The 576,716-nt window shown below is 41.9% G+C and overlaps 1 protein-coding gene across 5 annotated transcripts; it reads right to left on the bottom strand.

Annotated features, from left to right (window-relative positions):
• Window positions 1-104,373: 104,373 nt before the first annotated feature.
• On the bottom strand, window positions 104,374-504,025 carry LOC126365831 (protein pellino). Of its 5 annotated transcripts, none has more exons than XM_050008461.1 (10): window positions 503,877-504,025; window positions 272,548-272,646; window positions 204,791-204,920; window positions 171,125-171,226; window positions 168,954-169,148; window positions 158,229-158,417; window positions 145,021-145,119; window positions 135,890-136,126; window positions 106,990-107,105; window positions 104,374-105,283 (listed from the first exon to the last, which is right to left on the bottom strand). In XM_050008461.1, exons 1-10 carry the CDS (start codon window positions 503,894-503,896, stop codon window positions 105,157-105,159), a joined length of 1,314 nt encoding a protein of 437 aa, XP_049864418.1. In that variant the 5' UTR covers window positions 503,897-504,025; the 3' UTR covers window positions 104,374-105,156. The 5 variants fall into 5 exon arrangements, with proteins under 5 accessions (XP_049864418.1, XP_049864415.1, XP_049864416.1 ...); XM_050008458.1 differs by having other exon boundaries at window positions 503,722-503,891; XM_050008459.1 differs by lacking the exon at window positions 503,877-504,025 and adding an exon at window positions 459,964-460,176.
• Between the last annotated feature and the right edge of the window lie 72,691 nt (window positions 504,026-576,716).

Genomic DNA, 576,716 nt, shown 5'->3' with positions numbered 1-576,716 from the left:
CCGACTACTGTGGTAAGAAATTATTACGTGTATGAATGTCACTAACCTGATGTGAAAACAATTAATAAGTGGTATAGAAAGTTTCTGGCAACAGGAAGTCTTCTGAAACATTCTGGTGGTGCACATTACAGAGTTTCAGAAGAGACAGTGGAGGACATGAGACAAACGTTTCTCAGATGCCCAGAAGTCAGTTCGTCAAGCACCTAGGCAACTTGATGTACCTCAATCAAAATTGCGTCAAGTAGTTCAACAGCATCTTCATATGTGAGCTTACAAAGCGCAAATTCTGCAGCATCTGACACCGAACAACAAACCATGCTAACAATGATTTGCTCCAGATATGCTGCAGCTTATTGATATGGATGATAGCTTTCTAGAAAGATGTTTATTCTCATATGAGACAACCTTTCAAGTATCAGGAAGGGTTAATAGGCATAATGTTCTGATTTTGGGTTCACAAAATCTGCACGTTTTCATTGAACATGCCCTAAGCTAAACATCTGGTGTGGGCTAATGCACGACAGGACTGTTGGACCGTTCTTCTTTGCAGAAAAACAGTGAATGTGTCAATACGTCTGGAAATGTTGGAGCAGTTTGTGTACCCTCAGAAACAAGACTTGCAACCCAACATGATTTTTCAACAAAATGGAGCTCCACCACATTGGTCAATGGCTGCTCGCAAGTTCCTGGATGTCAAATTTCCCAATTGTTGGATTGGACGTGGAGGACCCATTGCCTTGCCACCACGTTCACCTGACATTACGCTGTGTGATTTCTTCATGTGGGGATTTGTGAAGGACTGCGTGTATGAAACCAAAGTGGATGATATTCCTACATTGCGACATCATATCAACCAAGTGATTGCAACAATAGCAGAGGAAATGTTACAAAAACTTGGTAAGAAATTGAATATAGACTCGATATTCTTCATGCTATAGTGCTTCGCATGTAGAGGTGTATTTATGATAAATAAATTAATTAATTCTTTGAGATACACTACAATGTGGTGCATTTTTCATTGTAATATCTATTGTGTTTTTTTTTCCTGGCCTTTGAAATCAGGGAGGTTTGAGTGTGGCACCCTGTATACTCCTAGATAAATTGAAGTTCTATGGGATTGATGGTATTGCCAACCAATGGATCATCTCATACATAACAAAAGAATGCAGAATGTTGTGCTTAGTAGTAATTCAATCAACAGAATCCAGGGACATAATTCTGACTGTGGAGAAATCACGCATGGTGTTCCCCAAGGCTCAATCTTAGGTCCATTACTGTTTCTCATCTATGTAAATTATCTACTGTCTAACGTACAACAAGCAGAATTATTTCTTTTTTCAGATGACTCCAGTATTCTAATCATTCCCAGTATACATACAGAAATGGAAGAAATGGTGAACAAAGTTCTCAAAAGTATCATTGAATGGTTTTCTGCTAATAGTGTCACCCTGAATATCACAAAGACACATCATATTCAGTTTTGCACCTCCATGGGTACGGCACCAGTGATAAGTGTAACACATGTTGATTTAATAATATATAGCGTGGAAACTTATAAATTCTTAGGTGTCCACTTTGATGAGACTTTAAATTGGAAGAACACATTTTGGAACTGCTAAAACAACTTAGTTCAGCCATATTTGCACTTAGAATCATAGCAAATTTTGGGGAGAGAGTGATCAGTAAGTTGACATATTCTACGAATTTTCTTTCTGTAATGTCATATGGAGCCGGCCGCGGTGGTCTCGCGGTTCTAGGCGCTTCAGTCCAGAACCGCGCAATTGCTACAGTCACAGGTTCGAATCCTGCCTTGTTAGGTTTAAGTAGTTCTACGTTCTAGGGGACTGATGACCACAGATGTTAAGTCCCATAGTGCTCAGAGCCATTTGAACCATTTGTCATATGGAATAATGTTATGGGCTAACTCATCTTTAAGAAAGAAGATCTTCATTGCCCAAAAATGTGCTGTGAGAATAATATGTGTTGCTCACCCATGATCATCTTGAAGACACCTGATTAAGGAGTTGTGCATTCTGACTACTGCTTCATAGTACAATTATTCCCTTATGAAGTTTGTTATAAATAATCAATTACAGTTCAAAAGGAACAATAAGGTACATGATCACAATAACAGAAGAAAAAAGGACATTCATTACTCAACATTAAGGTTGTCTTTAGCACTGAAAGGGGTGCACAACGCTGCAACAAAAATTTTTGACCACTTACCCAGTGATATAAAATGTCTAAGAGACAGCAAGGTAAAATCTGAAAATAAACAGAAAAAGTTTCTCATTGATAATTCCTCCTATTCTGTAGAAGAATTTCTGTGTTTGTAATGTGTAAAAAGTGGTGGGTAGGAATTGCTAACTCAATCTGTATATCTTGTTTTCATTTCGGAGGGGGGGGGGGGGGGGGGGGGGTTGGGGGGTTTGAGGGAATAATATGGTGATGTTTAGAGTAGAAATAAGATGTACAAATTAATTTGCAATATTAATGTGAAATGACTCGTTCCACATCATGATGATTTATTATACAAAATGGTCCATGGAACATGAAAGTAACTAACTAAGTGAACTGTAGTTTCCTCTGAAGTTTTCAGTTACATCAGGAGTTGACTCCCATGGGCAGTAGAATAATCCAGTTATTTTATGTACACCCTTGATCCTGAGACTTGCCCAAGCAATCTCACATGCAGCTTCAATTTGTAACATGATGTATCTTAGTTTCTTGTCTACTGTGACAAATACACCACCTCCAATTCCCGTGGTGCAATCGTGATGTAATCGAGTTTCAAAATCCAAGAGTTTGTCACCACATGGAACACCCTCTCCTTCAGCAAGATAATGCTAGCCACATGAGTGCTGCAACAATCTGAAGCCCTGGGTCATTGATCATCTTCCATACAATCTCAACTTGGCCTCATCTGATTTTCATCTGTTTACAAACCTTAAAGAATACCACCAAGGACTTAACTTCAATAGTGATGAAGCAATGCAACCAAAGGTGAGGCTGTAGCTCCACAAGCAAAGTAAAACATTCTACTGTGACAGTGTCAATAAACTGTCTCTCGATGGGAGAAAAGTATTTCTGACTACGTTCAGGAATAAATATACAGGCCATGTATCACAGAAACAGTCCCCTTGACTCTTCAGAGAAGTGACTAAATCCACCCAAAGATGTAAACAACCATGCATGAGCAGCACCTATTAGATGGAGAGGGTCTGACAACTGATCAATTCCAGACATTTCACTATGAAGGAGGTACATGGCTCATGTTGTCTGTAGTTGAACCATGCCTAGACAGTCAATACCGTGGTTCGAAAGCATCTGCATTGTTCATTTGTACCAGGGAGGGCTCTCAACAATGGAAGTGTCCAGGTGCCACAGAGTGAACCAAATCAATGCTGTTCGGACATGGAGGAGATACAGAGAGGCAACAGGCTGCATGATGCGCACCTTCACTCTCAACAGCAATGGCAAGGTCCATCTTTGCAACCGTGACATATGTGGTGCAGATGGGCCCAACAACATATCAAATGGACTGGTCAGGATTGGCATCACATTCTCTTCATCGATGAGTGTCACATGCCTTCAATCAGGCAACCTTCAGAGACGTGTTTGGAGGCAACCCGGTCAGGCTGAACGCCTTAGATACACTATGCAGCAACCGAGCATGATAATGGCATATGCTAGTCACCAAAGTTTGTTGCTCTGCATTCTAAGGAACAGGACCATGATCTCATCTGAACTATGTAATCTTGCACCATTGTTTGGAGACCAGTGAACTATGGTTTACTCACGCTGCAGTCATCATGTGGTTTGTATCATTCATTACTGTGGGCAGAAAACTAAAGCACATTACTGCAATTTGTATCTGTGATGAACAGCTGTAGGTACATTTCACACTCCTTACAGGATGAAGTGTTTGCTGTGGGCATGTCAACATTTTCACTATAGTGCAGATCAGCATAGGATCATTCTCTTCATGATATGTCCAAGTTTAGTGAGCATAGTGACACTAGATATCTCTTGAATTGCCATAAAGCACAGACCTTTGTCTTCCCAACTGTTACTGCTCAGAGACAATAGAGGACACATCACTGATGCTACTGCATTAAGTGACAATATTCAAGCACAAATGGGCCACCGACTGGGGGGCTTCCGAGGTACTGCCGCTGTGCTGTGGCACCACTTGTATGAAAAAGAAAGGGAATTGCACATAAAACACTGTTTCAGAGTATGTATTTTCTGATTCAAAGACGCACGTTTTGCCACGCGTGCTCGCATGGTAGTTTTCTGAAGCTTGGAGCTAACTGCAGATTGGCACCATCTGCTGCGGGATGTGTGTGTGTGTGTGTGTGTGTGTGTGTGTGTGTGTGTGTGTGTGTGTGTGTGTGAGTGAGTGTGTGTGTGTGTGTGTCTAAGAGAGATTTTCGGACTTAGTGTTACGTTTTATATGTCATGCAGATATGTGAAAAAGATAGCTAAAGCAACCTCTCAGGTGTACACCTTCTTGAAGTAGCACTGTCTGTGCATGTGGGGAGGCTGGTGTGTATGTGTGAAGCTGAGGGCTATGCCAGCTGTGGGAACCTACAGTCAGTAATGTCCTGCCTAAGTGTGTCCACAACAATCCGTCATCCCACATCCATTCCATGTCCTTTAACAACTCCTCAAAATCCAGCCCAAGGTGTGATGCGATCTGTGCTGAGAGGTGTGTGGCACATGGGAAAATGTGTGGTGAAAGGAGCCTCAGGGATACTGGACGACCTCCCTGAGTAATTAGCCTTGCACCATGTGGGGTTTCTGTGGTGTTGACAGATGAGACCACCAACTCTTGTGGAACCAAAATGGACACAAAAGGAAATAGCAATACCGAGGGGCATGCATGTGTGAACATTACGGAAGGCGAACTACTCGCTGTTGAGAGGAATTTCGTTACACGTATTGCCAAATGCATTGAGGTTGGTGGACATCATGTTGAGCATTTATTGCATTAATGTGATATTTACAGGTAATCACGCAGTAACAGCATGCGTTCTCAAAAATGATAAGTTCACAAAGGTACATGTATCATATTGGAACAACCAAAATAAAATGTTCAAACATAATTACGTTCTGTACTTTAATTTAAAAAAACCTACCTGTTACCAACTGTTCGCACAAAATTGTGAGCCATATGTTTGTGACTGTTACAGCGCCATCTACCACAAAGCGAAAAAAGTGGTCCAACTAAAACATACATATTTCTTTACGACTACACAAATATGTAATAAAAAATGAGGGTTCCTATTTTTAAAAATGCAGTTGATATCCGTTTGACCTATGGCAGCACCATCTAGTGGGCCAACCACAGAGCCATCTGGTTTCCCCCTTCAAGCTAGATAAGTTTGGTTCTTTGTAGTTTTTTCGTTTGACGCTTATTTCGTGAGATATTTGGCCCGGTCACAATCAATGGACCACCCTGTATAAAGGAGGTGTATCAGGCCTCGGCGGCAACTGGAGGTAAGCTGGTTTATGCTAGAAAGATAAGAAACTCCAGAACGTGCATTTATGTAAAAATGGAATACCCTTCATGCCGATGGTGGACTTTTGTTCTAGGGGCCACCAGAATGCGGCAATGTGAGAAAGGTATCACGAGGGAGTTTGTAATGGCCTCGGCATACCTTCCTTATGAGGAAAGTGCTCCTCCTTCTCAGGAGGTGAGGAGACTGACAGAATCCTGTCACAACAGGGCAACCAACTATTGGTTGGATGTGATGCTAATGCCCACAACTTAGTGTGGGGAAGCACGACACCAACAGTAGAGGTGAGAACCTTCTAGAATTTCTTGTCAATAGTAACTTAGAGATTCTCAATGGTGGCAAAGAACCTACATAAAGGAATATAAGAAGGGAAGAGGTAATCGATATAACTTTCGGTTTCACTTTGACCGGTATTTATGTCAAACAATGGCATGTGGCTTTAGAGCCATCCTCATCAGATGACTTGTATATTAAGTTCGGGCTTGAAATGGGCATTAGACAGACCATGTCGTATAGGAATCCCAGGAAAACAAACTTGGGAGGCATATAGGAGGGACCTCAACTCAAGCCTATCGGAAGTCAGTAGTTCGATAAGGAATCCAGTAGAGTTTGAGGAGGTAGCAGAGGCAGTGACTTCTGCCATCATGACCTCATACCTTGACAACTGTTCAATCACCAAGAAGTGCACAAATAGGAATGTATCTTGGTGGAACAACAACCTGGAATCACAGACGAAACTGGTAGGAAGACTGTTTAACCTTGTGACAAGGAAAGGGCAATGGGCAGAATATTAGAAGACCCTTGTCAAATACAATCTTGCAATTAAGCAAGCACAGCAGGCGTCCTGGAAGGTATTCTGTGAGGAGGTAGAGGGTACAGCTGTTCAGGCCAGATTTCACAAAATCCTCACTAGGATACTAACTAATCCAAGAGGAACTTCAAGGATAGAGGATGGGGAATGTACAAGGACAGCACATGAAACGATGAAACTACTCCTCAAGACCCTCTTTCCTCAGTGCACTCTGAAAGACAACATACACCAGGACGAGATCCCTGAGAGATTTCGTTTCCAGGTATTCGAAGAAAGAACTGGAATCTGCCAGTGTCGATCATAGTAAAATCCAATGGGCAGTGGAACATTCCAACCATTTAAGTCACCTGGCCCAGATGGAATTTTTCTGGCGCTCCTGCAACAAGCAGCAGTGAAATTAATAAGATTACTACACAGGTTATTTAGGATTAGCCTAACAGGAGGAATCATTCCTAATGTCTGGAGTGCAGTGAAAGTTGTCTTAATTCCAAAGCCAGGGAGAATTGATCATACCAACATGAGACCAATCAGTCTGTCCTCCTTTCTTCTTAAAACATCAGAAAAACAAGAAAGTGCGTGTTAGGGAGAGGAGGCTAACTAGGGCCCCTCTACACATAAACCAACATGCATATCAACCAGTAAAATCATGTCAAACTGCACTACACCAACTTGTTGAAAAGGTGGAAGAAGCACTACACTTTCAGGAAATAGCCATCTCCATCTTCTTGGACACTGAAGGGGCTTTTAGCAACACAACCTTCGAATCCATGGTTAAGGCAGCAGAGGTGCATGGCTTGGAGACCATCATTTGCAGGTGGATTAGAACCACGCTTAGTGATAGAAAGGAAGAATCCACCATGGTGTAACAAAAAATGGTAATAAACACCACCAGATGTTGTCCACAAGGAGGTGTCCTGTCCCTTCTACTGTGGAACCCTGTGGTGAATGAACTCATTGTAGAAACAAACTTTAGACAGTACTTTTGCCAGGGATATGCAGACAATCTTACCATAGTAACACTTGGCAAATTTTCAAGTAAAGACAGAGCTATGGAAAAAGGAGCATTGAACATTGTGCAAAATTGGTGCAGGAAACAGGAGCTAAGAATCTGCCCTAAGAAGACTGTAGTAGTACCATTTACAAGGTAGCAGATCCAACACACATATTGGAATCTCAAGCTTCTCGTTGAAACTCTACCACCAAAGGGGATAGCAAAATATATACGAGTAAAGCTGGATGAGAAACTATCGTGGAGCCCTCACTTAAGGAGCACTTGTTCCAGCGCAAAAGGTACTCTAATGAGTACCAGGAGAGCTTGTAGTAAAAACTGGGGCTAAAAGGGAGTTAGAACGGAAAAAAATTCTCGGATTTTTATCTCATTATAAAATTTATAATTTTCCGAATAAAATGATATATATGTCGCTTGTGGGTTATACATGGCGTAGAACTGTAATAACACACTTTTAGAGTAAGAATTACATTTATTTTGGCACTGAACAGAGCAAATACAGAAATGGATGTCGAACATGGCGCAAGCGAACAAGGACAGAATGCAAAGCTAAAGAACATAAGCAAAGAAGTGTCACTTTGCATCATAGATGGCACAAAGCCGCCCCCTCCCCTCCCCCCCCCCCCCCCCCCCAGTGGCGCACAGTTCAGAGCGTGGTGGGGTGGAGCTAGCACACGTCCACAAACCACAAAAAAATCTTCATGCCAACACAGTGGGTGCACGTGCCATCCAGCGTGCAAAGTGTGCAGCCCAGGCACGTCATCGTCATGGACATGCACGGCAAACAGCTACACAGGTGGTAGTGAGTCAGAGGGGGCCGCAGTGGCAGCGGGCGAGGCGTCAATGGTGGCAGGCCAGCAGGGAGTGGTGGGGAATGGCTCCAGGAGGAACCACACAGGCTTTACTCATTGAACAGAAACCATACTCACTTGTAGCAATTTCGAAGTGTTAAGACGCCGAGCTTTGTAACATAAGAGTGGGGCCATCCATGGTGTGGATTTGGTGGCGAGTGCCATTGCTGATTGCCGAGACCCACGAAGGGAGGAACGCGTGGAGGGGCGAGAGGGGGGCCATGAGCGGCGGCAGTTGACTGACCTTGGTGTGCTGGGATGGCGTGTGCGGAGTGTCAGCAGCAGGCAACGACTGAGGAAGTGGAGCGGTAGCCATGAAATGCGAGGGATCCCGCAAAGCGAAACATGAGCATCCACGAAAAGCCAGAGTGAAGTGGACGAGGTGTCGGTGGCAGACGATGACAGATTGCGTGGTGTGACAGCTGCGTGATGCAAAGTGTCACACTAAGTGAAAACAGGAGCAGCCTGCCTGTCCAATTGCATCAGCGCGGAATCGGCAGCAGGGAAAGTGCAGCTTGACACAGGAGTGAAGCAGAGTGGAGACACAGCAGGAGAAGGAGGCGGCGTCGAAAGAAGCGGCTCTGCTGGGAGGCTGCATAAGGTACTCTGTGCGTGAGCCAACTCAGTGCAGGTGGTAGCAATGCGGGAGCGTAACTCTGCGTTCTGTGTACAGAGCCCAGCGATCTGTATGTGGATGTCTTGTAAATCGGAGAGATGTGCCGTAATACCTTTGAGCAGAGATGCACATGTGGAAAGCATAGCCAAGGAGGCAGAGAGCGGAGATTCACTGAGTTTATTTGCGAATGGAACGGTAGAACCAGATGAGTGGCAGAGAGTAGCAACCTGCAGGTCTGGAAAAAATTCATCATGGTGTAAAAAGTCTAATCCAAGCACAAGTTTGTCCACATCGGTGATATGGAAGGTCCAAGAAAACGTTGCACTCAGTGATGGATGAAGCGACATATCGATGGAGTCGAGGACCGCAATAGGAGAGTGATTTGTAGCGATCAAATTGAGGTTAGCAAAAGAAAGCATGTTGCCCATATGTTTGGCTGGAATAATGCTGATGTTGGCAGCAGTGTCGACAAGAAAGTAAGTGCCCGATGACAAGTCAGTGACTTAGAGGCGTTGCGCCGCCAGAGCAAGTGACTCGGCATCAGATGGTTGGTGTCTACAAGAACCGTGGGGGTGTGGTGTCTAGGCTTGCCCACCAGCCTCAGTTTGGATAGGCACGCAACAGTTGTGGGTGCGTCCCAGTAAGCAGCATGGAACCAGCACAGTGCAGCTGACTGTGTCGGGGCAGGAAGCCAATCAGGTTGTTGTTTGGCTGAGATGGGTGGCTGTCGGGGGGCCGCAGGCACTACCTCCTGTAGGTGGCTAGGTGGCAGCTCCTGACAGGCAGCTAAGGTGCAGAGGCAAGCATGCTCGTCTCTGTCGGCAGAGTGTGGAACTGAAGGCGCAGGCATACCAACTGGTGGCAACAGGGATGTCGTCTGTGGCAGTCAGTGTCGGTGATGAACGACTGCATATGCTCGATCAGCCACACGTAGGCGAACCTCGAGATGGTCGGTTACATGAGTTAACAGGTGAAGTTGCAGGTGCGACGGCAGTTTGACCAACCACAAAGACCAAAGTGCCACGTTTGGTAGTGTTTGATCATCAATTAATGCATGAATGCACCACCAAAGCTGCAAAGGTGTGCAGTTGTCAGGGTGCTTGTCATGGATGATGTGGTGGATAGTCTCTGCTGGAGAGCGAGAAAGGCGTTCAAAAACTAATGTTTTTGCCATTAAATACTTGGGCAAGGCGGGAAGCGAGAGTAGCAGATGACTGATAAAGTCTGGATGGGTGTGGAGGCGGCTCACCAGGCAGACGAAACATGCATCATTGTGGGAAATTCCGTGGATATCCAGTAGATGGTCCACCAGTGTGAACTAAGTCCTAGGGTTGTCCTTTTGCAACACACACAGCTTAGGGTAACACATGTTGACATAGCACTGATAGGGAAAGATCTGTGTCAGTAGTGGAGGGAGCTCCCGACACCAGGATTGCAGTAGCAGTGAATGGTGCTTGCCCGAGGAGGTCTGCGTGGCGGATGAGGGGGGGGGGGGGGGGGACAGCCACAAGCAGTACACAATGTGGGGTGAGCCAGTGTAACAGACGGCACAATGTGCTCCAACTCGAGGCCCGGAGGCGGGGCCCGGAGGCGGGGCCTGGAGGCAGGCACGGTGTGGGTGTAACAGCCGGTGCCGTTGCAACAGCAGGTGGAAGGCGATCGTGAAGCAGCCAAGGGGGGGGGGGAGGGGGGGCTGATGCAGAAGAAACAGCCAGTGCGTTTACAGGGGCAGGCGGAAGGCGATCATGGTGTGGCCATGGAGCAATGGTCGCAGAGAGCGACACGGCTGAGGTGACCGGTGTTGCTGAGACAGCATGCGGATCATTGGAAGTGTAGTTCTTGAACTGCATCTGCACATCAAACCAGCCAGAAGGCACTGCTTAACCGGAGGGTGAACACATGATTATTGTTCACGATGTCGGTGAGCGATGTGCACTATCCTCGTTTTGGCCCTTGCTATGTAGTAGCATTTGACAGTGGCCATATTGGGCCAGCAACGGTTAAGTGGCTGCTGGCATGTCAGGGTCCAGTAAATTGCTCACTTTTAACTGACTTTACATTAGGAAAACTTGTATATACACAAGCACAGTTAAAAGGATGTGTGGCACTAGCACAAAACGACACTGGTAGATCCATTGTTCTGAAGACAATGTGGACCAGCACACAAAGTTCATTAACAATGAAAATAAGCTCAATATAATTCCCGAACACACAACGTTGAAGTCTGGTTCACCACTGTGTGTTATATGTAGCGTACAACTGTAACAACACACTTTTAGCGTAAGAATTAACATTTTTTGCCACTGAACAGAGGGAATACAGAAATGGTTGTCGCACATGGCGCGAGGAAACAAGGAGAGTAGAGATGGCAAAACAATAACGTAACTGATAGAAACAACGAGTTTCTGAGAAGGAATGGTTGCTGTGATAATTGTTCATCTGATACTGCCAGTTATTTCAATAACTGTCAACAGTGCCTCGCGCCATCATACTACACTTTCATGTCAAATCATTGGAGATCGGGCTACGAGGGATAGACCATTTGGAAGGTGTTTTATAGACCATGGTTATAGCTGTGAGACTCTGCGCCATCTATTTCATGCACCTTAGTTACTTTTAGCACAAACAATTAAATAAAGTTAATGTCTGAGCGGTGGATGATAGGAGCTGCAGTACTGGCACTAACGAGTATGGTTGTTCCCTTGAGTCACTGCCTTATATGTCAATTTAGTTTGGATGGGTAGTACAAGGAGAGTTACCATAAGGAATTTGAGCTACTATGGAAATAACTGTCAGAGATTGGTATTTTCCTCTGGCAGTTTTTATTTAAAGTTATCCCAAGAAATTTTACAGAATCAGTTGTGGTCAGTTTTTTACCTGAATATTCTATTTGCGATATACATTGAGTAGTTTGTTTGGTCCTGTATGATTTGGGTTTTTTCAAGATTTAATTTCATAGCATAATTTTTTATCCATTGTTCAAGTTCTTGTAGAGTTTGTTTCGTGATCCATACTAACTCTTCAATGTTTTTGCAGCAGACTACAGCAGTTGTCATCTGCGTAAAGTATTGTATCTGTATTTAGTGTAATAGAACAGAAGTGGTCCTAATATCGAGCCCTGGGGAACGCCATCTTGTATTTCTTTCCAGATAGAACAAGTTTTCTCTCCCTTTTGATGTATCACCACCCTTTGGTGTCTCTTCTTGAGATAAGATGAAAACCATATTATAGATATTCCATGGATGCCATATGTACCCAATTTTGGAGCAGTAGCTTATGGTTTACTGTGTCAAACAACTTTGACAGATCACAAAAAATACCGGATACACTTTGTTTGTTGTTGAGGCATTTACTTACTTTAGAGATTAGTTCATTTACAGCTTGTAAAGTGTTTCGTCCCTTCCTAAACCTGTATTGATTATTGAGAATCATATTACCTTCTGTATTGTACTTTTTTAATTTATTACATGCTATTCGTTCAACTACTTTAGAGAAAACTGGGAGTATAGACACTGGGCGGAAATTTACTAAATCATCTTCTTTTCCCTTTTTTAAGATTGGACAAACTTCAGCATATTTGAGTCTGTCTGGAAAGCAGCCCTCATCAAATGCTTGGTTTATTATTTTACAGAGTTGAGGCGCAATGCTGTCACTTTGAAGCAAAGCAAGCGCTGTATCATGTATAAGATACAGAGGCGAGCGAGTGCACAGGACTTACCCTAGTTCACTGCTAGTAGCGTCACGTCATCGTAACGCGCCTGCATATAGTATTGCACCACATTTAACATAAAAGTAAAAATTAAGATTTGTGTGTAAAACTTTGTTAAAGTATAGTTCTATGTAATAATGTTTCAGGTAACAAATCTTAATGTTATAAAATTAGTAGTTTACGTAAAATTCACGTTTTGAAAGAAAAATAGGAGGCGCTAAATAATGACGCTAGGAAGCCAAAATTTGGTGAGAAGGTGCAGTAAGAAGTCATTAATGAGTGGTGCTGGTTTCCAAAACCATAAAACTAAAATTGACTCCAGAATCCGCGTTTTTCGGAAAAATCAGAGGCGCGAAATAATAGAGCTACAATATTGAAAATTGGTAGGATGCTTCAGTTCACCCTAATAATAATAATGGAAATACCACAATCAGTTACCTCTTCTAGTTTTTTAGTAATTTAGTAAAAACTACTTTTGTGAGTAAAATGTACATAAGCATTATAGATTAAGTACTTTAAATTTTAATGATAAAACAAATTCTTTAAGACCAATGATCAGATAGGACAATTAACAAAGCTACACCAAGTTTTAGTCTTGTAGCATAATTAACAGCTGATACAAGTCTTGATAAAGCTATGGTTCAGAGGTAACAATCTACCGTTAGTTCCATTGTAAAAATTCTAGAGAGTAAAGTTTTAATTTTAGCGGGCTGAGATTTTCTACGTGCTTCTGTACTGCTCAGATGTATGTATACAAAAATTGAGAAGTTTGTAAAGCTATTATTAAATGTGATATTTAAGATTATGTGCCTGAGATAGCGATCATTTGGAGGCTGCAGGCAGCTGCATAGGAACGGAAAGAACAGATGCTCTCTTGGCGGTACGCGCCGGAGCTATATAAAAGGAGCGGCAGAGGCAGTAGTAAGCTTACTCCGCATTAGACCAACGCCTAGTCCACGCGAGCTTAACGTCCAATCGCGCCTCGCCTCGGGTGACGTCATAGCGGGCTGTAACATGCGCGTACTTAGCAATGTAAACGGACATTGAAAATCGCGAGGACTGTACACCGTCCTGGATCGTTTAGACTTCGGTAACAAACTGTTATTGTGCCGTCCGTGTGAAGTATAATTCCGCGTGGCAAGTGGTGACTAACTCCACTTTTAAGGCGAGCATTAATCTTTTTTTTTAACATTATTGCGAACTATTAATAGAGCACCGTTAGTTAGAGTAATGAACTATTCGGGAGGAACTTGCTGTAGAAGTCGCCTCTGAACTATTAAACGATTGGCTGAATTAACAATATTTAATGTCTTTAGCATTTTCAGAAGTTTCGAGTAATTTGTGTGAGCCTTTAAGATAATAAAATCTTGTTTGGAACTTTAAATTTTATTGAAGCAGCCCTAATCCCGTGAAGAACTATGGATATTTTTCGTTTAGCTGGGCTGTACAGGAATGTGGCCGTGCAGACTGGGAACTAAGGTCAGTAAGTTTCCCTTCGCTTTCTGACTGGCCACCAAATTAGTTGCCAGGCTCGCGTGATTTAAGGTGGCAATGTTCAACTTTCATTCAACATTAAACAACGACTTCTTCGCCGTCCCACATATGTTGCATCGGCAATAGTCTGTTACGTGAAATGAACATTCAAACAACTAATTCGACGACTTCTTCGCCGCCCCACATATGGTGCTTATCGGCCGGGAAAACTGAATTAAAAGCAAATAAAAGTGCTCGATGTGTGAAAGCGATTGGTATAAATTAACGAACTCGGTAGGCAATAACAGGACACTGAATTGAACTAGTGTGGGAACAGTGTTACCAGTAAAGGCGGGTGTAGTGTATAAACAATAAGTGTCTACCGCTGTACGTTGGTTAGTGACGATGGTGAGGAAGGCGACGATGCTGGATCGCGGCTGCCGACGGCGCTGAGACTAAAGGAAGACGGTGCGTCATCGCGGAGCTGCGCTGATCTGCGAGACAGCTGCCGGCTGCGCCGAGCGGTCAACGGTGCCTTGCTGCCCCCCCCCCCCCCCCCCCCCCTGGAGCTATTGCAGTAGGCGATTCCTGTGGCGGTACTCGACGCTACAGCTGCTGCTGCTGCCTTCAATATGTCGCGACGCGTCGCATCACGATTGCTGGTACACCGCGACGACATCATTCGTCGAAATCAAGCATTTAAGTTAAGTCAAAGACTTTTAAAATATTTATTAACTGCTGCTAACAAACTAAAAGATATGGAAAGTAGTGTACATTTCAGAAGGGAACCGGTCTCTGACCAAGAATCCTCAGGATCAGGAATTGAGTTTAATGAGGATGGTTCCATTAATCCCTCAAATATTGAACTAGAACGTAATTTGTCACCAGTAAATTATGACTTTAATTTAAATGAGAGTGCAGGGATGCAATCAATAAGTGAAATAGAAGTCAAAAGGGAGCCAGTAGAGTTGCTAACTTTGTCAGGTAGTGAAACTGAGCTCAATATATCTCCAGCTCAGTCAAGTCAAGAGATACAAAGTATCAAGGTAGAAGCTCCGGATTGGATGCAAATACTGTTTGCCAAACTCGAATCAAACCAAAATAAAATTGAGGCTAAAATTGAAAATAGTAATAAAAAGTTGGAGAATAAAATTGAGGTTAGTAATAAAGAACTAAAAGAAGAACTGCAATCAAAATGGAATAGTTTGAATTATAAGATAGATGCTATTCATCATGACATTCAAGTAAAAGTAGGGCAACAGTTAACTAAAATGCATAGTACTTTCAAATGTGAAATAGATCAAATTCAAAAAAATTATCAAGAGGCAGATGAACTTTTGGAAGTGAGGTTGTCCGAAAGATTGAGCAACGAGTCCAAACTTTGCTCTGACAAAGTTAAAGAGGTACAAATTAAAGTAGATACTTGTCAGAAAAACATTGAGAAAGTAAAAGAAACCTGTACCGAAATTCGTGGTGCAGTGGAACAAAGATGTTCTGCCAGGATAGAAGCAGTAGAGTCACAAGTAGAGGAATTAAATACTAACATTGCTAACCTAGAAAATAGAGTAACCTCTGTTAATTCTAGTCATTCTACTGTACAGCATGTGACTTCAGTTGACGCCGCTTTTATAGGGTGTCGACAGTTTTTGCGCTTTGATCCTGATAAGTACATTCACCCTCTTGAATTTTGGAATGACTTTGAGGATGTTCTCCCCAACACTTGGTCAGAAAGAGAAAAAATTTCATTTATAAGAAGTCATTTGTCAGGTGATGCTTTGCGATGGTCAGCGGATGTAATGATCAAATGTAAAACTTTATCTGAATTTAAGTCTGCATTTCTCAACGAATACTGGTCACATAACAAACAAAATGATGTGTTAAGGGAATTCTGGAGTGGTAAGAAGTTTTTCCCAGGGCATGAATCAGTAAAGGATTTCGCTAGGAAGTGGGTTTCAAGACTGTCACATTTGACAGAAAAGATGAAGCCAGATATGATCATTATGGGTTTAGAAGGTAAGCTGCCGTGGTACTGGCAGAAGAGGATCATTTCCGCCCCTAGAGATAATATAGACAAATTTATTGAATATCTGGAAAGAGTAGAAAGAGTAGCTGCTGCTGAGGAGCAGGTGCAGCAGAATAACAAATCTTCTAACAATCACGTACAAAATAATGGAAACGTGAACGTTAGAAATATGGAAGTTAGGCACACCAAAACAAACTATCGAAACCAAAGCCGTGGCAGAGGAAGAGGGGGTAGATACTCACCACGCTTTCGTAACAACTACTATGACGAAAGTGGAGAAGTAAATACTATGCCATTAAGACAAGAAGGGAGTCATGATGCTACTATATCTAGTGGTGTCACAGATGAACACAACAGGCCGCGTGTGGGAAACTAAATCCCGTCTATGAGGAAACTGGCGCTCACCAGGCGGTAACAGTAACACAGCCAGTAACGGAAACACAGACAATCAGCCAACATACACAGACAGACAACATGGATGACGAAATAAATACAGATAATACCAGTGATGTGTTAAGCCACTCTCACAAAATAGTGGATAGTATTTTGGATACACTAGAAAAATGGGTCAAGGAAGAACAGGAACTCAAGGTAGATAATGGGGAAGAAATAGATAATGGGTTTGAGTCTGATGGGAATAATGATGAAGTAAAAGCTTACATCTTCGATGAAAATGGCAATCTAAAAGCTGAAGTAGAAGTAGCAGAAGTAGAATCAGTACTGCAAAACTTTAGAGAGGAGGAAATGATGAATGAAGGGGGTAGAAATAGTAACGAGGTGAAAGAATCTAGTAGCTGTGTAAACGTGCCACAAATGGTTGAAGGTGACGACATTCTTATGAACAGCAATACTGCGCAGGGACGCAGTTGCTCAGAGGTAGAGGATAGTTTGGCTGATGTGCAGCAAACAAAAGTAGAAAAAGTCGTCAGATGCTTCGATTTAAAGTTAGTGGACAGATTAGAGAAAGCAGCTAAGATTATAGAGCATGATGAGCCCCAGGATGTAAATGTAAATGTAATTGCAACTGATCAGAATTACTTTAGCTGGAAGAACATAGAACGAGATTTATTAGACGAGGTGTGTGAGCAACCTGTTCAATGTAAAATAACTCACCCTATTATCAAAGTAAACATATCAGGAGTCACTGTGCATTGTCTGCTTGACAGTGGCAGTGAAGCAAGTGCTTTATCACAAACATTTTTTGACACCATACCCAATAAAGAGAAGTTAACAGTTATGAAAGTAAGTGGCTTAAAGATTATAGGTGCTACTGGAAAAGTCTCTAGACCAGTTCAACACGAAGCTTTGATACCCATTGGTATAAATGACGTAGTAATAGATCATCCTTGTTTGATTGTGCTAGGCTTAAGTGTTGATATGTTGATTGGTACTGATTTCTTATCAAAGTACCAGGGAAAGATCAATTTTGATCAGAACAACTTAATTTTAACTTTACCTGACTCTAAAGTGATAAGAGAGTCTTTCATAGGAAGTCATATAGGCGGTAGTAATGAAACTTGGGAACTGCCTATTAGAGTAATAAAGAATAAAGGATACTTGCAGGAAAATTTGGTTTTCAGTGAGAATGAGGAAAGTGCTAAGGTTGAAGAGAGACACATCCTAAAGGAAATAGAGGAAAAGGTACAATCAACAAAGCAAATTGCTGACGAACAAAAATCAAAGAAAATTTCTGCAGAAACTAAAAAGTTTATGCATGTATATCATGGACCATTTAGAATAGTAAGTAAACCTCATGCAAATGCCTATCGTTTGGAATATCCAAAGAGTAAGAGAGAACTAGGTCTAAGAAATATTGTGGATCTAAAGGAATTTAAAATTAACAGTAATTAATTACTGTAGGGAGTCTGCCACTCTTTGGCGGATACACGGTTTGGCGTACCGTGCAGTCCCAGCTGGGTGAAACTTTATTTCCTTTTCAAGTTTCATTCCCTTCTTCTGGTCTATCATAACAGGTAAGAATCACATATGTCTTCATGTTGTATATATGCTATTAGGTTTTAAGTATTCTTAGTAAGGATCTACCTAGTGAATGGCAAAACAAAAGTCTGAGTACCAATAAGAGGCAAACATGGCTAAAATAAATAAATTAAAATATTTCATGTAATTGTAAAGGGTTAGAAACTACAACTAAGAGAGACACTTTGCAGTATACGAAGTACGGTATGAATATGAATAATCCATGAGATTATGCAGAAGGTAGTATGTTGCTAGAAATAAGGTTGTCTGAAGGAAAACAGCGTAAGAAGGTAATGCTCATAGAGGCAAGCAATGGCGTTTTAGAATTAAATAAATGGAGATGTGTGGAAGTGGTGTGAGGATCGCACCAAATATATATAGAAACAGGACGTCAATAGGCTGACAAAAGGAAAAGGGAGAAAGAAGTGGAGAAATGAAGTATTTTGAATCTGGAAGAAAAGGGAGAAAATGAATAAGGTGAAGAAGTGAAGTAAGTAAATTGAAGTAAATGATGTAGGATTAAAGAATAATTCCCTCACGTCTCGTGAAATGGTGAAAAACGCTAAATCTTGCTTGAGGCAAATAAATAGTTAAACAGACAACAGAAACACACAAATATTGGAAAATGCAGAAATTTGGAATCGGTATACTGAAAATAACTAATTTCTTTAGTAATTCATACAATAAAGCAAAGTGCTGGTCAGCAAATGACTTCTTTGATGAACTAATCCATACGATAATTAAGCCAGAGTACATTAAAACTAAAAGGTTACTCAATTTTCTAAGTTGAAGCAAGATCTTAATATATTAATTTGCTAAAAGAATTTTCACTATTTAGGAACCTAAAAGATTATTTATGAAAGAAGAAAGTAGGAGCTATTGTATCAGATACGACTTAGTGCTAAATGTCTTTCTGACAACTTCACAATTAGTAAAATAGTGCCAGAATATAAACTATAAAATGTACTTTGTCCTACCTTAGATATAAGTTGAAAACAGAAACTTAGACTGTATTGTCTGTTTCTCAGGGACATGCAGGCTGCATGAATGACTGACAACAAGCGGTAGGGAGATTGGAAGTAGAGACGCAAACCACAGTGAATACAATTTCCTCCCACAATTTTGTCAATCAGTGAAATTAAATGAGTGTTACAATAGGACACCCACCACAGTGCCGAGTATTATAGTAAAAGAAAAATGTGAGTGCGTTGCAGTGATAAAAGTCGTGTGTATTTTCTTTTTCAGGAAGAGACTGATTTTAAAGAAAAAAAAATAACTATTTTGTAACCATTGAAAAATTTATATTTCCATGTAAATGTATGTAAATAATTTGTGAATGTCTTCTGTACTAGGTTTTCTATGTGTATATGAGTATGGTTATTTTGTGTATGTAGTAATAAGGAATTTCCTAAGAAGAAGCAACTTAAGTTGAAAGAGGTATACTAAAGTAATCCATCGCTTGTTTGTTCTTTTAGAAATTTAATTTTGTTCAAAAATAGATTTTCACGAAAATTAAAAAGGGGGTGATGAAGCAAAGCAAGCGCTGTATCATGTATAAGATACAGAGGCGAGCGAGTGCACGGGACTTACCCTAGTTCACTGCTAGTAGCGTCACGTCATCGTAACGCGCCTGCATATAGTATTGCACCACATTTAACATAAAAGTAAAAATTAAGATTTGTGTGTAAAACTTTGTTAAAGTATAGTTCTATGTAATAATGTTTCAGGTAACAAATCTTAATGTTATAAAATTAGTAGTTTACGTAAAATTCACGTTTTGAAAGAAAAATAGGAGGCGCTAAATAATGACGCTAGGAAGCCAAAATTTGGTGAGAAGGTGCAGTAAGAAGTCATTAATGAGTGGTGCTGGTTTCCAAAACCATAAAACTAAAATTGACTCCAGAATCCGCGTTTTTCGGAAAAATCAGAGGCGCGAAATAATAGAGCTACAATATTGAAAATTGGTAGGATGCTTCAGTTCACCCTAATAATAATAATGGAAATACCACAATCAGTTACCTCTTCTAGTTTTTTAGTAATTTAGTAAAAACTACTTTTGTGAGTAAAATGTACATAAGCATTATAGATTAAGTACTTTAAATTTTAATGATAAAACAAATTCTTTAAGACCAATGATCAGATAGGACAATTAACAAAGCTACACCAAGTTTTAGTCTTGTAGCATAATTAACAGCTGATACAAGTCTTGATAAAGCTATGGTTCAGAGGTAACAATCTACCGTTAGTTCCATTGTAAAAATTCTAGAGAGTAAAGTTTTAATTTTAGCGGGCTGAGATTTTCTACGTGCTTCTGTACTGCTCAGATGTATGTATACAAAAATTGAGAAGTTTGTAAAGCTATTATTAAATGTGATATTTAAGATTATGTGCCTGAGATAGCGATCATTTGGAGGCTGCAGGCAGCTGCATAGGAACGGAAAGAACAGATGCTCTCTTGGCGGTACGCGCCGGAGCTATATAAAAGGAGCGGCAGAGGCAGTAGTAAGCTTACTCCGCATTAGACCAACGCCTAGTCCACGCGAGCTTAACGTCCGATCGCGCCTCGCCTCGGGTGACGTCATAGCGGGCTGTAACATGCGCGTACTTAGCAATGTAAACGGACATTGAAAATCGCGAGGACTGTACACCGTCCTGGATCGTTTAGACTTCGGTAACAAACTGTTATTGTGCCGTCCGTGTGAAGTATAATTCCGCGTGGCAAGTGGTGACTAACTCCACTTTTAAGGCGAGCATTAATCTTTTTTTTTAACATTATTGCGAACTATTAATAGAGCACCGTTAGTTAGAGTAATGAACTATTCGGGAGGAACTTGCTGTAGAAGTCGCCTCTGAACTATTAAACGATTGGCTGAATTAACAATATTTAATGTCTTTAGCATTTTCAGAAGTTTCGAGTAATTTGTGTGAGCCTTTAAGATAATAAAATCTTGTTTGGAACTTTAAATTTTATTGAAGCAGCCCTAATCCCGTGAAGAACTATGGATATTTTTCGTTTAGCTGGGCTGTACAGGAATGTGGCCGTGCAGACTGGGAACTAAGGTCAGTAAGTTTCCCTTCGCTTTCTGACTGGCCACCAAATTAGTTGCCAGGCTCGCGTGATTTAAGGTGGCAATGTTCAACTTTCATTCAACATTAAACAACGACTTCTTCGCCGTCCCACATATGTTGCATCGGCAATAGTCTGTTACGTGAAATGAACATTCAAACAACTAATTCGACGACTTCTTCGCCGCCCCACATATGGTGCTTATCGGCCGGGAAAACTGAATTAAAAGCAAATAAAAGTGCTCGATGTGTGAAAGCGATTGGTATAAATTAACGAACTCGGTAGGCAATAACAGGACACTGAATTGAACTAGTGTGGGAACAGTGTTACCAGTAAAGGCGGGTGTAGTGTATAAACAATAAGTGTCTACCGCTGTACGTTGGTTAGTGACGATGGTGAGGAAGGCGACGATGCTGGATCGCGGCTGCCGACGGCGCTGAGACTAAAGGAAGACGGTGCGTCATCGCGGAGCTGCGCTGATCTGCGAGACAGCTGCCGGCTGCGCCGAGCGGTCAACGGTGCCTTGCTGCCCCCCCCCCCCCCCACCCCCCCCTGGAGCTATTGCAGTAGGCGATTCCTGTGGCGGTACTCGACGCTACAGCTGCTGCTGCTGCCTTCAATACGTCGCGACGCGTCGCATCACGATTGCTGGTACACCGCGACGACATCATTCGTCGAAATCAAGCATTTAAGTTAAGTCAAAGACTTTTAAAATATTTATTAACTGCTGCTAACAAACTAAAAGATATGGAAAGTAGTGTACATTTCAGAAGGGAACCGGTCTCTGACCAAGAATCCTCAGGATCAGGAATTGAGTTTAATGAGGATGGTTCCATTAATCCCTCAAATATTGAACTAGAACGTAATTTGTCACCAGTAAATTATGACTTTAATTTAAATGAGAGTGCAGGGATGCAATCAATAAGTGAAATAGAAGTCAAAAGGGAGCCAGTAGAGTTGCTAACTTTGTCAGGTAGTGAAACTGAGCTCAATATATCTCCAGCTCAGTCAAGTCAAGAGATACAAAGTATCAAGGTAGAAGCTCCGGATTGGATGCAAATACTGTTTGCCAAACTCGAATCAAACCAAAATAAAATTGAGGCTAAAATTGAAAATAGTAATAAAAAGTTGGAGAATAAAATTGAGGTTAGTAATAAAGAACTAAAAGAAGAACTGCAATCAAAATGGAATAGTTTGAATTATAAGATAGATGCTATTCATCATGACATTCAAGTAAAAGTAGGGCAACAGTTAACTAAAATGCATAGTACTTTCAAATGTGAAATAGATCAAATTCAAAAAAATTATCAAGAGGCAGATGAACTTTTGGAAGTGAGGTTGTCCGAAAGATTGAGCAACGAGTCCAAACTTTGCTCTGACAAAGTTAAAGAGGTACAAATTAAAGTAGATACTTGTCAGAAAAACATTGAGAAAGTAAAAGAAACCTGTACCGAAATTCGTGGTGCAGTGGAACAAAGATGTTCTGCCAGGATAGAAGCAGTAGAGTCACAAGTAGAGGAATTAAATACTAACATTGCTAACCTAGAAAATAGAGTAACCTCTGTTAATTCTAGTCATTCTACTGTACAGCATGTGACTTCAGTTGACGCCGCTTTTATAGGGTGTCGACAGTTTTTGCGCTTTGATCCTGATAAGTACATTCACCCTCTTGAATTTTGGAATGACTTTGAGGATGTTCTCCCCAACACTTGGTCAGAAAGAGAAAAAATTTCATTTATAAGAAGTCATTTGTCAGGTGATGCTTTGCGATGGTCAGCGGATGTAACGATCAAATGTAAAACTTTATCTGAATTTAAGTCTGCATTTCTCAACGAATACTGGTCACATAACAAACAAAATGATGTGTTAAGGGAATTCTGGAGTGGTAAGAAGTTTTTCCCAGGGCATGAATCAGTAAAGGATTTCGCTAGGAAGTGGGTTTCAAGACTGTCACATTTGACAGAAAAGATGAAGCCAGATATGATCATTATGGGTTTAGAAGGTAAGCTGCCGTGGTACTGGCAGAAGAGGATCATTTCCGCCCCTAGAGATAATATAGACAAATTTATTGAATATCTGGAAAGAGTAGAAAGAGTAGCTGCTGCTGAGGAGCAGGTGCAGCAGAATAACAAATCTTCTAACAATCACGTACAAAATAATGGAAACGTGAACGTTAGAAATATGGAAGTTAGGCACACCAAAACAAACTATCGAAACCAAAGCCGTGGCAGAGGAAGAGGGGGTAGATACTCACCACGCTTTCGTAACAACTACTATGACGAAAGTGGAGAAGTAAATACTATGCCATTAAGACAAGAAGGGAGTCATGATGCTACTATATCTAGTGGTGTCACAGATGAACACAACAGGCCGCGTGTGGGAAACTAAATCCCGTCTATGAGGAAACTGGCGCTCACCAGGCGGTAACAGTAACACAGCCAGTAACGGAAACACAGACAATCAGCCAACATACACAGACAGACAACATGGATGACGAAATAAATACAGATAATACCAGTGATGTGTTAAGCCACTCTCACAAAATAGTGGATAGTATTTTGGATACACTAGAAAAATGGGTCAAGGAAGAACAGGAACTCAAGGTAGATAATGGGGAAGAAATAGATAATGGGTTTGAGTCTGATGGGAATAATGATGAAGTAAAAGCTTACATCTTCGATGAAAATGGCAATCTAAAAGCTGAAGTAGAAGTAGCAGAAGTAGAATCAGTACTGCAAAACTTTAGAGAGGAGGAAATGATGAATGAAGGGGGTAGAAATAGTAACGAGGTGAAAGAATCTAGTAGCTGTGTAAACGTGCCACAAATGGTTGAAGGTGACGACATTCTTATGAACAGCAATACTGCGCAGGGACGCAGTTGCTCAGAGGTAGAGGATAGTTTGGCTGATGTGCAGCAAACAAAAGTAGAAAAAGTCGTCAGATGCTTCGATTTAAAGTTAGTGGACAGATTAGAGAAAGCAGCTAAGATTATAGAGCATGATGAGCCCCAGGATGTAAATGTAAATGTAATTGCAACTGATCAGAATTACTTTAGCTGGAAGAACATAGAACGAGATTTATTAGACGAGGTGTGTGAGCAACCTGTTCAATGTAAAATAACTCACCCTATTATCAAAGTAAACATATCAGGAGTCACTGTGCATTGTCTGCTTGACAGTGGCAGTGAAGCAAGTGCTTTATCACAAACATTTTTTGACACCATACCCAATAAAGAGAAGTTAACAGTTATGAAAGTAAGTGGCTTAAAGATTATAGGTGCTACTGGAAAAGTCTCTAGACCAGTTCAACACGAAGCTTTGATACCCATTGGTATAAATGACGTAGTAATAGATCATCCTTGTTTGATTGTGCTAGGCTTAAGTGTTGATATGTTGATTGGTACTGATTTCTTATCAAAGTACCAGGGAAAGATCAATTTTGATCAGAACAACTTAATTTTAACTTTACCTGACTCTAAAGTGATAAGAGAGTCTTTCATAGGAAGTCATATAGGCGGTAGTAATGAAACTTGGGAACTGCCTATTAGAGTAATAAAGAATAAAGGATACTTGCAGGAAAATTTGGTTTTCAGTGAGAATGAGGAAAGTGCTAAGGTTGAAGAGAGACACATCCTAAAGGAAATAGAGGAAAAGGTACAATCAACAAAGCAAATTGCTGACGAACAAAAATCAAAGAAAATTTCTGCAGAAACTAAAAAGTTTATGCATGTATATCATGGACCATTTAGAATAGTAAGTAAACCTCATGCAAATGCCTATCGTTTGGAATATCCAAAGAGTAAGAGAGAACTAGGTCTAAGAAATATTGTGGATCTAAAGGAATTTAAAATTAACAGTAATTAATTACTGTAGGGAGTCTGCCACTCTTTGGCGGATACACGGTTTGGCGTACCGTGCAGTCCCAGCTGGGTGAAACTTTATTTCCTTTTCAAGTTTCATTCCCTTCTTCTGGTCTATCATAACAGGTAAGAATCACATATGTCTTCATGTTGTATATATGCTATTAGGTTTTAAGTATTCTTAGTAAGGATCTACCTAGTGAATGGCAAAACAAAAGTCTGAGTACCAATAAGAGGCAAACATGGCTAAAATAAATAAATTAAAATATTTCATGTAATTGTAAAGGGTTAGAAACTACAACTAAGAGAGACACTTTGCAGTATACGAAGTACGGTATGAATATGAATAATCCATGAGATTATGCAGAAGGTAGTATGTTGCTAGAAATAAGGTTGTCTGAAGGAAAACAGCGTAAGAAGGTAATGCTCATAGAGGCAAGCAATGGCGTTTTAGAATTAAATAAATGGAGATGTGTGGAAGTGGTGTGAGGATCGCACCAAATATATATAGAAACAGGACGTCAATAGGCTGACAAAAGGAAAAGGGAGAAAGAAGTGGAGAAATGAAGTATTTTGAATCTGGAAGAAAAGGGAGAAAATGAATAAGGTGAAGAAGTGAAGTAAGTAAATTGAAGTAAATGATGTAGGATTAAAGAATAATTCCCTCACGTCTCGTGAAATGGTGAAAAACGCTAAATCTTGCTTGAGGCAAATAAATAGTTAAACAGACAACAGAAACACACAAATATTGGAAAATGCAGAAATTTGGAATCGGTATACTGAAAATAACTAATTTCTTTAGTAATTCATACAATAAAGCAAAGTGCTGGTCAGCAAATGACTTCTTTGATGAACTAATCCATACGATAATTAAGCCAGAGTACATTAAAACTAAAAGGTTACTCAATTTTCTAAGTTGAAGCAAGATCTTAATATATTAATTTGCTAAAAGAATTTTCACTATTTAGGAACCTAAAAGATTATTTATGAAAGAAGAAAGTAGGAGCTATTGTATCAGATACGACTTAGTGCTAAATGTCTTTCTGACAACTTCACAATTAGTAAAATAGTGCCAGAATATAAACTATAAAATGTACTTTGTCCTACCTTAGATATAAGTTGAAAACAGAAACTTAGACTGTATTGTCTGTTTCTCAGGGACATGCAGGCTGCATGAATGACTGACAACAAGCGGTAGGGAGATTGGAAGTAGAGACGCAAACCACAGTGAATACAATTTCCTCCCACAATTTTGTCAATCAGTGAAATTAAATGAGTGTTACAATAGGACACCCACCACAGTGCCGAGTATTATAGTAAAAGAAAAATGTGAGTGCGTTGCAGTGATAAAAGTCGTGTGTATTTTCTTTTTCAGGAAGAGACTGATTTTAAAGAAAAAAAAATAACTATTTTGTAACCATTGAAAAATTTATATTTCCATGTAAATGTATGTAAATAATTTGTGAATGTCTTCTGTACTAGGTTTTCTATGTGTATATGAGTATGGTTATTTTGTGTATGTAGTAATAAGGAATTTCCTAAGAAGAAGCAACTTAAGTTGAAAGAGGTATACTAAAGTAATCCATCGCTTGTTTGTTCTTTTAGAAATTTAATTTTGTTCAAAAATAGATTTTCACGAAAATTAAAAAGGGGGTGATGAAGCAAAGCAAGCGCTGTATCATGTATAAGATACAGAGGCGAGCGAGTGCACGGGACTTACCCTAGTTCACTGCTAGTAGCGTCACGTCATTGTAACGCGCCTGCATATAGTATTGCACCACATTTAACATAAAAGTAAAAATTAAGATTTGTGTGTAAAACTTTGTTAAAGTATAGTTCTATGTAATAATGTTTCAGGTAACAAATCTTAATGTTATAAAATTAGTAGTTTACGTAAAATTCACGTTTTGAAAGAAAAATAGGAGGCGCTAAATAATGACGCTAGGAAGCCAAAATTTGGTGAGAAGGTGCAGTAAGAAGTCATTAATGAGTGGTGCTGGTTTCCAAAACCATAAAACTAAAATTGACTCCAGAATCCGCGTTTTTCGGAAAAATCAGAGGCGCGAAATAATAGAACTACAATATTGAAAATTGGTAGGATGCTTCAGTTCACCCTAATAATAATAATGGAAATACCACAATCAGTTACCTCTTCTAGTTTTTTAGTAATTTAGTAAAAACTACTTTTGTGAGTAAAATGTACATAAGCATTATAGATTAAGTACTTTAAATTTTAATGATAAAACAAATTCTTTAAGACCAATGATCAGATAGGACAATTAACAAAGCTACACCAAGTTTTAGTCTTGTAGCATAATTAACAGCTGATACAAGTCTTGATAAAGCTATGGTTCAGAGGTAACAATCTACCGTTAGTTCCATTGTAAAAATTCTAGAGAGTAAAGTTTTAATTTTAGCGGGCTGAGATTTTCTACGTGCTTCTGTACTGCTCAGATGTATGTATACAAAAATTGAGAAGTTTGTAAAGCTATTATTAAATGTGATATTTAAGATTATGTGCCTGAGATAGCGATCATTTGGAGGCTGCAGGCAGCTGCATAGGAACGGAAAGAACAGATGCTCTCTTGGCGGTACGCGCCGGAGCTATATAAAAGGAGCGGCAGAGGCAGTAGTAAGCTTACTCCGCATTAGACCAACGCCTAGTCCACGCGAGCTTAACGTCCGATCGCGCCTCGCCTCGGGTGACGTCATAGCGGGCTGTAACATGCGCGTACTTAGCAATGTAAACGGACATTGAAAATCGCGAGGACTGTACACCGTCCTGGATCATTTAGACTTCGGTAACAAACTGTTATTGTGCCGTCCGTGTGAAGTATAATTCCGCGTGGCAAGTGGTGACTAACTCCACTTTTAAGGCGAGCATTAATCTTTTTTTTTAACATTATTGCGAACTATTAATAGAGCACCGTTAGTTAGAGTAATGAACTATTCGGGAGGAACTTGCTGTAGAAGTCGCCTCTGAACTATTAAACGATTGGCTGAATTAACAATATTTAATGTCTTTAGCATTTTCAGAAGTTTCGAGTAATTTGTGTGAGCCTTTAAGATAATAAAATCTTGTTTGGAACTTTAAATTTTATTGAAGCAGCCCTAATCCCGTGAAGAACTATGGATATTTTTCGTTTAGCTGGGCTGTACAGGAATGTGGCCGTGCAGACTGGGAACTAAGGTCAGTAAGTTTCCCTTCGCTTTCTGACTGGCCACCAAATTAGTTGCCAGGCTCGCGTGATTTAAGGTGGCAATGTTCAACTTTCATTCAACATTAAACAACGACTTCTTCGCCGTCCCACATATGTTGCATCGGCAATAGTCTGTTACGTGAAATGAACATTCAAACAACTAATTCGACGACTTCTTCGCCGCCCCACAACTTCCTGCCTTTATGATATTTGTTGGAATTCATCCCAGCCCACAGATTTAAGATTTTTTAGGGATTGCATGATGTTACCTACTTCCTGACATGATACTGCAGTAAATTTAAACTTTCTTGATTCCTGCAGTACTGCATCAGGTCTTATTTGTGGAAGCAAGAAGTTATGAATTTTGTTTGTGGTTATGAAATACTTATTAAATTCTTCACAGATGTGCCGAGTGTTAGTAACAGTATTCCCACCAGTTTCTAGTTTGTAATTAAAATGTTTTGTTTTTTCAGTACCTGTTTCTTTGTTGACAACCTGCCGAACTGCTTTTGATTTATTTGAGGCATTAGCTATATATTTACTGTTTGCCATTTGTTTTGCTTCAGCAGTTGAGTCATCTGCGTAAAGTATTGTATCTGTGTTTACTTTGCTAGGCATGTCATTTAGTGTAATATAAGAACCCGATCAAATATTTTTTTGTATTTGATTTTGTACCTAATAAATTCGGCATCATGGTTGGTTTTCGCTCCCTTATGCATTTCCCTCTTTCTAATACTAGAGATCCTGATACCTTCCATAATCAATGTCATACTTTTATTGAATTTATCACTTGTTGATACGACAGGAAAGCATTCGTTAAAAATGTTCTTGAATTCAGATATGAAAGTGTTGTAATTATTGTTTACTGAACACTGGTTGCTGAAGTTTCAGTGGGTTTCCTTTAATTTCAAGATAAATGAGTTTATATTTGGCTGGCCGAAATTTCTGACCAATTTTACAGTGGGCCCATTTGTTTTGTGTCTATTGCAATGACATAAAAAGTGCTAAGTGATCAAGTATCCCTAATTCTAATACATGTTTTTCTGTATTCCCATAATTTTTGGTGCTCACTATATTATCAATGCTTGTGGCAGAAGTGAATGTTAGCATGGTGTACTCAGTAAAATTTAGTGTTACGCCATTTGTAGCCAACAAATCCTTCAGGGTGGTAACAAATCTGTTTTCGTCTCTTATATCTATATTAAAATCAGGACAAATTACAATCTTTTTATATGTTTTCCTTACCTGCAACCTACTTAACAGAGTTTCAAATTTATCTACATATGCCCTAGTAGCCCAATATTCCGAGACATGATATATGCGAATGCTTATGATTAGTAAACCGTATTCAGACAGCTCAATGCAACAGCTTTTGAATATCTGTTCCCCGTTTAAACAAACGAATGTCATTTTGGATTTGAAGTTTTGTGTCTGTTCAACTAATATACATGATCCACTATACCCCTTTTTTTTCTGCAAAAATTCGATGCTAACATGTATCCTGAGAGTGAATTTGGTAGCTCGACATTGTCCCATTTAAGTCAATGTTCATTCAAACATATGACTTTTACAGAGTTTATTTGCACTAAGAGTATTTCTAAGTCATATAGTTTGTTCGTCATTTCTCCCAACACACCACCTATATTTAAGTGCAATATGAAGCTATTTTTATTGACTAAAGAACTTCCAGTATCTATTAAACTGTAGGCATAGTTTACACCTACGCTATGTGTGTCTTTACTGCTAATTTACGGTCCCTCGTCTTGTTAGGTCTTTGGACCTAATTTCACAGGAATTTCTATGTGAAGGAGCTTCCATTCATCCACTGCAATAACAGGTGTGTTTTCGTTATAATGAGATATCTGTTTAAGTACATCGTTAATGCTCAGGGCTAATCTTTACGTACCATGTTTGTTGTGATGCATTCCATGGCGTGTAAAGCAGTTTCTTTTGTAAGTATCAATATTTATGAGCTTTACATTTACAAATTTGGCACAAAAACTATTTAACTTATAATTCGGTCGTCAAATTTCTATGTTAATACATGACCAGTCCAGAAGATCATACCTTTGTGGGAGTGTTGTTACAATTACGTTGGTGAAATGCAGGAACCGCTGCACTGTGATCAGCTACTTAACAAAGGCCGTAGCTTCATTTCTGTAAACATTGTTTGCACCTCCTATTATCACCACCTTCTTTTTTTGGGAGTTCTGAGCAATCTTCGTTTACACTTTTAACCACTATGTCAAAACTGGCACCAGGCTTTACAATGCCTGAGATTTGAACATCATTATTTACACTCTTTGTCAAGAGTTCCCGTATGTTGCAGTCATGACTCGCCGAATATTTTCACCCTCCTCTACTGTTGTATCTTTTTTTGTAGAATCGTTTTTACATGACGCTGAGAAGACGTCTTTCGGCGTTTCTTTATGTCCATAACCTCCTTAATCGAGAAATCGTCATACCGAGGAGGAGTCTGGTGTGTTTACATCTGGTGCCTCGTATTGAAGACGTACCTCTGCACCACATATACATTTATTCTTCAGAGTAGCGTATATGTTGTTTAGAGTAAGTAAATCACTTTGAAGTACTTTTTCCTTGATGGTGTTTCTTAATTTGTTTTCCACACCATCACTAACACACGTGAAACAAGTCCATATGTAGTCTTCATTTAAAAATTTTATGCTTCATTTTGCGCTCTTCGTGGAACCAGCGGTGACAGCCTTTACACCGAATACCTTTAACCACTTTTTTTTGTCTCACATCTTACTATCGGTAACACGTTTATAGTTACATTTATCACGTTCTTGTTTTGTTTGTGTTGTTGCTACTATTACCAATAGTTGCCAACATGAAGAGGTTGAGGACAAGCAAAATGTGGCTTACTTCTCAAATCTTGATCAAGATTTTGCGAAATGTCATTTGTGTGGTAAGAAATTATCGTACAAATCGACGATGTCAAATTTTTAAAAAAATCTTCATAAATCATATGTACATGTGAATTTATCTTCACAAAGACCTTCGGAGCTAGATTTGGGTAAGTAATGAAAAATATGTATTTATTGCAATTACGGTTATTACAGTGCATGTATAATATTTATTTATTTTTTAAAATAAGAGCATGCTATACAGTGTGGTGCTTTCTGCATTGTTACACGCAAGTTGATGTTTTTTGTTGGGAATACTTAAGCTGTCACTACCACCTGTTTGCTTTGACATTTTCATTCCTCTTCTCAGTTCTTCCGTTCTACATTTTAAATTAAACATTAAATTGTTTTATTATCCACTGCATTGTGTATGGTGCCAGAATACTTAGTTATTTAATTTGCAGTTATTGCAACAGGTGTAATAACTATAAAGCTAATAAAATGTCACTGTGTGATACACGTCTACCACGAGGGTATTTAATGTTTGGGCGCACTAACTACAAAAAGTCTGTAAAATGCGTGTATTTGGGAGCTTCTGTAACTGTCATCTCGCATTTATTAGTAACTAATCAGATATCAGATTGTATCAGTGTTCATTCCTGTGTATCATTTATTCTTAACACCGGGTGATCAAAAAGTCAGTATAAATTTGAAAACATAATAAACCAAGGAATAATGTAGATAGAGAGGCAAAAATTGACAGACATGCTTGGAATGACATGGGGTTTTATTAGAACCAAAAAAACAAAGTTCACAAAATGTCCGACAGATGGCGCTGGATGGCAAAACGTCACTTACTGCGCATGACAATCGTGTATAAAAGGAGCTGTAATGAGAGAGATAATCAGAAGCGCCAGCAGTCACAGCATGTTGACGTTACCTGAAAAGGCGCTTTTAGTGAAGTTGTGTTATCAGAATGGGGAATGTGGTAGTTCAGCGTTACGATCCTATCGCCGTAGGAAGGTGACAAATGCAGCTGTGGCGATAATGATTTCAAAGTTCGAAGCCATGGGTTGTTTAGACAATAGACCCCGTAGTGGCTGACTGAGCACAAGGTGTAATGGTGCTGAGACAGTTCAGGAAGAAATGGAGACAGTAGCAGATTCGTCTATGCACGGGGAAGTCACCGCTCGTGCATTCGCACGTCGCAACTGCATTCCATACACTACTGTTTGGTTGGCGTTTACGCGTACCCTCCGATGCTATCCGTACAAAATCCATCGGCATCATGAACCTGTCAATTTAGTGAAGTGGAGGGCATTTGCAGTGTGGGCGTTTCAAAAGATGGTGGAAGATGATGATTGGTTGAGTAACGTGTTGTGGACTGACAAAGCTCATTTCACGCTCCGAGGGCATGTCAATGTCCAGAACTGCAGAATTTCGGCTACCGAAAATCCTAGAACTGTCGTGGAAACTCCATTGCACGATGAGAAAGTCACGGTATGGGTTGGATTTACCACATCTACCGTTATCTGGCCTTTTTTCTATGAGGAAATGCACGATTCTGGTTTGGTAACTGCTACCGTGACAGGTGAGAGGTATGCCGATATGTTACAGAATCGCACCATCACAAGCCTGGCTGATAAACACCTGCTGGAATGTACAATGTTTATGCAGGATGGTGCTCTACCCAATATTGCTAGACGCGTGAAAGATCTGTTGCGCTTCATCATGCTTGGCCTCCTAGGTCTCCAGACCTCAGTCAGTGCGATTATTGACTTTGAGGTTACCTGAAGTCGCAACTGTATCGTGATCGACCAACATCTGTAGGGATGCTGAAAGACAACATCCGACGCCAATGCCTCACCACAGCTCCGGACATGCTTTACAGTGCTGTTCACAACATTATTCCCCACTACAGATATTGTTGAGGAATGATGGTGGACATTGAGCATTTCCTGAAAAGAACATCATTTTGCAGTGTCTTACTTTGATATGCTAATTATTGCTATTCTAATCAGATAAAGCGCCATCCCTCAGACATTTTTGAACGTTTCTATTTTTTTGGTTCTAGTAAAACCTCATGTCATTCCAAGCATGTGTATCAATTTGTACCTCTCTGCATTATTCTGTGATTTATTCAGTTTTCACATTTATACTGTCTTTTTGATCACCCGGGTACTTGCAATACCAAGTGGTTTGGCGGTGGCAGCAGTGGGAGGGGGGGGGGGGGGGGGGGAAGAGTTAGATAGAATGTTTTAAAATTTTAAAAAGGATAATTGTTTTTAATGAAGTCTTCAATGTTTTAAATTTTGTGGTTAACCTTAACCCAAAAATATGACACACTAATAGTATAAGTGACTACCCACAATGATAGTCTTACTGAATATTTTACAGTTCAGAGTCCTACTTATACATCAGTATTTGTGTAAAACATGTTAATATGTCAACAACAATTAACAGATTTTTTTTAGAGTGGAAATACAGTACCCTCCCTTCCCCCACCTGATAATACACATTATTGAAAGTGTGTTGGTATTGCTAGGCTTAACGAAGAAACTTGAAGCTATAGTCATTAATAAAACTGAGTCAGTTATCAACTAGTACAAAGTAAGTATCAAAGCTGCAAGTACCATGTAGAATACTGTACATAAACATTGTAATATATACCACCAAAAGTAATATGGCATCATTTCTATTGTACTTATGCTGATATGAAACGCATTTCTCTGTAGGTCAAACCCCTCCTGTAGAGGTGGAGGTGATCCTTGGCACCTGTTGTGTGGAAGAGGAAAGAGATGCTCCAGCCAACTCGATGCAGCAAGCTGTTCAAAGTACAGTTAACATCACACATCCCCAAAGGATCAGAGTGAATCAGAAAAAGAAAATAGATAGGCAACTTCTACAACTGTTCACTAAATACTTCCAACCATTTTCAGTTGTTGAAGTTTTGGGGTTTTGTGCTTTTGTGTGAGCTCTTAATCCTGGTTATGAAATAGCAAGCAGGAAGCATGTTTCAGATGTAATGCTACGAGCAGCATACACAGCAGCAAAGGAAAATGTGGAAGACCAACTGTTAGCTACGAAGACTATCTGACCACAGATTGCTGGACATCAGTAGCAAATGAAGGTTGCATGGCGGCGATAGGGCATTTGGTGTCTGAAGATTTCACCTTGCAGTCTGTGATGTTAGGATGTTCTCATTTCTCCGGTCCACATACTGTTTCAAATCTTCTGGCATCTCTAATAGGCACGATAGATAAGTTCGATCTGACAGACAAATTCTTGCTGGTTGTGACAGATAATGCACCAAATATTAAAAGTGCCGTATACATTTTGCAGTGGAAACACTTTGGGTGTTATGCACCTACATTGAATCTTATAGTGATGAATGCACTAAAACATTTTGTGTCCATTCAGCAGGAGGTCAAAACTATTGTAGCATTCTTCAAAAGAAGCTGCCAGGCAACCTAAAGACTGCTGACATACCAATGAAATAATGGCGTAAGTAATGTTAAAAAACTGGTTTAGGAGGTGCCAACAAGGTGGAACTCTACACTCTGTGTAAGTTAGAGTGAATAGTTGAAGTTAAAGATGCAGTGAAGATTTCACTTGAACTAAGCACTGTTGATTTTGAACAACTGACAGACGAGGAATTCTGGTCTGTGTTGAAGCCATTTTAGCAGGTTTCAACACAGCTTAATGCTGAGTCCTATCCTACTGGCAGCCAAGTAAGTTAAGCAGCTTTTTTCTTGCTAAAATGTTAGCTGTGGTTTTATGGCATTATCATTTCTGAAATATTGTACTGTTTGTGTTATATTGAAGAACTTATTCCAATTTTCAGGTTATTGCTCTGCCAAGGAGCCAGAGGCCATCTAACAGTGTGACAAGGACTATTGTTAAAAAATGAGAGAAACCCAAAGGACTGTTTTCACAACTTAGAGATGAACAAGTCTATAGGAGTAGCTACTCTACTTCAACCACGCTTTAAAACTCTTGTGTTTGAAAACATAGTAGCAGCAGAAAATACGAAGCAGCAGCTTGTTGAACTAAATATTAACAGTACTAGATCCTGAATTTTGTATTATATGGTATGTGTTATTTATTGTGAGATTACTGGCGATTTATTCCCCAAAATATGCTTTTCTTATCTTAGATGTTTCAGTAGTGGATTTGGGAGGCACACCACCACCACCACCAGCAGATGAGTCTCCGTTTAATACTTGGGATATTTTAACAATAAGGTAATTGTAGTTTGGGTACATTTTTAGCAAATTTGGTCTCCCACGTTTGAAGTGTTTAATGTATACTAGCAGTCAGTAACTCACAGCACTTTGTTCCTGTTACAGCTTCAGAAATCAGTCAGCAGCAGCAGATGTCACACAGTTACAAAATGGGAAACTTGAAGAATAAGGTACTAGTGGTTTGGATAGACATTTGGCAAATTTCACCTTTCACTTAAAATTTAGGTACAGTTATAGATCTTAAGAGTATACTGGCAAATGGTAACTCAGAGCTCTTTGTTCCAGTTATGGCTTTGAAAGTCTTCCAGCAGCAGCAGATGTTGCACAGTCTTATAGAGGAAAACTTTAAGTATAAGGTAATAGTGTTTTGCATACAATGGCAAACTTGACCTTTCACTTAAAATGTAGGTGCATTTGCAGTGAGTTTAATGTTGTGACACACTTAAATGGATTGCCAGTGATGTATATGTAAATACTGGAATTTGTAACTTAGAACTTAATTTCAGCATCAGCTCTGAAATTTGGTAATTGGATACAGCTATATTCTCTTTAATGTTGATAGCAGCAATCCTCAGATTGCAATCCAGTTAAGTATCTGTGAGGCACAAGATGTCAAAAATATTTGTGTGTTATTGGTAGGCTGTGCCAAGGCATGTGGCACCTCAAAGTGTGTAAGTACAGTAGCATTTTGTTTTCTGTTTACTTAAAAATTGTTAGCTGTAGCACCTAGTCTGACATTCAATTATTTTGAATTTCAAGTTTCTTAAAATTATACTGACATCTGTTTCATGTGTATTAACACTAATCCTTATATTGTTAATATATGCAGCTATTTTCCTCAGGTATCAACTTAAATTGTATTTTATTGTAACTAAAAGAAAACTTCAGCTTTTGCAAACTTGCAGTATAGGTTACCTGCTGAGAAATATTTCCTGGAAAAAATGAGAAGAAATCGTTGCTTGAATAGGAAAAAAAGGAATACCACTGAAAATGCCAAGCATGATTTGGTGAAACATCTTGTGCTCAATAATAAACTTCATTTGCAAAAGACAGAAGTTTTCCTGTCTTTGTGCTAGAACACAAGAAATTCTCATAAATTTGTTAGTTTGTATTCTAGAAAGGGAAGAGTGTAATCTTTATTAAATCAGGCATTAAATGTAAGAAAGGTTGGAGTACACAGAGGGGGCAACTGGCCTTCCCCACAATAGCATGAGGTGCTCCAGCATGCATTTGTACTGACCTTTTTATGATGTGCAGGTGGTTATAAAACTGGTATCAAACTGCATGGTATCATCTACTAATGTGTCCCACCTTTGCATGATCTGTTGCAGATAGCAATAAATCCACTATTGCTCTTACCACCCGTCCAACAGTTGTGGAGGATTTTTTCCCCTCAGTGCTTGCCATGACACATTTTGATCCCCTGCTCTTAAAATCACCATTCTTCTAACAATTTTTCATCCATTTTCTATCTCCTGATGGACCCGTATTAATGTGTAATTACACCCAGACAAGTGGACATCATCAGTCGTGCATCCTGTGATACCTAGATTAAAAAACTAACCAATTCAGAGGTGATAGTAGAACTTTTGTTATGGTCACTATGCTAGAGGGAGTGTTGAGGGGCTCCACTCTTTAAAAAATAAAATTACCTTGTGGGACATAGAATTATTTATTATTAGAGGCTTTCATGGGCATTTTGTTTACTGAAAAAGTCAGTCATTATCTGTGGTGTTTAAATGTTGACTTCAAATCTAAAACTGCATTAAAAGATAAATTTAAGTAAGTCTTAAACAAGTTTCAGCATCTTGCTTCACATGCTGGGTCCTCTAACAATAAAAACAGTGTCTTGGTTTGGTTTGTGGAGGTTAAAGGGACCAGACTGCTATGGTCATCGGTCCCTTTTTCCAAATACTAAAAACACCCACAGAGAATAAAAACGATCAACAGACGATAAGACAGATGACACAGAACAAGAGAAACGTAGACGAAGACCAGACAAGATGAACTAAAATCACACAGAGTGTGACGGTGGTTAGCCGACCATACAAACAAAAAGGGAAAAGCCAACCACCAAGAAACACATGAAAAAAAAATCAGACAAATTGTAGGCCATAGGCCAAAATCAACACAAAAACACACACACTTACATTAAGCGATAAAATCCCCCTGCCCAAATAAAACGCAGAACTATGTCCGCTATGGAAGAGTCGTCAGATAAAAGCGCAGAGAGCGTATCAGGCAGCACAAAAATCTGCCTGAGCACAGTTAAAAGGGTGCACTCCAACAGAATATGGACCACTGTCAAGGACGCCCCACAACGACAAAGAGGGGGATCCTCACGACACAGTAAATAATTGTGCGTGAGTCGGGTGTGGCCAACGCAGAGCCGACAAAGGACGACTGATTTCCTGCGGTTGGCTCACATGGATGACCGCCACACAGTAGTCGTCTCCTTGATACGGCAGAGTTTGTTTGGCATGGGCAGGTTGCGCCAATCAGTGTCCCATAAATCGAAAACTTTGCGGCGTAATAGTGCCCACAAATCAGTCGCCGGGAGGCCAATCTCCAGAGATGATGCACTAGTGGCTTCTTCCGCCAGGCGGTCAACAGTTTCATTTCCGGGTATCCCAACATGGCCCGGGGTCCAAACAAAGACTACAGATCTGCTGCAACGGGCAAGAGTATGCAGGGACTCCTGGATAGCCATCACCAGACAAGAACGAGGGAAACACTGGTCGAGAGCTCGTAAACTGCTCAGGGAATCGCTACAGATAACGAAGGACTCACCTGAGCAGGAGCGGATATACTATACGGCACGAAAGTTGGCGACCAGCTCAGCAGTGTAAACACTGCAGCCAGTCGGCAACGAACTTTGTTCAGAATGGTCCCCTAGAGTTAGGGCATAACCGACACGACCAGCAACCATCGAACCGTCGGTATAGACAACGCCAGAGCTCTGATACGTGGCCAGGATGGAATAAAAGCGGCGTCGGAAGGCCACCGGAGGAACTGAGTCCTTCGGGCCCTGTGCCAAGTCGAGCCAAAGGCAAGGGCGAGGCACACACCATGGGGGTGTACCCAGAGGGGCCCGGAAAGAAGTTGGTACAGGGAAACACCCAAGCCCGTAGAGAAGCTGTTTGACGCGTACGGCGATCGGACAACCCGACCGGGGTCGACGTTCTGGCAGACGGACGACTGACTGCGGGAACAGGACACGATAATTTGGATGCACGGGCAAGCTAAACACATGGGCAGCATAAGCAGCCAGTAATTGTAGGCGTCGTAACCGCAGTGGAGGGACACCTGCCTCCACAAGTATGCTGTCCACAGGGCTGGTCCGGAAGGCACCAGTGGCAAGGCGTATCCCGCTGTGGAGGATTGGGTCCAGCAGCCGCAATGCAGATGGGGATGCTGAGCCATAAGCCAGACTCCCATAGTCCAGACGGGACTGGATTAACGCCTAGTAAAGCCATAGGAGAGTAGATCAGTTGGCGCCCCACCTGGTGTGACTCAGGCATTGCAGAGCATTTAGATGCCGCCAACACGCCTGTTTAAACTGCCGAATATGAGGCAGCCAAGTCAACCGGGCATCAAAAACCACCCCCAAAAACCTATGTAACTCCACCACTGTAAGAAGCTCACCGTCAAGATAAAGCCACGGCTCCGGGTGAACAGTGCGTCGCCGGCAGAAATGCATAACGCAGGTCTTGGTTGCCGAAAACTGAAAACCATGCGCTACAGCCCAAGACTGCACCTTGCGGATTGTGCCCTGTAGCTGACGTTCAGCAGCTGCAATGCCAACAGAGCTGTAGTAAAGGCAGAAGTCGTCAGCATACAGGGAAGCGGAGACAGAATTTCCCACGGCCGCAGCGAGCCCGTTAATGGCTATTAAAAACAGACAGACACTTACAACAGAACCCTGTGGCTCACCGTTCTGCTGGACTTGGGAGGAACTATATGAGGCCGAGACGTGCACGCGGAAGGTACGATACGACAGAAAATTGCGGATATAGATTGGCAGAGGGCCCCGAAGACCCCATCCATGAAGCGTAGAAAGGATGTGATAACGCCACGTCGTATCATACGCCTTCCGCATGTCAAAAAAGACAGCGACCAGATGCTGACGGCGGGCAAAGGCAGTACGGATGGCCGACTCCAGGCTCACCAGATTGTCGGCGGCGGAGCGGCCTTTTCGGAACCGACCCTGAGATGGAGCCAGAAGGCCCCGAGACTCCAGTACCCAATTCAAGCGCCGGCTCACCATCCGTTCAAGTAACTTGGAAAGAACGTTGGTGAAGCTAATGGGACGGTAGCTGTCCACCTCTAAAGGGTTCTTCCCCGGTTTCAGAATAGGGACAACAAGACTTTCCCGCCATTGCGACGGAAACTCACCATCGACCCAAATGCGGTTGTAAAGGTCGAGGAGGCGTCTCTGGTAGTCCACTGAAAGGTGTTTCAGCATCTGAGGATGGATGCTATCTGGCACAGGAGCGGTATCAGGACAAGCAGCGAGGGCACTGCGAAATTCCCACTCACTGGATGGAACATTGTACAATTCAGGATGGTGGGTGCCAAAAAAAAGACTCCGACGTTATATCCACTCGTTAATGGAGCGGAAGCCCAAGGGGTAGTTGGCAGAAGCGGAATTCAGGGCGAAGTGCTCTGCCAAGTGGTTTGCAATGACGTCGGAGTCAGCACAAACTGCACCATTCAGTGAGAGCGCAGGGATGCTGACAGGGGTCCGATAGCCATAGAGGCGTTTATCTTGGCCCCGACGTGCGATGGAGTGACATGGAGGCCAATGGTGGACACATACCGCTCCCAGCACTCCTGCTTGCGTTGGCAGATAATGCGGCAGGCTCGCGCACGCAGCCGTTTGAAGGTGACAAGGTGTTGATTAAGGGATGTCGCTTATGACGCTGGAGCGCCCGCCGGCGAGCTTTAATCGCTTCAGCGATCTCAGGCGACCACCAAGGCACAGTTCGCCGCCGAGGGGACCCAGAAGAACGGGGAATGGCAGATTCGGCGGCAGTAACGATGCCGGTGGTGACCGATTGAACCACTGCATCAATGGCATCGTTAGAGAGAGGCTCAATAGCGGCAGTGGAGGAGAACAAGTCCCAGTCAGCCTGATTCATAGCCCATCTGCTAGGGCGCCCAGAAGACTGACGCTGTGGCAGTGACAGAAAGATCGGAAAGTGGTCACTACCACACAGGTCGTCATGCACTCTCCATTGGACAGAGAGTAAGAGGCTAGGGCTGCAGATCGAAAGGTCAATGGCGGAGTATGTGCCATGCGCCACACTGAAGTGTGTGAAGGCATCATCATTTAAGATCGAGAGATCGAGCTGCGCCAAAAAATGCTCAATGGTGGTGCCTCGACCTGTTGCCACTGACCCACCCCACAGATGGTTATGGGCGTTAAAGTCGCCCAGTAACAGGAAAGTTAGCGGCAATTGAGCTATCAGAACAGCGAGGACGTGCTGCGCGACATCACCATCCGGTGGAAGGTAAAGACTGCAGACGGTAACAGCCTGTGGCGTCCACACCCGAACAGCGACAGCCTCTAAAGGTCTGTGGAGAGGGACAGACTCGCTGTGAAGAGAGTTCAGGACATATATGCAGACGCCACCAGACACCCTTTCATAAGCTGCCCGGTTCTTATAATAACCCCGGTAGCCACGGAGGGCGGGGGTTCGCATTGCCGGAAACCAAGTTTCCTGCAGAGCAATGCAGAGGAAAGGAATTAAGGCTGATAATTTGGCGGAGCTCAGCTAGATGGTGGAAGAAACTGCTGCAGTTTCACTGGAGGATGGTGTTGTCCATGGCTGAGAAAAGCGTGACGGGACTGGGAAGGGAGATTACGCCGCTGGGTCACCTGCTGCCTCCGATTTAGCACCTGTGCTAGTGCTTTCCATGGCGTCTGATGGACCGGCGAGATTGAGGTCCTCAGCGGACGCCAGAATCTCCACCGCATCCTCAGACGCAGAGCTGGAAGGTTGCAGTGGGATGGCTGCCACCGCGAGTTCCTTGGGCTGAGAGCTCTTTTTGGGTTTCTCACGCCGTCCCTTGGGTCGCACCGGCTGGGAGGGCTTCACCGATTCAGTCTCCGGGACGGAGGAGGATCGTGAAGCCCTACGACCAGCGGATTGCGGGCACTTACGCCACTGTCGGTCGTCAGCCTTCTCGCTGGCGGAAACCTGGAAAGGGAGGGACCCAAGGGACCCCTTGCGAGCGTGAGAAGCCGAAGAAGTTGGACACTTCTCCGGCTTAGAAGTGGGGACAGACATCCCCGATGGGTGGGATGGTGTTGCTTCTGAGGTAGGTGGCGCAGGAGCAACCCGGTGGGTAAAGCCCCCCACTGGCGAGGGGGCTGGAGGAGTTGTACTACTCGTCGATCCGGCCACAATTGGAGAAACAGACGGGGCTAGCACAGGTGTTGTAGCAGCTGCGTAAGAAGATGTCATTCTCACAGGATGGAGTCGGTCGTATTTCCTTTTGGCCTCAGTAAGGTTAGTCGGTCCAGTGTCTTGTATTCCATGATTTTATGCTCTTTCTGGAAAATTCGGCAGTTTGGTGAGCAAGGTGAATGGTGCTCCCCGCAATTGACAGAGATAGGAGGCGGGGCACATGAAGTATTGGGATGTGATGGGCGTCCGCAATCTCAACATGTGAGGCTGGAAGTGCAGCGAGAAGACATATGGCCGAACTTCCAGCACTTAAAGCACCGCATCGGGGGAGGGATATAGGGCTTAACGTCACATCGGTAGACCATCACCTTGACCTTTTCCGGCAATGTATCCCCTTCGAAGGCCAACATGAAGGCACGGGTAGCAATCTGATTTTCCTTCGGACCCCGATGAACGCGCCGGACGAAATGTACACCTCGGCAGTCTAAATTGGCGCGCAGCTCTTTATCAGACTGCAAAAGAAGATCCCTATGGTAAATAACTCCCTGGACCATATTTAAACTCTTATGGGGTGTGATTGTAACGGCAACATCCCCCAACTTTTCACAAGCGAGTAACCGTCATGACTGGGCAGAGGATGCCGTTTGTATCAGGACTGACCCAGAGCGCATTTTTGACAAGCCCTCCACCTCCCCAAACTTGTCCTCTAAATGCTCGACGAAGAACTGAGGCTTTGTGGAGAGAAAAGACTCCCCATCAGCCACCTGTGTTGTCAGGGGGCTACAACCAATAGGGTACATGGTGGCCCCACCACAACGGACTGGCTACCGTGCTGGATGTTAGGTAACATGTGGTCCATGGTCGCCGTCGGTGCAGAAAGAGGCACTGCACAGTGCAAGGTGTAACCTGCATGCAGAAACAGAGTCATGCCCAAGAGATGGAGAGCGGACAGGACTGCAATTCAACGGTGTATAAGCTGGCGAAAGGTCTGATCGCAAGATGGACACAATGCACCAAGTAAGGCGCCCTTCCCCAATCGGCTCGCTCTTCGGAAAATTTTGAGAGATGGTGGTCAAACCCAACAGGGGACCATCATATAAGGTCGAAAAGTTTGAGACTCCTTTTAGTTGCCTCTTACGACAGGCAGAAATACCGCGGGCCTATTCTAACCCCCAACCCCGCAAGGGGAACAGTGTCTTGCAGAGAACAACTATTCAGATGTTAACATCCCAGAATTTGTGTAGAAGATATCCCTTACATTGTTAGTTTCTTTTGAGATGTAAGCCACATTGTGGTCACACTCTACAGTGTAGTGTTATCAGCATACATAAAGAGGTTTGAAGAACATTTTAAATTCATTGCTAGAGACATGCCTTAAGTGAATATGTTTACTACTAATGTGAGTCCGCTAAGCAGTTGTGCAAGCTTTTATGTATTTTCTGAAGTGTCCTTAGACAAGGATATTTATGCTACTTGTTTCCTGTTCTTCTGTTTCAGATAACTAGTCTTATATGCAGCAGCCTCTGAAGCAAGTCTGGCAGTTTATTGAAGTTCCATGAGCGAAGTGTTGTGTGGTGGTGGTGGTGTGTTTGTGTGAAGTGATAAAGAAAAATGTTGCAGTGTAATTGCATATGTAATTGTGTATATATTTCATCATTAATTTTGCTAGGTGTAAGATCTATTTTCATGTAAATCAGAGACCAACGAAACGAGGCAGTGCAGCTGTTAAAAGCACTGACCTCATATTCGGGAGGATGGGGTTCGCTCTGTCCAGCCATCCTGATTGAAGCTTTTCCTGGATCGCTAAGGCAAATGCCGGAACGGTTCCTTCGAGGCCACGGCCAACCACCTGTCCTGTCCCTAAAGAGATTCTTTAAACATTCTGTGTATATATACAGGGTGTTACAAAAAGGTACGGCCAAACTTTCAGGAAACATTACTCACACACAAATAAAGAAAAGATGTTATGTGGACACATGTCTGGAAATGCTTAATTTCCATGTTAGAGCTCATTTTAGTTTCGTCAGTATGTACTGTACTTCCCCGATTCACCACTAGTTGGCCCAATTGAAGGAAGGTAATGTTGACTTCGGTGCTTCTGTTTAAATGCGACTCATTGCTCTACAGTACTAGCATCAAGCACATCAGTATGTAGCATCAACAGGTTAGTGTTCATCACAAACGTGGTTATGCAGTCAGTGCAATGTTTACAAATGCGGAGGTGGCAGATACCCATTTGATGTATGGATTAGCACGGGGCAATAGCCGTGGCGCGGTACATTTGTATCAAGACAGATTTCCAGAACGAAGGTGTCCCGACAGGAAGATGTTCGAAGCAATTGATTGGCGTCTTAGGGAGCACTGAACATTCCAACCTATGACTTGCGACTGGGGAGGACCTAGAATGACATGGACACCTGCAATGGACGAGGCAATTCTTCGTTGACGATAACCCTAATGTCAGTGTCAGAGAAGTTGCTGCTGTACAAGGTAACGTTGACCATGTCACTGTATGGAGAGTGCTACGGGAGAACCAGTTGTTTCCGTACAATGTATAGCGTGTGCAGGCACTATCAGCAGCTGATTGGCCTCCACAGGTACACTTCTGCGAATGGTTCATCCAACAATGTGTCAATCCTCATTTCAGTGAAAATGTTCTCTTTACGGATGAGGCTTCCTTCCAACGTGATCAAATTGTAAATTTTCACAATCAACATGTGAGGGCTGACGATAATCTGCACGCAATTGTGCAATCACGTCAACACAGATTTTCTGTGAACATCTGGGCAGGCACTGTTAGTGATGACTTATTGGGCCCCATGTTCTTCCACCTAAGGTCAATGGAGCACGTTATCATGATTTCATACAGGATACTTTACCTGTGCTGCTAGAACATGTGCCTTTACAAGTATGACACAACATGTGGTTCATGCACGATGGAGCTCCTGCACATTTCAGTCGAAGTGTTCGTACACTTCTCAACAACAGATCTGGTGACCGATGGATTGGTAAAGGCAACTTGAATACAAAGAAACTTGTGTAATTTGGTGAAACAGCTTTGTGGCATTAGTGAGAGAAGAATGAGTTTTCAAAATTTGTAAACATCCATTGCAAAAAGGCTTTCTTTAATTAATTAGTTTTTGGCCATTTGAAACATTTTACACACAGTTTTGAGCACATCAGTTTTATGCAGGCAAATTGTACAATGGAATATTTACACTTCAAACATATGTATTGCAATTGAAGCATTTCATGGGGACAGGAATACAGTATGCTTACAACAATAACCAGTTCAGATACTTTGTCAGTGGTATTCAAATAAAAGTAGAGATTTGTGTTGCTTGAGGCTTTCCCGACAGACATGTTGTATATATGGTTCTCGGGCAAGAGGTCCGATGTCATAGTGAAAACTCCACTATATTTCGTCAACGCAACTGGCCGACATCTTCAGGTGTGACAAACACAATGCTAAGGCAGGACCAGAGCCCCCTATTTATGTCAGTCTTAGGCAGGAAGTGTGCATGTGTGGAGGCGTCAAATTTGATGGCCAATAGCGACAATATCAACCGATAGCTGGAAGGACAGCAACACCACCTACAGGATGAAGAACCAAAGACTTCGGCGCATGCGCAGAGGCTGCCTCTGTTACCCCGCACTGTCATCGGCCACCCCAGCGACGTCTGTCGGAAGCCGCAAGCAAAAATGCGCGTCCACATAGGCGCCTTGATTATCCTCCCGTTGTCAACAGAATATTTATGTTGGTGGCGAATCGTCATCCATCTTATGACCAATAGTACTCCTCTATAATATGGCTCGTGCTCTGTGGACCAACGTCCTCAGTACGCCACTTCGTTGCGAAGGATGGTGACAGCTGGTGGCCTGTAAGTATAAGTCTGTGTGTGATGGTTTTCAGTACACTGCATGACCTAATGGGCCATCTTCTTTTCCCCGTACCAATATGTCCAGTAATGGAAGTTTGCCGTTTTTCTCCATTGTGAACTTGATGTTGGGATGAAGCGGCTTCTCACAGAGGTAGCTGGGGCGGCCGATGGCAGCGCAAAGCAGTGGCAGCAACCTCCGCACGTGCGCCGAAGTCTTTGGTTCTTCGTCCTGTAGGTGGTGTTGGTGTCCTTCCAGCTATCGGTTGATATCGTCGCTATTGGCCATCTAATTTGGCGCCTCCACGCATGCGCACTTCCCGCCTAAGACTGGCATAAGTAGGGGGCTCTGGTCCTGCCTTAGCAGTGTGTTCGTTGCACCTGAAGATGTCGGCCAGTTGCGCTGACGAAATATAGTGGAGTTTTCACTAAGACATCTGACGTCTCACCCGAGAACCATATATACAACATGTCCATCGAGAAAGCCTCAAGCAACACATCCGATACCTGTATGAGGAGAAGATGGTAAAAGAAGTTAATAGTTTTGATAAACTATGGAATAAGAAGAGCAGACTGTTATGTGCCATTACATCTTTATTAAGATGCCGAGATCATCGAGTTATTCCGACACTTGCTAAGGTGACGCACTTCATAACCTCTGCAGCTGCTAAAAGGATAAAAAATAGAGCATGTCACGCATTGGTAAGAGAAAGGATTCACTATACTCTGCGAGAACTGGACTTCGTATCCAGAGAGCCCTTGGCACTTCATTTGAAGGTATCATCAAGACTGTCCGCTGATTCTTGGACATGGGTTGACAGCGCTACTTAGGCATTCTCAGACTGGAAACGACAGCATGTTGAATTGATAAGTTTCATCGCTTCAGACACCGTTTACCACAAGAAGAGAACAACGAAGTTCGTAAGCAAACTGTATACAATCTAGCAGACAAACCTTTGCCTGACGCTGCGGTATCGATCTTGGAGAAAGGATTGAACTTCACACCCACTCTGAGGACACCACCTGTTCTGGAAATCATTAGCTCCGTCGAACAAGGCATCCTAAAACTTCCCAGGGAATCTGCCGAGGAGATCCGGCAGGAGACTTGTCGTGCTCTGACATGGGCTCAAGTACCTAAGAACAATATAACAGCTGCAGAGAGATCAGTGGTTCGATCCCTACGAGAATATCCTGATACTGTGATTTTACCAGTGGATAAGGGAAATGCGACTGTTATCCTCACCACGTCAATCTATCTGAGCAGGATGCACCAGCTTCTAGACGACTCTGCATATCGCACACTAAATAAGGACCCCACAGCCAAAATTCAGCGAAAAACTTTGGAGCTCCTCAAAAACAGCACGATCTCCAATGTGGTTGCTAAGAGACTACGTATACAGGTGCCCGTACCTCCCAGACTATACGGATTGCCCAAAATTCACAAGGATAATGTGCCACTGTGCCCTGTTGTGAGTAATATCGGGGCACCAACGTATAATCTAGCAAAACATCTGGCAGTGCCCCTGAGCCCTTTACTAGGAAAGTGTGAGCATCATATCCGTAACTCACAAGACTTTAATCATCAGCTCAAGAACTTACGACTTGCACCATCAGATATACTCGTGAGTTTTGACATAGTCTCACTTTTTACTTGAGTACCATTGCAGGAATCGTTACTCATTAGCGAGAAGATGGATGGGAAACTTTTAGAATTATTCCAACATGTGCTCACCTCGACGTACTTTTTATTTAATGGACAATACTTTGAACAGACTGACGGCGTCGCAATGGGTAGTCCCGTCACCCATTGTGGCTAATCTTTTCATGGAAGACTTCGAGGAGAGAGCACTCCAGACGTCAGATTTGTGAGCCTACGTGTTTTTGGTGATATGTGGACAGCACCTTTGTTATCTGGCCTGATGGCATTGCATTGCTGAATGTTTTTCTTGAGCATCTTAACTCGCTTCATCCCAACATCAAGTTCATGATGGAGATATAGAAAAACGGCGAACTTCCATTCCTGGATGTGTTGGTACGGAGAAAAGAAGATGGCCCATTAGGTCACGCAGTGTACCGTAAACCAACACACATGGACTTATACTTACAGGCCACCAGCTGTCACCATCCTTCGTAATGAAGTGGCGTACTGAGGACATCGGTCCACAGAGCACGAGCCATATCAGACTCAGACAGCTTATCCAATGAGCTACTCCAGCTGCGTACCACTTTCCAACAAAATGGATACTCCGAATGGGAGATTCGCTGTGCCTTACAACCGAAGCGGGTTACCCAATGTGAGGAAGTGGAAGAAGGTGAAGAACAAAGGGGAATGGTCATCTTGCCATACATCAGCGGTGTCTTTTCAAAAATAGGAAGATTATTGAAGAGGCATAAAGTTAAATGTCTCTTTCGTCCGCCGGCAAAACTCAGAGCTTTCTTGGGCTCATCTAAGGACAACCTTGGCCTAAGAAGACCCAGTGTTTAAGAGATTCCTTGTAGCTGCGGCAAGTCGTACATCGGACAAACTTGTCGCACTGTAGAAGAGAGATGCAATGAACACTAACGCTACACTTGTCTGGAGCAACCAGAAAAGTCTGCAGTGGCCAAATATTGTCTCAGTACAGGCCATTCTATGAATTATCAACATACAAAAATTCTCGCATCGATGAGTTCGTACTGCGACAGTGTTATTGAGGAAGCAGTGGAAATACGTGTCTCGACGAATCTTGTAAACAGACACACCGGCTTTCAGATTAGTGCAGCTTGGGATCCAGCACTGGCTATATTGAAGTCACTTCAAGCAGAGAGGAGTACTATTGATCATAAGATGGATGACGATTTGCCACCAACATAAATATTCTGCTGGCAATGGGAGCATAATCAAGGCGCCTATGTGGACGCGCATTTTTGCTTGCGGCTTCCGACAGACGTCGCTGGGGCGGCCGATGACAGCGCAGAGTAACAGCGGCAGCCTCCCCACTTGCGGCTTCTGACAGAGGTTGCTGGGGCGGCCGATGGCAGTGCAGAGCAGCGGAGGTGGCAGCCTCCGTGCGTGCGCCGAAGTCTTTGGTTCTTTGTCCTGTAGGTGACGTTGCTGTCCTTCCAGCTATCGGTTGATATCATCGCTATTGGCCATCGAATTTGGCGCCTCCGCGCGTGCGCACTTCCTGCCTAAGACTGGCATAAATAGAGGGCTCTGGTCCTGCCTTAGCAGCGTGTTTGTCACACCTGGTCGGCCAGTTGCGCTGACGAAATATAGTGGAGTTTTCACTATGACATCCGACGTCACGCCCGAGAACCATATATACAAATATAGATTTACTTACAACAGATGAAGTGTTTGGAAAGGGTTGGTATTATTACCTCATATGTGAGACAGAAAAAAAGCAGAACATGGAATCCACAGGTAAAGCATTCCCCAGGAAAGGAAATCTTGTATTTCCTAAAGATGAATATCATAACAGGGATTGGTAGAGTAGCTTAAGTAAAAATGTTTTATTTCAGTTTTGACAATACTTGGTCACAACAGTCAAGATCAGATTTCTGAGAACGTATTGCAAATTCGTATTACCTACACAATACTATTAATTCAGACTCTCAAAATCTGGATATCCAAAGAAGAATTGTATAAAGAGAGTAAAAAGGTATTTTAATGATGTCTGAGACATTAAATCTCTTACCTTATGAGATTAACATAATCATACACTGGAATTCTTTGTAGAATAATGCCAAATTTAAGAGATACACAACAAAACTGAAGGCTTGGAGACATGCAATCAGTCATTCTCCCAACACAAAATCAAGACCCTCACTGCAGATTATATTGTTTTTGGTTCAGGGACCCAAAAATGAGATGATTCTCATGGATGTGGAACATGTCAAAGTATAACATAAAATGCTAACAAAGAGATAGAGGGGCTGGCTAGTACTTACCTGAGCTCAGTACAGCCGATAGAAACACAAAAAACAACCGAAAATTTAAGCTCCTAGCTTTCGGAATAAATGTTCCTTCATCAGGGAGGAGAGAGGGGAAAGAAAGGGAAGAAGGGAAAGTGGATTTAGTTACTCACAACCCAGGTTATGAAGCAACAGGGAAAGGAAAACAGGGAAGGTAGCAAGGATGGAGGCATGGTTGTCAGAGGGAAGCCAAAGATATTCTACTGCAGGTACTGTGCCAGCTTCAAACCAAAGAGGATGCATACAGAAGTAAAGAGGTGTATAGTATAAAGATGTAGGATGGAAAGATGCATGAATGGCTAAAGAGGAAAGGGAAAGAGGAGAAGACTGAAAAGTAAATGGGAGTGAGGTTGTTTAACGTAGGTTTAGTCCAGGGGGATGGCGGGATGAAAGGATGTGCTGGAGTGCAAGTTCCCATCTCCGCAGTTCAGAGGGACTGGTGTTGGGTGGGAGAAGCCAAATGGCACATACAGTGTAGCAGGTTCCTAGGTCCCTAGAATTATGCTGGAGGGCATGCTCCGCTACTGGGTATTGGACATCTCCTAGGCAGACAGTTCGTCTGTGTCCGTTCATGCGCTCAGCCAGTTTAGTTGTTGTCATACCGATGTAAAAGGCTGTGCAGTGCAGGCATGTCAGCTGATAAATGACATGTGTAGTCTCACACGTGGCCCTGCCTTGAATTGTGTATGTTTTCCTAGTAGCGGGGCTGGAGTAGGTGGTTGTGGGGGGATGCATGGGGCAGGTTTTGCAGCGGGGTCGGTTACAGGGGTAGGAACCGCTGGGTAGAGAAGGTAGTCTGGGAGTATTGCAGGGTTTAACAAGGATGTTACGGAGGTTAGGGGGACGACGAAAGGCAACTCTGGGTGGTGTGGGGAGAATTTTGTCAAGGGATGATCTCATTTCAGGGGTTGACTTGAGAAAGTCATATCCCTGGCGGAGTAATTTATTGATGTATTCGAGGCCAGGATAATATTGGGTGACAAGGGGGATGCTTCTGTGTGGTCTGAGGGTAGGAATATTGTTGTTGGACGGGGAGGAATGTATTGCTCGGGAGATCTGTTTGTGGACAAGGTCTGCAGGATAGTTGCGGGAGAGGAAAGCACTGGTCAGGTTATTGGTGTAATTGTTGAGGGATTCGTCACTGGAGCAGATACGTTTGCCACGAATACCTAGGCTGTAGGGAAGGGAGCGTTTGATGTGGAATGGATGGCAGCTATCAAAGTGAAGGTACTGTTGTTTGTTGGTGGGTTTGATATGGACAGAGGTGTGGATGTGAGCTTCAACAAGATGAAGGTCAACATCCAGGAAGGTGGCTTTGGTTTTGGAGAAGGACCAGGTGAAATTCAGATTCGAAAAGGAGTTGAGGTTATGGAGAAAATTAAGGAGTGTTTCTTCACCATGAGTCCAGACCACAAAGATGTCATCTATAAACCTATACCAGGCCAGGGGAAGCAGCTGTTGGGTCTTCAGGAAAGCCTCCTCCATGCGGCCCATGAAGAGGTTGGCATAGGATGGAGCCATCCTGGTTCCCATGGCGGTTCCCCTGATTTGTTTGTAGGTCTGGCCTTCAAAAGTGAAGTAATTATGGGTGAGGATGAAGTTGGTAAGTGTGATAAGGAACGAGGTTTTTGAAAGATCTTCGGGTGGGCGTTGGGAGAGGTAGTGCTCAAGGGCAGAGAGACCATGGGTGTGTGGGATGTTTGTGTAAAGGGATGTAGCATCTATGGTGACAAGAAAGGTTTCAGGTGGGAGAGGAGTGGGAATGGATTTGAGGCGTTCTAGGAAGTGGTTTGTGTCCTTGATGTAGGATGGGAGTCTGCAGGTGATAGGTTGGAGGTGTTGGTCTACCAGAGCTGAGATACGTTCTGTTGGGGCTTTGAAGCCTGCTACAATGGGACGGCCAGGATGGTTCTCTTTGTGGATTTTGGGTAATAGGTAGAAGGTAGGGGTACGTGGCTCAGGTGGAGTGAGTAAGTCTATGGAAGCCATTGTGAGGCCTTGTGAGGGACCTTGGATTTTTAGGATTTTCTGCAGTTCAGTCTGAATGGAGGGAATGGGATCCTGGGTAACAGCTTTGTAGGTTGAGGTGTCGGAGAGTTGACGCAGTCCTTCTGCCACATACTCCACACGGTCAAGTACCACAGTTGTGGAGCCTTTATCCGCCGGAAGGATTACAATAGAGCAGTCTGTTTTCAGCTGCTTAATGGCACGGGATTCAGCTGGGGTGATGTTGGGGGTTGTCGGAATGTTCTTCAAGAAGGACTGGGAGGCAACACTGGATGTGAGGAATTCCTGAAACGTCTGCAAGGGATGGTTTTGGGGGTGGGGAGGAGGATCCCTTTGAGAAGGCGGTCGGAACTGTTCTAAACAAGGTTCAACACTGGGTCTAGTATTTGGGGGCTGTGTTTGGGTGGTGAAGTGATATTTCCAGTTGAGGTTCCGGGTGAAAGAGAGGAGATCTTTAACCAGGGCAGTGTGGTTGAATTTAGGTGTGGGGCTAAAGGTTAAGCCTTTTGATAGAACAGATGTCTCTTGAGGAGAGAGGGATCTGGATGAGAGGTTTAGAACTGAATTGGAGTTGGTGATATGTGGCATTTGACTGTGGTTATAGTTGAGATTTGGTCTGTGTGGGGTATGTGCTGGGATGGGGAGATTGAGTAGGGTGGCTAGGCTAGGTTTGTTGGCTATGAGGGGGGTTTGTTGACGGTTCTGTTGTGGTTGGTGTTTGTGAGGGATAGGGAGAGGGACCCCACTTCTTAGGTGTTGCACTAGCACTGTGGATAGTTTTTTCAGGTGGTGTGTGGCATGGGACTCAAGTTTGCGGCTGGCTTCTAGGATGATGTTCCTGAGTGTGTTCTCCAAGCAAGGGTTTGAGAGGTGGAGGACTTTGAAGAGAGATAGGAGCTGTTGGGAGTGGTGGTTACATGAAGTAGTGTAGAGGTTCAGGACAAGTTGGGTAAGGGCTAAGGATTGAAGTTTCTGGAAGTCCAGGAGAGATTGGTGGAAGGAGGAATTGCACCCAGAGATGGGAACTTTTAAGGTAAGTCCTTTAGGGGTAATTCCAAAGGTTAAGCAGGAACGGAGGAAAAGTATGTGGGATTGCAGTTTGGCTACGGTAAATGCATGTTTCCGGAATGAATGTAAATAATGTGGTATAGGATTAGGGTACATAGTGGGTAACTGGTGGGTAGGGAAATTAAATAACTAAAGTTAGAATAGTAATCATAAGAAGGAATAAAACACGGAAGGAAGGGCGAGAAAGAAAGAAATTGTGTTGGTAACGTTAAATACCAAAGAAAGACCACCGAATAAGAAAAATACGGAAAAAGTTGACCAGACCAAGCAAGTATGTCCAGATCAGAGGAAAAAGAACACACGCTGCTCAAAAACAGAGATAGCGAGTAGCGAAAAAAAGATCGCGCGTGACGCAAAAAAGATCGCGCGTGACGCAAAAAAGATCGCGCGTGCCGCAAAAAAGATCGTGCGTGCGCAAAAAAGATCGCGTGTGCCGCAAAAAGGTTCGCGGGTGGCGCAGAAATGTTCCAAAAAATGTTTCCTGTGGCAGAGAAAGATAGACAATGGCACAAAAATATCACCAGCAACACGAAATCGACGGAATTGGATGATACTGATAGGTGTGGAAGAGATTGTTGGCAGTGATTGTTGGCTGGAAAGCAGCGAATAACGAACGTTAAAACTATGGAATGTTAAATAAATAAATCAGTAAATAGAAAAAGAGAAGTGGACTATAAACCGAACAAGACAATAGGAGGCAAATGAAACTAGCACAGTTGGTGACGAAAAAATATATATATATATAAAACACTGAAGAAGAGAAAGTGTTTAGATGATAGATGTAAGTGATAGCTAACAAAAGGGACAAAACAATGAAGAATGTGGACCATATAGGTGATCTAACTAATTAATGGAAAATCTCATATAAAGATGTGAAACAATTACCAACAAAGAGATAGAGGGGCTGGCTAGTACTTACCTCAGCTCAGTACAGCCGATAGAAACACAAAAAGCAACCGAAAATTTAAGCTCCTAGCTTTCGGAATAAATGTTCCTTCATCAGGGAGGAGAGAGGGGAAAGAAAGGGAAGAAGGGAAAGTGGATTTAGTTACTCACAACCCAGGTTATGAAGCAACAGGGAAAGGAAAACAGGGAAGGTAGCAAGGATGGAGGCATGGTTGTCAGAGGGAAGCCAAAGATATTCTACTGCAGGTACTGTGCCAGCTTCAAACCAAAGAGGATGCATACAGAAGTAAAGAGGTGTATAGTATAAAGATGTAGGATGGAAAGATGCATGAATGGCTAAAGAGGAAAGGGAAAGAGGAGAAGACTGAAAAGTAAATGGGAGTGAGGTTGTTTAACGTAGGTTTAGTCCAGGGGGATGGCGGGATGAAAGGATGTGCTGGAGTGCAAGTTCCCATCTCCGCAGTTCAGAGGGACTGGTGTTGGGTGGGAGAAGCCAAATGGCACATACAGTGTAGCAGGTTCCTAGGTCCCTAGAATTATGCTGGAGGGCATGCTCCGCTACTGGGTATTGGACATCTCCTAGGCGGACAGTTCGTCTGTGTCCGTTCATGCGCTCAGCCAGTTTAGTTGTTGTCATACCGATGTAAAAGGCTGTGCAGTGCAGGCATGTCAGCTGATAAATGACATGTGTAGTCTCACACGTGGCCCTGCCTTGAATTGTGTATGTTTTCCTAGTAGCGGGGCTGGAGTAGGTGGTTGTGGGGGGATGCATGGGGCAGGTTTTGCAGCGGGGTCGGTTACAGGGGTAGGAACCGCTGGGTAGAGAAGGTAGTCTGGGAATATTGCAGGGTTTAACAAGGATGTTACGGAGGTTAGGGGGACGACGAAAGGCAACTCTGGGTGGTGTGGGGAGAATTTTGTCAAGGGATGATCTCATTTCAGGGGTTGACTTGAGAAAGTCATATCCCTGGCAGAGTAATTTATTGATGTATTCGAGGCCAGGATAATATTGGGTGACAAGGGGGATGCTTCTGTGTGGTCTGAGGGTAGGAATATTGTTGTTGGACGGGGAGGAATGTATTGCTCGGGAGATCTGTTTGTGGACAAGGTCTGCAGGATAGTTGCGGGAGAGGAAAGCACTGGTCAGGTTATTGGTGTAATTGTTGAGGGATTCGTCACTGGAGCAGATACGTTTGCCACGAATACCTAGGCTGTAGGGAAGGGAGCGTTTGATGTGGAATGGATGGCAGCTATCAAAGTGAAGGTACTGTTGTTTGTTGGTGGGTTTGATATGGACAGAGGTGTGGATGTGAGCTTCAACAAGATGAAGGTCAACATCCAGGAAGGTGGCTTTGGTTTTGGAGAAGGACCAGGTGAAATTCAGATTCGAAAAGGATTTGAGGTTATGGAGAAAATTAAGGAGTGTTTCTTCACCATGAGTCCAGACCACAAAGATGTCATCTATAAACCTATACCAGGCCAGGGGAAGCAGCTGTTGGGTCTTCAGGAAAGCCTCCTCCATGCGGCCCATGAAGAGGTTGGCATAGGATGGAGCCATCCTGGTTCCCATGGAGGTTCCCCTGATTTGTTTGTAGGTCTGGCCTTCAAAAGTGAAGTAATTATGGGTGAGGATGAAGTTGGTAAGTGTGATAAGGAACGAGGTTTTTGGAAGATCTTCGGGTGGGCGTTGGGAGAGGTAGTGCTCAAGGGCAGAGAGACCATGGGTGTGTGGGATGTTTGTGTAAAGGGATGTAGCATCTATGGTGACAAGAAAGGTTTCAGGTGGGAGAGGAGTGGGAATGGATTTGAGGCGTTCTAGGAAGTGGTTTGTGTCCTTGATGTAGGATGGGAGTCTCTCAAACCCTTGCTTGGAGAACACACTCAGGAACATCATCCTAGAAGCCAGCCGCAAACTTGAGTCCCATTGAGTCCCATGCCACACCCCACCTGAAAAAACTATCCACAGTGCTAGTGCAACACCTAAGAAGTGGGGTCCCTCTCCCTATCCCTCACAAACACCAACCACAACAGAACCGTCAACAAACCCCCCTCATAGCCAACAAACCTAGCCTAGCCACCCTACTCAATCTCCCCATCCCAGCACATACCCCACACAGACCAAATCTCAACTATAACCACAGTCAAATGCCACATATCACCAACTCCAATTCAGTTCTAAACCTCTCATCCAGATCCCTCTCTCCTCAAGAGACATCTGTTCTATCAAAAGGCTTAACCTTTAGCCCCACACCTAAATTCAACCACACTGCCCTGGTTAAAGATCTCCTCTCTTTCACCCGGAACCTCAACTGGAAATATCACTTCACCACCCAAACACAGCCCCCAAATACTAGACCCAGTGTTGAACCTTGTTTAGAACAGTTCCGACCGCCTTCTCAAAGGGATCCTCCTCCCCTCCCCCAAAACCATCCCTTGCAGACGTTTCAGGAATTCCTCACATCCAGTGTTGCCTCCCAGTCCTTCTTGAAGAACATTCCGACAACCCCCAACATCACCCCAGCTGAATCCCGTGCCATTAAGCAGCTGAAAACAGACCGCTCTATTGTAATCCTTCCGGCGGATAAAGGCTCCACAACTGTGGTACTTGACCGTGTGGAGTATGTGGCAGAAGGACTGCGTCAACTCTCCGACACCTCAACCTACAAAGCTGTTACCCAGGATCCCATTCCCTCCATTCAGACTGAACTGCAGAAAATCCTAAAAATCCAAGGTCCCTCACAAGGCCTCACAATGGCTTCCATAGACTTACTCACTCCACCTGAGCCACGTACCCCTACCTTCTACCTATTACCCAAAATCCACAAAGAGAACCATCCTGGCCGTCCCATTGTAGCAGGCTTCAAAGCCCCAACAGAACGTATCTCAGCTCTGGTAGACCAACACCTCCAACCTATCACCTGCAGACTCCCATCCTACATCAAGGACACAAACCACTTCCTAGAACGCCTCAAATCCATTCCCACTCCTCGCCCACATGAAACCTTTCTTGTCACCATAGATGCTACATCCCTTTACACAAACATCCCACACACCCATGGTCTCTCTGCCCTTGAGCACTACCTCTCCCAACGCCCACCCGAAGATCTTCCAAAAACCTCGTTCCTTATCACACTTACCAACTTCATCCTCACCCATAATTACTTCACTTTTGAAGGCCAGACCTACAAACAAATCAGGGGAACCGCCATGGGAACCAGGATGGCTCCATCCTATGCCAACCTCTTCATGGGCCGCATGGAGGAGGCTTTCCTGAAGACCCAACAGCTGCTTCCCCTGGCCCGGTATAGGTTTATAGATGACATCTTTGTGGTCTGGACTCATGGTGAAGAAACACTCCTTAATTTTCTCCATAACCTCAAATCCTTTTCGAATCTGAATTTCACCTGGTCCTTCTCCAAAACCAAAGCCACCTTCCTGGATGTTGACCTTCATCTTGTTGAAGCTCACATCCACACCTCTGTCCATATCAAACCCACCAACAAACAACAGTACCTTCACTTTGATAGCTGCCATCCATTCCACATCAAACGCTCCCTTCCCTACAGCCTAGGTATTCGTGGCAAACGTATCTGCTCCAGTGACGAATCCCTCAACAATTACACCAATAACCTGACCAGTGCTTTCCTCTCCCGCAACTATCCTGCAGACCTTGTCCACAAACAGATCTCCCGAGCAATACATTCCTCCCCGTCCAACAACAATATTCCTACCCTCAGACCACACAGAAGCATCCCCCTTGTCACCCAATATTATTCTGGCCTCGAATACATCAATAAATTACTCCGCCAGGGATATGACTTTCTCAAGTCAACCCCTGAAATGAGATCATCCCTTGACAAAATTCTCCCCACACCACCCAGAGTTGCCTTTCGTCGTCCCCCTAACCTCCGTAACATCCTTGTTAAACCCTGCAATATTCCCAGACTACCTTCTCTACCCAGCGGTTCCTACCCCTGTAACCGACCCCGCTGCAAAACCTGCCCCATGCATCCCCCCACAACCACCTACTCCAGCCCCGCTACTAGGAAAACATACACAATTCAAGGCAGGGCCACGTGTGAGACTACACATGTCATTTATCAGCTGACATGCCTGCACTGCACAGCCTTTTACATCGGTATGACAACAACTAAACTGGCTGAGCGCATGAACGGACACAGACGAACTGTCCGCCTAGGAGATGTCCAATACCCAGTAGCGGAGCATGCCCTCCAGCATAATTCTAGGGACCTAGGAACCTGCTACACTGTATGTGCCATTTGGCTTCTCCCACCCAACACCAGTCCCTCTGAACTGCGGAGATGGGAACTTGCACTCCAGCACATCCTTTCATCCCGCCATCCCCCTGGACTAAACCTACGTTAAACAACCTCACTCCCATTTACTTTTCAGTCTTCTCCTCTTTCCCTTTCCTCTTTAGCCATTCATGCATCTTTCCATCCTACATCTTTATACTATACACCTCTTTACTTCTGTATGCATCCTCTTTGGTTTGAAGCTGGCACAGTACCTGCAGTAGAATATCTTTGGCTTCCCTCTGACAACCATGCCTCCATCCTTGCTACCTTCCCTGTTTTCCTTTCCCTGTTGCTTCATAACCTGGGTTGTGAGTAACTAAATCCACTTTCCCTTCTTCCCTTTCTTTCCCCTCTCTCCTCCCTGATGAAGGAACATTTATTCCGAAAGCTAGGAGCTTAAATTTTCGGTTGCTTTTTGTGTTTCTATCGGCTGTACTGAGCTGAGGTAAGTACTAGCCAGCCCCTCTATCTCTTTGTTAGTAATTGTTTCACATCTTTATATGAGATTTTCCATTAATTAGTTATAACATAAAATGTTTGAATATAATACTTATCATCATCATCATTTGTCAGGAGATTGTCAAAATATGTGAATATATTGCAGTAAAGTGGAGCTGCTAATATGCACAGAATTAATACACTGCCAGAATTAAAACCTGTTATGCACTTTTAATAAATTTATCATTCACAGAATACCTGAACTTGAATATTGTGACCAAGAGCTGTCAAAACTGAAATATACTGTTGGCAGAATTTTTACTTAAGCTGGTCTAACAGTCCTTGTTAAGAAATTCATCTATAGAGTAGGAGGAGTTGCCTATCAAAACGTCTTTCAAACTCTCTGTAAACCATGCTTTATCAGAAACCAAGTTTTTAATGGTTGCTGACTTGCAGGCAGTTTATTGAAAATGTGTGTTCCTGAATATTGGACTTCTTTTTGGTTCAAGGTAAGTTATTTTAGGTCTTTATGGAGACTGCTGTTCTTATTCCTAGTATTGATATTGTGTATCATGCTATTGGTTGGAAAGACTTGCAACAAATTTCATTAAGAAATAAATATACTAAAAAGCAGTGGTTATAATATGAAGTTCCAAGAACAGGTTTCTACATGGTGTTCTTAAATTTATACTGCAAACGATTTTTATTACATGCTTTTACATGCTAAAAACTTTTGTTCTGTTTGATGAGTTACCCTAGAGTATGATCCCTTGTGACATAATAGAATGAAAGTATGTAAACTTTTTTATATTTGTGTCTCCTACATCTGACACCATTTTCTCACTGCAAATACAGACTTGTTTAGGAGCTCCAGCAATTCTGTGGTATGCCCATCCCAATTGAATTTATTATCAAGATATAGTCCCAGAAATTTACACTGTCAACCTTTTCGATCTGCATGTCTTCATATGTTATGGGATTACGGAACCTTGCTTCACAGGTCAAAGCAGCTGGAATTGGACCCTGATGTTTCTGTCTTATTATATGTATTTTCATGTTTGTTGCCATGTGTATGTAGTGATATCATAGGTGCCACATTGGAGACGTCCTGGGTCAAAGCAGACAGGTGGAATCTGACACTACATAATTCCCGAAATTTTTGGTCAATCTGTGAATGAAAGGGGAGCATGTTACTCTAAGTTCTTAGGTAATGGAGACTCAAAAGCATGTAGCAGTGTAGTAGCTGCTCAGCCTTATGGTGAGAAGATTATCACAAAACTGGAATGGGTTGGTCATATCCAGAAGAGTATGGACACCAGGTTGAGGAAGCAGAAACAAAGTTTGAGAAACAAGAAACTTTCTGATGGTAAAACCATGAGAAGCAGACTGAAAAACAAAAAAACTTGGAAAAATATCAAGAGGATGATATACATTTTTGGTGCAGGGTGATTCTGAGTGACAAAAAATAAAAAAATAAGCATAGAGTTATAGTCTTTCAAAACTGTAGAAGCCATTTCAGAAAATTTACATTTTCTGTTGCATTTTTCCCTAAATCTCAGAAACCACTTTGAGTAGAGTATGCAAATTTTCAGACAGTAATAGCATACATATTATGAGTCTATTGAAGTAAAAGAAGAACATAATGTTATTTATAATTCAAATTATTGACGACAATGTACAAAAAAGCACACAAAACTTTAACTGTATAGTTAAAAATTGTATTTCCGAAAGCAGTGGCTGAAATGCAATTATTATAGTTCAGTAGATTCAGAACATGTTCAGAACATACAGTTTAATGTCACGTAAAAGTTTCATGTCAATGGCTACAGTGTTTTCTGAAATACAGGGAAGCCAAGTCACTAAATTAACATTGTCGGGATAGGGCATTACAATTCCCCTTTAGCCCCAAGAGTATGTACTGAATATACACCACGCTAGTAAGATCTATGATAACTTGTGGGGCTACAGTGTAGTGGAAAAAGGTAGAACAGCAGGTGGCTGCTAAGGAGCTTGCTAAGCTGCAGAGATTGGCCTGATTAGCCATTATAGGCAGAATTAGCAGCACGCCCACTGCTGGGATTGCACCTGTAGGTAAAGATGGAGGTAGCAGCTGGAGCACACAGGTTAAAGACTGGCAAAAGCTGGAACTCACTGGGGCATCCAGGACCTCACACTAAAATACTGAGTGAGGTAGGCATAGGTATGGTCGGGGAAATGCCAGCCAACTCTATAATAACTCCCAGCTGCTTCAACAAGTCTTTCAATGTATTAATTGGAAGTAGAGAACTCTGGGAGAACAAATTTTGACAATACTGAGGACATAGTCCAGGTCACTGATGGTTTGAAAACAGACCAAGGTGTGGGGGCCGGGGTATACGGAGTGCAATCAAGGCTGGAGAGTGCAATCTCTCTAGGGAAGATGGCCACTGTGTTTCAAGCAGAAATAGCTGTTATCATGGTGTGAGTGGAGAAGAATTTGCGGAGGTGCTACAGAGGTCATAGCATTTTCATTTATTCAGACAGCCAAGCAGCCCTGAAAGCACTGGCAGCTTCTGCAACAAGATCAAAGAGTGTGGCAGAATGTCACAAAGTCCTTGTGGAGCTAGGGGAAAGCAATAGGGTAAACTTATTGTGAGTCTCTGGTCACTCACAGACTAGTGGTAATGAGCTAGCTGATAGTTGTCCATGATAGGGGTGATGACACCATTTATTGGACCAGAACCTGCCCTGACAATCACCAAGAGTACGATTAAAGTAAAACTATGAGACTGGACAAGGAGTCAGAGTGTAGAATATTGAGCTAAGGTCCAAAAGCAAAAACATGGCAAGGTATTGATGACAAAGTCATGTTCTAAGAAAAGTCTCTCAATCCTAGGCTTGAACAAGAGAGAAATGAAACTCATGGCTGGACTATTGACACACCATGCAAATTTCAAAAAACATCTACATACAATGGGGACAATAGAAGAAGACCCCAAATGTAGGACATACGGTGGTACCAGAAGTAACCTAACAAAATAAATGAACTAGTGAATAAACAGTAGTTATGTTATGTTACATTTTCATGAAAGTATTGTTGGACAAATTTAAAACTGAAAACAAGATAACTGACTGAAACTAAAGGAGGAAAAGATAGTAATATTATGAAACAAATTCTATGATTTATAAATTAGATGAGAACATCTGCCAAAGATCCAAATTAAGGACTGACTACAAGAAATGGATGCAGGAAACTCAGCTATCTGGTAGAATTGTCGAACACTAATTCAGTTTATTCTCCATTGACCACTTCAGGTGAAAATATTATAAGGCAATATCTGAGCAAGTATTGGAACTTTATTAAAAGTTTTAAGCATGCTGTTTTGTGTGAGTTTAAAGTCTTTGTAAATCTGTGTCTCAGTTTGCCCCTGGTATTGTGAGGGTGTATCAGCTCTCTGCTGGTGAACTCATTTATGTTGATTTTGACATAAAGGAATGCTGTGTATATGTACATATTAACAACAGTTAATATCTGGAGCTTGATAAAGAGGGGATGGGTATTCCTTAGGTGCAACTTTTCTCATTAATCTGATTACATTTTTTTCTGAATTTCACTGACATAGCTGGAATATCCATGTAACAGAATGTTTAGGATATGTTTCATTGAAATAGGCCAAAATATGCAACCATCAGGTACTCACCAGTGATTACATCTGTCAGTTTAAACATGTAATAGCTTACTCTTGCTATTCTCTTGCAGATATGGCTAATATGTTGCTCCCAATCTAATTTTGAGTCAGAGTGAAAGCTTAACAGCTTTCCTGACTTACTTCCCATAGCTGTAGCTAGATCCAGAATTAGTTCTTGTGTTTTATCAGGATTGCATAGGAGTTCATTAGAAGAAAACCAATTCATTGCTAGTTCTAATTTTTCTTCTATTGTCAAATGCAGTTCTGTCATGTCATGGTGGATACTAAGCGCAGTGCTGTGTCATCTGCATAACACACTATGGATCAACTGCAACATGGCAAGGCAGATCATTAACTGCATCGATGAACAGAAAGGGTTCTAGATTGAGCCTTGTGGCACTCCAGTCCATACTTCCTTCAAAGAAGATCATCTGTTTTTGACTGATACATACTACTTTCTGTTGCTTAGATACATCTAAATATGGATTGTGTATGCAATATGTCAGTTTTTCTAGTAGGGTGTTAAATGCTATACAATCGAAGGCTTTTCTGAGATCACAAAGTACAGCGGATACTAGATCCATATGTTCAAATACAGTTAACACCTTCAGTGACAGCAGTAGTAATATTTTTGCCATGTGGAACCCAAACTGTCTGTTGGAGAGTACATCATGCTTCCCGAAACAGCTGCTTAGCTGGTTGTACATAAGATTCTCAAAAACTTTGGAGAAAATTGGAACAACAGAAATTGAGTGGTGGTTTTGAGGCAGATGCTTATCTCCCTAAAGATTGGTGTCAGTTTAGGAGTTTTGAGTGGATCAGGGAAAACTCCGGATTCTAAATATTTATAGAAGATGACAGAAGGTGGTTGACAGATAAAATTTGTTACTTTTTAGGCGGCCGGAGTGGCCAAGCGGTTCTAGGCTATACAGTCTGGAACCTCGTGATCGCTAAAGTCGCAGGTTTGAATCCTGCCTCGGGCATGGATGCCTGTGATGCCCTTAGGTTAGTTAGGTTTAAGTAGTTCTAAGTTCTAGGGGACTGATGACCTCAAGAAGTTAAGTCCCATAGTGCTCAGAGCCATTTGAACCATTTTTTGTTATTTTTTAATCACATAATAGAAGAACCAATAACAGTCCATACTTGCAGTGGCTGAAGCCTTGAAAACTACCTATATCTAAATACCCAGAGAGATTTGGCTAATGTAATTCTGTATCATCCAGATGAATAATAGGGAGGTAATCACTAAACAACATATTCTCTTGCAATTGCTATGTTAATTAACAGGATGACTGCGAAGCTGCCAGCAGACTCAGCAGAAGTTCACTCTTGATGCTGCGTTTGCTTGCCCGCAGCCACTCTCTCTACTACATTAAATAAAATATGTAATAGAGCCCTGCAATCACGTGGACCTCTTACATCTACAGTGTGTGAGCGAAAGTGCGAATACGCTTTGCAAACGTTGGCGGAAACTGTCGAAGAGTACGTATGCTAATGATAGTCGCGTGAGCGCATGTGCACTGGCAATGTTGCCGGCACAGCCGGATGAAGGCTTGTCTGCAGCCACGCACCTACACTCAGTGCACATAGGTTCTGAATCTGCAAACTGAGCACGCGTGATGCGCTTTGCTTAGCACCAAACTTGGGTGAAATTTATGCGAATGATGAACAATGAATACAGTTATAAAATATTATTTGTTATTTATAAATAAGAAATATTATTGGAAACATTATTCACTTACATGAATATAAACACTTATTCATCTGTGAATAAAAAGTGTTAAAAAACAGATAAATTTGAAATCCAACTGCACTTATTTAATATATGACAAACAATTGGAGCAATAAGTACATTTTTTGTTTGTTTTAAATTAGTTCTCAGAACAACTCTTTTTCTGAAATGTTTCATCAAAATGATTTACAGAGGTTTACTGTTATGACACAAAAGAAAATAAGTTCAACAATATCAATGCACTCCTAAATTTGTCTTTAATCATGACTTCGATTTATGACTTCTAGCTCACAATCCTCTTCAGCAAAAATTGTGAAATCATCAGTTCCGCTGTAGTATTTGGCAAATAATTTTTTGCAATTCCATTTTATCTTCACTTCTCAAATCATATTCCAAGTAAAATCTTCCTTTTCCATCATAATGTCATTCGAATTTCCTGACCCGATTTCTTTGATGTTTCTTTGGCTTTTACATATCCGAAGTTTGATGTAAGCCTTCCCTGGTCATGGACAGCAATAGGGGTCCACTGCAGTTGGCAAACACAGGTGAAAAATGTCTTCCACTCGTCTCTTGACACTTTCACAAAACACCAATATTATGAACACTTTTATATACTTGAACCCTGTGTCTCTTCCGAAATGTTTGAATCTCAAAGCTCTACGTATGAGCTATAACGGATGTTGGATTGTGAGCAGGTTTTTTCATGGAGATTATATGTGGTTGCCTTCAGTCTCCATGCACTTGGAGGAGGAAATTAGTGCTTAACATCTCCGTGCACTTGTCGAAGCAGTCAGATCAAGCTTGCATTCTGAAACAAATTTCATGATGACTTTCGATAGTTTGTAGGACCCGGGGAGATTTATAGTTCTGGAGGGGTGTACAATGTGTCTTCAGATTTACAGCTATCTCTCTCTGGCACATTATTATATACAACACACCATGCATTTATTATGACAATTGCAAATTCTTCTTGAACATCCACTGGGCAATGACAAATGCTCCATTCTCCTTTTATCTGCTCAAGTGCCAACAAAAGCACATTCTGTAAACTGCCTAATTTATGACAGTCAGTTTTTAAAGGTTTCTTTATTGTTTGTTGAACTCCATCCTCCATTGTTGTTGTTGTGGTCTTCAGTCCTGAGACTGGTTTGATGCAGCTCTCCATGCTACTCTGTCCTGTGCAAGCTTCTTCATCTCCCAGTACCTACTGCAACCTACATCCTTCTGAATCTGCTTAGTGTATTCATCTCTTGGTCTCCCTCTACGATTTTTACCCTCCACACTGCCCTCCAATACTAAACTGGTGATCCCTTGATGCCTCAGAACATGTCCCACCAACCGATCCCTTCTTCTAGTCAAGTTGTGCCACAAACTCCTGTTCTCCCCAATCCTATTCAATACGTCTTCATTAGTTATGTGATCTACCCATCTAATCTTCAGCATTCTTCTGTAGCACCACATTTCAAAAGCTTCTATTCTCTTCTTGTCCAAACTATTTATCGTCCATGTTTCACATCCATACATGGCTACACTCCATACAAATACTTTCAGAAATGACTTCCTGATACTTAAATCAATACTCCAATGTTAACAAATGTCTCTTCTTCAGAAATGCTTTCCTTGCCATTGCCAGTCTATATTGTATATCCTCTCTACTTCAGTTATTTTGCTCCCCAAATAGCAAACTCCTTTACTATTTTAAGTGTCTCATTCCCTAGTCTAATTCCCTCAGCATCACCCGAGTTAACTCGACTACATTCCATTATCCTCGTTTTGCTTTTGTTGATGTTCATCTTATATCCTCCTTTCAAGGCACTTTCCTTTCCGTTCAGCTGCTCTTCCAAGTCCTTTGTTGTCTCTGGCAGAATTACAATGTCATCTGCGAACCTCAATTTTTTTTTCTTCTCCATGGATTTTAATTCCTGCTCCAATTTTTTTTTTGTTTCCTTTATTGCTCGCTCAATATACAGATTTAATAACATTGGGGAGAGGCTACAACCCTGTCTCACTCCCTTCCCAACCACAGCTTCCCTTTCATGCCCCTCGACTCTTATAACTGCCATCTGCTTTCTGCACAAATTGTTAATAGCCTTTCGCTCCCTGTATTTTACCCCAGTCAACTTCAGAATTTGAAATAGAGTATTCCAGTCAGCATTGTCAAAAGCTTTCTCTAAGTCTACAAATGCTAGAAACGTAGGTTTGCCTTTTCTTAATCTAGCTTCTAAGATAAGTCGTAGGGTCAGTATTGCCTCACGTGTTCCAATATTTCTACGAAATCCAAGCTGATCTTCCCCGAGGTCAGCATCTACCAATTTTTCCATTCATCTGTAAAGAATTCGCATTAGTATTTTGCAGCCATGACTTATTAAACTGATAGTTCGGTAATTTTCACATCTGTCAACACCTGCTTTCTTTGGGATTGGAATTATTATATTCTTCTTGAAGTCTGAGGGTATTTCGCCTGTCTCATACATTTTACTCAGCAGATGGTAGAGTTTTGTCAGGACTGGCTCTCCCAAGCCTGTCAGTAGTTCTAATGGAATGTTGTCTACTCCCGGGGGCCTTGTTTCGACTCAGGTCTTTCGGTGCTCTATCAAACTCTTCACGCAGTATCGTATCTCCCATTTCATCTTCATCTACATCCTCTTCCATTTCCATAATATTGTCCTCAAGAACATTGCCCTTGTATAGACCCTCTATATACTCCTTCCACTTTTCTGCTTTAGCTTCTTTGCTTAGAACTGGATTTCCATCTGAGCTCTTGATATTCATACAAGTGGTTCTCTTTTCTCCAAAAGTCTCTTTAATTTTCCTGTAGGCAGTATTATCTTACCCCTAGTGAGATAAGCCTCTGCATCCTTACATTTGTCCTACAGCCACGCCTGCTTAGCCATTTTGCACTTCCTGTGGATCTCATTTTTGAGACGTTTGTATTCCTTTTTGCCTGCTTCATTTACTGCATTTTTATATTTTCTACTTTCATCAATTAAATTCAATATTTATTCTGTTACCCAAGGATTTCTACTAGCCCTCATCTTTTTACCTACTTTATCCTCTGCTGCCTTCACTACTTCATCCCTCAAAGCTCCCCATTCTTCTTCTACTGTATTTCTTTCCCCCTTTCTTGTCAATTGTTCCCTTATGCTCTCCCTGAAACTCTGTACAACCTCTGGTTTAGTCAGTTTATCAAGGTCCCATCTCTTTAAATTGCCACATTTTTGCAGTTTCTTCAGTTTTAATCTACAGTTCATAACCAATAGATTGTAGTCAGAGTCCACATCTGCCCCAGGAAATGTCTTGCAATTTAAAACCTGGTTCCTAAATCTCTGTCTTACCGTTATATAATCTATCTGAAACCTGTCAGTATCTCCAGGCTTCCTCCATGTATACAACATTCTTTCATGATTCTTGAACCAAGTGTTAGCTGCGATTAAGTTATGCTCTGTGTAAAATTCTACCAAGCGGCTTCCTCTTTCATTTCTTACCCCCAATCCATATTCACCTACTATGTATCCTTCTCTTCCTTTTCCTATTGTCAAATTCCAGTCACCCATGACTATTAAATTTTCATCTCCCTTCACTATCTGAATAATTTATTTTATCTCATCATACATTTCATCAATTTCTTCATCATCTGCAGAGCTAGTTGCCATATAAACTTGTACTACTGTAGTAGGCGTGGGCTTCGTGTCAATCTTGGCCACAATAATGCGTTCACTATGCTGTTTGTAGTAGCTTACCCATACTCCTATTTTTTATTCATTATTAAACCTACTCCTGCATTACCCCATTTGATTTTGTATTTATAACCCTGTATTCACCTGACCACAAGTCTTGTTCCTCCTGCCACCAAACTTCACTAATTCCGACTACATCTAACTTTAACCTACACATTTCCCTTTTTAAATTTTCTAACCTACCTGCCCGATTAAGGGATCTGACATTACACATTCCGATCCGTAGAACGCCAGTTTTCTTTCTCCTGATAATGACATCCTCTTGAGTAGTCCCTGCCTGGAGATCCAAATGGGGGACTATTTTACCTCTGGAATATTTTACCCAAGAGGACGCCATCATCATTTAACCATACAGTAAAGCTGCATGCCCTCGGGAAAAATTACGGCTGTAGTTTCCCCTTGCTTTCAGCCATTCGCAGTACCAGCACAGCAAGGCCGTTTTGGTTAGTGTTACAAGACCAAATCAGTCAATAATCCAGACTGTTGCCCCTGCAACTACTAAAAAGGCTGTATGCGCCTCTTCAGGAACCACACATTTGTCTGGCCTCTCAACAGATACCCCTCCGTTGTGGTTGCACCTACGGTACAGTTATCTGTATCGCTGAGGCATGCAAGCCTCCCCACCAACGGCAAGGTCTATGGTTCATGGGGGGGGCCTTCCTCCATAAGGACGCATTCAATTTTCACGTGTACCAAATGACACATGGCTTTGGTACTCCCTTGTTTGATATGAGGCTTTCCTCCTATATTCAAAAATTTTTACTAAAGAGATTTTCATGGAAAATTGTTTGCAAAAAATAAATGAATTTTCTTTATACTCCAACATCTATGCAAGTGAACTTATAATCTGCTACACACGAAGCAAGTAAAATGATGGGAAGATAATTTTTGTAATTGTTTGAGCCGGCCAGAGTGGCTGAGCGGTTCTATTCGCTACAATCTGGAACTGCGCAACAGCTACGGTTGCAGGTTCGAATCCTGCCTTGTGCATGGATGTGTGTGATGTCCTTAGGTTAGTTAGGTTAAAATAGGTCTAAGTTATAGGAGACTGATGACCAGAGAAGTTAAGTCCCATAGTGCTCAGAGCCATTTGAACCATTTTTGTAATTATTTGTTACTAGAAAAAAGGCATAACAAATACCACGTCCATCTCATTCTGCTGATTGGTCATGACTGACAGTGAACTGTCCATCCACATTGGCTGCTCAACATTCTACGTTGGCATCTACGCCCTGCAAACCACAGTGAGGTGCATGGCAGAGGGTATATCCTTTTGTGCTAGTTGTTAGGATTTCTTCCCATTCCATTCACCTATGAAGTGTAGATAATATGATTGTTTGAATGCCTCTATGCATCAAATAACTATTCTTATTTTATCCTCATGATCCCTATGAGAGTGATATGCAGGGGATTGTTGCATATTCCTAAGGTCATCATTTAAAGCTGGTTCTTGGAACTTCATTAATAGATTTTCCTGGGACAGTTTACATCTATCTTCAAGAATCTTCCAGTTGAGCTCCTTCAGTATATCTGTAACACTCTCCCTTAGATCAAACCAATCTTTGGCTATTCATATTGCCATTCTCTATATACGTTAAACAGCCCATGTGTGTCCTATTTGGTATGGGTCCCATACACTAGAGCAATATTCTAGAACTGGTTGCATGAATGATTTGTAAGCCGTCTCCTTTGTAGACTGACTGCACTTTCCCAGTTTCTGCCAATACACCGAAGTCTACCACATGCTTTACCCATGACTGGGCCTATACGATCATTCCATTTCATACTGGTATCCCTACAAAGTGTTACACCCAGGTATTTATACAAGTTAGCCATATCCATCAGTGATATTATTGAGCTCTGCACACTGGATTCGTGGCCATAGTAATGCCTCTCTGGTTATCAATGGTCATCCGTGGTTTAATTTTCCAACTGAATACGTTGGTCTGTGTGTCTTTGACTGGAAGGCAATTGACAGGCCCAGATCTATGGGTGGCAAACCAGTGTGTCTGCCCTGGGTGGCAATTTCAGGGGCCCCAACTTCATATTCTTGAAGAAAAAAAAAAAACTAGTTTCAGAAAGCGCCTATCATCCAGCGCACATTGCTCTATCTATTATTCATATGATTTTGGCAAGCATCCCAGTTGGTTTTTGAATGTTTTTGAATACATTTTAAGTTGATTTCTGAACGAATCATAAGTTGATTTTTGAATGCGAGCACAGCATACACAATGTCTGTCAGGGGAATCCCTGTCACATTTACAAATAAAAAACTTTCCCACAGACAGAATGGGATGGAGCTATAAGAGCTAAGCCCAATAAACTCGAACGGGTGAATGCTAATTGCCTTTTGTTTCTGAGTTTAATTAGGTGAGCGAATGATCAGCATTGTCATAATTATTAGCAGAATCCATAGACTTAGATTAAAAGAATGGAAATAAAAGACTAACAGGAATAACAGGTAAGCAAGAGTACGTGTTATCTTCTTGGTGTATCCAAGAAAATCAAATTTTGACAGAAAATTTTTGCCAGATCACTGCACTGATGTTGTACAGTTGCTGATTTGCAGCTGCTTAAAGTTCTATTCTAGGAACAGTGTGGAAAACATGTCGTTACAAACACGTAATAAACGTGAGATAACTGTACCATTGATTCTAGAAGTGTTAATGAAGTTAGCAGAGAATAAGTTTTGACAATGGCAGGAATAGTTACATAAATAGTTATGGCAAGATTGTTTGTTAGGACGAGGAAGGAAAATTATATGAAAGAATAATATATGAATATTCCAAATTTATGTAAAAATTTAGTATTACTACTTTTTGATCTCATGCTTGAGACACTGGAGCATATGAATAAAATGTGAAACTATTTCCTAACATAAAACTTTTTGTTTGTAGTACGGTAGGTCTAATTGGCGTTTTATATTGGTATTGTGTGAATTATGTTCTGTCGTGTTATTTATGTAAATGACGTACATAAAAATGACCGTATGTGCCAAAGCAATTCTCATATTTGGCGTCTGTTAGAATTGCTGCAATATTAGAAAGTCCTATTTCGTCTTATCTAGCAGCCATTGAGAAAGTATACGTAATTAAATCAAGAAATCACAACAGTCTTGGGTACTAATCGTATTAACAGCTTTTTCAGTGTTAGACAACGACATTTTGATTTTTGTGTGTAGCAAAACGTTTGATGATCTTTGAGGTAGGCTAATAGATTCTTTCGCAGAAAGAAAAGCATGATGTGTAAAGCTATAGCAACATTAAAGAGAGAAAAAAAAATGCTGGGACCTAAGGATTGTAGAAATGTGTACTGTCTTGCTTGTCCCTTGTCTTTACTGGTTTTATGTTTCCTATATTTGATTTTGTGTCACATAAAAGAGAAAATGGTTCAAAATTGCTCTGAGCACTATGGGACTTAACATCTGAGGTCATCAGTCCCCTAGAACTGAGAACTACTTAAACCTAACTAACCTAAGAACATCACACACATCCATGCCCGAGGCAGGATTCGAACCTGCGACCGTAGTGGTCGCGCAGTTCCAGACTGACAAAAAAGAGAAAGTTATTAACAAATGTTCAATAAGAGTGCAAATTTTCTGAAGAGTTCTTAATCTCCCTGTCACAAATAATACCACCCAGTATTTATTGTGAGTCTTTTTCTGAAGGGGGGTAGGATGTCAAACTGGCTGATTGGGAGCAGTAGAGGCACCACAGGACATTTTAATTTCCACTGCACTGAATATGGGTTTGATGGCTTCATTACAAAATATAGAAGTTTGAATTCCACAGAGTGAAATACAGTGACATACGACAGAATAATTCTGTGTGACGAGGCGTATCACTGCACTTCAATACTCATAAGACCGAATACCAAGTCATATATTTCCTCAAACATGTATGTTTCATATATCAAACTTTTCAGAAATATATGCACTACAAAATGAACGTATTTTTGAAATCTCTTTTTTTTCTACTTTTTGACTTCTATCTCAAACACTCAAGGGTATGGGGGAGGGAGTGCGTCACTATCAAGTTTTTGTCCGATTCGGAAATTTCATAGATCTGGAGTTGGCTATTGTAGTGTGCATGCTGTGTCACTTGCTCTTGAGTCCTTCAAGTTTGGTTCTATGGTGATGTGAGGATACTCTGTGAGGTGGTGGGTCACGCAGTTGCTGGCAGAGAGAGAAAGCGAATGGGCGGCGTGTTGCTCGCTGTGATTGTGTGGGTCTGATTTGGTTGCTGAGTCCAAATCTGATGAGAGTGCTGTACTCAAGTCTGAGGGGCCAATTTGCACTAGTGTCCATGAACAACAGTGACCATTTGTTCATTTGGTGGCTAAAAGGCTGTTTAAAGCCCTATTGGGTCCCACAGCCTGGTTACAGTAGAAGTACAACTACAGAAATGCACTTAAGTATTATTCTGTGACTGGACTGCACTACTGAGCATATACGGTATGAAACAGATGGCTGGTCTAAGTGATTTGATATTAGTAATTTGCCTGTATTTTACTGTCCAAGTTTATTTCATCCATTAAGAAATGTCTTATACTTCAATTGGCTGTAACTTAGTGTTCATACTTAAAGAACTATCATGTGCTGCTGCTGTTGTTTTACTGTAATTTAGATATTTTCTGCTTTAAAGAGAGTTCCTTTTACTCAACCATTATGTAAAGATTAACTGTGTGGATGATCACTCAACTGTTTGTAATTCTAGTATGGTTAAGTGGGCTGAGCCTGTTGCTTCTCGAAAACTGAGGAAATGTATGAGAACTTGCTGTTGACTTTATAGGTGTGTGTGGAATATGTGTAAGTGGTTTAATCTGTCTGCACTGTTGTTGATTTGGAATTGTTTCATAAAGTCAAGTGCTCTTGCTTGCATTGATGAAATAATTATTTCTTACTTGAGGTGTCTAGAAGCCATTCTAATTGTTAGTTTGTTAAACTGGTAAGACAGGGAGCAATCATCGATTGGCTTAATTCACAGATGGCTAAATAAAAGGTTAAAATTAAATTGGTTTAAACCTCTTGACTCTTGCCTATGCCTGGTGCTAATAGGAATGTTACACAGGTATCATAAATTATTCCACGCAGCAGCGCCAAGAGGCAGATTATCATAAAGAGAAAGGCCAGCAAGTGTGCCAAACGACCTGTCATTTGCAAAAGTAATACCAATATTGTAAGGCATAATCCCTCGCTCTGCCCCCCCCCCCCCCCCCATCCCTCCACACACACACACACACAAGTTAAATAATGTTGTTTATCCCTCAGTTGTCAATGGATTCACAAGGACTGTATCTCTTGTTTAATTGACTGTCTTGAGCAATGTCTCGAGTCAGCTGTTTGTTAAATTGTGAGCTGTAATTATTTGTTTTAAGGAGAAAAAGTCATACTTGAATATTTGTGAAATTCTTTGTATATATTGTTTGTTGTCAATACTATTTTTTGTCAGCAATCAGGAGTTGTAAAGTTTATAATGTTTTTTAATGCTGGTTGTCAGAGTTTGTTTATAGTTTTCCGAACTGACCATCTGTATTGAAGTGTTTAAAAGTTTTGAAGGGACTAACAATAAATCTGTTTTTATGTATGATTGTAAAGTGGCTTGGCACCCTATGCCTCCCCTACCATTCCACCACTCCTACCATTTCAAGTATAGTATAGCATACTACATTTTTTCTTTTTGTGAAGTGCGCAATTTTACATTTCTGAACATTTGAAACAAGTTGCCAGTCTTTGCACCATTTTGAAATCTTATCAAGATCTGACTGAATATCTATGCACCTTCTTTCAGACAGTACTTCATTACAGATAACTGCATCACCTGCAAAAAGTCTGAAGTTACTATTAATACTGTCTGCAAGGTCATTAATATACAACACAAACATCAAAGGTCCAAAAACACTTCCCTGGGCCACACCTGAAGTTACTTCTATATCTGATGATGACTCTCCATCCTAGATAAAATGTTGTTTCATCCCTACCAAAAAGTCCTCAATCCAGTCAAAATTCCACTTGATACCCCATAGGACTGTACTTTTGACATTGCAGCCACCGAGTGCATTATAGCCCAAGCTGCTGAGGCTATTTGCCTATACCCATTTTTATGATTCATTCGTTATGCTGTAAATAAAGAAAAGCTGTGCTTGACTTAAAGGGTGGTTTCAGCACTGCTGTGCTTTACTAGGCATGGTGGTGTGCCCTTGACTTTCTTCCACCCCTCAACAGACATATACAGACAGTCAGAGGGAACTCTGCATTTCAACACATGTTCCAATATGTGGTGAAACTTGACTTGGAATTATTGTCATTGTTACAGGAGAAAGAAGTGATAAGTAACAGAGAAAACTGTAGGATGAAATGGGGATCGAACTTTAAGTCTAAGTTTTGTAGTCCAGAACTTAAGTCACTGAGGCACAAAGGCACATTTCTGGACAAACTAGTAATTAGTTATTTATCAAACAGAAACTACACTGAGCAAAGGGAACAGATATTAATTTTGTACAAGAACTAAACAAAGAAAATGTAGAGGCATTATATGTTACCCATTATTTGATTAACAGATAGTTTACTGGTTAATAAATTTGTTTAAATTATCTACTCGTCCAAATAATTATCCAGATGGAAATCTATTTGAATAATACCTCTCTCTTTTCACCACTACACCTTATGCTTCTTTTTCTGTTCATATTATCAAATGTAATGAGTCTTATTGTTTCATTTGTTCGATTTATTCACAAAAGTCTACAGTGTAGCTGGCTTGGAAGTTTTAATTGCAAACAAAGTTGAAAATTATAGTCTGTTGTCGCATTCCTCAATGTAAATCTTTTTAATTTGTTCTGTTCAAATAGCACTGTATGGAAGTATTTAAGGCTTCTTTCTTTGTGATATCTCCCCTTTTCCCACTCCCCCATATCCTTTTTTAAGGGCAACTTTAGGAGCCAACAAAGTGAGCATTAATTCAGCAGCTGTTAGTTCACAGAAATATACAGCTTCATAACTGAAACAATAACCTTCAACAATAGTCAACACTCGGTTATAACTTTAATTTTTGTAATACTGTAGCAACACTTTGTGAACTTCTGGTATACATGGAAAATTGACAACTAAAAAGAAATTTAAATTCTAAATGTGCTGAGAACACTTTCCAGGTCCATTAATGCTCTACAATGCATCATAGCTGCATAGAGTTTATGATTCTTTATCCTCATGGGAAGGGCATGGGGCTGTTGCACATCACTCTGTGAGTGAGTGCCAAGTAATAGTGAGTGAATGAGTGAGTGAGTGAGTGAGTGAACTGCCAGTCGCATGCTTCGACATGCATTTGCATAACAAGTGATGTAGATTAATGCTACTCCCTCTACTATATAGTGCAGTGCTGAGCATTGATTTGCACTTAACCGAATTGATGTCAGTGGATAGGAAATCATGTACAGTTTGTAGTTCAGTGGTTTGAACTTTGATTTTTGCAAGCTTATAACCCTCCAAAGATACATTGTACTAAATATGGAATGTGTGGCCACCGGCAGGCACACAGAAGCAGGTGTGAACCTCTGCTGCGTCTGCCAGCAGCCTCTTGGGACTCAACATGTTACTGGTATCAGTATCAACTTTACTTTCTCAATTGGAACTTAGTAATTTCTGCTATTTGTATCATATGTTGCAGAGCAATTAATTCAACCATGTTTCACCCTCCAAAATCCAACATGTCATTTTGGAGAAAATACAATATTTAGAACTTATAACTCAATCCGTTTTCACAATCAAACCATTTTCTGTCATTTGTGAAAGTTTGCATTGTTGTGAACTGTTTTGCCCAACTGAAAGAGCACTCCATGTTGACATAACTGAGGAGTCTGAATGACACATTCAAGACAGTTTTGACAATTTTGGGTTAAAATAGATACTCATTACACTTGTCTATAGGTGGTTGAACTGACACACCAACTGGATGATTCAACAGTTCGCTATGGCAACAGTTCTGCTCTTGTTTCTGCTAGAGCCACAAAATAAAGGTAATTGTCACAAATTGAATAAATTTGTACAAACAGGAAATTTAGGTACAAAGATGACTAAATAACAACAAAGTGAAAAATTAATTAGTTTTATTTAGATATAAACTCTTACTTATATTGTGAAATTGTCTGCTTTTGTAGTGAGTGGTCAGTGCACCTGACTGCCATATGGGGGATCTAGGTTCAATTTCTGGTATGTCCAGAGATCTTTCCTCAGTGAGAAGACTGGTATGAGGTGGACTTGGCCTTGTGAGGCAATCTGAAGAGCTTGACTGTTTAGTAGTGGTTCCAATGTCAGGAAATCCGCAAATGACTGGTAGAGCGGAGTGCTGACCACATGCCCCACCACACCACTTACAATGATGCCATTGGCAGGAGATAACACTGTGACTGACTAACTTTAAAAAATAAAAAAAAGTATATGGGGGAGTGGGGAAAGGGGAGAGATCACAAAGAAAGAAGCTTTACACACTCCCATACAATGCTATTTATGTCATCAAGTTTTCGAAAAGCACACAGTCTACAGCAATACGCATTTTCAGTCATTGTTGAGAGGACTTCTAGACAGACTGAAGAAGCATTTAATAATTCACACACTCTGCAATAAGACAATGTTTTAAATCCTCTTAGCTCATCACGATTTATGTATGGACTTCATTTCTGAGCTTATCCTAAAGCAAATATTCCCACGGCATCAAACTGGATAAATTTGCAAGCCTACTGACAGGTAACATCTTCCAACTCATATCCAGTAACCAAGAAAGAACTGGGCAAGTCCATTCCTAGCCACTAGTGAGTAGTGAGCCAGGCATTCATCATGCTTGTACCATGTACATCTACATATTTCAAGTAGTGCTTCATATAGCAGAAATGTTCAATAAGAAAACGAGATTATCTATTATTCCTTCTATGAAGGAAAAACCACTTACATAGTCTCCAATAATCCTCCAACAAATGTTCACACTCCCCTTCATCTACTGCTCAATCTGGTCAGTCGAGAGTGAATTTCCAACGGACAAATAACTGCATATATGCTTCTTACATTCAGTTTTGCATGTCTGTGTAGTTTACTTCATTGGTAAAGACAATTCTTTCAAGAAAGAATCTATTAATCCAGTATTGTGTCAGAAATGAGTGGTAATTCTGTGTGTGTTTTGCAATCCCACTTTGTAACCTACTGATAAAGTGACACAATACTGATGGAAGACGTCTGCCTGCAAAATGCAAACAGTGCTTAGAGATTTGTTACACCGGCATTCACAACTTTCGTGCCACTTAACATGTGATTTATGAGCAGTAGCTACCAGAACATTATTTTACTTGCATTGCTTGTTGTGGGTTTACCCCCTTATAAGTCTAGGCCTCTTTTTATGAATCTGTGAAATAATAAACTAGGATCAGATACCCTATTACTTTCAGTGTTAACTATACTTACCAAGGTGTTATGTTGTACAACACAACTCACTTTTTTTTTCTTTTTTGTGTGTGTGTTCCTTCTGTGTTCTCTGCAAAGATGTGGACTATTTAATTTTTTAGGCTTTTACGAGATGTCCCCTCTAACTCTCTCCCTTTGCCCCTTCCCCCTTTTCAATAACTGGTATGCAATACACCAACTGTACCTAGAGGACAACAAGTTACACATTCTATGTACCACATATATACTTTAACCAAAGTGATGTATTTTTTTATTTGAGTACGAGATCATGAAATTCTTCATAAGACTGCAGTTGGTTTGATGCTTAAAAAATATAAACCAATGGTATAAATATAATCTTTGTTAAATTACTTATTACATTTTGAAGAGTGAATTCTTCTCTTTGAGACATACAATACTAGCACCAAAAACTGCTCGACACACATTTCAAAAAGCAAAGTTTATATCGATAAGGACAGTACGTATGACAAGAAACTGTAAGTTATTTTGAGAGGACTGTCTTACAGCTCACCTGGATGAAAGAATTACAATATTTTATATGGTTCCAAAACTACTTAAACTGAACAACTTAGCTGAATTAACCAACACACTTTAAGCCACTGCCAGTGCACGGTGAATAGTAATTTTCGGTCCTCTTCCATTTGGGTATTGAAGGGCAAAATTATCTGCATGACTCAGTATGCTAACTAATCCGTAAATACTAACAATTCCTTCTCTGTACACCTACAAAATTTTTATTTTCATACATAAAAATCAAAAATTTTTATTTCAAGCACAATTACAGTACTCGTCACAGAGACAGTTTCAGACTTCCCTCAAATAATTTAAAACTTTACGCTCAAAACCATTGTACATGGAATTAAGAATTACAATAAATTAAATAACACAAATCTGTTAAATATGGAGTTTGACCCATTAAAAAGATTGTTATTTAATACACTAGTGGAAAAATGTTATTATTCAATTAAAGAATTCATGCAGGACAGTTTGGCAACTTGAAAAGAAAAGAAACAATAAAGATTATGTATTGTATAATAAATTGTTAATATATTGTATTAATTGTATTGCAAGCTCCAAAATGACCGTAAGTGTTATATATGTTCTTGTTCAGTTGTTCATATCTAAAAATTCAGAAATGACTGTTTAAACGTGTTAATTATTATAACCCTATTTTTTAAAGTAATTTGATGTGTTTCCAGCACAAAAATCTTTGATTTGCAACTGTACATTACGAGACATTAATTTTAATAACAGTCAGGATGTGCCAAGTTACTTGTTGCCATGTTAAAAAATCTGGCAAGTTTTCAGCAAGAAAATAATTAGAAAAACACACACACATGAAGTGACAACTATGTAGGAGTGGGCTGATGTTGAGAGGAAAAGTATTTGTAATGCATGGACAGGGTGGGTAAGTAATGAGCATTGACAGATGGGGCAGGCAGGTGTGTCTTAGTGGAAGTGATACAATACTCACTGAAAATGTGACATTTGCAGAACAGAAAGAGTGTGAGAATGGAGTAGATGCTGAAGGGACAGTGAGTAGTATTTGGTAATCCCCATTTGTGCATGTGGACAGCTGGCGATCTCTTTTCTAAACAAAATGCTGTATAGTACTTGCAGCATAATTAGTATAAAAAATGGCTGCTTTCACACATGGCCAGGCAATTATAACTTGATGCAGCTTACGGAATGTACTGTACACACTTACAATCTAGGCTAGCAGCAGTATGGCTCAACAGAAAGTAATGTCTTAGCAACAGCTACAGTTACACAGTGATATGTAAACTTTTGTTGTGATCACGTGGTGTTTACATCTCTCATTCCATAATGTAGTTTGATCTTCTCATAACTCTAGATCTGATCGTGCCTCTTGGATGTTTAAAAAAGAAGTAATATTAGTTAAGTACTATTAAATATGTATATTGTTGGTTATACTGCATGTCTGTTACTAACCACAGCATGGAAAGCAGTTTACCAAAAACATGAAAAAGATTAGTAGAGTTGTCTAGCAGTATTACAACCCAAACAATTACACTTCATTTGGCACCCTAGTGCAAGAAACAAATTAGAGATGCTAAAATAAGAGAGCCTTCATAATAATAGAAAAAATTTTGAAGAAAATTATGGAAGAAGATACGACTTTGTCCAGAGAAATACAGGTATATAACAGAAAGTATGAGCAGGCACATGTAGTCAGCAGAAATAATTTTAATTTCATTAAGACCAAAGAAGTGTTAATTATTGTAAAGGGTTGGTTAAAGATGTTAGCTGAACAAGCATAGCAGCAAGGTCAACAGTGAAAGATATTCACATACTTAAGGAACCTTCAGCACATAAGAATTTCATCAATGAAATGGAATAGTTCTGCATGGTGCAACAATCGTTCAGCTCATCACTGCATTGCCTGGCCCATGGGTAATGCATAAGAGCACCATGCAGCTAGCTGTATGCCTGATTAGGTGAACTGTTAACACCTCCAATCTGAGATTTTCTTTATTAGTGGTTCATTCTGTAAAGACACATTTCACTGGCTTTGGGTAGTTACGTCAGAATCGAGCAACACTGCTTAGATACAAATGAGGGTATACCTATGGTATGAAGTTAGTCGTATACCAGTTTGGACTAAGAAGATGGACGATTTAGTGGGTCTTATTAAGGCTCGTGGGGAGGAGTTAAAAAGAAACTTAAATACAGATTTAAGTATTGGAATGAAGCAGAGAATTTGGTGAAGTAATAAGTTCCTCAAACACTTGTTTGGAGATAGTTGAACAAAAGTGCTACCGCCAGTTATTCAGGTAATACCATAGAGCACCAGAGGGAGTTTGAAAACTTGCGGGAACAATTAGAATGGAAATCCAAATACCAGAACAATTTTAAGACATTGTGTCCATTCGATGGACCTTTAGGGGAGAATTTATAATTCCTTGTGAATATACTAAAATGTATGTTGGTCGAAAACCTAAGTCTGAAAACATATTGAAGCTGTTATGAATATGTGAATGAAGAATTCAGTTTTGATTTCAGCACATGTCAAGGAAGTAGGCTTACTAGTAGATAGTCACATGTGTAATGGGTTTAAGTTTTATGGTAAAAAAATATGTGAACATTAATAGATATGAAAAATAAGCTTTAATCTGTGAACATGTATTTCTTAATACATTGTGTTAACTACTGTCTATTGGAAGAGAAGTATTCAAGTATAGATTCTGCTGCAGTCTGTAGATGAACAGTATTGTCTAATAAGAAGTGTATTGTTTAACAGGTCAATGGGAGGTGAAGATCTGAGACAAACAGGGTGGTCCAAAAGTCTGGAAACACTTTCATAAAACCCAAACACAGCACCAAACAGTAAAACAAAGTCCCTACACATGGGAGGAGGAGGGGGGCCAGCCAGAAATTCTGCACAAATGCAGAGCTGCTTCACATGTGCAACTTTCTGGTCACAGTATCCACACTTATCAGGCTTGTAAACAGAGAAATGGAACAGTCATGCTCATTTAGTGTATGTCTCTAAGATAGATGTTGCTTCTTTTCTTTTTACCCAGTAGCTGGTGTATACCGTACCTCCTCTTTTCACAATGTACAATGCAGTTATGGAAAGGTATCATGTTATTCCATCACTGTATCAGCAGATATCGTGGTTCTAAAACAAAAAATAAAAATAAATGATGCTTAATATGCCAGATTGGTTTTACGCCCACATTAGGTAACTAAACACTCTTCATGGCATGGGTATTAAACATGTCTCTCAATAATTAAAGAATATTTTTTTTTAATTGTGTAAGTATACCTTGAACAACCAGTTTAATATAACTTTTCATATAACAATCTTCTCCTTTGTAATATGGAGTTGGATGAGGCACAGCTAGTAAATAAAAATTTTAAATTAGAAAGAGAAAGAAATCCAATACCTGCTTATCACTGGTTAAGTTAATGTCAGGCACATTGATAGAAGTATGCACTTGTGAAGATTTTTGTCACTAATATTTAATCGAAACCTTGATTTATTCATTTTCAGTACAGAGAAAAATCCTTCACACTCATAAGTAGATCTGAACATGGAAATAACTGAAGCTTTGTGATGCTGGTATGGAAAATTCTTGCTGTGGAAAGTTTTCATAGGATTCTTTTGTACTTTGTACTGCTAAGAATTTGTCCTTCAGCCATGTATTACACTGCAGGTCAATCAATTCTATCCGTAGATGATTTAGAGTGTCTTTGACTGATGCTGAAAATGGCTGTGCAAAGCAATAAATGATAAGACACACACTTGAAACATCTACAAATTGTGCTCGAAATTGCTCCTTAATTTTTACAATTACTGACACATATTCATTAAATCTAGCACTTTTGTAGACCAAGTCCCGAGTAGGGAAATGTGCAGTGTTTTCAGACAACAGTTGGCTCTCCCAAAGAGCAAGCTTACTTTCAAAAGAATTTAATTTTGCCAACATGACAGAAATTAAACTATTTTCACCTTGTAAATTGATGTTCAGACTATTTATGTGAGATGTAATGATCATGAGAAATGCAAGGTCTGATACCCAGCAAGGATATTCTAATTTTGGTTCAATCTTTATCCTCATGTAAGGAATGTACTACAGCCAAACGTAAATCAAAAAATAGTAAGGTATGTTATCATACTCCTCTCCCAGTTCCTCCAAGAAATGCTGGAACTGGCAATGCATAAGCCCATTTGTTTCCAGATAGTTCATAATATGAACAACAACTTGCATGACATTTTCTAATGTTACTGATTTTGCACAAAGCAACCCTCGATGTAAAATGCAGTGACTTCCATACAACATCTCTTCTGTGCATCCTATCTTTTTATGTATCAGTGCTACGAGTCATCTCAGATGACCTCGCGTTGCTGGTGCTCCATCTGTGGGAACTGAGAACTGAGACTAACCAATCCCATTCCCAATCCATACTGAGACCGTAAGTTGCATACTCTACAGCATGGAGTAAGTCTACACCTGCTGTAATCCCTTTCAAAGGCACTAAGTCCAAAATGTCCTCTGTTACACACAGAGCATTGACACCTTGTATGTACATCACTATCTGATCTGTATCTGTAAGGCTACAGTCACAGTGGCTCTGATATCACTGGATTCTGCCCACATCAATATTGGCCAATCTTTTCAAATCAGTACGCCAGTGTGTGCGCAATCACACTATAGCTGATCTTATCTCCCAAACATAAAGACTTTGGATCACAATTGGTGAGATACAAATCAGTTTGTTTTCTTTGGTTAAATTGGCCAAAGTTCTCACACACAAAATGTGGAGGGTAAGAAACTGATAAGTTTACTCCAGAAAAGAGTAAATTTGTGGCATCCCGAGGCTCAAAATATCATAATCAGGATATAGTTCGGAATCTAGGGACAGAAATTGCAAGCTTATTCAAAACGTTAAACAGACCAGATTTTTATTGGCAATTTTAGGCATAGATTATAACCTCAAGAAACAAGGAAAAGGAAGGTGTATCAGATATGAATATAGCTACTGTACTGAGTCTTTTTTGTGGTAAATTATCATTAGTTGTCCACAAATTACTATTACTGCTTACTCGCATTTTATGCCAGTAGGGTAGTGATTCTGTTAATATGAAGTGGTTTGCAAATGTGGTGAACTGTATGTATTTCCACTTTTAAGTGCTGTATGTTATCAGAATATCTTATGCTACACACCATATTTGCCTTTAACTCACGTGCTAAATGACAGTCATTGAATGTTAATCGACCTACGTCAACACAACTTTTAAAAACATAACAGTGAAATAATGTGTTTATAACTTGCTTTTGAAACACACTATAATTACCTCGAGTATTCAACAGCAAATTTCTTTTATCATCTCATATATTCGTAAAACATGTCTGGTTATTTCAGTAACTGAGGAGAGAGTATATAGTACTTGCCACATTCTTTACGAGAGGGGAAAGCTCATTCACATTCATTCAGCATCTCTTTAATAGCAGAAGCTGCTATGTAGCACTCGTATCCAAGCACAGAGGTGTTGTGGTATCCACCCCATCCTAAGAGGTTAACATCTAACCTACTACATACATATAATAGATTCTAACTGAAACTAACCTCCTTTGACCCTCCCAAAAAATTGATGGAGATTGGATGCATAATGAGCATGTTTTCGGATGACGGTGTCTTACAACTGTTGCCACTGCCACTGTGAACACAGCAGCCTAAGACCTGTTGCTTCATCCAGTGCAACAGAGAAAGCAATGAAGTCCTTAGATTTGTTTATTAACTGCCTGTGAACATTGCTGGCCATAACATTTACACTGGAGGTCTGGGGGACCATGGATATTCACTATTATAAGAAAATGAAACATGTACAGCTGTCCTTATGACCTTCTTTAATGTGTACCTACTAGTTTCAGCACTTCAATGTGTCATCATCAGGCCATAGTTGATGCTAAAGGGGAGTTGATGGTTGGAGTAGTGACATCACTGTTGCAGATAGCCTGCACAATCCAGTTAAGCTGGCCACTGATGCAGCATTTATATGGATTGTGATAAACCCTTTAGCGTCAACTATGGCTGGACGATGTTGAACTGAAGTGCTGAAATGGATAGCTACACAATAAAGAAGATCATAAGGATGACTGTAAGTATTTCATTGTCTTACAATGGTGAATGGCCGTGGTCCCCAAGACCTCCAGTCATTTTCTTGTAATAATGCTCAAATATCATGTAATGTCATTATTTGTTTGGAAAGGCCAATTTTTTGAAACCTGCTAACTTTAGTGGGACACAAAGTTCTGCAGTATCAATGAAACAGTCTTTTACTAACTCCCTTTTGAAAAATGTTTTTCCAGATCTTGTTATTCTTTACTCAGTTTTGAAACTTGATTGCCATTCTGTAAAACTGAAAACAGTACATACAGTAAAATAGATATGAATGTAACACAAGAAACAAAGAGTTCAAGAGAAGAAACTTCCTGGCAGATTAATACTGTGTGCTGGACTGAGACTCGAACTCACGACCTTTACCCTTCGCAGGCAAGTGCTCTACCAGCTGAGCTACCCAAGCGCAACTCACACCCCGTCCTCACTGCTTTACTTCTGCCAGTACCTTGTCTCCTACCTTCCAAACTTTACAAAAGCTCTCCTGCGAACCATGCAGAACTAGCTCTCCTGAAAGAGAGGATATTGCAGAGACATGGCTTAGCCACAGACTGGGAGATGTTTCCAGAAACTTGAACTCGGTCCGGCACACAGTTTTAATCTGCCAGGAAGTTTCATATCAGCGCACACTCCGCTGCAGAGTGAAAATCTCATTCCGAGTTCAAGAGGTATCAGTTATTATGTCTTACATTAAAAACCTGTTGATGTGCCTCAACCACTTTTATAAGTGCTCTTAATTTGGCTTACTGTTCTTCACTGCTCAGTACACTACACTTGTCTTTAGCAAATGAATAATAGTGTCTTTCAATTATGAACTTTGGCTGGCCACCTATTATTTGGCAGCACAGCAAACATTGAGTTTTCACCTGCTGCCATAAAGAAGAGTGGCAATTCCCAGTCATGTTTAAATGACAGAGAATACAGATCCCCTGTTCTTTGCTTTTTTCCAATACTCACCATTTCTCAGTACATCTCACATAAGCCTACTGTCACCAGAAGGAAGCAAACCTGGGTGTACTTCAGTCCTCCTGGTACCAAGTACACAAGGAAGCAGAACTATCGCCGCTCATTTGGTGTACTTGTCTAGTCACAGATGTCACTCTTTGACTTTCTGCTGGCTGAAACGAGCACACCAGCACTGCACTTTCACACAATGTGCAGCATTTGGCCAGCCCCAACTCACAGGCTACGTCACGAACGTGGCAGCCATTCAGCATTGTTAGCCCCAACAGGCAGAAGCCATACTTTGTTGGTGCTGCACCTATTAGCAATTTTCATCAAGAAAAACTTATTCTGTAGTGTTTTTCTTCAGCACACCAGTGTAGAAGTATGCACACAATCAGCTAACTGAACAATCCATGTAATACACACATTTATTTATATATAAAAGCCGACTTTGTAATTTTCATTTGAGTGAGACTGTGTGTACAAGAACCGTGTGCTGATATGAAGTTCTAGATTGGCTTTTTTTTTACTGTTTGCATCGCTTCTGTGTAACCTTTCAGTGATTATATCAATACCCATTCTTATAGTGATAAAATGCGAAATTTCGAAAATTTACAAGTGCCACGATAAACTAGCACAGTTATTGCCAACCGTAGACTTAAGCTAGATTTGTTCTTTTAAAATTCATGAGAACAGTTTGCCTATCCTCATTCAAAACAATACTTCTCTAATTTCATTTTACAGTTACCCGAGAAATTGGTTAGTCTGAAATTTTGGATACTTACAAAACAATATTTTTGTAGGTTACCGGTACAAGTGTTTTGGATACGTAATTTATTTTGTAGGAAATCAGCATTTTTGGTTCACCATTCAGCCAAATAATACATCACCCCTGAATTTCACTTTACATTAATGCAGGTAAACATGTGTTTTTGAGAATTTTCAGAAGCTATCAATGTCCTTTGTATTATTTGTGAGCTATTTGTAGCAAATCGGCATCTGTGGTTTAGTTACTGTAGCAGATTTTCTTACTAACATATTGTGTTACATCTAGTTTTCCCTTTAAGAGGAGCAGCCCTACATATTATCCGCATCTATCACAAACTAACTCTGTTTTCGTGTTTGCTAACAACTATGCCTAATTAGCATCAAAACGTTTTAGGAAACAAGTATTTTTTTACTTTAGATATTTATGTTGCCTTAATAGAAATCTTGTTTTGTGTATCTGCTTCAGTTTTTACAGAGAATTAGCAACTTTTTATCTCACTAGATTAGGGGATAGTCAGTGGGCTTAATTTAAAGCTATTTTTTCACTGTCTTGCAATACACTGCACCATCCAAAAAGCTGCCCCACCGTGAATGGTGTTCACAAACATGGGATGATTTGGTTGACGTTCATTGGCAGCTGGAAATTGCCCTGACTACTGTCGAACAATTGGCAGCTGCCGCGAATCAGTGTGTTGGAAGAGTTCCTGAGAGTCGTGTATGTTCGATACCTGTACCAGAAGTACCTCAAGTACTATCCTCTCCTGTAAATCTTGTCTCCTATGCAGGATATACAGAATCTGTCATTACTCGTCCACTTGACTGCGAGTAGCATGTCAATGGTAGATATAGACGTCCTGCACAGGGACCATGGAGGACTCAGGGTGTTGTACTGATTCTCCTAACCAACAAGTTTAAGGTGCTATCTTTCACTGAAACTGAGATAGTAGGACTCACTCCACCCATTTTGGCAAAAACCAGTTTTGTCTGCTGTCAGGACGCAGAAAATGCAAAAGGGCAGGGTCTATTAACCGTTGGCAATTCAAATGTATGGCAAATGATGGTACCCATTACGGAAATGGCAGCAAGGGACAGGAAAGGACTCCAGTTGCACTCAGTATGTATGCCTGGGGGCATCATTCAACATGTTGAAGAGGCTATTCTGGCAACCACTGAGGGAACAGGGTGCAACCAACTGAAGATTGTGGTGCATGTTGGAACAAATGATGCCTGTCGTTTGGGCTCCGAGGTAATTCTTGGGTCATTCCAGCGACTGGCAGAGAAGACCGGCCTTGTGTGCTGGAGTTCACAATTTTCAGCATTGTTCCCAGAACTTATAGTGGCTCTTTGGTTTGAGTCGAGGACTGAACCAGAGACTTTGATGGTTCTCTGACAAGCTAGGCTGCGGCTTCCTGGACTTGTGCCATAGGGTCTCCCTAAATGCGTTAGGTTTACATTACATATTAGAGGCTGCTACTCAGGTGGCTTACTGTATATGGAGTGCCGTCATGGGTTTTCAGATTAGGTGACACTCTATCCAACACAGATAACGATAGCTGTAGGAAACCCAGAAGTATCAATGTAAGATTGAAAGAAATGCTTCCCACAGGTGAGAGTATTAAAATTTAATGGTAAAGTGCCGATGCATTTGCAAAAAAGTGGCAGAGTTTGAAATGCTCATAAAAAGCCGTGAATCTCACAATACTAGGAACAGAAAGATAGCCGAAATCTGAAATTGACAGTAGTGAGATTTTTGGGGAAAATTTCAGTATATAATGAAAGGGTAGACAAATGGGAAATGGAGGTACCAGTAGTGTATTTGTCACAGCAGACAAGAAACTCGAATCCAATGAGACAGAAAGCATGTGAGATTGTTTGGGCAAGACTGAGTAGCAGGGGTAGGCGCAAAATGATAATTAGAAGCTTCTATCACCCACTAGAATCACCTCCTAATGCATCTGAAAAATTTAGAGAAAACCTCAGTTCACTAGCAAGTAAGTTCCACAATCATACTGTAATAAATAAAACACCCTGTAAAACATTACTAAATGCCTTCTTAAAAACGACCTCTAACAGATAGATAGCAACCCCACTCAAGATGTAAATATGTTGGATCTAAAGGTAACCAATAGACCTGACACATATGAGGATGTCCACATTGAAACTGGCACCAGTGACCAAGATGTGGTTGTGATGACAATGATTTACCAAAGTACAAAGGGCAACTAAAACAAGCAGAAAGATATCTGTGATCAGTAAGTAGATAAAAAAATCAGTAGCGTCATATATCAATCAGGAATTTGAAACTTTCAGCACAGGGTAGGAGCACATAGAGGAGCTCTGGCTCAAGTTTAAAAAAAATAGTTGACCATACAATGGGTAGATGGTACTCAGTATAACAGTTAATAATGGGAGGGAACCTCCATCATTTACAGTCACTATAAAGAAACTTCTAAAGAAGCATAGATTGCTGCAAAATAGGTGTAAAACAAAGCATAGGGCTATAGACAGAGAGATGGACAATGAAACATGTTTGGCTGTCAAGAGAGCAATGCCTGACGCCTTCAATAACTACCGTAGCAGAATATTTTCAAGTGACCCTTTCACAGAGCACAAAGAAATTCTGGTCTTCTGTAAAGGCTATTAGTGGCACCAATGTTAACATCCTGTACCCAGCAAATGAGAAGGGAATTGAAATTTGGCGTATAAAGAAAAAGCTGAAATGCTTGATATTTCCAAATGTTCCTTTACAAAGGAAAACCCAAGAGAACTGCCCAGCTGAGATGATTAAAACTGAACAAAGCTCCAGGGCTCGATGGAATCCCTGTCAGATTCTGTATTGAATTTGCGTCTGAGTTAGCCCATTCTAACTATAATCCATTGTAGATCTCTGTAACAAAAAACCATGCCAAGTTTTTTGAAAAAGGAACAAGTTACACCCATTTACAAGAAGAGTAGTGATTGACTGAGAGGGGTTATGGATCAAACGGTGAGTTCATCAGTTCTGTGCTTCTGAAGTTGGTCACAGAAGAAAATAATAAACATTAAACAGTGAATGACTTAAAAGGTGAAACTAAATAAAAAAACTGGATGAAAGGGGTGGTTATAGAGTCACAGACTGAGAAGACTGGAAAAGAGGTCCAAACTACAACCAACCTGCCCCTGTTCCAAGACTAAAGTAGAACTTCATACCTGGGAATAAAAACCACTTTCACGTTGGAAACTGAGGACCAGTTCAACCATCCATGAATCATCTGCTGATATTAAATTTAAGGAATCAGGAAGACTATACATAGCAAGAAGGGCTGAAAGAAAGGGGAACTCCACCAATATATGCGATACCGTCAGTCTGGCTCCACAACCACATTGTGGGGGTGGGTCGTTACGTAGGAGGAAACAGTGGGTGAGCCTAGAATGACCAATGTGTAGATGGCATAAAACAGTGGACTCCTTCCAAAAGGAGCCAAAGGAAGAGCACAAAACTGCAGTAGACTTTTTGATTGTGATTACTGTGAGGAGTGGCGCACCAGATGTCATTCCATTTTTGGGTAAAGAGAGATTTGACGTAGATCTGCATCTGGAATAACGAAAGGAAATTTGGGGAGGGGGGGAGGGGAGTATAAGTATCTGCTTCTCTAGCCAAATGGTCAACAAGTTCATTCCCTGGGATGCCTACATGACTTGAGCCCAGAGAAATACAACAGAGCAGGTGGCACATCCAAGGGCAGAGAAAGGGTCATAGGTAGCAGACCACCAAAGGGTGACAAGAGTAGCATTGTTTGATAGCCTGCAAGCTGCTCATTGAGTCTGAACAAATTAAAACACTGTGGACGGAGGCCTGAGAAACAAAACTGAGGACTTTCTGAATGGCTAGAAGCTAAACTATGAACAAACTACATGATCCCAGCAGTAAGTGCTGTCTTGAGCCAGTAGGAGATGTGAAAGCATATCCCACCTTATCGATTGTCTTAGAACCATCAGTGTAAAAGATGGTGGCACCCTGGAACTCTGCAAGCATGACACATACAAGACACCAGAAAACCATAGGAGTGACAGAGATCTTAGGATCCTGGAATAGATCAGTCTGAATCTGTGGTCTAGGCACCATCCAAGGGGGAGTATGAGAGGAAAGACACAGGTTGCATTTCAGTGGGTGGAGATGGATATCCCGACGGGGGAAATGAAATACATACGAACTGGCAATCCCACCCATAGGTGGATGTCAGGAGGGAGACATCCCTCGCTGGCAAAGAGGACAGGGTACAGTGGATGGTCAGAGAATCAGCAAATGGTGACTTATAAGAAACTAGGAGATGGCTCCATCGTATTTGTAGAGGGGGAATCCCTGTTTCTGTGTGGAGACTATCAACGGGAATAGTGCCAAAGGCACAAATAGCCAGGTGCACCCGCAATGGTGAACAGTGTCAAGCAGTTTCAAATTAGCTGGAGCTGCTGAGACATAAACCTGACTACCATAGTCTAGTCTGGACAAGGCCACAGCAGAGAAAAGATGGCGAAGAGTGGAATGGTCTGCACCCCAAGACATGTGGAGCATTAAGCTTCCATATACATGTAGTGTTTAGGTGGCAAATGTGGGGCAGCCACATCAGCTTGTTATCAAAAATATGGCCCAAGAAACAGGACTGTGCTACAACATCGAGGAGCTGGTTGCCAAAATAAAGTTCTGGATCTGGGTGTACTGCGGGTCAATGACAACAATGCATAATGTGCACTTTTGAGGGAGAAAACATGAAGCCATGGGCAGTGGCCCACGCGGAGGCCCATTGGATGGTACCTTGGAGCCAGCACTCAGCAGATGCTAATGAGTGGGAGCTGCTCCAGATGCAAAAATTGTCAACGTACATCATTGTGGTAATCAGAGGCCCAACAGAAATCACAAGCAATGAGGAAGAGTGTGACACTTAGCACAGGACCCTGTGTGATAATGTTCTCCTGAATCTGAGGGATGCTGCGTGAAGTGCAAACTTGAGCCGGGAACTGCCGGTGAGATCAAAATCAGAAGGGAACCACGGAAGCCTCAGTCATGGAGGCTAACTGAAATGTGATGGTGCCAAGCCATGTTGTACGCCTTATGTAGGCCAAAGAAGACCACTACAAGGTATCTGTGAGTAAAAGCCCGTCAGATGGCAGATTCCAATCGGAATAAACGGTCAGTTGCGAATCATCCTGCCCCGAAGCCACACTGATACGGAAACAAAAGGCCGCGAGGTTTGAGTACCCAACATAATCTGAAGTTGACCATCCTTTCAAGCAGTTTATAAAGTAAATTTGTCAGGCTAATTGGGCGGTTGCTGTCTAGAGACGTTGGGTTCTTCCCAGGCTTAAGGATGGGGATAACTATACTGTCTCGCCATTGTGAGGGAAAAGCACATGTGAGCCAAATGAAGAAGGGCAGTAGAAGTAATCCACGAAACTACTGTCCAATGTCCTTGATATCAATGTGTTGTAGAATCTTATAACATATCATGAGCTCAAACACAGTGAGCTATCTCAAACAGAATTACCCCCTCAATGTCAACCAACATGGATTTCGGAAACACTGATCATGAGAAACCCAACTCTTAACATTTTTCACATGACGTACTGAAAGATTTGGATCAAGGCAATCAGGTAGATGCAGTATTTCTCAGTTTTGAAAAGCATTCCACTTACTACCACACCTACACTTATTATCAAAAGTCAATTATATAGGGGTATCAGATACAGAGAAGGGTAGCAGGTACAGTCACAGCTTTGTTTCAGCTCTGGGAGTGTGTCACAGAGACACTGAAGGAATTGAACTGGAAGATTCTTGAAGATAGATGTAAACTATTCCAACGAAGTTTCTTAATAAAGTTACAGAAACCGGCTTTAAATGATTACTCTAGGAATATACTATGACCCACTAAATATCGCTCACACAGGTATCATGAAGATGAGATTATAATGTTCTTCCTGAGCTCCATACGAGAATGGAACAGGAAGAAACCCTAATAATTGGTGCAATGGATGTACCCTCCACCATGTACCTAATGGTGGTTTGCAGATTTTGGATGTGGATGTATATATAGATCTTGAAACTGTCATCTTGCAGACAACTTGAAAATTTCCAAAGGGAAGGTGGTCATGGGAAGCATCAGACAACAGAGAATTTCACCAGAAAAATGATGATGTTATTTTGAACATACTTTATTCGTTCTCGAGGTATAATCAACTGTGTGTGGCAGTAGTGATATGCTCAGCAACCTGACTGCTCTGTACCAAAATGACATCAAATAGAGTTGTAAACAGCGCAAAGTACAATTCCCATGCTTGGCATATTACATGATTTTAAATCTAGATATCATTTACTTGTGCTCACGTTTTGATCATTGTTTCCTCTTTTATATGTTACGAAAATGTCATTTACACAACAACACATCGAAATTATCCGGCTGTCAGGAGAATGAAGCATCATTGCTGAGGACTTCAGCAGTCACCACCTGACCAGACAACCCACTTCTCACAGTGCAGTTTTCAAACTTTTGGCCAGATCCAGGCAGCAGGCTCCTTCACAGATAAACTGAAAATTGGGAGACATAAATCCGCCACCAATGAAGCAACAACAGTGAATGTGCTGGCATCATTTAGCAAGAGTCCACTACGGAGCACCCGCCAACTGTTGTGAGAATGTGGAGTCAGCTGTACCTCAATTATGTGAATTTTATTGCAGCACAAATGAAACCCTTACAAAATTCAACTGCTCCAACATCTGAATGAGGATGACCTAGAGTGTCATGTACAATTTGCAGAATGGATGATGCAACAACTGCAGATAAACCATTATTTTCTGAATCTGGTACTGTTCAATGATTAAGCGAATTTCTTTATCAATGTGAGGTGAACAAGCAGAATCACAGATGCTGGTCAGACACAAATTTCCACTGGATTGATGAGTCTGATCGAGACTGGGTTCGGGGGACAGCATTAACACCCGACACAATGGACAGCATATCAAACTGCTCCTGTGACTGTGTTTTCTCTCTCAAGTGTGTAATGTCAGCTTAAAGCCTTTTCAGTAAGTAACACTCATGCTGCTGAGTTTATCACTGCTGTCACATATAATTCAGTATAACTCTAGAAACGAATAAAGCTATGTTCCAAATAAAAATGCTGTTATTTTTCTGGTGAAATTCTGTAACTGTATCTGTCTGATGCATCACATGACCACCTTCCCATTGGAAACTTTCGACTTGAACCATAGATTGTGGCATTCAAGATGACCACCATGTTGGTGACGTAGCCTACAACTTTTTTCTCCTCCCTCACATGTAGACGCTTTGTTTTAATGTTTGGGTTTTATGTAGGTGTTTCCGGACTTAGGGACCACCCTGTATTTACAGTCCAAATCCGGCTGATGGTTATATTACTTCCCACTGAGGGCACATGGAGCCATTGTTGATGTAGTGTGTCTCACTGAACTATTCCCAGAACTGGGAAAAAACATTATTTAACAGTACATCACAAGTTGTTTATTAATATTTATTAAAATCCATTATTTTATTATGCATTTATTTGGTATTAAATGAAGTAAATGAAACTGTAAAAGTTTTGTTAATTGCATTATGACAAATATTCTTAGTCTTGCAGTCATTTTTAATTGGTGCAACAGAATGTAAGATTAACACTAAATTCCTTAGAGGTGCGAAAGCATCACTGCACGATAAATATTGTACTCACTTTATTAGAATTGAATATTAAATGAAAGTCATAACTGAGGAATATTTATTTCAGTGACATATAAGACACCCTATACATGAGCTTACAGCATTACTAGTAATAGAAATAGCAAGAGAATTTATAGGAGGCTAAGGACTATTAATCAAGTTTATGATACTGATGCTAACTTTATTTCATTAAATAGTGGCACAATGCCCTTATTTACAAGTCATTCATTTATTATTAAATGAAAGAACTAGAATTATAAATCTTTAGGTTTACTACATGTTAGCAATGTTACAAAAAGGGGTAAGAGGAATGAAGATGTGTAACGTGCCAGTGTGTAAGTGAAAAAGCAATGGTTTTGAGTTTCAGTTTTTTTGGCCGTCATAGTCGTAAGATATTGCTAAGACCACTGTTCTTTCTCATCAGAGGGTGCTGATGAATAATGGCATAGCAGCTGATGCACAATAATAATAATAATGATAACAACAATAATAATAAAAAGAGTTGAGTTATCTCTGTTGAGAGTGTCTAGTAAATAATGATTTAAGTAAATGGAATAAAAAAGCTGTATTTCTTAATGCACAAGGGCTACTCAGAAAGTAGGGTACATTTTGGCATAAAAGAAATTTAAAAAAATAACGAAATACAAGATAAATATTTTATTATATAGATCTGAAAGAGCTAATGACATACTACATTTCCACATAGTCACCAAACACAATGAGGCACTTATAGCAGCGGACAAGCTTTGAAGGACCTTCGTCATAAAATTCTGCCGCCTGAGACTTGTGGTAGCCTAGCTTTTGAGCGACAATTTCAAACAAAGTCAGTAAAACTTGGGCAAAAGCTCCGTTATTGTGAAGCGATTGTTTACATGAATCGTTTCATCAACTTTAATGACAAGATCGTCAGTCAAAATGCTCAGATGTCCACTCTTATCTTCATCATGAATGTCGGTTCGGCCATTTTTAAACCGAATGCGCCATTTCCGGATGGAACATTCACTCATTACGTTGTTTCCGTACACTTCACACAGTTCATGATAAATTTCTATAGGTTTTAGGTTTTTTGCCAACAAAAACCTTATCACAGACCACACCACACCTCACAACTGGTAGGATTTTCAATTGCAGTGCACATTTCAAATTCGAATACCGAAAAAATCGGATGCACCGAGATGTTCCCGCTGTCACGGATGGATCTGCCGAGCATGCATATACCAAAATATACGTGATCGGCATGTGCCTAGAGGCGTCAGATGGAAACAGTCCCGACTTTCTGAATAGTCCTCATATTATTTTAAGAGACACAAAACTGAAGAGCTAACGAGTTATTAAGTAAACCTATCTTATTTTATAATAACTGGAAAGATTAAACAGTGATTTAGAGAAAAATTAGAATTGTTCTCAACAGAAGTAGAAAAGCTACATTTTAATATATGTAGCGAACATTTGCCTAAAGAAATGAAGGTGGAAAATGTATGTTTCAGGCACTGAAAACTGCATTTTTGTAATTATTTTTGAAGCAAGCTGAATGTGACCACTTTAATAATAAAGAATAAAGATAAACTTTATACTTTAGTAGCAATGAATAGATCCCTGGCAGACAATCACTGACAAATATTTATTGGAAGGTGAACACTTCCTTGAGAAGTTATGGCATTAGGAGAAGTATACATACAAAAGAAGGAACAACCATGTAGAGTCGACACACTATGGAGAAACTGCATCATTGTGACGCATAAAGATAAGGATTGGAGGCAGTAAATGATGTTAAGAATTAAAGATGGGTCATACCTAAATTGGAAAAGTATTTAGACAGTATCCGCCCACAAGAGGAAGTTTAAGTGAAGCTCTTACAAAGGTAGGAAACAGTACAGTGACTGTTAGTAACATTGCAAAACTGTTTTCCAAAAGATAGGTACAAGCTAATAGACTTACCTGGGTAGCGATGATTTTTCAAATTTGCTTTTGACTTACCACAGATCAGAGATTTGAAATTGTGGAAAGTGGTGTAGATGAAAACGTTAGCATGTAGTACCTTATGGTAAAGACGAAGTTGTACATTTTCTATCTTGATAAATTTGAGAAACTTCTGCTGTTGTAATCATGGGGTTGAAAGCAAAGTAAATTCAATTACCTTTGAGCAAAAGTGTTGTAATAATGATATAGCCTGATCAAATGGGGCAAATATATTTTACATCTGCATCTACGAAAATGAAACAATGTATGTGTAAAGTTCTTGTATGAAAGTACAAGGGAAACCCAATACAAACAGCATAATAAAATGCATAATAGGGAAGTCATTTACTAGAATATATCATGTACTGAACAACTGTATGGTTGAACAAACTTACATCAGTACCTTAAAATGATTCTGTCAAGTGTAAAATGAGGGTAGTGGAGAGAGACTACCCGTCATTTCAGCAACCTGAATTATGCGACTACTATTTTGCAACAGTAATACACTACTGGCCATTAAAATTGCTACACCAAGAAGAAATGCAGATGATAAACGGGTATTCATTAGACAAATATATTATACTAGAACTGACATGCGATTACATTTTCACGCAGTTTGGGTGCATAGATCCTAAAAAATCAGTACCTAGAACAACCACCTCTGGCCGTAATAACGGCCTTGATACACCTGGGCATTGAGTCAAACAGAGCTTGGATGGCGTGTTCAGGTACAGCTGCCCATGCAGCTTCAACATGATACCACAGTTCATCAAGAGTAGTGACTGGTGTATTGTGACGAGCCAGTTGCTCGGTCACCATTGACCAGACGTTTTTAATTGGTGAGAGATCTGAAGAATGTGCTGGCCAGGGCAGCAGTCGAACATTTTCCGTATCCACGAAGGCCCGTACAGGACCTGCAACATGCGGTCGTGCATTATCCTGCTGAAATGTAGGGTTTTGCAGCGATCGATTGAAGGGTAGAGTCAAGGGTCGTAACACATCTGAAATGTAGCATCCCCTGTTCAAAGTGCCGTCAAAGCGAACAAGAGGTGACCGAGACGTGTAACCAATGGCATCCCATACCATCACCCCGGGTGATACGCCAGTATGGCGATGACGAATACACGCTTCCAATGTGCAACCACCGCGATGTCGCCAAACACTGATGCGACCATGATGATGCTATAAACAGAACCTGGATTCATCTGAAAAAATGACATTTTGCCATTCATGCACCCAGGTTCGTCATTCAGTACACCATCGCTGACACTCCTGTCTGTGATGCAGCGTCAAGGGTAATCACAGCCATGGTCTCCGAGCTGATAGTCCACGCTGCTGCAAACGTCATCGAACTGCCCGTGCAGATGGTTGTTGTCTTGCAAACGTCCCCATCTGTTGACTCGGGGATTGAGATGTGACTGCATGATCCATTACAGCCATGCAGATAAGATGCCTGTCATCTCGACTGCTAGTGATACGAGGCCATTGGGATCCAGCACTGCGTTCCATATTACCCTCCTGAACCTACCGATTCCATATTCTGCTAACAGCCATTAGATCTCGACCAACATGAGCAGCAATGTTGTGATACGATAAACCGCAATTGCGATAGGCTACAATCCGACCTCTATCACAGTCGGAAATGTGATTGTCCAGATATCTCCTCCTTACACGAGGCATCACAACAACGTTTCACCAGGAAACTCCGGTCAACTGCTGTTTATGTATGAGAAGTCGGTTGGAAAATTTCCTCATGTCAGCGCGCTGTAGGTGTCGCCACTGGTGCCAACGTTGTGTGAATGCTCTGAAAAGCTAATCATTTGCATATCACATCATCATCTTCCTGTCTGTTAAATTTCGCGTCTGTAGCACGTCATCTTCGTGGTGTAGTAATTTTAATGGCCAGTAGTGTAATAAATAGTGATAGGGATAGGGATAGGGATAGGGATAGTGATAGTGATAGTGATAGTGATAGTAATAATAATAATAAACAAATTAAAATTATTGTTATTTTGTTGATATTTCTCAATGTTGTGCGAAGTTCATAATTAGTCAGAGAAGTCAGGTTACATGCATCTCTCATGTCTTAAGACAGGAATTTGTGCTGTAACACGATTCTGTTGAATAACACATTCCACTTCTATTCACTCCGGCTGACGAAATTTCTTCGTGAGAAGTGGAACTGTTGTTTACATAATTACGTATGGAACATTCTGTTGCGAGTGCTCTAGTTTGCCATATGTGCACATGGAATGCAACAGACGTCAGCTCAGAACGTCGACAAGGTGTGATGGCGATTGAGCATATCCACCAGCTGTGTAGTGCTGCTTATGCTTGGGCGTCACAGCTTGGCAGCACACTTAACATCATGGAGCAAACGGCACTGATGATAATGCCAGTGCAAAAAACAATTTAAGAATACATGAGAACTGTCATTCTGTAATGTCAAATCAGTGCAGCAATACATGGTATGATCTACTTTGAGCTACCAGTTAAAAACAGATCTGTTTCAACCATACAGTGGAAAAACTGATTAAAATTCAGAAGAATTATCACAAAACTGATTTACACCATTTTAGGAGCTTTAATAGATTGGAGGTCTCTTTCTGCAGTGGGATGGTGCAAAACGTGAAGCAGTCACATCACAGTCTAGTAGCACTGCATAGCAGGTCCACTACAGCAAATGACTAACGTCAGTGACTGCAAGATATTGGTAAGCCAGAAGTTGGTGTACACACACACGATCAAAAGTGTCAAGACACCTGGCTGAAAATTACTTACAAGTTTGTGGCGCCCTCCATTGGTAATGCCGGGATTCAATATGGTGTTGGCCCTTAGCCCTGATGACAGCTTCAACTCTCTCAGGCATATGTTCAATCAGGTGCTGGAAGGTTTCTCGGGGAATGGCAGCCCATTCTTACGGAGTGCTGCATTGAGGAGAGGTATCAATGTCAGTCGGTGAGACCTGTCAAGAAGTCGGTGTCTCAAAACATTGCAAAGGTGTTCTATAGGATTCAGGCCAAGACTCTCTGCAGGCCAGTACATTACAGGGATGTTATTGTCGAGTAACCACTCTGTCACAGGCCATGCATTATTAACAGGTGCTAAATCATGTTGAAAGATGAAATTGGCATCCCAGAATTGCTCTCCAACAGTGAGAAGCAAGAAGGTGCTTAAAACATCATTGTAGGCCTATGCAGTGATAGTACCATGCAAAACAAGGGGTACAAGCCACCTCCATGAAAAACACAACCAAAACATAACACCACCACCTCCAAATTTTACTGTTGGCACTGTACACGCTGGCAAATGACGTTCACCAGGCTTTTGCCATACCCACACTGCCATCGGATAGTCACATTGTGTAAAGTCATTCATCACTCCACACAACATTTTTCCACTGTTCAATTGTCCCATGTTTACGCCCTGACATCAAGCGAGGTGTCGTTTGGCATTTGCCGGCGTGATGTGTGGCTTATGAGCAGCCACTCTACCACGAAATCCACATTTTCTCACCTCCCACCTAACTGTCATAGTACTTGCAGTGGATCCTGATGCAGTTTAGAATTCTTGTGTGATGGTCTGGATGGATGTTTGCCTATTACACATTACGACCCTCTTCAACTGTCGGCAGTCTCAGCCAGTCAGCAGAAAAGGTCAGCCTGTACTCCTTTGTGCTGTACATGTCCCTTCACGTTTACACTTCATTATCACATTGGAAACAGTGGACCTAGGGATGTTTAGAAGTGTGGAAACTTCATGTAGAGACATATGACACAACTGACACCCAACCACCTGACCACATTTGAAGTCCGAGAGTTCCACAGAGTGCCCCATTCTGCTCTCTCACGATGTCTAATGACTACTTAAGGAAGCTGATGTGGAGTACCAGGCAGTAGGTGGCAGCACAATGCACTTAATATGAAAAACCTATGTTTTTGGGGTTGTCTGGATACTTTTGATCACATAGTGTATCAGGCAGGTGATAGGTCGAGTGAACACATCGTATCAAAATCCCATTCATTCACTTCATAGCGTAAGCTTTGTATGTTAATGATTTTTATCTATTACTGTATTTGAAGAAAATCCAGAATGGATGAGCATTTTAATGAGAATACTAGGATTCTTGTTATCCATCTTTTATTATCTAGTCATGTCATCTCTATTATAAATTCACTTTTGACTGTTTTTGGTGAATGTAATTGAAAAAGTGTGCATTGCCTGAAACACATTCAGCCAGGGTGAAGTACTTTGTTTTACATGCAAGCAGTTGTTCATCCATTAATAATGATGTACAAACAAGCTTCTGAACTAATACTTAAAATCTTGTGTTCTGCATGAGAGACCTGTGACTTGCATTGAGCTATGGCTTCATGCAACATAACAGTAAGTGACTGGGTTTTACACTGCCATGTGTCAACTCACTTACCTACTCAATATAATATAACCAAAAACCATCCTTTATTAATACTTTAGAGTGTAAAAATTTTATTTTACTATTACTCCGTAACATTATTATGTCCCCTTGCTATGTATAGGTAATCAATAATCAGTAATCACACAGAACTTTGTTTTCTACATCAGCACATGACTCACTGAACTGGGACTGAAGCATATGTGGTAAATGAACAGTTTGATGATCTGACGCATCAAGAAACTGCCCAAATTCTAAGCAAATGGTACACTATAAATCACATACATTTTGTTTACACATAGCAGGAAAGGTTTTGTATGTAACTTATTTTGGTTACGTGATAAGTGATGAAGGAAATCTTTTTAAGGAAAGGCATTTGTTGCTATTAGTTCTAATGAATGTGTGTGGTTTTCACTGAGGTAAAGTTTCCATTACAATTCTTTTTGTAATGGACAACCAAGTTCATAAACCGTATTGCTCTGACATCACTGCTTTATCTGAAGCAGTTGGCCAATATGAGAAGGGAGCCAGCAGCTGATTACTTACCTGTATGCTACAGAGATGCAAGTATGGAACATTTGGGTTGATTGGTGTGTGTGTGTGTGTGTGTGTGTGTGTGTGTGTGTGTGTGTGTGTGTGTGCTGGAAGAGTTGTTAGAAAAAATAATGTGTTGTACACTACAAGAACTGACCTGTCCTTCCCCTCTCATCCAATGAGTCACTAGCAACTACCCCACTGAGTCTACGTTAAGCCAAAATTAACTTTATGTGGCAAAGAATCCATCTTTATCTGATATACGCACCACTAATCATTGTTCGGAGAAGTGTATCATCCATGCTGAAATATGATTTAATTTGCCATATTTATGTGAATCTAATGTGCACTTACTTTTACCATATAGGGAATTCAAAATTGGGGTGCACATAAGATTGAGCAGAGCGTTCCAATCGAGTACAAACCTGAATCCACCATTCAACAGCATCATCACTGAAATTTAGGTATTGTTCCTTATGTCACAATACATTCTTTTAATTCTCAACTTTGTTACATTATTGCTGGCCTATTACTACGTAGAGTGTTTGCATTACATAGTCTAACAATGCAAGGCAAGCAGAGCAGAATGACGTACGATGCTACTTTCAAGCACAAAGTAATTCATTATGCTGAAAAATATGGTGGCAGGAGGGTGGGACACGAGTTCAATGTGGCTGAAAGTAACGTTTCCTTGTGGTAGATACAGAAATTGGCATAATTTGCAATTACCACTACTAAAAAGAAATTCACTGGCACTAACAAATGAAGACATCCTGACCAAGTAAAATTTTTGGAATTCCTCAGTGAAAGGAGGAAGAATAGGCAACCTGTGACTAGCGACAACGTAAGAGACAAAGCAAAAGAGGTGGCTGATATTTACTTTGCCGAGACAAGAGTTTAAGGTTAGCCGTGGATGGGTTGATCATTTTGTAAAATCTGAAGACATGTCTCTACGATGCCATACTAAAATAAGCCAAAAGCTTCCACAGAATTTTGAGAATAAACTTCAGCAATATGTCATCACAATTGAGAAAAAGAAGAATTTTCCAATGGGCCAAATGGACAACACTGACGACACACCACTTTGGTTTGATACACCACGTAATCACACAATTGATAAGAAAGGAACAAAAGAAGTTACCTTCTAAACATCAAGGTGTGAAAAACATTACATTCTTGCAATGTTGGCAATCACAGCGGACAGGTTCAAACTTCCCCCTTTTCTGAATCTTTAAACAGAAAACAAGCCCCCAAGACACCTAAAAATGAAAAGATGTTCCTGAGAATGCCATTGTTCAAAAGGATGATAAATTTTAATGCTTGACAGGCTCCAAAATGGAAACTCCATCCTGCTGGACTGTCCGCACTACAATCAGCACTTTGTCTTCATGCATTTCATAGTCATCTCAATGACGACATAAAAATGAAGATCCACAGCCTAGCCAGTGATCTTGTTGTCATTCCTGGACAAATGACTTCTGTGTTATAAACTCAGGACATTAGTATAAATAAACCTTTCAAAAGTTATGTTCAGGAACAGACAAAAATGGTTTTGTGAACCAAACCACGAGCCGACTCCAACAGAAAAAACTAAGTGCACTGCATCTCTCAATATTGCACACTGCATTTTGGCTGCCTTGAGAAGGATCAAAGCACCAATGATCGTAAAGTCATTCAAGAAATGTTGTACTTCAAGTACTCGGGACAGCAGAGAAGATAATGTGTTCTGGAATGATAACAAGGATGATGATGAAAGAAGGAAATGAAATCTGTTTTGGATGTAGACTCCTCCGAGGGTATCAGTAATGACGATTTTAGTGAATAATGATGAGTAATACCCGCAATTTACAGTATGTTTCTCTGGATGTCACATAGGTAATCAAGTAATGGTGTGTTTTTTTTTTTTTTTTTTCAACAATGACTGTCAGTTAAAAATTACTGTCATTTTATAGTTCGTGTAGACATCCACTTTTGTGTAAAATAAATTTAACCAACCAGGGATGTGCCAATGAACTCTTTTTCATGATTTTAATTTTTAAAATTGGGGTGCGCATTACATTTGATCATTTGAAGGTGCATTAGATTCATATAAACATGTTACCTTACACACTACACTGGTTCACTGCATATGTCAAAGAACGAAATTAACATTGTCCGAAGGGGGGGAAAAATCCTCTGCAATAATACAAGGGAATGCTCAAAAGTAATGCTTCCAAGTATTTTTACGTAGAAACTCTAAGCTTTTCAAATAATATTTCTCAAGACAGCCACCACGGCGATGAACACATTTCTCCCAGAGAGAGAGAGAGAGAGAGAGAGAGAGAGAGAGAGAGAGAGAGAGAGAGAGAGAGACTTGTTGATAGAGTCAAAGTAGAATGTTTCACTATGTCGATCGAGCCACAACGCCACCTCTGCTTGCACCGCATCTTCGCTATCATAATGAAGTCTTCAAATGTGTTCTTTAAGTTATGGAAACAGATGAAAATCTGATTGGGTCAACATGGGATGATCCTGACTGTGAACTCAAGATGTCCGATTGTTGTAGATCACAGCACTCATGTGGGTTGGCACTGCTGAAGGAGTGTGCGCCAATTCCATGGGTCATCTTTACAGTGAGTAGGAATCTATCCTTTTCCTAATATGCCAACCTGGAGTTTTCATTGTTTAAACTTAAGTACAAAGCATTTGTATAAGTGCTGACTGCATGTATACAAGATATTTTGTATTGATATGTTCCACTGGTCTGACAAACACACACACTGAAATGGACTATTAGTAGGAAATTTGTTTTGCAATATGACAAAAGCTACAACACAGAATAATTTTATAGAAAGAGGAGACAACCTTTCTATACAACAAAATGCAACCCAGAAAGAAAATTTCATCAAGTTCTTAATAATGGTTGCGTACCTACTAAAAGACACTCACTCTCTGTCGTGTGGTGGCTCGCCACTGGGTAAAAGTCTTTTATGGGATGTGATTAAGGCAACTTGCACATTGGTGGTGATAAAATGATGATGAGGACAACACAACATCCAGTCCCTGAGCAGACAAAATCTCTGATCCAGCTGGGAATCAAACCTGGGACCCTTCAGCTATGATGACCCCAAGACTACAACGGCAAGTTACTAAAAAACTGTATAACATTACAAAAGTTTTCTGCTTCTCAGGCAGTATTTCCTGTCACCTGCAGTTTAATTAGTTTAGTACAAAAATTTGCCTTTTTTTTGCATAGCACCTAAATAACTGAGTAATATTTAATGCTACAGATACAATAAAACTGTTGGAGGTAACTATGAAGTAACCATATGCAGTGAACTGGAGCAACAATAACATCTTAATCGAAGTTATGTTGACAAGTCCTCACATTTTGAAGTATACAGATTTCCAATGATACTCCAAAAGCAGCAAATCATTTAGATTCATCCACCTTTCCAGCAGATGATATAAGTTTATTGAACTAACTTAGAAATGGCAATGATTGTTCTGAAAATTTAATTGACATCTTTCCAGCACGAGTCATTAAGACTTTATCGACTTGTTTAAATGTGAATTGGGTGACCTGTACAATTTTATTGAGAATCAAAACACAACAGCTGAATTCTGTAATCTGTCTACCCAGTATTTTTTCTGCAAACTTAAAAAATTCAGTTCCATTAACACTCACCTAAACAATCAAATTGCAGGAATGTAATTTGTTACCAGTTATTTTCCAGCTTCCTCCCAAAATTTAAAAAAGATAGTTTTATATTTTACACAGATGTTTATTTAAAACTTGTGTTATTGTATGTATTATATTTTAAATAGTGTCCCTAAATTGATTGTGATGTCTTATTTTGGTATTATTAGAAAAAATACTGTTAGTTCTGGAAAGTTGTACCTATCTATATTACTGACAGAATTTAAACAACCAAACAATTTTACAGTATAATTCATCCAATAATACCAAATCTCTACAAGGAGGAATATTATAATGGACCCAGACAATACTCTCTCATACTGCTTCTATTACACTAAATAAAGAATTGCTTTTACCACACTGAATGTTCTCCAACTCTTTAAAATAAATGAGTGTCCAACTTCTTGCCTTGAACTCTTACACTGTTCATGCACCAGTTGTATACAAAAAAAATACTGTAACAATTTGCTTGTGAAACTGCAGGGTCAACTAAGACTAAGTGAATATTGATTATGGAGTGGGGGGAGGCACTTATAAAAAAATATTAAGTAAGGACTGTAGAGAACTTGTGACAAGTTAAACTGATTTGAAAGTGACTGACACACTGTGGAAATCAATAAATAGTTTACATATTGCTTGTTCAAACTTACCATACTTCAACTGAAAATATTCATAGATCCACACACACTTATATAATTACAGCCATTAATTATTTGTATATGTTCAGCCTGCCTGAGACATTCCTTTTTCTTTTTTTTGTTTTTTCTTTTTTTTGTTTTTTGTACAAAATATCACACAAGTGATAACAGTCTACATCATTTTGATTCATGAACGAAGCAAAGCTGGTAATTATAACTGAATATCAATAGATCAATTCTTTCAAAGCAGCATTTTAAAATAATGCTTAACACAATAATGTAACACAGATACAATAAAAATTTACAAGATATAATTGTTCACACACATACAATTTAAAAAAATGAGATTAAGACAAACTAGTTTCACCAAACAGGCCATGTTGGTCTGAACAGCAACTCAAATGTGTGTACAATTTCAGTGACATGATTGAATATATTAGCTGGAACACCACCATTCATTTCAAACAGCAGTTATCAAACTTAACAGCACATTTCAGGATATTTGGAGACACACTGCATAGTTTGTGTTGTAACACAAAATATCTATACACAATCCAATTATCTCTTGGGGAGCATTTCAGTTTCACACACTATTTTGAGACTCACTGATTTAGTTTTTAACTGCTCACCGTATACTGATACTGTACATATTACTTTCAGTCCCATCAGAGCCAAGGCCACTCCAGATTGAGTATTAATGGAGTAATATATGCACAGTTTGCAAGTTAATGCAGTGAGCAGTTGATAACTTACAAGTAATGCAGTAATTATAAATAATCTTTATTTTCACCTAATAATAATTACTGTCAATTTGACTATGCACGAGACACCTGACAACTGTTTTTCAGTTACAATGGTTTGACAGTTTTTAATCCAGTCACTTTCCAGCAGAAAACTCAAGAGTTTAAAAATCACTCATTTGGGGCTAAAACAAATAAAATATAAATAAAAATTCTTTGAAAACCACAGTGTCTTCACATACACTTTTTTTTTAACAATACAGACAAGCCTCTTGGATCCAGAAGGCCACTTTGTTCATTTTGGCAGCTGAAATATTTCTAAGCTGCACTTTTCAATCAACATTGTCCTGAAAAATAAGGCGTACATATCCTGGTTGTCCAGCCAGAAGTGTTGCACAGAAAGGACATACAGCTTCAAAACTGTTTGTCCCATGTGGTATGAGAACTGATGCCCAGTACCTACAGAAAGAAATACAAACTAATTTTCAGTTTAAATCATTACCACAATCAGCTATCAATAAATGTATGTGTATGTGTATGTGTATGTGTGTATGTGTGTAGAGTCTATTTGAACATCTATGGGTTATCAAATGGGAGCAAATAAAAATCAGACTTTTTTTCCAATTGTACTGGAAATTAGTAACAATGGGACATACAGAATAGTTCACATTTTTCTATCCACTGTTTAAGAAACTGGTAATTTACTGAGTGACAGATGAAGTTCCTTTTGAATTACTAAATTCATTAGGAGGAGTATATGTAATGATTTGGTAGTGTTAGAATTCTTAGATGCTTTGACAATGGTCGACACACTGTCTGCAAACTACCACTACAGATCATTTAGACTACTCTCTTCTGGGCTAACAATGCTCTATAAAATCACAGGGTTGCTACAGATATGATAGCACAGAATATAATAGAGTGAAAATGAGCAATATAAACACACTTGTGTGTTTCAGTGTCAGTAATATGGATCTTGTTATACTCTACAAGGTTTTGGGACTGCAGCCATATCATGTTGACTTGCCACAATATTCCTGCTGGCAACTATTCAGCCATTTTCAAGTATCCATCATGAGCAACGGACACGTGAAGATGACTGAATGTCTGCCAGCTGAAGTATTGTGGTAAGAAGTCAACATGATCTGGCTCCAGCACCGAAACCTCATAGAATATTCAGTATGCCTTGTAGACTTCAAGAATCACATCTAGTGAAGACAGTAGCAACCTGTTTCTTCACACCATAAAAGTGAAATTTCCACAAATGGTAAGCTGTAAAACATACCAACCATTAAATTGATGAAATGTTTTGAATATTTTTATTATTCCAAGCCATTTTATTATATGCATTTTCTCCTGATGCCGCTTGGTGAGTAGATTTTTTTATATATTTACTGTTATTTATGGTGCACCGATCTTCCCATGGCATAAAGAAAGACCCAAATATGCAGTGGTTAAGTGGGCATCAGAATAATACTGGGAAGAGGTAGGAAACATTCTGAGAAAGATGTTCGTCAATTCAGTTTGAGATGAAGGTAGTCTAAGCCTTGGTGGTGGGCGAGTTTCACCTGCTCCAATTCAGGAATGTCAAACTGCCGTAACATGTAAGCTGACTGACCTTCGCTCCTTCCCTACATTCCCTTCTGCTTTCCTTTCTAAAGAAAGCACTAACAGTTCTGAAAGCTAGGTAACATCTTTTTCTGTTTTACATTTATTTATAGGCAGTACTGGAATTTCATCTCCTAAAGATAAGTACTGGCCATCCATTCTATCTCACTTTAATCCTATGGTTCTGTCAAGTGCATTTTCCTTTTCACATGTAATAGGAAGTTAGTACCTATCAATTAAGACATACAGACAACATATCCACGAAAAGAAAGTGGTTGAGTGACCACATGTAATATTTTTATGTCACTGGTAAAGGTGCATAACCAGATTTGTAATATTTGGTTATCAAATGTATGTATAGGTTTAAGGAGAATAAATACACCAAAACTGATAGCAAAAGAGCTTTAGAAGTATCTTCTGTTCTTTGGAAATTTACATTCAGAACTTCATAGATGTTAAGAGCATATGTGCACACGAGGTTACAACTCATTAATACTGTTGCTATAATGTGAAGCAATATAATTCAATGGAATCTAATGTAAGACTTAAATACATACTTGACTGTTTTCTCAGTGGCCATATGCCCACAAGGATTGAATGCAAAAGTTGGTGGGCCCGAGTCCACATAAAATGCAGGTTCAATTCCCATGCACAGCTTCACAATAGGACCAGTCTGAAAAACAACAGTACTCATTACTTTTAGGATTGAGGCAAAACTGTTGGGTACACTGAATTTGCATTTCATCTCACATAACTTAATATCATATTAAGGAAGATACAGTAATTCTAATGTGAGGAGCTCTGAGGTTATTACTATTCCATTCAAACAAAGAATGGGGGAGGGAAGCACATTACAATTCCCAATGGATTTCGTTTAATTTTCTATCTACAGGCACTACGCAGTGGTTACTGGAGACTTCCTCACTGAAAAAAGATTAAAATGGATTTCACAGAATAGCAGATACAATGACTAGTAGCTTGCTTTCATTCTGCATCAACATTTACGATTGGAAAAAAAATTATCAACTAAGTGACAATTATTTCAGTTCAATAAAGGAACAGTGCACTCTGATAACCCATCAACAGGTGGATATCCAGATACTCTGCAGGTAATATGGCTTGATGATAAAATCTGAAAGAACGGAAACCTTCAAAATATGCTAACAAGCATCACAATGTTATTTCACACTGTCTCTATCATTCCAAGGTATGTTAAAGAAGTCACCAGCCCCTGTACATGATTAATAATAAACAGTAACTTTCAATTTTAACCTAACTCTCCCTCTCAATTCAAAAAATGGCTCTGAGCACTATGGGACTTAACGTCTATGGTCATCAGTCCCCTAGAACTTAGAACTACTTAAACCTAACTAACCTACACAACACCCAGCCATCACGAGGCAGAGAAAATCCCTGACCCCACCGGGAATCGAACCCGGGAACCAGGGCGCAGGAAGTGAGAACGCTACCGCACGACCAAGAGAAGCGGGCTCTCAATTGAAATCCAGTTATCAATCACTAGAACTGATCACAGTAGTTAAAAATACTGTATTCACTATGAATATTACTTCATCAGACGTAAACACCTAGAATTTTACGATCTATTTTTTGATGATTATGATTAATGGAATGTAGTTTCAGATCAGAGCACTTAAAAAAATCCAATGATTTTGGGGGAAAATTAAATCTTTATCAAATTCAAATAGTTTCTACCCCCATGCAGAATATAGAGTCAATACTACTGCTAAATATTAATGCACTGAAGTAATCTACCAGCTCTGGATTACGTTATTGTGTAATTATGGAATCTGTCCAAAAAAAATTCCATAGCTTTGTCCACAAAATTTTTCTACGCTTACCTTTTACTTATTGTGCATGGTCTCCTTAGAAATACTCTCCTCCACAATTAATACATCACTCCCAATGCCATTTCCACTTGCAGAGGCAGTCTTGGGGTGCCTCTTGCAGGATCACATCTGTGAATTTTTTTTTATCTCACCTAGCATTGCAAATCTTCATCCTTTCAACAGGAATTTCAACTTTGGAAACAAAAGAAGTCCCCAAGGGCCACGTCTGGAGAGTACAGACGATGAGGCAGCACAGTGATTTCGTGTTTTATGCAATCGTCACGCACCAACAGAGATGAATGTGCGGATGCATTCTCGTGATACAAGAGCCATGAATTGCCTCGCCACATTTACGGCCATTTCATTCACACATGTTCTCAGAGGCATTAGAACACGTCCCAATAGTACCATCAATTAACAATTTGTCCCTGTGGCATGGATTCATGATGAAGTAATCCTTCAAACTCAAAGAAAACCATTAGTGTGACTTTGACATATGACCCGACCCGATGATCTTTTTTTTGTCTTGGAGAAACTTTCATGACCCATTGTGAAGACTGAACCTTGGTCTCAACATTATAACCGTTGACTCGCATCTCATTACCATTTATGATTCTCTAAAGGGGGATAGGACGTAAAGAAAATTTCATTTTTCCAAAATATGCCTATTATGTAGCGCACATCTTCCTGAATAGTTTTATGTATAAAACATACATATTTGAGATTATAAGGCATGTTATTTGGTCTTAAGTGTCCCAAGATGCAGCGCCACATGCCTCTGCACAGCGTTATTTTGTCATACATAAGTATTTCGCTCCCTAGAATTCGAATGTTTATATTTGCAACAGAGATTGTCAAACGTAAAACAAAGTACTATTGATATCGGTACTTTCTCTGCTGCTATCGACATGCATTGTTTTGATCGCTGATTTTGTTTAGTGTCTCTTTTTAAAGGCCTGCAGTATGGTGTTATGACTTTCTAAATGATTTTCATTTGGTCTGGCAATAAGAAGGAAGCCAGTGGACTTGAAAAAGTTCGGGCCTTAAGCTTCCACAAAATATCCACGGACAACAGCCCTATACACAACTTGTGCCCAAAAGAAAGTGAATCATGGTGTGGCTACCAAAGGTCAATTGCTGGTGGCGAAGAATATCGTCACAGGAATTCTCTACCATCGACTGCAATGGAATCCATCAAACCTATATTCAGGGACCTCACGAATGACAACTTGCAGAAGAAATTTCTTCATGGCAGTACCGAAAACCCAAAGGAATATTTTAACCAATGTATAAGGGAAAGATCACCAAAAATCATTTTTTGTGGGAAGAAATGGACTAGCTACTAGGGTTTATGATGCAGTTTCATGTTTTAATGATGGTGTGCAAAGCAGGAAATATGTTTTAGAGAAAATGAGAATTAAGCCCGTAGTGAACTGCATCAAAGCTTTGTATGCAATAGGCAGAGAGCAGGTAGTGAAGCAGATATATCATTTTTTGAGATAATAAAAATCAAGAAGGCTGCATCATACAAACATGAAAAGGAAGAAAGCCGATTTAGAAAATGAAAAAGAACCTGCTTATGATGCTGGACAGTTCTAAAAGAATGCCATATACAAGCAGATACTTCGGCCACTTTCTGCAAAACACAAATTTCTGTCCTTAGGTACACATAACATCAAAAATGAATATCCTATTACTTTCAAACTTGGTATGCTTATTAAGCACCAACTCCTCAATGCTAAACTCTAGAATTTTCCAAATCTATTAAAAACTGTGGTAAAAATTGAGATAATTAAATATAAAATTTAGATTTTTTTTCGAAACATGGAGTTTAAAATGTAACAGCTCATTCATTTCCTCATAAATTAAATAAATTCTAGAGTTTCATACACTTGTAAGTATGTTTTGTATGCTGTGCAAAATTCATCTAAGAATCTCTCTAACTTATGAAGAAAAGTGTACCTATAGCAACAAATGCAGCCAATAGTAAGTGAAAAAAAGACAAAATTACACATGTAAAACAAATTTATTTTGTTACATTTTTGAACTTCCATTGCTATGAGTGTGAATCCTGAATCCTTCCTGGTCATGCTGACAGTTTTACGAATTTATTTGTAAAAGTATAGGCAGTGGAAATTAAAAATTCTGTGGTGCCTCTCCTACTCCAGGTCGGCCCATTTAACATTCTACCCCCCCTCCCCCTCTGCACTAACATCTTGTTCTCATTTGTGCAAAAAAGCTCTTCACAGATTGCGAGGCGAAGGTCTCTCTGGTCTCGACTCAGGAGCCATAGGACAGACTTGGTGGTAACACAATGCATTCCAAGATGCTGTGTCAGTTTTTCATGACATGATACAACTGTCAACCTCTCAGTCAATCAGTCTTCAATTGGCATGCACAACTTCATTGATGTTTCTGATGTGAGTGTTGTCGATAGATGTCAAAGGGCGTCCTGAATGAGCATCACCTTTTACTTCCGTCCAGCCATTTTTAAACTGTGTGAGCCATTTGTAAAAGAGTACAGCTTAAGCACTCATCACCGTAGGCTTCCTGCATCATTTGGTATGCCTCTGTAAAGGTGTCTTGGGTTTCCCACGAAATTTAACACAGGCGCATTGGTCCTCTAACTCTGCCGTCTCAAAACTTGCTAAGTGTGCAATGCAACAATCTACTCAAAATAGCACTGAATAATAACTAATAGACATACAAAAATGAAACTCCAGCAGTTAAACATTAAACACAGGCCTGCACAGGGATGCCGATCACATTTTGCTCAAACACATGACTGACATGTAATTATGAGTGTTCTGGAATTTTTTGAACAGATCTCGTATATCAGTACCACTAGCCAATTGTTTCATTCTATGTTATGTACTTTCCACCGAATCTCCATAAAACTTTGTTGATTGTATGGACTTATCACTGTATTTTAAGTTATTTTGTCAAGCACACCTCAGGAACTCTTTGATAACTAAAGTACTTCCAAGTTCTCAATTGATTTGAACCTTCACAGAGCCACATACTACTACTTGATGGCGTAACAGCACACGACTCCATGGGGAAAGTTCATTCTCGAGCCTGGAGGAAAAAATTATTAAGTAGTAGCATTGTGGCTTACACATTTTGCAGTATCTATGTCATATATTGGTGTCTGAACATAATAAGCTAGCTGCACAGTGCGCAAATCAGACTGCTGAGCTACTGTTTTCGCTCTCTGCTGTCAGGGTCATTCCATGTCAAGTCATCCAGGCCATGACAACCATTATCTAGTTGTCAACTGAGATTTTGTGTACTGCTTTTGTATCTAATATCATGAACTTTTGCCAATTTTCAATGCTTTATATACATTCTGTTTTAGCATTTGCTGAAAGATTGATTCAATGCATTACTTCAAAGCAAACTGCAAAAATTTGAAAATTTGCTGCAGTTTTTAAACAAAAAATGGTAGACTGACAGTTTTTTCCTGAATAGCCTTTTGGACATGTAGTTTATAAAAGCATGTCAGAATTGTCCAATTAAATTTTTGTAAATTAATTTTATTGTTAAATTAGAAAAAAAATATTTTTGGCAGGTCTGCCCTCTGGAAAACAATGAAAACATTAGAAAGTGGTCTACAAATAACAAAGTTACATCATACAAAAAATCAGTTTTAAGAAATGAAGGGCACTGGGAAAATTATATATTGCAATTTTTGTTCAATTAAACATATATTTTGTCAAAAGCCAATATTGTTTACACTGCACAAAATGATAGTGCTGCAATCTGCAAGTTGATTCGGAACTACACATGTGATGAGACACTTTGATGCTTAGATAACATTTTTTTCGTATGAGAATCACTTTTCTTCCACCAACTTTGAGGACTCTTTGCTCAGAGAATAAGTATGGCCTGCTGCTGTGGTGATATCAATTTCACACAGAATATGAGAGAACGAAACATCACAAACTTCATTATCAGGCTAATAGAAGGATGGGGATGGCCCATGAGGATGCATGAACCTTACTGTAACATCTCCTCCTTCACAGTTCACCTTCTCAACAATTCCTAAATACCAAGAAGAGACATATGCACATGCAACATAGCAGTTGGGCTGCACAGTGCATTCTGGCATTAGTGGTGGAAGTGCATCTGAGAAATCATCCACAATACTAATATCCTTACCACAGCTCAGCCTTTTTGCTCTAATCTCGGTTGGTAATACTGGTACAATGTGATGCGTAGAGCGTGTTCCAGGAATTGTTTTTGCAGTGAAGTGCTGAGAAAGATAATGTCTGTCTTTTAAAACAAAGAACTGAAATGCCTTGCAGGTTCTCACGGCAGAATTCAAATACCTGCGAAGCTGTAAGTATTTGATCTTTATAAACTCTTTGCAAACTTAACAGTGCCACCAATACCATCACAGGGAGATTTGCCGTGGCTGGTAGCAAAAAAGGACCAGCTGCAATTTATGTTGAAGTCTTGTTCATGGTAGCAGATATTTCTGAAATTCTTACAATTTTTATGTTGTGCAGCAATTGACCTTTGGTAGCCACACCATGATTCACTTTCTTTTGGGCACAAGTTGTGTATAGGGCTGTTGTCCGTGGATATTTTGTGGAAGCTTAAGAAATATTCAACATATGCAAGATGAATTTTGCTTTAAAAAATTTAATACAGTCTTCGGAGTCTGGTACACCAAGGCAACATCATGTTCTACATTATCAGAATCAATACCAATACTTTTTGCATTCAACTGCTTGTCCTTTTTGTAATACATATGGACAGTGTGAAGAGTGCAGCTGCCATTGTTCCAGTGGTATCCTTATACTTCATCTTGAACAACAAAATTGAGATTTTCACTGAAATCCATTAAAATTAACACTGATCCTTCATCAAGTGTTTCCTTCTTCATTTTCAGATTATCAAACCGTAATTAAGAAATAAAAGTCTGTGGAGTTAGTTTTTCAATTTTCTTAATTAGTGTGTCACAAAATTCTGATAGAGAAGTGATTTGAACACTTTAAGTAATTCTCTCAGATGATACCCATTGACTGTACTGAACCATCTCATCAGGATCATAATCTTCTATTGCATTTTCTAAGTGGGATAGAAGCAATGAACTGGTGGGGCATTTATCACACAGACTAAGCATACAGGCTCAGTTATTTATATCACATGTTCTTATTTTAATTAGATCTTGCTATGCTTCTTATATAGAAATGGAATTTAGAAGCAATTTAATGCTTTGGTGGTAAATGCACACACATACGGTATGTGTTCCTGATGATCTTGCAAGTATACACTGTTTTGGTCAAAGAGAAGCAAATTTTGAGAATCCTACTCTGTGTTCAGGAATACTTTTTTTAGAGACAGAATACAGTTCAGTTAAATTACTTAAAACAAGAGCTTTTGTTCATAGGTGTTTTTGCTGGTGCTCACTTTGCCTTTTTTCCCCCGTCATTATTCTTTTGTTTTCATCAAACAAATAAAAACTCCCTACTTTTTGCACTGTATGATGTGGCAATGTCTTTCCTCTTTTCTGCTGAGGCATCGACAAAGTACCCTCCATTAAAAGAGCTCTCGATTGTCATACCAATTTTTGTTCGGTGCTGCATACCGACTATGCCGAGTAACTAAATGGAGCTTTGCAGGAGATACTCCTAAGCTAGTTAAGCTAGTATTTAGCACAGATTTTTCAGGAGTCTGAACCTTCACATTACTGTCATTTATATAGCCTGGTGATGAGTCATCACTTTCTTATTTTTCATTAATTAGTTAGATACAGGTTGGACATATTTTCTCCCCAGGAGTAATGCTGAAGCCTTTAATTTTGAACGTCTTTGCCTTTACTAAACTAATCTCATGCAATTCAGATGAACGATCGTTTATGGCGCTTGAAGGGTTCACAGCAAGTTACGTAGAGAGAATCAGCGCAGGTACTTTTTTTTGTGTGTGTAACACACACACACACACACACACACACACACACACACACACACACACACACACACACACACACACACACGAACACTTAAATCACAGTATGAATGATTGTGCTTCGTCATAATATAAGTTCTTGTTCTTCACTGGTCAATTTGTTCGCCCAAGTCAGGGCATTATCACATATATCTTGCAGATACTGTCCAAGAAAACACTGCCTGCTTGTACTTTCGATACTGCTTCAGTCATAAAACCAATATTTGTCATAAATAATTCTGAAGACGACTGCTGTAACCTAAAAAGTAATTAAAGTATGAAAAATTGTTATATCCCATTGTTTCATTACAAAAGTATATTACATTACTATTGTAACATTAGGGGACTTACTTCTTTAGGAATGAATAGTCGAAACTGCAAAATTTGAATTTTTAACCAGTAATTTACTCTGGGTACATCTCAGTACAAGAACTCAGAACTGCATGCTCGGTGAACACATGACTCAAAACAAAGGAACTGGATGATGCAATGCATATAGTGGCAATAAAACAGTGATCTCATATCTGACTTGTTCCTAGGGAAATCCAGTGTAGCCAACTTCAGCAATTCAGTGGTGACATGGTAGTCATGAATTAGTAACTTCAATATTTCTTCTACAATAACTTTGTTTTTCACACTTCCCATTATTTCTACGAAGTGATTCTTTTTGTGCAATATACAATGGAATACTTATAATAATTGTGTAAATTTTTCAAAGGTGTTTATGAGGGGGCAATACCTTAAGAGAATTATAATGTCCATGCATGGATTTTATTTACAAGAAATTATTTACAATTTTTTGAGATGTAGATGCTGGATACTCACTACATGAAGCATGACTATAAAAATATAAACCACCCTCTTTAACTAAAACGTTCGAACTTCCACTGCAAAAACTGTAGGAACTAGAATTCCTGAGTCAGTACAACTTCTTTTTATCAGAAGTTGTAAAGTAATTGACCTGCAACATTTAAATTTAGAAAATGTGAATACATCTAGGTAAACTTCCACAACTCAAAATTTCAAGGATTTGTGTGGTGATGGGTGTCATTTCCTGAAATTTCTGGATGATTTGATGTGGAATGACCCATCAGCTACTCCTCTGGTAGCTATATAGATACAAACAATTGGGTAATCACTTGAAATCCATGTCTTTTGTCATGTTATTGGACACAAGCAGCTGATGATGGGAGTAGATCAACTGCTGATAATAAATGACCCCACTAAGCTGTCATTTCACCTTTTTTTATGGCGGGTTCAATTAGAAAAATTAATCCTCATAATGACTTTACTTCTGTTGGTGCACATGTAAAGCCTTATCAAACATGACTGCCAGTTAAACATATCCTCGAAACAGTTGTGAAAGACAGGACCATGAAGTAGAAGATAAAGTAAAGAAGCTAAGCCCTTGAATTTCTTTCACTAGAATCTTAATATTAGAATCGGGGAGAAAGGCATGCATCAACTGGTCATTTGCGCTATAACCACCCAAGTGTGAGATGACAAAATTTGATGCCAATTGTAATGTAGTCTTCTATGAATGATTAAATTTAGTTCACTCAGACACACATTCTGAAACTATTCACATTTATGCAGTAAACAAATCACTGTTCAGTTATTGTATTATCTCCACTCTAGATATCGTCACAAGAATGACTGAATGCAATGTTTGGTCCCTTCAATTAAACTTATTTGTATGAGGCAACATAAAGGGACTGTGGATACACTTAACATTTGTCTAATGCTTTTACCTTAACTACAGCAGCTGGCTTAGGATACACATAACACTGTTTATTTTGAATTACGGCTGATGTGTTCACTAGTGGGCTAGAAACGAATGTGGTTGCAGCAGTGGCAGCAATACTAGTTCCGCTGATGTAAAGTGCATTTATTTGCACTTAAAACATTTCGTATTTTGCACTTGTTGGTCCAAGATGAGAAAGATGTAATGACTGGTTAGCAGTGTAATGCTTAACTACAAATGTAATATTTCTGTAATTTTACAACTTTTCTAGATCACTGCCTATTTCAGATGGGGCAGTACTTCAATACTTTGTACAGACTGGCCACTGCAATAAATTTGAAGGTTTGTGGCAAGAGAATTATTACTCAGCTAATACCTGACATTTGTAAGTTGATGTTGCCATTTTTGCAATGTTGCACATGCAAAAAAATTCTCAGTTTTAGGTACTCTAGCTGCAAAATTATATATATATGAAAATGTCTGCTTGTGACAGTGTATGTGCGGATAGATATGTGTGTGTGTGTGTGTGTGTGTGTGTGTGAGAGAGAGAGAGAGAGAGAGAGAGAGAGAGAGAGAGAGAGAGAGAGAGAGAGAGAGAGAGAGGATACCTGTCCTTTTTTCCCCCCCAATGTAAGTCTTTCCGCTTCTGGGACTGGAATGACTCCTTACCCTCTCCCTTAAAACCCACATCCTTTCGTCTTTCCTTCTCCTTCCCTCTTTCCTGATGAAGCAACTGTTGGTTGCGAAAGCTTCAAATTTGTGTGTGTGTTTGTGTGTTTTTTATTGTGTCTCTCTACCAGCACTTTCTCATTTCCCACGTGGAATGTTTCTTGCTACTGTATTCGTGTCATTAATTTGAACCCAACAATTACGTTTGTTATTGTCACTGTTGCATCTGAAAATCTTTTCTGTTATCTTACTTTCTCTTTTTGTTTGTGCAAGTAGTATCACGTTGTATTCACCTTCCCTTTTTACCATAATATACCACACAATTTTATCCTGCCTATATATACTCAATAATACGTAACTTACTTCCAAACCATAACCAAAAAAATTTTACCGCTTTCAACACTACTGCTGCTATAAAATCCACCGCTCGCAGTTTACAAACATTTATCGTGTAACCTCTTGAATACTATTTCACAGCTTCAGTTCCCTTCACCTATTAAACAACCATTACGGCTAGTCCTAACAACTTTCGTTTTATTTCGATTCGCGTTTTTCCCACATAACTGATCATTTTTTAGCAGCTTTCCACAGGTTTTAACTTATTATTGCTAGCCTCATTTTCGTAGTCTGCCACCACATAACCAGTCCGCAGTTTTTTCGGAATTTTCTCGAATTTCTCCACCCTTTAACGTGTTTTGGAGACAACACAACTACCTAACCTTTGTACACATCGTTGTTTACCAACCAAAGTTCACCAAAGGATCAACATAGCTCAGCTTAAACACTTTTTCGACTTTTTTTCACACCAGAACTCCAGTTGCTTTCTAATTCACCTTTATCTCTCCCCATATATTTTTATTTTCACTTTAGCCTCATGTTACACTTTCCACATTCTAATACCATGTCACCCTCACGACATCCCCACAACGACCCCATTAAGTTTTATTTACATTCTCTCCGCAAACATGCCATGGCCCTAGCAGATTACGCCCTCTTATTTTATTAACCCCCCCACCAAAGAACCATGGATCTTGCCGCTGGTGGGGAGGATTGCGTGCCTCAGCAATTCAGATAGTCGTAACATAGGTGCAACCACAGCGGAGGGGTATCTGTTGAGAGGCCAGACAAACATGTTGTTCCTGAAGAGGGGAAACAGCCTTTTCAGTAGTTGCAGGGGCAACAGTCAGGATGATTGACTGATCTGGCCTTGTAACACTAACCAAAACGGCCTTGCTGTGCTGGTACTGTGAACGGCTGAAAGCAAGGGGAAACTACAGCTGTAATTTTTCCCGAGGGCATGCAGCTTTACTCTATGGTTAAATGATGATGGCGACCTCTTGGGTAAAATGTTCCGGAGGTAAAATAGTCCCCCATTCAGATCTCGGGGCGAGGACTACTCAGGAGGAAGTCGTTATCAGGAGAAAGAAAACTGGCATTCTACGGATCGGAGCATGGAATGTCAGATCCCTTAATCGGGCAGGTAGGTTAGAAAATTTAAAAAGGGAAATGGATAGGTTAAAGTTAGATATAGTGAGAATTTGTAAAGTTCGGTGGCAGGAGGAACAAGGCTTCCGGTCAGGTTAATACAGGGTTATAAATACAAAATCAAACAGAGGTAATGCTGGAGTCTGTTTAATAATGAATAAAAAAAATAGGAGTGCAGGTATGCTACTACAAACAACATAGTGAACGCATTATTGTGGCCAAGATAGTCACGAAGCCCACGCCTACTACAGCAGTACAAGTTTATATGCCAACTAGCTCTGCAGATGACGAACAAATTGAAGAAATGTATGATGAAATAAAAGAAATTATTCAGATAGTGAAGGAAGGCAAAAATGTAATAGTCATGGGTGACTGGAATTCGGCATTAGGAAAAGGGAGAGAAGGAAACATAGTAGGTGCATATAAACTGAGGCTAAGAAATGAAAGGTGAATATGGATTGGGGCTAAGGAATGAAAGAGGAAGCCGCCTAATAGAGTTTTGCACAGAGCACAACTTGATCATAGTTGACACTTGGTTCAAGAATCATAAAAGAAGGTTGTATACAAAGAAGCAGCCTGGAGATATTGACAGGTTTCAGATAGATTATCTAATGGTAAGACAGAGATTTAGGAACCAGGTTTTAAAATGTAAGACATTTCCAGGGACAGATGTGGACTCTGACCACAATCTATTGGTTATGAACTGTAGATTAAAATTGAAGAAACTGCAAAAAGGTGGGAATTTAAGGAGATGGGACCTGGATAAACTGACTAAACCAGAGATTGTAGAGTTTCAGGGACAGCGTAAGGGAACAGTTGACAAGGAGGGGGGAAAGAAATACAATAGAAGAAGAATGGGTAGCTTTGAGCAATGAAACAGTGAGGGCAGTACAGGATCTATTAAGTAAAAAGATGAGGGCTAGTAGAAATTCTTCAGTAACAGGAGAAATATTGAATTTATTGATGAAAGGAGATAATACAAAAATGCAGTAAATGAAGCAGGCAAAAAGGAATACAAATGTCTCAAAAATGAGATCGACAAGAAGTGCAAAATGGCTAGTCAGGGATGGCTAGAGGACAAATGTAAGGATGTAGAGGCTTATCTCACTAGGGGTAAGATAGATACTGCCTACAGGAACATTAAGGAGACCTTTTGAGAAAAGAGAACCACTTGTGTGAAGATCAAGAGCTCAGCTGGAAATCCAGTTCCAAGCAAAGAATCTAAAGCAGAAAGGTTGAAGGAGTATATAGAGGGTCTATACAAGGGCGATGTATTTGAGGACAATATTATGGAAATGGAAGATGTGGATGAAGATGAAATGGGAGATATGATACCGCGTGAAGAGTTCGACAGAGCACTGAAAGACCTGAGTCGAAACAAGGCCCCGGGAGTAGACAATATTCCATTAGAACTACTGACGGCCTTGGGATAGGCAGTCCTGACAAAACTCTACCATCTGCTGAGTAAAATGTATGAGACAGGCGAAGTACCCTCAAGACTTCGAGAAGAATATAATAATTCCAATCTCAAAGAAAGCAGGTGCTGAAACATGGGAAAATTACCGAACTATCAGTTTAATAAGTCATTGATGCAAAATACTAACGTGAATTCTTTACAGACGAATGGATAAACTGGTAGAAGCCGACCTCATGGAAGACCAGTTTGGATTCCGTAACAATCTTGGAACACGTGAGGCAATACTGACCCTATGACTTATCTTAGAAGCTAGATTAAGCAAAGGCAAACCTACATTTCTAGCATTTGTAGGCTTAGAGAAAGCTTTCGGCAATGTTGACTGGAATACTCTCTTTCAAATTCTGAAGGTGACTGGGGTAAAATACTGGGAGTGAAAGGCTACATACAATTTGTGCAGAAAGCAGATGGCAGTTATAAGAGTCGAGGGGCATGAAAGGGAAACAGCGGTTGGGAAGGGAGTGAGACAGGGTTGTAGCCTCTCCCCGATGTTATTCAATCTGAATATTGAGCAAGCAGTAAAGGAAACAAAAGAAAAGTTCAGAATAGGTATTAAAATCCAGGGAGAAGAAATAAAAACTTTGAGGTTCGGAGATGACACTGAAATTCTGAAGACAGCAAAGGACTTGGAAGAGCAGTTGAACGGAATGGACAGTGTGATGAAAGGAGGGTATAAGATGAACATCAACAAAAGCAAAATGAGAATAATGGAATGTAGTCGAATTAATTCAGGTGATGCTGAGGGAATTAGATTAGGAAATGAGACATTTAAAGCAGTAAAGGGGTTTTGCTATTTGGGGAGCAAAATAACTGATGATGGTCGAAGTAGAGAGGATATAAAATGCAGACTGGCAATGGCAAGGAAAGCATTTCTGAAGAAGAGAAATTTGTTAACACTGAGTATAGATTTAAGTGTCAGGAAGTCATTTCTGAAAGTATTTGTATGGAGTGTAGCCATGTATGGAAGTGAAACATGGACGATAAGTAGTTTGGACAAGAAGAGAATAGAAGCTTTGGAAATGTGGTGCTACAGAAGAATGCTGAAGATTAGATGCGAAGATAACATAACTAATGAGGAGGTATTGAACAGAATTGGAAAGAAGAGAAATTTGTGACAACTTGACTAAAAGAAGGCATCGGTTAGTATGACACGTTCTGCGGCATCAAGGGATCACAAATTTAGCATTGGAGGGCAGCACTGAGGGTAAAAATTGTAGAGGGAGACCAAGAGATGAATACACTAAACAGATTCAGAAGGATGTAGGCTGCAGTAGGTACTGGGAGATGAAGAAGCTTGCACAGGGTATAGTAGCATGGAGAGCTGTATCAAACCAGTCCCAGGACTGAAGACCACAAAAACATTATTTACTCAAGCTTGTCCGACATTTTTCATTACCTCCAAAGGCCTCACACTTAATGTTCCCATCTCTGGCTGTAACCCTTCTTTCCATCAGTCCCTATACCAGTTCCAAACTTAACAATCCATAGCCCTTACCTGCCTAATTCTTCACCTACACATCAACTAAGCCAATGAACACATCCGTCAACTCCTATCCCTAATCCAAGTCCTCAATCTTTCCTCTCCCACATCCACACTGGCTGTTCAGAGCATCCTCCTACAGGCCAACAGCAAATTAGAACAGCATGCCACCCTCCACCTCAAAAAACTATCCAAATCTCCAGGTTTCCCACCTCCGGAAAGGCAACTCACTTACCCTCCACAACCTTTCCAACAAACCTCAACCTCTTCTCGTTGCACACAGACCCACTCCCTCCCATCTACTCAATCTCCCACTTCCAGCTCCACTCCTCCCAAAACCTCAAAATTCTAGTCAACACAGTCTGGAACTACAACACCCCAATTCAGTAGTTAACCTTTCCTCGAAACCTCTCTCCCAACCCAAAACCTCTGTTCTACCCAAAGGCCTCACCTTCAGCCCTACTACCAGATTCAACCAAACTGTCCTTGTCAAAGATTTACTGTCCTACACTCGTAGTCACTGCTGGAAGTATCACTTTTCCACAAAGAAAAATAGTTCTATTCCTGCTCCTAATGATCCAACTCCCCAAGACACTATCCAAACTGAACCCTGCCTGGAACAGTTCCGTCCCCGTCACAGTGGGACCCACCTCCTCTTCCTCAAAATCAACCTCTCCAAACCTTCCAGGATTTTCTCACTTCCAGCCTTGCCTCTCAATCTTTCTTGAGAAACCTTAATCCTACTCCCAACATCACCACAGTTGAAGCCCAGGCTATCCGTGATCTGAAGGCAGACCGATCCATCGTCATTCTTAAGGCTGACAAGGGTTCCACGACTGTGGTTGATGGTCGGGAGTACGTGGCTGAGGGACTGCGTCAGCATTCAGACAACATTACATACAAAATTTGCCAAGGTAATCCCATTCCTGATGTCCATGCGGAGTTTCAAGGAATTCTCAGAACTTTAGGCCCCCTAAAAAACCTTTCATCTGACTCCATCAAACTCCTGACCCCACCGACACCCCGCACCCCTACTTTCTACCTACTTCCTAAAATTCACAAACCCATACATTCCAGCCACCCCATTGTAGCAGATTACTAAGCCCCCACAGAATGTATCTCTGCCTACATAGATCAACACCTTCAACCCATTACATGCAGTCTCCCATCTTTCACCAAAGACACCAACCACTTTCTCGAACGCCTGGAATCCTTACCCAATCTGTTACCCCTGGAGACCATCCTTGTAACCATTGATGCCACTTCCTTATACACAAATATCCCGCACGTCCAGGGCCTCGATGTGATGGAGTACTTCCTTTCACACCGATCACCTACCACCCTACCTAAAACCTCTTTCCCCAATACCTTAGCCAGCTTCATCCTAAATCACAACTTCTTCACTTTTGAAGGCCAGACATACCAACAATTAAAGGGAACAGCCATGGGTACCAGGATGGCCCCCTCATATGCCAACCTATTTATGGGTCACTTAAAGGAAGCCTTCTTGGTTACCCAGGCCTGCCAACCCAAAGTTTGGTACAGATATATTGGTGACATCTTCATGATCTGGACTCACAGTGAAGAAGAACTCTAGGATTTCCTCTCCAACCTCAACTCCTTTGATTCCATCAGATACACCTTGTCCTACTCCTAATCCCATGCCACTTTCCTCGATGTTGACCTCCATCTGTCCACTGGCCAGCTTCACACATCTGTCCACATCAAACCCACCAACAAGCAACAGTACCACCATTATGACTGCTGCCACCCATTCCATATCAAACGGTCCCTTCCCTACAGCTTAGGTCTTCGTGGCAAATGAATCTGCTCCAGTCCTGAATCCCTAAACCATTACTTCAATAACCTGAAAACAGCTTTCGCATCCCTCAACTATCCTCCCGACCTGGTACAGAAGCAAATAACCAGAGCCACTTCCTCATCCCCTCAAACCCAGAACCTCCCACAGAAGAACCCCAAAAGTGCCCCACTTGCGACAGGATACTTTCCGGGACTGGATCAGACTCTGAATGTGGCTCTCCAGCAGGGATACGACTTCCTCAAATCCTGCCCTGAAATGAGAACCATCCTTCATGAAATCATCCCGACTCCACCAAGAGTGTCTTTCTGCCGTCCACCTAACATTTGTAACCTCTTGGTTCAGCCTTATGACATCCCCAAACCATCTTCACTACCGTCTGGCTCTTACCCTTGTAACTGCCCCCTATGCAAAACCTGTCCCATGCACCCTTCCACCACCACCACCACCACCACCACCACCACCACCACCACCACCTACTCCAGTCCTGTAACCCGGAAGGTGTACACGATCAAAGGCAGAGCCACGTGTGAAAGCACATGGTTTACGAACTGACCTGCCTACACTGTGAAGCTTTCTATGTGGGAATGACCAGCAACAAACTGTCCATTCGCATGAATGGACACAGGCAGACAGTGTTTGTTGGTAATGAGGATCACCCTGTGGCTAAACTTGCCTTGGTACAAGGCCAGCACATCTTGGTACAGTGTTACAACGTCCAGGTTATCTGGATACTTCCCACTGACACCAACCTATCAGAACTCCGGAGATGGGAACTTGCCCTTCAATATATTCTCTCTTAACGTTACCCACCAGGCCTCAACCTCTGCTAATTTCAAGTTGTTGCCCCTCGTACATCACTTGTCATTCAACAACATCTTTGCCTCTATACTTCTGCCTCGACTGACATCGCTGCCCAACCTCTTTGCCTTTACACATGTCTGTCTGTGTGTGTGTGTGTGTGTGTGTGTGTGTGTGTGAGAGAGAGAGAGAGTGTGTGAGAGTGTGTGAGAGTGTGTGAGAGTGTGTGAGAGTGTGTGAGAGTGTGTGAGAGTGTGTGAGAGTGTGTGAGAGTGTGTGAGAGTGTGTGAGAGTGTGTGAGAGTGTGTGAGAGTGTGTGAGAGTGTGTGAGAGTGTGTACACCTGTCCTTTTTTCCTTTTTCCCCCTAAGGTAAGTCTTTCCGCTCCCGGGATTGGAATGACTCCTTACCCTCTTCCTTAAAACCAACATCCTTTCGTCCTTTCCTCTTTCCTAATGAAGCAACCATTGGTTGCAAAAGCTTGGATTTTGTGTGTATGTTTGTGTGTCGATCAACCTGCCAGTGAATACAGGGTTAGACTAAAAGATTCATAGGGTTTCAAAGCAAGATTTATTGACACATATATGATATACACAGAAGGACAATGCATGAAAAGTTACACTCACTAAGTTTAAAAAGCTCACCTAGTAGATCTCGTGCACAGTAGATGGCAAACCTACGACAGTACTCTACAAGATGGTGGCATTGCAAAAGAAGACTTTCGGTGTCAGAATATGTGAAGTATTTGGTGGTTATGAGCATTCAGCAGTCATTCATATACAAATAACGAAAAGCTGCACCTGGTCATCAGGGGATTTTGCATTGCTTTCAGCAATTTCGTGATGCTTGGTTGTGTAAAGGCAAACGCATAGGGTGACCGCTTCTGTCAAGAGAAATTGGGAAGCGTGAGAGAGACAGCTTTGTGCTCAGCGCACAGAAACCAATCATCTGCGAAAGCCCATTGATAGGGCATTCTACAGGAAACAGCCTGGAATATTTTGCGGTGGGAATATTTTGCGGTGGGATTTGTATTTCAAACCCTACTGTATTCAACTGTTGCAACACCAGACTCCAGATGATTATACCAACTGATTGGAATTTTGTGCCAGAATGCAGTAAGCTATGGTAGATGATGATGACATTACGGGGCCACTGATATTCGACAATGAGGTCACTTTCCATCTGTCAGGAAACATGGTTATCATAATAAGTGATTGTGGGATACAGAACTGCCGTATGTTCATGTGGAATTGGAAAGGGATTTACCAAAAATAAATGTCATTTGTGCCATATCCAAAACAAAGATGCATGGCCCCTTTTTCTTTAGCAAGCAAATGGTGACAGATTCTGTGTACCTGGGTATGTTGTGTTTCTTCCCACAACTGACTGCTGACTGCTTGACTTTCATATTTCAATACAGCTGGGCTCCACTTCACTTGAGCACAACCGTCCACTCCTTTCTGAACAGAAAACTGCCACATCACTGGAGAGGGCGTGCTGATCCTGATCATGTTTCTCTGTTGGCACCCAGGTTGTCAAATCCCACACCATGTAATTTCTTCCTGTAGAGTTATGTTAAGTACATGGTTAATGTATCCCCCAATGCCAACAACGCTTCAGGAACACATCACTGCTGCTGTGACAGACACTGATGGAAACATGCTATGAACACATGGATGAAAGTGATTTGCAGTCTGGGTGAATGCCAAGTGACCAAGGGTGCACACACTGAACATAAATAAAATGTATCAGAAATCTTGTGAGTATATTCTTCTGTCTATCACCCATCTTGGTAAACCTTACACTTGTAAATAAGCAGTGCTCTCAAACCTGATGATTCATTTAGGCTAACCCTGTATAAGCTGATGAAAAGTACTCCTGGCCATTACACAGCACTAGTTTCAAATAACTCTTACATACATCAGTATCTCCAAGAGAAAGTTATCATCTTTGGATTGTGTTGATTGCTCCAGAAGGGCATGTCGAAGGTTTATTTGTTAAATAAAGGGTTTCAGCATTTCTGCCTGAGATTCCTGAATACAACTTTGAAAACTGCCAAGATGATTCAAATTAATCAGTGGTGTGTTCATAATTACCACCAGCTTAAAAGCTGCTAATGTAGGGTTACCTATGCTGGAAGTAATACTGCTGTTACTTCCACCTGAGCAATGACAAATATTTACTTTTTAATATTACGAAGTGTCTGCAATTACTATGTTTGACTATAATCACAGATATGCATTTATTTCATTCTTTCATGTGGAGATAACTGGAATCATGACATCAGGGTACTATCTTTTCCACGTGATGTGTATCTTCAAGGAGACAGACGAGTCATCCTCATCTATTAACAGGTGGCCAACAACCATGAGAAAATTGTAGCTGCATTGTGAAGATAGCTCTGTTAGTTATTATAATAAAAACATTTGAAGTATTAACCATTGTAGTCAAACTATGCCACAGATGTAAAAAGAAAGTTTAGTCTTAACCATTTCTCAGGTACTTAGCCATGTGGCATTGCCCAAAAGACGCAATATTTCAGCAAGGTGATTTCTTGCCGTCTTCAGGCATACCTGAATACTGACTGATATCTACTGCTGGGTGCTGTCTTTATATCCTCTCCTCCTCTCCTCCCCTCCTACAGCCTCCAGCCGGTTGCCTCCAGGCGTAGACCTGGTGGGGTGGTGGGTGGAAGCATGTCAGGTATTGATCCAGGGTCTTCACTCAGAACAGCAGCCAGCATTGGACATGGATCTATGCTACTGTGGCAACAATGCATCCTCATCTTTTTCAGTTGTCACAACGAGAGAGGATTTTCACAGAGACTGCCACTGTGCTTTGATCAAGCTCAAAGCCTGGTGCCATGCCTTGCTAAACTGGAAGCTGCTGTCTTTATTAGTCTGTCACTTGTCTGATCTCTACAGTTTCTTTGAGAATACAATCCCAGTATATGTTCAATTGTTGCAACAACTTGGTGTTACCATAATTCACAATAAGTCTTCAATAGATGCAGTGCTCTGCCACAGTGGACTTTGTTGGCTGTATGTTGTCTGTGTGGCATTTATGGTTCAAATGGCTCTGAGCACTATGTGACTTAACTTCTGAGGTCATCAGTTGCCTAGAACTTGGAACTAATTAAACCTAACTAACCTAAGGACATCACACACATCCATGCGCCAGGCAGGATTCGAACCTGCGACCGTAGTGGTCGCTCAGCTCCAGGCTGTAGCACCTAGAACCACACGGCCACTCCGGCTGGTGAGGCATTTATGCTCAGTGCATCTTTCCTATACAGACCAGATAGTCTGGCCTGTATGTATTTTTCCATACTGGCAATGGTTGCAGTAGACACACTGTTTCTGGAGTCTGTATTACCCTTTACTGATCCCAATAAGGCTTTTGTCTTGGCTGATGATCTTGACATTGTACTTCGGAGTATTCTTCAGATTTCTGTTGATGTGCTCCTGATGTATGGAATAATCATCATCACAAACAATTTATCCTCATCCTCAGGAGGGCTGTCATCTCAGCTTCTCGAGCCTTAAGGCTCATATCTGGTAGTAGTTTTAACCATTTGTATGGAACAAGGCTTGTAAGTGCTGTAATCCAGCTGCTGGACTGTCACAGTTCAAGATTTCACGTGCTCTGTGCACTACTGGGCTTGGGAAACCATGTTGTGAAATAGCAAGACAGCAGGAGGCATCCAAGTATAAATCGCGTATGTCAGTTTATGGTATGACACTGTGTCCTAGCATCCTATCTGGTCTTCGCTACATGAGCACATCCTGAAACGGAAGTTTTTCTTTTCTTCTATCTCCAACATGAATTTTGTGTGTGGTACAGTGAATTCAGATGTTGCAGGTAGACTTATAGGTGATGAAGTCCATATGATCATATTTCAAATGTACTGGCTCTGTGGTGAAAAATGCATGAGAGCTTGTAGACTGCAGACTCCAGAGCTGCTTCTTCAAATGCCTCCATAAACCTATTGGCCACCACTCATGATAATGGCTATCCTATCGCTACACTGTTTGTTCATAGAAATTTTTGTAAGACAGAAGGTAGTTTGACGTAAGTATGAATTCAAACAGTTTTGTTAGTGCTAGTCCAAACTTTCCCCTCTGAGGCTCGGGGAGTTTCTTAGAGGTATCCCTGTCAAGAGAGATACCATGTCAAGGTTCACCACGACATCATCTTGGCCCGATGTGAAGTTTTACAGCTGCTGGACAAAATGTACCAAATTTCGTATGTGATGCTGCCATTTGCCACAAATAAGCTGAACATTGCTGTTGGATGTTTTGCTAATTCATCTGTTGGTGTGCCTCAGAACCTTGCAGGGTTTGTCAGCAGGTGGCTGACTTCCATGCTCTGTTGACTTGAGACCAGGTAACTGAATCTGTCAACTCCCACCAGTCGATCAGTAGGAAGTTGAGGTGGAGTGAGACGAATTCTATCAAAGTCTCATCGAGTCTGGATTGAGTCTACTGGATCCTCTCCCTGAACACGGCCAGCCTGGCTCTTCTGGTGATACGGTTGGACACTGGAGTTTTGATGTGATAAACTACATTCTGTTCTGAAGAGTGTCCACATTCTTAATTTTGCTTTGTCTCTCCTCACACAGAGAGAGAGAGAGAGAGAGAGAGAGAGAGAGAGAGAGAGAGAGAAATGCATATGAATTGGGGCTAAGAAATGAAAGAGGAAGCCATCTGGTAGAATTTTGCACAGAGCATAACTTAATCATAGCATAGCATAGTATTTGTACGGAGTGTAGCCATGTATGGAAGTGAAACATGGACGATAACTAGTTTGGACAAGAAGAGACTAGAATAGAAGCTTTCGAAATGTGGTGCTACAGAAGAATGCTGAAGATAAGGTGGATAGATCACGTAACTAATGAGGAGGTGTTGAATAGGATTGGGGAAAAGAGAAATTTGTGGCACAACTTGTCTAGAAGAAGGGATCGGTTGGTTTTGAGGCATCAAGAGATCACAAATTTAGCATTGGAGAGCAGCGTGGAGGGTAAAAATTGTAGAGGGAGGCCAAGAGATGAATACACTAAGCAGATTCAGAATGACATAGGTTGCAGCAGGTACTGGGAGCTGAAGAAGCTTGCACAGGACAGAGTAGCATGGGGAGCTGCATCAAACCAGTCTCAGGACTGAAGAACAAAACAACAACAACAACAACAACAACAACAAGAACAACAACAACATCTTACCACCAAGCTATTTTGTGTGGGATTTTAGGTTTTCCCAATGTAGAAAATCTTTAATAATCAACCAGGTGTCATCATACACTTCTTGCCACCTTCAGGTGCTGCTGTTGAGATCACACCTCTCGGATGTCGTTGACCTGCTGAATACTCAAGAAATAAACAAGACTTTCTTACACCAGGAAAATGTAAAATCATACGAGAAAGTTTAGTGCTTGTCTGACTGTGGCAGCAAGCAGTTCATTGTATATTGTATTAATACCAATGAAGAGAGATTAGTCAGTCACCTATATCAGAGAATTTAATGAAAGAAGATTTACTAAAAAGGACAGAAGTTGGAAATGGCGTTTTTTCATTTAAAATATATTTTACTTATATGCATTTCAATGAAGAAAGTAACTGTGATACTTAAAGTGTTCCCAGTGTACTGAATGTTCAATGAGGTTTCGGTTTTGCAGCCAGATCATGTTGACTTCTTGCCACGATGTTTTGGCTAGCGATCATCCAGCAATCTTCAGGTGAGAGTCCATCACTGGAGACTGCAAGTTCCCGGCGTTGGATTTATAGAAAAAATTGGTGCGCAAATGCACTGGCACCTGACACAGTAGCGTCCTCTATCGAACTCCATGTCCTCCAGAAATACTGTTCTATGTGTGGTGCGCAGGTGCACGCGTAAAGGTGAAAACTACACGTCCGCTCTCTGCCAGAATGTGTCTTCGCGTCACTGAAAACCAGACATCAGATGTCACCAGATGTGTCACTATGAATAAACTGTCTTCTCTCTGAAGAAATTAGAGAAATTGCTGGGTCCCTAGCCTTGTCCAGTTGAAAACTGCTGTCACAATTTATAATATATTGTGCTAGGTGTATTTCCACAGTTTCTTTAATTACTGAATCCCAAAAAGTTCTTGCTGGGGGCCAAAATTTTCATGGCAGTAAAATCCATAGCATTTCCTGTGGTAATATAATGCTCAGCTATGGCTGACCTTTTGGGCTGTGAAAGGTGAGTGTGGTACTCATGTTCAAAGCACCTTTCGTGTACTGTGCGTGTATTCTGAATGATTTAAGCCATGCCACACTGGCAAGAAATTTTGTAGATCCCAGCAACTGAACTCCCAATACTGTTTTTTTTTTTTTTTTTTTTTTTTTTTACTGACAGTTCATCATCCCCCCTCCCCTTCCTCTCCCCAGAAAGACAATTTAGAGTGCCATTTCCAACCTAACTAGACGGTCATTTGTGGGTCATCCCTCCCAGAAACTACTCTGACAGGGGTACAATAGGCCCCTTGATTTGAGAACCAGGCAGAATCGTCAATCTACCATTCTTCCAACCAGTCTGCATGGCTTGTTGAGGCTAATGGGTCAGTAGCTGCAGAATGATGTTGGGTTTATGCCCAACTTACAGACTGAGATAACACTATTTCTCCACTGGAAAAGCAAAACACCTTTCAGTCATATTCAGAAGCTGAATTACCTGATTATGAATCTAACCAGGGCTTAAGGCCCTATAGGTAAGTCAAAAGTCGGAAGGGTTTCCCAGTCACTGAAAGGTCCATTATATAAGTCAGGGTTACAGGAAGTAAATAACAGAGGGATATCTACAACATGTTTTACATCTACATCTAAATCGATACTCTGCAAATCACACTTAAAGTGCCCGGCAGATGGTTCTTCAAACCACCTTCACAATAATTCTCTATTATTCCAGTCTCGAACAGCTCTGATTTTCCTTATTTTATTACGATGATTGTTTCTCCCTATGTGGGCCAGCATCAACAATTATTTATTTATTTATTTTATTTTTTTTTTGCGTTCAGAAAAGATAATTGGTGACTGAAATTTTGTGAGAAGATTCTGCCACAACAAGAGATGTCTGTTTTAATGATGTCCACCTCAAATCCTGTATCATGTTAGAGATACTATCTCCCCTATTTTGTGATAATACAAAACATTTTGTTGTTGTTCTTTGAAGTTTCTTGATGTATTCCATTAAACCTATTTGGTAAGGAACCCAGACTGTGAAGCATTACTCCAAAAGAGGACAGACAAGCATAGTGCAGGCAGTCTCTTTAGTAGACCTTTTATATTTTCTAACTGTTCTGCCAATAAAACGCAATCTTTGGTTTGCCTTCACCACAATGTTTTCTATGTGTTCTTTCCAATTTCAGTTGTTCGTAATTGTAATTCCTAGGTGTTCAGTTGAATTTACGGCCTTTAGATCTGACCAATTTATCATGTAACTGAAGTTTAACAGATTCCTTTTACCACTCATGTGGATGACCTCGCACACTTCATTATTTAGGGACAATTACCAATTTTTGCACCATACAGATATTTTTTTCCTATTGTTCTACAATATGTTTTGATCCTCTGGTGACTTTACTAGACGATAAATGATAGCATCATCCGCAAACAACCTAAGACAGCTGCTCAGATTGTCTCATGAATCTTTTATGTAGATAAGGAACACAGAGGGCCTATAACACTACCTTGGGGAATGCCAGACATCACTTTTGTTTTACTTGGTAACTTTCTGTCAATTACTACGAACTGTGACCTCTCCGACAGGAAATCACAAGTCCAGTCACATAACTGAGACGATATTCCGTAAGCACACAATTTCACTACAAGCCACTTGTGTGGTACAGTGTCAAAAGTCTTCTGGAAATCCAGAAATACGCAATCAACTTGAAATCTCTTGTCGATAGTGCTCAACAGCTTATGTGAGTTACGAGCTACTTGTGTTTCGCAAGAACAATGTTTTCTAAATCCGTGTTGACTGTGTGTCAATAGGCCATTTTCTTTGAGATAATTCATAATGTTCAAACACAATGTATGTTCCAAAATCTGCTGCATATCAATGTTAATGATATGGGCCTGCAATTCAGTGCATTGCTCCAATTACCCTTCATAAATATTGGCATGACCTGTGCAACTTTCCAGTCTTTGGCTACAGATCTTTCGTCCAGTGAGTGGTTGTATATTATTGTTAAGTTTGGAGCTATTGCATCAGCATACTCTGAAAGGACCCTAACTGGTATACAGTCTGAACTGAAAGACTTACTTTTACAAGTGATTTAAGTTGCTTCAATACTCTGAGGATATCTACTTCCAAGTTACTCATGTTGCCAGCTGTTATTGTTTCGAATTCTGGAATATTTACTTCATCTTGTTTAGCAAAGGAATTTTGGAAGGCTGTGTTTAGTAGTTCTGCTTTGGCAGCACTGTCGTCAATAGCATTTCCATTGCTATCGCACAGAGAAGGCACTGATTATGTTTTGCTGCTAGCATACTTTACATAGACCAGAATCTCTCTGGATTTTCTGCCAGGTTTAGAGAGAAAGTTTTGTTGTGGAAACTATTGTAACATCTCCCATTAAAGTCCATGGTAAATTCTGAGCTTCTGTAAAAGATGACCAGTCTTGGAGGTTTTCGTGTTCATTTAAATTTGGCATGCTTGTTCACTGTTTCTGCAACATTCTGACCCATTTTATGTACCAAGAGGGATCAGCTCCGTTGTTTGTTAATTTATTTGGCAATTGCTATCGATACAATTTTTTCTTTAAATTCAATCCACATCTGGTCTATACTTACCTTTATAATTTGAAAGGAGTTACGTGTGTTTGGAAGGTAGTCAAGTAAGAAGAGACCGCCGATACCATCACAAAGTGGGCCGCCAGGTGTTCAGCAAGGATCAATATATCAGTATAAATAAAACCATGAAGGAGGAGACCCAAAACAGCTGTTGACCTTTGGCAGCCCAACAACCTTTTAAGCTTGGTCCAAACCTGGGATGAAGACACTTGCTTCCCAAAGAGGAGACAACACTCCCAGCATGTCTTCTTACTGTTTTATAATTATGTAGCAAAAAATTGCATGGAGATGCTTAAAAATAATGAGGGCACCCTGCAAAGGATGTTGCTTGAGACATTACAGTATCATTTAATGGTCTTGGATTGCTGTTGCAACTTCTTTTTTCCACCATAGCACCACTGACTGATATTGAAATGGCTATTGCTAGAATAGCAGTACAAGTGAGTAAGGTGGAAATGTCTACAACATTCTTATCGATGGAAACTGGATAAAAGTGATGACAGAGGTATCAACAATTGGCTGGCCCTTTAGAGAGGCAAAGTAACAATTGGTCTATAAGGCATTCACAATGAAGTGACAGGATGTAAAGCTATCACTATAATACAGATTGTCGAGCAGCAACTACTACAGTGAATCCACAAGATTTTGGAAGAGATCATAAGCTATATATTCAGAAAGTTGTCATGGATAACAATGAAGCGGGTTAGGGGTACAGTCATTCTGAAGATCACACTGTCTGGAGGTAAACAGGGCTCACAGAGGGTTATTGCTGGAGGTGGTACAGAGGGGAGTCTACTCACTGATGACATCTTTGCAAACCGATGCACAGACTCTCAGGTCTGCCCTGATAGAAGGCACAGTAACGTTGAAGGATTAGAGAATGGTTGCAGTGAAACACATTAACAAAGATCGCAGAAGAGGGCGACATTACTTTTTGCAGTTCTGTGACAGGTGACAATAATATCCACTGCAATTACATTGAATTATCACATTAAGCTCATCCTCTTAGTCATGAAGGGGCCAAGAGGACAGGCCGCATCCCAGAATCCCTGTATCACCAGCTGGGGATGAACAAAATCAATGAACAAAGGTTTCCAGACCAATGACGCAGGGGCAATCTAGTGCTTCCAGGGTCACCTGAATTACCTTCTCCATAACTAGTTTAGAGGATCAGGACTCTTGTGAAGGCTTGTCTGCTATGACAGTAGGAACTGAAGAGGAGCAAATTGGTCAAATGGCTCTGAGCACTATGGGAGTTAACATCTACGGTTATCAGTCCCCTAGAACTTAGAACAACTTAAACCTAACTAACCGAAGGACATCACACAACACCCAGTCATCACAAGGCAGAGAAATGAAGAGGAGCAAGTAGTTCTGTGATCCACAGTCTTGACTCTGTAGGCCACTGTCAAGTGTCTGGGTGCTAATTTGTCAATTATAGGGAGCTCTGTGACAGGTAGATAGTGAGGATGACACTGCTCCTCTAGCTGGGTACAGGGAGTCCAGGTCCAGGAACCACTGGAGCCCCATTGGCTAATTTACATACACGACGACTAAAAGTCAATGTCGAGGGAATGGGATTGGGTTAGGTTAGGTAGTGAAAGCAGCTGCAAAATTTGATTTTTTTTTTTTTTTAAGTGGGAAGGGGGGCAGTGGCAGCAATGGTTTTCACAAAACAAACAGAATGACAGAGTTTTCATGAAACAGCCAAGCATAGTTTTCACAAAGTGAGTTGCTCGTACAATGGGGAAAATGCATGCCCAAAGCGTTGTTGCTCATAAAAAGGTAATAATAAACGCACAAAGTGTTGGCGCTTACAATACCCCATGGGAGTGGGAAAAATAGCTTCACATCACAATGACTGACAATGCTGAAGGCTCCAGTGTCAACCTTGTTGTTGGAGGGCCTCGATATACATGAAGTGGATCCCTTACTTCAAGTTTTCCCGTAGTTTCCATCCATCTACAACATGAAGTCCTGGTAAAAAGTATATCTCTGTACCATTTTAAGAGCTCTTATGGTATTTTATGATTAGAGATGTATCATCAACTTTCTTGCATGACAATGATGCTTGAGGTAAGTAGGAGTGGCTGCTTTAATTAAGACAGAGAACTTCACTTCATAGTTTACTGAGGAAGCGATTTATCCAAACACATTTTTAGTATTATCTACAAAGAACATAAGCTTGGTGGTTACATAGGACCCTCTGTCAGTGTGGGTGCTACACAGGAACTGAGGGGAGGAAGTTTCTGCAGTCCACATTCTTTTGGCCTTTCTCTCATGGCTTGGACCAGGACGGTAAGTTCTTGGATCAATAACTATACATGTTGAAACATTCAGTTTTGTCTGGAGAGACTGCTGACACCTCACAGCTCTTAGCTGATAACTTGGGTTTTCTCACTGTGCAAGACATCTACCATCATGCTGCCTACTCTGGTCAAGGGCTTTCCCCACAGGCACCACCCAGCCATAGCAATGGCCACCTGGCTTCATGGCCATTGGCTGGAGTGCCAGTGTCTGAAAACAACAGACATCTACTCCTTGGTATGCTCTGGGAGGCAACAGCTTGGGCATCAATCATGTGTTTCCTGTCTAGTCAGTGGGTTATATGCATTCAGGTACCTGTCGACCTCTATTTGAACTAGCTACCATCTTGGGTATTGGGCAGCTCTCCTTGTACAGTCCGCATTTCTATTTAAAAAAAAATTGCAAAAGTGGGGGTAAAATCCAGATGTGGGGCCCACATTTGAGTTAAATGAAACAAGTATTGTAAAATAATGTTGGTAAAGTGAGGAGGCACACAAGGAGGAAGGAAGTGGGAACAGCTGTTACTTATATGCTATAGACAAGCCAGGTTTCCAAAACTTAATGTGCCCTATAGATCAAGTAAGTGGAAAGAAATAACAAAACAGTAAGAGTGCAGCACAGGAAGGGAGAAAGTCCTGCAATGGCTCAGCATCTTTGACTACGCATAGTATATACATTTACAAGAAAAGAACAATGTTAAACTAAAACCAATGGAAAACAAGAACTCTAAACATTGAACCTGTCAATGCAGAACCTCCATATTTTAGTTATTTAAGCGACAGCCATTGTTTCAGAGTTTAATCAATCAGACATGAGAAATAATATTTCTCAGAATAATTGTAACACCACACATCAGGGTGCAGCCAATACCATTCAACAATGAAGGCCTCTGTATCAAGTTCAACATAAATTTAACATTAAGATGATTCTGAGACTTGACATGCTGCAATTAACTACAAATTTTTCACACAGATAATAAAGACTACGAAAGCTTTCATTGTTAGACAATGTTTCTATTCTTTCTAAAGTTCTGTCGACATTTTGTTATATATCATAGCTGCTTTCATCTACCTCAAGACATATTGGACAGCGACGAGCTTCAGAATCGTCCTCTTGTCCCCAATCATGATGACCCTGGACATGGCCACAGTTCAGGTACACATATGGTTGCTGGTTTTCATTTACAGCTCCAGATTCATTCATTGTCACAGTCACTCTTCGTGGTATGACAAGTGTATTTAGTCCAACTGGACATTGGGGTCGCCCTGCATTCAAGTCATCAACCATTTTCTCCAAGTGTGATTTTGTCTGAAAAGTTAAATATTTATAAACATCAGTTCCACATTATATAGGAATATGAAAAAAAATATAAAATCATCATATGTACAAAGCATTTGAGATTATGATAAAAGAAAGAAAGAAAGAAAGAAAGAAAGAAAAAATCTATAGCATACAAATAAAATCTTCACAAAATTCATTTATACAATTTTACATGCCATAGTCATTGCATTACTTACAACAAAAAGAAATTTCTCCTGAAGAGGAGATGGGGGTGGGGGAATGGGGTTTTTTGAGGTAGTTATGCAGTAAACAGAATCTTGCATCTTGAAGGTAAACACTGACCAGCTATATTGCTCCCACTGTAATCTGTATAGATTCCTACAAGATGAGATAACTGCCTTATTGTCCAAATTTCCATATGTTTTAAGTAAAAAATTAAAAACATCACATTGTTAAATCACTAACTTAATCTCAATGCCGAAGTACAACAAGGAGACAGCTAACGGAAACATCATCCCATTTATGTATCAACAAAATAAATTTTTTTGAGATTCAAATGAAACATTTTCATTCAGGTGCACTATAACTACTCTATAACAAAGTTTACTGTGTGTTCAAATAGTTTTAAACAATGTAGCCCGAAAATGTCCTCACAGTTGCCAATATTTTAAAATATCAGCAGCTGTCAAGATCATTATCCGGATGCATTCACATACATTGTTTGAACATCTGATATGGAGAATTCTTTCTTATAGCTTTTGAATTTGGAAAGCCTTGTATAATCCTAAGTAGCAGCTGAGTATTTAATGAAACACTTACCAGAAAAGTCAATTAAGCAAAATGATTAGTGAAAGTCAACAGGTGATGAACTGTCAGAAAAGGAAAGTATTTGGAGTTCAGTTTCTGTTCTGTTTCCACATTTCCCCATATTTCCTTGGAGAATGAGTCAGCGAAGAATGCTGATTGGAGACAGAAGACAAATTACTGAAGACTGGTGATTGCCAATGAATCTTTTATTACCATCAGTGCCATGGTTTGTGGAGCTGGCAGACTGAGAAAGCAGTCATAAGTAGTGAACACGAATCCAGAGGGGAAAAAAAGTGAACTTGTTTAGGACTCTTAATTAATTAAAGGTAGCTAAGTGGGTACCTCAGTCCTAAGCTCAACAAAGAAACTCAAAACACTGAGAAGGTGTAAAGGAGAGAAGTGATGGCATTCTCACAGAAACAGGAAGAGCTGTGTAAAAGAAGCAGAAGAAATGATGAAGAAAAAAAAATCATGTAACACACACACACACACACACACAAAAGTATGTTGCACTGACTGAATGCATTACATTCTTCTAGAACAGTAAGTACAACTGTCTCCAACAAGGTCAGTTAATGAACCCATATTAACAGTGACAAAGGAGATTATATGAGGCAAACAAGGCAGCAGTAAACTATGTGCTCCAATGCCATTCTCACACAACTAGTGAGGTCAATTACGATAGGAGGGAACTATTAGTTTTGAAATCTAAATAGTTTGTCACTTTTTATGTGTGTACCTGCTTCCTGAAGCAGTACTGACCAGCCCTTGTGTAATGTAATTTATTATTTTTCTCAAATGAATTTTCCTTTGTACTGCAAAATAATTTTTTCCAAGTTAAATCCACTTAGGGTATACCAAAGAGCCACATAGGAGTGACCTCACTAGTTGTTTGGGAATTGCTTTGGAACACGTAGTTTTGTTTGAGAGCTATCAGCAGCTCCAACATTAGGCATGCTATGGAGGCCCTTTGGGAAGTATAGTTTAAGACTGGAAACAAAGCCGACAACAACTCTGTATGTCTGCCAGGAGGGAGAAGCCTCATCCAAGATGTAGAGGCAGCCTTGCCTGCAGCTATCTAACATGAAGGGTGCAGTCATCTGCAAGTTGTGGCTTACATTGGCACTAAAGATGCCTTGCCATTTGGGTTCTGAGGGAATTACAGGCTCTAGGCACACAGTCCGGAACCGTGGGCCTGCTATGGTCGCAGGTTCGAATCCTGCCTCGGGCATGGATGTGTGTGATGTCCTTAGGTTAGTTAGGTTTAAGTAGTTTAAGTTCTAGGGGACTGATGACCACAGCAGTTGAGTCCCATAGTGCTCAGAGCCATTTGAGCCATTTTTGAGCAATTACAGGCGGCTGGTGGAAACAGTGAAGGCTGTCAGCCTTGCACGCAGGGTGCAAGCTAAGCTAACAATCTGTAGTATCATTCTCACAGTTCGTCAGGGTCTTTCAGCTTAAAGCTCAATGGAATGTTTCAAGCAAAAGGCTTCATTGGCTCTGTGATGGTCTTGGCTACAGATTTTTGGACCTACATTATCAAGAGGGAATTGAAGGGTGCCTCTGTGTGTTAGGTGGTGCACTAACAAAGGAATAAGCTACATGGGTAGCAGAGTTCTTGTGGGATGCACATGGGGCTTTCTAGGCTAGACAGTAATTTGAGGTACTCTGATGAACACTTGCCAGTCAACACACAGATAGCAAAATCGAACTAATTTCAGAGTAAAGATGCTTCAACTGTCAAAATTTTAACAGCAATTTATCCAAGTATTGATAACAAAGTTCCTAAATTTACTGCCCAACAGGAAATTTCTCACACTGCAATTATTCTTGGGACCATGAGCTGGCTGAAGTTCACAGTAGAAAACTAAGATAATTAGCCATTTATGAAACATAGCAAAAAACAGATTAAATTCCATTGGACGGGGAGTGTTCTTTGCAGCTGACAAAAATATTGTCTTTATTGGGGACGAATTTGAGTGTGGCAATGAAGTAATCTGGTCAAGCGTAACAGGTCTAGGTGAAAACAACTCAATTGCAAGAATTTTTTACCATCTACTCAATTCCACTGCAACAGCCTTGATGCAGTGGATACACCGGTTCCATTGAGATCACCAAAGATAAGCACTGTCGGGGATGGCCAGCACTTGGATGGGTGACCATCTAGGCCACCATGTGCTGTTGCCACTTTTCGGGGTGCACTTCGCCTCATGATGCCAATTGAGGATGCTACTGAATAGTAGCAGCTCCAGTCAAAGAAAATCATCGTAACAACCGGAAGAGTGGTGTGCTAACCACACGCCCCTCCTATCCGCATCCTCAGCTGAGGATGACACGGCAGTCGGATGGTCCCGTTGGGCCACTTATGGCCTGAAGACTGAGTGCTTGCTTGCTACTCGATTCCACTGACAGTTTTAGAGTCATTCAGAATATGTCCAAAGTAATTAGTGCAGAAATACCAGATCATACCATATTGTAAACTGGGATGTCTATGAGTTCATTGCAGATGATATAGAGAGTCTTGCAAAGTGCTTTTGAACACATCCTCCAAAAAATGTCTTGAGCAGTTAGCTCAACAGTCCACACTCAGCGGTAAAATTTTAGAAGTTGTAGCTGCAAGCAGGCCTGACTTTGTTGACAATGTCATTATAGATACAGGGATTAGTGACCATGTCATTGTAGCAACTAAGCGTACAAAAGTTAATAAAACTATTAACAAGGCTAGTAGAGTATTACTGCTGGACAGAACATATAAGTAGTCATTAGCATTACACTTTAGACAGTGAATGGACATTACTTAATTCCAATATGATGAATATAAAGGAATTGTGGGCAAAGTTTAAACACGCTGTAAATCATTCTCTGGAAAAGTATCTGTCAAGTAAGTGGGTTAAGGACGGAAAAGACCCACCATGATTTAACAACAGGATTCAGAAAATGCTATGGAAGCAAAGGCTGTTGTGCTCTTTGTTCAAAACAGAATGCGTAAATGATGACATGCTGAAGTCAGTAGAGATTCGTAAATCTAAAAAAAGATCAATGCATGAAGCATACAACCATCACCTTCATACCTTAGCAAAATATCTTGCCCAAGAAAATTCTGATCCTAAATAACATTGCTAAGTAGGTCTAAGGTGTATATCCAGTCAATCATTGACCTGTATGGTGTAGCAGCAGAAGTTTTAAATTTCGCATTTAAGAAATCATTCATCACAATAATTGTACAAACATATCATCTTTTGACCACTGAACAGCCTCCCATATGGAGAATGTATTAATAGGCATCCCTGGCACAGGGAAGCAACTGAAAGAGTTGAAAACAAATATGTCACCACATCCAAATACAATCCCAATCACATTTTACAAAAGAGTATTCTATGGTATTGCCCCCACATTTAGTTTGCATTTTTCGCAACTCTCTCAACCTGCGTGAAGTCCAAAGTGACTGAAAAGAAGCACAGGTGATTCCTGTACGTAAGAAAGGTCAAAGAAAGGACCTGCAAAATTACAGATCAATATTCTTAACATTAGTTTGCTGCAGAATTCTCTAACATATTCTCAGTTTGAATATAATAAATTTTTTTGAGACAGAACAGCTTCTGCCCACAAATCAGCATAATTTCAGAAAGCATTGCTCATGTGAAACTCAGCTCCCCCCCCCCCCCCTTTTGTTTTCTTTCTTTTTTACTTTCACACAATATCCTGTGAACTCTAGCTAAAGGGCAACAGGCAGTTTCCATATTCCTAGATTGCCAAAAAGCTTTCAGCACTGTGCCCCACTGCAAACTTAACGAGGGTGCAAGTATAGGGAGTAGGTTCCCAGGTATGTTAGTGGCTCAAATAATTCTTAAATTACAGAAACAAGCACACTGTTTAAGTGCAAGTGTTTGTCAAAGACACGGGTATTATCAGGAGTGCTCCAGGGAAGTGTGATAGGACTGTTGTTATTTTCTGTATACAAAAAAAGGTTTAATGGACATGATGAGCAGCATTCTGTGGCTGTTTGCAAATTATTCTGTAGTGTACAGGAAGGTTCATCACTGAGTGACTGCAGGAGAATACAAGATGACTTTGACAAAATTTCTAGTTGGTGCGATGAATGGTATCTAGCTCTAAATGTAGAGAAATGCACACGAGTATGAAAAACAAAACCATAATGCTACAAATGTTTGATCAGGTGAACATCCACAATCAAGGAACATGTATATAGAATAAAATTAATTATTCCACAAACCTAATGTTCAAATGCAATATTAGTTTGTGCCACTTTACACAATCATGTAATATCTTGAGAGCAAAGCAATACGAAGTAAAACAAGCATGTAAGAACTGTAGTAAGGGAGGCAAAGGTAAACTCCTGTTTACTTGGAAGATAGCAGGAAAGTGTGGTTCATCTGTAAAGGAAACTGCATACATGGCACTAGTATGACCCATTCTTGAGTACTAATGAAGTGTTTGGGATTAACACCAGGTTCGATTACAAAAAAACATCAGAGGAGTTCAGAGGCAGGCTGCTAAATTTGTTACTGGTACATTTGAACAACACACAAGTATTACGGAGATGCTTCAGGAACTCAAAGGGGAATACCTGGAGGGAAGGGATGTGACATTCTTTTTGAGGAACATTACTGATGAAATTTAGAGAACTTGCATTTGAAGCTGAATGAAACACAATTCTACTGCCACCAATGTACATGTTGTGCAAGTACCAAGCAGTTAAAATAACAGAGATTAGGGCTCATACAGAGGATACACACAGATGCTTTTCACTTGCTGTATTTGCAAGTGGAACACGAAAGGAAATGATTAACAGTGGTAAAGCGTACCCTCTGCCACGCACTGCAGCATACATATGTAGATATAGAAGTAGCTGTAGATTAAAGTGAAATGTGCCTTGGTGTGGTTACTTTAGCCGTAGAAGACAAGTACTGTATGATATCTTTAGTTCTGTGAGACAATGAGGTTACTATTGTCAGCAATAAAAAACTTTAACTAATTAATGTTCATATTTTGTCTGTGAGGCTAAATTTATAATACAATGAAACTGAATACATTGAGCAGAACTGAATGTTATTAAAGTTTCTCTGAAATACACAGCTACAAGGAGGAAGGGGAGAGGGCGGTAGGCGTGTGAGGAGGGGGGGGGGGGGGGGGAGATGGGTTTGAGGACAGTGGGAGTGCCTGCCCCTAATGACAATTCATTTAGTTTAGGAATATGGAAAATCACCTCCTGAAGTACTGATGAATGAGGAAACCTGTTTGAAGTTTGATAAGAATGTGAATACTGTGACATGGGATACCAGAGAAGGAAAATAAGTTGAAGAAGAGTGGACATCGCTAAAAAGGGCATTCACAGATGTTGGGCAGTCAAACATAGGTACAAGGAAGTTAACTCCCAAGTACTTTAACTGACTGACAAAAGAAGTAAATGCAAAAATGTTCAGGGAAAGACAGGAATATGGTAAGACAATCACTTAGGACTGAAATATATATGAAGTGCAGGGCTGCTGAGGTCAAATGGCAGCAGCAGGAAAGAAGTGAAGAAATTGAGAAAGAAATGAATGCTGGAAGGACTGACTCAGCATGCAGAAAATTAAAAACAATCTTCAGTGAAATTAAAAACAAGGGTGGTGGCATTGAGAGTGCAACGGGCCTTCAACAGTTAAATACAAGGGAGAGAGTGGACAGGTAGAAACAATACACTCAAGGCCTCTATGAGGAAGACTGTCAGATGACTCGATAGAAGAAGAAATGAGTCAATATGGAAGAGAGAGGATCCAGTACTGGAGTCAGAATTAAAACACTCACTCATGATCAAATAAGGCAGAAGGAACAGGCAAGAGTCTATTGGAATTTCTAACATTATTGGGTGTAAAAGCAATCAAACACCTATTGAAGTTGGCATGTAGAATCTACGACACTGAGAACTTACCATCAGATTTTCGGGAAAAATGTAATCCACTGAATTCTGAAGATAGCAAGGGCAAATAACCGTGAAAACTACTACACAATCAGTGGAACATCTCACAATCAGAACTGTAGTGTAGATAGAAATGGGGGCTGGGGGGGGGGGGGGGGGGGCACTGTGGTCAGAATACATCCGGCCCCAATAACCAAGGATTTTGGGGTGGTTTTTGTAACACTTAGATAACAAAAGCAAAAAAAGAAATAGTATGTACCGAGTTTTGTTTAGAAAAAGGGGATTTACACGTGCTGTTCAGTTAAGAATTTGGGGTCCACTACGAGATGAGGAAAGCCAAGAATTAGAATCACTTGAGTAGAAGGATTAGGCCATAGTACAAAATGTGATAACATTTTTTTCCGAGGAGTAACAGGTTAAATAAAGATGAGAGGTTGAGACTTGAAAATGAAGTAGATTATCATGGTAGTTTAAGGGAAGAAGAAGAAGAAGAAGAAGAAGAAGAAGAAGTTCCAGATACTGTGAAAAGCTATTGAATGCTATAGGGGTCATCAGAAGATGTGGATTATATTAATTCTATTGCTTTAGAAACACCTAATTCTGCTCACGACAGACAGGAATTAGGTTGAAGATCATTTAAATACTGAATAAAATTCACAATGTGTGAAACAAAATATTGCTATGGGAAGGAATGAGAGTTTTCCTTACAAAATTTGGATTCTTTTGGAAAAAGTATTATGTACCAATTCATTCTGGGAAAAACTGGCAGCAATAGGTAAACAAGTGAATCCAGAGTGATGGAAGAAATATTAAACTGTATTTTATAAATACGTTAAAGAAACACCGAGTAATCTTAACGAAAATTCAATTAATATAGACATTCTGAAAATGCAAAGGGATCACAATTCTGAAGTGAGCATTAAACTAATTGAAAGTGTGACTGATGTCAATAAAAGTAAAGGTCTTGAATTTGTCAACACACACCAATAAGCCAAAACATTATGACCACTGCCCACTGTAACATTGGATGCTGCCTGGTGGCATTGCAAGCATGTGGCGCAGTAACAGAAGTATGTAAACGGAGCAGACAGATGGGGATATGAATTCCCCCTCCCCCTCCCAATACAGTCTCTTGGTTCAAAAATAGAAAAACATTTCGATGATGCACCAGATTGCCCACAAAAGAAGCAACAGAATTTTCACTGTAAGTCAATGAGATCCAATTCTGGTGGAGAACAACACCTCTGAAGTTGAAAACTTAAATTCTGACATAATATATGAGAATTATTCACACAGTTACTTGGTAACTGACTAGAAGTCTTCTGAGGTTCAGGCACACTATTACAATCCTAAGTGCAATGCATGATGATGGATAAAACCAGTAAGAGCATCAATACCATAAGGCGTCAGTTTCGAGCCGAAATATCTCCACGAGTCATCTTCCAGTAGCCAAGTGACTGTGGCACTCTGGGGCTGATTGCCTCACATGATGTACAGTCTATTTGATGCTCCCCAGTACACCATCACCATGAGTAATATTATAGTCCCATCAGTGTGACCACTGCATTCTGAGGAAGTATAGTGTTTCCAGTAGGGCCAGTCTTCTATACACATGTCTGCGTTTGTGCAGCAGTGGTCTGCAGAACCGAATAAGATTTCTTAATTGGCCTTTTCCTGCATCAGGCCTAAATGTATGGGCAGAGAGAAAATAGACAATGAGGGGAAAACTGGCACGACTCTGCACCAAGAACACATCAACCTTTTGGATCTGTCTAGGAGGGATTGGCTGAAAATGAGAGATTTATTACCCACATCATTGATTCAATTCATTGCAGACTACCAACAATCTCTGAAGTTTAAGACCTCTGGACAGGATATTAATTGTTAAAGTAGCCACATGCTGTGCCCTTTTCAAGTTACATGATGTGCCCTTTTGAGAACTGAAAATATCTTAATAACACCAGTGAACTACTTGTTGAATTAATTTTGTGATTTCTACAGATTAAACAAATTAATGGAGTAACACAAAACAGACGGCACTAAGTCAGATACACAACAAATCTTGTCACCAGGCAGTTGCTTATTGCATCGCCAACAATGTCACTAAGTTATGACTGCATTATGCTACAGCTGCCAACATTTTTGTAAAAATAGAAATATTACAACTATTAGTTTCTGGTTATGCAATACTTACAGGCGATTTAGAAAGACCTTCTGCTGAACGCCACAGCAATGTGGCACCACAAAGGTCGATTAATGTACCATCTTGTAGCACATTACTTTCATCTTCAACCTGCAACAGCGCAGGATCAGCTTGTGTAAGGAGAGTCACTGTTTTATAACAAATTATTATTACAGGAGACATCCTTTAGTGGAACTGGCACACAGTCAATCCATGGAATTCAATACAAAATCTTACTACAGCAAGCATGCAACACACACTATGGTATACAATTTCAACTGGAAGACAAAAATATTCTTTAAGAATTACATTTTGCCTAAAGTTATTATTTTTAACACAATCACCACATTTTGTGAGCTGTTTTATTTCTTTCTCCTGTAGGTATTCCATTCCTTTGGCTGGCCATTTTATTGTGGCTCATGACCTTTTTTGTTCGCACTTTCTTTATGTGAATGTTTTCCTACTCCAAAACAACTTTAATTGTAGAAATATTCAAGTCACAACAAATATTGATAAATCTGTCTAAACTACCCACCCAAAGGATTGTAACAATTTCCGTGTGTCCTATGTTTTTATATTTTCAAAACAGCATTTTTCAGTTTTTTTAAACTTACTGCAGCAGATTCACAGTAGAAACTGGCAACAACAGGATCTCTCAAGGTATACACTCAATGAAAAAACACTGCCAATATTCTACATAAAAAGAAGAAATAGGCTTTAACATCCCACTTACATTTAAATTTTAAATGTGTATGGTTTGTTTTTATTTATTGGGATGAGGGAGGGTGGGATGTGTGGTGTGGCATTGTTTCACTGATTACTAAGTTCCAAGGTGTTGTAACATTACAGGACATATTGGGACATATTGAAGTATTCGATACTGTAGACTTTTAGGGGATGTCGATACAGATATGCAAAATGTAAAGGGAAACTTTGGTGATGTTTAAATATTGTACTGTGTCAATATTAGGACACTTTGCACAGAAAGAACAAAAATAGAATTAATGTGAATATATATTAGTGTTAGTAACCTATTTTCATTTAATTTTGTAATTATATTTCATTTTGTAAAAGAAAGACTCACTGTTTGCTGTAGCTCTGATTAATTGTATAAATTATCAGTTTTGAGCTAAATTATTTCGTATAATATGGACAAGATACTTTTAAAAACTCACCAGCTAAAGAGAAAGTCTCTAAATGAACGTTTAATGCACACTTCTGGAGCTTTCTATGGAGAAATTCTATATTATGATCGCAAAAATACGAAAACTTGTGAAAACTGTTTCATAACCTAATTTCGAAAGACGATTTGTATCAAGAAATATTGCTAAAAAGATTTATTTACGTTTTGAAACACGATTTAAATCATTTTACATATAAATAGTTGTTCTGAATCACTCAAGAAATATCCAGAATCAAATGTCAAGATATTTCTGGAAACATCGGTACAAATCTGGTGAAGGTTATCCAGAAGCTGGTAGAAAAATGTTATAAAATCTATTTGGAAATTATGCTTGTAAGAATTTATATGTACTGATCCTTTTACTTACTTTAATCTGTACTAAAATTCTGTAATGTCTAATTTAGTTTTAAGTCGTGAATTGCTATCGTATTGTAAACTAAACATTGTCAAATACTGTCATTGTTTGGAAAGATATTAATACACCTAGGAGTTGTCAGTTGCCAGTTCGGATATGCAGTGCGGTTAGCTCTGAGAGTCAGTTGTTGAGTCTGTGAAGTCTGTCAGTTCTGTTTGTAAATAAACGTCTGTAATGAAGAATTACTTGTTGTCGTCAATATGAACTCAAGACCTTTTGCACGAAGCAGACACCTCCTAATGCAACGTTTTAATTTGGTGTTGAGGAGCTGAAATGTTATAATATGGTGCAGAAAGTCCTGGGACGTTATAATTTGGTTGAGGAAGCTGGGATGTTATAATTTGGTGGAGGAAGCAGAGGATTTGACGACCACCCAGTGATTCTTCAAAATAAAATACGTCTCTTCTGGGATCACAAGAAGGAAATACGTCTGTTTTGGGACCACAAGAAGAGGATATACGACGGACTAGTCATTCTTCAGAAGTAAATACGTCGATTCTGGGATCACAAGAAGAGGAGTGAATCAACCGAGCGAAACCATCCTGGAATTGAAGAAATTTCGCAAAACACGGACACCAACGACCGCCGACGGACACTAAGATAAGTACCTGCTTCCTAAAATAATGGAAAAAGACGCAGATTTCAGTGTTGACAGCGGTGTAGCGAGTACACCTATTAGGGAAAGTGCTTCTGACAGTGTAGGAATGTTGGAAATGTTAAAACAAATGTTTTCAGAGTTAAACTCGAAGATGGACGATTCTTGTGCCGAATTACGTCAACAAATTGAACAGACAACAACAGATGGACAGGTCGATTTCGAAGGCTGTGTGTGATTTAAAATCAGAAATAAATTCAAATACAGAACAGATTGCTCACACTAATCAGGTTCTCTAAGAATGGCGAATTACTTTTGAGTCAAACCAAAAAGAACTTAGTTGTCGTGTGGACACAGTTGAGAGCAAAATTTCTGTCCTTGAAACTGATTTAAGTAACGAAATTTCAAATAACCAGTCAAAACTTGAAAAAGTTGTTGATTTTGTAAATGAGGAAAATTCTCAATTGAGAAATGAATTTGACCAGACAAAACGATTTTTTGAAAGTGAAATTGAATCTTTCAAATCTGATTCTGACAAAAAGGTCACAGAGATTTGTAGTAGAGTAGGTAATGTCGAAAAAACTGTAGACAGAAAATTTGTAGAAATACAAGAAACTATGTTGCAAAAAGGTTTTAGTAATAGTTGTAATGGGGTATGGGGAAATTTTCCCATTAAAACTTAACCCGGTGACAAGAATATACAACCAAAAGACTTCATGCAATTCTGCAAGGAGCAGTTCACGTCCATAATGACAGATAGTGTTAAGATAAAATTTGTAAAGAAATTACTTGATGGTGAGGCGCTTTCGTGGGCCAATCAGAATTGTTCCGCGGAAATGTCCTTTGAAGATTTCGAAAAATTTTTCTAACCAAATTTTGGTCTGAAACTGAGCAAGCTCGAATCAAAAGTGAATTCTTGAATGGTCCTAGTTACAGAGAACCTGATGGGTCAATGAAAGCCTATTGTGAGAAACAGTTGCAAAAATTAGTGCATCTGGATAAGCCATTTGATGAGCTAACTCAAATTGATGCACTAAAATGGAGACTTCCGAAAAGAGTACAATGGGGTTTAGTATATGGTCCAGATGAGTCCATAGAACAATTCTTGAAATATGTGGACAAACTTGATAGAGCCTTTGAACAAAACAACAGATTTAACGACTTTGTAGGTTCATCACACAGAGGATGGGAACCGAACTGTGGAAATAATAACAATAATAGTGAACGAAGAAACTTTAACAACAACAGGGATAATTATAATAGCAATGACAGAAGAAATTTTGGTAGGAATGATCAGCACTTTAATTCAAACAGAGAATGGGAAAACCGAAACAGGTCCTGGGGTAATGACATGAGAGAAGGTAACCCGAGGCAGGGAAACGACAGACATAGGCCTTTAAACGACTAAATGCTCCACTGGAAGTCTGTCAGTTTGGGGCAAGGAATTTTCAAAATCAGGCTAATTTCACCCGGAACAGACAGCACTATAATCAGAGACCTAACCAGTATAGACAGTATGCTTATGATCGATCTGTAGATAGAGGTAATGAAAAAATTAAATTTGACAGGAAATTTTGGAATGTCATCAGAGAAAATACTAGAAACAACTGTAATAGGAACCAGGCTACCTTTGATGAAGTAGGCTTAGAAGATGATATAATTGCAAATTTATATAATCAAGAAGAAGCAGCTAATGCTGAAATGAAAGGTAAGGATAACTTTGATAATTTTGGATTGTACAAACTTATGTGTGGTGATGTTTTAGATGTAAGTTGTCATAATGATGTTCGTACTGAAGTTTCTGGAAAGTCTAATATTCATGTGGATGTGGTTGGTGAAGATGGTGTTGTGAGTAATGTTGGTGATACTAGTAGTGTTTGTAGTGTAAGCTCAGGCAATGATGATGATAATGTTGATGTTAAGGCTAATGGTGATTATGTACTAGAAGATTTTGATGGTGAATTGGATGGAATAGTTTATGTTGAAGTTAAGGAGGATGTTATAAGCAATAGTGTTGAGAATAGTTGTGCCAGGAACTCTAACTACATTCCACATGAGAATCAGATTGTGCCAGTTCAGCTTAGTAATACATCAGGAGACAGGGGGGGTTGATTGTGCTGATGCATCTGAGATTATTTTGAAATCTGTTTGGGACAAATTTAAAGATTACAGTGATGACAATGATGTTAAGATCAAATTAAGGGAAATTTGTGAACCAGTTTCTGCTTTTAAGCCTAATGAAATCATCAAACGGGGTACTAGTCAGGATGTGTGTGAGGTAAATAGTAATCCAGACATTCCAGTAAATTCCAGTAGACCTAGAAGTTTGAAGAAAGTATTGCCTAATAAAGAAAACCTAAATATGGAACAGAGGTATGATGAGATAGCAGAAGATCTTTTGTATGAAGAACAGGAAGAAAGGGAAAACACCACTACTGGTAGTCCATAAAAATTAAAGCCGCAGGTTGGGAAGGGTATTGTTTGATTGACACAGGGAGTCCAATTAGTGCCATTTCAAGCAAATTAAGAGATATAATTAAGCATGATCCTGACTTTGTTGAATTACCAGTTGTTGGAATAAAAATTAGAGGCATTACTGGCAAACTGAGCAAAACTGTTGAGAGACAGGTGTTTTTGTCCTTCAGTATAAATGATGTACAGTTTACTCAAGGATGTCTTGTAATAAGTGACCTAAATGAGAATGTACTGTTGGGTATGGACTGGATATTAAAAGCTAATGCAGCATTTGATTGAGAAAAGAGTTTGTTTACCTTTATTGATCCTAAGACGAGAGTATGTTCCAGTACTGACATGTCGGTTCAAAACTGTGCTGATAAGGGAATTGAAATTAGGGACGTTACATTTTCTAAAGACAGTGGTTATTGTGTAGAGGAAATTACTGAGGATTATGATGATGGAGAATATGGGGATATAGTTCAAGAAAAATTATGGGAATCAGATAATTTGAACCAAGAACAGAAGGTAGAGTTAGAAAGATTATTGTGGAATTACTGTGATGTTTTTGATGATAGACCTGGCAGAGTAAAGAATTATCAATGTAAACTCAGATTAAAACCACATGAGCCATTCTTTATAAAACCTTATAGTGTACCCATTGCAAAGAGAAAAGATGTAGAAAAGGAACTTCAAAAGATGGAAGAGTGGGGCATCATTGAGAGAAGTAAGAGCCAATACAATAATCCTTTGGTAGTGGTTGCAAAACGTGATGGCAGTGTCAGACTTGTACTAGATTCAAGACACCTAAATAAGTATCTGGAAAGAGAGACCGATCATCCCGAGAATATAGACGAATTACTTCATAAATTTGAAAGAATGAAATACATGACCAGTTTAGATCTCACATCAGGATTTCACCAAGTAGAATTAGAAAATGATTCCAGAAAGTATACTGCCTTTTTGTATGGGGGAAGATGTTACCAGTATTGTGTGGTACCATTTGGGCTGAATGTCTCAGTAGCCGAATTCATTAGAGCACTTGACTTTGTTTTGGGAAAAGATCTTTTATCAAAATTAACTGTGTATGTAGATGACATTTTGATCACTGGAGAAACTTGGGAAGAACATGTTAATACTTTGAGGGAGGTTTGCAATAGATTAAGGAAAGGGGGAATGTCACTTAAATTATCTAAATGTAAGTTTGGGATGAAAAAATTGAAGTTTCTGGGGCACAGTATTTCTGAGGAAGGTATTTTGCCAGATCCTGAAAAACTCGAGGCAATTGCAAAATTCCCAATTCCAAAAACCAAGAAACAACTAAAGTCATTTTTCGGGATGTGCGGTTACTACAGAAGTTCATTAGTACCCAAGCTCTAAATGCTCCAAGTCTTAACAGATTGCTGAAGAAAAACGCAATGTGGGTTTGGGATCAGGAATGTGAAGCTGCTTTTGAAGAAATAAAAACACAGTTATGTAACAGTCAAATTTTGTACCGTCCTGATTTAAGTTTACCTTTTTGCATTATGGCAGATAGTAGTGATTATGGCCTAGGTGCTCACCTTTTCCAAGTAGTAAATATAAATGGGAAAATAGAACACAGGTCTATTGCTTTTGCTAGTCGAACCTTGAAAAAACATGAGAGGCAATACACTGTTACCGAGAAAGAGCTTTTGGCCATTTACTGGGCATTTTCTAAATTCAGAAATTATTTATTGGGAAACCAGGTAGTTGTCTACACAGACTATAAGGCATTAATCTATATTCAAGAATGTAGGTTGCATCATGGAAGGATTATCAGGTGGGCACTCTGGTTACAACAATTTAATTACATAATAAAATATCTTAGAGGACCCGATAATGTAGTTGCTGATGCTTTATCTAGACTACCTGTGGGGGGTGACTTCGAAGATGACAGTGGGGAATGTGAAAAAGAATTCAAAATTATGTATTTAAGAGGGGGTGGACAATGAACAAGAAATCAGAGACATCTGTAATGACATCCGACAGAATCAGAACCACGATGAGAACTGTAAACTGGTCAAAAGTTATTTAGGGAAAAAGGGACATGAAAAAGTGGGAGATTATTACAAAATCTACAAGGGGATTCTATTCAAGAGAAACAGTGTAGATAGCGATGTATGGAAATTATGTTGGCCTGAACAGTACATCAATGTACTCATCAAGTACATTCATGAAAGTTTTGGTCATTGTGGGATTCAAAAGTGTATCCAGAAAATCCAAGAAAATGTGTACTTTAACAACATAGCCAGGAGGGTTAGAAAAATTTTGACGGGTTGTGACAGGTGCCAAAGAGTAAAAGTATCCAACCAAACTTGTCGAGGATTGATGCAAAACATCTTACCAAAAGAACAACACGAGTTAGTCACTGTCGACTTATATGGACCATTACCGAAGACCAGAGGAGGCTATTGCTACATTTTTGTTATGGTTGATGTTTTTTCAAAATTCATTAAGTTATACCCTCTTCGCAAGGCAAACAGTAAGAGCATTATTTCAAAAATCAGAGGAGACTATTTTGGCAGGGTTGGAAAACCTCAGAAAATCTTATCAGACAATGGGACTCAATTTTCTTCTGGAGTATGGAAAGCTTTTGTTGAAGATGAAAATATAAGTCACATTCTTATTTCAGCTTATCATCCGTCAGGAAACCCTTCGGAGAGATACATGAGGGAAATTGGGCGATTCTTTAGAACCTACTGCAATACTGATCATGCTAGTTGGATTGACTATGTTGAGAAATTCGAAGATGTTGTGAACAGCCTACAGCATTCCTCAACAGGGTTTTCGCCTTACGAAATACAGTATAATAGCAAACCACCACATCCAATTAGTGATTTCATTGATTTTCCAGTCTGCAAACCATTAAGTACTCGAGAGAGAGAGGAAATAGTGAGAAAGACCATGAAATCTCAAGGTGATAAGAGGAAATGTATACATGACAAAAGATTGAAGCCTACTCAATTTAAAATTGAAGACTTGGTCCTTGTTAAAACACAAGAGAAGTCTAAAGCCATCAGTGGTGAATTAAAAAAGTTTTTTGACATATACATTGGACCTTTCAAGATTCAGGACAATCCTCATCCGAATGCTTACCGTCTAGTCAACCCAAATTCTGGCAGACTGTTTGGCCTACGAAACGTGACCGAACTGAAATTGTATAAAAAAATGTAAAAAAGTATTTTAGATAATAGATGTTTATAGACTTTTATATGTAATCTTACCACGATATTTTTGTATACTTTGTTATGTTGTATTTATCTGATTCCTCAGGGGAGCATACATTTTTTGTGTGCTAAGTGTTTGGCGAGCACTAGGTCCCCTAGCTATGCAATTGTCATATTTCATTTTCGTATTCTGCCATTGCATCTTACACTTATTCTGTGATCCTGTATAATCAATTTTCTCCATCTGTCAGTCTATCCTCTCTTAGCTTTAAGAAATTATTTAGAGTAAATTTTCTTGAGTAATTAGACTTTAGAGAATTCAAATTTCTGTGTCCTTAAAAACCGGTCCACCGACTATTAAATGCTTTTGCTAATGTTTAACTGGGTTTGACCACTGTATGCTGTATATTCATAGCGGACTGTGCTATTGCAGCCTGTGATAGCCTGCAGTGTATATGGAAACCATACGGACTGTGAAGATGAGACTGAAATACAGTGTGTGGCATTGAGGTATACCGACCTTTAAGGAAGAAGATCACCGACCTTCAAGAAAGAAGATCACCGGTCTTCAAGAAAGAAGATCACCGGTCTTCAAGAAAGAAGACACCAAAGATATGTGTAAAACTTTTCTGTTTCGTAATGTAAGGACATCAACCCTTCCGTGTTTCACATGGAAGTGCTGATGGAGGGGGGGGGGGGTTGTGTAACATTACAGGACATATTGGGACATATTGAAGTATTCGATACTGTAGACTTTTAGGGGATGTCGATACAGATATGCAAAATGTAAAGGGAAACTTTGGTGATGTTTAAATATTGTACTGTGTCAATATTAGGACACTTTGCACAGAAAGAACAAAAATAGAATTAATGTGAATATATATTAGTGTTAGTAACCTATTTTCATTTAATTTTGTAATTATATTTCATTTTGTAAAAGAAAGACTCACTGTTTGCTGTAGCTCTGATTAATTGTATAAATTATCAGTTTTGAGCTAAATTATTTCGTATAATATGGACAAGATACTTTTAAAAACTCACCAGCTAAAGAGAAAGTCTCTAAATGAACGTTTAATGCACACTTCTGGAGCTTTCTATGGAGAAATTCTATATTATGATCGCAAAAATACGAAAACTTGTGAAAACTGTTTCATAACCTAATTTCGAAAGACGATTTGTATCAAGAAATATTGCTAAAAAGATTTATTTACGTTTTGAAACACGATTTAAATCATTTTACATATAAATAGTTGTTCTGAATCACTCAAGAAATATCCAGAATCAAATGTCAAGATATTTCTGGAAACATCGGTACAAATCTGGTGAAGGTTATCCAGAAGCTGGTAGAAAAATGTTATAAAATCTATTTGGAAATTATGCTTGTAAGAATTTATATGTACTGATCCTTTTACTTACTTTAATCTGTACTAAAATTCTGTAATGTCTAATTTAGTTTTAAGTCACGAATTGCTATCGTATTGTAAACTAAACATTGTCAAAGACTCTCATTGTTTGGAAAGATATTAATACACCTAGGAGTTGTCAGTTGCCAGTTCGGATATGCAGTGCGGTTAGCTCTGAGAGTCAGTTGTTGAGTCTGTGAAGTCTGTCAGTTCTGTTTGTAAATAAACGGCTGTAATGAAGAATTACTTGTTGTAGTCAATATGAACTCAAGACCTTTTGCACGAAGCAGACACCTCCTAATGCAACGTTTTAATTTGGTGTTGAGGAGCTGAAATGTTATAATATGGTGCAGAAAGTCCTGGGACGTTATAATTTGGTTGAGGAAGCTGGGATGTTATAGTGTGAAGTGGGAAATTTGAGTTAATTGCTCACACCCGAAGGAGACACTACAAAAGTAACCTAGTATAATCAATGGTGTAACAATCTACACAAGTCTACTTCATATTTCATTATTTGAAAATGAGTCTTTACTCTTCTGTGATTTAATAACTGATTTAATTTCCTCCTTTCGTGTTTTCTATAGTTTCATTTGACATCATTGTCACTGAAAACCAGTTTTTAACATCTGTGCATACTTGCCTTTACCATTAAAATTTTAATTTAATTAATTTTTTTCCTGTAAGCAAATTTTTTCATGAGAGCTACTTACTACTCTTAGTTTAATGCTCATTTTACTCAACCAGATGGCATTCTTCAGCTCACTGCAATATGGCCAGAAGTGAAATTCTGTCAATAGGTTATCACTGTGCTTTGTTCTATAATACATCTCCAATGCTTCCTACGTGATATTCTAACATTATTATTTGTCAAAAGTGGTTTCTTACAGTTCAAGTAATGTAACTGTGGGACATTTTAAATCTAAAACGTGATACAAGTGCATATACCACAATGAATAACTGAAGTATTCTCACCAGCATTAAAGAAATAATTCTAGAGAAACCAGGAAATTAAAATGTTCACACAATATGAAATTAATTAAGATGCAACTTCGATGCATAAGGGCATGCTAAAAAATAATGCCTCCATATTCAAACAAAAGCTCTTAAAACTTTTTAAATAAAACAAACTATTAACATTCTGCATCTTGAAACCTCACGGCTACATATTTGTATCGAAACAGTCACCCCGGTAATTTCTCCAAACAAGAGATCAGTTTGTGGATACTGTCATTGTAGAAAGTTTGATTTTGTTCATGGAGCCACAATCTCAACTCTGCTTCCACGGCTTCACTATTATCAAAAAAGTTTTGCAACAAGATGAGACTCATATGGGGCCACATCTGAAGCAGGAAGATGAATGGCAGTGAACCGTGGTATCCAATTTTTGCAGATCTCTCAGTGCTTTGTTTGTTTGTGTGTGTGTGTGTGTGTGTGTGTGTGTGTGAGAGAGAGAGAGAGAGAGAGAGAGAGAGAGAGAGAGAGAGAGAGAGAGAGAGAGAGAGAGAGAGAGAGAGAGAGAGATCTCTGGCATTGTCATACTGAAGGAGAGGGCGGTATATATGGGGATGGGGATGGACTCCTCAAGCTCTTGCTTCTAGTTTCCTGGGGGCCTTGCAGTACATTGCAGAGTTTATGGTGGTGCTTTTAGGCATAAATTCAAAATGCATCACAACCTGAACACCCAAGAACTCTGAGCACGACTCTGCCTGCTGTCACCATGGTCTTGAATTTTTCTGGCCTTGCGGACCCAGCATGATGAAACTCTAGTGGTGCTCTCTTGTTTCCAGGGTCAAAATGGTGAACCCAGCTTTCATCATCCATTACAATGTTGTTAAGGAACCAATAACCCTGGCACTCAACATGCAAAATAAGTGCCGACAGATGTCAAATCTCCTCCGTTTTACATCGGGAGTGAACATTTGAGGCCCCTACTGTGCACACAGTTTTCTATACCACAGTTCTGCAATGACAGCCTGTACACATTATCATATGATATGCCATACTTGTGTGACAACTATATCTGTATCATCTGATGATATTTTCTGATTTGCTTATCAACCTGATTCCGAGTCGTCTGTTGCCATATTCAGTCATCCACTCTGAGCTCTGTCACACTTGTTGAGGTTAGCACGACCAAAGCAAGTAAGTCAACCAAGTAATATGCATAATGTGGAATACCTCAAATTATATTGAGAATAGAATAAATAAATTGGAGGCATTAGTTTCCGGCACACCCTCTTAAGAGGTATTTGTACATGAATACTTCTATGTAAACTGCTTCATCTATTTCATAAGACAATAATGGATTCTGTCATGCTTGACAGATTATTGCACAATATGCTGCAAACTGTCAACTATAATCCACTAAGTATTCAGGTGAAGGTAAATGCAGGAAAAAACATGTGTATATTGACAAATGAAAATACAAAAAAATAGAAACTCTGATACTGACACAAAGTTACACATTGGTCTCTAGCCACTGCTAATAGCCATGTGAGTACAGATAATAAGCAGAAGCATATGAATATGAAGTGTGTATTATGAACTACATGATTAAATTGCAAGTCTAAAACAGACACTAGTAACAATAAAACTTCTATAGTCAGGGACTGACACAATTTTGGAGAATTAACAATTTATTTTATCCTTAATGGTAATTCTTATACAAACAAACATATCTCTCTCTCTCTCTCTCTCTCTCTCTCTCTCTCTCTCTCTCTATCTCTCTCTGTCACACACACACACACACACACACAGTCACACTCACTCACTGCTGCACCTGTGGTGAGACCGCATGTTTCTTGTTGATTAAAGAGAGCAGTTGCCTGGGCAGATGGTAGTGAGGTAAGGGTTGGGGGTAGGGGAGGATTCACAAGGCATGGAGGGGGTAGGTGGGCAGTGTGGACAGACCATATGTACGAGATGAGAGCACCCACACAGGGGAAGAGAAAGAGTCGTGGGAGAAGAAAAGGTAGAGCTGAGTATTGCGAGTTTGGCAACTAGATGGTAAAGTTTGCAGTTTGCCACAGGAAGGTCAGTTGGTTACTTGTCATGCCCAAAAAGAATCCTGTACATTACTGCAGCATATCTGATACATAACATGTTTGCTTTCACACATGGCCCTGCCTTTTATAGGGTAAATGAACTGCATTATGTGATAGTGGGTGGATGCATGGAACCCGTCTTGCACCTGGACAGACCACAAGGGAGTGACCCATGGGGTGCAGCGATTGGGAGCAGGACCAGAGTAGTGATGACCAAGGATATTCTGTAGGTTGGGTAGGCATCAGAGCACTACTTTAGTAATGCGGGTAACATCCCCCAACTCAGGGCATGACGAGAGGTAGTCAAAGCCTTTGTGAAGGAAGTGGTTGAACTTTCCAATGCCATGGCAATGTACCAATAACCTTACTAGAGTATTTATTGGGATACAACCTCCCATCCAGTTGTTGAACATGCTGCACGCCACAACACAAATGACTAACAGCTGCTTCACCAAATGAGCCATTTGGATACACTCCTTCAGTACAAGTGTCTCAAAACTACACACATATCTTCCCTCCCTGTCTCCCTCTTCCCTTTCAACCTCCCCCTCCCCCCCCCCCCCAAACTCATTATCTTCTTGTGCAGCTGTGCACCTCCCTCCCTTGTCTCCTGCAACCTTCCCCTCCCCCATCCCACCATCATCATCTGCCCAGACAATTGCTCTCAACAGTCAACAATTAATAATAAGACTCACTACAATTGTTGGAGTGTACATCTGAGTGTTTTTGCAATTGTGTTTGTGAATGTGTATACTTCTATTAGAAAGTGAGCAAGAGTTTGAAAACAAATGAGATTACTGTTTCATTATGTGTTTCCATGAACCATGCATCATCAGTCCAGTACAGGTGAATGATTGCCTTTCCCTTTTATTTTACATATTTATGACACACACATATTTGTAGCATATTCAGCACCAAATAAACATAAAATTACTAACTGGCTCTCCTTTTTGCTGTGCAGACCGTGAGTGCCTTAGAGAGTAGATGCCACCCCCAACAGACACTTCTCGCCATATGCCCATCTTTGCCTCACCACCACAGAAGGCACCACGTGGGTGCCAGATGAGAATACCATTTGTTGTAAGACCATCAATCTCCCGTCCATCCTGCCATTTGGTGGCCTTTTCCTGTAAAGGGCAAATTGATGTTCTATGAAATTTTATTGATCTACAGTAACTACGGCATATCATCACATTACACAATATGACTACAGTCAGTTCACCAGAATAAGAAAATTCTGAAGGAGATGGGGAGAGAGGGGGGGGGGGGGGGGGGAGAGGGATGGAAGTGGAGGAAGGAAGTTCAGCCCACTGAATGCCACCACATACGATGTCGAGGGGTGGGAGGCAATGTGTGTGTGTTTGGGGGGGGGAGGGGGGGGGGGGGTAACAAGCTGCAGTACTGTCGTGGAGTGCTGACATCACACTTGCGTGTACCTACAGTTTTTGCTGCAAGGAGCAGTGACAGTGCCATCTATTATGTGCTGCCATAACAGCTCCCAACTGCTATATATTGCAGGCACCTATGAAAGTAGAAACTGAAACAGGGATGTAATAAAAGTTTACAGAATTTGTTAAACTGAAATTGGTAGTTTCATGCTAAATGATGGTGTTTGTTGCTGCTAGTTCTATATCAGTCCTCATAGACAATTCAAAATTAAAAAGAACTTGTAGTAAAACTTACATTGTGTCAAATCAAAAGAGAATGAGTAAAATTTTGAACATTTATTCACATATGTGTCTGACTTATGTACACATAAATCACTCTGAATTGGACCACTATATTCCTCATCTGTGTATATGTCATTGTAGTCCGAATCAGTAGTATTAACAATGATTTTGTCCTTTGTCAGTTCAATTGAAACCATCGGAGCTCCAGTTGTTGGACCTTCCCAGTCATCACCAGTTATTGGCAGAAGGGATTCACTTGCAGTCTTACTGTGTTTACCCAAGTACAAGATGACCCAGAATATAAGACATGGCTCCACTCCTCTAAAAAAAGGAAGGGAAAAGGGAGGCTTCTTGAGAAAAATTCATTTTTAACAAATTTTGACTGATCAAAATTACAAACTTTCATGCTATTTACTTATTGTCTACATTTTATAATAAAAGTACAAATACAACAGATAAAAATAAATTGTTTACATCAATTTTTATCTATGCTGCTTTTCTGTTTCCTGAGCCTGTTATCTATGGTATCACTATTTTCAATTGCCAACCACCACCACCCTCCTCAGACAGCTATGTATCTTTTATCTCCATTGCCACTAATATTTGGCTGTTTCTTCCAAATATGTCGTGATTTGTGAGGTTTTGAGTTACTGTGGGACCCAAGAACACAGCTGCTTTTTTTCTGAACACAAGGCAGATTTTGCTCCTATCCAGAAGTGAGAATGTTACAATGACACTTGCTTCCAAACATATCATCTGCCTTCTGCTTTCTCATTGGCTGCGTAGGAGAACCAGCAGCTAACAAACTCCCAATTGTTTCTATCATAGATCACTGTGAGTGTTCTATCATAGATCACTGTGAGTGTCGACAACATTACTGCATGAAACATGTAAACTGGTCCCTGTCTAGACTTTTAGAGTCTCCTTGAAAAATGCAAATTATTTTCCAGTATTTGTTCAATTTTAAAGTCAAATTGATTCGGGCAGACTGCAGCTTAACAAGGTAGATGTTCACGAAATATTAAAGTACACAGAATATGTATCCATAGTTGGCTGCACAATGAAATTTCTGTCTGCCAAACACTCCCCTCCCCACACTCATTGCAGTTCTCAGCCACGCTGGGTACCATTCCTCCTCCAACTTTCCATATAGTTGTACTTGAGCAACAGTGGAACATAGATGAAACATTTCATTCTGGGTTCATTTTTCTTCTTGTTCTTCTATTGTTCTAAACCTGATTAAAAATCTGGCAATGATTTTCTTCGGGAATTTAATGTGTGTATAGAGACCAAATCTCTCCTTTCAACTCTTTGGTAAATCATTACTTTCTCATAACCAAATAAAATATTGACTTTGATTCAAATCAAGTAATGGTTTTTGAAGGACAAGATAATCGCCTTTGAATGTTATCTTTACTTAAAAAGCAGCACAAATGTGTGTATACGGTATCCATACATCTATTAGAACTTTTATTACAGAACTGTTCAAATACAACTGAAGTTTTTAAGTTGGTAGAATCTAATGTTATTTCCCTCTGTGTATTTCACAAAATTGTCAATTTTTAAGCAGAGCACTAGACTTTAGCAGTGGTTGCTTCATAGTTGCTTGTGTATCCCTTGAACTTGCACAGCAAGTCAAATGTCATGGGATTGTTCAAGCAAGGTTAATATCGTTTCAAGTGCTTCGGTGCATAGGCAAATGTCGAGCCTATTCAACCACAAGTATTGTTTGATATGCCCTACCCTTTGGGATAGTTAAAAATAAATTTTTATGAAACCTCAATAGCCATAGTTTCATCTATAAATGTAAGATGGGTCCCGTATATATCTATTTAAAAAAATCACTCCGTCTTCAGGCCACAACTGGCCTACCAGGACCACCCGACCGCTGTGTCATCCTCCGTGGAGGATACGGATAGGAGGGGCGTGGGGTCAGCACACCGCTTTCCCAATTGTTATGATGGTATTCTTGACCGAAGAATCACGAGGCTGAGTGCACCCTGAAAAATGGCAACAGCACATGGTGGCCTGAATGGTCACCCATCCACGACCGACACCGCTTAACTTCGGTGATCTCACGGGAACCGGTGTAACCACTGTGACAAGGCCTTTGCCATATTTTCATTGCCATATTTTTATATTAAACAATGTAAAAATGTTGACCTCAGCAGCAGTAGTTTTATCTGCAAATATATGACAATCCCAAATTTCTTGAATGACGAATTTGGGAAAAACCTCATCTTATAATCGGATAAATGCAGTAGACAGACTGTCTTTGGATATGTCTCCTGAAATACTGAATTCCGTGAACAGCTGCTTTCCTTTTGTCAATGTCACACTGCCAGGGGGAAAAAAGGTGCATATGGAGTACATGAAATTAATGAATTTACAGATCAATAGCACAAGCGGCTCTGGGGTACCAAGTATTGATACAGGCTGAAACACCCATATTAGTACTATGGGTAGCCTCCACGGTCAGTAATGGAGGCACCGACTGACATCCAGTTGATTGTACAGACAGCAAATACTGTCCAAGGCCATATTTTGCCACATCTGCTAGACCTGTTCACATAGTTCTTTAAGAGTTTTTGGTTGAAAAGTCACGCATGTCACTTCTTGTCCCGTCATAGCTCACACATGCTCAATCAGAGACAAGTCTGAATTGTGCTGGGCAGGGAAGTTGTTGCACACCTTGCAGAGAAAGCCGAGTTTCATAGGCAGTGTGTGGGAAAACATTATGCTGTTGGGACAACACTTCACTGTCCTATTGCAAGAATAGCAAAAGAATAGCAAAAGAATGAGTCCAACAACATTCTGCATATACTGACAAGGAAAAGTCCCATAGCACCACCCCCAGATTTAGTGGTAAACCAGTATACGATGTAGAGTGCTCTTATTGGCACGTTGTCATATTTTTGTGCTATACACACATTGTTTACACCTTGTACCAGAGATAACACAATTCTCCCAAAGATTTCTGATTTTATGCACTTATGATCTTTCTGTAATCAGGGATTATGCAACACACACTTACAACCTACACGGTTCATCTCTGACCACCAGTCAGTACATTTTCAGTCCGTGTACACTGCACATGCTCCCTATTGTACTTGGGTTCATTCTGTGGCTCAATTTTTAATGGCTGGAAAACATGTTACTTGTCTGCCACACATTTTGGTGATTTTGTACTTATTCACACACTGGGACACCCAGTTCAAGAGATCTTTACAATGACTTCACTTAAAGCCTAATTATACCAGTCATGTGATCAGTAATATTTTGACAATTTTAATGCAACACTAGAATTGCATATCGATGTTAAATTTTGGTCCTCCTCACTTTCTCTGCATTTTTACAATAATTTTTTCAGTGTTTTACTTGACTGTTCCGTAACTGTTATTACGGTTGTTCATCATATGTAAATGTTTGACATCAAATCCCTTTGAACTACTATTCAGTGTGTCAAGAATTTATAATTGTACAAAGAATCTAATTACAGGTCATTATAGAACTTCTCTTTTGAAAGCACAAGGATGGAAAGATAATGAAAAACATGGTACTTCAGCAATATTTAAGTAGCCCACAGTTTGTTGTTTTTCAAGAAATCATTTTTATCAAAACTGATATCTCCAGTTTCACTGATTATGAAAACAAAATTTCACAGTTAAAGCGTGTTTCTATGTTTGGTGAAGCACATTTAAGTAAGGAAAAACAGTTTTGAAAAACAGTTTTACTTACAGAGTGTGCACTGATATGAAACACTTAATCTGCCGGGAAGTTTCTTATCAGCGCACACACTTGCTGCAGAGTGAAAATCTCATTCTGGAAACATCCCCCAGGCTGTGGCTAAGACATGTCTTCGCAATATCCTTTCTTCCAGGAGTGCTAGTTCTGCAAGTTTTGCAGAAGAGCTTCTGTGAAGTTTGGACGGTAGGAGACAAGGTACTGGCAAAATTGAAGCAGTGAGAACGGGTCGTGAGTTGTGCTTGGGTAGCCAAGTTGGTGGAGCACTTGTCCGAGAAATGCAAAGGTCCCGAGTTCGAGTCTCAGTCCGCACACTGTTTTAATCTGCCAGGAAGTTTCAAGGAAATGTATATTTGCAAAATTTGTGGATTTAGTGGAAGCTTTTGACAATGTTGACTGGGAAACACACTTTCAAATTCTGAAGTGGTAGGGATAAAAGAGGGGGAGCGAAAGGTTATTTCTAATTTTTTAATATAAAACAGACTGCAACTACAAGACCAAAGGACACAAATGGAAAACAGTATATAAGGTGAGTGAGACAGGGTTATAACTTGTCATCACTGTTATTTAATATGTTGACTAGGTAAGCAATAAGGAAAACCAAAGATGGCTTTGAAAAGGTAATAAAAATTCAGAGATAAAACAAAAATTTAATAGGTTGCTGATGAAATTAGTTCTGCCAAACACAGAAGCTGAATGCAAGGGACAGTGTGTTGAAAAGAGGTACAAGATATGAGACCCTAAAAGAAATAGACGAGTTTCATTATTTTGGCAGCTAATGAACTGAGGAGAGGGCCGAGTAGATATTATATAAAATGCAGACTGACAATGGCAAGAACATTAATTCTGGAAGAGAAATTTGCTGTCCAACATATATTTTAGATGTTATGAAGGTTTTTTTTTTTTTTTTTTTTTTTTTTTTTTTTTGAGAGATGATTTTTATTAATGTGTATCCTTGTGTGGACACGATACATGAATGAGGAACAGCTTAGACAAGAGAACATAAAAGCTTTCGAAATGTGGTACAACACAATAATGGTGAAGATTAGATGGATAAATTGAATAACTAATGAGGTCGTACTGATCAACAAAGATAAAAAAAGAAATTTATGGCACCACTTGCCGAAAGGAAGAATTCAGTTATTTGGAAATAACCTTAGATAACAAGTAATCATCAAGTTGAGATGATGGCTTGAATACAGTAAGCTGGTTCAAATGGATGCAAGTTGTTGATGTTATGTAGGGGTAAAGAGACTTGCATGGAACAGACAACCTTGGATAGATGGATCAAAGTAGTCTTTGGACTGAAGACAACAACAACAACAATGTACTCATTACTTTCAAAGACAAATGGACAGGTCTGCAAAATTCAGTATGGTCCATCAGAAGGTGTACCAAATATGGGAAGGGAAGGTCAATCTGAACTTTTGCAAGGAAGGTGTCATTCTTCTTACATAAACTTGTTGGTTCAATTTAGAGAACGAGTATTTGAGGCAAACTGTGTGAAAATTCTGATGCTGCCAACATCCAAAGCTCATCTACACCTACATAGATACTCTGCAAGCCACCCTAAGGTGTGTGTCGGAGGGTACCCTGTACCACTACTAGTCATTTCCTTTCCTGTTCCACTCGCAGATACAGCAAGGGAAAAACAACGCTCTCTATGCCTCCATATGAACCCAAATTTTTCATATCTTATCTTCATGGTCCTTACTCACAATGTATGTTGGGAGAGTAGAATCATTTGGCAGTCAGCTTCAAATGCTGGTTATCTAAATTTTTTTAAATAGTATTTCTTGAAAGGAACACCGCCTTCGCTCCAGTGATTCCCATTTGAGTTCCCGAAGCATCTCCAAGCACTTGTGTGACGTCGGAATCTACCAGTAACAAACCTAGCATCCCAACTCTGAACTGCTTTGATGTCTTCCTTCAATCCGAGCTGGTATGGATCTCAAAGACACTAGCAGTACTCAAGAATACGTCACACCAGTATCCTATATGCAGTCTCCTTTAAAGGTCAGTCACTCTTCCGCAAAAATTCTTCTAATAAACCAGAGTCCACCATTCACCCTCCCTGCCCCAGTCCTCAAATTCTCATTCCATCTCACTTGGCGAGGTTATACGCACATATTTAAACAACTTGACTGTGTCAAGCAGGACAATGATAATGCTGTATCCTAACATTACGAGTTTGACATTCCTATTCACCTGCATTAACTCACATTTTTCCACATTTAGGGCTAGCTGCCATTCATTACACCAACTGGAAATGTTGTCCAAGTTGTCTTGTATCTTCCTACAGGTAATCAGCTTCGACAACCTACCATACATCATGGCATCATCAGCAAACAATCTGAGATTGCTGCCCACTCTCTCCGCCAAATCATTTGTGCATACAGAGAACAACAGTGATCATATCAGACATCCCTGGCATGTCCCTGATGTTACCCTTGTCTCTGGGTTTTATTATTTGAGGAGATTTCAAGCCACTCGCATGTCTGAATCTATTCCATATGCTCGCACCTTCATTAGCAGCCTACAACGGGGCACTGTGTCAAATGTTTTCTGGAAATCTAGAAATATGGAAACTGCCTGTTGCCCTTCATCCATGGTTCTCAACATATCAAGTGAGCAAAGGGCAAGCCAAGTTTCACGGGAGGGATGCTTTCTAAAACCATGCTGATTCGTGGACTTAAGCATCTCGATCCCAAGAAAGTTCATTACATATGAACGCTATCTGCCTATGTGGCTCTGTAAACCATCTAACACTGAAGCTCCTGGTAACTAGTGAACCCCTCCCCTACGTGCTTGCTCGGACCCTGCTGAAGGAGCCACCTGTCCACTCACAGGTGAATGATCAAGACCAGGTGACAAGTCTCCACATGGGCCCTGCACTTCGAGCCATGCAAGTGCTTTACCACCCACCACTTGCCCTGCTCTGAGGTCACATTCACCGTGTCAGGTGCACTTTGAGGTGCCTCGGAAGGAAGAGCCCATGGGCAAAACAAACGTGCCAGATTCTCCGCTACTGCTACGAACTGAGGCAGCGTAGCCAAAAGTGCACTCAGCTGTTTGCTAACTGCAGCCAGCTGCTCCTGCGTCATCCGCAGCTTGTAGTCTAGTGGCTGGTGTTCCTGCCTTTGAATCAAGGAGTCCTGGATTCGGTTCCCGTCAAGGTTTGGCAATTTCTGTGCCTGAGGAATGGGTGTTTGTGTTGACATCATTTCATTATCATTTGTAAAAGTGGTGGGACTGGACGGTGTAAAAATTGGGAATTTGTACGGGAGCTGATAACCACGCAGTTGAGCACCCCACAAACCCAATAATAATAATAATAATAATAATAATAATAATAATAATAATCACAAGACTGAAGTAAATTATAAAAGCAAACTGAATTCTAGATATACAACTTGCTATCCTCCTGATGTGTCACCAATGGACGCTGATGCATTAATGAGCTATGTAATGCTCTCTGAACAACTACTGCGCTCCAGACTAAATGAATTTACACTTCCAAAAACACGATACTAACCCTCTTACACAGAAAAAGATGCACAAAATTTAATATACTACGAGGAAAACAAAGAAACAGATAAACAGTTAACTGAGCATGTTAAGAGAAGTTAGTGTCTTAACTGAGGCATGTAAATGGGCATCTTTCCCCACACTCCAAAAAGTTGAAAATTCATGCCAGACTGGGATTTGAATCCTCTGTCTCCAACTTCCTAGGACATAGTCATTACTGCAACAGCACATCACATGTATATATAATTAAGATGATATCCAATGATCTCTTCGGTTTGGATGCATACCAGACTCTAGTCCTTATGGGAATCGGCAAAATCCCACAAGTAATGAGGAGAAAGGGGAAGGGGCACAACATTAGTAGTGGGTGAATAAGTTGAGAATTCGCACCTGACAGGAGGTGTGCTATGACCAGTCTATGCACTTGTGATGACCACTATGGTTTAGTGAGCAGAGCATTTGGCTAGTAAGCAGGAGACCCGGGATTAAATCCTGCTCTGGCACAAATTTTCAACTTTCCCCGCTGATTTAAATCAGTGCCGGCAAGTGGCCAACATCTACAATTCCTTTGTGTCTGAAAGTAAACACTCTGTCTCTCTCTGAGATATATGTATTTAAAACAAAGATTCCAAGACTTACCAAGGGGGAAAGTGCCAGTAGACAGGCACAATAAATTGTGCCTGTCTACCGGCGCTTTCCCGCTTGGTAAGTCTTGGAATCTTTGTTTTTAATCATGAACTACTAACTTGAGCCACTGGTTAACTGTTCAGTAACTGTAATTTTTTTTTGATGGCATATTTATTGATAAACAGACAAAACATGACTGTACCACAGAGGGACAGGAGAATAATGGAACAGGTTAACAACTCATTGACAGCCAACAGCTTAAACCTTAATCTCACAAAAACTCATATTACAACAAAAGGAAAGATAATAAGTGGAGAGAAAGAAGACAACAGAGAGGCTACCAGTAGAATAATCTGCAATGTGCGAGCTGCTTTCATGAGAAGATCATGTGTTAGGTAATGCCAATCATTCATCATTATATAAGGATGTCTCTCTTCACAAGCTTCCCCAGTCACCTATACAAGTCAGGCATTGGAGATTCTTTTATTTGTTTGTGCAACATCAGGTGGTAATTTAAATAATATATTCTCTTCGTATAGTGTAGTAATCAGCAAGCAAAACTAAGTACACTGAAATCATTAGAATGCCATTGTAATCACTGTATCAGAAAAATGTGTGTACATTCACATGGAGGCTTCTGTACCATCACACAGACTATGCACGATCGTAGTGCCATTTTTATGGCATTGCTTAGCTTTACCTTATGGAAGCCATTGCGTAACCTCGAGATTATGTTACAGTATCTCACCAGAGCAAATTACTGCCTGTTACAATGATTTGTTATGGCTTGTTTTTTTAACTATTTACAGAAACTTGTTTTAGTCACCAGCTGTACCAGTTACACAATACTGTGCTGTCTGTTAGGTACATACATCAAAAATAAATAAAGAAATAACATAGTGGTTGAGATTTCACTATTCATTAGGCTACTTATCTTACTATGCCACATAGATGAGTATATTACAAAAGGCACAGAAAAATTTCATCGCTTCCTCTACTCCTTCAATGAATTGCACATTATGATGGCAGTACAGTCATACAAACACAGGTGATCAGTGTCCAAGGGCACCATATAGCTTCATACAGAGACAAAGCAACATTTGTTCCATCTCAGTTAAGTTCTCCACATCAAAGTGATTATCATGCACATGATCCATGCAGTATTGCCATCATTTATCAAAGTCTAAACAACAATAATGATGACAATGTCGATACCCACAAATTCCCTGAATTGTATTGCAAAGACATGTCCCCATAACATAAAATGCCGAGGGTTTTCAGGATATATGTTTAGACAGTACACTGAAACATCTCTGCGGAAAATCTGCATCCTGAATGCATAATTTTAAGGTTTGGTACAACCCAATAGTGACCACTTCTTGCCAGTCAAGCACAATGTGTTATCACACCACTTTACAGTGGAGGTAAAACTGACTATGCACCTCTGCACTGAAGATCTTACAGCAATGGCGGACTGTCATCTTTAAAACTCAACACTCTATTTGACTGATACATAACAGTAATGAAGCCAGATCTTGAAACAGTAATAATGTAAAACACACACGGTAAGCACATTACATTCAGTTTTTTAAATAATTTTCTTTCTGCTGTGAAACAACATGTGCCATCTGCATTCCATTGAGATATGTCACTTTGATGTGGTCTTACACAATGGTATCTTATGATTCGCGAAGTCTATTCTAACAAAATCTTTTAGCTATAGACGCAAATGTAATGAAATTAGGTGCATGCCTTGTACTTCATTTGTGCTATTATCCCAACTAAGAACTCATTAAAACGATACTCATTAAAACGATGCATTTCACAGGTAATGCTCTTATCAAATGAGAATGCAGGTGTTAACTCCTGATTCAAAAATATAATGCTCTCATAGTTGAAAACATGCATAAGCAACTGCTGCAACTACAGAAACTAGTACTTATTTACGTTGACGAAGGTGTGAAATGTATGCCGACTACATTGTAAAATTCTGCACTCACTGCTCACATGCAACTGGCAACATAAACTGTTAATATTCATTAGGGTTTGTGGAGAGACTGCTTCTACATATCGTCTGCAAGCAGCTATACTCACACCAAGGAAGATGTTACAGGAACCATCAAAGCCAGCAGCATAAATACGTGCAATGCGTGGGTTTGCTCGGTCGGCAAGTATGCGACAAGCAAACCGCGAGATGGTGCTCTGCTCCATCTTGCTGTCACGTGTCTTCTCACCTGCCACAGTATCCATTACAACAAAGTCGATTGGTGACTCGGATGATCGCCCAATCTGCAAGGCATAATAAAGTCTATCAGAATTTAATGGGCAAATGCAATAATTTTGTGAAGGACAATGTTATTACGAGGTTTCACATATTCAGTCTGCAATCAATCAATACAAAATTTCACCATTAATTTTAACCGAATGTACAGTATTGTGGTGCTAAATGTTTCACTCAAAATTTGTATGCTGCTTAAGTACACACTGCTCAAACAGTACTGAGAAATGAACTACTCAGTTAATTGTTTCAGTTATATTCATATCCAGAACCATACTTCTGTTGTGGGTAAGTAATTTATAACCAATGACGTTTCTATTATCTTAAGATGGAACAAATCATTCAGATTCTCCAACACTTTTTCATAATATTACCGCAAGTTTCACGGGCTGCAAATGTACTCAATTATTCACATATCCTATATTTAACAATTATTTATGCACACTGTTCCTGTTTAGGTACATGTTATTGCATTATACTGCACTGGGAATAGAAGTGGAGCCTCTGCCTGTGGAAAATGTTTCCTCTGTTCTGTTAGTATTCAATTTTAGTGATGAGGTATCACTTATCTGCAGTAAATGGTAACAGGAGTAATACTAGCCTAAATGAGACACTTTCATTTCACAGACGTGCTGGAAACTTAAGACAATCCCCAAAGTACATGACAAGGCAAAAATGTTATTTTATCCATGCTAGATGTTCATGAACTGGCTCTTTTTCAATTAATGATCACTGTTGGAGAAAGTAACCAGTTACAAATATCTTTTAAGTATTAAAATTATACCCTTATTTGTTTCAAACTATCATGATCATCTTCAAATGGCTACATCGGTTTCAATACAATATTATATCTGCCAACAGATCATCCCTCACTCCTCTAGTGCATAAGAATACTAGTAGCTGATTCACTTTTAGATGTGTGGATAGCTCAAATAATATAAAGAAAAAAAATACAGGCTAAGGTATGCAACTGATGTCATATAAAGTGAGTGAGTAATATGCTTTTACACTCACTCTAATGAATGGCATTTTGTCTTGTTTGGTCTTTGCGTACTTCTTGGAGGAGGTCCAAAGAATTCCAGTGTAAATGGCAGGCAGGCAGGCAGGCAGGCATGCAGGCATGCATGCATGCATGCATGCATGCATGCCCCCCCCCCCCCCCTTGCACACACACTACATAAACATATGTGGCACACACCACAATACATTCTCAATGAGCAAACAATTTGCAGATTTTCTTTGGGCTATTCATGCAAACTGACTAGGGATGGACAGGGGAGGGAAGGGTATGTGAGGGGGGGGGGGGCAGAATAGGCGAAGGGAGCAGGGGAGGGGAGGGAGTATAGTTAATTTGTACTAACACTTTCATCTGCTTGTGGATTATTTGGCAGTTTCTGTATGGGAAAACTCTCCACAAAAAGAATATTTCATTTGAACTGTCTTCAGCGACATTATTCACTAAAGACAGCGTCCAGCAGGTACTTACCACATGGTAATAACATTCATAATATTTTAAGCACACATCACAGAGCTTGCTTTTACAGATTTGGATTTTTGAGCATGCCTACTTAAAAACCATATAATTAACAAAAGAAAATGGGAAGGAAGAGTAGGACTTTGGTATAATCACTAAACAGTACAGTATTTAGTATTCAAATTTCACTTGTGACTTCATATCCAGTGATTACATTTCTGGCATGCACTCGTCTAGTTTTTAATTGTACAAAACTAGCTCAAGTCTGCGGCAGCATAATTTCATGCAGCATATTTCAAAATCATGTTTCACAATATAAAAACTTCTTGGTACAAATTGTGGGTATTACTTCCTTGCAAGCATTAACCGTTACACCCCACTCCCCCACCCCCTATCTGTAACAACTTCTGTTATAACTCATATGGTCTCACTGTTGCAACTCACCACTTACCCCTCCTACTTACAAGGCAGAGCTCAACTACCACAGATTTAATTATTGTGATGAAAACTCACCTGGAACATGTCTGTTTCTTCATCAGGCATGTATTCTACTATGACTGCTTGGTTTCTCGACAAGGTGTACGAGATTGAGTGCTGCTTTGTATCGAGAATAGCCTGTAACACACACAAAATTTTAGTTTGAGTTCATTACTATCCATATTCATAATACAATTAAGATAAAGGAAAAAAATTGTAAGGGAAACCATAAAATTTCTCAAGCTCAGGTCAAAAGGTTTTGTGGAAGGTTAGATTTACGGGGCACCCAGTGCCAAATATTTATGTACACCATCTAGGTGTTGTGTGCATTAAGACAAACGTGCTGTCATACTGCTTCTCTGAGGAAGGCTTCCTAAGTAAGTGAGCATGCAAACTTGCATATCATTGCACAGAACTTGTCCCACAGACATTACGTGAAATTATTTCCACTCTGCTCATGTCATACACAGTATCTGTAGAAGTCCTCTATGAAATCATTTACTACCTCATAGCCAATCAATGTATCAATGGGGAGCAGAAATAAATTTCTGACATTCTGCCAGATGATATCACAACACTTCTTATTGTGCCAACAACGGTGTGATTCAAGACTGTAAATTTCTTTGAAACTCAAACACTGATGAAACATTTCATTGGTACGAAACCAATTCAACTTTATGTGGAGCATATTGTAGAAATTAAGAGAACCTATACCGTAACACTAAATCGAATATTAATTTTTTTCTTTTATTCAATTCCTAATGGTAAAAAAACAGAGGCAATGGCGAGCAGACAGCTGCCAAGATTCGACGATTTCCAGTTTACTGTCTTTGTATCAGCTACGAAGACACCAACACTGCACAAGCAACTATGGTCGTGAAAGATTACCACCCAAACTACTCAAATAGCCTGCATCGGAAGACAGTAATGAGCGTTATCGTCTTCACTTCATGACAGTATTTTCGTACACATTCTACGAATTGAGTTCTTAGAGTGGCTCCTATTTTCCAATGCATTTGATGAGACAATCTTGATGAAACAAGACAGCGATCTGAAGAAATGATCGAACAGTGATAACTAGCTAAGAAGGTGAGGGTCTGCAAGACAAAAATGCGGGCACTGCAAGCGTAAAGAAAAAGATACTGAGCTCACATTTGCGCGGTAGAAGGCAACTGGATGGCGGCATGATCGACTCCCCACCATCTGAAAGCGAAATATTAAAAATACTTAGGCTGTTAACATAACACAGATAGTACATGCAATTGTACATTGCCTGCGTCGAATCGGTCATGTTTTTCGAAACCATCTGTCCTGAAAAGCATGTAGCATTTTTCTTTCTCGAAATAGCGTCACTAATTTTGATTGGTAGAAGTGCGAAATGTCAAGGTAATGTGCAGATTCTGAATATGCCGTGAACGATCCACTTGAAGCACTAGGACCTAGTGTACGCTTTCGGTACCCAGCAAAACTTAAGAGTTTCCTTCAGTAACTCGTCTGCAAATCTCGCGAGGAGGGAGCCTTACGTAGAAATTTGATACTTCAATAACACTCAAAACATCGAAGAAGGACCGTCATACTGGTTTGACAATATTTTATTATCACACAAACTTCTTACTAGCATATTTTTTTTATTTTTCACTGCATATATTTTATGGTGCAAATACTTGCTTGTCCATATATTGGCACTCAGAGCAACTGCATAAACCAAACAACATGTAACTGACAACCTTTTACCTGCATATGTTTAATTGCTATACGAATGACCTCGTCGTTTCGAAAATCATTACATGTTTTAGAATATGTAACTATTGTACTAGTCTAGCAGAACGGTAATAAATGTAGCGGCGACAGAGGGGTGGGGGGAGGGGGGGGGGGAGGAGGAGGAGGAGGAGGAGGAGGAAGAAGAAGAAGAAGGAAATAGAACCGGCTGAACACTTTAAATCAGTAAGGCTTTAAGCAAAATGAAAATCTTTTATGTTCCGAGGACCGTTTTAGAAATATTTTAATCCCGTTACTGATTTTACTCCGATGAGAAATGTTAACCTACCTCAAGAAGCAAGTATCCCACACAAAAACGGCTATTTTTCAGTTGGAACGGTCGACATTGGGGACGGAGTGATATTTTGCAGAGTGAGAATGTGTGTTTTTGCGTGTCGATATTTTTCTTTCTTAAATGTTAAAAAAGTGTGAAAACCGGATGTGAACAAAAATACCGTAGAATACGAGCAATATCCTTACAATACATTTAAATGGAGAAGTTCACACACGGATTCGTGAGCAGTAACAAAAAAGACGGGAGTCCACAGGATCACTACGTTTACACGAGACACGTCTTCCGGAAGACGAAAACCAAATTTAGGAGATCTTTTTCACTCTTATTTTTAAGATGTTAAGGTCTGAAGCGGATTTGCTAGCCCAGTTAAATACGGCGGCTGGAAAACAACTGATACGGTTTATGATTTAGGCAGCACATTTGCAGGTGTAAATAGCTTCAGTCCAATATTTCTACTTACCCGTCACTGTACAAATGGCAACTCCGTAAATATTAGCCTTTTTTTTAACTAGGTGAAACCTGATAGCACAAGCACATTTCAAAACCGGTTGCGTTTACAAGGAGGCCAAAATCGAATGTGGAATTGGAAAACCAGCATCCAGAAGCTATTTACAGAACCGATTTTGAAGTGTGTACTTCACCACCCGGGTGGTTTTACAAATGAATAATTTTACAGTCAAAAAGCGACCACGATATCACTTACAAAATTCTAAATTACTGTGGACTCCAGCTACGAGAAGTTTATCTTACTATCAGATTACTCTAGAAGGTAACAAAAACGTTTCCAGGACACACTTTATCAGACTACCAGGTCCACTCATAAGGCATAAATGAAAAAGGTCATCTAGATTCTCATTTTGCAAAGCAAGAATACGGATTCCCGTGCCATATTTTCTTGTATTCGAAGTTCCTGCCACATCACTGTGAACGCTATTGTTTGTTCCCGTATCGTAACAACGACCTTGCAGTTCTGATATTTCGGTGTTCTGTGCTCTTTACTACGAAACTAAAACAAATATGGAAGATTTTAAACAGCCCAATTAGATACCGAGGTGATGGACTGATCACTGTACAACGTGCCACGTGGCCCGGCAGTGAAACAAAGCCGTGTTACCGGAAGTCTCTTTAGTTTCACCCTCCAGCCCACTGTTTGTAGATTCGCTCTGCAGATGGCAGAGAGGTATACGCCCTTGAAACTTATACAATATATGTCTTGTAAAACAGTGAGGCAGTGCAAGGTTAAGCCCCATTTTCACAGTGAAGACTACGGGGAAACTTATGTTAGCAGACGAAGCCACATTCGCCCGTTTCTGTGCATGCGTGGTCTGCAGTAGGCCCAATCTCCTAGAACCACAAATTCGACACAGTCAACTGGTCATTGACGGCATCGATCCGCTCGTGTGTACATGAGCGGCCAGCCACGTACCAAGCACGTGAAGCGCATCCACAACGTGTGGTCGATTTTGGTCAGAAAGCTGCTCGGGTTGTCGCATTACTCTGTTTTGTGTTCGTTTCAGTGACAGAATATTACTGGTTTTTTCACTAATGTGACAGTATTTTCACAGAAACAAAGGTAATTGGGGGTAACAAACCAAATACGAAGGGCGCTCAATAAGTAATGCAACACTATTTTTTTTTCTCAAATACATGTTGGTTTTATTCAGAATTCCAGTTGACCACATTATTCTTCGCTCTACTGGCTACCACATTTTTCAATATAATCTCTCTTCAATGCGACGGCCTTATGTCACCTTACTGAGAGCGCCTGTATGCCGTATGGTACCACCCTACTGTTCGACGTTGGCACCAACATCGCGCAGCATCAATAACCTCCCCATCATCCGTGTACTGCTTTTGCGGAGCGCATCCTTCATTGGACCAAAGTCGGAAAGTGCTTAATCCGGGCTGTAAGATGAATTAGGAAGAACAGTCCAACGGACTTTTCTTAGCTCCTCTCGAGTGCTGTCATGGAGAAGCAGAAGTTTGTTTGCATTTAGGTGGAGACTAAGTCGAGTGTAATTAGTTTTTCAGTTTTCTAAAGGTAGCACAACACACTTCAGAGTTGATCGTCGCACCAAGAGGGAGGACCTCAAACAGAACAATCCCTTCAGCGTCCCAGAAGATCATCGCCACGACTTTACGAGCTGAGTGTGTGGCTTTGAACTTTTTGTTCGGAGGAGAGGTGGTGTAACGCCACTCCAAGGACTGCCGTTTTGTTTTCGGTTCAAAGTGATGACTCCATGTTTCATTGTCTGTGTCTACGTTCGACAAAAAGTTGTCACGATCAGCCTCATTGCGCGCGAGCAACTCCAAATAGATGGTCCTTCGTTGCTCTTGATGGTCTTCTGTTAGGCGGCGAGGAACCCAGCCAGCACACAGCTTTGAGTGCCCACAACTGGTCGACGACTGTGTCAGCACTACCAACAGACGCCTGGTTGAGCAGCGGGGTGTTTGCCAATCACCTTGACTGAGAGTGTCCGCACGTTCCAACACTGCAGGAGTCACATCTGTTTGCGGCCGGCCGCCACCGGACAGGTTTGCGCGACCTTGTTGCGATGATGATAGACGCCTCGCCAAACGACTTGCCGTACTTCTGTTCATCGCCAGGTCTCCGCAGACATTCTGTAAGCGCCTATGGATATCTGCGATGCTCTGGCTTTCCGTCAAAAGAAATGGAGTGACAGCTCTCTGCTTGGAACACGCTTCCGTTAGAGAAGCCATTTCGAAGGCTACATATAAAGCCGCCACGGACTGGAACTTCATAAAACTATAGGAACAGAAGCGAGAATATTCCACAATGTCTTACAACAAATTCCGCATTTTTTCAACCGAAATTGGCTGTGGGGGAAAAAAGTGTTTGCATTACTTATTGAACGTCCCTTGTAAACCACCGGGTGGTTATCGTTTAAGTATAGTCATTCATAGGAGTCCAACGAGGCTGCTATTGTATGGCAGTGAAACTTCGTAGACGTTCTAATGCTTTAATGCGGAACCGATTTCTGCCAGAAAAAAAATAATTCTAATTTTGGCCACCAGTTACAATTCAGTCGTTCTGAATACAAGAAAGACGTACAGAATTTTTTCCGTGTGTAATTGATTAGAAACGGAAAGTGGGCATAAGAGGCCAAACAAGTGAGTAAGGTATAATGTTCATTTTATTATAAACCACCGGTTACACAATTTGTTCAATATGAGCACAGGACACGTCGACGAGATGCTGTACAGAGTTAGATTTGCACCTCGCAGCCAAACTTTGAAACTTTTTTTTTTTTTTTCAGCGTGAAACGGTTCTTCGTTAACACATTAGCACAACTACCATGTATCGCTGCCGTATGGTTATTCCAGCCCACGCTGGATCTGCACTTTATAACCACCCAGTATAACTGCGTTATTACTACACAACGAACCGCCGGAAATCAACCGTCCCTCATACCAAAACACTCAGGAAATATCTCCGAACAACTTCCGAAATTTTGTAGGTGGCCTTTAAGTTTAACGTGTACTCCGTCGAAAACATTATACTGTTCCTGTCAGAACTACAACATATAGAGGTCTAATTCGATTTCTCAGACCAAATACCACGCGAAGCTAACATTTTCCACGACCTTGAGTGCGGATGCACGTTTACGTTCTACCTCCAGTGAGAATCTAAAATTAGCGAGCATGAAGACATGGACGGAGACTGCAGATGTGTGTGCTAGATAGGAGTGTGAGTCGGCCCGGGAGCGTGCAGAGATAGTCCGCTTATTTGCGCTGAACAATGTCCGGATGGCGAAGTGGCTGACGCAACTGCTCACTACGCTGGAGATCCCGGGTTCGAGTCGCGGTCTGGTACACATTTTCACTCGTCGCCGCTGATTCCTCAAAGTCCCTATGCAGCTGCTGTCATTAGTTTCTTCCCTTTTCTTTCTCCCCAGCCACCCTTCAATTTACGTAATATGTATCACAAACCAGACTTCCACGTGGTGTCTTTTTTTTTCCGAAATGTCCGTAAGAACAGTCAGCACTCATTCATATAATTTTCCATTGTGTTTATGGTTCTGCTTTGCAGTAGTGGAGACACTGTGCACTTATCCATTGTTTTACTGGAAAATCGAGGTGCGTACGCTTACGACGTACGTGTCGCCTATAATTTTAAGTCCATTCCCACGGGGCGTGTACACGACTGCGCTGCCGTGCTAGCTTTCGTGCATATGCGAGCTTCACTCCTGCCAGTCGTCGGTAGTTCGCTCCAACTAAACTATCTACGAAGATGTGACTCACTTGATCCTGGGAAGCTGCTCGTGAAAGAGCTCTCGCAGATTCTATTACTTTATTAAGGTCAGCTAATTTAGTGCAGAGAATGGAATTGGCGGTGGAACCGAAAGAATAACGGAAGAAAAGTTGATGATGAATTATGAAGTGGATTCTAGATAGAATATCAGTCTCATATAATTTGATTTACATGGAACTCTGTGAAAAGCACCCAGTTGATTTCAAGAACTTATTAAGTGCACGCGTGCGTGGGTGTATTCACGACAATTTGATCATTTATGGGAAGTATCTCACCACTGAGTTCCACATAACGCACTGATATGAGACAGATAATAACGACATAAAACTCCACGTCATTTTACACTATTCAGCCTGGAGAGACTATTTGAAATATGTCTAATTTTTGTTCAGTTTTCAATAAAAAGATACAAATCTGGTTCATCTGCACACAATATCGAAAATAACAGAGTTTCAGTCTCTTCTTACTTTATCATATATCCTATTGTTGACACAGCGGAGGCAAAGTCACGAAGGAAAATCAAACACGCCTGATGCTAAGCCTCAGCCCCCAAACGTTTGCCTTTGAAGTCATAGGATTTGTCAGCACGCTTCTTTCATATTGTGCAGGTTTAAAGCTCTCCAGCCTCGTGCACATTGCTTGCAGTTTTGTCAATACTATCAGTTACAAAACAACAACCAGCGTAGTGTATTGCTCCCACGTAACGATGAATGCTTTCCACGGAAGGCGACAAGTAGTCTGCCTCTTAGTGAAGAACCGGTTCCTGGAAATGTAGGAATACTTCTCACGGCCTTGATAAAGCCCGGCACGCCGTAATCTGACGCTGAAGAATCGATGGTGTGTGTGTGAGTTGGTTCCCACGACGGCGGGGAGAACACGCGCCAAGCCGTGCGGGAGTGCGAAATGTGGCGCGCGCATTGATCGGCCCGCGAGCCCCTGCGCCAGTGACCCACATACCACGCAAAACAAAACTGCCTTTCGTGCGCCAAAAGCAGCTTTGTAGCCTTTTCGTGGCTGATAGAACACACTTGTTCCACTGAAATAATAATCAGTTTCGATCATTGGGACGACTGTCCTGTATGTCTCGTGCTACCATCTTGCGAAACGTTTTCGTCGCGACTTAGAAATATCAGGAACCATAGGGTGGATATATACAAAGCTGTGATACATCAAATAGCGCGCCGTAAGTTTGCAGCTGGTGCGGTGTGTCCTCTTTCTACAAAAGCAGAATGAAATTACCATCTTCTCCGTTCCGATAACGCCTGAAGTTGGTAATTTTGTTCCTTTATACATTTTATACTGTTCTCAGTAACTACTGAACTACTTAGTGGATCTGATGATTTATACGTAATTTATAGTTAGCGGAACCATCAAGTCCCAGACAACTGCACAGAATACAAAAAAGAAAGAAAACATTGATCTGAGATACATCAAAGCTGTCTTTATACTTTAAAATGTAAATCGGTAGGCATTAGTTTATGTTTTTAATTTTCATGAGAATAAATGTGCTTTTGGTATTGATTTTTATCCTTTTTATGTTATTTAGTATCCTGATTACAGTATCTCTACAAACAAAAGTTGCCAAAATACCTAAAAAAATTTTGTTCACGAAGGTGTAATACTGATCCCGAAGGAACACAGTTCTGAAGTATGTGTAAAATCTGGTTTAAACACAGTGGGTTTAAGCCATTGCACAAAATGCGCTATCTTGATGACGCAAATGAAACTTACGTAAAGTCATTCCCACTTCTCAATACACATGGTGAGTCGCATAAGGCGTAGTACCTCTTATTTTGTGAAGGTTTAAAATACCGAAATGAAATCTTCCACAAATAGATAGTGTGCTGAGATGAACGTAAATTTGTTGCATGTTCACTCGTCTTAATCACAGTTTCTCGGGGTGGAAGGTAGAGATCAGGATATATTCCGATTTCTCGCGCAAAACTGTCAATGATGTCTTCTGTGACTTCACGGGGGAGACAGGGCTGCGTATTGAACATTGCTTTCGTGTGCAATTATTATTTCTGTGATTCCTGTTGTACACTTTTCTAGCTAATATTCAATTGCCGGTAACATGAAAAAGGGCAAATGTAACTGTGCTGTCAGTCATTGCAACCAGGTGATGTTATGTTTCGCAGTTTTGCGAGAATGCTGATTCTATTCAGGATTCACACTCATTACTCACAAATAAATAAAAATAATAGTGTCAGGAAACAACTAGTAACAACAAAGTTATGGCTAACCGCAGCGTCACGTTTTGGACGAGTATGAAATGAAACAAGACTGCTCCTAACGACGTGCACGTTATTTTATCATAGCGTTTCACACCAAGGCAGTTTTATGTTCACTTAGAATAGGAAAGTAGGTTATTTGAAGTTCTGCCTTCAGCCTACGTTAAAACTGCAGTGGAAGTAGAAAGAGGCGAGTTGTCTTCTGTCCTCAGCAACGGTAGCACCATCAGAAAAAGGAAAAGCGTTCGCATTTCCTGTGAGCGTTTAAGCAGCATCAGGTTTTTTACTTACCACTTTGTGGTATGCAGCAAGACAGCTAACTCTGAAAAAAATAATTCCTTATTCCGTTTGGTTCAACCAGTAGTCAATATGTAAGGCACCCTCGTATTTCTTATATCGCTTCAGAGATCAATGACTCTTCACGGTTGTCACAAAATTCCTTTCTAAAATGCTTGAGGACTTATCCTAATTCCTGCAGTCATAACCGAACAAAGTTCCAAAAATCTTCAAATATTCTCGCGGTTTTTAACGTTGAGGCAGTATCCGCATTTAAAAACAAATAATCTCATTCTCCGGGAATTTCTAGTTTATGATTCCCAAACCAGGTTCACACCTCCATCTCCTGAATGTCTCAGTACAGTGATAGAGAGGTAGTATATTTTCGCACACATCATTTAAAACATCATCTCTGTTATTTAGTAATAAGCACAACATATCTGATGCCAAACTATACACCAAGTTTTTAACTCCCCACTCACAAGATTTCTTCAATGTTACTCATGCTGATTTGATGACTATAATAAATGGTAGACATATGCAGCTGCAAGAAACTTTAAAGCTAGATCTTCAATTTTCTGCTAATTTGAGCAATCTGTTAATGTACAGAGCTTCCAGCTTGACTAATTAGAACAATAGTTGTTTCGAAATGCACCAGATCTGAAAGGTACAGTCGTCTGTGATTAGTATGAGAAACATACAGAGGAACAGCATCAGAGTTACCGCTTAGTGCCGTGTTCCCCGAACTTAGACCATTGTCCAAGGGGACCATCAGATATTAGCTAGTCCTCTCCCCATCCAACCTCCACCACCATTAAAAAAATTTGTTTGAACACTTACTTTTGAAATGATGAAAGATGAATGGTGAGAGACGAATGATATTTATTTTTTATGTTATATTAAGCCATGAGCTAACGAGTCAACGAGACAATTAATACTGTCTATGTCTAACAACGTTTTTTATATTTGAGTTGGCAGTCAGTGCACCTAATAAATCGTGCCCCAAATCCATTCAGTTTCTCGTTTTTATTTTCACTGCTACCACAGCCAAAAATTTACTTTCACATTCCACAGCAATTCCCGGTGCACTGAGAGAGCAAGGTACAACTCCTCCGCACATAAAAAAGCCAAATACTCATAGTGATGGTAGACACTTGACAAAACTTGCTTCCCCAGCAAAACTACTCTCTCTAGCGGAACTTACTTCCCCTGCACCCTGCACTACCATTTCAAATCAACAAAGTTAAAATGTGTGCACCATACTCACTTTGTTAATCACTTGATTGTTTGACTCCTTACTTCTGGAGTAGCACAAATTGGAGGAATTAAGGCTGTTAATGCTTTATTGCTGAAAGCAATAATAAATAATAGAAAATAAAAATAACAATAATAATAAATAATTAATATGTACAGCACTACAAAGCCCTTACGTAGTTACTTTTATGCTATGCTGCTAATTAGTTCATTTATCTGTTTCTATGTGGTTGATGAAAATTTTGGTCTACTGCAATAACTACCTACTACTTTGAGTACACATTTGCACGAGAGACTTAACGTTTGTTACGTATGTGTCTCACTTTTACCATTATCGATGAATGGTACAAAGCACAAAGTATGTGTGTAGGGGGTGGACCAAGTGAAGAACCGGTAACCTCCACCGCACAGTGTCTTGCACGAAGCTAGTAATCCAGGAAAAAGTAATTACTGGTAACATTATATAATGAATATTAGAGTTTAACGAAATTGTGATAACAGTAATATTCTTTTTAAAAAACTTGTGGCAAACACAACCAAACGTTTTTAGTTTGTACTACTCAGAAAATTTCATTTTAACCCTCGGGGTAGTGGGTATTTACCCCTAGTCTGGGACCACCGGCTTAGCGCAACGGAAAACTGAATGAATTCCGCATCACTGCTGTCTACCCGATGATATAAGCGGGTGTTCGCCACTGGTCGCATACTAGAAGTGAGTGACCTATCTGTTGAAAGTCTACTTACCTTGCTTCCTCTCTATCAAGATATTGAAGCAGGGCCTACGTATGTTTTCTTAAATGGAACAACGTGCTTTAGTGGCAACTGAAAGCACTTGAAAACAGGAATACAATGTTATGACGCTTATTAATGTTGGTGTTTTAACACTTCGTAAAAATTTAAGAAAAGTGTGTATAAATTGGAAAGCAGGGCACTAGTATAAGACAAACACCGTCAACTGCGACTAGTGCCAGAATGTCACTGTATTAAGACTTTCGAATGTTTTTCAACTACAGGAGTAAGTACACACATTAAATTAGCTTTCCATATCTTTTAAGTTAACACACAGTTCAATGTACAGAAATCGTTGCTGACCCCGTATCTATGGTCAAGAGGAAACATGTTTTACCTTAGTAGCGTAAGCCTACATTCTTGTTGCGTATGGCGTCGACGCCTGACATAAGAGCTTTACACCCCAGTCGCCGATTCAGACAGTCATGCTTTTCGATTTTAGCGCACTTCTAGAATATTTATGAAAAAACTTTCAACGCCAGTTATAACAAGTGATTTCGAATGATGATAAAGCAGTTCCGTAAAGAAACATACTTGCTTCAATAGCTCCATCGAAAATTTTACGAGTATCAACTACACAAAAAAAAATCACGTGCCCTACGCGTAATAACATTCGCCGACAACCTTCCTCCGGTATCTTGAACCATTCACAAAATAAATACGATGTTATGCCTTACGCGACTCACCCAGTATAGTTCATGATATACAAATCGCGTTGAATCGAGGATATTTTGCGTCGTTATAGTCAGGTCAGAATTTAATGGTCAGTAGGAGCAGAGGAAATCGGAAAAAAAGACAATCATTGAGAAGTAGAAGAAATGAAAAATTGCGAGAAGTTTAACATGAACGTTGGCGATCATGAAGTAGAGGAAGCTAAGGAATTCTGCTACACTGGATGCAAAATAACCCATGACGGAGGGAGCAACAACAGAAGTTTACTGGTATCAAACATAGGCCTTAACGTGACGAAGTAATTTCTGAGAATGTATATTTGAATCACAGCACTGTGTAGTAGTGAATCGTGGACAGTGTGAAAACTGGGACAGAAGACAACAGAAGCGTTTATAATGCAGTGCAACAGAATAATGATGAGAATTGGGTGGGCTTATAAGGAGTGGGGATATTCTGCGCAGAATGTGCGAATAAAGGAGCACGTGGGAAACTCAAGAAAAAGAGGCAGAATGGTAGGACATGTCTTAAGACATCAGGGAAGAACCTCCTTGGTACTAGACGGAACTGCAGAGTGGAAAATTGTTGGCGAAAACAATAATCAGCTTTGACATCCCTACAGTCACATGGGTTGTTTCTGCCGCTGCCCCGTGTTACCCTCTAGCCAACTACGTACGTTCAACAATTGGCAATCGGCTTGTGGCCGGCAGCGGCCTTGTCCGTTTCGCAATGGCGAGGTGGGGGAGTAGGATACCTCCAGCATAGTAACTTCTGTTTACGTTTCGTCCTTGCGCTAGCCCAACATACACGTCCCGTCCCTTGTTGTGCTTGAAGGTTCGTTTACACACCTTTGCGCCTTGCGCCTGTTTGCCACACGCACCGGAAGAGGCATAGATGTTTGTTCACGCATCTTTCTTGACGTGTGCGCATGCGAGATTTCATTCACGTCTAGATACTACCAGGCACATTATTCCAGTGATCACAACGTCAGTTTGCAAGCAGCCATTGTTGCAACAGCCGGTATCTTTGGAGATAAGAAGAAATCGTAGAAAGAGGCGCAAGTACTGGAATAATTAATACATTATACATAATGAATGCGAGAGCATCGTGGATGAGACAAAGATTACACGGAATATCCTGTTTATTAACTGCGTTAGTGATTTTGAAGTAATATTTCATCGTGCTGGACCACTGCTGGTGAAGGAAAATACAGAATATTGACACGATATACTAGTGACGATAAGCTTAGCTCCGACACTTTGAATTTTTTCCACGCGACACCATTATACCAGTCTAAAGTTCCAGCTCAAGGTACAATACAGGGTGTCCACAATGAGACTCCGACATTTTAATATCCTATAACTTTCTCATTTCAGATGGTGGACCTGTGAATCCTGAAGGGGCAGACAAAGCAACCCAACAAGTTTGTGGTGTGCAAATTTGATACGTCAAGTGGCCGTAGTGGAGCTGCAATCAATTGTTTTAGCAACATGGAGGATATGAAGGAGCGTGCACAAGTGGTCTGGTGGTATGCACAGACAAAATCTGCAAAGAAACTTTCGGCGAGTTTACAACAAAGCGCCCCCGTCGTCAAAGACAATAAAGAAGTGGTGTGATCAGTTTTTGGCTACTGGGAATGTTGCAAAAGGGCATGGTGGTGGTGAGCCTCGGATCAGCGAACATCATGTGGAACAAGTGCGGCGGTCATTCGAACAAAGTCCACAGAAGTCAGTGCGACAGGCAGCACGAGAACCTCGTCTGAAACGTTCAACACAGCACAAAGTGTTTCATCCGGGATTACGTTTGTATGCATATAAAGTGCAGGTTGTGCAAGAAATCAAGCCTGATTATCGACTAAAGCGAAAAGAAATTGCATGTGTCACGTTAGATCGCATTGCAGCGAACGAGACATTTTTATCACGTGTGATGTTTACTGGCGAGGCAACCTTTCACGTGTCAGGGGTTGTCAATCATCACAATGTGCGCATCTGGGGGTCCGAAAATCCACATGCACCTAGGGAACACATGCGCGACAGTCCTAAAATTTGTGTGTGGTGTGATTTGATGATAAATCTCATAGTTGGGCCGTTTTTCTTTCAGGAACCTGGACATGGTGGAACAATTTGCCGTGCCACAGATAACAGACCTGCAGCCTAATGTGACGTTTCAACAGGACGGTGCACCACACCATTGGAGCCTTGATGTCCGAAAATTTTTAAATGACATATTCCCGCAACGATGGATTGGCCGTGGAGGTCCAATTCCTTGGCAGCCACGTTTGCCCGACATAATCCCCCTCGATTTTTTATTCTGGGCTTTTGTGATCGACCGGGTGTACGCTACACCAGTAAAGGACCTGCAAGAGCCGGCCGAAGTGGCCGTGCGGTTCTAGGCGCTACAGTATGGAACCGCGAGACCGCTACCGTTGCAGGTTCGAATCCTGCCTCGGGCATGGAAGTGTGTGATGTCCTGACGTTAGTTAGGTTTAAGTAGTTTTAAGTTCTAGGGGACTGATGACCTCAGAAGTGGAATCCCATAGTGCTCAGAGCCATTGAACCTGCAAGACTTGAAACAGTGCATAAGAAATGTCATCAACTCTGTCACAGAACAGTACCAATTTTAGAGATTTTTTTCTCTGTCCTGTTACATTCGCATATCGAGTGTCGCGTAAATGACATTACGTACTTCTGCACCCATAGTATCCCTCTTACCGTATTCTCATGATTTCTACACGATATATACGACGGTGGCATCGGAGTTTCGGCATCATCTTCATTGATTACAGATTCTCTAAAATTAGGCAACATGCTTTCGCAATAATAATGTCGCCTTGGACAATATTATGGAAATGGAAGAGGATGTAGATGAATATGAAACGGGAGATATAATACTGCGTGAAGAGTTTGACAGGGCACTGAAACACCTGAGTCGAAACAAGGCCCCCGGAGAAGACAATATTCCATTAGAACTACTGACGGCCTTGGGAGAGCCAGTCCTGACAAAACTCTACCATCTGGTGAGCAAGATGTATGAAACAGCCGAAATACCCTCAGACTTCAAGAGGAATATAATAATTCCAATCCCAAAGAAAGCAGGTGTTGATAGATGTGAAAATTACCGAACAATCAGTTTAATAAGCCACAGCTGCAAAATACCAACACGAATTCTTTACAGACGAATGGAACACCTAGCAGAAGCCGACCTCGGGGAAGATCCGTTTGGATTCCGTAGAAATACTGGAACACGTGAGGCAATACTGACCTTACGACTTATCTTAGAAGAAAGATTAAGAAAAGGCAAACCTACGTTTCTAGCATTTGTAGACATAGAGAAAGCTTTTGACAATGTTGACTGGAATACTCTCTTTCAAATTCTAAAGGTGGCAGGGGTAAAATACAGGGAGCGAAAGGCTATTTACAATTTGTACAGAAACCAGATGGCAATTATAGGAGTCGAAGGGCATGAAAGGGAAGTAGTCGTTGGGAAGGGAGTGAGACAGGGTTTTAGCCTTTCCCCGATGTTATTCAATCTGTATATTGAGCAAGCAGTAAAGGAAACAAAAGAAAAATTCGGAGTAGGTATTAAAATCCATGGAGAAGAAATAAAAACTTTGAGGTTCGCCGATGACACTGTAATTCTATCAGAGACAGCAAAGGACTTGGAAGAGCAGTTGAGCGGAATGGACAGTGTGATTAGAGGAGGATATAAGATGAACATCAACAAAAGCAAAACGAGGATAATGGAATGTAGTCGAGTTAAGTCGGTTGATGCTGAGGGAATTAGATTAGGAAATGAGACACTTAAAGTAGTAAAGGAGTTTTTATATTTGGGGAGCAAAATAACTGATGATGGCCGAAGTAGAGAGGATATAAAATGTAGACTGGCAATGGCAAGGAAAGCGTTTCTGAAGAAGAGAAATTTGTTAACATCGAATATAGATTTAAGTGTCAGGAAGTCGTTTCTGAAAGTATTTGTATGGAGTGTAGCCATATATGGAAGTGAATCATGGACGATAAATAGTTTGGACAAGAAGAGTAGAAGCTTTCGAAATGTGATGCTACAGAAGAATGAAGAAGATTAGATGGGTAGATTACAGAACTAATGAGGAAGTTTTAAGTAGGATTGGGGAGAAGAGAAGTTTGTGGCACAACTTGACCAGAAGAAGGGATCGGTTGGTAGGACATGTTCTGAGGCATCAAGGGATCACCAATTTAGTATTGGAGGACAGCGTGGAGGGTAAAAATCGTAGAGGGAGACCAAGAGATGAATACACTAAGCAGATTCAGAAGGATATAGCTTGCAGTAGGTACTGAGAGATGAAGAAGGTTGCACAGGGAAAAGTAGCATGGAGAGCTGCATCAAACCAGTCACAGGACTGAAGACCACAACAACAATATCGCCTTACTCCTACGACTTCATGCAAGTTTCCCCAAGCATCTTTACTGAACTTTTGTATGGGTTACACATCGCTTCTGAACTTATTGGATGTCTGCTGTGACGCTTACGTGATGAGTAATACCAACTCCCTCATCAGCCTTTTTCACAACGGATTTCACGTCGCGGTTCTGTTTCATATGGCTTCTTGCTATTACTAATAAAAAATGAAAATAGGTAACACGCTCCAGGTGTTCGGCAGTAATCTTTTCATCGGATACTACCTTTTTCTCCTTCGTTATATGCACGGTTTTCCATTCATCGCGTTTACAGACAACTGCTATTCATAAAGCCAAGTCTTTCTCCATTTCCTTACGATGTCTACAGAATTTTCTGTTAACAACGTTGTCAGCGGGCAAGCTGGTAGCGCAGATGACGTTTGAGAACCAATCACACCCGATATTGTGGCGAGCTTACTATAGCTAATGTATTGTGCCTTAGAAATCATTTTAGTGGGTCCCAAACCACTTGACTGGCTGCAGTACATGGAGGCGTTAAGTAAGCGATGTAACGTTTTTTTTTCTGAAAGCAGGTAGTTTTATCCAAGATTTCAATACATTGTATCATTCTCCACGCTTTTGGCTACAAAACTCCAGTTTCAACATGATGTCCATTCGATGAGGCGGCATTACGCCACCTTACTGAGAGGACTTGTATGAACGCGTGGTTCCACTCGACCGGTCGACGTAGGAGGCAACGTCTTGCTGCATCAGTAACCTCCCCATAATCTACGGCCTGCTTCCCTCGGAGAGCATCCTTCATTGGACCAAAGAGAAGCAGACGAAGGTGCGAGATTCGGACTGTAGGGTGGATGATCAAGTACTTTTGTGACCTCTCAGCATCGCAGACTTGTGTGAGGCCTTGCGTTGTAAAGCAGGAGAAGAAGTTCGTTTGCATTTTTATGCCGACGAACACGCTGAATTCGTTGCAGGAGTCACAGCTGTGTGCGGCGTCGTGCACGCGAGAGGGGTGATATGTTTCCGCAACATTATTGCAATGACAGACGCCTCGCCAACGATTCACCGTGCTTTTGTTCACTGCCAGGCCTCCGTAGACGCGCTGCAAGCGCCTATGAATATTTGCGATGCTCTGGTCTCCCCCCCCCCCCCCCCCCCAAAAAAAAAGAAACTCAAAGACAGCTCTCTGTTTGTAACGCGCCTCTGTTACAGACTCCATTCTGAAGGCTACGTATAGCGCCGCCAGTTATGGGAACTTCATGGAAATATAGGGGCTGAAGCAGGAATATGCCACGATGTCCCACAACAAGTTCTGCATTTTTTGAATCGAAATTGGTGGAGAACTGTTGCCTTACTTATTTAACATGCCTTGTATTACGAATTTAATTGGCATTAACTAGCACAAACACGATTACGGTGTCACACAGGGCTGCCGCACTTAGTGAACATGCTGTTATCAGTACTCTTAAGTACTATCAGCGAAAAGCTATGACGCGGACACGGTTTCCAAAACCACTGGGCCACGTGCAGTGCCCCTACGTCTCTGAACAATGTATGACGACTATGCTTTGCACACCTCTACTATCTGCGCTGGAGACGAAACAAAATCATACTTCGATTGGAACAATTGTGTTGTTGGCGCTTCTGCGAGCGGACTTGGCGTGGTTAGCCGTCTGTCAATCCTTAGTTCTCTCTCGAGCGCCATGCGCTCGCGTCTTTTGCAGGTACCTGAAGAGTCTTGTTACGCGTGATCGATTGCGCGCCGGCGGCACTCCCCTCGCCACTGTAATTTGTCGTTAGATAAATTTATTTTACTACATCTGTAATTACTGCGATGCGGCTACGTTCCACCTTACGTATATATACAGGGTGATTTTTTCCACCGTGTACAAACTCTAGGGATTGATCAACGAGAGAATACGAAACAAACAACGCCTAATAACTTATATTCGTAAATGCAGAGTTTCCATGCTAGAGACCATTTATTCAATTATACTTTGTTACAGACATTGAACTAACACGCGCTGCACCATGCAGCCACGGTTAGAGTATGCATGGTTTCCTCCTAGAGGGTGGTACTGTTCCTCATACGTCAAGACCGTGCGCTCTTTCCTGCTTTTTTCTTTTGGTAACCAGTCTACTGACTGGTTTGATGCGTCCCGCCACGAATTCCTTTCCTGTGCCAACCTCTTCATCTCAGAGTAGCACTTGCAACCTACGTCCTAAATTATTTGCTTGACGTATTCCAATCTCTGTCTTCCTCTACAGTTTTTGCCCTCTACAGCTCCCTCTAGTACCATGGAAGTCATTTCCTCATGTCTTAGCAGATGTCCTATCATCCTGTCCCTTCTCCTTATCAGTGTTTTCCACATATTCTTTTCCTCTCCGATTCTGCGTAGAATCACCTCATTCCTTACCTTATCAGTCCACCCAATTTTCAACAGTAGTCTATAGCACCACATCTCAAATGCTTCGATTCTCTTCTGTTCCGGTTTTCCCACAGTCCATGTTTCACTACCATACAATGCTGTACTCCAGACGTACATCCTCAGAAATTTCTTTCTCAGATTAAGGCCGGTATTTGATATTCGTAGACTTCTCTTGGCCAGAAATGCCTTTTTTGCCATAGCGAGTCTGCTTTTGATGCCCTCCTTGCTCCGTCCGTCATTGGTTATTTTACTGCCTAGGTAGCAGAATTCCTTAACTTCATTGACTTCGTGACCATCAATCCTGATGTTAAGTTTCTCGCTGTTCTCATTTCTTCTGCTTCTCATTACCTTCGTCTTTCTCCGATTTACTGTCAAACCATACTGTGTACTCATTAGACTGTTCATTCCGTTGAGCAGATCATTTAATTCTTCTTCACTTTCACTCAGGATAGCAATGTCATCAGCGAATCGTATCATTGATATCCTTTCACCTTGTATTTTAATTCCACTCCTGAACCTTCCTTTTATTTCCATCATTGCTTCCTCGATGTACAGATTGAAGAGTAGGGGCGAAAGGCTACAGCCTTGTCTTACACCCTTCTAAATACGACCACTTCGTTCTTGATCGTCCACTCTTATTATTCCCTCTTGGTTGTTGTACATATTGTATATGACCCGTCTCTCCCTATAGCTTACCCCTGCTTTTTTCAGTATCTTGAACAGCTTGCACCATTTTATATTGTCGAACGCTTATCCAGATCGACAAATCCTATGAACGTGTCTTGATTTTTCTTTAGCCTTGCTTCCATAATTAGCCGTAACGTCAGAATTGCCTCTCTCGTGCCTTTACTTTTCCTAAAGCCAAACTGATCGTCACCTAGCGCATTATCAATTTTCTTTCCCATTCTTCTGTATATTATTCTTGTAAGCAGGTTCGATGCATGAGCTGATAAGCTGATTGTGCGATAATTCTCGCACTTGTCAGATCTTGCCGTCTTCGGAATTGTGTGGATGATGCTTTTCCGAAAGTCAGATGGTATGTCGCTAGACTCATATTCTACACACTAACGTGAATAGTCGTTTTGTTGCCACTTCCCCTAATGATTTTAGAAATTCTGATGGAATGTTATCTATCCCTCCTGCCTTATTTGACCGTAAGTCCTCCAAAGCTCTTTTAAATTCCGATTCTAATACTGGATCCCCTATCTCTTCTAAATCGACTCCTGTTTCTTCTTCTATCACAACAGACAAATCTTCACCCTCATAGATGCTTTCAATGTATTCTTTCCACCTATCTGCTCTCTCCTCTGCATTTAACAATGGAATTCCCGTTACACTCTTAATGTTACCACCGTTGCTTTTAATGTCACCAAAGGTTGTTTTGACTTTCCTGTATGCTGAGTCTGTCCTTCCAACAGTCATATCTTTTTCGATGTCTTCACATTTTTCCTGCAGCCGTTACCCATGGTTTCTTCGCAGCTACCTTCTTTGTACCTATGGTTTCCTTCCCAACTTCTGTGATGGTCCTTCTTAGAGATGTCCATTCCTCTTCAACTGTACTGCCTACTGCGCTATTCCTTATTGCTGTATCTATAGAGTTAGAGAACTTCAAACGTATCTCGTCATTCCTTAGAACGTCCGTATCCCACTTCTTTGCGTATTGATTCTTCCTGACTAATGTCTTGAACTTCAGCCATAGTAATTGGTAATGTGTCCGATTCACTTCTCTTGTTGACTCACCTTGGAAGTGATACAACGTTGTACGCAATGATTCCGTATTCGAATCGAGATCTTGCCGACATGTTCTTTACTTCGGAACGGCAAGTTTTTATCTGGAAACATAGCCCTGCCGACAACAACCACAGCATTCAAAGTTTGCAACACTGTTTCGCCGTTTGTCTGAGACAAGAGGTTGGGGTTGGGTTGTTTCGGGGGAGTAGACAAGACAGTGAGGTCAGCCGTCTTATCTGATTTGGGGAGAAGAGGGAAGGAAGTCGGGCGTGCCCTTTCAAAGGAACCATCCCGGCATTTGCCTGGAGCGATTTAAGGAAATCACGGAAAACCTAAAGCAGGATGGCCGGACGCGGGATTGAACCGTCGTCCTCCCGAATGCGAGCCCACTGTGAGACAAGAGGTACTCGAAATGTTCGGACACTAAACTTGGAGGAAAATGTGATCAGGGTGTATATGCGGACAAGGAAAAAAAAGGTCCGGATTTCCCGGTAAAAAACACTTTTCCCCCCGATGAAAATACACTTCTCCCGTGTTAAGTGACAGTATACTTTTCCTCGGAACTGTAAAACTTTCCAATCCTTTAAATGGTTATGGTTTTATACACCGGCGTAGAACTTCTCAGCCCTTTGGAAAATGAAACTAAGAAAAAAAGACCATGTAGGCTGGATATTTTCGTATTACGAAAGTATAAATTCGAATTCCATCAAACACCGCTTACTTTCCGAAACACTGAAATCGAGATTGCGATGCACTTTTGTAAGCCACTCATAGGTTATGTCACGTGATCTCACGAGCCGATACAGCTGATATTCAGGGCTTAGGACACGTGATGTAGTCAGCCAATAGCATTATTACTGTTAGCGCATACACACAAATAGGAAAAGTTAATGGTGTAAATTAATATACAAAGTGATGCAAAAAAAAAAAAAAAAAAAAAAAAAAAAAAGCTCTTACATATAGTATTGGTCTCGACGATTAATAAGCTGCAAGAGAAGCTAAACTCATGTATAATGTTATTTTTTGCGCATGTTACACTTTAAGATATATCATACAAATGTGCCAATAAAATTTTTAATACCGACATAAATGTCTGATCTCCCGGGCTCGAAATTTTTTCTAAAAGGTCTTCCTCAAACAGTTGATTTTTGAATGAGAGTCAAACGCTCTGTGATTTAAGAAATTCATCGCACATTCTCGCACTTAGTTCATCTTGCGTAAAAAGAAATTACTTTGAAAGTAACACTTTTCAATCAATCATTCGCAATATTTTCCCGCGACCTGTCAGAAAGAGATTCGTTTCAGCAGTTGGCAGAGAGCGCCAGATAACAGGCGTCACCGCGCTTGCGCAGCTACGACGACGCAGGAATTCCCTATGTTCGTACGCGTAAAACATTGAAAGATCATACACTATGCCATAAAAGAAACAAGACATCAGAGAAATTTCGAGAACCATACTAAAATGCATAATTCGGCTTAAAGTGCACTGTATTATCTCATGTTTGGTTCTTTATTATGGCATGATGCCATACGTGCTAGAAGATGAAATGCAGCGAACACTTGAAACTAGCCAATAGTGTGGAATTAAACACTTCGTTTCAAATAAATGACTACCTCAGCAGAAAAGATTAATAAAGCCATATTTCTTCAGCAAACCGACAAAAATATCTTCATTGTTCGCCAACACGATTAATGCTTGACAAATTGGCGGCCGGGGCAGATACCCCGGTTTGCTCCCAGTGAATATGGCAGCTTGCGCGCCCCAGTAAAATATTTCCGGGTAGCACCTTCCTGCTTACTTATACAGCTAATAGCCACACTTTTGTAGCCAGAAGCGGGAGAAGGTACATGCGCGACTCAACTGCGCATGCGCATGTGCTCGCTCGCAACTGCTCACACGAATCTAATGTAAACAGTTGTGACGTCATGCAATTTGTTGTTATGAAGCATTGCAGAGTATTCCTAAAGCCTTCGACAGATTTTGCTACCGGCAGACGCTTGTATGAGCACTGTGTTTTGTTGTATACATGGCGCATTTCCTTTGCAACTTAAGTTTTATTTTAGTTTTTTCTCTCGTTTATGTTTTATTGCTGCAGTCCTTTGTTGAAATATTATTTCTTCCCAGTCAAAATTACACAAATTTAACTGAAAACTAAAACAAAAAAGTATCCTGGAATTCCAAAAATATTCCCCGGTTTTTCACGGTTTCCTCCCGGATGAAAAAACTCCCGTGTTTTTCCTGGATCTCCCGGTTGTCCCGAGTCGTGCACACCCTTGTGATTAACACCGTGTCAGTACCAGGCAAATGGCCCGGCAGTACAGGCGGACAGACGTCCATGAGGAACGTTCCCCGTGACAATTGTTACTACTTATAGCTGTGCAGGGCTTACTAGCGGGAGCAGTTTTGGCACTGGTGTCTTCACCAGGCGACCGCGATTCCGGGATTTGTGCCATTTAAAAAAAAAAAAAAAACTCTGAGCACTATGGGACTCAACATCTGAGGTCATCAGTCCCCTAGAACTTAGAACTACTTACACCTAACTAACTTAAGGACATCACACACATCCATGCCCGAGGCAGGATTCGAACCTGCGCCCGCAGCGGTCGAGCGGTTCCAAACTGAAGCGCTTAGAACCGCTCGGCCACACCGGCCGGCTTTTTGTGCCATCCATCCCAGTCACAGATGAGGTCAGCTTTACGCGGAGTAGTATCTTCAACTTTCATAACAGTCATCCGTGGGATAGTATGCAACAAACCCGTGGTGAATCATCTGCATCGGTGAAGCCGGAATGTGTGAGCCGTGATAATTTGCGACCGTATTTTGGGACCAGTCTTCCTTCCACGATGCCTAACAGGCCAGAATTATCGGAGTTTCTTGCGGGTGACGTGGCCTCCCCTGTTGGAAGAAGTGCCATTGATGATTCGGAGGGATATGTGGCTGCTACATGATTGTGGTCCAGCTCGCTTCGCCGCTAACGTCCGGACGCATGTCAATCGTGTCTTCCCCGGTCGATGGATCGGACGAGCGGGTCCAGCTGCGTGGCCTGGACGTTCACCGGATCTCAACCCGTAGGGGTTTCTGGTTATGGGGCGATCTTACAAGGGAACCTCCCCATCGCACCCCCCTCAGATATAGTTATAAGTTGGCACAGTGGGTAGGCCTTGAAAAATTGAACACAGATCAATCGAGGAAACAAGAAGTAGTTGTGTGGAACTATAAAGAAAAATAAGCAAAATATACAAACAGTAGTCTATGCGCAACATAGGTAACATTAAGGAAAATATGAGGACAGGAGCGTCGTGGTCCCGTGGTTAGCGTGCACAACTGCCGAGCGAGAGGTCCTTGGTTCAAGTCTTCCCTCGGGTGAGAATTTTACTTTCTTTGTTTTCGTAAAGTTATGATCTGCCCGTTCGTTCATTGACGTCTCTGTTCACGGTAAGAAGTTAAGTGTCTGTGTTTTGCGACCGCACCGCAAAACCGTGCGATTAGTAGACGAAAGGACGCGCCTCTCCAATGGGAATATTTGATCTCAAGGTCATAGGTCAACCGATTCCTCCACAGGAAAACACGTCTGATATATTCTATACGACACTGGTGACGGCACGTGCGTCTCATGACAGGAATATGTTGTCGACCCACCTAACTTGTACAGTTGGCAAATGGGTAAAAAGATTCTTCTGCCTTGCCCGATTTAGGTTTTCTTGTTTAGATGTAGCGTCCCCATACTACGGCGCATTTTCCTCGCATCGGACGGACGGATAATAATTGTCTGAAAATAAAAAAAATTAAAACCTTTCACTCGAGGAATGACTTGAACCAAGGACCTGTTGATCCGCAGCTGCTCACGCTAACCACGGGACCACGGCGTTCCTGAGCTCATACTTTCCTTAATGTTGCCTATCTTGCTCTTGGACTACTCAGTTTGTATATTTTGCTTTTTTTTTTTTTTCATAGTTGCACATAACTTCTTCCTGTTTTCTCGATTGATCTGTGTTCAGTTTTTCAAGGCCTATCCACTGTGCCAACTTGTAACTATATCTGAGGGGGGTGCGATGGGGAGGTTCCCTTGTTAAAAATATCGTGTATGCAGAGCCCATTCCAGATGTGGGGACACTGGAGCAGCGTATTCGTGCTTCCTCTGGCACTGTTCGGATGCAGCCTGGCCGATGTGAACGTGTGAGACAGAACATACTACGGCGCGTACACGCGTGCGTTGAGGCACATGGAAACTATTTTCAACACATACAGTAACTGCGGCTGCAGGGTGCAGCGCGTATTGGACCGCAGTCTCTGCAGCAACATATGATTGAATAAATGGTCTCTAGCATGGAATTTCCGGACGTAAGTTCATTAGACCTTTTCTGTTCCGTATCCTCTCATCGAGCAATCCATAGAGTCTGTACACGGTGGAACAAATGACCCTGTACACACACACACACACACACACACACACACACACACAAGCGCTTCTACCGACGGCGCTTAGTCGGCGAGAGATGGAACTTGCTTTTGAGCAGTCCAGAAGTCCACATCACCACATTGTCTAAGTATGACACTACGGGGTCAGATCCGGCGATTCTGCTCCGCGGTCAGTGGATAACAGCGGCCACCAGTGCCTACTCCGTGCGCCGTAATTTCTTATAACGCTACACATTCACCTCTTAAACATCATGATCCGTGCACAAGAGAGACCAGTTATTCTGTGAAATGTTAAGACTTTTCCAAACGTTATTCTGGATCACCCCGAAGGTAGAGGGCATCTGTCTGAGTTTTGTTATCTGTAAAACAGGTAGTAATACCACTGGATCCTTTTATCCACGCCAGATATCAGAAACCTTTGGTATTAGGTACACAGCTGGCCACTAAAACTGCAACACAAAGAAGCTCAGCAAATAAAGAAATTTTACCGATTGTGCGTATACATTATATTAGGAAGAAAACACCAATAATTTTTCGGAATAACTTCGCCGAATCGTGAGTTATTTTAGCATCAGCTGTATTAGGTATAGCTGTACTATACATCGGTTGTAGGTGAAAGTTGTGTCGGACCGGGACTCTAACCATGACTTCCCATACCGAGCGAGGTGGCACAGTTGTTAGCACACTGGACTCGCACTCGGGAGGACGATGGTTCAAACCCGTCTCCGACCATCGTGATTTAGGTTTTTCGTGATTTCCCTAAATCGTTTCAGGCAAATGCCGCGATGGTTCCTTTGAAAGGGCACGGCCGGTTTCATTCCCCATCGTTCCCTAATCCGAGCTTGTGCTCCATCTCTAATGACCTCGTTGTCGACGGGACGTTAAACACTAATGTCCTCCTCCTCCGGATTTCCCACTTCTCACGAGCGGTCGCATATCGCTTGCGCGAGAAGTCGCCTTAGCACTTGGGCAATCCGAGCACGCTCTCCACACCGACCCAAACATTCACGTGTCAGTTGTCTATATCCTTTTATCACCGTCTAGTCTGTTCATCCCTTTGTGCTCACAACTTTGAGTTCCCACATGTGTAAGAATGAAATTATGCGGAAACGGAACTATTGTTATTATCGGCGTATGATCCGGCTAAGCCTTGTAATACATATTTTACTCGAAGATACTATAGCCGTCGAAATTTTTTCGAAGTAAATTGGCTGAGTTGCGAATTCTTTTAGAATCAGCTGTATTGGTTATAGATATACTAGGTATCGGTGAAATGTGAAAATCTGAGCTGATGCCAAAAGACTTCACAATTCAGCCAATACATTTCTAAGAATATTTCGATGGTTTAAGGTCTGTCAAAATATGAAGTACATGAGTAAGTTTGTGAGGTTTTTGAGAGTATACAGGATGAAAAGTTTAGTAATCAGATTTGCCACTTCGAGTAGTAACACTGGTTCTAAGCCTGAACAATGGTTCTAAGCCGGCTGGACATCCTAGTCGAACTCAGATAGGATAAAAGATTCGTCATTCCATGCTCCTTCAACCCCATGCCGGAGTTCATCAATTGCAGAGGCGGTTGCCAGGTAACCCGTGACCAGTTTTCAGCAGGTACGAGATTGGGCTAGGACAACACTAACGCCCTATGTTTGGTGGTAGACAACGACAACATGGACAACATGTTGTCCTCTTTATCTGGTTCCAAGGTAGCTTCATAGAGATCTAAGGCAGGGCACAACTACAGCCCTAGCATGTCACAAATGTAGCAGCTGTCTACATCATAACCAGGTGGTCATGATGTATATGCAATGGCATCCTGTACTATTATACCTATGACGAATGCAGTCTGCCAACTTTACGTCGCCTCTGAGCCTCCACACATTGATACGTCCAATGTTACGGCGTATGCAGAACTGGGACATGTCTGAAAAGACTTCGTGAGTGCGCTCTTATATCTAATGCTGTCGGGGACATCAGTCGGCGAGCCCATCTGGTGCCGCATCAGGGAAAGCCCCACCAATGGTCGCCGTGGTGACAGTGCGTGGTACTACAGATGTCGCCGCACTGTCCGTACGTTTATTTGCTGAGCTGCAATCAAGCACAGCATGTCACTCACAGTATGTAACATGGTTGTGCGATCCTGAAAGGGTGGGCGAATCATTAGGATGTTCTCCCGGGCACTAGTCGCATGGGTCCGCTAAGATCCTGCATAGCGCTGATTATGGCGCACATGAACCTACCGATTCTATATTCGCATGACAGTCGTGGGATTCCAATCGACGCATCAGCATCGTGGGACGATATACTTCAGTCTCGACCGGCCACCATCCTGCCGCATCTTCTTACACTATTTGTAAAGGACCACCTGTGTAATCTTTATATATAGAATGTATTATAGACATTAGTGGTGTCTGTTCTGTCGGACAGACACCACTCGCAATAAAGCAGCTGCGAGATATACAGTAATAATTGGGGAGAGGAATGGAAAGGGAACGAGATGGGAAAGAGATAAGAAGGAAACAATGATTTCCAACCGCACAGCGTCCTGCGGCAATGCAACAGCTCGAGTTTAAAATTTATGCCAGACCAAGACTCCAACGCAGATGCTCCGCTTCTCTGGAACGGTTGCCTTAGCGTCCTCGGCCACCTGGACACACTTTCCGTAAGACCCAAATTCCCAATTTCCGGCTCGATCACCTCAACGACTCCCGCCCATTAACCCTACTCGCAGATTTCTGATTACCGTACTAGTTCGGGCGTTTGTTGTGCGTTTTCCTCAAACAAATGTCCTATAGAACAGACACCACTCATATCCATAATTTTATGGGCGCCACGGCTGTCTGATGTAAAAGTTTCAGTGTGGATGCACAATCAACGTCCGAACTCTGACGGGAATCAGAAATCTCCGAGTAGGATGTTAATGGGTGGGGATCGTTGTGGTGCAGCGAGCGGGAGATCAGGAATATGGTTCCGATCGAAAGCGTGTCCAGATGGTCGAGGTGGTTCATTCTTTTTCTTTTAGGAGGGGGCGATTGTATTATGGCGAAAAAACAAAGCAAAAAAAGCAGAGGTCATAAGAGCACATATTATAACCTTAGAACATTAAGAGGTAAAAAGTTAAAAGGACTATAAGTTAAGGCCAACCGACGGAAGTAAAGAGTTAAAAACAAGGACCTCCCACTGGATAAACGTCCACAAAATACGTCGTAGGGACAGTGAAGGTTTGACAATCAAAGAATAAATGTCCTTCGCCATACTGCTAGGTCGGGTAAAAAGTAAAACGCGATCGACAGCCCGCGAGTTGTTCGTTAAAACGGTCGACAACAGACGGCAAACATATACGGCAACATAAGCGGTTAAAAAATGGACTGAGTCAGGAAATGGCGAACTGTCAAAGATTGATGACAATGAGCACAAAGTGGTACGGGATCGTCACGTAACAAATGGCGAAAGCTAAAATGACAGTGCCCAATGCGACTTAGCTTAGCTAAAATGATTTCCTTGCCACGAGAGGGCCAAGAGTACACTGGCTAACCAATTGCGAGAGGTTTAATCCCCCGGAGCTTATTCCCGTGGAGGGAAGACCAGTGGTGATGCCAAAGTCACATCATCTTCCGACAGACGGCAACACGGAGATCATCTGAAGGAATCAAAAAGCTATTAGGTCGAGGTAGGATCGCAGCCTTGGCAACAGCGTCAGCAGCCTCATTTCCAATCAGACCGACGTGACCGCGAATCCACATGAATATCACAGTGGCTCCCTCAACAGCGAGCGAGAGGCGGCTTTCCTGTGCCCGTTGCACTAAGGGATGGACTGTGTACAGCACTCACTCACAGGCACTGAAGGGCACTATGATACTCTGAGCATATGACACAAAAGGCCTGTGTTGCCGGCTGTACTGGGTGACCTGATAGAGGGCAATGACCCTTACTGTAAAAATCAAGCAGTTTTCTGGAAGCTGATACCAAAAATTGTCGGTGTCAACGGCAAAGGCACACCCGATACCACGGTTAGTCTAAAAACTAACAGCGTCCACGAAGGCGCTATCGAGAAGTTGCATACGAAGGCCGAGAAACTTATACAGTCATAGATTGAATCTAGAGTAATGTCCTTGGTAAGCAAATGAAGTCCAAGATGAAGACGGGCTGCCGCAGAAAGCAAGGTGGTGAAGGGTTCGCCCGCTTCGGGAACGTGACCGGTAGCGTGAAGTTAAGCTGCCGGAGCAATAGTGGAAAGCCATTTCCGGGAGGTAACAGAAGAAGGGCGCGCCCCATTCAGGAGGTCAAGGGAGTCATCGAAAAAGGAGGCATAAGCTAGGTGCATGGTGTGGAAGACAAAAGGCACGCGTATCACGTGAGGAAGACATCACGCCGGTATAACAGTGATAGTTGGCAGCTTCTTCTGCCTCACGAAACACGCCAAGTGTAGTTTCGAACGGTCTGGGGATTGATACAAACTGAAGAGGGTGGTCCGATACGCTCCCCAGGAAGTACTGCTTAGGACACTGACGGACTGGGTACAGCGTGCGGCCAGGTAAGACACATGGGAGGACGAGCATGAGTCTCAGGAACTTCGTAATTTCAGCGAACTAAAGAGCAACACGCCCAAGATGTAAAGACGGTGGAAGAAATTCATCGAAACGATTCTATCAGTGAAAGAGCCAAAGCCATTGTCTTTGCTCCATGAGTGAAGACGATGGAGACACCACTGAACACGCCGATAATGGAGTCCGTGGAGAATAACAGATCACGAAGTCGACAACGAAAAGGAAGCCAGAGACCCTCGCAGGAGACAGTCCATAATAGAGTTAACGGCTATAGCAAGAGGACGACACTCAAGAGGAAGCCTTAAGGCACACCATTCTCCTGGATAAAGGTGTCTGGCAAGGCTGAACCCATATTTACCCTGAAAATTCTGTCTCTTAAAAATTCCTGAAGGAAACGGGGCAGGCAATCTTTGAAGTCTCATGTGTAGATAGTACGAAGGATACCATCCCTTCAGCAGATGTCATAGGCTTTCTCCAAATAAAAAAAAAAAAATACGGCCACAGTTGGTACTTCCAAAGAAAATCGTTCATTACAGGGATTAAAAAATATGACGAGATGGTTAACTGCAGAACGGCGTGCACGAAACACTCACTGTGCAGTGGTTAGTAAACTACGAGAGTCAAGCCATCATACCAGCCTGGAGTGAATCATACGTTCCATCACCTTGTAAACACTACTGGTGAGAGAAATTGGGTGGTAGCTACAAAGAAGGTGTTTATCCTTAGCGGACTTAGGTATGGGTATGGCAGTGCCTTCACGCCAGCATCTGCGGAATGTGCTGTCTTCCCAAATGTGACTGTACATACAAAGGATAAAGTGCCTGCCCGGAAGGTGCTGCAAAATCTGAATGTGAACATCATCCGGCCCAGAGCGAAAGGTCAGGATGAGGTAAGAGTATGGTCAAGCTGTTTCACAGTAAAGACGGCATTGAAGCATTCACAATTCTGAAGGAAGGGTGATATCACCCGAGTCGTCTCCACTCGGTTCCTAGGGAGGAATATAGGGTGATAGTGCGTGGAGCTCGGAATCTCCGCAAAATAGCGTCCCAAGGTGTTGAAGATAGCAATAGCGTCCACAATGACATCTGCTACGGTCACGCCAGAAATCGGGGAATGAATCTCAGTCCCAAAGAGTCGATGGAGGTTGCTCCACACTATTGAAGGTGGAATGAAATCGTTAAAAGAAATAGTAAAGGAAATCCAGCTAGATTTTTTGCTATTCCGAAGAATGCGACGACACTGCGCACGCAACTGTTTATAAAAAATACAGTTCGCCATTGTAGGCTGATGGTTAAAAACGTGGAGCTCTCCAAACGAGAATCACATCATTGCACGCCTCAGTCCACAGGGGGACTGTGACATGGCACAGTAAAGTATTAGTGCAAGATACAGATCATTCTGTAGCGAAAGGGTAAAATTCGTAAGGTACTCTACCTGGTCATCACAACTGGGGAAATACTATTCGTCGAACGTCAGCAAGGAAGAGTAAAACCTTCAGTCTGCCTTAGAAAGCTGCCAATTTGGTTTACACGCAGGTGGGGCAGGAGTCAGCAAATGTATAGCACACAGGAAATCTCGCTTGAGTACGTGACAGAGGGAACAGATCACTCGAGATGAGGGGAAAGCTGGACAGTGCAGAACGAGAGGTCCAAATGGGAATACGAGTAGGTGTGTGTGCGATCAGAAAGAAACATGGATGCCTCAGTGTTAAGACAGATGACATTGTATTGACTGTGAAGGCCAGTGAAGAGGGAATCTCTCAGACAGATTCTCTAAGAGCACCAAATGGGGACGGTGGGTGTTAAGCCGCCGAGCAGCAAATATGGGGGAGGTAGCAGACCAATAAGCTGGAGTAAGTTCGTCCCAGTGACAGTGAAGAACGGAGGGATGTAGATGTTACAAAGAAAAATGGTTAAACGAGGAAGGAAAATGCAGACTGCAGCAGCTTGCAGACGGTTGTTCAACGAGATAGTTTGGTTATGTATTTCATCCTGAATGAGCAGCATGACTCCCCCATGAGGTGGAATGCTGTTATTGTGGGAAAGGTCAAAGAGGACTGGAAGTAAACGCGAGAGATCAATTTAGTTTCCTGTAGACCGAATAAACTGGAAGCTGCTAGTCCAAGAGCAGCCGTAATTCCTCCTAGTTACATCTTATGGCGCAAACGTTCCATTGAAAGACAGTCGTAATGGCGAATGGGAAGGAGGGAACAAATAAAGGGCAGTAACCTCGGTGGCTGCCGAGAGCCAGCCTTCAAAGATGCACTGATACAGGTTGCAGAAGCAGGAGGATCCTGTTCGTACGAAATATAGAGGCGTCGGCATTCTCCCTCGGTCAGCCTGCAAACTCCAGCGCAGTAACATGGTAGGGAGTGCGCACCGGTGAAATGGAGGTCGGCCGGGTGAGGGTATCATGCAGCGACACCGTTAAAGAGGGTCTCTGAATCAGTAGAAGACTGACTGCCTTTATTCGATTTCTTAGAGCCTTTATGGTTGGCAGACGAGGACTCAGCCTTTTGTTGGCTGAAAGCATAAATAAAAAGGTCTTCGTGGGAGTGTTACTTTTGTCCTTACTGGCGTGCACATTGTGTAGCAGGTGATTTCGCCGCTTGGGGTGAAGATCAGGTGGCGCGTAGTGTAACTGTAGGAGGAGGGGACGGGGATGCTAACGTGCTACTGGGCCATTTTCCAAATGCGCTACTGAATTGTCGGTCTAAAGTCTATGTGACCACGTCCTTCGTGGAATGAGGCATAGCAAGAGTGGTACTGTTAGTGCTGGATAGTGAAATGCAGGGCTTTCGACTAGCTAACAACTCTCGCACAACAGGGTAGTGTACTTCTTCCTCCCTGGATCTCCTGGATGGCCCACTCATCAAGATACGTAAATGGGACACTCACGAGTAGCGGCGGCATGACTACTATTACACTGATATAGTGAGGGGAGGGGGGGGAGGGGAGGGGGGAGGGGGAGGGGGGAGGAGGAGGGGGGATGCCAATCGGCCTTGTGAGCATCTATAACCACAAGTAACACATTTGGCAGTGTTTTGACACGACACGCGAGTGTGGTTATAACACTGGCAGTGGTATCAACACATCGGGTTTGGAATGTACAATCGAACTGTGATGACTTCTTAGTCTCCCTTAACCTTCGATGGATACACTGCTCTATCAAATGTGAGAAAAAGAGTGCGTATGTGCACTTAGTTTGCAATATTTCCCTCTAGATTAAACCATCAGGCATCCGAGTGTAAATAACACCAGACGAAAAATTCATCGTACGTTAGGTCTCGACACGAACAGGGCAGCGGTGGAGGAGGAGTGAAGCTGTAAGCAGTCGTTGGGCCTGACAATCGCAACTGGTCTCCAGAAACAAAGTTCCATTACATAAGTGAGAGCAGGATTTTACTGGCCCTGCACTTGCAGCAATTCTTTTATGAATAATAAATCGTTAGTAGATGTAGTCTGAGATGATGATGATGATAATGATTGGCTCATTGGAAGAAAATCCTTCACGATTGCCAGCATCTTCGATGGCGCGCTGTTTCCGACTAGTGGCTTCACACCTCAGGTCATACGTTCAGAACAACAGACAGAGGGATCAAATAGCAACTGGGAAGTTAACACCTCAAGCAGTCACCCCTCCCTGGGTCTGGCCTGTACCCGGGGGGTACGTGCGAACTTACCTGATGACCTGCGGCTGTGAATTACACGTTGCCCAGTCACCTGTTACGCGTCAAACGCGTGAACCGGTCTTTACAAACGCACGGCGAAGAAGAAGAAGAAACAAAGAGAGACCTCAAACGCCGAAGCGGAGGAAGGGGAGGAAATGGCGAACGAAAAAAGGAAAAGTCAGACGAGGGACTGCTCCAATGCCGACCTACCGAAACTTCAAAATGCATTCCAGAAAATACTCAAGACACGTTCCCCAATGGAGGGGAGAAAAATGGCAGGATGATAGTCATCCAGCACGGAGAAGGAAGAGGTGTTGCAAATCGTCTCTCATGGTAGCCAAGCACGAATTCACCAGAGTGGTGAGCCCCCCACGGAGCCGACGGGGTTAATACAACTGTTCTAGAGAAGTGGAGCATCGGGGTTCAAGTCCTGGTCTGGCACAAATTTTCAGCTCCCGCCGATGCGTTGCCCCAATGCCATGTGCGGCTGGTGTTTCCTTCCTATCTCCTTCCCCCACCCCGTTTCCTTTACATTACTTTCAGCCCAATTATCCATATGTATAGAACGTAGATGGCTTTATTGCTATCTGCAGTGCGGTTGCACTGAAATGCTATCATTAGCATATCCATGCCTGTAGTAAACTTCATGCCCAGTTGACGTTTGTTGTCTGCCGTCTTCGTGATGCTGCAATTTTAATTTTGACATTTCATCGCCTTAAATAAATAAATGCCATTACCTTTGTTTTCTCTAGCGCGCGCGCGCGCACACACACACACACACACACACACACACACACACACACACACACACACACCCGCACACGCACCCACTAAAGCAGAAATGCGGCTGGAGCGGGTAGTGATACGTAGAGTGAATCCGATGCACAGATGTTGTCACGAGTGATTCTATGTAATGCATCTCTAAAGCGAAGATGACGTGACTTGGACAACTAAGTGGATGCGCGCACATACCTTTGATGAATGAGGCGTCGTGACGACGTAATGTTTGGAGCGCTTGACGCCGCTCGGGGTGGGTCTCTTGTACAACACGAACTTACTGCGTCGGCGCCCGCGATCGCCAGGCGGAAGGAAACCGTTGTACCTGAAAACCAAGAGACGCTATCAATCACAAAATATTGCAGATAGGATCTATGGACTGATGTTACCGTTATTCTAATAAACTAATACGGAATAAATCTGAATTCGGCTACGGTGCTATAAACAGAACGGTGTCGCGAAGTTTTGTTCTGGGTTCTGAAGTAATTTTTACCAACACTTTGTAAATCAAATATGTTTGGAACCACACGCAGTACTGCAGATAACTTCGGGGCACCTAATCTGATTTCAGAGGGCACTGGATCGAGAAATGTTACTAGTTATATTTTACATCAACTAGACCTTGCTGTAGTAAACTACTATGGTACTTTCATCAACTTTGTCTTTCCTTTATTTTGATTCATCTACAAAACAATCCAATAGCAATTCGAAAATAAAAACGGTTTTGGACAAGATCCATTTGCTTTCCAATGATTGATTGGATAAAGAGTAGGGAATAGTAAAAAAGCTAACATTATTTAATAATCAACAACCGCTATTCTGAAGTAAACTGTCGTAGTTCAGTGATTCTTACTGTAAGATATATGCCCAATATCTGTGACGGAAAGTTCTAACCCATTTCTATTTTCCTGGCCCCAATATCTCATTCATGTGGGCAGGTGCCGTGTCAGCTTTTTCAGAAGGTCGAAAGGACACCAATAATTCGATACGAGTACATGCATGAATTAGTTATTACCATGATTGTTATGTTGTTAAAATTTTTCGCAAGTACCTAATGGTTTATACGAGTTCGGGTAACGAACAGTTTCGTCCTCAAACGAAGCTGTACGCTAATAGACGTATGCATCACTCGTGGAAGTTGGAGAATCTGACATCGTCGTCAGTTCTAAGGAGATTGTACATAATAACGTTTTTCGATCGCCACGCGTAAGATGAGGCATGAAAATCATGTAAGTGCGGTAAATTGATGTACTATCTTTCGTGCGTACCAAAGGTCATCCACCTGATATTGAACTGTAATGCTTTCTGACGAGAACAAAACTACCTACACGGCGAACGGTCGCGGCGAACAACTTTGTGAAATCACCCGATTACAAGCTCGATGAACATAAAAAAAGAAACTAAAGCGCTCCTTAGATCGGGTTCGACATGCACGCAGGACTTCTAATTCCAGGCCATTTTCATGTTATATAACCATAAACTTCTGGTGTTCTCAAAGTATGTAGCAACGTTACTTGCTAGTGCAACGTAGATGATCAATTTTCTGCCTGATAAACTTGACTAGTGCCATCAGCAACTTGTCCATCAGTGTCAGTTTAAGGACTCCTCCCCTACTCTCCCCCTCCCTCACACAACGGAATAAATAACAGGAAACAACGAACCCGCATGGAACAAGTTCATCGGGAGTTTAGTTCTTCAGGAAGTAACACCTGGCCAAGACAGAGCTCGGAACTATCTAAAATCGGATGAAGATCATTGGAATATGCGGATATACATAGACTTGTAAGCTTTTGGAACGGATTACAATATGGAAGCACTTTCTGTGGGACTACATGCTGTATATGGTTATAACGTGTGTTTACGTTGTTATTGGATTCATCATGCAACAATGTGATAATGTCCTCGTTAATCTGTTACTGACGAACGCAGGCGTGTTTTCCAAGACAGATGAAAATGACTTAAATGAGTCGAAATGGTTATGCGAATAAACATACAACGTAACTGGCAACTGGATCGTTTGTTTTCAACAAACATACAGCCGATTTTTGGTAATTCGAACCTCGATAAATCTAATTTCTCGACAAATCGAACGACTTGTCCGGTCGCTTGTAAAAACCTCAAGGAATCTAAGAATACTCTGTGTATCGGTAAGTTCGATGCATCTAAGCCAATTTCACGAGAAATCACTCGCAAGTACACGATATTTCGACAATGTAACTCGAAATCAACGGTGATTTTTATTCGTCAACTTTGTCGGCAGCTGTTTCGCCCTTCAACTCATCGCAGCACTTCCTTGTCTACTCAAAAGATCAGAGTTTCGTTGAAAAATAATAATACGGTTCCCTTAAGGTACGCCAAGAAATTTGTGTCTTGGATTTGAAATACTAAATTAAAAATCAATGGGTGGGTAAAAATAAACCTTTAATATGAGTTCTAGTGGTTGATTTATGATAACATTTGTAACAAAATACGAATGTTACTGAATTACAGCAGGCTTAATAGTTTTAACTCTATTTTGAACGGGCAAACCTTATTTGTTTTTTTCCTATATTCCAGCATGATAGGTCAATACTCCGTTATTTCGAACCCTTTCTGAGGTCTTGCGAATTGCAAGTTATCGAGATTCGACTGCATTTTATCGTTGCCAGACAGAAATGGCGAAAAATATTCCGACAAAATTTAGGCAGAGTTAAAAATACAAAAGCAAGAGGACAAATCAAGTAGAATACCACTGTATTATGTCAGATTTTTATACAGGGAGACCTTTCGATGTGTACGATGCATCACCGACTCATAATTAGCACAAAAAGATTAATTTTTACGTGGCCAACGGTTTAATCAATAATTAACGCGAACGATTTTTTATGCACTGCTTGACAAAAAAGTGAAGCACTCAGTAGGCGAACATGTTCCATCGTGGACGTATCTGGGAATCTTCATGGCCACAGGAGTACCTCATCTGATCGTTTACAGAGAGACGTGTCGTGTGTGGACGAGCACTGTCCTGTCGGAAAGTGGCACCACGATACTGTTGCATAAAGGGTAACATGAGTAACGCCGCTGTGAGTTTCCAAAACGACTGGAAGATTGGGACCTCTCCACAGGCCGCCATCATACTCGCCGACGATGGACATCCGGGGTAGTACAGAATCACCATTCACTGTTGCAAACAATACTATGCCGTTCATCAACAGCACATGTATCCCAGTCACGACACCACTGCAAACTCTGCGGTATGTGGCGGTGTGGTAACAGCAACCTACTCATATGATGGTAATTCGCTACTCTGGCTGCTGCTAGTGTCCGACGAATGGTGGAGCATGCGGCAGAATATTGCAGGGAATCAAGTACTTGTCTTTGATGATGATATTCTTAAAGTGGCTAAACTACTGCGACATCAGCCCCTCCATTTCATGAAACACTTAAAAACGCGAAAAGCAAAAAAAAAAAAAAAAAAAAAAAAAAAAAAGTGGGGACTTAGCTGCTCCAACTGTATAAGTAAGTGTAAGAGTTTTAAAAAAGGGCGGAACGGCAGTTGCAACACAACAGGTAAAACAAATTGAGATAACCCAGGCAGCATCGTGCACAAGAGGGTCTAAATGCACAACAAGGTTAGGGGGGACGAAAGAAACCTGCGGATGCAAGGGGGAGGTCACTATCTCTCCAGAGCTACAGAGATCAGCCGGTAGGTCCTTGATGTTTGCGACCAAAAGATTTTTGGGACAACACAACAATATGCCTCTTAAGCAACTCAGTAAATAGCTATAGATCAGAAAGTTCGTCGCAGCCAGGGATTTGCTGTACCTCAAATCCTGAGCGAGGCAACGAGCTCAGCAGCTTATAAACTACTGGCACTCGGCAGTGTGCTCCTCATGTTCCCTTGGATGTGCAAAAGAGTAATCAACCCTGTCGTTGACTTTCGCTCCATCCGTGTAGATGCACACCGAATCGGAATAAACGTGGGGGATCAAACGAAACAGGTTTCTAAGGAAGGTAGGATAGCGACGTCCTTGGTGCCCCAAAAGAGGACCAACGGTTTCGCAGGATAAGGTGTAGATCAACGGGGTGTCGAGAGGGAGCCCTAGGAGCACAGACTAAAAGAAACTCTTTGAGGTTCTTCACTGGAGTGTCGAGTCAGATCACAGCTGGCGTACCCAGTTCTGGGGGATGCTCGAACAGTCTAAGCCTTTAGTTGTGAAACAGAGTTGACCGACATGCGTGAGTGGGCACGAGACAAATTGTGACTGCACAACAAGCCAGAAGGTCCTGTCGTCTAACCCGCAGCTGTGAGACACTAGCCTCCACCAGAGGCTGTCACAACATGGCTCGTACAGAAGGCCCCTGTTGCCAACCACACGTCAGTGTGTTGAACAGAGTCCAACAAACTCCGTGCCCATAGGCAACACATCCATAGTCAGAGCGGGATAAAATCAGCGCTTTGTTTTCAGAAGGACTATGCGGTCCGCGCCCCAAGAGGAGTTACTAAGAACTTGGAGAGCATTTACCATCTTCATGCAAGCTGCCTTGAGCCGGCGGACGCATGGCAGCAAAGTTAGATTGTTGTCAAATAACACACCTAAGAACTGAAAAGTTTCAACGAATTCCAGTAACTGGTCAGCAAGATAAATTCTGGGTGCGGGTGCACAGTCAGGAGTCGGTAAAAATGCACAACTCGTAATTTTGCAAGAGAAAATTGACAGCTGTGGTCCAGGGCCTAATCATGTACTCTCCAGACGCCCCCCTAAAGCTGGCGCTGAGCACTGTGCAATGATGCGGAGGCATAGTACAGGCAAAAATCATCCACATAAAATGACCCAGAGACTGTGGGACCCACTGCATTTTCGATACCACTGATGGCGATAGCGATCAGCGTTATGCTCAGAACCCATCATTTAGGAACTGCAGTTTCCTGTAAGTATTGGTTGCCGAGAGTCCAACCTATATGGGCGGGAAACAGTCGGAGAGATAGGAAATTCTATATAAAAATGAATGAACTGCCCCAGAAATCCCACTGATGTGGAGTAGATAGTAGGTGATGTCGTCAGGTGGTATCATCTGCCTTCTGCAGGTCAAAGAACATAACAATCAGACGTTGGCGACGGGTGAAAGCATTGCGCACTGCAGATTCCAGACGCAGAAGATGATCTGTGGTGGACTAGAAAACCTAAAGGTCACTTTGGAATCGTGATATCTGCCCTCTAGCTTCAAGGCACCAGCAAGGACGGCAATTGAACAGATGTTTGAATAATTTACACAACATTTATCAGAGAGATGGCCAGTAATTACCTAAAATGTGTGTGTCCTTTCCCACTGTCAGGACAGGAAGAATAACACCTTCCTGCCACTGAGAGGGAAATTCTCCTTCCCGTGAAATACTATCAAAAAAGCCCAAGGTATGTTTCATGCTGTCGGCACGAAGATGTTTCAGCATTTGGTCGTTGATTTTGTCGGTCCAGGGGCCGTATCTCGACACACTACCAAAGTTCTGTGAAACTCCCGTTCGTTAAAAGGGACGTTGTATGACAGAGAGCCATGTGCATGGAAGGATAGCACCACGGTGGCGTGTTTCAAGAGTCAGGAAATGAGAATGGTAATTACTGCAAGCTTTCTGGATGGCGAAGTGAGTCACAAAACATTTTGCAAGTACCACTGGATCAGTGCAGATGTTACCGCTGCCAAGGATGCAGGCACCACCGTGGTGGTGGATGGCCGTAAATGAGGTGGAGTTTAGTCCACAGTTGGAACGATGGTGTGTGGTATAGTATAGATAATACATATCGCTCGAAACACTCATGCTTCCTTTCCTTTATTAAAAACCTCGCTTTCACCCAGAGTCTATTCAATGATATTAAATTAACCGTATAAGGATGGCCATTGTGCCGTTGAACCGCCCTGTATGGTTTCCTGATAGCTGTGGCTATATCTTCATACCACTATGACACCGGCGGTTATCCGAATGAATCGGAGGACTAGGGAACCGTTCCTATGGCAGTACGAATGATAGTATCAATAATATCCTGTACCACTTTGTCAATATCTGTAGCATGGCTGGCTACAAAAGTGGCTGTAGAGGAGATAGCCTGCCAGTCAGATTCCGAAGCGACCAACGTGGAGCATGATCCAGAAGTCTGCGAGTAGAGAGGTAGAGAACGACAGGAAAGATGGTCACAAGATCGCCATGGACGCGCCACAGAAACAGGAATATGACATGCGGGCTGCAAACTGTGAGAGCAATAGTTGAATATGTTCCGTGGGCCACAATGAAATCTGTTGCAACTCCAGTGTTGAGTACGCAGATGTCCAATTCAAAAAGAATGTGTTCTAGTACCCAGCCTCTGCGCGACAGTGTGGCCGCCCCACAGACGATTATTGGCACTGAAGTCCCCCATAAATAGGAAGGCGAGAGGTAGCTTTTCGTCTAACTCTTAACAGCTCGTGACAGTAGAAAGTTCTCGTTCTACTTCTATCAGGGGCTATGGAAACATTATATAGTCATCCGAATTGACATGTAAACACTAACGGCCACGGCCTCTACTTCAGTGGTAAAGGGCACCCGCTTACTGAAAATATCATGAGCGTGTAACGGTAAAAGCCCGACGAATGCTCTCGACATCAACGCGATTAGTGCAGTAAGCTTTATTGTTTTTTCAGACGAGGGAGACGTGTTGCTGTAAACCACGTTTCCGGAAGTGCTATGCAAATTACGGAATAAGTAGCCAGTAAACGACGGAGTTCGGACAGATGGCGATAGCAGCCATTACAATTCCACTGAAGGAGCGTTGGGATCACATCTGAGAAATTGGCGAATGGAAAAGATGGGCGTGATTACTTCGCTGCCAGGTCGGAGTTCGCCTGATTGTGTGATACTTCGTCGAAGTGCATAGGCTCGACCTTGGCGGGGGAGGGGGACGGGGGGGGGGGGGGGGAAGCGGAACATCCGGAGCTTCAGAAAGTAGTTTATCTTTCTGCTTATCCTTCTTTCCATGTGAGACTTCAATTTCTGTGAAGATTTCCCATTCCATCTTCCGGGAGCGAAGATGGCTGTAGTTTTCTTGGCACCTTGACACACATTCTCGTTCCTGACGACACCAGACGATCACTAAGCATCACTGGCCGCACCGATGGTGTGGGAACCACCGTGTTACAGGGGTAGGGGGCGTGTGGGCTGACATTCCTTCCCCCAAGTGTGGCGCAGGCCCTGGAATTTGACCAGGGCCAGGAGGTGTCGCGCGAGACCTTGTCATCGCTTGAGGTGTGAAATGTGACAACAGTCGTAAAATTGGAGACCATATCAGTCGGAAGTAGTCTTTCATACTTGTTCTTTGCATCTTGGTAAGGCATGTAGTCAAGTGTTTTATACTCTTAAATTTTCTTTTCCCTCTTAAACATCGAGCGTCGCGGTGAACGAGGAGGGTGTGGTTCTGGGCAAGTGACACATTGAGGGGACTGTCCACACCAGCTGCGTTCATGGGACGCCCGTCCACTTGCCCAACTGACAGCTTCATTAGGGCAGAGGGAGCACATGTTCGAACCTCCGACACCTAAAACATCTCATCAGAGGAGGAAAATAAGGGCTGACATCTCACCTATAAACCATGACGTTAATCTCCGTCAAAATTTTGCTACCTAATGCCGGGATAAAAGCTCCACTGTGCACTGTATTATCTTTAGATCCCTTCTGGAAGATGCAAACAAAATGACTCCACGCTGCGCCATATTAGTACGCAGATTTTCAGTTTCTAGCGTTAAGTTCTGATGGAAGATAACACCTTGAATTTTATTCAGCTTATGTGGAGAAATGATGACCGTATATCTCCTATCTGAAGTGCATGTCCGGGCAGCCAGCAGCGGTGTGAGCTGACCATGTGCGCTGGTTTGAAACGTTCTGGGAGATTAAAACTCTTTGCCAGACCGGCACTCGATCCCGGAATTAAGATGTTTGTTGAAGGGACATGAGTCGTGCCTAGCTAACGGATATGTAAAACGAGAAGTATGCCATATTCTCTCTTTACTTGGTTCACAACTATATACTTTCGTAGTATGCTACAATATTTTGCTCGTTTAGACTAATTAACTCTACGAACAAACTAAAAATATGAATGTTTTACGTTTTAGTTTTTTGTTGTGTTATTCTAACGTCTTGTTCGCGAGCTACAGGAAAGCTGTAATAGTTTCTTCAATGTTAGTTTGAGCGGGAAGTGTTACAGAAGTTTTCGATTCCTTTGAACATCACCTGTACGTTAATCGATTTTCCGTACCCGTCTAAAAGTTACCTTGTGTATGTTTACACAGCAATATTTGGATGGTTTACTTACGCAGTGAAAACAATGTGGCCAGCGTTTTGTAAGAAGTAATGAGGCAATGAAACGCATGGATTTTCATATAAAGCATAGTAGATTGTTTCCTAAGAGGAGAGGACGAGGAATGACAGGGTAACAAGAAATGAGATAGGCAAAAGACCGTATTGTCAACTTATTACAAAAGAACAGTGTAGTTGCTGAGCACTCGGTGCTGTGGTACAAGTGGCTAAAAGCTTTGGAATATCGCTAGTCTGAAATCTGCTCCTTAATACTTGGAGCACAAAATTTCTTGAAAGAACAACCATATAGTACGTCAACTTATTAAGGACTTAGAAGCATGTGCTATGCAGGGTAAGTAAACAAGACAAGGTTTGAAACTTCCAGGCAGATTAAAACTATGTCCCGGACCGTTATTCGAACCAGAAACCTTTAACTTTCGCAGCCAAGCGCTATACCGGCTGAGTTAGCCATGCAGGGCTCACGTCCCTCCACCAAACACCATAATTCCGGATTCGAGTGCCGGTTTGGCAGATAGTTTTAATCTCCCATAACGTTTCAAACCAGCGCACATTCGCTGCAGAGTGGAAATTTATTCTAGAAAGGCAAGATCTGAATAAGAGGGTTTATCACTAGTGTCATCCAGGCTGAGAAAGGTAATTTTTCTGCTGTCTGAAGAAGCGAAGGGTTCACTATACACGAGAAGCCAATTGGAAAAAGGACTGCAATTTACCTAGTGATATGTAGCAATGAGGTACCAACTACGCAGGCACATACTTCAGTAGGAAGCCACTTCTCGTGCAGTTGGTTTTATACAGGCTATGTAGTTAACGAAGTAAATTATTATACGTAGGTGAATTTTCATCTGAAATACGGGTAACTGGGAAACATAAGAACATGAAACGCACAAGAAACCGTATCATTCGATTATAAAGTCTGACTATCCCGTTCGTTTTCGTGTAGGTCAAATATGTTAGCTTGCGTAATACCTCAGTCTTATAACAATTCTCTAAGGGACGAATATTTCAGTACTACAGCATGTGCTGTCTACCTTACAGGCATCAATAATCCCTGAAACGCTCCACTTTTCACTTTATCGACAGCAAACATTTTTAGGATACTACTTCGCTAAGGCAGTGTAGCTTGCCACGCGAAGGCCGATGTGATTCATCCAAATGTTTCTCGCATACCACGCTTCCAACTGCTCGTTTCCACGTTAAGGTTTAATTCTGACCAATCACACACTAGTGTGGTTTTATATACATACAGAGCGTAAAAACTACGTATATAGAATTTTCAAGTGCTTGGAGGCGATAAAACGAAACTTATTTTATGCGATGAAAATGTCATTAGTGCACCGTTTCGCCGCTAGGGGTCCATAAAAGTTTTAACGCTCTTTATGTTCACCGAGATGGATTGTTATTTTAGAGATACTGCAGACCACCTACACTTCTTTTTGTGGGAGGACATTAAGCATTTGATGTACGAGACACCGGTAAGACACCACAGAAGGGCTGGTTGCTCGTTTAGCTGAAGCTGTAGCCATTATTCGTGAAAAGCCTTGTTGTTTGGAACACGTTAAACTATCACTGGTACGCTGACGCCAATTGTGCATTAATGCAGAGGTATAATATATGCCCTTCGCTCTTCTCTCTTCTACCGAATTGACGAATCCTTGATGTCTCAGGGTGTGTCCTAGAGACAGACTATAGTAATGTATTACTGTAATTAAAAGGTTAGCAAACTGAAGACCGTTATGATCGACTGAAACTGGTAATGGCATTAAAATAAAGCTTTCTGAAAGTATTTATGGGTGGTTTTGTTTTTCATCAAATGTTCTTAACGGTCGCGGAGTTCGAGAGTGGATAATGTACGAGGGTCACTCAATAATTAGAGGGAGAAATCCGCCTGGAGAAAGAAAGCTTTTTTTTTACAAAACAATACTTTTTCTACTTTTCAACATAATCCCTTTGAACATTTATGCACTTGTTCCAACGGGCTACAAGTTTTTTTTTTTTATTCCGACTGCACAGAACTCTCTATCCTCATGTTTGAACCAGTTTCCCGAAAACTTTTTCACGTCCTCTTAGTCCTGGAACCTCTTCCCGTGTAATGCCTCATTCAGTGCACCAGACAAATGGAAATCACAAGGTGCTAAATCAGGAGTGTAAGGGGGATGAGGCAGCACGTCCCAGCCCATTTTGTCGATGGTTTAACGGTTTAGTTGAGCAATACGATGATGTGCGTTGTCTTGCTGGAGAATCACCCCTCTCCTCTGACATCAACGACATCTCTCTCTCTCTCTCTCTCTCTCTCTCTCTCTCTCTCTCTCGTGGCTGGCTTCATCTTGTTTAAAAACAAATCTATGGAGTATTGGCCATTTATTGTACGCTGCTCTTTGAGATAATCACAAAAAACTGGACCTTCTGCATCCCAAAACACAGTCAACATGACTTTTCCTGCTGATGCTTGGGTTCTGAATTTTTTCTTGACAGGTGAGTTGGGGTGCTTCCACTCCATGCTTCATCTTTTTGATTCTGGCTCTTAATAGTGAATCCAAGTTTCATCACAAGTTAAAATTTTGTTGAGGAACTGCTCACCTTCTCTTTCATAACGTTCCTTTAGCTCTCTGCACACACTTAACCTTGTTTGAGGTTGTGAACAAAACAATGTTGACATATCAGCTGATCAGGGCTCATCCCAGTGATGCCAACTTAAAGCCATAAAAATACCAAACTTGCCCTACTAACAGTTTTCCCCCCAGATCAATTTGTCTCTCCAATTATTGAATGACCCTCTTACTTTTACACTGAGCGGTCTTGTTTCGTTGAGAAAGACGTGTTGAGTTCTGCCTGCAAGAAAGTCCAGAATCCAACCACAAATCTGGGCAAACACTCGCTTAGCTTGTATTTTGCTCACTAAACGACAGTGTAGAGCCGTATCGAATTATCTCAGTGTGCGGAATCCAACTGATTTTCATAGAGGAGACTAATTGTTCAAACACTTCTTCATGCCTTATCATAGAACATGCTCCATAATTCAACAGAAAGATGGCAGCAATCTATGCCTGTAGTTGTATGAATCTAAAACGGGAATGATCTACGCTTTCTTCCAGACACTATGCTCCAGCAAACCACGATAAACGAAAGCTAGAGGAGCAAGTTTTATCGCTTTACTCCGTCTCGAAACCTCACAGGTATCCCATATAGTACAGTACATAAGCATTTTCGTTATGTGGCAATTCTCACTGATTTTCTACACAGCATTCGCTTATTTCAATACCTGCCATTTCGGCATTCGTGTCATACCAGAAAAGAGGAATCACGTTGCGATGTTGGGTGTTAGTGTGTCAGATGCTCTTTAATATTAAAAGAGCTCCGGAAGGAAGACGACCATGTGTCTAGTGAACTCTCAGCTGTAAATTCTTTAACCTGAAATACTATTTCGAAGGTGTTTCTCCTTCAATGAATCTTACTTGATCTTGTGCCTAAGTTAATTTGCCACGCAAAACAGTACTGTGCAAGCTTTTTATGTTTCACTATACCGGTGTTCCGAAACAGTTTGTTCATTTTAACACAGGAACTAGAGAACATCAAAGCCAATGTATTTAGATAGATGGTCTCTCAAGTCAACTTATAACTTCAGGGAACATACTGCTAGTGGTGCTGGCCTGCACTTTGTGTGTGTCGCCGTCTGGGAATGTGTACGGCTGCTTCGCTGTACTGGTTGGATGTACCTCTTAATTTCAGACCAAGTATGTACTTCCAGTACGACGGGCTGTCAGCCCATTCGAGCATTACTGTGAGGAAACATCTGAGATCCGTCTTCGCGAAACGATGGATCGACTGAGGAGGCCTTGTGGCCTGGCCACCCAGGTCACCTCACATCTTCCGCTGGGCGGCATATGAAACAGCTGGCTTATGAAACTGCTGTGTAAACAGAAGACGACCTCGTCGGTAGAAACGCCGTCGCTGCTGGTACCATTGTGTACATGCTAGGAATCTTCGAAAGGTCACAACAATCAACGGATCGATGGTGTACTGCGTGCGTAAGGTCAATGGTCGCACGTTCGAACAATTCCTAGCATGCATAACTGCCTTCTGTGTAAATAATCCCTAGCATCAGAAATTGCCGCTAGGAACTACACGCACCATAACTAAATATATTTATTCTGATGTTCTCAACCTGCTGCATAACTTGCAAGAGGAACAACCTGTATAAGAAACGATACTATCAGTTTATCCTGCAGCGTTCCGGTACTTGAGGAATGGCACGGGGGAAACAAGCGTTAGAAGAGCCGACAGACTGCATCATAATATCATACAGCGGCATTTCTTAATAAAAGAAACATCTCAATGAACATAATACAGTGTTGGGCCACCTGCACACAGTATTACCGACGCCAGCTACTGTGCTGTGTATGTATACAATTTTTGTACTATTTCCATGTGAATCACGTAATATTTGTCGTGTAAATTGTGGGAATTTCAGATTCGTTGGTCTGGAAGCAACTCATACGAATACCTGGCTGTACCAATTGTAGTGATGTGAAATGAAATTATCGCATATATTTAACCACAGGTAAAGCAGGTAGCAGACTTCGAGTCGAGGATATTAGGAATACACAGTCAGTTTACGGAGGAGCTGCCTACGTATCCCTTGCTCTGCGTACAATCTTAGAATATGCTGAAGCAATGGACTCATTATAAATTGGACTAATAACAAAGGACAACGAAAATATACAAATGATAGGAGCATGAATAGGCAAAGCTATTTTATTTTTTTATTTTTTTTACTGGGTGAGGTTGCGGGCAGCGGCGGTCATAGAAATACAGAGAAAATTTAATTGGCAGACGCTGGAGGACAGTCGATACCCATCTCGGGGGAAGGGGGGGGAGACCCCCATTTCAAAAGTCTGAATAACCTGGGTAAATGAGAATCAAGGAATGTAGGAGGAGGGTAGGATCGGGTAGTATCTGATAGTTGATTGTGTCGGGCAAGTATAATTTCTAAACTATAGTGTTCGTGGCAGCACTTGGCGTGCGGCTTGGTGGATGAACAATACATTCCACCCCCTCCTCCCACCCCCCCACCCCACAAGCGATTTTGAATCGAAACAAAAATGCATTTCGGAGTGTCAGCTAGTTATGTTCTTGTTGAGTTTTCCGGTGCACGTACGTAACTTCGAAGTGTTGTTTTATTTTCAAGTAAGTAATATTAAATTTCTGTTGTACCTTGAGGCATAACTGATATTCTCTATATTGTAGGCGGTGGGAATCTGTAGCCGAAGTAATAACTACAGGAATGTTAGAATACATCAGAACCATATAGAACAGGTAGCTTAAAAACTGAAATTTTTACGGTTTTTCTTTAATACGCAAATGTAGAGAAGTCAGAACATAGCTGGGAAGTAAATAACGCTAATGAAGCCGTTACCTCTAGTGTACATATACGCAGACTGCCTGTAAATAAAACCATTTCAAAAACACATAAATGAAAGCGGGATAAAGACTTACTACGATTTTATGACAAGAAGATTTTACGCAGAGGACTGCTGAACACTCGAGTTTACAATGAGCAGCAGGCTTCAGCAAGAACAAGGTGACAGATTCTTTGACGAACTAGTTGAGCTGACGGGCAAGTTCAAGCTTACAATATTTTCTATCCAATTAAATCTTTTTTTTGCAACAAAAATGACTTTACACATTAGAACATGTCTAATGCCACCCCAAAAATTAAAACGAGCAATATTCAACGGTGGAAAAAGTATTAGGAGGCGACCGCGGTGGCCGAGCGGTTCTAGGCGTACCAGTCCGGAATCACGCTGTTGCTACCGTCGCATGTTCGAATCCTGCCTCGGCATGGATGAGGGTGATGTCCTTAGGTTTTACTAGTTCTAAGTCTAGGGGACTGATCACCTCAGATGTTGACTCCCATAGCGCTCGGAGCCATGTTTGAAAAGTATTATGAAGCCAGCTATCTTCTTATGGCATCGCTACTTGTCATTCTGTTAAGGAACGTATCATGGTATTATTTAGTGTGAAAAACGTCCAATACAACTTTCAGAAAATATTATAATTTGAACAAGTTTACAGGTCCAATAATAGCTGACCCTCCCCTATAACACCCCCTATTTGTAACTCCCTTAGGGACCGAGAATACGAGACCGGAGTAATTACAGAGTGCTCAGAGGCTTTTAAGCAGTCATTCCTGCAACAATCCACACGCGAATGGAAATTGAAATGCCGTGTGGGTAGGGCCTCCCGTCGGGTAGGCCTTTCGCATGGTGCAAGTCTTACGAGTTGACGCTACTTCCGCGACTTGCGTCTCGATGAGTATGAAATGATAAGGGTAACACAACCCCCAGTATCTGAGCGGAGAAAATCTCCGACCCAGCCAACAATCGAACCCGGGCCGTTAGGCATGACATTCCGTCGCGCTGACCACTCAGCTACCAGGAGCGGACCACACACGAATGAAACGAGGAGAAACCGTAATACGCGAATTCAATGGAAACTATTCTTTGTCACGTACTTCAAAGGTTTCACAGTATGATAGGCAGAATTAAAAATTGTATAATTATACCAATAAAAATGACATTAGCAGGCAGTCATGGAGTCCTATCAGAATTCCAGTAATTGTCATTGCACGTATGTGATTGCAAGCTTCTTCGACGTATTCCAATAATGAAATCTTCTCGTGTGATCAGCCGAGTGGTGGCGTCGTCTAGTCGCGGTGTTTCGATGAGTTTCGTACCTATCATCATCGCTTCACTATTCGGTTCATTAATCGAGAAAATATCATCAGTATTGCATATAATCTACTTTTTCTACGGGAACATTTTTAATCTTTGGGGAAGGCTTTCACCCCACGTTGTAATAGAAGCACGGAAACTTTTTTCTCCTGAACCTTGTTCGACACTTGCCGCCAGAATTTTGCGCATACAGGAGTGGTGTACGAACAGACGTTCTAGCTGCTGGTCTTTCGGGTTGTATAATCATGGTCCAAAAAGAGCTCTTCCGTTCCTAACGTTTCGTCCGGACCTACGCTGAATATCTACAGTGATGCTCCTGCTTCAGCTCACGGGGTAAGACTCAGCACAACCAGGAGCACATCTGAAGATGTCCAGCGCAGCTCTGGACTATTCGTTAGGAACGGGAAAGTTTCTTGGTCCACGATCATACAACCCAGAAGACTCATCAGCCGCTAACATAATCGGTCATTAAGGCATTCGTCTTATTCCAGCCTTATTAAAATGACCACATGTCAGAAACCCGAATAACCACTTTTTGCAGCGAGGACCCCTGCGAGACGTGCAGGAAGAGTCACTGAGTGAAGTTCTGGACGGTATCGAAAGGAGTTTGGAGCTATGTGCCCAGCTGCGCTAGGTTCTCGGTTGAGGATCCATGGCGCCTACTGCGTACAGCCAGATTGGGTTTTAATAGGGGTGGTTTGGAGGTCAGGGGATTACGGTAAACTCACCCTACTGCTTTCCGAACCATGCACGAACACAGCAAGCTGTGCGACACGTTGCATTGCCCTGCTGGTGGATGCCATCGTGCCAAGAAACAACAAACTGCATGTAGAGATGCCTTCGAAAATGACATCAGCCAGAGAATGCCACGAAAATCTTGCTCAGACAATATAGCCCCCTCCTTGTTGCATGGTATTTGCGTTTAGGTGCTTCACACCGTACACGCTAGTAGCCATCTGTCCGACAGGGCACAAAATATGATTCGTCTGGATAAGGCCACCCGTCGCCACTCAGTTGACGTCTAGTTGCGATACTGGCGTCCTAATTCCAGCCTTCATCGCCGAACATAAGCCAGCATGGGTTCATGACTCAGGCGCCTACTGCGGAGGTTCATAGGCAGCAACATCTGCTGAACGCTCGTTCAGGGGGCACTGTTGGTAGCCCCTTGGTTCATCTGCATGCTCAGCTACTGAACATCTCTTATTCCGTAGAGATCTCCACATTCGTCGTTCGCATCCGTCGTCTACGGCCCGTGGTGCACCACAAGATGTTTTGACGCCAGTTTTGGAAACTGCCATTTCGCCAAGGACAGTATACTTTAACCACGGCGAATGATCTTGCCTTTTGGGAGTCAGAGAAAGCTCTCCGTTTCCGCATTACAACAATGACACCATTGTTTTCCGCTTCCACATGCTCCATTGCTAGTGCTGCCATCTATAAGTGGTTATTGTACGTTGATGTATAACATACGCGATGGTCACAGTGTGTCTTGACCGTGTATAATCTACGTTGTTGTTGTTTTAGTCGTCTTCAGTCCTGAGACTGGTTTGATGCAGCTCTACATGCTACTCTATCCTGTGCAGGCTTATTCATCTCCCAGTATTTACTGCAACCTACATCCTTCTGAATCTGCTTAGTGTATTCGTCTCTTGGTCTCTCTATACGATTTTTACCCTCCACGCTGCCCTCCAATGCTAAATTTGTGATTCCATTATGCTTCAGAACATGTCCTACCAACCGGTCCAACCAACGTTATGAACCACGAAACAAGGTGGCGCAGTAATTACGTCACTGGGATTACACACACACACACACACACACACACACACACACACACAAAAGCAAATCTCAATTTAACAATTCTCTCAGGTTTTCCGCGTTTTCCCTAACCTGCCTAAGCTGAATGATAGGATGGCTCCTTGGGAAAAGACAAGGCCGATTTCTTTTCCTCCTCTTCTCGAACACTAACTTGTTCATTTCTAATGGAGACGATGCTAATTTTCCCATATCATCGACATGACGCTACATCGTGGTCCTTTACTTCCCCTCCAAACCTGCTCCACTGCGTTGGCAGCTGTCTACTGTCCTATTTTCAAAATGTCTTCCTTCAATTTTGGAAGTCTAATCACATCCTGAAAATCATACTATTCAGTTTCACCGACGTCACGACGCGCTCCATTAACTATAATTCAACAGGAGCACAGAAACTTGTGAGAGTACCACAGTGTGTAACAAGATTCATTCCTCCATAAAACCTCCTTCCACTGCTCGACTAACTAATGGTGGCTGTTCCACCACTGCGAAAAGGCATTGCGAATTCTTTCATGTGGCAACGACTTTGAAACATCAGCAGCACTCCATGTAAACCTAGTCCTACGCGTTACGCACTGGCCCTCTTCCACTTCCTACATACTTATACAATTTGAAGGTCAGTACCCTGATGTCAGTTTCCTAAAACAGTACGAAGCAACTTAAAAATAAAAAATTCTTTAAAGCTCAAAACATTTCCGAGCGCTGTGAAGTTTCACTGGTAGCCAACCGCGTAGTTCGTTAGTTTTATGATTATGAAGTCCGCGGTTCTATTTTCGCTAGTGGCAATGTTTCTTTTAACCTTTATTTAAATTCTGCATTTATCATCATGTAGAAATGTTAAACATTGTTTTTAACTACTTATCAAGTGAAAATTTGATACAGATAGGGAAATGCCTTATTGTTAAATGAGAAAACATATATAGTAATAAGACTGAACAGTCTCCAGAAATAAGGTATTTGTTTTTCACAGTTCCGTAATAAATATGATCTATTCTGAACACTCTTTTTCATGTGATTAGTAACTAAAACTGACATTTTATACAAAAATTATAATTCAGTATTTGCAAATTAACATTTTCATTTCAAAATAGATAGTGAGATTCGAACGGGAGACTTCGCGATTATTTTGTTTAAAATGGTGGAAATGTTTTGTACGGAGCTGCTCTGTGATGTCTTCATATCTTCGAAGCCGATTTTCCGACTATTTCTTTTTAGATATCCGTCATACTGCTTTACAAAACATGTCCTGTCAATGCGTTTCAGATTCTGTAAGTATGAAAAAAAAATAGGACAGCTACGACGGAAGTCCTCTGCTGTACATAAGAAAATTTGGTGATTTGTTTATTCAGTATGCTACAAACTTCGGCATGCCCTGTGAACACCTTAATGCTTACCATACCGACAGCCGAATTTAACGCATTCCTGACCTTTCCAACCGACAACAACACGACTACCACTGGATTAGTGCAAATTTAACTCTTATGAAAACTTTTACGGAGTGATCTGTGTAGCGCTTGAACTAGGGCCCGTTCGCAGCTTTTTTTTCCGTTGACTTATCACACTCGGCTAAATGTGCGAACAAGAGGGGCCATACTGGGTCGTCGCCAGCTGGTAGGGTATGTGGCCTATGAACTTCGAACAGCAAGTATCACGCCCATACTATTCCGAATGGAATCCGCTGGTAGAATAGAACGGAAACCGTTGCTGAAGACGCAGAAGCTGGAGATGATTTAGAGCTGATTGCGCTTCACATGTGAATTTGGGGGGGGGGGGGGGGGGGGGAGAGATCATTCGGTCGACTGTCTAACCAAAGCAACCACGCCGACTGAGACAGTAGAGAAGTCGAGTAGATTGTGTTTGCGGGCCGAAGTGTGTCTCGAACGGCGTAATGAAAACATAACAGGGAGGAGTTTTAGGTTGGTGCATAAGTCCGTAGTGTTTGTTTTTCATGTTAGTAGTCCATTTTCTGTAAGTTTATTTGTAGTTCACTGTAGCTATTTGAGCCTGTATATTGTCATTTGGTCATCTGGAGATAGATTATGAAGCTGTGGACGATAGAATATGGAGTGCCATGTGGAAAACCGAAACATTTTCAACATATTTTTCTGTCTGAGTTCAGTAGAGGGGTGGCAGAGCGGAGGTAGCCAGAAACATTTGCACTGTATAAGAGGTAATGCCACTGTACAGAGCGCGACAAGAAAATGTTTCTCTCTTGTTTTTCTCTTTTTAAGGAGGATCGTTTTGATATTAGTTACTCCTCACTTTCAGGAAGATCTCCGGGGTTTCATGAAGATCGGTTAAACGCATTAATCCATAAAGATCAATGTCAGTGTTCTCGATAACAGGCAACTGTGATGAATTGTGACACTTGTATGCAAAAATCGGGTGTATGGGTACCACATGCATCAAGCCAAAATCACAAAAATCAGCGGGTGGCCATGTGGACATCTCTGCTTGCTCGTCAACAAGTGGCTAACAACACCAACCATTCCTAATCTGAATCGTTGCTGGTCACGTGATATTATGTCTTTATGCTAACCTAAGGAAAAGAATATTCGAGGGGAAAAAACGTAACTACTCTTACAATGAACTGCCCGCATCCACAAAATATGTTCCGTATTACTGTCAACAACTGAGCCATCTTGGAGGTTAAAAAAAAAGGTTCAAATGGCTCTGACAATTATGGGACTTAACATCTGAGGTCATCAGTCCCCTATAACTTAGAACTACTTAAACCTAACTAACCTAAGGACATCACACACAGCCATGACCGAGGCAGGATTCGAACCTGCGATTGTAGCGGTCGCGCGGTTCCAAACTGGAGCGCTTAGAACCGCTCGGCCACACCGGCCGGCCAGACTCAGTCCAAGAGCAACGACCTGGAAGGCAGCGTGAATTGATGCTACTTCACGATAACGCTAGCCCGCGTTCTGCCAGACTGACAAAAAACACTAAGCAGGAGTCGGGTTGGGAAGTCATTCCGTACACATCTCATTCACTTGATCGTGCGCCCTCAGGTTTTTACCTTTTCCGCGCTCTATCGCGGAACCTTCAGGGAACTTCCTTTCCGGATGAAAATGCACTCAGAACATGGCTCGACGAGTTCTTCGCCTCAAAAGCACGCTATTTCTACAGTCGCGAAATCGAAGAGTTACCACAGCGTTGGTAGGCGGTCATAATGAAGGTGAACATATTATTGATGTAAGTCTGCAGGCTTTCGTGTTCGTTGTTACTGAAGTTAAAATCTTCTGGGTTATAACACCGTGTCATGTTTCTTCTAAAATGATCAATGTTTGGACACCTCTGCTGGGATCTTCCTCGGGATCTTCCTCAGGAAGATCCCAGCAGAGGGGTCGAAACGTCAACCATTTTAGAAGAAACATGACGCGGCCTAATAACTCAGAAGATTTTAACTTCATATTATTGATGACTGAAGTCTCTGTTGTGTGTGTGTATGTTGTGTGTGTGTGTGTATGTTGTGTGTGTGTGTGTATGTGTTGTGTGTGTGTATGTGTATGTGTTGTGTGTGTGTGTGTGTATGTGTTGTGTGTGTGTGTGTGTGTGTATGTTGTGTGTGTGTGTGTGTGTATGTTGTGTGTGTGTGTGTGTGTGTGTGTATGTTGTGTGTGTGTGTGTGTGTGTGTGTGTGTATGTTGTGTGTGTGTGTGTGTGTGTGTGTGTGTGTGTGTGTATGTTGTGTGTGTGTGTGTGTGTGTGTGTGTGTGTGTGTGTGTGTTGTGTGTGTGTGTGTGTGTGTGTGTGTGTGTTGTGTGTGTGTGTGTGTGTGTGTGTGTATGTTGTGTGTGTGTGTGTGTGTGTGTGTATGTTGTGTGTGTGTGTGTGTGTATGTGTGTATGTATGTTGTGTGTGTGTGTATGTTGTGTGTGTGTATGTTGTGTGTGTGTGTATGTTGTGTGTGTGTGTATGTTGTGTGTGTGTTGAACTTACTAAATTGAAGGAAAAACGCTACGAACTACCGCACCACCATAATATATGAACAATCTGGTTCGCAGATGATGCGGTTGTCTTGTCGCAGACGATACGGTTGTCTAGAGGAGGTCGCAACGTCAGAAGACTGTAGCAATTTGCAAAAGGACATGCAGAGGATTGACAAATGGTGTATGGACTGGCATTTGAACCTGGACGTTAAGAAATGTAACGTATTGCGCATAACCAGGTAAAGAGATCCTTTGGTGTTCGATTACACTACTGTAGAGAGTAACTGGAAACGGTAAGTACCGTACAATATGTAGGAATAACCATTCGCAGCCAATTAAAGTGGAATGATCACCTAAAACAGATGATACGGTAAGCAGACGCCATGCTGAAATTCACTGGAAGAACCTTATGGAAATGTAATTCATCCACGAAAGAAGTAGCTTAGAAAACACTTGTTCGGCCGATTGTGGAGTACTGTCTATCAGTCTGGGATCTGTGACAAGTAAGGTTAATCGAAGAGCTAGATGTAACGAAGAGCGGCCCGTCTCCTCATGGGGTCGTTTAGTCGGCAAGAGAGCATTACGGCGATGCTCAAGAACTCCAGCGACAGACGCAACAAGAGAGGCGTTGCGCATCACGTAGAGCTTGTACCACTAAAAACTCTTAATAGATTCCGGGGAAAATCTGGCAACATATTGCTCCCTCTTACAAGTGTCTCGCGAAATGACCACAACGAGAAAATCCAAGAAATTAATAGTTAATACGGAGGTTTATCGACAATCATCATTCCCGCGAACCATTTGCAAGACGAGAGGGGGAGGGGGGGGTATACCCTACTGGTTTTCGACATTTGAATTAGTCACTACGGAGCAAGAAGTTTCATCTTGCTTTATCATGCCAGTAGCACAGGATGAGCAGTTTGATTTCTTGTTACGACTTGCTGGTTGACAATAACGTGTAACTACTCTGTACCCTCATGAAAAAGTCGCAACAACTTTAGGCATGAATCGGAAAAGACATGTATGAAATCAAATGGGTCCGACATTGAAGGCGAGTACAATCAACTGAACATAAACCAGGAACATAGTTTTCCAAAAACGATCACCTTCCTTTTATGAGAGTCCTCAAACATTCTTTGACGGAGCGCTAGAACGCGAACGTCTGCAGTAAACTGATCACACGCTACCACTGAATTAATATAGTAAGCTGAAACCTGCGACGAAATAAATAGTTTAAGGTCGAAAAATAGTCGCGCACTAATATGAAGCGACAATTGGACAAGTAGTAATGCGGGCATTATCTTAGTGTCTTAAGTAGCTCTGCAATTTTTCAATGGACTGGAGCACGACGTACTAGTGCAATTTTTTTAACAGCTTCATTGTTGTCACACGGTTATGGACACTGTAAAGAAGACATGTTGACGCAAAATTTATGACGACTCCTGCAGTTATCACTACGAACTAGCATTACAATTTTGTCGGGGAATCTTTGCTCTGACGTGCTACAGTTTTTTTTCTTTTTTCAATATACGTTAATTTTTTAAGGCACACTGGGAATGAGTCACGAATTTACATACTGAAAAGAATGAACGCGAAAATCCTTAAAAACCATTAACATTTCTTTTTGTTTATTTTCGTAACACAGAGCACCTGAAACTTGTTACTAGACGGGGGAAGCGTGGTATGTTAACTTTGTAAAAAAAAAAAAAAAAAAAACCATTTAAGTGAACTTAATTACTGCCACGGCTACAAGAATAGCAGCGATGTATTACGACTTTAGAGATGGATTTTTTTTCTGAAGAATTACTTTTCGTTTCCAACGACAATGTAATATTTTAACGGCGGCTTGTGTGTAAATAATAGTGCAAATGTGAGCTGTGGAACGATTGTTTGTAATGGTGTATTACTAAAACTATAATTTAGATCTAATTCGGTTTTAACTTCCGTCTGTATAACATACGAAAGCATGTAAAGTAGTACATATTACAAAAGGAAGAAAACCACAAAATGATAATATTAAATACTCTAAGTCAGGGCCTTTGTTTGAACATGAACTAAATATTTTCTCTAACTGAGATTTGTTTCTCTGTTCCGTAACGTATGATTAACAGTAGTTAATTGGCTCTATTTAATGAATTTTAATAGACACAGAATAAGCTTTCTGATGGGAAATAACCAAGTCAATTTTGTTACTTAAAGGACAAACTAAACAGAATGCATGCCGGTTGACACTGGGCGGAGGTAACAGCATAATACCCTTTATCCAACGTCATATTACATTATCCAAAGTAATTTGACGTTATCTCTGCCCATCAGCAATCCGCATGCCAAAAATATTATGTTTGAAAATGGCACAATTGCCAAAATTACAATAGTAAAACAAAAACATTAACAATTAAAAGGAAATATGACGCCAGAAAAAAAAAATTACGAGAGCTATCCACAAAGTACATTACGTTTTGGAATTAAAAATAAATAAAGTATTGGATTTTTTTATTATATACAATGAAAGCCACACTTAAATACTACTTTTCTACATAGTTGCCTTTTAAATTAAGGCACTTATCGTAGCGATGGACGAGCTTGGAAATTCCTTCGTCGTAAAATTCGGCCGCTTGCGTCTTCAACCACGTGGTTACCTCTTCTTGAAGCTGTGCGTCGTCATTAAAACGCTGCATAGCCAACAACTTCTCCATTGCTGGGAATAAGTGGAAGTCGCTCGGTGCCAGGTCGGGACTGTACGGCGGATGAGGAAACAACTCCCACTTAAAAGTGGCATTGGCCGTGTGGGCCCGGGCGTTGTCGTGAATCAGTAAGATCTTTGAACCCAATTTTCCCCTGCGCTTTGATTTGTATTGCTCTTCTGAGGTTGTGCAGAGTTTGGCAATACCTTTGAGAGTTTATCGTAATGCCTCTTTCTAGGAAATCCACGAAAGTCACACCTTTTCTGTCCTAAGAGAGATAACCACGTGGTTGAAGGTGCAGGCGGCCGAATTTTACAACGAAGGAATTTCCAAGCTCGTCCCATCGCTACGATAAGTGCCTTAATTTAAATGGCAACTATGTAGAAAAGTAATATTTAAGTGTGGCTTTCATCTGTATATAATAAAAAATCTAATACTTAATTTAATTTTAATTCCAAAACGTAATGTACTTTGTGGACAGCTCCCGTAAAAAATAGAGAGAGAGAGAGAGAGAGAGAGAGAGAGAGAGAGAGAGAGAGAGAGAGAGAAAGAGAGGGAGAAAGAGAGAGAGAGAGAGAGAGAGAGAGAGAGAGAGAGGGGGGGGGGGGGGCGGCAGATAGGTGGTGGCGAACGAATTAGATTAGGAAACAAGAAACTGAAAGTAAATGAGTTTTGCTATTTGGGCAGCAGAACACCCGAAGGCCGAAGTGAAGAGGCTATAAAATGCAAACTGGCTATAGCAAGGAAAGTATTTCTGAAAAAAAGAGACATTTGTTTACACCTGATATAATGTTAAATGTTTGGAACTCTTCTGAAGGTACGTTAAGTCTGGAGTGTTGTATCGCACGAAAGTGGACGGAAAGCAGCTCATGGAAGAAGAATATAGTAGCTTTCGCAATGTGGTACTACAGAAGAATGTTTAATATTAGATGGAACAACTGATAAAGTGGTATTGAATCTAATTTGGGGAAAAAGGAATTTATGACACAAGTAGACTAAAAGGAGGGACCGGTTACTAAGAAACATCCTGAGGCATCGAGGAACTGCCACTTTGAAAATGGAGTTGTGTGTGTGTGTGTGTGTGTGTGTGTGTGTGTGTGTGTGTGTGTGTGTGTGTGTGTGTGTCGGGGCGGGGGGGGGGGGGGGGGTAAAAGCTTTAGAGGGAGATCTAGGCATGAATTCAATAAGCAGGTTCATCAAGTAGATGTAGTTTGCGACAGCTGTGTAGAAAGGAAAAGGCTTCCACAGATAGAACAGCATGGTGAGCTGTGTCAAAGCAGTCTTCGGACCGAAGAACGGAATCCATTGGTGCCGACTACCCAGCGTTTAATCTGCTACGGCCACGGTCACTCACGGAATGGAGCGCGATATCCCCGCGGAGCTCCTCGGCTCTGCAGCTGCTACTGCTACCATTACCGTCGTTTTTACCGCCCGCGCCTAACAGACGGAAGCCGTGTGTCCGGGCAGTACGCGCTGCCAGGGATAAGGATGCACTCAATGAAACCCGACACGGGCAGCTGCGCGCCTCCAGCGACCGCCTGAAGCCTTACGGGCGGCGCGGCAAGGACAGGAGAGGACGGGGAGCAGGCCAGACTTAGGGACGATCGCTCTTCGTGTCGGCTTATGGTATCGAATGGAACAGTAGGAAAGGGAAGGACAGCCGTTTATAGCGTTGCTGCAGTCTGAGGGGACCTTAAGAACTGGCTCACTTCAATTGTTTTCGTACTTTTAGGTCAGTGGCCAGACATCAATAACCTACAGCAGTGCGACAGACCTCTGAAAAAATCTCCAAACAATCGCGTCTGAAGATATTCAGCACGGTTCGGTAAAACATACAGCACCGGCAGTTCAGTGTGTTTTCATGTTACGAAGTCGCCTGTTCGATTCTCGCTAATACCAGTTTCCTTTTATTTAAACTCCGACCTTATTACCAAACAGAAATGTTTATTAATAAAAAATGAATCAATTACTAATGGCATGAAAATTTTCGGTACAAAAATACGAAATAAAAAGCAACTATATTTTTTTTATTTCCAGAGATTTAACAATATTATGACTAACAGTGCGGCCTCTCACATTAAATCTTATTTTCATGCAATTAGCAATTACAAAAGTTATTTCTATTAAAAAATTATACTTTAGATGTAGCAAGAAGTTTCCTCCAGCCACCGCCACCAGTTTACACGTTTTCAGCTTCCTCCCACATCACGTCCATGCACTGCACATAGCTTTCAGAAGTTCATTTTCAGGTATCGCGAGGTCTTTCTCTACTTCTGTATATGTTTCAAGCTTCAGTTTTCTTTTATCAATGATTTTGTGCAAGCTGCTTAGCCTACTACTAGTCAGCACTTCTCCTGAAACTTGTCTGCCAAAAATAATCAAAATCCGTCTCAAACATCGTTTGTAAATAAAAAATAAAAAAGCTGGTTTCTGTAATGATTTTTTTTTACATTCTCCTGATCTCTCATGCGTATTTATTTATTTATTGTTCCGTGGGACCAAATTAAGGAGAAGTCCCCATGATCATGGAACGAGTCAATACATGAAATTATAATACAATAGTAGAAATAGATAAAATGAAATACAAGAAATGTATTCAGGCGACAATTCATAAGTTTAAATACAGAAAATCAACAATGTAACACTGGAATTTGCTTAATTTTTCAGTTCTTCCAGGAGCTCCTCGACAGAATAGGAGTGAGCCATGAGGAAACTCTTCAGTTAGGACTTAAAAGTTTTTGGGCTACTGCTAAGATTTTTAAGTTCTTGTGGTAGCTTATTGAAAATGGATGCAGGAGAATAGTGCACTCGTTTCTGCACAAGAATCAAGGAAGTGCATTCCACATACAGATTTGATTTCTGCCTAGTATTAACTGAGTGAAAGCTGCTAAATCTTGGGAATAGGCTAATATTGCTAACAACAAACGACATTAAGGAAAATATATACTGTGAGGGCAATGGCAGAATTCCCAGACTATTGAATAGGGGTCGCCAAGAGGTTCTCGAACTTACACCACATATAGCTCGAACAGCCCGTTTTTGAGCCAAAAATACGCTTTTTGAATCAGAAGAATTACCCCAAAAAATAATACCATATGACATAAGCGTATCAAATTATGCGAAGTAGACTACTTTTCGTATTTAACTGTCACTTATTTCAGATACTGTTCTAATGGTGAATAAAGCAGCATTTAGTTTCTGAACAAGATCCTGAACATGGGCTTTCCACAACAGCTTACTATCTATCCGAACGCCTAGGAATTTGAACTGTTCCGTCTCGCTTATAATATGCCCAGTCTGTCTGATCAAAATATCAGTTCTTGTTGAATTGTGAGTTAGAAACTGCAAAAAATTGAGTCTTACTGTGATTTAGCATCAAATTATTTTCCACAAGCCACGAACTTATTTCATGAACTACATTATTTGATAATGTTTCAATATTACGCACAAGATCCTTCACTACTAAGCTGGTGTCATCGGCAAACATGGCCACTGGTAACATACAGAGGAATTCCGCTGACGCTATGTGAACAGCATTTTAGAATCTAACTGCGATATGGATCGCATTCGTTGGAACACTGTGGAAGTTCCCGAATTCTGTTGATGTCTGAATCTAAGTCCCAATTATTACAGTTAAGGCTGCCGAGGTGTAGAACTCTACCAGCATCCAAATATTTTTTGTTGCATTAAAATTTCCAATTCTTAGCACAACGTTTTTGTCTTATTACCATTTATTTTTAGCCCTACAGAACTAGCCATTCCATACAACATGGTTGGTACTCATTAGGTATGAACTTTGATGGCTTTCTGCCAGAAAACCTGAATCAGCAAAACCCAGGTCCGTAAGAGTAGACTGATCATTCCAAGTATGCCGATGTTGAAGTTGTCCATAGTTTTACTCATTATGAAATCTGAGACTAATATGAAAAGGAATGACGACAAAATGCATCACTGAAGCCTGTCAAAATGCTGAAGAAAGGGGTTTCCCATATTTTGTTCTTATGCAGTAACTTCACTCTAGATTCAGGTTTCTGAAAATATTAGTGAGATGGTCAGGAATTCTATACAGTCTTACAATATTCGACAATGATTCCGTGTGTATACCGGCAAAAGATTTTTAAAAATCAATGAAGTTTAGGCCCAGTTTCAAACCTCTCTTTATCTAACACTTAATTTTATAACAAACCTCCAAATTATTTCTTTGCATCTGTTTGCTTGATATTTTCTGCCACTGAGAACAAATACGAGTATAGGTAAATTTTTCATAAAATAAAGAAGTGATAATTTAGTAATTTTCATTACTTATTGTCTTCATTCGATGTATTTCGACTTCTTTGTTGGGACAAAGTACTGGAGGCATATTTCTACTTGCAGAACAATATTCAGATTTTTTGTTTACAATATGTACGTTGAAATAACTTGCTGCAGGCACTTTAATTTTTCACATAGAGCGTATGATGCTCTCCATTACGATACATCGCAATTTCAACATTCTAATGTGTCAAACTCAGAATTCGACATGAAAAACAGCATACAACGATTTCCCGCCTACTTCATAGGATAGTAGCTTTGAACTACTGGTCAAAAAGAAAGAAGATTATTATGTATCAAAGAAGTTCTTTTACATAACTAATTACTTATAGACTTATTTTCTTTGAAATAATTTTTTTAAGTTTATAATTACCAATTTTAATTGCGATGACTTCAATGGAAATAAGTGTATTTGAAATAAATCCAATACATGAGAGAGATTTAAGTTTCTTGAAAAATGATGGAACTAATATCACGTATGTATATTTCTGAAAACACATCATGCGTACATAATTATTTTATTGGTGTCTTAGAACTATACAGAATGGGAAATTACAGTTTCGAGCTTGACTGTATCGAATAGCAAATTTAAGGTGTGTATAGAATAATCTATGTCTTTCAATGTGGCAACATGTTCTCTATGTAGTCAAAGATGAGCTATTGTCAACTGCCATTACAAGTGGACAGTTTAATTATATGCGTTGTTCTATTACGTTTCGCAGAACAAATATTATGATTCACATTTGTTACTTGTCGCTTCCATTGTATGATAAATATAAAACCGAAGTAAGCAAAAGATCGTTCCTCGTTGCGAAAATCCAACCAGTGACTTGATGAATACATTACCTACACGCTAAGCATTCAGCTACCGACGTCGGTATTAAATTGCTCGAAATAGTAGGTACTTTAATAGCGCTCATTTCTTTTTGGAAACGTTTTGTACTGCTATAGGAATCATCTACAGGCACTTACCTTTATATCCTGTAAAGCATGAAGAAAATAGAAGAGGGCCAATCCACAACGTCCACCTGTTAGTAACAGGAAAAGAAAACTGCAGAATAATAACTTTTCACTATCCATTGTGGATGACTTACTATCTACTGCAATGGATGCGATTTATTGCACCATCTTCTTGACTTCAGTAGTTTGTGATTTCCTGGTCGGCACAATTTTTCTCAAGACGCCTTAGACCACAGGAAATTTCCACGTACAGTCGCCTCCGTCATGGAGACAAACGTAAACCTGCATTCTCATGGCGGTTCAGCATAGTGCACTGCGTCTCCAATAGTCAACAGGAGAATGCAGCTTGTGTTCGCTGTTCAGTCTGTCAACAATCCTCTAATGGTTTTTAAGCTTAGGACGTGTGTGCATTGTCACTGTACGGCAAGAAGGGTACTCAGCACGAAAAGTCCCCAGCATAATTTGCGTAGACCACAGTGGGGCCATTCGCACACAACTGCTGTCGTTAGGTACAAAACACTGAAGACCAACAATAGCGATTTGTTTCGACTTTCTATTAACCAGAACTCTTACGTCTCTGCCCCACCGGTCCGGTAGTCTTACCCCTGCACTTGTTTGGTCAGCTGGGTTCCAATCCAGTACTACTTCTTACCATTTACCAACCTCTCTTCGAACAGCATTGACAGGCGCACTTCCATTTGAAGATAGTCACTCTTTCCATTATGTCAGTGATCTTTATTGTACGTCTGATATCAACTGCTTTCTTTCTTTCTTTCTTTCTTTCTTTCTTTCTTTCTCTGTGTAACTTAACACTGATCTTTAAATTCCACTTTGGGTTACTCTTAGTTTCGTAACATTGATCTCATTGAATGTCCTTGTCCAACATCCATAAATAAACCATTACTGGCGGTATGCATAGGTCAATAACTTTTCTTCGGCTTAGCCGACATCTCAGACTTAAAAACTGAAGAGTATTTTCCATAAACTTGCCACATCAGTTTATTACGTGGAAATATTTCTGGTTTTATCTGTCGTTTCACATTTTACGTTTAACCCAGGTAGACATATTCTGTGACCATTTGCAGTTGCGACTTCCGACATATTTCCTCCAGTATTCATTCATCATCTTGGTTTTAGCATTGTTCACTTTTAGACCAACTTCAGAACAGACTAATGAAATTGTCTAACCAGCATTTGAAGTTTTTCCTATTTCCTTTGGAAATAGAACAATATCAGCAGCAAACGTCAGGTTATTTGATCTATTTCCCACAACATGGAGTGCCTTTGTTTTCCAATTCTATTTAGACTTTCCGTTTTCTATGACTACTGAAAATAGTTTTGAAGATACGAAGTCACATTGGTTTCCTCAACAACACACATAAAACGCTGTGGACTAGTTTATACGAGAATGTTGTATTCAGACTTCAATATGGCCAATTTTATTTCTTGTTTTGTAAGAGCCTCAAGCACAGCTGGGTGACCATAGGATGAAGATGTGGTCAACTGTACTAAATTCTGTGCGAAACCCCGCCTATTGAGTACGTTAAGCCAGACCAAGTGCAGTGCTTAATCTGGAAGTCCAAATTCTAGTAAAAACTCTGACAGTGTGGACAATAGCTGATAGAACGACAGTTTTTTTATATTGTTAGTGCTACATTATGTATCTGGATTATTTTGGCTTTATTCCAATCTCTTGGTAATTCTCCGCTGTGCAAACAACTTTAAACTATGTTAGCTACAGCCATGTCCATCGGGTTTAAACTATCATCTGCAAGACCTTCAGAACTTTTTTTCATCCTGTCTACGGCACGCGACTTTTGAGGGGCGTTTTTCCAGGGTTTGGGAGACAGCAGCATCCAGTTCGTGCAAGATTAAGGTGTCATCGTCCACTTTACAGGTTACTGTGTCTAACGCTACTATCTTATTCTTTGCAATCGTAAGCTTACGCTTGGCCATCTTTAAACTGGATTTATTTTGAACACCGGCTTTTAGAGAATCATCAAGTATTCTTTCTCAGGGCCTTACTCAGTTCCGTATATTCTGTCTCATCTTTGTGTATTTCTACTATCATTTTACTTATCTTGTCAATCAAACCTTTCATTTTACTTATTACATTATTTGGGAGGTTTTGAGATTTGCACATGACACCCACTTCTTCACCTGATCTGATTGATACTATTGTTACTTCTGCATCGTATTTTTAATTTCCTCTCAATTCTTTCTTAAAATTCCTGTTTCCGGTCTTCGATATTTTTAAAATTGTCCCTTTTTCTTTAATTAGTTTCAAATCTTGCTTTTATCAATTGATTATCACTGTTTATTGAATCTGTTCTGCACAGACATCTTTAACGTTTTGAGGTCTGTTGGTATGAATTAAGTATTTCATTTTTCACTTTTGAAGTTACAATCCCTTCAAGCTAATTTGTGACAAGGATGGTTCTTGAAAAACGTATTCATAATTGGTGTTCTCATGTATACTGCAAACTGAACCAATCTCTCACCTGTAATTTCTTTCGTCTATTCCATATCTATCAATAACTGAATCACCTTCCTTGTACGTTCGAACTTTGGCATTTAAGTCACCTACTATCAATTTATAAAAGGCTTATTTCAGGTAGTCATAGAAGTATTTATCTTCATCCGAGCGACTAGAAGTAGGTGCATATGTTCGAACTATTTGGAGTTTCTACCTTTGATAGCTCGAGGACCAAACGTGCAATTCTGTTTACAGTTCCTTCTAATGCTAATACCTTATCTAATACGGTTTCGTTTATCAAAAATCCGACTCCGTCCACTTTTGCACTTGTTTCACCAAAGCGACAAAGGAAATTTCCCAGTAAACAGATGACATTTTCTGGAGTCTGTCGAAAATAGTTTTCACCCTTACGACATACTTCACTTAAACCAACAATGCACCAGTTATTCCCCCCCCCCCCCCCCAACTCCTATTTATGTCAACCTGTCCAACATAGTCATTACTGGTTACAAAATATATAAACCGATCTAGTGGATACCGTCGGCAGCTCTTTGAGGATGCTGCTGTTGTCTATGAGAAGGCTGCAACGCTAGGAGACTAACGAAAGTCAAAACAAACTGTACAACATATGCGATTAAAACAGGGACTGACAGTTGACCCTAAACGTAAAATATGTAGAATACTGGGCGTAAACAGGCGAACAAAAACATGGTTCAAATGGCTCTGAGCACTATGCGACTTAACTTCTGAGGTCATCAGTCGCCTAGAACTTAGAACTAATTAAACCTAACTAACCTAAGGACATCACACACATCCATGCCAGAGGCAGGATTCGAACCTGCGACCGTAGCGGTCGCTGGGTTCCCGACTGTAGCGCCCAGAACCGCACGGCCACTCCAGTCGGCAAACAGGCGAACAGATTCGTTACTAAACGATTATGCTATTGGTGAAAAACCTACGAGTAACCGTCCGAAGCGACAAAGTGAGAAGACTACCTAAACAAATGGCAGGGAAAGGCGATGTCAGGATGAGATACACTGGAAGAATCTTAAGGAAATGTAATTCACCCACGAAAGACGTGGCTTACAAAATACTTGTTCGACCAATTCTTCAGCTTTCTGGGACCCATACTAACAGCAGCAAAGATTTGACGAAGAGCAGCGCGTTTCATTATAGGATCGTTTGGTCTGTGAGAGAGCATTACGGAAACGCTCAAACAACTCCAGTGGCGGACTCTACGAGACAGGCGGTGTGCATCGCACACAGGTAAAACAGATTCTGAGAGCGCGTGTTGAGGGAACTTAATACTGGTACTTTCTGCAACAGGAAAATTCAAGAAATTAAAGCTAATATAATGGTTTAACGACTATTATTCTTCCCACGCGCCTTTCGCGAGTTGAGCAGGGAAAATTGGAACATACAATATTACCAGAAGTCCCCTCCGCCAGCCATCATATGACGACTTGCGCAGTATATTGTTCGTTCGTTTTGTTTTGTTTTAGTGCGCAAAAAACAATTGGGGTCATACGCGCCCAAGTCAAAACTATAGAAAACAAACACAGAGACGAGGGAAGGACTATATGTCAGTCCCAATGGACAGAATGAGAGGCAGCTAAACAAGGCACGTGGAAAAAGGGCTAAAAACACCATAAAATAATGGAGACCCAAAACTAAAAATTACATGGCCTTCGCCATATTGCTTCGGCGGATGAAAAGTGAAACGTGGTCGACATCCCGCGCGTCATTCGCTAACGCGAAACCCAAGCTGGAACGTAAATTGGTAAAAAAAGGGCATTCCAGCAGGAAGTAGCGGACTGTTAAATTTTGGGCGCAGTGCGTACAAAGTGGTGGGGTAGTGCCACTGAGCAAATGACGATGGCTAAAAACGCAGTGCCCAACTAGCAGCCGAGTTAAAACAATCTCCCAGCGGGAGGGCCGAGAGGATGTCGTCCAAGGCGCCGGGTGAGGCTTAATAAGCCGAAGCTTACTCCCGTGCAGGGAGAGCCATTCAGAATGATAAAGGGACACCACCATCTGACAGACGGCCAGAGGGAATAGAGGTACTCGCGGGCTGAGGTACGAGGACTGCAGCCTTGGCAGCAGCGTCAGCAGCCTCGTTTCCTGGCTGACCGAAAGGCGAACGGCAACAGCTTGAAGATGGGTAGTCAGGGAGATGGGTTGACTATGAAGATCATCCCGCATGAGCTGCATAACGCCCCCATGAGATGGAATGCCTAACTCAGAGGTAAGGTCAAAACGAATTGGTAAGTAATATTAAAGCGCAAAGCGGTCTTGAGAGCGCAATTTTGTTTCCTGAAGGCAGATACTAGAAGCAGCCATAAATCCTCTTTGAGGAACCGAAAGCCACGAACGTTCCATTGCAGGGTAGTCAAGAGGAGGAAGAGATGTAGGGGTAACAACTCGGTGGCCGCCGTGGGACAGCCGGTGGAGAGTTACTACTACTACTACTACTACTACTACTACTACTACTACTACTATTATTACAGCGCACAAATGCAGGATGATTCTGCTCCATGGGGGTCCACAAAAGCATCGGAGTGCTTGTGCAGTCGGTCTGTGGAGTCCAACGCTGAAAAACGTTTGGGGGTCGCACGGAGAGACAGAGGCCGGCTGGGCTACGTGACCACACACTCGAGCAGGATCTTCTAGTTGGTGAAGGAGAAGACCGTTCGACTTTAGCGGAGCCCTTCTGGTTAGACGAAGACTTAGGTGTAGATTGGCTGGAGGGACAGAGAAAGTCTTCTTGTGAGTACTACTCCTGTCCTTTGCTGCCTGCCGGTTGTGTAGTGACGCTGGTTAACGGACTCGTCCTAAAAGCTCCTGCCGCTAGGCAAACGCCAAGTTGGTGCACTAGGTCGAGTAAACGCAACGCTGCAGCAGCGTAGAGCGATCTGCATCCCAGTTAGTGTTGATCAGGCAGCGGAGGGCATTGAGGTGCTGCCAGCACTTCCGCTTAAGCTGACGAAGGTGAGGAAGCCAAGACAATCGAGTGTCGAAAACCAGTCCTAAGAATCGGTATGTCTCCACTACGGTGAGTGGATCGTCATTAAGATAACGTTCTGGTTCTGTATGAACGGTATGACGCCGACTGAAGTGCATAACACACGACTTTGCAGTCAAAAACTGCAAGCCGTGGGCTAGAGCCCATGACTGGGCCTTGTGGATGGCTCCCTGTAGGCACCGCTCAGCAACACCATTACTAGTGGAGCAGTACGAAATGCAGAATCGCCTGCATACAGAATAGGTGACACGTACGGCCCTAAAGCTGCTGCTAGACCTTGATGGCCACTAAAAATAGCGAGAGACTCAATGCAAAGCCCTGCAGGAGCCCATTCTCATGGATATGGGAGGAACTATGGGGGGCGCTAACTTGGACACGGAAAGTACAACGCGACAGGAAATTCTGGATAAAAATCGGGAATGGGCCTCTGAGACCCTATTCGTATAATATGGCAAGGATAAGATGTCGCCAGGTAGAGTCGTAAGCTTTTCGTAAATCAAAGAAGACAGGAACCACGTGTTGGAGTCTGGAAAAGGCTGTTTGGATGGCAGACTCGAGGGACACAAGATTATCAGTGGAAGGGCGACCCTGGCAGAAGGCACCCTGACATGGAGCCAGTAGGCCATGTGACTCTAGGACTCAACCCAACCGCTGACATAGCATACGTTCCATACGTACAAAGAACATTTGTGAGGCTGATGGGCCGGCAGCTATCCACATCTAGTGGGTTTTTACCAGGTTTGAGCACTGGAACGATGGTGCTCTCCCGCCATTGCAATGGAAAGATGCCATCGCACTAGATCCGGCTGAAGATGAGGAGGAGATGTCGCTTGCAGTCAGACGAGAGATGTTTAATCATGTGACTGTAGATCTGATCCAGCCCAGGAGCTGTGTCGGGGTGATGTGCAAGGGCACTGAGGAGCTCCTGAACCAGAAGACTTTCCTTTCCGTCCGCCGTTTGAGGGTGCGAAAGGTTGGGGGCGGGGGGGGGGGGGGGGGGGTGTAATTCTCCGACGCAGAGACTCGAGCATTGTGCACAGCAAAGTGCTCCGCAATCGCTATTGCGTCGGTAGATAACACGCCATTTACGGTAACACCGGGGACACCTGTTGGGGCCTAGTACCCGAAAAGACGTTTCATCTTTGCCAAGACTTGGGAAGCAATGATCGAGACGTCTCTCTCTTCCAACACTCCGGCTTCCGTCGTTTGATAAGCTGGCGAACGCGAGCACGGAGCCGTTTACAGGCTATGAGGTGCTCCAGGGAAGGGTACTGTTTATGCCGCTGTAGAGGTCGCCAACGCTCTTTAATTGCTTCAGTGACTTCCGACGACCAAAAGGGACTGTCTTTCGCCGGGGACAGTCACCTGCTCAACCATCACATCGATGTTACCGTGTGGGGGAGATTCGACAGTGACAGCAGAGGTGAAAGTTTCCCTGTCCGCCTTGCTTAAAGCCCATCTGGGCAGGTGTCCGTGGCCTTGACGCTGGGACAGTGACAGGAAGATGGGGAAGTGGTCACTAGCACACAGGTCGTCATGTGCTCTCCAGTGGATAGATGGGAGACGTCTTGGGCTGCAAATTGATAAATCAATGGCCGAGTATCTACCATGAGCCACACTGCAATGTGTAGCGGCCCCAGTATTGAAGGTGCAGAGGTCGAACTGAGACGGTAAAGTTTCGACATCTCTGACTCTGCCAGTAAGCATGTTATCACCCCACAAGGGGTTATGGGCATTAAAATCTCCCAGAAGTAGGAAAGGTTTAGGGAGTTGATCAATCACTGCAGCTAATACATTCAGGGGTATTGCACCGTCTGGAGGAAGATATACATTGCAGACTTTTATTTCCTGTGTCGTCCTTATTCTGACACAGCTTCAAGAGGGATTTGAAGGAGCACAGACTGAGTTTAGGACATAAACGTAAACTCCACCTGACACACTATTATAGTCATTATGGTTCCTGTAATATCCTTTATAGCCGCAGAGGACAGGGTCCGCACTGCCAGGAAGTTTGTTTCTGAAGGATGACGTCATCGTGAGACTGCGAAGGCATGGAACATTCAATGAGGCAGTTTACTTCTCATGGTCTCCTGCTGCCACGGACCTTATGCCTGAGCAGTCCATATCCATTTTGTCTGACGGTTCGGCGAGATCTAGGTCCTCAGCAAACGCCAGAATCTCCACCACATCCGCAGACTCAGACCTTGGAGGTAGCGGTGATGTGGGTGCCAACGCAAGTCCCTTGGTCTTGGGGATCTTCTTTTTGAATTTCTCTCGCTGTTCCCTGAGTTTCCCTGGCTGGGAAGACTTCACTGATTCAGTCTCTAGGAATGAGGATGAGCGTGAAGCCCTGCAACAAGCTGCTTTTGGACTCTTCAGCCACTGTTGGGTGTCATCTTTCCCAATAGCGCAGAAACCTAGGAAGAGAGTGACCCAAGAGAACACTTCCTAGTGAGAACAGCCGAAAAAGTTGTATGCTTCTCTGGTTTAGAAGTGGGGTGGACGTACCTGATGGTTGGGGGGGGGGGGGGGGGGGTGCTGCTCCTGAAGTAGGTGGTGCAGTAGCAACAGGGAGGGAAATGCCCCCCACCATCAAGGGGGCTCGTGTAGTCGTCTTGCTCTGAGAGGTGACTCGGGTTGGTGGAGCTAATGGGGCTAAGACTGTCGTAGCGGCAACGTAAGACAATGATACCATGTGATGTGCGTCCGCAATCTACATATGTAACGCTGGAAGTACAGCAGGAAGACGTATGACCGAACTTCCAAGATTTAAAGCACCACATTGGGGAAGGATACAGATGTTTGATCACAGTGGTAGACCATCACCTTGACCTTCTCAGGTAATGTATCACCCTCGAAGGCCAAGATTTAGGCACTGGTGGCAACCAGATTATCCCTCTGACCCCAGTGGGCATCCCAAGCGAAATGTGCACCTCGCCGCTCTAAGTTGGCGTGCAACTCATCATTGGACTGCAGCAAAAGGTCCCTGCGAAATATGATACCTTGGACCGTATTTAAGCTCTCATGGGGCGTGACGGTTACAGAAACATCCCCCAGCTTTTCACAATCAAATAAAGCCCGTGACTGGGCGGAACATGCTGTTTTGATCAATTTTTTGTTTGGGGTTTAAGGGCGCTCAACTACTGAGGTCATTAGCGCCCAGTCACAATTGTAAGAGCACATAGAATCTAGTAAAACTCAAGGGGGGGGGGGGGACACCAGAAAGTTCTTACAAAGATGCAGATAAAATAAGTCAAAGAGTTAGATGTCTTTGGACAAGCCAGTCAAAGTAATAAAACGAAGAACACGAGCAGCTGCTCGAGCGTCATCAGCTAAAATATCCTGTAAAGTAGATGGCAGAGACAGGACAACACGAGATTGACTAAAACGAGAACACGACAATAAAACATGGCGCACTGTCAATACATGACCACAAGGGCACTGCAGGGCTGGGTCACCGGAGAGCAGGTAGCGGTGGCTAAACCGGCAATGACCAATCCGCAACCTGGTCAGAAGGACCTCTTCTCGCCGAGATGGTCGGGAGGAGGTTGTCCAAGCAGTTGGGAACGGTTTTACGGCCTGGAGCTTGTTTCCTTGAAGTGATGACCAAGTTTCCCACCACAATGACACAAGCCTCTTACAAAAAACCCCACTAATGTCAGATGACAGGACACAACGGGAGGTTGGCCGAGGCAGGAGGACTGCAGCATCAGCAGCCTCATTCCCAGGCACTCCTACATGGCCGGGAACCCACAGAAAGCTGACAGGAGAGCCATCATCAGCAAAAGAATGGAGAGACTGCTGGATCCGTTGCACCTAGGGATGGACCAGATATGGAGCTCCAAGGCTCTGAAGAGCACTGAGTGAATCAGAGCAGATGGATGGCGGTGGCGGCAGGCATACTGAACAGCCTGATGGAGAGCAAAAAGCTCGGCCGTAAAGCTGGAACACTGGTCGAGGAGCCGGTATTTAAAGGTGACGGCCCCGACGACAAAGGCACAGCCGACACCATCGTCAGTTTTTGAGCCATCAATGTAAATAAAGGTGTGACTGGCAAGTCGCGCACGAAGTTCGACAAACCGTGAGAAATACACTGCAGCCGGAGTACCCTCCTTCGGGAGCAAGCTGAGGTCGAGATGAATATGAACCGGAGCCTGGAGCCAAGGTGGTGTCGGGCTCTCACCCTCTCTGAAGGTGGTAGGGAGGGCAAAATCCAATTGTCGAAGCAGGCGACGAAAGCGGACTCTAGGGGGCAGCAGGGCAGACACGTACAACCCATACTGACGGTCGAGAGAATCGGCGAAGAAGGACTGATAAGAGGGGTGGTCGGGCATTGACAACAGCCGGTAGGCATACCGACAAAGCAGTACGCCGCACCGGTAGGTCAATGGTAATTCGGCAGCTTCAGCATAAAGACTATCGACGGGACTAGTGTAGAATGCTAAGGTCGCAAGACGTAACCCCCGATGGTGGATGGAGTTGAGACGGCGTAAAGAGGGATGGCCGAGCAGACGAGTAGACGAGGCTCCCATAATCCAGATTTGATCGGACTATGGACCGATACAAGCGAAGCAGGACAGTGCGATCCGCTCCCCAAGATGAACCACTAAGAACTCTGAGGACATTAAGGGAACGTGTACAACGGGCAGCCAAGTAAGAGACGTGCGGAGACCAACAAAGTTTCCTGTCCAGTGTGAGTCGTAGAAACTTAGTTGTTTCCAAGAATGGGAGAACAACGGGAGCGAGATGTAAGGATGGCGGAAGGAAAGCTTTATATCGCCAAAAATTGATGCAAACCGTCTTCTCTTCAGAGAACCGGAAGCCATTAGCCACACTCCATGAGTACAGGCTGTCAAGACAACGCTGAAGGCAGCGCTCCAGGAGCCATGTCCTCTGGGCATTGCAGTAGATCACGAAGTCATCGACAAAAAGAGAGCCTGAGACATTAGGTGCAATGCAATCCATAATTGGATAGACCGCTATGGAAAAAGGGCTACGCTCAAGACGGAGCCCTGAGGCACTCCGTTCTCCTGGAGGAAGGCGTCGGACAATACGGAACCCACACGTACCCTAAACTTTCGATCTGTTAAAAAGGAATCAATAAACAGGGGCAGGCGAACGCATAGACCCCACCTGTGCATAGTGCGGAGGATACCTCCTCTCCAACAGGTATCATAAGCCTTCTCCAAATCTAAGAACACGGCTACCGTTTGGCGTTTTCGCAAAAAGTTGGTCATGATGAATGTCGACAAGGTCACAAGGTGGTCAACAGCGGAGCGGCGGCGACGAAAGCCGCATTGAACATTGGTAAGTATCCGTCGAGATTCAAGAATCTAAACTAACCGAGCGTTAACCATGCGCTCCATCACCTTACAGACGCAGCATGCAAGAGAAATGGGGCAGTAACTAGAAGGAAGGTGTCTATCCTTCCCGGGTTTGAGTATAGGAACAACGACGGCGTCACACCAACGCATGGAGACTTGACCTTCGGTCCAGACGCGATTGTAGGTACGAAGAAGAAATCTTCTGCCTGCCGGAGAAAGGTGTGTCAGCATCTGAACGTGAATGGCATCTGGCCCCGGAGCAGCGGACCGGGACAGTGCAAGTGCACGTTCGAGTTCCCGCATAGTAAAGGGGGCATTGTAATTTTCCAGATTCAGCGAGTGGAAGGAAGGTCGCCGAGCCTCTTATGCCTCTTTCCTGGGAAGGAAGGCAGGGTGATAATGGGCAGAGCTTGAAACCTCCGCGAAAAAGCGGTCGAAGGCGTTGGAGACATCCACAGGATCAACAAGTACCTCATTACCTGAAGTCAGGCAAGGTACCGAGGAGTGGGCCTTAATGCCCGACAGCCGGCGCAGGCCACCCCAGACAGCAGAAGAGGGAGCTGGTGAAAGAGGCCAACATGCTTTTTGGCTGTCTTTGATGACTCTACGGCATTGCGCTCTGAGTCTTTTGTATCCAATACAATTCGCCAACGTAGGATGGCGGCGAAAGGTGCATAAAACACGTCGTCGAGCACGGATAGCGTCTCTACAATCCTCATTCCACCAGGGGACGGAAACTCTACGTGAAGAAGAGGTAGTATGAGGAATGGAACGTTCGGCAGCATTGGTGATAACAGCTGTGAGGTATTCGACCTGACTGTCACAACTGAGAAAATCGTGGTCCAGAAAGGTCGCCAGGGAGGAGTAAAGTTCCCAGTCAGCTTTCGGTATGTTCCAGCTCGAAGGACGGGGGGATGGGGTGTGGTGCAGGAGACGAACGACAAAGGGGAAATGGTCACTCGAACAGGTATCAAAGGACATACCACTCGAACCGACGGGTAAGAGTGGTAAAACAGTTCGAGAGGTCCAAGTGGGAGTAAGTATGAGTAGAGTCCGAGAGGAAAGTCGGGGCGCCAGTATTGAGGCAGACAAGATTGAGGTGGTTGAAGACATCCGCCAAGAGGGAGCCTCTCTGACAGGATGCAGGAGAGCCCCAATGAGGATAATGGGCATTGAAGTCGCCAAACAATAAAAACGGCGGAGGAAGCTGAACAATCAGGTGCATCATGTCAGCCCGACTAACTGCAGACGACGATGGAGTGTAGACAGTACAAACAGAAAAAGTAAAGGCAGAAAGAGTAATACGGACAGCTATTGCGTGGAGTGGGGTGGTCAATGGGATGGGATGGTAATAGACATCGTCCCGAACGAGCAACATGACCCACTATGAGCTGGAATACCGTCCACAGGGGTGAGGTGAGACCGCTCCGAGGTATAGTGGGTAAAAGCAATACGGTCAGTTGGGCGCAACTTGGTTTCCTGGAGACCAAGGACGAGCGGACAGTGCGGGCGGAAGAGCAGTTGTAATTCCTCCCGATTAGATCGAATACCTCTTAGGTTCCAATGTAACAAAGCCATCGCTAGTCAGAAAAAAGGGGGAACGAAACGGGTGAAGGGCTGGTCACCTCGACGGCCGCGGAGGGCCAGGTTTCGAGGGAACAACGCTACAACCGGCGGGAGGCGGATCCTGTTCCATCGAGTCGTCGCCAGCTGCAGCCGCATTCCTGGGTTGCGTAGGAGGGGCAGCATCATTCGCTGACGACAGGCCAGCTGAGCGCCTGGCAGCAGAGCGTCCCGGCGAAACTGAGGACGTCCGGGAGCAGCTACTCACGGATGGAGCGTCAGACGAAACGCGCCGGGGTGGAAAGGGGGATAAAGACTACTTGGAAATCCGATGAGGCACGGGGATGGTGGGCTGGACCCGAAGAAGGTCCATTTAGGAAAGCCGGACCTTGGAAGCCGGGGTCCGGAACGTTTCCCCGATGGACGCCTGAGAAGAGGATCGCTTCTCAGGCGGCGGAGGGGGAGGAGGAAGAAGGGTGGCCCCTGGGGCAGAGGGGGCAGGGGCCGGGAGGGAGGATGATTTGTAAGGGAGGGATTTGGGAGGCGGAGGCATAGACCCCGGATGGGGTGGGGAGGTGGAGGGGGAACAGGTAGCGGTGAGGATACTGTGGAAGGAGTGGACACGACTGAGGCAAACGAAGTTGTCAACATCACGGGATGGAGGCGGTCATACTTCTTCCTGGCCTCAGAATAAGAGAGACGGTCCAAAGTTTTTAATTCTTGAATCTTCTTCCCCTTCTGATACGCGGGGCAGTCTAAAGATCTAGGCGAGTGGAGGCCAGGACAATTGACGCACTGAGGTGGTGGGGTGCATGTATGTTCCTCACGAAGAGGACGTCCACAATCGCCAGAAAGGGGCTCAGCCTCACACCATGACGACATGTGCCCGAAGCGCAAACACCGAAAGCAGTGCATAGGAGCCGGGACGAAAGGTCGCACGTCGCACCGGTAGCACATCACCTTTACCTTCTCCGGGAGAACGTCCCCCTCGAAGGCGAGGATAAAGGCCCCGGTGTCGATGCGACGGTCTTTGGGGCCGCGCTGGACTCGCCGGACGAAATGCACGCCTCGGCGCTCCAGGTTGGCAGTGAGCTCCTCATCAGATTGCAGCGGGAGGTCCCGATGAAAAATAACCCCCTGCATGCTACTCAGTGCCAAATGCGGGACAATGGACACTGGGATGTCCCCTAGTCGGTCGTACGCCTAGAGCGCCGCCGACTGTGTGGCGGAGGGAAGTACTTCGCCCCAAGCCGGCGGGCCTGTCCTTCCTCCCAGGGAGAGGCCAAGGGGGAAAGGGCAGGAGAACCAGAACCAGAGACAGTACCTTTCTTTTTAAAAGACGGCCGCAGATCGATCTGATCCATGTTGACGTTTTATCTGCGAAACGTCCGCCCCGATACCACCCACTTCGACCAGGGGCTCTCCCCACGGGCGCCACCCAGCCTCAGCAACGGCCACCTGGCAGGATGACCGTTTCCAGGAGTCCTGATGCCACAAGGAGAAGGGCATCTACTCCTTGGCCGACGTGAGAAGGGTGCAGCTCAGGTATAGGCAGTACGATCCCTGTGTTGTCAGGGGGCTACAACCTAGAGGGTACATGACGGACCCCACCACAACGGGCTGGCTACCGTGCTGGATTTCGGGTGCCATGGGAAGTCCATCATGATCACAGGTGCAGATGGGGACGCACTATGGGCGTAACTTGTGCAACCCATCAGGCGTTTAGGCCCAATTTGAGGAATAGTGGGTGTGGTTACAACACCGTTACAATGCTGAGTGCCAAGGTCTTAGTGCACTGAGGACCAGTGCTACACCACGTAAAGCGTCCTTCCCCAAAAAGCTCGTACTTCTGTAGAATTTTGAAAAAAAGGAGGTCAAGCCCCAAGTGGGACCATCACATGGAAGGCCAAAACGGTTGAATCTCCTTTCAGTCGCCTCTTACGACAGGCAGGAATACCTCGGGCCTATTCTTACCCCAGAACCGCAGGGGGACTGTTTTGATCAAGACTGACTCAGATCTCATTTCCGACAAGCCCTCCACTTCTCCAAATTTGTCCTCTAAATGCTCTCAAAAAACTGAGGCTTCATCGTCCTGAAAGATTCCCATCAGCTCTTGAACATAGAAAGTAGTGGGGCGAATAAGAGCCGCTGCCATCCTTAGCCTGACGTTCCTCCCATGATGAGGGCGGGGAAGGGAATGATTTGGGGTCGTACTTCTGTGCACTGAATTGACCTCGTGAACGCTTAGAGACTGCTGGCGTTTGACCATCAACAAGAGATTCTGTACTACGCTTCATCCCGTGTCATCCACCCTGATGCCACACACTCCGACCAAGAGCCCTCCCCATGGGAGCCACCCAGCCACAGCAAAGGTCACCTGACAGGCCATTGCTGGTAATCCCGATGCCCCAGGAGGATGGGCTACCCCTTGGTATACGTGGGGAGTTAACGGCACAGGCATCAGCAGAGCGATCCCTATGTGGTCAGGGGGCTACAACCAACAGGGTACATGGCGTCCCCACCACAATGGGCTGGCTACCGTGCTGGATATCAGATGCAACCAAGCAAACAAGTCCATCATCATCATCATCATCATCATCGTCAGCGTAGAAAACGATGTTGCACAGTTGATGGAAAAATACGCACCCTGCAGGGTGACCTCGCCCCCACAGTTGGAGAATGAGCTGATCCATGTCAATAAGGATGCGATAGGTCTTAGCGCATGATAGACACGACGCATCACGTAAGACACTCTTTCCCAATTGGCTCGCTCTTCGGGAAAATTTTGAAAAATAGAGGTCAAACCCTACAGGGGACCATCACATAAAAGGCCAGAACACGTGAGATTCCTTTTAGTCGCCTCTTACGACAGGAATACCTCAGACCTATTCTAACGCCCAGACCTGCAGAGGGCGTCTCACAATGGGCTTAATGGAATTTCATATTCAGCACTACAAATGAGCACCATATTTCATCACACTGTTACCTCCATGTGTCATTTCTACCATATCAAATGATAGGTACAAGGTGCAAAATGCACGCGTTTAGTGACAGCACTAGTGGTTTCCTTAGCAAACTTGACCTTGCCAGGCAACAAAAGCAGTCTGACAGGGGAACGTATTAAAAAGAGAGTTCTGTTAATATTTATCGGTGGCGATCGCTGATTCCATTAACTAGTTTTTTTGTAAATAAGATATTTTATAGTATCTTGGGTGTATTATTGGTTAATGCTGGGTACAGCAAAGCATTTGTCAATTTTTAAATATTTGTTAATAATGTCCATGACAGATCAATTTCTTAAATTCCTGCAAATATTGAAAATATCACCCGATACATCGAAATTTTTGTCTCGATAATACCGATGTCTTCTATCTATACAAATCGATACAAAATATATTGACGTTTTCTAAAATCTGTCCATTCCTGCGGCATCGTTTAAAATTTATCACAACCTGATGGTGTGCCAGCTGGGTTCCATGCTGATAACGACGAAAAAACGAGAATGCGATGCAAAAGAAATCTGCAACATTCCGGTTGTTACAGGAATATGTTAATCGCTTGTGGGCGTGGCAGCAACCTGTGGAGCAGTGCAACAAGGCAAGGAGAGGGCCAGAGGCCGACGCGAGGCCATCCTGCTGCCGCTGCAACTTTTGCATCCGGCGGCCGCGGGGCACGTGAACACATAACCGCTGCTTTCATTATTGTCTGCTGTATGCCAATGCTGTTTAGAATGTGGCAGACAAGATACGCGCACCATACGTAACCAACTAGACGAGTACGAGCGGAAGAACGGATACGGGAGACGCGTTCTGGTAATTCTAAAGCAAATTCTTATTTTGCATACAGTCAAATTATAATCATTTAATCATAAGCAACAATAATAATCTCAGTTTCTACGCTTTCATACACTGTACTGGCACTAAATTGGTAGATGATACAGGAGCAAAAATTCACAAATTTGATGTAATTCTTCATACTTTCCCGGCGATCTGTTGACATCTTGGATATTCGGGAATCCAGCCGGATGTTCGCGTCGTTCTCGCACGATATTTCAACAGCGTGCCTCGCTGTCTTCTTCAGGTGCTACCTGAAGAAGACAGCGAGGCACGCTGTTGAAATATCGTGCGAGAACGACGCGAACATCCGGCTGGATTCCCGAATATCCAAGATTCACAAATTTACCCTCCAAAACTGTGTCAGCAAAAATTTTAGCACCGTAACTGCTCTTTGTTGTTGTCGCACCGACGCGGAAGTGATACAGGTGATTACGGAATCATACAACCATCACACGTTCCGGACCATGGACCCCCTGACGCAATGTTGTATCTTTTAGATTACATATTGATGATGTGAAAGAAGCAGCTGCCCTCTTTTAGTGGATTTATGGTGTAATAGTGTACGTTGTCATAAGAGAGATTTAGGTCGTTCCATATCTGTAGTAGTAAGAGATTAGTGGTGCATGAATGTCTTGTAATTATAGTATGACAGTTATTGTCGATGGAATGATAAGAATGGGTATCAAGCGAAATTTTAGACAGGACAGCAGTCGATAGTTTTAGTAATAATTTCAGGTATGCTCCACGGTTGTGTGTCAAGACCCTTCTTGCTGATGTTTATTTTAGTGACCCTGCAGGTACAATTTAGAGTACCCGCTGTCTTTTCCGAGATGATGCAGATCTACAATGAAGTACTGCCTGAAATTATTGAACCAGATGCTGATACGATTTCTATGTGGTGCAAAGATTACCACCTTGGTTTAAATCCGCATTTCGTAAAACGAAAATCCAAGAATTTAATATCAGTGAGACTTAACTGAAATCGATCAACGCATGAAGATACTAGGGTGCAATAATTTGCAGGGGTATGAAATGGAACGGTCACATAGCCACAGTCGTGGATAAAGCAACAAAAATGTAGTCAATCTACAAAGGAGAGTGCTTACGAAAGAATTGTGCTCAGGTGTGTGGGGCTCGTAGCAACTGAGACTAATAGAGGATACTGAACGTGTATTAAAAAAAAGGCAATATGAATATTCACTGATTTGTTTGACCCACGGGAAAGTCACGGAGATGCTGACAACACAAAGGGGAACAAGATGGACTCGAACTAATAAGTGAAAGCCCGTTTAATAAGTTTGAAGAATCAATTTCCAGTTACGAACCTAGAAATATACAGTAAAACCCTACATATAACTTCCGCACGAACAACGAAGACACGATTAGACTAATTACTACGCATGGATGTGTTGCAATCTTATACCAAACGTGAATGGAACGAGGGGAAAAAGCCCCAATAACTGGTACAAATTGAAGTTCCTCTGCCATTCATGTCATGGTGCGTTGCACATATTATGGATGTAAATGTGGAAAGTGGCTGTTTAAGTGACTCAAAAGTTATATAAGAAACTACAGCGCAATTAAGCAAGCAAGGATCGTTTGGAACTTTGTTCTACGACGAAATCCAGATGTCTGCAAGAACGGTAGTAGGTAGTCTGATAGAGCTCCGCACTTACACTCATACAGCAAAGCATATCCTTGAGGAATATCACAGCTTGTACTACCCGACGACGATACTATTGCAACTGGTCTCCCGTGTCTGCTATCGGAAACGCGCACTAACGTTACAGTTAACAGTGCAGCGGTAACTAAAAAATACGCATAGCGCAGTCAACATTTTCACGTTTAGTCTCTTGTGCATGTAGTATCAACTAAGACTCTGGTAAGTCAACCGAAGTGCTCTCACTTCCAAGTGCAACAATACTGTGGTCGACTAATGTATGGGTGTGTTGCCATACAAACAAAACGCAGTACTACTTCTCAGTCTTGAGAAAAATGGTAGTTGGGGAACACGTGACAGAAATAGGGCTATTACCGCTCAAGATGTACAGTAACTGATCAGAATTGTCGGGACACCTCTGTGTAATGCAGAACTGACCACTAGGAGTCTGAGAATCATACCTGCCCGTATAAAAGACGCTGGGGAGAAATGGGTTGTCAGTAGAAACGCAGTAACAACATAATGGGTAGGTCAACACAGTTAAATGACGTCAAACGTGGACTGGTCACTGGATGTCACCTGAATAATAAATCCGCTGAGGACATTTCAATCATTCTGAAGCTGGCCATTTAACCTGTTGACGATGTGATTGCCAAGTGGAAACGCGAAGGAATAATCACAGTTAAACCAGGACAGGCAAACCTCATGTACTCACGGACAGGGACTGTCCAGCGTTGCAGCGGGTCGTTTTAAGAAAAATCTCAAGAAATCAGCAAAAGGGATCACTAGTGAGTTCAAAATTACTGGCAGGAGTCCAACTAGCACAATGACTGCGAAGCAACACATTTATGTAGTCAATGCAAGCGACGCCTGTGCTGGTGTAAAGAGCGACGCCATTGGACAGTGGATGACTGGAAAAGAATGATTTGGAGTGATGTATCACACTATAACCTGTGAAGAACGCCTGCAGAATGTGTAGTGCCAACTGTGAAGTACGGAGGAGATGGTGCTACCTTAATGGTGTGTTTTTCGTGGTTTGGGTGTCGTCCCCATATTCTCCTTAAGGATATCAATCAATTTCCAGCGTCGTGTAGTGCCTACAGCAGAGGAGCAGTTCGGAGACTATTCATTGCACCAGCATACAACACAACTTGTGAGGCAATGGTTTGCGGATATTAAATACCTGAAATAGTTTGGCTTGACTTCGCTTCACATCCCAGTGTCTAACATCACGACCTTCTCTGGTTTCAGCCGTTGAGGAAGAATGGTCTGCCATTCCTCCACACACATTCCGACACATGATTGAAAGTGCCCCCAGCGGAGTTCATGCAGACATCAAGGCCACGGGTGAACACACCGCATATTAATGTCCACTGATGTATGTCAGGTGTTGTGTGGCCACATAAAAAAGAGGACGACTATTTCCCGCAACAATGACATGGGGACAAAAATGATGATTTCGTAAACAGAGTTTTTATAATATCGATGAAGTTTGTTTTGCTTTTTTATTGTTTCACGTATGGCTCGGTAAGGTAAGGTAAGGTAAGCACAGTGTGCGGCAGTCTTCGCCCATCAGGGCAGTAGCGCAAGCACTAGGCGTCGACGCCAACATTCTCCCCACCTGTCGAAGGTTGATGAAGTGAGACAACGCCGAAAGTACGTTGTTTTTATTCGAAAATGGGACATCATGTTATGATCTGGCTATGTAAAGATCGATGTATTGTGTTGCTCCAGTTACTGTCGATGAAATTTACATGTGATCAGAATTCTGCAGTTATTTTATGAAGCGCTGGAAGATCCATAGTGTCTGCGAAAAGTAAAAACTGCTGCTAAGTATTGCGATTAACATATTGGTTGCCGTATGCCGCTTTTTTTTTGTAATAATCAGAAGAACGAAACCTTTTCCAACTGTGGGTTTCAGTGACTGGAGTGAGAGTAGATGGAAAAGAACTCCAATATAAATTTCATAAAGTCTACTTCGCGATCTTCTCACTCTGTGTCGAACTTTAAGATAATTTTTTCATTCTGGCTGTATTTACTAGGCTACATGTTCCATAGCACCATGCTTTCAGCATGGCTGAAAAAAATGCAGTTTAGAACAAATAATCACAGTGAAAGTCATTGCAATGAGACACAATCTAACGCCTTGCTAACGTAAATCAATCATCTTATACTATGACGTTCCGCAGTTATTAATCATTCTGTGCATATAACAATTACAAAACCGCCAATCATATTGCATCAGAGAAGTGGAAGAGCACCACTGGTGTATATTACATCTGCATCACTACTCCGTAGTTCGCATCCAGCTGCTTGACGAAAGGTTCATTATAGAGCCACTTACAGATTATTTCTCGACAGTTCCACTCCGTAGTAGCATGATGGAAAAATGAACACTTTTACTTTCCGTGTGAATTCCTTTTTTTTTTTAATACGATGGTAATTTATCAGTAGGTAGTGACAGTCAATAAAATATTTTCGCTTTACAAGGAGAAGTGTCTCCCCACAACGAAAAACTCCATTACTTTAATGTTTGCCACCCCATCTCGCTTAGTACTGATAACAGTTAACGACTTCTTATTTATGTTTGTCCTCAGTCAGTGCACATCATAAATCACGTTCGAAATCCATTCAGTTTGTCTTTTTTATTTTTATTGCTATCTTAGTCAAAAACTTACTTTCACACCTACGAATCCCGAACGCCATAGAGTGTGTGTGTGTGTGTGTGTGTGTGTGTGTGTGTGTTTTAGTTAATGCTGTGTCGTACTGACAATTCATTCATCATTTCTACATTAGTAGTGGAGCAATTTCTGGTCTACTGCAGGATCTACCTACAACTTGGGTCAGATATTTTAATGAAATACACCGCCGGAAAAAAATTAATACGCCTGGAAAGACGAGGTTGATTTTGATCCGAAAACAGCTTATCCTACCTGGGGGTCAGTAGATATAGTGATAATCGTTTCAACGTCGTCCGCCAATAGATACAGCAATGACATAGCTACCGGAGCGTCATATGTGTCTAACCTTTAATAAAGAATGTTCACAGCCAGAAGGTTCCGCGTGCTGCAAATGTGTCAAGCAAGGAGGCAACCATGCAACAGGGAAGCACTCTTGCTTCGTACAGCCAACCGAGCGAGTTTGAAAGGGCTCAGATTCTGGTCTTCGAGTGGTGAGATGGTCATTTCGTAGAACTACCATCCCAAGTCGGACGTGCTGCGTCAGTTGTGCAACAACGATGGTATCAGTAGTCACGTGAACATTCTCGCACACGTAGAAGAACCTATGGACATCCACGCGGCACAGACGTATTGTAAGGGCAGCAGTGGCAGACCGTACAGCTAGCACAGCACACATAAGAGGGCTATTGAGCCAAAGAACTGTTGCGAATCACTCTTAGCAGTGGAACTACGGGCACGCACACCTCTAGCCTGTCTTCCACTCACGCCACAGCATCGACGTGCGCAGCTCCACTGGCGCCGTCAGAGCATCACTTGTAAGATGGAACGGCACGCCGTGGTCTTCGGCGATGATAGCTGATACTGCCTGCATGCAAGTGACGATCGTATGCGCGTACGACGTAGACCTGGTGAGCGCTGTCTCTTAGCGTGCATTCGCCCAAGACACGCTGGCCCCATCCCGGACCTTATTGTCTGGGGTGAGGTAAGCTACAACTCTCGTTCACGTTTGGTGTTTCTGGGTGGGACGCTAACCAGCGCTCGGTACATGCAGAAATTGTTAGACCCTTTCTTTCGCTCTTCTTGCAACAGGAAATGATGTTTCGTGCTGACAGTATAATGCTCGCCCGCACACGGCATGAGAAACTCAACGTGCTGCAACTTCCCCGGCCAACACGACCACCAGACTTGCCTCAAATCGAACACGTGTAGAACATGAGGGGACGAGAAATACGTGAACAGGTCGAACATCTAGGCGTGACATAACGTATCCCAGAACAGTATTCGCACATCGGCACGATCGACTGTAAGCCAGTCAGTGCCTGCACAGCCGCCCGTGGAGGCTACACCATGTACTACTATGGATGTTTCAGCATGGGTCGATGCCTCGTACCTCAGAACTGCTTGTACTGTTGATCTGTGAATACAATCGTTTCACGTACTCTTTAGATATCGTTGCAACAATAAATTTTGAGTTTACTGAACATTTCTAAATGACTGTACTAATTTTTTTCGGCGGTGTATATAGCATTTGTTACAACGTGTGTCTCTTTTATTGTTGTAGATTTACGATACAAAACAACATACGATTGTGGTGGGTGAACTAGATGAGGAACCTGTAGCCTCCACTGAGTTATCTCGCTCAGTGATGGCAGTAATTTGGAAAAGTAGAGTGTGATAACTTACATAATCAATATTAGAGTCTTACAAAATTGTGATAATAGTAATGATATTTTAAATGTAAAATAGTTTCCTAACAGGGCCACACTCGAACCCTTTTGGTTTTTATCTTTCACAAATTTCATTACACCGAGGTTGGGAACTACGGTCCTGAGTGTTCTGCCAATGAAACGCAGCTCTGGTTCGCTTTCTCCATTACATTTTGTACGTGATGGTACCAATTTAAGTTGTTCGTAACGTGTTTACAACTTTGGTTACGTTATAGCTATGTAAATCCAACTGTATAATGTAATCCAGTTTCTCAGAGTAGCTATGAAGTTATATTATCAAGGCATAGAGTTCAGTAATACCTTCCTAGCACAGCTACATGTTTTCTATAATCTCCATGTCCCATACTATCGAAATACATACCTGTCGGTTTACAAACAAAATGGTGTAGGATATGCCTTGAAGTGCACATATATTAGGGACATACTAAATGTGTGACCTCTTGAGTACTCCACATATGGCGGGGAGAGTTAGCAGCATAGACAGCTAGAAAATGGAGGATATCACAACCTTCATAGAGTTTGGTACCAAAAGATTGTGCAAGTACTTACAAACATTGTATCATCCAAACTGTAGGCAAATTAATAAATGTGTAACATATTTTGATGAAGTAAGAACAGCCAAGTTAATGTAATGTGAATTAATGCTCATGTTACGACATATTACAAGAAAACTGTGGCTTTTATTCATTTAATTAATAAAATGTTTAAGAGGAATATTTCATACCACTCAGGCATAAAGAAAGATTTTATATGTTAGTTGAACGTCTCATCAAAAGCCACGTTAGTAATTTGAATCTCAGCAAACGACACACTACATCCATCATTCGGAAGCGTATAGAATAGGCGTGTTCTCTGAACCACCTAAATATACTAAAAGTAAAGGAGCATCCTTACTGCAGCGAGGGGCTTTTTCAGTAGTCGACCACAGCCTTTTCGTTCCTCCACGTGAAAGGTACGGCAAAAATAATAACAGAAATTATAGAGGTACATGGGAAAGAAAGTTATATTTCTCACTACAGTATGTTTTATTTTGTGGAAATGTAGGAACAATAATGTATACAACTAGAGCTTCGTATTTGTTTAGACAAACATAGTTTAGTAAATTAATTGATGACCTGACGATATTCAATTATACGAAACCCAGTAAAGCGAAAGTAAGGGAGCTTAACTGACTTTTATTACTGTTCTCATATACCTCTGCACTGTTGTGCATCAATAACCGCTTAGTATTCAGTCATCATACAGTGTGTTCGGAAATTACCGTTACAAACTTTTAGGACTATAGAGGCGAGCGAATACACAATATTCTGGATAGCAGCCCATGTCCAGAAACTTGCCGTTTCCGGGCATAGGTTCCTATTCAAAATATTACGTATTGGCTCACCTCTACAAAGTCCTAGAAGTCTGTAGGGGGAATTTCCGAGCACTCTGTAATACGCTCCAATAACGGGGGCACGCGGGCTTTGCGGAAGCGTGTGGAGCTCTGCAAACCCACAGAAAAGTGATAATTGCGACAGCGCTACTACCCCGCCGCCATATTATTGCACTTGGTCTCGCGTGGCCGTTATCGGAAACACGGGGTGACCTTGCAGTAAGCTAGTAGAGTGGTGACAAACGAAAACGCATCGCACTGTAAAAGATTTCGAGACAGTCGGGCATATACCATCAAGTGTTTCAGCGTGTCCTCGTGAAATATCACGATAAAAACTCATGATAAGCTGATCGAATGCTATTACATTTGCTTCCAGATGCTATTACATTGTGGTCGACTAATACATTGTACCAACATGGGGCCATAGTTGTAGCTACTTCGGTCGTGCCACGATACGACCGCTCACAATTCGGTGAGGGTGCAGCACGCTAAGAGATAGGTGCCATGTGCGCAAGCGTAACTAGAGTTTCGGCAAACATCTGCCTTCCTGTCATTAGTGTGGTAAGTGCGCCAACGTTGGTAGTTCATGCTAAAGCGTCGGCGCCAAGCAATATGGCTACTAGCTGCTGCTACTTTTAGCACGGGTATAGTAGCAGTTTGCTAGTTACAGTTTCTGCATATTTTTTTTATCAACAGTAACAATAGTTCCTATATGAGTTGAGAAGTATGTGTCTACCCCGTGCCACAAACAGTGTGGCCGTCACCAGTGGCCACACAGACACGCCATCTGAAGCAAACTTTTTGCCCCCGTTAGTGCTCTATTCTGCCAGGTAATAGCAATTACGTGGCTGTTGAGAGAGGAAGACGATAATTCATTACCTCCTCGACAGAGACGTCATAGAGTTTGAGCATCGAACTTTGTTCGTCTCGGATGCAGGTTTGTGTCTAAGCGTCTATGTCTTTTATATCTCGCAGACGTTACAGCGTTGCTGTGGATTATCCATTTACAATTTAAGACGTAAGTAAATAACGCAAGCATAGTAGAAAAATCTGTAACTTCCAATTTCCATCATTTAGCCTTTCTGCCAATTAACGCAAGCATAGTACAAAATCTGTAACTCCCAATTTTCAACCTTTAGCTTTTCAGCCAATTAACGGTGCGTTTAGCAAGAGAGAGGCTACTGCATTAGAAACGCCGCCCCCTCTTGGGTTACTTAAAAATTATTTGGTACTGTGTTCTATGTCGTTCACATCGTTACGTCTAGAAAACTTACCAGAAGCACCATAAGAAATACTGGAACGCGCCAGTGTAGAAATTCCTACGAAAGAATTCAACATTCACTTTTCCGAGGTTCCAACTACACCTTACTTAGGGGAAACACAACCAGCGCTTAACTGAACCCGATGAAGGAAACATCCCTGGGAGGACTAGTTACACGTTGTACGGACGGTCCACCCATACCTACCGTGACAGTGACCAGTTACTCGACATTACATATGCTGGAGCGGTCTGACGCGCCATACCAAACAACAGATTCTCTCACAGAATTTAAGTAGCAACCGGAAAATAACTACACTGCCGGAAAAAAATTTAGTACAACATTTTAAAGGTTTCCACCAAATCACTGAAGATTTATTGTTGCCACAGTGCATATGGAGTCCATAAAATGATTACATTTACAGCTTAATAACACTAACGGTTCTGAGGTAACAGTTATCGAACCATTTTGAAAAACTCAAATTAGCACTTTATGTCTCCACGGGCGGCAATGCATGCGCTGAATCTGGTATCCAGTCGATCGTGCAGATGACGAATACTGTCCTGTGATACGCTATGCCAAACCTGCTCGACCTGCTCACGTAGTTTTGTAAGAGTAGTCTGTTGACGGGTCGCCCGAGTCACTTATCGTCCCATCACATCGCACGCGTGGTGCTCCGTTGGAGGTAAGTCCGGAGATCGCGCTGGCAAGGGAACTTCCTGCACGTAACGCACAGCACGTCGAGTTTCACAGGCGGTGTGTGGGCAAGCATTATTCTGTTGGAACAACGTAAGCATTATTCTGTTGGAACAACGTATCACCTTCCTGTTACAAGAACATCTACATCCATACTCCGCAAGCCACCTGACGGTGTGTGGCGGAGGGTACCTTGAGTACCTCTATCGGTTCTCCCTTCTATTCCAGTCTCGTATTGTTAGTGGAAAGAAAGATTGTCGGTATGCATCTGTGTGTGCTCTAATCTCTCTGATTTTATCCTCATGGTCTCTTCACGAGATATACGTAGCGGGGAGCAATATACTGCTTGACTCCGTGGTGAAGGTATGTTCTCGAAACTTCAACAAAAGCCCGTACCGAGCTACAGAGCGTCTCTCCTGCAGAGTCTTCCACTGGAGTTTACCTATCATCTTTGTTACGCTTTCGCGACTACTAAATGATCTTGTAACGAAGTTCGCTGCTCTCCGTTGGATCACCTCTATCTCTTCTATCTACCCTATATGGTACGGATCCCACACTGGTGAGCAATATTCAAGCAGTGGACGAACAAGTGTACTGTAACCTACTTCCTTTGTTTTCGGACTGCATTTCCTTAGGGTTCTTCCAATGAATCTCAGTCTGGCATCTGCTTTACCCACGATCAACTTTATATGATCATTCCATTTTAAATCACTCCTAATGAGTACTCCCAGATAATTTATGGAATTAACTGCTTCCAGTTGCTGACCTGCTATATTGTAGCTAAATGATAAAGGATCTTTCTTTCTATGTATTAGCAGCACATTACACTTGTCTACATTGAGACTCAATTGCCATTCCCTGCATCATGTGTCAATTCGTTGCAGATCCTCCTGGATTTCCTTACAATTTTGCATTGCTACAAGCTCTCGATATACCACAGCATCATCCGCAAAAAGCCTCAGTGAACTTTCGATGTCATCCACAAGGTCATTTATGTATAATGTGGATAGCAACGGTCCTACAACATTCCCCTGCGGCATACCTCAAATCACTCTTACTTCGGAAAACTTCTCTCCATTGAGAATGATATGCTGCGTTCTGTTATCTAGGAACTCTTCAATCCAATCACGCAATTGATCTGATAGTCGATATGCTCTTACTTTGTTCATTGAACGACTGTGGGGAACTGTATCGAAGGCTTTGCGGAAGTCAAGAAACACGGCATCTACCTGGGAACCCGTCTCTGTGGCCATCTGAGTCTCGGGGACGAATAGCGCGAGCTGGGTTTCACGCGATACTCTTTTTCGAAACCCAAGCTGATTCCTGCAGAGTAGATTTCTAGTCTCCAGAAAAGTCAATATACTCTAACATAATAAGTGTTCCAAAATTCTACAACTGATCGACGTTAGAGATACAGGTCTATAGTTCTGCACATCTGTTCGACATCCCTTCTTGAAAACGGGGATGACTGTGCCTTTTCCTATCCTTTAGAACCCTACGCTCTTCTAGAGACCTACGGTACACCGTTGCACGGAGGAGGGCAAGTTCCTTCACGTGCTCTGTGTAAAATCGAACTGGTATCCCATCAGGTCCAGCGGCCTTTCCTCTTCTGATCGTTTTTAATTTTTTTCTCTATCCTCTGTCGTCCATTTCGATATCTACCATTTTGTCATCAGACAAAAGAACGGCTCTAACAACATTCTGCACGTACCGAGCGCTCCTTAGTGTCCTCTCCAAAAACAACAAAGGTGAACCAAAGTTTTTGCTAATCGCGCCACAGACCATAAGGCCCGGGACGGGTTCAGTGTCTTAGGCGAATGCACTCTACGAGAGAGCTCACCAGTTCTACGTCGTATGCACAAACGGCTATCAACGTGCTTGCAGGCAAAATCTGCCTTCATCGCAGAAGACTATAGCGCGCCATTCCATCTTCCAAGTGATCCTCTGCCGGCACCAGCCGAGCCATGCACATCGATGCTATGGCGAGAGTGGAAGGCAGGCTAGATGTGTGCGTGCCGGTAGTCCCACTGCTAAAAACCGGTTCGCAGCATTTCGTGTCGACACGCCTGGGCTCACGACCGTTCTTATCCATGATGTAGCTGTACGATCTGCTACTGTTGACCTCACAATACGACGTTCCTGGAGGCATCTGTGCTGCGTGGACATCCAGAATCTCGCCTACGGGTGTGTGAATGTTCACCACTGCTACCAGCATCAATGAGCAACTGACTTAGCACGCCCAACTTGTGCGGCATTCTCCGGAAGGACCATCCCGCCACTCCGTAGGCCACAACTTGACCCTTTTAAAACTCGCTCAGTAGAACAGACACCACTAATGTAACATTAACATGTAATAGCAGAATTAATGTGTCGCACTGCCTGTTCTCATTCTATGCTTGGAACATATTTGGTCACGAGGGCTTTCTTCACTGGTTTACTTTCTCGTTCAGCGCGTCTTAATACCACTCAAACCACTAGGCTAGTGTAATTGTTATTGAGCTCTGTAGGAAGCACGAGTGCGTACTACTGCCTGATTGCCTAATTTATCCACACTTTTGCGCCACAGTGAGCCTTCTGGATGTGAGCATTCCCTCAGACTGTGCCCTAGTAGCTATGCGGCTGCGCTATCTGTTGGCGGACGACGTTGGAACTTATCAATACACCTACTATCACCAAGGTGGAATATCCTCTCATCGGATCAAAATTTACGTATTTTCACGTGCACTATTTTTTTTCCAGCAGTGTATTATGATCCCATGTTGTTGTTGCGGTCTTCAGTCCTGAGACTGGTTTGATGCAGCTCTCCATGCTACTCTATCCTGTGCAAGCTGCTTCATCTCCTAGTACCTACTGTAGCTTACATCTTTCTGAATCTGTTTAGTGTATTCATCTCTTGGTCTCCCTCTACGATTTTTTACCCTCCACGCTGCCCTCCAATACTAAATTGGTGATCCTTCGATGTCTCAGAACATGTCCTACCAACCGATCCCTTCTTCTAGTCAAGTTGTGCCACAAACTTCACTTTTCCCCAATCCTATTCAATACTTCATTAGTTATGTGCTCTACCCATTTAATCTTCAGCATTCTTCTGTAGCACCACATTTCGAAAGCTTCGATTCTCTTCTTGTCTAAGCTATTTATCGTCCACGTTTCACTTCCATACACAGCTACACTCCATACAAATACTTTCAGACACTTTCCTGACACTTAAATCCATACTCAATATTAACCAATTTTTCTTCTTCAGAAACGCTTTCCTTGCCATTGCCAGTCTACATTTTATATCCTCTCTACTTCGACCATCAGTTATTTTGCTATCCAAATAGCAAAACTCCTTTGCTACTTGAAGTGTCTCATTTCCTAATCTAAGTCTCTCAGCATCACCCGACTTAATTCGACTACCTTCCATTATCCTCGTTTTGCTTTTGTTGATGTTCATCTTATATCCTCCTTTCAAGACACTGTCCATTCCGTTCAACTGCTCTTCCAAGTCCTTCGCTGTCTCTGACAGAATTACAATGATCCCATAAGCCTTGGAAATGATTTGGTACACTAGGTGTCATTAAGCTTAACATTTTACTAAATACCATATGTGTAGTCTATTCACTCTTCTCTAGCTAGCTGTACTAGCCAGCTGTGTTATGAAGACAAAGAACTAAATGGTAAGACGCTACTTTGTTCATGATGGAAAAAAAAGCAATTTTAAGAACTAAATAATAAAGGCAAGAAAGAAAAGAGGAAAGGGGGGAGCGGGAGGCTGTTACCGACAGTAACGTACAGCGACGCCCACTCTTCCGAAGTAAGACGCCAGCTTGCCCACTGAGTATCATCTTCAATCAAGTCGGACTGGGCTGGGGCGGAACAGTGAACGTATAACCGGTGGCTGGCCGGCACGCGCGCGACTCGCCGTTGCCCTGGAGACGGCCCGGCCTCAGCGCAGCGCAGCGCCGCCCCTGCCCCCACCCCCGCAAACCCCGCGTATCGATTGCGCAGGGCGTGTCGCCAGCTGATACCGCGGCGGAGACGGAGGCGACGCCCGGAACGGTCTTTAAAGCAAAAGAGTCCGGCGCGCGCCGGGGCCGCAGCCCACGTCAACAGTGCCGCTCTGTGTGGCTCGCGGCTTTACAGCCAAATGCTCGCGGCGGCCTGCTGCGTCAGCGCCGGTTAGCACGGCACTCGATCCACATCAGAGGGCCACCCCACGCCGTGGCTGGGATAACAGAAGACACTGCTTACAGCAGCTAACGTCGCACTAGTCAAAGGAACAGCTTTCCTCACTCCATGATCGAAGGACTGTCTCAGTCTCATTTCTTCGTCTTGCAACATATCTAAGCCGATACTTAGTTCGATATCTACAATTCATTATTTGGAGAATTAGGACGCTACTGATAATCTCCGTGGAATGAAACAGGTACAGATGTACAATTTCACGTACACGTAACGCCCATAGCAATTCATATGCTTTGTCCATATGGAGCTGCGTCCATACGCTAATCGCGATCAAAGAATAAGTTGTTGGCGGGTTACGGAACAAGGTGAAGTTAAACCAACTAATTTAACGAACATTACGCCTACAAAACTGTGGGATTACAAAACTTCTGAAAATCAAAATATACATTTTGTGATAGTCAAAATCGAGTAAATTCATTTCCAACAGCAGAACAGTTGGTGAAACTATGTGGATAATTGGCAGGCGATCACATTATTGGCAAGGGGAGGGGCTGACACATGGGTCACCGGTTTTCATCTAGTTTTGCAAATGATGATCTATATTTAGAATAAAGGGGCACGTGTTTTGGCTTTTTGTTAGACGCTTCTTAGTGCCTGAAAAAAATAGCAGTCAAAGTTGATGAAGGAAAATCGTATTTTCAATGCTACTCCTCGAAAGATTGTTTAAAAAAAACATTTTTTATTAATATGGGGTCCAAAGTTAATAATGTTAGAGTTATTAACGTTATTTTCTGGTTTCTTGCTGTAAGAATGCGTGCAGAAGAGCGAGGTCGGCAGACGAGCAGTGGAGGCATCAGACTACCAAACCTTTGGTCATGGTCTTATATTCATTCGATTGTTTTCACTGTATCTGATAATATTCTGTTAATGGAAATACCTTTCTTTTTCCCTTTTTTTGAATTAAAACATTGGGAGGTGTGATCATTAACCAAATAATTATAGGTAACGTGAACGTCGTGATACAGGACGCGCCACCATAGAACTGTCGCAGATGATGCTCAAGGAACCTGCACCGTTAAAGCGGTATCATCGAAATGTACCTCTCTTTGCGAATCGTATGACTTTTTCCTACAGTTAAAGAATTTCATCGCAGTATTTCAAAATCATGCGACTTCACAGCACAGCAGAATTACAAGGTATGAAATTATAATAAAGTCCGGACCCTTAGCTGCTTACAGGCGTTGATAAATATCAACGGGGACAGTTGAAAATGTGTGCCCCGACTGGAGACCCCGGGTTCGAGTCTCCGTCGTGGCATGCATTTTTCCACTATCCCCGTTGATATTTATCAACGATTGTAAACAGCTAAAGGTCTTGATTTCAATTTAATTTCATTCTTCGAAAGCTGAAGATCACCAATGTCATCTGTGCAGATACCAGCTTCATAATTACAAGGTAGACTGCATGCCATCGGAATTCATGCCTCGGTCCATAAAAAGTTGTCCGCGTCTGTCTTTAATGATACGCTTTTATGCGCTTGGTACGCATCCAAATTGATAACTAACATTTGTTTTTAACAGCATGAACCGGATACTTTCCACAGACGATGTTTCGCCTGTTTCTATGATAAGTTTCACCCCACTGAGTGTGAGAACACTCACGAATAAACAGTTAAGATTATGTAATAATATACTTAAGGTGTATTTTTGTGCTCCGTATCACGTTCAAGGTAACTAACAATTCATTATATAAACGTATCTGATTATTAATCAGATCTCCCGATGTTCTACTTCAAAAAGGGCAAATAAAAGTATTCTGATTATCATGATATTGTCAGATACAACGAAAAAATACAGAATGTAAAATTCCACCACCAAGAACAGAACACTGACGCGGAGTTTGGCAGTCTAATGCCTTGTCCGCTCGATCGCCGTTCTCACTCTGCTTGCTGCTTAGAAAGAGGACTACTGCAAGTACAGCACGAACACACAGCAACGCTAATAACTGGAACATTGTTAATAGAAAGTTTGTTTTTAGACGATATTTCGGTGTACAGCACTGAAAATACCACTTTCAGTCGCAACTTTCACCTCAATTTCTCAAAAACTACGGCGTGTCTAGCAATAAGCCGAAACACGTCCTAGTTTCAATATAGACCGTCCTTGGCAAACTTTATCTTAATCGGTGACCCACACGTCAGACCTTTAACTTTGTAAGAGTGCGCTGAAGAAAGAAGAATAGGGTTTAACGACATGGCCATAAAAGACGGAGCAAAAGCTCTAGATGGGGAATGGAACCTGCCTCGCCTCGGCATTTGCTTGAAGCGATTCAGGGAAACCACGGAAAACCTAAATGCCGGCGGCCGGCTAGTGATTTTAACCGCTGCCCTTCCTAATGCGAGTCCAGTATCTAAACACTGCACCACCTCACTCGGTGAGACAGCTGTCTAGAGGTCTGCCGTACTTTTAGGTGGCGGATGCATCCCACAATCTCGATGGCTAGTTTTTGCAGTGGACATCGTCTGCAAGAAATTCTACCGACAAAGGAGAAATGTCCCATATGTATTGTCTCACTTAAAAGCCTCTGGATGTTTTAGACGCATTCGTCCACTCACAAGAGGTGACACACCAAATACTCTTCAAATATTTAACGGCAACCGATGAAACCCCACGAACAATAAACAACCCTCTAACATGTTCCTATGACTGTACCGAATATAATGTCATTCAGCGATATTTCGATGAGGTAATACTTGTAATCTGAAATGGGATTCGTCAGTGAAGAACACATGCCTCTCTCTATTCATAGCGAAATGGGTTACAACATACTTTAGAGATTCTCGGGTGTTGCTGATCAGTCTTATCAGGCTGGAATAATATGTACGGGAGATAAAAGATCCATCGAAGAACAGCGCGTTTCGTCACGGGTATTTTAACTGACGCAATAGTTACGGAAGTGACCATAAAAGTCCAGTGGCAGACGACACAAAAGAGAGTTGTACGTCATTGAGATGTTTATAGTTTAAATTCCGGGAGTATACTTTCCATGAAGAGTTGGGCAACATTACCTCTCACATACGTCTAGTGGACTGACTACAACGATAAAAATCTGAGTAACTAGAGAGCATATGGAGTTTAACCGATATCCCGCGCGTTATTCCCGACTAGAACAGGGAAGGGGGGTGGGGGTAATCAGAAGTATTCTCAGCCACACACCTTGAGGTGTCTTGCGAGGCACGAGTTCAGATAGTCCGACCTTTACTTCCCGGATTCCACGAAAAATTAACCCATTTATGCATTGCCGTCAGTGAGACATGCCGGACTGCTGACACGCAGATCAACTGTTCACAGCATCGTATGCACGATATGTCAGCGAAGAAGATACTCCAGACGCAGAAGTACGCTCTCAGGACAGTTTCATTCCAGACATCGCTGGATTTCACCTTATAGTTGAGGCAAGAAATTTTGCTATTGTGTATATTATTCTTTAGGGACCACGTGTGGGCCTACGACAAACATTCCCGATACTTCTGAACTACCACCGAAGGCTCGAAATATGACTTTCTTCCTCATTCAACGCTTATGACAATATGGTCAATATCTTTATCTGCTACGAGAATTCCTAGAAATGTTGCATGCAAAACTGGGTCAAAGTGGTGTCATAGTGGTAATAGGTCGTCTCCATACAGTACAGTCCCCACAAACAACACACCACTGACACACAGCTGGTATCAAGCACTACTTAAAAACCCATCTAATACTCTCCCAGTTCCGAAGCTTAAGTCTTTTTTGTAGAGAGACCTAAACGTGCGTTTAAAGTGATCCCTCGCCTTTCATTTCCAGTTTCCTTTTAGCCTTTATTATCAACGACTGCCGACTAGAGTAGGTCAATATCCTAAAGTCATCATAAGACACATTAAGAAGCTACTGCTGACACCATCGAATAACTTTCTTTAGAATGCCTTTACCCATGAGACAGATGCTTTCGAATCTCATCTTAATTTTACGTGATATTCGCTAATGAAGTCTTTAACAAGAAAAAATAAAAAAACGAATACGGATAATTGCTTATGTACAATTTGTGGATCAATTCTAGTGTCCAATACCACCCGTCGGCTTTGACCAATGTGTGATGTTATTTTGTTTGTGCCGCAGATTGCTGTCGATGAACGTTAAATGGTTTCTCCGGATTTCCTCGTTACGCGCGTATATTAAAAATTCGATGTAGATTGTTTTGTTTCCATCTCATAATTTGTTTCCAGTATCTTCTGCTAATGAAAGTATTCGTGATTTGTAAGTGGTCGTGATTTATGAGGCCTTGATTTCTCACGCTGTTCTTTATACATGAGTCAGTTGTTTTTACTGCGAAAATTCTGGTTCAGAAAATGAGTAGCCGTAAATCATCTATAAAATTTTTGTAATCATTGGGTGTCATTGATGAATTTTACAAGTGCAGTGTCTGTGGAAATTACATGGTTTTGACGAAGGTTGCGATCACGTACTTCCAACGAATACATGTGGAGGTGCAAAAAACTAACATGTGGAGATCCATACGCAGGGGGACGTGGTTCGAAATATCGAGGCCGAATTTAGAAGTAATTGTCATGCCAACCTACTATTTTTGCTATGAATATTCATGCAAATCTGTCATGCACGAAGCAGGGGTTTCGTGTGGCACTGTAGTCGACTGGTTCTCGTTTTGTAGAGAAGTCTGCGGGGATTTTATGAAGTGTAGGAGTCATTCGGGGGGCCAGGGGTTATAGTTGAAGTAGATGAGTCACACTTTGGAAAGGGGGCACAAGGTTGTTGGGCTTTGTGTTTTTGCAGTTGTAGTTTCTGGAGGAGATTGTGCTGGTGTTGTATTTAGGGTTGTACCAAATCGGACAAAGGAAGTCTTGACATCTTTAGTAGAATATGTGGAAGACGGTTCTGTAGTCATGTCGAATGGGTTTGCTTCGTACGAGGGGTTGGGTGAAAAGAGTTATCAATTGGTCGTGAATCTCAATATTCAGTTTAAAGATTATAAGACGGGAGCATGCACTAATATTATCAGGGGGTATTGGGGGGGGGGGGGGCGTGCACCTGTTGTCAGGAGGGGAAAGAGAATGATTTTAGTGTTGCAAGGCCATTTAGATGAATGCTGTTGGAGGAAGAGTATTCCTAAAGATTGTTTATTTGCTGTATTTATGAAAGTAGTCAGCAAAATGTACAAGCCTCGTTTTCTTAGTTAGGTGTTGATGGATCTGAAACTTTTTCCTTGTTTTACGTTGCGTTTTTATATGTTACTGTATTGTGCGAGTGCTACTTTTTGGTTTTCATGGAGGGATGTTTTTTGTCGTTTTAATGTTTTCTGGTTACAATGCTGGGCCGAGGGGTATTGCTGTGTCTTTGCCGAAGGGTTTGTGAGATTGACTCGTGGTTACTTTTTTTTTTTTACTATTTGAAGATTTTGCGTTTGATTGAGAGCGAGTGGTAGGGAAGAACTGATTTGGGTAGTACCTCATTCGTGCCTGGCAGTTTGAGTCCTTTCTTATTTTTTTTCATTAGTTATTCTGGATTTTGCTTCTTTCGTTACAGTTTGACCTTCTAATGTTATTATTTCTTGTTATGTCCTTATTTCGTTATTGTCAGCCTCGATCTTTGACTCCTTTGACGTTCATATGCGTTAAGTCTCTTTTTATGTAGCCACTTTTATGTTTTCCTTTTCCATGTTTCTACTACACTTCTCTTATTTTTACTGTCACTCCTGGTGTATCGATTTTACTGAGAGTTATTTGGGGCTACTGTAACTGGTGTGATTTTCGTGGAGTAGTTATCGGTTGCAATATTTGGTCATTTTTTAGTTTTATTTCTGTGTGTTGCAATAATGTGTGTAAAGATTTTCATTTTTGAAAGTCTAGTCGTATTCTGTAGTTCACTAACAAGAGCATTTTTTAAGCACGTTTATGATATAAGATTTTTGCGCAACAAACAGTAATATTGCAACCGGTAACTAGAAATGAGCTCCAACATAGGTTGCTTCTAGTTACCGATTCCAACTATTCGACGGTTCATTATTTAGATCGTTTTTGCAGTACGTGTGGAAAATGTTACATAATATATGCACTCGTAATTGCTCTCGTGTTCTTATTTATTTCAGTCATCTTCAACTCGTTTAAATGAAATTCGCGAGTAAATGGTAGCCGCGTTAAATGCATTTATTTTATGGCATGCTACATTCGTTTGTTCACGAATATGAACTGTTCCATTCATTCATAGATTGTTCATTGCAGCATCTTTACCTTACATTGTCATTGATCAAAGCCGACGGGTGCTATCTGACACTAGAATTTATCCCAATTTGAAACGGTCGCCGTATTTTGTTCACAACTGTCACACAAACCTTTTGGTGCTTCATAACGAAATAATTTTCTTTTTGTCCAAGGGCTATAATACTTCTGTTTCGATGACGCCTGTGAACTATATCCGTGCGACTGATGAAAACTTATACTACCTGGACTATTAGCACTGCCAATAACCGTCGCACAACTGCGTGGGTTGCACTCTCTTAATGTTAGAGGAAGAGGGCGACTGCAGTAGCGCTCAAACGTCAACCTATATGCTAATATCAAAACCAACAATATCAGAGCCGTTTCTACAGCTACAGGACAGCAAACTATGCAATGTACAATCAGAGACGTATCTGGAATCCATAGACCCCTAAGCTAAACCGGTGATGCGGGCCATATATGGGCAAATTTCATGGTATTGCTCAGAAAAAATTGCATTTTAAAACAATTATCGAATTAGAAGCCTATAACGCAGCGTTTAAGATTTATTACGTAATTCGTTGGCTATAGTGAATTGAGTTGAAGTATTAAGAATGTTTCTCGTAGGCCAATACGTAGTCCCCCAAATTAACATTACATGGCAGGAAGATATATTGCCTTAACTATTAGGTGAAATCCAGCGATGACTGCAATGACTCAGTCATGAGAGCGTACTTCTGCATCTGGGGTATTTTCTTGAGTGACGTACTGTGCATACGAGCCTCAGAATAGCTGATCTGTGTCTCAGCAGTCCGGCAGCTTGGGTCTCATCGATGGCAATTCTGGTATTAGGCAACGACGCTGAGGGAGATCAGAATTCTGCAAAATGACGTCATTTAATCAGACGATTAACTGTCTGGTTATTTACTCATACTCTGTTTACAATTTTTTTCCTGTTCCCTAATATTTGACTGTTCTACAAAAGCAATGCTGTTGGGTACTTATGATCCGTGCTGGACGATCACAGCAGCCCGGTATGCCTAAGCTCCTATAAAAGATCTGGGCCACGGCTGTTAACGGGCCATCGAACCCAGCAGCTTCGTGTTCTGGGTGTCTGCAGCAGCTCACGCAGCGCACAAAGCGCTTTTGTCGAGACAATAGTTAATGGAAGCACTAAGGACAGATAAGAGACACCACAGTCGACAAGAACGTACCGTTACCGTCTACGTCACCTGACGAGGCACATTACAACGTCTGTAAACACCACGCGGACTCGTGAACTATTTGCAACTTCAACAACAGAACAATCTCTTCCACTTCGGCCCGTATCTTATTACAGCTTCTCTTGTATGACACTGACATACCTGCGTCAGAGGGGTGAAAAGGCGCAGTTGTGAAGAAAACTAAATGTCAACATCATGGAGGATAGCCAATGCGGATGGAGCGCAAATCGGTAACTCCGTCACACGGTCTCTTCGTTCGTCATTGTTCAGAGTAATTGAGTCAAGAGTTTTAAGGAAGTACAGCTTACACAACAATGACTTACTAAAATATAGAAATATTAGACGACTCATGAAGAAAATATTGGGGTAAAAAGATATTAAGTCCTCTAAAAATTTCGAAGTTTTGGAAATAAAATAACGAATTTTTTTACTTCAGAATCTAACTATGGAGCGTGTACAACTTAAGCGTTCTTCGCCATTATTCTGCTCTGTGTCCAGAACCTCTTTATACTTTTTCTTTTCATTCTCTTCTCCCACGAAATGTGATGAATAGACCTTTTCCGTGGTTTCTCTTTAAGTCATATTATGTTTTTGACTTTGCTTCTGAATTATGCTCTATTTCTGATTGTTTTGAGTGTACTGTTTGTGCTTTTTAATGATTTATTGTAACTGGAAATACAATTAAACCACTGCTTCCCAATTGTAAGCATGATCTTTTCTATGCACACTTAGAGTTCAACTTTTCTTCCGAATAGCAATTTTTATTTAAAACAAGACACTCCTTGCGTCGGAGTCAGCCTGCTATTATAGCTGAATTATAGTGCCTGATTTTGGCCTTTTAGGATACCGCTCGTTAATTTTACGGGGTGGTTATAATTGAACTGCAGTTACAGACCTCCAGCCTTCGTAGATATTCTAATACATTAATGAGGAACAGATTTACGCTCGGAAAAAGTCCCAGTTTCGATCACCAGGTGCAAATCTGCTGCTACACAGCATCAAGCCAACAAATCCCGTTTGTTGGCAGCGGTTAATAATAAAATCAACGCTATTTCTTTCTCGCTGGTTTCACCTATTCTGCTCACGTTCCGTTCCCAATCCACTACGTATGGAGACATTTCTACGCGCCTTTCTTGCATACACAGCATCAGATTTGCACCAGTTTGCCAAAATTGGAACTAATTTTTTTTCCAGCATAAATCGGTTCCGCATTAACCCATTAGAATATCTACCAAGTTTCGCTGCCATACGACAATTACACTGGACCTCTGTGAATAATTGCATTTTCATCATAGTCACCCCGTGCCAGTTCCATGTTAGTCAGTAAATATAATCTAATTTTATGGCTCTTCCTTTGACTGCCTCCTTATCCAGTCGATTGTGCTGGATCCAGTCTTAAGTATTTGAATTTATCTGTATTTTAATGTTTCTGTAATTTACCTCCAGTACTTCTCCCCTTGGTGCTTGTGTTATTAAAATACAGAAAACTGATCAGAAAAATCGAAGCGGTGAATGCTATACTTCCAAGAAATTTATAGAACGGTCGAAAACGAAATAACTAAAACTATCTTTAAACATCTTTGGGTTAAAAGAAGTTGACATCCACTTGGATTCTATAGGTCAGGAAAGAGTTGAAAAGAAACAAGAGAAGTAATACTACAGGAAATTTGTAGGACTAAGTTTTAAAAATTTAAAATTTCTAGGCCAAGAAGGAAAACAAAACTGACACAAACTGGTCTTGAGAAAGGAAGAAGTAATAGTCAAGGAATGTAAGACGAAAAGAAAGGAACAACGAAAACTGGAATAAAGTTCAACTGTGATCTTTAGAAGGCCTTAAGGCAGGAAAGATGATATATATATCCCAAGTGATATAGGCACCAGCTGTTGGGAAGTAGTGTGTGGCATACAGTTAGCCGGCGGCACTGATGATATTTACTCACCCGAGGATGACAAGCTCGCCATATTTCACTAGTGTCTTCGGCTTGTCTGACGGAGTCGGCTCTTGTTCTTCTAATATAGGTGGATCTGTACCATCGGACCTGAGAATGAAGAAAAATGAAATTAACGGTAATAATGTATTGACTGTTTGGTATGCATCTTAAATCACGAAAATCATACGCTGCAGCCACGTTGCACTGACAATGACTTACATATAAGCCCACATGTGAACAGTTTAGTACTTACTGAGAGTAATCTCTTGAAGCAGGACGGTCTGCTTCACGAGATTGATTACTGTTTAATATACTATTTACAAATAGCATGTCGGTGTCATCTGCGACGACAATGTAAGGACGAAAAATAAACAACAGATTGAAGAATATCTGAGCGCGATGATAACTAAAGTAAATGTTCGCTAAAATACCTATTCTCTCTGTATTCGACTCTGTGGTAAACGGCAGCATACAGGAACGAGTAGTAAAGTTACTTCTTTCAGAGTAAAATGAGAAGAAATCTTTTCTTCCTTCCTATGAAGCTGAAGTGTGCAGTTACTGGAAGAAACGTAACAGTGAAAATGAAAGTTAAGGTATTACTTCCTTAAATCACAGTTATTCAATCAAGAGCATATGTATAGGGCGTCCGACGAGGAATAGTCAGTATTCAGGAATATGTCAATAACGCTCATTTGAAGCAAAGAAAATTTATATGGATATATATACCCTACTCCGAATGTTTTTGAAGGTAGAACACAATGACATTTATGGAATTTACGACTTAAAAAATAACTGGTTTAAATTATGCAAAAAAAGAAAAAAACAGAACGCAAGAGGTTGTGCTCAATAGTTCACACAATGTTGATGGAGTAGACAATTTTAGTGATTGGGGAGTAATCAAAATTTGGAACCGACCATACCCATTGCTATAGTAGGGATGCATTCTGAGCTAATATGTAGGTTGGTCTAGAAAAAGCTCCAAAGAGGTTGAATGGGATATATCACACACACACACACACACACACACACACACACACACACACACACACACACACACTCTCTCTCTCTCTCTCACGCACACACACACACGGGGGGGGGGGGGGGGTGCGCCATTCGGATAGGTCATATGTCTAGATGAAGTTTTTTGCTTCAAATGAACGGTCCTGTCGTACCCCTGCTGAATACCGACCATTCCTTCTTTGACACCCGTTTAACATTTATCGCTTATTACTTTGGGAATATTATCCTGAAAAACAAATTATAAAGTAAATCCCTTTTATCCTAGCACCCTGAGTAACTTTCAGCGCAGATGCAAAATTAAGAAAAGAGGTATTAGGCATATGTTGTTTAGCTACCAGCGGGACATAAATCGGTATTGTTGGCTTTCTTTGAACTTTTGTCTTTACAAAGGTATGTACGGCAGCACGCTTTTTTGTCAACCTATATTTTTTTATTCGTTAATCCAATTCGTCTTCTCAAGATCCGTCTGCTTACGAGAACACAGCAAGGGTCATAGCCTGATTTCCCAGAAACTTCACTCCGTGGAACAGGTGCCAAAATAAGCGAACACGTGTCTGAGCTTATCTGTATATATTAGACCGTTTCTCAGAAAACGACGGCCATAGTTTTCGACGTAATGTACACTGAGGTCATGAAAGTTGTGAGTACCTCCTTTATCACGTCGGACCGTCTTTGCCGGCGTAGTGCGGGAACTCGATGCGCCATGGACTCAAGTAAGTCGTTGGAAGTTCTCTGCAAAAATATTGAGAGCCATGCTGCCTCTACAGCCGCCCATAATTGCTAAAGTGTTGCCGGTGCAGGATTTTGTGCACGAGCTAACCTCGCGGTTACGTCCCGTAACTGTCCGATGGGATCCATGTCGGTCGTTTTGGGTGAGCAAATCATTCGCTCGAACTGTATAGAACATTCTCCAATCCAAGAGCGAACAATTATCCCGTGGTGATATGACATCGCTGTTCGGAAGCATGGAGTCCATGGATGCCTGCAGATGTATCCAAGTTCCCGAACATAACCATTTGAAGCCAATCATCAGTTCAGTTGGACCAGCGGACCCAGTCCATTCCATGTAAACGCAGCCACTGCATTATGGAGCCACCACCAACTTGCACAGAGCCTTGTTGGTAACAAGGCTCCATAGTTTCGTGTAGTCCGCGCCACACCCGAACCCTAGGATCAGCTCTTACCAACTGAAATCGGGACTCATCTGACCAGGGCACGGTTTTCCAATCGTCTAGGGTCCAACACATTTCGTCACGAGGCCTAGAGAGGCGCTGGAGGTGATATCACGCTAAAGGCACTCGTTTCGGTCATATGCTGCCATAGCCCATTAACGCCAAATTTCGCCGCACCGTCCTAACGGATATGTTCGTCGAATGTCCCTCCCCCATTGATTTCTAAAGTTAAATTAGAATGACAACTGAGTCGTTAGTAAAGGCCGTCAGCCACTACGTTGTCCGTGGTGAGAGATAGTGCCTTGAAATTTGGTATTCACGGCGCACTCTTGACGTTGTGTATCTCGGAATATTTAATTCCCTAACGATTTCTGAAATAGCATGTCCCATGCGTCTAGCGCCAAATACCATTCTGCGTTTGAAGTGCGAATGGCAGCTCTCCCAATACACTGCACTGTTATACCTTGTGTACACGATACTACCGCCATCTGTATATGTGCACATCGCTATCCCATAACTTGTTACCTCAGTGTGCGTGCCTTTCAGCGAGAAAACAAGCAAACCAATGCAGTGGCTAGCTAGCAGCTTCACACTTTGGGTGCCGTTTCCGAAATACGATTATTTTTATTTTTGTTTTTCCTTTATCTACCCGGTCCGTAGAAGATTCCAACACTAATGTTTTCCAGTGTATATTGAAATAACTTTGTCCTTGTTTGTCTACTAACCGTATGTCTGGTAAACGAATTACAGAAAAGGAATAAACAAATGGATAAATTATTGAAATCGTTTTCGGTGAAATTCTTGTAGTGTATCTTGATACATAATGAACTGCCATCTCCAAGCTCCAGTTTCCGAGAAAGTGATACGTTATGCGTGGTTTGTCGCAAAATTATTGCTAACACGTGTAATCTTCAGCAGTGTTGAAGTTTCTTTCCCAAGTGAGATTCATACGAAGAAATGTCTTTTGTGGCAAATCTGCCTTCGCGCGATGCTCGTGGTTTTCGGAATTTCTGTGTTTCGAATGCTTCTACGATCGGTACCATCCACGGGAGTGCACAAAATCTTCCAGGAGAATCAACACAAGAATAAAATATAAGAATTACGAAATGTTATACCTGTAAGAACGAAATATAAGAATACGGTAATTATAAAGATTACTACCGCTGAAAATACCATACACAAACAATAAGTGTATGGCATATATCATGAAACCCATTTGTAATTTTAAAATTACTCCAATATTCTTGCATCCCCTAGCTTAATAAGAAACATTCGTGTAGTAACCTACGGATATGAGTAGATAAACGAAAAAAAAAGAAAACAGCGGGTTTCGAACACGGAACGCAGAAGTGAAAGGCCGTCACGCTAGTCACTATGCTACAAGCTTGGCTTAGTTTGTTGCGCGCTAAAAGGATCTAAATTACGTGGTGAACTGAGACGACCTTTTTCTCAGAAACAGTTGAGTATATACGGATAAGTCGAGACACGTGTTCGCTTATTTTGGCTCCTCTTCCACTGAGGAAAGGTTCTGGGAAATCTAGTTACGGCACTTACCGTGTTCTCCTTGTAGGCGAGGTCGCTAACGCACGCGTGCACACAGGCGCTCGACTGGTGGGGGGGGGGGGGGGGGGGGGGGTAGCCAGTTCGAAGTAATTTTCATCTCTGGAGTCCTGGGCTAAATTCCGCAACCTCCCCGCAGTGCGTCAGTGAGTGAATGAGGGTCATTTGATGGTATTCCGTTTGTCAGACTGTCCCTTTTGTGCTATCCGAGAGAAACAGGCTATGCGTCAGAACCAGGCTTAAGTCTGTCCTTTCCAGTCATGCGTAACAGAAGCAACAATGATAGTCATCCACGCAATTCAGATTCACCCATGACATTCTGAGAATTCGGGCATATAACTGCTTGCTAATTTCCCAGGCAGCAGTTGCGGCGCTCTCGAATCAGTCCCCAGTGCTCAGTTCCAGAGTATGAGACTGACTCACTTTCTTTATTCAGTACAGACAAGGAGAGACCATACTCAACAACGTGCTCCAAGTAAGAGGGGCGAATACAGAGGTAAAGAGTTTTTATGATGTTTTAGGTGCTGCTCGACCGTGATCGTTAAGAATATCAATTGAAAATACGTTTCATTTAGTAGTATGGCTCACTGCGAGACAAAAATATAAAGAGACTGGGCGCTTCAGTAACCGGTCAGTCGGAAGAATTTTATCTATCATTTCTTTCATCCTTGGCAATGTCTGTTAATGTGAAAAACGCCGAGTTCCGCCGTGGCTGAGAGCTCACGTTAACCTATAGGTCCCCTCACAGAATACTACCTGCAATCGGAGATGTACAAATCCTCCTCTTAGAAATGCACCAAAGGAAAATGGTTAAAGCAGGGCAACATGGGTTTCCGAAAGCTAGCAAGCTTCAGGGGTCAGTTCAGCCTGCCGCACCTGCTAACAAAATTCAGGTGCATGTTTGCGTAATTAGTTTCACTGTAGCTTATTTATCATAACGGTGGGACAAGCAAAATGAACATACCAAAATTAAAGAAGACTGAGGAGAAATTAAGATTTGGATACTAAATATCACTCAACGCAACCCAAGTCTAAGAAGGGAAAAGTTTTTTGTGTGTGCATTAGGCACCTTTCAATAAATCGGAAGGTGTTTCGCAATGCAGAATCTATAAAAAATTACGAAACACTCATTCGGGAACTTCGATTATGTTACGAACGTGTTTGTATATGTGACCAGCAATTTCCTCACAACATAAATATTTTGAAGGACAAAAACTTGGTGGCGGCCAGAGTGTGGAAATGTATACTAAGGACTGGAGGCCATTTAGCAGGAGATGGGCTTTCTAAATTTAGGGGAAACATTTATTGAAATAGGAAGAAAAAACGGCCCAGTGGATATTAAGAACCACATCCTGGTGGTATGGAATTTGATGCCAAGAAAGCTTAGGGTGAAAAAAACCGCTTCTTTAAGTTGTCTACTTTTTAGATTAAAATATGAAAAGCGAACTTCGTCTTTGCTAAAATACGCATCATGGTGAAAGTAAAATTGGTATACCTGGGATGACATTTGGTTGACACTACCAAAAGTTTATTTCAGTTGGCATTGCAGTGTAATAGACGTCTTCAACTTCTTAGGTGCAGACGGTCTAAACTTTCAGAGGTGGTTATGATTACGACAGTAAACATGTCTTAATATAAACCCAATTATGGTTCGGACTAAAAGTAGCCAGTAGTAATCGATGAAGGGTGAAGTCACAGAGAAAACCATTCCCACCGAAATTAACAAGTAAGCCCGAAATACGCCGAAAAGGAGAAAAACTGACAAAATGCACCATTTTCCGACGTACAATTACCCAAAATTAACATCTATTTCATCGAGCCCCATCCCATGATACCCTGGTAAAAGACGACTTGCGAACCCTAGTCGTAAAACTACAACGGAACCTCTGCCTCCAATAGGGCCGATGTGATATTCAAATCACACTTCGTGTTGATTACAGCTTTACCTTTTATTGGGAGAACACTCACTACCTGCTTCAAATCAACTGCAGATATTGCCTATACTACGCCTGTTCGCCTTCTCCTTGAGTAGTACTGCGCGGTAGGGAATCTTTACCGTACAGGACTGACGGAAGACATCGAAAAAGTTCAAAGAATGTTAGCCCGTTCTGTATATTTAGGAAATAGGGGATATAGAGCATGGCGGACATGATACATGAGTTGGGGTGCAATCATTAGAAAACAAAGGCTTTTTTCATCGCGAATTTGCGCTCATCATCTTTCTCCTCCAAACGCCAAAATATTTTGCCGATTCGCACCTACTCAAGGACAAATGACCACCGTGTTAAAATAACACAAATCAAAGGTCGCACGGAAATATTTAGGTGTTCATTCTCCCCACGTGCTATTCTATAGTGGTAAGGTAGAGAGGTCTGATAGTAGTGCTGTACACCCTCTGCCCCCTCCAATTTTGAAGTAATGGTAGATAGTCATGGAGAAAAGTGTTCACACACTGTCGTTAATATAGAATAAGATTTATTAGAACTAGACATAATCAGATATGTTACTTGGAAAACTAACAGTATGGGGGTTTCCTTCCTAAACTGTTAAACGTAAAAGGATTAAGTAAATTAACCTTCCGCAAAAACTACATAAATATTCTTTACCAACTGGCTTCACACAACGGGGAAAAAGTTTTCATACACACAAAGAAAATTACAATGCAGGCTACATTAATACAATGACGATCTTAACACTTCGTAGGGATTCCTCTTGTATGTATCACTTCTGTTAACACCTTTGGCATGGGACGATACAGTTTTCTAGTAGTCTCAGAGGAAATACTTTTCGATTCTTGTTGTGGATACTGTTTCAGAGCAATCTTGCTTTGTATTTCAGGTTTTCTAACCATTCTTGCTATCGTACTTCAAAGCTGTTCAGTTGGACTGAAGTCTGCGCTATGTGCTGGAAACTTGGGGAATATGGGGAGTATGGTACAACAACCACAAACGAACAATTTCCGCTGTATGCTTAGGGTCATTGTTTTCTTGAAAGTAGTCTTCTGTGCCTATACCCAAGCTATGGACACTTTCTTTCTTTAACAGATTTCCCCCTCAGGATATTTGAATACTGAAACCTATCCATGTTATTTTCAACAAAAACAATCTGCCCAACACAAGTTTTGACCGTACATCCACGTAACATATTTCCTCTACCGCCTTGGTTTAATGTGTTTAGTGTCTAGCTCAGTATTCGTCATCTTTACACCAAAATTTTGCCATTATTTATGAAATTATATTTACTTTCATATGAGAATAACACCTTTTCTCAGAAATTTAAGTTCTTGCTTATATGCTGTAGAACGGGGTCAGGTCTAGATTTCTCGTTGTTACTGACGTACGGTTTCGGTTTTCTTCTAGGTACCCTAGCTCCATAATCTGCACTACTTAAAATAGAGTGACCTGCCCTTGGTGTGATTACCTTCCTGAACTGATCATTTACACGCGCGAACAATGCAGAAGCTGTCAAGCTAGTATGATTTTTGACAACCCTTATGAACATATTTCGTTGTCTTTGCGGAAGCCTCTGCGCTCAACCCCTTCTTTCGATATTAATGAGAGTAGTTCTTTATCTAAATCGCGATAACACGGACTGCACAATTGCTTGGCTTCTTCGAGTAACATCAACTATTTCTGAAAATGATTTTCCTTTTTCATATTGAGAGGTAACTATTTGCCTTTCCTGTACAATTGTTTGCTTCCATTTACGTCGCATTTCGCTGTCGCATGGTATTTACCGCATATCAGAACCAACATGCACGTGGTGCAGCTTGCCACTGAAGGCCTTCCTTGCTGCAAGGGGTTCGTTAATCATTTCCATGTTTACATTTCTAGTACTTCCTGAGTACTTTTACTCCCACTGTGTGAAGCTAGATGGTACAGAATTTTTATTTACTTGTTGCAGAAGGCCAAGTTAGTTAACTCTTTTATATGTACCGATTAGGAAGGAAACCTCATACTGTTAGTTTACCAAATAACGTTTCTGTTTGTGATCTCTAGTTCTAATAAGGAAAGTTATTCTACATGAACACCGGTCTATAAATACTTTTTTCTAAGTCTTTCGATAGGAAGCCAAGATCGAACTCCCTGGAAAAGCGGCCGTGCGTGCTACCAGCTCACGGCGTTGTTTACTATGCGCCGCCGCATTATACCAGCGCGGGCTCCGTGGAACTGTAAAGCAAGCGTGAGGAAGGCGGGCGTCCGTGTTGTCGCCGCTTCCGGGAAAACAAAGGCGGCTGCTCGGGACGTGACTCAACGCCGGTCAGCCGCGTTGCTGAGTCAGCCGGTGTCCTCAACCCTGGGCAGAGTGCTGCGTATTTACCGCCCGCTCTGCAAGGTTACAACGAATTTTAATTTCTTTTCTTACAAACGTGTGTTCCAAGGCACAGCTAACAAATTCCTCAAGATTTGTCTTTCCTGTAACAGCTCTGACGAAGTCGCTCCGTTAAAATACCCACTCATACCACCAGTGTATGAACTCTTACTTATAACTGCACTGACGGCACTACAATCTATTACCGATATGAGGAAATTGTGGAGAAATGGTTCAGCCGCAGCTGAGAGTTGGTTCCAGAATGAATTTCCACTCTGCAGCCGAGTGTTGTATTGAGCCACTATGCGGAATCAGCGGCAGTGAGTGAAAACTTGTGCCAGACCGGGATACGAACACTAGCTCTCCTACTTACTAGACAGGTGCGTTAACCACGGTGTCATCCGGAACACAGTGTTATCCCAAGTATGTGGACTATCTCGACATCCCTCACGGCCAACCCACATTCCGACGGAGTGCCACCTGTCCGCAATCCCTGTCAACTTCCTCCATGCTCGCTACTACGAGATTCTCGCAGGAAGTCGGAAGTACTAGTGCACCCGCACTGAAGAAGGTGGAGTCATTGCCCGTGCAGGGGAAAGAACAGACACCACACATTCACATAATTGATTCGCCTTGATGGATAATGGCTCCACCTTCTTCACTGCGAATGCGCAAATACGTCCGACCTCCTGCGGGAATGTCGGAGTAACGAACATTGAGGATGTGTACAGACAGGTGGCGCTCGGTGAGAATGTGTGCTGGCCATGAGGGATGCCGATATAGTCTACATACTTGGGATAACACTGTGTCCCGGACTGCACAGTGGCCAAAGCACCTATCTACTAAGCAGGGGATCTCGTGCTGGACTCCCGCTCCGGCATACATTTTCACTAGCCGTCGTTGCCTCTCCGTAATGTCCCGATGCAGCTGACATCAGTAATCTTTTCCCTCCCCCTTCACATCCAATTCACCTATAATGAAATACAGCTGCGGATTTCGCGTCGTCCGAAAGAACAGACCCAGGCATTCACAGAATCCTCGTTTATTTCCAGCCAACAGACGAAATGCCGAATTTAGAATAGCTATATCGTTTATTTTTAGGTCGCAGTTGCACATTTTTTACTATGCACTTCTGTTTCGTTCCTGTACAGATATGAATGGTTGCTTAGGTAACTATATAGATTATAGGATGGCCGGACGTGATCTTAAAAAAGGTGCAACTAATACGGAAAACTTTACACACATTTTAAATAGCTACACATTTGTTAAAATCTCTCGCGACGTATGTTATGCTACAGCGGAAGCTCGGAATTATGATCCTAATTGTGAAATAGCAGGGATATCGCACAGCGCCATTTTAAACATGAAGAGCGAATAGTCAGCACTGGGTGTTGTGTTCTGAGCCAGATATCGGCCACTGCTGCCTCTCTACGTGTACTGCATACATCTACTCTCTCTCTCTCTCTCTCTCTCTCTCTCTCTTTCTCTCTCTTTTTTGTTGGTAAGCCTGAGCTCGTATCGCTGTCATTTTTACCTTCATGATTTTTTCGCAAGATATACGTAGGGGAAGCGATATATTGGTTGACTGTTCTACAAACGTACCCTCTCGGCATTTCACCATTAAACACAACAAAACACTTTTAGCATTTGCCACTGTTGTTAGATGTGCATCTCCGTGTCGATTTCTTACTAAACAAATCTGTGACGAAACGCGCTGGTCTTCTTTGTATCTTCTGTACCATTACAGTTTCCGCTGGAATTAGTCTGAGCCAAATTCTCGAAGTCTTGATTTTTTTTCTTCATCTACGCATATTGGGAAAGTTTTCTATCCTGTTAACATTTCTGCAATGAAGAAATGCGCATAGACGAGTGCTGCAAGGCTGCTGCTAGGGTTACGAATCATTAAGCACGGAAAAATCAATATCGAAGTTAATTCAACGTTATGGTGTTTTATTTCCTATGATCCTCAGCGAAAAACTGTTTCAATAAATTTTTCATTTAACTGATATAGTTTTCGTTGAGCTATTAGGGGGGGGGGGGGGAGAGAGAGAGAGAGAGAGAGAGAGAGAGAGAGAGAGAGAGAGAGAGAGAGAGAGAGAGAGAGAGAGAGAGAGAGAGAGGGGGGGGGGGGGGGGGGGGGGGGGGGGCTGGGCTTCGAGTGAATAGCTCTTGTCAATTTAGTGGACTGCGGTGACGTAGCCAAAGAGGTGTAGTGACCGATATTTCTCTCTTCGTGTTGCTGGTTGCTGGAGCGCTAATGGAATGTGCACGTTGTTGGCCATCTATCAGGTGCTGTCCTATTTGCTTTGGTACCGAACCGCGAACTGTAATTATGACCGACACGTGTTGACTCACTCCCGTTAATGATAACGGCAGCACTCACCGCTGCCTCTTGGGTGTCACTGCTCGTGCACCGCTGGTTAAAGGTGGAGGAGAAAAAGACAGTACGTTTTACCGGCTGAAGTAGGTAACATTTCCGTAGTCGCCGTTAATATTTTTGTGAACCAATCTTTAGTTGTCCAACGGTTACATTAGCAGCAGCATGAAAATCCACCCCACACCACGGAACATTCGAATGGGAAGCGACAGTCTAATTACCGGAAATGAATATCCATCACAACATTTTTACTATGGCTTATTCTTTCTTCATGTTTTCTTTAAAAAATTATCATCGGCATTTTGAATGGTTTCATGGCATTCTCAGCGTATTTCGCTATTGTGCCAGTACTATTATCGTTCTATACTTAATGCCGTTAACGTCCTTCATTATGTCTATCATGTTTTATTTGTATACGTATTATTTTTTTTATATTAGTGTTTCCAGCGTAACGTATCCCACTTTCGGACGCCACAATGCATCTAACACTAATATATATGTGTGTGTGTGTGTGTGTGTGTGTGTGTGCGTGTGTGTGCGTGTGTGTGCGTGTGTGTGCGTGTGTGTGCGTGTGTGTGCGTGTGTGTGCGTGTGTGTGCGTGTGTGTGCGTGTGTGTGCGCGTGTGTGCGCGTGTGTGCGCGTGTGTGTGCGTGTGTGTGCGTGTGTGTGCGTGTGTGCGTGTGTGCGTGTGTGCGTGTGTGCGTGTGTGCGTGTGTGCGTGTGTGCGTGTGTGCGTGTGTGCGTGTGTGCGTGTGTGCGTGTGTGCGTGTGTGCGTGTGTGCGTGTGTGCGTGTGTGCGTGTGTGCGTGTGTGCGTGTGTGCGTGTGTGCGTGTGTGCGTGTGTGCGTGTGTGCGTGTGTGCGTGTGTGCGTGTGTGCGTGTGTGCGTGTGTGCGTGTGTGCGTGTGTGCGTGTGTGCGTGTGTGCGTGTGTGCGTGTGTGCGTGTGTGCGTGTGTGCGTGTGTGCGTGTGTGCGTGTGTGCGTGTGTGCGTGTGTGCGTGTGTGCGTGTGTGCGTGTGTGCGTGTGTGCGTGTGTGCGTGTGTGCGTGTGTGCGTGTGTGCGTGTGTGCGTGTGTGCGTGCGCGCGCCCGCCTTACGTTTAATGTTTAGCTATTTACAGTGACTTCTAATCAGAATAGTATTGATCACGAAACCAATTCGGTACATGTGTGTCTTCAATCTCTTTTTTGACGTCGATGATGCCGCATTGTATAATTTGACTCTTATAATAGAACGCAGGAAATGGGAAACCCTCAGGTAATTTTTAAAGAACATGGTGAATACAACCCAAGTCGAATTTTGCTTATTTGTACGAACTAGTCACCAGCGATGATATTAAGGGTCTTAAGGCGGATAAGGTGGATAAGGTGGATAGATCACGTAACTAATGAGGAGGTATGGAATAGGATTGGGGAGAAGAGAAGTTTGTGGCACAACTTGACTAGAAGAAGGGATCGGTTGGTAGGACATGTTTTGAGGCATCAAGGGATCACAAATTTAGCATTGGAGGGCAGCGTGGAGGGTAAAAATCGTAGAGGGAGACCGAGAGATGAGTACACTAAGCAGATTCAGAAGGATGTAGGTTGCAGTAGGTACTGGGAGATGAAGCAGCTTGCACAGGATAGAGTAGCATGGAGAGCTGCATCAAACCAGTCTCAGGACTGAAGACAACAACAACAAGGCTAGATAAATTTTCAGTCTTAATTTTTGTGTTACAGATCGATTTTCGTACCCTAGTGTTACTGACAACGCACCAAGCTTTCTCGTTATAGCGTTAACTTAAGTTCTGTTGGTTGACGTCTTCCGGAGTCAAAGTTAAGAGATTGGAGAAAATAAAAACCAAGCACAGCACGTAAGGTCTTTCGTATTAGCTCTACTGCATTATTTTATTTATTTTGGAGCATCAGTCTTTTAACTGGTGTTCCACGGCCCGCCATGAATTGCTCCTGTACTCCAACCTCTTTAGGCCAGAGTGACACGTCTCATCATCAATTGTTTGTCGGTTACATTCTCATATCTGGCTTTCTCTACAGTTTTTACCCTCTGCACCTCACTCTAGTATAGTGGAGGTTATTCCCTGATGTGTTAATTCGTAACCTGTGATGTCCCTTACTCTTGTCGATGCTTTCCAAATGCTCCTCTCCTCGATTCTGCAGAGAACCACCTTGTTTCTTATCAGTCCATCTAATTTTCAATATCCTTTAATAGCACCCGATCACAAATGATTCGATTTTCTTTTTCCCAGGGGGTTATATCGACAAGTTAAAACTGTAAAGGAAAGATAAATGTACATTCCCCATTTAACTCATTCGTAAGTATTTTCATCCATGTGCTGGTTGCTCTTATCAGTTGGCCCTCGCGACGCTAGTTTCAGCCAAGTACGTACTCGTGTTTGACTCTTGACATTTTGGCCCATGAAAAGCCCGAAGATCGCGCGACTGAGAGAACCCCGAACCTCAGAAATTACTGAGACTCAACACTATGAAAGGTTTAGCGTGACCTTTGACATACATACATACATGTTCGAAGGATATCACAGCCACGTTTCGCCGAAGTATTCAATTCGCTGCCAAACAAAAGTTTTATTTTACTTATAACGCAGCAAAACCTACTTCCAGTGTTCAGCTAAGTACTGCGTCATTTACGAATTACTCCAGGCACTTGACTACCATAGCATTATAAGAGCCTTTCCCCCATCTTTAGTAGTAACAATTTAGACTAACAGGACAGGTGTTTCAGAGTTAAAAATGTCACATATAGAACGGGGATAAACTAAATAAAATATAATCTAATACGACCAGCTGAAACAATATGAAACGTGGAACGTTAATATAGTCCATATCGTAGCACTGTGTTCGGTAGGTGATTCGAGAAGACAGTTCAAATGGCACTAATTACTATGGGACTTAGCATCTGAGGTCATCAGTCCCCTAGACTGATAACTACCTAAATCTAACTAACCTAAGGACATCAAACACATCCATGCGCGAGGCAGAATTTGAACCTGCGACCGTGGTAGCAGCGCGGTTCCGGACTGAAACGCCTAGAACCGCTCTGAGTAGGATTCGTCATGCAAAAATACGAAGTAAGGGTGTATATAGGAATGGAAGATGAGGTAACTGTTCACCAAATTTTCTTGCTTCTTCTAAGAACGGTTCACTACGCCTCGAGCCAAATTTCCACCAGAATGCTATTTACAGCTTGCGGCTGCAATGCATACACTTGGTGTTTTACACGTTTCCACAACTCGCGGAACAAGACGAACTTCGTCACTGACAGTTGGAGCGTAAACAGCCCGCGTATAACTGAATCCTTTCATTGAAATTAAGTCGATAATGTCAAGGACAAGCAAGTTATCGACCTCCATGTAATATCTAGTGTAGTACGCGATACGTGTGCTTTGTGGAGCGCAAAAATGTGCACATCGGACATCGCGTGTGAATTAGATCGACGGACTACTAGTGGTATGCCATTCACAATGCTTCACGAAGCTTTAAGAACCTACTGGAGCCCTAAGGTAAAATATTGCCTCCTAACTCAAAATCCAATTTCCTCATATCCATGTTGATGTAGAGTTGAATTATTTTCAAGATGACTGATTAGTTTCATAAACATTTCTCTCAGTTGAGTTATGTCATGCACCAAGATTTTTATGACAAAGTATTTTTCATTTTACCATACCTCGGAGATGGTGTCTCTGGACATCTAGGCATTAGGGCCCGTAAATATTTTCTATGGGCGAGCGAGATGAAAAAATAATTTTATGCCTACGTTATGACACCACCAGTAGATATGATAAGGTAATTTTCGATATAAGATCCAATAATACGAAAATCTTTTAAAAATTGTGGCTGGTTGACGACTAGTAAAAATATGAAGGACCCAATAGCCAGGAAAATTTTAATAATCTGATGCATGTGTGGCTAATAACATATACACAAGCTAGCATGTTTAGATACACTACTTCAAAAGATATTGAATTAGCCAAATGATAAAATAATGCAATCGTGAAATAAACCTTGTCTGAAAATGACTGACCATTAAAAAAAAAGAACAACAGCCACTTAGGGCAGTTTAAGATCCAGACAGTCCTAAAGTGAAACTATGGGGCAGGCGATATCGGGGGAAATTTCTTTCAACCAGCAAATGTATTTTAGAAAATGAGAAACGTAACGCAACGCTTAAGGTATATTATTTAACTGCATAAAAAGTTAACATGCACAATCTTTTGGACGTTTTATCTAACCCGCACTTCTGAGAAAATCGGGTTCCTGCGCTGTTCCTCCTCCCTCCTCAAAACACACACACAACACACGAAAATATGAACGTCAACAAAAGTTTGACATCACGGGCCACTCCCCAGACATCAAAGAAATTAGTATTACATGAAATGGTGGCAGAACCCTTTTGTTTTATCGATAAATTATACCAAATGTATGTATAACAACAAGAAATCATACCATAGAACGAAAATAAGTGCTTTAACATGTCAAACAAGGGAAGCAAGAGAACATCAACTAAGCAATAGTTACACAACAAATAACGCTATATAGAACTATTCAGTGTATGAAAGGAACGAGAAACAAAAATAGGAAACGTTTCGTTGTTTGCAAGTGGAAAGCTGTAATAGAATGCATGGCAAATAAAGTTACCAGCATGCACGACTAACAGTATCGTACGGGTTATGTTGGAAACCTAATCGTGTTATTTCCAAATTTAGTATCCAAGACCTATATCTTTAACCATGGCTTAATTAAATAACATTTAATAACTAGACTCCGTGGCATGTGTCTTAACCATGTATCTTATGTCATCTAATGTAAAATATTTGACACTAATAATTGCTCCTTTTTACATCTGACTGACTGAGCCAAAGATTTATGTAACCTACACATGAAGTCAACATGTAATCATAATTTTATTTAGAAATAAAATAAACAAGTAAACCACTAAAGACAGCAGATAAAGTGATGAAACAAGTTTTAGTGATAACGGAACTGCTAAACGGGATCTTGCATAAGACGGAATTCCTCTCCGGATTTACTACACAATTCATGATTTAATGAATTAATGAGATTAATCAAAAGAACTGCAATCATTATGGTAAATAACATTTATTAAGATAGCAATGAACAGTTACATTTCCGATAAGAAACTGAGTTTAACGGCCATATAAAGATCATTGTTACAATATCTGTTTAAAATTTGAAGTATAAGCAAGCATATTTTTTACACAAATGCCAGGAAACAAAGGAAATTTACGAACAAAACCAATATTTTTTATTCAGATACAATACTACCCCGCAAAATCTAGTTAACTAAAAGTTACATGAAGAAAATGGTTTGTTGTCGATTCAAGAACTCACAAATATCCATCTTGTGACAGGAAATAAATGGCTTTAGATGAACTGAAGGGTGGAGGGAATGCACATTTCGCGGAATCGAGCTCACTTAAAACTACAAAAATTCTTTCAAACTTACTTTCAACGGTCAGCGATTTTGCCAAGTGGCATGCCATACGTTTTACTGGGCGCCGCTGCGATCTGACAAGAGTGAGTGTTGCGTTTGAGAGGTGAATGCTGACTTAATTCATGTACGAAATTCTGTAGAATAAGCATACAGAAAATTATATCAGAGTACCTGCACCACAGTATTAAAGACGTTTTTTATTTTGCAATTTTGCATTGCAGGCTCCTATCTGCAGATTAGGTAACCTGGGCTCAAATGCGGCCCTGATGGCAGCAAATGCGGCCGCTAACATCTTCGGAAATAATGCTGACCTCACAAAAGCTTAAAACTGCGGCAGACGAATACATGCGTCATCTGAAATAGAGGGCAAACCCATACGCACTTGATGGCCTGTATTCCTTTCGACAAATAAAATATAACCAACTTACACGTGGCTTGCTGCCAGTGGTACGACACCCGTAATGGATCATAGTGGGTCCTCTCGCTCGAGAAGAAACTCTTGCATCAAGTGACATCTCCAGTCGCAGTCGTGTTTATGATACTTCATTCCGCCTTTGCGCCTCTGAGGAGAAAACTGCGCCACGGCCGCGTGGTTGGAGTCACCAACCGCAACCTGTTATCTCTCACTTCCAGCTGCTCTTTCCCCAAACGCGATACGGACCTCTGCGTCAACAGAGGTCATTGCACGTAGAGGGATAGTGAGGCACTCTTTAGTACTGTGCAAGCCATCTCCCCGACTACAATGTTTCACGATTCGTTGTCCCAAATATCCCACATGACTTTGTTTCCAACAAACTCATCTCATAGACACATACGTTGTTGTTGCGTTCAGTCCAAAGAATCATTTGATGCAGCTCTCTACGCTACTCTAACCTGTGCAAGCCTCTTCATCTTCGAGTAACTACTGCAACCTACATCCTTCTGAATCTGCTTACTGTATTCATCGCTTGGCCTCACTCTACGGTTTTTATCCCTCACGCTTCCCTTCAGTACTAAATAAAGTGATCTCTTTATGCCCCAGAATTTGTCCTACCAACCGATCCCTCGTTGTGGTCAGGTTGTGCCACAAATTTCTCTGCCCCCAATTCCATTAAGTACCTCCTCACTAGCGACGTGATCTACCCATCTAATCTCGAGCGTTCTTCTGTAGCACCACATTTCAAATGCTTCTATTCTCTTCTTGTCTAAACTGTTTATTGTCCCTGTTTCACTTCCATACATGGATACACTCCATACAAATATTTCTAGGAAGGACTTCTTGACGAATCCATACTCGATGTTGAATTTCTCTTCTTCAGAAACACTTTGTCATTGTCGGTCTACATTTTATATCGTCCCTACTTCGATTATCAGTTATTTTGCTTCCCACACAGCAAAACTCTTCTACTACCTTAAGTGTGTCGTTTCCTAATGTAATTCACTGAGCATAACCTGATTTAATTCGACTAAATTCCATTACCCTCGTGTTGCTTTTGGCACACATACAAAGAAATAAATCTTATATTACTATCCAATTTCTTGCCAACAGAACGCGAACATATTACACGCAGATACGATTAAAAATAAAGTTAATTAAACAATAGTCAAATTACCTATCGCGTTGACCAATGGAGGATAGATACGATATACGACGATGGAAAAAAAATCGCAACACCAAAAAATAGTTTAGAGTAATGACATTTCGGGAATACTTTTGTCTAGGTGACATATTTAATTAACACTGCAAAATCTCTGTCTCTGTATTGTGGACGGCTGTGATACAATACGCCATTCTCCAGAGCTGCATCAGCGCATCAGGGATTCCATGCGACGGAGGGTGGATGCATGTATACTCGCTAACGGAGGAAATTTTGAACATTTCCTGTAACAAAGTGTTTGAAGTCACGCTGGTACGTTCTGTTGCTGTGTGTTTCCATTCCATGATTAATGTGATTTGAAGAGAAGTAATAAAATGAGCTCTAACATGGAAAGTAAGCGTTTCCGGACACATGTCCACATAACATTTTCTTTCTTTGTGTGTGAGGAATGTTTCCTGAACGTTTGGCCGTACCTTTTTTGTAACACCCTGTATACACCGTGCGGTGCGACATTAGTTTTATCGAGATACAGTGACAGTGAAATATGAAGAATAAACAGTACTCCAGCAGCGACTTGGTATCACCCTCCCCCTGCTGTCTACTACTGCCATGCAGCAGCGCCACTCGTCAGTCGCTCTGGAGTGTGGGTTATTCTTCCAGTTTTACTGTCACTGTTAAAAGATATCGATAAAACTACCCTCTCACTATCCTAATCTTGTGCTCGCTCGTGGAGATCTCATTTCCTCCACTGGACCATTATATCAGCATTAACAACCGCAGCTGATGGTCTTATGGGTAGCCAGCGCGGTAGCAAGGAGTGTTCTGTCCGTGAGCCGACTACTGTCTGCAGTTAAACTGAAGGATGCAGCGATGAAGTTGAAGGGGTGTCACTGACGTCCTCCAAGACCAAATAACAAGAACAGTGAGGAAAAAAAGTTGGCGGTGCTGTCTCTAGATCGAAGGGTTCAACTCCCGGACGAGTCGAGATTTTCTTCGCTCGCACCGGGCATTATTGGTGTCAATTTCATCTCGTCTTCATCAGAAAGTCAGGCAAGTCGCCGAAGTGGCGCCAAATAGACTTGCCAAACTATCCCAGATTGATTGTCACGGTCAGTAAGATCATCTGCATTTCCATAACCAGAACCAGTAATGGCGGCGATAAGAACCAAGCACACGTCCACCCTGCGTCTGCTGGATCCGGTGCAGCGGCCGGGACGCGCTGGCCTCTCGTAGGCCGGACGATGACGGCGGCAACGCTGATGTCACATGCCGCGCCAGGCGCCACCAGGTGTCCGCGGCGCACTTGTTTACTGCCGGCACACGGCGATCACCTTACGGGCTCCCGGCGCAACCATTAGCACGTTTATTGCACCTCGCCACTCATTATAGTCACGCTGTTACCGCCAGACTATCACCAGTTCCCACCAGCTGTCTTGATTGGAGACAAGCTAATCCGTGAAACGCAGGCATACCTAACACATTTTCACGAACTTTGCGACATCTCTATCAATGGTTTGGATACGTTACACAATAGCCAGAAATGGGCGAGTGTGTGTTCTCTGGTTTTATCTACGTGAGGGGCCTCAGGAAGTAACTTACACACGTCTGCCCACGCTGGTACCATTGCGGAACCAATCTTGCACATTGTAAAAAGTGAGAACATACTCCAGCTATCCAGCAAACGCCATTTTGTTGCGGTACGGATAACAGGTCCATCACAGCCTTGAGTGAAACGGTGCGATTACTGGAAACTTACAACAAAGCTGAGGCACGCGGGGCAGTACGATTCTTGTGGGCAAAATGACTAAATTGCATACGGATTTCGCGCGAAATTCTGGCGGCATATGGACTAAATGAAATATCGCGTCCAGACAATGAAATCTACATCTACCTCGATACTCTGTAAATAACATTTAAGTGCCTGGTATAGGGTTCATCGAACCACCTTCATAATTATATTATTCCAATCTCGTATAGCGCCCGGAAAGAATGAACACCTACATATTTCCGTACGAGCTCTGATTTCCCTTATTTTATCGTGGTGATCGTTCCTTCCTGTGTAGGTCGGTGTCAACAAAATAATTTCTCATTCGGAGGAGAAAGTTGGTGATTGGAATTTCGCGAGAAGATTCCGTCGCAACGAAAAACTCCTTTCTTTTAATGTATCATTTCTGTGACACTCCCTCCCATATTCCGCGATAATACAAAACGTGCTGCCTTTCTTTGAACTTTTTCGATGTGCTCCGTCAGTCTTATCTGGTAAGGATCCCATACCCCACAGCAGTATTCTAAAAGAGGACGGACAAGCGTAGTGTAGGCAGTCTCCTTGGTAAGTCTGTTATATTTACTAAGTGTCCTGCCAATAAAACGCAGCCTTTCGTTAGTCTTCCCCACAACATTTTCTGTGTGTGCTTTCCAATTTAAGTTGTTCGTAATTGTAGTACCTAGGTATTTAGTTGAATTTACGGCTTTTAGATTAGACTGATTTATCGTGTAACCGAAGTTTAACGAAGTCCTTTTAGCACTAATGTGGATGACCTCACACACTTTTCGCTATTTAAGGTCAACTGCCACTTTTCGCACCATTCCGGTATTTCTTGTAAATCGTTTTGCAGTTTGTTTTGATCTTCTGATGACTTTATTAGTCGATAAAAGACAGCGTTATCTGCAAACAACCGATGACGGCTGCTCAGATTGTCTCCCAAATCGTTGATATAGGTAAGGAACAGCGAAGGGCCTTTAACACTACCTTGGCGAACGGCAGAAATCACTTCTGTTTTGCTCTATGACTTTCCGTCAATTACTACGAACTGTGACCTCTCTGACAGGAAATCGCAAATCCAGTCACATAACTGAGACGATATTCCATAAGCACGCAATGTCACTACGAACCGCTTGTGTGGTACAGTGTCAAAGGCCTTCCGGAAATCCAGGAATACGGAATCGATCTGAAATCCCTTGTCAATAGCACTCAGTACTTCATGCGAATGAAGAGCTAGTTGTGTGTCACAGGTACGATGTTTTCTAAACCCACGTTGACTGTGTGTTAATAGACCGTTTCCTTCGAGGTAATTCATAATGTTTGAACACAATATATGTTCTAAAATCGTGCTGCATATCGATCTTAACGATATGGGCCTGTAATTTAGTGGATTACTCCTACTACCTTTCTTGAATATTGGTGTGACCTGAGCAACTTTCCAGTCTTTGGGTACGGGTCTTTCGTCGAGCGAACGGTTGTACATGATTGTTAAGCATGGAGCTAATGCATCAGCATACTTCGAAGGGAACCTAATTGGTATACAGGTGCCAACAATTTGACCAAGGCCACACAGACTTAGTGATGTTGATCGGGAAGTCCAGATCTTGCACCATGCATTTTCCATCTTTTGGAAAAGCAGAAAGACATCGGGGGTGGGGCGCTCCTCTCCTGGAGGGAGAGGTAGTCCAACGACGAGGACGTTCAGACGGCGGTTCTTTAATACCTCCATGACCAAGAGGCGGATTTCTGTCATCGAGGAACTGAACGACTGGTAGAACGTTCCATCCGTTATTTACAGAGAGTTGGTTACTATGTTGAAAACTGATGCCATGCATCTGTGCCACTTTAAAGTTTAATGCAGCATTAAACGAAACTTACTTAGCCTGCCATAATAGCGAGTAACTTACTTTGTGGAGTCCCCATGTAGGAATTTACCGAAAAATCACTAGGGAATAATTTGTTTTCAGATGTTAATTTAGTGATATGGCGCTTACTACAACTAAACTGCAAACTTTCCATATAAAAAGGCGGAAATGTGCAAACCACCTGAGTTAATAAGGCGACTCATGCAGCGCAGTTGACGCCGCGCTATTACGAGTTTATAAGCAAATGAAGATGAAAGTACCACCCGATATTTTAATTTTACGTGATTTCGCAGGCCGTAAAACTTATTTGTAACGTAACACACACACACACACACACACACACACACACACACACACACACACACACACACACGGCTTCTGATTAATGACACTTATGACGGGCTCGAACATAATAAAACTGGGTTTTTAAGTAAGGGAGTATTTCGCTGTTTCACTGCCTTTACCAAACAAACGACAAAGTTACGTAACAGGGCTGAAAGTGCGCTGCACCAAGACAGTTCGATATTACATAAATAGTACATTTCATTACTGTATCTGCGTAATATTTTACCCAACAGTGCCACGTATTACGTTACTGTATGTGAACTGTCATAGTTTTATATACATATAACGATTCATGTACAATAATACAGTTTCTGCAATATATCGGTAGCGGAAGTTACGAATGTTAACTGTGCAGCACAAGACTTGTTTCTTTGCTTACTGCTGCGTACTGTGAACGTTGCTTCGCTATTCTGAACCGGCTATGGAATTTTATGGTTCTCGACTTTACAGTGACGCATGATATATATCAAAGTTGCCAAACCTAGTAAACCTTGTTTCCTAACTGAAGTAATTGAAATTCACATTCAATATTAAGCTCATACAACTTCTCAAGACATGCACGAATAGCGACATGTATGCCGATTTTCCGAATGACAAATATGTCATCTTACTTTCATCTTGCCAAGATAGTATCCGAGCACAACAGCATGCGGTATTTTTGTGACAGCTCCTCCCGCTTTAATCGCAAATTTAACTCAAGGTAATGCCGACGCTGAAAAACAAGGAGAAGCGATTAATAGCTATAGTAGAAAAAAGTCGCCCCAGGAGACATCACTTATACCGTCTAATACGGCCTCTCGCAAGTGTGCATGAAACTGAAGCCCTTGCAGACACAGCTTTCATTTTGGGAGGTGAATGTCTGTGCACGTATTCAATATGTAGAAGAAAGAGCAACACTTGGTTAAACAAGCATCCTGGTTAACTTACAGTAGCCTCCATAAGTGGTTCCAAGACATACAACCGAAACCATCCTCAAATATCACACGCCAATCTCCAGACTGTAGTATAGCCTCCACAAACTGCGGGTTGAAACGAATCATTGCACCATTTTGCACACGATGTGCCTTGCATCATTTGAAAAGCATGACAGCCGCGACTCGTCGGAGCACATTACACTCCTCCAGTCCGCTACCGTCTTATTTCTGTGTTGTTTAGCCCGCCAAGGACATGCAGCTTTATGTCCACTGTCAGCAATGGCCTTTTGCAAGGTACGTGCGGTACCGTAAGCAGTCCACTTTGCAATGTTCGCTGTGAAAGACTGACCTGCGTCCAAATGACAGTTGCAACTCCTGTCTGTGTTGGAACCGATTGTCATTGACAAGACATGACACTCGCCTCCTATATCTGTCGGTTACGATCTTATTACGAATACTGTTGTTACGCCTTGTTACATGGTTCCGGGTAGTACACGGTTCCTTGTAGACACGATGTTGATGCAATAGTGCAGAACTATCTCTGGATTAAGTATTCTGTTCTGTGCCACTGCTAACATCTTGAGTTAACCTATTTTCGCCACGCTCACTCGTACTATAGTAGTAGATTTGTGCTTTTATTTCTTCGTAATCTTTATTTAATTCTTCATCTTTGCTTTCGTTGCAAACTGCAAATGTTCCATGATTTGCATATCTCCCCCCCCCCCCCAATATAGTTTTCTTATACAAGCTAGGTCAGATATCTGAATGAGGAAAGTTATTAGGTTTTACAGCAACGTAACAGTGCTGACCACCAGAATGTATATAAATAACATTTCAAGTGAAAACCTCAGCTTTAGTGGCGGGAAAAAAACACTAGTTCATAGCGTTATTAGTTACGTAAGAAATAATTGATAAGGTAAACAGGCTCGTTCCTTTATAGCGATTTTTTTACGTGTTTCCCCTATCAAATGCATATCGATGTTTTAAATTGTTGTTTCACTTTTCAGTATTTTACAAAACAAAATTGACCAAGAACGTACGTTTGCAAAGTCTTGTTGGTTCCTCAATTTCGACACTATACTCTGACACACTGTATGACAGATGGTAGATCGTATCACCACTTTCGCCTTTCAGTGCTGGGCTAAACAAATTGACGTGGCGGTCAATGTGAATACACGCAGACGTGATGGTGCCGTGGCGTGTTGCCCGTTCGTTTTCGTCCTCAAAGCTACGAGCCCAGTTTATTCCAGGCATCAAGTGCAAATTGTTATGGCGTCTACAAAACGCTCTAACAAAATCCACAGCACCTACGAAGGGGATGTATCTGAACTAGCGATGTGGCGAGATTCATAATTTATAGGGTGCATTACGGACAACCGTACGCCATCCCGAGATAACGTGACCACGGTGCCAATGCACGTGGACAGCAGAATATCAATTCCGCGCATCTTAATGCTCACTGCCGCGATAATGTTACTCTATGGCTGCTAAACCAACTTATTTTTCGGACGTACCAAGAAACATACAGTGAAATAAGTCTCATTTCCGCCATCCTGTCGCTTCTCCGTCTAGCCCTCTTATTGCGCTCATTCCATACAAGCGAGTGACACATGAACATCAGTTAGCTATGTGTGTTCTTGTCAGTGAGGTGATATTTCATCTCATTTGCAGTAATTTGCATGTGCGAAATAAACTAAAGGACGTTCATCACATTCTGCAAAGGAAAAAACCTTGTGTTTTATAATTTGTTTCATAGTTACTGCGTATTCTGACGGAAAACAATCGCCAGCTGAAGAATGGCCATATTCTTTCCAGGCGCCATTTCTGGCGAAGGCTGAACAAGTAATATTTGCTCTAAATTACAGCTAGTTTAATTTACACCTAGTGAGATTTAGTTTATCTTGAAACGAAGAATAACTACTGAAAATGAAACCTTTGATGATACAAACAGTCTCCACGCATCATCCTGATAATAGCCACAAATCGCGGCAGACCATGTCGAGGATCAAATCACGTTCCTTTGTCTCTCTTTCCAAGCTGTTCGAAACTCAATAATACCCTGCAATTCTACCGATATATTTGAATGATTTTCAGCTTTCTATAGGACGGATTAGTTCGTTGAGAAAACGGTAGCCGGATCTTAAAAATACTTTCCTTTTCACGTTTAATTCATGAACATGTAGTACGTATCTGACATCTGACGTCAGCATTAAGTAACTGAACATGCATTCGCGTCCTAAACCGCACCTAGTCGATAACAATTTCCATTAGTTATTCCGCTTGAAGCAGCAGGGTTTTTTGGTTCGATATTAAGACTATTTTCAGTAATAAATTACAGGTTATTAATGCTTGAAATTTAGCAGTTATGGAAGTATGAGTGTATCGTCTGTTTTTAGTGTTTTTTCCTGACCTAGTGAATTCAGCTCCGCGTTTGGCCAGCCAAGTATGGCACACAGCAGCTGACAGGTTATGTCCATTCCACAGGTAGCTGGCCGGGTCGAGTGGCGGAAGCGCGCTCTATTTTTACTTCCGCCCCACTTGCAGTGACCACGGGAGGTCGCTTCGACGCTTCCATCTGCTGCCAGTACGTGCCATGTGTGTTCTACCGAGATGAAAGCAGGTGCTACGCCGTAGAAATCTCTCTCTCTCTCTCTCTCTCTCTCTCTCTCTCTCTCTCTCTCTCTCTCTCTCTCTCTCTCTCTCAACCGTTTGCTAAGTTAATAACAGCTGTATCGGAGTCCTATAATTTCCAAGCTTCTTTTCCCACTTCATGCAGCAAATCTCTGGGATCATTCCTCTCTTCAGTTACAAATAGGGGATAAGGAATTTCAAGCTTCAGTTGTAGAAAGCCATTTCCTTTATTAAGGAAAATGTGTGTCAACAACGTAACTCCCTATCGTCCGTAATCTTTAGCTCCCACAGAGCGAAATGGAGCTGGGGTTAGGACACTGGACCCGCATTCGGGAGAACGAGGGTTTAAATCCTGTTACGCCCATCCAAATTTACGTCTTCCGTGAATTCCCTAAACCGCTCCAGGAAAATGCCGGGATAGTTCCTTTTAAAACGATACAACCTATTTCATTACCGATCCTTTCGCAATCCGAACTTGTACTGTGTCTCTAATGACCGCGCTGTCAAAGGCACGTGAAAGTAATCTTCCTTCCTCACTTTCCTCCATCTCTTCCCGCTCGCTCGCTCGCTCGCTCTCTCTCTCTCTCTCTCTCTCCCGCCTTCCTATCCCTCTCTATTTATTTTATTAGTATGCTATTATTACTTACGCCATGCGACGCCAATTATCTGAACTAGATTCATCCAATGTGTAAAAAAGGTTTACGCGAAATTAACGTGTTAACAAGATGTATGATAATTTACATGTCAAAATGACTAGGCGATATTTTATAGTGGAGTTGGGCCGCCATAGTGGTTTACCTGGCATCGTCTTATTGGAGGTGGCAAGGTCGTGTTTCCTCTAATTTCTGAACTGACTCAAGCAGACTGTTATAGGGAAACCAACAATTTAATGCTGGCTCTAAACCACGGTGAAACTCGACATTTCTGACAAAAATTGTTGCCAGATGTGAAAGAAACAGTGCATCTCCCATAAAAATCCTAGCACCGATTGGAAGGAATTGAATAATGAACCTTTGTAGCGTGGCGTTTACCCACTTGATGGACGTGAAAGGGAAATCGAATTTGAGAAGGGAATGCGGCAGGGTTGTAGCCTCTCCCCATTGTTCTTCAGTCTGTGTACTGAGCTAGCTGTAAGGAAATCCAAGAAAAAATTACCAGACAGAATTAACGTTCAGGGAAAACAACTAAAAATTTTCAGGTTTGCCAATGACATGTAATCTTGTCATAGATGGCAAAGAACTATGAATAGCAATTTAACGAAACGTATAGGTCTTGGAATGGGATTATAAAATTATAGTCGTGGAAGATAAAACGAGGGCAATAGAATGTAGTTGTATTAAAACAGGTGATGTCGAAGGAATTAGATTAGGAAATGAGACACTAGAAGTAGTAAATAAGTTTTGGTATTTGAGCAGTAAAATAACAGATGATGGCCGAAGTAGAAAGAAAATAAAATGCAGACTGGCTGTAGCACTAAAAACATTTCTGAAAAAGAGGTATTTTTTAACAGCGAATTTAAATGTCAGGAAGTCTGTTCTGAAGGTATTTGTCTTGAGTGTCGGCTAGCATGTAAGTGAAACGTGAATAATAAACAGTTAGACAAGAAGAGAAAGGAAGCTTTTGAAATATGGTGCTACAGAAGAATGATGAAGATTAGGCGGAAAGAGCAACTAACTAGTGATGAGGTACTATATCGAATCGGAAAAAAATGGCATTACTCGATTCAAAGAAAGCAACAGTTCATAGGACCCATCGTGAGGCACCAAGGAATTGCCAGTTTGGTAATGGAAGGGGCAGGTGTGGGGGGCACTACCATGCAGGGAGACTACGGACTGAATATGGTAAACAGGTTCAAATGGATTTTGGTTGCGGTAATTATTCTGAGATGATGATGCTGCTTGCACAATGTAAGACTAGCATGAAGAACTCCATCAAACCAGTCTTCGGATGAAGGCCAAAACGACAAAAAGAACGTTTTCCACTAAGCCACCGATTTCACAAAAGTGATGTCAATGGAAACCATTGGTTGTTGAAATATCTCTGACCCTTTCCACTACAGGTTTTCATGATCTGCAGGAGTTTCATAGCAACTTCCGACGCTCCACGTTTTCTGCCGTCACGGAATTATCATTCCATTTTATACGTCTGTGCCGACTGCTCACTGTAATTTCCTCATTGCCGACTTCTATTCGAACTACCCTGTAACATTGAAAACTATGGCACCATTCATTACTCAGTTTAGCGTCAAATCACGAACACACAATATGAACAAGTTTTATCACATGGATGGTCAGGAGGAGGATTGATATTATGACGTCTAGTATCTCCTCGTAGTACATCCAGAGTCACAATACTGCTTGCAAAATAGCGATGTGTTACAGAATACTTCCTATTGAATATGCTACCAGGTTCCAATGAAAGGAGGTCGTATTAGACAAAGATACTTCCCCCATTCTCACTGAAAGAGCATGACTGACTATCTCTGAGGAGTACAGCTTGTTCATGGAGTGACTGCCACGTCAAGACTGGAGTCGGATTCGATTCACAGAACTGGTAATTTCTTTTTTTTTTTTTTTCTTCCTTTCTTGGGGGACTGGAACGAGAGGCACCCAATTGGGGGCTACTTTCAGGGCAAGTTGGGGGGGTCCGGTTTTTTAAAGCTTAGATGAACTGTCGGAGCTGTGTGTGAACCGTATGTCGCTCCACACTAAGTCCAATGGCGTCCTAGGCAGTGGAAATGGTGGCTCCGTAGCACATGGTCCACGAAGTGGTGATCAGAGTTTGTTATTTATTTCACCGTACCTGACAGTAATGGGCTTTGTAACGCTGCAATGAATTCTTTCGTATTTTATGCCTTTCAGGCATCCTGCCTTGCAGTATAACGACGTAAATTTGCGTATTAACTTCGTTGTAGAACTTTCGCGAATTTCACCACGATCATCATTATAGTCAAAACTTCATCTGATTGTACCCAGTGGCAGAATTTGTATCCGGTCACCAGTTGACGTGGTACCTAGATTGGCAGCAAACGGGGGACGACGATGACGAAAATTAAGTCGAATGACAGCGTTTCTTAAACTGTGTTCGGCCGAGCCCTGGAAATCCGTGGAGAACACACGACGGCTCTTCTGTATGCAGGAATACAAGAGACGGGCGAAGGTGGCAGTTTGAATTGCCTGCTGCAATCAGGCCTTGTGTTGTCGTTCCCTCGTAGTTGAGTTTGTCTTCTGATGTCTGATAACTGCAGCCTTATTAATTGTCGATGTCGCATTGTACAGACTATCCAAATTAGTGCAAACTTCTGTTAGTTGATGTACTACACTGTTTAAGAAAAGTGAAGCAACCAGAAGGGGAGGAAAAAAAAAAAGAAAAATTAAACTTCAGAAGTTGAGAGGTTATGTGAAGGTATTTCGGTGACTACAAACTTGAGTCAAATTTAGAAAGAACTTAACAGTATGAACCCATTTATTACTATGACACTGCATGTCATCTGGTGTGCATGAGTGTACCAGTTCGGTTGGTAATAGTGTCTTCATGGTCCACAGCTATTTTAACTGGTCCCTGAAATGCTGGATACTGTCGGTGGAACGGAGTTGGCACCCGATCTGTTCCAACACATGTTCTATTGGAGGCCTATCTAGGTATCTTGCTGATCACGTATCAACATCACAGGGACGTTCACAGATACAACTGTCATTTGTGGATGAGCACTGTTCTGTTGAAATGCGGCACCCTGTCAGATGAGATGTAACACAAGAGAACGCACGATGCCCGACGTACCGCTGTGTTGTCAGTGTGCCCTTAATCCCTCCCAGCCGTTACCTAAAATTCGTATCCGATGGCTCCCCACACAATGACGTCTGGAATAATACCATTGTGTGTCTCCGAAACACGGAAGCAAGGAACCTCTACTCCCGTCGCAGCCTTACTCCCCGAACAACAATAAGGCCGATATTACACTATCACATTTCTTTGACAAAGAAATGTGATCAAATATTCGTCAAATTTCTTTGACTAAGATCTTTGACGTGGAGATAAACAGCGTATTACACTATCGTCATGTTTTTCGTCATTTTTCAAGATGGCGGATAACTTGTTATTACGCGCAGCAGTTGGTAGTACTACAACTGCATTGTGTATGTGGAAGAAAAGGGGCGGAAAAAAAGGAAACATGCTTCGATGAAGCCATAGGTATTACGTCGAGATGATAAAACCATTCAGCAAAAATTTGTTATGAGAGCTGCACGAGGAGGACGTCAATTCTTATATATAAATAACTTACGAATCGATGATTGTGTATTTCAGTATTTGCTCAGTGAAGTGGCTTCTCGTATTACTAAACAGAACACTCTTGAAAAATACTCTATCTGCAGTGACATTGCGGTTTCTTGATATACAAGAGAGCTACTCTAGTTACAACACAGCATTCTAATACCACATTGCACATTAACCAAAATAATTCCAGAAACATGCGAAGCGATTTATAAAGCACTGAAGGGGGACTACGCACAGGTTAATAAATGTTTAGTACACTATATTGACAATAAGGACTATTTTTATTTTTTAATAATTTAATGGAATTAGTGTTCCAACAACTATATAATTAATAAAAATTACGAAACACACGAAGCGCTTTTTAACTTGTGGCATCCAGAGTTCAAAAATAGACAAAGTAGAATGGAAAGCTAAGTGTGACCACATCCTCTATTTTTGCTTGCTGAAAAGCTGCCTGGATGTTTCCAGATGTAGAGGTGAATGGCTGTAGCTGGTAGCTGTGATTGTGGACATATGTCGCCTGCACCAAATTCTACCTGCCCATCAACACACAATTGCGTCCCGCTCCCCCCCCCCCCCCCACACACACACACGTTCTTCGAAGCAAGTTTATGCAAAAGAAAGCAGTGTCGGAAGAAGACACGAAGTTGTTTACTAACACGCTACAGAGACGTCAAATAGCTGTAACGACGCCGGCATTCCAAGTGGTTACATTATTTCACATTGCAGTCATGACGAACGACTTTTATGATCAAACCTACGGCGAGGTCCTAGATTTGATCATATTTATTGGACGACGGGCTAGATTTGACGACGTTCCCTACTGCACCATCAAATTTCTTTGACATAAATATTTAACGTATTAACATTCACCAGGAAACATGATAGTGCAGTACCGGCCTAGCGCACCCTGTGTCTTCTACCTGTCACAGATTATTGCGACTTTAATTATTCACACAACTGCCGTGACTAACCATTAATTTATGTTGCAAATAAACTTGTTTAAAATCATACCACAGAAACTAACCTGAGGTTTCAATGAGGAAAGTAGACATTAAAACAGAGTTCTCGTATCGCAAAAAATTAAGAAAGGGTGGTCTAGTAAAACCATCAAGAGGTTCCAAGATAATGACTCTCCGAAATCTGATGTTTGTTGCAACATGTAATTCGCTAATTTCATTAGGCGAATCATATTAAACAGTAGTAACAGTCTTAGCTCTGTCCGTCCCGCATTACTGTATGGGCTAAAAGAGAAAGGAGCTGCTAGATAGTACCGCTCACGGAACGTGCGGTAGGCTCACTCCACTGACGTGCTGCAACCGTTCCGCTAGGCTTTCTTTCGCTCTCCCTTCTTTCCTTCATAAAGAGATGTCGCTTTGTGCTACAACAGCAGAACAGCGACCGCCATGGGGAAACAATTATTGTCGGCCGCAAAGAAACACCAGGCAATGTGTCGTGCGTATTATGTGCGCGAGATGTGCACACTGTTACAGCCCTCGGAATACAAAAGAAATCACACTGAAGGATAGCACCGTTTCGAATTCAAGCCGTTGGTACTGGCAATGCACCCTCGCAAACAACAATGAAAGCGAAACGCTCCGAGGAACTCCCCAACGATCATCAGGTACCCTCAGCTCCTCGAAGAGTATTATGAACATTACGCCTAAGGTGTAAGTTGGTGTTATACAGAAGCTTATCTAGAAAAATAAAAAAAAGAGATGAATTACTATGCATAGCTTCATAGAGTGACAGTGATGTTTTGAAAGTTTCGAAATGTTACGAGTTGTCCAACTATATCATCCTCATCCATTGCACAATAAGTTACCACAGCATTTCTATAAACATGTGGGCAAAAAATACATCAACAACATTGCGCTGCTTATTGTATACCTAAACTAATTAACTAAAAAAACAGTATTGAAATATCAAGTTTTGAGTTTCTTCGCGAATTTTCAAAATTATAGAATTTCCACTGTTTGAAAGAATTTCTTTTTCTTTTATCCATACAGCTCAGCATTTTGCGCGCTATCTTCAGTGGGTTAGTATACATAACGTTATCAGGATTTGTGAGCTGCTAGTGTCATACACAACATGTTTCAAACAGCTTTTCATAATGTGTTACTGTCACCTAGTTAGCTATTGTATTAGATGTGGCGAAAGTAATTTTGTTAATTACTAGCAGGAAATAAGTGTTACGTGGGGCACAACAATTAAAATCTCACTAAAGACAGCATATAAAATGCTGATATAGGTTTGTTGTCCTGCATAAAAAAGGATTTCTGTACAATATTCATCTGGAAGCGCGGATGTTAAGAATAGCTGCAGTAATCACAGGAGTATTCCATGACTCAGATTTTTAAAAGTCATCTTGTTTAATCTTCGGTGCTCCTTTCTTCTTCTCGCAACCGTAGCGCGAAACAAATGCTTTAACCCTAGATCAAGGAACCTACCTGAAGCTTGTCAATTGTCTCTTGAGCAAAACTAGTCTCATATGAATAAAATATTCCTTACAACAGCTTTCGGTTGTTCCCTGATACCTGTTTTTTAATACAATGATACCCTGCAGTACTTTCTACAGAAAATATTGTTAAGACTGGAAACGTCCTCCAAAATACTGGCAACTGCCTCGCACCACTGCCTGTTCACCAGCATTTAACTGAAGACAAGGTGAGTTTATTGGTCATTTGCTTTGTTTTGTGCTGATTTTGTGAATTGTTTAATATGGCCACGTGTGCATAAGAAACACTAAAAATACACAGTCCAGTCACGTTAATGTGACCACCGCCTATGTTCGACATCAACCATCAAGGTGCAAAGTACAATAACAAGTCACAGCCAACAGGTGGCAGGAGTAGCAGTGGAGGGTAGTACATAAAGCGTGTCGAGGAGCGGGGGAGGGGGGGGGGGGGTGTTGTAGAGATGCTATGAAGTCCAAAAGAGGGTGATCACTGGCTTTCACGCCAGATGTGGAAGCATTTCCGAAGCAGGTAAGTTTGTAAGCCGTTCGCGTGTCGCCGTGGCTAAAGTGTACCGTGCGTGGCAAAAATCGCGCTGTCCAAACCCGGCGCTGAAGCAACTTTGGTGCACCATGGGCCACAATGACGGGGATGAGCAACGGCCGCGGAGAACCAAAGGGGGCTACCAATAGCGTCTCGTCAACGACAGTTCAGCAAACGTTGGTGCATGCGTGTGGGCCTCTGCAACAAGTTCCTGGTTCATGCATCCACGCTGACTGCTGTTCAGTAGCAATGAAGGCTGGTATTTGCACACCTGTACGACAAATAGACGTTCACCGAGTGGGAACAGGTGGCCTTTTCAAATGAATAACGTTTTATACTCAATTGGACAAATGGTTGTTGGTGCGTACAGTGTGAAATGTCTGACAGCATAGACCGTATAACTAGCATAGGAAGGACGCAGGCCGGAGGAGGGAGTGTTACGGCCTGGGGAATGTTTTCATGGTACTTCCTCTGTGACAGTCTGAAAGGCACAACGGATCAACACAAATATGCACCATGTTCACCCTTGCAGGCAATCTTCGGCACTATGGCAACTATCAGCAAGACAATGCAACGTGTCACACATCTTTCAATGTACGTGCATGGTTCGAAGAGCGCCAGAATGAACTTACAAAACTCCCCTGGAGACCAAACTCCCTGGATTTACACGGAATCGGGACATTGTGGGACCGCCTCAAAAATGGCTCTGAGCACCATGTGACTTAAATTCTGAGGCCATCAGTCCCTTAGAAGTTAGAAGTACTCGACCTAACTAACCTAAGGACATCACACACATCCATGCCCGAGGCAGGATTCGAAGCTGCGACCGCAGCTGTCTCGCGGTACCAGACTGAAGCGCCTAGAACCGCTCGGCACAACGGATGGAGTGGCCACTTCGATCGGGTTGAACGCGCCACTGATCCTGAACCCAGTGCAGCTCGCCGCAGCACTGCAGTCTGTATGGCACCACATGTCCGGCAGCGATCCGCGATGCGTAAGGTGGTTATTCAGGATTTCGACTGGTGAACACAACGTGACTGGACAATGTATGGAAGCGACATGCCAGAACAAAGACATGTAATCAGTCAGTATGGCAAGTAGGACGAAGATAAAATGCAGCGGTATGTTAAGTGATGTTCGTCAGCCTGCGCTGTCAAGCAGTGAAACTCCAAGAAAAATACAACACGGCAAATTTACTAAAACTGCTATTCTGGTGCAGAAAACTTCAAGAGAGGCAACGGCAATGAGCGGCGACGATTTACAATGCTATTCTTTATGCGGACATGGCGAGGGTATAATGCAGGAATAAGCTGTGCTACCTGTTGCTGCATACTTAGAATCAACCCAAAATGTGTGCAAGTTTTAACTGCATTAGCATTTTCATAAGGCCCTAGATGGGGAGAGGGAATACGCGGCGCACGTATAAAAACAAAGGAGGGAACGAACATTTATGAAAAATTATTTTCTCTTTGTTTTTAGGCAGCACACGAATTATTCACTCACGCAGTTTTAAAACACAATCACATAAATATTTCTGGAATATTAAAAGGATGATGAGGAGGCGATGACAAGCTATAATCACCTCTACAACGAAATTTTTTAATACAGTTCAACCAAGGTTTTGTAACCCGTCGTACGGACATCTGCACCTACTCTAGACCGAAAATAGCACCTTAAAAGTGACTGGGGAGAAGAACATAAACGAAGAGCCCAACAGTTTTATCGTTTGATGGGGGGCACGACTACCTAAAGATATGCATGTTTCGTCTAACATGATGCAGTGGATGACATGTTCTATTATCGTCAAATCCGGCATTTTTATTTGTGAAATGTTGAACAGAACAGCTCTCATTATAAACAGAGTCCTTTTGAGGTTCACTTATACACTTGGACTGAACGAAAGACTCAGTGGAGGACTTGAGAAGTAGCACTGTTCGGTCACTTAAAATTTCTGTGAAGGCAAATCGTGGTAAGAAAACTGAAATATTCTGTGACTTGTGCGGGGCAGAACAAAAATTGTGTGTTGTTATGAATGGTAAACTTTCACACACATTCATTATTTTTCAGGTTACATTTCTTGTGAGTGGTCATACTTATTTCCTAACAGATAAAACTTTTGGAACTGAGGGAAAAATTATTACATCGGAACTCGTTCTTGCCAAAAACAGTACCACGAAGTATTACAGCAGATGGGCCCAGGTTATCCGCTTGGTAAATGGAAACTTGCTATTGAGTCATCAGGCCAAAGGTCGTTTTAAAAACATCTAGCACGAGAGAGAGAGAGCCTGTAAGCTGAAAGTCCGTGTTTTGCAAAAATTATTATTCTGATTTATTTGCAATGTTAAGCACACCATGATAATAAAGAGGCAAATAATAGTAGTCTCCTATAGCTGATATGGAGCCACGCTGCGAAAGCCTTAAACAGGGAAAGTTGGATGATATGTATCAACTTACGAGTAAACGAGAGAGACGTAACAGACTTAGTTAAACCGTCCTGTAACAAGGCGTTCTCTCTTTCAGTGTAGATAAGTGCTGTGCTTTGCAAACGATCATTCTCTCTTCTGTATTAACTTTAACGCTGTTTCGCTTATAAGCAAAAATTCATATTATAAAATTCAGTAATTTACGTAGTACTTGATAGGATGGACACTGTGATACTGAAGTGCCTGTGTTATCCAATGGAACGGGCACTGCGACAACTAGAGTTTGTTATGAAATACATTAAATGCATTCGCAGTTGCAAATATGGACTAGCATGAAGTGTATAATGCAATGACAATAGAAATTTCTGGCGGACCGGACCTCTAACTTTGACATCAGCGTTCGATTACCGTTCAGGCGCAAACTTACACGGTCTCATACCATTATACAGTTACCTAGCGGGATAGCGCAGTGATTAGCACACGGGACTCGCATTCGGAAGGACTGTTCAGACCCGCGTGCGGCCGTCCTGATTTAAGTTTTCCTTTTTTCCTTAAACCGCTACGCAAATGCTGGGATGATTCCTTCTAAAAGGCACGGCCGCCTTCCTTCTCCGACCTTTCCCAATCCGACCTTGTGCTCCGTCTCTAATGACCCCTCTATCGACGGGGCGTTGAACACTGATCTACTCCTCCATTACACAGCTGATGATAATCCATATCCGCAATTGCAAATACATTTGATATAAATTGAATGTTTCTGTATATTATTAAAAACAGACAAGATTTACCGTTTTAACTGTAAAAATCAAATACATTGATTTTGGTGCAATGTGACGTAATTCCAAAACTAAGTGCATGGTCCACCACCTCCTAAGCGCGAGATTTCTTCTCACCATTATATCAATATTTAGAATAAAAAAGTGAAGCTGTGTACCGAAAACTATGCTTTAGAAATAGAAAATTGAGTAGATTTAAAATATTTTGTTTCCTGAGAATTTTTATTTGTTGTCATCGCTTTGGAATGGGCTCTTGAAAGCGGAAGGTGCAACGATAGTGACTCATGACAACGTGAGCCATCTGCACTTCCAGTTACAAGAAGAATAGCTATGAACGGCAGAATAATGAGATTTCACAACAAATGCCTCTGCGTTCAGTAGCTACTGTGCACTTGGACATGTGAACCGGAAGTGCAACTCCACAAAAAAATTTCGGAGGTTGCTCGGAGTTCTTTTAACCATTCCCCCCTTTAACGGAGCCGCGGCAGCGCAGGTCCTTTCAGAATGGTAATAAAAACGTTTTTTAGGTTCAGTACCATAAATACCTCTATGTGAAAATACCTTCACGACAGTGAAAAACTTTATTTTCAATCACAAACACAACGAAGGATCTGGTTTCTTGTAGGCACCTATGTACAGACGCTAAAGTGCAGCAATGTGACTGTCTTCACTACGGGAACAGATCAGTTTAGCGTCCTTGTGCCGTTCTTTCATTGCACTCAGAAGCCGTCAACAGATACATGAGGTCCACCAGAAAACCTATCTAGACTGCTGTGTGTTATTGTTGACGTACAACTAACACTACCGGAAAAAGAAACCGGAGGCAGAGCCGGGCTGTAGTGGATGCAAGATTGAGGGCGAAGAGTAAAATGGGCATTACTGTTAACACTATCTACCACGGGTGAATGGAAGAAGTTTGTTTCCGAAAAAAAAAAAGATACAACAGCACATACCGGCGACATTTGTACTGTTGTGCCGACATTTTCAGTACAACGCAGATTAAAAAACAAATGGGTGTAAGTAATCAAACGAAATGCCGTCATCGAAGATTCGCCGTCCATTACTCGTGGCGGACCACACCAGGTCATCCTTCACAATGCGGGCCACCCGTGCTGGCGGACCACTGGAAGACTCACTGAATATCAGCGGAAGATCTAGCGATAAAAGCTAACTGGCAATAAGTTAAGAAGTGACCACGAAAGCATCAACAATTGAGAGATCCAAGTACTGTGTAGCGATCCACCCGAGACCACGAGTCACACCAAATGTCCCAGGGCGAAGCAGGAAATTTTGTTGGTGGGTTTCGGGTTGTCCGCATCGCCGATACAAGTAGAGCTTGTGCGAGTGTATACACGTTTCCAGTCCGCCTGCACCAGACCAGACACAGTCGCTTGCACAGACAGGCGCAGGCCTGTAGCAACGGGCAGGCGTGCCGCCAGAATGGAGGCCGATCGTGACTGGACGGCGCTGCGGGGTCACAGCTAACGGCAAAAGCGCGGCCAGCCGAGGCAAGCCGTCCAAACGTCGCGTCACGTTAAGTGGTTCACGGGCCTTGTCAGGTGCACGTCACTCACAGCGGCGTCTCGCTCGCTAACTCCCTCCTCCCCCCCCCCCCCCCCCTTCAATGTGCTCTTTACAAGAAATGCAGGACACTACGACTTACATGCGGAGACGCTGAACGGCCAGTCGACGTTAAGGTGATTATAGACAGAGCAGTAGATCTACAGGTGAATTATATGTGGGAATGAGGCATCAAAAATTTTCAAATGTGTGTGAAATCTTTTGGGACTTAACTGCTAAGGTCATCAGTCCCTAAGCTTACACACACACACAAACACACACAAACACACACAAACACACACAAACACACACAAACACACACAAACACACACAAACACTCACAAACACTCACAAACACTCACAAACACTCACAAACACTCACAAACACACACAAACACACACAAACACACACAAACACACACAAACACACACAAACACAAACACACACACACACAAACACACACACACACAAACACACACAAACACACACAAACACACACAAACACACACAAACACACACAAACACACACAAAAACACACAAACACACACAAAAACACACAAAAACACACAAAAACACACAAAAACACACAAAAACACACAAAAACACACACACACAAAAACACACAAAAACACACAAAAACACACAAAAACACACAAAAACACACACAAAATTCAGTACACAGGCTCAATCACCAAACACTTGGACCTCAAATGTTTCGGACGTGGAAGGAACTATCGACACGCGGTTTTCGCAGAAGTGAATTGTAGGCAAACGCGCGTATTTACAGTTTTTCAGCGAATACAAAGACTGGGAGATGGGAGACGTTGATGGAAGTGCAGGTTTTTTTTTCTTTTTTTTTTACAGCTGTCACAAATTCTGAAATGAGACAAAGCCCATTGACAGCAAAACCCTGTAAGTAACTTAAATGAGAATGTCAATTATGTTTGTTGCAGGAAGCTAGTGCAAGTAGTTTACGAGTTATCGTACTGCGTGCTGTGAACATTGTAAACAACATCTGTTTGTTCCATTCTACTGCTTAGTTGCTAGACGACGACGTTATTCTTGTTTACATTGTGTTGTGAGTACACTGCGATTGCATTGCGACGATCCTGTGTGGCAGTGGACGTAGGACGTGCTTGGATGATGGTAATTGCCCAAAGCGAAAAAAATCGCACATGCTCATTGTTTATTGCGAATTGTGAGAAGTGTGCCGCTCGTCAAACTACGGTATCCCGACAACTATTTTCACTAGACTGCTACAGCAAACACTACTAAAGTTCTAATTTAGTCTGTTTTGCTTGTGGTACTGTCAATAGGCATTGTTCCACTGAATTATTGTATCTTTTTAAATAAACATATATTTGAAACTCATAGCCTTAACTATCTCTGCTCGACCCCGGGTCACAGCTAATGTGGGAATGCCGCGACAGCTAGGTAGTGGAATGGGGTTGGGTCGGATGGGATGGGGGTGAGATGATCTGCTAACGGAATGTAGTAGGATTTGGCATGAATAAGAGTGAGAAGTATTTATTCGCTGATTATTACAGTGCAATATTGAACAGCATATTTTTCTTTCCGTCAATCGAATGAAATTTTAAAGGGCAATAGCTAACTCGAGTGAAAATGTGAATAGTGTGCGTGTGACCAAAGCAACTCTTCATCGAGGCAGGAGCCTTTTCAAGAACTAAAGACATAATGAACTAAGTGTTGATTATAAACTTTCTTTTTAAGATCCATTTAGCAACATAGTATATTCAATGAGTCAGTCATAATGAAGAATGGCTGAAGCTCAATGGGTGGACTACCCTCATATAGGTACACCGTCCTAGAAGTTGGTACAGTGATAGGTGTATCTCGAGATTAAATTTTCCAGAAATTCTGTCTAAAAATAAACTGACGCCGAATCAATAAGACGACAAATAACAGGTGAAGCAAATGAGTAGTGAAATTTTTTGAACTACCGGGTAGCTTACATTGTGAAATTACAAAATAGTATGTCGAAGTCATTAAACCTTCTGTCTGGTAGTTAGCTATACTTTTATTTATGAATAAGCTGCATAAGATTCTCAATATCCACAACAGGTAACTGAGTATGAAACAGTCACATATAAACAACAATATATGGGATCGACAATGTCCAGCCAGTCTCACTTTAAAAGGACTCATCTGTCACTGACAGTTTCCGTCAAGCTGATACTGTGCAGTAGACATCTGAACCTTTAATAATGTAACCATCTTGAGATTACTCGATCATATTGACCTATTTCAGACTATTAATGAGTATGACGACGATGGTTTCAGTACCCGAATAGAGTGGTTTCCTCTCAAATAAGGGTTCATTGTGTACCTTCGAACCTAGCAAAGAAAAAAAAATTATATTGAAAGAAAAATTTTTGTATCTCTTAACGTAGCCGAAACTAAGGGGAATGTCACTGGCTGTCACTATTTTCTCTAACTTTTTTTCCCTCACTGCCCCCTATCACTGTTGCATCTTTACTGTTCCGTTTTAATTAAATTATGAAAAATATTTCTTACGAGCACTAGGAATGATTTATAAAATAGGAAGAATCAAGTAATGAGAACTGTGTTGTGGTGACACTGTCCTGTGCTTACTGCGAAATTTGATAAAACAAATTTATAACGTCACGAGAATTTCACAGTCTATGAACAAATGAAACGGCGGCACTGAACAAATGAAAAAGTATGTTAAGGTACAATGCAATATATGAAGTGGATTCCAACAGTGGTAGACGCTCCATATGAATACGAAACAGTATTGTATATTTCGTACTATGGCGGGGACGGATATGAGAGCCAAACGCCGTTGTCAATAACAGAAACGGTCGCGTTGACGATTCTTAAGCTGCTTACGTGGAGCATTTCGGAAACCAGTGGTGAATCATTTACAGATAGTGAGTTGGAATTCAAGTATATTACTCTGCTTATCGTGGAATTTTGCCTCACTATAGAGCTATCCTCAGACAGGCAGTTTTAAGAACTGGAACGTATAATGTATCGCATCATTAGAATTCATATTAGAATCCTAATCACTCTCTCTTCTGAGAATTCGGCTTACTTTCGTTTAATCCAAGTAGATACATGACACATTAACAAACTTTTTGTGTATGAGGTGTGATTATGAGTAGTACATAATCTGTCTCCTTACGCTATCTGTTGGGTACTGGTGCACACCGGTTAAGCATAACTCAGATGAATGAACTGTCTACTTGTTTAGTTTGCATATTTAAGGCAAATTTCAGGTACCTTTTATGTCTCCTGTAACAATCAGAACGACGACGATGACTACGACAATGACGACGAAAAAACGTATCTTATGACTATATCAATGCCTCACGGCTGGAGTACGTCAACTCGTTCAAAAACATGGGTGCAACAGTTTGTAGGGATATGAAAAGGAACCATCATCCAGCCTCAGTCGTAGATTAGGTAGCAGTTTGTGGTTCATTAGTAGAGAACTAGAGAAGTGCAATCAGTCTACCAAGTCCGGAACGCTATCGGTCTGCATACAGAGCAGTCACACCACCCATCCTATGATATTGCCCATTTGTGTGGGATCCTCACCGAACGAGACCAACAGAGGATACGGGACGGATACAGAAAACGACAGCATGAATAGTCACAGGTTTGTTTGACAGATGAAAGGAGGACACAAAGATGCTGAAAGAATTAAACTGACAGACTCAACAGACATAAACTATCGCGTTAAAACTTACTTGGTTTCTAGAGCCTACTTTAGGTTATGAACCTAGGAATACATTACTATCTCCAGGGTATAGCTCATAAAGAGGGCGCCAAGACAGGATTAGACTCATTACAGCGCGCACAAAAGCCAGTTAAGCAATCAGTTTTTGCAGAATTGTGCACTGCTGTGCTCTCAGAGTTTATTACCGGGTATAACTTCACTCTGACTACTTTAGTCCGCTTGGCTTTTGCGAAGCAGCGTGAAGGATAAATCAATATGTTCTAACAGGTTTGTCGTGCATTCTGGCACAGCTCAATCCGTCATATTAGATCAACTCCAAACTGTGTTTATCCAGTTCTCCCATTTTGTAATGGCTAGCGACAACAATACAGTAACAGTGATCTGAAAGACCGTACGAGTTTAGCTACAAAATGAATACAGAAAGGTAAAACTGTTGTATGTTAGTAGGGCGCTTTCTGCAATGCGTTAGCAATAGGTATCCGGTTCGACCTTTATCTGTAGTATGACTACTAATTTCTCTGTCGGATCCAAGTGTCACTGACAGTAATCAGGCAAATACCTTAAAGAACTTCTTAACAGAATTCTTAGTCATATTGCAGCTTCTACAGTCGCTAACAAAAATTGCTGTCTTGTTTACGTGATGAAACATATGATAAAGGTACACCGGGAATTCTGTTCGTGACGAAAACGGAATCGGTTCTTGCACTTGAGAAACTAAAAAGAAGATTAAGTATACGAACTACTTCGGCGAGCTAAGATAAAGAAACAAACTGGAATTAATTGTCATGTTTTATACTACGAATCAAGCGTGTTTCACTGCTACAGTGTACGCGATACGCGTCTATGCATGTCACAATCAAAATATGTTGGGATAACTATGTGAGTTGTTCGGATGATGAACGCCTGAAATCGCATGTTGGTAAGCGAAAAATGAGCACTGATGCAGGGAGGGAGTCACGAGACATTCACATTTTCCATGAAGGAAATCGCTTGAAAGCGAAGTCGTGATCTTTACTGCCTAACAAACTCTTTCAGGCAAGTCAAGAGGAGTGGTGTGTATGAATTTCACGACGCTTATTTAGAGGTGTGGCCGATGAACTTCGAAAGTATGTTAAGGTCACAAACATGTTCAGTCACTGTATCAACCATATGCAGCCCTTCTATTGTCACTAGAATAATCCCCCACCCCCATTCTTCTTCTCTACCTCTACCACCTTCTACCACCTCCTCCTCCTCCTCCTCCTCCTCCTCCTCTCCAGAGTCAATCTGAAGACCTACCACATTCATGAGACTTTCACTACATTTGAGTTTGGAGAAAGGTTTCTTTGAGCCACAGGGGTCCATAAGCCTCCCTCCGACACCACCACTACCACCACCACCAATTCTTTATTAAATGTTCCCCCATTCGTCTTTGCTACGCTTGTATACTTTCTTTACTGCATCACGTGCACGCAACGCCAAGAGATGCGACGCGGTTGACAACAGTCATAATTTTTTGGGTCACTCGGTGTACGTCCAACTTTGGATCTTAAACGTCAAATGGTAACGTAATGTATGTCAGACTAAAGAGATGGAGAACAGGTAAAATGCTGCCTCCATTGTGTCTTAATGTGAAACACAACAAGGATATTAGATGGACAGTCGGTAACGGTCGTTCTTTATCACTCTTTCCGGATAGGGGATTCATCGACGTACACATAAATAGAGCTATAAATTCATAACATAAAACAAATAACCTGTTATCTTTTCAGAAGTGAGTGAAAAAACTTTCAACGTAACATTTCACCCTTACAAGAAAGTAAGTAACGCTGGTTAAACGAAGCTCACCATATCTTCACTCCGTCCATCGTAATGTATCATCTGCCGCTTGAGTCTATCCGTGAGAGAGAGATTGGCTGCCTCAATCAGAAGCGCACTGTCCGCGAAGAGATAAGGATAGAGATCGAGCCCTGCCGCGACGTATAGTTTTAATTTTTCGCAAATTATATTTGTGATACCGTATCGACATAATCTTTCAGGCCTACCACAAAAAACAAGAGAGGTCTGCCAAACATAGTATGTTAAATTCACCCCTACGCTCTCCCTTGATCAAAGAGGACTGCTAAATGTACTATGGCAGCCACGCATCTACTGTCGTACAAAGGGCTACAAATACTTCGTTTCTATAGCCCATTCTCAATAAAAGATCGAAGTTAAACGAACACTTTTTCCACTACAACTCATCTACAAGAAAAACGACTTTTACGATACAGAAATTAGCGAAAGCAAGTTTCCAACGCCGCACGCCAATGAGACTAGGTTCTTGCTCGATCCCAACGGTTTCAGGCCTCTTAGGGACAAATTGTTCCACACCTCCAGCTCGTTTAATTAGAAAGAAGTGCACTCAGAACGAAAGGCCTTTGAGCGGCTTTTTCACAAACTAATTCTGCCACCTGCCCTTTGAAGAGTTAGGATGGCGTTTGATGTTTTTCTTTTTCAGACATCAAGTAGCTAGCGCACAAGATGAATTAGTCGCGACATTGTATGCGGCGTGTTTACTCTTGTCGTAAGCACATGCAGTTGGCAGGGTTTTTCCCTTGGTACAGCAACGTTTCCGTTGATACTGCCCAGAGCAAGACGCCATTACAGGAAACAAAACCAAAGACGAGTTAGACGCGACAAGAGTTATCTCTGTTCGGAAACTTGAAACGTGACCGTATCAAAGGGGTTCTGGTCCAGTCTTCAACCAGGACGAAGGTAGTTATGTCTACTCACGGAACCTACAGAAAAGAGAATGTAAACATTGAAATCATATGTTCCAAAATTCTATCGTTCATCCCAAGTTATATTTTTCACGAATGAAGTTCGGGGTCAGTCAACACCAACGTTTCCAGAGTTACAGCAGCGCTGCTGATTTTGATTTCATATGTAATTTTCTAACGAAGTTGCACTCTTACCTGTTTCACAGACGTCAGTTTATCTGTTACGTACATTTACCAAACGTAAGCTACGACTACGCCGTGTTGTTGAGTTTGGACATACGACACGTTACATTTATGTGCCCTCTATAAAACAAAATTAACATTCGAGCAGGAAGTGAGTACATATTCACATGAACCCGTAGGCACCGGCTAACATCTGCTTGCCTTTTTCCTTACTATATACCTATGCAAATGGCATCTTATGTATTTGCTGCAGCGCACGCTGTGTAAGTTAACACTGGACTCCCCTTTGGGAGGACGGAGGTTGCGAGGGTGCAGATCCCCCAGTCCCTTCCTAATCCCAATGTACAGTTTCCATTCATCTGTATTTTTCATTTCCATTGTCACCTATCCCTTTTGCTCCCACTACTATCTCCATCCACCTCTCTTTCCCCTTTAATGCCACTGTGCCACTGTCTCTCACTGAACGCCATTAACTCCTCGGTCTCCCACTGCCATTATTCTCTCTCTCTCTCTCTCTCTCTCTCTCTCTCTCTCTCTCTCTCTCTCTCTCCATCCCCATTGGCACTGTCTTCCCTCCCCTCCACCTTCACTCTCTTTCTGCTACTCTCTTTAGACACAAGAAAGCACGAATATGTTCGCACGCCAAAAGTTTTGGCGAGGAAGGCAGAATGAAGCACTTGGTTCCCCACTTTTCAGTCAGTCTTTTAAAGAGGATATATATATATATATACTGTGCTCTGACATGTTCAGTTTTTTTCCCTTCTGTAACATGATGTGCTGCTTGTATAATACTAATGCTCTAAGTCATTAAACTTTTGATAGTCTATTTATATACTTCGACGCATTTTTATTGACACCTACAACCAACAAATAACGATGCATAACATAAGGCTAACACAAAATTGTTTGCTTTTCGTTCGCTTTACATTTTTTCTACATACTATGCTGATCGAAAATGCCGGGCTTATATATATCAAGACCACCTACAATAAATCAGACCTTAAGGCACATATCGATAGTTGACAATATGGCGGCAATCGTGGGTGAAACAAACCAGCGTACTTGTGTTACCATAACGCGTCTGTGTAACATTGTATACGTGACGTTCAAGAGAAGCGAAAGCTTTTATTACTAGCTGTTATTTATGCTATATGCTGTGAATGTCGTCAAAAGTGCTACGCTAGTATTTATTTTCTAGATTCTGTAGTAAGTTCGGCACAATTTAAAGTGCAAACTGTTCTTGCGATGGGTCGTAGCTGTTGTGTACCAGGATGTAAATCCAATTACGGCAAAACATACGATACCTCAACATTTAAGTTTCCCAAGGAAACAGCATTGAGGAACAAATGGATTAAACTAATTCATAGGGATAATTTTGAAGTGAACGATAAAGCTGTGGTATGCATTATGCATTTTGAACCTAAGTTTGTGCTTAGGGAAGAAGTTTTTCCTGTGGAAAATAGTGAACCAATACGTGTGCCACGAAAAATACCAAGACTAACAAATGATGCATTTCCAACTATCTTTCCTAATCAACCTTATCACACAGTACCAGTTCTTAAGCAAAGGAAGAATCCTGAAGATCATGCTCAATAGCTACTGGAACGTGATGAATGTAGTTTTAATAAGTGGAGCGAAAATGACAATATACCTTACTTTCAGCATTTTAAAAGCGAAGTGCAGAATATGAATGTTTGTCCATTTACAATTTTAATGAATGTTTGTCCATTTACAATTTTAGTAAAGGATGACTACGTATCTTTCATTAAAGGATGATTCAGTCAGTGATGTGCCATTAGTTTCAGTGTGCTTCAAGATATCAAGTTCCTTGGAAGTAAAAGTGTTTCACAAAAATGTGTATCTGCCTACGGAAACCTGGGAATGGATACTACAGTCTGGGGAGGAAGAGAAATTGACAAGTGACAAGTGGACGAAAATTGATAATTTGCTGAGTCACCTAGATGGTTTCACAGATACCTCTACTGGCACCATTGACAAGATTATAATTTTAGTCAATGTTCTCAAACAAACACTAAAAGCTGGTAGTGATTTTGACGCTGAAATAGCACCTAAAACAGAATTTGTTTTGGAGCAATTACAACTCGCAATAACAGAGCAATGTAGATATTCTCCTGAGCTTTTGATACGGGCAGTAACCATTTGCTTTTCATTTCCTGGTGCCTACCATCACTTGAGAAAAACAAATGTGTTAACATTACCTTATCCTGTCTATTTAAGGCAGTTTCTATGCAAAATGGGTCCAAATAAACCTGGTTTCGGTTCATCACAGGTTGCTTTTTTGAGGGGAAAAAAATAAATTTCTTCGGGGAAGTGACAAGGTAATTTCAGTGATGCTAGATGAAGTTTATGTTAATTCAAAATTCTCTTATAAGGCAGGAAAGATACTTGGTGTTGCTGGGAATGCTTCAGATACTACAACAGCAGGTACAATGCAGATTTTCATGGCATCATCTTTACATTCTGATTATAAAGAAGTGATAGCTCTCTTTCCTCTAAAAAATGTTAATGCTGATACTCTACTGAAAATGACAATTGATGTATTAAAGTTAATGCATGAGCTTCTGTATGATGTTATATGCCTGGTAACAGATAACCAGAGCACTAATAGAAAAATTTATCAGCTAATGTGTGGTGGCACTTTACAGCCGTGTATTACAAATCCAGTCGCTCCATCCAAATTTCTCTTTCTTCTGTTTGACAATGTGCACTTGCTTAAGTGTATCAGAAATAACTGGTTGAATGGAAGAAATGAATCCTTCATAATGCCAAATATTGAGGATACATTTGCTTTCATCAATACCTCTCTACACAGTGATGAAGGGAATGCTGCATGTGAATATACTGTCAGTGAAGCAAAGTTTTCAGATTTGAGGAACCTGTTTCATTCTGAGAAAAATAAACTGTTGAAACTTGCCCCAAAGCTAGTGATAAAGGCAGTATATACAACTTCTATTGAGAGACAGAATGTTACCCTTGCTCGCAGTGTTTTTGGTTCTAAAAATGTGGCAGCACTAGAAATTTTGAGAAGTCAGCGGATTGAGATTTTTGATGGCACTATTCAGTTTTTGAAATTAATCATTAAATGGTGGACAGTTTCTAATGTACAGCATCCCATGAAATGAAAGGCAAATACACATCAGATGATAATTCTAGCCCAATCACTGGACCTACTGACTCCAAACTCGTGTTTCTCGAAAATTTGTAAACATTTCTTGATATCTGGCATGCATTGCCTACCCATGGAAAATTAACCAATGCAACATATACTGCTTTCTCGCACACACTTGCAACAACAGTTCAGTTATGCAGATACATTTTTAACACTTACAACTGGTCCTATATTCTTACAGCAAAATTACAAACTGATGCTTTGGAAGCAAGATTTGGAGCTTATAGAAGGCTAAGTGGCTGCACATATAATGTTTCAGTTGAGCAAATCTTGGAATCTGAGAGGAAACAAAGTAATAAGTCTACTAAAGCTCAGATCTACTAAACATGGTGAATTTACATTAAATGATTTTGCAGCAAAAGTAAATTACAGCATAAAACACCAAACGTATGAAAATTTAGTTAAATTATAACCTGCTCTAGAGGAACTAGCAATCATTCCCATGATGGATGAAGACTTTAAAGTCTTGGTTTGTATTGCTAGCTACACCAGCAAAAGAGTGCTTGAGAAACTGCAAAAAGGTGGAAAATGTTCAGGCTGTGAAGAAATGTTGCAGACACAGGATGAAATTTTGTTGCAGTGTGAAACCAAAGAACTCCTTTTCTATTTCAACCAACTGAATCGTGGGGGACTGAAGTGTCCTATAATTTCCTTGTGTTGTAATATATATAAACTTTTTCAAGTTCTGATTATCAGCACATATGAACCAGAATTCCTAAAACTTGAAAATCAGAGAGATGCAGTACGTGCCTTAGGAACTGAATTGTGTCAAATGCCATTAGTAACCTCAGTGATGTGTGCAAATGTGGCATTCCTTTAAATACAATAATCAACAAACGTATTAAAGTGCTTTCAAATATTTTTATTAATAATTACACAAAACTGTTGAATGAAAAGTGTGTTTCAAAGGAAATTGCTTGAACACTAGTCAAACAAAAGAGAGGACCTCATGAAGACATTGCAGCAAAAATAAGAAAAATGCAAAGTGGCCAAGCTGAGAAGAAAATAAATCCAACAGGCACTCAAAATCAAACGCTTCTAACATATTACGTAATGACAGTGACTAGAATTAACTGCATATTGTTTAATACAATTTTGAGCTTTAGTTACACGCTTCATTTATTACTGCTATGTAGCTTCTATTGTGCAAATTATTATTATTAGTGTCCAAATATGCCATTTACATGTGTTTTGTAGTAGTTTTTTTGGATTTGATTTTGAGTTGCATCTCATAATTTTACTTCGTCATAGTTCTTATTACGTAATTTGTGGCTTTAGTGACAATGTTTTATTGAAGTTTGAAGATAGAAAAATACATAATACATTTCTTACTCAATTTAGAATCTACTTTCCATTTATGAAGTTTGTAAATTATTCGTATTAGGGTAGCGCTGAAATACTTGGCCTAAGACGGCCGCCATCTTGGTTTCTGTGTTGTGGTCTGATGTATTGTGGGTGGCCTTATATATATATATATATATATATATATATATATATATATACTCTTAAGATACAAATCATAAGTCACACACTCTTAGTCTTTCCAGCTTTATATAACAACATTTCAGCCCTTTTTTGTCACTGTAACTGGATTACCACACTGGGCATATTCGTATAGGTGCGAAGTGTTCGCTATACGGAGACAGCGTATCGTAAATTTCATTGGCGAAAAATGCCGACTAAAAACATAGTTTGGTGACCTCGGATCCTTGCGACGACACAGAACCGTTGCCATGTGTCCACTACGTCAGTTGAAACTATATTTACACCTCAGATCCGATATTACGGTCATATTTTACGTGAATAAGAACAGCAACTTTGAACTCTGGATCTGGGTGACGGATGATGATACCGAAAAAACGCTTTCGAAGTTCCCAAAAATATCACGTTAAGAATCTATGGCAAACATTTCGACGACCTGCCATGAATAGAATTTATAGAATTTACAAAAACTGCCATCCTACAATCAGTACTTTTCGTGCCAAAAATCATGGTTTTTCGGGGTTTTCTCACGATCAAGCCCACGAACAAATGGTGGTTATACAAGCCACCTAAGCTTCGCCCTAGACCTCACCTAATACAAATGACCCAACCGATTTGCTAAATTTTCCTTGGCTGGAAGAAGTGTAATGTTTAAATTTTGGCTCTCTACTGTATGACAGTTACAGCATACCCGTTCTTCAGATAGGTGTACAAATGGTCGCTATTCCGAAACACTTGACCCACTCTCTCTCATGAAAAGAACCCGAGATAGGACCCCTGAAAAAGACCAATTGCGCACGCAGTTTTTTGTAACATATTGGTACCGCTGCAGTGTAGTGCACAAATGGATAGTACCTACACTGTTAAGGATGGCTTGTCGGAGGAGTAATTGATCCACATTTTAGTTCGAAGTGAAATTTTATGCGCTTTACATGCGGAGCGAAATGTCGCGGTGTGTGTGGCAAGAGAATGTATCTGCAAGAGATCTTCGGAAGACGTTCGAAACGGAACAATTTCTGTTCCTTAGAGTTGTGAAATTCGGTTATGAGTGATTCTAATCGTGTAGCCACAGAGCGGATTGACTAACAGGCTCAAATGTTTGACGAATTGGTAAAGTAGTTGGGTTATTCGGGAAGTTAATCGTGAATCCTGGTGGTGCAACTAAAGCAAGCCTGTACCACCAGGACACAGTGTATCGGCAGCTTCGATCTTCGTAACAGATTTTATGACAGCAGCTCTGCTAGAGTGACATAATTTGAACTAGCTTCTTTCAAAGTCGAGTATACGATGCTCGTTAAAGAAGCCAAGTGGGCGAGATTTCATACAAAATGGTGTGTTTATAAATACTGTTCCCGTGATGAACGCTGAAATGCTCGAGTTTGGGGTGACTTTCAGACTTAAACATCCTCCTATTCTCATTCCGAGACTCTTCTGGCGGAGATTTCCCACGAAGTTTTAACGAGCCAGCCGAAGGTTAAACAGATACTGTTAGGGTTTTGTGTTTCCAGATACTGTTACGGCTTTGTGTTTCCAGGCCAGTGCTCGAATTTTTTAATTTATCTCAGTGTAATCGGTCTGTTCCAGTGCAATGATCACAGCTCTGCCCTTCTGAATTTTTCTCGCGAATGTAAGTCTGGCTAGCGACTATGATGAAACGTGTTTCAGTAATATAAGAGAGCAGAGTTTATTCGGGTCAGACGAATACCACCACCCTCGCTGACAAACACTGAATTCAAGACGTGAAGCGGTTCAGGGACAAGCTTTGGCGACTGTTCGGAATTGCTGAAGACGGCTATTGCTACACAGCGCATTATATTAACGGTGTTAACACATTAGCTGGAAGCCATATGTTAAACTCAAAAGGACAAGGCACGTTTGGTTCGACGTCAACTGTGTGACCACACAGCAACACAATCAAATTTTCACCACTATTCGTCCGCACTGTAAGACCGTGCCGTCGCCGTTTAAAAGAACCCGGCGGATTAGTGGAGTAGTCAGTCTTTTAGTATAACGTCGCGAATCGGGAGCGGTTGTGGCACTGATCCAGTACAGCGAGAAGCTGTACACTCTTTGTAGAGCAGTATCAAGCTCTGCTTAGCAAACCACTGCTGCAACCACTTTACGTACTGGGCCACATTTCATGATCTACTCCACTTCTATCCAAATAAATTGTTAATATTAAGTGTTGAGAATTGCAATCATTTTCAAAACTTTCCAGATCACGCTCGCTCTCTACGGTAATACATCGTTGAAAAGGGTGTATGAGAGACAGAAAGCGACAAAATGCAACTCAGTCGTAAATTATATTCTTTCACCAAGAAAACAAAGTCGGTCGTCCTCACTCGTTCATGAGGTCTCTGTACAGGCACACATTGATTTGAACTTTTGCACCTGTTTTGAAGCTTTAACAGTAATTTGGCAAAACCTTTTGCTCATTGTTCTGAACAAACTTTTAGATGACCTACTACGACAAACGAGCAAGATTAGGATTTTAATACTCCGTCAATAACGACGTCATTAGAGATAGAGCAACTCGGACTTGATGAGAAGTTAACGAGAAATCTATGAAGATTTTCATTCTGGCTATCGCATCAGGTAATTCAGGGAAACTACGGAAAACTTGAATCTAGGTAACATGATTGGGATTCCCACAGCACTCCTTCCGAATGGGAAGCCCATCTCACTAGGTGTAACAAAAACCAAATTCCAACACTGGCAGAATTGTCTCGATGAAGACAACTGGCGAGAACAAACAAGTATTTCTGAAAACGGATAATGGCCACAAAAAGAAGATTAGAAAATTTAAGCAATTTTGGGAGATAAGTCAAGAAAGTCTGGAAATTACAATGTAAAGACGATATTTGTGGAAACAGAAAACCTATCAAAAGTATTAAGAAAAGAGAGACAGTTTTTTGATATATCGAATGCAGCATAGTATATTAAACAAGATTATTTTCAGATATATGTGGGGTAAGAAGTCACCAAGTTGGATCCACGAAGTGACAAAGGATTTAGAAATATATAGAAGATTAAGTAACGTCTGACAAATGTTTAGGAGAAAGTACTAAATAAGAAACACGTGAAAGAGAACGGGAAGAAAGCAACAGAACAATGAATAAACTGGCATGTTTGTCCTTAGTTGTCCCATCCGAAAAAAAAACTTGCAGTATTTTGCCGCCCTAACTTCCACTTACCTGAACATGATAGGTTGAGAACTGCACCAAAAAATAATATTACGGCGCAAGTTACAAAGTAGATTTTTATTATAGCCGCGCTTCAATTGTTTTTTCTTTTGCGCCCACACGCTGCTAACATTACGATGAAACACAGCTCCCTAGTTTTCTTCCTTTGCTTGGCAATAAATGCGATGAATACATAAGGGACGCGCGAGACCGCGTCATAGAGAGAGAGAGAGAGAGAGAGAGAGAGAGAGAGAGAGTGTTCCGTTTTTTACGGATGGAGAGACGAAACCCTAACAGTATACAGAAGAAGCAAAGCCTGTGTTTTAATTTATACGCGTATCGCAGTATACACTATCTCGTTCGATCTATGCTGGCTGCTGACTACATCCCCCTCCCCCCCCCCCCCCCTCTCCCCTCCTTTCCCGACGATGAAAATAACAGATTTCATAGATTGGTGGCATATTCTAAATTAACAGTTTCAGCCTTCCTGACGAAAAAGCCTTTCCAATACGTAACCGATGAAAGCTTTTAACATTATATGCATATACCGTTGATGAAGCTCATGTCAGACTATAAATAAGAAGGTTCTAAGTTCAATGGACGATTGATTCCAATATTTTGTCACTTCTCATGCCGTGTCGTCTCTCTCTCTCTCTCTCTCTCTCTCTCTCTCTCTCTCTCTCTCTCTCTCTCTCTCTCTCTCCCTCCCCTCCGATAAGCTAAGTTGAATCGTGAGTCCACTTAGAACGAGATATAACCTGTAATTGTCTGTTTATGTCACGTCAAAGATCGGAGAGATGCAAGGGGTACAATTTACAACTGATACATTCCTTCAAAATCAAATGTGTGTTAAAAATAAGCCTTTCCCTTGAGAACAGCTTTGATTTATAATGCTTCTGTTCACGAGTTGTATATGTAATATAAATTACCTACACAAAATAACGTGAGCTATTTTTCGTAGTTTTTCCTAAGTCACGAAGAGTTTTTAGGCGTCCCTCTAATTTCACTATTAAGGTGCTGTTTATCTTTTAGATAAGAAAACTATCACTAGCCTTTTGCAACTGAATTTTTATTACTGCTGAAGACGATTAAGTTACTTAAAGGAAAAGCAGCACTGAAGAAGCAAGTGAAGAAGAATGGCGGCAAAAATGCAACATATTAACTAATGGATCTGACATTGTCGTCTCCAGTGACTGTGCTTTAACGTAGAACGACAGATGCGGTAAAACCAGCGACAGGCTGTTGCAGGCAAGACTTATCTTTGAAAGACGTTAGCGGAAAACATTAAGAAATCGAAGAGGAAAAAAACCAAGCGAACGCACAGCTATATGGAAAAGTCCAGACGGCTTCCAACCGCTACAGCAGCAGCAGCTCCGAGCGCCAGAACAACTTCTCGACAGCACAAAACTGTTCATATGAATATCCACCTGGCTTCTTTGTTGAAAATGGAACAAAAAGAATCATTCTGTGCTGCACAGAACAGGTAGGCGAAACACACTGCGCGCGGCGAATGAAATCTCTCTTGCTTCGAACAAAGGACCGCGTATCAGTAGGTATGCGACGGCATGATGCAAAGGAAAGTTGCCGAATGCCAAGTCCGTACGGATTTTACCGAGCGTTGAACATTTACCAGGCAACGATTCCCACCTTTATCGCAATTTAAATATAGCTGATAATGCACACGCGAGTACATTAACCAACATACTAAGTGTGTGTGTGTAATACATATTTTTATAACTAACAAACTTTGACAGAAACTGATATTTTGAAGCCTAACGCTTTCCAAAGCACTTTTCCTTCTACAGCTATTTGACGATTTCTGACCAACTGCCAATTTTCCAACTGCGATGAAATACTGTCACCGATTGCCCTCTTAGTTTTTAGTTGTATTTAGACTATTTAATGCACTGGCTTCCATTTTTCTTCATACTTACAGGATTTGATACTGCGACTGGGCATCAGTTCCCTAAAATAATAAGTCGGAATTCTCCAAACTTAACTCTGAAAACGGCCTTTGAAGAATAGAAGATTTTAGAATTCCTTTAACTACAAAACATTTTAACATTTATATTACTAAGCAGCTATCTTAGAAAACTGTACCAGTTGCAGGCTGCCTACCTGAACTGTTTCCGAGTCCAACAAATATCTGATTTTCAATATTTCGTCTATTTACAGAATGAATTTAATACAGTAAGACAAGTATCACAGTTGAAAACTGTGTGTGTTGAGGCAGCGTAACTGACGGCGTCCACATACCCGAACTTTAATCATCCAGTATCTCAGAATGAGAGCAATTAGCGACATCCGACGAGCTTTACACACAGTCTAATCGCAAATCTTTACGAAACTTTTTCTTGCTGCCACATCCTACAAAATCAAGAACGGAATAAAGTTTGTACCTCGCTATATTTTCGCTGAACTTCAGCACCACGCATGGACGTATTAATTTATTACTTCTTTACTAAGGGCCATAGTCTCAACACATTCTGCAGACAGTCTCCACATATACCACTGAATGGACCTGATAAATATCATTGTTAAGGGGATACGATGTCATGAACATTTAAATACGTGGAAAACCAGCTTTTGTTAAAAAAGCCCTTCCCCAGACCATATTCATCTGTCTTTTCATGTCTGCAGCTAGGGACTTTAAGCAGATTTCAAACATATTCTGAACTTTCTCTCCGTTACATGATTAACGCCAACTATTTAACACATTAACTCATTTGCAAAGTAATCAGACATTTGAAGCTGTTTTGTAGATGGGTGTTCAATTCTTGAAACAATGGGGGGTTTACTGCTGTTCACATATCAGCCGGCAGCTGAGAGTGTCACTGGTTTCTCAACTTTTATTAGAAACCAAGGTTTATTAACAAATGAAAATGTTAATTGACAAATACTGAATAATATTCTAGTAACAATATTTTTAATTACTGGCTGTACGAAAATAGAATTTGGTACAGACTTACGAAATGCTTTATTGATACGGTACACGAAAAAAAAAAGTTGTACCTCAACAATATTCTTCAAACTCGAGAAATGAAGTATTTTCTGTTTGACATTTTGCATTTTTGTACCCAATTTTAATTTGTTGTACATGTTATGTAAAATATGATTCCATATTTGTTAACGATTAATTCCATCTGATAAAACAGAATGTGAATAAAAGTAACAAAACCTGCAACTAACAAGATTCGAACCAATGATTTTACAATTACAAGACTTCCTTACTACGCACTCCGCTGCTGGAGTCGATGTTAATTTGCTCGAATTTTTTTGTAGATAAAGGTGCCCGCAAATTTTCTTATCTTCGTAGGCGACGTTGTCGAATTTTTGAGAGGTTTGTATCGTTAAGGTCAATAATCACATTCTGTTGAGCATGAAGAAAACTGAAGACGCCACGTCCGTAACCAGGTCCCTTCTCGATGAAATCAGCGTTTCAGCTTTGGTTACATAGAAGATTAATATTCCACTGCTCTCTCTGGAAGCAATTCTTGAGCAGTCTGAGTTAACGGATCCTCGTTAGATCGCGTACAGGCTATGTGAAAACAATATAGTGAGTTCAAATGGCTCTGAGCACTACAGGACTTAACTTCAGAGGTTGTCAGTCCCCTAGAACTTAGAACTACATAAACCTAACTAACCTAAGGACATCACACACATCCATGCCCGAAGCAGGATTCGAACCTGCGACCGTAGCTGTCGCGCAGTTGAGGACTGTAGCGCCTAGAACCCCTCGGTCACCCAGGCCGGCAATATAGTGAGTGATAAATTTAGGAAACTATGACTATTCCTTCTCTGCATTCATCAAAGCTTTCCTCAATGTGTTACCGTTTTATCAGCCAGTTAAGGTGCGACATACTTACGTGGAACATCCTACTTACCAATAACCACCACCACCACCACCACCACCACCACCACCACCACCACCACCACCACCACCACTTGTCATGATGCTCATAGACAATTAGCAAAAGTTTCTGCAACTCACAGACCACTGTCCTGCAGTGGTGATTGTAATATACTTGTTTACGTCAATTTTTAGTTTCTGTGTGTGTTAAGAGATTTAAATTTAGGAAAGGCAGCACGAAAAATGTGACTTTGTAAACGAAAAGCAGAGCTTTTCCTGTGTTAAAATGCCACACGTTTGTAATAAAATAATTGGTAACTACCTTTAAAATTAGAAAATAAATAACGAGTTCATTCCGGTGTCAAAGACGCATGATATTTTCTGCATACAAGGCCCACTACGCCTCCTTTAGCACGGTGTACATTGAGGTGACGCAAACAGATGGCGGTAACAACGCATATACGAGATATAAGAGAGCAGTGCATTGGCGAAATAGTCACTTGTACTCAGGTGATACATGTGAAAAGGTTTCCAACGTTATTATGGCTGCACAACGGGAATTGACATACTTTGAACACAAAATGGTAGTTGGAGTTAGACGCTTGGGACATTATATTTTAGAAATCGTTAGGAAATTCAGTATTCAGAGATCCATAGTATCAAGAGTGTGGCGAGAATACCAAATTTCAGCATTTGTTTAGAGTTTCCAGTGCTTAGAGACAAGCAACAATGCGTCAAATAACTGCAGAAATCAATGTGTATCCGTTAGGACAGTGCGGCGAAATGTGGCATTAATGCGCTATGGCTGTAGTCGACCGATCCGCAAGCGTTTCCTAGCAGCACGACATCGCCTGCAGCGCCTCTTCTCAGTTCGGCATCATATTGGTTGGATTCTAGACTGGAAAACTGCGCCTGGTCAGATGTGTCCCGATTTCAGTTGACAGGAGGTGATGGTAGGGGCATACCCCACGAAAAGATGGACACTAGTTGTCAAGGCGGCACTGTGAAAGCTGATTGTGGCTCCATAATGATGTGGATTATAGAGGCAGAATATTTCTGCAGATGATTTCCAATGACTTTTTGAGTCCATGCCAAGTCAAGTTGCTGCGCTGCGCCAGCAAACTGAAGTCCGACATGAGATTAGGAGGTGTATCTGGACTCTTGTCAGGTGAATGTATAGAACGTTACTACAACATCCTCCCGCGTGTTGAGACTAGTTTCATTATCTGTTCAGTCTTCATGGTCTCTCCATTCTGTAAATGAGGGGCAAAACGGTGTTCGTTACTGGAGGTTGAGGCCAATTTTATTAGTAAGTAACTGGCAGGCTGCACGCTGTAACGCCGTAATTGTGAAGCCTCACTGTTGAATCTACTATAGTTTGGAAGGGTCAAGATGCCCTCACTATCAGCTGCTGCATTGTGTTGGAAATCAATGTCTGCTGCTGCTGCCTCGTCAATAGTTTGCTGACAGCGTTGTGGGTATTCCGCCCTGTGGCCTAACGTTCGTCGCACGTGACTGATGATGTGGGCCACATGGGCTGTAACAGAGTTCCAGCTGTAGGCGGAACCTCGTGCACAGTGCATGGCACACAGTCTACCAGTCCCGGAATGCCGCATACTGCTCTGCCTTCTCATACCACTTGTCTCATTGCGAGTCAGAATTTCGTATTTGATGTGCTTCAGTGTTACGCTGGCAAGACTACCTGGAAAAAAATTCGATCGCTGAGCAGCCAGTAAATATTTATTTTTCTCAGTCATTCCATTGCAAAGGTTTTGATAGGTTATAACACATTTTAAATGATTCAACACGTGCTCTTACCAGCGTTCATGTAACACTGTTCGATATCCCAATTTTTTAAAATTTACTTGCCTTTGGCATTAACCATTTAGCCATAAAAATGAGTAACTACAGATATGGTATACAATATCATATACTGTATACAGTATAGGCATTAGGAATTACATTAAGTTCAGTTAAACTTCTTGGTACCCTTTGTACATTCAAACACTCAGCACAGTCCATACATCACAACTTTTGACGTTGGGTCCTTTGTATTTGACTTGTAAATGGATATCCGCTTCTCGCAGAAACCGGGCAATACTGACATAGTTCGCTGTACATAGCTGCCGAAACACGTCCGCCACAGATGTAGATTCAGGAATGCACGCTATGATCAAGGCCTTGAAAAAATTGTGGCGTCATCTGTCATAGCGTGAACACCCTGGTATCACATGGTTGAAGTCTGCAATCTCAGCCGTGTGGACTTCGGAGAACGGAGATAGCGATATTCCATGCTTCCTCATGACTTCACTATCATTTCTGTTCCACGATTGTGCGCACTCGGTCGTACGTTTAAATGGATCGTAGTAACCAGCCTGAGGACTCAGAACAATGAATTAATTCCCTTTCAAATGAACTAACATCGTACGAATTAATCATTCTACAAAATCGAACCTTCATGTGCATTTCATTTAATCAGAATAGTTGCTAATATGATGGGCATAATATTTGGCGCTCTGCGTGGAGTGGGAAATAAACTACTAATCGGTAATAGCAGTCAGTCAAAATAAATTGGTTATTGTGGTTGTTTACTGGATTTTTCAAAAGCTGTGCATAAATTGAAGGAGCTGAGAAACTAGTCGAAATACAACTACTCTGGAACAGGAATATGTTATCTTGGAAGTAAACCTGAGCCACTGACCGAACCATAGGTTCTGTCCCCCAGTTTGAATGGAGGCCTTCCAGAACTGTTAGAGAACGTGCTACTTAACATGCGTCGTCGGATGCTGATGCCACTGGAAGAAGCATTTCTCAGTGGATCAGTGGAACTACGTGACGTACTCTCAATCCCACATATAGCAGCAGTTGGATCGGAGGGAGAGGTTCAACTGCATGGTCTCCTCGCCCCCCCCCCCCCCCCCCCAGTTTTAACACCTCTATTACTTTTTTGTAGGAGCATATCAAAAGCCTCGTGCAACTGATGCATGTAGCCTGGCAAGAAGTGTTTCTTCGTCGGGAACTGCTAGCGCCAGATGAAGTTCGTGCGATGTCTAATGTACCTAGTACAGCGCGCCAGATTTTTCTACAAAAATGGTAGATCTGTACTGAACGTGGTGGTCTCATTTTGACTGCCTGTCATGTAAAACGTTGAGTGAACAATACATCTGTAAACCAAGGCTCGTGTACTTTGTTCTTCCTGACATTCTAAACTTTTGAGAATTACTTCCAAACCATAAATTCCTATTCCAAATTAGTTGTATTTCGACTCCTCTATCAGTTCCTTCAGTTTGTGCGAAACCTTTTGAATCATCCTGTATGTGAGGTGACTACACACTCTGCATACGTGACATGCTCGACGTCTACACTGCAAGCCATATCGGGAGAAAGGCTTGTATAACGCCAGCACTGTGTGCGGGCGTCCGTACTGCAGCAGGAGAGAGCGCAACGGTGGGTGGTCGCCGCCTGTGCAGATAAGATTAGCCGTCCGACCCGCCCCGGCAGTAACCAGCCACAGCACCACGCTGCTGTGGTAGCCAGACTCTTTCGCCTCAGTCTACAATTGGTCACGTTGCTTTCCTGCCACGAGTAGATTTGAAGTAAACCTCAGTCAAACACGCGTACGCACCCAACTCGCATACATATCGCCTATAGCTGTCGACATCCGATTGCCCATTGTACTACGTATTCTGATAAGCTCACCGGACAACGTTAGTAACTTGCTTAACAAGCGCACGGACCGCTTCGGAGCGCTGGTAGCAGGCGGTGTCCGATGACCTATGACATCAGTGATGGGTGTGCGCGAGTGCCAGTCGGTTGTATACAATCAGTGCGGCAACCTGCGAAAAAATGTTCCTATCGGAGCACAGAAAAGGCTAGTACCTTCATGTTTAAAAGGCCAGATGAAAAGTGGAGTGCCAAATGCCTCATTCTACCATCCTAAGCACCTTTGAAAAGTTGCCCAAAACTTCTGGCGTACTAATATATGTAACACGCAACTCACTTCAAACTCTTATAAACTTCCCTAACTGTAACTCACCTATACTCACTAGTCCATCACTGTAAATAAGTCGCTTCGCTCACACCAATCCACTCCCACCTGCTTGTTCTCACTCATTCAGAGTCATTCATGGTCATTATCTCTGTGTCTCTCTAACTGTCACTACCTCGTGTCTCAAAGCCAAAGTCTCCTTCATTCTCTCCTACGATTAATGTATCCTCTCACTGTCACTGTCTCCCTTTTGTTCTCCCTTACTGCTACTGCCTCTTTCATTCCTTCTCACTGCTTTTCACTCTCTCTCTCTCGCATTGTCATTCTCATATACTCGCCTCTCATTATCACTGCCTCTTACGCACTTCCACTTTCTCCTACTCTATTTCTCTCTCACTGCCACTGTCTCCTCCACTCTTCTCCTATCACTGTTTCATCACAACAACATTGGATTCCCACAATCCTTCGGACGATAATGATATTTTGCGGCATATGTTTCTCCGTGCTACGTCGCCTGACGCTGGATTGTACGCCCGAATTTTGTGGGTACAAGTAGTGAAGCTTTGAACCTCTGTATCTTGGAAATGGATGAATGCATCAACAAAATTTTCAAAGCTGTTCGAGATCGGAATCTTAGGAATATATCGTAAAAATATCAGCCTTCTGCTGTTGATTGGCGTCTTGAAAACTGCGGCGCGGTTTCGGTACGAAAAAATTGTAAAAAAAAAACGTAAAAAATTTGGGAGTTTTCTAAGGAATCGCCCAAGAACCAATGGTGCCTCCATGGTCACTGTCAATCGCATCAAATGCAAAAAGCGCCAACCGATTTGCTCGAATTGTCTAAATAGGAGGAACTGTGTAATATTCATAGTTTGACCCAGTACAATCGGATAGTGACACTAAGACGCTCCTTCTGTTGGGTATACAAATTGTCCCTAGTTCAAGGGCTATCCAGAACACTTGACCCTAACTTTCTATCATCAATAGAACCCGAGGTATGAGCCATGGAAGAATCCCGTTTTTATGCGTGGCATTTTTGAACATATTAGGTCCCACATGCTGGTGCAAGCACACCAATATAAGTCGATGCGGAAACATGTCAGAATGATAGAAGGGACCTGTCTTGTGTAGACTTGCCCATGAGCATCCCTTGAATGAAATTGCTAGATTTTTGGTTTACTTATGTGGATTGTTCCATGGTATACCGCTCGCAGTCATGTAACACAGCCTAAGGCATTGCTCTGCGAAAGTATCAAACAACAGGAATAGCAATTGCATGCTACGACTTGTCAATGACAACCTGTTTCCAACTCCCGACTGGCATTGCAACTGTCAGTAAATTGATGCCAGTCTCATTCAGTTTTACGGGAACAGTGCTAAGGGAGCTGCATGCAACAGTCATTTGGAACAGGGTACCTCGCAAAAGCCCATTTCCTCACTGCAGCGAGAAGCTGCGCGTCTTGAATGGACCAAACACAAACTCGACAAGTAGCGATTTTGCCTCTTTTCATTGATGCAAGGCATCGCAATGCACCAAAGGCCCAGTGAAGCCTGTGAGGAGGATGTATTTCGTGCCATAGTTGGATGTGTGATGTTTTGCAGGTGAATTTCGTACCATGATAGAGCGCACACATTCAGGTCATCGCAAGCATTGAACAAGAATGTTTAACACTCTGTGACCAAATATTTCTCATTTTTCTACAGCTTCCATGAGGGATATACTGTGGACACTCCCATCTATCAGCATAAATGTTCACTAGGTTTCGCGCAGACGTTCCTGATTGAACGAATTCTCAGTCACTCTCTTACACATCGGCTGGCCGTCTTAATCACCTAATCTTGATCCTATATGAAATGTCTGGGACTACTTGTAATAAAGGGTGTAAACTCCACATTCCTGAAAAGTGGTAGCTCAACAGGACGTTATCAACGACGAGAGACTTCAGTTGGATGTGGCATAGTTTAACAAACTTGGAGTCTCCTCGCAAAATTTACGCTATTATTAAAGCTTGAGGCGGTGTTACATGATACTAGCCTCACATCTTCTAAGAGGGTCTACTGGGTAGCTCACCGGTCTGTAAAGATATATCAGTGTAACATGTGGAATAATAGAGAAAGATAAGAGGTTATAGTCTCGTCGACAACAAGGTCATTAGAGTGAGAAACTTGAACAGAAACCACGTGAATCTAAATGACGGTTGTCGCTTGTGGAAATTTGAGGCCGGCCGTTGTGGCCGAGTGGTTCTAGGCGCTTCAGTCTAGAACCGCGCGACCGCTACGGTCACAGGTTCGAATCCTGGCTCGGGCATGGATGTGTAGTGATGTCCTTAGGTTAGTTAGGATATGTAGTTGTAAGTTCTAGGGGACTGATGACCTCAGATGTCAAGTCCCATAGTGCTCAGAGCCATTTGAAGTATTTGAAATTTGTGACAGATCTTATGCAACCAGACTGCTGAGATCGTCGGTCCCTAAGCTTACACACTACTTAAACTAACATATACTAACTTACGCTGACGACAACACACACCCACACCCATGCCCGAGGGAGGACTCTAATCTCCGACGGGGTAAGTTGCACGGACCATGACAAGGTTCCTCAGGTGCATTGTTGTCGCTTGTGCATCTGTACTTATCACGAATACGAGTCCAGTGCAACACGCGGAATGGGTGCAGTAACAGTGCCATCACGACAGTAGGTACAGTAAGCCTAACGCTGTCAAAACAAGATGCTTATCACACTGTCCCAGTTAGAGGTCAAGTGCTTGCCGATACGGAACACCATGTTGAAAGGAGGACAGTTATCAGCTCCTGCTCTAACAGGCTATATGAAACCGTTACCGGACTATGTAGGAACTTCGTTATACCGCAAACCAGCTCGCTAATCTCTGTCGTCGAATGCACTTTGACATTACGCGTAACCGCAGCATCGTACTGACGTGCTTCATGTACGGCATGAAAATATTTTGGATGTAGACTAATGATAATAAGCCTTATTTTTACTATTCGCGTATAATATGCATTGTTACCGATATCTATGCTGTCATTATTCCCATTACACATAATTTCTAAGAATGACGAAAACTATTCGCGGAACATAGTTAAGAAACGCTCGTAGTTCAAGATGCAATACGAGTTTTTTTAACGAATTTTGTTCTCGCTTTTTGACAAATATGATCAGGTTTGAAAAGTACAGTGGATCAATGAAACCCTTGTCTGAAGTAAAATTAAATTTTCTTTTATTTACCAATCGTAGTCCCTATAAACAAAGTTTAGAACTGAAGAAACTACTACATAATGTCGTATGTTAATACTTACAAGAAAGCAAATATGGGTGATATTAACAAACTGAAGATCAGAGCTTACCAAGTAACATTAACACTACTCTCAAAACCGACTGCACATATTGCCGGTTGTGAGATTCCGGGAACTATGGAACAGTGGATGGTGGCTGAAAGTTCTAGGGGAATAGTGTACAATGTCTTACCAGGAACGACAAGGTAATACCCAAGTCTGTGTATTATATTAATTAATTATTAATTGCTTAAAATACATTTTACCTGTCGTGAAGTTTTGCAACGAACACTATTACTCGTGAAGTGACTAAAGTAATTTTCAATGTAATAATTCAACATTCCGATAATTTGAATGTACAATAGTCAATGAGGGTTTTTCCTTTGAATTGTTTCGATTCCCAGTTTCTTGCTTTATGTTACAGGGAATTTTGCTGAATAGCTTTAAGTGAGAGCACGTAACTTCCTTCTGAACTGCAGACAAGGAGTGAAGTTCTATACGAAAATTAGTCTTGTGTATTAAGATTTTTACCTGCCTCCTAACTCGAGGTCGCTAACGCACACCTGTACGGTGGCGCTAGACTCTGCGGCAAGCGCGTTCGAATCCTGTAACGATAAACCATCTCCAGTAGCTTCTTGCTTGGAAGGGTGATGCTGAATTCTTGCATTTGCTCCTCTACGCTCATTTCCAAAGTAAGTCTACTTTGACTTTATATCATGATTTTGTGGATTATAGTTCGGCTACAACTAATTTTTACTGAAAGCGACAAAAAACAATTAAGAATTTAATTCACCACCTACATTACAGCGTAGGATTCATTCGTCACAAGCAGGATATCTTCGTTTCCCTATACCCAGCAAAAAAAATTTAAAAAAGTGTCAGTTCAGATGCAAGAGCAATGTTTGTTGGTAAAGTCATACAGAAGTACTGTTGATAGTTACCATTTCTAATTTTACCTTCGTCACAGCAGTTCCTTAGCTGGACGCACCTCCAAGCTGGTGGAATTTCCAGCAGTTAAATATCATGAAATTTGGCCAGTAAATTAAGAAAGTATTCAATCTGTAAAGCTGAAACGGATTACCAGGTACAAACGTGATATTTACTCGGTAGCAGGTATTATGAGTCACCACTGAACATTTCGTAATGGTAATTAATCCAGAAGAATTAACTTTAACAATAGATTTGTGGTTAAAATACGTGAACAAATGATTCAAAAGTGTTGTAATAAATTAAAAAGATAAACCCCATTGAAGCAATATTTGTAGGGTTCATAGGATTTTATCTAGTATGTAAGCAGATTAAGTCTTCATTAGGTTTCCCTAGACAGGTATAAGGTAATCTCAGTCGGAAAAAAAGCACACACACAAAGCGTGCGTATTTTTCCAAATGAATGGAAAGCTACTGCATTGAACAAGCGAGCCAGAAAGAAAAACAATCCGTCGTGTTTTAATAAGTGACTGTTAGATAACCGCTGCGTCTCGTATGTAAACAAGGCGACCTTGCGCAGACGATCTCAAAATGAATTAGTTTCATGGTGACAAAATGCATGGAACGTTTCAGGAAAGTCAGTGAAACGTGACATATGTCTTCTGCCACTCCTTTTTGTTTGCAAAGATCACTTAAGGAATAATGAAAGTAAGCCTTCTGGATACAAGAGGCTCAAATTTAAGACATAGGTCAGTCGAAGTCACATGACAGTGAAGAACTAGTCGACGGAGAAAACTGCGAGTTTCCATTCGTCTAGGCATATTGCTGCATGCGTTATTTCATATGGGGAAATTTACGTTTTGCGAAACAAACATTTAAAATTGCAAAACGAACAATAAACCTTGTGCAAGTGAGTGTTCGACAGGTTTACCGCATCCTTAGCTCTAAAACATTGTTTATGTTTAGTGGAGTCGTTCTTAAACTCAGAACGAAACATCAAATAGCGCAGCTAATTAACAGCATCCCATCGCCGCTGCTGACTAAGGAACTTCCGTCGGAGAGCCTACAGCTGCAAGTCATTTAGGAACAGCACGTAACTGCTATTGCACAAACGTATTTTAGATTCTAAATGTGCAACCAAACAAATCATTAACGTCGTTATTTCGAAATGATGTTCAGCTAGCAAATAACTTTTTTATTATTTGAATACAGGAAAAAACTCAATCCCAGACAGACATGATTTCAGCGCTATGAGCTAATCTAAAGGAACAGTACGCGTACAGGTTCACGACGACTTAAAATGTTACAGGTATGCTTAAAGAAGAACGTATTAGACAAACAGTGTTGGCTAAAATGGTGTATATTTATGTCAAATATTAATCCGTAAACTAGTGCGACGCTGGGGCTAAAGGAATATCTCCCATGACATATTTCTTTGTCGCTCTTTCTCCTCTTAATAGTCCCCTACAGACTTCTACCAGCACCATATCTTACCCGGTACAGAAAGGTGGGAATATCTGTGCGAAACGCAAGTTGATTGACTAGTGACAAAACTGCATGTCAATAATGAGAAGTTAGGGACTCTGAAAAACTTTTGTAGTTTCTAATAAATGAGCGGCCTCTTGACGGAAAGAGTAAGTCTTGGGAGAGACACGTAGTTGCATCTTGGAAATATTTAATTTAGAATAATTAAGGGACCTTCATTCCTGATTATTTTGTACACCCTCTCCAGAAAGGGAATGCAGAACTTAGTGTTTCGTTCTTCATTTATCTTGATAACACGAACAGCTGCATTTGTTTCCATTTGAGCACCTATGCCTTATAGATATGAGCATACTTTGCACTGACAGTCTAGAAATCTCTGTTTAGAATAAACATATTACAGCATAGGACATTGGTAGGTCAGGGTTCCCTGTTAAGTAACCTTTAACGTATGTTGCTGTTCTTGGTGTGCTTCACTGTCTACTTTCTCGTGGTACTTTTTCGTACACACAGCGCACGGCGCCCACAGTAAATGTTTCAATGGATTTTAACAACTCACTTTACTACAAAGACTACTATTTACCTAACAAAGGGCGCCATTTGTTCGGAATCAATATTGAGTGTGCCACAATTTTACATCATTCCTTGACTTCCGAAAAGTATTCGATATGGTTCCTCATGGCTGCCTAACGAACAAAATACAAGTGTATGGAATATCAGACCATCCGTCTGACTAGACTGAGGAGTTTCTAGCAAACAGAACACAGCGTGTCATTCCGAACGGTGAAAATTCTTCAAACGTGGAAATAAATTTGGGTGTACTCCGGTGAAGTATTATAGGACCATTACTTTTCACAATACATAAAGATTACCCAGCAGACAATGTCGGAAATTCCATGAGGCATTTCGTGGATGACGCTGTTGTATACAGACAAGTCGCGACGACAGAAAAATGTGGCCAAATGCAAGACCTCTACATCCAAAATTATTTGAGTCTCCTCTTTTCCGGTTTCCTTCAGTTCTCATGTCACTTCTATACAATACTGTGCTCCAGACGCACGTTCTCACAAATTTATTCCTCTAATTAAGCGCTATCGGTTTTCCCACACCACGGAATTTCGAAGGAAATCCGCCGTGATATCATGAGAAGCAACCAGCCCCGCACTCACCATAGGGAAGTCAAGAGAAACTCAGAATGTGGTTGGTCAAAAGAGGATCTGAACCCCACACCTTCCTAATTCTCAGTTCAGGGCATTATGCGACTTGCTCTTAAAACAAATTAAAGTCCTACTGAATCGAGAAGGAATCGAAGTCCCAAAATATCGAGAGTAAGGTTCTCTGCAATGTACAACGCACGACTATCTCGTAGCGTCTGCCACTGGAGTAATGTTACTACACTTTTGGGGCTATTTGGTAATCTTTTTCTGTCTGGTATCTGCTTTTCCCCCACAACAAGATTTATGCAGCCATTTCTGTTTAAATAATCCCTGACCGACAGTCCATGGAAAATACTTCAAGTCCCTGAATGACTTCAGTGACAATGTTGACATCAGCAATCGGCGAGTATTTTTACGTATATTTACCAATGTTTGATTACATTTATTTACATTGGATGTCCACGACGGACTTGTGTGCCAAACATTTGACAATTTTAAGATTTCTTGCAGCTCGTAACATCTTCCAAAAACGTCACCTGAGTGCACATACTTGCGAAGTCTGATAGGAGTTTCAGACAACGACAAATGTATAGCTACCAGTGTATATTTAGTAGGTGTTTCCTGCAATGATGGTAGCTTTCAGGGATAATGAGGAATAGTATTTATATCAACATGAGACAAGGAAGGCTGGTCTGGAACCGAGTGAATCCAAATTTAGGAAGGCAAACGTCACGTGATGACCGCCAGTGGACAGGACAACCTACGATTCGTTGTTCTTTCAATGTAATAAACTAATTTATTGTGTACATTTCTGCTAACATACGAGAGTAAGCGAACCTAACTAACATGAAGATGTACAAAATGAAGTGTGGAGAAAAACTCTCCCCCCTCCTTCCTCCACCATACTTCATTTCTTACTGCGGGGCAATGAGCAATGTCTCTCGTGCTACATACATGTTAAGTATAAATTATCGCTGTGGCTGTATTCTGATAGCGTCGGACTTGCTCAGTCGACAACCACAGATCTGCGTGCGGTATCGACACAACTGCATAGCATCTAGCGAACGCTACTATCGGTAACTTTTGGTGTGGCTTCTTGTTATGCAACAAAAGAATGTACTTTTGTATGACTTAATTTTCTGCAGAAGTTGCGAATAATTTTTCGCATGCTGCATTTAACCCCCAGTTACTTTGGGATTTTCAAAAGATGCATTTATGTCAACATTGTGAAAACATCTGTCAACAAACTTCTATCTTTAATTTATCTAGGATAAATCGGAGGGTCAGTACTGCCTCAACTGAGCCTACATTTCTCGGAAACCCAAACGTACCTTCCCCGTAGTCGGAGGCTTCTATTACTCGGCACAGCAAATTGTGGATCCGCTTGGTCAAGTTACTAGGTACAACCACGTTTCGGTTCAGAGTAGTACGTGTTGTTACTTCGCACTGCAAGCACTGGATGTGATTGTGCCTTCGTGGGCAGCCGTGACGATTTGTTATTACAGCTTTTGAATTTTTCTGACTGTTGGAAGACAGGAATGGTATAGCATACGGGAGAAGTGGAGAAGGTTCACTTATCTGCCCCGAATAAGAAGCAGAAGCAGCAAAGTATGAAGAAATATACCATTGAGTAGATGAATACATGTGTCATACTAACAACAATTGAACCAAATGCCAGCATTAGGAGAATACGGAAGCTTTTATCTTTCATTACTGAAGTTCAAGGCTAGCAAGGAAATATTTTTTTTAAAACAATGAGGTGACAAAAGCGATACGCACATGTACAGTTGACGGTAGTATCGCATGCACAAGGTATAAAAGGACAATGCATTAGCGGAGCTGTCATTTTTACTGAGGTGACTCTTGTGAAAAGATTTCCGACGTGACTATGGTCCCACGACGGGAATTAACAACTTTGAACGCGAAATGGTTGTTGGCGCTCGCGCATGGGGCACTTCATTTCGGAAATCGTTAGTCAATTCAACATTCCGAGATCCACGGCGTCAAGAACGTGCCGAAAATAGCACACTTCTGATAGTGCGTATCACCACGGACAAGACAGTGGCCGGCGGCTTGTACGAAGAACGTATCCGTTGGGGCGGTGCACAGAAATTTGGTGTTAATGAGATGGGGCAGCATACGACGGATCCGAGTGCCTTTGTTAACAGAACGCCATCTCCTGCAGCGACTCTCCCGGGTCGTGGCCATATCGGTTGGACCCTAGACTCCTGGAAAACCTTGGCCTGGTCAGATGAGTCTCGATTTCTGTTGGTAAGAGCTGATGGTAGGGCACGGAGCCATGTTGTCAACAAAGCAACGCGCAAGCTGCGGGTGGGTTGGATTGGATTGTTTAGGGGGAGGAGACCAGACAGCGAGGTCATCGGTCTTATCGGATTAGGGAAGGATGAGGAAGGAAGTCGGCCATGCGCTTTGAAAGGAACCATAGCGGCATTTGCCTGGAGCGATTTAGGAAAATCACGGAAAACCTAAATCAGGGTGGCCGGACGCGGGATTGAGTCGTCGTCCTCCCAAATGCGAGTCCAGAGTGCTAAGCTGGGGATGGCTCCATAATGGTATGAGCTGTGCTTACATGGAATGGACTGGGTCCTTTGGTCCAACTCAACCTATCACCGACTGGGCATGGTTATGTTCGACTACGTCGACACCTTTTGCTGCCACTCACACTTAAAGTTTCCAAACAATGATGTCATGTCACCGGACCACAATTGTCCTGAACAGTTCGAGCGAATGATTTGGCCGCCCGTATTTCCCGATATGAATCACATGGGAAATTTATGGACGCAACCGAGAGGTCAGTTTGTGTACTGCGCCGCCAATACTTTCACAATTATTTATGGACGGCTACAGAGTCAGTATAGCTCAATATTACAGGAGGAGACTTCAAACTGCTTGTTGAGTCCAGCACATCGAGCTGCTGCACAATGACGAGCTAAAGGAGGTCCGACATGATATTAGGAGATATCCCGTGACTTCTGTCACAGCAGTGTGTAGTATTTGGTTTTGAAAAGTGCCAATAACGTGCGAGCGGCACGATATATATTGTGTGTGTGTGTGTATAAGCACCAGAAAGAGTACAGAGGTTTTTACTGCGTAAACAGGATTGAGACCCAAAGGTGCTGCCAGTTCCAGTTTACTTAGCCAGGCAATAAACATGTTCCATTATTAAGGATGTGATCCGTGTCTTTACTTTGCACTTTGAAGCCTTGTACTGGCGCGCCAACGCGCTGGTGGCGCCACCGCCACGCCAGTCGGTTCCCCCTGCAGGGGCCGCCTCCGCCCGGCGGCGCTCCTTATCGCGGCGGGGCCTGCGGCCACACAAAAGGTCCTCCGTGCCCTACCTGCCGGCTGGCGCCCGCCAAATGTGCCGACCCCCACAGTCGAGTCGCCAAGGACACCGCCCGACGTGAGTGGAGACGACAACAACCGTCGTAGCTGCACGGACTGCCAAGCGTCCGTCCGTTTACTACTACCGCACGGCATCACATAGAAAGCAAAACTGATAACCCACTCTCGTTGCACGAGGAGTTTTTTTGAAGCACCGTCCTGAAATATGGCCTTAGAGCGTTGTTATCGCCGTACTGAAGTTGCTCGTACAGTACCTTCAACTATTGGCTCCCCACAAAGGCCAAATGCAGCTTTCACTGGCAACCATGTTTATTTGTGTTTTAATAACAGTAGTAGCATAGTAGCACCAGCTTTATTTACTCACATCAGTTTTACAAGGATACGAGACATGTCGCGGTGTTACATTTCACGCCAACAGAAGTGAACACAAACAAGATGTGCAGTACACCCTGCTCAGTCGATCACCAGAATTGGAAGTGTTGCCATCGAGTCAGGAGACGCGTTCCACTAATAAATACTCTGGGAGAACACATTCGAAGTTGAAGATGGCACCATTGTCCGCCTCGGTAACTGCGCGGTCAACGCGGTGGATTAGTAAGCGAAGAAGCCCGGGTTCGACTCCCAGCAGGGTCGGAGATTCTCTCCGCTCGGAGACTGGGTTTTTTCCTTACTTGCGTATTGTCATGATTGACATTACTATGGAGATAGGTGAATAGGAACGGCGCGAAAGCCAATAAATTGAGAAAAAAAAAAACAAGTAATGGGCAAAGTCAATAGTCGAACATGCGAAGTGATTTCGAATTGTCTACCGGAGTATGAAGAAAGAAGCTATGCTAGCTTCTCAATTGAAACTAAAATCTACATTGAAACGAATGGTCGAAGCAGCTGATATATTGTTTACTTGTGATTGGAGAATCAGGAGAGAACTGGAAAGAGTCCGGGCAGGTGAATCTGCGCATTTGCAACACCTCACAAGGAAAGGCCCAGGAGACCTTGGAATGCCAGTTTGGACAAATTTAATGAGCAAGTCGCTCGCCATCTGATGAATAACTTCTGCACTACAGACAAAAGAAGACATACTTTAAAAGAAATTAATAAAATGTTACGGGGTTTAATAAATTTTGAAAAATGTATAAATCCGTTACTTAAAATTTTTCGCGCTGTAGGGTTTAGATGCAAGAAGACGGTGAACAATCGAGAAGTCTTCCAACAACGAAGCAGTATCAGGACGAAACGAATTGCTTACTTAAGAAGTATCCGAGACCTGAGCGTCGTCCATTATTTACATGGACGAGACATCTGTCCACACTTGTCACACATCGTACGGATGGAGTGGCAATCCACGGCAGAGTGTTGAAACCTGTTTCGGAACGAAGCGGATCATCATCCATGCTGGCCGAGAAGACTGTTTTGTAGCGAAAGCCTGTGTGAGGTTTAAATTCGGCCAGATAGCAGTGCATTATCACGACGACATGGATTTCTCAAATTATGAAGAGTGGTTCAGGGAGAGAGGAATACCAAATCTACTTCCACCTACTGTCCCTTTACTACAATACGTAACTGATTCGTGCTCCACCTCAAATTCCACGAGAACGGAAATGATGTCCTGGTTAATAGAAAAGTGAGGTCCTTTCCACAAGGACATGCTGAACCCAGCTGTATCCAGGGGTCAAAATGAGCAAATCGGGGCACATCACTTAAAAAATAGATGCTATTATTACTACCGCACATTATTTTTTATTATTACTATTGTTATTATATCATATTATTATTATCACCGAACATGGCCGTACTGTGTTACGACTTACTTCGTACCGCCCGGAATTGAATCCTACAGCGCTGATCAGGGTAGTAGTCAACAGCATTTCTCGATGTAACATAAAATTCAGAATGGACACGTTATTAACACTTCTAAGATTAACAAACTGCTTCTGTAACGAAAGAACACCAGAAGAAATGCTGTGAGCATATAAATAAAATTGAAGAGCAGTACATTTCATGTGAAGGTTTATTGTACCAGCGCTGCAGACGATCGTAAATGTGGGAAGTAGTAAAGACTAATAGCGATAGTGACAGTGATGGAAGCAATACTGACTCCGCAAGTGAAAATAAGAGAATCAACTGACATTGTCAGTGGAAGTGAAACAGACATGGCTAATTAAAATGAAGAAACATAGGTTGGAGCATGTTTAAATGTGATTTGTGAGTGCAAATAATGATAGTGAAAGCTCCATACTATTATGTCAAGCGATGAACTGTATTATTTGTAGTGTGTAATTGTGTCTGCAATTACTCTGAAGATCTCTGAACGTCTGTTAACAGACAAATTTTACCTTTCACTTGGCTATGCTTGTAAAAAATAAACCCACTTACATTTTCTTATGTATTCTTGTGCCGCCTCTAACCTCTTTGCTTGTCCGCTGAACTGCAAACCACCTCCCCGCCCTTGTACAAGGTGGAGCAAATAAAAGTGGCTGAGAACTGAGTCCCAGTGTACAAAGAAACACCGCAGAGGAAAGGAAATACAGTCCCAACCCGACAACAGCAGATGCCGAAAGTGACTACTGTTCGTCTCTTGACACTTCTGGGTTTTGGTCAGCAAATTGCTGAAGGAGAATCATCGAAGCTGGAAGGCTAGAATTTCTGCAGTCTCATCCGTAATGTTGTTCTGCATTTCTTAAAGACTATGAGGGTAAGTGCGATACATCTTAGACTTGAGGGCTCCCCACAGAAAGCCTTCGCAACCTGAGAGATCTGGTGACCTCGGGGGCCAGCTTGGACCGCGACCGGACTGACTTCTGTTAATAACTGCCAGACGTGGTGTGAAGCGTGTCTATATGTGCTTCAAGGTTCTGCCGGCTATATGGGCAGTTGCTCAATCCTGTTTGAAGTAACTGTAGTAGTTGTTCTCCGTTAATGCTGCCGCAAATGGTTTCAAATGTTGGCAATGTAATGAGGCGTGCAGACACTGCACATCAAATCTCAAACTTCTTATCATGCACTGGTGTTTCGTGAAAGTTATGAGGATTCTCCGCTGCCCAAAACCTGTGATTCTGTGAGTTGACATAAACACTCGGGTGAAACCAGGCTTCATACGACATAAAAACAGATCCATATCCGAGCCATTTACTGTTATCTCAGTGAACAGCCACTCACGAAACTGGAGGAGCATCTGCTGATTTTAAAGCATGAACTCTCACTCGGTAGGGCTGCATATGCAGGTCCAGGTAGTGTATTCGTCCGCAAGATCGACGTGATATGCTGGTCTCTTGCGACAGGCGTGGGTAGGGCTCTGAGTCATTTTCTGGTGAACTGCAGCAACATTTTCTGGAGTGCGGGCACGATTCGGAATGTTCAAAACAGATCCTACCTGACGCCATTTTCGGACAAAGCGTTATATGGCACTCTTTGCTGGCACTTTGACCCCATTAAACGTCTCAGCAAACACCGTTTCCAAGACTTTGTTGTCACGTAACTTTCCACAACGAACACCCGCTGGTCCACAGTGAATACCATCGTCGCCTTTGCACTACTCCACTCTGACACAGCACACAGTACGCTCTGAACTGATGTACATCAAGTGACGGGCTTACACGTGAATTACGCGCCACGGGGTGTGGTTATATGCATAGAAGCACGTCTAATCGTATCCACTCGTCCGGACCACTTTTATTTGCTCCGCCCTATACTCCCCCCCCCCCTCTTGCGCAGCGAGTATGGTCATTTGTTTACATGGACCGCACAATTTCAGCACAACGAAAACAATGTAATTCATATATAGAGCCATTTGTATACTTATACGTCTACTTTGACAAGACTGGGACAGATAGTCGGTCATTGCCGTATAGTAGGAACCATCCCTACACTTGCCTGAAGTAACTAGGGCAACTAAGGACAACCTGAATCAGACTGGCCGGATCATGAACAACCTCCACCTTCCCGACTAAAAGGGCAGTCGGTTGCAAACAGTGCTACCTCATTTGGTTTTTCCGCACATGGCATGACCGATTGAAAATGCCTCCGGTTGTGAAATACATGCGCTGTTATTAGTTTCTTAAATGCAACAGACCTGAAAGCTGCCGAAAATTCATCGGCAAATTGGTGAAGTGAATGCTTAGAAAATGGTGAACAGCTTTTAAAGATGACCACACAAACGTGCAAGGTAACACGACCTCATTTAGTAAGGGCTACAGGTCCCTGACGACCAGATGGATAGGACATGTAACTGGCAACAAGCTAGAAACATGATTGAATCTTGAGAGATTTTGAGTCGTAAGAGCGTCTAACAGTGTGCCGGATTGGAATTCATATCCGCATCACAACCAACAAAATTAACCACCATGTGCAATAACGGATTTAAAGTTTGATTCATACGATGATCTGACAGTAAATGAAGTCGGGAATTTGTATTTAATAAATTATCAGGCCATTTCTACCACGCTTGTTTCTTCATTTCGTGCTGTGAACGGACGTTCTTTAAAAAAGTAAACGCAACATCAATCTACTCAATGTTGGAGTGTAATTTAATTTCTTATACTTTATCACCCAACGGAGTAACGAGCTGTTGAAAGCATTATCCTTGCATCCACCGGCAAAGATTTGGCGAAACTACCGAAGATGTAAAACAGGACCGCCAGACTGAAATATTGTAATTCACCAACAGAAGAAGATAAAGCGCTTTTATTTTTTGGCACCAGATTTATGTACGAGAGCCTGTCAGAAGCTTAGTTGGTTAAGTACACGTCTCCTACATGAACAGAATAAAAAACAACGAGGTGCCTCTACTTACTCACCAACACGAAGCAATCTTTCTCTTTAGCTCTTCCTTTCTGTGCATCGTAGATACTTCTCTGGAACTACGGACATAGCCTTCCTAAGACGGAATGACGCGACACGGCAGTCACCACAACAACGGTGTAAGGAGTCAATGCCGACCATTCTCTTTAACAGCAGTGCATCCGCCAGATGTCTACACGTACTCTCGCGGTTCTAGGCGCGCAGTCCTGAACCGTGAGACTGCTACGGTCGCAGGTTCGAATCCTGCCTCGGGTATGGATGTGTGTGATGTCCTTAGGTTAGTTAGGTTTGAGTAGTTCTGAGTTCTAGGGGACTAATGACCACAGCAGTTGAGTCCCATAGTGCTCAGAGCCATTTTTTATCTACACGTACACGCTGAGTATCCGCTCAGTACTATGCCAAAAATATTCGCTCCTCCTCTACTTTCTAAAAAAAGATTATCTAGCAAAATTTTACGGTTATTTATACGTACCTCAAGTATTCCAAACGAAAACTGCTAGAAGACTACAAGAATAAAGAAGAATGATCTATCTGGATAGATTACGCGCCACGGAAGAGTTGCACTGGGAAACAGGTATGTCCGAACATTTACACACATCATCCGCTCCATATTGCCTCATCAAATTAGGTCCCGCCTGGATGTAAACAACTCAATGAACTGATTTCCAAAGCAGGCTGCTTTCACTCCTCCCGAGAAATTCTTGTCAGCGACTTGTGTGGCTTGTAAGCAAAGACTGAAGTTGTCAATTTCACGAACTGCGCCCATACTGAGCATATGTAATGTGAGTTAACAACTTCGAGATATGTTTTATATAACGATGCGTGTATTTCCTGTATGTGTTAGTTTTCTCGCGGTGGCCTTTTGGAATCGCTGGAATACTTATGAGTAACCCCAACGAATAAGTCCTTTTAACTGCAAACATGACGACAGTTTCCCGGCTATTGCAGAACAGCGCATCGATATTGCGACACTTACGCAACATCTTGCTTTGATACAACATAGCAATTACCTCCTACAACATGTCTTCAGTACCTATTAACCACAGAATAAGTCATGGTTATGCAATCACGAATGCTATTTCCACGAGAGACTTCATTTCCAAACTCTCAGATCCCTTCCAAACTATAGACTTCTCCGAAGCTCCAGCGATAACCTTTAACAGCGGAACCCTGCTAGGTAATTAATTTCTATTTGAGAGGTTTCGCACCCGTACACGCCATTAGATGAAGCCGCACAAGCGTTTTAGTCGAAATTAGCCGTCCTCTTTATTGCTTGTCAATTCTACGGAAATAGAACTGCTCACTTCGACAGTAGCTGCAACAAACAATTTACTTCACAATTCCCACACACACACTATACGTCGAACTGTGTGGATGCTAATGCTAGGATATTAATTTAAATTCATTCAGAAGCGCTGGAAGTGCGGCTGTGATGCGACGTTACGAGATTGCAAATCAGGAAGTATTCTAATATCATGAATTGGGTTACTTCTTTTATCTTCGCACTCTCAGATCGAAGTTTCGGTGTCTGTTTATTGGGTCATTCCTCTCACTGACTAGTGAGATGTAACAGTTTTACCGATAATTTAGAATTGCAGTGACAATATTATATAAAACAGGAGAAAATACTGCTCGCAGTGTAACGCAAAAGCGAAGTTCTACCATGTTTGCTCATTACGCGAGGCAACCAGTTTAGTCTATAAATAAATTGCCTGTGCCGTGTTACACCAAGCCGCTTCTGCATATGTTTTCGTTGACCGCACCACCAACCGTTTCCATGTTCAACATTACTACGTTTCCCTTCATGCGTACGTCCCAGTCAGTGTAGTCTTCCAGTCTGTTGCAAAGCGCTCCGTTCAGTCCAAATTATAACCAGACAGGATGCTATACATTACAGCAAATCATTTTAGATCCTGTAGGAATGTATTACTGTACTTACTAAGTAAAATATGGGAATTTACGGAGATGAGACCTAGATAAACTGACAGAACCAGAGGTTATAGAGTGTTTCAGCGAGAGCTTTAGGGAACGATTGACGAGAATGGGGGAAAGATATACAGTAGAAGAAGAATGAGTAGCTTTGAGAGATGAAGTAGTGAAGGCAGCAGAGGAACAAGTAGGTAAAAAGACAAGGGCTAGTAGAAATCCTTGGTAACTGAAGAAATATTGAATTTAACTGATGGAAAGAGAAACTACAAAACTGCAGCATACGAAGCAGGTAAAAAGGAATAAAAACGTCTCAAAAATGAGATCGACAGGAAGTGCAAAATGGCTAAACAAGGATGGCTAGAAGACAAATGTAAGGATGCAGAGGCATATATCACTAGGAGTAAGATAGATACTGCCTACAGGAAAATTAAAGAGACCTTTGGAAAAAAGAGAACCACTTGTATGAATATCAAAAGCTCAGATGGAAATCCAGTTCCAAGCAAAGAATCTAAAGCAGGAAGGTGGAAGGAGTATATAGAGGGTTTATACAAGGGCGATGTACTTGAGGACAATATTATGGAAATGGAAGAGGATATAGATGAAGATGAAATGGGAGATACAATACTGCGTGAATAGTTTGACAGAGCACTGAAAGACCAGAGTCGGAAACAAGGGCCCCGGAGTAGACAACATTCCATTGGAACTACTGACGGCCTTAGGAGAGTCAGTCCTGACAACTCTACCATCTGGTGAGCAAGATGTATGAGACAGGCGAAATATCCTCAGACTTCAAGAAGAATATAACAAATCCAATCCCAAAGAAAACAGGTGTTGACAGAAGTGAAAATTACCGAACTATCATGTGAAACTTACCGAACTATCAGTTTAATAAGTCACACTGCAAAATACTGACGCGAATTCTTTACAGACGAATGGAAAAAACTGGTAAAAGCCGACCTCAGGGAAAATCAGTTTGGATTCCGTAGAAATATTGGAACATATGAGGCAACACTGACCCTACGACTTATCTTAGAAGAAAGACTGAGGAAAGGTAAACCTACGTTTCTAGCATTTGTAGACTTAGAGAAAGCTTTTGACAATGCTGATTGGAATACTCTCTTTCAAATTCTGAAGGTGGCACGGCTAAAATACAGAGAGCGAAAGGCTATTTACAATTTGTACAGAAACAGGATGGCAGAGTAAGAGGGACACGAAAGGGAAGCAGTGGTTGGGAAGGGAGTGAGACAGGGTTGTAGCCTCTCCTCGATGCTATTCAATCTGTATATTGAGCAACCAGTAAAGGAAACAAAAGAAAAGTTCGGAGTAGGTATTAAAATCCAGGGAGAAGAAATAAAAACTTTGAGGTTCGCCGATGACATGGTAATTCTGTCAGAGACAGCAAAGGACTTGGAAGAGCAGTTTAACGGAATGGACAGTGTCATGAAAGGAGGGTATAAGATGAACATCAACAAAAGCAAAACGAGGCTAATGGAATGTAGTCGAATTAAATCGGGTGATGCTGAGGGAATTAGATTAGGAAATGAGACAAAGTAGTAAAGGAGTTTTGCTATTTGGGGAGCGAAGTAACTGACGATGGTCGAAGTAGATAGGATATAAAATGTAGACTGACAATGGCAAGGAAAGCGTTTCTGAAGAAGAGAAATTTGTTAACATCGAATATAGATTGAAGTGTCAGGACGTTGTTTCTGAAAGTATTTGTAGGGAGTGTAGTGTAGCTATGTATGGAAGTGACCGTGGACGATAAACAGTTTTGACAAGAAGAGAATAGAAGCTTTTAAAATGTGGTGCTGCAGAAGAATGCTGAAGATTAGATGGGTAGATCGCGTAACTAATGATGAGGTATTTAACAGAATTAGGGTGAAATTCACGCAGTGTTGCTTGTCTGCTCTCGTTCCTTAAGTGAAGGCCGTCGGCCACTTCATTATCTGTTGTGGGAGATGATGCCTAAAATTTGGTATTCTCAGCACACTCTTCACACTGAATCTCCCTAACGATTTCCGAAATGTAATGTCCCATACATCTCGCTCTAACTACGATTCTGCGTTCGAAGTCTTAATTCCTGTCGTGTGGTGGTAATCACGTTGGAAACCTTTTCATACGAATCACCTGAGTTAAATAACAGCTCCGACAATGTACTGCACTTTTATACCTTGTGTACGCGATAGTACCACCGTTTGTATATTTGCATGTCGCTAACTTGTCACTTGACTACTTGTCACTTGACTACTTGTCACCTCAGTACAGAGAAGCATAGTGTCTGCACGCAGATTTTATAAAAATAACACGTATTTTGCCATAAATGGATTTAAATGTCGTACACAATAGTCAAAACTAAAAATTGTTACTGCTTTGTATAAATTACAGTTGGCTGTATGGACGTAATACCAAAAGCTAAAAAGTAAATAAATTAAAGCGAGTTTGCACACGATATCGTTCACTACGTTCGTTTGCAAACATCTATATTCATATCAACTGTGAGAGTAGAAACTTTACAACGTACACGGGAGAGAAACTATTTCAGTGCCCATGTCGGAAGTGAAAGCTACTCAGTGTGACTATGGTCGAAATCTTAAATAACTACATGGAGCGCGTTCCCAATACGTGAAACCGTCGAGCAGTTGCTCGGTTATGTTACGCAATGAACGTACAAGATTTGTACCATGGAAATATTTTAGCCAATGACATACTTCAGTTACCACTTCAGTTTTTTCAATGTTTAATCTGTTTGGAGCATCTCCTCTTTTAGCTATAATTCTGTTAACTGGTCTGACCTTTTCTTCTAAATTGGCAATGTGGTGGTTACACAACTTTGTGTTTTATACACGGATGAGCAGGTTACCTTCCTCCGTAGCTATTACAGTGTCGATACTCTTACTTGACTGTCCCGATCGCGAGACGAACCTTCCGCCTACCACAGCTGCACGCAGCAACTGTGTTTGCGTCACGCGTGCAGCGCGCTGCCGCTGATCTCTTCCCTCAGCTTTTAACTGTTTTCCTGTTAGTACGGCCAGACGAGCAAGGCGGTGGCCTGCTACCGCTCTCCTATGTTAAGCGTCTTTCACATTTGAGCGTTCCGTTTCCTGTTTTAAATATTTCTTGCAAGTTTCGTGTTTTATGGAAAGCGCTTTTCTAACGGATTACTCGTTTTGTGAACTTCTAGGGTTCCCTATTTTACGAACTGCAACGTGCCGATTTTGTTCCACAAACGACGTCGGGTGGAAGCCAACCTTAGTACGCTTTCCCTTTATGTGAATTATGCCCGGTCATCAGTTTCATGTCACACTTTCTTTTTGTAATTATAGCTTGCTATAACATTGTTTGCATAGTTACAGCGCATACTAGAAGAATTTTTTCATTCCGAGCCGTCTAGTAAATATCTTTCATTTCGTATATATATGTTGATTTTCGTTCTCTGAGATTTCTACGTAACTGAAGTGAACCATTTGGAAGTGGGGACTGTTAGTGGTGTGAGATTCCAGAGCTACACACATCAAAGAAAATTTTTCATGAACTCGTTTCTGAGAGTTCCGGAACCTGTACAGAGGACTGGAAGAGAGATCAACATAAACATTTCCGCGCTTTTTATAGCTAATGAAAACCACACATTGCATGTTGTACCACCATACAGCGAGACCTTCAGAGGTGGTGATCCAGATTGCTTTACACACCGGTACCTCTAATGCCCAGTAGAATGTCATCTTGCATTGATGCACGCCTGTATTCGTCGTGGCATACTATCCAGAAGTTACTCAAGGCACTTTGTCCAGATTATGCCAGATTCGGCGTAGATTCCTCAGATTATGCATAGCCAAAGCCTTGCAGACAAACAAAAATTACGCGAAGCGAAATGCAGTGTGAGGAGGGCTATGCGAGAGGCTTTCAATGAATTCGAAAGTAAAGTTCTATGTACTGACTTGGCAGAAAATCCTAAGAAATTTTGGTCCTATGTCAAAGCGGTAGGTGGATCAAAACAAAATGTCCAGACACTCTGTGACCAAAATGGTACTGAAACAGAGGATGACAGACTAAAGGCCGAATTACTAAATGTCTTCTTCCAAAGCTGTTTCACAGAGGAAGACTGCACTGTGCTTCCTTCTCTAGATTGTCGCACAGTTGACAAAATGGTAGATATCGAAGTAGACGACAGAGGGATAGAGAAACAATTAAAATCGCTCAAAAGAGGAAAGGCCGCTGGTCCTGATGGAATACCAGTTCGATTTTACACAGAGTACGCGAAGGAACTTGCCCCCCTTCTTGCAGCGGTGTACCGTAGGTCTCTAGAAGAGCGAAGCGTTCCAAAGGATTGGAAAAGGGCACAGGTCATCCCCATTTTCAAGAAGGGACGTCGAACAGATGTGCAGAACTATAGACCTATATCTCTAACGTCGATCAGTTGTAGAATTTTGGAACACGTATTATGTTCGAGTATAATGTCTTTTCTGGAGACTAGAAATCTACTCTGTAGGAATCAGCATGGGTTTCGAAAACGACGGTCGTGTGAAACCCAGCTCGCGCTATTCGTCCACAAGACTCAGAAGGCCACAGAGACGGGTTCACAGGTAGATGCCGTGTTTCTTGACTTCCGCAAGGCGTTTGACACAGTTCCCCACAGTCGTTTAATGAACAAAGTAAGAGCATACGGACTATCAGATCAATTGTGTGATTGGATTGAGGAGTTCCTAGATAACAGAACGCAGCATGTCATTCTCAATGGAGAGAAGTCTTCCGAAGTAAGAGTGATTTCAGGTGTGCCGCAGGGGAGTGTCACAGGACCGTTGCTGTTCATAATATACATAAATGACCTGGTGGATGACATCGGAAGTTCACTGAGGCTTTTTGCAGATGATACTGTGGTGTATCGAGCGGTTGCAACAATGGAAAATTGTACTGAAATGCAGGAGGATCTGCAGCGAATTGACGCATGGTGCACGGAATGGCAATTGAATCTCAATGTAGACTAGTGTAATGTGCTGCGAATACATAGATATAAAGATCCTTTATCATTTAGCTACAATATAGCTGGTCAGCAACTGGAAGCAGTTAATTCCATAAATTATCTGGGAGTACTCATTAGGAGTGATTTAAAATGGAATGATCATATAAAGTTGATCGTCGGTAAAGCAGATGCCAGACAGATTCATTAGAAGAATCCTAAGGAAATGCAATCCGACAACAAAGGAAGTAGGTTACAGTACGCTTGTTCGCCCACTGCTTGAATACTGCTCAGCAGTGTGGGATCCGCACCAGGTAGGGTTGATAGAAGAGATAGAGAAGAGATAGCGAAGATCCAACGGAGAGCAGCGCGCTTCGTTACAGGATCATTTAGTAATTGCGAAAGCGTTACGGAGATGATAAACTCCAGTGGAAGACTCTGCAGGAGAGACGCTCAGTAGCTCGGTACGGGCTTTTGTTAAAGTTTCGAGAACATGCCTTCACCGAAGAGTCAAGCAGTATATTGCTCCCTCCTACGTATATCTCGCGAAGAGACCATGAAGATAAAATCAGAGATTATAGCCCACACAGAAGCATACCGACAATCCTTCTTTCCAGGTACAATACGAGACTGGAATAGAAGGGAGAACCGATAGAGGTACTCAGGGTACCCTCCGCCACACACCGTCAGGTGGCTTGCGGAGTATGGATGTAGATGTAGAGTGATTGGTGGGTCACGTCGTCCATAAACGGCCCTTTTCAATCAATTCCAGGCATGTTCGATAGGGTTCATGATTAGAGAACACGCTGGTCACTTTAGTCCAGCCAATGTCATTCACAAGATGTGCACGATGGGGGGGGGGGGGGGGCGAATTGTCGTCCATGAAGACTAGTGCCTCGCCAATATGGTTGCACTATCGGTCGAAGGATGGCATTCACGTCTAGTGCAGCCGTTACGGCGCCTTCCGTGACCACCAGCGGCGTACGTCGGCCCCACATAATGCCATCCAAAAACAGCGGGGAATCTCCACCTTGCTGCACTAGCTAGACAATGTGTCTAAGGCGTTCTGCCTGACCGGGTTGCCTCCAAACACATCTCCGACGATTGTCTGGTTGAAGGCATATGCGATACTCATCCCTGAAGAGGACGTGGTGCCAATCCTGAGCGGCCCACTCGACATGTTGTTGGGCGAATCTGTACCGCGCTGCATGGTGTCGTGGTTGCAAAGATGGACCTCGCCATGGACGTCGGGAGTGAAGTTGCACCTATTGCGCACAGTTTGAGTCCTAACACGACGTCCTGTGGTTGCACAAAAAGCATTATTCAACATGGTGTCGTTGCTGTCCGGGTTTCTTCGAGCCATAATCCGTAGGTAGCCGTCATCCACTGCAGTGGTAACCCTTGGGCGGCCTGAGCGAAGCATGTATCTACAGTTCCTGTCTCTGTATCTCCTCCATGTCCGAACAACATCGCTTTGGTTCACTCCGAGGTGCCTGGACACTTCCCTTGTTGAGAGCCCTTTCTGGCACAAAGTAACAATGCGGACGCGATCGAACCGCGGTATTGAGTCTAGGGAAGGTTGAACCACAAACAAGAGTCCTTCCTGATAGAATGACTAGAACTGATCGGCTGTCGAAACCCCTCCGTCTAATAGGCGCTGTTCATGCATGGTTGTTTACATCTTTGGACGGGCTTTGTAACATCTTTCAACAGACAATGGGACTGTCTGTGTGATGAAAAATCCACAGTAGACGTCTACTTTCAGGAGTTCTGGGAACCGGGGTGAAGCAAAACTTTTTTTAATGTGTGTAGTTATTTAAATGCAGTCAGATTGCCACTGGGATCTCAGATGTGCTAATAATGACAACTAACGATATGTGAGGTTGAGGATGTAAGCTTTGGGAAGCTGTTTCGGGAGTATAGGAACGTTTCCACAGAAATTCCGAACCGTTTAGGGGTTGTAGCTACAGAAAACTAACAGATCTGTTTCTAGAGCTTCGAAGAACAAAGTAAAGGAGATCTCGTCAGTCGGTGACCTCAAGCCCGCCCGACCGACCGACCCCTCTCAATGAATGGTTTCACTGCAAAATTGTACTGAATGGAGAAAAGCCTGGAAGAAGCAGGAGAAGACAGATAGTAAAACATTCCTCCCGCGTCAATTCAGGACAAAACCTCGAGGTTTCGACGATTACCTCCAGCGTCCGTCAGGAGGAAAATAACGACTGTCAAAACTGCTGTTATGGTGGTCTCATATGGCCCGTAGACATCTTCCGATTGGTCGATAATTACGTAACACCGTCGCAGATGGTGTCGACGTCTGCGCTGGTGGCGCCACCGTTTCGGCCGTAGCATAAATATTGCTATGAGTATCTCTGATTCTTCTCTGCACGGGGAGCTCGCTTGTAGTCTTCAAGAGAGAAGTTTTAAATACACTGGCGCACAATGAAGTTTGTTCTCAAAGAAAAGGAAACTTACAAAATGCTGAAAACGTTAAAAAATCACGTGACGGGTCACCAGTTGCTTTCTTCCTTTCTATGGCGCTACACCCAGAAAAACAAGCTGAGTGGTAGGGAGAAGAAGTGTAAGATATATTTTTCGAGCTCCTAAAAATTTAAAGGAGATGCTACGCTCAGTTAAGGGCAGTCTCGGCCTCATGATCTCCGAGATTAACAACATTCCTTGTGAGTGCGAAAGCAATTACATAGGTCAGTCCATCCGCACCGTTTCCAAGCGCTGTGTAGAACAGCAATGGCATATTAAAAATCTAGGACTGGAGAAATCTGCATTTGCTAAGCACAGCATCATAAACGCAAAATATTATTGTCCCAGGCTTCTACATATTGGGATTGCGTAATTGAAGAGGCTGTGTAAACAAGAATGTGTGAGAGGAAGTAACCTTAGCGGTGCATGGAAGGGAGCCCTCAACGCAGAGGAGAGCAATGTTTACGCTGCGGCCGGAGCGATGGTGCCACCAGCGCAGACGTTGACAATCTGCGACGGCATTAGGTAATTATCGACCAATCAGAAGTCGCCTATGGGCCACACAAGGCCATCACAGCTGTTTTGACAGTCAGTTGCTCCTGACGAAGAGGATGGAGGTAATCGTCGAAAGCTCGAGGTTTTATCTTGAACTGACACGGCAAGTAGTCCGAGAATGTATTATACAACAGTGCCGTCGCGGAAGACTTCGTTCTCAAAAAGTAAAAAGTTTGGTGGATGACACTAGCCAAACGGTTATCGTATGGGGGTACTGGTGAAACGCTTGCGCCAGCCTCAGCAGATCCCAGGCGCTCTCCTTTGTTCTGGTCAGGGCCTGCCAGCGGCCTGTGAATCAGGGCGTCCAGCCGCTGTCACAGCGACAGCGTGTCACGGACCAGCGGCGGTACGGCCTCGGACGGACAAAGAGCAACAGAGAGCACACTGCACGCCAGACCACCACATTGTCCGCATCGCGTCCACCTAATGTGAAGAGCAGTCACGCGACGTGCACGAGGCAGGGACCATCACCTATCATTGCACTATACACGAAGTGTAAGAAACTGAAGAAATCTCAAGTAACCAGCACAGTAACAGCTCCGCCCTGATGTAGTGTTGGTTTTTAGACGTCAGCCTCTATGGCTATTTTAACTTACCTACATATATAGATACTCCGTAATCCACTGAAATGCATGACAGACAGTACTTACAACAAGAGATACCTAGCACTGACATCGACTTTTTGAGACTGTCTATATGGTGATTAGGTTAAGATCCTAGGTATCAAATGCTGCAGCCATTCACCCTGATGGGTCCTTTTTTGCGAGTAACTGACGAAAAAAATTCGGAATTGTGTGTGATACTCAATAAGCTTAAAAAGTTACGTTATAGTATCTGGTTGCGTGGTGTAATGGATAGAATAACAACTTTAATGCAGGAGGTAGTAGGGTCAAATCTCATCAGGAGCAGTAAGTTTTTTTTTTATTTTTAAATCTTTATCGGAATTATTTTTATTCAATTAGTTAATTTAAACGTAATTTTTAATACCATTCCTTTTAACCACCGTATGAATTTATTGATTTGTTTCATGTTTTCTTTGTATCACACTGTTTCCAATCGGAATTTTTGTAAATATGAATATAATTGTACTTAGCTAATTATTTCACAAATCCGATCTATCAGTTAAAAAAAACCAAGGCGGAAACAATCTATTTATATTTGTCCAACAGTGTGAAAAATGTTTTTGTTTCCAGGTGCGCAAAATTTTTTTGCACTATGTTCGTCAAACTTTAAAACATCACATATACCTATTGCACTATGGGAAAAATAACGCAGTTTAAAATTTACATGAAGGACGAAATTCAGGCAAAATGGGAAATAGATATTATTAACGGAAGAAAGTGGACGAGAAAGCAGGACGATAAAAAATAAATCTAAATAAATACAAAAAAATTGATTAAAAACACATGAATAAAGATTTCAAATGGAGGAAAAATGATACGAAAAAATGGGAGCAAATGAAGAAATCGATATGATTAAAATTATTTGCTAAGGGAATAGAATTAATCAATTAAATGAATACAAATGATGATCAAAGTTATGCCGATAAAGAATTCAAAATAAAATAAAAATTACTGCGCCTGACATGCTTCGAACTTACAACACACAACACGCGAGACTTATCCTATCCATTATACCACGCAACCAGGCTATATAACGGAAGTTTTTTTTTTAAGGCTGCTGAGTGTCACACAATTCCTAATTCTTTTCTCGGAAACAAGGGCCCACTGGGATGAATGGCTGCAGTGTGGTGCCTGGGATCTTAACTTACATTATCGTATTGATGGTTTCAAAAAGTCTATCGGGCCGCTGGAGACCTCTCCTTGTTGGTATGAAAACAGGGTTTGATTTCTTCCTATTCCAGTTGTATGTAGAGCGGGGGAAGAGCAAATGCTTAAATGCGTCTGTGCAAGTTGTAATTAGTCTAAACCTGTCCTCGCGGTCACAACGGGAGCGATACGAGAGGGATTAACACTATCTGTAGTTTTTGCACTTAATACTGGCTCTTGAAACTTCGTAAACAGGTTTCGGGATAACTAGTGTATTTTCATGAGTATGGCAATACAGGGTTTTCAAAATTTTTGTAACGTTCTCGCGTCAGACAAAAACAGACACCATGCGGAATCCACAGCTGTGATACATATCCTGTAAACTGATTGTTACGATGCAAGGAGGGGGGAGGGGAGGAGGGGAGGATAAGAAGAAAGGGAAAAAAATTATGATATCAGCTGCATCCGGACTTCATGCAAAATAAGCGGCGGCGATGAGTGAAAATGTGTGCTGAATCTGGCGCCGAACCCAGGTGGTGGTTGTTGGGATGTTTAAGGGGGACTAAACAGCTAAGGTCATCAGTCCCCCATCGAACCCAGGATCTCTGCTTACTAGGCAGTTCCGTTAATCACTGCTCCATCCGAACACAGTGTTAACTGCAAATGCGCCGACTACACCGGCACGCCCTTCAGCCGACTCTCACTCCCACGCCGCGCCACAACCTCTCCGCAGTCCCCGTCCATTTCCTCCCTGCTAGCTAATCTTAGATTTCCTCTGGAGGTCGAACATAAATGTGCATCAGCACTGCTGGTTATGGATTCATAGCACATCGAGGCGAATCAACGAATTGCATGGCATCTTAAGCGCGAAAACGCAACTGGTCCATTAGATACAATTAGTGTCGTTCTCATACCACAGATAACATCACACGAAACTGATCAGACCGTGGCTCTGGTCCAATCCTTATTACCATCTGATGTCCAATTTTTTTTATCGCTCTCTTGTTCGGTTTTAGGAAGCCAAACAAAGGACACGTTTGGCGACACCGTTCCTGGCGAGCCGCTTAAATCAGCCAACCATGCCGTTGGCGCGCGGAAACCTCAAGGTAATTTTGTAGGAAAAGGCGCAACGTATCGAATTTTCCTAATTATTTCTCAGCACAACCTACCCTGCTGTTTCTGACCACCGTTTACAATAAGAAGGGCTGTAAGAAAACTTACAAGTTTCTTTCAGTCACGCAAGAGCGTCACAAAAATACCGAAAAACTTGTGATGGCATACTCTCGAAGATACAATAGTTACCACGAAGCCTTATGGTTAATGTCCCATGTTTAGTGTCCCCTATTACCCCAATTTCGTATGAACTCCACATACTTAACAATATTCTAATACAGGACGCGAAAGTAATATGTAAGCAATTTTCTTTGTAGACTGGCTGCATTTTCCAAATATCCGACGTACAACTGAACATGTCTTATCATTCCACTCATATTCCCACCAGTTGTGATACCCAGGTATTTGTAAGAGTCGACTGGTTTCAACGGTGACTCACTGATACGAGTTACTAGTTTTTCGCGTTTTGCTAGTTGTACATATATGAACATTTGAAGCAAGTTCGCAATTGTTACACCACCCTGAAATCTTATTAGGATTTACTTGGGTATCTCAGCAGTTTTTTCCCCCCAGGATGTATTTCATTATAGATAACTACAGATCTGCAAGAAGACTGAGTAGTATTAATATTACCTGCCAGATCATTGATATGGAACATGATCATCAAGGGTCGCAACACACTTCCCTAGGATAGGCCTGAAGTTACTTTTGCTTCTGTCGATGACTCAGTCCAAGATAACATGCGTGCTCCCTAGCAAGAAACCGTCCAGTCACAATTCTGTTCGATAATCCATATAATCGGTGTGGTACTGGGTCAAATGATTTTCGGAAATCAAGAAATACTGCATTTACCTGACTGCACTGATCCATGGTTTTATGGATGTGCTGTTAGAAAAAAAAAAGTTCCGCATGATGAATTTTTTAAAAATATATGCTGGTTGGCATGTTTTGATTCGAGATACCTTATTATGTTTGAGCTCGGTATATCTCCTAGGATTCTACAACAGGTGGATGTCAATGACACAGAGCATTGATACTGTGGAGCATTTCTGCTATTCTTCTTGGAGACGTGTGTTGCTTAGGCTTTCTTCGAATCACTGAGCACACATACTTATTCACACGGACAAAGTGGAACTTAACACACTTGCATGTTATATATGAAATTTGATGGGGATTCCATTGGGTCCTGGAGCTGTCTTTAATTTTAGCGATTTCAGTTTTTTCACAGCGCAACTGACATTACTATCTCTGTCACCAACAACGGTACAAGCCACAAACAAGAAATCTAAACGGCATGCATCGCTGAGTGTTATCTTCAAATAATCCTTTTGACATTTTATCGAAAGATCCTCCACAAGGTTGGTGTGCAATAGGGCTATAATTTTCTATCAGTAGAGGGATGACGAAGATGAAGTCTGTCTTTCAGAGTGACCTATAGCAGTGGTTGTACACAACACGCGACTGGTACACAGTGAGATACTGAAGGTCAAATCTTCTGGACGACTGAGCCGCATCACATTACACTTCAAAACACTACATTTCGACCCCTCTGCTGGGATCAGTGGTTTGCTAGTGCCCTCGATTGGTCGAAAACTTTGTAAAATCTGCGCCAGAGTTATTTATGAAAGGATTCCTTAGTCGTGCTTGTTCCGAAGAACTGACATATTGAATAAAGTCTTCAGGTACTATTCCTTGGCATCGTCATATAATAGGCAGTGAAGGAGGGAGAGAAGTTACCCAAGTATTGTCGCTTTCCGATATATGTTGAATAACACGCGCACGGTTGTTGGGGGTTATTTCCTTCATGGCAAGAAGTCATCTGATGGGGATTCTTTTAAGACAAATTTTTAATTTATATCCATCCTTTTTTACATCTTATTTTTATAGCGTATGGCACCACTTTCAGGACAAACAACTCACGATTTCGGAATCTTCAATGCAATTGGCATGAAAGAGGGGCAGAGATATTCTAGCTTACCATTTACTCTTTATACATCCTTGTGAGACTATTACAGAATGTAAGAGAGGATTGGTATCAAAATCCGTTAGTTGTGTTGCAAAAATTATACGATGTACAGCTTCCTTTTATGTCACAAGTGCTTACGCACCAACTGTCTTTGTACATCTGAGTGTGCTGTTATCTGCTATGTAGGTTAGGCTTAAAGCATAAACTATTTAAGAAAAACAATTTTTTCTTTATGAAGTTATTTCAAAGACTTTTTATGTTCAAGCCTCGCAACGGTCGTTCTTTTTAATTTTATGTGCCACTGGACTTATGTGATCAACAATCAACGTAGCTTTTACCCATGGTGATGCCCTGTATGCTCCCTCGCTCTCACGGCCGAGACAAAATTGATCCCAGGGACTGCCCGATAAATAGCACCGTTGATGTAATTGCGTCACACTATCGGAGCACGTATCATAAAATCTCAGTATCTGATACCACACTATTTATCTGAGGGCATTTGATGAACAGCTGTCTGTTCTTATCTGTGGTTCATGTTGCTGGCATATTTTCTGTTTTCGACACGGGCTGCTTCATTACTTGGCTATCTGCTAGCCTGTACGGTAGGGTACAAACAAGTTGAGAGACTTAACAGACGCTTATGTAGGTTAATCTCTAGAATGAGTAATCTAACGCACAACGTGCATTTTGCTTCTATTTTATTCTTGCTAAAAAAAATCCGAGTTTTCCGAGAGAATTGTCGCAAGCATCCGCAACAGAACCTTATCTTTTTTGCAACAAACCGACGTAACGTGAATGATCAAGAACCAACTGTTTCGAGTTTCTAAGAATGGTCATTGTTCCGAAAGGAAGACTCGTTAGAATTTGACGTCCTATTGACATCTAGATCAGATGGTTAATACCACGTGCAGCATCTACTACAATTTTAATGACAGTGTAAGCAACTTTTGATCCCTAATTTATCGCTGACGATCCAAAGCAAACACTTTACGTATTACATCACTGATGCGAGTCTAACGCCCAAGAGAACGAGTCGTCCTTTTATGGATATGTAACTATTTCGCATTCAGCATTTACTTCTCTGGCGTGATTCTTAGTAGCAGAAGGACGCAAAATTCTACTGCTCCCGTAACAGCACATTTTAAGTTGCAAATATAAACATTTTGTGCTACAGTATTGACCAAGAAACAAATCTTTCATGTATCATAGTGACTCTTGAGAAGATTGATTAAACAGGTAAATTTGAATGCGTCGAACCTTCATAAACAGTAGAATACATTTATTCCCTTACGTTCAACTGTTGTACACAAAAGATATTTCTACAATGTGACGTACACCGAAAGCACAATGTTAAGCTACTGTGAGACTAAGTAATTTTTATATTCTTCTTTTCCTAGTTTTTTGTTGTTGCATTCAAAAATTTTTATTTCTGGTTACTTGTTTTGGACTACACTTCCACTCTGAAACCATAGCCTTCGTTGCAAACGTTAATAAACATTTCCACCAGTGTACACACATGCAATAGCCATACCTGGACTGTATGTATAGAAGGGAACGATTGTTTCTAATAACTTCACTAAGACCAAAAGTGACAGCCCTGCTACTACGGACAGTTGGAGGGAGCTGTCATTTTGATCTTCTACAAGTATTAATTTTCTATACATTTATGAGAAAACGAGTTCTGGCATTGCATGTGTGAGCAATAGTGGAAATGTACGTTATCGTTTACAACGAAGGCTACGATTTGAGAACAGACAACGTAGTCTGAAGTTATTCACCACAAACATTTTTGAATGGAACTATGATAGAAACTGGAAAAAATAAAATTTAGCAGCGTAAGTTACTGCGCTTAGCACAGAATACATGGATTGTTACTAATTAAAGATCCTCCGAATACACGGTTAGAGATTAGCTTTTACATCACCAATATTTATTCATTGAAAATCTCTACTAATATACTTACTGAACTACATTTTGCGGAGACGGTGCATACGTCAATGAAATCGCCGCAGAGGAATTTTACTGAATTTTTTCCTTAGTTACATCGTCTCCGAAGTAATAAAGTATTCCCGAACAAACTCATACCGCCAGTAGTGTCCCATTCACCAAGCCACCTGATAACTCGTTCTTGACAACACGAAATACAAGGAACACGTGTAATACAGAGGGATCCAATACATACCTATTAGGCATTCCTTGCCAATGTAAAGTTTAATTTTTAAACCTTCCGTCAATGTACTATCACAACCAAATTCGTACGCTTCAGCTACTCTGAAACATTTTAAATTTTGCAGAGAATGAGCACCACTAAATTCCTTTGGTTTAGAAACTTCATCTTTTTGGAACGAATTCACACAAATTTATTATAGTTTATTACTTCATGTACTGTGGATCTCATTTTATGAGCACTGTTTTATTAAATAAGGCCTTCATTTGTTCACAGAGTACTACAGAAGAAACAGTTTTTGTCTATCGTAATCCACATACAACATTTCATATTAGCTAACCGTTGGGATAAACAATCGTCGGCTGCTTCTAGGTATGCGTCGGCAGTTTTGCTTTCCGGCCGGTGTACATTTTACGCTATGCACACGTGATCGGATTCGTTTGCTGGCGTACGCTCCTATAAACGTGTATGACTGACAAGCCATAACACTTGAGCGGCTTCCGCACTGCAAAAGTAAGATCAATTTTATTTGCTCTCATTCTGCCGAAGAAGCTTTAAAATTCTCCTTTAGCCTGGAACTGCCTGGTTATTCTTACAAAGAGTAGAGAAGAATGGCTTCAGCAGACGAGGTGGCCTTCTTTACTGGAAATATCTGCCAATTCTATGTGATAACACATCTGCCGTGAAAACTTAACCTGGTGATTACTGAATCGTTACCGTCTATCAAATATTTTTTGAAACAAACAGCATGCATTTTCCCACTTAACGATGAGAAGTAGTTAGACGATCTGTACTGCACTAATAAAAGTAGCTGTTTATATGAAACTGACATAAAACCATTAATGATTCAACGCACTTGTGTCAGCTAATGTTAGACCAAGGACAAAACATGGCCTCAACTACACGTTTCGGACAGAAGCACCAGTGAAACGTATAAAAAAACACCCGAGAATATATTTCTATTCTCTTTACGGCGTCACAGTTAACAAGATCGACGGACATAATAGTAAAAATTATTAAGTAAATCAACTGGCTCACCTAGAAAGCAGCAACGAGTCACTTCCTTTTCCTAAAATTAAATTCGACACAGAACAGCCTGCTTATGCGGAAACATTTGTGCGGCCTTTAACACACATTAGCATGGTTACCTTGTCTTGTTGAGCCTGAATACGACCAACATCTCTTCGTTTCATTGGTTGTGTTCTTCCGTTTCTCTGCTGCACACCTGACACACACCATATTCGAAGAGGCACTACTAACGTCCGCCACCGAAGGAGATAAATAGCAACTTATTGGAAAGATGCTGTAATGCCTCGTCTGGCAAACAGCGCCATTGAAAACCCATTATCCGAACCGTCAATTAACAGAGAGAAAAATAGTTGCCTCGAAGTTAACAAGTAGCTACCAGACATCGAAATGATTCCACTACACGTTAAGCCTCTCGCCACAAGGCAATAGGAGAAATGATCCTGACTGCCTCCGAGCACGGCGAAGCATGCACTTTCTAAGTAAATATGTAGTGTGAATTGGGGTAGGCTCACAGCGATCATCCGCGTGCAACACTTGAAAAATATAAACTTATGTGCAGAAAGCTATGTAGACCAACGTGTTAATCCATACTAACAATCATTAACAAGTAAAAATAATAACTTTGCTGTAAAATATAAATTTGTCCTCAATGCCAAGGTTGCCCACAAAATCGCTTATCTCCTACTGCAGATTGTAGGCCTTGGCCTATATCCTTCATCACACCTATAGTTCGTCGTGGGCACCAAATCTGGATGCAACCTTTTTTCACACTAAAAAGGCATTACAAGAGGCGAGAAACTTAACAGAAATAATCCTAGGGCTGACCAAGGATTTAACTCTACATTCGAATTTTTAGCTTGACCCACACAACTGGGTAGGATGATGAAAATGCACCAGTAAAAAAAAAAGCGATAAAAAGGGAGGGGGAGGGAGAAATTCCCCACAGGCTCTGCCCGAGCAGTCGTTCAACCTTACAATCTGATAGTACTATCTCTTGTGAGATCAGCACTATTTCTCGTCGAACAACAGAAAGACATCAGGTCTTTTCCTCTTTGTATGATTTATTGCCCATCAAAAAAGTAACTGCTGTTAAGACTATTTCCTGTGAAGGTGCTATGGACACATGCAGCGATTTTCTCACTCTTTTCGTAAGATACATGATATTTCCTCTAAACGGCTATCAATGTCTTTCACGAGCGGTTTCCGCATTACAGCAATTGCCTGACTGTCAGGGTTTACTCCCTTAGCTGAATGATGTCAGTTTTAAGGCGCTGAAGTACGAAAAACATTAGGAAAATTCAACAGACACAATAATACAATTTCTATTAAACATTCGAGGAAAGACGTCAAAAATTAAAATGTATACCATCTTGAGACATGCGTATTTTTATGGAAGTGAGATATTAACATTTAGACAGACAAGAGATGCATTCGAACTCCGGGGATGTGGTTTCCAATACTATGGCGGCGACTCCGACGGAAAATTACAAACGATAATAACCGAACAGGATTGAAAAACGAAGACCTGGGTTGGAGAAGAAAGTTGGGCATGAGAGAGGGGGACGGAGGGGGGGGGGGGGGGTGACAATGGCTCTGACAGCTACAAATAATGCGTTCTGACTTGATATTGTGGAAAGCTGATTTTTTACCAGCTCCACGAAAGAACTTTACCTGCACCCGGCAAGAGCTAGTGAAGTTACATTTGCTTAATGATGGGACTTCGCTCCATCTTGTGTGGAAGGAAAGAGAGAACAGTACACGTAATGCGCGGAGATCAGGCTACACCATCACTATGATAGCCACACGTATGTTGTCCCTGAATTTTTCATCCAGGTAGCATTCCAGCAGAATTTAAATTTGAAACAAACATAGACGTTAGTAATTATCTATAAAAATATAGTTTTAATTTGAACGCCAACAAGACTGCAGTTTGCAAATATTTGTGCGTATCTCCGAATTTCCAGCGACAACAAACTCAGTAGTAGCTATACAGAACGAAGAATACCGCATGGGAAATATGGACTGGGAAGGTGTAGAGAATTTCCAATTTTGAAGTTCAGTACCGCTCGGGTCACGAAGTGATAGCGGGATTACCACGTTGACTGCCACGACGTCGCTGCAGGAATTTGAAAAGTTACCAGTTAAAACCAACCCGGGTATTTTAGTTCTGAATGACCGGTATTTTTCGGTTTTTGTTCGTTATAAAATGTTTATTTCATTCTATACTAATAACCGACTAAAAAAACGGCGTATCAATTTGATACAGCAACAGTGCTCAAGTTATTGGCTTTTTAGTAAAACTTACGTTTATTTATAAATTATCCATTGCTTTAAAATATTTGATTATTACAGAAAAAGGAACAGGCGATCACCACTATTTTTATAACAACGCTCACAGTTAGAAACAAGCAACAATCAGGTGACTAAGATATGCCTATAAATTTGACGACGTGCAATAAATTTGGGATAACAGAACTCTTTAATCTTGAGGTTGCCTCATGCAAAAGCGACGATGCACGCTAAGTCATCAGCTTGAGACTTTACTCTCGCTGTCGACGCGCCCGTCTCCCTCACTTTCGCAATCTCTGTTGGAGACAAACCGATTTCTGGCGCACAGTCAACCACATATCGATCGCGACCTTACTTCTTCACCTTCATGAGAAGTTTTCAATAACTGTTGACAGTATGTTTATTACTTGAAGTAATAGTAATTAAAAAAAACACAATGGATTACTTCAGGAACGGGTTATTTCGGGGCGCTTGTAACATTCAGGGTGAGCTGATGACGAACGGAACTGGTGTAATAGAAAACCGGTTGTGTCAGCGATAACAGCCATCCCTAGGCCGCCGGCGCCACAGCAGCGCCTTCTACTGTGACCGACGGAGGACCTTTGGCAATCAACTTGTTGGGGCAAACATGGTACTGTTGCTCCGATGTGGTGCGGTGTGCTGACGCAGAGCAGTCAGTAGACGCTAGACGGCTGCCGCCCCGGGCGTTCATCGCAGCGTCCGCTGGGGTGAACGGTCGGCCGACGGGCCGCCTGCGGCCGGTCCATTTGCATAACGCCGTGCCAGTGGCCGGCAGCTAGTGACGCACTACTGCGTTCGTTTGCGCGTACAGTAGGCCGAGATACGGCCACAGCTGACCAACTACTCGTTGACGTGTGCTGCATCATAGTCGCATCGGTGTTTCTAGTGAGGGTAAGGTAATTTAAACGACATTACGTAGTCCGAGGCTCAACAAGGGATGGTATCAAGCAAGTGGGCACACTTCCCAAAGAAAATATAGGTTACGTATTTTCAGGGTGGCTTCTCACACTCAATTTCCCTGCGAATTTCAGGTGTGTGGTGGAGTTATGTAACCGTCATAAGCATTAGTTTAACCGCAGTTTTTTTAAAAATCGATAATTTATGTGGAAAAATAATTATGTAACGAATACACTGAGATATAAAGTATTTCAAAATTTGTTATTTATAAAACTCAATAATATTCAATTCCAATGCTAGGTAAAGACGCAGAATTCCCTGAGATTTTATGAAATTCCTGACATTCCTTGCGGTTTCCCTGATATTTCCAGGTAAAATGTAATTCCCTGAGAATGCCAGGTTTTCCAGAAGAATCGCACCCTGATTTTGAGCCTGTACTTTTAGGAAGGGATGGAGGGGAACACTTTGCTAAATTAATATAATACAGATACTACCAGTAAAAAAAGTGAAGTTATGAAATTTTTTTTCATGTCTGCAGTTCTGGTGCACTTTGAAATGCCCGTGCAATAGTACCGTAGCACGCCGTTGGAGATGCCATAACAAAATGGTGCGCCCACTGGTGAAGATGACCTGCACTTCTTTTTCGCTACTCCAATGGTGTGCTAGGGTACCGTAGCGTAGGGATTTCAGTGTGTATCAGTACTGTAGACATGTAACTGCAAACAAAAACTGATTTACGTAGCAATTTTTTGCGATGATTTCATTAAAACAGGCAATCCCCTGTTGATGTACAACAATCAAATACGAAGTAATAAACTACGTTTAATTTCAGAAAAAAGAAAGAATACAGGTGTTACACCTGGCGAGTAGGGGAAGTGGAGTAACACTGGGCAGTGGAATGAAACCGGGTACCTTGTTTCTGACCTCACTGTTATGCAACCTGGTGCAGAGATATAAAATTACACTCGACTAATCAAGAATAAAGAGCGTCCATGTTGGCGTATTTTTGCTGTTCATCTCACCGTGTGTCAAGTATGTTTAACAATATCAACTATTATTTGTTTCTAAGCTGCGATTGTTTCATCATCATTACACATAATAACGCCATTTAGTCCGGAACAGTAAATGATTAGTAGTATTTGAACACTAGCAAACAGGGATTTTGTCCAACAAGAGGGTGCTTTTGTTTCGTTTTTATAAGCTCTGCTCTCGGGACAAGACACGGTACGTTTCATGGGGTCAATATCGCCCAGTGCCCGGCCAGTCCTGCGCCAATGATTCTACAGATGAACATGAAAACAATTCGAACGTCAATTGGTTGTCTTATGACGACGTATATATAAACTCTGAATGAGAAGGTAGAATTCAATGCGGAAAATATCCTTGCTGGGGCCATAAAAGTTGCAGTGGAGCAGATGATGGGCACTTACTTTACGTGTGAATTTTGGAAATAATATTGCAAATTAAATAACACTTCAATGAACAGTTCTGCTTCTTCCCATTGCAAATCTTGTTTTGCTATAGTTCCACAAAGTTAATGTGTGTACCCGCTCTACCCCACTAGTGCGGCAAGACCGGACGATTTGGCTTTCTTCCTACGAAAGAAATTCTCATTAAAAAAGTACTGAAGCTATGAGTTTCCAGGATTAATATATTGGATCCAATTAAACAGTGATTATTTTCATTAAATCTGATAATTTGTAAGTTAAATAGCTTAGCCCCAAAGGGCTTTTGAGTTCATGCTACCCGGTCTTACCCTACTCCCCCAGACATACATACGTACTTTCAACAGTAAGATTCTTCTCTGTCTCGTTCATATCTGCACTAAGTTTTGCTTTGATTTGGCAATGATATATAGCGTCAACAACCTGGTGGTTGATTTGAATACCACATTGCTTTATGTGGCTTCACGTCAGACGGTGAGTCACCCAGGTCTGTAAATACCGTAGCGGTTTATCTTCAAGTATTTTGTGCTTATATTTCTGCTCCCTCGACAGGACAATCAGTTTTCCACACGGAAAAGTCACGTATCAGCGTTGGTTTGCTTTACTCTGTTCTGCACCCCCTCCACTCATTGAAGGTGCCACGATGCACGTAACACGACACACCATTCGTGCGCACTTTGAGCTCATGCTGGGGACAGTAAACGTACGTCGTCCATTCAAGGAATGCGGCGCACTTCCCTTACACCTTTATGATTTATCTTCAGCAAATTAACTTATCTTTACGAGTAAGCAAGCCTGTGAAATAAGATATGCAGTGTTTCCCGCAGTGTCACGCTCCGAGTAAGTTCACAAAGTGTACACAGCGGAGACGTTGCAGGAATGAATTCTTCCGCGGAAACCAATGCAAAGTACAGCGGAGCAGAGGTAAGACGCAGTTAAGACTCAGACTTGTGCTCACGTGTTACGATGACACACGCAGCCCAATTATACACAGAGCTGCATGCGTCATCAGGAAATATTCTGAGGTCAATTAAACATGGATTTATCTGAACTGCGACTTATACTTTCCATTCACACCACCACTATACTTAAAACTTCTAATCGTACAGACACATTCACTCTATTGCTACATTTCCTCGACCTCTCTATGCATTTTGGTTCAAATAGATAGTAAGTTTAGGTAGTTGGCCGATGGGGACCTCCGTGCACTTAAGTAACGGGCTACCGTCAGTCGAACTAGTGAAATTACGTCGCCGCAGAGCGAAAGGGAGTCTTTAGCGCTCTGACGACACCGTGTTAATTTGGGACAGCAGTAGCTCTGAGAACAATCTCTGTTAGACAAGGATGGCATGGGAAATCATCCATGGCCTTTCAGGGGAACCACTCACGCCGTCGCCACAACATTTATAGGCAATTAATGGACCAACAGAAGTACCGACGGTCAGACGGCGAACTAAATCCGTTCCTGCGAATACGAGTCCAATGTCGTAAGACAATCTAGATCTTCCTTCATCCGTTGTTTGTTCCTTTTTTTTGCCACATTCTCGACAACGTCTCTCCGATTATTCGTTTTCGGCAGTTACATGAAAGAAAATTTCTATCACAACGAGCTATCTACTGCTGTATCAGCAGCTGATGAAATCTGTTGCTATCTTTCACATAAAAATGAGTAAATATATCAGCGCCACCTAGATGGCGCAGTGCTGCGGATGACTACTATCATTTACGGACGACAGTTGAAGCTTGGGGAAGTTTATTGTTTAATTTGTACAGTTTGTTGCCATTACGCAATCAAACGCAATAGTTCGCCATCTCATTCGATATCTAAAATCAGTTTTTACTCATGGGGAAACCAAAGAAGACAGTATAATGCCAAACAGGCAAAATCTGTTACTCAGCACGTTTTATTTCTGGTGATAATCATATGCATTTGTGGTATGTTTGTGATACTGAGACACGTACACTATGATTAGGCTTCCAAAAATTCGGGCATGACTTACACAGAAACTGCTTTAAACTGACATCAAAGTACGGGTAAAGATAAAGTATATCTATCCAAAATCTGTAAAGTTTATTCATAGCAGTGCTTTACGAAGATGAATTCCTATTGGAGTAAGTCATTGACTGTAACTTGTAACGGGATCGGCAGTTTAAAGAGCAACTCTCTCTTTTTCTTTACAAATCGTTGTTAGAGGTGAACAAGCAGTAAGTGATAAAATAACCTTCTGACCAACTAAGGACTGATTTCCGAAAATTTGTATCTGTTTGCATTTTAGTCTGGCACTCCTTTGGCCATTGAGCCACATGGCAACTATCACAAAGTTTAGTTATCAATAGTGGAAAATACACAGTAGTGTCTTCCGCGTGCCGTCTCAGCAAGCTTTCCAAATGTAACTTTCAACTCTCCACTGAGACTGGCTTCTTTATATACTTATAAATGACACACGCTTACTGGAATTCTGATTTAGCCTTTGCAAGTAACTTCGCGTAATCTTAATAAGGTAAAAAACGCGAGCTTTTTTCCTCAAAATAATGTACAGGTACTACATGTAAAGTAAGAGGCAATCCTGTAACTGCAAAAGCCTTGACAACAATCACATCAGTTTCTACGAAAATACAAGTGTTAAAGCAACGTCAAATTTCACGAAAAATATCAAGGACCATTACACTTCTTTTGTCTAATGAAGACGTCCGAAGATAGTACAAAATTCGTATGTCACGACTTTTCTGCACTAAGAAAATGAGAACGAAAACGAATTACTCCGCTTTTGAATAAGAAAAGTGGTGCATGATCAAGAGGAATGTTCCTTGAATGGACTCAAAAGGACCGACACCGCAACGGCGGAGGATTATTGCTACTCATTCATATCTACACTTAAGATCTTCGCCGAGTCCGCACTTCTCCTAGATCATTTTATCACTCAATCCGATCTTCTGAAGATATTAGGCTAGAAAACGAGGCGTGGTCTCTCAGTTGTCTAACAGGCGACTACTCTCTAAGAGAACAGTAAATGAACCACTATTTGATCTTTATTTTTCCCAGAAGAAGAATTATTTGATCTTTTACTGCGTCTGCGAATCGTAAACACTGCAGTCTACGTCACTAACAGTGTTTCGCCTGTGATGCTGTATGCTTACGGTACCGTACCTCAAACTGATTAAGAGTATTGCATACCGTGGATCACATGTAATGCCAAATGTCGCTGATTCTGCACGCATCTTATTTAAAACACGTAACACGGCATTCCCGGAGACTCCGTGATTAAAGGGGCTTCACTCGAGTGTAACTGACACCTGCTTGGGTTTTAACTAATTCGCACTAAAAAAATTATCTAGTGTGTTTTCAGTTCAACATTTATAGAAGTTTTAAAATATCACGATAGAAATATTTATTCTTGTCCTGGTGACAAATCGTTCACTAAAAGTAAATCGCCCTCTTAGTTTCCAGGACACGACATGCCCTGGAAGATTGTTACGCAATGATCTTTCGTACGGCCACTGTGGCGGAGCGGTTCTAGGCGCTTCAGTCTGGAACCGCGCGACCCCTACGGTCGCAGGTTCGAATCCTGCCTCGGGCATGGATGTGCCTGATGTCCTTAGGTTAGTTAGGTTTAAGTAGTTATAAGTTCTAGGGGGACTGATGACCTCAGATGTTAAGTATCATAGTGCTCAGAGCCATCTGAACCATTTTGATCTTTTGAAAATGTTATCTAATGACGCTATTTAAAGCATCCTTGTGAACAAACTAAATTTAAGAAGAAAGAAGGAAAGAAACACGACACGTGATTGGATGCTCATTCTTTAACAGCCGCTATTCTATTAACACGCTTCTTATCTCTGACATTTGGCATCGCCTACAGTCGTTACCGATTTTATTAAATGACAGCTCCAGTCATTCAAAAATCAGTTCAGACGACCGGTTTCAACCTTGTATAGTATCTGATATAATTCAACTACGCGTTTTAATAGACAAAGCTTTGTCACCAGGCTGTTTATACTCAGTTTACGGCCATCATTAAATAAAATAATGTAAACACTCTACTGAAGGTCTTCGTCTTACTTTAAAATCTTCCACTTCACAATCCGCAACTGCGCAGCAAAGCGTGTCCCCTTCTTCATCTGTGGATATGGGTACCAACATTGTTCAGTTGTCTCTTCTCCTTGATATTTTTTTATACCCATAGCTGAAGAGGAAGACGACACGGCCTACTGCGTGGTAACTGAAGTGGACGTTTTATGTAAGAAGAGGTTAGTCCACGTCGTGTTTTATTTAATGAACGTCACAAAGTGTGTCAGCAACCTGATGAGAGAACTCTACCAAGGAAAATCGCCAAACAGGCATAGGTTTTGGGAAGCTATTTTATTTAGACAAACAGTTTCGGCATTCCAATGCCATCTTCAGGCCTCTATGCAAGGCATGTATAGACAGTCAGATATATCGATAGTTGCGTAAATGGAGCCATCAGTAGCTAAACAAGTTGTGGTCAAGTTTTCGAAGTAAATGCTCTTAAAACGAATTCACGGAACGAAGATACTGATGGCTCCATTTATGCATTTATCGATGTATCTGTCTATAGATACCGTAAATAGGGACCTGGACATGGCTTTACTGAGATGCCGAAACTGTTTGTGCAAACAAACCAACTTTTCAAAACACACGGCTGTTTGGCGATTTTAATTGGTAGATATTTGACGGCTGCTGTCCCTTAACAATGGACCAACAAAGATTGATGAGAGCATTGAACTGTATCAAGCATCGTATTAAAGTGGTCTCTCCGTCCGAACAGGCCTCTGAAGGTCCAACGGTACCGACCGACCGCCAGGCAGACTGGATGCGGATATGGAGAGGCATGAAGCCAGCACACCGCTCTCTCGGTCGCTGTCAGTATTCGTGACCACAGGCGCCACTTATTAGTGAAGTAGCTCCTCGATTGGCTTCACAGGGGCCGAGTGTAACACGCTTCCCAACAACGCTCGGCAGACACCGATAGTCACCCATCCAAGTGCTACCCAAGCCCGACAGCTGTGAACTCAGATGACCTGACGGGAACCGATGTTACCATTCTGGAAACGCCGTTGGCTATTAAAGTGGATTGATGCATATAATTGTTACTGTTTCAAGTATAACAACCGTTATGTTAAATAGGTGTTTTTACGCAAGTGGAAATGGCATTTGCTAGAATCTTTAAGAATTTCTGCAGTTTATGAAAAAGAGCTTTGAATCTAATGAGAAAAACCACCGGCAGCATTACCGGGATTCTGCTGCTAGTCTGCTACCGCAGCCGTGTGAGAACGCAGGACGTGCAGCGGTTCCCGCCAGTTCAGCTGTTCCTGCGGGCAGGGCGTAAGCCGTAAGGCGACCCGCCGGGCCGCCACTTCCGTCCCGGGAACGCCCGCTATGACTAAGTGGCGCTTTATCTCGCTAGGCGGACGCTGCCCGCCTGGCCGGCGCTGCCGGCAAGGAGCCGAGTTTCCAAGGAGAAAGGAACCACCGTCGCTAGCGAAAATTAACCATTTTGTAGCATAGGAGCTCCCATTTGTCGACAATTGAAGAGAGATTTTCACGTACGTCACAGCGTTGCAGCGATGTATCTGTACCAAACTACTGGTACAGGAAACAGCCTACCAGTCTCTTTTACTGAAACACGTATTAATATTGGGTATTTCAAAAATATTTATCCGATTTCATGTGATTGGTAGGACATCTTTTACAAGTTCTCCCAATGTGCTCAGTGGAATCTGCACCAAGAAAAGGTCGAGGAAAGGTCCGCTAATTCGCCTGTTCCAATTGCGCAACTTTCCTGACAGAATATCTGAGGGCCCTTAAGTGGTGTACTGATGAAATGGATTGGAGATGCTCGACAAAGGGCAGTTACGACAATTTTATTTTTTTTAATCAGAGCTGATCCTAGTTTATTTTATTTTTTGTTCGATGCACATATTTTTTTTAAAAATATGACTGGATCGTCAGAAACTAGAATGAAAAAGAAAACCTAATTACAAACACGGAAATGAAAAATCTTACCTCCTGTACTTGACAGGTCATACTTCAAAATAAATGGCAAGTAAAATATGGTCCACACCCATGGATGAACATGTAAGAAACTAAAAGGTTATATATATGTAACATAAGCTGTCTTACCACTCCTAATGCTACATGGGCGTGTCCTCTACGTGTGACTTAAAAAACCATGAAAGCACTTCTCTTTGTAATTCTCTATATTATTTCCATTACTGCGAAGTGGAAGATACATGGCCATTTTAAACAGGATAGTAAGTCGGATGTACCTTAAAAGGATATACTGCAAACCATAAATAATAAGTTTAAGGTGACAATGCAGAACGATTTCTCAACCTAGCACATAGGATAAGAATCAAATTCAGGATTTAAACGTTGAAACAGCTACAACCAGAGCTACAGGTAAATACGAGAGGGTAAATCAAAGAACGTTATGTTGACCATTAGTAGCGCTCTTTTTCTGGCAGCAGGATAGGTAATCTATATGGCGACGGCTCGCACAGGCCGACAACACCATTATGGGCGTAAGGAGAGTTTCCTGTGGGCAAGTCAAGTCACAGGTAGGCGGCGACGTTGTGAGCACATAGTTTCCAGGAATACCGGGTGCAAATTTCAAAATTTTTGGACGGGCGCAAATTTCATTATGAGAAGTTTACATATTCCCCTTCTATATGAAGAATGACAGAAACTTGGGGTAGATTTTAGCCCATACATCTAAACTGCCCATTTATCTCCGCACCTGTTGTAACTTGCCGTTGCATACTGTTGCAATAAAGGTCTACCTCGCTCCAGTTTGCTTGCCCCTTCATTACCCAATATACGAAGAGTCGAGGTGGTGGCCACTGTCCGTTTCAACATGATGGTTCGCCACCGCATTGGAACCTGCACGAAGCAGCATTTGTTAACACGTAGGTGCCTCAACGATGGATCGGCTGCCATTGGGATTACGGATAACCCATTCTACCAGTGCCCTCCTAGGACGCCTGGTATCACACTATGTTATTTTTGAGAGCATTCGTGGAAGACCCTGGTCTGTGTGTCTTCCCTTCGAACGACTTCAGATGAACTGCAATGTCGTATAGCAACAGCAGGGAATGATGTTAACTCCAGGTATGCTCGCGAAAGTATGGGACGAGCCTGATTATCGTTAGGATATTTGTCGTGTATCCGGTGGCTGGCACATTGTACATTTCTGGAAGATAAGTGAGCTGCTGCAAGTAATAGTAGGGGTACCGCTAGGTTTCATGTACATGCATGTACGAGGGGCGCTCAGTAAGCAGTGCAACATTTTTTGCGTCCAATTTAGGCTGAAAACATGCGAAATTTGTTGTGGGACACCGTGGATATTCCAGCTTCAGCCCCTAAGGTTCTATGAAGGGAGATGCGTTCCACGCAGATAGGTGTCATCAGTTTCTTTTGGTGAAAACCGGAGCATCGCAGTTATTCACAGGCGCTTGCAGAATGTCTACGGAGACCAGGCACTGAATAAAAACACGGTGAGTCGTTGGGCGAAGCGTCTGTCATCATTGCAACAAGGTTGCGCAAATCCGACGTTCCCGCGTTCCGACTGGCAGCACACGGCTGTGACTCGTGTAATGTTGGAACGTGCGGACACACTCAATCGAGGTGATCGACGAATCACAAACACCTCACTGCTCAACTCAGCGTCTCTTGGTAGTGCACACACACTCGTCTACTAGTTGTGATACTGTAAGATGTGTGCCCACTACGTTCTTCACGGCCTAGCGTAACACAACGAACGATCATCTGTGCTGAGTTGCTTGCCTGTTACGAGACATAGTGAAAATTTCCTGTCGAAATCGTCACAGGTGACGAAACATGGGTTCATCATTTGGAACCGGAAACAAAACAGCAATCCATGGAATGGCGCCACATCACCTCCCCCCAGCGGAGTATGTTCGAAACCGCACCCTCAGCCGGTGAATTCATATCGTTCTTCTAGGATAATGAAGGGGTTATTCTGTTTGAGGTCCTCCGTTATGGTGCAACGACCAACTCTGAGGTGTATTGTGCTACCATCAGGAATTTGAAGAAACCATTTTGGCGTGTTCTTCGCCACAAAAATGCAAACTAACTTCATCTCCATGACAATGCAAGCCCTCTTACAAGTCTGTGCACCCGAGAGCAGCTCACAAAATGTCACTGGACAGTTCTTCCTCAACCGCCCTATAGCCCGGATTTCGTAGCTTCCGACTTCCATCTGCTTGGTCCAATGGAGGATGCACTCCGCGGGAAGGAGTACATGGATGCTGTGGAGGTTGCTGATGCAGCAAGCCGCTGCCTCGGACGTCAACAAGCAGAGTGGTATCATGAGGACATACAGATCCTCCCAGTAACGTGGCGTAAGGCCGTCGCACTGAACGGAGATTATGTTCGAAAGTAGGCCAAAAGTGGGGAATAATATAGTTTATTGGAATCCTGAATTAAAGCTGATTGCTTGAACACAAACAAACAAACTAGGCAGGAAAAGCAGACAAGGGAGGTACAGTATCCGAGGAAAGGAAATATACCTAAACAACAGTAATGTTTATTCAGCAAGAGATTTTGCTCCTTCTCGTGTAACGCAGAAGAGGCGAAACTGCAGTTCACATAAGCAACAGTAACACGAATGGAAAATGGTCCAGCGAAGGGAACCATAAGACAAACTTCTACGGGACTACTGTATACACCACTCCAAGTATGCAAGCACACTAGCCCATTTCTGACATGAAGCCCACCATAAATTGTCAATTGAATGACACGGATGGCAAAAAATAAATCCTTTTTTCACCACCCTTGAAGAAAGCCTTTGCGCAGAAGCAAAAGGTTAAGGAGATGTGATTTTGATAATCGCTGGATACAGTGTGAAAAAGGTTATCAGATATGGCAGGACGACTGCACGGATTGAGAAGGTGTGTAACATCTTTGTGAGCACTGTCTGATTTCATGTGCAAACTCTTGCCAGACTGAATTCGCAGTCTAATGCGCCTGTGCGGGTAAGAGGATGTAGTTAACGCTTTCTGCTCTCGCTCTTTTAGTGCGTCGAAAGAGTAAACGTGCATTATTTGTATGTGGGAGCTTCAGCAACAGCATAGTTATATTGCAATACGAGATTAAGAAAATATCCATATTGTTTTCCTCAACTGCGTATTCTAACTCGCAACTTCCATGTGATTTAAAAAATCTTTGTGTGTTTTGAAAAATCATTGAAATTGTTATCTGTAACACCAAATTTCTTCGTCACTCAGTCAACTACAGGTGAATTTACGAATGGAAATGTCTGTGACTGCGCACTGATTTAATTGTGTCGTACGTTGCATTCCCGTCACAATCCTGTCGAGGTCAGCAGATACACTGCACGCTTTAAGTAGTCAGCGTCGCGTAAGGATTCACGCTGGGAATTACGGACGTGATCTGCAAGAACAATGTTAGTCTTCAGAGAGCGCTAATGGAAGCAAGCAGACGTGTGACGCACGAATAGTGACAGCGAAACAACTCGATTACACAGTAAGGTGATTATATACTGTCTAAAAAAGTTACAAATATAATTTGGAGCCAGATTTTCGCAAGACTCCTCATGGTAACGACTATGTCTGTTTACTGTAAGAGTGTGTGTGTGTGTGTGTGTGTGTTCAAAGATCTCATGTGCTGTATATTTGCTGCTACACGATGGATTAATTTACTTTTCCCCTAAAATGAACCACCAACTGTTAAAGTTTTTGCCCTTCAATATGAAGGGAGGATTTGTCAGTGAAGCAGTTTTCGATTTTATATATTATAAATCGCTTAAATCGCGTAAAAAGGCATTTAAATAAGAGGCACTGTTGACAAGTTTGCAATACTGTAACTTTCCAATTTATAACAACTTCTTGATAACAGAAACTAGCTGTGATGAGGTGCGTTGGGCTAGGTTTAGGTCATAACTCTTCCTGTCAAGGAAGGCCCCAGGGAAAGGGTACAGGTCATGATTTAAACCACTTCGTGTGTTCCAGTGTAGACTCAAATCTTGTCCCATTAGTCAATCAATACAACAGAATTCAAACTATAGCGTCATCGGCCTCATCCAACCTAAGAATATCAATCCATTTTAATATTCTTCTGCGAGGAATGAGATGGGTAACCAAATCGACTCTTTATGTGTTCGTATGGTATGAAGTGAGTAGATGGAGGGAATGATAAAACCTGTTACAAAACTGAAGTACCATAGGGTAAGAGGAAATACGTCAACACGAAACCGCCGGGCGCTCTCCGCATCCAGTGAATGCAAGGATAGGACGTAAAGAATTCCTTTTTCACTAGTGTTCTGCCAACCCGTAATATTGTCTCGCTTTCGTTAGCGAATGAGTAAACACAGTAGTTCGACTGCAAGTTATCTTAGAGGAATAGAAAAGCACTACGCATTCAGCTCTGAGACCAAATAACATTAAAAAGTGACTTACAAAGAGTTTACGGACCTTATGACTCCGGTTCAAAAATGAGTATTACTTGTAGTTAACAATCCCACATCGTGTGAAGGATTCTGTACATCAACCTTGATCGCTACAACCATTTATTCTGCGTGGTGTGGTTCGAATCCATATTGCTTTCAACACTGACAAAGTCCGTGCGCCTAAGAGTTCCTTCACATCTTACACCTGTCCAAATAGTATTTACTTCCTCATGCGGTCTCTATGCTGGATTAACTAGAGCTGTTTATCCAACCAATTTGTTATTGGATTGAAATGGTGGAATGACCACTGACGTGTAAGTAAAAGTACGCGATATTTATCGGGCGTTATGGTGTATAGCAGAAACTGAAACCTGTGATGTCTTTTTGTTCTTTGTCCAGTGGTGTCTTTTAGTTCTTTGTCCAGTGGTGCAACCCGCGCTCAAACGTCGCATCCTTCCGACGAACTCTCAACGGAATATAGATTTCAACAGCCCATACGTTAAGGCCACTGGAGGTACGCATATTACTGCGACTTCTTTTTCTCGGAAATTAGTGGCTGTCGCATGAGAAGCCGCTGACCTATTCAGGGCAGGTCCCTCTACAACATATTTGAGACTCGTCAAAATCCGTGATTAACAGGTCTGCCGTTTTCCTTGCGAGCACACTGGGTGGACGTGAAAAGGCGGGCTGCATTGAACAAGTAAGAAGTCCGATGAAAAAAGGCTTTCCCATATGCGCTCTGTCATCATACACTCCTGGAAATTGAAATAAGAACACCGTGAATTCCTTGTCCCAGGAAGGGGACACTTTATTGACACATTCCTGGGGTCAGATACATCACATGGTCACACTGACAGAACCACAGGCACATAGACACAGGCAACAGAGCATGCACAATGTCGGCACTAGTACAGTGTATATCCACCTTTCGCAGCAATGCAGGCTGCTATTCTCCCATGGAGACGATCGTAGAGATGCTGGATGTAGTCCTGTGGAACGGCTTGCCATGCCATTTCCACCTGGCGCCTCAGTTGGACCAGCGTTCGTGCTGGACGTGCAGACCGCGTGAGACGACGCTTCATCCAGTCCCAAACATGCTCAATGGGGGATAGATCCGGAGATCTTGCTGGCCAGGGTAGTTGACTTACACCTTCTAGAGCACGTTGAGTGGCACGGGATACATGCGGACGTGCAGTGTCCTGTTGGAACAGGAAGTTCCCTTGCTGGTCTAGGAATGGTAGAACGATGGGTTCGATGACGGTTTGGATGTACCGTGCACTATTCAGTGTCCCCTCGACCATCACCAGAGGTGTACGGCCAGTGTAGGAGATCGCTCCCCACACCATGATGCCCTGTGTGCCTCGGTCGTATGCAGTCCTGATTGTGGAGCTCACCTGCACGGCGCCAAACACGCATACGACCATCATTGGCACCAAGGCAGAAGCGACTCTCATCGCTGAAGACGACACGTCTCCATTCGTCCCTCCATTCACGCCTGTCGCGACACCACTGGAGGCTGGCTGCACGATGTTGGGGCGTGAGCGGAAGACGGCCTAACGGTGTGCGGGACCGTAGCCCAGCTTCATGGAGACGGTTGCGAATGGTCCTCGCCGATACCCCACGAGCAACAGTGTCCCTAATTTGCTGGGAAGTGGCGGTGCGGTCCCCTACGGCACTGCGTAGGATCCTACGGTCTTGGCGTGCATCCGTACGTCGCTGCGGTCCGGTCCCAGGTCGACGGGCACGTGCACCTTCCGCCGACCACTGGCGAAAACATCGATGTACTGTGGAGACCTCACGCCCCACGTGTTGAGCAATTCGGCGGTACGTCCACCCGGCCTCCCGCATGCCCACTATACGCCCTCGCTCAAAGTCCGTCAACTGCACATACGGTTCACGTCCACGCTGTCGCGGCATGCTACCAGTGTTAAAGACTCCGATGGAGCTCCGTATGCCACGGCAAACTGGCTGACACTGACGGCAGCGGTGCACAAATGCTGCGCAGCTAGCGCCATTCGACGGCCAACACCGCGGTTCCTGGTGTGTCCGCTGTGGCGTGCGTGTGATCATTGCTTGTACAGCCCTCTCGCAGTGTCGGGAGCAAGTATGGTGGGTCTGACACACCGGTGTCGATGTGTTCTTTTTTCCATTTCCAGGAGTGTATATCTGGCCAATAAGCTTACAACAAACGTTACAGATTCACTCTCAACACTGTGTTGATGGTTCAGCCCGTTTGCTACGCTATCAAATACAGAAGGGTCCAAAAAACGTATCCACTGTTTAAAAGTCTATAACTGACAAAGTAATTGTCGGGGTTGTCTCATTTTTGGTGAAAGTGTAGCTTGAAGTCCAACTTAAGGATATCACTTCAAGTGTTCGAAATGGACACCAGTAACATCCGCACACAAACGATGCCGCCGAACTGCAGCACAAACTACTGACTGCAACATGTTCAGTTGGATATTTGCACACAAATGAACCATGGATTCTCGAAGTTCATCCAATGTGGGCGGCTTTTGTGTTCCCCGAAGGTGAAAGTCCAGAGGATTTGGGTCTGTGAAATGTAGTGGATACTCCACAGCACCTCTACGGCCTATATATCTTCCTGGTAGATTTTCGTCGAGATACGCCCTAACACGATTTTGGTAGTGGGCTGGGGCACCATCTTGTTGAAAGCAAACTCTTCCGTCTCCATACAAGTCTCAGATGGCAGGTGAAATGGATGTCTGAAGCTTCTGACGGTACACCTCACCGGTAACTGTGCCGTCAAAGAAGAATGGCCCAATCAAGCCCTGTTAAGACAACCCACACCACACATTTACTCCTGGCAAATTCACGGCGTTGTCTACATGGACGTTCAGATTTTTCGGCGGCCCAGTATATGTAATTGTGGCAATTTTCTGTACCATTGAGTTTGAACTGTGCCTCATCAGACCACACAATCATCTCTGCGAACTCTTCATCGTTGCGCACCATGTTAGTAAACCACTCGCAGTACTCCATTCTAGGATCTGGGTCGTCCTCGTTCATTGCGTGTAGCTATCGTGGGATGTAACACTTCCACTTTGCTGTCTTAAAAATTCGCCGAACACTTGAGCGACTCACTCCAGTTTCACGGACACACTGTCTCACAGGCTTCTGTGGTGAGCGAGTGAATTGTTTTAACACACGACGGGAATTGGCTGGACTTGTTACTGTTACAGGTCGTCCAGATCGTTGTTTGTGTACATTTTTAACACAACCTTCGGCTTCAAATTTGTCTCGAATGCGACGAATAAAACGTGTCGGTGGCTCTGTTAGATACTAATTTCGCGATTTCTGTTGAACCTTAATGTTTCGTTCTTAAAATACCACTACAAAAATTACTTCCTTCCATCGAATGTAAGCCTTGCGCCAGCCATGTTTACTCGAGTAACTAGGTGCAACTAACAAGGGAAGCTCCCATCGTACCCCCCTCAGATTTAGTTATAAGTTGGCACAGTGGATAGGCCTTTAAAAACTGAACACAGATCAATCGAGAAAACAGGAAGAAGTTGTGTGGAACTATGAAAAAATAAGCAAAATATACAAACTGAGTAGTCCATGCGCAAGATAGGCAACATCAAGGACAGTGCGAGCTCTGGAGAGCCGTGGTCCCGTGGTTAGCGTGAGTAGCTGCGGAACTAGGGGTGCTTGGTTCAAGTCTCCCCTCGAGTGAAAGGTTTATTTTCGCAAAGTTATTATCTGTCCGTTCACTGACGTGTCCGTCCACTGTAATAAGTTTAGTGTCTGTGTTTTACGACCGCACCGCAAAACCGTGCGATTAGTAGACGAAAGGACGTGCCTCTCCAATGGGAACCGAAAACATTTGATCGCAAGATCACCGGTCAACCGATTCCTCCACAGGAAAACACGTCTGATATATTCTATGCGACACTCGTGACGGCATGTGCGTCACATGACAGGAATATGTTGGCGACCCACCTAACTTGTACATTTGGCGAATGGGTAAAAAGATTCTTCTACCTTTCCCGATTTAGGTTTTCTTGTGGGTGTGATAATTACTCCCAAAAAGCGATGAAAACAAAGTTTGTCACAAACTGCAACAAATGAATGCAACAAATGAATGCAACGTCGTGTGTTCCGATGTAGAGTCCCCATACCACGGCGCAGAAACCTCGCATCGGAAGGACGGACGGACAGATAATAATTGTCTGAAAATAAAAAATTTAACTTTTAACTCGAGGGAAGACTTGAACCAAGGACCTCTCGTTCCGGAGCTGCTCACTCTAAACACGGGACCACGGCTCTCCAGAGCTCGCACTGTCCTTGATGCTGCCTATCTTGCGCATGGACTACTCACTTTGTATGTTTTGCTTATTTTTTTCATAGTTCCACACAACTTCTTACTGTTTCTCGATTGATCTGTGTTCAGTTTTTCAAGGCCTATCCACTGTGCCAACTTATAACTAAATCTGAGGGGGCTGCGATGGGGAGGTTTCCTTGTAAGAACAAAACACTGACTATCTGGCGACTCTCATCTGACAAAACAACGCAATACAACGCTTGTGTGGTGATTGCCGGAACTACAAACCATTACACTACCAAAGATGAGACAAGTCCGTCAATTAGTTTGCCAGTTATGGACTTTTAAACAGTGGATACATTTTTTTGGACCCCTCTGTATAGTAATACATGACCCATGCCCGTGTTCTGAACGTTACAGTCACAACAGACGGCACCTGACTCCTTTAATCAGTTCGCCCGACACTTTTCGAGTAGAGCTGTGAAGAACGTGCAGTTCTTAAACCACAGTACCACATGCTTCAATGCCTTTTAGCAGTGCCATTGTGCTCTTGTGGAGTGATATGTGATCGAGTGCCGAGGTGCGGCCCGGAGGCCACACGTGTCGCGGCCCGGTGCCGTCTCGGCCGACAGCATTCGCGACGGCGAGCCCGCGTGGGAGGTTGGTGCCACGTGTGGGCGGCTCGCCGACTGTATCGACCAGTCACCGGCAGACAGACCGCAGGCCGCGCCGCGACATCAAAAGGAGCAGCGGCCGCCCTCAGGTCGCCCGCACTATATAGGTAACAGTCACGAATTTATCGCGTCTCAGCAGCGATGCGATAGCAGCCTACTGATAAAGTTAGAGTACAGTGATGTAATTCGTTTTCGGGACAGCGGAAATATTACAGCTATGTCAGGCTAACTCTTATGGCATCTTTAGCCGGTTGGATTAGCTTATGCAAGTGCAGCATTTCGGCTGCTGCCGAAAAGAATAATTGCACGACGCTCCTTTTTATGAGCGGGCTGCGTAATTTTGTTTTGGCTACTCTAGCTCCGCGATAAGGTACTGTGTCGCGGGAATTTCTGCGTGTAGTAGCATTGCTGATTTGTACCTCCAAACAAACAAAAGCAATTAATTCCATTCATCATAATCGATGTTTCTGGAAAGACTACAGCTGTGCCATTCATGATTTAAACAATGAACAACTGGCAACAGTTTCGCGTCTCTTCATGGTTAGAACGACGCGTTTTGAGAATTTACTCTCATTGTCAAGTGTAAGAGAAGCAAGAAAGACGCATGCAAACCATCACGAAAAGTAGTGTACTTACCAATGAGAATAAATTCTCGAAACCTGTCGTGCTAAGCAGGAAAAAAATACTTGACTGGTGAATTTTTTCACTATTAAGATCACAAAATCGATTACGTAACGATTAATTATTAAAGCTATAGAACTACCCGTCATCAGTACAGTATGAATACGGCATCCTAGTGCGTGTTCCAACACTCTAGAGCTGTTTATTAAATGGAGAAGCTCAGAGACCAGGCTAGCCATTACGAAAATGTAACTAGCAGTGTGCTCACGCATTGAGACTTTTTCGCAGAACGAAAGCCGCCTCTGTTAGCTCGCTCTCTTCGTCCATGAAATCCAGAGCGCCGTAACACGTTGTTGTACTCCTGGAATCCCGGAAGGCTTTCGATGCAGTTCCGCTCGGTAGTTCGGTGAACTAAGTACGAGCTTGCCGGGTACCTGAACAGATTTGCGACTGAATTTAGGACTCCCTTACAGACCTCAACAGGTCGTTCGTCACGGAACAAAACTGGCAAACTTACACTGTGCGCGAGATATTCCCGTACTCTGAAGTCAGAACATATTGTGAGTTGTATACTGCGGTAATTACAAAAGCTAGTAATCAATCGGATCTGTAGGTTCACAATCGTGCCTTACCCAAGTATCTATGCGCCTCCATGTCGTCCTCCGCATCTTGCAGAGCATCTCATGCAATAAACGTTGGTAAACTTCAACACTTACTTCTATACTTCAGTCTCTTAACGAGACTGAGCGCCGTACGAGACTATTGTTCCCCACGAGTTGCCTGGAGTGATGAAATCAGAGGTTCTTGGGTGCCCCTTCACCGGGCCGTCGATGTTGCTGAACCCCACCCGACCCAGCGGCTTTGAAAATGCTCATCAAGGAAATCCGATAACTTGACAGGAAAATGGGATGCATCCTGCTTTAACCACACATGAGTCACGATTCTCTTCGAATTGACGTAATAACCGCCTATGTACAGTGTCCAAATACAGTATTCAAAGAAAGGCAGCACGTTTTGTATTATCGCGAAATACGGGCGAGAGTGTCACAGAAATGATACAAGATTTGGGCTGGACATCATTAACACAAAGGCGTTTTTCGTTGCGACGAAAGCTTCTCACGAAATTCCAATTACCAACTTTCTCCTCCGAATGCGAAAATATCTTGTTGACACCGATCTACATAGGGAGGAACGATCACCACCATAAAATCAGAGCGCGTATACGGAAAGATATAGGTGTCCATTCTTTCCATGCGCTATACGAGATTGGAATAATTGTAATTGTAAAGGTGGTTCGATGAACTCTCTGCCAGGCACTTGAATGTGATTTGTAGATGTAGATGTTGATATTTATAAAGCGTATGGCAATAAAAGCTAAGCTGCAGCTTACATACATGAATTGCATAACTTTGCAAAATAGAACTGAACTACTATAATTAATGTCTAAATTTTCAATCCTTTAAAGGCCTGCCTCTGTCCGTCAAAGAGATATGCTAGATTTCCTCGGTAAATTTGTCTGCTACAGCTTGTTACAACTCGTTTGGTGGTCTGATGATAACTGCCGCAGTCGCATTGGCAAGATGAAGCTTTTCCCCATCGATGGAGGCTTTCTGGACCCTACGAATCCCAATAAATTTTTTTCCAAGCACATCATGGCAATTCCATACCAACTTGCTTTCTGCCAGGTCTTATGAAGGTCTGATATTCCTCGTGAGCAATATTATTCCACAATTATGACCACTACCCATTCATGAGAAATCTACCGCTTTTAGCGCTTCTGCCTATATTATCAGGTGACTGTCTACATTTTAATTGGGTCAGGCTCGTCAGAATGGACTGGGAGCTTAGTAGTTTTAATTAATTTTTGTGTTCTTTGAGAAGATCTGTTGGGACAATGTGGCTTTGAGTTGGTAACCAGCGAAGAGGAGGAGGAGATTAGTGTTAACGTCCCGTCGACAACGAGGTCATTAGAGACGGAGCGCAAGCTCGGGTGAGGGAAGGATGGGGAAGGAAATCGGCCGTGCCCTTTCAAAGGAACCATCCCGGCATTAGCCTGAAGCGATTTAGGGAAATCACGGAAAACCTAAATCAGGATGGCCGGAGACGGGATTGAACCGTCGTCCTCCCGAATGCCAGCGAAGAGGGGTGGAGATAAGATGCAACCTGTTATTGACCATATTCCTGTGTCCACGCGATCTTTCTCACATGCGAACTATTAAGTCATAATGGAGCACAGTATTTGGGAGAAGAGTAGACGAGCCCTAAGGGAGAACATCGTAGTGTTTTAGATCTTGCTCCCCATGAGGAACCACTTAACTCCTGTATGATACTGTGTCATCTCATTTTTTCTGTGGTATTTTCTATTTAATAATTTCCATTCACGTTTGCTGTACTAAAATGGCCCGAGCCGGTAGAGTGACGACATTCCGGTCCGTATCACATGAGGCGGGGTCCTCCCTGACTGTTGCACGAAACGGGGAATTTTGTTAAAAAAAGAAAAAACCACATTCCTCCTGGCTGAACTGCGGTATATCGCACATTCATTAGAAATAGACCGTCTTGAAGAATGATACTTAGAAATTGTGGCACCGAACCGCGGCAGGCTGCAACTTTCTCCCTGTTTACAAACATCTGTATAAATCATTTCGATTTCAAACATGTTTTAATGTCAGACTGTTGGCCGCCGTGATTTAAGTTAAGCTGTACGCTTGCGTATGGCCTTCTTTGGACACTGCTGAGCAGGTCGCCTAGCCAGTCTGGGTTTTAAATAAATTATTTAATTTTTTCATGTCAATAGTCTCACGTTTTGAAGTATAATTCATTGTGGCCTTAGTGCCGCCTAACGGTTGCTTCATAAAAAGTAGGTTGATCCTGTGGAACGCAATCAGCTGACAACATGTTCACTATAAACCACCCATTCTCAATAGCCAATAGGAAGCGTGGGAGAGAAATCATGTGTTAACTGCTTGTCGCAACCTGGAGCGTCGGTTCCAGGCTGGACGTTCGCTCAGGCCCCGTCTTTCAGCTAGCAATGACGATTCCTTTCCTACTACATTCTTTTCGGACTTTGTTCCGATATACTGAAAATAACGTCGTCGTAAGCCCGCCATGATTGGGTAATCAATCTTGGTGAATTCATTTGTATTCCGAAAAAGAAATAAACTTCCTTTTCGTTCTTGAGAATCTCCGCCCTTTAAATTCAGGCGGCCACGAAGGATGTCCACAACATGCCCATCGTGACCTGGTCCCTCGTGGACGGGTGCGCTGCTCAACTGATTTGAGCTATGGCGACACAAGTTTCCTCTCATCTTTTCTTACAATCAGTGCGAGACCTTTCTATTACTGCTTGAGAAAAACATGTTTCTGCGAAACAAGCACTGTTGCTTCACGAGTTGCGGCATTACCAAAACGACCCACACCCCCCTTCCCCACAATCCACTCCAACAGTGGCCGCTCACAACATTTTCAGAACTCAAACACTTCAATATTAAAATAACGAGAAGACTGCTTTTTGTCAGCTTGCAAGGAGATAATATAGAACAACTACTTTTAGTCAAAACTTCTGGGCTTTGAGGCCATCGTCGATATTTACTGATGAGCTAATAGATTGTCACCACCTGCTTAACAGCGTGTTTCGTTGGTCCAGTTTCTAGCGCAATGTAACAGTGATTCTATTGGCGTGAACAAGATCTTGATTGGTGTCTGGGGGTATGTGACACCAGATGTCTATGCGAAGGTAATGCCGTTCCCGTAAATTACGGGCCGACGACTTATGGGAGCGGAGCTGTCATCCGATACATCATAGATATGTTCCATCTGGTCAGGCCAGGCGAATGTGAAGGCGAAAACTCTAAACCCCTGTAGCACGATTCTGGCCTTGTGACACTGACAATTACACTGCTAGAAGTGGCATCGCTTCTTTGGGAAGGCGTCACACATGGAGGGATGCAGGTGATCCGCACATCATGTACAGCCATCATGGTACCTTTGATTACCACACCAGATCCCATGGCAGTCCACCGTACCATATGACTGTCCTCATAGGCGTACGATCGTGACGCGATGCACGATTCGAGCAGCTATTTGCCTCTATGACGGTGCATCCACACGCGGCAAACCATTTAATGTAATAATACCAGTGATTAATTCGGCCGAACGACCTGTTTCCAATTATCAACGGTACAATCTCGATGGTCCCGTCCAAGTTGCACTCTTAATTCGCGATGCCGTTGCGTCAGCGAGATAATACGTAGGAGTCGCCTGCCGCGGTACCCATATTCAATAACGTGTGCCCCGAAACAGTAGTGCCTGCACCCTGCTATGAGATTAGCCATACACGTGCGCCTACTCTGTTAAAAGGCAATAACATAGGAACAGCGCATCTGCTTCGTAGTTTCCGACAAGCTCATTCTCAGGCGCCGGTGCGTAGCCTCACCTTTGTCAAAAGCGCTTATGTCAATTGATTTCCCAATTTTACGCCCGTATTGTTGGTAGAATGATTCCACGTTCGTCATTGCTTCGCTTACATACTTTCCCTACCACGGCATCTGACCGTAATGCCACCTATCGGTATTCAGTCTCGCTGCTGGTAGTGGCCAAAATGTTATGGCTTATCACTGTAGAAACCCACTGACTGTTGTCTCGTCCCCATTTGGGAGAGACCTCTACAGAGGCGAATCTTCGAATGTTTGTCATAAATGTGGAAGGGAAATGCATGCTTGAACGAGAATACAGATGCACCCAAGCCAACAGGTTGTGCTTCTGTAGATGTCCACGTATGGCATGTGTATAATGGTCTCAGTAAGTTGTGTCAGTCGCGGTAAGAACATTGTTCTGTGTTGTTGCTAGTGCATTATCTCGGAGCTATGTAAATTCGTACATGGGTAAATTGTTGGTGCTCGTATGTTGGGTGCTTTCAGAACCAAGGCGGCAGAAGTTTATCAAGGGGCCCCTTTCAAAGTTAGATACCGCTTACAGAGGAAGTGGAAGAACTCTGTCTGCTAAGTCACAACTACAGCTGCTTAAGTCACTGCAGAACAGTGTCGCATCCGTGAACCGTGTTGGCACCAAAACACGAAGGGGGTCCAGAGGCAGGAAACTGCAAGATCAGCTGGAATTCCAAAACCTCCCAGTGATACAAACGCCCGTAACAGGAAAACGTGATGCCGAAGTCAAAAAGCCGGTACTACGGAGCAATGGAAGAAAGTCATTAGTTGGGATGAGTCTTGTTCCATACTGTTTCCAACTTCTAGCCCAGTTAACATCCCAAGAGTGAAATACGGTGGGGATTCGGTGACGACTTTGGCAACCACATCATTGTATACTGTGGGCCCCACGAGTACTCTGCAAGGTCGCATTACAGTCAAGGATCAGGTGACCATTTGGCTGATCAGGTCCATCGTTTCCCAATGGTGACGCTGTGTTCCCGCTGGGACCCTGTTCACATAGCTCACATCATCCCAGAGCTTTGTGAGCACGATCATGGGTTACTTCATCTCTCCTGGCCATTACAGTTACCTGACCTCAATAATATCGAGCCTTTGCAGTCTTCTTGGGAGAGAGAAGGATGCTTGATTGCTATCCACCTCCATCATCATTACCTGAACTAGCCTCTATTTTGCGGGAAGAATGGAAAAAGATTCTCTTGAAAACCATGGAGGACCTGTATATATCCATTCAGAGGCGAGTGGAAGCTGTTTTGACTGCCAACGGTTCTCCTACACCGTATAACGCATGGTACTGTATTGTGTCTTTGGTGTTTTTATATTTTTGTTATCCCTGTACATATCTCACAGTTGGAAACTAACCATTAGAAAAAGTTTTATAAAAAGGGGCAGTCACATGAAAACGAGGCACATGGGACAAAAGTAAGTAAAATGTATATTACTTCAAAAGTAATTGCCATAACTTAATACATTTAGCCCACTGTCATCCAAGACAGTCAATGCATTTATGGAAAAATTTTTGCGGTTTCCTACGAAACCACAGTAGTACTCATGCGTGCATCTCTTCGGAAGAGATCGACGGTGATTGATGTCTTCCTTCAGGTCTCCTAAAATATGGAATTCACTTGGGAAGATATGGGGACTGTATGGAGCATGTGTAAGGGATTCCCAGAGAAACTTCTGCAGCGTAGTCTAAACAACCTGCCAACAAACTACCCGACCACAAGTTTCCCTTTTCGAGTACCCTGCAGAAGCTTCGCTGGGAAGGCCGCAGAAGCTTCGCTGGGAAGGCCTTATATATCCTCCATACATACCCAATCTCTGCCCATTCAACTTCCACGTTTTTGCAGCCCCTTCGTGGGCGTCGATTCGCTTCGGATGGAGAGATGCACGCCTGGATACAATCAAGGTTCCGTAGGCAACAGCAAACATTTTTCCATGAAGGCACTGACCGCCTAGTCTCTCTCAGTTATGGCGATTGCTGTTGTAACGATAAACAGTTTCCTTACTTTTTTTTCATCTGTCTTGTTTTGGTTTAACTGCCTCTTAAAGACTTATCAACCAAGGGCTCTCAGTCCAGAAGATCTGAAGTAAAAGTCCGCCGAGAAAGCCTACTCGTACACTCCGTCTTCAGACCACAAGTGGCCCAGCAGCACCATCCGACTGCAGTGTCATCGTCAGCTGAGGATGTGGATAGGAGGGGCGTGTGGTCGGAACACTGATCTCCCGGTCTTTATGATGGATTTCTTTGACCACAGCCGCTACTGTTCGGTCGAGTAGCTCCTCAATTGGCCTCACGAGACTGAGTGCACCTGAAAAATGGCAACAGCGCATGACGGCCCGGATGGTCACCCATCCATCCATGTGCCGGCCACGCCCGACCGCGCTTAACTTCGGTGATCTGACGGGAACCGATGTATCCACTGCGCCAAGGCCTTGCCTACTCGCACACTGTATCATAAAAAAATAAAAACTTTACTTTTCCTATCTACATCTACGTGATTACTCTTCTATTCACAATGAAGTGCCTGGCAGAGGGTTCAATGAAGCACCTTAAAGCTCTCTCTACCGTTCCAGTCCCTAACGGCACTGGAGAAAAGCGAGCACTTAAATTTTTAAGTGCGAGCCCAGATTTCTCTTATTTTATCGTGATGATTATTACTCCCTATGTAGTTGGGTGCCAACAATGTTTTCGCAATCGAGGCGGAGAAAATTGTTGATTGAAATTTCGTGAGAACATCCCGTCGCAACGAAAAAACACCTTTGTTTTAATGAGTCCCATGTATTCACGTATCATGTCTGTGACACTATCTCCCCTATTTCGCGATAATACAAAACTAGGCGCCCTTTGTACTTTTTCGATGTTATCCGTCAGTCCCACCTGATGCGGATCCCACACCGCACAGCAATACTCCAGAATAGTGCGGACAAGCGTGGTATAAGCAGTCTCGTTAGTAGACCTGTTGCGCCTTCTGAGTGTACTGCCAATGAATCGCAGTATTTGGTTTGCTCTACCCACAATATTATGTATGTGATCGTTCCAATTTAGGTTATTTGTAATTGTAATCCTGAAGTATGTAGCTGAATTTATAGCCCTCAGATTTGTGTTTCTTATCGCGTAATCGAAATTTAGCTGATTTCTTTTAGTACTCATGTGAATACCTTCACACTTTTCTTTATTCAGGGTCAATTGCCACTTTTCGCACCATACAGATATCTTATCTAAATCATTTTGCAAGTCGTTTTGATGACTTTACAAGACGGTAAATGACAGCATCATCTGCAAACAATCTAAGACGGCTACTCAGATTGTCTCCTACGTCGTTAATATAGATCAGGAACAACAGAGGGCCTATAACAATTCCTTGGAGAACGCCGGATATTACTTCCGTTTTACTCTATGACTTTCCGTCTATTACTACGGACTGTGACTTTTCTTACAGGAAATCACGAATCCAGTCGCACAACTGAGGTGATACTCTGTAGGCACGCAGTTCGGTTGGAAGGCGCTTGTGAGGAACGGTGTCGAAAGCCTTCTGGAAATCTAAAAATATGGAATCAATCTGGCATCCCATGTCGATAGCACTTATTACTTCACGAGTACAAAGAGCTAGTTGCGTTTCACAAGAACGATATTTTCTTAATCCGTGCTGACTATGTGTCAATAAATATTTTTCTTCAAGGTACTTCATGTTCGAATACAGTATATGTTCCAAAATCCTACTGCAAATCGACGTTAGTTGATTGTTGAAAGTCAAGAGAGGTACCGATATTTCTCCGACATTCTGTATAAGCCGGCAGTGACCAGACACATTAAAGAGCAACGTTGATTGTAACGCGAAAAAATTTCCCCGAGTACAGCGGCCTGTTGTGGGAGGAAGGCTTCGGCTACCGAATGGGCAGCTAAGGCGCAGCGAGCGGTGCCACAGGTGGCAGACAGTGCTCCGAGCTTTAAAGGCACTGCTCGCAGCGCTGTGCGCGGATCGATGGTAATGCGGACCGCCCTGCATTATGAACGCTCGCTCCATAGAGCAATCCACAGTTCAGATAATTTGCAACGCTCTCTTCGCAGCTCTCAAGATGCAGTACGACCTCGACGCAAACGACGCGAAGAGACCGTTTTGAAACTAACAATTTTAAGTTTACCAACGCCGCGAGTTTGCAGGTATTAATATCAAATGCCGAATTTATTAGTTCAGAATAGATGATGCATCAAAATTCAAGTTGTTTATGAAAATGGAAACAGCATTACCGCTTTTACGCTGTTTCTTTCGTGAAGCGCCAATAAAAAAAAAAAGGTACAGAAGCACTCGCATACGGTGACAAAGGGCTTGTTGATGTCGCTGCGCAAGTAACCATGAAGGCGCAGCCTGACTTGGCAGAGAGCTCATTAAGCAAGGCGGCGACAGGCAGACGCCGTTAATGTCACGCTCCCGGGTCGCTTTCGCTCACCCCTATCTTCGTCATGCCGCGGTGCACACCAATGGAGGTGTCTCCTTGCCAGCATCTGTATAACTAACGCTTCCCTCATCCACATGAGCAACGGCCGTCCGAATCCCGCCCTTCCCCTGCTACACGAAACATCAGACGCAGTGCTTATTGACATCAACACAACGCAGGATAACGTTAACGACAGTGCCTCAGCGCATCTGCATAAGGTGAGACTCCCACGGTTCCTTTTCAGTTAGATAGCATAGACTGACCAATTACACAAATAAATTCGTTAGAAAATTATCATTGCAACTTCCATTCGATTCTAATAATAAGCCGAGAAAAGACTATGACCTCAAGTTGGTCAAGGAGCCGATCACGATTGTTTATTTTCCAGAGACGGCAGGGGGAGGAGACAGCAAACATCTAGATGCTCACTTTTTTTTTAGATTTGATTAATTTCGGCAATTTCTGCATCAGTCGCGCTTTGAATTAGTGAGACAGCGCCATTACTGATTACAATATACAGTGTAGTCAGGAAAAGTTTATAAGCGTTTTGCAAGGTAGGTTGCGCAGAGAAATAATTTCAAGGAAGAAATTCGCTATGGTGCACAGTTTCCGAGTTAATTACCATTGAAGTTAGCCCACCTAGCCGCTGAACGCGCAAATTCAAGCGGCCCGTTAGAGACGGTGTCGCCAAAGCGTTCTTCGTTTGGTTTCCTAAAACCAAATAAGAGAGTGATACAGAAACTGGACATGGAACGGTAGTGAGGACAGAACTGGAGCCAAAAAGCGAGGTGTCTCGTGCGCTATCATCTACGCCATGGCTTCCTAGACGGTGGTACGGCATGCCACTGGTGGTACGCAACTACATTTCGGGTGGTAGGCGTACAAATAAACACACGTACTGATATACGTATATTGGTAAACTCTAGTGACACTCTTCGGACATAGCGTTTTTTAAACAATCCAAATGCATGCCAAATTTTCTAAATACGGATACTAACTTGATAAAAGCATCATAACTGGCTACGAAGGAAAAGCTCCCAATTAGTGAGTCTCTTACTGACTGCGGCTATAAGAAAGTGCTTCCACGAAATCGAAATCTCTCTCTCTCTCTCTCTCTCTCTCTCTCTCTCTCTCTCTCTATCATGCGTGTGCGTCATTTCTACCATACATAGTAGCTTAGCGGCACGACGCAAAGACCGGATGTGCGTTGCCAGTACTGAACAAGATGCCGAAAATTCTCTTCAGGGTGTCCCACCCGTGCACCAGACAGCAATCTTCGGTCATGAACAAGCTATAGCAGTACGCCCAAATTTGAAAACAAAAGTCAAGTGGTAAACAACCAAAACTCTGGGAACGCCCGATCTGCGCATGAGAACTGATAGTAATTGTATTTGGCGGGCCGCTTGAACTGGCGCGCGCAACGGCCTGAATGGCTAATTTCAATGCTACGTAACTCAGACGCGTTTCTAACTTTTTCTTAACAATTATTTCTCAGCACAACCTGCACTGCAACACCATTACAAGCTTTCCAGACTGTTTCAGACGAACTTGTACGTAAGTTGACTAGTGGATAAAATCGAAAGCTACATGACGCAGTTCGCAGACGATACTGTTTTCAATATGAATGTTGCAACAATAGAAGTCTGTAGCGAAATTTAGGAAGACCTGACGTGAATTGAATGGTGCAGGGACGGGCAGTTCACCCTGAAAGTAAAGAAGCGAAGACATCCACTACAGTCAGTAACTATCATAAAATACCAGTTGCTGAGCTGACATTTACTGTAAGAATAATGCGGAAACAGTTCATCCAGGAAGGAAGTGGCTTACTAAAAACGTGTTCGACCTACTGTTCATCAGTCTCGAACCCTTGCCAGGATGGAGTAATAGAAGAGAGAGACGATAACGCAGGGTGGCGCGTTTCGTGACGTGATCATGTAATCGGCATTAGGTCCTTAAGAAAGTTCTCAACGAACTGTAGTGACAGACCCTACAAGACATGCGCTTTGCATCTACGACTACACAAATACACGAAAGCTACCAGACGGTGCGTGGTGCGTGGCAGAAGCTGCTTCCGGTGCCACTAACTGGCCTGCCCCCCCCCCCCCCCTCCTTGCCCCCCCCCCCCCTAAACCTTCCATGATACATAACGCTCCTCTTGATGCACCTGCCACTGGAGTCTGTTGAGCGTCTCTGTGATGCTCCCGTTCCGACGTAACGATCCCTGGACAAAACACGCCGCTCTTCGTTAGGTCTTCTGTATATCATCTATCAGCCCTACATTGTAAGTATCCCATACTTATTAACAATACTGAAGATTCAGTCGAAGAAGCGCCTTGTAAGCCACTTCTTTCGTGCATAAATTACACCATAAGATTTACCTTATGAAGCTTAGTGTGACGCCTGCTTTTCTTACTACTTGCTTTATCCCTCTGGATAGTTATTCCTAGATATTTTAGGGTATATATACGTTCGAGCAGTTTTGTCATCAATAATGTAGTTTCGCAGTAAAGGATTTCTTTTCCTAGGTATGTATAATATGTTACATGTATTTAAGTTCAGGGATACCTGCCAGAGTAGTATGTCATTTTGCAAATTGTTACCGTCATCTGGCGTTGCTATTTTCTTACAGACAACCACATCAACTGGCAACAGCCAAAGAGATTCCGACGCTTTCTACCAGCTGATTCGTAAATGTATGTACATTGTAAACAGTAACGGATCATATCACACTTCTTTGGTACTTAGAATTATACACTCCTGGAAATTGAAATAAGAACACCGTGAATTCATTGTCCCAGGAAGGGGAAACTTTATTGACACATTCCTGGGGTCAGATACATCACATGATCACACTGACAGAACCACAGGCACATAGACACAGGCAACAGAGCATGCACAATGTCGGCACTAGTACAGTGTATATCCACCTTTCGCAGCAGTGCAGGCTGCTATTCTCCCATGGAGACGATCGTAGAGATGCTGGATGTAGTCCTGTGGAACGGCTTGCCATGCCATTTCCACCTGGCGCCTCAGTTGGACCAGCGTTCGTGCTGGACGTGCAGACCCCGTGAGACGACGCTTCATCCAGTCCCAAACATGCTCAATGGGGGACAGATCCGGAGATCTTGCTGGCCAGGGTAGTTGACTTACACCTTCTAGAGCACGTTGGGTGGCACGGGATACATGCGGACGTGCAGTGTCCTGTTGGAACAGCAAGTTCCCTTGCCGGTCTAGGAATGGTAGAACGATGGGTTCGATGACGGTTTGGATGTACCGTGCACTATTCAGTGTCCCCTCGACGATCACCAGAGGTGTACGGCCAGTGTAGGAGATCGCTCCCCACACCATGATGCCGGGTGTTGGCCCTGTGTGCCTCGGTCGTATGCAGTCCTGATTGTGGCGCTCACCTGCACGGCGCCAAACACGCATACGACCATCATTGGCACCAAGGCAGAAGCGACTCTCATCGCTGAAGACGACACGTCTCCATTCGTCCCTCCATTCACGCCTGTCGCGACACCACTGGAGGCTGGCTGCACGATGTTGGGGCGTGAGCGGAAGACGGCCTAACGGTGTGCGGGACCGTAGCCCAGCTTCATGTAGACGGTTGCGAATGGTCCTCGCCGATACCCCAGAAGCAACAGTGTCCCTAATTTGCTGGGAAGTGGCGGTGCGGTCCCCTACGGCACTGTGTAGGATCCTACGGCCTTGGCGTGCATCCGTGCGTCGCTGCGGTCCGGTCCCAGGTCGACGGGCACGTGCACCTTCCGCCGACCACTGGCGACAACATCGATGTACTGTGGAGACCTCACGCCCCACGTGTTGAGCAATTCGGCGGTTCCACCCGGCCTCCCGCATGCCCACTATACGCCCTCGCTCAAAGTCCGTGAACTGCACATACGGTTCACGTCCACGCTGTCGCGGCATGCTACCAGTGTTAAAGACTGCGATGGATGACAGCTCTGAGTTCCATCATTCCCATTGAGACACCCATTTGCAACTGCACGAGAAAATCATGATGTTCTGATATTGTGAATAGTCACCTGTTATAGTATTCGAGAAGAAAATTTATGTGCTATAAAATTTATACGGCCTGGCTCACACACTGACTGAACATTCGGCGCTATGTTTCCGAAAGAAACAACACACCGAGTAGGAAGTTAAAAGAAGGGATGAAATGATGTTGAAGTGCTTACGTCCCGTGTGCTCTATTCAGTCTACACGAGTTCTTTATCTCTATTAGATACTAAATCTGAAGATTGCTTCCGTGTCTAAGTATTCACAAACCATTATATCGTTTTTAAGCTGTGGCTATAGCGTGTGTAAATGATGTGGCCCTAACGAAGAATGTATGTCCCCTACAGAAATATCCGCTCACAAATTTGAGAATAAAGACATAATGTGTCACTTTTGGGTTTACGATATTCGTGATTGCTGCATAAATGGTTTATTAACGATAATACTGCCGAAGTAAATACTGAATGCCATCTTCTACCGCCATTTGCCGTTCGTTTTACTGTGCTATAAAATCGTCAGTAGTCGGAGAATAATTACTTTTGAAATTTCTGTTGAAAGTTCAAACAAAATTTCTAGCTAATGACGCGTGGTTCATTTATCTACTGTGTATCCTCTTCTGTTTCTGTTTCCGTGTGGATGTGTTGACCGCATGCAGGTTTCGCTGGAATCCTGGTCAGTCTGACTAACGTTACCTTTCATATGTTAGTATCTTATTTCTAGAACGTTCCCAAAACCACTTGTATTTGTAATGTTTGCAACATTCAATTTCTAGAACATTCAATTTCTGTATAAATATTTGCACACTGCGTCAAGGGCACAATTTCATTCTGTTTGTGCGTTGGTGTCTGCGGTAAATGTACTTCCAGTGCTTAGTGTTGTACTTCACTGACGACCATGTTTTCGGATTTGGATTTGATTGTGGTTACGATAGAAACAAATATAAAGCTTAGGAACATTACACAAGTAATAAGAACTCTAAAATTAGCTAGTAAGTTGGCAAACACTTTGAATCTCACAACAAACCAACCGAATAAACTGAAATCAGTCAAACGAATTCATCAGTAGGAACGTAATACAGCATTTAAACGATTGCATTACGTGGTTATGCAGTGCTAAAAATGGGCACCAAAGTCGGTGTCAAAAACGAGGAAACCTGTGAACTATGCACGCAGAAAAGAAAACATTCCCGTGTAAACAGAAGGGCGAGGAAACGGTCTTTAGTGAATGAGTGGTGCTTCAGTGGTTTGAAAAACTTCAGACTTCCAACAAAACCAAAGTGTAAAATATTTTTAAATTTGGGACCACTGATGTTTTAATTAAATATAACACATTTGGCAGCTGTACAGATACAACCAAAATTAATAAAGTGAGAGAGAGTGATACAGAATAAAGGTTCTATTTCCTTCCCTCTCCTGCTCCCGTCCATTACCAACGACTGCTGCTTAAAACTCCACATTCTGAGGATATAACAACGTACCTTTGTCTTCTTGCATCTGTTTTCTTTCAACAATTTTATCCGAATAATAAATAATACTTGCATCGTTGGAAATGCTATTAAACTGTTCTTAATTCTTGACGTACAGACTACGCAATGAAAAATGAGCTCCAGAAGTGCACAGTATATGTTGGAAAAATGAAGTGTTAGGCCACCACAGTTTCTGAGAGCCCACCTAACAAGCAAGCCTTTCTTCTGGGCAGACCCTACCTACAAGCCGTCTTGGACAGCGGCTGCAGGGCGCTGACGCTGGATGACCTTGAACAAGGTCGGCGGCGGCGGTGCGTCGCGCTTCTTGCTCTGCGATTGAAGGGCATCGCCACTGCCCCGTGACGAGCCGCTTCAGGAGTCGAGCATTCTTCACGGAGCTTAATAGAAAGATGCAGAGTTTAGTCTTTTAACTGTCAAGTTGAGTAAAGCGCCAATCCGAAACTGCACGCAGCTACTAGGTCGTGGAGAATATAGTTGTGTTGCTCTAGTTTAGATTAAAGCGTATTACTTGACGATACCAAGTGACCATAAGGGCTGGTAAATAATTGTGCTGGAGTGTTATCATTTGTGACGAAAAACACTTATGGTTCGTACAGTAAGTATTATACCTTATTGGCCACCTTGCGTTAAAAAAATAATAATAATAAAAATGGAATGATGTATGTCTGTAAAGCTGCGCATTTCAAACGACAAGAGCAGTGTTCAAAATGGTACATATACATATCTTTCTCCCAACAGCGAATGTACTCTAGCACGTACTGAAAACAAAACTATCCACCAGTCATCTTGAAAAATAGTTTGAAAACTACGATTCTGTACTGTCCTGCTCGCAGAAATCCTGAATTTTGTTGCAGAGTATATCGTTGGAAATCGTGGACCATTTTGCTAACCTAAAAGAAAAATATATGTAGCTGCAGTTTTTCGAGAAATCGCAAAGAAATTAGAAGGAATGACGAGAACAACGTCAAATAACGAAAAAGCGAAGTAACGCTACTATCAGTTACAGAGATATTCTAAGAAGTCTAACTGTGTCTAGTTTATACAGAGAGTGGGCGATAGAAAATGTTTTGACGAATAAAATGGCAGTAACAAACGCAACAAACAGTAGCCAGAATCTTGTCCCGAGCGAAATGAATAGTTCAGAAAGGTTTTCCCACACATTATAAATTCAGTAAGCTCTGAGACAACGTTGTAACTGCTTGGTCACATAAGTTAAGAAAAAATACTGAATGAGTAGTAAAGAATTACAGATTGTCACACGAACTCCAGCAGACAAAAATTTGACGAAATTCAAAGCCCCCCCCCCCCCCCACACACACACACACACAGTTTGAGACTGGATATATACCCCACTGTTTCTAAAACGTGGAACACGCGGAAGTAACTGTCTGCAACACGCCACTATAAGAGGAAGAGTAGAAACGAGGAATCACGATAACACACTACTGGCCATTAAAATTGCTACACCACGAATATGACGTGCTACAGACGCGAAATTTAACCGAGAGGAAGAAGATGCTGTGATATGCAAATGATCAGCTTTTCAGAGCACTCACACAAGGTTGGCGTCGGTGGCGACACCTAGAACGTGCTGACAGGAGGAAAGTTTCCAACCGATTTCTCATACACAAACAGCAGTTGACCGCCGTTGCCTGGTGAAACGTTGTTATGATGCCTCGTGTAAGGAGAAATGCATACCATCACGTTTCCAACTTTGATAAAGGTCGGATTGTAGCCTATCGCGATTGCGGTTTATCGTATCGCGACATTGCTGTTCGCGTTGGTAGAGTCCAATGACTGTTAGCAGAATATGGAACCGGTGGGATCAGGAGGGTAATACGGAACGACTTGCTGGATCCCAACGGCCTCGTATCACTAGCAGTCGAGATGACAGGCATCCTATCCGCATGGATGTAACTGATCGTGCAGCCACGTCTCGATCATTGAGTCAACAAACAGATGGGGACGTTTGCAAGACAACAACCATCTGCACGAACAGTTCGACGATGTTTGCAGCAGCATGTACTATCAGCTCGGAGACCATGGCTGCGGTTACCCTTGATGCTGCATCACAGACAGGAGCGCCTGCGATGGTGTACTCTACGACGAACCTGGGTGCACGAATGGCAAAACGTCATTTTTTCGGATGAATCCAGGTTCTGTTTACAGCATCATGATGGTCGCATCCGTGTTTGGCGACATCGCGGTGAACGCACATTGGAAGCGTGTGTTCGTCATCGCCACACTGGCGTATCACTGGCGTGATGGTATGAGGTGCCATTGGTTACACGTCTCTGTCACCTCTTGTTCGCACTGAGACGGCACTTTGAGCAGTGGACGTTACATTTCAGATGTGTTACGACCCGAGGCTCTACCCTTCATTCGATCCCTGGGAAACCCTACATTTCAACAGGATAATGCACGACCGCATGTTGCAGGTCCTGTACGGGCCTTTGTGGATACAAAAATGTTCGACTGCTGCCCTGGCCAGCACATTCTCCATATCTCTCACCAATTGAAAACGTCTAGTCAATGGTGGCCGTGCAACTGGCCGTCACAATATACCAGTCATTCCTCTTCATGAACTGTGGTATCGTGTTGAAGCTGCATGGGCAGCTGTACCTGTACACGCCATCCAAGCTCTGTTTGACTCAATGCCCTGGCGTATCAATGCCGTTATTACGGCCAGAGGAGGTTGTTCTGGGTACTAATTCCTCATGATCTATGCACCTAAATAGCGTGAAAATGTTATCGCATGTCAGTTTTAGTATAACATATTTGTCGAATGAATACCCGTTTATCATGGGCATTTCTTCTTGGTGTAGCAATTTTAATGACCAGTAGTGTATGTCATTTCGAACGGCAGAGAGGTTTCGTGCACGTAGGCTCAACAGTGCCGTCTTTAGTGTGATCGGACAGGTCAGTGTTACGCAATGCCCAGTGGGTGCGGAGCCGTCGTAAGAGGAAAATGTGTAATCAAGAGACACTATGCCTCGCCGACATCTGGGGTGGAATGGAGGCATTTGAGTGCATTCGTACGGGGGCCTGTCGTTCCCGACACATTGCGCCGAAGGCGTACTGTACGACACTATGTCCGACAGCGCGAGATGACCGCCATCTTGGCTGCTTGGCCGTAACGGACAGAACAGCTTCGTTCACAGTGGCGCGACGCTGGAACACTGTAACGGGTGTGGACATGTCTGCGTCGGCTGTTCGACGCCATCTGCGGCAGGCTGGACTGCTGTCAACCACGCCGATGCGACGACTTCCATTGACCAAAATCCACCAACGCCGCAGACTGCAACGAGCACGTGAATGGAGTACTGGTGTGCTGAGTTGCAAAATGAGTGATTTTAGACGGGTCCCGCTTCAACTTGACCTTCAGTAATGGCCGCCGTGGTAAACGCAATCTGCCAGATTGTATTGTTGAACGGCATAGCGGACAAACGCCAAATGTGATGGTTTGGAGAGTCATTTCCTGTAACACACCATCTTGCCTCCTACGTCCTGAGGGCAACCTGAACAACTACCACTACCTCGGAGATTGTACAGCCCGAAGCACTGGCCCTTCTGCAGGCCTCTTCAAATATCATATTTCAGCAATACAACGCCAAGATCCATGTGGCGAGGAAATGTCAAGCCTACTTCGAAAAACGTAGGCTACCACTGCATCCCTGGCGTGCCCGTTCGCCTAACATGTCGCTCATTGAACGTGTCTGGTTGGTCGGCAACTTGTTCTTTCAGGTTCTCCCGCAGCCATAGTTGATGCTTATGGAAGCGCCTACAAACCGCGTGGCAGAGTACTCCCAAGCATCATATTTATGGCGCTCTTTGATTCCACGCCACGACGTCACGCGGCTTTGACTGTAACAAGTGATGGCGCTACTCATTACTGAACTTCCACAGCTAGATTGCATGTACAGGTCTGTGAATATAATCGCTTGTGTAGTGTCGTAACCCTAATCAGTGGAATAAGTTTCACTTGTTATCTCTCTTGGATTTTCTCAAAATCGTAGTGTATATAATCTACTTCGGAAGTGGTGATACAGATCTGGTCGCGAGCTTTAAGTAATATTTTCGCTAAGACGAATAGGATCATCTTCAACGTCTTAAGTAATATAAGAATCGAACATATTAACGTTGATAGGGATAACCAAGCTAACAATTTAATTAGGAAAGTCCTGATGGAATTTAAGAACTACTTACTGTTTAGTAACTCTTACAAAAGCTTCCAACGTACCTCCGCTACGGCGGATGAACAAAAAAAATTTGATTACACAAAATTTTATAACTATATCTACCCTACACCATCGACAACTTTTATGGTAAAGCATAAAGCTTGTTATGAAGTGTTACAATGATTTCGTAGCAAACCTATTATTTAAACTGCCAACAGACAAAAAATGTCGTGATTCTTCGTGCAAAACGAACATGTGATTTACCAGGATGTTAATCAGGATAGCGCCAGCACTAAATTTGGACTCAGGGAGCAAACGATGGTTGGTAATCAGAAAAAAGGCAGGTCGTGGTAGCAGTTGAGCGTTACCTTGGCATTTGTTTCAGGACATAATTGGAAATAGTCGATAACCTAGATGGAAAGCTTTTACCCTGCTGGTGAGTCACTTCCTTTTATGCAAATTAACACGGACCTGCAGCGAGATACGACTCGCCAAGGAAGATTATAACTGACCTATACAAAGAGGTCTAACGTGAGTGCCCGTTAGCTTATTCAAAAAGTGCACTGCCGCATGAAAGACAAATTTCTACAAGGTAACTACTTAGTGTTTAGAAAAACGCTGCCTGACAAAAACATGAACAGGAATAAGTAAAACGGATTGTGATGGTATGTGATGTTCTTTTAGCGATTTCCAAATCGAGAAAATTTACAAAGAACGTTGAAGCTGCATCGTCTCTGGCATGGACGCAGTCACGATTCGTTTGGGAAGGGCGTCAAGGCGTTGTATCCTCTCCTGAGGCGCCCAAAACTGTTAAAATTACTCCTTGATATCCTGGGATGGAGTTGATGTCCGATATGCTGGGAACGGGAATACCTCAAAATCACGCAGACAGTCCCTAAAGACGTGGCATGTGTACGAGCATTGTTCTCTTGAAAAAGATGTCCGCAGGTCGTGGTGTTGCGGTAACGTTCTCGCTTCCCGCGCACGAGGTCCCGGGTTCGATTCCCGGCGGGGTCAGGGATTTTCTCTGCCTCGTGATGACTGGGTGTGGTGTATTATTCTTCATAATTTCATCATCATTGACTCTCAAGTCGCCGAAGTGGCGTGAACTGAAAAGGACTTGCAATACGGCGGCCGAACTTCCCCGCATGGGGCCTCCCGGCCAACAATGCCATACGATCATTTGAGGAATGGCACTACGATATTGTCACGCGCACGAGGTCGCAGGATGTGCGTGATTTACAGTTGCTTCGTCAGAGTTCCCTCAATTACTGCTGACAGTGATCGGAAATCGTACCCGATGGCTCCCCGCACCATGAAACCACGAGTGTCTTTCCAAAACATAGTAAGATTGAAAGCTCTTCCCAGAAACCGCCATACTCGCCGCTGAACGCAATGCGACCCCATTCATCACCAGTCTTCCTTTCACGGCACTTCCAAATGCAGCCGTTGTGTTAACGGCAGCCTACGAATGGGGCGGTTAATTTCCCACACCGGCTGATGTTAGTCTCCGGCCAATGGTGCTAGGCGACTCAATGCTGGAGGGAGTTTGGTTTCATTTTGTTTGGTTTCGCTGCAGGGAGGTGCATAAACTTACGGAAAGGAAAACCCCCTGTTAAAACCGATACCGCTATTCTAGTTCTGAATAACCGGTATTTTTCGGTATTTGTCTCGTCTTTGTTACAACAGGCTTTTTCATTTTTCACTAATAACCGCGTAAAAAACTGACCTATCAATGTGTCGTATCAGCAGTGCTGAAAATATTGGTTTTAAGTAAACCATTTTTTTTTAAAACGAATAATGTTTATAGGTCATTTATCCATTACATTGCAATATTGGATTATAGTAGAAATTGGGATAAACGATCGACACTATTTTTTATAACAACGTCTACTATTAGGAACTAGCAACAAAAACGTGAGAAGCATCGGTAGACAGTAACGAACTGTTGCCGGGTGGCATAGCAGACGGTACGTGTGTACGTACATTCTGGAAGACTTGCCCCACTTGTTTTACACGGCAGTTTCTCGTTGTCCCTGTACATCGTTGTGTTGCACAATGGTACTATTATTAGTTTAGGAGTATTTTACGAAGTGCAGTAGCAGTGAATTACATTGCCCCATTTCCTTTAAAGTTTTAAAAACGGCAGGAGGCACAACAAACTTTCGACACCATATAAGAAGTAAACATCTACAATGTTCCTTGGGAGTAAAGATAAATTTGATTGATATATCTACTAATTTTATTGACGTGCTATTATTGTGGCGTAAAAACTGAACCGTTAATTTTGTGGCTGCTTGACACCATCCGAAAACGACGATGCAAGGATTCCATGAACTTGTGACCTTTCGCTCTCGCTACCGCTGCCCCACCTCCATCTTCGCATTCCTTGCTGGATATAGAGCGAACTATTTCTGCTATAAATGCAAACCTGTTTCTATCGCAATTTCTTAGCCCTCCACATTCATTACAGTTTTTCTGTAGTTGATCGGTGTGTACGTTTGTTCCTGTTATTAATAACAATAAAAAACCGAAATCTATTATTTAACCGATTATGTTTGAGATTTTTTATAGGTTAAACTGGAAACAAAAAGAATCGGTGAAGCCAAAAACCAGTTGTTTCAGCGATAACCGCCATCCCTATGAGCAATACTGCTATCCTCCCTTGTGATTGTCCAACGTGATATACAAAAACCTTGACGGTGAGTATGCCTGCCCTCACGCTCTCCTGCAATCCAACAACGAGCTACCGTCACATACTAATGCCCCAGAATTCTAAGCATGGCATGATTCGACCAGCCGGCCAAATGGAGACCCATAATGAGGCCTCTTTGATACGACGTCAGGTGCGTGCAGATGCTTTTCTCTCTCTCTCTCTCTCTCTCTCTCTCTCTCACACACACACACACACACACACACACACACACACACACGTACGTGGGATCTCCGTGTTCTTCACGGTGATCACTGAAGAACTGATGCTGTTCCCGTCCCCTTATATAAACACCAGGCCTCGTAACAATATTGAACACTAACAACACTAATGCACTTTATGGCAGGTCTACCGAACACAGAACAGCGTCTCTAATCTTTTCACATACTCCCCGATGCCGGTTGGAGTGGCCGAGCGGTTCTAGGAGCTACAGTCTGGAACCGCGTGACCGCTACGGTCGCAGGTTCGAATCCTGCCTTGGGCATGGATGTGTGTGATGTCCTTAGGTTAGTTAGGTTCAATTCGTTCTAAGTTCTAGGGGACTGATGACCTCAGAAGTTAAGTCCCATAGTGCTCAGAGCCATTTGAACCATACTCGCCGATGGTGTGTTCATGTACTAAGTTTCATTGACAATCGGACCGCGTCTACCGGGTGCTTCACTTTATCAGACAGTGTAGATACTTTTGGTTGGTGCGAAGAAGGGCATACATGCGAAGAAGGGCAGGTGAGGTGCCCCATGTAGGAAGCTGCTGCAAGCCCCTGAATGCAGAGTGCAATGAGGGGCATACATACCCTACCCTCGCCACTTACCACAGGTACCCACTCAGAAATTGCCTAGGGAAGACTAGAAACAGTGACAGGGCAAGAGAAGCAGAGACAGACGTAGATACTTTTGAGTTAAAATTTATCTCAATTTTCTACCTTCAGTCATTGTTGTTAAATCGACCCAATCTTTCTGTAACACCGTCTACTTTTATCGCCTACATATTGTTCCTGTGAACGCCGTGAAGGTAAAATGACTGACTACTTCGCGCACAAAAGTAATAATAAGCGGTCATTCTTCTCGCGCTCCGTAAGCGACGTTAAATGCAAAATACATACAATGTGGTACGATGTGAAGCATGGAACTGTGGTTTGCAGAGCACGCACGGAGACAGTATTCGTGCTACAGCGGACGAACGGGGACGAACGAGCTGCAGACTCAGTGCCGGCGGTTAGCTGTCTAGCGCCGGAAGCATCGGCAGGGGCAGCGGAAGCCATGCGGGCGGCAACAGCAGCTGGTGGCCGAGCCTGTGTCGGGCACGCTCTGGTACACGCGCCGTGATGCAACGACCGGGCCCTGTTCCAGAGCCGGACGAGAGGTGAAAGGCGCGGACGCTGGAACCAGTGCCTCACAACGCCGGCTTCCCCTGCTGACACTAACTACCGCTTGCAGCTACCGTGAGGCAACGACAGGAAGCTCGCCGACAACCAGGGTTCGCTTTTCCGCAGTCTTCAGAAAGCGCCCTTCGTCACGGTGCTTGGGACATCGGCAGACTGATGCTCATGGAAGTATGCCGGACAAGGTTCCCCAGACACGCGTCACCCAGATTCCGTCTAACATTGCCTGTAGCGTTGATAATCTGGCGAGCAAAGTGTCCACAGGTATGCCACGTCCATATGAAGGCAGTCAATGATGATTAGATCCTACAGAACAACGAAATTGCGAGGATGTAGATTGCTGTGCTTCAAATCTCAGACATTTTCTCTGGGATTAAGCTCGGGTGGTTTAGTAGGCCAGTCGATGCCCCACAGTGTCCCTGAGCGTTCGCCAAACCAGGAATGTATGCACGCAGCTCTGTGAACGCTGATGTTCTCACTTTGGAAGGTGGCAGTGCGCACAGAAAGGACATCACTTGGCGGCTAAGAATACTGAAATGAACATTGCTCATGTTCACGGTAACCGGAATGAGTTAGTCCACGCAATGGTACCAAAAATACCCCTAAAATATCACAGCACTACCTCACGCCTAAACTTTACACTGCCGCTAATTGCCTCATTGTGCCTTCCGTGCACAAGACACCTTGTATAATAAGGAAAGAGAGAAAAATCACGGCTCCTCAGACACACACACACACATAGCACGCCCCCAGAAACACACCTGATGTGCTGCCTTTTGCCCCAGCCCGTGTTATACAACAAATCAGGCAACTTGCGCGTGACTTATTTCGGCGGTGGAGGATCATCGGTACCACGTCAACAGTCCTCCGAAGGACCAGTGCGCTCTTTTAGAGGGAGTAACTAATATGTGCGAACCATGTCTATCTTATAGATCGTAACAAGGACCTCGAGTTGAAGTTAACGATCGTGATGCTGACTTTCCTTATCATCGAGTAAATTGGCATCCACCGTGCTCCTTGCCAGACATGTCAAAGCACGTAATCACCACAAAACATACCCATAAAAGCTTCTGGAGTTCGCAGACCTATCTGGTACCTAGTTACGCTCTAAATTCACATTTAATTACGAAACGAGTTCAGTGAATGGAACGGACCGTTCAAAAGGTGAAGAAACGCGAGGACAGCTTATGGAGTCACAACCACAAAAGAAAAACACGAATTGTGACCAATCTGCGATGCGGGTTCGGTAATCCTACCTTTAAGAAAGAGGAAAACCAGATAACTATGTTCCAAATCTAAGAATTATTCTTTACTGTAGGTAATATTTATGTAAGAAGCTAGTTTATGTACTAGTCTCCATGTAGTATCTCAGTATTAAAATACCGATACCTGATGCGTCAGTAAAAATTATCTACATCAAAAATTGTTTTGTTTAAGATTATCCTGAGGCCTTGACGGACGTCCCCAAAAGCCTTGGGAACTAGGTGTCCGTTTATTCGGCGGGAGCGCAATACATACGTCTCATGAAACGATCATGACGAGAAAATTTACTGACGTGACCGGTTCCGATAACTATAGTGATCAAGTACATGTTATTTTGGACCACTGCACAAGTCTTTTTTATAATAACACGCACGTGTTTGGATATAATGTGCAAACAGAACTCCGATACTAACTTTATATGCGAGTATAAAGCTTCGTGGACCATCTTAACTATTTTTAATAGATAGATTCTGGTTAAGGAAAACTGAGATGCTCGTAGCGTTGGAAAACGAACATTTCAGGTGCGATAAACCAGATATCTATCTGGGAAAGAAGGTTGGGAGGTGATAACCAAGAACAAAGCAGTTATCTTCTTACTACTAATCCTCAATTCAATGATGTACGTGAACAATAAAGAATTATATACGTCCTACATGAGGTTAGAAAAACTGAGGGACATTCGTATTTACAGAACCACAGCTTCAATGTATTACTATTTGGAAATGCAAAATTCCCTGTGACGATGTGGGAGTGGGCAGGTGGCTTATCCCCGAGACTGTAATCGTAACTCTGGAGAAGTCGTCCACGTAGTACATGGCAGGTTACTAGGTTACCATACGTTGCGAACGTTGCAATAGGCACACAGGAGCGGAGGGTACGACATGAGGCCTTGACGGACGTCCCCAAAAGCCTTGGGAACGAGGTGTTCGTAAAAGCTGCCATTGCCCAATGTGGGAGCTCAGTCTCACTAGAAGGCGCTCACTGCGCCGAAGAAAACCGCCGCGTCTACTGCCACCTCACAATATAGTTCTCTTCTCTTTGCTGTTGACAAATACACAACACCAGACGCCTCAGCACTTGTTTCAGCAATCCGTTCCAAACGAACCATATTTCTTACTTCATTGCTGCGTCTATTTTATGACGTTTCTGAATATATCTTGAATAACAAACACAAATGATTTGATTTATAGCAAAACACAAACACTGACTCTTTCTCTTCCTCAATTGTTGATAAAATTATGCATGTCTGTAATATTTTACAGCTTGTTAACCGATATTAAACTGAACCTTCCATTTATTCATATTCTACGTGATATGTCTTCGGGCACCACTGACCTTTCACTAATTTTCCCCTCAAATACGAAACATGTGGCAGTATAAATAGGTAGTCACATTCTCATCTGGCCTAATGAAAAACCATGTTAAATAGGGGCTTCTTGCGGTTCTGCAGCTTAATGAAAGGGGATCATCAGCATTACTGTCTGGTGCTGTATTATTGTGGGAAATGAGGTTGTAACTGCCCGTTCAGCCCTACGTGAGCCGCAACGTAGGTAGGCTTCGTTGTTGAAGTATGTATCACTTCACATAGCTTAATTTGCTTAGAACCTCCCAAGGGATTTTATGTCAGACGAGGTCGTTTACTGGCTTCGAACTTACGTCATGACGAATGTACTGAAAAATAGCTACTTTGGTGTCTTACCATCATACCATCAGTACTTGTGAGAACCCTATGTATTTCGTAACAGTGCATTGAAAATGGCACACACCAGCGATGATGTGTTTTATACCCTTCGATGGTTGTAGTTTATCCACCTAGCTCTGATCCTTGACATCTGGTATGAGGTAACTACTTCTTGGCCTTGTACCGCATTTCACGACACTAACTGCCCATTCATTTGTGCAACTCTCGTTTAATTGCTATTTCTTCCTCAGCGATAGGTTCCACACGGTGTCCCTTATCCACACAATATAATGTTTCAAGTGCCTAGATTCGTACATCAACTGATGACCATTCGAGAGTTTAGAGAGGCGCTTCCACTGCCGTAGCTCTGTAGGCTCCTGCAAGCCCGTGGAGAACACACCGCCGCATGTTGCGCAAGGTTTCAACTGATACCTGACTGAACTGATGTGACCAGCGCTGGACCAAAACTAAAATGGGTTTTGAGTTCGTGGTTATTGTTTACTTCAAGGACTCCCATTTCCATCCCAAATTTGACACGGAGGTGCAGGTGTTAAACATTCTTACAGAAAAAAGAAAAATATTAGTATATTGTATTTTACAGTAGATCGCAGTCTAAGTCATACTCGTACTCAGCAAACAGCAGTGGGGGAGATGAAGTAATCTGACATTGGTGTCGTGGACAAGATGCAAGTGGAGGAGATTATTTGTTGCTTTCCTCAGATCTTTTATGGTTTTCAGTGTGTGTGTGGGGGGGTGGGCGGGGGGGGGGGGGGGGGTGGCGCACTCGCGCGCTTTCATAGTGTAGCGCTGCGTTGTGTATGAATGGAACGAAGAGGGGAGGTGGAAACTGGTGCCGCCACGTAGCTGTTGCTTCTTCTACATCTACATTTCTACTCCGCAAACCACCCAACTGTGTGGCGGATGGCACTTTATGTGCCACTGTCGTTACTTCCCTTTCCTGTTCCAGTCGCGTATGGTTCACGGAAAGAACGACTGCCGGAAAGCCTCTGTGCACATTCGTGATCTCCTCGGGAGGTATAAGCAGGGGGAAGTGATATATTCGGTACCTCGTCCAGAAACGCACACTCTCGAAACCTGGACAGCAAGCTACACCGCGATGCAGAGCGCCTCTCTTGCAGAGTCTGCCACTTGAGTTTGCTAAACATCTCCGTAACGCTATCACGCTTACTAGATAACCCTGTGACGAAAAGCGCCGCTCTTCTTTGGATCTTCTCTATCTCCTCTATCAACCCGACCTGGTACGGATCCCACACTGATGAGTAACTTGGGACACCTGAGTAGCACAGAGGGGATCGTCGAATTGAACATCGACATCCCATGGACGGATCACTATCTAAATTGTCATATCACTCCACGAGACATTGTGGAGGGATCTGGAATATAATCAAGGGCACTGGTGCAAAGTTTGGCGATATGGAACTTTTCTCCACCACCACCTCTAACTTGCTGGTCAAATGCCAGTGATGAAAATTTCTTTCATTCGAACGGCTGCCTCTATGAAGAGCGCCAACGCAACGCGTGCGTTAGTGACCTCGGCAACAGACGCGGGTTTCGCGGCAAGTATACAGGGTGTATCAAAAAGAATCATCCGATTTGGCGCATCTATATTTCTGGAACTAATAAACATACACAATGAGTTTTGTTTTTTGATGAACGGGAAACTCAAAAAAAAAAATTATTCCTTTTCGTAGGTGTTCAATATGCCTCCCTTAAGATGAATCGCGTATGTCAATGAGATACTCAAACTGTTCGCACAGTGCAGCGAGCATGTCTTGAGTTACAGCTTCCACAGCTGCTGTTATGCGATGTCTCAGTTCATTCACTGTTGCTGGTAACGGAGACACCTAAAAAGAGTCTTTTATAAATGCCCAAAAGAGAATCACATACAGCCAGGGCCAAAACCCTGGAGGCCAGTAAAGTAAGGTTGAATCACTTGGTAGAGTGCGAAAGATCCATCGTTCAGTAATCCTTTGATTTAAAAATTCCCGTACTTTCAGATGCCAGTGTGATGGTGCCCCATCCTGTTGGTAAATGAAGTCTCCAAGTATGGGAAGAGAAAGTTCAAGATATCGAAATATGTGCTTCCCGTAACAGTGTTCTCGGCAAAGAAAAAATGGACCACACATCTTTCCCCGTGAAATTGTACAGAACTTATTAAATTTTGGAGAGTCCCTCTCATGTTGTACAACTTTATGTGATTGCTCCGTACCACATATTCTCACATTACGATGGTTCACCTTTCCATTTGAATGGAATTTTGCCTCGTCACTAAACACTAAGCGTGGACGAAAGCCGTCATGCTCCATCTTGCCAAGAACGAAAATACAGAACTCCACACGTTGTTGTTTGTCATATTCACGAAGAGCTTGCACTAGCTGAATTTTGTATGGTTTAATGTGTAAACCTCGACGCTCCACACACCAGACGGATATCGGGAGGATGTTGAGCTGTCGAGCTGCGCGGCCAACTAATTTCTGCGGACTCTTTGTGGAGCTATGGCGGGTGCGTTCGACGCCTGTGTCAGACATTTGAGGACGGCCCGACCTTTACACAAAGAAGTTGTTTCTCGGAATTGTTCATGCCATCGCCTAATGCCCTGTGCTGCAGGAGCATCCACACCATACGTAGTACGAAAGAACCGTTCTTACTAACCCGCACTATGCAAAACGTAAAACACGAAACGCTTTCCGTTGTCCAGACACCATTTTTACAAGAAGACGGCGCATACTGCTAATACCTAGCGGGAACCATGTAAAACAAGTAGGAGTGCTCTTTCCAACAATACGTTGTTCGCGCACATCTCAAATTATGATTTTTTTAAAATGGATGATTATTTTTGATACATCCTGTATTTTGTACACACACATTAAGTGAGTGCTGCAACATTATGGTTATTATATCAAAGGTGCTCGTTTCATAGTGATGTAACTACTTCACCTTAAACTACAGCGTGGCGCACGAAATGTGCTACCATTTTGTTTTTGAATATAAACTTTATTGTCAATACAGACTGAAAGGAACATATACTACAATGAGGAGCCGTCCATGAAGATTTGTTCTGACTCAGCACATGTTTCCGTCATTGAAGAGACCTGGAAACCTGAGTGAAATGATCCTCATGTCGAAATGCTCGTGTAAAAACTCCAACACAATGTTTACAGTATGTGGCCTTGCTCCATCTTGCATGAACCACTGCGTGTTGAAGGGCAAGGCAGTAGCAAGAAGCTGTGGAATGAAGCTGTTGCGAAGCATGCTCAAATAACGCTCGCTGTTCACAGTTTCTTCAAAGAAAATGGGTCCAACAAGTCCGCGACTGGAAATTGCTGCCCACGCTGTAATCCTCGGTGCATAATGTTGTCGTTCATGAAGCTATTGTGGGTTTTCAGTGGCCCAAAAGCGTACATTTTATTTGTTAACCACACCGTCTTAATGAAAATGCGCATCGTCTGAAAAACCAAACGTTGTTTAGAGTTTCTTCCCTATCCTCCGCCCACTGAGCAAACAGTAGTCTCTGCTGCTTGTGTTCTTCAGTGAGCTTCTGTGCACAGGTCATCTTGTATGGGTACAAATGGAGATCAGTTTTAAGAATGCGTTGAACGGAGCGTCTGTATATTCCCAGTTGCACTGCTGCCTTTCTACACGATTTCCCGGGAATTCTCTGTACAGCAACTCGTACCGCTTCAATATTCTCCGGCGAACAAACAGGTTTGAGCCGAGGTCGCTTCGCTTCCAATACTGTTCCTTCCTGTACAAATTTATCGTACAACCTGCGGATGGTCTTCTTGCAAAGGACCCATTGTGTGTCAAACTGTTGTCGAAACCGCCTCCGAGTCACAACAAGGCTTTTCGTTTCATGAAAAAGTAACAATTGCCAATCGTTGCTGTGTCGTCAGTCATTATCAGCCATTGTTGCTTACTAGTCTCCTAGCGGCAGTATCGTGAATTACATGTCATTTCGTAACTCACTTTTCCAAGCTCTTCTGGTACTGCTGTAGAGATCCCAGCGGGATATCTAATGTGCGTCGTAAATTGTGAAAGAAACAATTGGTAACTCATTTCGTGCGCCACTCTGTATGTTCAGAATCTGTTTCGAATACGACGATCACACTAGTGTAACGCAATTTAAATATGATCCGCGGCAAGTTACCCAAATAAGGCTTCCTGAAACTGAAACGACATCAGTACAAGCGCGTGTGTAACTGTTGGAGCGGAACTCTTGGGAGGACTTAGCGAGCTGGCAACGTGGGGACGCCAGTGTGCAGTAATGGAATGGGGTGCGCGTTGCGGGCTACACGCACTTATTGCGCTCTACGCAGCAAATACTCGCACGCATTCTGAGAGGGCCCGGCTGAGGGAATGCCACGCGACGTGCCACGATCGTCGCGCTGGGGCGCCGCCGAACAAAACGGCGAGGGTGGAAGGATGTCCGCCCGTAATTACTGCGCGAGATGTGGCGCCATTTCTAAGGGCCTCGAGGGCGGAAAGAGGGCGGCAACCCCGACAGCCGCGCTCTGGCGACGCCCGCTCCACGTTACGCTGCTGCCGCATATCCCCAAGTAGCGGTATTTTAGAACGAGGAAAATCTTGCGGAATAGAAGTAACACACACGGCAAAACCCGTGAATATTTGCGTGCGTTACTTACGGCGCTCCTTATCCCATTGGTAAACAATGGGCGTGTACGCATATTGTGGTACATCAAAACTGCCTGTTGTATATCCTTCACTTGATAAGGCCAATCTAGACAGTGGCCCATGTGTGCATCGCCAGGTTGCGAACTGTGGTTAAACAACATATTCTATTAAATCTCGGCACCAGTTGCACCACAGTTTCTCCACGAACGGTTCCGGATCTGATAATTTTCAAACGTACGTAACTGACTACAGATGACAGGCGTCAAACATCTTTAAATACGCCTCTAGCAGTTATGAATAGTAGTAGTTGTTGCCTTCTGTCCTGAGACTGGTTTGATGCAGCTCTCCATGCTACTCTATCTTGTGCAAGCTGCTTCATCTCCCAGTGCGTACTGCAACCTACATCCTTCTGTACCTGTTTAGTGTATTCATCTCTTGGTCTCCCTCTACGATTTTTACCCTCCACGCTGACCTCCACTACTAAATTCGTGATCCCTTGATGCCTCAGAACATGTCCTACCAACCGATCCCTTCTTTTAGTCAAGTTGTGCCACAAACTTCTCTCCTCCCCAATCCTATTCAATACCTCCTCATTCCTTATGTGATCTACCCATCTAATCTTCAGCATTCTTCTGTTGCACCACATTTCGAAAGCTTCTCTTCTCTTCTTGTCCAAACTACTTATCGTTCATGTTTCACTTCCATACATGACTGCACTCCACCCAAATACTTTCAGAAACGACTTCCTGACACTTAAATCTATACTGGATGTTACCAAATTTTTCTTCTTCAGAAACGCTTTCCTTGCCATTGCCAGTCTACATAGTATAATTGCGAATGTGATAGGTGAAATATCTGATAACGAAATTGTAAAACTTTCACAGCAGGGGCCCTTCTGTCAGTTGGAATGCGCTAGACGCAGTGGTGGAAGCTGGCTGGTGCACTGAGGCTGTGAAAGTTTTATGAGATTGGCAGCATATATTTTTGTTTTAAAATGGTGGTTGTCGCCTTTTTACAGCAAGATACGAAAAGTTGGAAAATAGCCAAGGGCCGAAACTGGTGGTGGGGAAATTTCTGTGCAACTAGTGCTACGATTCAATACACATATTACCGACATTAGCGGGTACTGTGTGTCAAACTAATAATAAAAAAATCGATTTTATCGTATACTTCACTATATTCCATATGTTATCACACGGTGGCTACCAAAACCTGATTTGGGGTTACCGTAAGGCAACAAATCTTACAGGGGTAGACTGAGTAAACAGTCGCATAACACAATTACACTGCAAAACCAGTCAGTGATGAACTGCAATACAACGTTTCTAAGCTCTTCAAGATTAAAAACTCCAAATAGGAATACGCTGGAAAGTTATATACCGAGCCATTTCTTTTTAACGTGTGTGGCGATTATATACTAGGCTAATACGTGATTCCAGTGTGAAAAATATAAAGCGTATCCCATGTAATGTTTTCTGTAGTTCTGAAGATCAGTGAATGGTTTAATATATTGCATTGTGATTTGTGTACTCTCCTCCACCTACCAAGACACTGAAACATTTTTAATGGAATCGTGCCCCTCGTTAATGACATTTAACGTAGTTAAATGTGCAAGCAATCTTCTCAAACATAGCCGTGAACGAGCCGAATTTAAGGCTCATGGCATTACTGTAACGAGAGCCACGTGCAACAGCGCTCGGACCCGACGTCTTTGTCTCACATTTAAATCGCATTCCGGATGTACTTTTTTGGCGCTTTTATCTTTGTGGAAACAGTCAATGGGAGTAATATTGCTCATTAGTGTAGTCCTTTTGAGAGCCTGTAATTCAGGTTGTGCAACGAGATCGCTCCGTTACAGATAAGAAAATAACTTCAATTATTGTAGAATAAATAGTGTTTAAAGCGTGAAGTAAACCACTCTTTTGTTTACTTATAACCAATAGTGGAACAAATTTTGATATCTTTAAAAGTAACGGAGGGCAACCTGAAGATCAGCAGGCGCTGCACTTCGATCAGAACCCGAAGAGTTGCGTAACACGCTGTGGCATTACAAGATAAATTTTATATTCGACCATGAAGTATAATTTACGTCATGGCGCAGTCGTAGCTCTCCAGTCTACGCCAACTACATATCAGGTCGGGTACGTGATAGTGCATTCTCAACAGCCATACAGATATTGTTCACCGTCTCAGCTGGATGCTTTCGTACACGTCTTAATCACATTTCTCTCAGTTACACGCGAAACAAGCAATGGAAGCAGTACAATCGATTTACACCCTATCTCTAACACTTTCTCTCTAAAGTAAACCAAGAGCTGACAGTTCGACTTTGTAAAATTCATCTGTGAGCGTGGTTGCGCCATGACATATAATTAAAACCATCTGCCATTAATGTCTCAGTCCGTTTGGAAACAAAGTATAACGTGATCGCTCGTAGAAGCAAAAGAAGCATACAATGAGAGAGTGGTAGCGAAAATGTTGAGCAAAAGAATATTTTGTATCCGAAAAATCTAGGTCTTCGCCCCTCTTTCTGTGATCCGCATGGTGTCGGTGGTATAACCTATTGAGTTATCCTAGAAATCAGCTCTCTAGCGTGTTTATGCGATCCCTTTGCAGATAATCGTATCTCTCAGACTTCTCTTCTATCCTAAAATGTTCCGGTTGCCCTGTCCGTAACTTTTTGTTTATGATACTTATACCGCAAATTACTTTGTATCGAGAGACGAAGAAGTTAACCAATGAGTCCAATGAGCCCAGTGGTGTACCAGTAACGCAGTGCTCTTTAAGAGCACATATAGGGCAAGTGCCTACCAAACGCAAGAACCTGTTTCGTCATCTGGATTAGACCACAGTTTAAACTTTATCTTGACAGATCAACTAAGAAACATTCTTACTGGCACGCTCGTCTTCGAGAGTAATTATTCGTTTTCAACACAAAGAACATTGAAACTTTTCGTATGCAGTTACTCTCTCAATGGTGTGCTTCTGACTAGTTGCAAACTGACATGTAAATGAAAACAGTGACAAGATTAGCATAGAAGTATTCGACGATCCAGGGAATGAATGACACAACCATGTCGCGCAACGCTGTCATTAAGACGAATTCATGAATATGGTAGTTCAGATTCGTCGAAATCACACATTCTACACCACGTGTTTGTCTTCTCGTTCCAGAAATTTTTAGTTTCACCTTCGCTACTTTACCGGAAGAATTTATCTTCATTTTGAATTAAACATGTAAAAGAATTTTTAATTCTGAACATGCTTTTGATCTATGTCAAATGGGCAGTATGTAGTAGTCTACTTAGCTTACATTTAGAGTTTCAAATACGAAGAGCACTGTTTCTCTTACAGGTAATGCTGTCCTCCACTCGAAGGCTGGTTTCAACACCACAGTGCTTATTTAGTCATGGTCCTGCGGGAAGCTTTATGTCCTGGCCTTCCTCCGACTTTCGAACTGACACCCACTTAGTTGTAGAGGGACCTAACATTTCAACGTAGTAGACACTGAAAGAAAGTGCAATCCAGCATTTTTCACAAACGAATTGTTGGCAGAAATTCAGTAAGTGACAAAATTCACTTGACAAAAAAATCATAGGACCAACAGGTGATTGAAACCTAGACCATTGTACGAGGGTCATTCAATAATTAGAGACAAATTGTTCTGGACAAAAAAACTTAGTAGGGCAAGTTTGATACTTTTATGGCATCACTGGGATGAGTCTAGATCAGCTGATGCATCAGCATTGTTCTGTTTATAACCTCAAAAATACATTTCAAGATGGCGAGTCCGCTTGAAACGTCCACATTAGCTGAACAAAGTATTGTTGTTCGTTTTTTACTTGCTGAAGGCGAGGAACCAATGAATATATACTGTAGAGTGTCTAAAGTTTATGATGAAGGTTTTATGAATCTTGCAAATTTTTGCAAGTGGGTAGAGCAGTTCAAAAATGGTCGCGACTCAGTGACTGTCGAACACCGTTCTGACCGACCAGTTACAGTTTCAGCTCCTTCACTTAAAAGTCGAATTGATGACATTATTCGTGACGACCGCCGTGAGACTGTGGAAATGATAGTTAATAACGTTCAAGTTAGTACTGGTAAAGTTCATAACATTACCTGTAACAAGCTGAAGTACCGCAAAACATATGCAAAATGGGTCCAAAAGGAGTTGACGCGGCTATACAAGAAACAAGTTTGAGTGTGTGCACAGAGCTAAAGACGTTATGAAAGAGAAGGTGAGCATTTCCTTAACAAAATTTTAACTTGTGATGAAACTTGAGTTCACTATTATGAGCCAGAATCAAAAAGACAAAGCATGGAGTGGAAGTACACCAACTCACCTGTCAAGAAAAAAATTCAAAATCCAAGCATCAGCAGGTGGAGTCACATCGACGGTGTTCTTGGATGCTGAAGGTCCACTTTTTTTATTATTATCTCTAAGAGCAGCGTACAATGAACAGCCAATATTGCTCTCGGATTTGCTTTTGCACAAGATGAAGTCAGCCATGAGAGAGAGAGAGAGAAAGAGAGAGAGAGAGAGAGAGAGAGAGAGAGAGAGAGATATCTCAGGGGAGAGGTGTCATTCTCCTGCAAGACAACGGACGTCCTCATATTGCTGAACTAACTCTTGATATCATCGACAAAATGGGCTCGGAAATACTGCCCATCCCCCTTACAGTACTGATTTAACACCTAGAAATTTCCATTTGTTTGATGCACTGAAGGAGGCATTACGTGGGAAGAGGTTCCAGGACAACGAGGATGAAAAAGTTTGTGGGAAATTGGTTCAAACATCAAGAGAGTTTTGCAGTCGGAATAAAAAAGCTTGTAGCCCGTTGGGACAGGAGCATAAATGCTAAAGGGGATTATGTTGAAAAGTTGAAAAAGTATTGTTTTGTAAAACTAAACACTTTTCTCCAGACCAATTTGTCGCTTTAAGAACTGAATGACCCTCATATTTCTGGCACTTATGCACTGAACTGTCGAGAGTGATTTCCGTAATATTCTCGTCATACTGCTCAAAAGAATTAGGGAAACATGACTTCGGGGGTCTGCCGTTTTCTACATAGCAACAACTGAGGACTGGGTATGTCACCTAATTATACCTCTATCACAAATTAAGTGCACAACAAAATAATATCACATCCTCGACCCTTTTCATAACAAAAACGGAAATGTCCGACAGGTGCCGAAACGAAGTGGAAACAATCATTCATCACGTCATCTTGTGTACTTTTCACTGGACAATGAGAGCTTCAATAACGTGTATGCCAACCGCGAGCGTTTACCACCACCTAACACCTACCTGGCATGATCTGCGTAAGTGTACGGAGGTCGCCCTGAGGTACCCGTTCCCATACTTCAATGAGAGCCCACGAGAATTCTTTGACAGTCAGCAGAGTAACAGGACAACCACGACCAAGTCTGTCAAGCATGTGTCACACATGCACGATGGGGTTTAGGTAGTGAATCATCGCGGCCGTTCCATTACTTTCATGTCCAGGCTTCTGAAGACAACTCTACTGACGCCCTCCGCAGGGCAACCACAGTTTGCAGCAGTCACCATGTGGTACAGCAGTGTCTGTTCGAAGGCCTGGTGGTAAGGCGACCATGGGACACCGATAAGATCCGTATGGCTGTCAACACCGAAGCCTCCCCACGTCATCACAGAACCATGGAAATTTTCGATTCCCTGGACAGCATTTGGCAGGTCTGCTCACCACGGGCCTCCGCACACGAACAAAGCCATTACCTTGCGCCAGGGGATATCTGGACTCGTCTGAGACTAACACGTTTCGCCAGTGACGAAGTTTCCAATTGACGTGGGAACGCCAGAACTCATGACGATCTCTAAGTTGATGTGTCAAGCAGAGTACTCAGACAATGTGTCTGGGTCGTACAGTCCTGTCTCGTAATCTGTTCATTACAGTCTTAACAGACACAGCGACTTCAGTGCCCCTTCTGAGATCGTCTTGCAGTACTCTGGCGGTATCCCTACGACGCTGCACCGCAGAGATGGACAGATATCGGTCTTCACGTGGTGTTTTAAAGCGTCTGTGATCTTATCCAACTCGACTTATTTACTAACCCGCCTCCCTGTAGCGTATCCACTACCTGTGGATGACACATTGAGAGGAACTGACATCTGCACTGCATTACGATGCCGCACTGCATGTGCTTGGCTGAATACAACGTCCACAAATGACAACTGCTAACTGTGTACTTCGCTAGAAAACACTGGGACACTGGTACTCACTTCCTTATGAGGGGTCACCTGATATTGTAATACATAACACAGCCAATACATTTTATTGTTGCTTACACTGAAATCGAACGTCTCAAGCCATGTAGTAAGACCGCAGGTACCCCCTCCCTGTATCCAGCTAGTCTTAACCCCTTAATACATTAATAAATTTTTTGATGAACGTTAAAAATAAAAAATGATGGTGCTTTAGAGGTGTCCAAAACACTCTGGAGAATGTAGCACCTGTCAGAAGCGTTGGTACCTTCATGCACCACCAGCACCTACCAGCAATAAGTGGTTAACATACAGGACGTTGATACATGTGTTCCCCAAATTCTTTTGAACAGTGCATTACTTTCATAATGCTTCCAGAACTGCAAACATTGTGACAATTAATACAAGGGGTCGCTGTGAAGCCATATATCCAGGCCTCATTGCTTTCTCTAAGTTCTACACCCTGCAACAGAAGTACAGACTATAAGCAATTAAGTAAAAATATCGGAAAAAATACAAGGTTAAATGAATTCACAATGACTTGGCAAATGCCAAACTCGGTATAGCATACAAACTGTAGTGAAAGCGTAACGATCGTACTATCTGATGCTGAAGACGCAATATCTACCTTTATTGTATTCTGTCAGACTTATCTTTCGCGAACGTCCTTCCGATTCCAAAATTTTACTGCTGCAAACAGTCCACTACCAAGGGTCGCATCTGAATAAGAATAGAAGCACTTCTCGCAAAACCCGGAGAAGCACACTGCTTTAATTTTCCCATGAATGGACGAAACAGTAAACACTCAGCCGAATATTACATTTCATTATATTGGTTTCGCCTGGTTAGATATAAAAGCTTCTTGAAGCAAGAATTCACGGTAGTACAGGGTGTGACAGATGTAAGTGCAGATATTTTTATATGTGGTATGTAATACGTACACACATCAGTGTGTTCGTCTTTTTTTCTCTGTGTCAAATATTCCTGCAAACATCACCTGATGTCTTCTGCTTGGTCGTAACTGCACCACTAAAGTGTATTACTCCCGTCAGTATGGACCAACCACTGCGCATCCACGCCTCCACATTTCAGCACCTAATGTGCTGCCCAGGGGAAAATAAGCAATAATGGCTTGCTTTTGCCACATTTACTTGGAGGTACTAACCAACCTAAAACCATTCTAATCTTAATAGTTGTAATTACTACTCTGCAAATGATTTGATGATACCGAGTACATATCCTCAATCACCAATAAAAATATCTGCAATTGTACCCGTTAAAACCAGGTACACTACGCGACCTCTCGCTCGGCGGGTTGTGCGAATCATATCCAAGTACTGGGAGTGTACTGGAGAGAAAACCCCGTGCAGCTGACCGACAGTCGGCAACCGCCAGACGACGCTATTAGTGAAGCGTGGCGCGCATGCGCACGACAGCTATAGGATACACGCGGCAGCGACGGCATGGAGCGATGACGCAGTCGGCGCTGTGGGCGTCATGCCGGAGAGATCGATGCGGTCGTCAGGCGAAAAACGCGTCGCCAGCCTCGTATCAGCACGTCACGTTAAAAGGGCACAAAGAGCAAGCCGAGCGCGCCGCGCTCGCCGCTTCAACAGCAGTGCGTTACTTCTATTCCAACAGCGGCAATGCTTTCCCTTTACAAAAAATTAGCACAACCTAGCCAGAAATTTATCCACCCACTGTTAGCAGCTCCATTATAATTTACATAAAACACGTATTGACACCCCTGAAGGTAGTGGTCCGATAATGCATAGTTCAAATGTAATTTTAGAATAAATACTAAATTGCCAAATACATCTTTAGCGATTGAACTGCCAGCAAATGCAGTTTGCTTTTCTTCAATGCGTCATAAGATGATTCCCTTTCAAGTTTCTTAAAGTGACCGAAAACAGTTTTAAAGTTTAAGTGATTTGTAAATTCTCCTCAGTGCTAGGCGCTCGACGTACCAAAAGTTGTATCGGCGAAGTTTTGCCAACAATAAGATATTCCCGAAAATACGAAAATCAGAATTTCTGTAGCGAAAATAGAGGGACTTACCGAAGTATTCGTTACTGCATACTGTATATGCCGAAGAAGTATTTCACATTTTCTGATGTCCTATTTTTTGCCGTTGCGAAAGTTTTTACAATAAAGTTAATAGTCGTTTAAAATTTAGCGGCGGGCCTATAGCAACAAATTATCACTTAGTACAGATGTCAACCAAATCATATGACCGGCAAAAAGCATTTGTTTCAATGATTTTCGTTTAATGATTATTGAGAAAGAAATTATCATTTTAACAAAATCAGAAATCACGAAACAGACCAAAATCCACAAGGTAATCTAGATTTTTTACGATCCTCAAACAAAGAACATAATACAGTAGCTTGCGCCCGATGTTTCGATCGCGTAGACTGTATGGTCTGCACATTTCGTTATTTTTTGTTTTTCTTTGACCGAATGTTTATGTTCACAAATTGCAACAACATCTAAACGTTTCACACTAATTACGGTCGTGGAAGTATGGCCTTTTCTGAATGTACTTCCGACCAAAGAGCAATTCTGACAGTTGGGGTCGGTGGTTATTGTTAATACTGCCTTTTGAGTTCATGTGGTAATATTTCCTCAGAAACTTACATCCCTCGGCATACTTCTTTAGAAGTCAAATACCAGTTTTTATAGATTTAGTTTTAAATGTTTTAATAGAAGGAAGTGTTTTCAAAACTACCGAAACACTTTTTATTGCTAACCGAGAAGTCAATTATCAGCTTCATAAATGTACCACTAAAACTGCTTCAATAGTACTTTAATAAAGATTTATTTTTAAAAACTCTTTCACTATTTTACCCCCGTAGTGCTTGACTTCCCAAAAATTCTGAAACAAGAATTTTTTATTTCTGAACGAATAACCGAACACCAACTTTCGTAGTTCTGCATTCAAAATTGCCTTCCCAGCGACAAATTTCCTACAAGGCATTTCATCCCCTATTTCATCCTCTTAGGACTGAAATTTCGAACAATACCTTCTTAAACGATGCTTACAGTATAAGACCCAGACCCTCTCCAAACTTCGGGTTTCTATCCTTAGTGGTCTGTTCTGGGCGTTTATCAGTCAGTACATTTCCTTTTATATGTACAAGGATAAACAGCCCCCAGACCCCAAAGTGCTTCAATTTTTTTTTAAGTTTTTCCTTCGTGTATACTCGACGACACAAAATGAGTGTAAACGCACACTTTCACAAAATTCACCTTGGTTTGGGGCCGTTACTAGCCTAGTGGCAGAAGAGGCTGACAGCTGCTTAGCATACCAAGACGAGATCCGAGCTTCCTCCAGATTACGCGGGAGAGCCATTCATTTCGAGACGACTACTGGCCTAGTTCCAGGGGGCGGCGCACCCCCATTAGTCAGTGGCCGGCCGCTGCATATGGCACAGACATAACGGCACAAATCAAGAGCCAAGCCCAACTGACCTACTTCCTGCGGAACTATGAGAGGAATAAAAACAAAAGAATCTAGAATGATCAGTCGCAACTTCACAGAATCAATTTGTCCCCCTCGGTAAACTGCAGAATATTAAATCACAACTGCTTGAGTAATGACAGGAAATAAAGTTCATTGTCCAAGCAGCTTCAGTCAGCAGATGACTGGTTTTGTCTGAAGATTGCGTCCGCTGTGCTCCTCTAGTAATAATGCACACACAGAAAAGCATGCACATGGTCCAACTTAGGGGCCTCGCGCAGGCAAAAAAGTGAGTCACCGGCTTCCCGGATGAAGCGAAATGAAAATTCTCGGGCTGTTTGGGTATGTGATGTAATTTCGGCGACTACAAACATTAAGTAAAATTTACAAATATCTTGACAGTTTGAGCCCCACCCTCTAGCCTGTATACATGCACAGAAACGTTTGGAAAAGCTGTCAAAGCCGTTTCAACTTCTCAGGCAGGCTGGCCCACAACTGTTTTAATTGGTCCTTGATATCCTGCGATGGAATTTACGCTCCAGTTGGTCCATGCATCATCTATCGGGGACGTATTTGAAGATCGTACTGGCCACGGAAGTACCTCAATGTCACGCAGACTGTTCGTAGATACACGTGCCATGTGTGAAGGAGCACTGCCCTGTTGAAAAATTGCATCACAATACTGTTACATGAAACAATACAAGAGAACGCAGGGTGTCTGATGTACAGTTCTGTCATCAGAGTTGCCTTCGTAACTACCAGCTGCGATCTGAAGTCATAACCGGTGGCTTCCCACACCACTGGCGTGTGTCTCCAAAACTACTGGAAGATTGGGATCTCTCCACAGGTCACCGCCATACTCGCCGACGATTGTCTTCCGGGTAGTGCATAACCGCAAATCATCGCTGAAAACCGAGCGAGGCGGCGCAGTGGTTAGCACACTGGACTCGCATGCTGGAGGACGACTTTTCAAAGGTGTCCAGTCATCCTGATTTAGGTTTTCCGTGATTTCCATAAATCGCTTCAGGCAAAAGCCGGGACAGTTCCTTTGAAACGACACGGCCGACTTCCTTCTCCATCCTTCCCTAATCCGATGGGACCGATGACATCGCTGTTTGGTCCCCTTCCCCAAATCAACCTACCACTGCTGAACACAATGCAACAGCATTCATCAGCAGACCATGCTTCCGTATCATGGCACCACTCCAAAAATAGCCCTTTGTGTTGTGGTGTTAATGGCCACCTACGCATGGGACGGTAATTCCCTAGTCCAGCTGCTACCAGTTTCCGAGCAATGGTGCGGAATAACACAACGTTGCATGGAGTCCATTACTTGTACTCTAATGGCCGGTGCAAATGTGAAAGGGCTACGGTGTGTTTGGTGCAACCCTCCCCTGTAGTAGTAAGACAAGTAACTGGGGTCTTGTTGAAAGGTACGCCTGTCCTCCCGTCCCCATGTGGTGCTAAAACCGATTACTGTCACATTCGAATGCTCCACAGATATGGATATTCCTTGATTCGGACACCCCCCCAAATTTAGATCCATAATGAGGCCCCTTTTCCAACAACGTCAGGTGGTGTACCACAGGAATACCCCGTGTCCTCCACAGTGATCACTCAGTATCTGACGCTGTTCATGTTCTTCATACACCTTACTAGGCTTAGTAATAACGCTAAGCTAATTACAGACTGTTCTCTAATCATTTACATACCCTCACGTGTACAAAGTAATGTCTGCTGCGTGCTTTTGTCCGCTGTAACCTAATCATGGCCTTACCCGTCCCGCGACACAAGCAATACCATTTCCGTGCCAGTTTGAAGAAAAGCGGAACTTGTAACGTAGCGATAAAAATTTCTATTGAACTGTCAATATTATTTTCACCCCCCCCTCCTTTCGAGGTACAACCCTGGGTACGCTCTTGTATACATCCATACCCACCCAACAGATATGGTCACGAACCCAGGAAAGCCGCCGCAGGCGATGTGGGCTGTTAGCAAAGGCAGTCGCTTCGGTCATCTGCTGCCGTGATAGCCCATTAACGTCAAATTCTGCCGCATTGTCCTAACGGATAAGTTCGTCGTACGTCTCACATTAATTTCTGCGGTAATTTCACGTAGTGTTGCTTGTCTGTTAGCACCGACTACTACGCCCCTCAGTGTAAGCTTATTAATTCCATTTCGTATGGCTAAAATAAGTTGTTGCCATTTGAAGACACTTAAGTGTACACATACTGTTAAAACTGAAAGCTACTACTTGCACATTCCCTGCATCACCGAAAGCGCAATTCAGTTTAGAATCTTACACGGCTAAATTGTGAAACTCACTCACTCTAAATTAGGTGTGACGCGTTACGGTACGAGAGGTCTAACCGTGCTCCGTAAAGAACGCCCTTGTGCTACAATCTGATGCAAGCAGTTGTAAGGCATGGGTTCAATGTTTCACACCACCACCGGTGTTTCAAACGCGTACTTCTAACATTCGAGTGTGTTCTGCACTGGAAGCGTCCACAGAGGAGGGGGCGGTTTGTCAGGAAGCTCCGGCGAGCGACGAGAGAAAAATCTCGATTGTATAGTTTACGAGAGGATAATAATCACACTACGTTTAGCAAGAAACATGAAACCTAAAATGCGAGAGAGCCAACCACAATGATATCGCAGAAAAAACTGCTCGATTTGTTACGAACGTCTGTACAAAATACGAGAGCGGATCAGAAAGTAATGCCTCCTGTGTCATTAATAATCTTTACTACTGTATAAAGGCAAGTTGTTCAACGTAGTTACTAAAAAAGTACTTGAGAAAAGTACTTTATTTACTTCAAATTTTTATACGATACTGCAATGACTATAAGGACGGACGTATCCTACATATTTTTTAAATATATAAATATGTGTGTTATAGATAAAGGCGAAGTATTTTTGTAACAATCTCGGAAAGTTCTTTATCGATTTACTTCAATTTTTTACTGACTGTAAGAAAGAAAATGCTGTGCTGTGCCATGAAAATGTGCGGTTTCGATTTTCCTCGCACAATACGTTTCAACTACGATAGGAGGGCATGTAAACCATTAGACAAATTGTTTCTCCCACATATATTCTTTCTACATGTTCGAACACAAACTGTATACACAGCAGTTTTTGTATTTATGGTTTACTGGTTTTTGATCAAAATACTACTACGGAATAAATCTTCAGAAACTTTGTAATCTTACCGAATCTCAGGCTAAAACTATGCGTAATAATGTCATTGAGGCTACAATTCCCACAGCTGCAGCAGCTGGAGAGATGTGTCTCATACCTCCTACACATATGACCCCAATTGACTTACCAATCATTTTAAGCGAACTCAGCTCCCAATCAAGTTTCGTTTGCAATAAGAATAAACAAATCTCGAAGTCAGACAGAGGGATATGAGGACACAGATGTGTGCGGAGGGAGATAAGGATGTATATCGAATTTACACACACACACACACACACACACACACACACACACACACACACACACACACACACACACACACACACACACACACACACAGAGAGAGAGAGAGAGAGAGAGAGAGAGCAACGCTATATGTTTGCTAGTGAACATATAAATGCGCAATTAGTATAGATATGGCGCGAACTATCCTCTACGCAACCCTACTGCTCAACATAATCACCATGCATTTGATTTGTACACATTTGCACCAGGCTTCAAAACTGGTTTGTAAAAATTCAGGGTTTCACCTCTTGCTCACAATTTTAAGGCTATTTTAGTTTCATACAAGTCATCAAATCTGTAACCATGAGGGTTGTTTCGCATAGGTCCGAACAGGTGGAAGTGAAAAGGGACCAAATCAGCGTTGTAGGGGGCATGAGGCATCACTGACCAGCTCATTATTACAATCTCTTGGGTTGTGAAAGAGTGAGGTGTGGGGACACTTATTACTGTGATGAAGCTTGATAGTAGGAACTGTATATGGTCTCTTCTTTCTTATTTCCTCCTGGCTTTTCGTGTGTTCGATTAGCTGTTGACTGAACTTTTAACCTGTTTGTCTTCATAGTCATTTCATCAGTACCTCTTAGGTCAGCGTATGTGAAAAGCGATGTCGGCCGGCCGTTGCGTGGTTTATCTGCATGTTTGTTTCTCCGTTATCCAATCTTCAGGTAACGGGGCACGTTGCTCACTACAGCATTCCCGTACCGTTTCTTCGTGGATGGGATCAAAACAGCTTTAAAATCATGGGGCAAGAAGCGAAACACTGAATTTTTCCCAACTGGTTTTCATTCCTAGGTTCAACGACGGCCGAAATGCGTACAAATATATTGTTTCTATGTTGTACTGCAGTGGTGTGTAGTGTGGAGAAAATTTCAGGCTATGATCTGTACAATTCCGCAGTGTTTTTATTTATGACAAAGGAGAAATCCATGTTTGTTCAACAGACCACATAAGGCAAATCTCAGTCGGGAAGAAAGTAAGCAAGCAGCACCACTGTAAAAAAACATATCTGCATGGGTATTGGAAATGTATAATATTACTGAAAAACAAACAGTATTATCGGGCAACGCGGTTGCTACGTAACTGGGGAAGGGTATATCAAACAAGGTCGTAATCACCAAGATACACGTGAGCCTTGGGCAAGAGAAAAATCACAAACGACGATTTCGAGCTGGCGAAGTATTAACAGACGTCCTGCGTGTAAGTGACGAGGTTAAGTGGTGTAACTGTCAAGAGGTTAACTTGTGAATTTCGTTCTCGAGCTTCAGATAGAGCTGTCGCATATATGACACTGGACCACTGGACCTACAGCCCACGCTATGTGGACTTCCACTGTCTGGCACCATCGTCACCGCCCGACGTCGCGCAACAACCGGAAGCTGTTGCGAATATCCAGACAGCAAGTCAACTCTCTCCCCAAAGGAACCTATTAAATGACTGGAATACTGCATCATTAATCAACTGGCATCACAATGAAAAATAACCTACGGCCTTCAGGAAGGAAATAGGATGGTGGAATTTACATGCGTCAATCCCGTCTAAATTTTTCATCAAGCATGGCGCTATAGCCATTACGCCGCGATTTCCATATTTTTTTGATCCTTAAAAATCTATGCGGATGAGGCTTTACAAAATGCATCGGCGAAGAAGGAATTTATGGTAACTAGAAGTAGTGTCAGACTGATAGGACACGAGGTAAGGAAGGGGAATAAATGGTTCAAATGGCTCTGAGCACTATGGGACTTAACATCTGAGGTCATCAGTCCCCTAGAACTTAGAACTACTTAAATCTAACTAACCTAAGGACATCAAACACATCCATGCCCGAGGCAAGATTCGAACCTGCGACCGTAGCGGTCACGCGGTTCCAGACTGTAGCGCCTAGAACCGCTCGGCCACCCCGGCCGGCGACGGCGGAAAATAGCTTCCAGGATGTAATGCATGGAAGTAAAAGGAGTAGTAGTTTGTCAGACGACCGAGAAGTAATATGGTACGATAAGGAAATGAAATGGAAGAAAAATAGGGAGGAGAAATGCATGGACAGTGTTGACATCGCGACAGATACTAGCTGTTGGACATAAGTAAAACGGAAGGAATACACAGAGAGGGAAGCTACGTCGTTGGTAACAGAAAGCATTCATCTCCTCTTGAATGAAGAGTGGTCTTGGGTAAGACACAGATTGCAGGTAGTTTGTTCCACAGTGGTAGGGCTGAAATAGAAAATGTTTTAGTGTTATGCGTAAGTACTGCCAAGACGTTGCACGTTTTCGATCTGGTAATTTCTATGGAATCAGGTACTTATGTCACTAGCTGCTAATAAATCGATTAAGCGAACACAGCTGATCGCTTCAGGCCGGTGAGCACAGGAAGGACTGACGTGATCGAACACCCGACGTTACACGTTTGTATCTTTCGCAAGCATTCATTGCTAGCTCGAGCCGTCATGAGATTCCATTACTTGTGCTGTGTTGAACTACATCACAATTAAGACCTTTGGCAGGACTCAAGAGTGGGCTAATTTTAGGGTTCCGTACTTCAATCGGTAAAAGCGTAACCCTTATGGGATCATTTTGTTGTGTGTTAAAAACCGTTTTTCTCAAGAATGAGTAGCCGTATTAAGTTGAAATTTATGTCACATATTAGGTCTATGATCTCTTAGTGTTGTAGAAACGTTAAGCTACCAAGTCAATGTAATCGGAGCGTAAAGCCACTTACTTTACATACAGGGTAATAAGAGAGAGTCAGTAAATACTATAAAGCGTTGCAATGGTGGTTGTGCTGAGAAACAATTGTTAAGAAAAAATGGTACACTGTACAGTTTCCGAGTTATTTAGCATTGAAGTTAGCCAATCAGGTCGACGTGTGCGAAAATTCAAGCAGCCTGCCCGAGACAATGTCACCAAACTTTTGCTTCGTTTAATTTCCTCAAACCGAACAGCTTTTGCTCGTCTAGCTTAAATTAATCACTTTCGACAAAAGCACATTTAACCGGTAATGAGTATTTGAACAATTGTTGACTCATGGTCCCACAGGTGTCTAGGCGTTACCGCATTTTAACGCGTGCAAGTGGTTGAATTTGCGCGCTCCACGACCTGACTAGCAAACATCAATGCTAAATAACTTGGAAAATGCGCAACGTATCAATATGCGAAACCTTTTACTGTTTCTGATAGGGTAATTTGATGCCCACATGAAGTACTACTGGAAGAAATTTGTAACGAAAATCTTAGCGCGCAGTACAAGAGATTCTTCAGTCGGCTTGTGTAGCGAAGCAGACTCATGAGTCATCCAGCTGACTGAAGCGCTTTAAATGACGTGCCGCGCGCGACTTCCGAGGCATGACTTGGCAGGCAGGACAGCTACCGGAAGCAGCGGCAGATTCAGAGCCGCTGTCTGGGATAACGGGGTCGGCGGCGGCCGTTGAAACCGCGCGTGGGAGTCAACAGCTGATCCCACAACCGCTAGCCAAAAGCTTGCGCTCCGAGGACGCTGCTGCGTTTACCGAGCCCGCGTCACACGACGACGTAGTTTTACATGTTGTATATTAATACTAAACTACAAAACTGTCCAAGAAGTGCTCCGAATGACTCGTATGTAGCTTATACGTGGGCGTGGCGGACTTAGGGAATTCCGCTTTCGAAACGTTCTTTACGACGAAGCTATTGCCTGCAGAACGTGCTTGGTGAAGTCATACAGTGAATGTGTTAAAGATACGGTACATCCACAAATATAGCTACAGAAGCAGACTATCATTACAGAACTAAGATTACGGGCCATTAAGGTACATAAATAGATGTGAGAAACCATGAAGTATGGACCGTTAACAGTTGTGTTACATTAAGCACTAAACTTGACTAAACAGATGTTACCAATAAAGGGTAACTATCCACGTACAAAGCTAAAGGTACTTTTACCGATAATGAAGAACACAAACATCTGTTCGATACTGACAATATGCGGCACATTAATAACATGTTTACATTTTGTATTCCCACTTGATTCCATAGTTACGTATCTGCTGAAACAGAAGTGCAGAACAGATGGCAGAAGAATGAAGCAGACCCTTATGATACTAGAGATATTAACTACTACAAATTCTCATCTTCACTAACCGATTCTTTTTCATCCGCGGAAGCTTAATTTGTATAAGAACCAGATTTCGTGCAATGAGCAACAATGAAAGTTGCTCCACCTGAAGTAAATGCTTCACACTTGCACCAAATTTTAAGACTGGAAGAGCGACATTTAATATTACGTTAAGGTATCTTTTATGGACTGTGGTAAATTGCTGTTTAAAAATGTCGTCAACCATACAATGTTCGCTGTCAATAGGCGCAACCAATAAAACTATTTCGAAATAAAACATTCCATTTACTTCATATTTTCTCTGGCGCACTGTACCGTTGTCACAAAAAGCACAAGAAATTTTGTGCAGCAGGACATCAGCAACCTGACGAAATCTGATGTTCAATTAGAATCGAAGTAAATATACCGATAATTGTAATAAACAAAAACAAAAATACACTGTCAGGTGACGACTATATCACTGTATTATTATTTGAAAAAGCACTCAACAATTCAACCAGTTTTGTACAATACATAGAGGAAAAAACAATAACTGTGCCATATTATGCCACTGTCAGCTGCACGTAGGCCGTCTCTTGACAATCATTAAAAACAGCCAAGCGCGAAAAACAAAACATGACGGCTGGGAGCACTCACCTCTTCACCATCTTTCTCACGAAATGCTTCACTACCCCCGCCGTGGAAAAAGCCGATAGCACTACAGAAGCAGCAGCGCGAAAAACACCATACCACGACAGCTGAGCAGACGGGGACTCGGGCGGCGGTTCATAATCCACACAGTACACAGTTGCTCACGCTTTAGCCGCGGAACATCAAGTAATCAAACGCACCAAACAGTCGAGAAACCTGGCGAAGCACAGCGGCGGAGTGGAGTGGTCGGTAGACAGCGCGGGCGAGCGGCGGGGGAGGGGAAGAGCAGCAGGAGGTAGGGCGGCCCGACATCTAGCGTCACGCCCGCGAACCAGCGCCGCGTAAACAAGCTGCGGCGGAATGAATGGCAGTATTTATAGAGGAAAGGTATAATCAAGATTTGACTAACAAGAAGTTCGGAAAAAAACAACCTTAACACAGAATCCAAATGTGATTGAAGGTTGAAATACGTAAACAGATCCCAAGTTAAATGTAATATACCGTAATTGAGTCTACCAACGTGAAAAATTTGATGACATCAGGAATAGACTCGCCGAAGGGTTACATGGCTTAGAAGTCAATAGTTTCCGAAACAATATGTACAGCTGTACCAAGTTGTGAAGGCAAGGAACGCGTATTACCATTTCCTTCGTAATGCAATGCAAGAAGTACTCTTCATAGGATTGTTCCAAAGAAGTCTTAACAAGGAGGGATCTCCAGTGGGTGGAAGCGACTACCTGAAACCATCTGTACGGTGATGCTGGTTAGGATCCCAGGTATCTCGCTAAGTAGCCATTCATACTGATGGGCTCACACTTGCGACTAATCGACGAAAAAAGTTTCCTAATTTTGCGTGATATTCTAGAGCCCTTTGTCTGACGATCTCATTGAATGGTATTGTAGTGAAGTGGTTAGCATATGAATGTAATGAGCAAAACTGTGTTCTAATCTTCTCAGCTCCTTCAAATTTTTTATTTTTAAATTGTTATCGAAATGTCTTTGATCACTATTCTTTTGTAGTTAATTGGTTTAAATTTCTAACGCTTCTATGCTTAAACGCTTGAAAATACCGATCTATCTGTTGAAAGGTGAAATAATCAGTACTGACTGTCTAATGGAGTCAAAACTATATTTTTTATTATGTACACGATGTAATTTTTTAAAAATATAATCGCCATACATACATTTAAAACAGAAATACCTGTTGCACTAAGGAGAGACTAACGCGGATGAAGATTTAAACGAAAGAACGAATTACAAATAAATTCGCAACATGAGGAATACAAATAATGAATGCAAGAACATGGACGAAAATATATGATTAAGCGGAAAAATTATGGCGGAATTAATTCAAAAAATTATTACAATCACATGCACAACGACTCCAGATTTAATAAAAATGATAAGAAAAAAAGAACAAATGTTTATATGATTATTAAATTACGTGATGACGGGTTAGAAATTAAAAATACATTTAAACCAGTTAACTGAATAAACAATGATGAAAGTAATTAATAACAGAAATGAATGTATCTACCGAGATTCGAACCCCCAATCTTCCATATACCAATATGACACGCTAACGACTACGCTACAACCCCATTTATAGGCGCATTTGAAACTGCCAGTTTTAAAGCTACAGAATATCACGGAAAATTACGAAACTTTTTTTGGTCTATTACTCGCAAACCGTGGCCCAACCAGGTTGAATGGATGCAGGTGAGACACCTGGTAACTTGACCTACATCACTGTATATATGTTTTCAAAAACTATCCCACCCATGGGGACCTCTCCTAAGTAATAAAGCCACAGATTTGAAGTATGGAGCGGGTGTTTGTGTTTGCCTCTGAAACCATATAACTCTCAATAGTCTTATACGGGAGGGAAAAACGCGTTACTGTAAATGGCATTCGACGTATTTCTAGGACATTCAGAGTTCCGCTGTACAGTCATTTTTTGTAACATCACTATCATGATATGGTGCTAACGAGGAGCTACAGGAGGAATAGACCCTGACTGCTAGCGGTATCTTTCTTCACATATTATCTATATGTTTTGGTATATGGATTATGCATTATTTTCCCTCCAGATGGTACAACTAGACAGAATTTACCACCCCATATCTGATTTTCAGGTATAGCTCTTGATGGCGCCTCGTTTTCATTCGACGGTTTCAGACGTATTTGTACGAACAATAAAGGACCGACCCCCGACGTGACAGAAAACCTCCGTATACTGCATAGTGATTAAGGCCTGTGTACAAGAGGACTTAGCCGTGACATCTATGTGGGTGTTTGTAGCGGCGATTTCTATTCGAATGCTGGTAGTGGAAGAATTCGTCGTGTCAGAATTTAACTATTAAGGGCTGAACATGCGGCATTCTATCACTGGACTGCTTACTATGTTATGTCCTGGGTCATGCTCTGAATCTCGTTCCTGTCTCTTAGTGTAAAGCGATAATATGAATTTGGACATTTACAGAATAACACTGAGTGGCAGTGTTAAAATACCTTATTTTTGCGCTACCCTCCGCAGAAAACCATAGCTTTTCATCAAAAGGTAACATCATGGACAATGTTCGGGCTGTAAAAAATAAGCCCGTATTTTAGTTTTTTACTGGCCTTCAGGTACCTTCCATCTGTTTTAAGAAGACGAACGAATATACGAATCAAGCTGGATGTTAAATGTATTCCCGACAGACGAAGTTTTGCCTACTGAGAGACGTTTGCGTAGTTGCAGATATCAACAGTAATAATAGCTTTTTGTTAAAAAATGTAGGAAAATAACCAAGCGAGCCCGCAGGTATTTTTCCTGGGGGTGCGCAGGAGGTGGGGAGGGGGACGGGGGGAAGATGGTGGCTCTAAAAAAAGAGATTTTTGATACAAATGAACTGCTCAGTCAGTTTAGAGATATATCATGCCATAAGATAAGATTTTATAGGTGATACAAAAAAAGCTATTACATCCCAGAGAATTGATGCAATGCCCATGTAAACCGGAAGTTGTTTCCGTTCGTACCTCCTTGCTTCGACCGCTTTAGCTGCACGTCACGGACCTGCACCTATTAACTATGTGTTGCCGTGACGATATCATTCGTGCTGTCTGAAGGATGTCGTGCGCTTTCCGACCGTAGGTTTTGCGACCCGTAACATTAATGTGGCATTTCCGACCAGAAAACATTTTTTAGTCGTGCGTTTTACGACCGTCACAATAAGCCGCAACAATGGGAGAGACTTTGTCGATCGTTTTGTCATAAGTACATCCCTTCACATTTCATCCAGGCTTAGGACGGACTTCGCATATGGTACATAGCATTTAAACATGCCTATTTTATTTATTTTTATTTTAGCTTTTTATCTCCACGTTTCTGCATTCTACAACTTTACTGAAGCAAAGAATTAAAAGACATAACAAAAAGTTTAATCTCTGACCCAGCTTTTTTATAAGAAATCCGAAGATTTTAAACATCTAAAATCCTTTGAGTCGTTATATTTACTTAAGTCTTAACCTTTTATGAAGATCGATGTATCTTTTGATTCTTTTTGATGAGGCAAGCAAACGGAAGCCCCTACTTCCAAATGTTTAAAAGAGCATTTATTGCTTCCACCAACGGCTTATTTGTCAGAAAGCACACTTTTTTGGTATATGGGGGGGTTTAGTGTTCTATGCCAAGTTTCAACAACATCCAGGGTCCTGTGCTGCTGATTGAAAACATTCCACATTTAAAGTGGCATACTACGATTTTCCATCCACTGATTGACCTTTTCTACACTGGGAATTTCCTCCATTATTAATATTTACGCTTCATCAACACGGTTAGGTAGAAGATGAGCCACTTATGACTCCATCACAAATTAGGCAAAACCATCTGACTTCTTATCCACCCTAGTATTCTCCTGTTAAACCCATTTCTGGTATATTCTTCCACAGACATTGATCTAAGTGAAAACTGCGACGCGGAAATGAACGCATTGGACAACACTGTTTTCATAGCTCTATTGTAGCCACTTCGAAGTCCAGCACTGCAGTAACAGGTGACCACACCCGGCATCTTACTGAAAAAGTGTTTCATATGTACATTATGTGATCAAAAGTACCCAGACATCCCCAAAAAGTACGCGTTTCATATTAGGTCCTTTGTGCTGCCAGGTACTCCATATCAGCTACCTCAGTAGTCATTAGACACCGTAAGAGAGCTGAATGGGGCGCTCCGTGGCACTCGCCGACTTCTATAGTGGTCAGGTGATTGGGTGTCACTTGTGTCTTAAGTCTGTACGCGAGATTTCCACACTCATTAACATCCCTAGGTCCACTGTTTCCGATGTGATAGCGAAGTGGAAACGTGAAGGGACACGTACAGCACAAAAGCGTACAGGCCGACCTCGTCTTTTGAATGACAGAGACCGCCGACAGTTGAAGAGGGTCGTAATGTGTAATAGGCAGACATCTGCCCAGACCATGACACAGGAATTCCAAACTGTTTCAGGATCGACAGCAAGTACTATGACAGTTAGGCGGGAGGTGAGAAAATTGGATTTCATGGTCGAGCGGCAGCTCATAAGCCACCCAACACGCCGGTAAATGCCAAACGACGTCTCGGCTGGTGCAAGGAGAGTAAACATTGGACGAATGAACAGTGGAAAAACGCTGTGTGGAGTGACGAATCACGGTACACAATGTGGCGATTCGATGGCAGGGTATGGGTATGGCGAATGTCCGGTGAATGTCATTGTCAGCGTGTGTAGTGCCAACAGGAAAATTCGGAGGCGGTGGTGTTATGGTACGGTCGTGTTTTTCATGGAGGATGGGTGGGTGGGGTGGGGGGGGGGGGGCGCTTGCACCCCTTGTTGTTTTGCGTGCCACTGTCACAGCACAGACCTACATGATGTTTTAAGCACCTTCTTGCTTCCCCGTATTTAAGAACAAATCGGGGATGGCGATTGCTTCTTTCAACACGATCTAGCACCTGTTCATAATGCACAGCCCGTGGAGTAGTGGTTACACGACAGTAAAATCCCTGTAATGGGCTAACCTGAATCCTACGGAACACTTTTGGGATGTTTTGGAACGCCGACTTGGTGCCACGCCTCACCGACCAACAGCTGTACCTCTCCTCAGTGCAGCTCTCCGTGAAGAATGGGCTGCCAATCCCCAAGGAACCTTCCACCACTTGGCTGAACGTATGCCTGCGAGAGTGGAAGCTGTCATCAAGGCTAAGGGTGGGCCAACACCATATTGAATTCCGGCCTTGCCAATGGAGGGCAACACGAACTTATGAGTTATTTTCAGCCAGGTGTCCGAATACTTTTGATCAAATAGTGTTTCTTGACTTTTTTCCAGGAATTGTCAAATGTCCCGTACAGCAGAATAGTTCCGTTTTCACACATGATTTTCTCCGCTTCTTCAGAACCGAACGTCAGGCTTCAGAACCGAACATCAGGATTCTTTTTCCAAGAACATATCCATCGCCAATGAAATAAAAAAAAAAGAAACTTATCTGCAGCTAATTTCAAAACGTCTTCGCTGAACTGAATCTCTGAACAAGTGCTAACGTTCAGTGTTATCCCAAAACCTTCCTTTCTTGCACTACACAATGCATATTTGCGACGAAATCGAAACCTCTCTCTTTCAAATTTTTAAATCCCCCTTAAAAATTTCTAAGAATAGGCACTGTCTTCTCTTCGTGGACACACTTCTTGCAGTTGCGCGTAAATTTCTTAATCTGCACATTTGCTTCATCCGGTGAGCAACGATGTTGCTGTTCAGCTATGATTCTGCCACTTGCACTTTTTGAACGGCCTCGGCTCTTACTCTGTTTGCAATTTATGCACAATCAGTTCGCATACTCGTCTTGATTTTCTGTGCACCCAGTTGTGGTGACCACAGTTGCGAAAACGCGGCTCCTTCTTTCCTTGCTTTAATTATTTACATTACAGTGTGTAGGACTGAAGTAGCATAAGCCTGAGAAACTGTACGGAAATGAAGGCTGTCTGTGAGGACACTGCCTGACGGTGACAATACATCCGCTGCTGATGAACGACTGGCGTAAAACAGCAGGAGGGAAGGCCTTGGTCGGAAGTCCGACGGTGCAAAGCTGTTTGATCGGTAGTCCGCCGGTACCTGCGGCACCTACGAAAGAGTCGGAAACACCACGAATGGAAAGCCCCCATATCCTCTATGGAGCACGTCCTGTATGACAAGACTGTTCACAGGCTACCTGAGAGGTGAGAGCTGTCAAGTTTCTGCTACCTTCAGTTAATGCTTTGTATTGACTGAGTGATCTCTTTACGAGTGCTTCGGAGTATATATTAGTAAAAGTGATTCAATTAAATGATCATGGACATAATTTCATGTAACGTGAAACAAGTTGATTTCACATTATTGCGAGAAAACCACACTGAAATCAATCTAAAAGAAATTCGGATATGTATTTGACAATGTTGACTGGAATACTCTCTTTCAAATTCTGAAGGTGGCAGGGGTAAGATACAGGGAGCGAAAGACTATTTCCAATTTGTACAGAAACCAGATGGCAGTTATAAGAGTCGTGGACATGAAAGGGAAGCAGTGGTTGGGAAGGGAGTGAGACAGGGTTGTAGCCTCTCCCCGATGTTATCCAATCTGTATATTGAGCAAGCAGTAAAGGAAACAAAAGAGAAATTCGGAGTAGGTATTAAAATCCACAGAGAAGAAAATTTTCTGCTTCGCTGATATTTTAATTCTGTAAGAGACAGCAAAGGACTTGGAAGAGCAGTTGAACGGAATGGGCAGTGTCTTGAAAGGAGGATATAAGATGAACATCAACAAAAGCAAAACGAGGATAATGGAATGTAGTCGAATTAAGTCGGGTGATGCTGAGGGAATTATATTAGGAAATGAGACACTTAAAGTAGTAAAGGAGTTTTGCTATTTGGGGAGCGAAATAACTGATGATGGTCGAAGTAGAGAGGATATAAAATGTAGAATGGCAATGGCAAGGAAAGCGTTTCTGAAGAGGAGAAATTTGTTAACATCGAGTATAGATTTAAGTGTCAGGAAGTCGTTTCTGAAAGTATTTGTATGGAGCGTAGCCATGTATGGAAGCGAAACATGGACGATAAATAGTCTGGACAAGAAGAGAATAGAAGCTTTCGAAATGTGGTGCTACAGAAGAATGCTGAAGATTAGATGGGTAGATCATATAACTAATGAGGAGGTACTGAATAGGATTGGGGAGAAGAGGAGCTTGTGGCACAACTTAACTGGAAGAAAGGATCGGTTGGTAGGACATGTTCTGAGGCATCAAGGGATCACCAATTTAGTATTGGAAGGCAGCGTGGAGGGTAAAAATCGTAGAGGGAGACCAAGAGATGAATACACTAAACAGACCCAGAAAAATGTAGATTGCAGTAGGTACTGGGATATGATAAAGCTTGCACAGGATAGAGTAGCATGGAGAGCTGCATCAAACCAGTCTCAGGACTGAAGAAGACAACAACAACAACAACATTTGATGACATGGAGATAAAGATATAGTGACTTGTTTTGCATGCAAAAGTAGTGTACACCAGACACAAAGCTGATACTTCAAATTTGTTTATGTATGCGTGCAAGTACGGCAGGCAGGAGAAAGTACTGTAATTACGTTTTTCAAATACTATATGAATTTGAAGGAAGCCGCGATGAAAACTCATCAATCTCAGGAAAGACATTTCCTTTTCGAAGTTATGCGTAGAAATGACTTTCTAGAAACGATACAGTGTTTTATTGATGCGGGAGTCAAGTACGGTGCAGCGAGTGCCACAGGACTGCTACCTCTTTCAACCATCAATTCGAGAAATTTAAAGGAAACATATTCTGCGCGAAGCTGTTTTCAGATAGGTAAAGAATGTTTTCCAAGATGTACGAGTAGTAGTAACAAACAGTCGATTTATGCACTGATTCATATCGTCGAATGTACTATATGTACGTGACTGCACATTACACTGACACTGCAGGAGGAGGAGGAGGAGGAGGAGGAGGAGGAGGATAGTGTGTTGTGCACTAGAGATCTCTAAAAACACAATAAAAACCTAAAGAAAATATAGAACATGAAATGACAGATACTACGGTCGTATGATTTATTCGCCGCTGTGCACAACGTCTTATTTGTTACCGACAAAGGTCCGAAGATTGTAGGAGCATTTCGTCAATATAGGATACTATCGTGTCACCGCACATCCTCCATACTGTGTTGAAGCACACGGCTAGAAGAGATATTAATGCACGCAATGACACATGTATAGTGATAAATAAATTATTTTTTAAAAGACCTGGTCGCCTGCCGAAGTCGTTGAAAGAATATGTGGGTGTACGATGCATCAGCAAACTAACATGTTTGCGTCAGTTAACTTGCAGTCGTTCCCAATTCATTCAATTTTGTGCGAGAAACATGCTGGAAGATGTAATAAGTTTTTGGACACCATTTAAAAATACCTCCTCTGATCTTGAAACCTCCAAAAAACACAGCTCTATCTATATTTATTGTGGGTGATTGAAATGCTCCCCTTTCTAAGAAAAAAATCCCAATGGTGAAACCCCGTTTTACTGGATTTAAAGACTACTTAAAGTCACTTAATTGCTAAGTGTTGAAGAACGACGATGCTACAGCTATAACATTCTGAAGTGCTAAATACAAAAGCATACAAATTTCATGGCAATGCCGAAACAATTGAGATATAAAGGAAGCTTGGAACTCCGTCTCAAAAAGTCTTCACTATTCAAAAATGAGAAGATCTCATCTGAGATTCCTGCAAAAAAACAAACCTGACGGATTTCACGACGAATCTGAAGATCTATCGGAAGGTGACTCTTTACGAGACGTTGGCGTTACCGCTATTCAAATTTCGAAACATATCAACGATAAAATTTAATGCGAGGAAAGCAGCGACCTGATACCTGATAGCCTGGTGGCGCGGACGTGAGAGCATGTATCCAAATATTTCCAAATTGACATACTTTTACATACGGCATTCCAGCATCCAGCGTGCCGCCCCAGATGAGATTCTCTACTGCCGGATGAATAATACAAGACTATCACATTTTTGAAACCAAAGACGACTGACTATATTAAGTTCCTCAATAGTAATATCACCAACTAGACACGTACAGGGTGCCAATTAACTATAGCAAAAAAACGTAAATTAGTTAAAAACTAAGGCGTGCACACACTTTATTCAACATGTAAACTTCACTAAAGATAATCGGATTTAGTTTATGACATGTTCGATACGCCTGCAATCATCGGTGATGTGGCGCAGGCGAATTGCGAAATTCTGCATGACTCGCTGAAGTGTACAAACATCGATGCTATCGATGACCTCTTGAATGGCTGTTTTCAGCTCAGTAATGGTTTTGAGGTTATTCATGTACAACGTGTATTTAATATAGACCCCGAGAAAGAGAGTCGCATGTGTTCATATCCGAAGAATATGTCGACCAACTGAGGCCCCCCTCTCCAACGTTTTCTGGATACCCCAGAGCCAGAATGCTGACCCCAAAGTGCTCCTCCAGCACATCAAACACACTCCTGCTTCAATGTAGTCGAGCTTCATCTCGCGTGAACAACATCTTGTAGAAATCAGAGTCACACTGAATAATGGGGGTAGGGTTCAGTAGTCACTGTGCCGTCAAGGAAAGTAGTACCGACGATGCACACCAAGCAGTCATTCGTTGAGGGTGAAGAGACATTTCGATCGCGAAATGCGGATTCCCAGTCGCCAAAATGGACCAGTTTTGCTTATTGACAAACCAATACAAATGAAAGTGGGCTTCGTCGCTAAACCAAACCATGGATGCGCATACTAATTCCCATCACGCCGCGCGGCCAACCGTGCAGTTTGAACGTCCTAATGCCAAAGAGCCAAATAATGGGTTTTGGTCGTTGATTAGGAGGCACCTTGCGCCCCCCTCCCCCCCCCCCCCCCCCATACAGGAAGACTAAACGTTCTAACCCCAAAAATAATAGCTAGCACAACATTTTCACACGTGAATAACTACACTGTGCAGTGGAAAGTATCTTTTATGCCCAAGCAATCGGCTGTTCAGTGGAATCTGGGTTCTGATTGGGACAGGATGGCACCAATGTCATAGTGTTCAGAAGTTATGACGATTTTATTTCATACAGTTCAATAATTGTCATCGTGTACCTGTAGAGACAAGAATATTCCTCATAATCAGTGGAGTATAACAGTATTTAATTCTTTTTAAAAAATTCGGTCAACAATTATATGAAATACTGAAAATCAAATTTTAGTTGCCCATAGAAGCCGTTAGATAGGCAACCTGGAACTGGGCCTAGGAGTCATGATCCGGGTTATCCGTTTGGTAGTACTGATAACTATTTGCGGTATTTAATAAACGAGATGCCATAAATTGCCGCAGGAATGACATCTTAATTATTATGATTTTAATCACATTATTGTCATACATTCGTAACGAGTACCGCCATACAGGTATGTCTGTACAGTGCCCTGGAAAAGGATATAACCTCCTTCAACATCTGCAAGTTCTAGAGGCGGTGAGGATTGCTCTTCCTCGTTGTCCACATTTAAACGTGCATTCTATTTCCATCCTATAAGCAGCAGCCTTGCATCTGAGTAATCTCTCTCTTCTGCAGTAACAGAGCTTAATTAAGCAATTTCTCAAAGCAATCAAAGTGTCTTAAGTAGGCTCTTTCAGGACACACCGTTGATGTGCATCTGATAAACCAGCTATGAGATTCACGTCTAACATTACACAATATGTGACAGCTTGCGCCACGACTTCATTTGACTTCCTATTGCGGCAGGAACGAGTCACAGAAAAATTCGCAAAATCTGCTTCAGTACGAGAGTGTCGCAAACCATGTACTATTACAATACTGTTATCTAAATTACGAGGCCAGTAAAACGTTAAAAAGCGCGTACATAATTTCTTCATTAAATTGTTTTGAACATAAATAAGGAACAAATACGTTGTGCCACACTCAAACAATTGAAAAAATGAGTTTAATTTTTATATGATTGTACTGAAATACGTCCGCTGTTGCATCGCAGCCAAGTGCGGCGTTCAGCGGACAGTCAGGCTAGCCACAACTCTGGTCAGAGCAGTGGCGGGTTAAATTGATTACAAAACTTTTAGTATCTAGTGATGCAGATAAGGAGATTGACGGATGCGGACTGCATTTTTCCTGTCCGTGCACACCTCTACCCGCTTATCAGTTTGTACGCCCATATATAGGGTATCCATGTGCGTGATGTACTAGCGACACGCAGCCTCTTTGGCGCTATTTCATTGGCTCTAATTACGCCTTGGCACAATGATTTTCATTTTATACAACTCTGTAACAAAAATAAACGCTACTCTGCCACTAAGCCCACCAATCGAAACGACACTTTTACACATCTCGCGCAAAATGGTAAAGGTGGATCACCAAAAATACAGTACTAAGAACGCGAGAGGGAATTCCATTTTGCTGACAAAGTTCAGTCAGTTAGCGTATAACTTCTCCCGAGGCCTAGTGGTTTCTTGATGGTAGTGGCTTGCTGCAGTACTAAAGATGTTTTTACGGATAATGTGAAGTGTCGCCTATTTATCTTTATCTAAAATTAAACTTAGGTTCTCTGAATTAACTGTAGAAGATATTTCATGGATCAACTTATATTCATAACAGCAGCTACAAGTTATCTTATCTGCAGATAACTTGTCAGCTATACTCCCTGTTTTCATTCTGTTCATTTGGACAGATTGTGAAGTACATCTGTCTTACAATCTTTCCATGTGACAATATTTTATGAGCATACGTCATATGTAAGGTTCTTATAGCTAATAATTCTCTAGAAATGATGCTCTGCTTCGTTTCAGAGTTGCTTCTTTTAGTACTGGAAATTACCTGTGGCCCGCGGTCAGTATATGTCTATTTAGTAATTTTTGCGTGTTTTTCCATCAGTATTTTCCGCAGGATATTAAAATGGGAAGGATAATCAGGCACCTTAGGCTGAAACAGTAAGATTTGTCGCATAGTTTGTAAGTGCCATACGAAGCAGAAACTAATATTAATTAATTGACAGATTTCTACTTTGCTTCAGTAGATAAGCTTAGGAAATGATACATATCAACCGATAAAGACACAGGCTGGTGGGGGCAGTGTTATGCTACAGAAGACATTCTTCTGCACTTGCATGGGGCGCTGACAGCTGCGAATCACCTGCATCCCTTCATGCTTGATGTCTTCACAAATGGCGATGCCATGTTTCAGCAGCATAATTGTCCGTGTCTCGGAGCCCCAACTGTGCTACAGTGGTTTGAGAAGTATTATTAGTGATCTCACGTTGATGCCTCGGCGACCAAATTCTTTTGATGTAAATCCAATAGAACCCATCTGGGTCGCTATCACCGCGTACGGGAATTGTATGACATGTCCGTAGACACATAATGCTACAAACCTCCACAAAGCTACCAACAAACAGTCTGATCCTTGATATGCAGAATCAGTGATGTGTTTCGTTCCAAAGATGGGCAAACAAGCTATTAAGCACGTGGTTTTTGTTTTAGGACCCAAAAACAACTAGGGTCATATGCGCCCATGTCAGAACCGCACAATACGAAGACGAAAATGGGAGTTAAAAACGGCTACACGTTACGCCAAATCGAAGGCAGGAAAGACAACTAAAAAACAGGGACTTGGAAAAACGTCCATAAAATACGCCATAGAGAGAATGGAGGTCATGAACTAAAGATTAAATGTCCTTCGTCATATTGCTACGACGGAGAAAAAATAAAATGCGGTCGTCAGCCCGCGCATCGTTGGCTAAAACGCCGACAATGCAAACGGCAAACACAAATGAGAATATAAGTGATTAAAAAAAGGGCATTCCACCAGGAAATGGCGGACCGTCATAGCTTGAGGGCAATGAGCACAAACTGGTTGGGGAGCACCACTTGACAAATGGCGACGGCAAAAAGAAAAAAAAAAAAAGAGAGAGAATGCCCGAAACGTGACATAGCTAAAATGGTGTCCTCATGGCGAGAGGGCAGAGAGGAGGTCGTCTACGCCACTGGGAGAGGCTTCATGAACCGGAGCTTGTTCCCATGAAGAGAGGACCAGTGGTGATGCGAAAGTGACACCATCTGCTGACAGACGGCAACACAGAGCTCATCGGAGGGATTGGAAGAACTAGTGGGCCGAGGTACGAGGATTACAGTCTTTGCAGCAATGTCAACGGCCTATTTTCCTGTCAGACCGACATGACCAGGGACCAACATAAACATTACAGTGGCTCCATCAAGAGTCAGCAAGTGACAGCTGTCCTGGACCCGTTGCACTAAGGGATGGACGGTGCACAGCACACAGATTCCGAAGGGCACAGAATATCGGAGCAGATGACACAAACGAAAAGACAGTGTTGCCGGATGTATTTCGTGATCTGATAAAGGGCGAGGAGCTCCGTTGTAAATACTGAGCAGTGTTCTGGAAGACGATACCGAAAATCTTCGGTGCCAATGACGAAGACACACCCGACACCATGTCCAGTCCGAGAGCCATCCGTGTACTATCACCAAATTCCATGCGAAGGTCGAGAAACTTACGGCGATGGACTGGAGTAGTGTTCTTAGAAAGCGAATGAAGTCCAGGGTCAACACAGACCACCGCACGAAGCCAAGGTGGTGAAGCATTCACATCCATTGGGAAAATGACCGGTAACGTGAAGCTCAGCTGCCGAAAGAGAATTCCAGGAGGTAACAGAAGAGGGACGCGGCCCATACTCACGGTCAAAGGAGTCGTCAAAGAACGAGGCATAGGATCAGTGTCCAGGCATGGCACAAAAACGGCATGCGTATCTGCTGAGGAGAAAATCGCGGAGGTATGGCAGCGGCCGATTCTTCATACACATTCTCAACCGAGCTAGTGCAAAAGCGCCAGTGACCAAACGGATGTCACGATGGTGGATAATATTGAGTCAGCGTAAGAGGAACGGATGTGCAGATGCTTAAATGAAACATCCATAGTCTGGTTTCGAACGGACAAGGGACCGGTACAAACTGAGGAGGATGGTCCGATCTGCTCCCTAGGAAGTATCACTGAGGACACGTACGACCCTGAGGGACCGCGTACAGTGGGCGCCCAGGTAAGACACGTGGAAGAACCAAGAAAGTTTCCTATCAAGCAGGAGCCCAGGAATTTCATAGTCTTAACGAACGGAAGAGCAACAGGCCCAAAATGTAAAGACGGTAGAAGAAACCAATTGCCTGGATAAATTCTAAAGCAATAAGGAGTCGTCAATTTTCTTATGGAGATAAGGGGATGGGGTTTCAAGGAAACCAAGCAAGGAGGTTGAAACTTATGTAAGCTACAATAGATATGGACAGTCATAAAGACTTGGATAGTAGGACCACAAAGTGAAATGAGTCGCATAAAAGTTTTCGGGTGGAAGAATTTAACATCAACAACGTGGATCTTTGGTTTTTTTTTTTTTTTTTTTTTTTGTCACTTCACCGTTTACTCCATCTACTGAACAAGAGACCGCAGAGGTTCACGCAGTCGTTACCTTGCGAAAGTCGGAGAGTGCTGAGCAGCACTTTCCCACACGAAACAGTGGAGACGGAACTGCTAAGTGGGTTACAGTCAAGATGCAAATTAGGGGCGCATGCACTCTTCTAGCTTCCAAGAAAAATGCTTGTCAAAATATATGACACATTGAAAGAAATATTTAAGAGGCGAGATAATATAACATAAATTTAGAGGCTTGATCGTGGATGAATTACGTACGAGCAAGTCTCTGCTAAAAATTAAAATCTCTCTAAAGTTTAGGGACATTTTACATAAAATTAAAATTTTGAAACTTACACACGTTGTATCATATAAAACTGATTAAAAATCCTCTCCGAATAAATGTTTGCCACCTTGTCAGTAAGCAACGCACACTATAACTGAAGGTCCTCGTGTCTAAGGAGACACCTGGGCATCATAAAATGATACCTATTCCGAGACTAGCCAGGGTTATTTCAATCATCCTATTTGCGAGAAACTGTATCTTGATTCAGTGGTTGATTTTACGAAGACGTGAATGTGTTTAACGAAATGCCGAATATCAGTTAAGACACCGTCGACAAAATCAGCTATGAAGTACGACTCACAGATTTTTTTTTTTATTTCGTAACGGCGATGCTACTGGCGGTAATTTTTTTTTTTTTTAACGTATCACACTGATCTTCTGCTGCTAACAGTCACATAGATGTCGCACACAAAACATGTTATGAAGCTAGAAAGCCCACTTGGACATGACTGTGCAAGGACACGACACGCAGCCTCGCTCGAGCACCCGTTACGGCTTCGTTACTGCGGCGTGGCTGCTTAAGTGCGCCGTTATCGCTAGCCAGGGCTGCAGGACTACCTTCCTGGCTTGTCGGTAGCTCTCGAGGAGTTTTACTGGCGGCAGGCCTGTGCCCAGTGCTTCTGTATAGACCACGACGTCGTATATTCATATTTCCTACCTTTGTCTCTGGCACGCTGTCTCCCAGGCTTTCAAGAGAATGGTGGTGTGATGCTTGACGACGGGAAATGTTCCGCTCCTGAAGTGGCGAGGAACTGCCGTTCTGGCACTTCACAGAAATGTTTGTAGACAGAGGCAAAGCATGCGGTAACTTTCCGCAGTCCAGGCGAATTGTTACATTCGGTGCAAAGGCAAGACAGCTGGGATTGAAAGTAAAACTTTATCTGAACGACAGTGCACCCTTCTGGCGCTAAGCATCATTACAGACAGCATTTCTACAATTTTTTGTAGTATGTGAAATGCATCATAACGTCGTTCTTGTTAGACCGATATACCAGCTGTGTACACTAAAACTTCACTGCCGAACTGACGATTCCTTTCTGCCTTGTCAACATGTTTACAATCATCCCACTCCTCCTTTTAGTCACGTTTAGCCACATATTTTCCCCTCAATTCGGTCCAGTACCCCTTTATTAGTTATCTGACCGACCCACGCAATATTGTGTGTTTTTTTCTGCAACAGCAAATATCAAAACTTCATTTCTCTTCTTCTGTGTACGCTACATCTACAAACCACTTATGTGCGAGCTTATAACCTAAACAAACACTTCCAGAGAAACTTTCCAATGCTTAAATTAACCATTCGAAAATAGAAGGGAGAAGGGGGGGGGGGGGGGTTGGAAGGCAGGTATCATTCGGGAGAAGCAGGTATCGGTCCGCCGGTGGAGCTGACGCACCCGAACCACAGGCCACACAGCTATAAAATCGCCCACGAGAAGGAGAATTTGTAGGGGGGACCCGCTCGGCAGGGAGACTGGCCGACTAGTCGGTATGTAAATGGGGGCTGCCGACCACCTCTTTTCACTCACCTAGTTTGGTGTCTTTTTTAGTCTTAATTTTACGAGTCTACTAACTAGAAGACATCCTGCACCTAGGAATAGTCTTTGCTCTTGATGGGGTCAGCAAGGAGAGGAGTTTCCCCACAAGTGAGCTCCAGGAGATCCCTCTGCTGCTCACATATAGCCCGACCTTTAAATTATTAACCAGCTCTGGCAACAACATTGTTTCCATTGTTTTTGTTTTATCACTACTATAGAATTTCATAATCTGTTCAAATTTCTGGCGGATGTCGCTAACTCTAGGTGAACTACCTCTTGACCTAGACTGATGTCACTGTTTAGTCTTTTCATCCCCAATCAGTCAACCTATCTCCATTTCTTTCTCTAACGACCCTCAGATACTCTGATCATCTTGCTTCCTGGAGACTACCACCAGTGTCAACTATCGTCACTGTTCAATCATCAGTGGAATACAAACAAACTACGAACTCCCTTTTCAAAGAAAGCACAACTGAGTTGTTTAATCTTTTAAATCTATTACGATGAATGTAAATAGCTTCACCTACCATATACCGAACATAGTTAATGTCGCATGTGATAAACATGTCGCGAAATTTCCAATGGGTGGTGTGATACATAAAAGTCTTCAAGTCGCCTCGGGGCAGCTTTCGGTAACTACCTGACTGACCTCTGCTGTTGCTGTGGTCTTCAGTCCTGAGACTGGTTTGATGCAGCACTCCATGCTACTCTATCCTGTGCAAGCTTCATCTCCCAGCACCTATTGCAACCTACATCCTTGTGAATCTGTTTAGTGTATTCGTCTCTTGGTCTCCCTCTACGATTTTTACCCTCCACGCTGCCCTCCAATACTAAATTTGTGATCCCTTTATGCCTCAGAATATGTCCTACCAACCGATCCCTTCTTCTAGTCAAGTTGTGCCACAAACTTCTCTTCTCCCCAATTCTATTCAATACCTCCTCATTAGTTATGAGATCTATCCATCTAAACTTCAGCATTCTTCTGTAGCACCACATTTCGAAAGCTTCTATTCTCTTCTTGTCCAAACTATTTACCGTCCACGTTTCACTTCCATACATGGGTACACTCCATACAAATACTTTCAAGAAACGATTTCCTGACACTTAAATCTATACTCGATATTAACAATTTTTTTTTCCTTCAGAAACGCTTTCCTTGCCATTGCCATTCTACATTTTATATCCTCTCTACTTCGACCATCATCAGTTATCTCGCTCCCCATTAGCAAAACTCCTTTACTACTTTAAGTGTCTCATTTCCTAGTCTAATTCCCTCAGCATCACCCGATTTCATCTGACTACATTCCATTATCCTCGTTTTGCTTTTGTTGATGTTCATCTTATATCCTCCTGTCAAGACACTGTCCATTGCGTTCAACTGCTCTTCCAAGTAACTTTGCTGTGTCTGACAGAATTACAACTTCATCGGCGAACCTCAAATTTTTTATTTCTTCTCCATAGATTTTAACACTACTCCGAATTTTTTCTTTTGTTTCCTTCACTGCTTGCTCAAAATCCACAATGAATAATATCGGCGAGAGGCTACAGCCCAGTCTCACTCCCTTCCCAACCACTGCTTCCCTTTCACACCCCTCGACTCTTATAACTGCCATCTGTTTTCTGTGCCCATTGTAAATAGCCTTTCGCTCCCTGTATTTTACCCCTGCTATCTGTAGAATTTAAAAGAGAGTATTCCAGTCAACATTGTCAATAGCTTTCTCTAAGTCTACAAATGCTAGAAACGTATGTATGCCTTTCCTTACTCTTTCAAGATAAGTCTTAGGGTCAGTATTGCCTCACATGTTATAATATTTCTACGAAAGCCAAACTGATCTTCCCAGAGGTCGGCTTCTACCAGTTTTTCCATTCGTCTGTAAAGAATTCGCGTTAGTATTTTGCAGCTGTGACTTATTAAACTGATTGTTCTGCAATTTTCACATGATAGTTCTGTAATTTTCACCTGTCAACACCTGCTTTCTTTGGTATTGGAATTATTATATTCTTTAAGTCTGAGGGTATTTCGCCTGTCTCATACATCTTGCTCACCAGATGGTAGAGTTTTGCCAGGACTGGCTCTCCCAAGACTGTCAGTATTTCTAATGGAATGTTGTCAACTCCCGGGGCATTGTTTCGACTCAGGTCTTTCAGTGCTCTTTCAAACTCTTCACTCAGTATTTTATTTCTCATTTCATCTTCATCCTCTTCCATTTCCATAATATTGTCCTCAAGTACATAGCCCTTGTATAGACCCTCTATATACTCCTACCTTTGTTCTTTCCCTTCTTTGCTTAGAACTGGGTTTCCATTTGAGCTCTTGATATACATACAGATGGTTCTCTTTTCTCCAGAAGTGTCTCTAATTTTCTTGTAGGCAGTATCTAACCCCTAGTGAGATAAGCCTCTACATCCGTAGATTTGTCCTTTAGCCATCTCTTCTTAGCCATTTTGCACTTCCTGTCAATCCCATTTTTGAGTCGTTTGTTTTCACTTATGCCTGATTCATTTACTGCATTTTTATATTTTCTCCTTTCATCAATTAAATTCAATATTTCTTCTGTTACCCAAGGATTTCCTTAGCCCTCGTCTTTTTACCTACTTTATCCTCTGCTGCCTTCACTACTTCATCCCTCAAAGCTACCCATTCTTCTTCTACTGTATTTCTTTCCCCCATTCCTGTCAATTGTTTCTTTATGGTACCCTGAAACTCTGTATAACCTCTGGTTCTTTCAGTTTATCCAGGTCCCATCTCAAATTCCCACCTTTTTGCAGTTTCTTCAGTTTTAATCTACAGTTAATAACCAACAGATAGTGGTCAGAGTCCACATCTGCCCCTGTAAATATCTTACAATTTAAAACCTGGTTCCTAAATATCTCTCTTACCATTATATTATCTGATACCTTCTAGTATCTCCAGGCTTTTTCCACGTATACAACCTTCTTTTATGATTCTTGAACCAAGTGTTAGCTATGATTGAGTTATGACCTCTGTTACTGCAAATTAAAAAGGAATGGCTCAAACGCTAAAAAAACAGCTGTTTGCACGATGGAAGCAGATTGTACGTGTAATCGCACTGAAAGCAAGGTTGATCCCCGTCTTGTCATCTTTGGCTCTTGCACTTATCAAGAGTGCTTCTGCCCTCTTTAGGCGTGTGCTCATTCAGTGTATAGCACGCGCAGGATACGGTGTGCGATGCGCAGTGACCAGTTTACGTCTGAAGCACTGGGCGAGGCCAATAAGCGTTCTCCGGTCAACTATGACACCCTGCAATCTTTATCAAAAGATTTTACAGAAACTATTAGGTTAAATAAATCATTACTTCATGGTTTACTTATAGCTTTATATGTCAGGTTCGTGACGATGTGACTATCATTTAGCAAATGACCATAGTTTTTGTGATTTCATGTGAAAGTATGACACTGCGCGAGATTCGGAAAAGTGTGCAATGAAAAACAGAGGTAGCTATAATTTTGCATTTGCTGCATATTCCATAATATATTTTTGCGTATGAAATTTAGCTAACACACAGAATTTACTTTAGAGTAGAGGTTAGCAATCTCGAGAAAACTGATCCGATATAGCACACTCAATTGCGATCGCGCCGCGCCAGCGATAAAGCCAGAGTGTAATGTCCACAACATTCCCTCGTATTTCATAAACGGTTTCAGATATAGAAGTAAGACTTTAGCAAATGATACCACGCAAGAGGAGAGTATTTTACCATATCGTTATTATCCAAAACTTCATTATCTACCATGTTATTCCAACAGCTGCAGATTTTCGGTGAAAGACTAATTTTTACAGACCATCGATAGCTGATGAAGAGAAAACTGCTATGGGTTTTGGAACAACACATGTGAAGCCATTACACTTTTTTAGTACTGAGGATATGATTTTTCACAAGCTACTGACTTTACCTTTCCTCAATTCCTCACTTAATAAATTTAATAAATCACTGTTTCAGAATTCTCTTGCAATTGTCTGCACAACATGTAGGTTTTACTGAACACTCGCCACTCACAGCGCTTCTCTGAAAATTACGATTGGTTAACAAACCGGTCGAAAATAAATCGCTGAACTTTTGGCGAAATTCTTACTCGTTCCAGTACAATTCAGGACATTTCCTCAGACATCTCACGTAATGGACACGATTACCAACGAAAGCAGAGGTGACAGTAGATCTTTCTGAATAGTCACGGTGCGAGTGTGGGCGTGGATAGGCACCACTTAAAATTTACAATAAAAGTGAGCTTAGGCTTCAGTTTAGAACGACAATTCCACTCCATCGCAAAGCGTTTCCCCTAAAGCGCTCTGAGCGACCCCCCCCCCCCCCCTCTCCCGTTTCCCAAATCAACTGTGCATCTAGAGCCCATGGCATTTTGCGCCCATTATAATAGTGGCATTCAGGCCAGCATGAATAATAGTTACTTAAACCACAATCATCATTGCTTATCGTATGTAGCCCAACAAGGCAAAAAGCGTAATACTAGAACTGTCCTTTAACTTACAACCACAAAATAATTACTGTCGATATCTGCAGATGCACCCCCGACAGGCTTTTATTCGCAAAGTCAGTATTACTGCGAATATTCGCACCCGCACAGCCCCATCTGTCAGTCACTACTCATTTACAACTGACAAGTATAAAGGAGTACACGACGAGACTGGATTTTAAAAGACATACGTATTTAGAGAAGGATGGGAGTGGAAAAAGAATAAAAAGGATTACGTTATATTATGAAGGGCGGATATAAGGAATGATACCGGAAACAAGAGGAGAAAAATAAATTGTCTAAGATACACTATGAGAAGAATACAGGAGGGTGTTGACTGGGAAGAAGGGCAGAGGAAGGAAAACATACTAGCTAGTTGTTGGTACCAAGATAAATACACATTGGAACTGTAATTTGAGGACGCTGAACATGCAATTACGGACCTGCCTAACAATGACTCATTATCACCATACGTCAGTCACCGAATCAGTCTATTCACACATAAAGAATACTGTTTATGAACAGTTGTCCGAACGCCTGGGTGTTGACAATTGACCAGCCCTAAAGTCGCAGAAACGCTCACTACCTTCAATGGTAAATGACACAAAGATGTTTAATACTGTGGTGAGTTTTATCGTCAAATTGCAAGAATACTTGTTACAGTACAAATCGGGAGATTTCTTCAGACTTCTCACGTAATGGACACGATAGTAGTTCGGCCGTTCGCACATAAACTGAAGAGCCAAAGAAACTGGTACACCTGCCTAATATCGTGTACGGCCCAGCGAGCACGCAGAATTGCCGCAACATGACGTGGCATTGACTCAACTAATGTCTGGTGCTGCAGGGAATGACACCATAAATCACTGAGAATGCGAGGGGGTGGAGATCTCTTCTGAACAGTACGTTGCAAGGCATCCCAGATATACTCAATAATGTTCATGTCTGGGTAGTTTGGTGGCCAGTGGAAGTGTTTAAACTCAAAAGAGTGTTCCTGGAGCCACTCTGTAGCAATTCTGGACGTTTGAGGTCTCGCATTGTCCCGCTGGAATTGCACAAGTCCGTCGGTATACACGACGGATATGAATGCATGCAGGTGATCAGACAGGATGCTTACGTACGTGTCACCTATCAGAGTCGTGTCAAAGTACCAGGTATCCCACATCACTCCAACTGCACACGCCCCACACCATTACAAAGCCTCCACCAGCTTGAACAGTCCCCTGCTGACATGCAGGGTCCATGAGGTTGTCTCTATACTCGTACAAGTCCATCTACTCGATACAATTTGAAACGAGACTCGTCTAACCTGTCACCATGAATCCAGTCAACACTCCAGTGTCGGTGCTGACGGGCTCTGGCGAGGCATAAAGCTTTGAGCCGTGCAGTCATCACGGGTACACAAGTGGGCCTTCAGCTTCGAAAGCTCATATCGATGACGGTTCGCTGAATGGTTCGCACGCTGATACTTTTTGATGGCCCAGCATTGAAATCTACAGCAATTTGCGCAAGGGTTGCACTTCTGTCACGTTGAACGATTCTCTTCAGTTGTCGCTGGTCCCGTTCTTGCGGGATCTTTTTCTGGCCACAACGATGTCTAAGATTTGATGTTTTATCGGATTCCTGATATTCACGGTGCACTCGTCAAATGGTCGTATGGGAAAATCTCCACTTCATCGCTACCTCGGCGGTGCACTGTGCCATCGCTCGTGCGCCGACTGTAACACGTTCAAACTCACATCTTTTAACAAGCCATTATAGCAGCAATAATCTAACAACTGCACCGCACACCTTTTGTCTTAGGCGATGCCGACGGCAGCGCCGTATTCTGCCTCTTGATATATCTCTATATTTGAATACGGATACCTATATCAGTTTCTTTGGCGCTTCAGTGTATGAGATTATTTTATTGCGCCACCATCCGCGAGTGACACATCAAGGATTTGACATTCTGATACGCTACATAACAGCCGCACACCGTATTATGACAAGAGGGGTACGTGTAAATGTGTATCTTCGTCAATCTACTCGACAGATCAGCTTTTTATAACATATGTTTGGGGCAGATTCTCTCGTGCGCTGGTATGTTATAGTATATATTTAGTTGTTAGTGTACATTGCTGCCGCCACTGCTTCCTCTCCCCCCCCCCCCCCCCCAGTCAACACTACCTTTTCCTTTACAGGAATGATGCAATAGGGAGGAGAGTGGGAGGGTCGAATTAGTATACGATTTTCACTAAAAGGTTTCGTCACCTACACCTATCACTACGTTGCGTTTTTGGATGATGGAGTCCCAAGGCACGTTACTTACAATGGGTGGGGAAAAAAAACCTCCCATATTGGCAGAGAAATGTAGGGGTGTCAAACCGAGCGACATTTTACAAATAAACATAGGTAGAAAATGCACCGTTTTCCAGCTACGGCCATGAAAACAGAACCAATCATCGAAAGTGCGCAGAAGTGTGCACGCGCACTTCAACTAACTTGCCTCAGCTAATACTTGCTATGCTCAAGAGTGCAGTTACTAATGAAATAGCTAGAGAAAACGGTTTCAGCTGAATAGCCTAACTTCGGATTTCCTTCCACGGCTGGTTACAGTAGACGTGAATTCTCTGTCGTATTCACTGGCTGAAGCTTGACTATTAAATGAACTACGGTAAAGTACGATAATGTCAATTTGTTAAGGTGGTAAACTGTACTGCAGAAACAGCACTGCATTAATGTAGTCGACCATTGGTACTGTCAGGTACAACGTTGTTAATAATGCAATCTACTCGTGGAAGCTATATAATTTTTACAAATGTACAGAGCGTGAATGTTTTTTTCTTTCAACAAGTATCGTACATCGGTTAGTTTGAACGAAGGCAATGGTGAAAAAGAAGAAAGTTTAAACACTTTCATACACCTTCTTGTCCTCCCACAGCAGGTTCTTTAAATTCCATGATTGGCGCACCCACTCGAAATTCCTGGTATGTTGCGAATTATCGCGGCCTCAAAAATTCTTGCGCCCAGCTCTGCATTGAGGTTGATTTCCGCGAGATCGCCGCTGATTTGCTACCGTTTTGTGATAAAGATTCGCTTCCGACCTAAGGTTATCTGTAAAATGTTGCTTGATCTGGCGCCCCTATGCTGCTCTGAGTCATCTGGTTGACTATCCCTCCACGTTGTATATGCTACTTGACCATTCTTTTGGAAACAGTTTGCCCCCAAATAAAATCTTGGGTGGGATCGGAATGAAAGACAAGACAGTCGTCAAACTTCGCTTTCTAAAGTTTATATGTAGGCTATAGGGGATTCAACATAAAACAGAAGAGAAACTCTAGACTTTCCTAAACTCTGACCAGCAGCACTAAGTGGTTTTGATAGTTTACAAAAAATGTAATTTAAAGACCAAGAAATTATTCCCACAATATTCGTATTCCTCACGGAGGAGTGAAGCTTCAGTGCTCCACCCCTAGTCCTTTGACGTAGTACAATCCATAGCTGTGCGCAGTTACGGGTCCATCAACCGAAAGTATCACCTCTGTTGACAGAGGCCAACCACTTTCCATACCCATTAACCAGAAAATCTATTTCAATAACTACAGACTGCTACGCCGACACTTGCTTTTAAACGAATTACCATGCAAGTAAGTTTTGTGGAAACTTCGTTTCTATAACCGTAGAGATTTTTCACTTTATTTGAATCATCCATTTTATAACTATATTACTGATTGATTTTCAATTTATATATTCGAAGTAACAATACTGTGAATGCAGACGAAAAAGTCTAAAAGCATTGTAATGCATTTCAAAGAAAACCACCTTACGTAAAGAAATATCAAAACAATGTTAGCACTAACAAATATTGGCATGACCTCTAACATCTGTGACTTTTCATGCTTTGCACCTCTAACATTTTGACCAATCGTATGGCTGCCATTCCTCGAATATCGGATTCTTGCCACTACTGAAATGTATCCAAATTAATTAGTTGCTACACTTTGCGCCGTACAGCACTCCGTATCGTCTGTGGTGATGGGAACGGTAATTTGCCCCTACCACGGGTGGTCAATGTACTCTCAACTTCAGTTAAATGGTATGGAGTAACAAATGGAACTAACAAACCAATAAAAAAATTTCCCCTACCATTACAGGATCCTCTTACTTAACAGTACAGGATCATGTTGTAAGATGAACTGCACACAAAACAAGAGATCTTCTGAAGGAATAATTTCGATATGAACTTTAACTCATTTAACGAACCGATAGGACAATGCAATTGCTTTAAGTGGACCAGCATTTGGAACGGTGCCCACACAAACGAGCATCCATTACCAATAGCAATGGCAGTTGCCTGTCTCCTGAAGAATGCATTCAATGCTGTTTTTACAATCCAGTTACTACTTACACGAACTGCTATTGCTTCTGAATCTGCTAAAATAAGATGGACACCTCCCTGAAAACTTTACTACTTTAAAGCGACACGCTGCAACAAAGCATTCCTAAACAAAGTTTAAGCTGCAAAGCTGCAACTACGGCGTCATCATACAAAACCATCGGCGACGTCTTTCGAACATTAGAATCATCGAAGGGCAAACTCTCCACTTGAAAATATTCACAACAGATGCTGTACTCTCCATTTATTTATGCTGGTAATATACGAAAATTCATGACTGTACAATAGACTGAATATATTAACGGAATAAAAAATTAAGCTCATTTGGTAAGTTGGGACTGTGTTTAGCTAAGCAACAAACCATTAATAAAACGTGTTTTTCAACTTGGGAGATTAATTTATAGCTGATGAGTCGCGGAATGTGTACAGGAACTACAAGTATCAACAAACTCAATGCAGTACCCAAATTAAAAGTTCTTTTCAGATTTAGAGGCGACCGTAACAAAAATTGCGGTGACATATTCCAGCATGTTATGACAGCCATCTTCTGATGCTACTTTTAAATGTGAGTCCTCAACTAACTTCTAAGTTATCTCGGATATTAACTGAAGCGACAACAACAAATGTTATTCACTGATTATAATTGATATTATTAAACAGCATGGAAAACCGAGCCCGCCGGACCCTGCACGAATTAATTAACACAGCAGATAGTGACTCATATTAGGACCGTCGATTAACATTGTAAATAAACAAAAAGATACTAAGAAAAACGTATGCAGTCACCACATTGATAAAACCCGACTTATGACATCGCCGGAATATTTAGATTATGTGAACAGAATTTGTACAATGTTTAGCACATTAAATTTCTCTTTGCAGTCTTAGATAAAGCAACTCACGAAAATAGCTAACTGATACAATGGAAAAATCTGTCACTATTTTCTTGTTGTTTAAAACCTGATACCGAACACTGAGAACAGTGACGTACCTGCTACATTTCGTTGTCTTTTTCCGTGTCGTAGCGTATCTTCCCGCCATCTAACTCTGGGAAACCAGGACAGCGGTGAAGTTATACTGATGTGCGCTGAACGGCAGACAACATCAAATACTATTTCCTCATTAACGCTCAGTGTGTGTCACGTCCAGATGCCTTAGTACTGGCTGTACCGCTACTGTAACCAACCGAAAGCCAAGAACTGTAAAATCGCTTCTTGTATATTTAAAGGCCCCTGTACACGTACCAATTTATCAGCCAGCCGACCGACCTACCAATTTCGCCTGAACTCGGCGATTACAGCGCCGTCCTGTTGTGATTTGTTTATCTTAAGTTCACTGTGTTTATGTTCTACGAGATCCCGCTTGCCTTTACACAGAAACAAAAACGGGGGATTGCCTCCGCCGTTTTGGCGGTTGCTAGGCATTTAAGAATGAATGAATTAATTAATTATGGATTTTCGAGTTGCTGAAAATCGTCAAACCATTGCGGACGAAAAAAGAAAAGAAAAAGAAAGAAAGTCATGAGAGGCTGTTAAGTACTTTTGTGATTTCTACCGACTGGCAGACGTTAGCATGACCTCAAATTCACTGTTCTATCCCCGTAACTGTTAACTAAAATTATTCCTGACACCTGCAACGTGATTTATAGTTGACTGAGAAAATGCATCATGCATCAAATAAACGTTATTACTTTATTTATGTATGTAGCGTAAAAGATGACCTGTAAGTTTAAGATTTCAAATTCGAACATGAAAGACTACACATGGTGGAGGCGCATATTATCTAATAAATCAACAACAGATACATATCACATGATGCAGATAGCAACTATTAGAAACGCAAAAAATCCCACACTTGCTCTTCATACTAGAGGGCTGCGATGTAGGTTGGACTTTTCAAACACTTATAACAATAAAGCCGGCCGCGGTGGTCTCGCGGTTCTAGGCGCGCAGTCCGGAACCGTGCGACTGCTACGGTCGCAGGTTCGAATCCTGCCTCGGGCATGGATGTGTGTGATGTCCTTAGGTTAGTTAGGTTTAAGTAGTTGTAAGTTCTAGGGGACTAATGACCACAGCAGTTGAGTCCCATAGTGCTCAGAGCCATTTATAACAATGAAGAAAGTTTATTTTACGAATTAAAGTCCATTAAATGTCAATATTTCGGTTTTTAGATTCAGTTTCCCATAAGTATCGAAAATAAAACTTAAAAACAGAATTAACGGAAGATTTTTTACTTTCTCTATGTGCCACACAAAACCATTATGGAGCAGTGCTTCACTTTTTGAATCCATATTGGTGTATGTCTCGCACGACGTATCCCACTAACATCTGCAAGTCTTAAATTTCTCCCGAAGTACTGTCCTTAAGGTTCTATCCGTCTCACGCCTTGTCATGTACATTGGGACACTATTAAAAATCGAGAGGAGTGACGAAAGACAAACTTTTGTCGGTAGGTTGGCACAACGGCGCTCACACGGCATAATGTGTTGGGTAGTTGTGTGGGGATCGGCTGTCGGGTGGTCCTAACCGCCCGACAAGGAATGTTCGTTGGTCGGTCACACGTAGCGCCTACACACGTTCAGTTTGTCGGTCGGTCGGTCAGTCGGTCAGTCAGTGCGTATATAGAGCCCTTGAAACTCCCATTTTAGTAAAGTTGCCTAAGTTTGATTAATCATTCGTGACAATAAATAATTACTTCAATAAATTTTCATTTTGGAACACTTACTCAAGCCTGCAAAACGGGCAGCAAATGCGGATGCTGATAAATAGAAGGCATCACATTCGGGTCTTGATAAGAAGACGACATAATATCAGTATTCAAAACATGTCCCCACAAATGGCCGAATAACAAATTCAGCATTGAACAATCCACGAAGATAATAGGCTAACATTCATAACGATTGTCTTCCGGTGTCCCGTTAAACCTGGGACAGACATGCACAGAACACTCCTTCTGATGGAACCAAGACTACGAGGGCCTGTTCTCCAGAGTTCGATATTGAGGTATTGTACTGTTCCGAACAAACGCCCGTATCTAGGACTGATCTTCCACTCTGTAGTGGAGTATGGGCTGTTTCAAATCTTCCTGTTGGATTAAAACGGTGTAGCGCATCGCAACACAACCCGCCCTCGACAGCTTTACTTCTACCAGCATCTCTCTCCTACCTTCGGAAACTCACAGAAGTAAGGCATGCAAGAGAAGTTCTGTAAATTTTTGAACTCGAAGAAGGAAGGTATGCGGGCGAGAGTCTGTGAATTTATGAATGTAGGGGAAAGAGACTGCCAGAAGTAAAGCTGTTGAAAGCGTGTTATGAGTCGTGCCCGCATACCTCAGTCGGAAAGAGCAATGCCTGCGAAAGGCAAGGTTCCGCATTCAAGTCCCGGTCCGGTAAAAAATTTCAAATACCCGTTCGCTCATGTGGGATATACTGTTACTATACTGGTATACGCATGCGCATTCAAATACGGAGACATGTAAACAGGCAGAATACGGCGCTGCGGTCGGCTACGCCTATGTAAGAGAACAACTGTCTGGCGCAGTTGTTAGGTCGGTTACTGCTGCTACAATGGCAAATTATGAGGATTTAAGTGAACTTGAACGAAGTTTTATAGTCGGCGCGCGAGAGATGAGACACAGCATCTCCGAGCTAGCGATGAAGAGGGCATTTTCCCGTACGACCATTTCACGAGTGTACCGTGAATATCAGGAATCCAGTAAAGCATCATATCTCCGACATCGCTACGGCCGGAAAAAGATCCTGCAGGAACGGGACCAACGACAACTGAAGAGAATCGTTCAACGTGACAGAAGTGCTACCTTTTCGCAAACTGCTGCAGATTTCAATGCTGGGCCATCAACAAGTGTCAGCGTGCTAACCATTCAACGAAACATCATCATCGATATGGGCTTTCGGAGCCGAAGGCCCACTCGTGCACCATTGATGACTGCACGACACAAAGCTTTACGCCTCGCCTGGGCCCGTCCACTCTGACACTGGACTGTTGCTGACTGGAAACATGTTGGCTGGTCGGACGAGTCTCGCTTCAAATTGTATCGAGAGAATGGAAGTGTACGGGTATGCAGACAACCTCATGTATCCATGGACCCTGCATGTTAGCAGGGGACTGTTCAAGCTGGTGTAGGTCCTGTGAGGGTGTGGGGCGTGTGCAATTGGAGTGGTATGGGACTCCTGATACGTCTAGACACGACTCTGATAGGTGACACGTATGTAAGCATCCTGTCTGATCACCTGCATCCATTCACGTCCATTCTGCACTCCGATGGACTTGGACAATTAGAGGGGGGCAATGACACCCAACACGTCCGCTCGCCACCAAACTCCCCAGACATGAACATTACTGAGCGTACCTGGGCTGCCTTGCAACGTGCTGTTCAGCAGAGATCTCAAGCCCCTCGTACTCTTAGGGATTTATCGACAGCCCTGCGTGATTCATGGTGTCAGTTCCCTGTAGGACTACTTCAGACATTAGTTGAGTCCATGCCACGTCGTGTTGAGGCGCTTCTGCGTGCTCGCGGGGCCCTTCACGGTATTAGACAGGTGTATGTGCTTCTTTGGCTGTTCATTGTATTACTACTATTCTTTTTACTGGCGTTAACCCGTGGCTTCACGGAGTTGTCATGTTAATTTCGACTTCGCAATGTTAGAGGCAGACCGTGCTGGATACACATCTGTCCACTCCGGTGCACAATTTGTGTACCCCAACTGCTTGCGTCTAGCGTTACCCTTGTACTAGCGTGTGTTCGCTTTCAAAATGCTAATAGTGTAACTCAGGCGGAACGTAGGTACTGGCTCAATATTCACCTAGTGGGTGTGGAGAACCGCATAAAAGCCACATCCGGTGTGACCGGCACACCGTTCCTCCTGGTCGTTAATCCACAGAGCGGATTCAGCCCGGAGCTGGCGCGCCACCCCTAATCCCGCAAACGGCTATCCAGGTGGGTTACTAGTACTAGTACTACTATTGCTATTCGTTGTGTAACGTACGTGTTCCACTGACTACGATCAGCATGGTATTACAAGGAGCTGTGAGTATGCCTATAGTACGCTGCAACAAGGCATACCGCATGTTCTACCCGTTTTTATTGTCCCATTGTCTATAACGATCCGTTATAAGAAAAAGCACTTCCTTTTACAGAGAAAGGGCTACAAACGAATTAAAGCTTCCTGGAAGATTAAAACAGTATGCTGGATTCGAAGCCTTGTCCTTCGCGAGCTATTTTCTTTCCACCTGAGCTATGCACGCATGGTCACGCAGCATTACTTCTGCCAGTACCTCTCCCAAATTTTCCACTATTCATGGACGTCTTTCCCATATCTGTACAACTATAATATTATGCTGTGATACACATCACCAAATTTTTTTAAAGCACTGACTGACAGAGAGATTTGTTCTTGTCATGACTGCTAATCAACAATCAAACTTAGCATCGCGCATACAATTACAGAACACTAATGAATCAATTTTTGTTTATTACTGACAAAGATCTTCCTCCAAAGGGTCACCACTCACAGATTCCATCTCATAAAGGAAGTGCCCCGACCCGACCGCCTTACACAGGTTGGAAACGCGCTTAAAATACACCGGTGTGCAAAAATTAAAGACGAGACTAACATTCCATGATGTGTTGCTGCCGAGTAGCATAGCTCGATGAAACTTGAACCCTACGAGTACATAGAATTCACCATATGAGAGTACGTAATACAGCTAGGAACAATGCCGAAAATGATTGTTTTTGATGGTCCAAGGTACTATGGGGTGGGGAGGCATAATGTTCCATGGGCTACTGACCTCCAAATCATTGAACATCGTACACTCACCAGTCAATGTAATTGTGACACTGTACTCCCTTCCCGAGAGCGTCTTTCCAAAGGGGCTTTTCCCCCTGACTTATTTTTTGTGGATAACAATACGCGACCCCATCGAACTGCGCAGTGGTGCAGAGTTTGCAACGACAGGTTATTCCACGAAAGGACTGGCCTGCCCATTCCCCTGACTTAAATTCCGTGGAGCACGCGTGGGATGCGTTGGGGAGATGTTCTGCGCCGACGACCACCCGTGGGCAGCCAAGCAGCCACGTCAGCTTTTTATCAAAGAGGAGGCTCAAAAAACAGGACTGTGCAACAAACGTCCACGTTCTGGATACCCAAGTTGAGTTCCGGGTCAAGAGGGACCGTGGTATGACAACAGAAATGCATGATTCACGCTTCTGTAGGAGAGAACTGCAAACCATGGAAAAGGGTCCAAGGGGAGGTCATTCCGATGGCGCCTTGGCGCCGGCGTTCAGCCAAGTCTACGGAGTGAGACATGCACCAAATGCAAAAGTCGTCGACATACAGCTCGGGGATGACCAATGGCTCGACAGAGGTCACTAACTCACTGATGGCAATGAGAACTGTGACGCTCAGCACTGCGCCCTGTTGGATACCGTTCTCCTGAACCCGTGGAGAGCTAAATGAAGTACCAACCCTAACGCGGGAGCCGGCCGCAGTGACCGAGCGGTTCTAGGCGCTTCAGTCCGGAACCGCGCTGCTGTTACAGTCGCAGGTTCGAATTCTGCCTCGGGCATGGATGTGTGTGATATCCTTATGTTAGTTAGGTTTAAGTAGTTCTACGTCTAGGGGACTGATGACCTCAGACTTAGAACTACGAAAACCTAACTAACCTTAGGACATCACACACATCCATGCACGAGGTAGGATTCGAACCTACGACCGTAGCAGCCGCGTGGTTCTGGACTGAAGCGCGAAAAACCGCTCGGCCACCGCAGCCAGCTCAGATGTTAAGTCCCATAGTGCTTAGAGCCATTTGAACCATCTAACGCGGGACAAACGGTAGGTTAACAAACCGACGAAGAGAAATCAGTAGGGAGTCTCGAAAGCCACAGTCATGAATCGCAAGTAAAATCTGACCGTAACAAGCAAGGCTGTATGCCTTACGTAGATAAAAAAAGAGCACATCGTTCCATCCGCAAACCAAACTGATAGATGGACAAACGACATCTAGATTCGGGAAACCAGCTTAATCTGCGGGCAACCACCCTTTCAAGCGGTTTCTGAGGCTCATCAGTCAGCAACCGTCTACAGACATCGAGTTGGGTTTCTACCTGGCTTAAGAATTGGGCACAGGATACTATCAGACCGTTATGAAGGGAATATACATTCAGGCCGTACACAGTTGAAGACCCTGAGTAGATGTAGTCATTGGGTAACGTTCAGATGCAGGATCATCTGGTTGCCGGCCGATGTGGCCGAGCGGTTCTAGGCGCTGCAGTCTGGAACCGCGCGATCACTACGCTCGCAGGTAGAATCCTGCCTAGGGCATGGGTGTGTGTGATGTCCATAGGTTAGTTAGGTTTAAGTAGTTCTAAGTTCTAGGGGACTGATGACCTTAGAAGTTAAGTCCCATAGGGCTCCGAGCCATTTGTACCATTTGATTATCTGGTTACAAATTGAATCAGGGCCTTGAGCTGTGACGTGAGACAAGGAAAGAGCATGAAGCAGTTCCCAGTCAGTGAAAGGTTCACTATATAAGGCTACTATAAATGATTCATTTCCGAATTTTCCAAAACTTTTATGTACAAATATGAGGGATGCACAAATAGGATCGTAAAGACATAGAGTTTGCATAGTGCCCATAAGTTGGCGTTACGCGTTAATAGTGTCTTGACGAAGTGGCTGCAAAGGAAGAAACGAGTTTTGTGCTGGAATATGCGAGATGTTTATCTGTTAGAACAGCGCAGCGTGCATTCAGAAGGAATTATGGAAAGCAATCGCCCTGTAAACAAAGCGTTATTCATTGGTATCAACAATTTAGGGAGAAAAACGCAAACATTCTCAAGGAGGAAATGTAGTGCTCCCAGCGCTCCTTCTTACTGACTTCATTAGATAGCGACCCTTAGTGCGGAGACGCTTAAATGTGAGGAGAGCGGCCTGTGAAGGATGCTGTTTGAAACACAGCAGTGCCCTACGACAATCTCGAATAGCTTGCTGCAATGTCTTTCGTTCACCTTGGGCTGGCAACTGGCGTAAAGTGATTCTAGAAGGAGGAACATTCCAGCGGCATGGGCGGTTGCGTCGAAGACATCTCCCGCAACCTCGTCGATGCAAACTGACACCTAGGGGGTGAAAGTGCCAGCAGAGGTATGTAGCGCTAGTTGGCTCTTCGAAGAGTCCACCATAGTAATCGGTCCTTCGTGCAGCGATGTATAAATGACAGGTCACCAGGAAGTTGTCACTCTAACAGAGTTCATCGCGGAGCGACCACTGTAGCGAAGCCAATAGATTGGGGAATGAGATCATAAGGTTCATAGCCAAAATGTACCATAAGCAGCAACAAAGCAGGCAGCAGTACACTCACTGAGGAGGCACAATTAAGCTTGTAGAAAAGTTGGTCGACCAGATGAAGTGTTACTTCCCCACAAAGGGTGGTGCACACTGAAATTCCCAAGTAGCAATAAAAAGTTGGACATCTGTGGGATTCAGGTGGACATCTCAGAGGAAGTAAGTGTTCAAGCTGGAGGTAAATAAATGTTACAAATGGTGATTGCTAGGGTAGACTGTATGCGCAGCATTATTGCTTCCTATGTGGTACTGAGAGAAAACCACTCATTGACAAAATCTGTGTGAATCAACATATAGATCTCTTCAGTTGTCTTCTTGGGACCAGGGCAATTCCAACGGAATCCACGGTAACTATGTAGTGTTGGGGAATAGTCATCAGTGAAGTGAGTGATACAGGCTACAGAATAAGGGGGAAATTTCTTGTTCGAAGTCCACCAGGTGGAAGTAGTATCCACTACAGTTTCACTGTGTCATCACGTTGAGATGTCCTAGCAAGATGCGAAGGGCCCAGGAGTACCGGTCACATCCCAGGACCACCAGAGCGGACAGGACAACATCAGTGGACATTGGCTCGGATTCCGAAAGCGTGGGAGGATCTGGCATCTCTGGGGTCTCCTGATTCTTTTTACACTACTGGCCATTAAAATTGCTACACCACGAAGATGACGTGCTACAGACGCGAAATTTAACCGTCAGGAAGAAGATGCTGTGATATGGAAATGATTAGCTTTCCAGAGCATTCACACAAGGTTGGCGCCGGTGACGACACCTACAACGTGCTGACATGAGGAAAGTTTCCAACCGATTTCTCATACACAAACAGCAGTTGACCGGCGTTGTCTAGTGAAAGGTTGTTGTGATACCTCGTGTAAGGAGGAGAAATGCGTACATTGGAAGCATGTATTCGTCATCGCCATGCTGGCATATCACCCGGCATGATGGTATGGGGTGCCATTGGTTACACATCTCGGTCACCTCTTGTTCGCATTGACGGCACTTTGAACAGTGGACGTTATATTTCAGATGTGTTACGTCCCGTGACTCTTCCCAGAATTCAATCCCTGTGAAACACTACATTTCAGCAGGATAATGCACGGCCGCACGTTGGAGGTCCTGCACGGGCCTTTCTGGATACAGAAAATGTTCGACTGCTTCCCTAGCCAGCACATTCCCCAGATCTCTCACCAACTGAAAATGTCTGGTCAATGGTGATCGAGCAACTGGCTCGTCACAATACGCCAGTCACTATTGTTGATGAACTCTGGTATCGTGTTGAAGCTGCATGGGCAGCTGTACCTGTGCACGCCATCCAAGCTCTGTTTGACTCAATGCCCAGGCGTATCAAGGCCGTTATTACGGCCCGAGGTGGTTGGTTGTTCTGTGTACTGATTTCTCAGGTTCTATGCACCCGAATTGCGTGAAAATGTAATCACATGTCAGTTCTAGTATAATATATTTGTCTAATGAATACCCGTTTATCATCTGCATTTCTTCTTGGTGTAGCAATTTTAATGGCCAGTAGTGTATCTTCCTCTTCTTCTTGATCTTCTTTTGATCTTCTCTTTACTTTACTAGACAGTTAACGGTAGCAAATTCTGAAAGAATCTAAGAGGGCTGCTCAGATTGTCTCCTAAATCTTTTACATACAGGGATTGGATAGAAAGTGGTGACAACTCTGCCGCAACGTGAAGGATGTGCGCAGCAAGGCATGCCCACTGTCTGCAGCTGATAGCAGAAGGTCAGTTAAATTAGTGCAGCGAGCGCCGAGTCAGTTGCTGTGTGTACTGGATGAAAGTGTGGGAAGCCAGTTCAAGTGCCCTAACTGTATGTTTAGGAAACACGAGCAACGTGTTTGGATCAAGACGGAAGTGACATCTGGCATCGTTCTTCATGAAAATACACGGGGCCACATGGCGAACCACATGCAGGAGCTCTCGCATATGTGTGGGTGGAAGAGACTGGAACATCCACCGTATCCAGACGTGAGCTTACGACCTGTTCGTGGCGCGCTCTAGAACACAAGAGAGACATCATCTGTGCCACAGGGCGGTTCTTGCGAACATGGACAGAGATGGGTGAAATTGCGGTTTACGACGCTTTCCATTTCTGTGGGAGAATATGATCATCGTGATGCAATTCTATTACATTGAGGGCATGTAATACGGTGAACGTCTGTCAATATCGTCTGTTACGAATTACAACCGTGTTGCCACTCATTTTTGTCCAACTCATATAGATTAACCCTTTCGTAAGCCGTGGGAAGCATGCTTACCACTACAATGAACTCGCTCCTAGTCCCGTGGGATTCGCAGTTCCCACCTCTGTACGGTGCTACTACCTAGTGAATAGTATAGGGTACTACTTCCAATCGGAAGTTCCCGCCGTTTTTGCTGTACTTTGGCGCAGAGGCATTTATAGCCGAGTGTTTCTCTATAGAGGAGCCTTTCAGTGCGGTTTGTGATGTTTTCCTCAAAGCTATACTATAAGGTAAATACTTTTGATTTCCCAAATTTATGATGGAAAACGTAAAATTGGAACGAGGAGGATTCCAGTTTGAAACAAAAGGAGCCATTTCTGCAGTAAAATGGATGGATAACCGTCCCGTCACTTTCCTGTCCTCAATTCATGACCCGTGAGAAACAGCCACAGTGAAAAGAAAAAACAAGGATGGTACTAGTATAGAGATTTCTTGTCCTGAAGTTGTGGCAGAATACAACAAAATAATGGGTGGTGTCGATAAGTTTGATCAATTACGAGAAAGGTACGCTATTGGCAGACGTTCTGTAAAATTGAGGCACAGAATATTTTATTTCCTGGTGGACGTTGCTGCAGTGAACAGTTTCATTCCGTGGAAAATAAGTAAAAGAGAAAGTGGACAGCATGATCAGCTCACATACAGGATCCATCTAGCCAGACAATTGATCGCTGGCTTCTCATCCCAAAAAAGGCGTGGACAAAAACCTGTCTTTCTGGCAAAAAGGGGTAAAGTACCTGAAGATTTTCGTCATGTGGCTGTAGGGGAGCATCAACCCATTTTAGGAGAAACCTGCCGGACGTGCCGTCATTTTAGTACCAAAGCTGCGAAAAAAGAGCACTCGCTGTGTGTCTACATATTGTCAAATACCACTTTGCACAGACCCCTGTTTCAGAACATTTAATGGCAAGTAATTGTGAACAGTCATTGTAACAAAAGAAGTAAATTTATCAAATAAATATGGCGTATATTGAAAAAGTTGTTTTTGTCATTGAACTCCAAAGAAGGGCAGTGGTCGTGCGGTAGCGTTCTCGCTTCCCACGCCCGGGTTCGATTCCCGGCGGGCTCAGGGATTTTCCCTGTCTCTTGATGACTGGGTGTTGTGTGATGTCCGTAGGTTAGTTAGATTTAAGTAGTTCTAAGTTCTAGGGGACGGATGACTATAGATGTTAAGTCCCATAGTGCTCAGAGCCATTTGTACCATTTTGAAGGGCAGTGGGAAGAATACTTCCCACCTTATTGTGAGACCTCACTTTCACAGTTGGAGCAAATTTGATATTCTGTATGATAAATATACCTATCTGTTAACTACTATCTGCTCTCCATTCATTAAAAAAACTGCTCAATCATTTTGCCCACGAACGGGTTAACAACAGCAGAGGGCCTGTAAACACTTACTTGGGGAACCTCAGTTATTACTCCTGCTTCACAACATGGCTTCTCTTCAATTACTACGAACTGTGACCTTTCTGACAGGAAATGACGAATCCAGTCGCACACCTGAAACGGCACTGAACAGGGACGTAATCTGATTAGAAGCTGCATTTGAGGAATTATATCAAAAGCTTTCTGGAAATCTAGAAATATGAAATCAACTGGCGATCCCATGTCAAAGAGCTCATTACTTTTGTGAAAAAGGAGCTAGTTGTGTTTCACAAGAGCGGTGTTTTTGGAATGCGTGCTTGTTACGTGTCAATATATCGTTTTCTTCGAGGCATTAGATAATGTTAGAACACAATGTATTATGCTCCAAAATCCTAATGCAAACCGGGTTACAGTCCAGTGGATTGCTTTTATCCTCGCTACACGGCAGTGGCAGCGGGCTACAGCCGGTGCTCCTGGTGACTTGGCGCCGGCCGCACTCGGCCGCGCACAAAGGCGGCATCGCCTCACCTCAGCTGGGCGCGCTCCGACCCCCCTTTGCAATTAGCCGTGAGCCACTCCACCCAGCCCCCCCCCCCCCTCCCCTCCTGACACTCTCAACGACACGCGCTATCACAGGGCCGCACTACCCAGCCGCCACACTGGCCACGGCGCACGAGAGCCCACCACGCCCACCCCTCTATCCCCCACCACTCCGCCCACACTCCACGGGCTTGCTTTCTCTCAAGCTGTGCTCACACGGCACGTGAGAGCGAACGTGGGCGGCTTTGTGACGTCGCGATGTGAAGTTTTCAACTTGAGAAGCATTCCCAACCGTGAAAAGAAGAACCACACGAATAAGATTTTTGAGGCGCAGGGCAGAACGTAGAAAATGAACTGAAAAATCGCTTTTTATGGCACAAGCAGAGCTTAAGAGACCCCTAACAGAATACATCGTTTGCAGCTGAGGCCTGAGGTTTTTACACTACTGGCCATTAAAATTGCTGCACGAAGAAGAAATGCAGATGATAAACGGGTATTCACTGGACGAATATATTATACTAGAACTGACATGTGATTACATTTTCACGCAGTTTGGGTGCATAGATCCTAAAAAATCAGTACCTAGAACAACCACCTCTGGCCGTAATAACAGCCTTGATACGCCTGGACATTGAGTCAAACGGAGCTTGGATGGTGTGTACAGGTACAGCTGCCCATGCAGCTTCAACACGATACCACATTTCATCAAGAGTAGTGACTGGTGTATTGTGACGAGCCAGTTGCTCGGCCACCACTGACCAGACGTTTTCAATTGGTGAGAGATCTGGAGAATGTGCTGGCCAGGGCAGCAGACGAACATTATCTGTATCCAGAAAGGCCAATACAGGACCTGCAACATACGGGCGTGCATTATCCTGCTGAAATGAAGGGTTTCGCAGGGATCGAATGAAGGGTAGAGCCACGGGTCGTAACACATCCGAAATGCAACGTCCACTATTCAAAGTGCCGTCAATGCGAACAAGAGGTGACCGAGACGTGTAGCCAATGGCATCCCATACCATCACCCCGGGTGATACGTCAGTATGGCGATGACGAATACACGCTTCCAATGAGCGTTCAGCGCGATGCCGCCAAACACGGATGCGACCATCATAATGCTGTAAACTGAACCTGGATTCATCCGAAAAAAGGACGTTTTGTCATTCGTGCACCCAGGTTCATCGTTGAATACACTATCGCAGGAGCTCCTGTCTGTGATGCAGCGTCAAGGGTAACCACAGCCATGGTCTCCTAGCTGATAGTCCGTGCTGCTGCAAACGTCGTCGAACTGTTCGTGAAGATGGTGGTTGTCTTGTAAACGTCTCCATCTGTTGACTCAAGGATCGAGACGTGGCTGCACGATCCGTTACAGCCATGCGGATAAAATGCCTGTCACCTCGACTGCTAGTGATACGAGGCAGTTGGGATCCAGCACGGCGTTCCCTATTACCCTCCTGAACCCACCGGTTCCATATTCTGCTAACAGTCATTGGATCTTGACCAACGAGAGCAGCAATGTCGCGATACGATAAACCGCAATCGCGATAGGCTACAATCCGACCTTTATCAAAGTCGGAAACGTGATGGTATGCGTTTCTCCTCCTTACACGAGGCATCACAACAACGGTTCACCAGGCAACGCCGGTCAACTGCTGTTTGTGTATGAGAAATCGGTTGGAAACTGTCCTCATGTCAACTGGTTGTATGTGTCGCCACCGGCGCCAACCTTGTGTGAATGCTCTGAAAAGCATATCACAGCAGCTTCTTCCTGTCGGTTAAATTTCGCGTCTGTAGCACGTCATATTCGTGGTGTAGCAATTTTAATGGCCAGTAGTGACATTATAACTTAGGTGCAATAATCATACGCTGTTTCAATAGCAGCGGCACATTGAGAATCTCTCAGAAACGCTTCATTTTTTTTCGGTTTGTTATAATTAAAGGACTGGAAACGATGTACTGTTTATTAAAGGGTTTTCATATTATAACTTGCGTGCTATGAAAGTACGCCGTTTACATTATCTCCTAGATGAGATGGATAGGTCGTGCAACTAAAGAAAAGGCACTGAACAAAATTGGGAAGAAAAGAAATATGTGGCACAGCATGACTAGAAGAACGGATCGGTTGATAGCACAAATTCTGAGACATCAAGCGATCACCAATTTAGTACAGGAGGGAGGTAAAAATCATACAGGAAGACTAAGAGATCGATACAGCTATCAGATTCAGACGGGTGTAAATTTCAGTAGTTATACGGAGATGAAGAGGTTCGCACAGGCTAGAGAAAAATGGAGAGTTGCATCAAACCAGTCTTCGGACTGAAGACAACAACAGCACCTAGTTACAGCTGTAACCCTTCTTTTTACAATGAAACGCCGTCACTAGATTATGTCTGCATTGTCCCCTGAAAATAGTGACGTCGTGAAGCAAATGCTAGAGATCCATTTGTACATTGTTTCTACAATAATAAAATATGCGGGATTTGATTAATATAAAGATCTATGCTACTTACCAAATGTAAAGCCACAATTCAGAATATGGCATAGTCAAGGCACAGTCCCGGATTCACAAGGCAAACTCCCCATCGCACACCCCTCAGATTTAGTGGTAACATGGCCCAGAGGACAGCCCGTCAAAAGCTGAACACACACCAAGTGTGAAAACAGGAAGGGGAAAAAATGGTTCAAATGGCTCTAGGCACTATGGGGCTTAACATCTGGCGTCACCAGTCCCTTGACTTAGAACTGCTTAAACCTAACTAACCTACGGACATCACACACATCCATGCCCGAGGTAGGATTCGAACCTGCGACTGTAGCAGGCGCGCGGTTCCGGACTGAAGCGCCTAGAACTGCTCGGCCACAGCGGCCGGCCCCAGGAAGAAGATGCACTGAACAGTGAAAACAGAAGCAAAACAGAAACAGTGGACGGTCCAAGATCAAACTATGCAACATCGAGCGAATTAGAAGAACCACGGTGTTGTGGTTGTGTGGTCAGGGCGTTGGACTGCAAAGCGGGAGGTTAGTGTTAGAATCTCTCTTGTCCTCCAACTTTTTTTTTTTTTTTTTTTTTTTTTTTTTTTTTTTTTTTTTTTGTAAAATTATGATATGTTCGTCCGGTTATGAACGTGTCTGTTCTCCTTCTGTAGTCTTGGCAGTTGTCATTCTAGACACTGGTTATAGAATGTGTGTCATATGGTGAGAATATATTACCGTTGCTAGTAAATGTGATGAATAGTGACAGCAGGCGAGATGCTGCATAGACGTCTCACGGAAACGATTAGATTAGATTACATTAGATTAGTACTTGTTCCATAGATCATGAATACGACACTTCGTAATAATGTGCAAATAATAAATAAACGGTTATGAATTATGTTACAACAAAGGAATTCCAAAAACAAAACTTCCTAAACTGAACACAAGTGTCATAACATTTGATACTTGTGTAGAAAAAAAAGAGTACGTACTTTTGGAGCTTCCTTAGTTACACTTTGCTGTTGCAAATGGAACTTTGCACCACGACATACATAAATTTGAATACAGCGAACAGATACGTCAATGACTGGATGGACAGTTCATAATTTTGTGAAAAAAGAGGATACGAGGAAGATTTGAACACGGATTTTCCCCTTCGCGGTCCAATACCGTGACCACATAACCACGACGCCGTGGCTAATCAAATACTGTACGCTCAATGACGCATATAGATTAGATTATTGACTGTGGACCGTTCACTGTTTCTATTTTGCTTCTTTTTCCACAGTTCAGTACAACTTCTTCCTGTTTTCATGCTTGATCCGCGTTTAGTTATTGACGATCTATCCACTGAGCCATCTTTGCACTAAATGTGTGTGTGTGTGTGTGTGTGTGTGTGTGTGTGTGTGTGTGTGTGTGTGTGTGTGTGTGTGTGTGTGTGGTGTGTGTGTGTGGGGGGGGGGGGGGGGGGGGGGGGGAGGCGAGCGGTGCGATGGTGTGTTTCCCTTGTCAGGGCATGAGCGTATGGAAGCAGCGATACAGGAATCTTCCATTGCTGTTCTAGGCATGGTAATAGCGAAGGTGGTTTGCCACTACCTTCCTCCGATCCTGTATGAAATGTCAAGCGCGTATCCGTGTCGTGTGGATGAGTGCTTGTACAGTGTGGTACTGGGTTAGTGTTGTTATGGATGAAGGGATGGGAGAGGGTGAAACCTGGTGCTTACACATGGTTTACACCTCTCCAATGGCACCACGGAGATGCCGTAGTAATGCCCCGAAACACAGGGTGTAGAATAACCTAAGTGTACAAACATTAAAGTGTTTGGAGGAGCTATAAAGAACCATGTGGATATATAAAGAAACTTGAGGATATATAAAGAAAAATGTACTTTATGTGACAAATATGTAATTTCTTCGCTAGGGGTTGACGAAGGGTAGAACGCCAAGGTGTTCAGAGACGGTGTTCAAACTGCCCTGTGACGAATACTGTTTTAAGGATGTTGCCGACCTCCTTTAGATAGAAGAGCTGGTTGTCTATTTGGCTGAAGTTGCAGCCATTATTCGTGAAACATCTGGTTGTTTTCAGCGTGTTAGACAATGATGGAAACTGACGACATTTTCAGCGGCATCTCTAAAACAATATTCATCACGCGGTAGTTCGAACCTTTATGGGAAAACGGTGCACCTGTAAAAATTTGTTAATTTATACCTCCTCGAAAGACTCTAAATACTTGTATAAGTAGTTTTTGTTTCACCCTGTACATACAATGATGTGTCTTTCTTATGGCGTCTTGGAAACGAAAGACAATTTCGTCTGCGCCAGACAAAAGAGAATACTTGCAACAGCAATAATATATGGCTCTGGCACTATGGGACTTAACTTCTGAGGTCACCAGCCCCTAGAACTTAGAACTACTTATCTCATTGAGACCGAAGAACATAAACTTGTTTGTGGTGCTGCAAACAAAGTGTGGCTGTCCATTAGAAAAAAACAGCAAGTATCCGAAGAGTATCGTCCAATACTATACCATCGAACTATACCATCGACGAGCCTTCTACATCCAGGTGAAGAACCTTGCCCGAAAATGAAGAAAAATGCGCTCAACTGGTTACAGTGACATACAATATTCTACATATTCTAAAAAAGCAACAGGAGTGAGGAAGATTTCTGGTTGTAGATGACTATGCAATACCGTCAGCTACAAGAAATTAACATTATAACGAGAAACACATATTCTTTTTCAAATAAACTCTAATGTGAAATCTGCCTAAGAAATCACTCAATGGACACTTTTTTACACATTTCCGTGCGGAAGACTGAAATTTGAATGTGTTGTGATTTATAAAATAAGAATTGTTTTCCGTTATGTGATGTGATTATGCGAAAGTGTTAAATGTTAGGTAAAATTTTTGAAAAACAAAATAAACAGTGAGTTTTTCGATTTTGTGAATGTGGCAGGTTATTGCAATAGTGTTGGCTACATCACTGCTTATTTCTCTTGCCAATCTATCCACAGTGTTGGATACATCATCCCTACAAACATATTGTGTACGACGTGTGCATAAACGACTATGCTTGCATATATGCACACACGCCCCCCCCCCCCCCCCCACGCCCCCCTCCCACACACAAACACACTCACGCAAACTCTTACATAAAACACACAAAATCTATCCATAATATTACAGCATCTACAAGAAAGCTTTCACTACAGAAGGGTTATAATACAAAAACCATCAAGTACGGAGTTCAAATCCACATGACTCAATCCAGTATGGCGTCTCCTAAGTTCTGGTTGTGAAGTAAAACCTATGCTGCATCTTATTGGCCGGGGTTCCACTCCACAAGACAAAAATCTGGCTGGCATGGCACTGGCTTCCTTTCAAGCTTGGAATCCCACGCTGTGACGTCACCAGCTCCTCGTCTGCGAACGACTTCACGTCCCGTGAGAGGATCCTTTCAGGATTCAATTAAAAAGTGAGAATATTTACGTTATGCGGACGACTAGTGTAAATTTCTATCACACAATTTGTAACGGAAGTTTGAAAAAAAGCTGATGTCCTTACAGACTGAAAAAGAACTTCTCGTTTTACGTTGAATCAAGTTCACGCATGATGGGCCATGCTCACATGAGACGTGAAAGCGAACGTGGACGTGGAGTTGGACAAGGTTTCTGACGTCGCGTCGTGCAATTTCACATTGCGGAGCACGATGGGCAGAATGAGACGGGTTAAATTTTTGAGACGCGGAGAGAAATTTGACCAATGAAATGCAATATGCTTTCTACGCCATAAGCAGAACTTGGAGACCCTGTACCGGAATGTATAGTTTGTAGCTGAAACATATAATTGGTGATTCTTACATTACAACTTAAATTGTATGAACATACATTTTTTTAAAAAGCACTGACACAAAGAGGATCTCTCGAAAATGCGTCGTTTTGGTGCGATTTGCTATAATAAAATGACCGGAAACAGCATATCAACAGTTAAAGATTGTTTGTATTATTACTTGCTTGTTATGAAAGTATGCTGTTTAATGGCACCGGCACGTTGAAAGTCTACAAACGACGCATCATTTTTGACCGCACGATTTGGTACACTTGTCATCAGTATAGGACATCATATGACCCAAAACAACGGCTCAAACAACTTTAGTGTAATGGCTAGAGACATGAACTGGAAGATGGCAGTTTGCATTCTGTAAATATTTTATCTTTATTCTGTCTCACGTTTTATTAAAGCTTCTGGTACTTCCTTATTAATTTAATAGAAGTCTGTTCTGGAATATTCTATGTTACGTACAAATACACTCCTGGAAATGGAAAAAAAGAACACATTGACACCGGTGTGTCAGACCCACCATACTTGCTCCGGACACTGCGAGAGGGCTGTACAAGCAATGATCACACTCACGGCACAGCCGACACACCAGGAACCGCGGTGTTGGCCGTCGAATGGCGCTAGCTGCGCAGCATTTGTGCACCGCCGCTGTCAGTGTCAGCCAGTTTGCCGTGGCATACGGAGCTCCATCGCAGTCTTTAACACTGGTAGCATGCCGCGACAGCGTGGACGTGAACCGCATGTGCAGTTGACGGACTTTGAGCGAGGGCGTATAGTGGACGTGCGGGAGGCCGGGTGGACGTACCGCCGAATTGCTTAACACGGTGGGCGTGAGGTCTCCACAGTACATCGATGTTGTCGCCAGTGGTCGGCGGAAGGTGCACGTGCCCGTCGACCTGGGACAGAACCGCAGCGACGCACGGATGCACGCCAAGACCGTAGGATCCTACACAGTGCCGTAGGGGACCGCACCGCCACTTCCCAGAAAATTAGCGACACTGTTGCTCCTGGGATATCGGCGAGGACCATTCGCAACCGTCTCCATGAAGCTGGGCTACGGTCCCGCACACCGTTAGGCCGTCTTCCGCTCACGCCCCAACATCGTGCAGCCCGCCTCCAGTGGTGTCGTGACAGGCGTGAATGGAGGGACGAATGGAGACGTGTCGTCTTCAGCGATGAGAGTCGCTTCTGCCTTGGTGCTAATGATGGTCGTATGCGTGTTTGGCGCCGTGCAGGTGAGCGCCACAATCAGGACTGCATACGACCGAGGCACACAGGACCAACACCCGGCATCATGGTGTGGTGAGCGATCTCCTACACTGGCCGTACACCTCTGGTGATCGTCGAGGGGACACTGAATAGTGCACGGTACATCCAAACCGTCATCGAACCCATCGTTCTACCATTCCTAGACCGGCAAGGGAACTTGCTGTTTCAACAGGACAATGCACGTCCGCATGTATCCCGTGCCACCCAACGTGCTCTAGAAGGTGTAAGTCAACTACCCTGGCGAGCAAGATCTCCGGATCTGTCCCCCATTGAGCATGTTTGGGACTGGATGAAGCGTCGTCTCACGCGGTCTGCACGTCCAGCACGAACGCTGGTCCAACTGAGGCGCCAGGTGGAAATGGCATGGCAAGCCGTTCCACAGGACTACATCCAGCATCTCTACGATCGTCTCCATGGGAGAATAGCAGCCTGCATTGCTGCGAAAGGTGGATATACACTGTACTAGTGCCGACATTGTGCATGCTCTGTTGCCTGTGTCTATGTGCCTGTGGTTCTGTCAGTGTGACCATGTGATGTATCTGACCCCAGGAATGTGTCAATAAAGTTTCCACTTCCTGGGACAATGAATTCACGGTGTTCTTATTTCAATTTCCAGGAGTGTATAAGCGCTCTCTGTTCAGAAGAGTCAATCAGCAGAGAGCGGGTGATTCTGTGCTTTGCAGACATATGAATACCTAGCTGTGCTTCCAGCTGACAAGGGAAATTCCACGGTAGTTCTGCATGCTACAAAGTACCACAGCACAGTTCCGTTGCTGTTGGAGGATAACACACACCAATGCTTAAAACATGGCACTCTGTCATACAGCAGAAAAATGGTGGTCTACTTGGCGATGTCATTAAAAATCCCACAGCTCGAGATCCTTGACCTCCTAGGCTGTACAACTTACCTAAAATCTAGACAACGAAGAAATTCCAATGAGACCTACTGTGAGTGCTACTGGCTTATCCACCTACGAATCAGCTAAATATCTAACCAAATTAAACACTCCCACAGTTGACCGCTGTGACAATCACATTAGAAAATCTCAGTTGTTCACTGTCAAGATCAAGCAAATCAGAGTTGGCCCAAAGAATGTTTTAGTCAACGTTGATGTGGTCTCTCTGTTTACGTCGGCGGCAGGTCAAAACTCTAGGCCGAATACTTTCTTCCTGAAACTTAAAAGCTGTTCCGTCATACCTTGACAAACATCCATTTCTTTCATAGCAGTGAATTTCATGAAATGAGCGACAGAATGGCCATACGTTCGCCGTTGTTTCCAGCTGTAGCCAATTTCATTATGGAGCTTTTTGAGGAATGTCGAATAGCCATTAAATATAGTTCAACGTTACCACCTTCATTTTGTTGGTATGTTGGAGACACATTTATGATCTGGCCCCACTGTGCCACAGGCCTTGCGCAATTTCTAGATCATAGGACCAGCATGCATCCAAATATGCGGTTAACTGCCGACACAAAAAAGGAAGTGAAGTTGGAACTTTTGATGTTTTGGTAACATGAAAATCGGATACGGAGCCCAGTCAGTCTGTATATTGCGAGATAACGCACGCTCTTTTATATCTCAGCGTGTAGTTTTCACCATCCAATCCAAACGACAGCTATATTAAATACAATACCTGGAGCAACAGCTATATTTAATAAGGACCAATTTGATTCCGAGATTAAACATCGGAAGTACGGTTTTTGAAGGAACAGCTTAGGGGTACAAAATGTAAAGTAGGTGCTCTCCAAGAACCGAAAATTCGAAAATGTCGAACAATCGCGCGTGGTGATCAGCCTATTGTGGTCCTTCCTCTTTGTGGTGCTACATATAGCAAAATAGGTAGGTTCCTGGGGAGACAAGGCACTTATACCTAATTTCCAACCAGGAAAGAAAATAAAGAAGTTGCCCAGTTAGGAATAGCTTCAGGCTCTGGTTCCTTGGGACCGATGCCCTCAGCTGTTTGGTCCCCTTAGGAATTCACACACATTCTGGTTCCTTGGGTTCTACGAGAGAGTGCTGAATAGTAATGCCTCCGAATTTTTACGTGAAAACTCTTACAGCTTTTTTAAATAAAACGCGCGTTATTAACAGTCTACGAGTTCGTTTACACCTGGAGCACCCTCTCCTTAAGTATGAAAATCTCAGATCACACACCAGCACTGCGACTTTTGCATGCGTTCACTGCTATCGGTCATACTCCACGCAGTCCAAAACTTGGCTCCATCCGATTTTCATCTGTTTCCAAAACTTAAAAAAAAGAAAAGAAACATATCTTCGAAGCCTCCACTTTCACTATGATGAAGCAGAGCAAGCAGAGGCGAGGTTGTCGTTCGGTCAACAAATTCAGACATTCTAGTGACCTCTCTTTGGGAGGAAATGTGTTCGTCGCCTGGGTGGCTATGTTGAAAAATAGACGAAGACTAAAGATGTACAATGATTATAACGTTTGTTTTATTTAAAAGTTTTAAGAGTATTCACATAACAAATTCGACGACATTACTTTCAGCAGGTCATCGTATAAGATTCCTTGAGAATGGCGAACCACCTACTTCAGTCTACCTTTACCTTTTCCGACTTCTGTGCACAACGCCAACAGCACATAAAGAGTAGTAAACTTGAGAAATATGCAGGTACTGAGCACAACTTCATAAATAAATACAGAACAACAGTCGGCGAAATTACTGTCGTGTCCCACGCTTCTACATTCTGGGACTGTGTTATTAACGAGCAGAAGAAATTAGAATACTTGAGAACAAATAGAACCGAGACAGCAGCTATAATCAGAGTTGTGCGTGGAAGGAGCTCTCGACGCTGAAACATGCAGAGAAATTCGCAAAATTGTTACGTTCCTACAGGAGCGTTGGCAGTACCAGCGCAGAAGTTGACACAAGTGTATGGCAGCATGAGGCATTGCTGACGTACACCGACCAACTCGTATATGGGTGATAGGCAGGCAGCACAAGAGTAGTCGCTACAGCCACATTGCTTCTTATGAAGATGAGAGGTGATCGTCGAAAGCTTGAGGTTTTATCCACATCTGAAGTGGTAAGCATACCGACAATATTTTGAACAAACTTGACAAAATCATACTCAAAAATCTCCGATGGTAGATTGATGTACACTCATCACACAGTCTCCCGGGCGTCTTTATACCAGAAACTGGAGTACTTATTTTAGCCAAAATGGAAGCCTTGCAGCTGTTTGGCGTATTTCAATTTTCAGTTTCTAGTATTATATCAGTACAATGAAAGAGTAACATCGCTCGGCTGAAGACTGGGGACGTATTGCAGAAGCAGTTGAGGACACCACCTAAATTCGGCAGATACAAGACCCACTTTGTTGAATGTCTACGAATAGTTTCCCCATAATTGTCAGATTCACTTTCTGTAATATATATGTAGCTATGTAATGACTGCTCTCGTATTGGCACTGAAAATACAATTACATAAATTATGAATTATTACCTGTCAAAAATAACGAAATGTAAGTAATTTCTTGTTTGTTGTGGGTGCATATTAGCAGTCCCACTACGCACTGGAATCCTTACAGCCGATTGATAAAGTGGAGTACCGTGCGGAAAATTCGGTTTCTAAATTTGAAGGGACACAACGCTGCAACAATACATGCACAGTTTATGGAAGTGTACGGAAACAATATGCCATCATGGATCTATAATACAACTGTTCCAAAACTTCCGGAATATTCGTAATTTCGCGCCAATGGTGTGTCGGAGCGAAATGTGGCTGGCATCCCTGCACATGCCTGTGTGTAATGTAACTGCCGGAGGTTTCACTGTTGTATGGCTGTTAGTTATTGTTCAGTGCTGTATTGAGTTAAACGTTGGGTCACGCAGTTTGCGAATTTCGAGATGGCAGAGTTAAAGAAGCAAGGCGTCTGCATTAAATTTTGAGTGAAACTCAAGAAAACCTTCACAGAGACACACCAAATGATGCAGGAAGTCTACGGTGACGAGTGCTTAAGCCGTACTTGGTGTTATGAATGATTCGCACAGTTTAAAAATATTGGACGGCTGTTAAAGATGACACTCGTTTAGAACGCTCTTCGACGTCTAACGACGACGCACATGTCAGGAATGTCAACGAAATTGTGCGTGCCAATCGAAGACTGACTGTCCGAGAGGTTGCAGACATTGGTTGTAACATTTTAGTTGGATCATGTCACAAAATCGTGACACAGTATCTTGTAGAATGCATAGTGTTGCCGCCAAGTTCGTCCCACTTTTTGAGTCAAGACCAGAAGGACCTTCGCCTCGCAATCTGTGAAGACCTTCTGGATCGTACAAATGTGAATGAGATGTTCCTTAAGAGGATTATAACTGGTGATGAGACATGGATCTACGATTATGATGTTGAGAACAAGGTTTGATCTTCTCCTAGACCAAAAAGAGCTCGTCATGCCAGGGCAAATGTCAAAGGCATGCTGATAGCTTTTTTTCACTCTGAAGGATTAATTCATCATGAATTCGTGCCACGGCGAGAAACTGTTAATCGATGGTACTATCGGGTCATGTTGCGACGTCTGCGAGAAAATGTGAGAGCAGCGTAAAACGTGGCGAGAAATTCACGGCTCTTGCATCACGACAACGCATCTGCACAATCATCCCTGCTAGTGCGTGACTATCGCAAAATAAATAAATAAATAACTGTGATGCCTAATCCTCCGTACTCTCCAGACCTGGCTCATGCGGACTTTCTTTTTTATTTCCAAAGCTGAAAACCCCATTGAAAGATAGAAGATTTGCAACGATAGACGAGACAAAAGAAAATTCGCCGACGGCGCTTCGCGCGATACAACAGGCGTACAATGACTGCCTCTGGAAGTGGATACGACCTTAGGAGCGGAGGGTCAATTGTGAAGGAGAGTATTTTGGAGGAAAGCGTGCACAATAAGTAAAAAGTAAGCGTAGAAAAATTTTGTGGACAAAGTTCCGAAATTTTTTGAACAGACCTTGTACATGCGTGTCGCTTGAATACTTAATAAACATATACAGGGTGAGTCAGAAGGAAACGTACGTATTTTGACAGGTGATAGCATTAGTGATTATAAACCAAAAACTTGATGTGGACATCTGCCCTATTCCGAATGGTTTCCGACACAGAACACTTTTAATGTAAATTTCTATTTTTTTCTGTATTAAGTTATTGTTTACAAGTACCACAGTAGTATAGAGGAAGTTGAGACGAACATTTTGATACAGGATGCTTGTGGTCTATCAAGTTGGAAAACTACCTCAAACTGACCTACAAAAAGTAGTTAAGTTATAGTGCACGCGCGTCGTGCGAAGTTTCCAATATTCTCACGATCTCTTCGCGCACAATTGCTAGTCCTAGACAAAAAATAAATAGGACCCTTTTTGTTTCAAATATAATTTACTTTAATTGTGTACTGAGAGACGTTTTCGTTGAACTGTGCGGTTTTCCAGTTATTAAAGAAAAACCTACAAAAGTGGTATTAAACGTGTTCTATCTCGGAAACCATTCGCAATAGGGCATATGTCCGTATGAAGTTTTTTGCTAAGAATCACTAATACTATAGCGTCTCAAAGCATGTACCTTTCCTCCTGACTCACCCTGTAAATAAAAAATAACGACGCTCCACGAAGGAGTTATCCGAATGGGGCGGAAATCGGTAGACGTGATTTACGAGGTGCGTTTGAAATGCCCTTGCAAAGTCCGAGAGATGGCGGTGTGTGTGTGTGTGTGTGTGTGTGTGTGTGTGTGTGGTTTGAGGTTTTCGGGCGCTAAACAGCGTGGTCATCAGCGCCCAAACGCACAGAAACAGGAACACATGCGGTGAAGGGATGATGACGGACAGCGAACAAGGAGAACGGCTAAAAGACACATGCCTGACGCAGTTCCAAATCCTCACATACAGAGGCAAAACAAGAGGAAAAGAAACGCACTAAAAAAGGAAAGGAAACACAAGGAAAAGAGAACAGAAATCGAAGTGATCAAGTAGGTAATCGTGACTGGCGGACCTCTTACCTAAAACCTGGATGAGTCAGTCACCCAGCAGCACATTAAAATCCTCTCCCTAAAATCCGAGGCAACAAATTGGACAGGACACAAAACCGTGAGACTTTAACCACAGTCGTTGCGTCGTCTTGCAAAATGGAGGGCAAATTCGGTGGCAAGGAAACCACCGCCCTCTGGTCAGAGAATAAATGACAGTCAAGTAAAATGTGGCGGACAGTAATCTGGACGCCACAAGCACTGCAGATTGGGGGGCCCTCCCGCCGGAGTAAAAAAACCATGCGTTAAGGGACTGTGCCCGACGCGGAGGCGAGTGAGGAGAACCTCATCCCGCCTGCATGACTGGAAGGACGTACGCCATGGCCGCGTGGTGGCCTTGACCAAACAGCTTATTTTCACCAACTGCCAGCCACTCCTCTTCCCATTGACGCATAACACGAAAACGCAAAAGGGAGGTAACAGCATGGAGGGGGACGCCGGCACATTCAACAACGTGAGGGAAGGAACATGCATCTTAGGCAGCCACTTCCGCCAGTTCGTTTCCCCTAATACCCACGTGCCCCGGCACCCAGCAGAAAGAAACCTCCTTCCCCTGCTTTGCAGGTGGAGTAGGACATCATGGATGTTCTGGACGACCGTATCCGCTGGGTACAAGTGTTGCATGGTCTGCAGGGCACTCAGGGAGTCAGAACAGATGAGAAACTTAAGACTGGGAACACATCTCATCTGCTCCAATGCCCGCAAGATCGCAAACAATTCGGCATCAAAGATGGTAAACGCCGCAGGAAGCCGTAAATTGACGACTCGATCAGGGAAAACAACAGCACAACCAACAGAGTCTCCCTGTTTAGAGCCATCCGTAAATACTAGTAAATGGTCGGGATGATGGTTTAAAATATCGTAAAATAAGGAGGTAAAAACAAACGCAGGAGTGCAGCTCCTCCGGTACTCTGACAAGTCTAAAAGGACGCTCGGCCTCTGGAGCAAAATGGTTCAAATGGCTCTGAGCACTATGGGACTTAACATCTGTGGTAATCAGTCCCCTAGAACTTAGAACTACTTAAACCTAACTAACGTAAGGACATCACACACGTCCATGCCCGAGGCAGGATTCGAACCTGCGATCGTAGCAGTAACGCGGTTCCGGACTGAGCGCCTTAACCGCGAGACCACAGCGGCCGGCGCTTCTGGAGCAACCAGGGAGGCAGGCGGGTAAAACCCTTTAGTTGGGATGCCACACTCTCCATACCAAGGGACCCAAGCAAATGCTTGGCACGAATCCCAAGTGGTCTCTTTGCCCTTGGACGACTGGAAAAGAGACGTTCCATAGGCGGTCGGGCAACCTGGCCAGTCTGATACCATCATGGTGTACTGCGTCAAGAATCTTCAGATACGAAGGCCTCGCTGACCCATACATGGTGCATCCATAGTCAAGACGCGACCGGACGAAAGCCCTATACAACTGCAGCAGACACGCCCGATCTGCTCCCCAGGACCGATGGCTCAGACACTTCAAAATATTCAGTGCCTTCAAGGCCCGCACCTTGAGGTCTTTAAGGTGCGGCAACCACGACAACTTGGAATCAAAAGTGAGGCCCAGGAACCTCACAGTGTCTCTAAAAGGAAGAATGGTGTCCCTCAGACGCAATTCAGGGGAGGTAAAATCACGTCGAGAACGATTAAAATGAACACACACAGATTTGTCTGCAGAAAAGGTAAAACCCGTCTTCGCGGTCCATGCCTCTAATCGCTTTATCGTAAGCTGCAGCTGCCGATTAGCAGTGACAAGACTGGAGGAAGAACAGAAAACAGCAAAATCGTCCACAAACAAAAAGCACTGGGCCGGACTCCTGATAATGGACGTGATACTGTTAATGGCGATGGCAAAGAAGGTGACACTTAAAACGCTTCCCTGAGGAACACCATTTTCCTGCGCGTACAAATCAGATAGCACATTACCAACCCGATATAGAAAAAGGCGGCGGGAAAGAAAAGACCGAATGAAGATGGGGAGATGGCCACGAAAGCCCCACTGATGGAGTTGATTGAGGATAAGGCAGCGCCAAGTAGTGTTATACGCCTTATTAATGTCAAATAATACACCTGGACAATGATGGCTACGTAGGAAGGCCTGCTGGATGGCCGCCTCAAGCAGGGTCAATTTGTCTATAGGTGAACGACATCTCCGAAAGCCACACTGAGAGTGACTAAGGAGCTGCCTGGTCTCGAGCAGCCAAACCTGGCGACGGTTGACCATGCGTTCCAATGTCTTCCCGACACAGCTCGTCAAAGCAATACTCCGATAACTACTGGGATGCTTTCGGTCCTTTCCCGGTTTGAGGAGGGGGATCAAAATCGCCTTCTTCCACGAGTCAAGGAAGTGCCGGATGACCATATCATATTAAAACAATTCAGGATAACTTCCTTGGATGGCAGCAACAAGTGCTGCAGCATGCTGTACAGGATTTGATCATTACCTGGCGCAGTATCATGAGCCACAGACAGCGCCGAATCCAGTTCCCACATTGTGAAGGGGCAGTTGTAGGGTTCAGAATTTGGAGACCGGAAGTACAAGTGATCCCTCTCGATGGCAGTGCGGTAGCGGCAGAAATCTGGATCACAGTTAATAGTGGCAGTAGATTCCACAAAATGTATGGCCAGTGTTTGGGCAATGTCTCTCGGCGCCGTGAGGAGATATCCCTGATGCAGCAATGCCGTGACAGGTAGTTGGCTGAGTTTCCCGGAAATCCTCCTGATGGCTTCCCATACTTTCGTAGAACTAGTGGAGCGGGAGATGGAGTTCAAGAACGATTGCCATGAACGTCGTTTGCTCTCTTTAATCACTCGCCGCGCCTTGGCCCTTGCCACCCGAAAGGCCGCAAGATAGTCAGCTGAGGGACGGCACTTGAAGCGGCGCAGAGCTGCACGGCGGGCTCGGATGGCTGAGCGGCACTCAGTGGTCCACCAAGGTACAGGACGCCTCTTGGGATGAGTTAAGGACCGTGGGATCGACAATTCAGCAGCATGGGAGATCACGGCTGTAACATGGTCGACCCATTCGTGGACGCTGGCACTGTGTTCCGGAACAGCTAAATGGCTGAAAAGTGTCCAGTCAGTTCTGCAGAGGTACCACCTGGGCGGCACTGGTAATGCCACAGCCTCTTCCAGGAGGCGAATCCAAATGGGGAAGTGGTCACTAGAATGGAGGTCAGCTGCAACCTCCCACAGAGCAGAATCCGCGAGTGCTGAAGAGCAAAAGGAAAGGCACCCAACGGCGCGTATCGAGGTCATGTTTAGTTAGTAGCATCTTTGGAAAGAACGCACACCACGTTTCAGCCATATTGGTCTATTTCTTTGTGATTGGCATTCGTGTGAATAAAGGAAGTCGAGTGATTGTCAAAAATGGACGAAAAAGAATTTCGTGTGGTGGTTAAACATTACTTTAGGAAAGGCAAAACGCCACAGGAGACTAAAGAGAAGCTTGATAAACATTACGGTGTCTCTGCACCTTCGATAAGAACAGTTTATAGGTGGTTTCAAAATTTTCGCAGTGGCCATATGGGCACAAATGAAGCTGAACGTTCTGGACGCCCTGTGGAGGTTGCGACTCCAGAAATCATTGATGAAATCCATGATATGGTGGTGGATGACAGAAGAGTTAAGGTGCGTGAGATTGCTAGTGCTGTGGGCATCTCGAATGAAGGGGTACATAATAGTTTGCATAAACATTTGGACATGAGAAAGCTATCCGCATGATGGGTTCTGCGATTGCACACACTTGACCAAAAACAAAATTGTGTGAAGTGTTGCAAGGATGGTTTGCAGCTGTTCAGGAATAATTCGCAGCACTTTAAGGGTCGTTTCGTCACTGTGGATGAAATGTGGATACATTACTATACTCCTGAGACCAAACAACAATCTAAACAATGGGTTACCGAGGGGGAATCTGCACCAAAAAAGGCGAAGACCAGTTCTTCGGCCGGAAAGGTTATGGCGACTGTCTTTTGGGATGCGCAAGGGATAATCCTCATCGACTATCTGGAAAAGGATAAAACAGGTGCATATTATTCATCGTTATTAGACCTCCTGAAAACCGAGCTGCAATAAAACGCCGGCGATTGGACCGCAAAAAAAAAGACGTTTTCCATCGCGACAGTGCATCAGCACACCTCAGCTGTTGCGGTTGCAAAATTAATGGAAATAGGATTCCAACTCGTTTCACATCTCCCCTATTCTCCAGACTTGGCTCCCTCGGACTACTATTTGTTCCCCAATTTGAAGAAATAGCTAGCGGGACAAATATTTTATTCAAACGAGGAGGTGATTGCAGCAATTAATAGCTATTTTGCAGACTTGGAGAATTCCTATTATTCGGAAGGGACCAACAAATTAGAACAGCGTTGGACGAAGTGTATAAGTCTAAAAGGAGACTACGTCGAAAGGTTTACCACAAACATGTAAGTAGTTTTCATTTTTGCATGGACTTTTCAAACGCCCCTCGTACATCTACAGACAAACAAATGATGGTTTGGGATGCCATTTCTTTTGATAACAGGATCCTTTTGGTTGTCATCCGCGTCATCCTACAGCACAGCGGTATGTCGACAATATTCAACGCCCCGTTTTGTTGTCCTTCAGGGCAAGCCGTCCTGGGCTCACATTTCAGCAAGATAATGACCGCTCGCACAAGGCGAGAGTTTCCACTGTTTGTCTTCGTGCTTGCTGAAGCCTACTTTGGCCAGCTAGGGCGCCGCATACCTCCACAGTTGAGAGCATTATGAGCAGGACCCTCCAACCATCTCGCGATTTCGACTATCTAGCGGGCTAGTTGGACAGAATTTGACAAGATATCCCTCAGGAGGGCATCCAATAATGCTATTAATCAATGCCAAGCCGAAAAACTGCCTGCTTAAGAGCCAGAGTTGAAGCAACGCGTTATTGGCTTTCTCAATATGTGAAGCTCTTTCTCTTGAATAAACCACCATATTCTTTCTGAAATTGTAATCATTTGTTTGTCCCTACATGTACATCACATTCGGATAATTCCTTCGTGGCCCGTCGTTCTTTTTGTCTTAGAGTGTATATCAGAGCGTGGAGGCATTAGCTAGCTAGAGGTAGTGTTCACCGAACGAAGAGGACTTGGCGAAGTTTAATCTTTCCAAACAGGCTATATTCAATTTGCTTCCGGGGAAATTTGAGTGTTGTATGTATGCGTGTCTTTTGATCGACTGAACTGTATCCCTGTTTCATTGTGCGGAGGTTATGAGCGGAAGCTGTCAGGAGTCAGCAGAAGGCGATGTATGAGCTCTGTTAGCGGCGTCCGTATTCCGGTCCAGGCTCGGAATATTTCAGAAAGTAGCTGCACTACTACAGGGCATTTGTATTTGGCTTGGCGTCGCGTAAGGTTTTAACCCTGACTCGCCACTGAAAGCGACGCTGCTGACCCTTTTTTAGAATGATTTCATAAACGGCGCTGAACGTCGCGTTATTGGTCTCGCGCACCGTGCATAGGACAGGGCGCGTGATTCCGTGCTAGGCCGTAAGTGGGACTCCGCGCGACGCAGCAGAAGCTCCGAAGCAGGGTCGAAAGTAACGCTATGAGGGAAGGAAACATACTTGAATGTCACATTCAGACTGACTACGTCGCAGGCCATCAGTCTTTAATCCTGTAACACTTAATCCATGTGTGCCTACTTTCAGGAACACACGTTCTTTACTTTTTAGTATTGTATATATACACTGTGGATCACGTAAGTTTTTGGAATTGTTATCAGATACACAAGACTTTTTCCACCAAAATTTTTGCTGTGCTCTTCACAGCCACAATTCAGGTAAGCAAGATTGGGATTTAACATCCCGTCGACGATAAGTCAATGGAGACGGATTTTAATTGAGCCGAAAACAGACGCCTGTGTTCGCTATCTCCACTTAATTCGGTGAGCAAATTTGTCAGCTGGATGTTCGAGTAACAGAGAAAGAGAAACACTTATTTTTCTCTTGAAATCGCAATGAATATACGAAATTTACCCATTGTGAAGCTCGTGTGGGACAATATCATAACTTATTTTGTTTTGCAAGTAAACAATATTAGGAAAAACTAATGCGTCATTTGCAGAGCGAAATGAGATACGACTGCTCTTTGCCACACTGAATGCAAAGAGAAATAACTGAGAACTGTTCTCTACTTCGCGAGTGATAACTTTTTCCTTTGCTGTTTTTGAGGTGACCGATACTGTTGCTTCTTTGCCAAAAGAACCTGGAACTCCAGAGAAGCTCCTGCTGACATTACTTTTATGGAAGGTGAAATTGCCAACCCAGATGCATATCGTGACCGCATAGGCTTAAATGGCTCTAAGCACTATGAGACTTAACATCTGAAGTCATCAGTCCTCTAGACTTAGAACTACTTAAACCTAACTAACCTAAGGATATTCACAGACATCCATGCCCGAGGCAGGATTCGAACCTGCGACCGTAGCAGCAGCGCGGTTACGGGCTGAAGCGCCTAGAACCGCTCGGCCACAGAGGCCGGCCGTGACCGCATATGATCTATTTATAATCTTCTCATAAGACGATTCTGCGCAGGTTGTTAAATTTTTCTCTGCCTGAAGATTTCCTGAACATAAAGAATGCCTTTTCTTGGGAGATACCAGGAATGAACACATTGCTCTTTTCAGCCTCATATAACGGGCTGCTATTTCCGCACACTTCACTTCACAAGGGAAATGCATCTCACACACGAATGTTATTTCAAGGAAGTAGTTTAGGACCAGACGTACGGCGTCTCACCTGAGAAATAAGCTTAACGCAGGCGTATGACAAACTTACCTATCTGCAGAAAAAGGGCCTCCTCCTCTCTGCAGCGTAGTGGCATTGTACTTCCACAGCTTCGGAATTCCTCTAAAACAAGTTAACTTTGCGAAAAGGTGTAAAGCCACTGATTAACCTGTTTAACAAAAGACTGATACGTCATTACGCCACTCCGAAAGTACGGCGCGTATCTCTCAGTATGAATCAGGCTAAATTCACATAGGCATTCGACCCACAAGTTGTGCAGAGGCGGCAGTATCTACAAAAAAAAATAGCGTGGGCCAAATGCATGTGGCGATTTTCTGTTATAAACAATGGTTCTTTTCTGTGTCGTTTCAGTGGTATGTCTTATGGCAGTCACTTTATCCTTCGACCATGGTTTGTGGTCATCCTATTTCATGGTTTCAACACCTGAATACACAAAAAATCGGCACTGTTGTGGTGGACTGTTCGGAGACTGCATGGAACACCAGCACGGAATGTAATCAACAAAAATGTTAAAATCGGTAAACACAAAACTACCACATGCAAATCAGTGGCATTGCAATCCGTCTGCATCTGTGCGGGGAGGGGCGCTACACATCCGAGGGTACGGCGGCAAAGGCGCTGTGTGTCAGAGAAGCTGAAATTGACAGTTAAATTGGCGTTATTTTGTCGGACGAACAGCGGTGGAGGGATACTGGCCAATGCTGACAAACTCATATATAGGTGGCAAGATGGTATAATTTTTGTCCTTCCAAAAGCCGTCCGCACAGGGAACTGCTTATGAGAGGTAGCTTGACAATTAGCACCTGCTTGATTCAATGGAAAGCCGCACACGGCACTACTAGTTCGAAACAACCAAGTAAGGTGAGGAGACTCGCTGTACCAGTCGCCAGTGACTGCAGTTTCTCACAGCTGCGTTATTCCATTAACGAATTAACAAGTTTTTAATACTATTTTTTCTAATCATCATAATACATTCCCTTAACGCTTTTCTTCCTCTGATTTACTTATTGTTAGAAACTCTTTGCACATCGTTCACATATTTTTTGAGAATGGTTTCATTAAGTTCCGTGATAAAAGGAAACGTTACACCATGTATAAAGAAATGGCAAAGAGGGTTATAATTTTCATCGTACATTAATCTCGATGGGGATGTATTATTAGTGTTTGACTGCTAAAGCACGATATATTCCTCCGACCCTGTCCCTTACAGCAAAACAGGTTTTGACCATCGAAATGCAAAATCTCATTAACATAATAAAATGGCAATGATTTGTACTCGAAGTTTTGAACCACGAGAATCTCTAAATAACTGAAGCAGGCGACAAGCTTTTTTTTAAAAAAAAAAAAAAAACTAAGAGGCCTTCAGGTCAAGCGCAATTCTTCTGGCCTTATAATTGGACTTTATCGTATATTTTGTCTTATTTTCTTTTCGAGGAGTCCAGTTTTTGCTCCTTGTGCTTTCATCACTTCATGTATTCGTTGAAGGTGGTTTACATCTTAAAATATCTTTGTGGTCTCCGCTACAGTGCATCCAATACCCTGAAGGGCGTTTATATCTCAAAATATTTTTGTGGTCTCCGCTACAGTGCATCAAATAGTGATTTCGTTGCGTGAAAAGCACGAAGGTGAGCTGAAAAGCTATGTTCCGAATTTTTTACATAAAAACACTTAACACTTTTTGCATTAAAAAACGTTATTAACAAGTCAAGTCAGTTTAATTCGGGGGAGAGGACCAAACAGCTGGGTCTTTGGTCCCATCAGATTAGGAAAGAATGGGGAAGGGAGTCGGCCGTGCAGAAAAGCCACGGGTAAACCTAAATCAGGATGGCCGGACGCGGGTTTGATCCGTCGTCCTCCTAAATGCGATTCTAGTGTGCTAACCAAGGCGCTACCTCGCTAGGTCGTTATTAACAATCTACATTTTTATTCTTCACGTATACATATTTGCAAACCTCTGCTGCTAGAGGGCTCCGAATCTTAGAGTGTAACATGGCGGCGGGTAATGGTGCGTGAGAAACAGTGCTGCAGTCGAGTCTAATTCGGAGAGTTCGTCCACACATGGAGTCCCCTTTCCTTCAACATGACAATGCCAGACCACACAAAAGCGCTGCGAAGTCTGCAAAAATCCGACGCCTTGGTTCACTGTCTCTGATCACACTCCATACATCCCCGACTATCCAGAATATAAACAACACCTTCGAGGACTCAATTTTAAAGTAATGAAGCGGGGCAAACAGAGGGGAGGTTGTGGCTTCGTCAGCTAAGATTTCACAGTGAAGTTATCAACCAACTGGTTCCTCGTTGGGCGAAATTTTTTCGTGGTAATGGTGACTATGCTAAAAATAAATATGTACACGTGAAGAATAAAGATGTAGAATATTAATAACGTTTGTTTTATTTAAAAAGCTTCAAGAGCTGTCACACAAAAAATTCGGAGCCATTAATTTTCAAAGCGCCATCGTACTATTAACCGCAACAAGCGCGCAGCCCAAGACCAAGTAACTGTAAATGAAAGACTTTGTCTAACTTATAATATTCGTTTATATCCTAATTCCTGTTTCAGTGAAGCGTTGTGGCAGCAAGAACCGGGCTTCTTCTCAGATGAATACAGGGTTTTAAATAAAAAAATCAAATAGGTATAACGTATGAGTAGGTCTGATCTGAATATATAAAAGGCGATGTCCTGACTGACTCGTCATCGCCCAGCCAAAACCGCTAAGGTGGTGGTGGATAGTGTTTAACGTCCCGTCGACAACGTGGTCATTAGAGACGGAGCGCAAGCTCGGGTTAGGGAAGGATTGGGAAGGAAATCGGCCGTGCCCTTTCAAAGGAACCATCCCGGCATTTGCCTGAAACGATTTAGGGAAATCACGGAAAACCTAAATCAGGATGGCTGGAGACGGGATTGAACCGTCGTCCTCCCGAATGCGAGTCCAGTGTGCTAACCACTGCGCCACCTCGCTCGGTAACCGCTAAGGAAAGGGAGTTGACATTGTGTAGGCGTCGTTTGAAAAGAGATTTTTCGAAATTCCATCCCTAAGGGGTAAGGGGTGGGGTTAAATAGGAGATTTTTTTTTTTTTTTGAAAGTATGTCGGTATTAAGTCAATTCTGAAGCTCTACCTGCGAAATTAGGTATTTGGTTTTTCGGTGAGAAGTAAACAAATACATGTTTCTGTACTTTTGGAAAGGGGGTAAAATAGTGGGTGAAAGTTTTATTGAAAGTAAATCATTATTAAAGTAATATTGAAGCATTTTTAAAGCTATTTCTATTAAAAGATTTGAGGACTCCGTTAGAAATAAAAAATACCATGTTTCAGTGTTTTTGGACACTTATTTCCTAACGGGGTGAAACAGGGGATGAAAATTTTTATGAAAATACAGGGTGTTACAAAGAGGTACGGCCAAACTTTCCGGAAACATTCCTCACACACAAAGAAAGAAAATATGTTATGTGTACCTGTGTCCGGAAACGCTTACTTTAAATGTTAGAGCTCATTTTATTACTTCTCTTCAAATCAAATTAATCATGGAATGGAAACACACAGCAACAGAACGTACCAGCGTGACTTGAAAAACGTTGTTAGAGGAAATGTTCAAAATTTTCTCCTTTAGCGAGGATACATGCATCCACCCTCCGTCGCATGGAATCCCTGATGCGCTGATGCAGCTCTGGAGAATGGCGTATTGCATCACAGCCGTCCACAATACGAGCACGAAAGTCTCTACATTTGGAACCGGGGTTGCGTAGACAAGAGCTTTCAAATGCCCCCATAAATAAAAGTCAAGAGGGTTGAGGTCAGGAGAGCGTGGAGGTTATGGAATTGGTTAGCCTCTACCAATCCATCGGTCACCGAATCTGTTGTTGAGAAGCGTACGAACACCTCGACTGAAATGTGCAGGAGCTCCATTGTGCATGAACCACATGTTGTGTCGTACTTGTAAAGGCACATGTTCTAGCAGCACAGGTAGAGTATCCCGTATCAAATCATGGCGGTGAATCGAGGAAGTACAGTACATTCTGACGAAAGCTCTGACATGGAAATTAAGCGTTTCCGGACACATATCCACATAACATATTTTCTTTATTTGTGTGTGAGGAATGTTTCCTGAAAGTTTGGCCGGACCTTTTTGTAACACCCTGTATATCATCGTGAAAGCAATTTTACAGCTAAACATAAGAAAATTTGTACCTGGTCTTTCGGTTAGAAATAAAAAAAAAGTGCTTTGGTGTTTTCGAAAATTCAGTCCATAACGGGGTGATATACGGGTGAAAAGTTTTACGATAATATTTCATTGTGGAAGCACTTTTAAGGCCAGATTTAAAAAAAAATGGGTTTTGACTTTTCGGCTATATATAAAGTAATGTGTTAGGGGATGAAAGTTTCCATGGGAATATCACCACAAGAACTCAAAAGGCATGATTAACAAAAGCCTTGGATTCCAGAATTGCTTTTGGTCAGAAGTACATTCGGAAAAGACCATGCTTCTACGCCCTTAACTAAAGTGCAAAGTTTCGAAAGTGTTGTAATTTGAGAACAACATAAAAATGAGATTAAAGGAAAATTAAAAAAAATCTGCGCAGAACCATGCAGTCTACGCGAGAGAAGCAGCGAGCGCTAAGCTAGTTAATTAATAAGAAAATAAGAAAACGGATAAGCTATTATGCACGGCATAGGGAACGGACTGCCATAGCCAAGAGAGACATGAAGCCTACACCTACCGCAATAGTGCAAGTTTAAATACCATCAGACGGGCAGATGATGAAGAGATAGAAATAGTTTATGGTAAAAGAAATTATTCAGATAGTTAAGACACAACACAGTTATTTGTGACGGAGGATTGGAATTCGATAGTAAGAAAGAGAGGAAAAGGATATATAGTAAGATAACACGAACTGGGGAAAGGAATGAAAGACCCCCTGGTAGAATTTGGCATAGAAAATAATTTAATCATCGCTAAAACTTAGTTTAAAAATCATGAAATAAAACTGTATACGTGGAAAAGACCTTGTACACAAGAAAGTTTCAAATGGCCAACATAACGATAAGACAGACATTCCGAAGACAGATTTTAAACAGAAAAACACTTCCAGGGGCAGATGTGGACTCGGCACATAATTGTTTATCAACTATAGATTAGAACTGAAGAAACTGCAAAAGAGTAGAAAACTAAGGAGATGAGACTTGCATAAAGAAAGAATCAGAGGTTGATGAGAGTTTCAAAGCGGGCATTAGGCAAAGATTGTCTGGAACAGGGGTTAGGAACACAGCAATAGACGAATGGGTAGCCTTGAGAGATTAAATAGTGAACGCAGCAGAGAAACAAACAGGGGGGGGGGGGGGGGGGGAAGGCAAAGTCCAGTAGAAATTCTTGGATAACGAACAGCATTTTGAATGTAACTGACAAGAGGAAAAAACATAAAAACGCAGCTAATGAAGCAGGCAACAAGGACTACAAAAGTCTAACAAATGAGATTTACACGAAGTGCTAAATGGCAATGCAGGAATAACTATACACGAAATGAAAGGATGTATAAGGTTGCACAAATGGGGAAAAGTTACATGCCGCACGTAGGAAAGTTATGAGACCTTCGGAGAAAAGAGAAGCAGCTTCATGTATACTGGGGAAATGAACTTGACGGTAATATTATACAAAGGGCAGACAAAGTAACTGAAGATGAGTTTGGAGTTTTAATACTATCTTACGACTTATTTTAGAAGAAAGATTAAGAAAAGGCAAACCTACGTTTCTAGCATTTGTAGACTTAGAGAAAGCTTTTGACAATGTTGACTGGAATACTCTTTTTCAAATTCTAAAGGTGGCAGGGGTAAAATACAGGGAGCGAAAGGCTATTTATAATTTGTACAGAAACCAGATGGCAGTAATAAGAGTCGAGGGGCATGAAAGGGAAGCAGTGGTTGGGAAAGGAGTGAGACAGGGTTGTAGCCTCTCCCCGATGTTATTCAATCTGTATATTGAGCAAGCAGTAAAGGAAACAAAAGAAAAATTTGGAGTAGGTATTAAAATTCATGGAGACGAAGTAAAAACTTTGAGGTTCGCCGATGACATTGTAATTCTGTCAGAGACGGCAAAGGACTTGGAAGAGCAGTTGAACGGAATGGACAGTGTCTTGAAAGGAGGATATAAGATGAACATTAACAAAAGCAAAACGAGGATAATGGAATGTAGTCAAATGAAATCGGGTGATGCTGAGGGAATTAGATTAGGAAATGAGACACTTAAAGTAGTAAAGGAGTTTTGCTATTTGGGAAGTAAAATAACTGATGATGGTCGAAGTAGAGAGGATATAAAATGTAGACTGGCAATGGCAAGGAAAGCGTTTCTGAAGAAGAGAAATTTGTTAACATCGAATATAGATCTATGTATCAGGAAGTCGTTTCTGAAAGTATTTGTTTGGAGTGTAGCCATGTATGGAAGTGAAACATGGACGATAACTAGTTTGGACAAGAAGAGAATAGAAGCTTTCGAAATGTGGTGCTACAGAAGAATACTGAAGATAAGGTGGATAGATCACGTAACTAATGAGGAGGTATTGAATAGGATTGGGGAGAAGAGAAGTTTGTGGCACAACTTGACTAGAAGAAGGGATCGGTTGGTAGGACATGTTTTGAGGCATCAAGGGATCACAAATTTAGCATTGGAGGGCAGCGTGGAGGGTAAAAATCGTAGAGGGAGACCGAGAGATGAGTACACTAAGCAGATTCAGAAGGATGTAGGTTGCAGTAGGTACTGGGAGATGAAGCAGCTTGCACAGGATAGAGTAGCATGGAGAGCTGCATCAAACCAGTCTCAGGACTGAAGACAACAACAACAACAACAGAAGAGATTGATTGAGCACTTGACACAAGGCATCCTGGAGTAGACGACATTCCCTCAGAATGCCAGCCACGAAAAAACTATTCTACTTGGTGTGTAAGGTACATTAGAGAGGCGGAATACCCTCGGTTTTCAAGAAGCCTATAAAATAATTCCATTTCTAAGGAAGGCAGCTGCTGACTGGGAGAAATATTACCGAAGTATCACTTTAATAAGGTAGGATCGCAAAATACTGACACGGATTGTTTACGGAAGAATGGGAAACTGGTAGAAGCCAACGTCGGATAAGATTAGTTTGCCTGACGGAGAAATGTTTGGAAATTTGGGGTAAGGTTCTATGGGACCAAACTACTGAGGTCATCGGTCCCTAGGCTTACACCCTACTTAATGTAACTTAAACTAACTTAACGCTAAGGACAACACACACACACACACACACACCCATACCTGAGGGAGGACTCGAACCTCCGACGGGGGGAGCCGCGCGAGCTGTGGTAAGACGCCTTGGACTGCGCGGCTACTCCGCGCGGCACGGAGAAATGTGTGAACACGCGAGGCAATAGTGACCTTATACGACCTGCTCTGAGAAAACAACTTGAGGAAAGGCAAAACTGTGTTCATTGCACTTGTAGATTTAAGGAACACTTCTGACAATGTTGAATGGCATACAGTCTTTGAAATTCTGAAGGTAGCAGGGGTAAAATACAGGGAGTGAAAGGTTACTTCGAACTTGTACAGAAACCAGACTGCAATTATAAATATCGAAGGACACCAAAGGGAAGCTGTAATGAGAAGGGGGTTACTCAATCTGTACACCGAGTGACCAGAAAAGGGAACAATGGGGAAATTTGGAAAGGGAATTAAAGTTCGGGGACAAGAAATAATAATAAAAAAATGAGGTTTGTTGATGATATTGTAATTCTATCAGGTACAGCAAACGACTTGGAAGAGCATCCGAAATGAATAGATAATGTCTTGAGAAGAGGTTACAAGGTGAACGTCATGGAGAGAAAAACATGGGTAACAGAATATTGTCGAATTCAATCACATGACGCTGAAGGGACTAGATTCGGAAATAAGGCGCTAAAAGCAATAAATGAGTTTTGCTAGGTGGGCAGCAAAATAACTGATGATTGGTGGTGGAGTTATGAGGTATAAAATAGAGACTGGCTACAACACGAAAAAAAAAAAAAAAAATTCTGAAAAAGAAAAATTTGTTAACTTCTTATATAAATTTCAGTCAAATGAAACGAAATGGCCTCAAAAATATATGATGTATACACGCAGACTAAAGCCAAGTGTGGTGAGGCGTGGACTGAGGAGGGAGACGTGCTAAGGTAGTCCGTGCAGTTGCGCAAAGTCACTGTGCCAGGGCAGCATAGTGGTTAGTGCCTAGTGAGCATGAGACCCGGGTTCGAAAACCGGCCTTGGGACAAATTTTCATTGTCGCTTCAGTCTACTATATAGGCTACATCATACATTTAAGTGTTAAGATGTCTTTTCTCAAAGTATTTGTCTGGAAATGAAACATGGGCGATAAGCAGTTCAGTCGAAAGGAGAATAGATGTTTTGAAATGTGATGCAACAGAATAACGCTGAAGATTAGATGGGTAGATCCAGAAGCTATTGAGGAAGTTTTGAACCGAATCGAGAAGGAAAAAAAAAATTATGGCACAGCGTGACTAAAACAAAGGTTCAGTAGCTGAGGCAATGAGGAAGAGCCGGTTTGGTAGTTGAGGGAAGTGTAAAGGTTAAAAATTGCACACTGAGCCCAAGGCATTAATACAGTAAGCACGTTCAAATGGATGTGGGTTGCACCAGTTACTTAAGAGATGAAAAGACTTGCACGGGATAGACTAGCGAGGAGGGCTGCAGCATATCGTTCTTCGGAAAGAGGCCCAAAACTAGAATAACAGTGAGACCCCATTTTTGGCTGAATGCAAATAGAAATGGAAACAATTACGAACTATCTTTGTTCGGGAGATGAAATCTGTATTTTTTCACAGTATCTGATAATTAAATCAAGCTTCCGCATCTCAGAAATATTAATGTCCCATCCTCTGAAGTAACTCACTGAACTCGTGTTCGTATTATAATGTTTTATGGCAGGAACTAAATCACCGTAGCACTATTTAGTTATCCCATTAAAAGCCAAGAATTTGTAAATTTTCTAGTCTGCAGCTCCTTTCTGCTACAAACAGATTGAAGTTTGCGTTTACTGGAGAAACCCAAAATCTTCCTCGTTATTTCATTTGCCTGTAATAACAGTACAACGCCTCATCTTTCTCTAAGCTTTCATCTTCAATCGAAGTACCGAGTGCAACAAAAAGATGCTCAAGAGCAATAACCCTCTGTCCTCCACGCTCGAAGGAGTTGAGTGCGGTTTCCGTTCTTTCACAGTTGAGTCGTGTGCGGAACTGGATTGCCATCGCGTCGGTAACCAGGCAGCGATTTAAATCATCTATCAATTCCGTTTCTTCTGAATAGCTCCGTGTGCGGTTTGGCCTTAATCACAAATCGTGGAACTATTTCTAACCCAACTCAACAAAAGTGCGCTTCTCCCCTAAAAATCTCAACGACTAAGGTTCGTACAACTCGAAATTCTGTTACAGTCTGCCCATAGCTACACCCCCGGAGAGGTGTTATCATAGACGGCTGTTCTCTGAAGGATTCACATCGATTTGCACACGGGGCAACCTGCCACAATTATACCGCTTATTGCTCGTCGCAAGATGAAGATGTTATTGGCAATCTTGATAAACGTGTTCCTATTTTTTTACCACGCATTCAAACAATTATAGTATTTGACACTGAAAATTCTTTCACAAGCTCGTACACAGATCGCCCAGGGCATCTACGCAACAGCTTGTCGGTCGGTCAGAGCACCATCACATGACACGAACAAATCTGAATGACAAAGAATGAAGTGGCATTCCATCTCCCTGTAAAGAGCCCGGAATCGCGAAGAATTGCAGGCCTTACCGCACGAACAACGGTGTATTACAAGAGGGGCTATAGTGGGAGAAGTGAAAATCAGTTGTTGATATGTTTCCAGCACATTGCACGACATTTGGAACACCCCAAAGATAGCAGCCCGCTGTCCCAATAGAAACAAAGGAAGCAGTGGAAACATTGGACTTAGGATCGTAGCGAAGGCAACGATCTAACCATCATTGGGCAAGATCATATTGAAGAGTTCTTTTTTGTGAATGCTACGGTATGGTACTCGTTGCAAACTGCTACGGTAACATATTATCAAAATCTCCTGAGGAGGTTAAGCAGACTGTCAAGCACAATTTTGGGTTTTGCACTTACATCTGTCTCTGTCATGTGCGACCGCATGAGGGGGAGGTGGGGAGGAGCACTTGCCTGGCTCTCCTTCCACCGGAATCTGGAGTACAAAGTTTTTATTCTTTGAGTGGATAGCCATCAATTCTCTGCTGCATAAGTTTTTTGTATCATCAATAAAATTTAGTTCTTGTGGCATGACACGTCCCGACACTAACATCATTTATATCAAAAGCGGCAATTTTAGTATCCCCGCCCGCAATAAATTTCTGCATACGCTCTTAGCACTGCCAAGTCATTTTGGCCACTGTTGGACTTACTCCTTTTACTCAGCACATGCAGAAATAACAATGGTATATATTTTAATTTCGACGTAGACTATCTCATTGTCGGCAGACTCAGGTTCTGTTACAAACGACACCATCTGCTCGCAACAGTACGACCGAAACCATTGTCTTCTCAATCAGGAGCGCAGCATTGTGCCACTGCACATTTTCTATTGTAGTACCGAAGAGAATTTTAAACTTGTATGGCTATTGTCACGCGTAATAAGACGCAAAATGGGTTACGATTTCCGTCTGTGCACACAATGCAAGGCACTCCATCTCTAACATCGCAGTATCATTACTGAAAGGACGCAACCGCAAAGAAAAATTCCCCCCGGCCACCGAAGTCTACGCTTCGCTCTGCATTGCGCTTGCGCAGTGTGACGCATCTTCTGGGAACAATGACAGACAGATTTCGATTTTTACTCACTGGTGAGAGGCTTTCCTTCTGCGAGCTGTAACTAAGAAATACAAGCTATATTATTACTCACTACTGAAATCTAGCGGAAAGATTCATATGTATGGTACCGGTACTTTGAACGCAATGATAGTTATACAAGAAATAATCACTAGCAACATTATGACACCGTCAACTGCTCACTCGAAGAAGACATAATTTACTTGAATTCTGACAAAGCATGGCTTTCTGATTATCCCCTACTCGAGCAAATGGTAATTCAAAAGTTTAATGCTTGAAAAATATTGCTCAAAATGCAAATCTGGAAAATACGTTTATGATGCTTACCAACATAACTAAATATAAATTATTATGCTCATTACCAACATAACTAAAAACAACTGTGTCTATTTCACCGTCAAAATACTTCGCTGGAGCTCTACTAACCATAGATAAGACTGAAAAAAACATATTTTCAGCTCCGATTTACAGTATATGACCGTATAACATTTTTCAATGAATAGCTTTTAAAAAAAAAATCAGCTACTTCTTAATTTGGCCAGCTACAAACAATTACGAAATCAATGCTTTATCGTTATCTGTAATGTTGGTTATCTTTATGCAAAAGCATGAATTCTCAAATGGGCACGTCCACATTTTGACCGCTCGCAGAACGTAGTTCGGCAAAATAAACATCTCATTCACTGTTCAAATGTTACCTGCAGTTTCCATGAGTATCTAAATAACTCTGTTACATTTCACTCAACTGTAAATCCATCCACAGCCAAATAAACAGAACAACAAATAAAGCATGAAGGAAGATTGTATAGGGTTTTAATTAATAGGCAAGCACCGGTAACTTGAACGGCCTCTTCAAATTCCAGTGGTTGTCATTCCGTTTAAGGAAACCACAGAAAAATCATAAGGTTATGTGAACATTTACTAAGCAGTAGTAAAGGTTTAAGAATTATAGAAATGATATTATTGCCATTCACTTACGAATAACGTTTCGGTTTCGCGCTAAAAGCATAGGTGAGACGCTGCAAATATATAAACATACTCCACCCCATGTACAATTTTGAGTATCCTTCCTTCTCAAGTCGATAGAAACAGAAACCAAAATAAGGCGCATCAATTCAATTGTTTCTACTTACAAAGAGTGTAGAAGTGGCATACTTCACAATTCTTCTTTATCCATACTCATACGTCATTTCAAAACATTGTCACCTACTGTATACAGAACTGTCAACAACTTCCACACACTGATTATCTTTGAATGAGTAGTTGTCAGAATATCTTTGTTTACAAGTCATAGATATAGAATAACAGTGACTACAAGACACTGTTGCATCTTTGAGGAAGGAAAGGAGGATTTTTCGAAAGAATAATTTGGTTTTCATCCATTGAACTTCGTGAAATATTAGTGTCAGTTGTCAGATTTAATACTGTGATTGATGCAAAAGTGTGCTGTGTTAGTAAATGTATAAAACATTGTGAATTACGGGTTCAGTGCGACAACTAAGTACGTAATGTCGTGTGCGGGACTCTTACAAAAGTCGAGAATTATGTTCATGTGTAATGTTTATTTATTTGTGAAATTAATGCTTAGTGTAGCATCGTGAGTGTCACATGTCGAGCCCCCAACGAAACATTTCCCAAAACACATGCTTCGAAAATATATACTTTTAATTGGTGTACCGCAAAGCTCTTTCCAAAACACTCGTAGTACGATTTGATGTCCTCAGGTATCGGAAAATGTGACGACAGCAGCTATACATGGTACTATAATTTCATATATTGATTGATTGATTTTTATTGCCCAAGAACAAAACATTTATAAGGATGTTAAGCTTGTATAAGCAACGTCAATAAATGTACAAACAACAATGACAATAAATACACAAATAATTAATCTATGTTAGAAATTATGCTCACAGAAATCTTCCATTGTATAAAAACAATTTTGAATTAATAAAGTTCTTACAAATATCTTAATTTTTTTCAGCTCCAGGCTCTTAACTGACACTGGTAGTTAAATATCTTTACAAATGTGTGTGTGAAGCTGTTTACAGTTTTGGTATATCAGCAGTAGTCTTTTCTTACATCATTACAGTGTCGTGTGTTATAACTATGTACATCAGAATTCAGATCAAAACTAGACAAGTTCTTTTTAATGTACAAAAGACATTGAAATATGTGTATACATTGCAAGGTCATAATACTAAGTTTAATAAATAATTCTTTACAGTGAGTTCTAGGTGGTACTTTACATATCAGTCTGACAGCTTTTTTTGGGCTGTAAATAAGCATTTTGAGTAGCAATTATTTCCCCACAAGATTGCCCCATAAGTCAAATGAGAGTGAATATAACTATAGTAGACAGAAAGCAAAATTTTCTCATCTACTGTTGCTTGTAATTTTCTGAGCATAAATTTTTGGTGTTAAATAATTCACATGTGGCTGCCAACCTAAATTATTTTGCAAAACAATACCAAGGAACTTTCCAGGAACTGTCTCTAAGGTGATTCTGTTGTTACAAGAAATGTTTAATTCCTGTGTTATATTTATGTTCATAGGCAGGCTATTGGCATTGCACCAGTCAGAAAGTATATCTGCCCTGAGTGAGGTAGAGTTACTTATGTTATTGTTCATAGGCACTGTAACACTTAAACTGATATCATCTGCTTACAAGTAACAGTTTGTAGTATCATCTATTACATTGCTAGGTAGGTCATTCATGTATAATATGAACTAGAGGGGGCCCAAGATTGACCCTTGAGGAACACCATGGTTAACGGGTAAGAAACTAGAATATTGGTTATTGAAGTAAACAGTTTGAGATCTATTAGATAAGAATGACAGAATAATTTCAACAGCAGAGACTGAGAAACCTACAGGTTTTAATTTCAGCAGCAGAGTGTTGTGGCACACAGTGTCAAATGCTTTTGATAAATCAAAGTCTTTGTACCTATAATAAATTTTTCTTCTTTTGCTTCAAGACAGTTACATATGTAGCTCATAACAGCATCACATATTGATAGATTTTTACTAAACCGAAACTGACTATTTGAAAGTAATTGATGAGAATCTAGAAAATTGATTATTTGAATACTCATTAGTTTCTCAATGCCCTTGGATAAAAGTGGGCCAAGAGAAACTGGCCTATAATTGCTAGGCAAATTATTGTCACCTTCTTTGTGGACTGGGATTACTTTAGCTACTTTTAATTTTTCATGGAAACAACTTTCATTAAAGCAGTAATTTATGATGTGACAGAAAAACTCTACTATATTATGATTACTATGTTTCAATATTTTAGAGCTGATGTAAATATCCAGTGAATAACTTTTGCTAAGAGAAAGAATGACAGAGTGTACATCTTCTACACAAATGTGTTCAAAATAAAACACATTTTCCATAGCATTTTGGTTTTTATAGGCAACATCCAAATAGTAGCTAGGTTCATGTTTACTATCAGGTATCTTAGTAACCACACTATCTACACCGTTTACAAAATAATGATTAAAACTATCATAACTAATTTTGGCTCTAGATACAAATTCTTTGTTACCCGATGCTAGATTCTCATTAGCCTAATGATTTTCCACATTTCTTTTGGTTTATTAATAGCTTGTGCAACCAATTTGGAATTATATTCTAATTTATCTTTCTTAATACCCATTCTGTGCTGACATTTGCATTCTTTATATCTTTATTTGGCATGCAGACAAGATGAATTCTTTGCTAGGTAGTGGAAATCTTTACTTTGATCTTTAAGTCTTCGTAGTTCCTGTGTGTACCCCTTATTTCTATTGATAGATGATACCCTGCTCATTTTAACACATTTGTTCTTTAGTGGCAGGCCAATGTTAACTGCCCACTTGAATAATTCAAGAGCGTTGTTGAACTGGTTTTCTGCTCCAGTGTTACCATACACACACAACCAATTAATTTCTCTGAGTCATTTTAGAAAAACAGATACATTACAGTCACTAATTGTACGTTGTGTCTTATAAATCACAGAAGGCTTGGTGACATTAAAAATCATTGCATCCATGTTTCCAAGAATAATAATTCCATGATGATCAGAAAGAAGAGTGACGATCACATTTGTACTGTATTTTGAAGAATGAAAAGTTGTAACAATATTGTCTATACAAGTACCCATGTTTACACTACCAGGTCTCGAGATTACATTCTTCAGCATGATATTCATCCCATAGCTTTTAACTAAGCTGTTTATTTCCAAGTTGTCAGAAGTACTGGATGTAAATTAATATTAAAATCAGCCATTAGAATTATATTAACTTTCATTAAAAACACTGTGTTTAATAAGATGTACAACCTTTCAAAAAATTCTCTCTTATTTTCCAATACTGGGGTTCTGTAAATACAGATAAAGGCTGTTCTGTAAGTCACAATGTAACAGGCAGATATTTCAAAAGTTTCCTCCACAGATAAATTTGTTACACTTGGTAGTGGCTCAAAAACAAGGTGGTTCTTAATTAAAATGGCAGAGCCACCCCGTTATTTATCTTTACGGCAAAAGTAAGAGGCTACTTTAAAATCTGGAATGCCTTCAAGTTGATGCCATCAGGGTTCATGCAATGTACAGCTAAACCAAGGACTTCTATTTGCTTTTCCTGAATAGAACATGCAATGCATCTGTTTTATCTAATAAGCCCTGAATGTTAAGAAACATAATCTTAGCAGTATAGTTAGGTACAATGTTATCAGATTTCGAGATACTGCCTGCTGAACTATTTATTGGCTGTTTTTTTTTTAGTATGGGTGAGGCCCTGGTCAACAGGAAGTTACCAAGCCTGGTCTGGACTAGGCTTGATAAGTGACCTACATTTCCCTGGTTTTTTAAACCTACTTTCATTTTACTATATTGGATTGATGTTGAATTACTCTCACTTACTTTAGTGCCATAGTCTAATACTACTTTTTTTGGAAAATTCAAGAATTCTTTCACTTACATTTTTTTACCAAGACTGTTCAGGTGAATATGTAATGTATGAAATCTACTTCCTAATCTCCTGAGGTCCACAAATAATACATTTGTATATTTCTTACAAATATTTAACATAATTTCATTTGCTTTTCTTACTTCTAAATTGAAGCAGGACCACATGGGTAGATCATGGCTGTGAGGCACAGAGAAAACTAGGACATTAGTGTTTCTTAAACGATGTAATGTTTCGTTAAGGGAAAGCTGAAGTCTTCTTGTTTCATTCTTAGCCACATTGTTTGTGCCAGCCAGGAACACTGCAACACATTAAGAATCTAGATCATCCATTTCAGCTTTTCTTGCTGCCACATCTTGGAAACAAGCATTTGGCTTAATTGTACTAGTGATGCCTTGTAGATACTTTTCTCTCATCACTCGAGCAATATTTCTTCCATGGCTGTCTGCATATATACATATACACACTTTCTTGTTATTGCACGGGCCAGGCCTAGGTTGGCTGTTAAACAATAGGCACACCATGTCAGATTCTTCTGCTTCTTGTAAATCTGACAATGCTCAAAAGAACATTTTATTGACAAAGTTTCCGTTTTGTTTTTCTGGGCCACAGCTCTTCCACTACCACATTTCAAAACAGTTCTCCCATCTGAATCGTCTTGTTTATTTGTATCTGAAGCAGTAATCTGCTTGGTATTGTTTACGTGAGATGTTCCTGTATCACTGTTATTAGGTTTTGTTAGTTCACACATTGCATTGTTGCTGTTGTTATTAGCGTTTTATGCCTGCAGGAATCGCATCATCATTCTTACATTGATTGCCAGCAAGTGTTATTCACATTAGGACTTTGTTGTTTAGTACTTAGTTACGAAGCAGATTTTCAATACCAGCGATAAAGTTATGACTGTTATGACCATTCCATAATCTTTCGCAATGGTTTCTTCATGAAACCACCCTTCTCTGTCGCTCATGACTTGTAGTACCCAATTTTTAATTTGAAACTCATTCCATTAGTGACACTTTAGGAAGGTGATTTCCTGGGACAGCCTCTTGATTTTATTACTGTATTACAGGGTGGTCAACATGTTTTTTGGCCACAGTTTGTCGGTTGCCAAAATAAAGCGGACCACCGTGTTGCCGAAAATGCTGCCAAACATGATATCCCTCATCTTAGTGACTGCTTCACAGCCTGTGCCATATGGATCCTTCCCACCAATACCAGCTTTTTGGAACTGCACAGGTGGGAACTTTCCCTGCAACATATCCTACATTCCCGTAACAATCCTGGTCTCAACCTTTGTTAGTGGGTGGCCTGCCGACTGGCCCGTGCCCGCCACGCCAACTCCGAACTTAGAATATTTCCCACTCGCCACAACTTGCCTGTTACCTCACAAGTTGACCAATTGGAGTTGTGACTTTTGATACTGTAGTTATAGGCCACTATGTTTTTTCATTTTGTGAAGGGCACAATTTTACACTTCCGAACATTTAAAGCAAGTTGACTAGAAAGTACTTCATTGTAAGTAACGGCATCATCTCTGAAAATTCTGGGGTTAACCTTTATATTGTCTGCAGGGTCATTAATATACAGTGTGAACAGCAAGAGTCCCAGTGTACTTCCCTGGAGCAAATCTAAAGTTAGTTCTAAATCTGTGGATTACTCACTATCCAAGATAATGCTCTGCATCATTTTTACCAAAATACCCCAGTACAGTAACAGTTTGCTTTACAGCACATATGGTTGCACTTTTGATGATAAGTATAGGTGTGCCGTATACCATCATAGCTCTGTGGTCAGCTTGTGTGGCTGCTGTGTGGAGGACCTGGGTTTCAATTCCAATATTTCCAGGGGATTTTTTTGTGGTGGAAGGACTGGAACATAGTGCATTTAGTCTAGTGACGTCATTTGAGGAGCTACTCGAATGAGAAGTAGTGGCTTCAAGCTCAAGAAAGCCACGAATGGCTGAGAGAGTGGATGTATTGAACCCAGGCCTCTCCAAACCACATCCAGTAACGCCATTGGCAGAGACTATCTTGTCTATTGGTCAGTCCCGATTGGCCCATCATGGCTAAAACACAGAGCCCTGTTTTGTAGGTTTAGTACTGAGTTGAATGCTTTTTGGAAATCAAGACATGAGGGAAATCTGTTCCAAATACCTCATGTTTGAGCTCAGACCATGTTCCAATATTCTACAATAAATGGATATCAGGGATCCTCATTGGTAGTTTCGTGTATCACATCCTGCTATGCTTGTAGACTGGTGTGACCTGTGATGTCTTCCAACCACTGGGCACAACAGCAGATGGGGCGCCAGTGTTCCAGTCCCTGGCAGGTCATTGGTTTGACCTTCTGAGGCTGACGCGGGGTCCACAGCCAGCCAGCGGCAGGCTACTCTTTGACTCACCGCATGCAGTTGTCTCAGCTCCCGACACCCGCCGGAGACATTCCGAAGCGAGGCCCGCAGTTTCTGACGTTGGATTGTGGGCACTCATAATCACCGCGTACTTACATTAGTCACATTGGAGAGAAGAAGCAGCAGCAGGCTGCTCGCGGCTCACACCGAGCAGCACTGAGTCAGCAGGGACGTAGACCGTTCAGCCAACACCTGGCATCATGATGACGATGCACTCTGCTGGTGTACAAGGTCGACACACAGCGCATTGCACTGGGGCGGTGGCCTGAGCATTGTGGGACCCTGTGACGTGGACTGAGGTGAATGGGGTGCTGTAGATCAAAACAATAAGTCATTTGGAAAGCTCGGACGAGTTTTAATACGGCACCTCCTGTCACCCATCCATTACATTTGGTGTCTTCCCGCTACATTTGGTCATCTTGATACATTTGGTGACAGAAGTCGCCACTACACCAGTGACACTAATATCTATATCACTCATCATTCCAGTGGTGCGAGAATAAAAAGGGGCAATACTCTTCAATTGTTGTTTGTAAAGGAACAGTTGAAAATGGATGTCGGTGTTCCTGCAATTTCCTTTAATACCCTCAATTTCAGCCCTTGTCTATCCATGAGTGTGGACAATTACATTAGTACCACTAACAGCCTTTAATTACATTATATTTATGTATGACTAGACTTTCTTTGGATTTTGTGAGAGATGTTTTGATAATATTCTGCTATGGAAATCATTGAAAGCTTCATACAATGTTTTCTTGGCACCCAAATCATTTCATTCAGCATCTCCCCATCCACAGGGTGACCCAGGAGGAATGGTCAGTTTTCAGGTAGACTACAAGAACAATTGGTCAAAGGAAAATAAAGTCTATTAAACATGGGCTCGAAAATGCATAGCACGTGGTCATGTTCACTATTGGGTCATTCCATGTCAAATCATCTAGACATTTGAGGAAATGACACCCATCATTACGCAAATCCCTGAAATTTTGGATAGTGGAAGTTTACCTAGATATATTCACATTTCCAAAATACAGGGCTATTACAAATGATTGAAGAGATTTCATAAATTCACTGTAGCTCCATTCATTGACATATGGTCCTGACACACTACAGATATATAGAAAAACTCATAAAGTTTTGTTCAGCTGAAGCCGCACTTCAGGTTTCTGCCGCCAGAGCGCTCGAGAGTGTAGTGAGACAAAATGGCGACAGGAGCCGAGAAAGCATATGTTGTGCTTGAAATGCACTCACATCAGTCAGTCATAACAGTGCAACGACACTTCAGGACAAAGTTCAACAAAGATCCACCAACTGCTAACTCCATTCGGCGATGGTATGCGCAGTTTAAAGCTTCTGGATGCCTCTGTAAGGGGAAATCAACGGGTCGACCTGCAGTGAGCGAAGAAACGGTTGAACGCGTGCGGGCAAGTTTCACGCGTAGCCCGCGGAAGTCGACGAATAAAGCAAGCAGCGAGCTAAACGTACCACACCCGATGGTTTGGAAAATCTTATGGAAAAGGCTAAAGCAGAAGCCTTACCGTTTACAATTGCTTCAAGCCCTGACCCCCGATGACAAAGTCAAATGCTTTGAATTTTCGGCGCGGTTGCAACAGCTCATGGAAGAGGATGCATCAGTGCGAAACTTGTTTTCAGTGATGAAGCAACATTTTTTCTTAATGGTGAAGTGAACAGACACAATGTGCGAATCTGGGCGGTAGAGAATCCTCACGCATTTGTGCAGCAAATTCACAATTCACCAAAAGTTAACATGTTTTGTGCAATCTCACGGTTTAAAGTTTACGGCCCCTTTTTCTTCTGCGAAAAAAACATTACAGGACACGTGTATCTGGACATGCTGGATAACTGGTTCATGCCACAACTGGAGACCGACAGCGTGGACTTCATCTTTCAGCAGGATGGTGCTCCACCCCACTTCCATCATGATATTCGGCATTTCTTAAACAGGAGATTGGAAAACCGATGGATCGGTCGTGGTGGAGATCATGATCACCAATTCATGTCATGGCCTCCAGGCACTCCCGACTTAACCCAACGCGATTTCTTTCTGTGGGGTTATGTGAAAGATTCAGTGTTTAAACCTCCTCTACCAAGAAAAGTGCCAGAACTGCGAGCTCGCATCAACGATCCTTTCGAACTCATTGATGGGGACATGCTGCGCTGAGTGTGGGAGGAACTTGATTATCGGCTTGATGTCTGCTGAATCACTAAAGGGGCACATATCGAACTTCCGTGAATGCCTAAAAAAACTTTTTGAGTTTTTGTATGTGTGTGCAAAGCATTGTGAAAATATCTCAAATAATAAAGTTGTTGTAGAGCTGTGAAATCGCTTCAATCATTTGTAATAACCCTGTATAAATGTTGCAGGTCAAATACTTTTTCACTTATGATAAATAGAAGTTGTACAGTTTCAGGAATTCAGGCTTTTATAGGTGAGCTCCTTTATAATTTAAAAATGCAATAGTTTTTACAGTTTTTGCAGTGGAAGCTTGAATTTTGTTTAGTTAAAGAGGAAGGTTTATATTTTTATCGTCATGCTTCTTGTAATGAATATCCATCATCTACATCTCAGAAAAACTGTAAAAAATTTCTTTTAAACAAAATCCTTGCATGGACATTATAATTTTTTGAAGGTATTTCCCCCTCAAGATACATTTGAAAAATTTACAATATTATTATAAATATTCCATTATGTCACACAAAAAGAATCAGTTTGGTAGAAATAATGAAAAACAACATTATTGTAAAAGAAATATTGAAGTTGCTAATTCATGACTAACTAATTAATGGAAAATGTCATATAAAGATGTGAAACAATTACTAACAAAGAGATAGAGGGGCTGGCCAGTACTTACCTCAGCTCAGTACAGCTGATAGAAACACAAAAAACAACCGAAAATTTAAGCTCCTAGCTTTCGGAATAAATGTTCCTTCATCAGGGAGGAGAGAGGGGAAAGAAAGGGAAGAAGGGAAAGTGGATTTAGTTACTCACAACCCAGGTTATGAAGCAACAGGGAAAGGAAAACAGGGAAGGTAGCAAGGATCCTTGCTACCTTCCCTGTTTTCCTTTCCCTGTTGCTTCATAACCTGGGTTGTGAGTAACTAAATCCACTTTCCCTTCTTCCCTTTCTTTCCCCTCTCTCCTCCCTGATGAAGGAACATTTATTCCGAAAGCTAGGAGCTTAAATTTTCGGTTGTTTTTTGTGTTTCTATCGGCTGTACTGAGCTGAGGTAAGTACTGGCCAGCCCCTCTATCTCTTTGTAACTAATTCATGACTACCGTGTCTCCACTAAATTGCTGAAGTTGGCTACATTAGATTTCCCTAGGAATAAATCATATCCGAGAACACTGTTTTATTGCTACTACATGTATTGCATCATCCAGTTCCTTTGTTTTGAGTCAAGTGTTCACTGAGCATGCAGTTCTGAGCTCTTGTACTGAGATGTACCCAGAGTTAATTATTGGTTAAAATTCAGTTGTTGCAGTGTTTAACTATTCAATCCAAAACAAAAGTAAGTCCCCTAATGTTACAATAGTAACGTGAACTACTTTTGTAATGAGACAATAGGATAGAATGATTTTTCATTATTTAATTACATTTTAGGTTACAGCACTCATCTTTTGAATTATTTATGACAAATATTGGTTTTATGACTGAAGCAGTGTGGAAAGTACAAGTAGGCAGTGTTTTCTTGGGCAGTATCTGCAAGATATATTGATAATACCCGCACTTGTGTGAATGAACTGACCAATGAAGAACAAGAGCTTTTATTATGGCGAATAACAGTCATTCACACTGAGGCTTAAGTGTTTCATGTGTGTGATAAACACAAAGATAGGTACCTGCACAATGATTCTCTCTACACAGGAAAAATTGCTGTGATCCCTTCAAGCACCATAAATGACGTTTCATCTGGATTGTGTGAAATTAGTTTAGAAATGGCAAAGACCTTCAAAATCAGAGGCTTTTGCATTATTCCAGGGGAGAAAATGTGTCCAACCTGTATCAAACGTATTAATGGGAAAAAAAAAGCAAGGGACGACTCACCACCAGACTATATTATATATACGACAGTAATGTGAAGGGGCAGACTCCTGAAAAATCTGTGCTCAATACTAGCTTAGGAGTATCTCCTGCAAAGCTGCATTCACTTTCTCGGCATAGTCGGTAAGCAGCAGCCAAAGGAAATTTGAATCAGCAGCTGGGGCTCTGAAAACTAAAATTTCACATACACATCAAGTTGAGCTGGCTGCTGATGCAAGCACTATCCCTGGCAGTTATTTAACAGGACTGGAAGAACTGGCAAAACATCATAATGAACTCGTGGACAAAATCAAACAGAAAATTGAATATGCAGATAAATGTGAAAAAAATCAGTTATTTACTCTTGTGCTGTCAACTTGGTCTCGACAGAAACTCAGTTCCTAATTTCAGGTTTCTGAATATTTGGTATGACAAGCAAGAGCTCTTTTAATGGAGAAGTGTATTTTATCTATGGCTGAGCAGAAAAGAGGAAAGACATTGCCACATGATACAGAGCAAAAAGTAAAGAGTTTTTGTTCAGATGACGAAAACACAAGAATAATACCTGGGAAAAAAGACAAAGTGAGCACCAGCAAAAATACGTATGAACAAAAGCATCTTGTTTTAAGTAATTTAACTGAACTGTATTCTCTCTCTAAAAAAAGTATTCCTGAAGACAAAGTAGGATTCTTAAAATTTGAATCTCTTTGACAAAAACAGTGCGTACTTGTAGGATCATCAGGAACACATACCGCATGTGTGTGCATTTACCACCAAAACGTTAAATTGCTTCTAATTTCCATTTCTGTTGAAGAAACATACCAAGATCTAATTAAAATAATAATGTGTGATATAAATAACTGAGCCTGTATGCTTCATCTGTGTGAAAAATGTCCAACTAGTTCATTACCTCAAACCCACTTAGAAAATGGAATAGAAGACTATGATCCTGATGAGATGGTTCAGTACAGTCAATGGGTACCATCTGATGGAATGTCTGCAAGTGTTCAGATCAATTCTTTATCAGAATTCTGTGACACACTAATTAAGAAAACTGAAAAACTTACTCCACAGCCTTTTATTTCTGAATCACAATCTGATAATCTGAAAATGAAGAAGGAAATACTTGAAGAAGGATCAGTGTTAATTTTAATGGATTTCAGTGAAAATCTCAATTTTGTTGTTCAAGATGAAGTATAAGGATACCACTGGAACAATGGCAGCTGCACTCTTCACACTGTCTGTATGTATTACAAACAGGACACGCAGTTGCATGCAAAAAGTATTTGTATTGTTTATGATAATCTAGAACATGATGTTGCCTTGGTGTACCAGGCACAGGAGACTGTACTGAATTTTTCAAAGTGAAATTCATCTTGCATATGTTGAATATTTCACTGATGGTCGTGCTGCACAATATAAAAATTGTTAGAATTTCAGAACCCAACTTCAAAATAAAGTGCAGCTGGTCCTTTTTTGCTACCAGCCATGACAAATGTCCCTGTGATTGTATTGGTGGCACTGTCACAAAAATAAGTTCGCAGATAGTTTATAAAGATCAAATACTTACAGCTTCACAGGTATCTGAATTCTGTTGCGAGAACCTGCAAGGCATTTCAGTTCTCTTTGTTTCAAAAGATGAAATGGAATACGATCTATGCATTACATTGTACCAGTATCACCAAGTAAGATTGGAGCAAAAAGGCTGAGCTGTGATATGGATTTTAGTTATTGTTGTTGTTGTGGTCTTCAGTCCAGAGACTGGTTTGATGCAGCTCTCCATGCTACTCTATCCTGTGCAAGCTTCTTCATCTCCCATCATCTCCCAGTACCTACTGCAACCGACATCCTTCTGAATCTGTTTAGTGTAGTCATCTCTTGGTCTCATTCTATGATTTTTACCCTCCGCGCTGCCCTCCAATACTATATTGCTGATCCCTTGATGCTTCAGAATATGCCCTACCAACCAATCCCTTCTTCTAGTCAAGTTACGGATTTTAGTAACGTGCATAATTTCTCAGATGCACTTCCACCACTAATGCCAGAAAGCCCAGTGCAGCCCAACTGCTATGTCGCATGTGCATCTGACTCTTCTTGATATTTGGAAATTGTTGAGAAGGTGAACTGTGCAGAAGGAGATGTTACAGTAAGGTTCATGCATCCTTGTGGACCATGTCCATCCTTATATTGGCCTGATAATGATGTTTGTGATATTTGTTTCTCTCATATTCTGTGTGAAGTTGATATCACCACAGCAACAGGCCGTACTTATTTTCTAACCAAAGAATCCTCAAAGTTGGTGGAAGAAAACTGGTTCTCATACAAAAAAATGCTATCTAAGCATCAAAGTGTCTCATCACATGTGTAGTTCTGAATCAACTTGCAGATTGCAGCACCAGCATTTTGTGCAGTGTTGACAATATTGTCTTTTGACAAAATATATGTATAACTGAACAAAAATTGCAATATGATTAATGGAAAATCTCATATAAAGATGTGAAACAAATACTAACAAAGAGATAGAGGGGCTGGCCAGTACTTACCTCAGCTCAGTACAGCCGATAGATACACAAAAAACAGAACTGAAAATTTACGTTCCTAGCTTTCAGAACAAATGTTCCTTCATCAGGGAGGAGAGAGGGGAAATAAACGGAAGAAGGGAAAGTAGATTCAGTTACTCTCAACCCAAGTTATGAAGCAACAGGGAAAGGAAAACAGGGAGGGTAGCAAGGATCGAGGCATGGTTGTCAGAGGGAAGCCAAAGATATTCTACTGTAAGTACTGTGCCAGCTTCAAACCAAAGAGGATGCATACAGAAGTAAAGAGGTATATAGTATAAAGATAAACACAACTATATAGGATGAAAAGATGCGTGAATGGCTAAAGAGGAAAGGGAAAGAGGAGGAGACTGAAGAGTAAGTGGGAGTGAGGTTGTTTAACGTAGGTTCAGTCCAGGGGGATGGTGGGATGAAAGGATGTGTTGGAGTGCAAGTTCCCATCTCCACAGTTCAGAGGGACTGGTGTTGGGTGGGAGAAGCCAAATGGCACATACAGTGTAGCAGGTTCCTAGGTCCCTAGAATTAGGCTGGAGGGCATGCTCCGCTACTGGGTATTGGACATCTCCTAGGCGGACAGTTCGTCTGTGTCCGTTCATGCGCTCAGCCAGTTTAGTTGTTGTCATACCGATGTAAAAGGCTGTGCAGTGCATGCATGTCAGTCGATAAATGACGTGTAGTTTCACACGTGGCCCTGCTTTGAATTGTGTATGTTTTACCAGTAGCGGGGCTGGAGTAGGTGGTTGTGGGGGGATGCATGGGGCAGGTTTTGCAGCGGGGTCGGTTACAGGGGTAGGAACTGCTGTGTAGAGAAGGTAGTATGGGAATATTGTAGGGTTTAACAAGGATGTTACGGAGGTTAGGGGGGCGACGAAAGGCAACTCTGGGTGGTGTGGGGAGAATTTTGTCAAGAGATGATCTCATTTCAGGGGTTGACTTGAAAAAGTCATACCCCTGGCAGAGTAATTTGTTGATGTTTTCGAGGACAGGATAATATTGGGTGACAAGGGGGATGCTTCTGTGTGGTCTGAGGGTAGGAACATTGTTGTTGGATGGGGAGGAATGTATTGCTCGGGAGATCTGTTTGCTGACAAGATCTGCAGGATAGTTGCGGGAGAGGAAAGCACTGGTCAGGTTATTGGTGTAATTGTTGATGGATTCGTCACTGGAGCAGATACATTTGCCATGAATACCTAGGCTGTAGGGAAGGGAGCGTTTGATGTGGAGTGGATGGCTGCTATCAAGGTGAAGGTACTGTTGTTGGTTTGTGGGTTTGATATGGACAGAGGTGTGGATGTGAGCTTCAACAAGATGAAGGTCAACATCCAGGAAGGTGGCTTGGGTTTTGGAGAAGGACCAGGTGAAATTCAGATTCAAAAACGAGTTGAGGTTATGGAGGAAATTAAGGAGTGTTCCTTCACCATGAGTCCACACCACAAAGATGTCATCTATAAACCTATACCAGGCCAAGGGAAGCAGCTGTTGGGTCTTCAGGAAAGCCTCCTCCATGCGGCCCATGAAGAGGTTGAAATAGGACGGAGCCATCCCGGTTCCCATGGCCGTTCCCCTGATTTGTTTGTAAGTCTGGCCTTCAAAAGTGAAGTAATTATGGGTGAGGATGAAGTTGGTAAGTGTGATAAGGAACGAGGTTTTTGGAAGATCTTCGGGTGGGCGTTGGGAGAGGTAGTGCTCAAGGGCAGAGAGACCATGGGTATGTGGGATGTTTGTGTAAAGGGATGTAGCATCTATGGTGACAAGAAAGGTTTCAGGTGGGAGAGGAGTGGGAATGGATTTGAGGTGTTCTAGGAAGTGGTTTGTGTCTTTGATGTAGGATGGGAGTCTGCGGGTGATAGGTTGGAGGTGTTGGTCTACCAGAGCTGAGACATGTTCTGTTGCTCTGCCCTTGAGCACTACCTCTCCCAATGCCCACCCGTAGATCTTCCAAAAACCTCGTTCCTTATCACACTTACCAACTTACCAATTGTCTGAAATATTTTTTTCTAATTTAACAATAAAATTAATTTATAAAAATTTAATTGGTCAATTCTAACATGTTTTCAGAAACTCCATGTCTGAAAGGATATTCAGGGAAAAAACTGTCAGCATACCACTTTTTCTTTAAAAACTAGAGCAAATTTTCAAATTGTTACAGTTTGCTTTGAAGTAACGCATTGCATCAAACTTTCAGCAATTGCTACCAACAGAATGTATATAAAGCAATAAAAATTGGCAAAAGTTCATGATATGAGGTGCAAAAGCAGTATAAAAATCTCAGTTCACACCTAGCATGGATGACTTGACATGGAATGATCCTACTGAGAAACCTATCTTTTCTGCTGGACATGTGTTCATAGCGCTTAAAGTATGCGTTTTTAGAGTCCATGTTTACTGGACTTATTGCTTTGATTGGTCATTCTGGTCTATTCCTGACTATTGACCATTTCTTCTGGGATATGCTGTATAGCTTTATGATTTGTTTTACACCTATTACGGAGTGGTCTCTGTTTATTAGGAGTTTCCTTACAGCGCTTATATACCATGGGGGATCCCTTCCATCATGAACTGTTCATCTAGGTACATGCATGCTCAACCATTATACTAAACATGAGCCTCAGCATTTTGAGTTCCTTGTTGAGATGTGACACTACCACCTCCTTACCTGATTTGATAAAAATATAAATCCTACTTCGTTCAGTTGCCCTCTATCCTTTGGTAATCATCATTGCTGCAACTGCCTCCTTGTTACTGAAACAAGGTGCTATGTTGACAATACTCAAAGAAGTCAGGGTGTGTTTGTTTCTGTTTGACCCAATATATTTCCTTCACGATTAGGTTGCTGAACAATCTGTCCCAAGAATTTACCAGAGGACATATTTAGTAAAGTCTCACAGGACATCTTGTCCATTGTGCTCATGTGATCTGAAACACCTCTGATATCTCCATCTTATTGTTCTTCAGTTTATTCCTTCCAATGATTAGCTATTTTCCCAGGTTCAAGTAGGCTGCTTAACTGTTATTTATACATAACTATGTTATGAAGACTTATGCATTGAAACAGTAGTGATCTAATTTTTTAGTGTGTGTGTGTGTGTGTGTGTGTGTGTGTGTGTGTGTGTGTGTGTGTGTTTGCTTTAGCTTGTTCATCTTCCATCTCCCTTCTTAATTGTCTTATCTATGTACCTTTGTTCATGTGACATATAGTTTTTATTTGGTTTTTGTATGTGTGGCCCATAGTTTTTATTTGGTTTCTGTATTTTGTGTATCAGTCAAAACCTATTTTTCACATCCTTTTTTGTTCTTTTGTGAGATTCTATGTATTTTGTGTCATCCGTTGTTCCCTTGGTTTCAGTTTCTTCTTTCATAGTGTGTTCTGTGCTCCTTCACTAATACATAATTTTATTTCCTCCCAACTTACAGTTTCTTGAGTTAATTATTCTGTCTCCCCTCTGATTTTCTCAGCTGTATCTTCAGTGTATAGCCCATTCATACATCACTTAACCCCAGTTGTACATTTTTGCTTTTTAAATCTGATATTACACTTGCTGTGAGTATCATGCGATCACTATCAATGGTAAAATCAGGGTATGAACCTCTAGATTTTATTTTGTTATTACGTATTTGTTTGATTGTGACATAATGTTTTTGAAGGGTTCAGGAAAAGAAAAGGCAGTAATTTTTTCTTTGATTTATTGAGTGTTTACCAGTAGATGAAAGTATGGAACAGACTCAATATTTCCTAGTATAGTGGGGGAGGAGGGGGGGGGGGGAGCTCAGTTTTGAATATAAGCTGTATAGGGAAAGAAAGAGCACAGTCCATATGAAACAGCGAAAAAGGCTTAGACCATTAAGTACTGGTCTTGATAAAGTAAATAATGATATGTGTTGCAGCTCTGGCAAACAGTTTTTGTCAAACTTTGTTATAATGTTATGCATTGTTGTTAAACATCTGTGTGCAGGTCTTTATATAATGCACTAAAGTTTCTGAAATTTTGTTAAAATACAAGATGAGCATTGAATGATGCCTATAGTGAAAGTATGGAAGTAGGTCATCAGCTAATGAAGAAAGGAGAAAAGCATGACCACTGATCATAGGTAAACAAAAGATTAACTGATGACTAACTGAAAAGCTCAGCTGCCAACAGGTGTTGTTGATATACCTCGATGTGGACAGCTGAAAATGCGCACAGGTTGCCCAAACTCTTATGGGAATCGCCAAAGCATGCACGAGTAATGAGTGGTTGAGCAAATGTCTATAAGGTACAATACATGTGTAGAATTGTGGACAGTTGGGAATGTGAGTGTCACAGGAAGCGTGCAAGGGATAAGACCCTGCAGTCACGCTATTCACCTGTGTCCTCAGTGGCTCAGATGGATAGAGCGTCTGCCATGTAAGCAGGAGATCCCGGGTTCGAGTCCCGGTCGAGCACACATTTTCAGCTGTTGACATCGAGGTATATCAACAACACCTGTCGGCAGCTGAGGTTTTCAGTTAGTCATCATTTATTACAAGGAAAAGCTGCACGGTCATTGACAGTAACTGTTCTTTCGAGAACAAGTTACTGTCTTTGTATAAAAAGATTAACGTCTCATGAGATGGGAGAAAATTACAATGTGTTAATAATGCTCCTGAAAAAGACAAACTATTACAAAAGAATTAAGTGTAATGGTCTGTGTAGAACTGCAGAATGTTTCTTTATGTGGCCCAATTTCTGTACTTTAAATACAGCATAGAAGGCCAAGAAAATATGAAGTAAGATTTAGCAGTGTATCCTACAATTACAGAGTTTGAGGACATATAGGGGATGGAATGAAAGAAGTTTTAGTTTGTCGTAAAGCATTTATGGCAGTGCACTGTGTATGGAAAACTAAGATTCAATATTTATTGTCTAGTCTTCAAACTGCTGGGGATGCCGCTGTTTACAAGAGACGGAAACATGGTCACAAGCCCTGGAAACTAAGTAATGAAACAGTTAATGCCATTAAGCAGCATATTGTCTCCTTTCCGTGTGGAAATGGTTGTTATGAGTTGAAAGGTATAACTAAAATATAACTCCCTGGGAATAGAAAGAAACTTCCACATGGGAAAAGTATATTAAAAACAAAGATTCCAAGACTTACAAACACACACACAAAATCTTGGAATCTTTGTTTTTAATATATATATATATATATATATATATATATATATATATATATATATATATATATATATATATATATAAAGATTCCAAGACTTACCAAGCGGGAAAGCTCCGGCAGACAGGCACATGAACAAAACACACAAACACACACACAGAATTACTAGCTTTCGCAACCGATGGTTGCTTCTTCAGGAAGGAGAGGGAGAGACGAAACCCACATAATTTCGTCTTTCCCTCTCCTTCCTGAAGAAGCAACCATCGGTTGCGAAAGCTAGTAATTCTGTGTGTGTGTTTGTGTGTTTTGTTCATGTGCCTGTCTGCCGGCGCTTTCCCGCTTGGTAAGTCTTGGAATCTTTGTTTTTAATATATTTTTCCCATGTGGTGCTGCTTGTGTCTGTGTATGTGCAGATGGATATGTGTGTGTGTGCGAGTGTACACCTGTCCTTTTTCGCCCAGGGTAAGTCTTTCCACTCCCGGGATTGGAATAACTCCTTACCCTCTCCCTTAAAACCCACATCCTTTCATCTTTCTTTTTCCTTCCCTCTTTCCTGACGAAGCAGCCGCCGGTTGTGAAAGCTCGAAATTCTGTGTGTGTGTTTTATTCATTGTACCTATCTACCGGCGCTTTCCCGCTTGGTAAGTCTTGGAATCTTTGTTTTTAATATTGCCTCTGTACTTCCGCCTCGACTGACATCTCTGCCCTTACTCTTTGCCTTTAAATATGTCTGCTTGTGTCTGTGTATGTGCGGATGGATATGTGTGTGTGTGTGTATGTGCGAGTGTACACCTGTCCTTTTTTTCCCCTAAGGGAAGTCTTTCCGCTCCCGGGATTGGAATGACTCCTTACCCTCTCCCTTAAAACCCACATCCTTTCGTCTTTCCCTCTCCTTCCTGAAGAAGCAACCATCGGTTGCGAAAGCTAGTAATTCTGTGTGTGTGTTTGTGTGTTTTGTTCATGTGCCTGTCTGCCGGCACTTTCCCGCTTGGTAAGTCTTGGAATATATATATCAATTAAGGCATCTTATGAAACATTAGAGACATAATTTAATGTGTATTCCACTATTTATGTTCGGTATCCACATGTATCTGTGACAAATCTACAGCCAGAGTGAAGTCTGTATCTACATACATAATCCACAAGCCAATGTATGGTGCAAGGTAGAAGGTGCCACACACCACTAGTAGTTGTTTTCTTTTCTGTTACACTTGCAATATAGTGAGGCAAAAATGACTGTCTATATGCTTGCACGTGAGCCCTAATTTCTCTCATAGAATCTTCATCATCCTTAGTGAAATGTATGTTAGGGGCAGTAGAATTATTCTAGAGTCGTCGTCAAATTCTGGTTCTCTAAATTTCCTCGATAGTGCCCCACAAAAAGAACGTCATCTTCCCTTCAAGGATTACCAATTGAGTTCACTAAGCATCTCCATAATACTAGCATGCTGATCGAACTTGCCGGTAAAAAGGCTACCAGCATGCCTCTCAATTGTTTTGTTGTCTTCCTTTACCCTGGCTTGGTGGGGACTCCTAACACTTGATCAGTACTCAACAAAGGGGCACATTAATGTTTCATATGCCATCTCCTTCATGGGTGAGCTACACTTTCCCAAAATTCTCCTAATAAAACTAAGTCGACCATTCACCTTTCCTACTGCCAATCCGGTGTGCTCATTCCATTTCGTATTGGTTTGCAACGTTGTGGCTAAATGTCCGCCCCCCATGAACCATGGACCTTGCCGTTGGTGGGGAGGCTTGCGTGCCTCAACGATACAGATAGCCGTACCGTAGGTGCAACCACAACGGCGGGGTATCTGTTGAGAGACCAGACAAACGTGTGGTTCCTGAAGAGGGGCAGCAGCCTTTTCAGTAGTTGCAGGGGCAACAGTCTGGATGATTGAGTGATCTGGTCTTGTAACACTAACCAAAATGGCCTTGCTGTTCTGATACTGCAAACGGCTGAAAGCAAGTGGAAACTACGGCCGTAATTTTTCCCGAGGGCATGCAGCTTTACTGTATGATTAAATGATGATAAATGATGATGGCGTCCTCTTGGGTAAAATATTCCGGAGGTAAAATAGTCCCCCATTTGGATCTCTGGACGGGGACTACTCAGAAGGATGTCGTTATCAGGAGAAAGAAAACTGGCATTCTACGGATCAGAGTGTGTAATGTCAGATCCCTTAATTGGGCAGGTAGGTTAGGTAAATTTGAAAAGGGAAATGGGTAGGTTAAAGTTAGATATAGTGGGAATTGGTGAAGTTCGGTGGCAAGAGGAACACGACTTGTGATCAGGTGAATACAGGGTTATAAATACAAAATCAAATGGGGTAATGCAGGAGTAGGTTTAATAATGAATAAAAAATAGGAGTACGGGTAAGCTACTACAAACAGCATAGTGAACGCATTATTGTGGCCAAGATCGACACAAAGCCCACGCTTACTACAGTAGTAGAAGTTTATATGGCAACTAGCTCTGCAGATGATGAAGAAATTGATGAAATGTATGATGAGATGAAATAAATTATTCAGGTAGTGAAGGGAGTCGAAAATTTAATAGTCATCGGTGACTGGACTTCGAGAGTAGGAAAAGGGAGAGAAGGAAACATAGTAGGTGAATATGGATTGGAGCTAAGAAATGAAAGAGGAAGCTGGCTGGTAGAATTTTGTGCAGAGCAAATTAATCATAGCTAACACTTAGTTCAAGAATTATAAAAGAAGGTTGTATGGATGGAAGAACCCGGGAGATACTAAAAGGTATCAGATAGATTATATAATAGTAAGACAGAGATTTGGGAACCAGGTTTTAAATTGTAAGACATTTCCAGGGGCAGATGTGAACTCTGATCACAATATATTGGTTATGAACTGTAGATTAAAACTGAAGAAACTGCAAAAAGGTGGGAATTTAAGGAGATGGGACCTGGATAAACTGACTAAACCAGAGATTGTAGAGAGTTTCAGGGAGAGCATAATGGAACAGTTGACAAGGAGGGGGGAAAGAAATACAGTAGAAGAAGAATGGGTAGCTTTGAGGGATGAAATAGTGAAGTCAGCAGAGGATCAAGTAGGTAAAAAGACGAGGGCTAGTAGAAACCCTTGGGTAACAGAAGAAATATTAAATTTATTTGATGAAATGAGAAAATATAAAAATGCAATAAATGAAGCAGGCAAAAAGGAATACAAACGTCTCAAAAATGACATCTACAGGAAGTGCAAAATGGCTAAGCAGAGATGGCTAGAGGACAAATTTAAGGATGTAGAGGCTTATCTCACTAGGGGTAAGATTAGATACTGCCTGTAGGAAAATTAAAGAGACCTTTGGAGAAAAGAGAACCACTTGTGTCAATATCAAGAGCTCAGATGGAAACCCAGTTCTAAGCAAAGAAGGGAAAGCAGAAAGGTGGAAGGAGTATATAGAGGGTCTATATAAGGGTGATGTACTTGAGGACAATATTATGGAAATGGAAGAGGATGTAGATGACGATGAAATGGGAGATATGATACTGCGTGAAGAGTTTGACAGAGCACTGAAAGGCCTGAGTCAAAACAAGGCCCCGGGAGTAGACAACATTCCATTAGAACTACCGACAGCCTTGGGAGAGCCAGTCCTGACAAAACTCTACCGTCTGGTGAGCAAGATGTATGAGACAGGCGAAATACCCTCAGACTTCAAGAAGAATATAATAATTCCAATCCCAAAGAAAGCAAATGTTGACAGGTGTGAAAATTATCTAACTATCAGTTTAATAAGTCACAGCTGGAAAATCTAACGCGAATTCTTTACAGATGAATGTAAAAACTGGTAGAAGCCGACCTTGGGGAAGATCAGTCTGGATTCCGTAGAAATGTTGGAATACAGATCAGTTTGAAAACAAAACTTTATTTATGAAAATATACAGTACAATCACCAACAAACTTTACATATTCACATACACCTTTTTCTTTAACCCAAATAAATACAGATTCGTTTACAGATATTTTCCTCCTGTTACGAGTATATAATGACAAAGAAGAAGGAGAAACATATGCTGATTTACCAAAATCCTTATTAGCCAATTCAGAAATATGGTACGTGCGAAAGGCAATAATGTCTCTGTCAACAAAACTTTCAAGTCCAGGAACATTTGGTACTCATGTACCACCTCGAACAATGGCTATGGTAAACCATCCGTTACCATGACCAAATGAATCATTTATATCTAAACTAAAATTAAGTCTGCAACTGCCGAAAACAGCAGGACCATCCAGCAGGGCTTGCGCAGCGACAGACTTAATTGGAATACGATTCATCTTGTCTCCAGCTGTTGTAGCAAATTCGATGTTCTCGATGGTCTTGTAGACTGTTTGTTTAGAACGGCGGCGATATCTTCTGTACGGCATCTTGGCAGCGTTCAATGCAGTTCTGCCGTAGTTCTAAACAAACAGGCTACAAGACCACCGAGAACATCGAATTTGCTACAACAGCTGGAGACAAGAAGAATTGTATTCAAGTTCAGTCTGTCGCTGCGCAAGCCCTGCTGGATGGTCCTGCTGTTTTCATCAGTTGCAGACTTAATTTTTAGTTTAGATATAAATGATTCATTTGGTCATAGTAACGGATGGTTTACCGTAGCCATTGTTCGAGGTGGTACAGGAGTACCAAATGTTCCTGGACTTGAAAGTTTTGTTGACAGAGACATTATTGCCTTTCGCACGTACCATATTTCTGAATTGGCTAATAAGGATTCTGGTAAATCAGCATATGTTTCACCTTCTTCTTTGTCATTATATACTCGTAACAGGAGGAAAATATCTGTAAACGAATCTGTATTTATTTGGGTTAAAGGAAAAGGTGTATGTGAATATGTAAAGTTTGTTGGTGATTGTACTGTATATTTTCATAAATAAAGAGTCGAGGGACATGAAAGGGAAGCAGTGGTTGGGAAGGGAGTGAGACAGGGTTGTAGCCTATCCCCAATGTTATTCAATCTGTATATTGAGCAAGCAATAAAGGAAACAAAAGAAAAGTTCGGAGTAGGTATTAAAATCCATGGATAAGAAATAAAAACTGATGACATTGTAATTCTGTCAGAGACAGCAAGGGACTTGGAAGAGCAGTGGAACGGAATGGATAGTGTCTTGAAAGGAGGGTATATGATGAACATCAACAAAAGCAAAACGAGGATAATGGAATTTAGTCGAATTAAGTCGGGTGATGCTGAGGGAAATAGGTTAGGAAATGAGACACTTAAAGTAGTGAAGGAGTTTTGCTATTTGGGGAGTAAAATAACTGATGATGGTCAAAGTAGAGAGGATATAAAATGTAGACTGGCAATGGCAAGGAATGCATTTCTGAAGAAGAAAAATTTGTTAATATTGAGTATGGATATAAGTGTCAGGAAGTCGTTTCTGAAAGTATTTGTATGGAGTGTAGCCATGTATGGAAGTGAAACGTGGACGATAAATAGTTTAGACAAGAAGAGAATAGAAGCTTTTGATATGTGGTGCTACAGAAGAATTCTGAAGATTAGATGGGTAGATCACATAACTAATGAGGAGGTATTGAATAGAATTAGGGAGAAGAGGAGCTTGTGGCACAACTTGACTAAAAGAAGGGATCGGTTCCTAGGACATGTTCTGAGACATTGAGGGATCACCAATTTAGTATTGGAGGGCAGTGTGGAGGGTAAAAATCGTAGAGGGAGACCAAGAGTTAAATACACTTAGCAGATTCAGAAGGATGTAGGCTGCAGTAGGTACTGGGAGATGCACAGGTTAGAGTAGCATGGAGAGCTGCATCAAACCAGTCTCAGGACTGAAGACAACAGCAACAGCCAAAATGTTTAATTTAAATGATGGGACAAGCGGCACACTAATAATGCATTATTCGAACTTTAGCACCTACTAGAAATTCTGTCTGTGTCATCCTGTGTCCTCCCAGTCACTCTGTGACAACAGCTTCCTATACACCACAATGTCATTAGCAAATAGCCATATTGCTGCTCATCCTGTCTGTCAAATCCCATATGGATATAGAGAATAAGAGCAGTCTTACGACACTTCTCTGGACAGTTCTGATGAGACCCTTGTTTCTGAGGAACATTCCCTTTTGAGGACAACATACTGGGTTCTATTACTTAAGAAGTATTCGAGCCACTCACATATCTGGGAGCTTAATTCTTATTCTCAAATCTTCAACAGTCTGCAGTGGGACACATTTGCCTGTAAATGCAAAACAAAAGTGCAATGAAATAGCAGAAGTAAGAGGTATTCAGTTCAGTTACAGGATTTGAAAGTATTAAAAGATTGTTACAAATTGCATGCCAACTTGTTTTATGAGAGGAAGGAAAAAGCTAAGGAGGAATGCTGAAAGAGCATGTAAAAGGAAGCCATGTGTATGGATTTTGGCAATAATTTGTCTCTGCCTAACATTATGAATAACACAGTATTTCAAGATCCTCTGTTTATTAAATAGGGAGAGTACATTTTTCGTTTTTAACCTTAATTTGTCACCAAAAAAGGTAGTGATGACATGTGTTGAATGATAGTTACATTTGTTACAATTACCTTGGCATGACCATGAAAAATTTGGATATATTTTGTGATTCATGTTCCAGCCAAAATAGGAACTGCAGCTTATTTGATTTTTTGCACTGTTTGCTTACAGAACAGAGAATATTTGACACTTAAAAGTTACATTTCTAATAAGAGGACATTATTTGGAATCTGATAAAAACATTGGGCTTATAAACCAGAAGGCCCACACAGAAGTCTGCAAATATTGGACATATGTGTTCGTACCAAATTGGTCAAAACCTCCACCATTTAATGTTGTTGAAGTTATGTCTGAAACTTTTTGCCAATAGACAGCATTCCTAAAGCCCTTCTCCAAGCAGAAGTGTCCCTTCCCTACACACCCAGTGAGAGAACACTTCATAGACAGAGCTCACGCAAGGCTTGTCAGGTTCAGGGTGACTTATAATGCAGCAAGGGAGGCTGCTGCTTTGGAATCAGCTCATCCAGCTGAAGAATCCAATGGACTAAGAGTTTGAGTTACCAGAGTTTCCTTATACCAGTAAGGTTGTACTATAATATCTGAATAACACCTACTTTTTACTACAATATAGTTTCAAATTTAAAATGTTCTATTTTATATTTTCAGAGCTACTACCCATCTCTTCTGAGAAATTGGTCAACTCATACAAATACCTGGGTATAACTTTTTGTATGGATAAGAATTGGAATGAACACACAGGGCCAGTCATTGGTAAAGCAGGTGGTTGATTCTCTTTATTGTAAAAATTATTCCATTACATCTTGGTGTAGTGGTACAGCAACCTTCTGTTGCTAATATTTAAAAAAAACAGTTTTAGATTGCAGAATGTTCTTTATTAATTTAAGAACAATGCGTTTTGCCCAGATAGGGCATCATCAGGTTATCCGAAAATGTAACGGGGCAATGATATTACAATAAATCCAGTGTAGTTTTATTCTGAACTGCTATAAAAGCAAAGGCCCAGCCATATTCACATAGAGTATATATATGGATAATAGGAACTTGTGCAAAATATTGGGGTAATAGTAATGCCAGTCACCACGCAGCACTGCTGTCGGGTTTAAATATGATAACAGCATAAAATTCAAATAGTAATGGATAAATTAAGAAATAAATAAAATATAATATAACATATGGGAATATACACACTGCAGGACATGGAAGTTCGAAAGCTATGCACAGAGACAGAAAACTTATGCCCAAAAATGGTGTGAGAAAATGATGAAATATAATACATAGATTGATAAAATAAAGATTAGACAAATCTATGACTAAAAAGTAACAATGCCAAAAAGATAAAATACAATTGCAAACACATGACAAGCGATCAAGGTCTTGATAATAAAAAGCTAAATTTTATTTATTTATTTATTTATTTATTATTTATTTATTAATTTCATGTTTCGTAGATCCAGTTAGTGAGTCAATCACAAGGATATGGAATGTGTCAAATTGTACAGGTTTCAATTTAAACTTACAATAAATACAAGGGCAATTCAATGCCAAATTGTACATAGTCTAAGTAAGACATACTATAAATACAGTAATATATACAATGTCAGCTAAATAACATAACAAATATTTAACAGAAAAAAGTTTCAAATAAAGGTTACAAATAAGAGCACAAGGTTAAATCAGACATTAGGCCTACATGAGTAAATACAGGTACAGCCAATTTGTTGTTGCAAAAACTGTGATTATGCTCAAATGCTCAATAAAATCAATTGAACTAGTTCTAGACACATTAAGTTTAGTAATGATGTACACTTTCTTTCAAATATTCATCCACAGTATAAAAAGATCTCTCTGTCTGGTAATCTTTGAGTACTTGTTTAAATTTTGGCAGTTCTGTATGAACACATTTGATATGTAGTGGGAGAGCATTGAACAGCTTAATGCTGGAATAGTAAACTCCTTTTTGTACCAGAGTGAGACGTTTCATTTTGACATGTATAATTGTTTTTGTTTCTGGTGTTATAGCCATGGAATTTACTGTTGTCTTGGTAGATAGAATAATTTTTGCACACAAAGGTCAGCAAGGAAAAAATATACTGTGAGGCAGTTGTTAGGATACCTATTTTTCGAAACAAGTGCTTGCAAGTGTGTCTTTGATGGACCCCACACATTATTCTGATTGCTTTTTTTTGGACGGTAAAAACTTTTTTTGCGAGTGGTTGGTTCCCCCAGAACATGATAGCATATGACATCAATGAGTGGAAGTAGCCCAAGTAGGCAACCTTAATGGCGTCAACTTCAGCCACTGAAGAAATTACCCGTAATGCAAATGTTGCCGAGCTAAGTTTCTTACATAGATGTAGAATGTGAACTGACCAATTACATTTACTGTCTATATAAGCACCCAGGAATTTTGTATCTTCAACTTTCTGTATTGGTTGATCTCTACATTTTATGTTAATTTCATTGAGATTACTTTGTGATGTATGGAACCTCATATAATGAGTTTTATTTGCATTGAGTGAGAGACCATTTGAGGAGAACCAATTTAAGATGTCATTAAAGACAGTATTTGTAGTTTGTTCAAGACTGTGATCTATCAAATCATCAATTAGAATTGTGGTATCATCAGCGAACAGGGTAAATTTGCTGTTTGTCTCAGAACAAAGAGGAAGATCATTGATGAAGATGAGGAACAGCAATGGGCCCAAAACGGAGCCTTGAGGCACCCCACATGTTATTGTGCCCCACTCAGACGAGGCAGGTTTACTAATAAATAGTGTAAAAATGGGAAACATGCAGTCATAGAAAACCTAATTCTTGCTTGATAACTGATCATTGAGTAATGTATCCTCCTTAATGTGTGAATGTGTAAGAATTTCGATCTCTTAAAGCAGATTGAGACTCTTACTTTTGGGAGCGTGACGTAAACCCCCAAGTTCCCGAGTATTGGTAGCTGGTGGCCACTGAATTTAAGACGCTCATTGAAAGTGGAACTATGCTTAACCTGTCGCTTCTTAGTGAGTAAATGCTCCTGGGACCTAATTTTAAAAGCCTTTCCCGTCTGGCCAATTGATCTGCTTGACATTCACAGCACTCGAGCACATATACACCAGAGGCAGCATATTTATCATTTCTGTGAATATATTGATATTCAATAAAATTTAAGGTGATCTGCACTATTCTTTCATTTTGACCATGAAAGAGTTTAGCCTTCGCACAGGACACATTACTTAAAAATGAAAGCTTAGGAAACCTGTAGTTTTGAGGTGCAAGACTGAGGGTGGGTTCTCAGTTATGTGGCCCTGTTATTTACATGTATCATTTGTCAGTGATGTAAGGACTGTAGCCATTACTGAAACAACATATTTCAAGATTTCTGATTCCTTTGTTATAGATTCACCGCTAAGTGAATTTTGGTGATATGCTGTATCATTGATCTAAAGTAGGCCTAGCTTATCTTGTACTTACAGGGATGACACGACATAACATGGATAACTGATTTGCTTGCAGAAGGCTTGCAATAAATGTCATATTTGATGACATTATTAGTGAGACAAAACTGCAAATCAAGGAAGTTGACAATACCGTTGCTATTCGTGACTTCAAGTGTAAAAATCATTTTACTATGATGATGGTTAAACGCTTCATCTGGAAGCATAATATCCGATCCTTCACCATCCAATACAATTATTATGTCATTGACATATCGCCTGTAAAAGTGAATCTTTTTTTGTAGTGTTGGAGGTCCGAGTGAAATAGTCACACTCCTTGACCATGGGTAACTGTCTTGCAGGTTTTCTTGCTAATATATTCGTGAAATACTTGGAGTTATACTGCTTGGGTCTATATATGCTACATCATCACACCTATAAGTACAAGATGAACTACTTCAGATCAGTGATATATCATATCACTGAAATTCCACTTAGCACTGAATCTGTAGCAAAGGAACTGGAAAACTTGAAATACGTCTCTTTCTGTATTGGCTACAGCTCCCATCATTGACAAATTATACATGCAAAAAAACATTGCCACACAACCGAGAAATGAACCTTGGTCTTGCATCTCAAAATTACATGTTTGCTAAGCTTCCATTTTTAGGCACTACGTCCTATGCCATAGTTAAACTCTTCTGGCGTATGTATACTCAAGTGCTGTGAATGTCGAGCAGCTTGTATTGGTCAGACGGGAAGGGCTTTTAAAAATAGATTTCAGGTTCATTTACTCACTAAGAAGGGACAGGTTAAGCATAAATCCACCTTCATGGAGCACCTTAAATCCAGCGGCCACCAGACCCTTACACTTGGGAACTTAAGGGTTTTACACCATGCTTCCAAAGGTAAGAGGCTCGATCTGCTTGATGAGATCGAAACAGTTAAACAGTCACACACTAAGAAAGATACGTTACTCAATGATCAATTATCAAGAAAGTATCAGGTTTCCTATGATTGCATGTTTCCCATTTTTAAACAATTTATTAGTTTGTAGCTTTTTATTATCAGGGCCATGGTTGCTTGCCATGTGTATGCAGTTGTATTTTATCTTTTTGGCATTGTTACTTGTTAGCCATAGATCTGTTTAATGTTTATTTTATTGCTCTATGTATTCTATTTCATCAGTCTCTTACACCACTTTTGAGCATAAGGGTTTTCTATGTCTCTGTGCACAGCTTTCGATCTGGCATGTCCTGCAGTGTGTACGGTATATTCCCATATACTGTATTATATTTTATTTATTTCTTAATTTATCCATTACTATTTGAATTTTATGCCGTTATCACACTGTAAACCCGACAGCAGCTCGGTGTGGTAACTGCCATTACCACTAGCCCAATATTTTGCATGAGCTCCGATCACTCACATGAATGCTCTATGCGAATATGGCTGGGCCTTTGAGGCTACTGTAGTGTATTTAGTGTTAACAGTTCTGGCGTTTTCCGGTGACTAGAGGGAGCAGTGTGGTGCTAGTGTGCCAGACTCTCACTCCAACTTTATTATTGAGCTTATGTGGAGTTGTTTCGCCGATCTTCTTTTCAGGATAGCTGGCTGTGATTGTCCACCAAACTTCTTCTCCTAAGATAAGACACTGTTTTGGAGGAATTTTTTATACTCTTAAAATAACTCCATAAACTCAGGGTACTTTTAAACCAATCTCACTATATTTTCTCTTCCACAAACAAGACACCATATAAATGGTTCATATTTTGTAAGCGCAACAGTTACAAGTCCGACAGATACTTTTACATACTTTATAACAAATAAAATCTAGAAAGCTCTAGCATGTCCACCATCTGGACCTCACGAAAGTAAGTAAATAAGTAAGTGTCTTTTCTTTTCTTTAACAACGTTCAACTGTTCTCAATAATGACTGACGTAGCACAGTCATGGAGTACATCGTGTTTACTCCTTGTGCTGGGCATGTAACTTCTGAGGCGAGTGCTGCGACTACCTGCCCATGCTGATCAACTGTCTGATAAATGCCAGTCTTGCACACACATAATCGTGGTGCAGTAGATGAAGTGCCACTTTCACACACTCATCTTTAAAATAACACGTGTTTGAGATGGTGGAAGTACGAGTGACTCTAGAATTTACCCCAAAATTCTCGAGGCATTACACAGTTTGCAAGCCAGGTCCTGTTCTGCACTGCTATACGTACTGTCGCCTCCATGAGGTAATATGTATTTATTGGTTTCTCCTTAGCTCACTACTAAGACCCAATCCTGGTGATTTTATTTCGTTAATTTTTAAAATTTTTCTATGTAGATTGTGTTTCAGTATGTTTCATGCAGCATCACACCTTATTGACAGATGATTTTTTTTTTCAGACAATTTCTGATCTTTTAATGTGAGTTACATTACATTTCTGTGTATAATTTTATTTGGTCAGTTTTTGAAGCTTACTTGCTTTTATACAGTAGTGCAGAATAGGACCATGCCAGATTTATTGTAACATTGTCATTCCCTTATATTTTCAGATAAACTGATGATACCTTATCTGGGTGAAAAGTGTCATTCTTAAGTTAATAAATAACATTCTGCAACCTGTGACTGTTTTTAAATAGTTCTCTTTATTGGTAGAATACTGTGGAATGCAATCAGTCTACAGAGGACGTTGCTTACAGATCACTAGTGCGACTCATTCTAGAATGCTGCTAAAGTTTGTGCAGACCAAACCAGGTAGGACTAACAGAATATATTGATCATATACAGAGAAGGGCAGCATGATTGGTTACAGGTTTGTTCAATACAAGGGAGAGTGTCACAGAAATGCTGAGAAACTGAACTGGCACACTGTCGAAGATTGGTGTGAACAATCATGAGAAAGCCTACCTACAAATTTTTTTAGAACTGGCTTTAAATGATGAGTCTAGAAATATGGTAGGGCCCTCTATGTATTTCGCCCATAGTGATCTTGACGACAAGGTTATATAAATTACAGCGCGCACGGACCACGCCCATAGACATTTAGACAATCATTCTTCCCATCTTCCTAATGTCAGTGGTACAGGAAAAAAAATCCTAATGACTGGTACAGTGGGACGTACCTTCTGCCATGCCTGTTACAGTGGTTTGCATAATGTAGATGCAGATGTAGATGTAGAAATACCAGGATTTTCAGGTTTTGGAAAAAAAAGTATCAGAAGGTCAAGAATATTATGACAGTCTTCGTATTTCTTGAAGTTCACAGAATAGTCAGTCTTGTGCTATTTTTAAAATATAGTTTGATTCTTATTTCAAGTGATGCTTATGCTACTTTGAATTCATAAACTTAACCTCATCTTTCATTGAAATTACTATTATTCAGCTCCTTAACATGTAGCTTCAAAAGTTTGAATAAATATGCAATAATATTGTTGTATATTTATAGAGTATTACATAACATTTGTAATATTGTGAAATGATAATAAATTTTAAAGAATTGTAAGACAAAGAAAATATTTGAATAGAAATATTAATTTCTTCTGAAATTTATGAAACTGGACGTAGCTCATTCTTTTCCTTGACTCTTCATTTGGTATCTACCAGTCCTGGTGTTATCAACATACACATTCTTCTGATAGGAACTTTGAGCTATGTGTTTGTTAGTACCATTTCATAATATTTTTAGAAATACATTAATGTTTTCCAGTCCAAATTTGCCAGTTCTTTTATAATTGTGATGGCTGCCTGCAAAGGCATTAAAATCTCACATTATTATTTTTCTTTGTTATTCCTAACACATCAGGGTCAAGCAGTGTGAAGAATGTCACTTGAGACTAAAACAGCAACTTACCAAGATGTTTTGAGCACTTGCTATTTGTAAAAATATGAATGTTAACGAAAATGTACTGATAAAACATAACTAGTTGCCAAATGTCTGGAAGCAGCTTAAGTGCTCATAATGTGCAAATTGACTTAAAATTCATCCAACTTGCGCACTTAATTTTACCTTTGCGCATCATGTAAAAAACTTAACTACAATCTTTGTACCAACAAATGTAGACTCAGAATTATGTGAAATCTTTTCAGAAAGGTGAGAAACTGTACAAGAAATTAAAGGCCTCCAAAAAAGATTTCATTTTGAAGTTCAGCATTTTCCAGTCAGTTGAGTGAACACATTTGTCACTCAAAATTAGAAAAAGGTATGGTTTTAGAGTCCAGTTAAATCCAAAAAAAAAAAAAAAAAAAAAAAAAAAAAAAAAAAAAAAAAAAAAAAAAAAAGAGCTGAAATATAATTACGCTCATAGTGGTTTTCAACACCCATTTATCAGTCCACCTCTTGCTACTGTAAAACCACAGGAGAGCGCAGGAAAAATTAAAACATGTATCACTATGTAGCTTATGTGTATATTAAGGGAATGTCAAAGAAGATGCTACAATTAATATGATGTACCTTAAAATGCGTGTGTTGTAACACAAGAACACTAATTTTTTGCTTGAGTGATGCACACACATGGAAGACAAGGTACAATACAATTAACAATACACAAGTGGCCATTCGAGCCTAGCATTCTGGCCTGTATATTCATTAGTTCCAACAGGGGGCACAGCTGACAGGCTGCAAATGCAACTGCTGTTGTTTTAACAGACCAGGTGGCATATAATGTCTGAATCAAGTACAAACTACACGCACAAACTATCAAGCGACACACACACAAAATTGGTAGCTGGAGCAGTGTAGTCAACAAGACGTAACAACATTTAAATTGGATGAAAATAATATTTCTTATATTAGTTTTGAAAAGATAATGAACATTCTTCATAAACCAGGTGTTAGGCATTTAATTGTATTTTCAAAAGTAGTTGACAGTTATGGAAAAAAAACTAGGAGTGTTTGTTTTAACTGTTCCTTGCTGAAAATGGCAAAATAGTGCTAATTTTTGTAACTCTTGTAATGAAGAGGTATAATTTAATTATCTCTGTACCCATTACACATTTGTGCTTGAGATGTCTGTAGTAGGAAGAACTGTTCTGTGTTAATAAATTCTGGGTGCCAAAAGAAAATATGTATGATTTATTATTCTAAATAATTATTTCAAACCTGTCTGTAAGTCACTCATCAGCATGAAATGTTCCTAAAGTAATTCTTAGTATTATTGCAGCTTTTCTTGTTGTTTTCCTTTTCCAAATTGAAATTAATCTCCAAGATGTTGGTAAAAGTTAACTTGTTTCGTTCAACAATATTTCATAGAATTTTTGATTATGCAACTATTACATCAAGATTCTGTAATTGGTATTTCCTTGCTTCTGTAAGGCATTGTTTTCATTTTTAAATGATTCAGTAGCTATGTTTCATTCTTTAACATCATTACACAATACTTTTTTTCTGTATTATGGGGTCATCAGATAGTGGCAAGATAACAGAATGCGGACAGTATTTGTATTACTTTTTTGGCTTGTAGGTTGTGGTGGCAGACTGATCTATAGCACAACCTGAGGTATAGGATAGGTTGAAAGGTCACAGTTTGGTTACAAGTTTGTGAAGCCACTGAATGTGGTGTTATCAGGATAACTGTAATTCACATTAGAATGTATGCACCATACATTTGAATTTGATGAGTATCAGCAATATAAGGGAAAAGGTCGATTGCTAATCACTTAAAGAAGACACTATAGTGAACTGAAAATTCTTTGATTTCTTGCATAAAATGACACGCAAATTACTAATTACATTGCCCCATGCTGGGTAGCAATGATTACGTAAAATGAATAACCAAGGAAACTCAAACAGCAGAAGGTTATGGAGATTAAGGGACTGATAAGCAAATGGAACAGATTGTTTATAAGGTCAAAATATGAAATATTAGATTTTATTACTGTACTTGTTGTACTTAAAATTACACATCTTGAGACAGTTTGAGTGGATGTTGACACAACTCCATTATTAAGGGAAGGAGAGCAGAAATGAATCATCTCACCATTCTTCATGGCCATTCAACATTTGGAGGTGTTGGGAGCAGACACTGAGTCAGTATGGCGTGTCGCCTCATAGTGGTGGCAGCAAGTCAGCAGCTCTCATTTGTGACCTGCAGTTTTATGGCAAACCCTAGACCGGTCTCTGGATTGACTCATCACTGTGGGTTGCATGGCCAAAGCTGCAATATCATGGTGTTGAGAGGCAGATGTAGGTAATGGATTGAGGAACCTCAGTGTCCTCTTTCTTCCACGCTGTCTCACAGACTACCTTCACTCCTCTCCTCCGTCTCTCAGCTCAATGACTTGTGACATGCTAACTCCTGGATCACAACAGGTATTAGAAATTCCTCCAGGACCATGAAAATGCTTAACTATAGACAGAAAAGTTGGACTGACCCCAAGTTTAAAGAACATGTAACAAATTACAAAATATATATATATAAAAGTAATTACAAAAACAAAATTACTAAGTAATGATAAATTAATAAGAAAATCAGGCAATAAATCAAAAACTATTTGGGAAATCGTGAAAAAGCAAATAGGTAAGGGCCTCAAGGATCAGGAAATAGTACTCAAAAATAGTGAAAATATTGAATTAAAAGATGAAACTCTGGCAAATTACATTAATAATTACTTTTTAAGTGTGCCAGTGTCATTAAGTAAAAACTTTACTAAACATGAGAAATTAACAGCCCCAAAAGTAGACAGTAGTATATTGTTAACTCCCACAAGTGATAATGAAATATTAAAGGTGAGAAATAGTCTACAATCAAAAATGCCTGCAGGTGTGGATGAAGTGCCTGTGTCAATAATAAAAAAAGTTGCCCAACAAATTATAAAGCCCCTGGTACATATTGCCAATTTGTCTTTCAGTGAAGGTGTGTTTCTTGAGAGGTAGAAAATCTCTAAGGTTAGACCTCTGTTTAAAAAAGGAGATGCATAACAGGTAGAAAATTATAGACCAATATCCCTTCTCCAATAATTTTCAAAAATTCTAGAGAAATTAATGAAAACCAGACTCATAAATTACTTAGATGCTCACAAACTTCTAAACTACAATCAACATGGCTTTCGCTTGGGCCACAGCACAGAATAGCTATCCATGCCTATACCAAAGAGATTGTCAGGAGTCTCGACACTAAAAAATGTGTAGTGGGAATTAACTTAGATTTATCTAAAGCTTTTGATACAGTTGTTGTTGTGGTTTTCAGTCCTGAGACTGGTTTGATGCAGCTCTCCATGCTACTCTATCCTGTGCAAGCTTCTTCATCTCCCAGTACCTACTGCAACCTACATCCTTCTGAATCTGCTTAGTGTATTCATCTCTTGGTCTCCCTCTACGATTTTTACCCTCCATGCTGCCCTCCACTACTAAATTGGTAATGCCTCGATGCCTCAGAACATGTCCTACCAACCGATCCTTTCTTCTGGTCAAGTTGTGCCACAAACTTCTCTTCTCCCCAATCCTATTCAATACGACCTCATTAGTTATGTGATCTACCCATCTAATCTTCAGCATTCTTCTGTAGCACCACATTTTGAAAGCTTCTATTCTCTTCTTGTCCAAACTATTTATCGTCCATGTTTCACTTCCATACATGGCTACACTCCATACAAATACTTACAGAAATGACTTCCTGACACTTAAATCTATTCTCGATGTTAACAAATTTCTCTTCTTCAGAAACACTTTCCTTGCCATTTCCACTCTACATTTTATATCCTCTCTACTTCGACCATCATCAGTTATTTTTCTCCCCAAGTAGCAAAATTCCTTTACTACTTTAAGTGTGTCATTTCCTAACCTAATTCCCTCAGCATCACCTGACTTAATTCGACTACATTCCATTATCCTCGTTTTGCTTTTGTTGATGTTCATCTTATATCCACTTTTCAAGACACTGTCCATTCCGTTCAACTGCTCTTCCAAGTCCTTTGCTGTCTCTGACAGAATTACAATGTCATCAGCGAACCTTAAAGTTTTTATTTCTTCTCCATGAATTTTAATACCAACTCCGAATTTTTCTTTTGTTTCCTTTACTGCTTGCTCAATATACAGATTGAATAACATCGGGGAGAGGCTACAACCCTGTCTTACTCCCTTCCCAACCACTGCTTCCCTTTCATGTCCCTCGACTCTTATAACTGCCATCTGGTTTCTGTACAAATTGTAAATAGCCTATCGCTCCCTGAATTTTACACCTGCCACCTTCAGAATTTGAAAGAGAATACTCCAGTCAACATTGTCAAAAGCTTTCTCCACGCCTACAAATGCTACAAATGTAGGTTTGCCTTTCCTTAATCTTTCTTCTAAGATAAGTCGTAGGGTCAGTATTGCCTCCCGTGTTCCAACATTTCTACGGAATCCAAACTGATCTTCCCCAAGGTCGGCTTCTACTAGTTTTTCCATTCGTCTGCAAAGAATTCATGTTAGTATTTTGCAGCTGTGGCTTATTAAACTGATTGTTCGGTAATTTTCACATCTGTCAACACCTGCTTTCTTTGGGATTGGAGTTATTATATTCTTCTTGAAGTGTGAGGGTATTTCGCCTGTTTCATACATATTGCTCACCAGATGGTAGAGTTTTGTCAGGACTGGCTCTCCCAAGGCTGTCAGTAGTTCCAATGGAATGTAGTCTAGTCCGGGGACCTTGTTTCGACTCAGGTCTTTCATTGCTCTGTCAAACTGTTCACGCAGTATCATATCTCCCATGTCATCTTTATCTACATCCTCTTCCATTTCCATAATGTTGTCCTCAAGTACATCGCCCTTGTATAGACCATCTATATACTCCTTCCACTTTCTGCTTTCCCTTCTTTGCTTAGAACTGGGTTTCTATCTGAGCTCTTGATGTTCATACAAGTGGTTCTCTTATCTCCAAAGGTCTCTTTAATTTTCCTGTAGGCAGTATCTATCTTAACCCTCGTGAGATAAGCCTCTACATCCTTACATTTGTCCTCTAGCCATCCCTGTCAATCTCATTTTTGAGACGTTTGTATTCCTTTTTGTCTGCTTCATTTACTGCAGTTTTATATTTTCTCCTTTCATCAATTAAATTCAACATTTCTTGTGTTACCCAAGGATTTCTACTAGCTCTCGTCTTTTTACCTACTTGATCCTTTGCTGCCTTCACTACTTCATCCCTCAAAGCTACCCACTCTTGTTCTACTGTATTTCTTTCCCCCATTCCTGTCAATTGTTGCCTTATGCTCTCCCTGAAACACTGTAGAAACTCTGGTTCTTTCAGTTTATCCAGGTCCCATCTCCTTAAATTCCCACATTTTTGCAGTTTCTTCAGTTTTAATCTACAGGTCATAACCAGTAGATTGTGGTCAGAGTCCACATCTGCCCCTGGAAATGTCTTACAATTTAAAACCTGGTTCCTAAATCTCTGTCTTACCATTATATAATCTATCTGATACCTTTTAGTATCTCCAGGGTTCTTCCATGTATACAACCTTCTTTCATGATTCTTAAACCAAGTGTTAGCTATGATTAAGTTGTGCTCTGTGCAAAATTCTACCAGGCTGCATCCTCTTTCATTTCTTAGTCCCAATCCATATTCACCTACTACGTTTCTCTCTCTCCCTTTTCCTACTCTCGAATTCTAGTCACCCATGACTATTAAATTTTCGTCTCTCTTCACTATCTGAATAATTTCTTTTATTTCATCATACATTTCATCAATTTCTTCGTCATCTGCAGAGCTAGTTGGCATATAAACTTGTACTATTGTAGTAGGTGTGGGCTTCGTATCTATCTTGGCCACAATAATGCGTTCACTATGCTGTTTGTAGTAGCTTACCCGAATTCCTATTTTCCTATTCATTATTAAACCTACTCCTGCATTACCCCTATTTGATTTTGTGTTTATAACCCTGTAGTCACCTGACCAGAAGTCTTGTTCCTCCTGCCACCAAACTTCACTAATTCCCACTATATCTAACTTTAACCTATCCATTTCCCTTTTTAAATTTTCTAACCTACCTGCCCGATTAAGGGATCTGACATTCCACTCTCCAATCCGTAGAACACCAGTTTTCTTTCTCCTGATAACGACATCCTCTTGAGTAGTCCCCACCCGGAGATCCGAATGGGGGACTATTTTACCTCCGGAATATTTTACCCAATCATAAAGTAAAGCTGCATGCCCTCGGGAAAAATTACGGCTGTAGTTTTCCCTTGCTTTCAGCCGTTCGCAGTATCAGCACAGCAAGGCCATTTTGGTTATTGTTAAAAGGCCAGATCAGTCAATCATCCAGACTGTTGCCCCTGCAACTACTGAAAAGGCTGCTGCCCCTCTTCAGGAACCACACGTTTGTCTGGCCTCTCAACAGATACCCCTCTTTGATACAGTAAATCACAAAATTCTGTTAAACAAGATGGAGGCAATAGGTGTAAGGGGAGTTGTGAAGCAGTGGTTTGAATCTTACCTTCAAGATAGAACTCAGGTGGTAGAAATCATCGCAGAACATAAAAATTACAAAATCAAGTGAGTCTCAGATGCAAAGAAATTGGAAATAGGGGTCCCACAGGGCAGTGTTCTTAGCCCCTTATTATTCTTGCTTTATATAAATGACATAAAAAATCCTAATATTTCTACCAAAATAATGTTGTTTGCAGGTGACACTAGCATAATTATAAGTGATGATAAAAAATCATTAACCACCATGACTGATATAGTCCTGAAATATATTCAACATTTGTTTAATGCTAATGAGTTATCACTTAATCTAAATAAAACATATTATATACAGTATGGCAAAGCAACTCAAGATATGGACCTCCAGTTAAAACTAATGGATAAGAAGATAGAGAGTGTACAATCCACAAAGTTTTTGGGCATGCACATTGATCAAAACGTAAGCTGGAAAGACCATCTCAAGTACTTATCCCACAGGCTCAATTCGGCATGTTTTGCATAGAGGATATTATCTAGAGTATGCAGCACAGATTGTACTAGACTAGTGCATTTTGCTTACTTTCACTCCATCGTGTCTTACGGCTTAGTGTTCTGGGGTAAAACTAAATCAAGCTTAACAGATATCTTCAGACTTCAGAAAAGAGCTATACGAATCATAACACATAACTCTCCAAGAACTCATTGTAGGCCCCTTTTCAAAGAACTGCAAATACTCACAATACCATCACTGTATATTTTTAAAAGCATTCTATGAAAAATCTACGTACAAATGAGGACTGCCATAATTATAATACTAGAACTCGTAAGAATTTGCATGTAGAAAGGATAAGGACAACAAAACCCCAAAAGCATGTAAGTTATTTTGGAATAAAACTTTACAATGTTCTGCCAGTGTACATGAAGGAAATAACAGATGAAGTAAAATTTAAGACTGAGCTTAAAAATTACCTTTTAAGCAAAACTTTCTATGACATAGATGAGTACTTTGATTGTGTGTAAATTTATTGCCAAAAATTTTAATTTATATGTCTAAATTTGTACTTTTAAAAAATCCTTGAAAGTGATACTCCATTATTATGTCTGGAGTACTTGTACTAGTATGATAACTTTCTTGTGACAATTCCTACATCATGTAAATGATTTACAGGAAGATAATAAAATGAAATGAAATGAAGTTTTCCCTCCTCTCGGCATTGTCATTGGTGGACAAAATTCGCAATGCCACCCAGTGACCAATCACTGTTTCATGACCATGCTCCCAGTGCATGTTGAAAATGTTCTATCTTCTGTGGTCTGGTGTGTAACCCAGCAGTTGACATATTTCTCACAGTTACAGTGTCAAGGCTGTTATCAGCTTGGTTGCACACTAGTCACATGTTTTTCTACATTCCTGAGGTGCTGTGAAATCAACCACATAACACTGCTTTGTGACAACTATCTCTGCATGAGACCTGGACAGTTCCATGTTTAAGTGCTCTAAGAATCTGCTGGTGTTCATGATTTGTAAGCGGCCCCTTACTGTACAGAAGAAATTTTTTTCCCCACAATTCTTTAGTTTCACATGCTCTCTGTGAGAATTCTTGGTGATTTGTGTGTACGCTCCATCAGGATCTGCATCTGTTGGGGTACTTGAGTTCTCGACGCGTTCTCATTTTTTAAGGCAAGTAAAAAAAGGCTGCTGCCAGCAAGAAGATTTGTGTGTCTCCATGCATGTTTCTTTATGCTTTTGTGTCTCTGCTCTGTCCCACTGGCTGCAAGGAGTCCATCAGTTTTTGGCTCACTTCTCATTTTCAATAGACTCTTTGCCAGGTGACCATTCTTAAGTGAGGCTTGGGCATCAAGCAGGCTATCCCCTGCATGCCTGCAGAAAACCTCGACGTCTGTATCTTTCCTGGTTGCCGAATGGGCACCAACTATCTCCCTTGTCTTGGACCACAGGTGCTTTGAGTTCTGCGAAAGTTTCCACCAGTGGAGACATCACCCAGCTCCTTGTTGTCATGAGTCTTAAGCTTTCGATACAGAAGCTTGAGAGTCATGGCAGAGTGACCCATCCATGTTCATGGCCTGTTGTACACACACCTCAAAAAGGAAAACAAAAATCTTCACTCCCTAATAGTTCCACTGACACTTCATTCACTAATTCCTATCTTATAACGCATTCAAAAATAAGTTTGGCATCTTCTCTTCTACCAAGAACCTACAATCATTATGTATAATGTATGCATCACTGATAGTTGAGAGCCCTGCCAATATTTTACCAGGTTGCATAGTGTAAGCTGTGTGAGCCACTTGAATGGACTCAAATGGCAACAAAAAATAGTCTGGTTTGTACCTAACTTTGTATACTTGAGCAATCTAGCCTATCCTTAACTTTTAACATGCAAAATAATCTTAGTCATTTACCCAACTTTGTACACTCTAGTGATTTTAACCTACCTTTAAATTCTAACATACAAAATAATCCTAACATGCTTCAAGCCATGTTCATCCACTACTTTTCAAAGGTAAAAGATCTTCACCACCAATCACAATATTGGCTCAGTGTGGATTTCACCATTCATGCTAACATCATTCCATTGAACACCTCATACGGCAATACGATAAAACATGAACACATCACATTGTATTACAGTTAAGTATACACAACAAAGAAACAAATAATAATGTACATGGAAATGGCAATGTGCTTGCATGAGCTGCATGATAATCACTCGAAATGGGATGTATCTTATTATCAAAAACTTGATGGCTCCTCAGCCTTGCAGTGTATGTTGCAATGACACAGAGAACCCATGCTCGCACACGTGGGACTGTCGTACCACCTCTCAACATTCACAGTGAGTATTGCACAATCCAAACACACACAATAATGACCAAGTACAGTAAATACATACTAATTACCACAGTAGAAAATACATTCACAAAATACAAAGTGTTGTTGACTGTTATCTACTGCTGTACACTACTCTGTTGAGTCACATATGCTCTCAGGCTGCAGGCATTAAATATCCCATCCTCTCATTTGTTGTCACAAATTGTGTAAGCATTTGGTGTTGTCTACAGTGTCTCCTGCTTCTGAGTGTGATCAGTTTTTCTCACCACTTTAGTGACTTGCAGTCCTCTGAAAAAGTCTAACTTTTGCAAATTTTTTGACCATGAATGGAACTGCATTATGTTTTACTGTTGGCAAGACGATGTATACTATACCTCTGTAGCACACGTCACAGTGCATTTCTTCCACATTCTCTGCTCCACAAAAGCTTCTCTGTTGCTGTTGTGGCTTCACCTTCGACCTTTGTCATTATCTAGGCACACTTATTGTCATGGCAATTGACAATGGTCTCTGCGTATTATTATGTACCTTTTAAAGTGTTTCCACCGTACTCGCATGGGTGGCATGGGGTGTCACAGCAGTGTACTCATTAATGGCCTCTGGCTCTCTAAATTCTAGAAGTACATGTGCAAGGGTCTCTAGCCCATGACCAATTGCATCATGTACATAAGATTCTCTTTCATTGTCTGTGTGTGTGGAATTATCATCACAATTGCAGATCTGAAACCCCTGTTCTCTAATAAATCATCTTTTTGCTCCCATCGCACATCCATGAAAATTTCCTTGTCCTCCTTACATGTTTTAAATTATTTGTGCCAGTAGTGCTCTCTGCACTCCATGTGATTGATTCTTTGAACAGTTTGACCATGGTTTTTATGGTGCAGTCCATGGTCAGTGCTCTAACTGAAAGTATGCTGTTACCAATTATAAAATCGAGCGACAACCCACAAATGACAGTTGCATTCACCTGAAAGCCACTTCTCTTGTTGCTTAGTGATGCCAAGACCTGGTTTTTACTTTCTTCCTGTTTGCCTCAAAGTTGGAATTAGTGAGATTCCTTTTACAGGTACCTCAGCTAATTTACAACCACTTTCCACCAGTTTTGTGTAGAAAGATGTCAAAAGTGCTGTCCCATTCAACACAGAATCCAGACTTGCTCTTTTCTTAATTTCCTACAAGGCTACTCGATGAGGGATCATTGATTGTCTGCCTTTGTAGGTGACCAGGTCTCACAGTACTGTCGTCTTGTGTTGCATATGTGACACCCTTCATCTTCTGAGCTGCCCCTTTGATGTCTCATTGTGTTTGGTCAGCCACTTGTGCGATCTCATGTACCTCTGCCTGAGGTGGGGACAGTTTTGTTGAACTTCTGTTATTCTCTCACATGCACCTCTGCCTGAGGAGATCTTCCATTACTCCCTCAATGCCTCTCACTATACAACACTTGCACATATTTCACGTGGTGTATGTGGCCTGGCACTTTGTCCCTGCCTTGCTCTCCCTGATGTGGACCATGGCATCTATCTTGCTCTTGTTTATTCGTTTCTTCTCTCCTTCACCCGTTATTGTCTGTTCTGCCATTCATTGCACCATTTTTTTTTTGCCCATATTGTGTTAGTGTGTGCCATTCTTTGGTTTTCCTGCCATTCACTGTCATCCAAAGACCTTAAAATATCATTGATTTTTTGTAGAATGATGGAACATATTTTGTGTTCATACATAATGACCTTTCTAGACTTTGAGAAGCTCATCTGCAGAAACCAGCATGATTTTAGGAAACAGCAGTCACACGAGACACAGCTGGCCCTCTTTGTGCATGATATACAACAGGCTCTAGATACTGGATCCCAGGTTGATGCCATATTTCTTGACTTTTGAAAGGCATTCAACTCAGTTCCGCACTGTCGTTTTCTCCAAAAAGTGTGCGCTTACGGTCTATCCGATGACATATGCAATTGGATAGAAAGTTTTCTAACAGACAGAGACTAGTATGCTGTCCTGAATGGAGTGACTTCAACAGAAATAAGCATAACTTCAGGTGTGCCCCAGGACAGTGTAATAGGTCCACTGCTTTTTACGATTTACGTAAACGATATGGTTGATGGTATTGACAGCTGCATTAGACTGTTTGCCAATGATGCCGTAGTCTACAGGAAAGCAGTATCACACAAAAGTTGTGAACAAATCAATGAGGATTTGCAGAAAATAAATGTGTGGTGTAATGACTGGCAGTTACCTCTCAATATTAGTAAGTGTAATAACAACACAAAAATCCCCATTAATGTGCGCATACAAAATAAATTCCCAGTCTTTGGAAGTGGTAACATCTGTCAAGTATCTGGGTGTGACTACTCAAAATGATCTCAAATGGAATGACCAGATTACACCAGTAATATAAAAGATGAACTCTAGATTGCAGTTTATTGGTAGAATCCTGAAGTGCTGCAGTCCTTCAACAAAGGAAATTGCTTACAATACGTTAGTTCAGCCAGTCTTGGGGTATTGTTTGTCTGTGTAGGACCCTTGCCAGTTGGGTCCGATTCAAGAAATTGTGAGGGTCCAAAGAGGAGTGGCAAGATTTGTGATTGGTACATTTAGCCATCATGAGAGCATTGCAAATATAGAAAGTTTGAAGTGGGACAAACTTGCAGATAGATGATGTGCTAAACGGAAGGGGCTGCTCACTAAATTCTTAAATCCGACCTTCGCTGAGGACATAGAGCATATATTACTACCACATTCTTTCAAATTGCTCAATGATCACCATTCAAAGATAAGGGAAATTACAGCTCGTACTGAGGTGTTGAGACAGCCATTTTTCCCTCGTGCAATCTGCGAGTGGAACAGAGGGGGGGAAATATGACTTTGGCTCGAATTGTGCCCTATGCCACACACCACTTGGTGGCTAGCAGAGTATATATATATATAGATGTAGATGTAGAAATGGCGACAGACAAATAAGAAGTCTCTTCAGTATATACAAGTCCAATACAGTGAAACAATATATTCCCTAAGTCGCTGCTGTAGCATTTGTAGAAATGCTAGACTTCAACTGGACCACGGCCAGGCGGCGCGGCGCTTGTGTCCTCTTCATGTAGATGGCACTACTCTCTCATTGTCAAACGAGAGAGGGGTCAGTCAGCTTACTATTGGCTGATGTTGTCATCACAGCCTCCTCTGCTTTAACGTTCCTGACCACCATGCCGGCGCTTGACGTTATGCCGGAACACTATCAGTGTCTGTTCTTACCCTTCTTTCCTGTATTCTTTATTGTATTTCAAAACACACTTGCCCTGACATTCATGGATATGTCTTCCCTCATTTTTGTGCGTTATTTTCCACACCTATATGTCTATTTGAACTTGTAGACCTCGATCCAATCAACACCTCCCTGCACCCCCTCCCCCCTTCTTTCTTCCCTTATCCTGATGCGCATCTACTCTTGTACCTTGTCTGTTCTGTGGAGGGGAAAGTAGAACTTCAAAGCATAACTGCACATGAGATGGAGCTGTAAACAAAATTTGTAGACAGAATAGAACTAGCCACTCTCGTCCCACATTGTTGTAATTTTTTACACATTTCTTTGTGCATATTTTTCCATATTTTCAGTTATTTGTGCATATTTTGCAGATTTTTATTTATTTGTGCCATAAGAGTGAAAGAGACCTACGAAGCAATGTACATTCTCTTGATACTAATTAAGAACTCTGAGCATAATTGGAATTTTTGCAGTGAACATGCAACCATGCAACAATGTATTTGCTACTGGGTGTGAGTGTCATGTAATGGAGTGGGCTGATTCCTATTAAAGCCTGTACATGGTTTAATATGTAGTGAACCAATGAACTACGTTTCATGTACAATTGTGTGAGTGTGTTTGTGTGTGTGTATTCTCAAGGTTACTCTGCTTTATGCATCTGTGGGAAGATAAGAGTGCAGTAGTAAAAATAAACAGGCAGACTTGGATATGTTCTAACTAGTCTGTGACAAGTTCTAAATTGTCCATGAGCTACAGTATGCAGACAGGTTTCAACATGTTTCATAAAATTAATTCCCATGCCATTTCTTCTGTTCTTCCATCAGTCTGATTTATAGGTGAGTAGAGGATAATTCATGATAGTGTGGTTCTGTGTTTTATTAACCAACAGTCACAAAAACATGTATGTAAGTGATTTTGTATAAGACAGTTTGGTAATTTGGTATATGGTGATTCACTAAATGAAAGATGAGTAGACACAGTTGTGTGAATTGTCTGGACTGCTCTTGCTATATTTTTGGTGAGTATACAAAACCCAACGAGTGAAAGAACATGATGACAAAGCTGTGTATAGTTTAAAACATTACTCTGGATATGAAATTGCAGATCAAACAAAGTCATGGGCTCCTCATCTCTGTTGTACCACCTGTTACTCCGACCTAACCCAGTGATTAAACAGTAAGCGAAATCAAATGCCTTTTGCTGTTCCCATGATTTGGTGGGAGCAGAAAGCTCACCACTCAGATTGCTATTTCTGCTTGACCAACATATCTGGGTACAGCAAGAAGAACAAGTTAAAAATCATGTATCAGGGTTGTCAGTCTGTTCTAAAGTCTGTGGCGCATGGTACAGATTACCCTGTACCAATTCCTCCTCCTCCAATGCAATGAACAGTAAAGAAAGTGATATTGATGGTAATGACAGTGATGCTGGAGCTATGGAATTTATAATGATTGTGAAAATGACATTAAAAAGCAAGCCAATCTGTATGACCTGGTTTTCAATTTGTCCCTGTCATAAGAAAAGTCTGAACTGTTGGGTTCCAGACTGAAGGAATGGAACTTACTTGAGGGAAGTGCTACAGTTACTCATTTTTCAGATCGCCACATGAAATTTGCAGCATACTATGCTGTTGAACATGGTGTTTGCTCCTGTCATGATGTGACAGAACTCATAATGGAACTAAATAACAAATACATAGCAGAAGAGTGGAGACTTTTTATTGCCTCTAGCTCAAGCAACCTCAAAACAGCGCTCCTACACCATGGTAACCAGAAACTGTCAATTCCTATTGCTCATGCCATGAAAATTAAGGAAACCTATGAAGCAATGAACACTCTCTTGATGCTGATTAAGCACTCTGGGCATAATTGGAATATTTGCAGCCATTTGAAGGTTGTAGCTAATCTGTTAGAAATGCAGACTGAGTATACAAAGCACATGTGCTTTATTTGCCGGTGGAATAGTTGTGATGATAAGAATTACTACATAGTGAAAAACTGATCACCCAGAAATTTACCTGTAATTGGACAGCATAACGTTCAAAATGTATCTCTTTTCGTTTGTTGTAAGATTTACCTACCTCAACTCCATATCAAACTGGGTCTTATGAAAAAGTTTTTTGCAGTGATGGATAAAACAAATCTTGGTTTTCAGTACTTAAAAGGCAAGTCTGGGAAGATGAAAACTGATGCTAAATTGAAAGCAGGAGTCTGTGTTGTATCAGAAATACGAAAGTTGATTAAAGATCCGTAGTTCAGATTGGTGCTGACGAAATGAGAACTAGCAGCTTGGTACACATTTGTGAATGTTGTGCACTACTTTCTTGGGAGCCACAGAGTAGGCAAGTATGCAGAAATTGTGGACAACATACTAACAGCCTCCCAGCACCTCAATTACTGAATGTCACTAAAGATGCATTTCTTGCATTTGCATCTCACCTTCATTCCATCAAATATGGGAGCCATGAGTGACAAGCACAGTGAAAGGCTCCACCAGATGACCACCATGGAAGCAAGGTATCAAGAGGGCTTCAGTTGGAACATGATTCTTGATTACTGTTGGTTTTTGCAAAGAGCAACAGAAGATTTTCTCAGGCAGGAAGAGAGAAGCTCTACACACCTTTAAACCAAGTGATTGTCAATCTTAGTGTAACTAAGGGTCCCTGACCATTTCAGAGGTAAAGAAATATTTGTAATTCGATTCTTAATTATAATATTTAGTGTTTTCACCCCAAAGTATGCACATTAATTTCCCTGAAATTTCTCACATTCACAATTCAACATAGTTTATAGCATCGTCCTTGATTTATTGATCCATCTGTAAGCATTTTTCTTGCAATTGATGTCATCATTTTACATCATCATCATCATTTAAGACTGATCATGCCTTTCAGTGTTCAGTCTGGAGCATAGCCCCCTTATAAAATTCTTCCATGTTCCCCTATTCAGTGCTAACATTAGTGCCTCTTCTGATGTTAAACCTATTACTTCAAAATCATTCTTAACCAAATCCAGGTACCTTCTCCTTGGTCTGCCCCGACACCTTCTACCCTCTACTGTTGAACCCATGAGTCTCTTGGGTAACCTTGCTTCTCCCATGCGTGTAACATGACCCCACCATCTAAGCCTGTTCGCCCTGACTGCTACATCTATAGAGTTCATTCTCACTTTTTCTTTGATTTCCTCATTGTGGACACCCTCCTGCCATTGTTCCTATCTACTATTACCTGCAATCATCCTAGCTACTTTCATATCCATAACCTCAACCTTGTTGATAAGGTAACCTGAATCCACCCAGCTTTCGCTCCCATACAACAAAGTTGGTCGAAAGATTGAACGGTGCACAGATAACTTAGTCTTGGTGCTGACTTCCTTCTTGCAGAAGAGAATAGATCATAGCTGAGCACTCACTGCATTAGCTTTGCTACACCTCGCTTCCAGTTCTTTCACTGTGTTGCCATCCTGTGAGAATATGCATCCTAAGTACTTGAAACCATCCACTTGTTCTAACTTTGTTCCTCCTATTTGGCACTCGATCCATTTATATTTCTTCCCCACTGACATTACTTTCGTTTTGTAAATGCTAATCTTCGTACCACAGTCCTTACATTTCTGATCTAGCTCTGAAATATTACTTTGCAAACTTTCAATTGAATCTGCCATCACAACTAAGTCATCTGCATATGCAAGACTGCTTATTTTGTGTTCACATATGACCAGAACACTGTCCTTGTCCTTTACTCTAACAACTACATCAATGAGTGCCTCATAAAAACTATCCATTTTATCTTGATCTGTCCCTTCACAATGCGAATATACTGACACAATCCTAATTTTCTTTGCTAGACACTGTCAAATCTATCCACATCAGTCGTTCGTTTACATACCTTACTGCAACTACGCTGGGTTCAATTTCTTGCCTGATGTAAAGCCCTACACCCCATTGTGCTATTCCTGCTTTGACTCCTGACAGGTAGACCTTGTATTCTCCCACTTCCTCTTCTTTCTCACCCCTTACCCGAATGTCACTAACAGCTAAAACGTCCAGCCCCATCTTACTTGCACCCTCTGCCAGCTCTACCTTCTACCCAGAGTAGCCCCCATTGATATTAATAGCTCCCCATCTCATTACCAAGTCGTATCTTAGGAGTCCCTGGTTTGTCAGTTAGAGGTGGGACTCCGTCACCTCCAAAGGTCCGAGGCATTTTGCTCTGATTGTTGCCAGCATCATATTTAAAGTACCAGGGAAGCAGGTTGCTAGCCTTACTTGCCCCGAGTCCCATTGTGTTTTACCCCTAACGGTTGAGGGACTAACCAGTGGATTTGGTAGTCTTTGCCGTATGAGCACAAAGGTGACCAGGACTCAGAATATGTCCGAGATGCCCAGCCTTATTCCAAAGTAACTGGTATTCCGACTGTCGGGACCACTTACTTGGCCACTCATACGTTGCCCGTGGTTCATGAACTAGGACATGACTACAGGAACCCACCCAACCATCATTTTACATACATTATATAATTACAAAATAAGTCATACACTTCTAACATTCTTAGTGAGTAAATATGTTTTATACTGCACATGTTTTGTAGTCATCAAACATAAATGTGTTGTGCAGAATGACAAAAGGAGATACTGTATGTGTAACACAATATACACGCTAAGAAAAACATTTTAACAAATATAAATGAGACAGGCTTAATAGATGTTAACCATTGGGGAAAATGCATTATGTAAATAAAGCACAACAGCATGTTACAATAACATTTTCAGAAGAACTTATGTAATAGGGTGGTCATGTCATACAGCAGTTTTAATACATTAGATCATTTTATTACATATTTTTAATTCTTCTATTTTATAGAATGCTTTTCATCCAAGCCACCTTTTTGTAATATTTTTGAAGACGTTCAGTGATACACTGTGTGCTGTAGGTAGTAGCATGTTAAATAACTGTATCCCTGTGTATGTGTAACTGTTTTGGTTTTTTAAGCCTAGTAACTGGGATGTCCATCATCTGCCTTTGGCATGTGTCGTGGCTATGTACAGACTCATGCAGTTTATAGCTTTCTTGGTTTTCCTTTATGTGCACTAAGCAACTGAGAATAAACAGTGATGTAAGTGTCAGTATTTTTAACTCTTTGAAATAGTATCTACATGATACATGGTTTCTCACTCCAGCAATACACCTAATGGTCTTTTTCTGCCAAAGAAAAATTCTTTTTGCCCAGAGGCGTTGCCCCATAACAGCACTGCATACGTGAGGTGGCTATGAAAAAAGGCATAATAGGCATTTAGTAGTAGCTCGTCCGTCACACAAGTCGTGAGCTTAGTTAGCAGATAGGCGACTCGGGATAATTTTTTTCCATACATAATTGGTATGAGTTTCCCAGGTTAATTTTGGGTCCAGATGAATGCCAAGATGTGTCACTGAGGAACTACAGTTGTTTTTGTTACATAGACTGAATAGAATGTTTACAGTTTTAGAGTGGTTAATTTGTAATTCATTTGCTCCAAACCATGCACTGGATATTCTGAGTTGTTCTGCACTTTTGTGCTTCAGTATGAACAAGGCCCTATCTACTGTATGGAAGGTGGTGTCATGTGCATATAGTATGGACTTACAAGGCATCATATTGGACAAATTATTTACATAAATTATGAAAAGCAAGGGTCCAAGCATGGACCCTTGTGGCACACCTCGTGTTACACCCAATGTGTTTGATTTGTTTCTGTTAAAACGTACTATTTGTTTTCTATCACTCAGATACGACGTAATCAGATATAGTACTTTGCCTTCAAAACCATACGAGCAGTGCTATTTAATAGAAGTCTGTGGTTGACAGAATCGGAAGCTTTACTTAGATCTACAAGTGTGCCATTTACAGAAAGTTTGGATTCGAATGCAGACAAAGTGAAAGAAATAATATTTTCCACTGCCTTCACAGTTGATAACATAGGTCTGAATCCATATTGAGAATCACTAAGGAGGTTGTTGGCAGATAGATGCTTATGGATTTGGAGTTGCATACAGTGCTCTATTACTTTCGATAGAATGGGTATCTCTATTACTTTCGAAAGAATGGGTATAAGAGAAATTGGTTGATAATTACTTGGACATGACTTGTCTCCTTTTCTTGGGTAATGGTGTCATTTTTAAACATGTTGGGAAACAACCACTAGTAAACATCCAATTTAAAGTACACAGAGTGGAAATGCTATTATATCTTCTATTTTTTTAATTACAAAATTAGAAAGACCATAAATGTCTTCTGCTCTTGAACTTCTTAATTTTGCAATTGATCCCATGATATCACTTAACTGGATATCTTTCCATTCACATATAGGAGAAATGGTTCCAAATATTGTAGGAAAGATACAGCTTTACACAGACCTTTATGCAGACATAACTTTTTCCCTGATGTGCCAGAGCAAATCAAACTGCAGTTCTGTATTCAGTGCATTTGTATTACTATAAGGAAAATATTTTCAACACAATTGCAGGGAAGAAGATTTATTTTGTTGTGTAGTATTATGTATTTATGTGTATTTTTGCACATGTACAAATTTTTGTATGTCATTTTTTATTATCCAGCTCCCCTCACTTCCATAAAATGCATTCATTGGCCCATTTCCTACAACATTTCCTGTTTCCCCATTGTCATCCCAGCCACAATGGACCCCTGCTCCATCTCTCTGCATAAATTCAGAAAATTATTCCTTTCCCTACTAAAAATCAGTCTTGCATCTTGTTCCTTAAATGCTGCCTGAACCATGGAATCACCAATTAACCCTCCCCCCTCCCATCCCCATTTCAAGGGACCAACCTAAAAAATTCCTTTCTGTTAATCCCATCCTTCCTTTCACAGAAACATTCACCTTTCCAGAGCCCATCAGTCCCTGTACTTCACAAACCTGGTACTGCAAAGCACATCTCCATGGCAAAGTCATCCCCAGACCTCTGCTTCCTCCACAAAGCAGGCTACTGTGCAATCCCTACCACATACATCACATTTTGAAATTGAATCTCTTGCTCCCTAGCACTGGGAAGAGCATTCCAGACACCACTTCCCTAAGTTATCCAACCTACTGACATCCAACTGCCACCTTGGAGCACCACTATCCAGTCCCTATCCTATCCACAGTAATCCTTCTCATCAACCCCTGATAGCAACTAGATCATGTCTAGATCACATTTTCAATTTACCGCATCCCCTAAAACTCTGTGTCAACACCCCACTAAATCCACAGCCAAAACAATCTTTGCACATGTTGTTAACCTTTTCACAAAACCCTTCATCCCCACAGAAGCTTCAGTCCTATTCACAGGCCTCACCTTCAGCTCTAGACCCGAATTTATCATAGGTCTACTCTCCTTCTCCCAGTCCCTGCAATGGAAACACTTCTTTTTGTGAGTAATACTTCGAACTGAAGCCAACTTAATCCCAACACTGTCCCCTGCCTCTCCCAGTTCATACCACCATCCAACTGTGATCCTCCCCCTATTTCACCTTACTACTCCCCTGTCATCTTCCAGGAATTTCTCACCTTCAATTGTGCCTTTCTATCCTTCCCCACGTCCTTCCTAAAAGGGTCAACTCCAGCAAAGGCTTGCAGGTTTACACTACTCCCCAGAAATGAATTGCTTGAACTGTGTTTGTTTTTTGAGTTTAGCAGCACTACAACTTTACAGTACTACAACACTGTTCTCATCTATGCTCCTTATGTGTGTACAAAAACCTCACTCAAGCTACATTGCCAGCTGCAGAAACTGGATTAAAACTCTTCTAAAGAGAACTGGAACTGTCAAATCTTCAGAAAAATGGGATTCTCAGACCAGTTCACATGTGGCTACGAATGAAATAAATATTTATTATGCATTAGATTCATTATTTCAGTGTGTGCTATAGTGAATTTTAAAGCTCAAGTAACAAGTGAGTATGTAAAATAATGAATCAGGTAATTTACATGCTCTATGAACTGTCAATTTATGCAGATTTGAAGAAAAATTAGGAATCAAGAGAGTGAGGAGGCCAACTCCCATTTTGATGATTTCGCAGGCAGCTGAAACAAAAAGTCATCAATTCAATAAAAAATTTAACTCTCAACTACACAGCAAGCATGAATGAGTGTGTGGTTGTGATTTGAAAAACACCTTATTTTGTTTCCGTTGCTTACTATTTGGAGGAGAACTTTTGTGGATTAAACATGGAGTCTGTTCAACACCTCCATGAAATAAATTAGGAAACATGAACTTTCTTTGATGTGAATAATGTTTTGAATCTATCAAGTTTAGGCAATGAAAATATAGATTCCCAATCAGACAGTGGTTCAGGAGATCATAGCATTAAACAACCAAAAAGTTTTTGATAACAGGTATATACTAAATCTAATTATTAACTTTATACTTTTCTGTGGTGTATTGGAACTTGCCCTCGGAAGACATGATGAGACTGAATCATCTTAAAACTCAGGCATTTTTCATGTCTTGATTAATTTTTCTCCAGAAGTAGACTCTACATTACAGTTCCATTAATAAAAAGCAACATCTTTCAAAGGTGCCTCTAAAATGGTCCCGAATGAACTCCTCTAATGCAAGCTTCAAGCCTGCCAAAAGAAAATTATAAAGTAAATTAAAGATGTAGAGTTCTTGTGGGTAATAGCAGATGAGACCAGGGATGTAGCCTGTGTTTTACAGATGGTTGTAGTATATACATCATTAATGGAAGACCAGTTGAAAGTTTTTGGGACTTCATAGCACCATAAAAGCGATGCCCAGTCTTCAGCAATGTACATCACAGAACAGATAAATCACCACTTTGAGGATTGTCCACACAAACTAATAGAACAAAAATGTTATGGTGCAACAGTCATGAGTGGCTCATCACATGGGGTGCAGGCTGTTGTCAAGGAAAGGTTTCCCAGTGTTTCATACATTCATTACTATGACCACCAACAGAATCTCATTTGTGGAAAGTTGCTTCAATTAATAAAAATGTGCACATATTTTTCACTGAACTTCAGGGACTTACAGCCTATCTTCAGAATCTCCACAAAGAATAGGAATTCTTGATTAAATAGTATGAAAATGACAGCCACGTCTGGTGTGTGCTTGATGGAATTTCCAGTCAAGGAGTGTCAACACTGTTTTAGAGTATATGGGAGACATTATCAAGTGTGTGAATAATATGAGCAATGGATAAAAACTGTGTAATGAAAACACCACCCTACACAGCTGTAGCTTACTGGTGATTTTAAAGGATGAAAGGTTAATTTTCTGGCTCTCATTTTCTCATTAAATTATGATCCATGTGGATATTTTGTATAACCAGATACAGGAAAGGGACATTGAACCAACTTATGCATAAGATCAGCTGACAGCTTTTGAGCATGAAATTACAAAAATTAAAGGAGTAGTTAATGAGAATTCAACAGATTTGAATGAGTATCAAAAAGAGAGAGAACTGAAGCTGTCTACTGTGAGAGGTAAAAGAAGAATGCGATGTATGAATTGATGTGTGGTGAGGGCCTTCCATTAGGTAGACCCGTTGTCAGGTGGAAGTCTTTTTAGTTGACACCACTTTGGCGACTTGTGTGTTGATGAGTATGATATGATGGGGGTGAAGATAACACAACACCCAACTCCTGAGTGAGAAAATCTCTGACCCAACTGGGAATCAAACCCAGCCCCACACATTGCATTCTGCTGCATTGACTACACAGCTATGGAGATGGACAGTATGTGATGTTATAAGTTACAAGGAAAAAGAAAGATTCGAGATCACTGGGCATCTTTTTGCAGCCTCTCTTTTTCTACCATAGAAATTCACCGCTTATTCTTCCAGTTTTCCAGAAACTTCTTTCAGAGCTGTAATTAAATGCTATTCTTTTTTGAAAGTGAAGAAACATTGAACAGAACTCTATTATTTATAGAAGAGAGGAGTTCAAAAACATCTGTGGAGCTTTGAGTTTGATAGATTATATAATAGATAATAATATTTTTGAAACAATGGAAAATCCAGGATGGAATGCAACAGTACCAGAGAAGGAAAGCTGCCACTCACCATATAGCAGAGATGTTGAGTGGTGATAGGCACAATAAAAAGATTCACACAATCAAAGCTTTCGGCCATTAAGGCCTTTGTCAGCAGTACACACACATACACATGGGCGTACCCAGCAAGGGACAGGGGGGGGGGGGAGGGGGGACAGAAGATATTCACAGTTTTTTACTATACTGTTTTATTTAATAAAAAATACTGCATGTTTTCTCAGATTGTACAAGTGCATTCTTGTATTTAAAATGTTTATTAAAAGCAGTTTTTCACTGGTTTACTGTTTTATTTAATAAGAAGTGCTGTATGTTGTCTTGAGTCCTTGTTTCCTGAGACTAGTATGACCTGCCCCCCCCCCCCCACCCCCCACCCCAGTTTAGATCCTGGGTATGCCCTTGCGCTCGAGCGCGCGCACACACACACACACACACACACACACACACACACACACACACACACACACACACACACACACACACACAAATGCAACTTGCACACATGTCTGCAGTCTCAGAGAGCTGAAACTACACTGCGAGCAGCAGTACCAGTGCATGATGGGAGTGGCGACTGTGTGGGGGGTAAGAAGGAGGCGGGAGGGGGGGGGGGGAGGGAGAGGGATAGTATGGTGGGATTGGTAGACAGTGAAGTGTTGCAGTTTAGACGGAGGGCAGGAGAGAAGGTGTGAAGGGGTAAGTAGCGGAAATGAGAGAAATAAAAAGAAATTGAAAGACTGGGTGTGGCAGTGAAAATGAAGGCTGTGTAGTGCTGGAATGGGAACAGGGAGGGGGCTGGATGGGTGAGCACAGTGACTAACGAAGGTTGAGGTCAGGAGGGTTATGGGAACATAGGATGTGTTGCATGTGTTCTCACCGGCGAAATTCAGAAAAGCTGGTGTTGGTGGCACAGGCTGTGAAGCAGTCATTGAGAAGCAGTCATTTGTGGTGTATTCAGTAGAACTGTGAAACTCTTGAAAATGATAATTCCAATTCCAATGACCACATTAGAATCAGAATGTTGTTTTTCATCACTTAAATGCATCAAAACCTACTTATGGAGTATTATGGACCAAGAAAGACTACCAGCTCTTGCAATGTTCTCAAATGAATGAGACCTCATTTTAGGAATTTCTTACTTCAGTCAAACAGTGATTGAAAAATTTGCAAATGTGAAGGAAAGATGAATGGAATTCCTGTACAAGTGATAATCACTACAGCAATATGAAGGCACATGGTGAAATGGAATTAATATTGATCCTGCTGAAAAAGATTAGTTAGCCAGGCCTACTACTTTTTGTGCACTTAGTGCTGCAATTCATCTTAATTTCTTGTATTCTGCAAAGTAATACATCATTCTGTGTATATGGTTTGTTGTTATTACAAGCACATGCTGAAGTGACATGGGTGAGTGATCTATTTATATCATGTATTACAAAAATTGAGCAGTGTGCTATTTCTCTGTCTTTTGTCAATGTGTTTCTTGGTGTGCAAAATGCACCCTAACTATTTTGGTCACAGGCCATCACTGCTTCCTAAGAACACCAACCTCCCTGCACCAGAAATGACAGAAACACATTACCTCAAAACAGATCCTGCCCTAATCATGCTGCCTGCAGACAAAGGTTCCACCGCTGTAATTATGAATCACAGACACTACTTGGAGGAAGGCTGCTGCCAATTGTCTGACTCCTCCACTCATAGAGTCTGTTGTGTTATGCTTTGAACACACATACAAGTGAACAAATGAAACATTCAGTTAAATGAATAGTCAAATAACAATAAGCTTTACTAATGCAAAAAATGCTCTTCTCTGTTGCTCTCCACTGCTGTGGCTGTGTGAATGCACATGGAATTAATTATGCAATTAAATGACTTATTGTTCATATACACAAGACACAGCCATAGACTCTGGGCTGTGTAAAGTGCAACTCTGCAGGTAATGAACTCTGAATGTTTACTGCAGCTATGATGACTACTTGTCCTTTGATGGCACTCAATATGCTTACATTTAAGACTGAACTAGGCTCGACTCGGTGATGATACAGTGACTCGGTCCTCTTGAGGTGGAGGTAGAACTTCGATGCATGACTGCACTTGCGACATAACTGTAGACACACTTGGAGACAGAACAGAACAGAACTGGTCACTCTTGTCCTATGCAGCAGTATTTGAAGAGTGTGACACAGTGGTGGCAATTTGTAATTATGAGAGGCATGGCTTACTGCTTCATCCTGACTGGTACTCAGTGAAGCTGCTTGGGTGTGCAGCATTTCTGTGGTTTTCAACTGTTGATCTGCCACAGCTGATCATCTTTGACACCACAAATTCTGTCAGTGTGATCCTATCCCAGAAGACCAACATAATCTTCAGTATCTGCTTAAAGCCTTAGGCCCTTCCCAGAACCTCTCCCCTAAATCCATTTCCCCCTCATCCCTATGACACACCACACACCCACCTTCCACATGCTCTCCAAAATTGACAAACCCAACAATCCTCGGGGCCACATTGTAGCTCATTTTTGTGACTCCACTGAAAGAAAATTTTCCCCTCATTGATCAATATCTCCAACCAATTGGCCAAAATCTAGCCTCCCATGTCAAAGATATCAAACGCTTCCTTCACCATCTCTTTACCATGCATACCCCTGTATCTTCTGGATCCCTATTTGTTAGTGTTGATGCCATTTCCCTTTACACAAACATCATCTCTTGATTGATGGATCCATTCACACCTCTGTCCATATTAAATCCACCAACCACCAACAGTACCTGCATTTTTGCAGCTGCCATTCCTTCCACCACAAAAAATGTCTCCACACAACCTTGCCACCCATAGATGGCATTTCAACATTGACAAGAACACCCTTGCCCACTATGCTGAAAGTCTCAACAAGGCCTCCACAGACAGGCATTATTCCCCAGACCTATTTCACATATAAATTTACCATGCCACATCCTCAAATGCCCCCCCTTCTCCAACATGTCCCAAGAACTAACTACAAAGGAGAGGTCTCTTTGTCATCTATTACCATTCCAGACTGGAACACCTGAACCACATCCTTTGTCAGGGCTTTGATTATCTATCATCATGTGCTGAAATAAGAGACATCTTACACAAGATCCTTCCCAGCCCTCCTAAAGTTGTATTGTGTCACTCACTGAACCTCCACACATCCTAGTCCATCCCTGTGCCACTTCCAGTACTAACCACTTGCCACAGGGATCACATCCCTGTGAAAGACCAAGGTGCAAGACCTGATCAATCCACCAACCCAGCACTTCCTATTCTAGTCCTGTTACAGGCTTATCCTTCAGCATCAGAGACTGAGCTACCTGTGAAAGCAGTCATGTCACATACCAGCACTGCTGCAATCATAGCACAGCTTTTTATATTGACGTGACTACCAACCAGCTGTCCACCAGGATGAATGGTCACTGTCAAAGTGTGGCCAAGAGCAAAGTGGACCACCCTGTCCCACAACACACAGATGAACATAACATACTTAATTTCAATAATGGCTTCACAACTTGTGTCATCTGGATCCTCCCCTCCAACACCAGCTTTTTTGAACTGAGCAGATGTGAGTTATCCTTAAAATGTGTTCTCTGCTCCCAAAATTATCCTGGCCTTAACCTGTGGTAACATCACACATTGATATTTAATGCTTGAATGCTTGAAACCCCTTGAATTTGGTGGCAGCATGAGGCTTATTATGAAATTTACAACTCATCAGCATTGGTAAGTTGTCTCCCTCCTCACATGTCTCAATTGAATTAGGTTACTAGTATTTCCTTTCAGGCTCTATGGGATGATGTACCTGAACCTGATCAATTTATGAGCCTGATATTTTGTTCCAAAATATCTATCAGTTGATTTAATGTGGTGAATGTGGACTCTGACATCTTTATATCCCACTTGTGGTGACCTGTGGGTCATAAAATAACCAAAACTCCTTCTGAAAGAATCACTTCATGAGGAGGGATATCATGTTTAAGAGCCTCTAAGGCCTTCCAATGGCTACCCACAATTAATTAACTGTCTGTGACTGCTCACTGTACCATGTTAGACTGTAGGTAAGACCAACAAAGACTTTGCATGTGTGGCTGCAATTTTTGAGATTATCATACCTCTGCATGTTAAGCTCTCAAGTAGTGCTGATGTGACATGCATATGTTTCAAAATATTCTTTGCTTCCCATTGCAAAGTAGAGTGATGTAATGGAACTCTTGCACATAATCAATTGAATCATGTGTGATTAGGTCTTAGGACAATGTCTTGAGGTAGTCCCCTTCAAAACTTGGTAAGTTAATGGAGGATAACTTTAAGGAACTGACATTGCCTGACAAATTTGATGATTCTGTGGGTTGTGGTGGATTTGTGGGCCTCACCATTAAACCATTGATAATGGATCAATAAAGTACCAGGAATCTCTGTATTTTGACATCTCTTGATTATGATCCTTCGGCTGATCTTAATTTTCTTTTGTGTGGACTCAAAATAGAATAGATTTTAATTTACACCAATCTATTTAATTTTGTTGCCAGTATTTTAACACCAGGACTGTCTGCAACTTGGACATGTGAGAGTGTCCTTTGCAACACCTCTGTGTTGGACCAATCTTTTTTTTTTTTTTTTTTTTTTTTAAAAAAAAACAACCCCCACCTGCATCAGGAATAAGCAAATGGTGAAAATAAGTGACAGTTGTTCTTCCTAATTGCAATTGTAGTGGCATAGCAGTATGGAGTGGAGCAGCAGTGACACCACAGACTCTGGTAGCGGGTGCCAGGAAGTCAATTGTGCATGCTAACTGACAACTGAATGTCTGAGAGACTGCAGAAGAATGTTAACATTTTGGTTGGATCACACCATGAAATCTTGGCACAGCATCTCTGAATGGATTGTGCTGCTGCCAAGTTCACTCCACAGCTCATGAGTCAAGATCAGACCTTCACCTCACAATCTGTGATGATATTTTGGGTTGTGCAAATGAGATTAAGATGTTCCTAAGCAAATCGTAACTGATAATGAGACATGGGTCTATGGTTATGATGCTGAGACCAAGGTTCAATCTTCACAATGGGTCAGGAAAGGTTCTCCAAGACCAAACAAATCTCATCAGGTCAGGTCAAATGTCAAAGCCATGTTGCTAGTTTTCTTTGACTATGAAGGATTAGTTCATCATGAATTCATGCCTCAGGGACAAACTATTAATCGATGCTACTATTGGGATGTGTTGCAATGCCTGTGAGAAAATGTGAGAAAGAAATGGCCTGAAATGATTATGCACCCTCACATTCATTCCTGTTGGTGCATGACTATTGCTCAAGTGGTGCTGCATCTTCCATACTCCCCAAACCTGGCCCCTGCAGGCTTTTTTTAATTTCCACAACTGTAAACCCCATTAAAAGAACAGAGATTTCCAATGATAGATGAGAAAAAAGAAGCTTTGCAGACAGCGCTTCACACAATCCAGCAAGAGGCATATCAAGGCTGCTTCTTGAAGCAAAAACAGAATTAGGAGTGGTGTACCAATTGTGGAGGAGAGTATTTCATAGGAGACCATGCACAATAAGTAAAAGGTAAGCATATAAAAATTTTTTGGACGAAGTTCTGGAATTTTTTGAGCAAACGTTGCAAATGGAATAACTATTATTTGCTTCACACAACACAGGAATAGTTTATTATTTTCTTATACAGTATTTTCGTAAAACCCCACTATTGATAAAACAGTTGCACTACAGTCACAGATACTGAACAACAAAACAGATATTAAAAGTCATAACTCTTAGAAAAGGCAGGTAATGCATTTACATTGACACAGTCATTCTAGCACTTCATCAAAGAATGCTTTACTCACCTCTGAAGTCATGACAAAACAATGAACCTTTATGACATCATCCTATTTCGTTGATTTGATTGCTACTTATCCTTTCTCATAGGCCTTCTTCAACTGGTTCACAAGAGGACCATTTCTCAGTCCAGGCTGAGACAATTGGAATGTGTGACAGATTATGCTTGCAATGAAGGGATGAGCAACTGGTCTGTCAGGATGATCTGTACAATACTGGAACTCAGAGGATGATGCAGGAGCAAATAGCACCTTCACACTTCTAGGAACATCCTTTTCTGTTGAATCATTGCTTAGAGTTGTTTTCCTATAATGCTTAGGCCACCATGCATCCACGTCAACCATTTTTATTGTAACATCCCTTTTTGCATTAACAATGGTTGTACAATATTCTTTTGGACTGTAGTTTCTGTTCTGCTGCAGCACTTTATTTTTTCTTGAAAATACAAAAATCTCTACTGCAAGACAGGGAGGAATGACCTCTAATAGGGAAGCAATGAATAATTTCCTTGAATAATTTATCTTCAACCAAACACATGCAGAAACAAATAAATGAGTGATTCTTATTCTGACCTGGATACACATCTGAGTACAACTGAAGTTTGTTCATGCCTGGTGTAATTTCATAGGCGAGATAGTCCAATATGGATGCCTGCCCTTAAACATACATGTGTATTATGGAACTATTGTCTTGGAGGTTGTGTGTAGTAAATACATGTACCCATAGCTGCCTTACATAGAATATTTCCTGAACTGTTAATGAGGTAGACATAAATTTTACATGTGGTCTAAGGCAACACGGACTATATCATCATACTGGCTGGGTTCTGAGCATGATTTCATAGAGGAATAAAATTTGTAACTTCTGTGATTGTGAATACTTGGCTCACTTGCTGCTGTTAGTTCAACATATTGTGATAAGTGCAGAAACTTCATTTTGACTTGAAGTTCCTTGCAGAGACTGCACACATCTATTTGGTGTCCACCAAATCTGTAGCAAATTTCTTATTGAAATAATTAGCATAAAAAATATATTTCACTTCAAGATTAGGTTGTTCCTCGTAAAATAAATTATGCTTTTTTTAAGGTTCAGCCTTACTTCTTTACCCCATAATGAGGTGTTTTGACAGAAAACTTGACAATGTGATGCTGAATTTCAGTGGAGATTTCATATGATATAGCATGCATGTTCCTACTGAATCCTGTCTTGTCCACTGCAGCTTAGTAATTTTGAATACAAGAAATACAAGATTCTGCGTTACACTATGTGGAGCATAATTTCTGTCTGTGAAAGCCTCAGTGAGACCCTTGACATATTTGGAGCGGTACTGCTCATCAATATAGATGTGATGACCACAGGTGGTAGGGATATTGTTGGTGGTTGGTAGATTTGATGTGGATGGAGGTACTGATGTAGTTTTCTGTGAGGAGGAGTTTGACCTCAGGTAAGGTGGCTTTTTCTGCTGAGGAGAAACAGGCGACTTGCATGAGTAAGAAGGTGTTGAGGTTCTGGAGAAATGTGGATAGAGCATCCTCACCATCAATCCAGATCATGAAGACATCATCACTGAATCTAAACCATGTGAGGCATCCAAATAGTAAGGATTCCTCTAGATGGCACATGAATAGAACAGAATAGGACAGTTCCATGCAAGTGCCCATTGTGTTATGATGGATTTGTTAGTTGGTGATGCCTTCAAAGGGTAAGTAACTGTGTGTGGGGACACAGCTGGTCAAGATGAACAAAAAAGGAGGACTTGGAGATTTTGAGTCAGTTGGCCACTGGGAAAGGCAGTGTTCAATGGTGGCAAGGCAGTGGGGATTGGAGACGTTAGTGTTGAGGGAAGTGACATCAACAGTGATGAGCAGAGTGCTGGATGGTAAAGGAACAGGTAGTGTGGAGTGTCAGTAGAGGAAATGATTACAAAGTGTCTTTTATACAGGTTGGTTGTTTATGGGTAAAGGGATGAAATATTCTCTCTGTAGGGGTACTGTATTCAGCCACAATAGGGAGTCCTGTGTGGCTGAGACTGTCTATTTTAGGAAGTATATAGGAAGTAGAAAAATAAGGAAAGATGGGGGGTTGATGAGGGAAATAGACTCAAGGATAGTTGTTGGGATAAACCTAGTGATCTGAGGAGGGCATAGTGATCCTGCTGGATTTCTGGAATGAGATCACTGTGACAGGGCTTGAAGGTGTACATGTCTGACAGCTGATGGAACCCATCTGCCATGTAATCCCTACAGTTAATAATGACAGTGGTGGAACCTTTATCAGAAGGTAACATTATAAGGATGAGATCAGTTTCAGGTGGTGGACTGCAGATCTCTCTGTGGATATGAGGCTGATTTCCATATTAAAGAATTTGTGAGGAAATGATGGTGACACAAGGGTTGATGTTAGGAAATTTTGGAAAATTATCTTCAGATGATTCTGGGGGAGTGGGGGTAGATCACAGTTAGATGGAGGAGTAAACTGAGTATGGCAGGGTTCAGTATTGGTTTTAGGTTGAATCTGATTGGTAGGGTTGATGGTGGAAATGTGTTTCCACTGTAGGGACCAGGAGGAGGAGAGTAGATCTTTAACAAGCTCAACATGACTGAACTTGGTAGTGAGGCAAAAGGTAAAGCCTTTGGAAAGGTCTGATACTTGTGCAGGACTAAGGATTTTGGAGTGCAAGTTTGTGGCTGTGTTGTGGATCTGTTTAGGTTCTGGGTTCTATAGGTTGGTGGGAGGGAGCTTCTAAGGGTGTGGCATATATAGTAATAAAATTCTGCATCACAGATTTTGGTGGCTGTAAGAAATGTGTAGGTCATTTATGGTGGCTTTTGTAGTCATGGTAATCCAAGGTGGAGTGTGAGGTGAACAGATTTGGCAGGTTTTTTGAGGTGGCATTGGGCATGCTCCTCTAGTTCCTGGAGGGCTAGGGTCTTGATCTGGGAGATAGGCTGCTGGAATTGGGGATTAGAGAGCAGGAGGATTTTATAGATGGTAAACAAATGTAGTTCTGGGAGACCTGGGCATCATTTATTTGGTTTTGAAGAACTAGATTATTGAGAGCTTGTGGAATTTGATGGAATTTGAACAGAGGTGGTCATTGCCAGGTCATTTGAGGGGGTTCCATGATTTAGGCAACAACAAGTGAATATTATGTGCAACTGGGTTCTGGCTAGGAATCAGGAAACTTCCTATATTAGTGGAGATGGAAAGAGGAAGGTTTATATTGGAGTAAAAAAACTCAGAAAATGTGTGGAAATCTCAAAAGAACACAGAAAAGATGTAACAAGAAGGAAATATAATGAGAAAACAATGATGAAATCAGTGGAAGTATAACAAATAAACAAGAGAAAACAAAATATGTGATGTGATATCAAAAGAAAATAAAAATAAATGTAAGAGAACTGGGTGGGGAAAAGACAGTGGGTAGAAGTGAATGGAGAGAGAGAGTCTAAATTGATTGTATGGTGTAAGTGGTAATATAGGGATGGGGTCTGCCAGATATGAGATGTGAGAACATGTGTATGGTGCAGGTAGGACCAGAAAAACAGATGAAAATATCCAAGGGTAAATAAGGATGGTAGGATAAATTTTGCACGTGGATATATATTTTGTCTACATATGATGAAGATCTTAATTTATTAGCTGATAATTTGTAGCTGTCTATTTTTCAGTGTGTGTGTCTGCCATTTGTCACCTGCTGCAGGTGGTGAGCACCAATATTGTTATTATTCCATCACAGCTTTTCCATTGTTCGTACAATAATTAGTTTATGATGTGTGATTTGTAAGAGTGTTATAAAAGTAACTAATTGTCCTGCTAATTTGGCTAATAAAAGTAACAGTAAGTTTTTTTGTAGATTTATTGAACTTCACTCTTTGTTGTCACAGTATTCTAATGCAATAGTGAACTAAAAATTAATTTCAATGCTTGTAGTGAAACAGTCCTTTTATTCATGCCTCTGTGATTCCATGACATCACGTGAAGTCATACTTGTGGCCATGGCCAGTATCCATGCACTCTTGGTGATGTGCAGTGTGCTGGATAAATGATACATTTTACTTCTCTACAAACTTAACTGGAAATATTTACTGGCAGACCTGGATTAATTCACTGCTATTACAACCAAATGAGTCTAAATAAGGGTCCCCATCCTTGCGTTGACCCACAAAACTGGTTTAAAGATCTTACTGATTCATTGTCAATAATCCAAGCCCTATAGCAATCCAACTATTTTCAGAAAGATTCTGAGACCTGACCACTGAACTGATGTATGTACACTGCTAACACTTAATACACTGCCTCCAACTGGTTGCTAGCAACTCCAACCAATAATCACCACAATAATGAAAAGGACTATAGCTCAGCATCAATACGGTAGGAACCACACAAAACATCATTCTCAAGTCTGCACAGAAACAAACAAATTTTATGTGGTATCAGTTAATCCACCCAAATCTATCACTTTTATCACAACCTCCAGCTAGCTAATGGCTAATGATGTCACACTCTGCTCTCCCTCTTTGTTGAGCAAAGCTCCCTAATCTACAACACTCACTGAGAAAAACAGGAAAGTATCTGATCCATGCCTATACCCAGGAAAGCACTTCAGATTCTCTCTGTATTCCATGCTCCACAAATTAATCAATTAATCACTAAATACCACCTATCTCCAGCTTCAGAAATAAACGATGGAAACACTACCTCTGCTCAAGAGGGCACACAGCTTCTACATCATACAAAGGCATGCTGCTAACTCACAGATTTTGCTGTTACAGGTTGCTCCATGGAACTGTTTTACCTACGAATTTTTCAGCCAATCAGTACCAGGAGAGAATGTAAGAAGTTATAGCATTTCTGTTACTTGTTGCTTCATATCACAACTTTCAGAACTCTCTATGCAAGTGTTGGAAATACACTGCCAATCACAGGAATCACTTGACCTTGTAATGAGCCTAGTCATCTCTGACCGCTACCTATTTAAGAGAATTAGGGGAAAACTGGATCATCAATTACAGCCTTAAGAAAGCCCCTTTTCTACAGAAACCCGACTGTATCGTAGACGACAGCTGCAGAAGGATCACATAGTGGCAGCTAGGAAATGATAAATTATACAGCCCCCTCCACTTCCCACAATTTCTCAGAATCAGATATAAATAGTATTCTTAATGAGCATAATAAAAATCTAGGAGCTGAAAACTCAAATAGAATGGGACTGGGGTAAGGAAACCCGATGGGAATTTTTTAGAGGAGACTTGCAGTTCTAATTTGTGGCTACTGGTTGGTGATTTAGAGGCCACATGTACATCTCTTGCAACTGTTCTTTGAACATGGAATCTTGGCATATGTTTCTAATTTATGTAAGTTTATCCAAGTCATACAACTTCATTACATGATTTATGAAAGGAAAAAAGCAGCATGAAACTGTCAAAGCCTTGAAATTAAGATTATTCATGATTCATAGAAATTATTATTCAATTGCAAAAATGATGGATAATTGGTGCAGAGTCAGTCAGTCCCATTGGCCTGTCTCATAATCCCTATTATCAAATTACTAACAAGTTAATTAAAGTGAAAAAAATAAACAAGTATCTGTTTAAATGCAATATTGTTGTGGTCTTCAGTCTGAAGGCTGATTTGATTCAGTTCTGCATATAAGTATAAAGGAATCTTAAAGGATTACAGAAAATGCATAGTCTGAATTTTCTGAAATAGAAAGCAAGAGAAACTGTTCTCTGCAAAGAGCATCAACAAATTAAATGTCAGTTTCTTATGTTTTCTCTCGAATATCCTCAAAACCATGGTTTCTAGTGATAATGTTTCCCAGTACAAACTCAAACTATATTCAATTTCCTACAAAAAGCTCCCGTTCGATTTTTTTCTAGGACTAATAGTTCCCATGTTGCAGAGGATGAAAAACCACATATTATTAAAATAGTGTTTTAATTTTGTAAAATTACTGCTTATTGTTAAATAATGAGGGTTAAAAAGAAGTATTAAGTGTTTTTGCCACATGTGGAGAAGAATCTTATTAAAGCATAAACTGTGGTCTGGAGATGTAACAGGGTGGAGGTTATAAGTGTGAGGGAAGGTGGGTCATGGTATTGTGGCGATGCACTTCTCTCCTTCATACACCTACAAACTGAAGAGTAAGCAGGTGATATCCCATTCTCTTTACAGCACTACATCACAAAAAGCAACTACAGGTATTCCACAAAGGTATAACAACCCTTCCACAGATCACCTCATGAATCACTGCTGATGCAGTGTGCAGACATGCCTAGGGTTGTTCATTTTCAACAAAGTGTGTTAACATTACAGGAGTATAGATATAAATTAGTAAAAATGCTAATGCAAGAAAAACACGTGAACAGATTCTATGTAAATCTTGGCACACAGTTCTAGTCCTCCTGTGTGGCAGCTGTAGTGGTCTTCCGGGTTAGAAGGTTTCCACCACCATGAGCACTACTCACCTTTCAGTTTATGGGCAGACTACATCTTGTGAAATACCTTGCATGTATAAAGCTACCCATAGCCAATAAACTAATTACATCCTGGCCACCTCCTTAAGGTATAAGCTAGAAATGTTAATACGCACAACTTTCTTGGCTGATGTGATTTTTAAGCATGCTACAGTGCAGATTTACAAAAAGAACATTTTAATATGAAGGTAAGGGGTCTAACAGAAATACTCTTTCAGTTAACACATTAGTTTATTCAATAAACATATTCATATTGAACATATTATGAAAGACTGTGAAATGGTTTACAAACTCTATACATATAAATTCTAATTAGTGGTTTCTATCAATTCACATAGCTACTTAACTGTATAATAAACGTATGTCCTCCTAATGGACATAAGAATCTGAACATGAATCTGAAAGATCGTTAAACCCAATTGAAAACAGTGTCTGTAAACCTGCTGGTTAACAAACAAGCTCAAACATTCAATACACTCTGTCCACACAGACCTCAGAATGCCCAAAGTACCAACTATATGGAGGAGGGGCATGTGGTAAGCACATCGCTCTCCCAACGGTTGTCAGTTTTTGTGACTGGAGCTGCTATTTCTTAATCAAGTAGCTCCTCAATTGGTCTCACAAGGGCTGAGTGCACCCCACTAGCTAACAGTGCTCGGCAGACCCAGACAGTCATCCAACCAAGTGCTAGCCAAGCACAACAGTACTTAAATTTGGTGATCAGGCAAGGCCATTGGCATTTTCAATTTATTAAGTGACTATTTATTTGCAGTTGTTAAGTGAGCTTTTGTGTAAAATACGTTGCTGTAAACAATTGATGAGAAGTACTTAGTTTGTGTGACGTTGCCACTGGTTTATGAAGTGTTGGTGAGAAAGGGATTGGATTGGATTGGTAAATGTGGCATCTTGCTCTTGCCTAGCATTAACAGAATATTGTAAAGTCATATAATCATGTTTTAGCTATTTGGCGGTAAATTAATGAATGACTAGAAAGATATTGCTGTTCTTTCATCATTGTGTTGTTGGTACAATGCTTAAACCACTTGTATTGAAAAACTGTTCCCTATTGTAAAGCGGGATGCACTGAGTGGAGCCACTTGGCACACTCCCACACTATAGCTTACAAGGTGGGTGTCAATATTTCTGACGCAATAGGACTGATTTTTTTTCCAGTAGACTGCTGTAATGCTTTGCTTGATTTAAACTGAAATATCTGATCTTTCGTATCTCCTCGGGCAGCTACTTCTGTTTAGGAAGGGAGCCAATTTAAGCCTCTGGGCCTCTTCAGTTGCTTCAATTGCTGCGGCTGCCATCATGCATTTGATACCCTTTATGCTGCAAAAAGTATTCCAGCCATTGGTAGGGTAGGCAATGAAATCATCTTAGTGCCAGCATTTTTCCCCTTGAGACAGGTTCTTCAATGTGGTAGGCAGTTGACAGCCCCAGCTATTGATCTTTACAGTGTAATTGAATCATATTTTTTTAAAATGGGTTTAAGTCATGTGACACATATTTGTGGGAAATCGATAAAAACTGTTTAAATCTTCAAATAACTACTTATTTGCATATTTCTTCACATTTTTATGTAATACAATGCAAATGTGATTCTTTGACAAAAAACTGAATTTTTAATGTAATATTAAAGTAAAGCAATTAATTGTTAAAAGTTGAAAACTGATGCCTCAAAAAGACAAGAAAAAAATTCTGAAACCATATAGTCCTTTTTATTCATATCTGGCATTTCAAGCAAACAATATAACATGACCCGTTCCACATTTTACAGAAGTTATGCACAATTCTGTAACAAAAATTAATATTTCACCGTCCATTTACTCATTGTCTTGGTTGTTGTTCATTACTGGCTACTTCAGAATTTCTTCATAGAAAAATGTGTGTTCATCAGGCAGATAACGTTGCAGTTTTCCAAGTCTTTTACTGTTTTCGACTTAATTGGAACCTTTCCTGATCAGTAATGTGCACAGTCAGTGGACAATGGTGGAGTCCCAGAAGAAAAGTGTGATTTATAAGCTCATCGATTGTTGTAGAAGTTCTAAGAAACCCACTCCAATATTACAAAAAAAAAGTGCTGGTAAAGAAAGTTACCTTTGTCTTCCACTCTTCGAGTTTCTTCAGAAATTATGGTCTTCCTGTAACACAGTGGCAGCCATGACTTGAAGTCTAATATCTCAGTAGCACCAGTTTCTTTAGCTTCTTTCGAGCTTAATCACCTCTGCAACGTCTTGTAGTTGTGCTGTTTCCTTAGTTTCTTTATTATAATGCCAAAATATCTATTACAGGGCAGAAAACTGTGCCATCTCATTGGAAAGTATTGTTTAATTTTGTTGAATCTATTAGAATGGCTAAGCCATGTCTCCGCAATATCCTTTCTTTCAAAAGTGCTAATCCTGCAAGGTTCGCAGGAGAGCTTCTGTAAAATCTGGAAGGTAGGAGATGAGGTACTGCCAGAAGTAAAGCCGTGAGGACGGGGCGTGAGTCGTGCTTGGGTAGCTCAGCTGGTGGAGCACTTGCTCACGAAAGGCAAATGTCCCGAGTTCTAGTCTCTGTCTGGTACACAGTTTTAATCTGGCAGGAAGTTTCAACTGTGACATGTCAAAAGAAAATCATCGCTGAGGAATTTTAGATTTACTTTCGCGCACTTTTCCTGTAACCAGTAGTTGCATTTGAAACATAGAATACCTTTCATCACCTGCTTTTCACATTCTCTACACGAAGAACTGTTCATATTTTTGCCTTTTTACCGAGAGAGAAGCGTCACTACAATTTTCTATCGGCGCCATCTTGTCTTATAGAAAAACTAGAAGTATTTAAACATAAGATTGTGCCCTTGTTGGTAAGTTAACACTATGAAGATTATGGAGAATGTCTAGGATTTAGGTAACATAATATATTATTCATTTTCTAAGTCAATAAAAAAGTTGCTACTTACTTGCAAGTGAATGCAGACTTTTTTGCTGGAATACTTTTCCCTCAGTGATTCACACAGGCCTCACCTTGTATACTATCAGATTTTATTTTACTGGCATTCTAACATTCCAATTGATTATTTCTCTTTCACTTTTACGAATTAACACCTTGCTTTGCACTTTTGGAAGCACTCATTGTATGATAAAATACTTGTTAGACATTAACAGCAGCATATAATGCAATGTATTTATAATAATAATAATCATAATAATAATATGGTGACGTTTAGAGTATAAATAGATGCACAAATTAATTTGCAACATGATAGACTCCTTTCACATCATGACGATTTATTGTACAAAATGATCTATGGACTATGAAAGTAGCTAACTAACTACCTAACTAACTGTGTGGAGAACAAGGACAACAATGAATGGCAGTCCATACAGTTACAGCTTATTGTTTGACTGTCAACACTGCCAATAATGCCATCTAGTAGTGTGATTAGAAAGCATTACAGCTGTTCAATATCATTTTATGTTGCCGCCTAACAAATTTAATTTTCAAAGGGGCATGAGTAAAAACTAGTGATTGTTCTTTTTTAAAGTGCAGGGGTCATTGGCTGATACCACTATAAAAGTATTACTGTTTTTCATAATCTCATGAAAAACATACTAACTGATGGACTGCAGCCCTTTTAATGTTAGATGGTGCAGTTAAGTTATGTGATCGAAAGTATCCGGTTACCTGGCCGAAAATGACTTAAAAAGTTTGTGGCGCCCTCTATCAGTAACACTGGAATTCAATATGACGTTGGCCCACATTTAGCCTTGATGATAGCTTCCATTATCACAGGCATATGTTCAGTCAGGTGCTGGAAGATTTCTTGGGAGATGGCAGCCCTTTCTTCACGGAGTGCTGCGCTGAGGAGAGGTACCAATGTCGGTCGGTGAGGCCTAGCACGAAGTCGGAATTCAAAAAGTTCCCAAGGGTTCTACAGGATTCAGCTCAAGACTCTGTGCAGGCCAGTCCATTACAGAGGTGTTATTGTTGTGTAACCACTCTGCCACAGGCCATACATTATGAACAGGTGCCCTATCGTGTAAAAGATGCAATCGCCATCCCCGAATTGCTCTTCAACAGCGAGAAGCGAGAAGGTGCTTAAAACATCAATGTAGACCTGTGCTGTGATAGTGGCGCGCAAAACAACAAAGTGTGGGATCCCCCTCCATGAAAAACACGACCACACCACGACACCACCATCTCCGATTTTTATTGTTGGCACTACACACACTGGCAGATGACGTTCACTGGGCATTCACCAAACCCACACCCTGCCATCGGATCGCCACATTGTGTACAATGATTCGTCACTCCACACAACGTTTATCCACTGTTCAGTTGTCCAATGTTTAAACTTCTTGCACCAAGGGAGGCATTCCTTGGCATTTACCGGCTTGATATGTGATTTATGTGCAGCTGCTTGAGCATGAAATCCAAGTTTTCTCACCTCCCACCTAACTTTCATAGTACTTGCAGTGGATCCTGATGCAGTTTGGGGTCGGCCTGTACGCTATTGTGCTGTATGTGTCCCTTCACGTTTTCACTTCACTATCACATTGGAAACAGTGGACCTAGGGATATTTAGGAGTGTGGAAATCTCGCGTGCAGACTTATGACACAAGTTACATCCAATCACCTGACCACATTTGAAGTCTGTGAGTTCTGCAGAGCGCCCTATTCTGCTCTCTCACGATGTCTAATGGTTACTGAGGTCGCTGATATGGAGTATCTGGCAGTAGGTGGCGGCACAATGCACCTAATATAAAAATCGTATGTTTTTTTGGGGTGTCAGGATACTTTTGATCACACAGTGTATATACGAAGTATCAGAAGCAATAGTAAACTAAAAGTTACCAAATTGAGACTGATGCCCATTTAAAAATATACGATTCAATATCTCACTTAACAACTGCAAATAAGTACTCTCTCAATAAACTGACAAAACTCCACTTTATAAACATGAGCTCAGTGAAGTTATTTTGTTCACTCAGAACTTGACGAAAAATGCTGTGGAGATAATTGCTTGTAAACTACAAAGCAAGCAGCGCTCGTAGTGAAGGAAGAACTCTGCAGATACTGCCCAAGATCACTAAGAATCAATTGCTCACCAGGACTGTAGAGCAATGTGCAGTGGTTTTATGTAGATTCTGTCCATATATGATCCTTGCGTTAACTCACATCCGTATTCCAAGAAGTGTTAACACACTCTATGCAAAAATAAACACCTCCGGGTATGTTTGCACACTGTGTCGTCAATAATTCATAAGCCGAGTTGCGGATGGATCCGTAAACCTTCGTGAAACACATGTAGTTGCTTTTTGTGACGTAGTGCGGTACAAAGAATGAGATTTCAACTGCTTGCTCTTAGTTTACAGACCTATGAAGGGGGTAAGTGCATGACCACAATCCAGCGACATACCTTGCGTCACACTTCAAAGCTCCAGACCCCCCCCCCCCCCCCCACTACCCTTTTCCACCTTATTACACCTCCAAACCACAAGTTATCCCTTAATATGGTTCTACTGCCCTTAGATGTGAGGTACAAATTTAAAATTTGTTCTTAACCAATGCCATTTAACAATAAACATTAATTTTATATCATTCAAACACTATTTTCAATACCTGTGACTTTTCCAGTCCTTGCAATGCTGAGACTAATAGAACCTGAGGAAAAAAGATTAATATAATCTTTTTTGTGTGAATCTGAATGTAGTTTAATTTTGTACTGGTAATCATTTTCGCCAGAAACTACGTTTTTCGAGATATTCGAGAAAATCATGAAAAAGAGTGACTTTTCAATCCTCCCTCCCTACTCTCACACCCCAACGATCAGCATTGTTAGTAGAGAGGAGTTAAATAAGTAATGCAACATATGTCATTCTGCAAGCAGGTTGGTTTTATTCAGGATTTCAATACACCATGCTATTCCCCACTCTTTTGACTATAAAACCTATTTTTAACGCCATATCCATTAAATGCAATGGCCTTAAGCCACCTTACTGGGAGGGAATATATGCCCACATGGTACCACTCTACTAGTCGATGTAGTGCTAACGTGTTGCTGCGTCAGTAATCTCCTCATCATCCACATACCAATTCC

Source organism: Schistocerca gregaria, chromosome 4, assembly GCF_023897955.1.
Source record: "Schistocerca gregaria isolate iqSchGreg1 chromosome 4, iqSchGreg1.2, whole genome shotgun sequence".
Lineage (NCBI taxonomy): Eukaryota > Metazoa > Arthropoda > Insecta > Orthoptera > Acrididae > Schistocerca > Schistocerca gregaria.
This window is presented reverse-complemented; position numbering and strand designations above follow the sequence as displayed.

What these genes read in the sequence shown, in the direction of transcription:
- LOC126365831 (XM_050008458.1), bottom strand. Translation starts at nt 503,792, where the DNA reads ATGGGGTGGAGTATGTTTATATATTTGCAGCGTCTCACCTATGCTTTT. An exon ending in GCGAAACCGAAACGTTATTC is followed by an intron (nt 272,647 to 503,721) that starts GTAAGTGAATGG and finishes CTTCATTCTCAG; the next exon opens with GTCCGATGGTACAGATCCAC. An exon ending in GCCACTGAGAAAACAGTCAA is followed by an intron (nt 105,284 to 106,989) that starts GTATGTATTTAA and finishes TTCTTTCTGTAG; the next exon opens with GTACTGGGCATCAGTTCTCA.